Raw genomic sequence first — 576,716 nt, forward strand, 5'->3', positions numbered from 1 at the left:
GCATCGGGCTCTCTGCTCAGCAGGGAGCCTACTTCCTCCTCTCTCTCTTTCTACCTGCCTCTCGGCCTACTTGTGATCTCTCTCTGTCAAATAAATAAATTAATTAAATTTAATTTAATTTAAAAAAATAAAAAAAAGATTCAGCTTCCTAAAAATCAGGAAATTAAGGTAGAGATTAATATGCAAGAAGTAAGGAGTTCTTTTGGAAACAACCACCTGTGGAAGGGAGGGGGTAAAAGGAGTACAGGGCAGAGGGAGATGTTGAGCTGCAATGTAATTTCCATGAGGCCTCAACCAAGTGACGAGAGCTCTGAAGCTCAGATAACAAATCAGATAACAAATCTACAACAAATCAGTTCTTTTCTATAATGGGCCAAATAGTAAATAACTTTGGTGGACCATACAGATTTGAGGTTGCAACCCTCAAATCTGACGCTGTAGGGAAAAAGCAGCTATAGACAATGTTAACTAATGGGTATGTCTGAGTTCCAATAAAACAGAAAAACTGATGGCAGGCTAGATGTGGCCCATTGGCTATAGTCTGCTCACTGATATAACTAATATAACTGAATGACATGAAATTTAACTCATTCTCTTTCCAGACACCATAGAACATCATGTAAACCCTAGAATAAAATACATGACTTTTATGTGAAAGGGGATTAAACTATTTTCTTGTTAAGCCACTTCTATGCTGAATTTTTTATTACTTGTAGCTGTATCCAACCCAAATTATTACAGAAATTTAATTTAGACTGAGTGATCAAAGAAGGCTTTAGTGAAAGGGAAATATTTTAGCCTCTATAATTTAGTGCCATGAGAAAGCAAAACCAATGGGTATTTGCCAGGGCAACTGCTAGTTGTCCCTCATAATTCATATAAATCTGTCCCCTAATTTTAGTTAGAATAAAGATTGTCCTTCCCAGCTTGCCTAACTTGTAGCAAGATGTAACACAGCTAAACTAATAACAAGAAAGTACCAAGATGGGTCAGAAAATTGGTGAAATGCCTGGGCACATCTGAGGGTAGACATTATAGTTTCCAAAATACGCTCTGTGATGCTATGTGCAAGTGTATGTAGTATGAGCAGCTTCTAGAGTTGAACTTAGGGACTTTCATGCCCTTTTACCTTTTTTTCCTTCCTGCCAACTAGAATATACATGTGCTGGACACACCAAGAGCAGTCTTCATGAACTAAGAGGTGAACTTGAAATAGAGGCCACACATTACAGAGACACAAGATTTAAGAGTCCTGAGACCATGCAACACTATTGGGTCTAGACTGATTCTATGACTCTCATGTGAGAAGGAAGGATGATTTTTCTTATTAAGTTTTAGTTATTCTGAGTTTTATACCATTTGCAGCTTTACCCAACTCAAGCTATTACAGACATGTATATTAAAATAAAGGGCCAGGGGCGCCTGTGTGGCTCAGTGGGTTAAGCTTCTGCCTTTGGCTCAGGTCATGATCCCAGGGTCCTGAGACTGAGTCCTGCATTAGGCTCTCTGCTCAGCAGGGAGCCTGCTTCCCCTGCCCCTGTCTGTCTCTCTGCCTACTTGTGATCTCTCTGTCAAATAAATAAATAAAATCTTAAAAAAATAAATAATAAAATAAAGGACCAACAGAAGTCTTTATGAGGGAGAGAGGTTTTAGCTAAGATCTCAAGGATGAAAAGGAGCCAGGCCTAGAAAAAGCAAGAGAAAAAAATAGTTCTGGCATAAGGCAAAGTTTGCACAAACATTTTGAGGCAGGAAAGAATGTGTGAGAACTGAAAGGTCAGTGTGGCTGATAATTTGTAAAAGAGATGGAGAGTGATACAAGATGCAAAGTTTGCACAAACATTTTGAAGCAGGAAAGAATGTGTGAGAACTGAAAGGCCAGTGTAGCTGATAATTTGTAAAAGAGATGGAGAGTGATACATGATAAGACTGTGGACATAAAAAGGGATCAAATCATGAACATGAGCTTAGATTTCACTCTGACTATACTAGAGGCCACTGAAGGATTTTAAGCAAGGAAGAGTTTTGATCCAAATTGTACCTCCCCTTGGCAGCTGCAGATGACTGCCTGCTAACACCAGATTTCCAGTGGCCCTCTAACCTCTTCCTGTTGATGTCACCTGAGCCCTCCAAGCAGTCCTCTTGGACAACCTTCTTCTTACACCACTCAGGTCTGCCTACCTCCCTCAGGACCCATATACCATTTACCCAACCCGGTGGCATTACAGCTTAGTCCCTCCACAGCACTTTTTCCTTGCCCTGATACCACAAGCCACTCCAGCCAAACTTCTGCCTTTAGATCTGTCAGTGAAGAGACTGGAACCTGTGTGCTTCAAATGCCAGGGGGATGCATGTGAACCTTCCAAAGTGGTTCTCTGCAGTTCCCCTCCCTGGCCATGAGGAAGAAGAAGAGAGATGGGGAACCACTGCAGACTTCCACAGTCTTTAAAGAAACCCCCACTCTTGAAACTCTACCTCCTAGTGATTTTTTTTTTTTTAACAAAGACTAAAATTAAATGATCAGCTAATGCTGAGAAAAGCGAATTTTGGCCATCTTCTTTGTAATAATAATTTAACACCTCAGAATATGGGTACTTTACAGTAATTTTTCTCATACTGATGCCTCAGCTGAAACTCCAAGGCTAAGAAAGTACAATTATAACATCTTTCAAAAAGATTTCCTTCCGAAAGATATGATTATTAATAGTTGAACACCAGATACAGTATTTTATTCGTTTAGTCAAATGTACTTTTAAGGATCTACTTACTATATGGAGGTAATATCCTAGACAATAAGGACATAATAATGGATAAATCTCAAGTGAATAATTTAGTGAGGAGACAGATATGGGCACAATTATTCTATTACAGTGCGTAAAGTATATTACTATATATATTCTATATATATATATAGTCCATATATATATAAAGTAATATATATATAGAGAGAGACAATATATATTGTGTGTTATATGACACACACATTTGTATGACATGAAAATCTATCCCAGAAATGCTTAGGAAAGAAGAGCAGAGCATCAGTACACCCTTCAGTAATCATACTGGAATACTGCCAATCAGGGAAACTTGCCCAACCCTTGGTGTTCAGAGTTTTTATTGGGGCTCCATTATGTAGGCATGATCAAATCATTACCCACATGATTGATCTCAGTACCCAGGTTGACTGAAACTTCATGACCCAAAGGCCCATCCTAAACTACACTGTTGGTCTTTTGGATGAGGCCAGGTGCACCCTAAGCCATATTGTCAGACTATCCAGTATGACCCAAGGCCCCCAGGCAAAGACACTCTTATCACATAAAACATCCCAAAGATTATTTAGAGATCACTTCCCATAAGCTAAGGGCAAAGGTCAAATCCCCACCTTGACCAGGTTAAATTCTATCTACTTGTCAAGTCCTGGTCATTTCAAGATTCAACTGGGGAAGAATCCACTTCCCAAGCTCACTCACACTGGTTGTCAGGATTCAGTTCTTGTGAACCGAACTGAAAACCATAGTTCCTCACTGTCTGTTGGCCAGAGCCTGCCCAGAATTTTTGCCACATGGTCCTCTCTAACATGGCAATTTACTGCATCAAAGTAAACAAGACAGAGAAAGTGACATTGAGAGTGAGAGCAAAATGGAACTCATAGTCTTTTGTAACCTAATCACAGAAGTGTTATGCTGGGACACCTGGGTGGCTCAGTCTGTTAATCATCTGTCTTCCACTCAGGTCATGATCCCACATTCCTGGGATCAAGTCCCACATAAGGCTCCTTCCTCAGTAGGGAGCCTGCCTCTCCCTCAGCCTGCTACTCCCTCTGCTTGTTCTCTCTCTCTCTGGCAAATAAATAAAATAAGTGATATGCCATCAATTTTTGCCTTACTCTATTCATTATTAGCAAGTCATTAAGTTTTGTCCACATGCAAGCGGAAAAGATTACACAAAGGCACAAATACAAGGCAGCAGATATCCCTGGGGGCCATGTTAGAAGGTGCCTATCTCAGTGGGCTTAGGGAAAAGGGTAAGGGAAAGGGAGAGACTGAAGGTAAAAAGAAGAGGGGTAATTGATGAACCAAACTTTTGGAGGCAAAAGGAAATAAAATGAAAGCCCATGCAGAAGGAGAAGATATTAAACATGCAGAAAAATGAATGAGGATCAATAATGAAATTTTCTTTGTCCAGATTTAAGGTCCCTATATGGTATAGTACATTGGTAATGACTCAATGCACTGAACAGCTGCAGGAGAATTCCTTTTACTGTATAGAAATTTGCTCCTTCTCAACCAACTAAACCTCCCCATTGCTACTGAAATAATCATTTAAATCATAGTATCTAGGCATGGATAGCACCTGGAACATTATTAGTTCATTATCTCTTGCACAGAATTAGTGTAATAAAATACTGTGAGTTGACAGAAAGTCAACTAAAGGTGGGTTGTATGCACACTGGCAATAGATAGATCATAGAAAAATCCTAATATTTGCATAACTGAGTTAGCCATCTTAATGTATCTTCAATGATAGTCAGTTGTTTACTAACATCATTAAAATTATATGGGTCAGATTTTACCAAATGCTAAATCCAATTCTAGGCTTATAAGCAGTAACTATAATGGTAATTCATTTGAGGTATGAAGGAATGGTCTTAAACTTTAAGTAAGATTTCAATTAAAATGGTGATAACACTCCTGAAATTGAGGGCTTTAACCTTTGGGATATACTAGATCCAGTTGAATTTATAAAGTGCCCCTACTAAAAACATGACATTCATATTAAGTTGTTTGAGTATGATAATAATAAATAGATTATTTATAAATACATTTAAAAGGAAACATTAAGTCATAATGGGTTCACTAATATAACACTCAAATTCTATTATATGTCCTCCCTTTCTGAATGTTGTTGGAGAAAATCATAAAATTAAGCTAACTGAACTCTCAATTTTTCATCATGAATCTCAAATAGTCACTCAACATCCCCAGACACTCCTACTATACTTCCCTAGTAAGCACAAAATGATAAGTACATATCTCAAATCTCTAGAAACAACTCCTTCTCTCACTTCCAGCTGATATGTCACAGAGAAAATAGATTAAACAAAACAAAAGCCACCTCAAATTCCAACCACCCAGTTCACCAAGCTCAGCAATCTTTCTCTGCGTATCTTTCATTGTTCCTATTAATGAAAAATCGTCCCTGATTTTATTAGAAGATATGTCATCTATGTAGTGAATAGTCAACTATTGTATTCCCAATGTCTGCAGTCCCAGGACCATTCCCCTTCTCTTCAACATCAACTTTTCCCTTTATACTTGGTAATTGCCATAGCCTCACATATGTGATATATTTCCTGTCTTCAAAACACCATCTCTTGATGCCCACATCTCCCTCCTGCCCTAATTTTTATTATTTATTTATTTATTTCTAAGATTTATTTGTTTGAGAGAGAAGAGAGAGAGAGAGAGTGTTTGTGTGTAAGAGCACGTGGATGCTCACTAACATGGAGGGGCAGAGGAGGAGGGAGGGAGGGAGAGAATCTTCAGTAGACTCCCTGCTGAGAACAGAGCCCCACACAGGGCTGGATCTCAGAGCCCTGAGATTATGACCTAAACCAAATCAAGATTTAAATGCTACTGAGTCACCCTACTTAGTCACCTAGGCACCCCTCTGCTTTATTTTAAATTAAATTCCTGGGTAAAGTTTCTATATTTGCTGACTCACCTCTCACTTTCTAGCCAACCCACTCTATATCTGACATTTTCCCCCATTACTTAACTGAAATGGTTTTTATCAGCATCAGTAAGGACACATATATTGCAAAATTCAATGCTTAATTTGCTTTCTCTTATTCCACTTAATACCATTTGATATAGAGTTGACCCTTGAGCAAATGGGTTTGAACTGTGTTGGTCTACTTACATGCAGGTTTTGTTTTGTTTTGACAGTACTGTAAATGTGTTTTCTCTTATGGACTTATTAACATTTTCTCTAGCTTATTTTAATACAGTATATAATACATATTAAACATGAGTTAACTGGCTGCTTATATTATTGGTAAGGCTTCCAGCCAACAATAGGCTACTAGTAATTAAGTTTGGGGGGGGGATAAAAAGTTACATGTGGATTTTCAACTGTACTGGGGGTCAGTGCCAACTCTAACAGAATAGATAGGCCAGGAATAAACTCTCTATTCTGTTCCATTGACTATGTCAATCCTTACCCCAATACCATACTGTTTTGATTATTGCAGCTTTACAATAAGTCTTTATTTATAATAAGTCATGTGCTGTGAATCTTCCAATATTGTTCTTATCCAAAATTGTTTTGGTTATTCTAAATCCTTTGCATTTCTATATCAATTTCTGAAAGTATTTGTGAGTTTCTACAAAAGAAAGGACCATTGGAGTTTTGATTGGCATGCCATTGAATTTATAGATAAATTTTGGAAGAAACCTTAATAATATTGAGTCTTCTAATTCATTATCATGCTGTATCTTTAAAAAAAAAATTGTTTATTTGAGAGAGAGGAAGAGAAAGCATGAGTGTCGAGTGTTGGTGGGGAGCAGAGGGAGACACAGACTTCCCATTGGGCAGGGAAGCCCAATTCAGGGCTCAGGCTCAGGCTAAATCCCAGGACCCTGGGATCATGACCTGAACCAAAGGCAGTCCCTTAACCGACTGAGCCACCCAGACACTCTATGCGGCATCTTTTTATTTAACTGGGTATTCTCAAATTTCTCTCAGCAATATTTTATAATATTGAGCATATAAAATCTTATTTATATTTTTAGATTTGTATCTAAGAACTCTTGATGCTATTAAAATGGTATTGCTTTTTAAATTATAATTTCTAAGTGTTCATGAATTATCCAGAAAAACACAAATTGTTTTTTACATATTGATGTTGAACACTTCCACCCTGCTGAATACATTGAGTTCTAGTAGCTGTTTTTTTAGATTTTTAAGGATTTCCTACATAAAGGATTACGTCTTCTAAGAATGATAGCAGTTTTGCCTCCTCCTTTCCCATCTCTTTCGTTCTCATACCTTATTGGATTGGTTAGTTACTTCAAGTACATTGCTAAATAGAAGCAGAGAAAGTAGACATCATAGCCTTGTTCTCAGTGTTCTGCAGAAAGCATTCATTTTCATGATTTCAATAGTAGGTCTGCCGTAGTTGCCATTTACCAGGTTAAGGAAAATTTTCTTTTATTCCTAGTTTGAAAAGTTTTTATCATGAATGAATATTGAATTTTTCAAGTGATTTTTGTTCTGCAGATTGAGGTGATGTGGTTTTTCTTTTTACAATCTGTTGATATAATGAACTACTCCAGTTGTGTTTAGAAATTTGGACAAAACCTGCATTCCCAAGATGAACCTGATTTTCCTAGTTTATACCATCCTTTTCATATATTGCTGGATTTTATTTGATAAAATTTCTGTTTCCAAGTGAATGAGACTGGATTATAATCTTCTTTGTCAAGTTTGGTATCTGTGTAATGCTGGTCACATTACATGAGTTTTGAAGTATTTCATCCTCTTCTTTTTTCTGGAAGAGTTAGTAGAGAATTGATATTATTCCTTCCTTAAATGTTTAGGAGAATTCAACAGTACAGCCCTCTGGTCCTGGGATTTTCCTTGTAAGAAAAGTGTGTATATGGTGTGTGAGAAAGAGAGAGAGAGAGAGAGGAATTTTTTAACTGAAGATTGAAATTACTATGATGGATATAGAGCCATTCAAGTTTTCTTTATCTTCTTTTGTGAGTTTTGGCAGTTGGTGTCTTTCAAAGACTTTGTCCATTTCATCTGTTTCTTGGCATAAAATGTTCTTAATATCCTTATAATATATGTAGAGTCTATAGTGATGACATATTTTTAATTCCTGATATTGGTAATTTGTGTTTTCTCTCTCTTTTTTTTTTTTTTTTTTCTTGGTCAGTCTGGCTAGAGAGTGTATCAATTATACTGGTCTTTTCAAAGAACCAACTTTTTTTTTTTTTTTTTAAGTAGGCTCCACGTCCAGCCTGGAACCCAACCTTGGGCCTGAATTCATGACTCCAAGTTCACGACCATGATCTGAAGGATCTGAGATCAAGATTCGACATCCAGGCAAATGAGTCACACAGGTGTGCTTCACAGAACCACTTTTTGATTGCACTTATTTCCTCTATTCTTTTGCGTCATCCCACTTATTTCTCCCCTTTGTTATTTCCTCCATTTAACAATTTGGCTTTATTTTGCTGGATTTTTTCTAGTCGATAAGAAATTTAAATCATTGAACTCTTTCTTCTTCTTTAATGTAAACAGTTAAAATTATAAATTATAATGTGCTTTCATTTTTATTTAATTCAAAATATTTTCTCATATTCCTAGTGACTTCTTCTTTGATCCATGGGTTAATTAGAAGTGGTACTTAATTTCCAAATATTTAGAGATTTCTTTCAGGTGTCTGTTACCGGTTTCCAGTTTAATTTCATTGTGATCAGACAGTATGATTTCAATCCTTTTAATGTTGAAGAAATTTGATTTCTGGCAAAGAATGTGGTGGTCTACCTTAGTCAATGTTCCATATGTACTTGTAAAGAGTGTATTATCAGGTTGAGTCACCTATAAATACATCAATTAGGTCAAGTTGGTTGATAGTACGGTTCAAGTCTATAATAATTCTCTCTTTCTTGGTTCTACCAATTACAGAGAGAGCAGTGTTGAGCTCTGTAACTAATTATAGGTTTGGGTTTTTCTCCTATAATAAATTTGTCCATATATATATATAAACGTTTATATATATTATCCCTTTTTACATATATTAATATATATAAAGTAATATATATATAAATATATATTATATCCCTTTATATATATATATCAAAGTTATTATACATTTAGTATTGTTATGTCTTCTTTATAAAATTTACCCCTTTCTGTCAGATTCACTCTCTACCCTTCTTCACGCTGGACTCCATCCTGGGAGCCTGAACTTTATAGGTTACATCCTTGCCCTCTGTCTTTAGGTTGAAAGATGTCCAACCACCAGTTGGGACAGTGCAGTACAGAGGGAAAATGGTTTGCATACTTAATCCTTCCAGCTCCTCTCTGCTGGATTACAGGTTGGCAGGAACTATGTTCCTTTATGAAGGAAGGTAAGATAGGTGACTCTCAGGTAGGTGGCTCCTGCCTGAACAAGGCTCTGGTAATCCCTCTTCCCCTAAAACTCTTAGGCCTAAGGATGATAATGACTCTCTGTTTAGTTCTGGATGCTTCACGGTCACTTTTTGTTTTCCAGAAACCCTGTCCATATCTTTATAAATGCCCTTTCATTAAGCATCTTTAATCACCTCTCTTCAGCACGGTGTCTGTTTACTTGCTGGGGGTTGTTACTGAAATGCATCAGAGTACTAGCTTACATTATTTACAGGGAACTTACTTGGTTCTTCACATTCTACTTATTGGTTCAACCAAGTGGATCTCTTATCAGGCACTTGAAAAAGGAAAAAGGGGTCTATTAGAATGTTTTGATTAGAGGAAGAAATAATAATGTCTGTTGAACTAATTCTCCTAAACATTGCTGGGGCCCAGTATTCTCTGACCAAGACAGTTTCCTGTGGATTGTTACAGATGAAAGGTGTCATGCTAGAACTCCCCCTGGACCCTAAAATCTCCAGGTCGCCAACAAGACATGAAGTCTCAGGGCACATCCTGTGAACTTAATGGAGTAAGTTCGCAGTAGCTCCAGGTTAAAGTCACAATAGGGATCATATTGTGTTTTTCCCCCTTCCTCATCCCATTTCTTAGAACATGTGCAGTATCTCGTTTGAGCAGAGGAGTTAAGACAGGTTCTCCGAACATGAGTTAAACCCAGGACAAACTATTCTGGAGGAATGGGCAATGGCGAATACTCAAAATTACAGATCTGAAGGCGCAATTATCACGTTTTCCTCGAATTTTAAGTCAGTGATACACTTAAAAGTGTATCTCTGATTTACACTGTGAAAAGTCTTCTGCATAGGTTCTAAAGAATACTTTTAAAAGATACCAATGCTGCCCATGGGTTATACCTCCCAAGAGCGACCAGGCTTAACCGACTGAAACCTGGCCAGATGTACTGCAAATAAGGGGAGCAACGGTTTTATGCCAAAAGCAAGGACCACCTGACTTCCTAGGTGCTTCTACAGGCTGGGTTAACCTCATTTTCGCACATGCCTCGTCCACAAACCACGAACAATAGGCATCCTTGATCTTAACAAAAGCGTTGCTGGCACTTGCGGGGCAACAGGAGGGGATGCCGCGGCTCTGGGTGTGAACGAGATACCCACTTTGACCTCACTTGAGCAAGAGTCTTCTTCTGGGCTCGGCGCGGAGAACACCCAGCTGTCCCTACGCCTTGCTCACCTCAGCCTCCAGTTTCCTTTCCCCGTGAGGGCCCGCCTTCCCGCCGAACTCACCAATTAAAGCTACACACACAGGGAGACGGGGCGGGGTGGGGACCGGCGGCTCGCAGGACCGAGTCCTCGGGCGGCTGACTCTCGCGAGAACCCGCGGAGCGCCGGCGGTTCCCGCCGAGACCACGCGAGCGGATCTCCAGGGGCGGGCTGCGCCGTGGCCCCGCCCTTCCTGGGAGCGGGCGCGCCGTGGCGGGAAGTTCGCCTGTTTTCTGATTTAGACCTCACCAGCGTCGGGGCTGTAGACCCGGCAGCTGGGGGGCGGATCTCGGGGCCCGAAAGTGTGAGCAGGTACGCCGTGCTTCAATCGAGGGGCGTCCGGGTGCGCAGGACTCCGGCTTCCTTCGCCCTGTGCCCGGCGCGGGCTGGTCCCCGCCGAGTGGGGACCTGGCGGAACTTGCCTCCGGTCTGGGAGAAACGAAGATTGGCGCCGGGCGGTCCCTGATCCCCACCCGGAGTGCTCAAGGGAACTTTCCCACCGCGCGCGGCTGGGAAGCTGGCTCGGTACGTTTCGGTGACGCAGCTGGCGGCGCAGGTTGAGGAGGGGTCGGCAGCTGAAGCTGGATCTGTCCTGCAAACATTGCTTTCCTTTTCACGCTGTCCCGGCTGCAGAATCCGACCTAGGTGTGGCAGGTGTGAAGTTCCTGCCACAACCAGTCGGGGCGGGGGCAGGGGGGTGCCTTCTCAGTTCTGACAGCCTGGATATCGGGGTGTCGATGTGGGGAGAGTTTTTTGAGGAATTGGGTCCTCGGGCTTGTTTCTTTGTGCTGGAGGGACCTTTTGAGAACTTTCTGAGATCACCGCCAATCTCTTTGCCTGCCCCACCTCCTGGAATCTAATCCCAGGATCTTTGGAGTCTTGAATGGTAATTGTGAGTTCCAAACATTTCAGGACCGAAAGTAAATCATGGATAACTGTTGTGCTGCGCCGATGTTCCTGACCGACAGCTTGGAACTGGAGCTGGGGACAGAATGGTGCAAACCCCCTTGCTTTTCTTGTGGTTTTGACAACACAGGAGGAGGAAGTCATTTTTCTGGAGAGTCCTACCTTTCCAGCGGAGCCCTTAAGCGGTAGGTTAAAAACATCGGAGACGGTGTTTTTCCCTTATCAAATTTTCCATCAGTTTGTTAGGAATGTTAATCGGTTATGATTTCAGTCAACTAAACTTCGATGTTCAAGCCATGTTTTTGCAAATCGGCGTAGGCTGTTTGTAACATAGGTGCAGGCTCTCAGTTCTGTTATCGCTTTCCTGGTTAGAGCATACCTGAAAGATTTTTGGATATTGAAGAGAACTTTTTTTTTTAAAAGATTTTATTTATTTATTTGACAGAGATCACAGGTAGGCAGAGAGGCAGGCAGAGAGAGAGAGAGGAGGAAGCAGGCTCCCCGCTGAGCACATAACCCGATGCGGGACTCGATCCCATGATCCTGAGATCATGACCTGAGCCGAAGGCAAAGGCTTTAACCCACTGAGCCACCCAGGCGCCCCTGAGGAGAACTTCTTGATACTGGATGTTTTCTTAACTCCCAGCTACCTCAGTTTTGGGGTAGGAAACTGGCTACTAACTTCCCCTTTTACTTAAAGTGAATTCTGAACTAGCTGGGCTCTTCGAAATGATATCTCCTTCTAAAACATGAAATAATAACCAGGAGCTCCTCAGTAATTCTTAAGTTAGACATAGACATTGTTTTGTTGCCCCAGTTCCTTCTGATTCTGTGTATCTGTACACAGAAGTCAGTCTTATTTTTGTTTTAGCTTTTGAATAAATTCACCACATTGTGTTAAGTTCACAGGAATGTTTTAAAATTCTTACCTTGGGCAGATGTACCCAAATCGCTGTAAAACTGCAGTTGTTGAAATATTTTGGAAATACCTGCTGAGGCAATTTCAGTCAGAAAGGAAGCCATTTTTGCTGATTTTATAGTTGTACCTTGTTTGAGACCGTAAAAGAGTTTATTCAGTTTGATTATGCTCCAGACATGGCTCAGAGTAATTTTGAGCTGTTTTAAAAATTAAATGTCCCCTCCAAGGATGAAATTCTTCAACTGAAGACCATAGGCAAAAAAAAATGTTCTCTAGACTTACTTTTTGAGGTTTTCCCCTAAGTTACATTTTTTCTTTAGTTATGCTTTTTTATCACTATATGTGGCTGAATTTTTCATACAATCTAAATGTAGTAATTCCTGAATATGTAAGGTACCAAGGTATATCATAATTTTATGATATCATTGTTGACATGTCACATGCCATATGGATTTATATAATGACAAGAAAGATATGCTATACTTGGGATTTCGCATACTTTTTATGAGATTAAATCAGAGCTTTCATTTCAGATTAATTTTGAATCTTGACCCTTTACCAACTAATTTTGAAGAAGATACAGTGGAAATATTTGGCATTCAGTGGGTTACTGAAACAGCGTTAGTGAATTCATCTAGAGTACTTTTTCATTTATTCAGGTATGTTTTGTTTTGTTTTTAACTGCTTTTGAGCATAGATGTTATTCAGTTGTGTAAGTTGGTTTGCCAGGTGGTTTCTAATAACAGTATTACAAAAGCGTGAGTGGAGTTAGTTCATGTTGCTCCCTTGATTATCTTATCAGTAACAACAATCCATAGTAAAGTTTGATGGAGCAGTGTTTTAATGAGTTTTTAAGTGAGTCTTCATTTTTCTTTACACTTTTTATTGTTAACATCATCTATTGAAGACAAATATTTAAGGCTTTGAACCATATTATAATTTTGGAAGAAAACTAAAATACTACTTTTGTTGCTGAATTGTCATAGTCTTTCACTGATGTTTAGGGAATGAACTCAGACTTTACAAATACATCTTTCAGACTGTAGATTAATGTGAGTAATTAATATGATCAGTTTGGACATTAAAAAATTTTAGTGAAATTTTCCAGACACACACAAATGTAGAGTTCTATAATGAACCTTCACATGCCCTCCCTCAGTAGCAATAAACAAGGTTTTAACACATTTTCTTCGTCTGTCCCTTTCCCTCTTTTTTTTAGTTTAAGTATTTATAGCAGATTCCAGACATCATGTTACTCTCATCCTTAAGTATTTTCAATTAAGCATTTCTTAAAAATATGAATTTTTAAAAAACAGTGTCTCATTATCACGATTAACATTCATTATCATTTAACAAAATAATTCCTTATCATTTAAAACACAGTCCATATTTAGATTTTACATGATTTTGAACTGGAATCAGTTGTTGAAAGCAAATATTATTTAAAAGTACATTAAGAATATGTATGTAGTACATTTAAATGGAAATGTGGAGCAATTCTTTCTCCCACCCTCATCCCTTGAGGCCTTGTGAAGAGACAGTGTAGCCTTGTTGTATGAGCCTTGTTATATGTTTTACTGGGAGAACAGGTTGACTGAGTGATTCTTTGTAAACCTGAACGTAACAGAGTGAGTTGAGTATTTATTCAGGACATAGGTGAAGTTGAAAGGCAATTAGGAAGAAAGACAAGAGATTACTTTCAGGTATTAAGGGGGGCACATCATAAATACAGCTTTCCTTGATAACTCTAGTCTAAGTTACTCTGTTCTTCTTCTGAACTCCTATAGTATAATATTCTGATACAATTTAACATTTTGTTATGTAACTGTTAATGTAGGATTTTTATGTAAGTATCTTAAACTTTTTGAGTGTATATAAACAATCTCATTGATAGCAAAATCTATAATTATAATTATATATACTTTTCCAAAATTAACTCTTACCTTATTTTTTTTTATATTAGGCAGCAACTATACAACTTGGAAACCTTATTACAGGCTAACTGTGATTTTGGTAAGTTTTAAGTGTTTTTCATGGCAAAAAAGAATTGCACATCTATTTTTGATGCATAGTTAGGATATAATAATTTCGAGGAAGAAGCATTAGGTTAGAAGTTCAGGATAGTGTTTTGTGTTCAGAAAAAATGTGACATTTAAATTTTTTGTAGCTGTGATTTGTAGTATTTTTCTATGTCTGTGATAAAATTGATTTAGGGCTAAACATTTCTAAAGTGAATTAGCAAATTGCTTTAAGGGGTGGGGAGTGGGACCTCATGCTGTCTTGGTCTTTTAGTTTGTTTTTAACATTTAATGGGTTTTTCGTTGAGGGTGCGATTGGTATAGTTAAGGTAGGAAAGGGAATTGAAGGCAGTGTTTTAGTGGGGGCTTGCTGCTTCTCCTTTCTGGCAACTGTGCTACAGTGTAGTAATTAGAATCATGGCAGTGTCGCCAGCCTCGGTTTCAACCTAGCTAACTGTTGGTCTCACACCAGGTAATGGTTCCCACCTCATTATGTTCTTGTGAGGATAAATGATATAATGCATGTTAAGTGCTCAGGCTAATATCTGTTATTAGTGGTGCCCAGCAACTAAAGATCACCTGGAACACACCTTTGGTCAATGAAAGGTTGAGTAGCTTACTGACACAAGAAGGAAATATACATCATGAGAAACAGTTGGGGCTTCTCAGAGAGTAGGGAGGGGCTTGTGATAGGGTTTATACTTGTGCTGGTGATTTGGAGAGTTTAAGGGGACTAGGACTTTATTTTGGATTGGATGCTGTTAAGAAACAGGGACAATGTAATGAACTGAATATGTTAATTTTTGTCTAGGAGGTAGGACCAATAAAGACAGGGTAGGGAGGGTTCTCATTAGTAAAGAAGTAATAGTCATGTTAGGTGCAAGAGGAAAATATTTTGTTTTTGTATTTTGTTAGTTTTTCATGATCACAGAGAGATTTTGTTTTTGTCTTGTTTCACCATAATCACAGAGTGGCCTCATCTGATTACTTTCAACATTTTATGAAAATCTTAATTTCAGTAGGGAACATCATGACCTAGTTGTTAGCTATTGGCCGGAAGGGCTGTTTTGTTTTCTCACTATGTGCTCAGTAAATGTTGAGTATTATTTATCACCTGAGGCCCTCTTTCATGCCAGGTACTGTGTAAGGTCAATGAATCGAAGTGGAAGAATCTGCTGAGGAGTTTGTAGTTGGTAGGACATACAGGCACACAAGCATAGGACAGCTTGGTAAATGAAGAGTGCAGTAATTGCAGAGTGTATAAGCTGCTATGGGAGCCTGGGGCTTCATCTGTTTAGGTGCCCATGACTGAGTGATGCCAGATCTTGGTCTATAAGGAAAAAGTAGGTAGGTGAAAGTTTTGGGGATCAGGAGAGTTCTGTGTAGAAACAACTGTATAGTGAAAATCATTTAGGTGTATTAAAACCTAAGTTCAGGAAGCAGGAAGTGGTAATTATGTATGGTTGGATCAGAATGTGTGATAGAGTGATGAGTTTGGAAGGGATGAAATCACAAATGAATTTCTGCTTGTATGGCTCACAAATTTTTTTTGTCACTGCCCACTGATTATTTAAACTTTGATAACAGTCTATTTTGGCTTCAGGGAAGATATCCACTCTACACTGCAAAGCAGACAATATTAGACAGCAATGCGTGACATTTCTTCATTATGTTAAAGTTTTCATCTTTAGGTAAGATGTCAAATGGGTATTTTGATTACTGTGTGAACTTCTGAGTGCGTGTTCATCCATACTCTGGTTATTTATCGCATATGTCTTTTTTAGATACCTGAAAGTACAAAATGCCGATAGTCCTGTTCCTGTCCATCCCTATGAAACTTTGGAGGCACAACTTCCTTCTGTGTTGCTTGATGAACTTCATGGATTACTCTTGTATATTGGACATCTATCTGAACTTCCCAGTATTAATCTAGGAGCATTTGCAAATCAAAACCAAATTAAGGTTTGAATTATTTCATTTAATTTTTAAATCATCAGGTTTCTCTCTTTGTGCAAGGAATTCCCTCAAGAATGAGGGAAACCAGTCAAGAGTGCAGCTCTGGAACCAGACTGAGTTCAAATTCTGGCTCCTGTTCTAATTATGTGCCATTGGGCAAGCAATACCTCTTGCCTTAGTCTCCTCATGTGTATAATTGATTTGCTTCCTAGAGTTATTAGGAAAATTAGATAAATTAAAATTAATTAAATAAAGTGCCTAGACTATAATAGGCTGAAGTAGTGATGGCTTTTCTTGATTCCAATTTATAATGTGCAGATATGCACAGTTTTCAAAGCAAAATAACCTTTATTTTAAAAAATTGGTGTCATTTTTCCCATTGATGAAGGTTTGGGCAAATCCTAGTATCTATTGCAGTAAAATTCAAGATCACCTTATAAAAGTTACACTTTCAAAATCTAACATTATGTCTGTTCTTAGTTTTGAGAGCTCTTTGGAGTATGATTAACATTGTTTTGACTATGCCCCTTTTTTCAGCCTGTGAAATCATTCCTACTGAAGTTTGGTTTTTAAAAATTTATATTGATAGCATTACCCAGCTTATATAGATGTAGTTAACAAATGCTCCATAAGAAAATGTGAGCTTATGTGAGTGGCAAATTATAATTCCCCATGGGATTCCCTGAACTGTCAACTTCTTTCATCTGACTTACACCAATTTGAATAACATTCAGTTTTTAGGCATGTGTCTTTGCCAAAGTGTAAGGTATGAATAAATGTTCATATATTTTTCTGAAGTTTAACAACAACAAAATAATGTACTCTTTTTATCAGGGACCAATATATGTAATACTAAAAATAATGGGTCCTAATTGAATTTGCAGGTTAATATCTCTAATCCATAGAAAGCAAATAGGTAATTGCCTTTAATCATGATACTTAATAAATATTTGTGGATAGATTATGGGAGAGGGATATTTTTCCTTCATTTTGGTCTCGATAACATCAGACTGGTTTTATTTTCTGGATATTAATTAACTGCTTAAGAAAATAAAAATTAATAATTTATCTAGTAGTGGAAATAAAGACTGCAAAGGTTCTCAAACTAGGTTTTGCTTTTCATAGGTTTTTTAATTAAAGCAAACTTGAAAAGAGGTTATTTGAAGATCAGAAGGCTGAATTTTTAAAGCATATACACAAAAAAATCATACTCTGAAATCCTATTTTCTGAAACAACAGAAAAAAATCTTAAAAAGTATCTTTCAAGACGTAATATATTTCTTGTGTTTTACCTATCTTATTTATGAAAAACATTGATGGTATTTTCAGTTAAGCATTTGTCTTATTTTTTTTTTTTAAGATTTTATTTATTTATTTGACAGAGATCACAAGTAGGCAGAGAGGCAGGCAGAGAGAGAGAGAGGAGGAAGCAGGCTCCCCGCTGAGCAGAGAACCCGATGTGGGGCGCAATCCCAGGACCCTGAAATCATGACTTGAGCCGAAGGCAGAGGCTTTAACCCACTGAGCCACCCAGGCGCCCCAAGCATTTGTCTTATTTTTAAGGAAATTTTTTTATTAGAGATATTTGTTGGGTATTATGTATGACAGATATTTTCATCAATTTTTTTTTAGCAATTAAGGTGTTTTGCTATGGAGATGGTTTAAGTTTTGTATATAGTTACATTTGTTGGATTTTTCTTGTGTATCATCTCTGTGCGGTTGTTAAAAATGTACTTGTTTTTTACATTTATCTTTCTAATTCATCTCTTTTTAAAAATATGCCTGGAGGTGGGAAATCTAACTTCAGTTTCTTGCAAATGAATAGGATAATAACCAGTCTTTTAATGAATGGCCCACGTTTTCCCACTGACTGGACATAACCGCGTTTGTTTCTCTCTTGCCAATTTTTATTATTTATTTATTTATGAGCCAATACTGTTTTTTCTAGTGTAGCATTTTATTTTGCTTGCATATTTGGTAAGACAGGTCCCCTCTCATTCTTCCTTGTTCTCTTAATATAGTGTGTATATCATTCTTATTTATTTTTGAGGTGATACTAAATGTTGGCTAGGGGAAGGTTATGGACAACCCTACTACATAGCACAGCAGTTAAGCGCACTGGCTTTTGAATCAGAATTAGATTTGAATCTTAATGCATGAGATGGAATGTAAATTTCTTCACTGCTTTTAACTTCAGTTTCTTAATTGGCATCTCAGTAGTGTCTACATGATAGTCTAAAGTTCTCCTGTTGAAGTATTTTATAGGAGTTCCTGGGTACTCATTACATTTAAAAACATATTTGCTAGCTAAAATCTAAAACAAGATTATGAAAATAAGTGGTTAAAAAATTCTTTTACTGCCTTGCTGCTGTAGTAAAATCAGAGGTTGGTTGGAGGGCCTTTACGGGGCGCCTGGGTGGCTCAGTGGGTTAAGCCTCTGCCTTCGGCTCAGGTCATGGTCTCAGGGTCCTGGGATCGAGCCCTATATCGCCCCCACCCCCACCTGCTGCTCTGCCTACTTGTGATCTCTATCTGTCAAATAAATAAAATCTTAAAAAAAAGAAGGGCCTTTACTATACAAGTCTATTCAGCAGCTTCAAGGTGGGTCTGTCCTAAATCATCAGATGAATATATGCTTTCAAAGATCTCCAGTGAAAGATTCCTCTAATGGACAAGACCAGGTTTTTCCCTGAGCTTTTAAATAGTGGGTAAAGTTAATTGGTTCTTTATCCTTGTGTTTATGGAGGAGTGTCATAGCATGCTGTAAAATACCTACTAAAATACTATGAATTCTCAATCACAGTTGATAATGTCATTCACAGCTTTTTCCACCATCATGGCATTTATTACATCTCCACTTAGATATCCATTGGATGGTGCTAGAAATTCTTCACATGCTTGGTGAAAAATTGAGTAAGTTTATGGATTTCTGATTTGTCTTTTTAAAATCTAAACCCTTAATTGCTTTTAAAAAATTATAGGTCATCATTGCTTTCTGTGTTTTTTAATTTTTATTTTATACCAAATAGTAACCCAAGTAGAAAGTCAGGTCTTATTCCTTTTTTTTTTTAAGAGAATGATTTGGTCCATTTATCTTTCCATACTTCTTAGTGTGTGTATATGTGTGTGTGTGTGTGTGTGTGTGTGTGTGTGTATAGAGGTATATATATATACACACACATGAGTAGGATTTTTGTCTTTGTTTCTAATTAACCAGAAATGGTAGTGTTCTGTTGTAGTGTTTTATTCAGTAGTTTTGTAGAGATCTGTTCATGTCCATACATATAGTCATACTTCATTTAAGGGCTGTATGTTATGACTCCATTATAATTTATTTAACCAAGCCTATTTTTAAAATATTTCAGTTCTTTTCTTTTTTTTTTTTTTTTGACACTACAAGTAATGCTTCACGGAACATTTTTGTGTATATATACATCTTTGAATACATGTACAAGTTATTCTTAGAGTAGATTCTTAGAATTGGAGGAGCACATCCAGCTTTAATCTCATAAACACTGCGTAGTTGCTGTGCAGTTTCCCCAGTTTGTACCCACTGCGAGCATGCCTTTGCCTCAGTCTCTTGCCAGTAGTGGATATTATCAATTACATTTATTTTTTGCCAAATAGTACATGAAAAATGATATTGAATCTCTGTTTTGCAATTTTCTGAGTACCAATGAAGTTGAACATTTTTACGTAATTTTACTGTTTTTTATAGTTGCTTTGTTACTTGTTCATTATCTTTTGCTAATGTTTCTTTTTAAAAAATAATTAATCAGTAGTTTATATATATTATGTGTAGTACTTTTTTTATTTTACATATTGCCTGTTTATTTCTTGGTCTTATTCTTCGGCATCTTTTGAGTCCATTAGTAATATTTTGTAAATATTACTTATTTGTAAATTATATAAATTACTTAGGTTATAAAGACATCCATTATCTCAATACCTGATTTTCGGTAAACTAATAAATAAAAAAATAACATGTATGTACATATATGTGTGTATATACTTACATATATACATGCGCACAAATATATAAAGATGTCTACAAATACATAATTTCTTCTCTCACATGGACTTTATTTCAGATATTTCCTTGGAGCAATACTCTAAGGTGTACTTAATCTGATAATAGGTACACATTTTAGTATCTCTTACCTTGGTGTGCTCAGTTCATACCACAAAACAATCGTATGTGATTAATTTATCAGCATTTGTTCGAAAAATGTTTTGAAGCCATTACTGGTCAGAAATATTGATCAAGATTTTCTAGAATTTCCCTGCTTTTTTTTTTTTTTCTTAAGTGACATTACATTGTTACTTTTTAAAAATGGCCACATTAAGAAAAGAGAAGTCTGTTAAGTGGCACTTGAGAAAATTGAAAATTACCTTTTTTAGGTAATGTATATCAGTGATCATATAAGAAAGGAATTGTCCCCAAATTTAACTCTTATTTCTAAAGAAATTTGTTTTTAAACTGTATGTGTTGCAGTTTCATTGTAAGTCAATTTAAAAGCATACAGTTCCTTTCCTCCTTCTGAATTAGTAAAAATCTACTGTACTTTTAAATAGAACGTATTTTATTACATTTTTAGAACAAGTCGTATACGGTCATCAGTTTATGAATCTGGCAGGTGACAATTTAACCAACGTCAGCCTCTTTGAAGACCATTGTGAAAATCTCCTTTGTGATTTAATAAGCCTGTCACTGAATAGGTATGACAAGGTAATGTTTATTTTTAAGAGTTTATTTTTATTACTACATCTGAAACTAACGATGTACTATATGTTGGCTAATTGAATCTAAATTTTTTAAAAAGTTTGCTTGTATTTTTGATACTTAATATGTGTGGTTTATAAGAATTTAATCTGATTGGTTTACTTGTTAATTTTTCTAATTTTATATTTATTATTGCCTGGGAGTTGAATGAGAAAAGAATTTGATTTAATCATTTAAAACAGGCTTAAATTAATTATTCAGAGGCAGTTTTTTTATTCTTAAAAATAGCTTTTTCCATCTTGTCTAAAATAAATAGAAACAGGATGTTTATGATAATGACTAGAATTTTAACTTCTATGCAAATAGGAGAGTCCAGTTCTTTAGTAATATATATTGTTACATAATACAATAAATGAGTACTTAACTAAAATTAGTTGACAAGTTTAAAGGGAAATTTTGTTTTTCAAAAAAGGTCTAGAATCATGGGGGAAATTATATATTCTTACTAAATTGTGTTTAATACAGTGTTTAATGTAGACAGTGATTTAAAGGTGCTACAGTACCTACTCATTTTCTAGCAGTGGAAATTTGTAGATTATCAGTTATTTCAAATTGTTAGCATAAACCTTACAGGAAATCAGGATTTATAATTTTTTGAAATTTAGATTGTGTTTTATGTATTATCAAAATCTTTTCAATCTGGTCTCTATAATTTTATAATTAATGTAATTAATGTCATTAGTGAATTATCCAGATAAGATTTAGGTAACAGTTACCTTTTGCTTTGTATTATGTTACAAACCTAAATGTAGTATATGTGAAATAGTAATTACATAATGAATTTCTGAAGTCTATATGTACTTGCAAACATAGTGCATATGCCTTGCATTATTTAGGGTCATTGAGGATATATTTGTTAAAAAAAAAAATGCTTAACCTAAAATTGCTTAACTTTATAAATCCCTAATAATTATATTTATTCTAACTTCTAAAACCTTTTTAGTCTGCTTTGCAGGGGATTAAAATTTGTTTTCTAATCTTTTTATTAGAAGTTTTTCTATTGTGGCTGATAGATTAGTTCAGGGTTAGGAAATCATTGCCCTGAGGCCAAATCTAACACATTGTTGACTTTGTAAATAAATTTTTCCGGAACATAACCCATTTTTTTTTTTTTTTAATCTATTGTCTTATGGCTGAAGTTGTACAACAGTGGCAGAGTTGAGGAGTTGTGACAGACTGTGTCCCAATAAAGCCTCAAATATTTGCTATCTAGCCCTTTTCAGAAAAAGTTTGCTTAACACTGATGATTAAAGCAAAGGTTTTTGTTTTGTTTTGTTTTAAGATTTTATTGACTGATTTTAGAGAGAGAGCACACTCTAGCGGTGGGGAGGGACAGAGGGTGAGGGACAAGAAGACTCCATGTGAGCCTGGAGCCTGACCTGGGGTTCCATCTCAGGAGACAGATCATGACCTACACTAAAACCAAGAGTCAGAGGCTTAACCAACTCAGCTACCCAGCCCCCCTAAAGCAAAGGTTTTTTAAAAGGTAGAAAATAAAATTCATCCTATACTTTTGGTTTTAAAATGGGAATTTAAGAGTACCTGGGCTGCTCAGTCAGTTGGGCATCTGATTCTTGATCTCTGTCTAGGTCTTGATCTCAGGGTCATGCGTTTGAGCCATTATTGGGCTCCATGTGGGACTCTATGCTGGGTGTGGAACTTACCTTAAAAAAAAAAAAAAGTAAAATGAGAATTTATTTTCAATTTGATGGAATAGCACATATTTTTGTAAACAGTTTTATATAATTAAACATCAGTTTTAAGTCATCTAAATTCCTTCAAAACCTTTGGAGAGAGATATGTAGCATGAAAAAATCCTATAGAACTCATTTTGGTTCTTCTCTATAGGTTAGGCCTTCTGAAGCATTAGCAAGTCACCACTGTCCATGTTCCTGCATTAAAGAATTATGGGTTCTACTCATTCATCTTTTAGAACACAGAAGTAAATGGTCTCTTTCAGAAGTAAGTTGTAAAATTAATGTGTTAACTACTGTTCCAAACTCATATTGAATATTTTTAATCGTTTTCACCAAGAAAAATGTTACAGATTTCCTTATATAAGACAGCCACCACCACCACCAGAGTACTGAGTACCAAACCTGTACTACATTTTTAACCCTAAAGTGGCAATATGAAACTTCTAGATGTACAGGATTTGACTCTTATGTTCTCAAGTTTTCTATTAAAAATCTTAAGCTAAAATAATTCATACTGTCTAGTAATCCAGGAAATAATTTAGTCAAGAAATGTGGTAGATTTAGTTTTGGGAAGAAATAAAATAGGTTTTTAAATTCATAAATTTTATGGCATTATTTCAAGAAAGGAGGAAGAAAAAAGCACAAAGAGGAACAAGAGAAATTTTCTTGCACCTCATTTTGAGCCAAGTCTTCAGAATGGGGCTTCAGTTTATTTCAGTTATTGTGGGTTAGTAGAAAAAGATAAATACTCATAGGCAGAAGTAAGTACAAATAATTAATTATGAGATGATACTTACAACAATTTATGTTATATGAAAAAGTCCTTTGATTTTTCGTGGGTTTTATAATTTCCCAGTTTTCCACAATTTGGGGTTTGGGTGGTGCTATCTCTTTTTAATAACAATCATATTTTTGTGGATTTAAAAAGTACTATATTTTCAGTTATTATTTTAGCAGTGAATTTACTAACGTATAAATTTAACATGTTCTTATCGTTAAGAAAAAAATTTTTTCCTCACATTTTGGTTTGTCAGTAGAGTTCAGCTTCCTTTGGTGAGATTTCAACATTAGAGTCTCAGGATTATATCCTTTGATCATTTGCCAGGATGTTTTGTCTCATTGACATGGTAAATATCAATTTTTCCATTTCCTGCAAAGCTTATCATTATTTAAGAATTTTATATTTCTTTTGAATTTTTCTTATTTTACCAATTTCAGACTTGAGCATAAACAATGTATAGTTAATATAGGCATGTTCATACTTTTTGCTGTTAGTCTTTCTCTAGATTTCAAGTAGGAGAGTAGGCATAATTTTAAAATATGTTCTAGAAATTTGCATAGTAATATGTATTGTTTAACCTAAATGATTTATATGCTGTTCATTTGATGTAGTAACTAGACTTACTTGTCTTAAAATAATGAAAATCTGAGGTCATTTTATTGTTTTTAATACAAGTAAAATAACTGATACTATCACAGACTTTGATAGCTATTTTATTTTTAAATTCAACATAGAATTTTCCATGATTGACAGTAAGACATTTTGACCTTCCTGCTGAAAAAAATCTAATCTAATCATGCTGGGTATCAAATAATAAGCATTTACATGGGTGAGTGAGCTTGTAGAAAGTGAGAAGTCTTGAGGCCAAGTACTAAATGTGGGTGGGGACTCAGGTCAACTGAACACTGAAACAGCTCCATAACCTTATAAGCAGTTGCTAAATTGTATAAACTTGAACATTAGCTTTCATCCTTCACACGGTGAAAGAATAGAAGACAGAGGTCAGAGTTAACCCAAGTTGGTAGCCTACTGATACACTAAGTAGCCATAAATCTGGCCCCCCAAAAGGATGAACTAGAAACTCAACTAATCTGTAAGCAAAATTGCCTTTCACTGTGATACTTTGCAGTTTAAAATTGCTTCAGTGTATTTGTTTTCGTAATCCAGCCCTCATATAGCTTTATAGCTTGAGTTGCTGTTGCCCAGATTGTACTGAAAATCTCGAGCCAATGACTTGTTTGTTTCTTTTTTTAAGATTTTATTTATATATTTGACAGAGATCACAAGTAGGCAGAGAGAGAGGAGGAAGCAGGCTCCCTGCTGAGCAGAGAGCCCGATGCTCGGGCTCGATCCCAGAACCCTGGGATCATGACCTGAGCCGAATGCAGAGGCTTTAACCCACTGAGCCACCCAGGTGCCCATCAAGCTAATGACTTGTAAGCAGTCACAAGGTGGATATTTAAACCTATATCTCCTCTAGTAACTCCCCCAAAATATAGAATGGCAAGAACTAATAAAACTATACACACAAATACATTATGTTGATAGCTTAACTACAAGATAGGAATGATAAAAGAGTTAACAGTAAAAACCACCACCAAAGCTCTACCATGAAACTTTCTGGCAAGCAAGGGCAGCCTGAGAAAAAATTGCCCAGAGGAAAGAATGGAGCTAGCAGTAGTCCTCAGATTGGTCTAAAACCATTGCCAGATTGTGAAAATACTGAGTCTGTTTCCTTGCCGGTCAGAGAACTATTGAATAGTTCTAGAAGTGAAAGTGGGTATATGACATAAGGAGGCAGTCTTTGAAGATAGACATTCTGGGAGAATAAAAAGGCAAAAAGGGAATGGTACCCTTGGTGATTCGGTGGTGAAAGGAACTAAAAGGAGAAATTGATCTTGTAAAACAAAAAACATACAAAAAACTCAAAGCTCTCACACCTACTCTCTTACCACCACCACCATAGAGAAAAAAGAAATCCAAGAAAGAAATGGGACTTTGATACAGTGACAAAAGACGGCTCCGGAAATCTTTTAAAGTAATCTAAATCTACTAAATGAAAGAAAGGAACCATGAGAGACGGTGGACTCAGAGAAACATACTGAGGGTTTTAGAGGGGAGTGGGGAGGGGGATGGGTGAGCCTGCTGGTTGGTATTAAGGAGGGCATGAATTGTGTGATCACTGGATGTTATACGTAAACAGTGAATCGTAACACTGCATCAAAAACTAATGATGTGTACAGTATGGGGACTAACATAACATAATAAAAAAAGAAAAGAAAAAGAAAATTTGAGACAAGTCTTTATAAAGTTACTATTAGGAAACAGAACTGATACACCATAGCCGATGAACCCTTCTCCAAGAAACAACTGTGAAGCGGAAAGAAATTCTAAGTTAATACTCTAGATTAAACATTTGGGGTTGTACAATAACACCTGAATAAGATACTCAGATTTAAAAGTTAAGTAGATTAAAGTCAGAAGTGAATGAGAAGAGTAAATGGAATGCAGGAGAGAAATGAAAGAAAAAACTTTTTTAAAATTTTTATTTATTTATTTGACACAGAGAGAAAACGCAAGTAGGCAGAGTGGCAGACAGAGGGAGAGGGGGAATCAGGCTCTTCACTATGCAGGGAACCTGATTCAGGGCATGATCCCATGACCTGGGATCATGCCCTGAGCCAAAGGCAGCTGCTTCATAGACTGAGATACCCAGGTGCCCCAGAAAATATCATTTTAGTGTTGATTAAATGAGAAGGTGCCCAAGAAGAATATGCTGAAATTAAAATTTAATCAGAGATATGGAGGAAAGAAAACAACCAAGAAAATAAAAATTAGATGAAGAAAAGAATATAAAAAATTAGAAAATAGCTGAAATGGAAGATAAGCAAAGAAGAAACAGCTGTGTTTATAAATGGAGTTCCTAAAGAAGAAAACAGAACAATAGGATATAGCTAACAGTCAAAACTATTATCCAAGGAAAAATTCCTGGGGGGAAAACAAAAGTTAATTCTACATATTGAAAGGGCCTACCTGATAACTGAAAAGATTAACTCCAAATAATCCATCCCAATGAATATCCTGCTAAAACTCTTTGACTTCAGATATATACGGAAAATGACTTTAGGTCCTTTAAGAAATCAAATTTTCTAGACAAAAAGACCTAATAATTTATAAGAGCAAAGTAATTTGATCTGCAGTAGGCTTTTTATAAACATCATAGAAAAACAAGGTAACAATGGAACATTTAAAAAGACTGAGAACGTCTTCCACCTTGTAAGGATGCAGCCAGAGGTCTGCCGATCTGGAAAAGGGCCCTGACTTCACCATGATGGACCCCTGGTCTTGGACTGCCAGCCTCCAGGATGAATAAACAGTATGACACAACAGAGCAGCCCTCAGCTTAGAAAAAAGTGATGTAGGTCCCATCTTTTACTGTAGAGTGATTATATGCACTGCTCCCTTGATAGAAAGTTCAAGACCAGGAAAAAGTGACCAAGCCAAAAGGAAACAAAATGACAAAAAGTTTCTTCTAAGACAAATAAGAAGCAAGTTAAAAATTACTCTTTGTACTGACTATCTGACCTGCAATGTCTTTGGGAGCAGAGATGAATGAGGAAAAGCCAAGAAAGAAAAACAGAAAAAGCAATTGAAAATTTCAGGAAAAGCAGGGCAGCTTTTCTACTTCATCCACCTGGGAGTTAATGATATCACAGAAGACGTGATCATTCCCTGAATGTTGACAGCTGGCTGAGCTCCTCATAGGGCCTGTTTTTAGGAGCTTTCCAGACTGCTGAAGGCAGAGGTTTTTTGTTTGTTTCTTCTTTTTTTCTTTTTTTTCTCTTTTTCTTCCTGTACAAAGGTTTTAAAACTTTGCAATGTGGTAACACTGATTTAGACAATGCACTTATTGTTTTTAAAAAAAGAAATCGTGTGTGTATGTGTACACATGCACGCTAATGTTCTTCCAGAAAGAAATATTAATTCCTCCTCCCTATCCCTTCCCTCTCCAACCCCATCCCTAGAATGAGGGAGGGGAAGACGGAATGGAATTTGGAGTCTTCCTGCTGAGAAAGAGACATTTTTTGCAACCAGGTCTGTATTCAAAGGACTAATGTTCTAAGGAAATTATCCAAAGGGGATAGGCCATTCAGGTTTTTTAAGTTATTTTCAAATGTTGCCTGGGCTGCTGCTGACTTCTGTGAAGCCAACAGGATGATTCTTCCCAAGAAATAATTAGAGAAGCCTAAAGAGAGTCAGGAATGTTTGGAAATTCACATATACCCCAAATTAGATGGGAATTCCTAGAATGGAAATAAACTAATTTGATCAAGGACATATTTGTGTTCCAGGAAGTATTCTAAACATGGAGCTATGCTGGATCTATGTATATGACTGTTTTTCTAAAAACCCTACACTCACTATCTAGTAATCATCAATTAGACTTCAATTTCAGAGAAGGAAAGCAAATTAATATTCCTTGAGTGATATGTCTTCTATGCCAGCAAGTAAGGGTGTGAGATTAAGTATACCATTCAAATAACGGTCAGAATATGATAAATGGGGCTTCCAGTGTGGATTTATTGGATGCTACAGCCTATGTTATTTCCTGCCACACGATTATGTAAGAAAGTGCATGTTTAAGAAAGAAAAAGAAAAGGAATAGCTAAATTAATGCACTCCTCTTGGGGAAAAAGAGTAAAGTATATTTCATGTACACTCTCCAAAGTGCCACAGATAAGGCAGGGGACACCTGTGCAACGCCATATGTAAGCTAGCAGTTACTGACCTGTACATGTTAGATTTTAGCTGCCACATGTATGTGTAAATTTATATATGTTGCCACCCTTAAGCATTATACAAATATTATGACAAAAATTTTCTGTGAAATGAAAACATTGTCAATACCAAAAACAACTGAAGAATTCAAAATGTATGGGCCAAGAATTTTATAACTTTGACCCTATCAATCCCACTTGTAGTTTACCTTTAGTTTATACCTATAGCAATTAAAAAATGCATATGTCTCAGGCTCTTTATTACCTTATTTGTAAAAGCATAATGTTAAAAACAACCTAAATGCCCATACACAGGAGAGTAAAGAAACCATGGTTTATTAGCACATTGATTAGAGTATTACGTATTTGTTTAATAGAATGAATAAAATATCTGAACTGATAAGGGTTTGATTTTTAAGACTTATTGTTAAATAAAGTACAAAAGAATACTTATAGAGTGCCACCTTCTGTGTATGAAGGTAGTGAAAGTAGGAAATGTGTATGCTTAGTTGTGCCCAGTTAAATACTAGAAAGACAAATCAGGAACTACTGAAACTATTGAAATTGATGGGTAGCAATGGGAGATTGATAAGTGACTAATGGAGTAGGAGGGTTTGAATGCGTTATGACTTTAGAACCATATTAGTCTTTAACATGCTCCAGAAATAAATGGACGTGTACGGGAGAGGAATTCAGTGGAATATAAAGAAAATCACTTGAACCTAACTGGATTCCAAGTGAATAACCTATGGGAGAGGCTATGGCGGGGAGGACTGACCTAGAGGACTTGGAACGCACTGTTTTGCTCTCATTTGCTCTAAGGCTGAAGACAAAAGAATTACAACAAACTTCAGATCCTGGACTCTTGTTTGTAGATATATGGGTTAGCAAATTTAAATATTTATACTCTAGGACTGAGCAAATTAGTAAATACATGATGGGGAATTAAGGTCCAGCTTTGTCACTGTTGCAAAATTGAGTCATAAATATGGAAAGAGGGAAGGGTAGAGTGAAAGATGATATGTTGGAGTATAATTTGAGATATCGGTATGAAATAATGTTTTTTAATAATTGAAACTAGATAGAGATGTGTGTATACATACATGCATTTCCTACCTTAACCACTAGGTGGGCCTACAAACGATGATATCTGAGTTAACAATGAGGAAACTGCAATTCCTTGGTCTTGAAATTACCAGCCTCCAGTGAAAAGAAACAAAGCTCCTTTGGCAAATGACCTGGTCTTCCAGACTGACACATGGAAAATAAAAAATAAGACTGGAACATTCTGTACCAGAAACTAAGGAGGTACTCAGAAAAGAATGAGGACATACCAAAAGGACAAAGGAGCCAACATGAAGATTTCCCACACTCTACACCCAAGATAATTTGAGAAACAAAATAAACAATAGCAAAGGATTGTAATATATACAATAAGAGTTTGTGGGTCCATACTGATATAAATAAAAGAAAAAATAAAACAATAGATGTTGATGATGGAATTAGAAAATCACCAGTTGACAACCTCCTTAGTAATTGTTTCAGGCATGAATCCTCAGTGGCTGCCAAAAGTATGACTGAAAAAAAAACAAAACAGTATTTGCATAGCTCCATGTATCTACACGATATCATTTACAAGGGGAGCAGTAACTTTACATTGTAGAAAATCTGGCAGATACCACCTTAACCATGTGACCAAAGTTAACCAATAATAGGACAAATTGATATTATGTACCTTCAATGTGATGCAATGAAAGGAGAAAAATGTTTCTTTGGTATTCTTGCCAAAAATGTATACTGTGAATCTAATTATGAAGAAACTTCAGTTAAACCTAAGTAAATGGCCTGTTACTCTTCAAGAATGTCAAGTTCCTGAAAGATAATTACCGAAGAACTGTTACAGATTAAAGGAAATAGAAAAGACATGGTAGCTAAATACAGCATTGTGAGAATACAGAGGAAATCTGATGATGCTTTTATCTGTTGTCCCAAAGGAGAGGAAGTAAAGAGTGGAACAGAGCAAATATTTGAAGAGAAAATGGTAGAAATTTTCCCAATGTTAATGAAAGTTATCATATTAAGAAACCCAATCAATTCTACTTAGGGTAAATAAAAAAAAGAAAAGCAGACCTGGATACATCGCAGTGAAACTCCAGAACATCAAAGACAAAGAGAAGAGCCGAAAGCATTCAGACAGAAAATTATGTTACCTTCAAAAGAGTGACAATTAGACCGTAAACTGATTTCTCAAAAGCAAAGGACACCAGTGGGAATGATAACTTGATAGTATTAAAACAAAGTGGTTGTCAACCTAAAATTCTTCATCAGTGAAACCTTTCAAGAGTGAGGTGAAACAAAGTTACTGTCAATGAAGCAGAATTGAATTGAATTCTGAAAGATTTATTTTAGAAGAATGATGCCTAAATTGGGGAAGGGGAGAGGTAGTGTGAAGTATGAAGGAATAAAGCACAAAGAGCAGTAAATGTTTTGTATAAGTCGGTAATATAATCTGCTGGGATCAAAAAGAGAGTTAATGTATACAGTAATGCTGGCCTAGAAATTGGATAGGGCATAAATGAATTAGAGTATTTTAAGGTCCTTATTTTGTCTAAGAGAAGAGCAAAAATATGTATTATCAAGACATTTGAATGTATGCTGTTATTTCTAAGGTAATTACTGAAGGAAGAAAAAGTAGACTCATTAGCTAGTAGAGGGAGAGAAAAGAAATAATTTAACCCAAAAGAACTCAGCAAAGGGTTGTTTGTGGAAAAAATAGGTATACAAACAGAAATACAGAGTAAGATGGTAGATTTAAAACTAAATGTTTGAGTCATTAACTGCAAGTACACTGCTGAAATGCTCATTTAAAAAATATAGTGTTAGAACAGAATATAATCTGTTTACAAGAGGTAATCTAAAATAAAATACAGAACAGCTCAGAATTGGTAAGATACAAGAAAGGAAATGTATTAAACTATCATTAGAGAAAATTAGACTTTAAAACCAACAAAAGCATTAAGTTATTGTGTACTGATAAAAGGTTCAACTTATCAGGAAGGTAAAGCAAATGAACATTTTTATGTGATGAAGAACAAAGTATTAAATGTGGAAAACAAAAATTGAACTACAAGGAGAGATACACATATGCTTAGAAAGTTGAGATACTTCTCTAATCCGTAGGTGAAAGAAGATAGAATTGTAAAATATTTTTAAGTAAGTGGTAACTAACACATTGGTTAAAGCTTTGGGACTCTAGCTTAAGATACAGATGGAAATTTATAACTTTAATTATAGATATTAGAGGGGAAAAAAGTTGAAAATTATTGAGCTAAGAATTCACACAAAAAGTTAGGGGAAAATATCCCTACATAATAAACCCAAAGAAATTGAAATGAAGTATATAAAACTAAAACAAATTTATGAAATTGAAAATAACAAAGATGATCAAATCAATGAAAAATGATCATAACAGTCAAGAGTTGGTTCTTTAAAAAGATTACTAAAGTTGGCTCATTTTTCCTGAAATGATTACAGTCAATACTAGAAATTTGAAAAGGAACATGACTTCATATTCTGCAGATATTTTAAAAAAGTTGAGATACTATCATCAACTCTATGCCTAATAACTTGAATATGTTTATGAAATGGACAAATACCTAGAAAAAACACTAAAAACTCATCAAATGTTCATCAACAGTATATTGGGTAATTGGCTTATCATATAGTTCTGTATTTGAATACTCTGATGAGCTAAAGCCATACTCATTGAAGTGGATGACTCTCAGAAACATAGCATTGAGGAAAAAGAAACCAGTTATGAAAGAACAGAATTGGGCCACTTAAGAATACCAACATGCATTAAAAAAAAAGTGGAGGAAAACCAAGGAGTGTATGATTTAGGCTTATATACTTCTGTGACAAAACAAAACAAAAAACGAAAAAATGGGTTGGGGGGGGCATGATTTGTTATGAAGGTCAGGATAATGACTACCCCTGGACAGCAGCAGATGCGATTGTAGAACATGTAGGATCTTTGTGAAGTACTAGTTAGGTTCTAATTCTTGAGTGTTTTTGTTATTATTTAAGTTTTATAAATGTGTTCTGTTTTCCTTTCTGTGTGTATATTTAATTGTGCAAATAGAGGAAAAAGCCCAAACCAAAGGTTATGTTCTTTATCTAACTGAATCATTCTGCTTCTCTTTCTATAGTCATTTTGGAACTGGTTGAATAAACTACTTAAAACACTCTTTGAAAAATCAAGTGACCGAAGACGATCTTCTGTGCCTGTAATCCAGCCCAGGGATCCATTAGGTTTTAGTTGGTGGATCATCACTCATGTAGCATCACTTTACCAGTTCGATCGCCATGGAACACCAGACGAAATGGTAAGATTTTATTTTTTAAAACTGCTTTATATTATTAATTAATATGGGGTTTTTTTGTAGACAAATTAGAAATAAGTGAGCACATAAACAACAAAAATTAGATCACAATCCTACAGAGATAAATTCAGCTTCTGAATCTAAAGTTGTAGACCTTCCTGTTAACATCTAGAAAAATGATAATCTTTGTTTTTATTGTTAAATGGAAAACACCTTATAGAAGACTTGGGATCTAATCCTGGCTCTGCTACTAAGTAGTTATGTGACCTTAAGTAAATTACTTCAGCCTTTCTGGGCTTCTGTTCCCCTATCCAGAACTCATGGGATTGAGTTGTTCAGAAAATGTCTTCTGGTTCTAACATCTGTAAGATTGCTGACAAGAAAGCATGTATCTACAGTAATGAAGTAGTAGTTTCTGTGAATAATTTCATAAAATTATTTCCTCAGAATAATACTTTTTTCTTTTTTTTAAGATTTTATTTATTTATTTGACAGAGAGGGATCATAAGTAGGCAGAGAGGCCGGCAGAGAGAGAGGAAGGGAAGCAGGCTCCCTGCTGAGCAGAGAGCTGGATGTGGGGCTGGATCCCAGGACCCTGAGATCAGGACCTGAGCCGAAAGCAGAGGCTTTAATCCACTGAGCCACCCAGGTGCCCCCTCCTCAGAATAATACTTTAAGGAAGCTTTTTATAAAGATAATCTATTAACCATGACGTTTACTTCAAATAGATTTTAATTATTATATTAATTTCTATTTAGAAACACTTTTACACAGTTATTTAAAAACCCCTAAAACTAAAACTAGCTAGTAGACATATTTATTTGAAGCCCTATTTGTGTGTAATTTCTTCCATGTTCAGAAGTGAATAGCATAGTATTCTATCAGCCCATCAGTTCCATAAAATAAATGTCTAGAATCTTGAAGCCAGCCTGTCTGTATTTTCAGTATTGGTCTTTTTTTGATCATCAGGCCTACCCATGACTTTTTTTTTTAATTCAGATTTCCCGATTTCGACTCTGGAGATCCTGATTTAGTAGTCTGGTTTGGAGCTTGGAAATTCATATTTTTAAAAAGTTTCTTGGTTCTCAACCTCTAACCAGATATAGGGATCATTGCTTATGAAACCTGTTCCTTGATAAATTTTCTTGTCTTTGAAATACTGGACAGAGTCAGCTCAGAAATCATGCATGGATCTGAAGATCATTTAACATTGATATTAGTATCATAGAAATGGAAAGGTCCTCAAAAGGTCCTCTGAATAATCTCCCTAATAATAATAAAGCTTTTCAGGAGATCCCAAGATATAAAGTAAACTAATAAGTCAGAAAGTACTCTGAGAAGCTCACCCACAGCTCAGTATTAATGCATTTAAGCATTCTACCAATTTACTGAGAGAGATCAATAGAATGAACTTCCCAGAAAAAAGGATTGTATGTCCTTTGTTTTTGTACATTAGTCCTTACAATGTTGATACATAGTAAATACTCAATAAATCTTAACAGTTTGCCATTATTATAATAGTAACCCTTTTATTGAGTATTTTTGTGAAATTAATAATTTCACTTCTTTTAATTGTTAGGATACTAGAACAACAATAAAAGAACTCAAAAATTTACATATAATTTTAATGTCTTTACACAAGCATTTTATTTCGCTTCCCATTTTAATTCCCCCAAGTACATATTTCTGATTTTAATCAGTGTAAATAAATATGGTGATTAGTTAAGCACTTCTAAGTTCCCATTGAGTGGCTATCATAATATTAGATGCCAATGATAGGGTATACATGAAATAGATTGTACTGCCTCTTGCTTCAAGGAACAAGCTTTCAGATTATTAATGCTTGCCGGAATTGCCATTAACACTTATGCGAATGAGTGGTGTATTTCAATGGTAGTTGATATTGACCTCCATGTACTCCCAGTATGGTACAAAATCTAGCTACATTAATGTATATCATTACTATTACTATTGTAATGTTGAATTGTACTGGTACAACCACCCACAGTTGCATTGCTGAAATCACTTTTTATTTCATACAGAGAACTCCATAGGAAATTAGTGCTTTTATTAGCTCTGAATCAAGATAGTAATTGAATTGTCTGTATTTAAAATAGCTTAACCTCTGTCTTTTAATGTCAACAGTTTCTGTATGGTTTTCTTTTGCTAAGATACATATATTTTTTAAAATCGTATTTCTTTATGTAGGAGGTTTTAAGAGGAAAAAGCTATGATCTTCAAAAAAGAACCTTTCATATAAAAATAATGAGGATGTGGGACGCCTGGGTGGCTCAGTTGGTTAAGCCGCTGCCTTCGGCTCAGGTCATGATTCCAAGGTCCTGGGATCGAGTCCCACATCGGGCTCCTTGCTGGGCGGGGAGCCTGCTTCTCTCGTCGCTGCCTCTGCCTGCCTCTCTGCCTGCTTGTGTGTACTATCTCTCTCTATCTCTGGCAAATAAATAAAATCTTTAAAAAAAAAAAATAATGAGGATGTATAATATATATTTATATGTGTATATATAAAATAGACTTTGCCTGTCTGTATTCATGAGTCCTCAGAGTTTCAAGTGTTTCTGGACTCATTGATTGCTTTTAAAGAAAAATGCAATCTCTCTATTGATACTAGTTTTCCTTAGAGGTGATATCTTCAGCATATTGTGTTTGCAAAGTGTTTAATATCTCACAGTCAGTTTTTTTCTCAGTGAAGTATTATGAAGCCTATGAGGGGGGTAATATGTCCATTTCATGGGTAACAAAACTGAGGCAAACGGTTCTTGAATGTCAGCCTGTTTTTATCACTTAGATAAACTTGATATTAAGGTTCTCCTAAGGACCACCTTTTATGAATAGACTGTTGGTACAGTAACGATGTGTACCAGTTTGCCATGGGCAGTCCCTGTTTTGCCTGTGATTCTCTCATCGTATCTAGTTAGTTTTCCCTTTTACTCTCAAAAGTGTGTCAATTTGGTTCTTAAGTCATATAATCCTTCTCATTTATGAACATAAAGGCATATTGACTTATACTTTCAGAGAGATTATATAGGATGTTAATTTGGGTCTGGGATATATTTAGATCAGAATTTTGAAAATTATCTGAATTCAGTTTTCTTCTTATAATAATAGTATTATAGCCAGCTGCCATATAGAAAATGGCCATGCAGGGGTGTATGGGTGCACAGTCCCTTAAGTGGCTGCCTTCGGCTCAGGTCTTGATCCCAGGGTTCTGGGATCCAACCCCATGTTGGGCTCCTTGCTCAGCTGGGAGTCTGCTTCCCCCATGCCTGCTGCTGCCCCTGCTTGTGCATGCACATGCGCGTGCTCTCTCTATCAAATAAATAAATAATCTTTTAAAAATTAAAAAAAAGAAAGAAAGAAAGAAAATGGCCATGCATTAAGCATGCTTTATTTCACTAATAAGTAATCTGGTATGAGAGGATGATAAGAAGTGAAAATGGTTAGGCCTACCTTCTGTAGTAGAGAATATCTCTAGTGTTGTGATAACCATAGAGATGTTTCAGTTTTTAAATGTGAACTGCTTTGCTCTGAAAGTTAGCATGAAATCTTTACATTTTAAATAGGTTTCAGATATACTTAATTTTTTATTTTATTTTAAAAGTTCTGTGTGAATTGAACTTTGGCTCTATGTATATTTAATTCATAAAACCTGCCAATTGCTAGATATAGGCTTATAAGGAAAATTTGGTATCTCATTTCTCATGCTCAAGGCTTCAGATTTTCATGTATTTCTATTTAATGCTTTTCTTTCAACCTAGATAAGAGTGTGTTATCCTCTCACAATCCCTGTCATCTACTTTAAAAGCAAATATACTTTAAAGAGAAAAAATATTTTTAGGCATTGCAGGGATCAGTTTAATAGTAGTTTCCTTGCTTAGAACATAGTGCAATCAGTCAGGCCAGCTGATGCTCATCTTTGAAACATCTGAAATGGTGGCTAGATAAAAGGTCTGAAATATAACCTTAAAGTGAAAGTTGTACTAGGTTACCTAGTCTGCTGGAAGTGGAGTACGAGGGATCTATTTTATATTTGTGATGGAAACACCACTATCCTGAGGCTTAAGGAGGTATTTCAGCTTGGATAGTGGGATAAGAAATATAAAAACGTCGCCCAAAATTGATAACTACCTATTTCGTTTCTATTGGAGAAATTATGTATAACTTAGTATGGAGAAAAAAAAACATGTAGATGCCCAAAGTTCAATTTTGCTGTGGAAATAAAAATATCCTTTTGATACATAGTCTCTTACTCAGACTTGATCTGGGTGTGATATAAGTGCCATTCTGTAATCTGAATTACAGTTTATTTTTGTTTTAGATTATAGCCACAATATTGATCTACCGAGTTGAAAGTCCTTGGACAAGAATTATGTTACTTTTCTATGATTCATGTGATTCAGAATGCCTTGATAGAACAAAAATTAAAATATACTCATTAACACTATCAAATTATAAAGCTAAATATACCAGCCCTGTCATATTCCTGCTTATTTGGGACTAGTGGTGATGTTTTCTCAGTAAAGAGAGATATAAAAGTGAATTACTGAAAGCTGAGGGATGGCTTGTTAGAAAATGGAAGGAATACTGGCTTTGGAGCAAAATCCTTGCTCTGACTTGTATATATATGACCTCTCTGAGACTTAATTATGTTATCTGTGAAATGGAAAAATTTTATTTGAGGAATTAGTAATGTAAAGACGTTAACACAGTATACATTGAATATTATGGAACAAAATGGTTTCTCTCTTTTTTTAAAGATTTATTTATTTATCTCAGAGAAAGAGAGAAACCATGTGAGAATGTGTGGGCCTGTGGAAGTGGGGGGAGGGGCAGCAGGAGAGAATCTCAAGCCGACTTCTGCCAAGCACAGAGTCCGTTACAGGGCTGGATCCCACAACCCTGAAATGACTTGAGCCAAAATCAAGAGTTGGATACTCAACTGACTGAACCACCAAGTGCTGTATAATGATCTCCTTTTGGAAGAGTTTTAGGGCCAGTTACCAAGTTTTAGGGCACAATCTCAAGGCTGCTCTTATGTCTGACACCAGTTGCAAGCCCAAGAATTCCCCAAACGGTATTTTACTTAGACTTATAGAACTCACTGAGAACTATTAAATTCAGGGTTATTGTTTATTATAGGGAAAGGATAAAATTTAAGATACGCTAAGAATGGGTATATAGGGCAGAGTCCAGGAGAAGTACCAAAAGTACCTTTTGTTTTCTCCCTACATAGTTAAGATTTATTAGTCTCCGGCATCAGTGTGTGACAGTATGAAGGGAGTGTTTCCAACCAGGAAAACTTGCCTAAACTGCAGTGTTCAGTGTTTACTGGAGCTCCTTTACATAGGCATGATGGATTGATTAACCACATGGTTGTCTCAGTCTTCAAACCAACTGTCCAGGTCTCCACAGCCCTTAGCGTAAGTCACATTATTGGTTTTGGGTCATGGCCAGCCTCCACCCTCAACTACATCATTAGACTCTCTGGTAGGACTCTAGGCCCCCCAGGCAAACAAAGATACTCCTATGAGGTATAACATTCCAGGGGCCTAAAAATTACTTACCTGAATCCTTGGTTTCAGTAAAGGGCAGACTCTCTGGGCAAAGCCAAATTCGTTTCTACACATTCTTTCATAAATGTTTTGCACTCACTTTATTTACATAAATGTATTTTTAAAAGTCATTAATTTGGGCACCTGGGTGGCTCAGTTGATTAAGCCACTGCCTTCGGCTCAGTTCATGATCCCGGAAGTCCCACGTCAGGGCTCCAGCTCCACGGGGTGTCTGCTTTTCCCTCTGACCTTCTCCCCTCTCATGCCCTCTCTCTGTCTCTCTCTCAAATAAATGAATAAAATCTTTTAAAAAATAAAAATAAAAAGTCAGTAATTCTTTTGCTAAAAATAACCAAGTCGTTGCATGAATTATCTATTACTGTGTGACAAAATTTAGCAGCTTAAAACAGTAAACGTTTATTATCTCATACAGTTCCTGAGTGTCAGGTATACAGTAGGAGCTTAGCTGGATGGTTCTCACCCAGGATCCCTCATGAGGTTGTGGTAAGCTATGGTGCTTTAGTCTCTAAAGAGCTGGAGGATTCACTTCCAGTCTTTCTCATTCACTTCCAGTTGTCAGGAGATGTTGGTTACCAATCACATAGGCCTCTACAAGCCTGTTCACACTATGGTTTTTCCCTGATGGAGTTAACAAGAGGGAGGTTTTCATTAAGATGGAAGCTTCAGTGCCTTCTAACCTAACTTTGGAAGTGACATACTATCACTCCTGTTAGTGTTGATATTCTATTAGTGACAGACCAACTTTGGTATGGTGTTGAGTGGGGTGTGGATGAAGAGTTAAATAAATGTGTGAATACCAGGAGACAGGGGTCATTTGGGGCTATTTTTAGAGGGTGACTATTATAGTCACTGAGTACCTTTATCAAAGAAATGTTTGTTTATTGATTTTATGTAGATAGCATCTTATGTGAACATTATCCAGCCATTTAAAATCAAGAATATTGAACATGATTTTACCCTTTATTAGTCATTTGGATTCATCCTTCTGAACAACAGTCAGATTGGTAGGATACGCTGAGACTCTCTGCTTCTTTAAGGCCTTTGGCTTTGCCTTTTTTACTCTTTGTCAGAAATAGGTTGTTCCTTGCTTCTCAGTGGTACTTTCTTTCCTTCTGGTTTTTACCAGTCTGTATATCCAAAGCTTTAAGAAATGGTATCAAGTGAACCATGTGTCCTATGAGAAGGTCCTCCAGGCTTTCCTGTGGGAAGATGAAGTCATTTTCAGTGCCTAGCTTTTGTGAAGTATTTTGGCTTTGTGAAAGTCCTTTTCAGTGTTCTTCCTTATTGTTAGGAGTCTTCCAGATAGTTGGAGTTGCCAGATAAGTGACCATTGATTAAATGAAGTAGCACTGTGTATATATATTTTTAAATTTTCTATATAAAATTTTTAGTTACTTCTTTACCAGAGTAGATTCTCTTGACATTATTATGCATAAAATGAAAAAAATCTCTGGTGAGTACAGAATAAGGAAAAACACTCAAGGGATTAAAAAACTCCACAAACTACATGAAGTTTTTTGTGTTGTGTTTTTTTTTTCTGATAGATTATGTATGATAACAAAAATTAAATATTTGTTAAAACATTCATAATTTTATAGAAATCCTATTGTTTAATGAAACAACTATAAGGTTTATATTGGATTGGAATAGTTAAAACATTTTCTACCAAGTCTGTCACATAACTCTTTGTCCAAATAATTCTAGACATTCAAGAAATTGTAATGAATGATGTTTGATGATAAAGATGTTTGTACTTCGCAACTAGCTTGCTGTACTATAATTTGAATGCATAATTAAGAGCAATAATTTTGGTGCAATATTCTCTCTTTCTAGAGACAAATGGAATCAAATTGGAATTTTGTAGAAGAACTGCTTAAAAAGTCGATCAATGTTCAGGTATGCTTTTAAAGTGACACAATTTTTGAGTTTTGCTAAATTTTTAATGTTCCAGATTTTATTTATAAGAACTAAGCAAACTCTTTAAACTTTGTCTACTTATTAAAAACCTGAGGGAGAATCCTCATTCTTTGTTAATGAAGGGTCAACATAAGATCATTCCTATGAGTGACTATCCTTTGAAGATTTTTATTTTAAGCAGAGTTGCCAGTTGAAGGACATATAAAATTATCCTTGTTGGTGACTTTGACAAAATATATTCAAGTAGTAGATGTTTCAAAACTATAAGCCATTCCTTGACTGTATGGTATCAAGTCTAGGAAACATGATGAGGGAGATAGTGGCATTGGAAATTCAGCTATATCCTCATCACAGCAGGAAGGTGACTTGCCTTGCTGAGCAATTTGTCTTACAGGCTCGAATCATACTCTAACTGATAAGGTCCTAGTTTCTGAGCCCTCATTTCATACGTTATCATTTCTCTTTCTGCAGAGCTGTTAATGTAGTGCTTCATGGCCCAGAGGTCAGATTTGACCTCCTTTTAAAATAGTTTTAAATATGCTATTCACTACATCTTTAAACATACTGTATTGTAGTTCTGTGAAGTTTTGTAATATAAGTTACTTATGTAAGAATTTAAGGGGAAATTTTAATAAGGAGTATTTTTAAATTTGGGAAGTAGATTACTTTTCTGTTAGGAAATAAAGACTGTTAAAAACTTGTAGAGGAATAAACAACAAACAAGAAATGTGATAGTATAAGATTAATTCATATATCAAAAGTACATACATATGTACCCATTTATACACACAAACACACATACTCTCATTTATTTTGTAGCCATACCTTTAAAAATCATTGAAATAGCATGAAATTTTCTTTTCCGTTATGTATATTAACTAAATTTTTTAGATCAAGCGTATAATAAGTACATTTAGTTTATGATATGAATCTTCTAATTGAGTAAATATTCTAGGTTAGAATTCCAAAGATTTGTGCACATGTAAGTTGTATGAGAAACAAAAGAACTATTATCTCAACCGTGTAAATTTTTTTTATTTTTTTATGTCATTTTTTTTTTTAATTTTTTTATTTTTTATAAACATATATTTTTATCCCCAGGGGTACAGGTCTGTGAATCACCAGGTTTACACACTTCACAGCACTCACCAAATCACATGCCCTCCCCAATGTCCATAATCTCAACCCCTTCTCCCAAACCCCCTCCCCCCGGCAACCCTCAGTTTGTTTTGTGAGATTAAGAGTCACTTATGGTTTGTCTCCCTCCCAATCCCATCTTGTTTCATTTATTCTTCTTCTACCCACTTAAGCCTCCATGTTGCATCACCACTTCCTCATATCAGGGAGATCATATGATAGTTGTCTTTCTCTGCTTGACTTATTTCGCTAAGCATGATACGCTCTAGTTCCATCCATGTTGTTGCAAATGGCAAGATTTCATTTCTTTTGATGGCTGCATAGTATTCCATTGTGTATATATACCACATCTTCTTGATCCATTCATCTGTTGATGGACATCTAGGTTCTTTCCATAGTTTGGCTATTGTGGACATTGCTGCTATAAACATTCGGGTGCATGTGCCCCTTTGGATCACTACATTTGTATCTTTAGGGTAAATACCCAATAGTGCAATTGCTGGGTCATAGGGCAGTTCTATTTTCAACATTTTGAGGAACCTCCATGCTGTTTTCCAGAGTGGCTGCACCAGCTTGCATTCCCACCAACAGTGTAGGAGGGTTCCCCTTTCTCCGCATCCTCGCCAGCATCTGTCATTTCCTGACTTGTTGATTTTAGCCATTCTGACTGGTGTGAGGTGATATCTCATTGTGGTTTTGATTTGTATTTCCCTGATGCCGAGTGATATGGAGCACCTTTTCATGTGTCTGTTCGCCATCTGGATGTCTTCTTTGCAGAAATGTCTGTTCATGTCCTCTGCCCATTTCTTGATTGGATTATTTGTTCTTTGGGTGTTGAGTTTGCTAAGTTCTTTATAGATTCTGGACACTAGTCCTTTATCTGATATGTCGTTTGCAAATATCTTCTCCCATTCTGTCAGTTGTCTTTTGATTTTGTTAACTGTTTCCTTTGCTGTGCAAAAGCTTTTGATCTTGATGAAATCCCAGTAGTTCATTTTTTCCCTTGCTTCCCTTGCCTTTTGCGTTGTTCCTAGGAAGATGTTGCTGCGGCAGAGGTCGAAGAGGTTGCTGCCCGTGTTCTCCTCAAGGATTTTGATGGATTCCTTTCGTACATTGAGGTCCTTCATCCATTTTGAGTCTATTTTTGTGTGTGGTGTAAGGAAATGGTCCAATTTCATTTTTCTGCATGTGGCTGTCCAATTTTCCCAGCACCATTTATTGAAAAGGCTGTCTTTTTTCCATTGGACATTCTTTCCTGCTTTGTCGAAGATTAGTTGACCATAGATTTGAGGGTCTATTTCTGGGCTCTCTATTCTGTTCCATTGATCTATGTGTCTGTTTTTGTGCCAGTACCATGCTGTCTTGATGATGACAGCTTTGTAATAGAGCTTGAAGTCCGGAATTGTGATGCCACCAACGTTGGCTTTCTTTTTCAATATCCCTTTGGCTATTCGAGGTCTTTTCTGGTTCCATATAAATTTTAGCATTATTTGTTCCATTTCTTTGAAAAAGATGGATGGTACTTTGATAGGAATTGCATTAAATGTGTAGATTGCTTTAGGTAGCATAGACATTTTCACAATATTTATTCTTCCAATCCAGGAGCATGGAACATTTTTCCATTTCTTTGTGTCTTCCTCAATTTCTTTCATGGGTACTTTATAGTTTTCTGAGTATAGATTCTGTGTCTCTTTGGTTAGGTTTATTCCTAGGTATCTTATGGTTTTGGATGCAATTGTAAATGGGATTGACTCCTTAATATCTCTTTCTTCTGTCTTGCTGTTGGTGTAGAGAAATGCAACTGATTTCTGTGCATTGATTTTATATCCTGACACTTTACTGAATTCCTGTATAAGTTCTAGCAGTTTTGGAGTGGAGTCTTTTGGGTTTTCCACATATAGTATCATATCATCTGCGAAGAGTGATAATTTGACTTCTTCTTTGCCGATTTGGATGCCTTTAATTTCCTTTTGTTGTCTGATTGCTGAGGCTAGGACCTCTAGTACGATGTTGAATAGCAGTGGTGATAATGGACATCCCTGCCGTGTTCCTGACCTTAGCGGAAAAGCTTTCAGTTTTTCTCCATTGAGAATGATATTTGCGGTGGGTTTTTCATAGATGGCTTTGATGATATTGAGGTATGTGCCCTCTATCCCTACACTTTGAAGAGTTTTGATCAGGAAGGGATGTTGTACTTTGTCAAATGCTTTTTCAGCATCTATTGAGAGTATCATATGGTTCTTGTTCTTTCTTTTATTAATGTGTTGTATCACATTGACTGATTTGCGGATGTTGAACCAACCTTGCAGCCCTGGAATAAATCCCACTTGGTCGTGGTGAATAATCTTTTTAATGTACTGTTGAATCCTATTGGCTAGTATTTTGTTGAGTATTTTCGCATCTGTGTTCATCAAGGATATCGGTCTATAGCTCTCTTTTTTGGTGGGATCCTTGTCTGGTTTTGGGATCAAGGTGATGCTGGCCTCATAAAATGAGTTTGGAAGTTTTCCTTCCATTTCTATTTTTTGGAACAGTTTTAGGAGAATAGGAATTAGTTCTTCTTTAAATGTTTGGTAGAATTCCCCCGGGAAGCCGTCTGGCCCTGGGCTTTTGTTTGTTTGGAGATTTTTAATGACTGTTTCAATCTCCTTACTGGTTATGGGTCTGTTCAGGCTTTCTATTTCTTCATGGTTCAGTTGTGGTAGTTTATATGTTTCTAGGAATGCATCCATTTCTTCCAGATTGTCAAATTTATTGCCGTAGAGTTGCTCATAGTATGTTCTTATAATAGTTTGTATTTCTTTGGTGTTAATTGTGATCTCTCCTCTTTCATTCATGATTTTATTTATTTGGGTCCTTTCTCTTTTCTTTTTGATAAGTCGGGCCAGGGGTTTATCAATTTTATTAATTCTTTCAAAGAACCAGCTCCTAGTTTCGTTGATTTGTTCTATTGTTTTTTTGGTTTCTATTTCATTGATTTCTGCTCTGATCTTTATGATTTCTCTTCTCCTGCTGGGCTTAGGGTTTCTTTCTTGTTCTTTCTCCAGCTCCTTTAGGTGTAGGGTTAGGTTGTGTACCTGAGACCTTTCTTGTTTCTTGAGAAAGGCTTGTACCGCTATATATTTTCCTCTCAGGACTGCCTTTGTTGTGTCCCACAGATTTTGAACCGTTGTATTTTCATTATCATTTGTTTCCATGATTTTTTTCAATTCTTCTTTAATTTCCCGGTTGACCCATTCATTCTTTAGAAGGATACTGTTTAGTCTCCATGTATTTGGGTTCTTTCCAAACTTCCTTTTGTGGTTGAGTTCTAGCTTTAGAGCATTGTGGTCTGAAAATATGCAGGGAATGATCCCAATCTTTTGATACCGGTTGAGTCCTGATTTAGGACCGAGGATGTGATCTATTCTGGAGAATGTTCCATGTGCACTAGAGAAGAATGTGTATTCTGTTGCTTTGGGATGAAATATTCTGAATATATCTGTGATGTCCATCTGGTCCAGTGTGTCGTTTAAGGCCTTTATTTCCTTGCTGATCTTTTGCTTGGATGACCTGTCCATTTCAGTGAGGGGAGTGTTAAAGTCCCCTACTATTATTGTATTATTGTTGATGTGTTTCTTTGATTTTGTTATTAATTGGTTTATATAGTTGGCTGCTCCCACATTGGGGGCATAGATATTTAAAATTGTTAAATCTTCTTGTTGGACAGACCCTTTGAGTATGATATAGTGTCCTTCCTCATCTCTTATTATAGTCTTTGGCTTAAAATCTAATTGATCTGATATAAGGATTGCCACTCCTGCTTTCTTCTGATGTCCATTAGCATGGTAAATTCTTTTCCACCCCCTCACTTTAAATCTGGAGGTGTCTTCGGGCTTAAAATGTGTTTCTTGGAGGCAACATATAGATGGGTTTTGTTTTTTTATCCATTCTGATACCCTGTGTCTTTTGACAGGGGCATTTAGCCCATTCACATTCAGGGTAACTATTGAGAGATATGAATTTAGTGCCATTGTATTGCCCGTAAGGTGACTGTTACTGTATATGGTCTCTGTTCCTTTCTGATCTACCACTTGTAGGCTCTCTCTTTGCTTAGAGGACCCCTTTCAAGATTTCCTGTAGAGCTGGTTTGGTATTTGCAAATTCTTTCAGTTGTTGTTTGTCCTGGAAGCTTTTAATCTCTCCTTCTATTTTCAATGATAGCCTAGCTGGATATAGTATTCTTGGCTGCATGTTTTTCTCGTTTAGTGCTCTGAAAATATCATGCCAGCTCTTTCTGGCCTGCCAGGTCTCTGTGGATAAGTCAGCTGCCAATCTAATATTTTTACCATTGTATGTTACAGACTTCTTTTCCCGGGCTGCTTTCAGGATTTTCTCTTTGTCATTGAGACTTGTAAATTTTACTATTAGGTGACGGGGTGTGGGCCTATTCTTATTGATTTTGAGGGGCGTTCTCTGAACCTCCTGAATTTTGATGCTCGTTCCCTTTGCCATATTGGGGAAATTCTCCCCAATAATTCTCTCCAGTATACCTTCTGCTCCCCTCTCTCTTTCTTCTTCTTCTGGAATCCCAATTATTCTAATGTTGTTTCGTCTTATGGTGTCACTTATCTCTCGAATTCTCCACTCGTGGTCCAGTAGCTGTTTGTCCCTCTTTTGCTCAGCTTCTTTATTCTCTGTCATTTGGTCTTCTATATCACTAATTCTTTCTTCTGCCTCATTTATCCTAGCAGTTAGAGCCTCCATTTTTGATTGCACCTCATTAATAGCTTTTTTGATTTCACCTTGGTTAGATTTTAGTTCTTTTATTTCTCCAGAAAGGGCTTTTATATCTCTCGAGAGGGTTTCTCTAATATCTTCCATGCCTTTTTCGAGCCCGGCTAGAACCTTGAGAATTGTCATTCTGAACTCTAGATCTGACATATTACCGATGTCTGTATTGATTAGGTCCCTAGCCTTCGGTACTGCCTCTTGTTCTTTTTTTTGTGTTGAATTTTTATGTCTTGTCATTTTGTCCAGATAAGTGTAAATGAAGGGGCAAGTAAAATACTAAAAGGGTGGCAACAACCCCAGGAAAATATGCTTTAACCAAATTAGAAGAGATCCAAAATCGTGAGTGGGGAGAAAGGGGATAAAAAGAGGTTCAAAAAGGAAGAAAGAAAAAAAAACAAAAAGAAAAGAAAAAAAAAGAAAAGAAAAGAATTTTTAAAAAAAGAAAACACCTAAGAAAAATGTAAAAAAGAAAAAATATATATATTAGATAAACTAGTAAAAAATCGTTAAAAAAGAAAAAGGTAACAGTTAAAAAAAAAAATTTTACCCGAAGGCGAGAAAAAAAAAAAAATGAAAAAGAAAAAATTAAATTAACTGCAAGACTAAAAAAAATCACAGGAAAAAAGCCATGAGTTCCGTGTTTGGCTTTCTCCTCCTCTGGAATTCTGCTGCTCTCCTTGGTATTGAAACCGCACTCCTTGGTAGGTGAACTTGGTCTCGGCTGGATTTCTTGTTGATCTTCTGGGGGAGGGGCCTGTTGTAGTGATTCTCAAGTGTCTTTGCCCCAGGCGGAATTACACCGCCCTTACCCGGGGCCGGGGTGAGTAATCCGCTCGGGTTTGCTTTCAGGAGCTTTTGTTACCTGAGCGCTTTCCGTAGAGTTCCGGAGGACGGGAATACAAATGGCGGCCTCCTGGTCTCCGGCCCGGAGGAGCCGAGAGCCCAGGGCCCCACTCCTCAGTGCGCCCTCAGAGAACAGCACCCAGTTACTCCCGTCTGCCTGACCTCCGGCCGCGCTCCGAGCTCACCGAGCCTGCCACCGGTTCAAGGTAACACGGAGCTGCGAGCTTACTGTCGGCTCTGTCTCTGTAGCCGGCTTTCCCGTTCCAATACCCGCAAGCTCTGCGACACTCAGACACCCCCGATCCTTCTGTGACCTTGCAGGACCTGAGGCCACGCTGACCCTGCGTGGGCTTCGCCCCCGTTTAGCCTCTGGAGCGATGTCCCTCAGCGGAACAGACTTTTAAAAGTCCTGATTTTGTGCACGGTTGCTCCGCTGCTTGCCGGGAGCCGGCCCCTCCCCCCGGGGTCTATCTTCCCGTCGCTTTGGATTCACTTCTCCGCCGGTCCTACCTTTCAGAAAGTGGTTGTTTTTCTGTTTCCAGAATTGCTGTTCTTCTTCTCTTCGATCTGCCGATGGATTTTCAGGTGTTTGCAATCTTTAGATAAGCTATCTAGCTGATCTCCGGCTAGCTGAAGCAGTCTCAGCTTGCTACTTCTTTTTATGTCATTTTAATTGGCTTTCTTCTTTATTCTTTTTGAGAACATATTGATTTAGTAATTCGGAAAGTCTCTTACATGTATTTCTTTTCTTCAAGAATGTAAGGAATCACTAAAAAGTGTTTATTGTTCTTTATATTAGTTGTTAATCCAATCTTAATGCCTTAACATAACATAGCTTAAAAACCTCTTAGTTATACTTCCTTTAAGCTTTAGTAGTTTATGAATTTATGGTTTTAAGTAAGTTTTAAATTACAGAATATTTCTTAGACAGCTCTAAAGGTTCATATGGGTAAGTACCCATACACTTACCTTGGGCTTGTCTGGGACAAACAGGAGAAATAATTTATCACCATCTCTTCTGTAGAAAAGTTTAGTTTTTGGCCAAGAGATTGAAAACCCTTCTTAAACCCTGTGAGTTGCTTGAAAATTAATTCTTAATTCCTTTGAATTTATGACTCACTCTAATTTTGATGTTAAATGAGGGAAACTCAATTTACTTGAAAAAAAATTTTTGGAATGTCTTACTCATAATGTGATAAAAGTTGTTCTGACACTCCATAATATACTTTTACAATATAACTAGTATTTTAATGGTGTTAGCTAAACTTGATAAATAAGTAATTCTTGAAAGCAGGCAGTATGGGGTACCCAGGCGGCTCAGTCGTTAAGCCTCTGCCTTCAGCTCTGCACACAGTCCCAGGATCCTGGAATAGAGCCCCGCATCGGGTTCTCTGTTTGGAGGGAAGCCTGCGTCTCCCTCTCTCACTGCCTCTGCTTGTGTTCCCTCTCTCACTGTCTCTATCAAGTAAATAAATAAAATCTTTTTTTTTTTTTTAAAAGGAAGTAGATAGTATGACCATCAGAATTTTCCTGGCTTGTGGGACTTTCAGTGCTAAAACCAGAAAAGTCCTGAGCAAACTATGAGAAGCCAGTCATTTTATAAGTAGAGATAGTATAGCTAATCCAAGAAGCTTTTTATGGGAATTTAGATGTAGCATGAAGCCAAATCATTTTTCGTGTGAGAGAAGTCATTATAATATTTAGAAAGAAGTAGTCCATTTTCTCTAGTGATCTTTCAATTTTGTCATGCCTTGATTGTATCAAATTAGATTTTATAAGTAGTATAGTACTACTTGCTGGAGTTCTTGAAATCAATTTTGTGGGTACAGTAGGTGGTCATAAAGAATAAATAATATGTTTGAATAGAGCCATCAGTTTGATTATATCTGTTTTCCCCCATTGAGGTAAATTAAAATCTGACCATGCTTATGTGCTTTGACTTTATCTCCAACAGTGAAAGAGTCCATTTGCAATACTTAAAAAACATACATTCCTTATATAGAGCAGTTGTCAAATATAATTGGTAGGCATGCCACTGTAGTTTTAATTAAGCAAATAATGTTCCAAATCTTTTTCTAGCCACAAAGGATTTTCTAGAAACACACATTGTACTTTGTTAGTAAAGAAAACGTACATTGTTTGATTTTACTTCTATAGGTATGATTGAATAGTTTTTACCTAAAACCGGTTTTTTAGAGGCAGTATTATCTAATATTCATGTAAGTTGACAGTAAACATCTGTTCTACCTTTAAAACAGTATTATTGTTTTCAAATGAAAAGGGAGATTTTTGGTTTTATACTCCCTGCTTCTTAAAGCCTCATTTTCTGACATCACAGAAATAATTTTCTACTAGAGACTATGGGGTGAGTATAAAAAGAAATCCTAAACAAGTGTAATAATTTAAAAATTATTTTCGTTTGCCAAGGAGCCTGAAGAGTCCAAGGCTAAAAACAACTTAGAATGTGATTAGATTTGAATGATGTGGACTGAAATCTATTTTCTTCAATTTTTATTTATTTATTTATTTATTGGAAGAAGGCAGAGGAGAGGGAGAGACTCTCAAGCAGACTCCCTGCTGAGTGTGTAACCCAGTGCAGGGCAGTCTCACTACCCTGAGATAATGACCTGAGCTAAAAGCAAGTCACTCCTGACTTGAGATGACTGAGTCACCCAGGCATCCCTGAAACAGTAATTTTCTAATTACTAATTCAAAATCATTGTGTTTTTTGGACGGAAGGATCTTACTAGAATACTGAAGTTCAGCTTACTTTATCCTATTCTAAAATTAAGTCCACTTAGGCAGCCTAACCGTCATTATTGAGTTTGCAAATAAATTTTATTCTTCTGATGATTTTTTCTAGGTATTTGTTATGCATAAAGAAATGAACCTCCAATTTTTAAATTGCTATTTTTATAAAATAAGCTAAATATAAATTTATTATATTTATTTATTATAAATTCTAGTATAATTAAAATAGTGTTGTATTGGTTTCAGGTCTATAATAGAGTGATTCAACAATTCCTTGTATTCCTCAGTACTTACTCTAAGTGTACTCTTGATCCCCTTCACCTATTCCACCATTACCCTGCCCACCTCCCCTCTGGTAACCATCTGTTTGTTCCCTATAATTAAAAAGTCTGTTTTTTTGTTTTGTCTCCCCTCCTTGTTTGTTTGTTTTGTTTCTTAAATTTCATATATGAGTGAAATGATAAGGTATTTGTCTCTCTTTAATGGGCTTATTTTGCTTGGGATTATACTCTCCAGCTCCGTCCATGTTTTTGCAAATGACAAGATTCAATCTTTTTTATGGCTGTGTAGTGTCCCATTGTGTGTATGTGTGTGTGTATGTGTACACACCATTCTTTATCCAGTCCTATATTGATGGACACTTGCGCTGCTTCCATAATTTGGGTCTAGTAAATAATGCTGCTGTAAGCGTAGGGGTGCATACATCCTTTCAAATTAGTATTTTTGTATTCTTTGGGTAAATAGCCAATAGTACAGCTACTAGATCCAATGGTAATCCTATCTTTAATTTTTTAAGGAGCCTCCTTAGCATTCTGCAGAGTGGCTGCACCAGTTTGCATTCCCACCAATAGTGAAAGAAGGTTCCTTTTTCTCCACATCCTCATCAGTGCTTTTTTGTTGTGTTTTTTTTTTTGGCTCTTCTGACAGGTGTCAAGTGATATCTCAGTGTGGTTTTGATTTGCATTTCCCAGATGATTAATGATGTTAAAAGAGCAAATGTTTTCATTTTTAGTTCAATAAAGGAATTTCATGTATGGAATATACCTGAATTTAATATGCCTAAATTTGATCTTTCAAAGTAAAGATAGGAAGGCATTCTTTATAAAGTGGGGCACCTGGGTAGCTCAGTCAGTTAAGCATCTGCCTTCGGCTCAGGTCATGATCTCACAATCCTGGGATTGAGCCCCAAGTCGGGCTCCCCACTCAAAGGGGAGATTTCTTCCTCCTCTACCTTTCTCTCTGTCCCTCCCCCTACTTGTGCTCTCTCTCTCCTCTCTCTCAAATAAATTAAATCTTAGAAAAAATAAAAATTGAAAAGGACTAAAACAGAGATCAGGAGCTGGCACTATGGAATATTCCGGGGTAGGTTTTTCATTAAATAGTTTATGCACACTGGCAGAGTTGAGATGAGACACAATCCACAGGGTCTTGTGAAAAATGCAGAAGCTGAGGAGCATAGCCTCTGGGATTGAGACAGGCAGGTTTAAGGCTGTGTGGGAAAAGGGGCCCACAGGCCTTCTACTTTATTAAAAAATCTCTAATCAGAGTGCACGGATCTAGATGTAGTCATTCAAACCTCTTGGTTTAGGTAGAATTTAAACTTAACACAAAATTGAAATATATCAGCTTAAGGTATGACATTGAGAACCTGTTGCATTTATTATATGATCATCAAAAGAGTCAATATTTGGTGTAAAAAAATGCATTTCTCTTGCAAACAAAAAAGTGACAGCTATTTCTGTGCACGCACAATACTTAACACTTAATATACATTCTTGCACTTAATGTTTATGACAATCTTGTGAAGTTCCATTTTACACATTAAGAAATGAGGGCCTTGGTGGAATTAAAGAGTTTGTTCTAGTTCGTATAGGTAACTGAGAAGTGGCAGAGCTGGGATTTGTAGGATTTTTTTTTTTTTTTTTTTAATTGGGGGCAGGATGGAGAGGGGTAGATGGAGAAGGAGAGAGAGAATCTTAAGCAGACTCCATGCCTAGCATGGAGCCAGACACCAGGCTTGATCCCACAACCCTGAGATTATGAAATGAGCCAAAATGAAGAGTTGGACTCTTGACTGAGCCACCCAGGTGCCCGTGTAGGATTCTTAGTAAATACTATATTTTCATTATTTCTATTTTAAAACTTCTTTGATGCGATGTGTTTCATTAATATCCATTTTGGTTTCTACCTATTTTGATGATACTTGTGGAAAGCATCTCAGTTTTTCTATATTTTTGTTTGTTTTTTATGTTTTCTCTCCAGTGAGTGTTGAGAAAATGTAAGGTAGGAAAAAATTAATACCCTTGCTCACTTCCCAATACTCCTCCTCATTGTATTTCAGCTCTGTATCTTATTATTAATTTGGGCTAAGATGACTATTTGCTCTATTCCTGGCTATTTTGTATTATATCTCTGAGTATCTGGACTTAAAAGTGGCCAAATTCTTTCTCTCCTTAATTCAGCTGATGTGCACAGACACACATTTTTGAAAGGAAATTTTTAAGAACAAACTAAGGGAAAATGGTTCACAACAAAGTAATAGTGGAATATACAGAACATGAAAATGTATTTTATAATAAATACTATCTGTGATTAATTAAAGGTTAAACAGACTTACCTTTACAGTCCTACATATCCTGCCAGAACTGTGGAGAAAATAGTATTTTCTAAGTCATTGCATTTTTTTTTAAATTTTTTAATTTTTTATAAACATATATTTTTATCCCCCGGGGTACAGGTCTATGAATTGCCAGGTTTACACACTTCACAGCACTCACCAAAGCACATACCCTCCCCAATGTCCATAACCCCACCCCCCCTTCTCCCAACCTCCCTCCCCCCAGCAACCCTCAGTTTGTTTTGTGAGATTAAGAGTCACTTATGGTTTGTCTCCCTCCCAATCCCATCTTGTTTCATTTATTCTTCTCCTACCCCCTTAACCCTCCATGTTGCATCACCACTTCCTCATATCAGGGAGATCATATGACAGTTGTCTTTCTCCGCTTGACTTATTTCACTAAGCATGATACCCTCTAGTTCCCTCCACGTTGTCACAAAAGGCAAGATTTCATTTCTTTTGATGGCTGCATAGTACTCCATTGTGTATATATACCACATTTTCCTATCAAAGTACCATTCTTTTTCAAAGAAATGGAACAAATAATCCTAAAATTTATATGGAACCAGAAAAGACCTCGAATAGCCAAAGGAATATTGAAAAAGAAAGCCAAAGTTGGTGGCATCACAATTTCAGACTTCAAGCTCTATTACAAAGCTGTCATCATCAAGACAGCATGGTACTGGCACAAAAACAGACACATAGATCAATGGAACAGAATAGTAAGTCATTGCTTTTCATTGTAATCTGTAGCCACTAGCAGGAAAAGGAAGGAAAATTTATCTCCTGTCCTTTAAATAAATAAAAATTCCCTGAGATATGGTATTTAATTTCTTCCTGATTGGGCACAGTGGAAAGAACATGGACTCTGGCCTCACAAATTTTGCTTCAGATCTTGGCAGTCACTAAAAATAGTCTTCATCAGATCTGGTGCACATTAAATGTTCATTTCTTTTCCCTCCTATTTTTGGAAAGGGACAGAGAATGTTATGTAAAATACGCTTTGGAATCATAAATCCTTGCTCCTTCCCAAGTGGACATGGATAAGCTATTTGTAACTTCCGAACCCCAACCTTATTTTCTGTGATAAAGGTAATGAAACTGAGATGGTATGAGACATATAACTAATGTATGTAAAATGTCACATAATGCCTGACAATTGTTTTTTCCAAACTTTGTATATTTTATGATTTAAATATCTTTTTGTAGATTTTATATGTAAAATGAGTATCAGATACCCAATAAAACAAAACAAATTCTTCAAAATGAACCCACTTTAAAAATATAACCTACTTTTTAACCTTGAAGTATAATAAAATTGGTATGCTTTAATTTATATGAGTAGTGTGCCACAGGAGTGAGCCTGGGCCTTGTTTAGTATTTTAATAATAAAATCAAAGAATGTTACTGATGGGCAGACACTTCTCCTCTTTGGTTAAATGAGTACTTGTCTATATTAGAGATGCTAAGTATCTTTCCCTAAGCTGTAAAACTACTCGGCAAAAAGAGGCACTAGAACCTAGATCTCAGTTTAATTCATGAAATATTTATGGATATTGGACTGTGGCAAGCCAAGCACTGTGCTAGACCCTGGGGAAGTTATCCTAATTCTCAGAGAGCTTATAGACACTTGAAAGCAGATAAACATTAAATTTAACAAGGTAAGTGTGGTGACATAGGTGTGCGTAGGATGCTGTGGAGCATAAAGGAAAGGTCACTGTTTGTGGGGAAGTCAAGAAGTTTCCTTGAAGATTTAAAGTCTGAGTATATTCTGAAGGATTAATAATTAATTAAAAGAGTTGGGCGGAGGAAATAATTAGAAGAGTTAATGCCTTATCAAAAAGAATCTGTTCATGTTCAGTTTCCTCCCTTTCAAATAATTACTTTTATTAATGACCCCAACAGTATTGTATCACCCTGTCTTCTAAGTTCCTTAATATCCTCACATCTACTCAGATTTTTTTGTCACTTACCTCACCCAGTTTCCATAGTTATGCTTTATATTTTTTCATTTTTCTTTTAATTTGCATTTTGCCTGTCACTGTTGATCTTTAACATTTTCTTTTCCACGTCCAAACTTCCCTCCTTAAACAATTTAGATATACACCCCCTTATTAATAGTCATTCCATCACAAAAGCCTTTAATTCCATAGCCCTCACCTGTTTTAAACTTGGAAGAACCTAGTCCTTTCCTACACCCCTGCCAACCTCACCCCCTAACTGAATATTGCTGGAGAATGTCAAATGATCATTCTTATGGACTCCTCTGACTCTGAATTCTTGATCATAGATCTCAAATGGCAGGCAGTTATAGAGTCTTTGCTTTTTTTTTTTTTAAGATTTTATTTATTTATTTGACAGAGATCACAAGTAGGCAAAGAGGCAGGCAGAGAGAGAGTAGGAAGCAGGCTCCCGGCTGAGCAGAGAGCTGGATGTGGGGCTCGATCCCAGAACCCAGGGATCATGACCTGAGCTGAAGGCAGAAGCTTTAACCCACTGAGCCACCCAGGCGCCCCTAGAGTCTTTGCCTTTTGACTCACAGTTAACTGAGCCAAGCATCTTACGTCTTAAATTGCTGAGTAAATAGAACCAGTCATTTGAGAGTACCTTTTTGTACCTTCAGATCTCCCAACATGTGTCTTCTTTTACTTGACCCCTCAATTTGTTCTTCTGTCATATTGGAAGTGTTACTGTTTCTATCAAAAGCTAGTTCCTTTCTCTCTGTACTGGATCTTGTCTCTTAACTATTCAAGGACTGTATATTTCTTAACTTAAATATCTCTGTTTCCTCACCTCCTATTATTATACCCTCAGCCTATACCTTAAACTTCTGTTTGTGCCATTCCAGAAACTACTCTTGTCAAGGCCATTAGTAACTTCTTTATTGTCAAATCCAAAAACTCTTTCTTCTTCTCATTTTAACCTCTCAGAGCATTCAATCCTGTTGACTAGTTTCCGTTTCCAAAATATTTATTTTGGTATCCATGATGTCTGTTTCTCTTCTTACCTCATAATTTATATTTAATTCCTCTCCTGTTAATATCTAAATATTGGAATAGCAAAGGGCTCACAGTTCTGGATCGTTTTCTCATTTGCATGTATACTCTTTCCTTGGTTGATCTCATCTAGCCTCATAGCTCTAAAAACCATCAGTATGAAAGTAACATCTGAATCACTAAAACAGCTGGTTTTTCCCTCGGGCTCTAGGCCTATATGTCACATTATCTACATAATATCTCCACTTGCTTGGCCTTTTGCACTCTCCCATCTGTTCGTCCCCTAGTCTTTGCCATCTCAAAAGATGGTACCATCAACTCATTTCCTTAAGCCAAAACCTGGGAATCTTCCTAAATTGTTAATTGCTCTCTTACCTTTGTACCTTCGTATGTCTCATCAAAAACAAACCCATTGCCTCTGTTTCTCAATATATCTTTAAAGTTGTGTGCTTAACAGTTTCACATAACTGTCTTCTAAACTTTGAGGTGGCATGAGGAGATGGAAGTAGAAGTAGAAAAAGAGTAGGCAGTTTAATTATCTATGATGGAGTAACTATGCATGTTTGTTAAAAATGTGACACACCACCGAGAACCCCGGTCATTCAACAACTATTTAAAGCTTACTATATGCCACACACCTTCACATTTCCCAACATTTCTGCTTTGTATGTATTTGAACTCGAAATCTACTTTTTTGTTACATTGCAATTGTCACTATTTATTTTCTAACTTGGTCTTCCTGCTTCTATTCTTAACATATATTCATTCTCCATAAATGATCACGAGCAGTATTTTTAAAACAATCCCATTACACCTGTGCTTACAGTCTTCTACTGGCTTCCCAGCATATGTAAAATAAAATCCATACTTCCTACCAAGACTTCCAAAGCCTCAAAGGAAACATGGTCCGTGAATATCTGACTTAATCCTGTAATACCAAACTTACTACTAATTTCTATGTGTCTTCTCTGCCGTGTGTGTGTGTGTGGTTTTGGTTTTTTTTCCCCCCCAAGCTTTTAATGTTTGACTCTTTTTCATTCAGTCATTTAGCCCAAATGCCAACCCTCAAAAAGGTGTTTTCATTCATAGCTTCTGATATATTAATAATCTATATCCTCTACCACTTACTTTGCCGCATCACCCTTTTTTGTTTTGCTTTGCACGGCAGTTACAACTGTTTACATTTATCTTGTTTGTTTCAGTGTCCTCTTTTCCCAGTCTCCTCCAAAGTAGTAATTTCTGTTAGTGCTTGTACCCTGTCTGACATATCTATTGCTCTCTGCGTAATACCTTAGAATAGTGCCTGGTTTACATAGTAAGCTTTAAATAAATAATTGTTGAGTGCTTCAGTGGTGCAACTTTTTAACAAACATGCATGATTGTTTCATCATAGTAGTTTGATTACTGACTACATTTTTTTTTTCACTTCTCATTCCTGTTGTCATTTCCTAAGGGGTTAAAATGCTTGTACTCTGCTAGTCTGTTGGTTTTTAAAAGAACAACTCCTATTCCTAAAGAGAATTTGACCTAATACTTAAGGATGACCCAAGTCCTCTGGATTTGTGTACATCTTAATTATTAGTTCATTTTTACTACTTCATTCTAGTTTGGGTTTCTTTCACATTCCCTTTCACATTCTCCCATTTTCACACTGGGTTTCCTACCATTCAGTTATGAAACAACTATGTAATTTTTTTAAAGTTTTTTTTTTGTTTGTGTGTTGTTGTTGTTTTTGTTAGTTTTTGTAATCTCTATACCTGAGATGGGGCTTGAGCTTATGACCCTGAGATCAAGAGTTGCATGCTTTTCTGACTAAGCCAGCCAGACACCCCACAACTATTGTAACCTTTAAATAATCGTGTTAAAAGTCACGTTGAGTTATGTAGTTCCTGTTATCTGAGTATGTGAGTCGTCTCTAAAGGAAATTTTTAGAAATATACCTTATCCTGATTAGACCTTTTGGTCTGAAAATGAGAGTGGGTATAATTTGGTGATATATGTTCATACTCTTTAAAAGCAGGTTATCCAGTGCAGTATCAAGTAATAATACTCATGTTGCGAGAGCCCATTTACTTTCCCACAATTTCAGTTTATTTTTTAGGACAGTATACTAGAAGAACAATTACGAATGCATCTTCACTGTTGTTTGACGCTTTGTGACTTCTGGGAGCCAAACATTGCAATCGTCACCATTCTATGGGAATATTTTAGTAAGAACTTGGTAAGTCAATAGAGTATGAATTTTTTCCGGGAATTTGAAGAATTCGTATATATGTGAGGAATGTTTTTATGGTTTAATTAAGAATAGTTATTTGTAGAGCATTGACATAAGGGAATGGGCATTTGTGTCCTTTTCTCTTGAGAGAGAGTAAGCAAAGTAGCCAAAATTGTACTAGAAAGATATTTTTTAAATTCTCATTTATTAACATTGTCTAACAATTACTGATTGCTTGCAACACATTGAAAAGTTAATACTATCCTGAATGAGACATAGTCTTGGCATTTGAGTTGCTTATAGGCTAGTGGGCAGATACCCATACATTATGGGGGGAAAACTTCCATTACTGTGGAAGGCCAAAGCACAGAGTATTTGACCCAATGTATAAACTTGTGGAGACTTTGGGATGTTGTAATTTTTTAACTGAGGAGTGCATGGAATTTACAAGTAAGAAGAAAAGAGCATTCAGGTAAAAGGAACATTATTACGAACAAGTGTATGAACACATAAAAACATGATCTTTTCCTACCATGTCCAATAGTTCTGAATGATAGGTTTCAGATGACTATGGAGAGAACATATAGGAAAAGTTGGTACACAGGCTAGTCAGGGGCCAGATTATGTGCATGTTGAGTTTTGATTTATTCTGGAGACAAAGGATACCAAGGATGTGACATTTTAGGTATGTGTGTGAGAAAGTTTTTTCTGAAAATTGGTGCCAATTAGGAGTCCAGTATAAAAATACATGCTAATAATGCAGTGAATGATTAAAATAGGGTTTAGAAAGGAGAGGCTAAATTAGGAAAATAAACATCTTACATGTAGATTTATAGAATTTAGTTACCTTTTATGTATTGGGAGAAGAGAAAGATTTTGGAATGTTCGGTTTCTAGGTAAATAGTGAACTCAATCAAGATAGAAAAAGGAAATGAGAGATTTATAAGTAAATTACTAATTTAGGTTTATACATAATGGAGCTTATGAAAAATGAGAAAAATACCTTTTTTTGAAGCATGATTTCAGGCTGATTAGAGAAATGACCCATTCTAGGTCTGAGGTAACATGTATAATATGAGTCTATAGTGTCTCGTCATATCTGAAAGCAGGAAATATCAAAGTAAGCTGGAGTCCTGTCAAAAGGACACAGGAGCCGATTTGAGGGAGCTCCCATTGCCCTCATGCTGGGTAGATTTGAGCATAAGAAAGAATAATAAGAATAATGACTGCTGTGGATTAAAACCTATCAAATACATTTAAATCCTTGAGTATATGACACATTTAGAAAAATTACTATTCTTAAAAAAATGCTCATTATTCTGAAAATTGTAAATAAAAGATAAATATAAACTATATTTTAGAGTAACCAAATTTCTAAGGAGCTAACTGAGAAGTAATGATAGAATTAGAACTATTTGTACACCTGATGAACTAAGGTATCTGGGCAGTGATCATCAGTGACGGCTAAAACTGTTCAGTGAAAGTTTGGTGGGGATGACTCAGATGAATAGATCAGGTTGACAACACGCCCAGTCTTAACATTACAAAAGGAATGACACAACTTATGTCTCTCTTTCCTAAATTGGAAAAGGCAGTGCCCAGTAGCACCAATGGAAGATTCTTATCAAAAAATTCCACTTGCGTGACTGTGATCAGTCCTCTAGATACAGCTACCAATTTACAGAAGAGAGAGGGGATAAAAGAATACATTACAAGACACTAGGGAGATATAAGCAGCTAAATCGAGATTGGAGACAATTCTACACAATAAATGACCTGATGTAAAAATAAATGGTATGACATAAATGCTGGGAAACTTCGAGAATAGAAGAGATGAAAGAATTCTTATTTACTCAGACTTGAAACTTTATTAATGTATTTATTTATTTGCTTTTAGAATAGTTCTTTCAGCATCTCTTGGCTTCCTTTGAAAGGCCTTACATATATCATTAAGTCACCCTTGTCAATGCTAGAAATGGTGAAGACCTGCTGTTGTGATAAACAAGATAATGACCTGTATAAATCCAGCAGTAGTTTCACCATTTTCCTTTGCATTTTGGCAAAAGTTGTTAAGAAAGCAATGAAGAACAATGGCCCTCATCCTTGGAAACAAATCAAAGGAAGGTATGCACATGTCTTTCTTTGTCATGAATGTTCACTGTGGAGAAGCATTAGTTACTGTTGGTATTTTTTTAGTTAACTTGTGTTTGGAAGTCTTTGTGGTTTATACATTTAAAATGTATTTCTTAATGTATACAGGACAACAAAACATGTAGCCTTTGGATCCTGCCAATCTGTAATAGGAGCAAACTTAATATCTATAACTTGTAGAGGATTTGAATTTATTTATCTCATCTGTCCTGAAGATTGAAATCCCATATATTAAATTCAGGGCTACCAGAGAATGTTTTTCTTGCCAAAATTAATTATAATGTTATTATATAACTTAATGCATAAAGTTCATTGAAAATTATAAAAGTAGAAAACATCTCCATATCATACATTGGCAGGTAATGGAGTTAACCTATAAAATTTGGTGTTCTTTGAGTCTAGCGGTCCCATAGGCTCTGCTCTCTATGAAAACTAACCAGAGGATAGTGGATGAAATAACTTGATTGTTCTCATTTGGGGAGTATGTAAAACAAACTTTTGGTCATATTCATCTTTTCCCTCTTTTTGGAGAGTTTTGCTTGTTAAGTGGGTATGAATTTTAATTGTCTTCCCTTATTCTACTTCATTAGCCCTTTTCTACCTCTCTTTGTACCATTTGCTTATATGATTGATGGGAGCTCTTGCAGAAGAGTAAGAAAACTTTGATATTCTAGATAGGGACTTCTCAGAAATCACTAAATGAAGTTCCTATTTGATTCCCATATACTGATTGCAAGATTATAGTGATAACAGTAGGACTGTTTTTAGAGTATACTTTTCTTTTAATGGTAACTTCTTTGTTAAGCCTCTGAAAATTATGTGGCTCAAATAGGTTTTTCTTTGGTTCTATGTGCCAGTTTGTTTTTTGTTTTCTTTTTAAAGATTTTATTTATGTATTTGACAGACAGAGATCACAAGTAGGCAGAGAGGCAGGCAGAGAGAGAGGAGGAAGTAGGCTCCCTGCTGAGCAGAGAGCCTGATGACATGGGGCTCTATTCCAGGACCCTGGGATCAGGACCTGAGCTGAAGGCAGAGGCTTTAACCCGCTGAGCCACCCAGGTACCCCATGGTTTGTTTTTGAATCTTAAATCATTTTGTGAAAGACATGATATTCAGAACTTTATCTAAAACAAATCACTGGAATGTTTACAGTAAAATTCTTTTTTTCTAATTCTGATCCTTTAATCGGTGAGAGAAAAGTATGTCACCTAGTAAATTATATTAAAACAGGAGATTTTTAAACGGTTAGTCTTGGACATTTAAACACTAACCATTTTGGGAGCGCCTGGGTGGCTCAGTGGGTTAAGCCTCTGCCTTCAGCTCAGGTCATGGTCTCAGGGTCCTGGGATCGAGCCCCACATCGGGCTCTCTGCTCAGCTGGGAGCCTGCTTCCCCCTCTCTCTCTGCCAGCCTCTCTGCCTACTTATGATGTCTCTCTCTCTCTGTGTCAAATAAATAAATAAATAATCGTTTTAAAACATAAAAATAAAAAAATAAACACTAACCATTTTTTCTTTATGGGTAGGTAAAAATATTTCCCAGCACTTTGAATTGTCTTAGATATAACTATAACAAGGGTAGGTCTTTGTGACGGGTAGAGGAAAAAAGAGTTTAAGGAAAATTGTATAAAATTGCCCTGTTAAGATTTCTTTAGAGCACATCAAATTGTACTGAAAGGAGCATTTTATTTGTCAATAAAAATTTAAAAAGAAAGGTGATTAAGAGTCTAAAATAAAAGGATAAGCCATGTACTATATAAAAAGAACATTTCTACTGTCCTGTGGAGAAGACCACTCAATCCTTTGATTTAATCAAATGTGGTTGCTGCATCACTGAGAAATTTAGAGCTATGGGCATTCTGTGAGTCTGTTTTCAAAGTAGAAAAAGTGACATGGCAGCAGCATAATGAAGAATAAGCTAAATTAAAGTAATGAAACTGTCATGAGTATTGAATGAAATGTTATTCTAAATGATTGATACTGATGAATGAAAATTTTATACAAGGAATTTTTTTATGTTTTGCAGAATATATTCTAAATTCCATCAAAAAAGAATGGAAGAACTGACAGAAGTTGGTCTTCAGAACTTCTTCAACCTTTTTCTACTGTTAGCAGCTGTGGCAGAGGTGGAAGATGTAGCAAGTCATGTTTTAGACCTCCTAAATTTCCTTAAGCCTTCCTCTGTAACATCTTCCATCATTTGGAAGGGTCAAGTGGCATTCCTCTTGATGTATACCCAGAAAAATCTGGACATTGGTGTTTTGGCTGAGAAATTTTCAGGTGCTTTCCGAGAGAAGGCGAAGGAATTCTTGGTATCTAAGAACGATGAAATGGGACAAAGAAAGACTCTCTGGATACTTCTCTCCATCTATATTGATGGTGTTCAAGAAGTGTTTGAGACTAGCCATTGCTTGTATCCGTCACATGAAAAACTGCTTAATGATGGATTTAGTATGCTTCTGAGAGCTTGTCAAGAATCTGAACTTAGGACAGTACTGAGCTTTCTACAAGCTGTTCTGGCCAGAATCAGGTATGTTTTTCAATAATATACTAATTCATTGATTTATTTTATGTCATCCCTTATGTTAATTCTACCTTAAAATTTTCCTTTTGACATACTCATGAAATCCAAATGAAGAGAGAGGAGTTGGTTTTACTGCTACAATGGCATAAATCAGTACTTTTCAAACTATTCCTTTGAACAGTAGTTCTTTACAAAGAAAGCTCATGTGCAAACATATACACTTAAATGAGCACCTCCAGTGCAGTCCCACAACAACGCTTCTTCACCCTGCCTTCCCTTCCTACCTCTCCTAAGAGAGTATTATTACCCAGAGGAATGTTTCAGATATTCTAACCAAGACCATGAGCTCAAACCTGAGGTGGCTTCTACTGAAACATGCATTTTGGACTCATAAGAAGATTATGACCACATTGTGCCATTTATAAAAAAAAAAAAAAAGGTAAGTTTCTCTAAATTATTTTGCTGCAGAGCTGTAGCCTCAACTGCTTAAAATACATTCAGCTGAAACTATTCTGAGACGAAAATAAGACTGTTGTATTTATAACACCAGTCACCCATATAAAACTTAATGTTTTCAGAGCCACTTAAGATGGATATACCCAGACCCAAATAATAATGGGAAAGTATAGTAGTTATGATATTCATTGCTTTTAAGGCCCTTTTCCCATATGTTTTATCTTTGGAGTACATGTTCTTAAGAAGTTAGGTATTACCACTCAGTGTAGTTAGTCACTATCTCTGAAAAGTTGTGTAAAAGTTATGTGTGAAAATACGATTTTTTTGAAACCATGTCTAAAGTTAAGGAAGAGATTGTTTCCCTCTTTGTAATACCACTTTACAAAAAGTAGTATCTGGTTATCAAAGGTAATTAAGTTGACAAATTTTTTAAGTTTGGAGAATTTATTCATTACTAATCTTAATAATTTACTTAGTTTGCTTTTTGTTGGACTGTGCATTCATACTGATCAATCCGTAGGTTTTCATTCTTCATTAGGTATTTTGTCATTTTTAGTATTTGCCTGCCCCCATCAGTTTAAGTTCTAAAGGTTTAGCCAAAAAAATAAATAAAATAAAATATTTTAAAATAATATAAAAAGTAAAGGTTTAGCCAAAGTTCTTGATCAGATAATCATCCCTTTATCCCCCAGAGTGAGGCATATAAAAGCAAGAATTTTAAAGCTCTGAAATTTTGAGATAGATGGATAGATACATAAGTAAATGAATAACCAACAGCATTAGAAGACACTTCTACAAATTATGGATCTTTTCTGTGAACCACATTTGTTTTTAGTCTAGTAGATTTTATTAACAGATACTATACTTTCCCAAGTATTCATTTTGTTAAATTTTTAAATAAATGTTAATAGTATTTCTCCATGTTTCTTGGGCAAAATTAGAAATTTCTATATTCTGGGACCACTTTTTTTGTTTATTTATATTTATCTGAATATACAGAATAAGAAGAAAGGAGGGACCTGGTGTACATCATGCATATTATGGAGCTATAGCCCCTAAGATTTTTGGGTAGAGGGGTAGAAACTGAAGCCGGGAGTGTGGGCATCCTGGGAAGAGGCAGTCATGGAAACCAAGGGGGAGAATCCATATATTTTTCTGCCTATTACACTGAAAATGCACATTTCCTTTTAAACACCTTTATGATTTTATTGCTTTTTACCTAGGGTTTTGTTTGTTTTGTTTTGTTTTTTAAAAACAAGGATTCATATCCTACAAACACTATTGTAATTTTTGAGTGAGAAGTTATGGGGAATCTTTTTTGGTTGTTAATTTTTTTTTTTTTTAATTCCAAGTGCTATATATTTTCATCATTAAAAAATGTAAATAAGGTATAAGGTGACAAGTAAAAGTTTCTTTTCCCCACCTTTACTTCTTTATTCTCTAGTTTGGTTGTTCGCAACAAGAGGTGAGTTTCTCACCCAGGGGACATTTGGCACTGTATGGGGAACTTTTTGATTGTAATAGCTTGGTCAGGCACTGCTACTGGCAACTGCTGCTAAACATCTTACAAAGCACAGGGTACCTTCGCCACAAAGAATTATCTGGTCCAACCTCTGAAGTTGAAAACACTGCTTTAGGGGCACGTGGGTGGCTCAGTCAAGCATCTGGCTCATGACTTTGGCTAGGGTAATGATCTCCTCGGTCAAGCCTGGGTCCACACTGGTGCTCAGCAGGGAGTTCATTTGAGAGTCTCTCTCTCCTTCTCCCCAACCCCCATGCATGTGTGGCTGTGTGTGTGTGTTTGTGTGCACACGCACACATGTGCGCACGCACTCAAAAATAAATAAATCTTAAAAAAAAAAAAGAAAAAGAAAACATTGCTTTAGTTTTAGTCCAGAGAAGTATAGTGGTTTCTCATAGGATCTTCCAGATTTTTTCACATAATATTTCCTAGATAGCTTTGTATGTTAGTATATGGAAACCTACCTAACTCCTTTTAATAGCTACTTAATGTTTCATTATGTGGTTGTACCAAACTTTATTTAACCCATACCCTAATAATGGGAAGTTATATTATTTACCATTTTGTTCTTGTAAACATAGATCTATTTAACATCCTCATATGTGCCTTCCCTGTGTACTTGTGGAAGTATATCTTTAGATTAATTCCTAAAAATGAATTGGTGTATGGGCATTTAAATGTGGATAGATATTACCAGATTTCCTACCAAAAAATAATTTTTGCGCCAGTGTTTACTCTTCCCAATAATTTAGGAGAAAGCCTCCGTGTGAAATGGAGCATATTTAGAAAATACTCATTCTCAGATAAGAAATTAAACACAGAAATTTGTTAAAAATGCTCATGGAAACGTGGTAATAGAAGAATAGAACTTATTTTGAGGCTTTAAAATTGGAAATCAAAGTAATAAAAGAAGAATTTCTTTTTCTTTTTTTGTACATTTACTAACTTCTTTTTGTCCTTAAGCTCCTACCTAAAACTATTTTGCTCATTCTTCAAAAATGATAACTAGAAACATGAGAATAACTCTTGTATCCTTTTTTTAAACTCTTGTATTCTTAAAAGATGTACAATTTACAAATACTATCTCATTTATTTCTTTGCCAACCTTGTCATCCCTGTTTAGAGATGAAGAAATGGAAACATGGAGACTTTGTGATTTACTGAAATAAATTTCAGTATCACCACTCAGACCCTACCCGACCATTGCTACCTTCCTACACTATCTTTGTAATAGTTTGCAAATAACTAAACAGAAACTAACCATACACTGTGTCTTTTATAAATCAACAGGCAATTAAATAAATGACACCTGCAAACTATTATCCTAAAAGTGTTACCACTATTCATATATACTTCTGTGTGCTTTTACCCTTTATTTTTGCTAATTAAAAAAAGGGTAGTTGCTTTCTAGTTACTTTTTATTTATTTTACAAGTTAATGTATTTTTAACTAAGTCATCAGTTGGAAAAAATGAATCACAAAGAGGTGTGGAGACATGTAAATTGTGTTTTATTTACACCAGTTTATCTTCGATCTGTTATCAGCATCCTTTCAGCCATCTAAATTTCACTTCTTAAAATAAAAATAAATTTTTGTTCTTTAAATTCAATTTAGTAAAATCCTTCAGCATTAAAGCCAAAGCCGTTTCAGAATTTTGGAAAAATTCTGCTTGCAAGTATCTTGTAAAGTATGAGGCATCTTTGTTAATCATGGGCATCACTAATTTCTAATGAAGAGAAATACAAAAGTAGGAATCAAGAGGACATATTAAAGATTGTCAGTTACATAAGGTGAAAGCAAGTTTACATTTATATGAGAAGTTTCTTTTAACTAGATTTCGTATGGGTTTGTAGTTTGCTGTCATCTGGAGCAGGGGTAAGGAGTGTGTTATTGATCTGTAGGGCTAAGTTATGGGGAAAAAACACCGAAGTTCTGGTAACATTTACTTGCACAAATATTTAGTTTTAGTTTTGTTTTATGCTGCTCAGCTATAATTAAAAATAGTTGCTATAAGTGAATGTCTAATCATATATCATTTCTGTTGCCATAATTATAGAGCATTTTAAACAGAAGTATGAGAAGTATGAATCAGAATGGTGGGAGGTCTTCATTAATGATGTCCTCGTGTAGGCACTGCCATCTCTTACATACCTGAAGCTTGCCTAGTAATTTACACACAGTTCTTCGATAAAACTGATTACAATATAGAACAAGAGGGACTGGGACTTGGCTGGTTTTGTTTTATTTCATCAGACTTGGGGCTTCCAAGGCAGATACTGTCAAGACAAACTGGCTGTTGGTTTGGGATCTTTTGGGGAAGAACCCCAGAGATCATTCAGGATTGTTACCTTTAAAAAAAAAGAAGGAAGGAAAGCAGAGAGGAGAAACACAAGAAAAAGTCCTTTAGATATTTGATCATAGAGATGTGTTCCTAATTTCTTAACCCCAAATCTGAAACTTCTTTGAGGATCTTTTCATAGGAGCCTCTAGGTATGCTATAAAATTAGTATTACTTTTATAATACTATTAAAAAGTTCAAAAATGTTTTGGATAGTTGATAAAGACTAAAGCATAGGCTTCCCCACTCTTTTAAGAACAAAGCTAAATTCTTCGAATTTTGGTTTAGATAAGGAAGATGGGTTACATAGATTGGTGATATCTATTCCTGGCTGCATCCCTGACAAGAAAAAGAATGAAATACTTTACCTTAGCAATCTCTTCTGTTTTCAAACTCAGGTGGGAATAAGGTACCAGTCCTTGCATAAATGTGTGTGTAAGATGTGTGCGTGTGTATGTTGAGCTGGATAATAGTTTTATAACTATGACAGAGAAATTATAGGTAGGAAGGAACTAAGATCACTGATTAAAGGGAGAAGCAGCTCCCTCTAGGCTGTTAAGAAATAATAACTTCATATGCCACTTTCTGCTAACTGGAGCTGATGGCTCACCAGAGCATTCTTTATTGCTGATTAAGTAGCATTATGAAAATACTGACTTGGTTATGTTAACTAAATGCCTCCATGTTTAAAACTTCAAATGTCAAACAGTTTTAGCAGTCATCTTTAACATTTCATATTACCTTTCCGGAATCACATTTCTAGTTTTCACTTGCTGTTATTTGAGGTTAATATAAAAATGGCAGCTTTCATTTGTGGAGTTAGGTGTAGCCAAAAGCTTTTCTTTAATTATATCCATTCATGCTGCTATAGTTAAGGGTCTGTCAGCATTTCCATTATAAGCCTCCATTTTCAGGTTTTTATAACACAGCTATGAAAATTAGCTCTGGGCAAGAACTTGACATACAAGGCCTCATGAGATTCTGCCTATTCCCATCCCCCTTTTTCATTTTTACTGAAGTAAGGGTGAGTGATTTCAAAATGCCTTTTGGCATCTGCAAATATCATTTGGAGTTTAAAAAGAAACAATAAATTTTCAGGCTTTGTACCTGTTTGTTCTACCACTTAACGGAGGTTGTGGACTTGTGAATTTAAGCCAAATGGATATTGATCAACTGACATCCTATTTTGTATTAAACAAGGAGCCGGTTTCAAAAGAACTCTAAAAGGCAGTTGAAAACTTGCCTAAAATGTTAAATATTGAGACTGTGAAATAACTCAGAAAGAATGATTGGCTTCTTTTTGATATTCTATGTGCTGAAGCACAACTCCTTAAAAGATTAAGACTATTTTTTCCTGGCTTCAAAATACATTTTGAAAATACATGTATTTTTAAATGTCTTCTCTTTTCCAATGAAGAGTTTTAAATTTTAAATTTTTAAAGAGTTTTAAAATTTAAAGTTTAAAATTTTAAATGTCTACTCTTTTCCAATGAAGAGTTCATCCTCTTATTATGTATCAGTTTTGACATTTGGGATGGGGATGTGTATGGTCATGCACATGCACAGAACTGTATTTATTATTCCCCACAAATATTCTTCTTGCTGAATTGTTCTAGTTACCTTAACTTCTATTAGTGTGGTTATCATTTAGACTAAAGAAAAAAAAAATTTTTTTTTTAAAGATTTTATTTATTTATTTGACAGACAAAGATTACAAGTAGACAGAGAACCAGGCAGAGAGAGAGGAAGGGAAGCAGACTCCCTGCTGAGCAGAGAGCCTGATGCGGGGCTCCATTCCAGGACACTGGGATCATGACCTGCGCAGAAGGAGAGGCTTTTACCCACTGAGCCACCCAGGCGCCCCTAAAGAAAAATTTTTTTAAATCTTCAGTGAGACAATTGAGGGTTTTCTATGTAGAGAAAGAGGTAGTATGAGAGGAAATGCTCTTGTGAGGGACTGCTGTATGCCAAAAACTTTACATGATTTTTCAGGAAAAATAGAAAGGATGCTTTTGACAACATGTAAGCCTCTCCCTCCTTTTGTGATGGGGTGTTCTGTTAGTATGAATGGGTTACAGCTTGTATGTATGATTTGATGTGATTTGATTTTTTCTAAATTTTTGGCAGTGTTCTAATAATTTGGGAGAGGGTACACATGAGTATGTTTCCTAGAAAGCTGTATTTCCAGGTTTTATTTGAGAAAATAGTCCTATTCCTCACGAAAAGTGATCCATCTACCAGTTTTGGTTGCTTCGGAGAAAGCATAAGCATCTCTAAGGGAAATTAGTATAAGTCTTAATATTTTGAGAATATATAAAATGTTGAAGATTTCTATTATTAAATTTTTATCTCTTTCAACTGAGATTTTACATGTATACTTGAATTATTATTTTGACCTTATTTGCTGTTTAATAGGCTTGAATTTTCCATATTAAATATTTTATAAGTTCATGCAGTTATATAAGCTCCTTTACTAACTTGGGAATGTTTGTGCACTTTTTTTGTATTTTTCTAAAACTTAGGTTGTCTACTTAATTTTTCATATGTAGGAATTAATGTTTGGGTCATTTAGTTTCCAACTAGCTCTGTTACATACACATGAATTCTCCTTACATAAGTATAAAATAACTTTTAAAAGATATTTCAAGAGAAAACTTATGTGCCCAGATCTCAGCTTTATTGATAGAATGAGGGTAATAACATGTACATTACTAGGTTTTTTTGAGGATTAACTGCAATAATGTATATAAAATTATTGGCACAGTGCCTGGCATATCAGTAAATGTTCAGTAAGTGTTAGAAGTTGCTATTATTGTCATTACTGTTATTTTCAAAAGAACCCATAATAATTTCTTTGTGCTACACCTGAAGCCTGGCAACCTCAATAGACGTGTGTGTGTGCGTGTGTGTTTGTGTGTGTGTATGTGTGTATACATACACTTATCTTGGATAGTTCTTAACTCATTCTTATATTGTATTGTACCTTTAACATAGTGGCCGTTCAGTAAATATTTGCTTTTGATGTGTTAATGAATCAGATTGCTTAAAAACAGATACAAACATTGCCTCACAGTTCTAGAGCTGTTGGAAATTAGGATCCTGTATGTCTGAGATGCTAAGGAGTTGTAGTAGAAAAAGAAAAGTAATTTTTTAAGGTAGAAATGTGATATAGAGGTATGCCTTTCCTTTTTTTGTATACCCAGTTGATTGAATTTTTTGTAATGTTTTCTTTACAGAATCTCATATCATTCCTTCTTTATTCTTACTACCATTCCTCCATTTTTAGACCATTATTAATATTTGCCTACTCTCCCTCCCTCTTCAGACCATCTTTTTTTTTTTAACAACTTTATTGAGATATATTTTTTATCATATAATTCACTTACTGGCCAGCTTTATTAAGATATAATTCACAGGGACACCTGGGTGGCTCAGTCAGTTGGGCCGCTGCCTTTGGCTCTGGCCATGATCCTGGGGTCTTGGGATCGAGTCCTGCATCCAGCTCCATGCTCAACCAGGGAGCCTGCTTCTCTCTCCGCCTCTGCCTGCCACTCTGCCCGCTTGTGCATGCATCCGCGCTCTCTCTCTCTCTCTCTCTCTCTGACAAATAAATAAATAAATAAAATCTAAAAAAAAAAAAAAAAGATATAATTCACATACCACGCAATTAACAACTTTAGTATATTCATAGAGTTGTACAATCATCACCACAGTTTTAGGACAGTTTGCCACCTCAAAAGGAAACGCTATACCGATTAGCAGTAATTCTCCATTTTCCCCTACCCAACCCCCATTCCTAGCAACCATTAATCTACTGCATAGTAGAGACTATACTATAGACTTCCTATAGTCTATAGTATGCTATAGACTTGCTTATTCTGGACCTTTTCTATAAATGGAACCATCCAACATATAATCTTTGTGTAGTGTTTCTTTCACTTAGAATAATGATTTTAAGGTATATCTGTATTGTCTCGTGTATCAGTATTTGATTCCCTTTTATTGCCAGATAATCCATCGTATCCACATTTATTTATCCATTCATCTGTTGATGGACATTGGGTTGTTGCCACTTTTTGGTTTTTATGGATAATGTTGCAGTGAACACTCGTACAAATTTTTGTGTGGACGTGTTTTTGTTTCTCTTGCGTATACCCTTAGGAGTAAAATTGCTGGGTAATATGGTAACTTTATTTAACCTTTTGAGGACATACTGAACTGTTTTCCAGTGTGCCATTTTATATTGCCTCCTATAGGGTTTAAGGATTGAAATTTCTCCACATCTGTACCAGCACTTGTTGGTAAGTGTCTTTCTGATCAAAGTGATCTTAGTGGATGCGAGGTGGTATCTCATAGCGATTTTGATTTGTGTTTCTGGTGGCTAATGATGTTGATTATGTATTTTTCATTTGCCTATTGACTAGTATGTCTTCTCTGGAGAAATATCTATTTGGATCCTCTGCCCATTTTTAAAGTGGGTTGTCTTTTTGTTAGTGAACTGTGAAGAATTCTTTATATGTTCTAGATACAAGCCCCTCATCAGATACATGGCTTGCAAATATTTTCTCCCATTCTTGATGTTGTCCTTTGCAGCATTTTTCTTAATTTTAATGAAGTCATGTTGATTTATTTGTCTTTATGTTGCTTGTGCTCATCTCCTATTCTCTTCCACCTTATCTTCTTAGAGAACAAGTCTACTTATATCATTCTGTGTTTTAACACCATTAGTAACTGACATCCTGATGAACACAGAAAATGTCACATTCCTTCAAAGTCTTCCACAGGCTGACTTTCCTGTGTTTGCAGCTTTTTCTTGTGATCCCCCTTTACTTCAGTCAGATGGAACTTCTAATTCTGAAGAAATCTCCAGATTTTGCTTACTTTTATTTATATTTTCCTGTCAGAACAAGTTGAGGGTTCAGGCCAGAACATAGCCAATACAGTAGAGCCAGATCTCAGGACTGAATAAGCTGAAGTGAGGTGATAAACTACGATAAGGAAAGGGTTAAATCCAGAGAATGAAAGGAATTGTCAAGATCAGAAGTCAGAAATGGTTGGTGCTGGTCACAGTATGCATTGTATGCATTGAGGTGGAAAGTAGCAGAGTATAGGAAAAGAAAAACAAAACACATGATTTATTTAGAGGGATTTGGGGGAAAGGAAGGGTGGTTTCAGAAGTTATTAGTAAGTAGATCAGAACTACAGATTAAATCAGGAAGTATCATACATGAGCATCATGTATGGGAGAGGCCAGAAGTCCAGGCAGTAGTAGACAATTCTGCAACAATAAATTATACTTTTCTGCTGCTTTTAAAAAAAATTTTATTTATTTAAATGATCTTATACATCCAGCATGGGGTTTGAATTCATGACTCCACGATCAAGAGTCAAATGATCTATCAACTGAGACAGCCTGGTGCCCTTGTGCTTTTCTGCTTCTTAAGGAAGCCCTAGTAGTGTCTGAGAGTTGCTACTGTTGTCGCAGCATGGTGTAAAAGCAGGGCCTTTGGGGTCAGTAAACCTGAGTTCAAATCACCCTTCCAACCAACCATACAAACTTAGGAAATTTTAGGAAGTTACTTAACCTTTTGTAAACTTCAGCTGCATCTTTGCAAAATAATACATTATAGGATTTCTGTGAACAGTTGCTTAGATCTCTGCTGTCCATACACACTAACTTTATGTGACAATGTAAGTCAATGAATATAATATGAAAAATTCAGCTCCTCAGTCACACTAGGAAGTCACACTAGCAAGTCCTCAGTAGCTACACATAGCAGCTGCTGTAACAGACAGCACTGACTTTGATGCTGCACCTATTCAGAAGATGGCCCATAATAATCTCTCAGTCCATGTTTGTTTTCTTTATTTACCTTTTCTTTTTGCGTGAACTGTATTATCCTTTCCCACAAGCTCCTCTTGAAAAATGTGTGCTTGTCCATGTGTCCCTAATCTTGAATAATTTCTCTCTCCTTTGAACTTCCTAATATTTTATCTTTAGTATCCTTTAATGCTTTCTACCTTGTGCTGTAGTATTTTTTAACAGTGAATACATATTCATTAAATTATTTATTCAAAAAATCCAACTAATGTTTATGAGCACCCACTGTGGTAGCAGACATTACAGGCATTTGGGGTACATCAGGAAATGACTTAAATGCCCATATATGTGAGCATGGACCCACATATATGGCAGCATGGACTCATGTATTCATTATGTGAAAGACAGACTCAGAATAGAAAAAAAAGGTACTTGGTAAGTGTTTATTGAAATCATCACCTTTTTTTTTTTAACCATTTCATATTTTAGTATTTTAGTCATTCAGCATTATTTGATAATGATTTATATTTATCCCCAACTTTTACTTGCTTATCTAACAATTCTTGCCAGTATCCACTTGAAAGTAGACAACAATAATTGTGTGGCCAGGGTATGGATGTAATGAGGAGTTGGTATTTCACCTCCATGTTTATTGCTCTCTAAGCACCAGTGGGCAGAAGGGACCTCCAGGGGGATGATAAGAGTCCCTTTCTTCTCAGTTAATTGAAAGGGTTTTGCTCTTACTGAAAAATAAAATTTGTGTCTATGGTAGCTAAAATTTTTGGACCATTTTTATCTTTTTATTTTCCTAACCTCAGTAGTTATCACCAACTCTTCTCCCTCTGAAATATCGAAACTGGTGTTGTAAGTGGGCCTTTGAGGTTTACCTCACTTTTGAAAATCTTCAGAACTTTCCATTGAGTCTAGGCCCAAAGGAACACTTTGAATCTAAAAGTAGATATTATCTGTATTTGGATTCAGTCAGAGGCAAGGTACTTAGAAGAGGAAACTGAAATAATGGAGTGAGGAAATAATCAAAAAATAATTTAAGACAATTCCCCAGGATGGAGGATTCCTGGCTGAAAGGGCCTATTTAGTGACCCCAGCACCACGTAAGAAAATAGACTCAGAGCAAAGCACATCTGTATGAAATTCAGAATGCTGGGTATGAAGTAAAGGTCCCACCATTTCTCTGACTTCTTAGTCTTACCCACTTTTCTTAGTCTTCCATTTTTTGTATTTGTTTTGCCCCTAGTCTTGTAATCTCCAGTTATAGTCCAGGTCAGATTTAATATTTAACCCCAATTACCAAGAATTATAAAATTGAAGAAAAATAAGGACCACCTGGGTGGCAGGGAAAGAGGCAGAGGGAGAAATAGACACCCCGCTGAGCTGGGAGCCCGACGTGGGACTTGATCCCAGGACCTGGAGATCATGACCTGAGCCGAAGGCAGACACTTGACCATCTGAGCCACCCGGGCACCCCTCAAATAAATAAAATCTTTTAACAAAATTAAAAATAAGGGGGTAAATAGAGCTTTATATTGGATTTTTCCCCCAAAATTATTTCTACTTTCAAAAAGTAGATGAATGGAGTTTTATGCCTTTTCTGATTCATAGTTCTCAAAGTGTGGAGTTCTAAAGATCTTTTCTTCTGGGATAAAACAGTAAAGCTACTCCTCATAATTAGAGAGAAAATGAGGGAAGGAAGAGGTGGGAAAGTAACATTGTGAAAGAGAACCTGGGCTGAAGAACATTGGGATAAAAGAACAAGGACAAAAGAAATACACTCTGCAGAGGAAACATTTCATTCTTTTGAAAGTGGATCAGCTCAGTTGTTTAGGGAATAGAAGTGCCATGATTATTTTCTGTACCAAGCACTGGAACATTTTTCTTTAGCAAATGGTAACAAATCAAAAGATGTTGGGTGAGGCGAAAGCTACTTCCCCCAATCTTATTTATGTCACTATGGTTCCCTGCCTGAACCCCACGGTTCTCTATAGGTATTTAGACCACCCAGATCTTTGAAACAATGAGTTTGTAGGAAGGCATTGCTACCGTGCTCTTTCGTGGCACCACACAGTGCTCTGTTCTTACACCAAAGACATGTTATCATAATAAATATATTGAAGACCAGTAAATTCCATTCGTGATAGGTTTACTAAAGTTAACTTTTTCCAACTATGGAATGGGTGAAAATACCTGAAATTGTCATCTCAGTAAATGGATCCAGTCTAAAAAAACTCAGATAAACTGCCATTGTGGCTTTAGGTTATAAAAGGGAGGTTCTCAGAGGAAGTAAGTAATATATTTAAGCATTTACATCCAATAAATGTAGTTATTACTGTAAGCTAGTAGACCTGTTTTTTAATGATGTGATGTGTCAGGGAAGCAAAGAAACTGATCTCTTAATTATCACTTTAATTGTTTTTGGATTAATAAGACCTGAGACAGCACTATAAATTGTGGAAAAATTAGATTCATTATAGTTTTTAAATATTCTTAGCTATTTTCACCATCTTATGGTAATTACCCTAAAGTTATTTTCCTTATGATGTGTTTCTTAGGAAATGTCAGGGTACATTTTTGTTTTATGATAGGAATTTACTTTTGCCACCATCTGGACTCTAAAGAACAATTCCTGACCTTTCTCCATCTACCTTGTGGAGAAGGGTGAGTAATTGCTCTGTTTCAAAATTTATTTGTATTTTAACAAAATTGAGAACAAATATAAGGAGTGAAACTAGCATTTGGAACTCTTAATTTCAATTGTTTCTTCTTTACCTTACAAGATATATATTTTTCTCTCTTTAGGATATCTCTTGTCAGATTTAAGGCTTATTTAAAATGAAAAGAAAGCTGGAGCAATTTTCTTTATTCCATTTCAGTCTCCTAAGGCCTATTTCCCCCTGGTGAGCTCATAGCAACAGGGGGGTTTAAGGGAATTCAGCTTTCTGCAAATTAATGTCTCACATCATGAAAATTCAGGACTTTTTTTTTTTTTTTAATCTTGAAAAGTAATACAGTGAGTGCGAGTATTATTTCTTGCCAGCGGGTGGAAGATGAATGATTTTGTCACAGTTTTACTGCTTGATGAGCAGTGTCCTGAGGGTCAGGCTTAAGTCTGTGTCACTATGCTGCTCATTACTCTTGAGCTAAATAAGGGCTGATTGGATCTAAATTGCCTAGCACATGGGCCACAGATGAGCTCAGTGAGCAGGGGATGACCTGCTATTCAGTCTGGGAGTAACCCCGGTGTGCAAATGCAGCATTAGAACACCGTGGGAGAATGAGAGGCTACCGGCTGCTGCCAGCAAAAGAAATCGAAATGTAAAAACTCTTTGATGCTGTGATGTTAGAATTTGAAATGTAGGAAGTGACAGGTTGATGGTACTTATCAGCTTTGGCTGGATTAGAGAACAGTGTCATCTTGCTTATATAATGACAGAAGAATGAAGCTAGCAGCTAACTACTGTGCAGGGTAGAGCCTCTGCAGTTGCCACAGCCAGTCATTGCTGCCTCCTACTGGCAGCTTTCTGGAAACCAGTAAAGACAGGAAGAAAAGAGCCTCCTCTGTATTCAATTTCCAGGAATTTGGGACTTTTTGGTGGTGAAAAGCTGCCAGTGGTAGTATGCAAAGAAATGGGTGTTTTAGAGCATACTAAATAGTAAATTGCTTGAAAAACACCATTATTGGGGAATTGGTTGTTCCAGAATTTTCTAGTTAACCAAGAGTTAATCCATTTATCAAGTGAATCTGCCCAGGGCAAGAAACCCCAGTGTGCTCTTCCTGGCATAGTGTTCTTTCAGGGGGCCGAAACTGGGCTGGTTTATCTCTCAATTATGTATTTTTATCAGTAACAGCACTTTACTAACAACTAATCTTCAGAATCTAATAATAGAGTACCAACCACAGTGTTGGCACAGTTTGAAAGATACCTGATAAAAATACAAAGTGAAGACCACCCCTGAATTATGTAGCTTACGCTACATAAATCTCCTCCTCCAGGGTTGAGGAGGAAGAAACAGGTTTCTCCCATAAGTCAATTGACTTAAAAAAACAAAACCAAGCAAAACCCTGTAAGACCTCTTTTGTTTCATTTTATTTCTGCACTTGTAATAAAAAAAAAAATAGGCTATTACATGTTTGTGATATAAAGCTTAGAAAATGCAGGCAATAAATAAATAAATCTTAAAAAAAAAAGAAAGAAAAAGAAAATGCAGGCAAGTTTTTTTAAAAAAGTTACTTCTCTCCCCATGCTGAGAGAACTACTGTTGATATTGCTATATCCTTCCAGATTTTTCCTACTCATATACATTTTTTAAACTAAAGATGGGGTTAAATACTGGATAGTGACCTGCTTTTTTCACTTCATGTATCATCAATTGCTTTCGATATCAGTGACATGCAGAATGTTATTTTTTCTGGCTTCATAATATTCCACCATGTGGACATATAGTAGTTTACCCAACCGTTTCTTATTAGTGAAAATTTATACTATTTTGAATTTTTTTACTGTTAAATACAAAGCTGTGGTGAATGTCCTTTATGTGTGTCTTGGCAGGGTTCTGGGGTATTCCTGTATAAATTGTGTATTGCTCAATTCCACAGGTGCCATTCACAACATTACAGATGAGGCTTTGATCTTCATGGACATGTTTGATTATATGTGAAGATATTTTCTTCAGTTATTTGGTTTAAAATATAAAAGCTTCGATACAGTTCTTTTTAAAAAGTTGGGAACTGTGGTTTAATTATATTCAAAGTTTATACACACATATACACATAATTAAACACATCCTACAGAAACAAAGTTTTAACTAGTAGAACAAGTAAAACAAGAAAAATCAACTTTTTCCCCCCAGTAGAACAAAATTGTAGTTTTATATTTTGAAAACATATTGATAGAAAGCTTTTAGAGTTTGGGGTTAAATGGCAGATAAAAGAGTTAACTAACTTTCATCTCCCAGGATTTAAAAAAAGATTTTTCCTGCATTTGTCAGTATAGGTTTTCTACTATTTCCTTTAAGTGTCCCCTCCTTTTTTTCTGTTAATATCAGATCTAAAATAAAATTTTCATTATATATCTAAAGCATTTGAAGCCCCTACAGAGATAGTTTGTAATGTCTTTCTTTTTTATTTTTTTTATTATTAAAATCCATGTATCCTGTAAAGAATATAAATAATAATACAGAATCGTGTGCAGTGGAAAATAAAAGTCATTCCCTTCCTAACCTTTTCTGCCACAAAGGGAACCACGGTTAACCCTTCAGAGGATACTCTTCTCAATTGCTTCTCCTTTTATGCACACCGCGTCTTTTACCACCTCCTTTAAGTTGGAAAGGTGGGGATTATACCTTGGAAATTTCTGCAGCTTTAGTTTTTTTTTGATGAAAGAGGCATCAAAGACATCTCTCTGCGCACGTTCACACAGAGACACCGTTTAAGGCTGCAGAGTATCTTGTTGTATAGTAGACTTGACTTTGTTTAACCCCGGTGAACATTTAGGATCCACACATGATTTTAAGTTAGCTTGGCTCTTGTCCCTATCTAATTTTTCCAAGACCCTCTTTGAAAATTGGGGTTTTCAGTTTATTTAACCAGAATATTCACTGTAGTTCAATTTTGTGAGTTTAATACATCCAGCATCAAAACCAGTGGAGCAAACTTTTGCATCAGTTATTTAATATGTGTGAATCATATATGGAATAATTAATATCTTTTGCTTGTAGTAAGAAAATTACTTTATTTTTCCAAAGGTTGCAAATGTGAATTTTAATCCTGCCCTTGCCATTTTCTTTCACTTTACTCTTCAAGTCATGTAATTTCTTTAAACCTCAATTTTTCTAATCTGTAAAATGTGTGTAATAATAGATATTAAAGAGCTGGTTTGAAGAATAAAAGAGATGATACTTATCTCAAGTGTCTAACAGAGTACCTAATAATGATTACTTTTGTTATCGTTACCGCTTGTCCATCAATTTCATAGAAATGAAGCAAACAAATGTATATTACAATAAGTTTCCCACTCTAAATTAAAATGTTTAGAGCTCCACTGTCAATGATCTCAGTGGTAGTCTATGAAAAGAATACAACTCATACTTGCAGTGAAAGCGTAAATTAATTTCTTAGTCATGCTTCTCCATATACTGCCAGAGAACATGAGCTTCAGGGAAATGAAGGATTTAGTCAAGAATAATAAATATTTTGGGTTCAAGAAACAGAGAAGTCAGCACAGAATAGTGAAGGTACAGAAGACAGTTGTACACCTGGGCCAGGCAGCCACCATTCCAGACTGAAACAGAATGACGACGAGGAAGGCCTCCAGGAAAAAGTACAGAAAGAAATGGTTTTTCTAGTTCTGGAGGAGAGAAAAGCAATTTCATTATAAAATGACTTTTTCCATGAAGAGCCTACAACCCTGAATAGGAATTGTTCTAATGACCTCTCACTAAGTAACCTTGTCTTTTAATATCAATTTGCCATAGCAAGTTATATATGAAACATACCAACTTTAAGAGCATCATGTATGTTTCAAATATACCAAAACTTGCATTCTACACTTCTTTTGGGATGTCTAGAAGTTGTAAGAGTTTTATGTATATAAGTTCCTTAATCTTTAAAACAACGTTATAAGGGTATGTAAGTATGTGTATACAGACACACACACACACACACACACACACACACACACATACAGAGTTAACAGTTGGTTTAAGTTTTGTTTTGTTTTGTTTTTTTGTTTGTTTCCTAGGAGGAATCCCAGTGTAATTCAGCATTTTTTATTAATACTTTCTGTGTCTTAAGACTGTCCTAGGGGGCACCTGGGTGGCTCAGTAGGTTAAGCCGCTGCCTTCGGCTCAGGTCGTGATCTCAGGGTCCTGGGAATGAGCCCCGCATTGGGCTCTCTGCTCAGCAGGGAGTCTGCTTCCTCCCCTCTCTCTCGACCTGCCTCTCTGCCTGCTTGTCATCTCTCTCTGTCAAATAAATAAATTAAATATTTAAAAAAAAAAAAAGACTGTCCTAGGACACGTGTAAATGAAAATGTATCCTACGCTTATAGAGCATATGGTTAGACTCCAAATTTTTGTATTTCTGCATTCATTCTTTTCTAAATTCTGAGAGGCCTGGCTTATTAATTTGATCCAGTGTATGTATGGAATTTCTTATATTTTGAACACCATTCATGTAAAATGGTAAGTGGTCTCCAGAATACAAGAAATTCCACATCTTGGGTCAAACTAATGGTCCAGCCTTTTCAGAATTATATGACAGTGGAGGTTTTGTGATAAGATATAATCATATCTAATTTCCCAGTAGGCAAGTGCATTTTGCCTTAATTTAGAGATATTAAACATGGTTCAGTCTTTCCATTATTTCCTTATGGACTGATACAGTCATGTCTTATCTTTTGGGATGCTGTTCTGCATTTGCCATTTTGCATAGTACTACTGGTAGGCACTAGGAACTCATTTCATTTAAATAGATAAACTTTTTAAAACTTTGGGCAGCTGATGTCGTAGTCTGTTCAGGCTGCCATAACAAAATACTATAGACTGATTGGTCACTTAAACAACAGAAATTTATTCTTTCACTGTTCTGAAGTTTGAGATTGAGGTGCCAACATAGGTGATTTCTTAGGGAAAGGTCTATTCCTAGCTTCCTTCTCCCACTGTGCCCACATGACCTTTCTTTGTGCCTGCATGGGGGAAAAGAGGCACTTTGGTGTCCTAGCAGGACATTAATCCTATTGGATGAGAGCCCCACAGTTAGGACCCATTTTTAGCCTTGATTCCTTATATTCCTCATAAGCTATACCGGGGGTTAGGGCTTCAACATATGATGTTGGGGCGATTCAGTTCAGTCCATAGCAGATAGATTTATTTATTCCCATTGGAATAATGATTGGGGGTGGGAGCAAAGAAATTAGATTAAGTTTTCATATATATCTTTTCTCTTTTTGTCTTTTTTGCTTTTGGAATCACTGAAGTTAGAGAATCCCTTATTAGCTCTGTTGTTTCTTTCAGTTCTTATATTTATGTTAAATACAAAGGTTCAAAGTTAAGGAAATAGGTTAAATTTGCTACATGTTTATGTTAGCCTGTGATCTTGCATATTAAATATGTTCTGTATCTCTCAGGTATTCATTAATACAGTATTTACATTTATCTTAGGAGAGATGACTGGTTTAAAAAATAAACTAAATTTATATGAAGAAGCAAATTGAGGTTGGATGTGAAGTGATTGAAAGATATTTTGGTGCCTAAGTCAACCCTAACTCCTTCGGGACCTCAGCTTGGCCCTTTTTTTTTTTGATTCTTTTATCTGAAGGATAAAGGATTAGATTAGATTACCTCAGTGTTTCTAATAATCTCTTTAGAATTAGAATGCTTTGATATTTAGAGGTAAATTTGCTTTTGTTTTTAAAGTTGATAAATAAAATCAGGGTATTACTTACACTGCCAGAATGATAAAACTAAATTTTACTTAATTAGCTTTATTTTGTCTTTGGCTTACGATTCTTCCCATTTTATGTAGCATGCACAAAGTAAAAATACAAAACAATGACATGAGGCGGAAACTGTTTTTAAGCACTAGCTTACAGTGCAGCAAATATCAATTATTTTGACTTTGGGCAGTAGTTGGTGATTTTTAGTTATACCTTAAAAAAAATAATTCAGTCAGTAAATGTTGAGGTGCCTACCTTGTGCATATATATTTTTAGAAAGAGGTATAAAAACCAAGTCATAGTTCATTATTAAACAGCATCTTTGGTGAGGGCCTCTTATATGTCAGGAACAGTTTGAGTTCTCATTTTCCAGTGCTTTTTTGGGGAAAAAAGACTTGAAGAATTATAAATAATTGTAACGAAGTAGGTTGAGTAGGTGACAGGTAGATGAACAACCAGGCAAGTATTTTTGGATGTTTTATATGGACTTGCCCTCTCGCCCACTGTGAGTAGGACAGGAGAGAGGCACCAGATTTTCTCTAGTTGGAGATACTATGTAATACCACACACAATCAAAATTTAAAAAAAAAATTAATGGGACATTTCAGTAATTTGGAAAATGGAACATTCAGCAACTTATTGAGCTCTACTAATGCAAAATACTTGTGTGCAAAAAAGCATAGGCTCTTCAGGAAATTATTTTTTAGTAAGCAATGCATGTATATAACTGTAGTGTCATTCAAAGTGAAAATAAGTAATGAAAGCTATATTATGGTAATTCATCATCAGTGAGAAAAAGAAGGAAGAAGATGGATGGAGTGGGATTAGGAAAGATACTTTGAAATGGGTGGCATTTGAAGTGGGAATTAAAGGAGAAGTAGAATTTATACCTGTAGTATGGAAGGAGACTGCAGAAGGAAGACTAGCAAAGACCTCTTGAAAGAGGTGGAATATAAAAATGACAATCCTATAACTCAACAGAGGGAAGGGAGAAAAAAATGTTACAATGGAGGATGATCTGAGAACTGGAACTTGGAGTGGGTTCAGTGTGTTTTGGAACTGATGAAGAAACTAGTCTGATAAAAGAGGAGAGTGAATGCTTTAGCAGAAAAACGACCAGATTATGAAGGGCTTTGAAATTCAGACAGGAGGGTGCCTGGGTGGCTCAGTAGGTTACAGCCTCTGCCTTCAGCTCAGGTCATGATCCCAGGATCCTGGATCGAGCCCCATATTGGGCTCTCTGCTCAGCAGGGAGCCTGCTACCACCACCACCCCCGCCCCGCCCCTTGTAATCTCTGTCAAATAAATAAATAAAATATTTTTAAAAATTAAAAGAAAAAAAAAGAAAAGAAAAATTCAGACAAGAGTATAGACCTGGCTTAGGAGGAAATCAGGGTCTAGTTTTAAGTAGAGAGACAACACCAGAGCAAATCTTTATACACGGCATGTGCCCTTCTCCCTCTACTGAATCATAAGCTTAAGCAAAACATCTAATCTGGTCCTCTTCTGTAATCCCCCTGCCTGAAATATTCCTTGATTCCTTCTCTGTCTGGAAAGTGTATTTCCTTTCAGGTATAAATGCAATAGGCAGTTTCCTCTGTGAAGAGTTCTCCAGCTCCCCAGGCAGAGCAAGTGGCTTCCTCCCTCACACACCCTCGACAGACGTATATCACCCAGAGCATTTATGATTTGAAATGTCATCATCTGTCTTTGTCCTTTTCCTTCACTAAAATACTCTTTGAGGACAGGGAATTTGTCTTATTCATATTTTTACATTCAGCACTACATATCCAGCTAAAGTGCCTGTCATACAGCATTGCTTAGTAAGTTTTTGTTGAATGAGTGGTAATTATAGAAATGGTTCTGGCAGAAATATGCATGATAAATTGAAAGGGAACTTAGACCAAGAAACTAGGTACAAAGCCACTGTGGTTTAAAAAAAGGGGTATGAAAATATATTTTAAAAACTAAAAATAATCCAAGAAAATACCATATGCTAGGAAAGCGCATTAGTTTTGAAGTTTTTAAGTCAGAACTGACTTGACAGAAATAAAGGAAAAGGATCGTCCGATGACCCAGGGTGGTGCTGTATAGTCAGGCGATATGTTTGAGCAATTATGGGCATTTCATGTGTGTTTGGCTGCTTCCAGACTGATGAAATTTTCATTAATCCTATGATCTAGGATTTCTCTCATGGGTGCTATTGACCTTATTACCCTAAAGATGTCAAAAAAATCCTTCAGTTTCATGTTATTTTGTTTTCTATTTCAGTCTATAAATGCAGAAGTTGGTAACTTTCCACAACTTGCATACACCTGTACAGTTCTGTTTCTTGTGTAATGTTGTTAGGCAGTTTTGGAGGGGATATTCCATAGAAGAGGCCTACCTCTTAATTTCGGTACTCCTTAAGTCAGCTGTAGGTCTGTTGTCTCTTCAAAGAAAGAAGGTCCTGTTGGTCTCTGTGCAGGATTAATTAAAGCAGTGTTCGGTGCTCGGGGATCGGACTGAAAATCTGCCTGTGATTGAAAGACTGGCGAAAGCACTCTTGCCCCCAATCAACAGGTGGTGGAGAGGGGGCTCAAGTGAGCCCTTCGTTAGAGCTTCTGAAAGACTACCCTTCTGAAATAGGGTAGTCTACTACAGCTTTAACAGATGGTTACCGTTGTGTGAGAATTTATCTATTGTAGTTAATACTTTTCTTCTGAAGTGTAGATAGTTGTAATGAAGTTATGTTTTTAGGCTATAGATGCTTCTTAATTTCTGTGACTTATATGTATTATGTATTTGGCATTAGACTGGAGACCTTGTATATCACATGCAAACATAATTGTCCAGTGGAGCATTTGATACCTTCAATGATCCCTCTCTCGATCCAGAAGTGATATGTTGCCAAAGCACACTAATCAGAAGCGAACTTGATATAATCATCCTCTCTGCTATGATTTACTTACAACTCTGGAAAATTCAATTATGGAAGGATGAGTGGATCCATTTTTTCTTATATTTTTGAAGGAGTTTGCCACAAACTTTTGTCATCGGTGTGTTTAAAATAGAGAGTTTCCAGGGTACCTGGGTGGCTCAGTCAGTTGAGCATCTGACTCTTGGTTTCAGGTCTTGAGATGAAGCCCAGGTGGGCTCTGCGCTCAGCGGGGAGTCTCCTTGAGATTCATCTACCACTCCTTCTCCCTCTGCCCTGCTTCTGGCTCGTGCTGTCTGGATCCCAAGACCCTAAGCCACCTAGGCACCTCTAAATAAATCTTTAAAAAAATAAAGAGAATTTCCACAAGAAGTACATTTTTTTATTCTAGCTTAAAGTGCTGAGGTTTCACCTGCACTATAAAAACTCTGATTTAGAAGATACTATATATCTTACTTTGGAATTTATTTGTCTTTAACTCAGCATTAGGTTATATTTTATTTTTCACTTAATGATGGGAAAGAGAACTCCAGGGAGTGTTAGCACAATTTAAAACTTTTGAATTGCCCCTATCGTAAATTTGTTAAAGAGTAATTTTAGGTAACTGTTATTCCATCTAAAATCTAAAAGTGAGACAGTATCTAATCTTATGCCACCCCTTTACTTGAGAAAGTTTGGCATGGTCCTGATAGTGGATGTTTAGTGGTATCTTTTAGCTGTATTTTTGTCACATTGGAAATTTTTATTCTGCTTATCACCCTTTTCTCTTTTTAAAAAACATCCAAATTCTTCATTTTCTTTTGAGGCAAGTTAGAAATGACACACTTAGGTTTTTTCCCCCTTTTAGTATATACTTTGATCGGTGTATAGTCTGACCATTATTACAAAGATCGTAATATCTGCAAAGTCGACTGATTTTTTTTGTCTTATGTAAGATAAAAATATAAGGAAATAAAACAAAATTTTATTTTGTTATAGTCCATTCCTAAAGTATGTTATTGTAGTGCTTACGTTGAAGCTTTTCATTTTTTAACAGCGTAAGTCCCCTTTGGAGGATGTGAAGCGTAAAAATGCCTTCCTTTAATTTTACTGAAGGTGTAGTATGCGTATACATGTGGAGGTTGGAAGATTTTGAAGTTTTCTTCTTCTTCTGAAGATTTCTCCAGCCACCTTTTTTTTTTCCCCTTCTGTTAAATATGTTCTGTAAATTGTGCTGCCAGAAAGGTAGAGGGGAATGTGGTAAGAGGAAAGTAGAGGAATTAAAAATTATTCCAATAAAATGGTTTAATTTATGCCTCTGCAGTTAAGCAGCGCTCCTGGTTAACAGAAATACCCTTCAGCTACACAGGATTTTGGAGCGTTGGAGGGCACTCATTTGCACATAAATAGCCATTAACTGATAAATTCCCAGAGGTCTCCTGTTGCATGTTAGTGGTTCTGACCTACTTAGCTAGCTTAAATTTGTTTTACAGAATTATTATAATTCTATCCTTGGTACTTAAACTTTATGATTAATGCATGCCTCACAATACAATTAAAGTATAATTACACAGTTTTGCAGTTTCCTATCGTGGTGTTATTATTACAAAGATCTGGATTTTGCAAATATTAGAAGAGTTAAGGTTTCGATATTTATCACTTTTGCTGTTATTATGTGATTATGTTAAATGGGACCCTTTTATGTCTGAAGAATAGATCAGAGAGAGGGGAATCATCACATGTAGCATTTGTTAGCTTGGAAGTGATTGGGTTGGTTAATGGTGGCCACTTCTGTATGCTGTCTATTTTGTCAGATCCCAGGCATCCTTGCCTACATTTTGCAAATGTTTTTGAAATGCAGTAGATTCTTCTCACCATTTTCTTTCAGAAGTAATGTTGGGGTAAATGATGGGAAGCAGTAGAAAAACAGGAGAGTGAGACTCAGTAGTTCTGAATTCTTATACTGACACTTGCTGCTTTGTTACGCAAAAGAACTCATGTGCGTAAGGGTGTGTCCTCCTCTGAAATGAGCAGGCTAAGGTTCTGGTGACCAGTTCTGACCAATGGCTTGTTTTTATATAACCGTTGAGCTAAGAATGGCTTTCACTTGTTTAAATATATGTAAAATAGCAAGAATATATGATGTTGTGTATGGCCTGCACAGCCTAAATATTTATTAAAAATTTGCCAACTCCCTAACTAGGTGTTTCATAGAGTTCCTCTGAACTGTTGGCATTCAGCATTGAATTATCCATTGATTTCTTTTTAGGAGTGCCTGGTTGGCTCTGTTGGTGAAGCATCCCACTCTTTATTTTGGCTCAGGTCATGATCTCAGGATCATGAGATCAAGCCCTGTGTCAGACTGCAGGCTCAGCAGAGAGTCTGCTTGAAGATTCTCTCCCTCTGCCCCTCCCCCACATTAGCTAGGTCATGTACTCCCTCTCTCAAAAAGTTATCTGTTGATTCTTTTTATTTTTAATTTGTTAAAGATTTCATTTATTTGAGAGAGAGATAGCAAGAAAGAGCATGAGCAGTGGGGGGTAGGTCACATAGCGAGAGAAGCAGACTCCCCACTGAGCAGGGAGTCCACCCCTGGACTTGATCTCAGGACCTCAGGATCATGACTCGAGTTGAAGGCAGACACTTAACCGACTGAGCCACTCAGGTGCCTCACTGCTGATTCTCTTTAAATGCTGTTGTTTTATACATAGCCCTGCACACCTGTTTTGAATTTCATGTCTTTCGTGTTTACTGTTTAGAGTCATCTGTGCTATGACACCCATTACCTGCCTCTTCAGAGCCCATGATACGTCCAGTTAGTACTCTCTTAAATCTGGGAATAGAGCCTGCTTTCTTAAGCTTTATATCTTGAAATTTAGGTTTCTATTAAAAGGAAATTTTCTGTAAAATGAGGTAGTAAGGTGTCAATTCTACTGAAAGGTGGGTGGGGAGGAAACGTTTAGCACTCTCACTTAGGAACCCTTTTGTTAAAGTTGTGTTTTTGTTTTTGTTTTGCTTTTTACAGAAAACATTGGAAAACTTTTTTTTTTTTAATTTTTGGAAATGTTTTCTATACTTTTTTTTTTTTTTTTTTTTTTTTTGCATATCACTTTTGGCCAGCCTATGGTTTTGTAGCACAGTGAGGTCTGGCACTCCACCCCATGTCCTTAAATGTGAAAACGTGGGCCACTGTTAAAGCTTGAACGCATTTGAGTGGCAACCACCTGCTACATCTGGAGAAATTCAGCATCATATATTGTTTGCTTGTTAATTTGCATTAAAGATAATAAGCTAAGTGATTTTAAACCATTTTTGTGGGATACCGTGGGGGAAAATTTGGGTCTTTCAAGAAAAAAAAAAGGTGGTCTGAAATAGAAGCTGCTTTGTAATGTTGACATGCAATCATCACATATCTCCAAAGAGAAAATGGTTACCCTGTAATAATCAGTCTAATGAATTCAGAAATGCATTGATTGTCCCAGCTCTGGGTAGATTAGGTAGAGACTTGCTTCAAGGAGTGGAATTTATGAAATGTTTGCTGCATCCAGCAAGCAGAGCCGCTATTCGCTATAATACAGCTGCCTCCTCAGTGGTTTGCTTTGATCCTGTGGAATGAAAGGACAGGAGGATCAGCTCAGGTCTAAATGAGATTACAGCTGGTTCTGCCGCTTAACTGGTCTATTGCCAACTAGTGTGGCTTTGCACGTCCTAAGGGGTTTACAACAGAAACTGTTTATTGAGTATCATCGGTTTACTCAACACAAGCAGGCTAATCCTTCCCAGCCTCAGCATGTTGTGGAATTGTGCAGGAGCCAACCCAAAAGCTGGTGTAGCCAGACCCTCTAGAGCCCTTTGTCTCGCTCTATATTGATTTTTACCTGAGTTAAAGACAGTAAAAAAAATAAGACCAATAACCAGTCCTATTGTGAGCAAAAGGTTAATCTTACCTAAAATCTGACAAAAAGCATCTGTTAACCCTGATGTCCCTAGAAAGGGACATCTTCTTTCTTTTTTTTTTCTCCTTTCTAGTTAAGTGGGATTTTCTAGTTTCAAATCTTGAAGAACAAGATAAGAAAAACAGCTTAAAAGATCTTGCTAAGGCATTCCAAGTTAAATGCTTTAGTCTCTTCTTGTACTATAACACATGGTTTTATGAATAGAATATAGGATGATTTGTTTCTAAATAGCAAGTTTTTGCTTTATATCCATTTTGCACACTGCAGTTGTTTTTTCAGTGTGGCAAACAAATGCATGAAAACATGGCTGGAAACCTTAATTAAGGAAAGGAACTCACTGTCAAGGTTAATGACCAATACTCATTTTGTCTGATGATCTCTTGATTAGTAGTCTATTTCTTTAATGAAGAAAGACTGATGATTAGGAGTATTATAAAGATATACCTGTTAAAAATAATCCTATGTGTGTTTAAGTTTTATTTTACTATTAGATACTTTTTTAAACCTTCAGGTGTAAAGATTTAATTGTAACAGTCTCATCTTGAACAAAGATCCTCAGTATGGCTTACAGTAGAAAATGATCTAGAATCAGATCAGGCTTGCAATTCCATTTCTGTTACTTATTGATCAAGTTATTTAACTTCTCTGAATCCATATTTTCATCACCAAACTGGCGGTGATGTTACTTACCTTGCAGTGTTTGTGGTATCTAATCAAACCAAATTAGAAAATAGTAACACTGAGTTAATCAGTTTAGTTAAGGCTACTGTAGTTGCTCAGGAGCCCAAAGCATTGAAGAGCGTGTGCTCTGGATCCCTCCCATGATGCTAGAAATGACATTTAAACAGTTGTATTATAGTAATCACAACAGCTCTGCTTGTGTATCTATAGATCAGAAATGCCCATTGCCATCTTTAAAGGTGTGTATGATCTTAGGCAGAGATGTTGCCAGGTAAATATTCTTCCCTTAGCTAACAGCGGCAGCTCCTGAAAAAGCCATGAGTATGAATCTAGCCTAGTTTATAATTTCTAGGAAGGTCTGAATAATAAACTGTTATTTAGGATAGGTGGGCGAGCCATGTATTTATGTCCCTTCCTGCCTGAGTGATTGATTACTTGGTTGCTTCGTACACAGCAATAGATGTATAAATGCTGTCAACTGTATTAAGTGCTAACTAAAAGACAAAGGTAGATTCTTTAAGAAGAGTTCAGTGGTCTCTCGGTTTACTTTCTCCTAATTGGCGATGAGCATGTATCCTCAGTTATATGTAAGCACAAAATGTTACTATGGAAACATTTGGAGGCTTTCTAAATGTGCTATGTGATGGAATCAGCTAAGACTGATGTTTATCTTAAACACGTAGCTTGTCCAATATTTAAACCTAATGGACAAGATGTGTACCAGTTGAAAATGTAATATTTATCCAATCATTTCTATTCTATCAAGCCTGGCTCTAAAGCAATAGGTTGCACTCATAGAGTAATAAATTTTTAGTGCATTTGGAGATAAAGGCTATTGGTAGTGATTGCTTAAACTCTTTTTGCTCAATCATCTGAATGGTGCAAATCAAAGCATTTTGTCAGACTGTGAGAAGTTTCACCTAGATATTGCTTCCCACACACGCAGGTCACCATATAAATTACGTTCACGGTTTTACAGCATAGCCGGTGCTGGAAGTTAAATTGATGCCCAGTGGTGGAACTCGTAAAACATTTTCCTGTTAACACGACCAGGCAGAGTTGACATTGTTGATGGTGGGTTCGATCTAATAAACCATTGGTTCTTACAGTGATTTTTACTGAGTTTCAGAGGTGATGATGATGCAAGTTTAGTGATCCAACAGTTCTTCCTGAATGACAGAAAATTAGCTCTACTGTCTGTGTTACCAAATGCTGAGAAGAGTTGGAGTAGGGGGTGATTGGAGCCTAATACATAACCTCATGTTCTGAAAGATGATGAATTACGGGAACAAACTCTTTAACTCAATGCATACCTTCTTCACAAAGAAAAATACTGATTTTTCTTAAAAGAATGTGTTATATATCATCTGCTGGAAATCTAGAAATAATGTTATTTCCTTGTTATTCAAATATGTAGGCTGTGTCCTCCTTTCGGAATCTTTTGCACAGGTGCTTTTAGCCAATTATTACTTTTAAACTCAAAGCCATTTCATATTTGGATACCTTTCTGTTTCTCCCTGTGTCCTCTGAAATTACCTTCCTATCAGACTTCAAGCTATATCGCAGGTTTTTTCATTGTGAACCACAGCAACAGTCAACCTAAACATCTTTTCCCATAAGAATAAGTTCTAGAAGCTAATTTTCTTCTATAAAAATAATGGAGGGGCTCAGTGGGTTAAGGCCTCTGTCTTCGGCTCAGGTCATGATCCCAGGGTCCTGGGACAGAGCCCCGCATTGGGCTCTCTGCACAGCAGGGAGCCTGCTTCCTCCTCTCTCTCTCTCTCTCTCTCTCTCTGCCTGCCTCTCTGCCTACTTGTGATCTCTGTCTGTCAAATAAATAAATAAAATCTTTTAAAAAAATTAAAATAATGGAAACTGTTTTAATATTTATTTTGAAATATTTCTTTTTTGGTCATAAAGCTTGATGAAGCTTTGGTAATAAAACTTCGCTGTTTTCTTTTTGTGAGGTAAATTAGTTTTTCCCATTTCTAGTTAAAATTCACAGGCTACTACCAAAGCCCTACTACTTTATCACTGTAAGCAAGGATCTTTCCAGTTTTTCCTTTCCTTGGTGTTGTATCTGTTCCTAGAGCCCTGTTGCACGTTCATAATCAATTGGTGATCTTCCAGTAGTTTGGTTTCATTTAATGAGATGTCACGGGTTTTTTATTTACCTCTTTAACATTTCTTACCCCAGTATATGCATAATTTTTTTTTTTTTTAACATCAGGAGAGGAGCTTTTTTGATGTGCAGATAAATGATATCAGTGGTGCTACGCAGATGAAACCTGTCATGTACAAATAGCATGTATCAAGCCCCAAGCATGCAGAACTGGCTAAATCGGCTCATTTGCTGAAGCCTTGCAGAAAGAAATTAGTGACATAACAAAAGTCTTTGAGCTCTCAGCCCTAATAATGGAGCTTCATAATAACCCCACAGATCATTGACTCAATGGGTAATCTTTTAGGAAAACTTTCTCCCCCTCTATCTTTTCATCCCTTTCAAAGAACTACAGGAAAGGTGGCAAATAGTATCTCTTGAGAGAAATGTGTATAACTAAGTATCGGGGTAACTAGAAGTTAAAATTAAGAAAATTATTGACTTCAATACAGATCGGTTCTAAACAAGTTTATGCTCTTATTTCTTTTTGATTATTTCGGCGATTGATCGTATGCATTGACCAGTAACGGCTTTTTCTGTACAGAATTCAGATTAAGCTTTTCTTTTTAAGTTAGTATATTTGACTACACAGAGGTTCCAGCGGGGTTGTTGGGGACAGGTGAGGCACAGAGTGAGGAAATGAAAAAAGAGGGAGGACAGGATCCAAGGTAAGAAAGCTGGAGGAAGCACTTAGCTTATACTTAGAAGACGATGTTTATAAAGCGGTAGAAGAAAAGGGACAAGATCTTACTAGTAAAGCTCATTCAGCTGAGGCAGACCCTTATGAGACTCTCATGAAAGCGATAGTCTCTCTTGTCATAAACATATACACAAAACATCACAGATAATTTCAAGGGTATTACAGAATTTTAAGTCTTATGTATCCCAGGTTTAGCATGATATTAAATTTTGACTAAGCAATTATTTCTCTTAGAGTTTGGTTATATTTTTAATGAAGAAAATTCTTCCTAAAAACATCCCTGGATACTTATTGATTCTCTTGCTTGACAGTTGAAATCCGAAAACACAGTCACTGTGGGAGCTGATGATGAGGGTTTTAGGTCCATTATCACAATTGGCAGTGGTCAGTAGTGTCTGATTGTGTAATTTACTGCATTTCTTGAGTGTAAGAGAAATATTGAGGATGCAGAATGCTTAAGAGGTTTTAGAAAAATTATTTATCAAAGAACACTACTTTTCCCAATGCATTAGCTATTGTAATTATACATTGGTATAATCTGTTGACATAGAGTTGGATTTGATTTAAATGGAAGGGAAAAAAAGAGACTGGACATTTTTAGTATTTATTGATACACCTAGTCCATTAAAGTAAATTATAGAGCAAATTTCACTGTGACAGGAACATTTGGGTTTATGTAGTTAAGAATCAGTCAACATTACCATTAGACCCTTTCTTTTTAGGAATTTATTACCACCAATTAGGAAAAAGTGCCCACAAATGGAATTTAGCCCCAGCTTACTTGTTGTGGAACATCTGACCTCAAAAATGTTTGGGTCTTTCTTTACCTTTAACAAAATGATTGAATTCTTTTGGAGGAAAGCCACATTCCCCGTGTAGCAACGTGGTAAGATGCCGTATCATGATTCCAGCTACAGTTAGAGAGTAGAGCTGACTGTCTACTGTTGTTTTCAGAAAAGACTGCTGAGATGGTGAGAGTTAGGCCAGTTTTTGGAGGATGGTTTGATTAATTAGCTTTTAAAGATGGTCTCCATAGGTTTGCAAATATACTACCATATATCTAGGGAAAATTAAAATGAAACTCAGTTCAAAAAAAGAGCTGTCAATTATTAATGAAATATGAAAGGAACAGAACTGAATAAAATGTATTGAGTGTAAATATAATATGCATAAGATATCTCGGGCCACGCTTGATATGGCTGTCCTGTACTGGACAGATAGGAAAATGAAGTAGCTTTTCTTCAGATGACCCTTATACCTGCAACTCATTTGTCCTAACCAAGTCTAGAATTTCTGAGATTATTGCAGATGGTTCTTGGGAGGCTGAAGATCAATCTGATCTGAAGTCTGCATTTGGCACTGTTGCAGATACCCTTGGTTATACTTTTAATAAAAAGAAATCTTTTTTTCTCCTTCCCCATGTGTGAATTCCTTGAGGTCAGGTCTGTATCTTTTCATCTTTGAATCCCTGCTACATAATCTTTCATATATAGTGGACACCTGTCCTCTAGAGCATATTAAACCATGCCAAAGTACAGTGGCATGAAACGCTAAAACAACCTTTATATTATACTCACAGACTCTACAGGTCAGAAATGTGCAAAGCCAAGGACAGCTCCCCTCGGCTCTATCATGTCTGAGGCTTTAGCTAGGATGATTCTTTCTGGAGGTAGTACAAAAGGCTGGGGACTGTACCAGCTGAAGCTCTCAGATCCAGTTCCCAGTGACTTCTTCTCTAATATGTCCAGTGTCTGAGCTAGTAACGGTGGAAGGGCAGGACTACTTAGGACTGTTGACTCAAACACTACTGATGGCCTCTCCAAAGAGTGTTCTCAGGGTAACTATACTTTCTGCCTAGCATTGCAGGGCTCCAAGACTGTTTTTCCAGCAAACAAAGCAGAAACATCACAGCCTTCTATTAATAAACCTTGGAGTCACATAGTGTCATATCTGCTACACTTTGTCAATCAAAGCAGCCACAGATCTCTCAGGTCCTAGGGGTGCCAAAGAACTGGTGGCCATGTTTTAAAACTACCACAGTATTCAATATATGATGGAGTAACTCAAGGGCAGTAGAGCAGAGATGGGACACACAAGAAGAAAAAGATTAAAGACTGTGAGATGTGTTTAGTATCACCAGATATTATTGACTCTGGTGTTGCTAGGTTTGATAGATTGATGATTTCTGTTCCAAAATGAAGGCATTTTCCATAAATATTTTGTTTATATCGTTGCCTACCTACATTACAAATAACTATTTATAATCTGATTTTCTTTTTTAGCCACCAGTTCCTAAGGGTTCCCCCCCTTTTTCTTGTATGAAAATTCTATGCATAACTCACTGTTTTAGATAAGATCCAATGCATGTATGATTGCTCAATTATACCTGTCTGTTTACAGTTGAAAAGGAAGAGAATCGTATTTAAAATCCCAAAAGACCAGTATGACAGCCTTAGATAGTTTAGCAAAGATGTGTATATTTTATTGTGAGACTTCTTACAGGAAGGATCTCCTCTCTCAGTACTTCTAACATCAAAGACAAAAGATCCTGGATCATAACTCATGGTCTTTCCTAGGTGATGTAGTGGTAGCAGGCAAACTTGGAAACGGACTAGTTTTATATTGAGGCCATAATCAATCTCTCTCTCTCTCTCTCTCTCTTTCTTTCATTCTTGCTTTCATCCATTCCTTACATCCACATACTTGGTATTCAATTTAAAGGATAAGTTCCTGGAAACGAAGGCCCTAACTGAATACAAGCAGTACGAGGTTATTGTAACATTACCACTTTGGAAATGAGTTGCCATGGTCAGTTGGTGATTGCTTTCTTGTTCTTTTAGAAATCCTTAAGTCATGGCACCCATCTGCCTATAGTTTATTATAATATAAAGGACTTCACCCAAACCTTGATGTGGTCTCTACCCCCACGAGTTTCCTTGAAGGCATGTAAGGTGCTATAAAGTTTAAATCTTACTATCCAGCATAATACTTTTTCTTTAACTCTTTGTGTTAAATTCAGTACTATTACTTGTTGATTATAGGATAAACCCTCCTCCCAAACACAGAATAAATGGCAGAAACAGACACCAGAGCAAAGTAAACATATTCAGCTTAGGACAGTGCAGTGGAGCGCCCATTTTCTAAGAACATTCGCACTGTGCTGTGCTAATAATGCTAATGTTTCTAAGTCAGACCTGCTTGGGTTGTTCTGTTGTAGATGGGAGCATAAAAACAGCATGTAACCATTTGCAAAAGATATGTATTTATAGTATGTTGTGATTAATTATATATATTTGTATATGTACCAAGTCCCGTATGCTCGTACTTATTACCAGGTTGGGTTTTTTTTTTTTTTAAATGAAAGTATTTCAAAGACAAATAGCATCATAACATTAGCATTGTGCATTTACACAGGGTGTTTAAATTTTAAGTGTATAGAGTAGTTCTTATATGTATATGCTCTAGGTTATATTGGGAACAAACTGTTAGGCAGATAAATGTTAGATATATAAGCTGGTTTTGTCTCTGTTGATTCTCTTTCCGTTAAAGAATTGTTCACTTGTAGGTCTAACTTTTTGGATGGCGTGGCTCTTCTTGACCTGGTCTCCATCAGTACTCTAGTTTCATTTTTCTGTCCTTCTGCTCCTTGACCTTTCATCTTCTGGTAATAGTAAATTGTTTGTGAGTTCTCTCATACCATGCAGTACCATGTCACTATGCTTTACTCATATTATTTCAATTTCCTGAAACTTTTTTGTATTATTTTTTCATTTAGCTAACACAACTTCCATGACTTATAATGGATTTTTACTACAGGAGATGTCTTCGTCAAACCCCCACTTGGACCAAATGTTCCCTTTTTGTGCTGTATTCTGTACATACTTTTTTCTCAACACTTGATTGTATATTCTTTGATAGCAAGGACCATATTTGATAGTATCTAATGTAGCACATCACATGATTAATAAACACTGAAATGTTCATTAAAATGAGCTGAACTGCCAGGCAGAGTGATTCCTGGGTCTAATTGTACTCTTGGACTCTATGTCCACACTTCCAAAAACTTTTCGGTATTTGTTATACAAGTTTTCTGTTTTTAAATCAGATTATACTTTCCCGTACTAATTAATTGCTCCTCCTGACTTTCGTTTTCCCTCCCCAAAAACTTAACAAAGACTGCTCCTTTCTCCCCCACTAAATTCCAAATAATTACTGTGAGCTTTCTTTTTTTCCTTCATAAGTAGCTCAAATTGCGTATTAGCTCATACCTAGATGTTTACAGAAGCTTCATAATTGGTCTCTCTGGTCTCTAGTCAGTTCTTATTCTAACCCATTCTGTTTGCCATTAACAGATTAATTTTTCCCAAAGCACTATTTTCATTATGCTATTCCTCAGTTCAGAATCCTTCAGTGGCTCCTTACTACCTTTAAAATGGAATCTTGATTTTTTTTTAATTATTTTTTATTTGAAAAAAAAATTTTTTTTAAACAACAGAATCTGCCTTTATTGTTTTTGTGTTTCTGGCATCTGATGCAGTGGTGGTGCTAAGTAACTTTTTGTGAAGTGAATGAGAAAAGCCTGTGAATGAACAAATGTGCCCATCTTTTCCATTCTTAAGTGTGTTGCCTTCTAATGTTGCTATAAAAATTATCCATTGTAGTCACAGTGGCTGCTTTTTCTTTCCTCCCCCAAACACCTTTTTCTTTTATATTTTCCTTTTTAAGATGTACATTATGTTACTCTTCTGCTTTTGTGTCTTGTCACCTACCCTGATTTTATCCAAATGCCTTACCATGGTTTACAAAGCCCTACGCAATTTGGAGCCCAGCTACCTCTTTGCATTCGTCTGTTCTTTCTTCTATCGGTGATTGTACTTCAGCCAACTAGCTTCCTAATTGTTTTTCCTTGAGCCTATGAAACTGCCAACCTTGGCACCTTTGCATTTGCTGTTTCTTCTCCCTAGAATGCTCTCTCCCACCTCCATAAGTCCTTCCCTTATTTAGGTTTTCATTCATTCCAGTTTTAGTGTATGTGCTGCCAAAGCGAGCGCTAGGTTTTTGTTCAAATGTCACCTTCTCAGTAGATGTTTCCTTATCATCCTAGTCAAAATATTAGTTCTCATCATTCATTATCTTCATGCCTTGATTACTTTTTATCCATAAATCTTACCATAACCTAAAATGTTAACACATAATGTTCCTTTCATTATACCTCTCTCATTAAAATAGAATGAAAGGCAGAAAGGCAGAATCTTTGAAACAACCTTTTATACATACGGTCTAGAGCATATAAAATATGTGTGGAATTAGAGAATAAATGAATCGATTTTGTATACCTTTGTGCTTTTACTTTATTGCTTTCACTTACTCAGTTCTTACCTGTTCTTGGAGAATCCTTTCCATGCCCATTTTCTCCTGGTGCCCTCAATGATCTTTCTTCTCTGAGTTGGTATAAAACTAACAGTTTGTTTTACACTTCTGCCTACAGAGTAGAGGAATGTTTTTAACCCTTCTCTAGTAACACTTCTCTTTTATATGGTCTTGCCTACTCAGTGTGGTCCCTGGGCTACTAGTTGCATGGCCATATCTTTGTGTTTTAGAAGAATTAAATAGGAATTATTACAATAAATAAAGTGACTTTTATTGTTGACCAAAAAATCAAAGACTGTTTATTGAGAATATATCTATCAATCCTATTCTAAGTATTTGATTTTTAACTAATTTAGTTTTGTACGTACTATTATTGTCCCCATTTTATAGACAAGGAAAGTGAGGAAGGTGAGAGCTTTCCGTGTGGATCAGGGCTGGCAGCATCTACTGAATAGAAATGTAAACTTTCTGGTCCCTTCCCAGACCTACTGAGTCAGAATTGTAAAACAAGTAATATGTTTAGGTCCCAAACCTGAAGATGCGGGGAGATCTTTAGTAAGACTAGGACATTAGTAGTTTTAGAAAGCCCTGCAGATAATTTGGATGATAATCAAGATTGAGAACTACCAGGGCAGATCCTTTTTATAGGTATGCGATAAAATGAAGTGAAATAACACTTGGAAAACTTAACTGACTTGAGACCCATAATCATCTATAAATGTGACTAGTAAAATTAAAAGAGAAATTTCTAAATATAACCATGTTTTACATATTTTCATGCTATACCATATTTTGCAGATAGTGGCAAGTAACTTATTTTAAGTATCTTACCAGTATTATTCTGTAAAACCATAAGGCAGCTTTGCTAATGAGCATGCTTGGTTTACCAGACTCAAGACTGGATTCTGGTTTTTCTCTTTCCCAGTTGCAAATTAATTAATTATGGGTCAGAGGAACTTTTTAAAATTACCACATGTTCATGATTTTGAGGATCCTTATAGAATGACCTATGCTCCCCAGAAGTGTTAAGCCCTTTAATGTATGTGCAACTGGTTTGCCACCTGGCATTGGGTGTTATACTCGTTTGCAACTACCTTTATTAGGAACTTAGCATATGAATGAGTGAATGTATTAGTGTAACATTTAAAACATGCACTGTTTATATGGGTAGTAAACAGGTAATTATAACATAGTTGCATTGATGTTAGGTTGACTGCCTGTGTTCAAATCCTAGCTCTGCTGCTTACTGACAATAGGACTCAGTTAAATTATTTATCCTCTCTGTACTTAGATTTTTTGTCTATAAAATGGGGATAATAATATTATCTATAGGAGTAAATTAGTAAAGGCCACAAACAGAATAAGCCTGGCATATGTATTCTCAATAAACAGTCGTCAATTCTCTGGCCAACAATAATTGTTCCATTTATGGGAAGTATCTTAAGAATTCTTGGAACAGATGAGGAAATGGCCACATAACTCGTAGTTGACAGAATAGGATTTATACTGTGGTATGTCTGTCCCTAAAGCCCGTGTCTCCCTAGATGATGCTGTACTGCATCTTGAACACGGTTATTAGGAGTTAGAAGCAGTAGAAATGTGACTAAAATACATATCAACTTGCCTTACAGTCTGCAGATTGTCTTACCTGGGTGGTACTATTTGATAGTTTAACAGTTCCATGGAGGATAATAGGCCTTTATTTCCATTTAACGTATGAAAAATGAAGTCTCAGAAGTTTTCTGGGGTCACAAGCTGGTCTTCTCTCTCTTGGACAGGTGTTCATTTGGACAATTTCCTTAGCCTGAGAAACCCTTTTATTCTTAAGAATGCATTCTATGAGTCTGGATGCATCTTTGCCAGTGCTGTGCTATTTGTCATAGTCCCTCAGTAGTCAGAACAGCCTTGATCTCTCATATTCTCTTAGTCATCACTATCAATTCACCATTCCTCCACGTACACATATGCATTGAGCTATTACAGGGAAGCATTGCAAGGTGTGCCCCGGCTGCTGCCTGCCAGCCCTGCTTCTGACTCATCGCCCCTCCCTGATGATTGGGGCATGCACAGAATTGGGGTTTAGGACTCCAGCTACCATTCTCTCATAGTGAGGCTTTGGCAGAAGTCTCTTTGTAGCAGAAAGCTGTGTGTGTGTGTGTGTGTGTGTGTGTGTGTGTGTGTGTATTTCCTTCTCCCCCCCCCCCCCCTTATCTTTTGAAGACAGGATTGGATTGGATGATTTTTAGGATAACTTCCACCTTTAAAAACCTAGAGTGTTTTTTTTTTTTTTCTGGTAATGTTATTACTTCAATTATGTTATATTCTTTCTAGGTAGTAAAGGAGATTATAGCCCTATTTTTTTAGAGGCGAGCAGGAATGACTAGAGGATGGAAGATACCTAAGGTTTTTTAGTGAGTTTAGCCAAAACTAAAAATGGTCATAGAGTAATCTAATTCCCATCCAGTTTTCTATTAGTTAAATCAGATACTTGAAATAATTATCTGTAGTGGTTTAGAAACAACTTTTTAACTTAGAGCTTACCATCTTATTTTTTACAAATATTGGTTAAAGAAAATTGCCAGGTTTGGAGTAGAACTAAAAAAGGAATTCTGCTATTAATCATTGTTAATCCCTTGCTGTTAGCTTTTATCAGTTGCATTTATTATATTATGCTTTTTCTATGGTCACAAGGTCCATCACTAGACAGACTTTCTCTAAATTTTGAGGCACAATATTAGAAATACTACATATGCAATAATGACCACTAGTAAAGTGATATACAGGATGTCATACCTTGTTCTGTGATAACCAGTTAGAGGAGAGACCAGAGCAAAGGAAGATCAGAAGTAAAACCTAGGGAGAGTAGTCCAGGAATTGTTCCCAGGAGCCTGCCTACACTGGTAGGAAGGAATGTGCTGCAGAGACTAGGCTGGCAGGGGCAAGCAAGCCTCAGTGCCTCTCAGATGATAGTGCCTCAATATATTTGCAGGACCATGGGGAGGACCATGGGGAGGGGTGGGGATGTGGGGACTGTGATGGATAAGTGAATGTAATCACAGCAAGAAGTAGTGGGAAGATAAAAACAGGAAAGCAGATCCTGGGAAATGGGCAAAAGAATAGTCAGATGCAGGAATCAGGGAAGTTCTTAAACATAATGAGTTAAGCAGGATAAGCAAAGAGGGCAGGATACCAGAGCTCAAACAAGAGCCTAAGAGGATATAGTAACCAGGTGTATAAACTTAGGGTATTTACATGGTGCAGTGATAGGTTTCTAAACATTTTCAGGGATGTTATTTTGTGCAGTCTTCACGATAAACCTAGCCATGGATATATAGTAAATGATTGTTGCTCTTCTTGAGATTACTTGCTTTTTTCAAGGTCAACACTGCTCTGAGTAACTGCTAATAACCAGCTATGTTACCCAACATGTTACTTCTTTTGCCTTAGTTTCCCCATTTATAAGATTATAATTGTAACTGTACCTAATTCATAGGATAAGAAATAATGCTTCTAAAACATGTAACATGGTGTTTGGCACATGGTAAATACCAGTGAGTGCTCGGTGTTGCTCTTGTTTCTCTGAGAGCTACAATTTGAATAACCGACGTGCAGCAAATTTTATTTTCTACTATACTATATTGCATCTTTTAGAATCTAAGTGAGATGGTTATGCATGCCTAGTTCCACATGTGTGTATTTCCAAAATGATTTTAACCCATGTTAAGTTTGTCTTTACACAAAGCAATTTGCCAAGTGTTGGGAGATTCTGTAACTATTGTGATACTTCTTTTTGGTTTTGACCCAAAATTACATTTTACTTTCTGTGCAATAAATTTACTTTCAGATTTTTCTGCAGTTTGTTGAAGAAGATAGAAAATATTTTATAAAATAGCCATGACATCTAGAACTGTGTCGTAGTCTTTATATATTTCATATACTTTTTGTGTTTTATTTATGTTGTGACCTATAGGGACAGAGCTGCTTTCAGTATTTGTATTTCTGTGAATATACCTTAAGCAGATGTGCAGTCACATGTAATATAATACACTTATTTTTCCATGGTCTTTGTGTAGTTAGTTTCCTCATCCAGAAAATGTAATTAAAAAAAAAAAAATCACCTGTGACTGCAAGGGGTAGTACTAACTCTTTTGGCTATAGTGCAGAAATTGCATTCTCTCCTCGCATTCCTCCTACAGTATATCCGTGACATTTCCTGCATCTTTCCCTCTCTGATTTGTTCAAGTTTACATAAATTATTATGAGGTCTGAAACAACTTTGTTTTGTTGTAAAATAGCAGATTATCATTCTTATTCAAACAGATAATGCTTAAACATTCAAACCATCAAGCAGAAAGTGTTTTGCATATTCCCAGGATATAAAGCTTCTTTGGAACCAAAATGCAAAGTGGATGCACATTTCCAAAACAAGTCTGTTTTGGGGTCAATGTCTTACACTTAATTGGAAGTTCTTTTTGCTGTGTTTTCTCTTACCTTGGAGGAAGTAATCTCTAAATTTAACTTTTTAACCTAGTGGTTTGTTTTTTGCAGACCTCTGACTCAGATCCCTGTAGTAACTCCTAGTTAGACACCCTGGCGTGTCAAAGTTTCGGTCTGAAGAGGTCGAAAGTGATTCAGATTTTTTCGCCTTTTTCAGTACTGCCTTGAATACATTTTACTTGATATCTCTTATCGTTTTTTCCCAGTACCGAATTCTGGTGTTGCCCCTACCTCTTCACAAGGCAAGGCTACATGCAGCTTTTAAAGCTCCTTTTCTTTGGCTTATTGAAATTTCTTCAGCCCCAGTAGGAGGAGAAGAAAATTGGTCAGTGTTTAAAGTATGTAGGTATTGGTGAGTAAGTGTGTGTGTCTTAGTGTGTAAGAGGAAAGAATGGGCTTCAGAGTCAGTTTTAAGTTCAGATTATGAGGCCAGCCCTTCCTAGCCATGTGACCTTTGGATTTATTTAACTTTCTCACTATCAGCTTCAACATCTATAAAGGGGATTACTGATACCTATCTCATACAATTGTTCTGATTTTTAATTCAAGAATTCTGGCACAAAGGAGATAATCAGAAATGATATCCCTCCCTAGGGAATAGGTTTTAGTCTGTGAAGAAATGGCTTATTTATGTAGAAATAGCACAATTCATCCTCCCCAAGTACAGTAAGGTATTTATTATTCTTTGAAACCAGTATACGTTAGAAGGGCATCAAGTAGGTTGTGCCAAAGGTGGTATTATTTTACTTGGACTCCAGTGTGTTGACGTGTGGTCGTGAACTTTCTATGTTGATGCAGGCCGTTAAGTTAGGTGCCAAATGGACTTAGTGATCCAGTATTCAACTTAGTTGAAGCTAAAGGACCTGAAATGGTTCTCTAGCCACTAGTTCAAGTTGAAAACATCATCTTTTTACAAGAGAGGATATAGCAGATATTTGGTTAGCTTTTATGAGAACTGCTTGCTCTGATATTCTTTCCCCAGGCATATATATACTCCCCCCCCCCAATACCTCAAGGAGTATTAAGTAGTGCCTCTTGATCATCCAAGAATTCCAGTGTCAAGGGGCACAGTGTTCTCATGTTATATTACTTAAAATTTTAACTTCTGTGTAGGTTTGTGAAAAGTACTAAAATATGATCTTAGATCCAGTTTGATCTTTCAGTGGAATTGCTTTTTAGGTGCATGTACTAAGTTCTGTATTTTTGTTAGAAGTATTTTGAGTAACCACTTCCCTTAGCTAAACTAATTTAAAACATCAGAAATGTTAGAATTAATGTAATTTTTTTTTTAACTAAGTATTTTCTTAAGGGAGTACTACTATCAGAGGACATCTTCTGCTTCAACTCTGTCAGTTTTCACTGCTTTGTCTTTAACTGAGGAAAGCAAATCTGTCTCAGGATGGTGTCCGTCCATACATTTGTATCTACTCACAATTGATGTGACATTAATAAAAATAGAATAATATTATTGTATGTATGTATTGTTGTACATTTAGTTTTAAGTAATCAAATTATTAATGTCTGGGAATATTGCAAAAACGCCTTTTATCCAGATCACTACAAAAATCGCTTAGTGCCCCCCCCTTATATTTCTGTTAAGGTCTAGAAATGTCTAAATTTTCTTTAAATTTTTATTTTAATTATAGTTAGTTAACATACAGGGTTATATCAGTTTCAGGTATACAGTATAGTGATTCAGCACTTCCATGCATCATGCTGTGCCCATTATAAGTGTACTCCTTTAACACTATTACCTGTTTAACCATCTCCCTCCTTCAGTTCTCTATGATTAAGAATCTGTTTCTTGATTTGTCTATTTTTTCCTTTTTTGTTTGTTAAATTCCCCATATAAATGAAATCATATGATGTTATGTCTTTCCCTGACTTACTTTGCTTAGCATTATACTCTAGCTCTGTCCATGTCATTGCAAATGGCAAGATTTCATTCTTTTTTATGGCCAAATAATGTTCCATTGTATATTGCATATGGCCAATAATATTCCATTGTGTGTTCGTGTGTTTGTGTTTATGTATTAAATCCATACTGTATCTTTTTTATCCATTCATCAATCAGTGGACACTTAGGCAGCTTTCATATCTTGGCTATTGTAAATAATGCTGCTATAAACGTAGGGATGCCTGTATCCCTTTGAATTAATGTTCTTGTATTTTTTGGGTAAATATCCAGTAGTGCAATTGCTGGATCATAAGGTAGTTCTATTTTTAATTTTTTGAAGAACCTCCATACTGTTTTCCACATTGGCTGCACCAGCTTGCATTCCCATCCTCAGTGAATGAGGGTTTTCTTCCCTCCACGACCTCACCAACACTTTTGGTTTCTTGTGTTGTTGATTTTAGCCATTCTCACAGGGGTGAGGTGATAGCTCATTATAGTTTGATTTGCAAGAACTGTCTAAATTTTCATTATAATTAAGCAAATAGGTAAGTAAACCTTGAATCAAATTTTTAGGCAGTATTGAATTCATGTTTTACTATTTTATAGAAAACAATAACTTTTTATTGTCTGCTCTGTGAAAATGATTATGGATCTTTTTAGACCAAAGTACCAAGATTGTATCTGGCACAGTTTTATATGAGAAAATATTTCAATTTAAAATGCCACACATGGGCGCTTGGGTGGCTCAGTGGGTTAAGCCGCTGCCTTCGGCTCAGGTCATGATCTCAGGGTCCTGGGATCGAGTCCCGCATCGGGCTCTCTGCTCAGGAGGGAGCCTGCTTCCCTTTCTCTCTCTGTCTGCCTCTCCGTCTACTTGTGATTTCTCTCTGTCAAATAAATAAATAAAATATTTTAAAAATAAAATAAAATAAAATGCCACACATAAGCAAGCTAGATGTACTTACTTTCTGCTTGGTACAACTATGTCCTTAAAGCTCTTGGGAAAAAAAAAAAAGGTTTAAAAAATTGTTTTCATGTCTACATTGTAAGTAAAATCACTTGTCATAGTGAGTTGCAAAATGCAGACCTTCATTCTGAAGCTGCCTGTTTCTCATTTGGATCTGACATATTAAAAAGCATATAATTAATGGTTGACATTAGTAATTAACATTAACTTTATGGTGCTTAATATGCCATCATTCATCCATCAAATAAGCAGAAATGCATAATGTCTTGGCATAAAGGTTTTAATTATATAAAACGGTCCCTCAAGTTTTCATATGATATAAATGTAAAAAGCCCAAAATGTATTTAAGGAAGATTTTTATAAGCATTTGTTGGGTATTAGCTATATTTTTTGTTTCTTTCTAGGAGTATGCATCAACAATTGTGTCAGGAACTTCAAAAGGAGAGCATGGACCTCCTTGTGCAGTCTTCATTATTGGCTAAAGAGCGCCACCTTGCTGCGGCTGCCTGTGCTCTGTGGAGACATTTCTTTTCATTTTTGAAGAGTCAGAGGATGTCACAGATAGTGCCTCTCTCAGAACTCGCCGATGCAGCTGCAGGTCAGCATTGTTAATTTGCTAATTAGCTTCTCATTTTGCAGACTCTGTCAGTTTTTTCTTCTGTTTGCTTGGTGACAAACTCTTTTATTACAGTCTAATAAATACTCGGACAACCAGGAAGAGGAAAAGAATTACAAATGTTAAATTAAGTCCCTTTGGCTTGTCAATTATTTTCCACTTACTAAAGGTAAAAATTTAAGTTTTTGTTTGCTAAAAACAAAATACAACTTTCAACCTTAAAAATATTATATATAATATATTATATATATGTATATATATATATATATATATATATAATATTGTATATAAAACTTTCTTATACATGCAGTATTTGGAAAGTAAAGTAGCATTGGGTTTCTTCTAGTTCAAATACTTTATTTTCACATTGTGTGTAAAGGTATCCGGGTATCAGGTGAAGTTACTTATGTGAGGAGCAGAAGAAAACAGTGTGAATTCCACTTCCGCACCAAGCAGATGAGATCACGGGAACAGCAAATATATAGAACTTTGTTTGACTTTTACTAGATTCTATTTTAGCTAATAATATTTCATGAATCTGACTCTTAGTCTAAGGTCGTGTCCTTAGGCTTTAAGGGAATCTGAATCACATGACATCATAGGCAAGAATTTGAATATATGAGCATATATACAGTTTTCTAAGAAAAGACCATAATGTTTCTCAAAGGGGTATTTACCCAAAATATGTGCAGAAGTACTCGAATAGCCAGAAATCAGTATGATAACTACATGTATGTAGTTGCAATTGAGGGGTGCCTGGGTGGCTCAGTCGGTTAAGCATCTCCCTTCAGTTCAGGACATGATCTCAGTGTGCTGGGATCCAGCCCCATGTCAAGCTCCCTGCTTGCTTCTCCCTCTCCACCTGCTTGTACTCTCTCACTCTCTGTCTCTCAAATAAATAAATAAAATCTTTTTTTTTTCCTAAGTGTGTAATACATTTGAATGTAATGCTTTCTTTTTAAAACCTAAGTTCTAAACCATGGTTTATATTTTACCCTGGTGTGAATGATGGAAAACTGAGCTAAAAACACTACATAAAAGACTGAATGATATAAATTGTGAAAGATCTTGAATTCTGCTAACATTTCCATAATTAAAACATTGCAATGACAGATTGAAGAATAGTGACAGGACAACAGTTTTCCAACTACTATAATGTCTATGAAAATAAATATTGATATTTAATCAGTTTAACCAAAGCGGTCATTAGAAGCCAATATGACTTCTCTTTCTTCTGTTCATCATCCTGACTCGCAGTCAGTGAACAAAAATGATACCACACATGTTTAGTCACAGCTGTCCTAGGTTCTAAAAGTAAATGATATATACATATAAAGTAAAATATGTGTGGGTTTGGGATTTGTTTTGAAATAAAGACTTGAATAGGTTAGGAGAGAAAAATTTTCTGCATTTAAAAAAAAAAAAAGTCCTCAAACACCCACTTTTATTGCCAATGTGGCTATGCCAGTGGGGTAAAAGACTGCTATTCCTTTTCTCACATATAAGTTACATGTTCCTGTGGAGCCTATAGTATGGGGGAGAGAACGGTAAGTAAGTAAGCAAGATGTGTCATACCTGGTGATAAGTACTATGGTGGAAAATGAAAATATATCAAAGAGGATAGGGATAGAGAATGCCAGAGTCAGGTGGTAATTTTCAATAGTCAGGAAGGCCCGAGTAAGTACCATTTAAGCACAAACCTGAAGGAAGCAAGAGACCAAGGCTCTGCACAAGTCCAGAGGCAAGAGCATGTCTGGTGTGCTTGCCGGGCCACAGGGAAGCCATGAAAAGTCATGCGGCATAAGAAAGAGAGAGAGAATAGTCAAGAGATATGATCAAAAAGTAATGGAGAGCTAGCTTGTATTCTGCCTCATGTGCAGTTGTAAACACTTTTGCTTTTAGTTGAGATTAGAATCTGTTGGAAGAGTTTTGAGCAGAAACTCACATCCTTCTGGATGTGAGACTGAGAACAGATAGTAGGGAGGCCAGTTAGGGAGCGACTGCAACAACTTAGAACTGAGCAGCTTGGGCTATCACGATAGGACAGGTGGTGGGAAGTGGTCAGATTTCCAATCTGAAGATAAAGTATTTTGAAGACAGAGGTGACAGAATGTTAAAGTGGGTAGGATATGATAAGTAGAATGAATAGAGAATCCCCTATATGCCGAGATGAGGAAAATTTTGGCAGGGACGACTAGGACTTTGATATTGGACTTTTTTTTTTTCTTTTAGATATCCTCTAGAATCTAAGAAAAGATGTTGTGCAGGCACTTACAAAATGAGTGTAGGGTTCAGGGAAGACATTAAATTGAGAAACTATGTATAAGTAGTAAAACTATGAAGTGGATGAGATCGCTGATAGAGTAAGTTGGTGAAAAGAGAAGTTTAAGGACTGGGCTCCAGGACAGTCCCGTGTTCAGATTTGTAGGATTAAAAATGATGAACCAAGAGAGGAGACTGCAAAGCAATGCCAGGAAAGCAAGAGGAAAACCAAGTGTGGTGCCCTGGAAATCAACTGACAGAACATTTCAAGGAAGGGGAAGTCATCAATTGCTCAAATGCTGTTAATGGATCAAGTAAGATGAGGCCTGAGATTGGTCATTGGATTAAGCAAGAAAGGAGGTCAGTGCTAACATTGAAAAGCAGTTTGGGTATATAGTGCTAGAAGCAAAGGTCTGATTGAAGATGATTCAAGAGAAAATGTGAGAAAATAAATTGCAGACTGCAAATGTAGATAAATCTTTTTATCACTATTTAAGAGAAGTGGAAAAAGGGGAATATTAGCTAGGAGGAGGTATGGGGTCAAAGAGATTGACACAGGAAAAGTTTCAGCATATTTATAGACCTGACAGGAATGTGCTGGAGTGAGGGGAAAACTTGATGATGCAAGAGAGTCTCTTGTGTTTTAATCCCCAAGAGAAATGGATCCCTTAGAGGATTTGGCCTCAGATCATCTGTAGTAGCAGAAGAGAAGTCAGAGGATCTGGCCCAGGTGGAGGCACCTGGGTAGACGTGGCAGGAGCTTATGGTAGTTCTCTGCTGATGTTTCTCATTTCTCTGTAAAGTAGGAAGGAAGGCCATCAGCTGGAAGTGAGGATGGGGAGGAGGTGCTGGCTGATGATGGAGAGAGGAAAGAAGGTATGCAGTAGACATGTAGGGAATAAAAGTCTACATGGACTAGAGTAATGTAGCAGGAATTCTGGCCAGCACGAGGGTCCAACTTAAAGCTTGGAGTCATAAATGTAAAGGGAGATCAGTCAGCAGGGTTGCTTGCCAGCCATTTATACTGGCGTAGGTGGTGCTGGCGTAGGTGGGTGTGAAAAGAAGACCAAGAGTTGGAATGAAACAGGCACTTTTTTCCAGACAAGTACAACAAATCAGGTAAGAAGGAAGGGAATTGACAGTATACACAGTGGACTATGTAGTCAAGGTGCCTAAAAAGGGAAAGATGAGGCATGAAGGTAGTGAGGGTCAGGGAAAAAGTTTTAAGACCAATAAATTGTATAGGTCCTGGTGGAATCAGATAGTTATTGGGAGTTGAGGAGCTAGAGCCAGAAAATGGGGTCCTGGAAGTGGAGATTAATGGAGAGAATGTACTTAATGGTCATGGCAAAGTCTCTCAGTATCAGCATGGGAGCGAATGGCTCAAATAGAATGGGAGATAGATTTACTGAGAAGGGGAGTTCAGGAAACTGAGAGGCCAGGATATTAGAAGAAAAGCCATCAGGGATTTTGACAGGAGTGCTCCTAGAGAGGATGTTGTTAGTGAGCTATAGTCTTAAAGAAATGAGAGGAGGTAAACTAGTAAGCATCAACAAGGAGAGTTAGTTGATGACATGAGAATCAAAGCTGGAGATTTTGAGGAGGAAGACAAGAATGTTCTAGAAGCAGCCATGGGATCAAGGAACAAACTCTCCTATCTATAGCTCAAATGTAGGAGAGGGATGGGAGAATACACAGCCACCATCTGAGAGAGCTACATAGGAGCCAATGCTTCATAAGCAATTTATTGACAAACATAAATAAATATATTTACAAATTAAGTTGAGGAATTCCCAGGAAATCACAAAATAAAGTATATTTGTTTAGCATGATTAACTAAAGAATTCTGGTTCCTAGGCTAAATGGGTTCTGAAGGAAGTGGAGGGCCACTGATTATAGGAGATTGTTGTTTTAATAGATGACTATCTAATGGCTAAAAATAAGACTGCAGTCTTCTCTGAGGCAAGTGGCAAGTACATTAGCTTGAATGAAGAAAAGTGGTTGTTAGAGACATATATATTTTTTTAATGGTTTTTTTGAATGAGAGAGGCACATGAACAGAAATAGCGAGTATAGAATTTGGAAATTGAAGAAGCCAGTATAGATTTGATCATGTAATGCTAAAATGAATTATTCTAGACCCGTTCCTGGAGTTCTAGATGATCGCTACAGAAATTTCTTTTTGCAACATGAATTTAGTTCCGATTTTGCTTTTTGTTAGTTCTGCATCTCTAAATATGACATTTTATTATTGTGTGCTGAATTATTTTTATCACTGTTGATATAATTTGGGGAAGGGCAATAGTTTTTAAAAATTCTTCACCATAAATTTCTTCCATTTTAAATCTAGATTTTACTTTGCTTGCAATGGACATGCCCAGCACAGCTCCATCAGATCTTCAGCCTCGGCCAGTTATATCAGTGATGCAACTTTTTGGTTGGGATGATATCATCTGGCCCCAAGTTGTAGCAAGATATTTAAGTCATTGCCTACAAAATAGGTAAGTGACTTGATTTCAGATACGCGTGTTAATAGAAACTCAGGACTGATTAGTACAGTAGGAAAGTAAGACTCTTCAAAAATAAAAACTGATCTTATTACATATATTCTCACTTGGGTGGTTTTTTACTTTTGGATGTATCAGCAGGAAAGAAAGGAATGGGAATGGGATTGGTTAGAAGACCCACATACAAATATATGTTGGCCTTAACTTTTTTCTTATGTAAATGGTCATGACTTCTGCTCTTTTTATTAAGAGCCACTTTTTTTTCTACTTTCCGCTTCATTATCACTTCACCTCGCTCGTTATTAGCCCCTTCCTCGATTTTCCCATTTTAACCTTATTCTCTCTTCCCTCTTTCTCTTGACATAATCCTACACATGTGCCATCAATGGAAAGAGGAAAATAAAAATAGAAGATTGCAGATGAAAACAAGAATATTTCTGTAAAACTTCTTTTAAGGTGTATTTGTAGTGTTTATTTTCAACAGTGCCTATCTGCATTAATGTGTGTGTAAAATAAGGGAGGCTAAGAAGTGGGGTATGTTAGAAAGTTTTCCTTCCTTAATCTCTGTGCTCAGGGAACTTATTGTCAGGTTTTAGTTTTGGTTTTTAATATCCCATGAATTTATTTTTACAGCATGTTATGTGAAGCACTTTCTCATATAAGCTGTGTATCTTTCCAAGCCTTAACTATAAAATCATGGATTCGTTGCATTTTGCAAATGTACATAAACAACCCCTATGTTCCTGATGATTTGTTCATTGATACAAATCCTGGACAGGCTTTTGGTAAGTATCTGAGGCATTTTGCTTTCTAGATATCTAAGTATGTTGAAGATTTTTTTTTTCATAAATTAATAGAAAAAGATATATGTTTGTAATATTATATAAAATATGTTTCTAATATGTATAAATAGGAACTTATTTCCTTTTGCCACCTGTTTCTTTTTCTTGATATTTTTCTGTTACCATATATGACAAATTTCTCTCCCATAAAGATAAAAGAACTTGTTTCCTTGGAAGCTAGGAACAAAAACTTGCTCTCCAGTGACAAGCTATTTTTTACCTTGAAGAAATTGATCACACAAAAAAAGTAGCACTATAAAGCAAATAACCAGATATCATACTGTTAACACCTTAAAAAGAAAAGTATCCAATTATGAATAATTCTCTCCTGTTTTATCTTAGATATTTTACCTCTCTTCTGCTTTACTGTTATTAGTCACAGAGTGATACTTGTACTTTATTTATTAAAATATCCATACAGTTTGGTTGTCTATAGGACATGCTTTTTCATAAAGCATTCTTTATGGCCGTTTATAAATCACACAAAGGCATGACTGAAAAAAATGCTCCAAATTTACTTCGATATCTTAGTGCATCATTTAGCTTTACATTAATAACTTTTGGGGTTTAGGACATTCACAAGTATATGTTTGTTTGATTTTAAATAAAATGTTTCCTTAGAGACTTAATTGAAAGTTTTTAATTATGTGCAAGTTTGAATGTTTTTTAAAAAAAGATGTTATAAGTGAATACTGCATTCCTTACTCTCATCTATATATGTGTGTAATATAAATGTATATGGTAAACATAAATGTTATGTTGTTTTTATATTAACAGAAAAAAAGTACTTGGAACAGTTGGCTGAACTGACAAGGTTGCTATTTAAACTCTCAGAAGTAAAGAATATTTTCTCAGCAGCTCAAATTGAATATTTATCCAGTCTAGAAGACCCTACAAAAGCACTTGTTCTATTTTTTGAGGTAGTTTTCATTTATTAGTATAATTGTCCAAATCAGCTATAATTATTTTTTCATAAAAACTTGAAATGTTTATGAAGTTTTTCTATAAAATGAATTATTTTAAATTGAGTCATATTATTGTTTGCCTGCTATTATCAAATTCTGGAGGAATAAAACTGTGACTCAGTAGTTGAGTACATTTCACTCTAGAGGACAGCAGAAGAATTACATTTAATGAAAAATAGGGACTGAAGAATGCTACATAATAGGGGCACCTGGGTGGATCAGTCTATTAAGTGGCCAGCTTGTGAGTTCTGCTCAGGTCATGATCTCAGGGTCATGAGATAGAGCCCACTTCAAGCTTTGCACTCTGCATGGAGTCTGCTTGAGATTCTTTCTGTCCTTCGCCCTCTGCCCACCCGCCATGCTCATGCTTGCTTTCTCTCTCTAAGAAAATAAATAAGACCTTTAAAAAAAAAAAAAAGAAAAAGAATGCTACATAATACCATTCACTAAGGCTTCTGTCAGTTGTGGGGATATCTTATTGCTAAAAATTGCTAAAACTGGGATGGCGATATTCTCCGGATACTTGGGAACTAGATACTTCTCCCATAATAGTTTGACTTAATGTTTACCACCCTATAGCAAACAGTAAGTTTTACAGTAAAATTTTATTATAGTTAGCATAAACACCAACTGCTTCATATTGTTATGGTCGGGTCTTTAAAATCCAATTCATTTGTTTAGTTTTGTCTCCATAATGTCCCTTTCAACATTTGACTTTTAATTGTTAATTTTGCAGGAATTTCTATTATGTGGTATTTTTTGCTTTACAGCCTTGTTGAAGTTGCTAATGTGTTTAGTGTCTTTGTAAGCCATTCACACTAAAAGTTGGTTTGTTTTCCCTCAAAGTGTTTTATATTAACATCAATGAAAATAAATACAACCTGTAAGTTCTTTCCATAACTGTGAATTCTTCCATTGGTTTCCATTAAGTTAAAAGTATAATTGTATGATGATTAGTGATATCATACAAATCCTAAAAATATTTAGTAATAGTTTATGTAGCTATAAAACAGACATTTCTTTTTTTTTTTCCCAAAGATTTTTTATTTTACTTTTTCAGAGAGAGAGAGCACGCGCACGCATAGGCAGAGTGGCAGCGGAGGCAGAGGGAGAAGCAGGCTTCCTGCCAAGCAAGGAGCCCGATGTGGGACTCGATCCCAGATCGCTGAGATCATGACCTGAGTCGAAGGCAGCCGCTTAACCAACTGAGCCACCCAGGCATCCCTAAAACAGACATTTCTTTTGAGCTTTTTGTGTAGTAGTTGATTTAATCTTAACCTGTACTTAAGACACTTATGCTAGGAACCATACTGGACCAGAAAGGGAGGTAGAAGTCATTTATCTCACTACTAGTTTTCAGAGACTACTAATTTAAGCCAGTCTGAATTAATTGTTCTTTCATCACTCAGTAAATAATAGTCGTTAGCTAAATGCTAGATAGTATTATGCCAGGATTTCTTAGGGATTTGAAAAACCAGAAATAGTCCTTGATCTTCGAGAACTTTTTACTTGTCTGAGAATACAAGATAGGGGTGCCTGGGTGACTCAGTGGGGTAAAGCCTCTGCCTTCGGCTCAGGTCATGGTCCCGGGGTCCTGGGATCGAGCCCCACATCGGGGTCTCTGCTCTGCAGGGAGCCTGCTTCCTCCTCTCTCTCTTTCTGCCTACTTGTGATCTCTGTCAAATAAATAAATAAAATCTTTAAAAAGAAAAAAAAAGAATACAAGATAAACACAAAGGTTAAAATAATAAGACAGTCTATGCTAAGTACCAAATAGTTGTTAGATCATTAAGTAGATTAATAATTCAGAGTGTCTTGGTCTAAGAAGTTTGGATTTTCTCCTGTTCACAGGAGAAAGGCTTTATAAATTTTTAAGTAGGTCTGATTAGATCAAATGAGTTTTTAAGAAAATTAGTAATAGTAGAGTAGATTAAAAGTATGGGAGAATTGTTGGCCAGAATCTAGTTAGTTTTAGAAGGAAGTGAAAACTGAATGATGGGATTTTTGAAGGGGTATGGAATAAATACTGTGTTTAACCAGAAGAATGATGATATCTTAAGAAGAAATAGGAGCATCATGATTTAAGGTGAGGGAGAAGTAGGTGAGGAGTTCCATTTTAACTGGTTTGGTTTGAGATTGTGTGAGAGGTCACTAAGATCATTCCCAAGTGCCGAATGATTTGCCGGGAAGACTAAGAACTCAGCATATAGTTGTACTCACAACTATGACTTACTACAGTGAAAGAATCCAGAGTACCGTCAGCAAAGAGAAAAGGTACAGGGGTGAAGTCTAGCAACACCAGGTATGGCTTCCAAAGGTCGTCTCCCAGGAGCTACACTGAACATGCTTAATTCTTCCAGAGAGGAACTGTGACAATACATCTGCAATGCTGTCTGCTGGGAAAACTCATTAGGGACTCAGGGCCTACGTTTTTTAATAGGGACTGGTCACATAGGTCCCTTTTGCCGAGCACTTAGAAAACTCCATACTTCCAGAATGACGGCAGATATATAGCATAAACTACATTGTGTCCACAAACAGTTTAGGCTCAGTGAGCCTTCTTATCAGGAAAAGGTGAAAAAAAACCTAAGGCCCCAATCTCCCGCCAAGGGCCAGACTTACAAGTAAGACTTTTTAAAGATAGCAAGCCTAGGGCCTACTATGTTAACTCTTTCCTGCACAGAAATGATAGTATGATCCTGAGATAGTCTGAGAAATACATGTCTTATAGCCTAAGGAAATAAAGGCTAAAAACACAAGAGAAATACTGTGATCAGTGGTTCTCAAAAGTGTTTCATAGACCCCTGGGGGTTACTGATACCTTTCCAGGAATTTTACAAGCTCAAAAGTGCATTGACATTTGCACAAATAGTGCAGAAACTTTATCACAAATCCATACCATGGCCCAAAATTATACTGGTGGTCGTTATCATTTTTGCTGCCATACAGTCACAGGAAAAAAAAAAAAAAATCCAGTTTCATTTAAGAATTATCCTTAATGAGGGGCACCTGGGTGGCTCAGTGGGTTAAGCCGCAACCTTCGGCTTGGGTCATGATCTCAGGGTCTTGGGATCGAGCCCTGCATCGGGCTCTCTGCTCAGTGGGGAGCCTGCTTCCTCCTCTCTCTCTGCCTGCCTCTCTGTGATCTCTCTCTGTCAAATAAATAAATAAAATCTTTAAAAAAAAAAAAAAAGAATTATCCTTAATGAAGCGGTAAAATTATTATTAATTTTACTGAATTTTGACCCTTGAGTACATGTCCCTTAATGTCCTATGAATGACAATGGGAAGTGTATTTAAAGCATGTCTGCTGCATATAAAGTGAGGTGGCCATCTACAAATAAACAGCACTTGTGTGATAATGTGAGTTACAGGCTGACCTGACTACTTTATCTTTTTTTTTTTTTCCACTAACATATAAAGTATTATTAGCCCCAGGGGTACACATCTGTGAATCATTGGACTTACACATTTCACAGCACTCACTGTAGCACATATCCTTCCCAATGTCCATCACCCAGCCACCCTATCCCTACCACCCCCCCGACCCTCCAACAACCCTCAGTTTGTTTCGTAAGATTAATAGTCTCTTATGGTTTGTCTCCCTCCTGATCCCATCTTATTTCATTTTTTCCTTCCCTACCCACTACAACCCCCACCCTGCCGCTCAAATTCCTCATATCAGAAAGATCATATAATTGTCTTTGATTGACTTTGACTTATTTTGCTCCACGTACCCTCTAGCTCCATACACATCATTGCAAATCGCAAGATTTCAGGTTTTTTGATGGCTGCATAGTATTCCATTTGTGTGTGTGTGTGTGTGTGTGTGTGTGTGTGTGTGTACATACATATACCACATATTCTTTATCCATTTATCGGTTGATGGACATCTAGGTTCTTTTCATAGTTTGGCTGTTGTTGACATTGCTGCTATAAACATTTGGGTGCACATGCCCCTTCGGATCACTACATTTGTATCTTTAGGGTAAATACCCAGTAGTGTGATTGCTGGGTCATACGGTAGCTATATTTTCAACTTTTTGAGGAACCTCCATACTGTTTTCCAGAGTGACTGCACTAGCTTGCATTACCACCAACAGTATAGGAGGGTTCCCCTTTCTTTGCATCCTTGCCAACATTTGTCATTTCCTGACTTAATTTTAGCCATTCTGACCAGTGGTTTTGATTTGTATTTCCCTGATGCCAAGTGATGTTGAGCACTTTTTCATGTGTCTGTTGGCCATCTGTATGTCTTCTTTGCAGAAATGTCTGTTCATGTCTTCTGCCCATTTCTTGATTGGATTATTTGTTCTTTGGGTATTCAGTTTTGTAAGTTCTTTACAGATTTGGAATACTAACCCTTTATCTTATACGTCATTTATGAATATCTTCTCCCATTCTGTCAGTTGTCTTTTGGTTTTGTTGACTGTTTCCTTTGCTGTGCAAAAGAATCTTGATGATGACTGCTTTTATCTTGAGAGAACAACTAATAGAGTATTGTTATTCAGACAGGTATTTGGCAGACATTTTCTTAGAAATGTATGAAATGAGTATCACTTCAAAAAAAAAAAACAACTGACAGTATTTGTTGCTAATGACATAATTTGAGCTTTTAAGAAAATTAGAATCTTGGAAAACTTGTATTTGCTATTATGAGCTTGGAAGCTTCATGATACTTAGAGATTTTTCTGATGACATTGCTGATAATATTAACAAATATAATTTTTTTAATGAATAATGAAATGTACCCACATTGGAAAAATGTATAACTTAGTGAGCCAGAATTTTCCAGATGACCAAATGGGCTTTTAGAAGCATGCATGGGTGTTAAACCTTTACTGAAAAAGCAAAATAGATCAGTGGCTTTTAATGTAGCAGAGTATAAAATATTTGTTAACATGGTTTTGAATTCCATAATACAATTAGCCTTTAAGAAATACCACTTGTCAAGTTTTGGTGTAATATCAGAGAGAAATTCCCTGAAAGGGATATCAGAGAGGAATTATCTGAAAAAATCTACTAAAATACTTCTTTCTCTTCTAGTTACATATATGTGTGAGATTGAATTCTTTTCATCTGCAACATATTGCAAAAGAGTTTATGCAGAAACAAATATAAGAATCTAGCTGTCTTCTATTCAGCCAAACATTAAAGAGATTTGCAAAAATGTAAAAATCATTACTAATTTTTTTTTGTTTTGGAAAATAAAGCTGTTTTCCCTAGAAAGTTTTTACTCTGTTAACAAATAATGCTTATTATTTTTAAATGAACTAGTAATTTAAATGTTCTCTTTTTATTTTCTGTGGTAAATATCAATAGGTATAACCCAAATAATAATACACCTTAAGAGCCTCAACTTTTTTTTTTTTTTTAAAGATCCTCAACTTTTAAGTGGATAAAAGGGAACTGAGAAGTTTGAGAACTTCTGGTCTAGGAAAAGAAATGTAGAGAACCAAAGGCAGAAAGCTAAATCGAGAAAAAGAATCATCAAGTCTATCTTTGTTTTGCTGTTTTCATCATCCACCTCACAGTCAGTCACTCCAGGTCATAGATTCCTTATCTTTTCCTCCATTCTACATTTTATTAAATCAACATGGCAAACTTTGATATCACCTAGAATAACTTACCCTAATCCCTCATTTCAAAGCTTCTCCACAAGTCTTCTAGTGATCTTCACACCTGCTCTGCTTCATCAACCCACTCCCACTACTAAACCTAAGGGATGCTGTGGCATCATTTGGATTATCTGAGAGCTCTTTGACCATCACCACCTGTGCCTCCAGCTCTCCAAGTGACCTCACGTGACCTTCCACTTCCTTTTCTCCAAGTGCAGCACCCTCTGAAGGTCTCACATCTTCCCCATCCATCCTAATTAGCCCCCTTGGGGGCCTCACTAAAGCTATACTCTTACCATCATCTTTATAGTGTTCCATCTTGGTTTTTTGGTTCTGCCTACAAACCTTCAACCTTGGATGGATGCAACAACTTACTTTCTCTTCTTTGTCTTATCTGCTGAGAGTTGCAGGAGCAAAAATCACATAACTGTGTATATTGATGGTATTAGATCCAATTTAGGTTTTTGAAATCCACTGTTAGTCCCCAATAATGGTTTGAAAACTTTGCTACTCTTCTCAAACCTCATGACCCATCTCTAGCCAGTCTTCTATTGGATCATTTTGTGACTGCTCACCTCTTGCTCATTCTCATGTTTCCTCAACGAATTCTTTCTTTTATTTCCCTTGCTCTTGCCATTTCACCTTCTCTCTCTGCCTCACCTCACATTTCTCCCTACTGCCTCTCACCATTTTGCCTTCTGTGCCCATTCTGTCTCATCATCTTTCCTCTGAGAAAGTAAAGCTAACGTCTAATGGCTTATAAAGAAAATTTTAGGGGGGTAAAAATCCATATCACAGAACTGAACACTATAGAGGTCTTACATTGTAAGAATTTCATAACCTTGCTTGTAGATTTTCCTTATAGGAATTTGGGGATTGTAATTGCCATTTATATACCAGGATGTTTTGGGAGTCTTGATGTGATTTGATAAAACCTCTTTTATATCAGTTCCATTGATTTTTTTTTTTATTCGTTAAACATTTTATTTTAATTATAAAAGGCAAGACTTAATTCTTTCTACTGGCATTTTTTTAATTGCTGTGAACGTTTATTGGAAAGGTAAGGATGGGCACTTAAGAATGTAAGGGGTGTGTGTAGAGAGAGAAATTTTCTTTATTTCTTAAAGTCAGTATTGTGTAAAACTTGGAAATCTAAATCATGTTTTTCCTTTTTTTTTTGTAGGCTGTTGGTATTACTTATGGGAATCTGCAGAAACTTTCTGATAAATCTGCCATGGTCACAAAGTCCTTAGAATACCTTGGTGAAATATTAAAATATATAAAACCTTATTTGGGAAAAAAAATTTCCAACGCAGGGCTGCAACTGACTTATCGGATGATGGGTATGTATTCCTGACTTTATTAAAACTTCCTTAGGTTGAATCTATAGTATCATGATAGATAGGAATACATTAATACACAGGCTACATCACAGTTCTCCATACAATCATAAGAATAATTTTTTTTAAGATTTTATTTATGTATTTGACAGAGAGAAACACAGTGAGAGAGGAAACACAGGCAGGGAGTGGGAGAGGGTGAGTGAGGCAGGCTTCCTGCCGAGCAGGAGCCAGATGCGGGGCTCAATCCCAGGAACCTGGGATCAGGACCTGAGCCGAAGGCAGATGCTTAAGGACTGAGCCACCCAGGCGCCCCAATCATAAGAATAATTTGGAAGACAATGATTTAGCTTACAGTGATTCATATTGGCTTTCTACTAGTGTATCACTATCTTGCCCCACCTCTTTCAGACCTCTTCTTGTTAGGCTTGTGTTAATATTAGAGTTGATTATGACCAAAACAGAAAATAAGCTGATGCCAATTTGCTGTCAATAGTCTGTCATGAATCACTCACATTGTGAATATCTGGATAATTAAAACGACTTTTTTTTTTTTATGTTTATCTGTGCTTTGTTACAATTTAAAATATCAGGAAACCATCACCCTCCTCTATTTTTCTGGTCTGCTCTGTATGAAGGATGTCAGGAAAGAATTTATTACTGCACTAGAGATATTTATGCTTCAAATCTTGCTTCTCACAATACTATTTTTCTCCTTTCAGAAAGAAATCTTTTTCTGTGCTTGTGCTATAACAGCACAGTTCATCCTTGAGGAAGTCAGTAATTTGAATACCTTTGTTCACTAAAGCCATGTTACTAACCAAAAATAGGAACTGGATAAAAGGAAATGAAAAATATTTCCTTAGATGTTTTTATACAAAATTTAAGGTTTTTTTTTTGTTTGTTTGTTTGTTTTTGGTTTGTTGGGGGGTTTATTTTGTTTTAATTTCTCTGTGGCCTAAACCTTGTATCTGCTCCCTTTGATCTTGTGAACATATAAATAAACCTGATTTGGGCTGTCTGAAACCTTTTATCTTTGTTGTGAAAGATAAAGGAGAATGCAAAAATGTGTAAATATGGATGATGTGGAATGTAGTGAAAGCTATAGTAGCAATACAAGCATCTTAATTTGGGGGAAAAAAATAAGTGATAATTTATTATAAATTTAACATATTAAGATGTAGATAAATAAGTATTTCGGCATTCATCCTTATAATTTATTAGTCTCTGTTATATTTTTTGCCAAGCTAAATGTATGATTTCAGAATTTAACTTTATTTTACAAAATATATGATAGTCATAACTAACGGCAAAATCATATTCAGATTGGTGATATGAGGACTCAGGGTAAAATTCTCCTTTTGAAGAATGGAGGACCTTCTTTGTTTTGTACGTGGTTGAGTTTTGACTTACTAGAATATAGATCTGTATTTTTTGCTTGTGTCTAAATCTCAGAGACTGGGAATAGAATATATTGGTATAATGTTCCTCATTTATTTGTTAAAAATTAAGAACAGATAATTTACTGTCTTCCATATGTAAAAGACTCAGAACAACTAGAGAAGCAAGTATAATGTTTTGAGGTTTCGGACCTTCTTTAAGTGTGTGAGTTGGGGATATCCTATTCACTTAAGAGAAAGAATTAACCGTAGGAACTGTTTTATTTACCTGGCCAGTGCCTAAATGGGGATACGTTGTCTAGTTATGAGAGTACTAGTGAAAGGTGTAAACTATTTATAAAATCACACTGAAGATTAAGGCATCCGGGGTCTTAATTGTAACTCACTAATTTCTGAGAAAGGATTGATTCATGAGTAGTATCTTCCACTTTTTTCCTCTTTTTATCATTTTTTGTCATTTTTCTCACTCTTTATACCTTTTACTTTTCCATCCTGTGTTTTTCTGTTGGTCATTCTTCTATCTTCTGTCATTCTTTATCTTTGTAATTGAAATTCTACCCATGACCCTCAGTGCCCAACCCAAATGTTCCACATTTTCCATATTCCCAGGTAGCCTTGGTCTCCCTGATTATGCTTCATCTGGCTATCTCTTATGACATTTTTCATAGCTCGCCAGCTTTTATAATTATTTGTGTACTTGGCACACCCTTACTAAATTTTAAACTCACTTGTGTTAGTGGCCATATCTTTTGAACTTTTGTTCCCGTTGTCACGTTGTATTTTGAACAAATAAAAACATTTCCTGAGTTACACATTCGATGCTGCATTGGAAACTGGGGATACATCAGCTGAAGAGCCTCACCAATGTGGAAGATGACATATACTAAATAAATGCTTCTGGAATATAATGATTTTATAAACCTAGCTAATAGTACATAATGTATCTTTTAATGTTCCTAAATGAGCAAAGTTACTCTCAAACTATATAAATACATTTTTAAGTGCCTACTGTAATGATCCCAGTTCTCTTATTGTATTTTTTAAGGCATGATATATGCATAGAGTAGAAAATAATTAAACACATAAGAACTCTTATAGTACAGCTCTCTTCCATTTGTACAAGTATGTACCCTACAATTTTTCTATATTTTCAGCATCATCAGTTATATAAGTGTTATGTTTGTAGGCAGGAAAAAGACAGTTTTTTATAATTCTATACTACGTATTTAAACCTTGCTCAAAGTTTTTCACTTAAAAAATTTCTTTCTCTTTGCATCTTTTTAAAGATTAATTTATATATTTATTTGAAAGAGAGCACGGGAGAGAGGGAGGGAGCACAAGCAGGGGGAGGGGCAGAGGAAGAAGAGGAAGCTGACTCCCTGCTAAATAGAGAGCCCAATGTGGGGCTTGATCCCAGGACCCTGGGATCATGACCTGAGCCAAAGGCAGATGCCCAACCAACTGAGCCACCCAGGTACCCTGTCTTTGCATTTTTTAATACCACACATTGTAATGTTCTTCACTGAAACTGAAAAAACTAGGGTTCTGGGAGCACCCGTGTGGCTTAGTCAGTTGACATCTGACTCTTAATTTCAGCTCCGGTTAAGATCTCCAGGTCTTGGGATCAAGCCCCACATCAAGCTCCATGCTCAGGGTGGAGTCTGCTTGAGATTCTCTCCGTCCCTCTGACCCCACCCCTGTACTCACGCTCTCTCTCTCCTGGCCCCGCAAAATAAATATTTTTTTAAAATATTTTTTTAAATCTAGAGTTCCAGTTTGTCAGTGAAACAAATGGGTTGCCTCTGCTTTCTATGAACTCCTAAAACTTAAGATCTTCAGCAAAGTGTTTTAACCATTATAAAAGATGAAATACAAGGGTAGATGATAGCATTTTTGGTAGGAAGCCCCTCGCTCTTTATAAGTCAATTCCTGTGTGACACCTAAGAGTGATATGAATCATTTCAGGTGTCAGCGGTGATGGCAGTTCCCTTTGCGGGTATATTAATGTTAGTTAGGATGTGAGTTCTTCTTATATTGCTGTCATTCACCAGTTTTCCACCTACTGGAAAAATGAGGAGCAAGCCAGCGTTATTTAAAATACTGCTAACTGAGCATTGTGTTTCTTTATGATTGATTATTGTATTTCCTTTTACAACAGAAGATTAATGTTGCTGTTTGTTGTTCTTAGAAGTGATTATTGGTTGGGCTTTTTTCTTTTAACATCAATATACTCTTCTAACGCATATTTTTGTTTTCCTTCAGAGCTTGAATTTTAAACTTTTTGTTTTATGGAAATGGCTTTGAATTTTTTCATCTCCTCTGCTTTCTAAGGTGGAATAAAATATAAAAGTTTATGCGGTGTATGTATCTCTGTGCCATTTGGGCAAGCGCTTCTTTTAAATTTGTTTTAGTAAAGAAGACCTCAGTAGCAGAAATACACTCTAATGGGAACTGGTTATCTGCTCTTAATTACTTTACTAAACAAAGGGTGCTCAATTGTTTAACTCCAGTCTCATCAAATGTAGCAACTGGTTCCTAGCATTAAAGAAATCATAATCTATTTCATGTAGTGGAGATGTCTGCTTCTGTTCTTTCAAAATCAAAATTTAAATTCACTGTGTATATTAAACCATTGGAAGTTACAAAAAGTGAAGTTCAGGGAGGTTAAGTGATTGCTTCAAGGTTACAGCTAATCCTTTCTTCCTACTTTAACAATTAAATTTAGCTATATCTTTTTGTGTTGCAAACTGGGTTGAGACAGCCTATACAATTTTTTGTAAGACAAGGTATCAAAAAAGTAAATGTGGAGTAGTAGCATGATGAAGCCCAGGGAGAGTGAGCCCACACATGAAAGTATATAATACATGGTCTTCTAGAGGTCTTAAAGTTGGGTTATAAATTTGCCCCTGAGCTTCCTTAGCAGCCACAGCAAGAATAGAGATCTGATTAATACAACATGTGATCTGTATGTTCACATACTGTATAGCCAAATTACGTAGTGTGCTTGAGTGTATTATGAATTAAATGCCAATTGCTTAGGAAATCTATGTTTTTCTTAGCCCAGAATGCTGAGAAAACTTTGTCTCTTTAGCAAAATACATGATGTGACATCTGTCTTTTGACTCTTAATACACATTTCTCTCTATTGCTTACTTGAACTTTGTCCTTTAAACGTGAATTTTATGGTGGAATGGCAAAACTTTCTGGTTAGATGGTAACCATACCTGCCGTTACGCCTCTTCTTTGTCAGGAATTCTGGTTAAATCATGGGCACAGATCTTCGCCACCTCTAAAGCACAGAAACTCCTATTCCGGATCATCGATTGTTTACTGCTGCCGCACACCGTGCTACAGCAGGAGAAGGAGCTGCCGGCACCTATGCTGACTGCAATTCAGAAGAGCCTTCCTTTGTATCTCCAGGTAGAGGAAGTGTGGCTGTGTGCACATGTCAAAGAAAAAATTAAATTCTGCCTTAAAATAATATCCTAACTGCAGATTTGAAAACCATCCATTGTCCTCCCATTTATGTGTGTACCTGTGGCACTTCTGTTGAGCAAGTTCTAAATTCCTTTTGTTTGAAAACAAAGATGGAAGAGGCAAAGTCTCCCAAGAAGCAATTAAAGTTGAGACAGGAGGCGGACTAGCGTAGACACAGTAGTGAGCTCGCTATTTGCCTTAGAGGCCTCAGCTGTCTGCCAGCCAGACAGCGAGGAGAGATGTGAGAGAAGATACCATAAAGGAGATGAGCTGTAAAGGAGCAGAGGGGTCAGAGTTGAAGGACCAGTCCTGTCAGAGGGAACAGCCGGTAAAAGGCATGAGCTTTAAGAAAGTATGACACGCTGGGGAAGAGCAGATAATTCTGTTGTGGTTGGACACTCATGTAGGAGGAGCCGTGTACTGGAAGGCTCCACGTGCCACACTCGGGAGTCTGGACTTGTTCTTTTACATGGGGATTTGAATGCATGGTTGATGGGTTTGGATGGATTTTGAATAGGGGAGGGGGAGTGACATATCATATTTACAAGTTAGCAAGATGATGCTGGTGGCAACATCGAAGCTGGTATGGGAGTTATGTTGAAGACTTGGAAGGCAATGAGTAGTAGTTCATTTTCTGAAGGTTTCGAACAAAGCCAGTAGGTACAGAACTCACATAGCAGACTTTAGAAACATTTAGGAAGTCTGATTAAAAATACTTGCTGCGTGAATGGTGCACAGCACCAGAAAGAAATAGAATGCTTCCTAGATTCCAGAGTGGCTGCTTACGCAGATAGCAGTGTGGCTCACTAACCTGGGCCATCCTGGAGATGTAGGGATGAAGGTGATGATTGATATCTGAACAGCTTTCATTTGAGGTGCTGTGCAATATCTAGGTAGGCACTTGGAAATAGTGATCTGTCATTCAGGGGAAAGCACAGAGTTGGAAGCATACTTTGTTATTCATTAGTGTCTCATACTGAAGATAAGTGCTTCTTAATTTGGGGTTCAGGAAGGGAAGCTTGAGGAAGAAAGGGAGAACAGTGTTGCCAATCAGGGAATATTGGTGGGGAGAATCTTGGGCAGCAGGAGAGTCTGGAAAAACATGTTCTCTGTGGCCCTCTTATGCCAAAATAGTACAACAAGAATTTGTATTAGGGATGCCTGGCTGGCTCAGTCATTGTAGCATGGGACTCCTGATCTCAAGGTCGTGAGTTCAAGCCCCATGTTGGGTGTGGAGCCTAATTAAAACAAAACAAAAAAACAACAACAACAACAACAAAAAAAAAAACCCGAAAAAAACTTCGTAAGTGGATAACTGAAAAATTTGGTAAATTTATCTGTTTGGCAGAATTTACTTAGAGCAGTGCCTTTAAATTCTTAAAGATACTCAGCTGTCTTCCAGGTTTTCAGAATATACGCATGTTTTACTTCTTCATCTTCTACTAATGTGATTTTAAACAAAAACATTGAAGAAACTGGGTAAAGAGGTGTGCATTGCTTCCCCCCCCCCAAGTTGTTTGATAGTGTCTTAACAGATCTCTGCTACTTTTATTACAAATAATCTTATTTATAGCTAAAATGGAGACATAAACATTTTTCTTTTTTTTTTTTTTTTAAGATTTTATTTATTTATTTGACAGAGATCGCAAGTAGGCAGAGAGGCAGGCAGAGAGAGAGGAAGGGAAGCAGGCTCCCTGCTGAGCAGAGAGCCTGATGTGAGGCTTGATCCCAGAATCCTGGGATCATGACCTGAGCCGAAGGCAAAGGCTTTAACCCTCTGAGCAACCCAGGCGCCTGACATAAACATTTCTAATTATCTCTCTAGGGAAACACATTGCTAATCACAAAGTACCAAATTCTAGATGAATTTTTAGTACATGATTTGTCTTTGTGTTGGTGATTGTCTATATTTTAGTAATAGGCAGTATTTAGTAATGGCAGAAAAAAAATTCTGTTTCTCAGGGTATTGGTTTCATTGTTTCTAAGTATCAAATACTGTAATCCACGTGGAATTATTTTGTTAATTTTGTTAATTTCTATACAAATAGAAGGGATTAAGTCAAGAGATCTCTTAACTTTTCTAAACCTCAGTTTCCCCAGCTATAAAATCAGAGATGTGATAATACCAACTCATGGGTCTTTTTAAGAAATTTAAATGAAATAAAGGATAATAAAGGACATGGCACAGTACATGACATATGAAACTCTTAAAATAGTCATTAATCAGAGTTGTACTCTTCTGTATTTCTCTCCTTATGTCAATTTTCTTTTAACATATCACATTTCTTACCATGGAATATTTTTTAGTATAAATTCTGTAGTGTCACTCAAGTAAATGACCAGTACCCACATTAAAAAAAAAAAAAAAAACTGACTTAAAAATGTATTTTATTGCTTTGAAATTACACATAAATGTAGTTGATAAGTGTGGTGGTCATGTTCTCTGGGTATGAGAGGAAGAAGGAAGCTTCCTTTGTTCTCTTGTACTTCTCCCCTACTTCATTTGCGTATACCCCAAAAGCACACATTTGGTTAGATACCACAGCATAGATCTCACCCACGCTCAGCAACTCCCTGAGCCTCATATTAACATCACCTGTTGATGTCAGGCCATGTCTTTGTGGATTGTGGGTGACACATTCTGACATGAATGTTAATGCTAGGGACTAATAAGTTCTATATATATTTTTTTTTTACTTTGCCTTTTACTATTTCTTTTCTTTTTACTCCTATAGGGTATATGTATCGTGTGTGGTCAGTCCCAAAATCCAAATGCCTATCTGAACCAACTGCTAGGGAGTGTTATTGAGCAGTACATTGGGCGGTTTCTTCCAGCTTCACCGCATGGCTTAGGTCTCGGACAACACCCTGTTTTGTTGGCACTGAGAAACTCCTCCGCTGCTTCAGCGATAACACCTCTAAAGAAGTGCATCATACAAGTCATAAGGTACATCTAAATATTAAAAACAAGTGGTATTTACAATGTACTAATCTTTATTAAAAAGTAACAAAGTTGGGGTGCCTGGGTGGCTCATTGGGTTAAAGCCTCTGCCTTCGACTCAGGTCATGATATCAGGGTCCTGGGATCAAGCCCTGCATCGAGCTCTCTGCTCAGCGGGGAGCCTGCTTCCCTTCCCCTCTCTCTGCCTGCCTCTCTGCCTACTTGTGATCTCTGTCACATAAATAAATAAAATCTTAAAAAAAAAAAAAAAAAGTAACAAAGCATCCCCAAAGTATTGGCAACCCTTAGGATGCTGGTAGTTTGGAAACTTTAATTTTCACTGAGAAACAATATTTAAGAACTTACTAAAATGACTTCTGCTCATGGCAGCCTGAGTCAGTGCTATCTTATCTATCTATCTATTTATTTATTTATTTAAAGATTTTATGTATTCATTTGACAGACAGAGATCACAAGTAGGCAGAGGGGCAGGCAGAGAGAGGAGGAAGCAGGCTCCCTGCTGAGCAGAGAGCCCGATGCGGAGCTTGATCCCAGGACCCCAGGACCCCAGGATCATGACCGGAGTGGAAGGCAGAGGCCTTAACCCATTGAGCCACCCAGGTGCTCCAGTGCTCTTTTAAATAGCTGTTCTCTCTATATAGCTGTTACTTTCCTTATATATGGCCTAAAGGTACATATTTTCTTTAGTTCTTATCAGATAAACAGTAAGTGTATTCTCTACTATAGAAAACACATTATTTATATTATTTTTAAATTTATTTATTTATTTATTTGAGAGTGAGACAGAGTGAGAGAGCATGAGAGGGGAGGTCAGAGGGAGAAGCAGACTCCCCAGGGTGCTGGGAGCCTGATGTGAGACTTGATCCCAGGATTCTGGGATCACGACCCGAGCCGAAGGCAGTCGCTTAACCAACTGAGCCACCAAGGAGCCCCTGTTATTTATATTTTTAAAACAGAGTAAGTGAAAAAATGAATGTGAATATGACTAAGGAAACACTAAGAAGTCCTGTTTTGTTAGTCTCCTGTCTTAATGACTTCATTTTATTATTAGATGCATAAATGAAACCTCTTGGGTTCTCTGTTACCTTTTAACTGCAGCAGAGATTCAGTAATAAAAATTATTTCTTTGTCTTCATGGAGTATTTAGCTTCCTATGAAATTTGTTTTTTAAACTGGAAGATGCTGCAGTGATATACAGATGCAGTAATATACAGGCATACCTTGTTTTACGGCACTTCACAGACAGTTTTTTACAAATTGAAGGTTTGCGGCCGCCCTGCATCCAGCAAGTCTGTTGGCACCATTTTCCCAACATTATTTTTCACTTCATGTCTCTGTGTTAACATTTTTGTAGTTCTCACAATATTCCAAACTTTTTTGTTGCTATTGATTATGGTGATCTGTGACCAGTGATTACAGCTGGCTGAAAGCTCAGATGATGGTTAGCAGGTTTTTTTAGTAATAAAGTATTTTTAAGTTAAGGTATATAGATTGTCTTTTCAGACATCATGCTATTGCACACTTACTAGACTACAGTACAGCATAAACATAGGTTTTCTATGCACAGAGAAACCAAAAACTTCATTTCACTTTATTGTGACATTCGCTTTATTATGGTGATCTGCAACCAAACCCACAATATCCCTCCATCCTCCTCTACTCCTGCAGTTCCCCGTATTTGTTGAGGCTCCTTACTCTGATTCTCTGATAATTCCCGGGTTATTTTCAAAGCACCTATCACATTATATTATAGTAACCTTTTTAATTTTTTTTAATTTTTTTTTAATAAATTTTTTTATTTTTTATAAACATATATTTTTATCCCCAGGGGTACAGGTCTGTGAATCGCCAGGTTTACACACTTCACAGCACTCACCAAAGCACATACCCTCCCCAATGTCCATAACCCCACCCCCCTTCTCCCAACCCCCCTCCCCCCAGCAACCCTCAGTTTGTTTTGTGGGATTAAAGGTCACTTATGGTTTGGGAGGGAGACAAACCTTTTTTATTTTTTTGCTTGTCCAAATTTTCCACTAGACATGAGCCCCTTGCCTTCAGAGGCCGTGTTTACCTTTCCATTCTCATACTTGTACCTGGCATACTGTAGGTATACATAAATGTTTAGGGATTCAACAGTGAACAAAAAAGACAAAACCTTTGTCCTCAAAGATTGAATGCATCCACTGATATGGAATTTTTGGAAGCCACTGTAGGGAATAGAAATGATGGTGAAAACATAGTTCCTGCCCTTTAAGACTTTATAATCCTTGGGACACTTGGGTGGCTCAGTTGGTTAAGCAGCTGCCTTCGGCTCAGGTCATGTCATGTTCCCAGCGTCCTGGGATCGAGTCCAGCATCGGGTCCTTGCTCAGCAGGGAGCCTGCTTCTCCCTCTGCTTTGCCTGCCACTCTGTCTGCCTGTGCTCACTCTAAGAAATAAATAAATAAAATCTTTAAAAAAAAAAAAATCCTTAGTGATTTCCATGGCTCATTTTGGCAAATTTTATTGCTTCGCAAATACATATGGATGTCTGACTTAGATTCAGCTGTATTTGACAATCTTTCATGTTGTCTAGACCTTTTAGAAACTGAGCAATTCCCACTTTCATTTATTCACTTAAGTGTACACGGAATACCTATTATGAGCCAACACATGCTTAAAAGGTAGAGATATAAAAATGAGTAAGATAAATTTATCTTTATGATCTCTGTTGACTTATAATGCTAAAATGTGTTTTGCTTTGAGAGAAAATATTAAATACTAAATCACTTCTGATTTTTTTTTTCTTTTACCTCCTAAAAGAAGGAAAGAGGTAGAGCTGAAATGGGGAGCTAATTCCTAGGACAGTCATCTTATTGATTTGGAAAAATAAGACCCTTCCCAAATCCCTAAATAAATAAATGTGAGGAGAGATTTCTTTATGCAAATTTGACATTAAAGAAAATGTTGCATTGTTGAGGAACTGATCGAGGAAATCAGGCTTATATTAGAAAGGGGAAAAAAATTTTTGTTTGTTTAGGTTTTGTTGAGGTTTTGTTTGAGTTTTGATTAAGTTCATTTAAAGATCAGTTTTTTTACATTTAGTTCATGTCTGTATTCTTCTTTGGCCCTTAAAATACAGCAAGGTTGTGCAATCGTTGCTCCTAAATTTTTATGTTTGAGGATAACATGGTTAAAATATACATTTTTTAAAAATTGTTCTTTATTAATTTGGGGGGTAAAATTTGTTGGTATCTTTAAAGTGTATGGCATGTGTTTCTGTTCAATGAAACTTTAACCAGAAGACAAAACAAAATTGTGCTTCTTTTTAGGAAGTCCTACTTTGAGTTTAAAGGGTCTTTGCTCCCTCCTCGCTTAGCATCTGTTCTGGCCTTCATCCTGCAGCTTTTCAAAGAAACGAACATAGACATTTCTGAGGTTGAACTGCTCCTGCCTGGCGTCTTAAAGTGCTTGGTGTTGGTCAGTGAACCCCAAGGTTAGTCTGAATCTGTGTTTGTCGTACTTCTCTTTATGTGATATCAGTTTCTATACCTTGTGGCTAAAAATCAAACTCCAAGCGGATGGCTGAGGTTGAGCATGATAAAATGGTTAAAAACTGACGTGTTTCAGCATAGTTTACTTCTGTTTTGTTTTTTTCCCCCAAGGCAAACAGTTTATTTAAGGGCTCCTTCTCTGATTAGACTTGTTAACCTTTTAAAGAATATTTGTTTAATCTGACTGCAGTATTAAATCAACTTCTCACATATCATGTGGTGAGGGGTCAGCGTAAGTTCTTCTGTTCAGGTTTCTGCCAGAAAATCTAAGCTGATTTCACAGGCAAACCTGTAAGGATCCTTTGATCCTCATCCTTTTGTTTTCAGTCTCATCAGCCTTACTGCTAGGGATCACTTTAAAATATCATTTATTTCATCCCCACTGTGAGGAGCATGCTTTAATAAGCTTATTGAGAATATGCAGAATAGTAGCCATAGTTCTATCCTGAAGGAGTTTTTAATGTAAATAGGAGGCTGTGTGTGTAAGTGTGTGCGTGTTATCATTATAATGTGATTGTTCAGGGCAGGGCTCCTCAAATGTTTCTACCTAAGTACATCTAACTGCTGTGATAAGTGAGTTCAATGTGTATCCTGAAGAATCTGAGGGCAGCGCCCAAAGTGGTAGCTAAAAGCTCAAATAGGTCTTGGAAATTTTCTGTTTTAGCTCAAAATTTATGCATATTTTGTTTAACTCTATATTTATTTTAATAATTAAAATGTTCTGTTTTTTTCCCTGCTCCCAAGTTTGATTTTCCAAAAAAATGTTGTGTGTTAATATAGAATGCCCTTACCTGATAGTAGCATTTCTGTATTCAGAAATACCCAGATGGACCCCCGTTTCTTCTTTAGAAATTTTGTCCTCATCGAAAACTTACGCATACTTTCAGTGAAGGCCTGTTGTGGTGTACAAGACAAAAATTTGTTGAGATAGAGCAGACAGTATGAAATCTTAGCTAGCCTCTTGTTTTGGTGATAGTGATATTTATCAGGAAGGAAGCCAGGGTGCAGAGGGTGAATTTGGCTGCACACATCTAGCTGGTGAGTGCATCACACGTTCCAGATGGGTAGGATGCCGAATTGCCTATCTCTGCATTGCTGTCTTCATTAGCTGAGGAGGCAATATTAAACACAGATTTGTGTGTGTGGCTGAGATTTTTCTTCTCCTTGTAGCTCTCCTTGTATTCTTGCTCTCCTTGTAGTCTCAATGTTTAAAGTAATTCTTGCTTTCCTTGTAGTCTCAATGTTTAAAGGAATAATTTGTAAAATCACAGAGAGTTAGTGTTGCTAAATGACTCCACAAGGCCACTCCTAGGTATATGCCCAAGAGCATTTTAAATATACCATCCACTCAAAAACCTGTACTCAAGAACTTAAAAGAATTCCACTTCTGGCATGATAACGTCAGGAGCTCTGCTGACCTACTCCCCAGCAAAACTGGTAGAAATTACTTAAAAGAAATAATTTAAATTCTCTGAAAATAGTCCTAAGGGTATATAGCAAATGGAGAAACATTTATTTAAGAAAATGTGCTAAAACTTGGTAAAGCAGCAGGAGTCTATGGTATTTGAACCAAGACTACCTCCTTCTTACTTCTCCCAGCTCAGTAAGACAGAAACTCTAACTTCAGACTGGTAGATCCAAGAACCTAGGGCTTTCTGTCTGCCCAGCTCCCAGTAGGAGGGCTATCATCCTGTGAGAGGTAGGATGTCAATATTTCTCATCCCACCCCCATGCTACCTGATACTGAGGTTGTATTCCAGGCAAGTGTGGCTGAGAAGTGGGGGCTCCATTCTTTCCCTCAGCCCCCACTAGTGGGATGCATATAGTACACGGAGTATAACACACTGAGAATACCGGGGTACCATTCATCCTTGACACAGCTTAAAGGTATGAACTCACCGCCAAGTGAAGCAAGTTAAGGATGCCTGGGGCTCCTGCCTGTCCTTCCACAAGTACTCAGTGCTTGTATGGGTATGTCCTTCATTGGGCACCACTGGCCCTCTCCCCAGCACCAGAGCCATGCCTCTGAGATTTTGCCTGATGAAGGCAGAGGGAGGAGAAGCAGACCATAGAGCAGAAAACTCCTGAATCTCTCCCAAAGGAACCGACTTCATTTGCAAACCAGTGTGAAAAAGTTCAAGCCTAAGGGTGCAGTCAAATACAGTGGAGTTTGTGGTGATAGACAGTAGGTAGGAGAATAAAATAGAGTCATTAGATATATAGGCTACTCTATAGACAGTCTAGTTTGGTGAGAGAATGGTGAAAGACACAGCTGAAAAGAGCCCTTGGATCGGAACAAATCTCAAGTACTGCCCACAGAAATTGTCCTTTTAGAAAAGCCTGAACTTGATTAGATAGTCTGTAATGCAGTTTATACCCCTAGACATTATAAAAAACAATAGTGTAATCAGCTTTGATTAGTAGAGAGTCACAGCCGGGTGTGATCGGAAAACAGGACAAAGGGAACCCTGTCAAAATCACTGCCTTAGAAAGGACACTCTGGGTGTACCCAAGGTTGTACCAGCGCAGGGCAATGTTAGAGACTTCATGGGGAGTTGGATGGAATAGCCTTCATTAAAAAATGCCCAACTTTCAACAACAAAAAATTACAAGACATGCAGAGAAACGGAAGTATGATCCATATAATGGGAAAAAAGCAGGCAACAGAAACTGTCAGAGCAATCAGATCCTAGATTTAATAGGCAAAAACTTCAAAGTAGCCATTATAGTACGTTCAGAGAACTCAAGGAAAGCATGATTAACAGAATAAAGGAAGGTCTAATGATATTGTCACATCAAATAAAGAATATCAGTAAAGAGACAGAAATTATGAAAAAGAACCAAATGGAGATTAGGAAGTTAAAAAGTACATGAGCTAAACCGAAAAGTTCACTAGAGGGGCTCATGGATGGATTTGAATTAGCAAACTTGAAAATAGATGACTAGAGATTATGCAGTCTCAAAAAAAAAAAAAAAAAGAATGAAGAAAAATGTAGAGCTTTAGAGAAATGTGGGATACAGTTAAGTGCACCATAATACATATAATGCCAGAAGAGGACAGGAAAGAGCAGAAAAAATATTTGAAGAAATAATGGCTGAAAACTTCCTAAATTTATTAACGAACAATAGCCTATACATTCAGGAAGCTCAGCTAATTCCAAATAGGATAAACCCAAAAAGTTCCCCAGTGAGATGCATCATGGTAAAAATGCTGAAGGCCAAGGCAAGGAGAAAATCTTTAAGACATCAAGAGAAAGATGACTCATCGCTTACCACAGAACCCCAGACAGGTCAGCAAAAAACTTCTCAGCAGAATTAAGTAGTGGGGTACTACTTAATTCTACAGCAGTGGCGTAATACTTAGTGATCCAAGAAAAAGCTGTCAACCACAAATCCTCTATTCTGCAAAACTGCTACCTTTCAGAAGTGAAGATAAAATAAAACCATTGCAGAAAAACAAAAGACATTGCCAGATAATCACTGGGAGAATTTGTTGTTAGTGGACCAGCCTTATAAAAAAGGGAAATTCTTAAGAGCTGAAGTCAAGTGAGCCCACACAAGACAAAGAAAACCAGTAAGGCAATTATGTAATTGTAAAAGACAGCTTAAATATATATTTCTTTATGTTTATTCTCTTGATGGCTTTAAAAAGCAGCTGTATAAAATGATATATAAAAAAATATGTACATCATGTATGATTGGGCCTATAACATAGAAATGCAATATATTTATCAATATCAGTACAAAGGAGGTGGTGGGAGCAGAGCTGTATTAGGCTAAGGAAATGACTTCAGATATTAACTCAGCTAGATAGGAACAATTGTGAGAGAACCAGAAATGATCATGAAAGCATGTCATGAAAGCAAAAATACAGACTTGCTTTCCTTACTTCTCTTTTTCTTTAGCTTCTCTGAAAGACATAAAATTATATAAAATAAAAATAACTAAGTATTGTTGGGTTTGTAACATTTGCAAAGGTAATATGTATAAAAACAATAGCATGGGAAAGGTTATATAAGAATAATGTTTCTGTATTTCACTGGAATTAAATTCATGTAAATCTGAAACTCTGATAAGATGTACACAGTAAGCCTAGAGCAACTCCTAAGAAAATAACTCAAAACCAATGAAAAACCATTTAAGAAGATAAAATGCTGTGTTTTAAAATATGCACATAATGTAAAACAAAAGCAGTAAAGGAGATGAGAGGAAAAAAAGCAAGACATTTAGAAAACAAAAGGTAAAATGACTGATGTAAATCCATCTAATATCAACAGAAACAATAGTTTTGAAAGGACTGAACAAACTAATTAAAAGTAGAGATCACTGGAATGGATCAAAATAAAAAGATCGAACTATGTTCTCTATGCAGGAAACACTTTAGATTCAAAGATTAAAATAGTAAAAGGAAAGAAAAAATACATCCTGCAAGCTATAGCCATAGAAAGCTGGAGTAGCTATACTAATATCAGACAAAATAGACCGTAGACCAAAAAATCGTTAATTAGAAATAGAGATGTTTTATAATGATAAAGGGGTTGCTATGTTTAATGACTCTCAAATTGCATCTGACAAGAGAGTACCAAAATATAAGAAGAAAAAAACAAGAGAAATGAAGGGAGAAAAAGACAGTTCAGTGGTATTAGTTGAGAGGTTTGGGGTTTCCACTTCAACATGTAAAGAGCTTGAAAGTCGTCACTCCTCCCCTCACAACAAGAAAACAAATCTGAACAGACTGACCCTTTTCAGGGTCATGAGTTCAAGCCCCACACTGGGCTCCACACTGTGTGTGGAGTCTCCTTAAAAAAAACAAAACCTTTGGAGAAAGCAGACAAAAAGCAGATGATTAGGAAAATAGAGCAGGTGCAATGAACAGAAAAGTGACATGTATGGTAGTTGTTAATCTAGCAATATCAATAATCACTTTAAATGTGAATGCTTTACATAAGCCAGTTAAATGACTGAGACTGACAGTGGATAAAAAACAAAGCCCAACTGTATGTTACCCACAAGAAACCTACTTCGAATATGAAGACACAGATAAAAGAAAAGGGATAAGAAAAATGGTAGCACAGTTCAAAACAAAGCTGTAGAGGCTAATATTAATTTCAAACAAAACAGACTTCAGAACAAGTAGAATTATCAAGAATAAAGAGGAACATTACACAATGACAGACTGGGAATAGAGAAATGATTCAGTCTGATGAAGGTTATCTACGAAAATCCTATAGCTAGCGTCATACTTAATGGTGAAGGCTTAAATGCTTTTCCCCTAAGATTAGCAACAGGACAAGGATGTCCACTCTTGCCACTTCTATCCAACATTGTACTAGAAGTCCTACTCAGGACAGGAAAATTAATTAAAAGATATCTAGATTGAAAAGGAAGTAAAACTATCCCTATCTGTAGATGATCCAATCCTGTATATACAAAATCCTAAGCACTCCAATAAAAGGTATTAGAACTAATAAATGCAGCAAGTTTACAGGATACAAAAACAAGACATTGCATTTCTATATACTCTTTTTTTTTTTGCATTTCTATATACTTTTAATGAAAATCTGAAAACATAATTAAGAAAATGATTCTATAATAGCATTTTTCTTAAACTCAAGTAGGAATACATTTTTAAAAAGAGATACATTTTAAAATACATTTTAAAAAGAGAAATATAACCTTAAGATCTGAGAACTACCAAACTTTATTGAAAGAAATTAGAGAATATCTAAATAAATGGGAAAACATTCCATTTCATGGATCAGAAGTAATATTGTTAAGGTAGTGCCACTCCCCAAACTGATCTACAAATACAGTGTAACTCCAGAAGAGCCAAACCAATCTTGAAAAAGCACAGGAGTGCCCTGGGTCACACATTTGGTTTGAGCATCTGACTCTTGGTTTTGGCTCAGGTCATGATCTCAGGATCAGGAGATCAAATCCTATATTGGGCTCTGTGCTCAGCAAGGAATGTTTGAGATTCTTCCCCTCTCCCTCTCCTCCTACCCCAGCTTATGCTCTCTCTCTCAAATAAATAAGTCTTTTAAAAAAAAATAATAATAAAGAACAACAAAGCTGGAAGATACACTTTCCAATTTCAAAACTTCAGTACAAAGCAACTATAATCAAGACAGTAGGTGGTACTGGCAGAAAGATATAGGTCAATGGATTAGAATTGAGAGTCCAGAAATAAACCCATATGTCTGGTCAACGGACTTTTTTTGACAAGGGTGCCAAGATGAGTCAGTGGTGAGAAAATAGTATTTCAAGAAATTATACCAGCTCAAATAGATATCCACATGCAAGGGAATGAAGTTATACCTTTACTTCACACTATATGCAAAAATTAACTCAAAGTACATCATAGATCTAAATGTTTGAGATAAAACTATAAAGCTCATAGAAAAAATCATAGTAGTAAATCTTCATGACCATGGATTTGTCAGTGACTTCTTCAATACACCAACAAAAGCATAAGGCAAGAGAGAGAGATAAATTGTACTAATCCAAATTAAAAACTTTTGTGCTTTAAAGGACAATCAAGATAGTAAAAAATAACCCACAGAATGGAAGACTATATTTATAAATCATTTATATGATAAGCAAGTTGTACCTGCAATATATAAACTATTATAATTCAGTAAATTAAAAAAAAAAATTAAAAATAGGCAAAGAATTTGAATAGTCATTTCTCCAAAGAATAAAACAGATGTCTTATAAGCACCTGAAAAGGTGCTCAACATCCTTAGTTATCAGGGAAATGCAAATGCAAATCAAAACCACATGAAATACGAGATACCACTTTATACTCACTAGGTTGGCTATTATGGAAAAGTCAGATAATAATAATAATAACAACGTTTGTCAAAAACATGGAGAAATCAGAATCCTCAGTTACTGTTATTGGAAATGGAAAATAGTATAGACACTTGGGAAAATAATCTGGTCATTCCTCAGATAGTTAAACATAGAGTTACTTGTGATCTAGCAGTGTTCCTCCTAGATACATACCCAACATTAATGAAAACATAAGTACACACAGAAATTTGTGTTTATAGCAGTATTATTCATAATAGCCAAAAGGTAGACTGTCCATCAGCTGACAGATTTTTTTAAATGTGATATATCCATACAATGGAATATTATTTGGCCATAAAAAGGAATTAAGGATTGCTACATGCTACACAACATTAATGAACTTTGAAAACATTATTCTAGGTGAAAGAAGCCAGTTACTAAAGACCACATTATACAATGCCATTTATATAAAAAGTCCAGAATATGAAATCTGTAGAGATGAAAAGTAGATTTGGGGTTTCTTTTAGGGTATATAAGAAAATAAGGAGTGATAGCTAAAGACTATCAGGTTTCTTTTCAAAGTAAAAAAAATACTCCAAAATTGGCTTTAGTGATGGTTCCACAATTCTGGGACTATACTAAAATCACAGAACTGTACATGTTAAATGGATGAATTGTACAGAATGTGAATTATATGACAATAAAGCTGTTAATGTAAAGAAAAACTAAAAAAAAAACTCCACTTTTTTAAAAAGCTCAGTTCAATTAAATAAAGGTGGCAAATAGTTGTCTTTAAAAAACACATGTAACACTGACCCATAACAGCTTGATTCAGAATCGCTTCCAAATGGGAACAACCCAGATGTCCATCCCCCAGCGAATGGACAAAGAACTTGGGATATATCTATACACTGGAATATTATTTGGCCTTCAAAAGAAATAAAGTACTGATATCTTCTACCACATGGATAAACCTTTAAAACAGTATGCTAAGTAAAAAGAAGACAGTCACAGAAGACCGTGTGGAGGTGTACCTGAGTGGCTTGGTTGATAATCTGTCTCTTGGTTTTGGCTCAGGTCATGATGTCAGGGCATGAGATCGAGCTCCATGTCAGGCATCACGATGCTCAATGGCCAGTCTGCTTGACATTCTCTTTCTCTCTCTCTCCCTCTGCACCTCCCCCCGCTAACACACATCCTCTCTCAAATAAAATCTTAAAAACAAAACAAAACAAAAAACACATGGTGTATGATTCTGTTTATAAGACATTTCCAGAAGCATCAAATCCATAGAGACAAAACATAGATTAGTGGTTGCCAGAGGCTGGGGAGGAAGAAATTAGAGAATGACTGTTAGTAAATTAAGGTTTTTGGGGAGGTGATGAAATTACTCTGAAATTAGGCAGTGATTAGGCCTTCTCAGTTCTGTGAATTTTCTAAAAATCTGTGAATTGTACACTTTAAAAGATTGGTTTTTATGATATGTGAATCATAACTCAATAAAACTGTTGTAAAATAAAAACCCAATGCTTACTCTTAATTCTCTATGAAGGCCATTTCTTGATATTCTAGTACTTCTCCCACAAAAGAGCTTCTGGAGTTTTTCAAGGAAATTTCTTTTAAAAAGAACCAATTATACTGATTTCAGAACTGTAACTTAATATGAGGCGTTATTTGTTCAATAAAGACAAGTGTGCTCCATCTTCTTTATCCACCATCCTCAGGCCATTGAGAATATTACTAAGTACATATTAATTAATTGAACTTCATATGTATCCTGTTTTATTCTCCTGCTATAATGGATTAGAGTTTCTGAATTACTTTTTATGCATAAACAAAGCACTTTCTCCCCAGCTACTTGTATTTAGTGTGCCAAAAACATTACAAAAATTTAGTAGCATTTAGATCATACTGAATTTTTTATTCTTGACATTTTTTCCATTTTTATGGAGACATGCACAATTTTAAATGACTTGATTAAATATTTAAAAATACAAATTTTTTTTTGTAACTTTGCTGTCTTTTTTGAAAGGAAGATAGCATCACAAATAGTTGATGTGTGTGTGTGTGTGTGTGTGTGTGTGTGTGTGTGTGAGATCTTTGACTAATTTTGAACGAAGGTGAATTGTTGATGGTTTCTAATTTGTTAGAGAGGGAGGAATATACCTATGAGTTTTAAAAAAGTCAATCTGCTTCTCTGTAACTCAGCTGAATGATTACAGTCTGTCTTTTGTCAATATGTTACTACTTGCAGGATTAGGATGATAAAACGTTTTTGAATGTGGGTTCTTTCTAGGAGACCTGTCTTCATATGTATTTTTTCAGTTATCAGCTTGTAAAAAATAGACTCAAGATTTTTATATTTTCTTAGAATGGGAGTTAAGGAGATAGGGAGATACACAAGTACAAAACAAAAACTCATAACTATTTCATTTTGAAAAATAACAAAAAGGCTGTATAAACTTTAAGAAAACAACATATTTTTCTAAATTAAGAGTGTTCATAAAAATGAGGATCCAGATGGTCAATTCAGACACAGTGTGTAATGCTGTAATTTTTCCTCCTAGTTAAAAGGCTGGCCACAGAGAACCTGCAATACATGGTAAAAGCCTGCCAAGTGGGGTCAGAGGGAGAACCCGCCGCCCAGCTGACTTCTGTGTTTAGGTAACTGGAAAATATGCCAACTGCCAAGGGGATGACTGCCAGCCATTTGACAGCCAACATGTTTTTCAAATAACTAATTATCCAAAACATAATGTGCTACTACTTGTTATAGTATTTCAATTATTATATTTTTTGGCCATAGTTTTGTTACATTGTGTTGTTTTATTTAAAAAGACAAAAGTGCCAGAGAGGAAGATGAGCAAACTGACTTGAACTCACCTGAGAATGGTGATAAAGATTCCTGCATGTATTGAAGAGACAAAATGGGGGGATGTGGGTCACGATGACAGGTGCACAGGCCCTCAGAGCTGCTAAACATGTTACTCAGGATCCCATGTAGAGGTACATGTCACTGGTTTACCTGCTTTAGAAACTGTAGACCCAGAAGGCGTCCTTGTATTTCAGCTGTGAAGCATACACTGTATAGGATAGATGTAATGTTGGTTCCCAAGAACAATATTGCAACTGGAGGAGTGTTTCCTGTGTTTTGTGTTTTGTTGCCGTTTCCTGCCTTGCCACCTCTAGAGTCTTGTGCTTTCTGTTAGAGCAGTATTTTTAAATATGTCTCACAATTTCTTCCAGTTCATTTTTACTATACACATCTCTGCCCTAGCACTACCGTGATAAATAACACGGATCCATTTTCTCCTAAGTTGGATCTTTGATTCCTCAGTTTGTTTCTCATCACATCATTGGCACTTGTCCATTGGTTACAACTTATTTAAATTGTGATTACATGAAATAAATAATGGATTTGTAAGAAGCGTAAAACCACCCAGAAAAGAAAAAAAAAGAAAAAACCGTATAAAACCCTAAGAGGGGAGAAAGAATTTTATACCAGTAAAGATTGCATGTTTGTTAATAAATTGTACACAGCAAACATGCAATCATTCTTATTTTTTTGGGGGAGAAAGTGGAAATTATATGGTTAAAACATACAATTCTTATTATTATAAAGGCTTTTAGTGGTTCTAAAGTCACCTGTTCACTTAAGGAATATAAAAATATATTATTAATAACTTGCTTTTCTCATAAAAATATTGTTTGATTTATATAGAAATATGAAGTACCAAGATAAAGAAACTGGACTCACTTTTTCCATGTTTTTACGGCTCAGATTTTGACCCACAAAGAATAGCAGCAAAGTCCCTGGGACTAGATTTTGCTTCTTCTCTCCCTGCTGGGTTTGCAGCTCTTCCCTTTTCCTACCTGTGCCATCATTCCGGTCACACTGAAATAAGCCATCTCTGTCCTTATTTTTAAGTGTTATAAATTGTCTTCATAGGGCATCTGGATTCTTAAGGTTGTTTTATGTGAAATGATCTTTCTTGCATTCAGGTTACAGTTGTCATATAGATACCAGCCCAAGGAACTTCCCCCAGAAGTAATCCTATGTAACTTGATTTACTTCCAGGCATTTTATCCAGGATCATGGTATGAGATACGATTATCAGATTTACGGCATTTTAGAAACAGTAGCATCATTGGACCAGCAGGTTGTTATCAACTTGCTTTCTACCCTCACTCAGTCTCTGAAGGATTCAGAGCGGAAATGGGGCTTTGGCAGAAATATTGCACAAAGGTATGTTTGGATCATTTGATTACATTTTTTGGGCAGTGGTTATAAAAATCTAGATTCATTTTCTGGAGATCGCTTATTTTCCCATTCCTAAAAATTTGGGGTGTGTTCTCTGAGCTAATGAACGTTTCTGTAGTATGATTGACATTTTCATTCACACACTGTTCTTTTCAAAGTGAGCACCTTAGAAAGCTATGTATTTGGCAGAGGATCATAGGGGAAGGGAGGGATAAATGAAACAAGGTGAAACCAGAGAGGGAGACAAGCCATAAGAGACTTAATCTCAGGAAACAAACTGAGGGTTGCTGGAGGAGAGGAAGGTCGAATGGACGGGGTGGCTGGGTGATGGACATTGGGGAGGGTATGTGCTATGGTGAGTGCTATGAATTGTTTAAGACTGTCAAATCACAGACCTGAACCCCTGAAACAAATAATACATTATAGGTTAATAATTTTAAAAAATACATATATATTTCAGCAGTGCCTCTGTTGCTCAGAACACATTCAGTGCTCCTTATCAGGAAGGGGACTTGAGAGCCTCAGGTGTCTTGTTTTGTATAAAACCCATGGTGGCACATCTACCTTTTGAGGGATGCTTGATATACTGAATCAACTATATCATGCATATCCAGTGAATAAGAGTGACCCAACTAGGGGCACCTGGGTGGCTCAGTGGGTTAAAGCCTCTGCCTTCGGCTCGGGTCATGGTCCCAGGGTTCTGGGATCAAGCCCAGCATCGGGCTCTCTGCTCGGCAGGGAGCCTGCTTCCTCCTCTCTCTCTGCCTGCCTCTCTGCCTACTTGTGATCTCTGTCTGTCAAATAAATAAATTTAAAAAAAAAATCTTAAAAAAAAAAAAGAGTAACCCAACTAGATAATACAGATTTGGGTCAAAATAGTAATGGGCCTTTTTTTCATATAGGCTTAGAACCTAATTTCAAATTGTGCTGAATGGTGTAAAATAATGCAACACCATGGAAATAGACCTGTAGTTCCTGAAGAGGTTGTTTTGGAGGAGGCAGCACTCATGAGAATTCACATGTTCCAAGTTTGTTAAAGAATCAGAGTACTTTAATCATAGAGTATGGGTGTGGGTGCACATGTGTGTAGACAGACATTCAGGTAGACTGAATTTATAAATACTTAAGTGAAAATTATGGAAAAGTTAATAAATATATCTACCTTTTCTTTTTTCCTTAAACAGGGAGGCCTATATCAAACTTCTATCTCACCTGGGACAGGTGGGACAAGATGAAATGCAGAGACTGGAAAGTGATAATACCTAGTATATTTTGTGCTTTGCTTCTCTATTCATTGTAACTATCTAAATCCACTTTGCACTGCAGTTGTATAATGTTCTGTTAGAAATACTTTCTAGGACTTTTTTCCTTACATACCTGTAAGTATAAAATACATAACAAGAAAATAAAAGTTAAATAAGTGTATTATAGGATCTTTTCAAAGTTGGCAAAATTGTCTCTCTTGAAGAGTAATTAGTTAAACTAATTTAAAGTAAGTTTTTCTAACTGGGAGTGTCTCTGTGTGTGTCCATGAAGCAGGTCTGCAGTGGGTGATCCAGGGGACTTGTCACTGTATTGTGACTTTTTGCCTTGTGAGTGATTTGTGTTTGTCTGTTTCTTCCAAGTCATGTTTTAATATGATGTTTGGGTTTTTTGTTGTTGTTGTTTGTTTTCAGATTACCTGGCTATTCTTTGCTGGATTTTATGAAACAGGAGTTCAGGAGATGGGATGTATGTTTATCATCTTTTGTTATACCATGTGTGAGGCAAGTTAGTAAATACCCAACACGCTTAACTCTGTGAGGAATGAGGCGGTGTCTGGCGAAATGAATATACCGATAGTATATAAAATGTTTTATATTTAAACCAGCAGTGGTTCCAACAGTTGCCAGATTTTTTTTCCCCTCTACTCATCTTTCTTTTTGGAAATTGATGAAAAGACGTATCAGGAGAAGGATAAGAGCTTTTAAGAAAAGTCAAATAATATTCTGAAAAGTCTTGAGATTATAAATTAACAGAAGAGGTCTGAAAAGTCAGCTGATTTATCTCCTTGCTCTTCAGTTAGAGCCTCTTATAATTTCACATCTTACATATTTATAGGGAACCAGTTTAGTTCCTTTAGCAGCTCTTGTCTCTTAACTCTGAGTACTTCATAGATATTTTTACTTTACCAGTTGGGCTCTTGTCCTTGACTCCTTTCTGTGGAGAGCATTATTTGGGAAAAGAACTCCAGTCCTGGTGTTGGGAACCCACGTAGGTCTCAGTCCCAGCTCTGCTTTGTAAACTTCAGCAAGTTACTTAATCTTGCTGAGCCTGAGTTTCTCCTTGGGGAAAAAAGAATAATACTCCTTTTTCTATTTCATAGTGTTTTCGTAAGAATCAGTGGAATAATGTATGTGAAACTATATTGGTGATGTGTTCTATATGAGGCATACAGACATGATTACTATTCGTGTACAAACGTAGAGAACACCTCAATATTGTTCTCTCTTTCTTATATTCACCTGTTTTTCAAATTATGTCTTATGTGTTATGTTTGTTAACCTTGAAATAACTGTTTTCTTCTTGAGACTCTGGTCTTTATCATGCTTCTTCTGATTCCTCCCTTTTCTGAGTCAAGAAGTATCTTTCAAAATGAAATATATTACAATCAGTGAACTCTAGTTATTAGTCCTTTCCTAACTTTTATCTATGAATCCTAAAGGAGTATCTGTTGTTCTCATGACATACAGATAGTCTGTCCCTCCCACCCCAGGTCAACTGTCATTATGTCACAACAAACAGAATGAATAAAACCCTCTTTAAGTAAAGTAACTTAATAGACTTCATAGCAGTGAGTTTCTTTCCATTATAATAGTGCCTTATTAAACTTATATCACTTTGCAAGTTTCAGCAAATGAAGTTTAATCTGTTTAAAGTGACACTTTTAAAGGAATTATTTGTGTGTATATATGTGTATATATATATATATTTTTTTTTCCAAGTGAGATTAATGTCTTTGAGAATCTCACTCCTTAGAATATGAAATGTTTAAGGCTGAGAAAAGCTGCTTCTGAATCATGCATTGGGATGTATATCTACAGATCCTAAGAATAAACAGTTTGTACTTTAAAAATAAGTAACAACCCAAAAAATCCATGATTATCGATACTTATATGTGTATATACATGTGTGTTTATTTATATATAAGTAAAATTTTAAAGATGCTGTCTTTTTAAGTTGAAGAGTTTTGTTTTTACTTAGTTCATTTCCTTGAAAATCTTCACTGACCCATCACTTAATCCCCTAAGTAACCTGTCATCCCTAGGGCTGCTGCTTCCCCCACTGTAATGTAAGCCATTCTCTTTTGCTGAAACCTGAGACTATATTCTCGTTTGTCATGTTCTTTGACCTGACATTGGTATTTTCCTTTATCTTCTCAGCCCTTCCTCAGTGATACTGCTCCTTCCTACATATTGTACTTTGAAAGTACCATCATGTTCTTTCTTGTCCCCAGTGGTAAGATCTGGCCCTTCATTCGCTCTGTCTCAACATTCTTCCAGTTGGGACTTGATAACACGAGCCTAATTTCTCTCAACCCCTCTAGTTGGATCCTCCAGAAACCTCAAGGCAACTTGTCGAGCTGCGCTTGTCGCCTATTTTAAACTAGCTCCTGCCTTTCTTTTCCACCCAGGGAAGACACTATTTTCCCACGTCATTTAGCCCTGAAACTTCAGAAGCAATTTGAATTCTTACTTGTTCCCCACTTTCAGTTGATCACCAGTACAAGCTTTTGCTCTTCTTTTCTTTTTGCCCTCCGTGCATCCGAAATGTTTTTTCTACCGCCTGCTATTGATCTCTTCCTTATCTATTGATCTTTTCCTTATCTCCTTATCTCTGATCTCCTTTCCTCCAATTTAACCTTATACAGTTCTCACATTAGTGTTTCTAAAATATTACTTTCCTCCTGTCACTTTTCTACTCAAGGACATCCACTTAATTCCCAGTGTCAGTAAGCTGATATATAAGCTCTTCAGTCAGGAGACTTTCTGCCATCTGACTCTACCTTTTCTGTGCAAATTTAACTCAAGCAGGGGACTAGATTGCCTTCGAATATCTGAATGCCATGTTCATTCTACACTCTGAGCCTCATTCAGTTTGCCACCATAAAATACTATGCTTTCTCTAGAAACCTAACCTTAAGTCACTGAAATAGGAAGACCGTTAAAATATATTTTAGATACATGAGTATTCCAGTCAAATAATTTTCATAAAATATACAGATGAAATGTAAAAGAGATGATTGAAGGACAACAGCATGATAGAAGGACTTTATTAGATACTCAGATTTGGTTATGATTTAAATTTTAATTGAACATTTAATTAGGTTTTCATGGGGGAGTAAAAAACATGGAATATGCTCTCTGTACAAAAATCATTCAGTATTGAATTCATTTGCATTAGAACAGTTTCATACTTTAAAACTTTTATATCTTTATCTATTCCTAGCATATTTTTTCCTAAGCATATTTGACTTTTTCTACCTGGATATCTATATAAAAAAAAATAAGTATCTGCAGGTTGTGTGTTCTTTACCCATTATCTTTTTCCATACTTCATCACAAATTTTTAAAACTACTTCCTTCTTAAAGAATTACATGTACTTTAACAGAATCTTTGACAGTTTTCATTTTTACTTACCCTTTGTTAGGATTATCTGTTACATAAAAATTTGATAAACTTCTGCAATTGGGAAAGACCTGTAGGAAGCCTATCTTCCCTAAATTCCTATAATGTTTATGTAAACCTTATATTTTCAAAAACTGATCTCCTGCCTGATCCTTCTAGGGTTAAAAATACTACCTTGTCAGTCAAGTGTATAGTATGCCAATATAAATGCCATGCTTTATTTGCTTAAAACAGTTGGTTTGGGAAGCTAGCAAAGTTAGGATATTTTTCACATATTTAATAAGATAAAAGATTTGTATTTTGATTCTCTGATAATCTATATTGCTAAGGTTACCAAAATAAGTACCTCATGATTAGAACTGAATAATCTGCTTGTTAAAGTTCGTGGTGTGCTAACAGTTATCCAACTTACTGCATCTGTGAATTGTACTTTCTGGACGTTCTTATTGTTTATTCATGTTTATAAGTTAATTATGTCTATAATAATGGTATATACCTTTTTAATGTATATAATTTACACTGTATCCATGATTATTCCGCTTTTTTATGATAGATTGACTATTTGAAAACCAAAATAAAAATGAACCATGTTGTCTTGAGAAATAATTTCTATCTTATTCCTATTTTATATTCTGTGGTAAAACAATAGAGAGTTTTTCAGATATTGCAATAGCTGGAAAGGATACAGTATACATGTGGTTAAACCATGTGGAAAATATGAAGAAAAAAAGCAGGAAAAATATCCTAATCGCACCCTAGAAGGTATTTTGTTATGAAGGTTCTAAGGAATTTCATTGTACTTTACAAACACATTATTTTAGAGATTAATGTCTTTGCTGGCTTCTCCTCCTACACAAAGGAACATTCTGCTAATATTTATCTGGTACCTGTGTCTTCTCTTGTAAAGTCAAGTCTTGAAGTAGCTGTTTAAGGAGGTGGAAGTTTCATGATCTCCCAATGGAAATTTAATTTAATTCTACTACAAATACAATATAGTCTATAATTTTGGAGAATAAAAATGGAAGATGAATTATGAAGGATAGTTCACTTATTTGAATAGTTTCAATGGAATTTGCTTTATATGACCAAGCATAGTTTTCTAGAATTTTTATTAGCTCTTAATAATTTGAGGAGAATGATCTAATCATAAGTGTTCAGCATTTTATTTTTCCTCAGAGAAGAATGTTGCACTTTGGATTCTATTCTCTGGCTACAGCATAAAAGATGTTTTCAAAAACGATGCAAAACTTTAAAATTCTCTGCATTCAATTCTGTAATATTAGTGAATAACACATTAAATTTCACCAAGAAGGGGTTTGATAATAATATGCCAATTTGTTTTAAATGAATAGTTAGAAGTCTAAACAGAAAATATCAGGAGTAATCTCAGGCTACCTTTCCATTATCAGTCAGGCAAGCTTATTTTTAGACCATTTCCCTTTTATTCATTGGATATAGGATCTGGGATTTTAAATGTAATGGTTTTTATAAGGAAAAAACAGCTGGAAGTAAATTCATTTGTCAAGTAGAAATTTTAGTAAATCTGAAATACTTCTTGCTCTGGTTCTTGTTGAAAGCTACTTCAAATACTGGAGTCATTTTCCTGACTTGGTAAGGCATTTAAAATATTTAGTTTACATGATTTATACCCTTTAAAGACACTCTTTGATATCAATGAACAGTATCAATTTGTACTTTTCAGAACTATAAAAATACTCAAGATTTTTTGGCTAAATCTCTGGAAGGTTTTTTCACTTTTTTTGCTCCTTACCTCTAGTCTCTCCTCCTGTTCTTTAATCTGAATAACCAGATTACTTATTATTTGGAAATTAAAAATTTTAGGCATATAACAATATATAAAGTTAGTGAATTTTGTATTTAGGATTAAAAAGTGTTTATGTTTTTATTCACTTCTGATTACTAAAAGTGCTTCCATCAATAAAAGGACAGTTTTCTATAAGATAAAGATTGCTGAATAATTAAACTATGCCAAAGGAAAAAGCGTAAAGTTTCCCTTTTATAAAGGTGACTTAGATCCTAAAAAGAAAAGAGAAAAATTAATTTTATACTTCTTGAATTTTTTTATGTTCAAAAGTGATTGAGTTTTATGTGTATATTTTTGCTATAGCCAAAGCAAATCCAAAAACCTCACCCTAAATAAGAATTCTTATGCATTATTAAAAATTTGTAGTAATAAAATATGTATTGGTGGTGGAAAAGAATCCCACAAGTCCTCAAGATTGACATAACCTTTAACAAAGTGGAAAAACTTTTATTAGAATTATCAAGTCTAGGTTCAGATTTATGTCAGAGCACTTTATGGTGCCAAAATTAGTATAACAAATTTTTTTTGAGCCTAAAATGTCATTTTTCACTAAATGAGTTTAAATGAGAAGTTTAAATTATTATTTGAAGCAAGAAATTTGTACAGACTTGGGAATCTTTGGCTTTGGTAAATTCCCCTTTTCCTAATTAGCATATCTTTCACATGCTTTTCGAATCATTTATTCCATAATATGTGTTTCAAGTTCTATTTAGTAATTATTTAATTTCAAAAATAACCTCCCCTTTCAGTTACAAGGTTCTAAACACTGTAAAATCCCTTGTAATTTGAGTAACTTTCTTTTCTTCAGCGAAGTACTTAGCATTTCCCTAATCTTCACAAAATTCTTCTGAATTCATATGGAAATCAATAATTATCTTAAAAAGTGGAAAAACAAGTAGAGAAAGGTAAGCACATTGCCCAAGGTCACAGATTAACCAAGCCAAAAAATATGGGTATTCCAATTGCTGTTCTGATATACTTCTATTATTCGTATAACCTTGAATAAAACATGGCATTTAAAATTTTATAATGTCATAATGCTGAGTCTATACCGAGTGGGGCTGCATAATGTTAAATTTTTAAAAGAAAAATTACAAACCCAGGTTTACGTAGGAAGGGAAACAACTACTGAATATTTTTTTTAAAGACCACTGAGGACAGTACTTGTGAAATAAATTCCTTACTAACATTGTCCTGTTTTCCTAGACAGCATTGATTTAGAAAAAGTATACACAAAGGCTCTAAAGACCCATGGAACAATTATGGACCATTAAGTTGGTACTAAGCTATACCACAGTAAAAGTCATATATATTGTATATTGACCCACAAAGAGAAGGGTGACAGGAGTTTTCAGTAATGTGTTTTAGAAAACTGTTCATTTTTTGCTAATGTTTATCAGAATATAAGACATATAAAACAAAACAAGGAAGCATTGAGCACTGAGTCTTTTCATACCCAGTATCCAAAAATGAAACTTTTCTTCTGCTCATGATAGTTATTAACAAAGCATTGCCTTTCAGATGGTCCCAATTCTGTGATGAGGCACTTGAAGAGTCTGAAGGTTAGGGCATGTGAAATACGGAGCTGGAAGAAAGCATGCAGCTATTCCATTGGAAGCAAAAGGGAGTGTAGGCCCATAGAATACTTCTTCTTTGCCTTCTCTACTTACATCCACTACCTACAAAAGAAGAGAAGCCTGTACGTCAAAGATGATTGTTCAATATAATTTGAACGTCTATATATAAAAAGCAGCCTACAGTTGAATTCAGTTATGCCACCATGACCATATATACCTTAGGCATTGAGTTTTCTCCCCTCGCGGTATGGTACCAGAAATACATATAAAGATCCAGGTAAGTGCTACTATGTACATTTATATATTTGGGTGTCTACATATGTACGTAGATATATGTTTATAATGATTTAATCTTCAGAACAGTGATGAGGTAGGTAGTTTTATCCTGCATTAATATTAAGGTCTTCTGGCTTTAAACAACACATTACACCAGATGGATCTAACAATGGAATACACATTATCCAAGTGTACATGGAATATTCTCCAGGATAGATCATATATTACACCACAAAACAAATTTCAATAAATTTAAAAAGACTGAAATCATATCAAGCATCTTTTTCTAACCACAACAGTACCTAGAAATAAGTTACAAGAACTGGAAAACAAAATAAAATGCAAATACAGAGGCTCAACAACATGGTATTAAACCAATGGGTCAATGAAAAAAAAGGTGTGAAAAAAATTCATGGAGAAAAATGTAAATGAAAACATTATGGTAGAAAATCTTTGGGACACAGCAAAAGCAATTCTAACAGGAAAGTTTATAGTATTCTCAAGCAACAAGAGAAATCTCAACCTAACCTTACAACTAAAGGATCCAAAAAAAGAACAAACAAAGCCCAAAGCTAGTAGAAGAAAGCAAGGAATAAAGATTAGAGTGGGAATAAACTAAAAAAAAAAAAAAAAAAAAAAAAAAACTTTAAAAAGAAAAGAGCAATAAAAGCAAGAGCTGATTACTGAGAAGATATGCAAAACTGATAAACCTTTACCAGACATACCAAGAAGAGACCCAAATAAATCTGGCTTGAAGAGAAATATCAAGCAATACCACATATATAAAAGATTGCAAGAAACTACTATGAAAAATTATATGCCAACAAATTGGACAACTTGGGAGAAATGGATAAATTCCTAGGGACATACAATCTTCTAAAATTAAATCAGGGAGAAAATATGAACTGGCTGATTACCCATTCAATTTCATTACTAGTAATCGAAAAAAAAAAAGAGGACCAGATGGCTTCATAGGTGAATATAAGCAAGTTAATGCCTGTTCTCAAACTATTCCACAAATATAGAAGAGGAAGGAAAATATCCAGATGTATTCTGTGATGCCAGTATTAGCCTGATACCAGAACCAAAGTCATCACAAAAAAAGCAAAGCAAAAAACTACAGGTCAACATATCTGATGAACATAGATACAAAAAAACGCTGAACAAAATTGTAGCAAACTGAATTCACCAGTACATTAAAAAAATCACCATGATCAAGTGATTTATTCTAGAATAAAAAGTGTTAATATTCAAAAGTAAATCAATGTAATACATCACATTAAGAGGAAAGACTAAAAACCATATCACCTTAAGAGATACAGAAAAAGCATTTGACATAATATAATACCCATTCATGATAACTCCACAGATTGGGTTCAGACAGAACATACCACAACATGATAAACCAAATATGAAAAACCCACAACCAATGTCACACTGAAAAGTGAAAAACTAAAAGCTTTCTCCCTAAGACCAGAAACAAGAAGATCCACTCTTGTACTTTTCAACATAACATTGGCAGGAAGTACTAGCTGTGGCAATCAGAAAAGAAAAAGGGAAGGCATCCAAATTAGTAAGAAGATAAAGTATCGCTATTTGCAGATAGATATATTTTCTAATTATAGAAAACCCAAGATTCCACCAAAGGACAGATAAATGAATTCAATAAAGTTGCAGTATACAAAATTAATATGCAGAAATGTGTTACATTTCTATATACTAATAATGCAGTAGAAGAAAGAGAAATTTAAAAATCCCATTAGAGACTAGTCCAAGATGATGGCTTAGGAAGACTACAAACTCACCTCTTTCATAGACACACCCAATATAAACCTATTTTTGGAGCAATTCCTCCTGAAGGAGAAGTGAAAGCTGACTGACTGAACAGTTTCCGCACAAAAAAACACATAACTGTGAGAGAGATGGAGACATATTAATGAAGATAACTCACAGTCCCAACACTGCGAATAACAATGGGGAGGGATAGTACTAAGGAACTATGAGCAGATGCAGCTGCCCTAGGCCACAGAAAGAAAGCCACAAATTAAAAGCAACTAGCTTCTAAAGGATCCAGCCCTACCACCACCACACAGCAGGAGAGCAGCAAGAACTCTGCATGGAGGTACTGGTGAGCACCACTATTTACATTCCCTCCTGTCCATGTTAGTATGGACAGGAATACAGTACAGGCAGCCTAGCTAGCCTACTGCCACAGTGAGCCCCTGGCCTCTAGCCCACTCCAGACCAAGCCATCCAAATAAGACAGCCTCCAGCATGCCACATACCAAGACACCCCTGCTCAGCACTCACAGCTACAGCCATGCTGCCAAAGTGACAAAAGTAGAAAACATTGTGGAACACTCCAGGCACATGTTTGTTTGTTTGTTTTTATTTCCTAATTCTTGCTATGTTTGACACCCCTAGCTCAAGAGAGTTTCAGGACTCACCTGCACAGAGCATCCCAGGAGCTCATAGTCTGTACCGTGCCTCAACTGTAGCCACCTGACCAGGGCAAACCTTGAACTGAATATGCTGAGACAACCTAACCCACACCAGCCATGGCTATAATTGCTCTGCCAGAGCATCCCATGAACTAAGCCTTCCAGGATACCCCACCATGCACCCAGTTCAGATACAGCTCTCTTGTCAGGGGACCCACTGTATGGAGCACCCCAGGATGTCCCAGACCATGCTACACCACGGCTCTAGCCACCGCCCCTGCACAGGGTGCTCAGGACACCCCAGCCTGCACCCCTCTTTGCCTCCACCTAACCCACTAGGTGTCCTCCATGCAGAGAACCCCAGCACATTCCACTTTGCACCAACTTTGGCTTTAGTGATCCTGCCAGGACACCCTCTGCATGGAGTCGAGGGAGTACCCTAGCCCATGCCCACTATAGTTCTAGCCATCCCATTAAGGAAGCCCAGCATGGAATGCCCCAGAACCACCAAGTTCATGCCAGCTACAACTCCAACCAGCCAGTCTACATAGGTGACCATACACAAGACCATTCCTTCAATGTTAGAAGTAGCTGTTCTGCCTAATTAATAGGAATAAACACAAAGTCAGGCAATGTGAGGAGACAAAGGGATTTGCTCCAAGTAAGACAAAAACCTCAAAAATGAATTAGACAAAATGGAGATAACCAATCTACTTGATAACGAATTAAAAGTAATGGTCATAAAGAAGCTCACCAGACTACAGAGGAGAATGGAAGAACTCAGAGAAAATGCCAACAGAAAATATAAAAAAGAATCAGAGTTAGGAATATAATAAATGAAATATATGCTAGAGAGGGAAAGAATCTTAAGCAGACTCCCTGCTGAGCATGGTACCCAGTGGGGGTTGATCTCACAACCCTGAGATCATGCCCTGAGCTGAAATCCAGAGTTGGATGCTCAACTGACTGAGCCATTCAGGCACTCCAACAGTGTCTTTAAAATGACATGTTAGACCAGATGGACATATACAGAACATTCCATCCAAAAACAAGATTAGAGTCTTTTCAAGTGCACATGGACATTCTCCAGAATAGATCATAGGCTAAACCACAATGCAAGACTCAATAATTTTAAGAATGAAGTAATATGAATCTTTTCTGACCACAATGGTATGAAACTAGAAATCAATAACAAGAAAACAAAATGGAAAACACAAATACTTGGAGGTCAAATAAAACACTACTACATGACATGGATCAATTAAGTATTCACAGAGAAAATTTTTAAAGTACTTGGAGACTAAAGTAAATGACAACACAACAGTCAAAAGTCTTAGAACAGCTTTCACTGTGTCACAAAGAGGGAAATTTTTAGAGACACAGGACTACTTCCAGAAACAAGAAAAATCTCAATCTACTTTATATCTACAGGAACTAGAAAAAGAGCAAACAAAACCCAGTGTTGGAAGGGAATAATAAAGATCAGAAATAAATGTAATAGAAACTAAAATAAATAGGTCAACAAAATCAAGAGCTAGTTCTTTAAGAGATAAAATTGATAGAAAATTAGAGTTTATCAAGAAAAAAGGAGGATAAAAAAAAATAAATGAAAAAAAAAACCCCTGACACCACAGAAATAAAAAGAATTATAAGACTACTGTGAAAAAATTGTATGCCAAAGAAAGAGACCACTTGGAATAAATGGATAAATTCCTAGAAATATAGAATCTTCCAAATCAAATGAGGAAGAAATAGAAAATCTGAACAGACCAATTACTAGTAAGGAAATTGAATTGGTAATGGAGGGGGTGTGGGGAAATTCCCAACAAACAAAAGTCCACGACCTGACAGATTCACAAATGAATTCCACCAAATATTTAAAAAAGAATGAATACCTACTGTCCTCAAACTATTCCAAAGAATAAGAGGAAGGAAAGTTTCCAAACACATTCTATGGGACTAGCATTGCTTTGATATCAAATTCAAAGATACTACAGGGAAGAAAAGGAAATCTACCGACCAGTATCCCTTATGAACAAAAATACAAAATCATCAACAAAAGATTAGCAAACTGCATTCAACAATACATAAAAGAACCATTCACCATAATCAAGTGGGATTTATTTGGAGGATGTAAGAACAGTTCAAACTTTGTAAATCAATCAACATGATATATCACATTAACAAACGGTAAGTATTGTGATCATCTCAATAGATGCAGAAAAAGCATTTGACAAAATTCATGTTTCTGATAAAAATTCTTAATATTGTAATATAGTGGATTTAGAGGGAACATCTCAATTTGATAAAAGATAACATGAAAACCCACAGCTATGATCTTAGTCAACGAGGATACACAGAGCTTTTCCTCTATGAGCATGAATGAAAGAAGAATGTTCACTCTTGCCTCTTTTATTCAACATAATACGGAAAAGCCTAGCTACAGCAATCAGACAGGAAAGGAAATAAAGTGTCTACCCATTGGTAAGGAAGAAATTAAGTTGTCAATCTTTGCAGATAACATAGTACTATACATAGAAAACCCTAAAGACTCCACCTAAAACTCTGAGCAAAATTCAAAAAATTCAAAGAATCCTCAACTAAAGCTGCAGGATATAAAGTTAATACTTAAAATTATGAGCTGTATATCTCTACACTAATAATGAAGTGGCAGAAAGAGAAATAATTCAAGTTACAATTATACCAAAAGGAATAAAATACCTAGTAGTACCCTTAACCAAGGATTTGAAAGCCCTGTATGCTGAAGACTATGCAACAGTGATGAAAGAGAATAAAGACAACACAAACAAGTGGAAAGATATACTGTGTTCATGTAATGGGAAAATTAATATCATTAAAATGTCTACAAGACCCAAAGCAATCTACCAATTAAATGTATTCTCTATCAAAATACCAACAGCATTTTTGAAAGAACTAGACCAAATAATCCTCAAATGTTTAAAAACCCACAAAAGACCCTGAATAGCCAAGGAAACTTGACACTGAAGAACTAAGCAGGTGATATCACAATGCAAGATTTCAAGAACTACTACAAAGCTCTAGTAATCAAAACAGTATGGTACTTGCACAAAAATAGATACATAGATCATGGAAGAGAATAGAGAGCTCGGATATAAGCCCACACTTATATGGTCAATTAATCTACAATAAAAGATGCAAAATACATGGTTGGAAGAATACAGTCTACTCAATAAATGGTATGGGGACAACTGGACAGCTACCTGCAAAAGAATGAAACAGAACCCCTTCTTACATGACACACAAAAATAAACACCAATTGCATTAAAGACCTACATAGGAGACATGAAACTATAAAATATCTAGAGGAAACATAGGCAGTAATCTCTCTGACTATGGGCTTTGCAACATTTTTCTAGATAGGTCCCCTAAGGCAAGGGAAACAAAACCAAAAGTAAACTACCAGGACTACAAGAAAAAAAAAAAAAAAAAAAAAAGGAAGGAAGGAAGGAAGGAAGAAAGAAAAAATACACAGCAAAGTAAACCAACAAAACAAAAAGACAACCTACTTGATGAGAGAAGATATTTGTAAATGACATATCTTTTAAGGGACTAATGTCAAAAACGTGTAAAGAATTTGTACATCTCAACACCAAAAGAATCAAACAATCTGATTAAAACAATGGTCAAAGGAACTGAACAGACCCTGAGTGAAATAAGCAGAGAGAGTCAATTATCATATGGTTTTGCTTATTTGTGGAGCATAAGGAATCACATGGAGGACATGGGGAGATGGAGAGTAGAAGGGAGCTGGGGGAAATTAGAGGGGGAGACGAACCATAAGAGACTGTGGACTCTGAGGAACTAACTGAGGGTTTTGGAGGGGAGGGAGGTGAAAGGTTGGGTGAACCTGGTGGTAGGTATTGTGGAGGGCACGTATCGCATGGAGCACTGGGTGTGGTGCATAAACAAATGAATTCTGGAGCACTGAAAATCATTTAAAAAAAAAAAAAAAAGACCTATAGATGACAAGCCCATGTAAAGATGCTCAACACCACCAATCATCAGAGAAACACAAATCAAAACCACAATGAGAAATTGTCCTCTGCCCATTCACACCAATTAGAATGGCTAGTATCAAAAAGACAAGAACTTTTGGAGAAAAGGGAACTCTCATGCACTGCTGCTGGGAATATAAACTTGTGCAGTCACTGTGGCAAACAGTAGAGAGGTTCCTCAAAAAAATTTTTAAAAATACCATAAGATCCAGTAATTCCAATACTAGGTATTTACTGAAAGAATACAAAAACACTAATTTAAAAATATGTACCCATATGTTTTTTGCAGCATTATTTACAATAGTCAAGATATGGAAGCAACACAGTGTCCTGTTGGTAGACAATGAATGAAGAGATGGTAGTATACACAATGAAGTGTTACTCAGCCATAAAAAGAAAGATATTCCCATTTGGAACAATATGAATGAACCAAGGAAGTTGATGCTAATTGAAATGTCAGAGAAACACATAAATATCACTTATAAGTGGAATCTAAGAAATAATCAGAAGGAGACCCATAAATACGGAGAACAAATGGATGGGTATCAGAGGGGAGAGGGTGAGACATGAGCAAAATGGGTAAAGTGGATTGAGAGATATAGGCTTCCAGTTACAGAATAAATAAATCACAGGGAATACATCATAGGATATATAGTCAATGGTATTAAAATAGCAATGTCGGGTGACAGATGATAGCTACATGCATGGTGACCAAAGCATAATTTATAAGCTTGTTGAATCACTAAGAATAAGAATAAGAATCTTGTACATCTGAAACTAATTCAACTGTGATTCAACAATACTTTAATTAAAAAAACTTGTAATTGCACCAAAAAGAATAAAATAACCTAGGAATAAATTTATGAAGGTGAAAGGCCTATACTGTGTACTCATATATGAAACACTGATGAAAGAAATTGAAGATAAATGGATAGATATACCATATTCGTGGTTCAGAAGAACACTTAAAATGTCTATCCTATCCAAAGTAACCTACAGTTCAAAGCAATCCAACAATATAGACACATTCATCAATGGAAAAGAATTGGAAATTTTAGGAATAAACCCATGCTTATCTGGTCAATTTACCTACAACAATGGGGACAAGATACATGGAGAAGAAAACAGTCTATATAATAAATGGTGCTGGGAAAACTGGACAACTACATACAAAAGAATGAAACTAGATCACTTTTTAAAAATGTTTTTATTTAAATTCACCTCTAGGATTCTGATGGATTCCTGTCTCATGTTGAGGTCTTTTATCCGTTTTATTTTTGTGTACGGTGTAAGAGAATGGTCGAGTTTCATTTTTCTACATATAGCTGTCCAGTTTTCCCAGCACCATTTATTGAAGAGACTGTCTTTTTTCCACTGTATATTTTTTTCCTGTTTTGTCGAAGATTATTTGCCCATAGAGTTGAGGGTCCATATCTGGGCTCTCTACTCTGTTCCACACTGGTCTATGTGTCTGTTTTTATGCCAGTACCCATGCTGTCTTGGTGATCATAGCTTTGTAGTAAAGCTTGAAATCAGGTAACGTGATGCTCCCAGTTTTATTTTTGTTTTTCAACATTTTCTTAGCAATTCGGGGTCTCTTCTGATTCCATTCAAATTTTTGGATTATTTGCTCCAGCTCTTTGAAAAATACTGGTAAAATTTTGATCAGAATGGCATTAAAAGTATAGATTGCTCTAGGCAGTATAGACATTTTAACAATGTTTATTCTTCCAATCCAAGAGCATGGAATGGTCTTCCATCTTTTTGTTCAGTTGATTACTGTATTTTATTAGTTTCAGAGGTAGAGGTCACTGATTCTTCAATCTTATGTAATAATACCCAGTGCTCATTACATCACATGCCCTCCTTAACGTCCATCACCCAGCTACCCACCCCCCAACCCCCACCCTTCAGTAAACTATGATTAGGAGTCTCTTATGGTTTGTCTCCCTCTCTGATTTTATCGTGGTTTTTTTTCCCCTCTCTTCTCCTATGACCTCTTGTTTTGTTTCTTAAATTCCACATCTGAGTGAAATCATATGATAATTGTATTTTTCTAATAGACTTATTTTGCTTAGCATAATATCCTCTAGTTCCATCCATGCCCTTGCAAATGGCAAAATTTCTTTTTTATGGCTGAGTAGTATTCCATTATGTATATATATCCCATCTTCCTTATCCATTCATCTGTCGATAGATATCTAGACTCTTTCCACTGGCTATTGTGGACATAGCTACTACAAACATTGGGGGTGCCTCTTTGGATCACTACATCTTTATCTTTGGGATAAATGCCTAGTAGTGCAATTGCTGGGTCACAGGATAGTTCTATTTTCAACTTTTTGAGGAACCTTCATACTGTTTTTCAGAGTGGCTGCACCACCTTGCATTCCCACCAACAGTGTTAGAGAGTTCTCCTTTCTCTGCATCCTTGCCAATATCTGTCATTTCCTGACTTGTTAATTTTAGCCATTCTGACTGGTGTGAGGTACTGTCTCATTTTTGGTTTGATTTTATCTCCCTGTGATATTGAGCATTTTTTCATGTATCTATTCACTGTTTGGATGCTTCCTTGGAGAAGTATCTGTTCATGTCCTCTGCCCTTTCTTGAGTGAATTATTTGTTCTTTGGGTATTGAGTTTGTTAAGTTCCTTATATATCTTGGATGTTAGCCCTTTATCTGATAGATCATTTGCAAGTATCTTTTCCCATTCTGTCAGTTGTCTTTTGGTTTTGTTGACTATTTCCTTTGTTGTTCATAAGCTTTTTATCTTGATGAAGTCTCAATAGTTCATTTTTGCCTCTGGAGACATGTCTAGCAATAAGTTGCTGTGGCCAAATTCACAGAGGTGGCTGCTTGAGTTCTCCTCTAGGATTTTGACAGGTGTCCGTCTTACATTTAGGTCTTTCATCCATTTTGAACCTATTTTTGTGTATGGTGTAAGAAAATGGTTCAGTTTCATTCTTCTGAATCTGGCTGTCCAACTTTCCCAATACTATTTGTTGAAGAGACTGTCATATTTCCAATTGAATATTCTTTCTGCTTTGTTGAAGATTCGTGGACCATAGAGTTGAGGGTCCGTTTCTGAGTTCTCTATTCTGTTCCATTGATCTATGTGTCTGTTTTTTGTATCAGTACCATGCTGTTTTGATTATTACAACTTTGTAATAGAGCTTAAAGTCAGGAATTGTGATACCATTAGCTTTGGTTTTCTTTTTCAACATTGTTCTGGCTATTTGGGGTCTTTGGTGGTTCCATACAAATCTTAAGATTATTTGTTCTAGCTCTGTGAAAAAAGTCGATGGTATTTTGATAGGGATTGCTTTGAATGTATAGATTTCTCTAGGTAACATAGTCATTTTGGCAATATTTGTTCTTCCAGTCCACAAACATGGAAAGTTTCCCCATTTCTTTGTGTCTCCCTCAATTTTTTTCATGAGTGTTCTATAGTTTTTAGAGTACAGATCCTCTGTACTCTACAGATCTCTGCCTCTTTGGTTAGGTTTATTCCTAGATATCTTACGGTTTTTGTGCAAAATGGAATTGATTCCTCAATTCCTCTTTCTTCTGTTTGTTAATGCAAAGAAACACAACTGATTTGGATGCTTTTTATTTCTTTTTTTGTCTGATTTCTGAGGCTAGGACTTCTAGTACTATGTTGAACAACAGTGGTAGAATGTTGCATCCCAAAGGTTTTGAACAGTTGTGTTTTCATTTTCATTTGTTTCCATGAATTTTGTTTTAATTCTTCATTAATTTCCTGGCTGACCAATTCATTCTTTAGTAGGATGCTCGATGTATTAGCCTCCATGTATCTGAGTTCTTTCCAAATTTCCTCTGAGTTCAAGTTTCAAAGCACCTTGGTCTGAAAATATGCAGGGAATGATCCCAGTCTTTTGGTACTGGTTGAAGCCAGATTTGTGACCCATGAAACTGGATCACTTTCTTACACACACAAAAATAAACTCAAAACTAAATATGAGGCCTGAGATGATAAAAATGCTAAAAGAAAATACGGGAGTAATTTTGTAGACATCAATCTCAGCCATATATTTATGAATAGGTGATCTCAAGCAAGGGAGACAAAAGCAAAAATAAACTACTGGAATTATATCAAAATATAAAGTTTTTGCACAACAAAAGAAACTATCAACAGAACAAAAAGCCAGCCTACTGAATGAGAGAAGATATTTGCAAATGATATACTGATAAAGGGTTGATATCCAAAATATATAAAGAACTGATACAACTCAACACAAAAAGAACAATCAGATTTAAAAATGGTCAGAGGACCTGAACAGACTTTTTTCCAAAGAACAGAGAGATTGCCAAAACACACCTGAAGAGACTCAACATCACTAATCACTGGGGAAACACAAATCAAAACGACAAAGAGACATCACCTCACACAAGTCAAAATGGCTAGTATTAAAAGAAGATCTAAGAAGTTTTGGTGAGCAAGTGCAGAATCAGGAATGCTCCTGCACTACCAGTAGGAATAACACTTGGTGCAGCCACTGTGAAAAACATGGAGGTTCCTCAAAAAACTAACAATAGAAATGCCAAGTGATCCAGTAATTCCACTACTGGTTCTTGACCCAAAGAATATGAAAACACTAATTTGAAAAGATATATGCACTCTTACCTTTATTGCAGCATAGTTTACAATAGCCAAAATATGGAACCATCTAGGTGTCCATCGACACAGGAATGGATAAAGATGTGATTACACACACACTCACACACACACAGGAATATTACAGAGACATAAGAATAAAAATAAATGAGATCTTGCCATTTGGGACAACATGGGTGAACCAAGAGGGTATTATGCTAAGTGAAATAAGTCAGACAGAAACACAAATACTGTATGATTTCACTTATATCTGGAATCTAAAAACAAACACACAAATGACCAAATAAGAAAACCAGACTTTTAAGTACAGAGAACAAAGTGGTGGTTGCCAGAGGGGGAAGCAGTCTAGTGAAACATGCAAAATAGATAAAGGGGATTAGGAGACACAAACTTCCAGTTATAAAATAAGTACTGAAGCTGAAAAGTACAGCACAGGGCATCTAGTCAATAATATTGTAGTAAACTTATATGGTGACAGATGGTAAGTATGGTCATGGTGAGCACTGACTGATGTAGAAAATTTCAAATCAATATGCTTTATAGCTGAAACTAATATAATATTGTATGTCAATTTAAATTTAAAAATTTAAAGTCTTACACTACTTAAATAACTTGCCAAAACTGGTTAGTAAGTACTGGATATACTGGTTTACAAATCCGCATCTACAAAGTGAAAACAGCATCAACCTTGCAGCTTTGTTCTGAGAATTGGTGACATCTAACATGGTGTCTAGGATATAGAATATTATATCACAGTTCAGAAGCAGATTCAAATTCAGTTCAGTTGAGTCTGGATATTTTTCCCCAATTATTTCCCCTTTAAGCTCGAGTTCATCTCTTTCATTATATGGAGGAGCTTTGTTAGTCTGGACTTGCTGTCACCGCACTGAATCCTGCTTAATTTTAATACAAATATTCAACTTATAATAGGGTTATGTTCCAAGAAACCATCATAAATTGCAAATATCAAAAGACAAAAATGCATTTAATACACCTAACTTACCAAACATCATAGCATAGACAAGCTTGAGTTAAATGTGTTCAAGGTAGTCACATTAGCCTACAGTTACGCAAAATTATCTAACCTAAAGCCTAATTTATAATAAAGAGTAGGGGCACCTGAGTGGCTCAGTTGGTTAAGTGTCAATTCTTGGTTTTGGCTCAGTTCATGATCTCACAGGACATGGGATCTAGCCAATGTGATGCTACGCACTCAGCGGGGAGTCTACTTGAAGATGCTCTCCCTCTGCCCCCCACCACTTGTGCACACTTGTTCTCTCTCTCTAAAATAAATAAATCTTTAAAAACCATGAATTGAGCATTGAGTACCTATGTAATTGAGTACTATACTGAAAGTGAAATGGTTATGTGAGTACAAAATAGTGCTGAGTATATTGATTGTTTACCCTCATGATTGCATGCCTGCCTAGTTGCTGTGGCTCACTGCCACTGTCCAGCATCATGAGCATATTGTACTGTATATCACTAGCCTATAGATCAAAATCCAAAATATAAAGTGTGGTTTCTGCTGAGTGTGTATTGTTTTTGCATTACTGTAAAGAAGAAAAATCATTAAGTCAAGCCATCTTAAGTCAGGGACCATATGTGTATTAGAAAAATTCTCTCTTAAAGAAAGCTGGTCATATCCTACTTGTTGAACCCATCAGGCCCTTTCCAAGCCTCAACTTTCTTTACCTCGACCTTCCTCTAACCTTATTTGAAACTTTCATCTCTCAGATCCCATGATTTTTTTTTTTTTAATTGTTCTTAAACTACACTGTGCTGTTGCTACCCACCTTTGGTCCCCTTTTTTTCCTCCTGCATCCTAAGTGTACACATGCCTTAATATCCCAAGCAGGCTTCTTGGCACTCTTCTTTAATGATTTTGTCCAATCCTGCCTTTATCTATCACTTAGTTGAATAACTGTTAAGGCTTTAATGACAAAAATCATTCTTTAGATGAAAGGAGCCATTGAGATTTGGGGATCCAAGTGCATTAAGGAGGAAATCACTACAGCCTAAAATAAAAGATCAAACTTCTATTTTTCCCCCAAATGGACATTTAGCTATTCCATCCCATTTGTTGAACAAAATACACAAGCTCTACTAATTTAAAATATTTTATTATATGCTACAAACCTTTTTTCACTCTCTTTTGCTGGTTTGTGCATCATCAGGCTGTACTACATTACAGTTTGTCTGACTGGTTAGGGCAAGTCTCCCTCATGCAGTGTTAAAAAATATATGAAAATTTGTTTTCATATATTTAACTTTCCTAGAGAAAATTTAAAATCAATTTGACAAGTATTATCTCCCTATCCTGGGAGAAGAAGGAAAATCCCAGTGGGATTTCGATTTGTATTTCATTACATATAGAAACCAAAGACCTTTCATTATTTACCTTCAATTATATAAGAGTAAATGTTGTCTTCAATGCATAAAGAAGAATATTTAGATACTGAGAAAGTGAAGTGACTTGCTCAAGGTCATACAGTAAGTGGTAGAGCCAACAGGTGAGCTTGCAATTGCAACTAAAGAGAGAACAAAGATTTTGTGCCATGCACAATATTCCCTCCCCAACTGAATACATTTTTAGAAGACAAAATATCAGTTGAGGTCATCATCCAGAGAGCTTTTGTCTGGCTTCCTGGGCCAACAGAGACTGCATATGTTAAGCAGATGTAATTTATTTAATCTGCGAGAAGGGAAAAGAAGTTTTGGCAGTATTTCTCCAAAACACTCCCCTGTAAACTGGCAGAAAGAAGGCGTTTGGGAGAACGAGGTGCCAGCTTGGCAGTATATCCTCCAGCCAAAAGGAAGTAATTGTAAATGAAGAGCAGTGGAGGTGATCTGGAAATACAGACTAATCACTTGCACACTTACGCAGCTGCTCCCTTACGTGCTGCTCCTCCACAGCACATCAGGGTAGAGTCAACCCCTGTGCCAGACAATTCTTACACCCCCACTAATTAAAAAGAACCCTTCCCTTATGAATCTATTCTTAGCTTTTTCCGTGAGTTATTTCACTAACAAGTCCAAATCTCAGTCTTTAAACAAGCATTAATTTAAGAGCATCTCAGCTTTTCTCTTGTTTGGGTTCTTCTTGTAAGGGATCAAGTAGTCTATGCTAAGTCAAGTAGTAGAAGGAAATAAAATAGCATATTTCTCAATGTCTGAAATGCTTCATCCCTATGTAGCTGAATCCTACAAGTAACAAAGAAGCTTTGATTGGAGTTCAGAAGAGGCAGCCTAAAGAAACTGATTATTTTCTGGTATTTTCAAGAGCAAAAAATGACTTTAGTCCTTCTGGATATTAAAGAGATATTAAATATCTCTGAACTAGTTAAGTCTGATCTTCATTAATCTTAATCAACCATGCCTTTAGAATCTAAGGATTATATAGATGTGTGACTAATTAAAAGCTTAAACTTTGATATATTTAGCATATATACTATTTTCTCCACCACATTTTCCTATACTTTTTAACCTGTTGGTTTGTGGTTAGAAATTTCTACTGTCTAATCCATTTTCTCATAAAAATGATTCCACTCTCTCACCTACCTTCTCTGATATTCTTCCTGCAAGCAATAAAGAAGCAGTTGCCTCTGAACACATAAGTAGCCTCTGCAACTCTCAATATATCATGTTATTTAACCAAAATAAATAGTTCCTTAGTCATGGATAAAGTAAGCAAGTATTTGAACTACAGTTCAGAATGAATAATAATACAATAATACAACCTATAACCAGTTGTCAATAACTAAAATGAAACATGATATATGACAAGTATATAATCTATAGAGACTTCCATTCCAAACATCTATTTTTTTATTTATTTTTATTTTTTTTAAAGATTTTATTTATTTATTTGACAGACAGAGATCACAAGTAGGCAGAGAGGCAGGCAGAGAGAGAGAGAGAGAGAGAGGGAAGCAGGCTTCCTGCGAAGCAGGGAGCCCGATGCGGGGCTCGATCCCAGGACCCTGAGATCATGACCCGAGCCAAAGGCAGCAGCCCAAACCACTGAGCCACCCAGGCGTCCCTCCAAACATCTATTTACGTCACAACCCACATGCTTATAAGCACACTTATTACCCCTAAATAGCAAAGGCTCCTAAAAGCCTTTCTCAATTTTATATGTTCAACATACCACCACTGTGTCCGCCATGGGAATAAACATTTTCAAAATGACTGATTTTATACATCAAAATGGCTGTTGGAACACAGATCTAACCAGAATTTTGGCTTTCTAAAAAACAAATATATTAAGCCTTTGGGGAAGATTGAGGTTAAGAGGATCCTAGGTTCACCTTGTCCCATGGATACACCTAGATAATGCCCACGTCAGTGCAAATAACCCAGAAAATGACCGAAGACTCAACAGGTAAATGTAGAAAAAAGCCCACATGGAAGAGGGAAGGGAGGGTGGAGATGTGGTTAGGAGCCAAATTAACATTCAGGACAGTCTGGGGGTGGAAGCAGTGCTGTAGGTACAAGAGGGGAAGTAGCAGACCCCACACGAGGTCCCCCAGGCATAAGGGGACCTCTACTGGGAAGTCAAGCTTCACAACATTCGGCTTTGAAAGCCAGAGGGGCTTCACTTCTTGAGTTCTTAAAATTAGGGGGGCTTAACACCTAGAACTTTGAAAAACAGCATACTCAGCTCTGGGAGAACAGGATGGCAATAGGAAATGATGTCTATACCCTTAAAGATACATCATAAGAGGGTGCCTGGGTGGCTCAGTGGGTTAAGCCTCTACCTTTGGCTCAGGTCGTGATCTCAGGGTCTTCGGAGAGAGTCCAGCATCGGGCTCTCTGCACCTACTTGTGATCTCTGTCAAATAAATAAAATCTTAAAAAAAAAAAAAAGATACATCATAACAGACCCACTGAGATACAGTATAGAAACAGCAGTTTGAAAGTTGCTTGGGGTATATGAGCTAGAGATGTGTTTATTAATATCAGAGCAGGCACTGGAGGGGCAGAGATCTTTGGGAGATTTCTCTAGAAACAAAAGAGTTTGCAGGTGCCATTTACCTCCTCTGCACCCCAGCCTAGATAGACACCTGGCAAGAATCATCTCAGCATAAAGAGTTCCATGTAGCTTGCTAAGAGCTCTTCCTACCACTGTACTCTCCTGCAGACCCAGCCCCTGCCTCTTGGCTTTAGCAGGAGTTTTCCAAAGTGGCTATAGACTTCCTCTCAAAGCAGAACAGTGCAAACCTTGCTAACATCACATGCACCACCACCACACCCACCCTTGCATTCTCCTGTAGACTCACTCCCTCCAACACACTCTTAGCAAAAGTCCATCCAAAGTGGTACCACAAGTGTGGCAGTGTGCAAGCAGCACCAACAGGGGTTCCCAGCACCACCACTCCTGCCCTAAGGAGTAGGGAAGAAAACCATACAAACCAGTTCAACTATAGGCCCAGCAGTGGGCTGGGATTGGACATCTGCTCTGATTGCACACCCCAACCACCAACAAAAGCTTCTCAGGAAATAATACAAGAAGAGCACCCTGCAGTCCAGTGATACTGTGCTCTGACAAAAGCCTGACCTGACCCAACTCCAACTCAAGGTGGCCCCTGACTGGTCCAGTATTGTTACTGCCTATAACAGGCAAAGAGAACCACTGAAGGACCAGGCTAAAGATGAATGTAGCTCAGCCACGAGAGCATGGCATATACAACACACACAGGAGATATCCCATGAAATGCCAGGTTCTGGTGAACAGGCAACAGAGCCTGTTCTTCAGAAGGCCACTACTCTTAAGAGCAAGAGACATAGCTGACTTTCCCAATACAAAGAAACAGACACAGAGATAAAATGAAGACACAGAGCAACATGTCCCAAATGAATGAACAAGACAAAAATGACAGCAAGAGACCTAAGTGAAATAGATGTAATATGCTTCAGAGAATTTAAAGTAATCTCATAATTTTTTGAGGAATCTCCACACCGTTTTCCAAAGTGGCTGCGCCAATATGCATTCTGATCAACAGTGTAAGGGGGTTCTCTTTCTCAACATCCTCTCCAAAACTTGTTGTTTCTTGTCCTGTTAATTTTGGCCATTCTAACTGATATAAGTGGTATCTCAATGTGGTTTTTTTTTTTTTTAAAAGATTTTATTTATTTACTTGACAGAGAGAAATCACAAGTAGACGGAGAGGCAGGCAGAGAGAGAGGGAAGCAGGCTCCCTGCTGAGCAGAGAGCCCGATACGGGACTTGATCCCAGGACCCTGAGATCATGACCTGAGCCAAAGGCAGCGGCTTAACCCACCGAGCCACCCAGGCGCCCTCAATGTGGTTTTGATTTGAATTTCTCTGATGGCTAATGATGATGAGCATTTTTTCATGTGTCTGTTAGCCATTTGTATGTCTTCTTTGGCGAGATTATGCTGAGTAAAATAAGTCAAGCAGAGAAAGTCAATTGTCATATGGTTGCACTTACTTGTGGAGCATAAGGAATAACATGGAGGACATTAGGAGAAGGAGAGGAAAAGTGAATTGGGGGAAATCAGAGGGGGAAATAAACAATGAGAGACTATGGATTCTGAGAAACTGAGGGTTTTGGAGGGGAGAGGAGTTGGGGGAAGGGTAAGCCTGGTGGTGGGTATTAAGGAGGACACATATTGCATGGAGCACTGGGTGTGGTACATAAACAGTGGATCTTGGAACATTGAAAAAAAATAGAATAAAATTAAGATGTTAAAAAAATCTTTTTAATAAAGTAATCTCATAAAGATACTTGACTTGAGAAAAGAGTGGAGGACCTTAATGAGACCCTCAATAAAGGGAAAACATAAATAATCAGGGTTAAAGAACTCAATAACTAACATTAAAACACACACTAGATGGAATGACTAGTAGACTGCAGGAATTAAAAGAATAGTTCTATGTGTGACCTGGGGAACAGAGAGATGGAAAGCAATCAAACTGAACAAGAGAGAGAAAAAAATAATAATAAATGAGAATAGATTAAGAAAACTCAGGAACACCATCAAACTTAAAACATTCACAACAAAGGGATTCCAGAAGGAGAAGAAAGAGAAAAGGAGACAGAAAATTTCTTTAAAGAAATAATAGCTGAAAACTTCCCACACCTAGGAAAGGAAAAAGAAATCCAGATCCAGGAGCTACAGAGAGGCCTCAAAAAATTCAACCCTAAGAGGTACATAACCAAAACACACAGTAATTAAAATGGCAAAAAGTAGTGATAGAGAATTTTAAAAGCAAGCTAGAGAAAAGAGAACAGTTACAAGAAAAACCCCATAAGGGTATCAGCTGACTTTTCAGCACAAACTTTGCAGGCCACACTAGAGTGGCATGTTTTATTTGAATTGCTAAAAGAAAAAACAAAAAAACCTTCAGCCAAGAATATTCTATCCAATAAAGCTATCATTCAGGATAGATAAAAATTTCCCCAAACAAACAGAAGTTAAAGGAATCCATGACCAACTTAATCAGCTTTACAAGAAATGTTAAAAGGGATTGGGGCGCCTGGGTGGCTCAGTTGGTCAAAGCCTTTGCCTTCTGCTCAGGTCATGGTCTCAGGTCCTGGGATTGAACCCCCGTATTGGGCTCTCTGCTCGGTGGAGAGCCTCTTCCCGCTCTCTCTGCCTGTCTGCCTGCTTGTGATCTCTCTCTCTCTCTGTCATATAAATAAATAAAATATTTTAAAAAATAAAAAAAGGAAAAAGAAGAATTAAATGGGGCTATATGAAAAAAAAAGGGGGGGGGACTATATGAGTAGAAAGGAAAGACCATAAGCAAGAATAAAAAGTAGGAAACACAAAAGAAGTAAAATTAAGTATATCTATAAGAATCAGTCAAGGGATTCACAAAGTAAAAGGAGGATGTGAAGTAGGACACCGGGTACCTAAAATGTAGGGGAGAGAGACATAAAAACTTTGTGTTTTTAATGTGGATTCAAACTTCAGTGACCACCAAATTAATATAGACCACTATATGCATAAGATGTTATATATGAACATAATGGTAACCAGAAATCAAAAACCAGTAATAGATACGTAAAAACATAAAGAGAAAGGAATCCAAGTATAATCACTAAAGAAAGCCAACAAACCAGGAAAGAAGAGAGCAAAAGAAAGGAACAGAGAAGAACTACAAAAACAGTAATAAAATAAGTAACAAAATGGCAACAAGTACATACCTGTCAATAATTACCTTGAATGTGAATGGACTAAACTCTTCAATCAAAAGACAAAGGTGATGAAGTGGATTAAAGAAAAAAAAAATACCCATGCAAGGGACTCATTTCATACCTGAAGACACATGCAGACTAAAGTGAAGGGATAGAAAAGCATGCAAATGGAAGTGAAAAGAAAATCAGAGTAGCAATACTTACATCAGGCAAAATAAACTTGAAAACAAACTTTGTAACAAGAGATAAAGACCTCACATAATCATAAAGGCAACAGAATTTATAGCAATTATAAATAATGATGCACCCAAATTCCTAAAGCATCTAATCACAAACATAAAGGAAATAATTGACATAATACAATAATAATATGGAACTTCAAAACCCCACTTATGCCAATCTACAGATCATCCAAACAGAAAATCAATAAGGAAACAGTGGCTTTGAATGACGCATTGGATACATTCAAAACATTCCATCCTATAACAACAGAATACATATTCTTTTCAAGTGTACATGGAGCATTCACAGAACAGATCACATGTTAAGCCACAAAGTAAGTCTCAACAAATTCAAAAGATTGAAATCATACTATGCATTTTTTTCTGAAAATGCATAGAACACTGTATTACTAGAAATCAACCACCAGAAAAAAATCTGGAAAGTACATAAATACATGGAGGTTAAAGAACATGTTACTAAACAATGAATGGAACAAGCAGAAATTTTAAAAAGGGGGGACAAAAGAAATCAAAAACATACATGGAAGGATGTATGGTTGGTTTAGTCAGGAAAGCATGCAACTCTTGGTTGCGGGGTCATGAGTTCAAGCCCCACACAGGGTACAGAGCTTACTTAAAAAAAGAAATATATGTAGAAGAAGAATAAATGAAACAAGATGGGATTGGGAGGGAGACAAACCATAAGTGACTCTTAATCTCACAAAACAAACTGAGGGTTGCCGGGGGGAGGGGGTTTGGGAGAAGGGGTTGGGATTATGGACATTGGGGAGGGCATGTGATTTGGTGAGTGCTGTGAAGTGTGTAAACCTGGTGATTCACAGACCTGTACCCCTGGGGATAAAAATATATGTTTATAAAAAAAAAAAAAAAAAAAAAAAAGAAATACATGGAAACAAATGAAAATGATAACAAAATGGTCCAAAATGCTGTGCTAAGAAGGAAGTTTATAGCAGCAATACAGGCCTATGTCATGAAGTAAGAAAAATCTCAAACAATCTAACCTTACACCTAAAGGAGCTAGAAAAAGAAGAAAAACTAAAACTCAAAACCAGTATAAGGAAGGAAATAATAAAGATTACAGCAGAAATAAATGAAATAGACACTACAAACCAAACAAACAATGAAATCAGAAGTTGGTTCTCTGTAAAGATCAAGAAAATTGACAAAACTTTAACCAGACTGCTGAAAGAGAAAAAAAGAGAGAGGACTCAAACAAAATCAGAAATTAAAAAGGAGAAATTAAACCAATATTACAAAAATACAAAGGATTATAAGAGAATATTATGGAAAATTACATGCCAACAAACTGGAGAACCTAGAAAAAATGGATAAATTCCTAGATACACATAACCTCCCAAAACTGAATCTGGAAGAAATAAAAAAATTTAAACTGATGACAATTAAATTGAACCAGTAATCACCAAACTTTCAACAAACAAAATTCCAGGGCCAGACGGCTTAACAGGTCAATTCTATGAAACATTTAAGAATTAATACTATTCTTCCAAACTATTCCAAAAAGTAAGAAGAGGAAGGAAAGTTCCAAATTCATTCTATGAGACCAGTATTACTTTGATACCAAGCCAGATAAAGACACTATAAAAAAAGAGAATTGCTGGCAAATATCTCTGATGAACATAGATGCAAAAATCCTCAATAAAATATTAGCAAAAATCCAACAATATATTAAAAATATCAATCACCACAATCAAGTGGTATTTATTCCTGGGATGCAAGAGTGGCTCAATATTCACATTCCCATTTATAACTACACACAAAAAAATAGAATACCTAAGAATAAACTTAACCACAGAGTGAAAGACTGGTCCATGGAAAACTATAAAACATTGGTGATGGCAATTGAAGAGGACACAATAGAAAGATATTCCATGCTCACGGAATGGGAGAACAAATGTCCATACTACCCAAAGCAATCTACAGATTCAATGTAATCGCTATCAAAATTCCAATAGCATTTTTCATAAAACTAGAACAAAGAATCCTAACATTTGTATGGAACCACAAAAAACCACAAACAGCCAAGAAAATCTTGAAAATAAGAGCAAAAACTGGATGTATTACAATCTCATATTTCAAGATATACTATAAAGCTGTAGTAATCAAAACAATATGGTACTGGCACAAAAACAGACACATAGATCAACGGACAGAATATAGAGCCTGGGAATAAACCTACAATTATATGGTCATTCGATTCTTTGACAAAATTGGCAAGAATATGCAACAGGAAAATGACAGTCTCTTCAACAAATGGTGCTGGGAAAACAGGACAGCTATGTGCAAAAGAATGAAACTGGACCACTTTCTTATACCATACACACACACCAAAAAAACCTCAAAATGGATTAAAAATCTAAATGTGAGACATGAAACCATACAAATCCTAGAAGAGAGGAATAGGCAGTAATTTCTCTGACATCAGCCATAGCAACATTTTACTAGATCAGTCTCCTAATGTAAGGAAAACAAACAAACAAACAAAAAACTATTAGGACTACATCAAAATGAAAAGTTTCTGCACAGCAAAGCAAACAATCGACAAAATTAAAAGACAATACACTGAATGGGAGAAGATATTTGCAAATGGCATCGTTTATAATACTTTAGTATCCAGGGGCACCTGGGTGGCTCAGTGGGTTAAAGCCTCTGCCTAGAGCTCAGGTCATGATCCCAAGGTCCTGGGATTTAGCCCCACATCAGGCTTTCTGCTCGGCAGGGAGCCTGCCTCCCTTCCTCTCTCTCTGCCGGCCTCTCTGCCTACTTGTGATCTCTGTCAAATAAATAAATAAAATCTTTAAAAAAAAATACTTTAGTATCCAATATATATAAAGAATTTCTACAACTTAATACCTCCCAGAAATTATCCAATTAAAAAATGGTAGAAGACATGAACAGACATTTCTTTGTTCTTTAAATATTTATTTATTTATGTTAGAGAGGGAGAAAGAATATGCACAAGCAGAGGGAGGGGAAGAAGGAGAGGAAGAGAAACCTTAAGCAGACTCCTCACTGAGCACAGAGCCCTGACATGGGTCTTGAGCCACCCAGGCACCTCATGAACAGACATTTCTCCAAAGATGACACACAGAAGACCAACAGACATGAAAAGACATTCAACATTACTCATAAACAGGGAAATGCAAATCAAAACCACAATGAGCTGTGACCTCACACCTGTGAGGTCATATAGCTAAATATATATATATATATATATATATATATATATATATATATATATATATATATGAATGATATGTGAGGTCATATAGCCTAAAATAAAAAACACAAAAAAATTTTTTTTGGTAAGAATGTAAGAAAAAGTACTCTGTGCACAGTTAGTGAGAATGCAAAGCTATGCAACCATTGTAGAAAACCGTATGGAGGTTCCTCAAAAAAATTAAGAGAACTACCATATGATCCTGTAATTCCACTCCTGGGTATTTACACAAAGAATACAAAAACACCAATTTAAAAAGATATATGCACCCCAGTGTTTATTGCAGCCTGGTTTACAATAGCCAAATTATGGAAAGAGCATAAATGCCCACTCTTAGATGGATAAAGTAGGTGTGGTATATATACAAAATGGACTATTACTCAGCCACAAAAAGAATGAAATCTTGCCATTTGCAACAACATCAATGGATCTAGAGAGTATAATGACAAGTGGAATAAGTCAGAGAAAAATACCATATGATTTCAATCACATATAGAATTTAAGAAACAAAATAAACCAACAAAGAAAAAAAAAAAGACAAACCAAAAAAACAGACTCTCAACTTAGAGAACTGATTATTACCAGAGGCAAAGTGGGTAGGGGGATGGGTGAAATATGCGAAGGGGATTGACAGTACACTTACCATGATGAGCACTGAGTAATGAATAGAATTGGTATATGGTAAACCTGAAACTAATATAAACTCTATGGTAAACCTGAAACTAATATAAAACTGTATGTTAATTATACTAGAGTTAAAATACTTTGATAAAATCAGTATTTAGAACATTGTCCAATCTTAGAAGTAAAATTCATTCCACTATATTTTGGTTCTTGACCAAAATATTTACAAATTGTCTCCTTCAGAATCACCTTCATCCTGAGACAACTCTAGAGTATGTTCCATGGTTTAAAATATACACACAAACCCTCCTCATCTTTTGAAGAACAATTTATTTGGGAACACTCCAAAGTCATGAGAAATTGATTACTGTATATGACCAGTTATCATTTTAACTTGATTACTATTTCCTGAGCTATTTTAATACTTTAGTAGAAATAGTTCCATACATATATTTTAAATGTGTGGCTTTGTAATAAAGCCAAACTTGTTTCCATGGTGCATGTAGTCAAACGAAGGCTCCCAAAGCTACTTAAAAACCAGGGTTCCAGCATTACAGAGCACTACTTGTTGCCCAGTTGTATTTTTTAGAATTCTGAAAAGTAAAAACAAAAAGTAATCCTAAAGGCAGTGAAAACTGATTAATTAATGCTTAGATAGAAGATCAGACACACTCCTTAAGAGAAAACTGTTTGTTATCCCCCCCAAAAAAGGGTCCAATTTGTAACACAAAACACCCTTCAATTAACTAAAACGCTTTAAAAAATTTCATGCTTTTTAAAAGAACTAACATGTGTCTTTAATATTTTTTTCTATTGTGTTACTCTCTTCTAGTTCAGTAGTTTCCTCTCAGTTCTTATTGTCTCTCCCCTTCTACTTTGAGGTTTTTTTTTTGGTTCATTTTCTAACTTATTGAGCTATATCTAGCCCATAAACTTTGCTATGTATTTTCATTATCACTCTGTTCTGGTTATTTTTTAAACTTCCATCATGATGTCTTCTTTGGCCTATAGATTACATAGCAATGTGTTTAATTATTTCCAAACATATAGGGATTTATTTAACTTTTTGTTAAGTTTTACCTTAATTGTATTGTAGTTACAGATTATAGTTTATGCAATGCTTAATATTTGAAATATGCTTTCTTAATTTTAGTACCTGATTTGTTTTTATAAATTTTCCATGTACACTTAATAAAAATATAACCTGGAACATTCTCCAGGACAGATCACATAGCAGAACACAAAACAATTCTTAACAAACTTAAGAAGGTTGAAATCATATGAATCATCGTTTCCAACCATGATGGTATGAAACTAGAAATTACAAGAAGAAAAACTGGAAAATTCAAATATTTGCTTAAACAACATGCTATTAAAAAACCAGTGGGTCAAAGAAAATCAGAAACTGTCATAAATGAAAACAGAAACAAAGCATTCTAAAACTTATGGGATGTAGGTAAAGCAGTTCTAAGAGTGTAGCTCATAGTGATAAATACCTAAATTAAGAAAAAAAAATCTAACTTTACAGGCCAAGGATCTAAAAAAAGAACAACAAAGTAAGAACATAAGATTAGGATGAAAACAAAGAAGGACTAAAAATAGCAAAGGTCAGTAAAACTTAAGAGCTGCTTTTTTTGAAAAGATAAACGAAATAGACAAATCTGTGGCTAGACTTACCAAGGAACAAAGAGAAGGGACAATTAGAGATAAAAGTGGAAACATTACAGCTGATACCATACAAAGAAACATAAAAAATTATTATTACAATTATACAACAATAAATTCAACAACATAGAATAAATGAATTCCTAGAAATATACAACCCAACATGACTAAATCATGAAGAAATAGGAAATCTGCACAGAGCACTTACTAATAAAGAGAATGAATAATAAATGAATAATGAATAATAAGTGAACTAATAAAGAGAAGTAATCAAAAATCAACAAAGAAATACCCAGGATTAGATACTTCATTAGCAAATTCCACCAAATATTTAAAAGAGAATTAATACCAATCCTTAACTGCTCCTAAAAAATAAAAGGGAACATTCCCACATATGTTTTACAAGGTTAGCATTACCCTAATGCCAAAACCACACAAGCACACTAGAGAAAATTATAGTCCAATATCCCTAATGAATATAGATGCAAAAATCCTCAAGAAAATATTAGCACACTGCATTCAACAATACATTGAAAGTGTTATATATTATGTTCAAGTGGATTGATATCCAGCAACACAAGGATGGTTCAACACATCAATTCAACCAATGTGATACACCACATTTACAAAATGAAGATAAAAATCAAATGATAATCTAATAGATGCAAAAAACACATTTGAGAAAATTCAACATTCATTCCTGATAAAAAACTCTTAAAAAACTGGGCATCTACAGACCCTACCTCAACATAATAATAGCCATATAAAACAAGACCACATCTAACATCACAATTAACAGTGAAGAGCTAAAAGCTTTTCCTTTAAGATTAGGAACTTGACAAGTATTCCCACTCTTGCCACTTTTATTCAACATTATATTGGAAATCCTAGCCAAAGCAATTATACAAGAAATAATAAACATCCGAATCAAAAAGGGAGACATAAAATGATCTTTATTTGCAGATGACATGATATTATATGTAGAAAACTCTGACTCTGCCAAAAAAACTGTGAGAGCTAATAAATTCAGTAAGGATATAAGATACAAAATAAATACACAAAAATCAATTGCATTTCTATACATGAACAGCAAACTATCAGAAAGAGAAAATAAGAAAGCAATCCCATTTATCATTGTAGCAAAAAGATTAAAATGCCTAGGAATGAAGTGAACCAAGGAGGAGAAAGATCTGTACACTGGACACTATCAGACATTGGTGAAAGAACTGAAGAAGACACAAATAAATAAGAAGCTATGCTTTGCTCCTTGATTGGGAAAATTAATATTATTAAAATGTCCATACTACTGAAAGCAATGTAATCCCTATCATAATTCCAATGGCATTTTTCACAGAAAACGAAAAAAACCTCAAATTTGTATTTGAGTTATTTTTTTGTATGAACCCAAATTTTCAAAGCAATCTTGAGAAAGTGGAACTAAGTTTGAGACATCATACTTTCTGATTTCAACTATATTACAAAGTTATAGTAAATAAAAAAGCATGGTAGAAGCATAGAAATAGACACATAGATCAATGGACCCAAAGAGAGAGCCCAGAAGTAAAGCCACACATATACAGTCAATTAATTTATGACAAAGGAGCCAAGAATAAACAAATGAGAGAAAGAACAGTCTGCTCAATAAAAAGTGTTGGAAAAATTGGACAACCACATACAAAATGATGAAACTGGACATTTATCTTCCACCATACACAAAAATATCAACTCAAAACGGATGAAAGACTGAACATAAGATATGAAACCATAGAAGTCTTAGAAGAAAACAGAAGTAAACTCCTTGTCATTGATCTTGGCAATGACTTTTTGGATTTAATATCAAAAGCAAAAGCAATAAAAGAAAAAATAAATAAGTAGGACTACTTCATGAAACTAAAACTTTTCTACACATCAAAGGAAACGGTCATCAAAATAAAAAGACAAACTATCAGACAGGAGAATATATTTGAATAGCATACATTTGATAAGGGATTAATATCCAAAACACTATAAAGAACTCCTAAAACTCACAGGGGGAAAATGTTTGCTTAAGAAAAAGCAGAGTTTCTGAAGAGACATTTTTTCCAGAGACATAAAAATGACCAGCAGGCACATGAATGGGTAAACATCACTGATCATGAGGGAAACAGTAATCAAAGCCACAATAAGATGTTGCCTCACACCTGTTAGAATAGCCGTCATTCAAAAGACAAGAAATAAGTTTTGGTGAGGATATAGAGAAAAGGAAACCCTAATACACCACTGGGAGAAACATAAGTTGGTACAGCCACTATAGAAAACAGTATGGAGGTTTCCTCAAAAAACTAAAAATAAAACTACCATATGATCCAGAATTCCGCTTCTAGGTATATATCTAAAGGAAATGAAACCATTGTCTTGAAAAGATATCTGTGTCCCCATGTTCACTACAGCATTATTTGTAACAGCCAAGACATAGAAACATAGAAACAATCTAAATGTCTATCAATGAATGAATGGATAAAGAAAATGTGATCATACACACATGTGTGCACACACACGTACAACAGAATAATACCTGGCCATAAAAAAGAAGGTAATCTGGGACCATGACCGCATTATGATAAGTGAAATAAGGCAGAAAAAGATAAGTATTGTATGATCTCATCTGACAGAGTGGTCAGAAGCAGTGTCTGGGACCTCTAGCCGGCATACTGCCTCAGTGAACCGGGGTCTTTGGCCAGAGTGAGTACCTGCGCTACCAGGAGGCCCTGAGCGAGCTGGCTACTGTGGTCAAAGCACGAAGTGGGAGTTCGCAACGACAGCACCAGTTGGCGGCCAAAGACGACCCAGTCTCCTGAAGTCTCCCCGGCGACCATCCAGGTGACATACCTCCCCTCCAGTCAGAAGAGTAAACGTGCCAAGCACTTCCTTGAACTGAAGAGCTTTAAGGACAACTATAACACCCTGGAAAGTACTCTGTGAGGGGCTGCTGCCGCCGCTGGGACTGCTGCTGCCGCCGCTGGGACTGCTGCTGCCGCTGGGGCCCCTGGCCTCAGGTCACATGGCTGGTGGGCCCAGGTCTGCTGACCTGCTACAGTGTCCAGAGCTCTTAGGGTTCATTCCTGGAGGATCCTTCTCCAGCTAGTTCTTAGAGCCCATTTCAGGAATTCAGGACTTTATTTTCCCTTGGTAGCACTTTTTTCTGGAGTTGAGTTCAGATGTTTCCATCAATGTTTTCTTAAAAATGCTCAATTCAGGGGCGCCTGGGTGGCTCAGTTAGTTGGACGACTGCCTTCGGCTCGGGTCATGATCCTGGAGTCCCGGGATCGAGTCCCACATCAGGCTCCCAGCTCCATGGGGAGTCTGCTTCTCTCTCTGACCTTCTCCTCGCTCATGTGCTCTCTCTCACTGTCTCTCTCTCAAGTAAATAAATAAAATCTTAAGAAAAAAAAATGTAAAAAAAAAAATGCTCACTTCATTTTTATTATAGTTCATCTGTTTTTTTCCCCCTTTTCCAAACTAGAAATAATCCTAAGAGTGAGAGTTGGGAGAGTGTGGACTGGTGTCTTCCGTGTCTGCCCCGTTCTACATAATTTCATGGGGACCATTTGGGTTTGAGACCTCTTCCCCTTTAGAGGCGGTTGAAAGATGAACGCAAGGATCTGCCTTTGGGCTTTCTTTCCATGCTGTCTTGAATAAAGGGAGCGCTGGAGCCTGACCGAATCCCATGCCCCTACGCTTCCTGGGGATGCTGTGGGACAGGGAAGAAGTGTCAGACCAATGCACTGGTCTGACATTCTAGATTATTTAATAAAATGAACAATTTTAAAAGTAAAAATTGTTTTACTGACCCAGGCCCATCTCAGCTTAGACCGTCTCAACAAGGCAAGCCCTGCATAGAAGGCCCTGGAACTCCCAGCCCCATCAGCTGAACTCCATCCAGCTAGCTAAAATTACCAGGCACACACAGTCTACACAGAGCACAAGCATACACAAGACCATTCCTTCAAGTTTAGAAGTAACTATTCTGCCTAATTCAAAACAACAAATACAGAAAGTCGATCAAAATGAAGAGGCAGAAGAATATGCTCCAAATCAAAGAATAAGACAAAACTTCAGAAAACTGTATAGAATAGAGATAGCCAATCTACCTGATATGGAGTTCAAAATAATGGTAATAAAAATGCTCCCTGGACAGAAAGAAGAATGGTTAAACTCAGTAAGAACTTCAATAAATAAAAACTATAAAAAAGAACCAATGAGAATTGAAAAATAACTGAAATGAAGTATATACTAAAGGAAATCAACAGTAGATTAGTAGATGCACGATAGATCAGCATTCTGGTAGGTTAGGGGGACGCACTCAAGATGAGCAGCAGAAAGAAAAAAGAATTTCAAAAAGCGAGAATAGTTAAGAGATCTTGGAGACACCTTCAAGTGAACAAATAAATATTCGCCTTACAGGGATCCCAAGAAGAAGAGAATAGAAAGGGGGCAGGAATCTTTTTTTAAAAGACACAAGGGGCGCCTGGGTGGCTCAGTGGGTTAAGCCTCTGCCTTCAGCTCGGGTCGTGATCTCAGGGTCCTGGGATCTAGTCCCACCTTAGGCTCTCTGCTCAGCAGGGAGCCTGCTTCCCCCTCTCTCTCTGCCTGCCTCTCTGCCTACTTGTGATCTCTCTCTCTCTGTCAAATAAGTAAATAAAATCGTCAATAAATAAATAAATAACTTTTAAAAAGACACAATAGTTGAATACTCCCTTAACCTGAAGAGGGAAACATATTCAAGCCCACGCAACACAAAAAATGAGATGAACCCAAAGAGGTCAGTACCAGGATACATAATAATTAAAATATCAAAGATTTAAAATAAACAGCAAATTTTCAAAACAGGTAGGCAGAAGCAACTATTTATGTAAAAGGAAAACATTAGAAGGCTATCAGTTGACTTTTCAGTAGAAAATTTGTAGGCAGTAAGAGAGTAACATGATAGATTCAAAGTACTGAAAAGAAAAAACCTACAACCAAGAATACTCCACCTGGCAAGGTTACCATTCAAAATTGAGATGAGATAGTTTCCCAGACAAACAGAAGTTAAGAGTTCTTCACCACCAAACCACCCTTATAAGAAACATTAAAAGGACTTAAGTGGAAGAGGCTGTAATTAGAATAAAACTATGAAAGGAAAAAAAATGCAATAGGTATACAGAAAGGCAGTAGGGTAATCATTAATAAAGCTAAATGAAGGTTAAAATGCACAAGTAGTAAAAGAGCATATGAGTTTACAAGTGACTTCTACCAAAGATTTAAAGAATCATTATTCACTAATCTCTTCAAACTATTCTTAAAAGTAGAAGAGGAATGAAAACTTCCAAATATATTCTAGAAGGCCAGCATTATCCTGATACCAAAACCAGACAAAGGCAGTACAAAGAAAGAAAACTACAGGCCAATATCCATGATACCTCTCAACAAAAGATGGAGTGCCTGGGTGGCTCAGCTGGTTGAGCACCTAATTCTTGGTTTCAGCTCAGGTCACAATCTCAGGGTCATGGGACTGAGCCCTTTGTTGGGCTCTGCACTCAGTGTGGAGTCTGCTGGAGATCTCTCTTCCTCTCCCTCTGTCCCACTCCACACCCCCTTTTTCTCTTTCTCTCTCAAATAAGCAAATCTTAAAAAAAAAAAAAAAAAAACAAACCCTCACTAAAAGTTTAGCAAACCGAATTCAGCAATACAATAAAAAAAGATTTATCATAATCAAGAGGGATTTATTCTGGGGATGCATGGATGATTCAGTATTTGCAAATCAATCATCATGATATACCACATTAACAAGATGAAGGATTAAAAATCATATGATTATCTCAATAGATGCAGAACAAGCATTTGACAAAATTCAACATCCTTTCATGATAAAAACTCTCAACAAAGTGAATTTAGAGAGAACGTACCTCAACATAATAAAAGCCATATATTACAAACCCACAGTTAACATCAATCTCAATGTGGAAAAACTGATAACTTTTCCTCTTGATCAGAATCAAAACAAGGATGTCTACTCTTGTCACTTCTATTCAACATAAGAATCAAAGCCCTAGACACAGCAATTAGAAAAGAAATAAAAGGCATCCAAGTTGGTAAGGAAGAATTTAAGCCGTCTCTATTTGCAGATGACATGATACCATACATAGAAAACTCTAAAGACTCTACCAAAAAACTATGAAAACTGATCAATGAATTCAGTAGGGTCACAAAATACAAAATAAATACACAAAAATTTTTTGCATTTCTAGACACCAATAATAAAGTAGCAAAACAGAAATTAAGCAGACAATTCCATTAACAATAAACAAAAAGGAATAAAATATCTAGAAATAAACTTAACCAAAAAGATACAAGACCTGTACTCTGAAAACTATAAAATGCTAATAAAGAAGAATGATGGTATCATAAACAAATGGAAAGATACACCATGTTAATGGATTGGAAGAATCGAGATCATTAAAATGTCTATATTGCCCAAAGCAATCTATAGATTCAATGCAGTCCTATCAAAAAACCAACAGCATTATTCACAGAAGTAGACCAAGAATACTAAAATTTGTATGGAACCCCACAGAAGACCTCTAACAGCAAAAGCAATTTTACAAAGGAAGAACAAAACTGGAAGTATCACAATCCTAAATTTCAAGATATACTATAAAGCTACAGTAGTCAAAACAGTAGGTAGTGGCACAAAAATAGATACATGGATCAATGCAAAAGGATAGAAAATCCAGAAATAAACTCACATTCACAAGGTCAATTAATCTATGACAAAGGAGACAAGAACATACAATGCAGAAAAGACAGTCTCTTCAATAAATGGTGTTGGGAAAACTGGACAGCTACATGCAAAATGAACGAACCTGGGCCACTTACCTCACACACACAAAAATAAATTCAAACTGCACTAAAGACCTAAATGTGTGACCTGAAACCATAAACTCCTAAAAGAAAACATAGGCAGAACAATACATTACATATTAATTAAAAAAAAAAAAAGAAAAAACCATAAGCAGTAATCTCTTTAGACACTGGCCTTAACAACTTTTTTTTATATATATGTTTTCTCAAGCAAAGGAAACAAAAGTAAAAATAAACTATTGTGACTATACCAAAAAAAAATAGTTTTGCACAGTGAAGGAAGCCATCAACAAAATGGAAATGCAACCCAGTGAATGGAAAAAGATATTTGCAAATGATATATCTGACAGGACTTAATATGCAAAATATGTAAAGAACTTACACAGCTCAACATCAAAAAACAGCAAAAAATTTGATTAAAAAAATGAGTGGGTGAAGAACCTGAACAGACATTTTTCCAACAAAGATGTATATATGGCCAATAGACACATGAAAAAATGCTCAACCTCCCTAATCATCATATATCTATATCTATATCTATCTATCTATCTATCTATCTATATAAAATGGAATATTAGTCATAAAAAATGAGATCTTGCCATTTGTGACATTATGGATGGACCTAGAGAATATTATGCTAAGTGAAATAAGTCAGAGAAAGACATATATCATATGATTTCACTTATATGTAGAATCTAAAACAAAACAAAACAAAACAAAACAAACAAAGCAAGAAAGGGACTTACAAATACAAAGACCAAACTGATAGTTTCCAGAGGGAAGGTGGGTGAGTGGAATGTGCAAGATGGGTGAAGGGAAATGGGACATACAGTCTTCCAGTGATGGACTATGCAGTCACAGGGATAAAAGGCACAGCAGAGGGAATACAGTCAATGATATTGTAATAACGTTGTATGGTGACACATGGTAGTCAGCACCATGGTGAGCACAGCGCAATGTATAGACTTGTTGAATCACTATGCTATATACCTGAAGCTACTGTTGTATTGTATTTCACATAGAATTCAATAAAAAAGAAGATACAAACCTCCACTTATAAGAAAAATAAATCCTGGGGATGTAATGTACAGCACAGTGATGACAATTACCCATACTGCATTAAATATTTGGAAGTTGCTAAGAGAATAGATTTTAAAAGTTCTCATCACAAACAGAAAAAACTTCTGTAACTATGTCGGGTTATGGATGTCAACTAAACTTACTTTGGTAATCAATTAGCAATATAAACATATATAACATTTTTTGTATACCTTGAATTAATAATACAATATTAAATGTTAATAATATCTCAATAAACTTAAAAAACCCCCACTCTATCTTATTGAATCCAGAAGTCACATCCATTAGGGCCAGCTTGTTTATTATGTTGTTCATACTTAGGCTATCCATTCATACTTAGGCTATCCTTGCAGATTTAGATCTAGTTAAGAGAAGTATATTAAATACCCAGACAAACTTCTGGCAAGAGAAATCAAGAGAAGAAAAAATAATCAATATTATGAAAACAATAGGGGATATAACTAAGTGGTAACAAAACAACTATATGGTAGCATTTTTTTTTTTTTAGATTTTATTTATTTGACAGAGAGAGAGAGCGTGCATAATCAGGGGGAAAGAGAGAAGCAGACTCCCCACAGAGCAGGGGAGCCCAATGTGGAACTTGATACCAGGACCCTGGAATCATGATCTGAGCCAAAGGCCATCGCTTAACCAACTGAACCACCCAGGTGCCCTATGCCAACAATTTTGAAAACTGGGACAACATGGAAAAGTTTTTGAGAATATATATATACCTTATGAGATGTAACTGAAGAAAAAATTAAAATCTTGAATAGTCCTGTGACATTAAAAATAATGAAGCAGTGGTTAAAAAAATCTTCCCTAAAGGTGAGGTTAGATAATAATGGTAATTTTAAGGATAGATTTTTCTGGAGATCAAGGGGTAAATCAGGCCTAATATATGTCAACACATTATCAGAGAGCCCGTAAAACAGAGGAACAACTATGGTAACAATTGTAAAAAATAAAATAATAAGACCTTGAATACGTGTATCAACAAAAGCTATCACTGTTCTGAAAAGCTCATCTGGCACCTGCCTCACCTATGCTCCTCACAGGCTGCTGTGCCAAGGCTATTGTCTGGGGGCACAGGCTCTCTCCATCAGACTAATCATAAACCCCTACTGCTCTCAATTTCTGCCAGGAAGGAAGAACACCTTCGTAGGTGGGACTTTCTGGAATGAACAAATTGTGGTACAAAAAATAAAGCAACTGTGTGGGAAGGAGGCGTTTGTAAAGTTTTGGGAGCGTGATGGTACTACTTTTTTTTTTTTTGGTTTATGAGAAAAAGAAAGTTATCCCACTTTCCCCATTTCCAGGATGGTATCAGATAAACTTTATTTTTTATTTTTATGTTATCTATTTATTCATTAATCATATAGATTTTCAAAGCTCCCCCCCCATCTTTATTTTCACTAGGGCTCCATCATTTCTTAGGTGTCATTTTTAGGAAGCAGGATGAAGTTTAGTGTCTAAACGCGCTGCACAAAGGGAATTCAAACCTTTTCCTACATGTACACAGCTCTTCCTTCAGTAGCAGCACTGCACAAAGTGACCTCACTGAACCGCTTGAACAAACTTCAAAAGGAACTTCAACCACTCACCTGGATACAAGCCAGAGGCTCATTTGTCCAAATCGAATATCCACCAACTAAATATATTCTCTCATTATGGACAGCAACTCCAGATTCATTTTGGCCTAAAGTAAAGAGAATTGAATAAAAAGAAAAAAATAAATCCATTTCCTTGCATGTCTTAATTAACCCTTTTGCCACTGAAGGATACAAGTTCCCCCTGTGGCACACTTGTATGCTCCACAGGATTTCTGTGGCAACTAATCACCGCCTCCCAGTACTCAGAGGGAAGAATTAACCACGCGTTCACAGAGAATGAATCTGTGTCAGGTCAGAACCAAGCCAAAACACTTATTCGCCAGCCAAGTGGGTAAATACAGCATTAAATACAGCAATAATAAGCAATAACAAAATAAGAGTTCTATGCTCCATTTTATGCCAATTACCTTCAGCCGGTGGAAACAAGGTATATTTTCAAAATGCAAAACTTCTCCATAATTGCTTTTAAAGCAAGCGCTTACATTTGTAAAGTAACAGCTGCAACCCCAAGAAGTCAATAAAGCCGCCAGGCCCCAAGTGTCCTCCAAATGAAGGCAAATGACAGAAAAGATTGATAAAGTTACTAGCCTCCTTTTCTTTACATACACAACCGTTTTAAGACTGTATTAAAGTTCCCGATCTGGGACCAGCCCGGGTAGTCTCTAGATACTGACACGCCAGAATAATGAAAGCTTCCTCTCCCATTTAAAAAAAGAAGACAGAATAACTCACTACCACCTATTCTTTCCTGGAGGCCATCTGAGAGTAAGAGAGTCTCTTTTTATTGATAGGCTGACACCGGATTGACTGTGGTAATAAATAAGCCGGATCCTCCAGCGGACAGAATCGCAGATCCAGGGACGGAGGGACTAAGGTGCCACCACAGAAACTCGGAGAGGGTTAAGTACTTGTAGGTGGGCCTTAAAGATCATTTTCACAAAAACAGGAGCTCTGCACAAAGCATCTAACCCCCTCACACTGGGTCCGCGCTTGCTGTTGCCTCCCCAGCAGCAGCTGTGAGGGGCCGAGCGCCCCACTCAGCATACGAAGATATCCTCAGGGGCCAGTCCAGCCCACCATGTTGAGTGTGTGAATTTCCTATTTGGTAGAGCAGCTTAGAAGGGATCTGGTCACCTGTGAACGTTTACAACGTACGCTGACAAGGGAGAGAAAGTTTTCAACTCCATAAAGAAACTTTATGGGTACATTTTTCACTGCTTTCCTTTTATTCCCTTTTGGGATCAGGAGGGTCCATACCTAGTGTTGCCCTGGGTAATGCTTGAACTGCTCTGTGGCCGGAACCACCACCAAACCCCTATGCACAGAACTGCTCTAAAATTTAGTTGTTAGGAGAATACAGCCAGAAATCGTACCTGACAGTGACAAACAATGAAGACCAGATGCCTGACCTCAAAATAAATAAAAGAGGACTAGAAGTGAAAAGAAAAGAAATATGTTGCTTCTGTAAAGTTATCAATTCCCCCGTTCCTCCTAATCATCTCAAAGTTCCTACGTGCATATTTATTGACAAGAAAGGACCTGACAGACCTCTCTCAGCCAAGTGAGAAGATGCACAAAGGTAACAGAGACCTTGAGAAAATAGCTCAGCCATTTGACTGAGTCACATTTTGTAAGACAAATAATGTCAAGAGACAAATCTTTCCGGTAAATGAACACAAGTTGTTCTGCCATCATGCACTGAAGATAGGGAGGCACTGAAGATGTGTAAGAAAACAAGAGTGGCTATTTCTTGAATCTCTACCTTTCCTGATTTACTTAGTCAAAAGTACTTGCCAGTCAACAGGTTGAAATTACAACGCGTCCACTGGTCAGTGTCTATGTCGTAAGAATCTATATGCCGCACAAGGATCCGGTCGTTGTTGTAGTCCAAGTCATTGCCTCCAAGAACATAAAGCTTTCTTTGAACAGCAGCCATGGAATGGTAGACCCTTCTCTGCAACATAGGGCTGCGGCTTATCCATTTATTCTGAGAAAAAATAAATAAATAAATAAATAAATAAATAAATAAATAAATTCAGGTGGACTCTGTTAACAGCAGACCTCTGAAGCAGAAAACAGCAGTGCCTCGTTAAGAGCTGGGACTCTGCTTTGTCTATTCCATTCTACTAGAATGTTGCTTACATATTTTGAAAGGTACAGGCTTCTTGCCTGAAAACAATTATAGAAGAACCATATTTTATATATAGAAGAACCATATATTCCAGCTGTATTTTGCAATGTACAAAGGCATTTCCTCTTGTTTGGGTTGCATTTTATAGGGTATTTGCATTTTATAAGGGAAGCACATGAGAATATAGAAATTTTCATGATGGTTCCCTCACCCAATTGAGAGAACTTACTCATGCAAATTGCTTGAGTGAAAGCACATGACTAGGTGTAATTTTTTTTTTTTTTTTAGGTGTAATGATTTAAGAAAACAGGCTCTGGATCCAGGATGCCTGAGTTTATAACCTTTGTGTGACCTTGAGCAAAGTACTTAACCTCTATGTGCCTATTTCCTCATCTGTAAAGTGGGGAGAGTCATACTGTACCTGAAAGCTTGTTGTGATGATTAAATTAGTTAATACACAACATTTAGAAGAGCGCCACATAATGTCCAATAAACACACACTTTAAAAAAATTATTGTGATAGTAATCACTGGTTACCCAAGGCCTCTACATAAACTAGGGCTAGGGTGATTCTGCTATTCTTTCCAAAATTAACCTCCCAAGATCAATAGAAGAGCAAAGATCTGGTGTCACAACAAAGTCTCATGCTGCCTAGTCCCTTTTTTTTTTTTTTAAGATTTTATTTATTTATTTGATAGACAGAGATCACAAGTAGGCAGAGGCAGGCAGAGAGAGAAGGGGGGGAAGCAGGCTCCCTGCTGAGCAGAGAGCCTGATGTGAGGCTCGATCCCAGAATCCTGGGATCATGACCTAAGCTGAAGGCAGAGGATTAACCCATGGAGCCACCCAGGCGGCCCTGCCTAATCCCTTTTAACATATTTATAATCATATTGTCTACCAAACTGGGAAAAGTTATTTCTAGGCATACATTTGTTTTGGCAGAAGGCCAAATTTTAAACAACTTTAGGAATGGTGAAACCTCCACTGTTTGGTTGTAGGTCACTCTAGGTCATTGAGAAAGACAATGCTCAACTCCTCTTCAATATGGCTTCTTTCAAAAATCTAATTTAAAATGCAAAATTAGATGAAAATCAAATACGACTTTAATTTTAAGCCTTAACTAAGCAATGGACAGGTAAGTAAATCTAACCATTTCCTTTGTATATAAACACTAACCTACAGGAGGAATGCAGATTCCTTTTGCCAAGAAAAATTTGGATTTCGATAGAAAGAACATATGATGTTTTTAATACAAAGCGTTTCACCAGTTCACAAAGCTGTAAAAGAATAAGGAAATCATCACTAAAGGTTCATTCACTAAAAGCGTATCTCCTAGCTCATTTCTAATTTCTCTTTTAAAGATAGACTTAAAAAAAGAATGGTTTGTACAGTTTGAAAGGCTTGCACCTATCTGCTCCCCCTTTTTACAGGTGTCATAAGAATCTCTTTCCAATCAAAAGTCTTCTTTAATAAGATAGCCACACCTTTCTTTCAGATACTCTGTAAAGAAATATCTTTGATACATTTTACATGAGTGGATTTAACTCAAAACTCTGATGGTGCCTTCCTTAGGTGCTTTCTAGGAGGCAACCCGTTCTGGTATTAGGAATCAACGTTTGCATTAGCAGTCCGGTCCCCTGCCACAGGACTGTGGACGCCATCTGGTTTGTAAAGCCTGCCTACATCCCCTGATTATATCTTTAGCTTCCTTCACTGCCGTGCCTGCCAGGTGAGCCGCCAAGCACTGCAAAGGCAAAGAAACAGAGAGGCCTGGTGGGGTCACTCCTAATAAGCTAGCGTGTGAATGCTAATCAGTAGTGGGGAAGCAGAGGTCACCCCAGCCTGCCTGTTGGCAGGTAGCGATGTGCTCTGTGGCAGATGGCAGGCATTATCGACTCTCCACAAAGACCTAGAAGAGAAATAAGCACCAGGGCTGAATGATAGAGTTATTGAGATTCTGAGCAAGATGCAAGCAGATGTGATGTTTGCCAGTACCCACCGTAAACAATATGCCAGGAGAATTTTTAAAAAGAGCATGTGTGTACAAACATGAAACAGAACTCATTTGAGAAATGTTAACACCTTCCTCCTCTTTAACCACGTGTGCACCGAACTCAAGCAACTGCAAATTAATGATCCCTCTTGAGACACCTGGCCCGTAGACATGTGGTCCCTGAAATCTACAGCTTCTAATACATCAGGAAACACACTTGCAAAGAGAGAAACACCTTCATTAAATTCAGAATCAAATGAGGTTGAAATAAAAAGACACCAGATCGACTAAGGTCATCAGGACACACATTTCGTGGCCGACCCTGACCCAGGCTGCCAAAGCCAACCTGTTGTTTCATGTTCCATTATCTCCAGCTGATGAATATTAAATTCCCAGATCAAATCATTTTGGAAGACTGTCATAATCACGAAAAATATTTACATTACCAAAATCATAGAAACGGTAAAGTCCTGAAAACATGTGCCAAGGCCACAGATATTTTGGTAGAAGGAAAAGAGAATAAAAATTGTTCTTTTCTGGGGGACAAAAAACTCATTGAGTGTGGATGGCAAGTGGGCAGAACAAGGCACAGACACCATCAGAATGCTTCCAGCTCAGGCACTAGCTATCAGATGAGAAACATCCTCACACTTTCCAGATACTTCTACTTCAGACTTGTCCTTGACACCCCTCAAAGACATTCTGCCTACACTGAGTTAAGTAAAAGTTATTATTTTATTTGGGAGTAATGAAACGATAAGCATGTTCTCCTCTTGGAATGAGATGCCTTCTGAAAGGACATATAACAGGTCAATCAAAATCCTTTCTTTGGATCCCTCTGAATATGAATAGCCACTTGAGATAATGGGAATAAGGAGCATTTAACTCATCAGCCTATCGCCCCTTTTTTCTACATTATGCAAAACTCTGAAAGAGTTAAGCATCGTGTATCGCATAAAACTAAAGGAGCTGAAATTTTGTGAGGGAAAAAAAAAAAGGCAACCAAAAGGCAGTTTATCCAGATGCTTCCTTTTCTCTACACAAGTTGAAGGTGCATGCGTATGTACAGACTTGGCATTTCAACTACTAATTACTGTGGAAATCTTCTAAAATTCATTTTAATTAAGGTAATGAGTTTTTTTTATATGATTCTTACCTGGTTAGGTTCATACACCATTAGTCTGTTCTGATACTGTGCTGTGTTAGTTACCCCACCTGTAACGGATTAACATGTGTTAGAGCTTTCATGAATACGAAATAAGATATTCCAACATAAGAATGAGATACAATTAAAGGAAAATTAGCTACTGCTGAGGATCTGTTTGTATACCCTCGTGGTGAACCCATGACATAATTAAGAAGCTTATTGTTGAAGCAGTTTCATTTTCAAGAAACATTTCTGAAGCAATCCAGTTGAGAGCAAGCAACAAGTATGCTGAGATTTCCAAGAGGCCCCAGTTCTGGCAAGCCGCTCTGCATGGCCAGAATGAGGGGCAAAGAATGGCAGGGAGTGGGAATGAACATCACACATAGACAAATCTCCACACAATGTATGCCTGCGACAGAATTATACGGGAAATTCCTGTCCTTAGCTAAACTGGCAATTTTTACAGCTCTAACCTTCTGTACGCCAACACAGAAGATATCTTGATATCTCTTCGGAGAAACCACATCTAAGAAAAGACATGACTTATCCAAAGAAATCTAGAGCCACAGCTGTCCAAAAGAATATAACAAGAGCCCCCAATGTGAGTCATATATGCGATTTAAAATTTTCCAGTAGCCACATGAAACACTAAAAAGAAACAGTGAAAGTAAACTCAATATAGATTTTATTTAACAAATATTATCATTTCTATGCATAGTTAATAGAAAAATTCTGGAGCTACTTTATATTCTTTTTTTCATATGGTCTCCAAAATCCAATGTCTGTTTGACACAGCCCATCTCAATCCAGATTAGCCACATTTCAAGTGCCTGAGAAGCCACATGAGACAAAGGGTGACCATATCCGACAGCACTGCATGTACTCCGTGTCATCAACTCTTCCAAAGCCTCCTGACAATTGCTTAGATCCAAAGTCTCAAGACCTTCTGCTTAATCAAGAACCACTAAAATATCATTACAATTCTAAAAAAGTTTTCCTATCTGTCCTCATACTTAGTTTCACGTTTGTGGTGTACACTGAGCCCTGTAAAACCCAGAAATCACTGAGGATGTTTCACTCTTTAATTTTTACCATCAGATGGGAGAACTAAAAAACACATTAAAAAAAAGCTCTATAAGAAAATAACACTAGGAGATAGTAAATGTTAGGTAATAAAATAAACAAGAATACGAGAGCAAACCTACTACCTCCCCCCAAAATCTCTTAAGAAATAGTATCTAATGCTCGTTTAAAATGAGTTAACGTTTATTGGTCCATATGTACAATGGAGTACTGTGCCTCCATCAGAAAGGATGAATACTCAACTTTTGTATCAACATGGATGGGACTGGAAGAGATTATGCTGAGTGAAATAAGCCAAGCAGAGAGAGTCAATTATCATATGGTTTCACTTACTTGTGGAGCATAAGGAATAACACGGAGGACATTAGGAGAAGGAAAGGAAAAGTGAATTGGGGGAAATCAGAGGGGGAAATGAAACATGAGAGACTGTGGACTCTGAGAAACAAACTGAGGGTTTGGCGGGGGAGGGAGAGGAGGGGCGTCTGGAGGTGGGTGTTAAGGAGGGCACGTATTGCATGGAGCACTGGGTGTGATGCATGAACAATCTTGGAACACTGAAAAAATAAAATTAAATTTAAAAAATAAAAATAAAATGAGTAACATTTTAGTAAGTATCACAAAGAAGCAGCCAATTTTACAATGAAGATCTAAAACTGAGTCAGACCAAAGGTGTTTCCTGTTGAAATTGTTTGAATTCAAAAAGTATGTACTGTTACAATAATGACCAAAACAGCTGTAATGTTTTTCTCAGTTTGACTAAACTTTAATAGCCCTCTCTCTGTCTTCTTGGCCTCTGACATCCCTTTTCTTGCACTTTAGAAAATCTGTAAATTCTTTCTCTGCTTCCTTGAGATAGAAATCATTTAAGAAGCTTTACGCAGTTTTACAACCTGAGAATAACTTCCTCAAAGCCCCAGGAACCATCCCATTGAAACGTAATCATCATGGAAGATAATCACTCTGTCTCCCAGTCTCTCTGAAGAAAGGGAGGAGCCTCACTTTTCTGGGCGCCAATCAGCAAATACACATGGTCTAATCACAGAGGAAAACAGTCACAAAATCAGGGGTAACTGAATGTGCTCAATACATCACACTGATCAACCTTTACCCCAAAACTCCTTCAGTACTTTTCTCACTGAGAAAAGCTCAGTGTTTGAAAACCCTCCTGCCTCTTCTTCAGCAGAATTCATTTCAGACTGCATTCTGGTCTCCTCCCCTATTGCAATAGCCTTGAACAAAGTCTTCCTTATCTGCTTAACTTTGTCCCATATAATTTTTGCTTTGACAGTTCCAGTACTTTGGATCGGTCACCACCATCAACTCCGGTGGCCAGGAATCACGTCAACGAGAATCCAGAGGATTTGTGCACAGTCCTTAACTGAGCCGAATAATCAATCAATACCAATGGCTACATAAAGGGAAGGGAACCTGTCCAGGCCAATCATTACTCTCTCATGCAATCACAATAAGGAGATTATTTCTTTCATATAATTGACTATGGCTTTTATTAACTGGAGGGTTTTTTTTTTTTTTTTTAATTCTCTCTGAAGCCTGCAACTACTTTTAAGCTCAATGAAAGCTTTATCTGCAGAGTAAATCCACAAAGAACAGAGAGAAATGAGCTTCCTGCCCTCAAAGAAAGTCTTCTCTGCATTTCCTATTGAATGTCTCATTCTAAAATAAAATAAAAGGAAAAGAAAATACACTTAAGCAAGCTGAGGTTGAAATGCCTACATAGAGTCAAAATGTATGTCCAAATAAACACAGAGCTATGTTTGCTTTTTCCTCCCAACCTTCCTTTTCTTTTATCTGATTAAAAACTGAATGTCCAATCATTCTTTCTCAGCATAACTACACAAGAATAATCAAATCTATTGAGACCACACAAGTCTTCAGGGTGAAAATGATTGCCAAGTGCTTTTGATCTGGGCCATAAGCACCAGATGAATGTCCAGCTTGCCTATAATCATTTCTCCAAATGAGAGAGAGCAGAAGGTCAATCTCCCACCCATTGCTTCAAAACTTCGACAGTTTCTCTCCTTGTTTTAGAAAGATGGGACAGAATTAATATCTACTGCAGTAAACTATCTGTTTATAACCTATTTGAAAATATTTACACCACTATACGTATCAGACTCTGCCCATTATAGATTAAATGTACAACCAATGGATTCAAATATAGCTATTACATCCTCTCTCCTAGGCAGGGCATACAATTTATCTTCATGCTCTTCAGAATTATTATTTGCTCTCTTCTACAGATGCATTCATAATAGTTAGCTCCCCCCCCCCCCCAAATCTGCAGGCCGTAATTAGATTTCTTACCCTTACATACAAATTTTCACTCCCATGACAATGTTTAGAAATGAGACACTAGGTTACTAGGTGGAAGAAAAAATAAAAATCCGAGTTAGTTATTTGGTTGATTACTTCTGGAATGTTAAACCACAGGAGGTGCCTAAAAATCCTAGCACTGTAACTTCTACCAAGTCAGGACTGCAAGGGAAAACCCTTGAAATTGCTTCTATTGCTTTCCCCCTTTGAAATAATTTACAAACGATCATATAAATAAAAACCTTTTGTTCTCAGCACAAAAAAATAAATTTTAAAGAAAGCATCCAAGTTGGCGGCCCCGGTTTCTTTCGCAGTGTTATTTGCCAAGCTTTATCATTACATTCTCTTCACATAACACTCTTCAACTTTTAGATTAATCTGCGGAAATGAGATGCTAAGGATTTGCATACAGATTTGACTATACAAAAATAGATATGGAATTAATAACAGTCTCTATATGTTTTAATTTCTCCTAGACTGGAGTACCCTTGCCTGCAGCAGTATTCCTGGCTTTGAAAGTCATCAAGCTGATTTGCCTGCTCTGGGTTATGATGCCACATGCTGCTATACTGTCCCCTGCAATCAGAGCGCTTGCGAAGATAGAGTCGATGCCTCCCTCGATCGAGTACATTTTACAGATTGGCAGTTTTGATCTCCCTCCCCCACCCCAGGGGGGGGATAATCTGCATCTTAACAGCTTTCTATAGATACATTTGTCATTAAGTATGCCATCTCATATCAGCATCCCTTTTTAAAGCCAAGTTTTCCAGAACTTTGAAGTGCCACGGTAGAAGTTAAGACTTTTCAGCCAAAATTGAAAATGAACAACCCTGTCTTACACTTCCCCCCCCCCGTCTTCTACTTTTGAACTGTGACTTTAAGATATGCTGCAGGTTCCCCCAAAGTCAAATAAGTCTTTAAAAACTGCCAGAAGGAATGAAAAGTTACCACCGTGCTACCAGCGATGAGAAATGCGTTCTATCATCGAGACGAGAGCAAAGCATTTTTCTGAAGCGTCCCTGTTCAGCTTTTCACAAAACGTGGTGACAAATGGATGACTGCGTATGGGAGAAAGGATGACAGGTGACTGCCAAGCAAGTGATTCTGTCTCCACGACTGGAGTTCACTGACTCCCAAACTCACTGTGCTCACAAGCAACAACTGGTCAAGGCTGACAAGGTGTACATAATAGTGTTTAGGAAAACAGCTCTCAATCTACATTGGTCAGGGTAGGTCAAGTCTGGTGGCTCTGCAATTTTTTTTTTTTTTTTGAGGACAGAAAATACATCTGTTGATGGACCGTCCTATACTACACTCTTTAGTGGAAGCCTGTGTACGTAATACAGCACTAGGACCCTTACAAGGATGGAGCAGGATGCAAAGAACCAAACATGTCCATGCTCTCTGGGAAGACACTCTGGAACTCTGCCAGCCAATTCAGGATTGTGGAAAACCACCTCAAGTTCTCAGCTCTCCTGGAAGCCTGCCGTGGTCAGCTGTACACTAGGCTAGGGGGCAAGCTTCAGGACAGGCTGTGGCATCACCCCACACAGGCTCCTTTATGACTCTCATCTCAAGGGAGCACTTAACACAGGCCAGCTGAAACTCCTCATACACAAACTGGAGATGACAACATCTCTCTCACAGGTTTTATATAACCCAGAATGCGGAACATTGCAAGTGACCCACAGAAGAAGTTTACTATAGTGCTGTAGTAATTTATTTATAGAAACTTCTTATCATTGCCATAAAAAGTACAAATGAGCATGTAGGAAATATTTTTAAAAAATAACAAATATAATGAAGTATAGAATTTTGAATTAATAAATATATTTTGTAGTCTGAAATAGATTTATTTTTTTCTAATAACTAGAATGACCAGCTGGTTTATAAGGTATCGAAGACTTTTTCCTTTAATAGTTTAAAGCTTCTTGGGGCACCTGGTGGCTCAGTGGTTTGGGCTGCTGCCTTCGGCTTAGGTCATGATCTCAGGGTCCTGGGATCGAGCCCCGCATCGGGCTCTCTGCTCCGCAGGAAGCCTGCTTCCCTCTCTCTCTCTCTCTCTGCCTGCCTCTCTGCCTACTTGTGATCCCTGTCTGTCAAATAAATAAATAAAATCTTAAAAAAAAAATAGTTTAAAGCTTCTCCTCCATAAGTATGCTTTAATTCTCAAAAAGAGAAAACTTCACACTAATTATATAATTATCAAAAGAATGACTGGCATTAGGTGTGAGTTCACATTAGTCATTTTTTAAATAAAGCCAAACTTGTGACTAATCCTTAAAAAAAGGGACACCATGGGAATATTTATAATAAATAAAACTTATAATAAAAAACTTTTATTATCTATTTTTACACATTAGACTGTCCATATTTTTAGTGTTTATAACACTACATAAACCATCAAAGCCAAGAATGTATCTACTGAATTAGCATCTTGAATAGGAGCATACTTAATCCATGCATTAAATTAAAACTACTACCCATATTATTTCTGTCACACTTGAGGAACCCACACAAATGGATGGGTAATTAATATACTCAAAATCCGTAAAGAAATTCTCAAATTTACAAAATACCTACAAATAAAGGATGATGCACTTGAAAATATAAATTTATAAATTATATTTATGTCACCTAGAGTGAACAGATACAAACTTGCGATGCAAAACATGTAAAGAATGGGCCATGTGTTATTTAAAATAGGTGCAACGACAAATGAAGACAAAATCCACCACAATGCAAGTGGCATCTGCCCTTTAAAATCTCAGAAAAATTCTCTGTCCCATTCCTCATTCTACAGAAAGATGAAATCCTGCCTCCAAAGATTTCTGCAGGTTCCAAGCAAGGTTAAGTTCTCAAGGTCACCTCTACCTGTCTCTAGTGTCCTGGTTTGCTCTGTTCTTGTTGGGTCTTTTCTCTCCCTCCTGTCATCAACCAAATTCTTCAGCGATTGCCCACTTCCATGATTCAGCTTTAACCTTCTCTCCTCTTGAGAACAAAGGAAAATGACCTATGTCCCATACTCTTAGGTAAAGCAATTCAGCTCCCACCTTATTCTACCTCTTTTTAGATCCATCTGGTCAGACACAAACAATCACCTAAACAAAGGCTGTTCTCTCCACAAAAAGGAAAACGTTACATGGCTCAAATCTGTGCCCTGAGAAAAGTGGCCAGTTAAACAACTAGAGAAAATCAAGTGATCGTGGATCTAAACAAGTCTCCAGGTACGATAATCTACGATCATCCTTAAGTATATCGTTGACTTTCAGTCACGTCATTTGGGAACTCTTTTCACAGTGTTAAACAGCTGTTTTTGAGACATTCGTTGGAGTGATAACTGCATTGTACGTTTTTGCGGGGAAAGCATGGTTTTCAAAAACCAGAGACATAGAGATCAAATTCCAACTCTGTCAAATACCAGCTGTGGGATCTATGAACATCATTTAACACCTTTACACCTCATCTCGTGAGCAGAAATGTGAGGGTAAACCAAGTGCAGCTTCTTCAGAGTAAAGGGAAGTCCGTTTAGGGTGAAACCTTTGTTGATTATTTTGGAAAATATAGGTGATCTTATTGCTTTCTTCACACCATTTAGCTCTTTCATGTTTGATTTTTATTTATTTATTCACTCTTTCAGTCACCTGGCTCTTCTAAAAGCATTATAGAAGGGGTCATTTCTGTTTGGCTTCATCTCAGGACACTACCGTACTGGTTTTGTTTTAATCTTTTTCCAGATGGAAAATAGTGAAGGCTGGGGCCAACGTAAAAAGAAAGGAGCAAAAAGTAACCGCTGAAGACAGCTGGTTGTGAGAATGTAAAGCAATAATGAAGATTTTGTTCTTATGGGGTACACCAGGTCCCTAAGAACTAAGTGGACCTGCCAGGTTTTCAAGCTCCAAACCTCTAGCAGGCAGGCAGCTTCCTCACACAGTAACTGCCTACAGGGGCAACAAACAGACACTCTCTCGTGGACTTTCTTGAGAACACACTTTGTTCTCCCTCTCCCTCCCGTAAGCCCTTGACATTCACCTAACCCAACAAGCTGAACCCCTTCTACTAGGGTCCTTTGGATTATTCACACCCTAAAAACCTTCCATCTTGACTGAATCCAAGGACCTGACCTCTCCAATTCTTTGGTGAGTACCACAAAAAAAAAAAAAAAAAAAAAAAAAAAAAGACAAATTTACAAACTGGGCCACCAGAGTTTTGCTGTTTCCAACCTTAGTATGAGCTCCGACACTTAATTTTTAAAAAACGTGTCGGTTCCCTCTGCTTTCTCTCAGAGGCTTCTTTCTTCCCCCGGGCCACCTCCCTCAGACTGTCTCCCTAGTCCCGACATAGCACAACCTCAACAGACGACTTTGTCTCTCACCTGATTCCATGGATAAGGAACCTCGTCAGGTCCCTGACCCTCATCTGGGAGCTTACCTAAGTCCACATCTAGCATTGTCTCCTGCCCTCCAGGCTTAGCACTTGATGGGTCCCCCTTCTCCTGTCCAAGACTAAACTCCTCTCCAAATACCTCCTGCCTGTTTGAACCCCTATGCCTATTGTCATTATGGTATCCCATGGACTTCGCTCCATTCCTGGTACCTAGGAGGATGCTTTCAGCTTTTACTAACAGAAGAATGCCCCAAACCCTTCACCTTCAGTTTTGTTCTCTTCTTTCCCTTATCTACCAATTTGCTTAATGAACTTGCATTCTTTTAAAAAGTTCCCTCTTTTAACAGTGGGCTGGCTTTCCTCCTTTAGCTACTCTCTCTTCTCTCAGCCAAACTTCCACCTTTTTCTTTCCTTCCTACTCTCCTTTTTTTCTTTCTAAACCCAAAATGCTATTTGTTAATTTACAATGAAAAAATATGGTTGTGAGATGGGTTGAAATATGTGTGTTCCTAGAAACAGCACATCCCTTCCCAAGAGGCAAAGCATAATAATCAGAAAGCTGTCTGGGAAGCTCGGATTCAGGAAGATAAGTTTAGATGGTATCTTGGTATTTCTGGTCTATACATGCACTTTCGACTTCCTCACTTTTCTTTCACACCCTAAACCACTGCATTCTTGCTTTTACTTTCTTCTACTCCCCTATAGCTACTTTCACTGAAGTTACCAATGGGTTCCTGATCGAAAGTTGCAGAGAAAATAAATATTCTGGACCTTAAGGTCCCAGCAGTACTGGACACCTCTCAGCAAGCCCTTTCCTTTTCACTTTTAATTTCCTTTAACACTCCTCCTCTAACCTTGACCATCCCACATTCTCATGCTCCTTCACCAGAACCCTCCTCTTCACCCTACTTGCTAATAGTTCCTCCCAACCTTCTGCGCTGGCCCCTTTCCAGCCCACCTCTTGACCATCTGACTCCTCCCGCTCTTCGCTGCCTCATCTCCTCTCAGCTGACTTGCTGCAAGACCCTCCTTGCTGTTATTTGCTCTGAAAAAAAAAAGAAAGAAAGAAAAGAAGAAAAGGTCTTGTCTCTGAGTCTGAGGGCCATGGGTTTTGAGGAAGTTCTACCCAGTGAGGGGTGGCTGAGAAGGACGGATACAGCTGAGGTGGGAGCGAAGGGGCGGGGTGGAAGGATGTTCCTATAAAGCAGACAGGGCTTGGGGAGCTGAGTAGATCTCACATAAAGCCCTCCTGTCAACTGGCCTCTTCCCACAGGGTTCAGCTGCCCAGGCACAGGCACAAACAAAATAGACCATGGGGTTTGTCCAAGAGTGAGTGCTTCCTAGAGGGCAGGAGAATTATGGAAATGACTAGACCATGAATCCCACTCATGAGGACAAGGAGGGGTTAATGAGGACATGGGAAGCAGCCAGTGGACCTAAGACCAAATTAAGATGTGCTATGAACCTCTGTGAAACCCACATGAAGTACTCCTTGCTTTGCACTATGGTCTCTGGGGAAGACTTTGACCATCACATGTATTACACTGGATACTGTAATCATCTGTTGAAGAGTCTGTTCCCTCTACTACACTGTGAGTCCCAGTTCAGGATATGTGTCTTACTCTTCTTTGTCACTCCACACTAGCCTGGAAGAGGACTAAGGAAGGTTAGGAAACTTGCTCAGCACCTCCCAGGTGGTGAGAAGTGGATCAAGTTTCACATGCTCTGTGACCTCAGGGTACCACAAGCCAGCCTTCACTGAACCCTCTGTTATTTATCAATGTTTTGTATATAATTTTTTAGATGCAAGTAAAATAATATTCATCAAGATAGAGAAAAGCTAAAACTACGGCATTTACAAAATGTTTATGAAATTTTGCATTGTTCTAATTTTAATGAATATTGGAAAAGCCAAAGTCCCTCTAGTAGGTTTGAATAAATTAAAATCATTTAAAATGGGGCAATGCGAGCTTCATATAAATTTAACCAAGATGAAAATAAACGTATCTTCTAGGGAGTTAAAGAAGCTTTAACAAATGTTCTTTCATTAATGAAATATCTGAAAAGTTCTTTGATTGTCAGCTCCTAGAGGGTAGGAAGTGTATTTGCTGAATTAATCGTTAATCTATGAACCAGCACAAGACTTAGTAAGGAAGTAGCATTCACCAAGAGAATCAAGAAAACACTAAATACTGCTTTTGAATAAATGTAGTACCATTTGTCTTATTTCTATACTTTTAAAAGCACTAATTTTTTGGTTCAGATTCCCATTATCTTGGCAACATTTGATGAAAATGAAAAGGTAAGTTGTTCTGCAAGATGAGTTCAGGATTAATTTTCACTCACAAAAAGAGATAGATTTTTTTTAGTAGTTCACAAACAATATCTCACAATGGAGAGCATAACTTTTAAAGCACAACTGCAGAATATTTAATGCTTCTTTTGCTTCAGTATTGTGAATTTCAAGTAGAAATGATGTGGAGCATTTGTGAATTGGGTCACAGTGTCAAATGTTACAGGATCCTGTAAAATCTGACTATCTCTAACATCTTAAATTAAATGCTAATGGGCATATCCATACAGCCTATCTTCTGAATTCATCTCTGCTTGTCTCATTTTAAAAACCATGGACAGGTTTCAAGGTGTCCTGACCCCAAAATGGACAGAGAAAAGGGAGGGAGTATGCAGAGACAGTGAACATGCTAGAAATATTGAACCTCTAAAGAAACATTCATTTTGTGTTTTATGGAACAGAAATAAGATCCTAAAATCCACATTCTAAAATCCTTACTTCCTTCACCTCAGGCAAAGCTTTCAAACTACCAGAAGTATGCTTCCATCAATTAAATTGGAAATACTTGATTATTTGGTAAAGGATAAGGAATAGCCTCAAATATTTTTATTTGCAAAAACAAAGCTGGGTAATGCTTCTAAATTAGTGATAGGGTGACATATAACTGCCTTGTTTTTTTAAGGGGGCCATTAGCAAACCTAGTACCCCTCCCTATCCATGGTTAGATTCACAATTGATTTATTATAAGCTGGTCCTGAGGAAAGAGGCAGACGACAGAAGGTATTAGAAATGTCACTGGTGATTTCCTTTTCTTTCCAATTAAAGTTATTGTACTGTACACAGGGAAGTGAATTTTTCATCTCAAGTACACAGTAGGGAGAAACAAACCTGAGAAAATTGTGATTGTTTTCATTAAGTATGGTTAACACAGGCAGCATACATTAGTGCAGAGGAAGAACAAAGAAAATGTATTTCCTTTCACAGTGGGGGAAAAACAAAGTGATAGAGCAATAAGATCTATAATAAGTTGATACATTTAATAACACAGAAAAGGAAACATACAGACCCATATTGAAAGAGAAATCAGCTTGATACTAGGATGATAGATCTAGCCAGTCTAGGATAAGCTTCTGTGGTTTTCTAAGGTCTCACCAAAGAAGAGGTAAAGTAGTTATATCTTTAAGAATATGTAAGGAAACTGCAGCATTTTTTAAGAGCTAGTTTTATAACCAAGAAAATAGGAAATATTTATTAAAATATGTGTGAGAAAGTCATATTAAATTTAGGAATGCATTAACAACATATGAAAACTAAATGAATCAATGGAAGGAATGTAAGGTGGAAGAAAATATGAATTACATTGATTTCATTAATCCATCATTGTTTTGTTGTCCAAGTCAAGCACAGACCTATTCCTTCTATTAGCCAAGGCTTATTTATACCCAAGTTTGAAATTTCTTCAGCAAAGCCTACAAGACACAGTCCTGGTGGTTATTTTCTTTGTATTTTCTGTAATATTGAAATATATACTTAAAGATAAATGAAGTTTTTATCTAAATATAGCTACATATACTAATACTCACACTTATATCTCATGTTTATTTGGTATATAAGACCAGCAATTTATTGGAGCCATCTCATTTATCCTCTTCCTTAATCCAATTCTTAACTTCATTCATTAATTATGGAGCACTTAAATCCTAACATGAGCTACATTTCTTCAATGAAAATCAATGAATTGCCAATAATTGAGGCATTATCCCAAGAAGCCAAGACTATAGCTGTCTCCTTGGTTATTGAGGACAGCAGAAGGAAAAATGGACAGAATACAAATGAATTTAATTTAAATGCAAGGGAGAATTTTGTTAGACCAGATGTTAAACAACTAGAGAAGATTATTGAAGAAAGCTGAGAAGTCTTCAAGATTTACTTAAAGGTGATTGCTTCTCCCACTTATATCAATGGATAAATCATCCAGGCAGAAAATCAATAAGGTAACTATGTCTTCCAATGACACATTAGACCAGATGGACTTAACAGATATATACAAAACATTCCAACTCAAAACAGCAGAATATAAATTCTTCTCACGTGCACATGGAACATTCTCCAAGAGGGAGAATGTCTTGTTTTGTTAGGCAACAAAACAAGTCTTGATAAATTTAAAAAGATTAAAACCATATCAAGCACCTTTTCTGACCATTAAGATACAAAACTAGAAATCAATTAGAAGAAGAAAAAAATGGAAAAATCAACGTGTTATTAAATGAACAAAAAATGGGCCAATGAAGAAATAAAAGAGAAAATGAAATAACACACAGAGACTAATGAAAATGAAAACACAATGGTTGAAAATCTTTGGGACACAGCAAAAGCAGATCTAAGAGGGAAGTTCACAGTGATACAGGCATACCTCAAGTAACAAAAAAATTTCAAACAACCTAACCTTACACCTAAACGAACTATAAATATAAGAACAAACAAAGCCCAAGGTCAGTAGAAAGAAGAAGACAATAAAGCTCAGAAAGAAAGTAACTTTAACAGTGAATAAAAAACAACAACAACAACAAAAAAAAAACGAAAAGATCAGTGGAACCAAGAGATGGTTCTAAAAAATAAACAAAACTGATAAACCTTTAGATTGACAACTCATCAAGAATAGAAGAGGACTCAAATAAATAAAATTAGAAATAAAGATGGAGAAGTAACACCAAACATCACCAAAATACAAAGAATTGCAAAAAACAACTATGAAAAATTTTAAGATTGTATATATTTGAGAACAAGAGAGTGTGAGCAGTGGGTGTGGCAGGGTTTAGGGAAAGTAAGAGGGAAAGAATCCCAAACAGACTCTCTACTGAGTATGGAGCCTAACACAGAGCTCAATCTCAAAATCCTGAGATCATGACCTGAGCCAAAACCAAGAGCTGGAAGCTTAACCAACTGAGCCACCCAGGCGCTCCCATCTATGAAAAAATTTATGTCCACAAATTGAACAGCCTAGAAAAAACAGATAAATTCTTGAAAACATATAATCTTCCAAAACTGAATCCAGGAAGAAATAGAAAATCCAAACAGACAAGTTACTAGTAAAGAAAGTGAATTTGTCATCAAAAACTCCCAACAAATAAAAATCTAGGACCAGACAGCTTCACAGGTGAATTCTACCAAACATTTAAGGAAGAGTTAATCTATTCTTTTCAAACTATTAAAAAAAAAAATAGAAGAGGAAGTGAAGCTTCCAAATTCATTCTGAGAGGCCAACATCACCCAAAATCAGATGAAAATGGTACAAAAAAATAAAACTACAGGCCAATATCCCTGATGAACATGGATGTAAAATTTCTCAATAAAAAATGAGCAAATTAAAATCTAAGAATACATTGGGATCATTCATCATAATCAAGTGGGATTTATTCCTAGGGTGTAAGGACAGTTCAAAATCCACAAATCAATCAACATGAAACATCACATTAACAGAACAAAAAATAAAAACTGTATGATCAGGACTTCTGAAGAAGATGGCAGAGTAGGAGGAACCTAAGCTCAGCTTGTCTTGCAGATACAACTAGATAACAACCACCTCAGTGTAAAAAACACAAATATGATCCAAAAGTGACAGAACAGACTCTCCACAGCTAAATGTAGATGAGAGGCTACATCAAAGAGGGTAGGAAGGACAGAGATGCAGTCAAGAGCTAAATGGATCTATGGACTCTCAATGGAAGGGAGGGACTGCTCAGCCCACAGAGGAGAAGGAAAAGACTCTCACGACAGGAAGCCTACACAGGGAAGATGAATCCCATAACATTTGGTACTGAAAAGCAGAGGGGACAAAATTCACAAGGTCTTATAACCAGAAGGATTTAAAGCCTGGAACTTTAAAAAATCAGCAGGCTTGTGGGCTGGAAGGGTGAGAGGAAACTAATTCCCCACCTTTAAAGAGAGCACAGTAAACAGTCCCACATAGATACAGCAAAGCAGCAGCAGTTTGGAAAACACCTGGTGCATACAGGAGGCAATTTGTTTGTTAATCTCAGAGTGTATGCTGGAGGGACAAGGATTATTGGGAGACTTTTCCAGGAGGAAAATAGCTGGTGGGCACCATTTCCCTCCCTCACCCTAGTCTAGATACAGGGACACCAGCTGGGACCAGCACAGTGCCAACACTCTCCATCTAACTTGCTAAAAGCACCCATCCATGTTGTCCTGTGGACACACCCACCAGCCAGGCCTCAGCTCCAGATTCCCTCCAACAGCGGAACCACACAAACCTTGCCAACACCCCTTGACCTGCCCCAAATGCTTCTGTGGGTCCACCTCCTCCATCTCAGCCTGCTCACTGGAGGCAACTGCAAGTCTCTTCCTACCAACACACACCTTGCTGGCACCACGCACCACATCCCCAAAGTCTCCTACAGTTCAGTAATACTACATCTCTAGCAAATACCTGGTCTGACTCAACATAATTCAAGGTGACCCCACACTGGCTCACTAACAATGCAAGAACCAAACCCTGACCACAACAGGCAAAGAGAGCCATTGCAGATGACTGGACAAAAGGCAAATTCAGCTGAACCACAACAGCAGAGCACACACTACACACATTCAAGACACCCCTAAAGTGCCAGGTTCTGGTGAAGAGGGGACATTGCACTGTAGAGCACTACAGGACCTGTTCTTCATAAGGCCATTACTTTAAACAACAACAGATGTAGCTGACTTTCCTAAGACATAGAAACAGACACACAGAGTTACACAATATGAGGAGACAGAAGAAAATGTACAAAACAAAGAACAGGACAAAATCAGAGCAAAAGACATAAACAAAACAGAGATAAGTAATATTCCTGAGATAATTTAAAGTAATGGTGATAAAGACACTCACTCCACTAGAGGAAAAAAAGACCCTTGACAAAGAGATAGAAAACACTAAAAAGAACACATCAGAGATAAAGGACTTGATAACAAAATTAAATGTATACTAGGTGGAATAAATACACTAGAGGAAGCAGAAGAACAGATCAGTGACCTAAAGGACTGAGTAATGGAAAGCAATCAAGCTGAACAGGAAAGGAAAATAATAATAAAAAAATGAAAATAGACTTAGGGAACTAAGACATTATAAAGCATAATAACATTTAAATTTTAGGGATCCTAGGAGAAAAGGTAGAAAAAGGAGCAGAGAATTTATTTGAAGAAATAATAGCTGAAAACTTCCCAAATCTGGGGGTAGAAACAGAAATTCAGATCTAAGAGCCACAGAGAACCCCCAACAAATTCAACCCAAGGAAGTACATACCAATACACATAATAATTAAAATGGCAAAAAGTAGTGATAAGCAGGGAATTTTAAAAGCAGCAAGAGAGAAGAAAACAGTTACATACAAGGAAAACCCAATGGTCTATCCCTGATTTTTCAGGACAAACTTTACAGGTCAGAAGGGAGTGGCATGATATATTCAGAGTGCTGATGAGGAAAAAAACCCTAAAGGCAAGAATATTCTATCCAGCAAGTCTATCATTCAGAATAGAAGGAGAGATAAAGAGTTTCCCAGATAAACAAAAGTTAAGGGAACTCACAACTACTAAACCAGCCCTCCAGAAATGTTAAAGAGGACTTTGCGGTGTGGGGGGAAAGAAAGAGCATAAGTAGGAATAAGAAAAGCAGAAACACCAAAGTAGTAAAATTAAGTACAACTATAAAAATGAGTTGGGGGAGGGGGTGCCTGGGTGGCTTATCCATTAAGCCTCTGACCTTTGATTTCAACTCAGATCATGATCTCAGGGTCCTGGAATCAAGTCCCACATCAGGCTCCCCAATCAACAAGGAATCTACTTGTCTCCCTTTTCCACTGCCCCTCCCCCTCACGTGAATGCACTCTCTCTTAAATAAGTAAATAATCTTTAATAAAAGTCAGTCAAAGTGGGGCACCTGGGTAGCACAGTTGGTTAAGTGTCTGACTCTTGGTTTTGGCTCAGGTCTGATCTTAGGATCCTGAGATCAAGCTCCAGCCATGCTCAGGTCCCCACTTGATGTGGAGTCTGCTTCACATTCTCTCTCTGTCTGCCCCCCTGCTCATTCTCTCTGTTTCTCTCTTTAAAGCAAATAAATAAATCTTTTAAAATAATCAGTTGAGGGATTCACAGAATAAAAAGATGTAAAGTATGACACCATATACATACCTCAGATGTAGAGGGGGCGGTAAAAAAATACATTCAAACTTAAGTGACCATCAAATTAATATAGACTTCCTGTATGCATGTTATATATACATGTGTGGGTAACCGCAAATTAAAAACCAGTAAGAGTTAACGAAAAAACAAAGAGAAAGGAATCCAAGTATATCACTAAAGAGTCAACAAACCATGAGAAAAGAGAGCAAGAGAAGATAGGAATAGAGAGGAACTATAAGCACAATCATAAAACAAGTAATAAAATGGCAGTAAGTACATGCCTATCAATTATTACTTTGAATGTAAGTGCACTAAACACTCTCATCAAAAGACATCTAGTGACAGAATGGATAAAAAAGGAAGACCCATCAATATGCAGCCTACAAGAGACTCATTTCAGACTTAAAGACACATGCAGATGGAAAGTAAAGGGATGGAAAAAAATTTATCATGAAAATAGAGGAAAGAAAGAAAGCCAGGGTAATAATACTTTTTTTTAAAAGATTTTATTTATTTGACAGAGAGAGAGAAATCGCAAGTAGGCCGAGAGGCAGGCAGAGAGAGGGGGGAATTAGGTTCCCTGATGAGCAGAGAGCCCGAAGAGGGGCTCAATCCCAGGACCCTGGATCATGACCTGAGCCAAAGGCAGAGGCTTAACCCACTGAGGCACCCAGGTGCCCCAGGATAGTAATATTTATATCAAACAAAATAGACCTTCAAAAAAGACTGTAGGGGCGCCTGGGCAGCTCAGTGGGTTAAAGCCTCTGCCTTCAGCTCAGGTCATGATCCCAGGGTCCTGGGATCGAGCCCTGCATCAGGCTCTCTGCTCAGCAGGGAGCCTGCTTCCTCATCTCTCTCTGTCTACTTGTGGTCTCTGTCCATCAAATAAATAAATAAAATCTTAAAAAAAAAAGACTGTACATGACAAGAGACAAAGAAGTACACTATATAACCATAAAAAAAGCAATTCAACAAGAAGTTATAACAATTGTAAATATTTATGCACCCGAGAGGGAAGCACCTAAATACATAAAACACCTAATAACAAAACATAAAGGAAGTAATCAATAGTAATACAAAATAGTAGGGGACTTTGTAGTAATATAAAATAGTAAGCCCCACACTAACATCAATGGATAGATCATCCAAACATAAAATCAACAAGGAAACAGTGGCTTTGAATGACACATTGGACCAGATGGATCTAACAGATACATTCAGAACATTCCATCATAAAACAGCAGAGTACACATTTTTTTCTAGTGCATATGGGACATCCTCTATAACAGATTACACATTAGGCCACAGAAATGTCTCAACAAATTCAAAAAGACTGAAGTCATGCCATGCATCTTTTCTGATCCCAATGCTATAAAATCAAAAATTAATCACAAGAAAAAATATCTGAAAAGAACAAAAATACATGGAGGATAAATAACATGATGCTAAACAATGAATGGGTCACCTAAGACATCCAAGAGGCAATCAAGAAATACTTGGAGATAAATGAAAATTATAACACAATGGTCTAAATTCTTTGGGATACAGCCAAAGCTGTTCTAAGAGGGACATTTATAGCAATACAGACCTACCCCAAGAAGCAAGGAAAATCTCAAATAAGCCACCTGGGTTTATACCTAAAGGAGCAAGAAAAGGATGACTTAAAAAAAAAACAATAACCAGTAGAAAGAAGGAAATAACACTGCCTAGAGCAATAGGGACTAAAAACAAAACAAGACAAACAACAACAACCCAAAATAGAACAGACCAGTGAAACCAGGAGCTGGTTCTTTGTAATGATCAAACCTTTAGTCAGATTCATCAAAAAGAAAAAGAGAGTGAGAGAGAGAGAGAGGACTCAAATCCAAAAATGAAAGAGGAAAAGTCACAACCAACAATATAGAAATACAAAGGATTATAAGAGTATTATGAAAAATTATACGCTGACAAATTGAACAACCTAGAAGAACAGGATAAATTCTTAGAACCATATAACTTCCCAAAACTGAATCAGGAAGAAAGAGAATATTTGAACAAATGTATTACCAGCAGTGAAATTAAATCAGTAATCTGAAAACTCCCCAAAACAGAAGTCCAGACCAGACAGTTGCACAGGTGAATTCTACCAAACATTTAAAGAAGAATTAATACCTATTCTTCTCAAATTAGTCCCAAAAATAGAAGAGGAAGGGAAGTTTCCAAATTCATTCTATGAGGCCACTGTTAGCCTGACACCAAAACCACATAAGGACACCATGAACAAAAGAGAACTACAGGGCAGTATCTCTGATGAAACACAGATGCAAAAATCCTCAACAAAAGATTATCAAACCAAGTCCAACAATACAGTTAAAAAAAAAAATCCACCACGATCAAGTGGGATTTATTCCTGGGATGCAAAAGTGGTTCAATAGTCACATCTAGCAACATGATACATCTCATCCACAAGAAAAAGAATTAAAACCATACGATCATTTCAGTGGACACAGAAGAAACATTTAACAAAGTATATCATATTCATAATAAAAAACCCTAAACAAAGTAGGATTAGGTGGAACATATCTCAGCATAATAAAGGTTCATATATGACAAACCTACAGCTAACATCATACTTAGAGGGGGAAAAAAAAAACCACAGAGCTTTTCCTCTAAGTTAAGGAATAAGACAATGTCCACTGTCACTACTTTCATTCAGCATAGCACTGGAAATCCTAGCCATAGCAACCAGACCAGGGCGGGGGCGAGGAAAGAAAGGTAAGGTATCCAAATTTGTAAGGAAAACATAAAATTTTCACTGTTTGCAGATGATATCATACCATATACAGAAAGTCCTAAAGACTCAACCAAAAAAAACTACTAAAACTGACACATGAATACACTGAAGTTACAGAACACAAAATCAATACATAGAAATTTGTTGAATTTCTATACACTAATAAGTAGAAGAAAGAGAAATTAAGAAAATAATCCCATTTACAATTGTGCCAAAAAGAATAAAATACATACAAATAAAATTAACCAAGAAGGTAAAAGACCTGTACTCGAAAAGCTATAAAACATTGATGAAGAAGGGGTGCCTGGATGGCTCAGTTGGTTAAGTGTCTGACTTTGGCTCAGGTCATGATCCCGGGGTCCTGGGATCAAGCCCTCTGCCAGGCTCCCTACTCAGCAGAGATTCTGCTTCTCCCTCTCTCTGTGACCCTCCCCTCCCCACCCCACTCATGTTTGTGCTCTCTCTCTTTCAAATAAATAAATAAAATATTTTTTAAAAATGATGAAGGAAATTGAAGATGACACAAACAAATGGAAAGATATTCCATGCTCATGGAATGGGAAAACAAATATTGTTAATATGTCCATACTATCCAAAACAACCTATAAATTTAATGAAATCTCTATCAAAATACCAAGAGCAGTTTTTGCAGAACTAAAACAAATAATCCTAACATTTGTATAGAATCACAAAAGGCCCTGAATAGCAAAAGCAATCCTGAAAATGAAGACCGAAACTGGAGGTATCATAATCCTAGATTTCAAGATATACTACAGAGATGTAGTAATCAAACAGTATGGTACTGGTATGAAACAAGAAATATAGATCAATGGAACAAAATAGAGATCACAAGAATAAACCCATACTTAAATGATCAATTAATCTTTGATAAAGTAAGAAAGAATATGCAATGGGAAATACACTCTTAAACAAATCATATTGGGGAAACTGGACAACTACATGCAAAAAAATGAAACTGGACCACTCTCTTATACCATACACAAAAATAATCTCAAAATGGATTAAGGTCCTAGAAGAGAGGACAGGCAGTAATTTCTCCAACATCAGTGATAGCAACATTTTTCTAGAAATATCTCCTGAAGCAAGGGAAACACAAGCAAAAATAAACTATTGGGACTATGTCAAAATTAAAAGCTTCTGCACAGCAAAGGAAACAATCAACAAATCTAAAAGACAATCTAATGAATGGGAGAAGATATTGCAAATAAAATATCTGATGAAAGGTAGTATCCAAGATATATAAAGAACTTATAAAACTCAACACCAAAAAACAAATAACCCAATTTAAAAAGGGACAGAAGACATAAACAGATATTTCTCCAAAGAAGACATATAGATAGCCAACAGACACACGAAATGATGCTCAACAACACTCAGCAACAGGAAAATGCAAATCACAATCATAATGAGATAATATCTTACACCTGTCAGAATGGCTAAAACCAAAAAAGAAACAAGTATTGGTGATGATGTGGAGAAAAAAAAAACTTTGTGCACTGTTTGTAGAAATACAAGCTGGTGCAACCACTGTGGAAAATGATATGTAGGTTCCGGGGGGTTCGGGTGGAAATACAGAGACACCTGGTGGCTCAGTTGGTTAAGCATCAGGTCGTGATCTCAGGGTTCTAGGATAGAGCCTTGCATCTGGCTCCTTGCTCTGTGGGGAGCCTGCTTCTCCCTCTCCCTCTGCAGTGCTCCCTGCTTATGCTCCCTCTCTCTCTCTCAAATAAATAAATAAAATCTTTACAAAATTACAACTACCATATGATCCAGTAATTCCATTACTGGGTATTTATCCAAAGAATACAAAAACACTAATTTGAAAAGATTTATGCACCCCTGTGTTTTCTGCAGTATTATTTTCAATAGCCAAATTATGGAAGCAGCCAAGTGTCCATTTATATATGAATGGATAAAGAAGATATCCCTAATGGAGTATTACTCAGCCATAAAAAAAGAATCAGATCTTGCCATGTGTGACAACACAGATGGGCCTAGAGGGTATTGTGCTAAGTAAAATAAGTAAGAAAAAGGACAAATGCCATATAATTTCACTTATGTGTGGAACCTAGAAAACAAAACAATATGCAAACAAAAAAAGACCAGAAACAGAATCATCAACACAGAGAACACACTACACTGGGGCTTGCAGTGGGAAGGCTGGGGTGTGGGTAAAGGTGAAATACATAAAAGGGATTAAGACATACAGACTTAAGGGGCGCCTGGGTGGCTCAGTGGATTAAGCCGCTGCCTTCAGCTCAGGTCATGATCTCAGGGTCCTGGGATCGAGTCCCGCATCAGGCTCTCTGCTCAGCAGGGAGCCTGCTTCCTCCTCTCTCTCTCTGCCTGCCTCTCTGCCTACTTGTAATCTCTCTCTGTCAAATAAATAAATAAAATCTTTCTTAAAAAAAAAAAAAAGACATACAGACTTAAAAAAAAAAGTGATCATGTCTTTTAAGCACAAATATCTCAAAGTTACTCTTAGTACTTAAATTATCTGATTTTCCTATTTCTCTTTGTCCTTGACCTGGAAATTCAACAAGTTCCATCTGGGTTACAAAATGAGTATCCTCCAATTAAGAGAAGATGGGACCTTCTTCCCCAATAGGCAACACTTTCAAAGGAGAACAGTTTAGGTCTTTTCAAGAATTGAATTGGAAAATACAGGTTGATAATGTGGTGCTGATAACTTATGCCTCACAGACTCCTTCTGTGCCAGTGGAAAGGCAGCCATGAGGGATTTGCAGGAGTATGTGGCATGGATGAAACAAGACTGGCAATTAGTGGAATACTGCTGAAATTGGGTCATGGGTACACGGAGTTCATTATACTAGTCTCTCTCTCTCTCTTTTTTTTTTTTTCATAAGCAAACGTCTTTTAAAAAAACTGAAGAAAATGTAAACTAAAATACTAAGTATCCCCAAATAGTAAGAAAGGGAGAGTAAGCAAGAATAAGGAATTTAGGTTGTCAGTATAACTAAAACCCACAGATAATACAGAAACATTACTTTAGCCAATAAATTAAATCCCTTCCATCCATGCATAGCATGGCTCCTATATGGGTATAAACCCCCTACTGTATCCATCAGAAAGGATTTGGTGGGTTTTTACTTTGCCTTCCCTGTCTTTGATGAAACGTCTCTTAGTTCCAAAACAGGATGGAAAAAAAAAAAAAAAAAGGCAAAGAATCTGGATAAACCACAAAATGTGCAAAACAGTCCATGAGTATCAAAGACTGACAATCTAAACAAAGAAGATTTGATAGAAAAAGGATGTGATGGGCCATTAATTTCCACCTTATACTTTAATCACTCAGAAAGTCACAGAGAGGTCAATTACTTCCAATTAACACCGCTCTCTCTAGAGTTGGTGCCCAATAAGTGAATGTTAATTAGCTAACATGGCATCCTTGGTTCAGTGGCTCAATTATACATGGCCATGACTACCAAAGCTTGATTTTTAAATTTATGCCACAACGGAAGTGGTTTTTGAAAAATCCAACATTATGAGGCATGTTCTACCTGAGATCCAAAGAAGACCATCGGCCACATATCCAGCATGGCATGAAAGGGATCGGTCAAAGGACTGCACAAAAGTCCACTTGTTCTTCTTGGGGCAATAGCGCTCAACTGTAGGCAGAACCTGGCGCAGTTCATTTCTACCCCCAACCGCATAGAGGTATTCATCCATGGCACCCAGCACAAAATGTTCCCGGCAGTTTTTCATGGGTGCTATCTCGGCCCAGGAATTACTGCGGGGGTCATAGCGACAGGCAGTCCTCACGGCACACGTCCGGCCACTAGCGTGCTCAACTTCTCCACCTGCTACAAACAGAAAGTCCCCCATGACTGCCACACAGTGATGGCTCCTTCCCACGGGCATGGGAGCCAGCTCACTCCAGTTGGCAATGGCAGCTATGAGAGCATTCTCCTGGTCAACGGGATTGAAGTACCGAAGTTCCTTGACTTTACAGACCTCACGCTTTTTCCCGCCAATGATATACAGAGTGTCTGACTGGAAGCGCGGTTTGGTCCTGCGAGTCTGCCAAACGGGCTGTGCATAGATGCTCTGGTGGTATTCCAGGGCCTCATTGACAAGAGCGGTTGCAGTTTTGCTTGCCTGGACGAGGGGGTGGGACAGGGCAACTGTATGGAGAGTGTCCACATCCATCAGGCCGAAGCGGATGTACTGCAGGAGCTCATCCATGTACTGGTAATGGCAGTTGTGTTCCAGCCACCTCACGGCTAGCTGAAACAGAGGGAGGGGGATGAGAGAATGCAGAGGTAAGGAAGAGAGCCACAGTGACCGTGTAGGAGCGGGTCACCTTGTACGCTTTCAGACACCGGACGAGACAACGAGACATCTTTTTTTCCTACAAACCCTGCAGCAGGAGACTCTCTTGACACTCAGCTGAGGAGTCCTTTTCTCCTGCATCCGCGGAGACACAAAAGAACTCGAGCATTGTCTTAGAGGTCAAAAGCAACGTTAAACTACACTGACAGAGACTTAAGGTAGCACTTGGGGTGAACAATAATCACTTTTCCAATACTGAGAGTACTGTTGAAAAACAGCCTGTTCCCTTGTTTCATACAGAGAAGGTTTGGTACAGCCCAGGAATACCAACGATGACCAGAGTGGCCACAGCAAAGCAGCTCATGTCAAGGTGCTGTATCAATACAAGGAACGTAAGAAAATATGTGATCACCTGAGACTACGGGGCGTACTTGAGAGAGAATCAATATGACACTAGAAGAACGATTTAGAAAGAAAAAGGACATTTTCCCCCTGTCCCTCTAGTAGGTCTATTAGGAAACAAGAGAAGAAAAAGAAAGATTGTAACCCATCAATTTTATTTTTATTTCTCAATTAGTTTTCATCTTGGAGACAGTTGCTGTTTGCACATGGAACATACTGGCTATTTGTTAGAGCCATTTTCACAAAAACAGGATACAGAGGAGATGATCTTTGTATTAGAGACTCAATGGCAGAATGTAATCTTAACCTTTTTGTTTAGGTCTAGACCTCTTTCAAGAAGGAAAGGAGAAAGAACTCTGGGCTAAAGGCAAACAGAATTTCTTAAAACGAAAGCAGGAGCACGAAGTCATAAATAAGAAAAGTGAACAATGATTGAGAAAATGCTGTCAACAAAAAACCCATTCATGTTATGGCACACAGGATGGAGTTTGATTAATGTGACTTAATATTTAAGTCTGGCAAACCTTTCTACATAGCAACATGAAGTATATCTAATATCTTCAGTCAACATATTCGATATAAATTATCCTTAGCAGCACCTATATTAAGCTAAATCTCTTAGACGATATAATGTGGATGTGAAGGAATTAGCATGAAAAGGAAAATAATTAGAATACTAAATAATTGTGTTGTATTTTATTTGTGACCAACAGAATTGAGGTACTGAGCTCCCCTTTCCAGATGATGTATGTTACTAGGGGGAAACTCTACAGAAGGAGAGAGAAGGAAATGTAGTGCTCTTGGACCATTACTCCCAGGAAAACATAAACTGGGTTTTATCTGAATAAAAAGGATCACAAAACTCTCTGAAGCACTAGATGATTTCATTTGAGAGTTTCTAACAGAGTTTCTGTATTCATTTGACAAATGTCTCCAAAAGGCAAGGCATATTTGGGGCTTTCCTTCTCAGCTTTCTGAATGAAGAAAATGTAGGAAATGAATTCATTTCTAATATATACTAAATTGCAACTCTTAATGAATTGCATAGTGAAGAGAAATGAAAAAAAAGAATGCCAGGTTAGCCTACTATTGCCAAGGAGGCAGACACGATGGACAGCAGATGAGTGATGCTCTCCAGCTGTTTTTCTAGAAACTAGCATTTTTAAAAAATATAAATAGGATACCAACCTGATGAAAAAATGTTTCTGTGTATGGTAACCATGAGCAATAATCAAAGATATTGGAGAAGAAAAGTGCCACTCATCAATCACCAGGTGTCCACCAGAAGTAGAGAGAGTTCCCATAGGCAACATCCTGGTTTTTTTCCACCCTAATTTTAGAAATTTCAAGGGACGGGGTTCCAACTATTTCCCTGGGGAGGTAATTCAACAACTTAATAAATGATCTTCCATCCTTTGCCCACAGAGCTTTCAAAAGTTCTCAGGGATAAAGTCACCCCCATTCAAGGTCATTTCTCATGCATCAGGTACAATTTTCTAAAACTTAATCTTTGATATTGCTCCTAATTTAATCGAGTAGTTCCAGCTGATATTGCTTTGCTCTGTAACAAATTTCTTGGCATCTTTACATCCTAATATTTCTGCATCTTTTATATGGATACTAAGGGAAACACCAGACAAGAAACATCAGATAAATATCCATGTCTCCATAGCCTCTTTTCATAGCATAGTGCTGCCCATTTAATTATTGTTCTCTTTCTTCATAAATCAGTTCTTCTTATGTCATAATCAATCTTCTAGCCCATCTCTTAAAACTCCTCAGTTTATTTTTATTTTTCTAGCAAACAGTGGCACTCACTGCATGAAAAGCACACGCGCCACAACGAGATTCTGCCTTTAAGAAAATCTGTAACAAATCAAACCGGCAGCAGAACAGTGACCACTGCGATCTATCACTGATTAATTTCTGACTTTCTGTCTACTATTAGGCTTATGTCACATCTATCACGATGTTTCCCATGTTCAATTTCCCCAATACTATGCATTACAGAACATTTCATGCACACACATTTAGTTCATATCTTCCAGGATAATTTTTATCTTATTTCTTGTCAGTATTTCTAATTTCTCTCAGATTTCAAATAATTTCTATGTTTTTATCATTTTAAATATTTTCAGGATATGCAAGTCATTCACAGTTGTTAGGTTTATCTTTTCTCCAGATCAACAGCAAATGTAATTTACAATTAACTGTTCCGCCACCAGCCTCAAAGCAATCTCAGCTACAGAATTAGTGTGATTTATGGGTTTAAATCCAGTGTTTTCCAAACATAACATGCACACAAATTAACTGGGGTTTCTGGTCAAGATGCAGATTCCAATTCAATAAGTATGGAGAAAAAGATAGGGAGTTTGCATTTCTAACAATCTAAAGATGATACATATGTATCATATGTATTCCTAATATTGCTGCTAGTCCATGGGCCACACATTGAGTTAGAAGGTTCTAGACAGATTCCTAATCATGAAACAGTAAATCTCTGCCTTACTGGAATAAATTAAGTCTTCTGTTTCAAAACTAAGGCTTAAATCAAATGAAGTCTAAGTAGGATGTTGTAGTAAAAATATGGGACACTTATGGCTTAGTCTTGAAGTAAAATAGTGTATTTCCTATGGGTAAGACAATTAGATGATAGATAGATGGATTTCTTTTTAAGACAGCATATTTTTGAGACCTTGGTTATATAAGGTCTGTGGATTAACAGCAGGTTCCAATAGCATATTGTGAGTCACATAAACACTCTTCTGAGTTCTGCTCTCACAATAATAAATAAATGTTAAAGAGTGGATCAACATAGATGGAGATATGCATGGAGCTAAAGAGTATTTATGCTAAGTGAAATCAGTCAATCAGAAGGAAAAATACCATATACTTTCACTCTTATGTGGAATTTAAGAAATAAAACAAGAGAGCAAAAGGGAAAAGATAGAGAGACAAACCAAGAAAGAGACTCTTAACTATAGAGAACAAACTGATGGTTACTGGAGATGGGTGGGGTGTTGGGGGAAACAGGTGATGGGGATGAAGGGGGGCACTTGTTGCAATGAACACTGGGTATTATGTGGAAGTGCTGAATCACCACACTGTACACCCGAAACTAATATTACACTCTATGTATGTTAGCTAACTAGAATTTCAATAAAAACTTGGGAAAAAAGTTACTGTACTCTTTTTACTTTCGTAAAAATGTAAAAGAAAAAAAACGCTAAAAGCATGGATAACTCTTATTTATCCAAAAAAAAAAAAAAAAAGAAAGAAAGAAATGGCAAAGAAATTTCAAAGCAATGAGCTACCTCAAAATCACTTCTCCACTGTGAGCCCCACAAAGCCATGCTGAATTAAGGGCAGGGTGGCAGAGGAAATCCTGGGGTCCATTTAAGGGGTTTAGAGAATATAAACAGAAGGCTGATTCATCACTGGGGCATCATGGAACCTAAAGACCACAGTTAGCTTTATAGTATATTTTGGTGCTTATGTTTGGAAACAATTATTCTGGGAACTGGTAATTTTTAATGATGCTGCATTGAGAAAAAAGCATAAGTCATGGAAGGCTGGAATCCTATTCTTTTTTTTTTTTTAAAGATTTTATTTATTTATTTAAGAGTGAGAGAGGAGTGAGTGAGCACAGAGGGAGAGAGAGAGGGAGAAGCAGACTGAGCAGGGAGCCCAACTGAGGGCTCCAGCTTGGGACTCTAAGATCATGATCTGAGCCGAAGGGATGCCAGGACTCTGGAATCATGATCTGAGCTTAACCAACTGAGCCACTCAGGTGCCCCTGAAATCCTACTTTATCTTACTTATTCTGGTATACGGATATCCCTATCACTCTAAGCTCCAGCATATTTTAATTGGGAGAAAAATGGAGCAATTAGCAAAAGTCTTTCCTACTTTTTTTTTTTTTTTTTTTTTTGGTGATAAAGCCAGCAAGAGTGGGAAAGAAATTAAGGATTCCATTTGGGAAGGCACACAAAGGGTACCATTGGGCAAGATGTTACCTAAATCACCTGAAACACAAGGGACTATCATCTCTAAAGACTACAGATCTCCCAAGCACCTTGCCTGATCCAGTCTACTTCATATGACCCTGAGGAAGAATTGTTCCTTCCTAAAAGGAGCATTTTCTACCACTTACTCCAACTTTAATTCATCCCATTCTCAGATCCTCGATAAAAACAGTGGCTGCACATAGTAGGGTATTAATATTTGTTGCATAAAGGGAAAATTATTTCCAACCGTTCTTGGGCTATTTCCCCTTTCCTCTTGAATAAACAGTATTAATTCCTTTGTATATTTATCTCCGTATCCCAGGTTTCTATTTCCTATCATCTCATCTTTGTGGCTTTTCTATAAAAGCCTTATAAACTCTCAGCATGTCACCCGGCAACACGGAGCACACGGATCCTATGTATAGAAGACCCTTGCTTTACTCTTTCACATGGTTGGTGTCAACCACATCTACTTCAGATTCTGGGCAATGCAATGAATATCATAAAATACTAGGGCAAGAGAAAACTTTATAGAGTTTATGTATTTCAAGCATCTCAATTTTACAGACGAAAATCAAATCTAGACCAGTTATCTCTCTTACCTCAAATCACGCAAGTGATTAGTAGAAAAGCTGGAACTAAAACCCCAGTTTTTCCGGCTCTTAAGTATAGAGAACAAAAGGAGGGATGCTGGAGGGGAGGAAGGCTGGGAAGATGGATTAAATCGGTGATGGGGATTGAGGAGGGCACTAGTTATGAGTACCAGGTGTTGTATATAAGTGATGAATCACGAAATTCTACACAGGAAGTAATATTACACTGTATGTTAACTCACTGAAATTTAAATAAAAACTTGAAACTCTAAGTAAATAAACAAATAAAAATAAACAAATAAATAAAAATTAAAGCTGAAAAAAACAGTTTTTAAATTTTATAATGTGTTTTTCCATTGTAGCACATCATGGTTATTTTTCCAACAGTAATTATTTTAAGACAGAATTCAGGCAAATGTAATTAAGACCAAACATAACTTCTATATACTCTAAATTAGAAAAATAAAGTCTGCTTTTAAAATATGTTTTCCTTGAAGACAGGGGGACAATATTTTGCAATAAACTTCATTTATGGATTGCTTCAACATAAAAACCATATATTTTATTTAATGCTTCTCAAAAATGCTTTTAATGCTCTTAAAGAGTGTACGATTAAAGAACAAGTATTTAGGGTAAAAGGCATCCTTTGAGTCTTGAATTATTGTTGTACGTTTTAAGGGAATATGTATTTTATTCTAGGTCGTTCTTTGTTAACTAAAGCTGGCTCAAAAATACATAGAAAAGATAATCCCTTCCCTTTAGTTTTCTCAATGTATCCCAAGTGATATCATTCCATGGAGTAGAATATATGACATAGATATAATCCTGAATATAATAGTGTATGATCCAAAATTCTAGAAATTTTGCTCCAATTCAATTAAAATACAGAATTCACTCATGTATTTCAGAAATATATCAGTTATATGAACAAACAGTACATTCCTAATATTGCAAATCCTGAAGTTGTGATCCAAATTCCTTTATTGCTCACGCTCAGACAGAAGCTGCTATTTCAAAATCTAAAATTCCTAATCCTTTGAAAGCAGCAGCTGTTCTTGAAGTCTAACTCTGCCTATATACGTATGCCCATATGTATGTGTACTACCCAACATGACCCCCAAGTCGTGTCAGAACAATAGGAAATCTTATACTCACAGATTTCCTGGAAAATACATAAATTCTAAAGTCATCCCAAATCCAAGAACACACACCAATGCAGTCTTCCATACCAGTACCTTTATGTCTTGCAAATGCATATAAAAGTGCCCTTTACAGAGGCAGTTCTTATCAGATGAGAGATCAAATCTTTTTAATCAACACTAACAAAAGATAAAACCCCTACCCACATTGTCCAAAGGCAATAGTATTTCTTTGTCTTGATTCACAAATATTATTTTTCCGCTAAAAAGGGATGTTCTTATCACAGCACTTATCAGTCAGAGCTAAGGAAGGAAGGGCTGATATTTTTGCCCACAGCCTTACTCTGCCCTCTTGACCAGGGGCAGCTGTGATTATTCTCCTATTTAAAACTTTGGTGCAGACAGCTTGGCTGAAGGGGCAAACTGAGCCTCCCCATTTGCAGGAGCCCACGCTGTGAAGGCACAAGCATCTCTATCGTTGCCAGTCCTGTCATCCCACTGAGATAAGCCAGGGCACCCTCTCCCCTCAGTGCCCGAAAGGCCGCAGAAATTCCATGCTTTGCAAATTCCTAAAGGGACAAAGGAAGGGCACAGGAGCAAGTCAACAATCAACTGACATTCCTGAACCTCCGCCAGAGAGCCGGCAGGTTCAAGAGTGCTTGGCCAACAGGGGTGGGAAGCCATGGAACCGTCTTTTAATACACTGAGTGACAGTGCAAGGACAGTGTTTTCTAAGTGGAGTACGGAACAAGCTTTCCATCACAGGGACAGTGCACTGACTACTATACTTGACATTAAATACACTCTGTTCTACATTATTTTATGTATGTGTACTACCTTAAGTCCTACTAAACATAAACATCAAACTTGAGCAAGATACCCTTTTAATATTACATACAACTTCTTTAGATCATAGGTGTGGACAGTTTCCCTGGTCTGGGTGAGCAGGTGTTGAGACTTAGCATGTTACACTACACAGAAGCTCACTTCATTAACATGAGTAATGTCAAGTCCAAATAGTGACATATTAAACCAGAATAATGACTGCCAGAGAGAAGAAAGTTCATGTTAATAAATAAATGCACCAGGGCGCCTGGGTGGCTCAGTGGGTTAAGCCACTGCCTTCGGCTCGGGTCATGATCTCAGGGTCCTGGGATCGAGGCCCGCATCGGGCTCTCTGCTCAGCAGGGAGTCTGCTTCCCTCTCTCTCTCTCTCTGCCTGCCTCTCCATCTACTTGTGATTTCTCTCTGTCAAATAAATAAATAAAATCTTAAAAATAAATAAATAAATAAATAAATAAATAAATGCACCAAATTTTGTGGCCATATTCTCTTCTTTGAGACCAAATGAAAAATTTCTGTTCAAAAAGACAACATTCCCATAAAATCCTAAAGCACCAGCAACTAGGGACACGGGACCAGAACATTTTTCTCTACCAGAACAATGAAAATGTTACCATGGGGGAATATTAAAAATTATAACAGTGCTCACTCGAGTGCTATAATTAAAACTGTGTCAACATTTTGCTTGTAAAACAGATTTTTCAAGGGAAGTTGCACATTAACCATTATTGCTGACTACAGACATATAAGACACAGAGGCTATTTTTTCCTCTAAGAAATATATTTCAATAGAATCAAATCTGATGAGGCCCCAGATTCATATATTGTCAGAAAAAAGGCCTGACATATTTTAAAAAGGATATTCAGCTTAGTAGATATGATAACAACACATATTCCTTCATTGTTCATTTAAAACTTTATGAAGCTGGAGACTAACAAATGCTCTTGTTTTCATCTTCAGCATAAAACGTGTGCCTGGTAATACTCTGGTTTCTCTTCAAATAGTATAAATCTTTTGCCTTTTACTAGAGATTACCATAAAGAGGAAGAGTTATGAGGTTTTTTTTTAGGGTTTTTAAAAATATATATGATGTCTACAGCTTACTCTTGAATGGCTCAGAAAAAGCTCTTGCTCTCTCTCTCTCCCCCATCCCTCCTTCTCTCTTCCTCCTCTTTCTTTCTCTCTTGCTATGTACACACACACACAGACAGAGACAGAGAGAGATACAGAGACAGAGAACACATGATAAAGCAAATGAGGTAGTTTGTTCAAGAAATCAGCAAACCATATGGGGGTTCTTTGTACTATTCTTATTCTTGCAAATTTTAAGTTTGAAATTATTTGGAAATTTTTAAAAATGGGAAAAAAACAGGAAAAAACTGCACCTGATAATCATCTTTATATATACTTTTACAAAATACATACCACAGAGCATCAGAAGCAAAAGCTCTTGAGACCAAGGGTGTCTCCTTCCCCAACACATAGGACGGGAGGAATCACAACAAAGTTGAGGCCTGCCACACTTACGTGCCAAGTATTTAGGACAGAAAATAAAAAGGAACCTGAGATGTCCTTTGGTTCAATCTTATAACACCAAGAGGATTTGTCACCAGAACGTTTTAAGGATTGTATATCAAAATGAAGAGAAAATAAACAGAGGAAATGAGACAAAGTTAGGATACTGTGATGTCCTTTCCACCTGTGAGAACTGGCCACCAGTTTGGGATGATCTTTGAAAAAATAATAGAAAGAATCGTATGAGTATGACTGACATTGGACCATTCATTTGGCTTCTCATCGGGAAAATAAGTGAGTTGATGAGAGTCTCTTCTACCTGAAGGATATATGTCACTTATAGACCCATCAAAAGTAGTATTTTAAAACAGAATCCTCCAAACTTCCTATAGGTGGGAGAGGCAACCACATTAATCACTAGGTCTAGATTACAAGTGCCAGCTTTCCATAGCACATATAGTTTTTATAAATCTCTTTTTAGAAAAACAAAATGATTTTTGGGGGCTATCATTCTATATTCCCCAAATATATGCATGAGTGTGTGCACACGAAAGTGTGTATGTACCTAAGACCACATGCATACAACCGGGTTATACCATGGACTTTTTCTCCCTGGAAACAGCTTTGTTCAGAGCATATTATCTCACTTAATGGTTACCATCACGTGTAAAAATAAAATAATCTCAAAGAACACACATTTCAAATTTGTAAGACAACTGCTTAAAGGTACTATATATTTAAAATCTCAGAATGATGGGTGCCTGGTGAAAGTTCTGCCTTTGGCTCAGCTCATGATCCCAGGGTCCTGGGATCAAGTCCCACATCGGGCTCCCTGCTTAGCTGGGAGTCTGCTTCTCCCTCACCCTCTGTCTCTTCTCCCACTATGCTCCCTCCCTCTCTTAAATAAATAAAATCTTTAAAAATAAACAAGATTTTATATGTCAGTGCAAATATTTTGCAACACTAGTCACATATAATTTTACCTGAGGACTGTCTCCCCCCCCCCCATATCTAGGGGGTAAATATAGATGGGGAACATATGCTACAGGGCAATAAAGACAGCCAGCGTCACCAGTACTAATGATGCTGCAGGGAAAATGGAACCTACTCTTGGTCTCCTTATATGTTAGCAAAATACAGAAACAATTAGAAATCACTTCTTCTTGCCCTCCAGTGATCTGATACAGGTCTCTAAGACAAAAAAAAAACCCACTCATTTCCCTCATCATTGATGGCATTGGAGTGTTTACTTGGTGCTGGACTGATAACAATAAAATAAGTAAAATCTTAGTATCTACATATTTATATGTGAGGTCCTTCTGAATATCAAAGCGACTTTACATGTGGTCAGTCTTATATTGTTAGAACAGCACAGGAAAATGAAGGAAGACCAACTTGGTCAACAGAATAAAACCCTGCTACATCCCATCGACAATAGGGAGTGGGGTGACCCTCCACGGGTCACAACATTTTGTATTGTTTCCCAACTACTGTATGCAATGAGGATGGATTATGAGGGTGAACGCTGAAATGGCCAGGAAAACGTGATGCTTTCTTCTACCACTGATTGGAATGTGCCCATAGAGGTAAATGGGATACAGTAGAACGGGAGGTTGGACTGGATGTCTAAGACCTATTTCTGCAACTTAACTTATTTGGGCCTTTATGAAAAACACTAGTATACTGAGCCTCAGCTTCAGCATCGGTAAAACAAGGATGATGTTAGTTACATCACACGGGTCTCCACAGGACTCAGGGAGATAACATGACAGTGCTTGGCAAACTACAATATTAGGCCATATACAGAATTAATATGATGGCAAGGTGCCACCAAAAGATGGAACTAATCCTCAATTCAATTATCCTTTTCAATTCATGATAAAGGCAGCCCATTCAGACTATTTTTATAGAACACCATATTGCACGATACTGGTATAAATTTCAAGAAATCGCTGTAATTGATAAGAAATTTGCTACACAGTATTAAATACCTCACAGGGTGTAAAGTGAAAATAAAAGCATGACAGATAATCTGTTGCAGATGATGAACAGAAATGGGCTCGGTAATTCTCACTCAGTAATTTAAGGCCTGTGGCTTTGTTCAATCCCAAGTCAGAGAAGAATGAATGCATGGAAGGAAGGAAAAAAGAAAAGAAGGAAGAAAGGAAGGAAAAGAAAAGTGAGATGCAGACATAAACCTAGTTTTTCTGCATAAAACTCAGTGTATATTCACTTTCTTCAGGTGCCTTGAATCTCTCATTAAAAATACTTGAATTCATGTCCGTTAAGTCCCCTCAAATCTCAACTCAGTTCACTGGGTAGCAAGGAAAAAAAAAAAATATATATATATATATAAATATAAAATAAATAAATAAATATATATAAACTAAGCCATCAGGCTTGAGACAACTGAAATAATGATTGAGCTGATTACTTTTCTTTTTGTCTTGTTGCTCTGGGGCAAATGATATAACCATGAATCTTTTCTTTTAGTATTTTTTTTATTCATCCATTCCTCAATCTCTTGTTGAATGCCCATTATGCGCAAAGAACTTACTTAATTAGTGAAAAAGAAGATTCTAATCAGTTCACATACATACATTCTAATTTTCCATTCACTTCCAAGCTCTATTAATACGATAAAACTCCAGGCTTACTCTTGACCTCAAGTATCTTAACATATCCCTAAAAATATACACACAGAATACTGGAATTAGAGGAAGAAAAATCCTGCAAATTTGGAATCCTGGAAATTCTGCTATTGTAGCCTGATTTTCGGACACAAGCAAAAACCCTCTTTTAATGTTGCCATTTCCTTCAAGAGTGTTTTAAATATTGCTGGTACATGCATATAAGTTTTATGGTTTTAAAAAAGCTCTTTAATTTGTAAACATGCCCTGGAGCATCCTGAGAGCATCAAGCCTTTGAATATTTCCTTATGAACTGATTCAATAATAATGAAGCAATAGCAGGTTCACTGACACACAAACTCCCCTCCCGAAATTAAAACTGTAATGACCAAAAGGACCTCACAGACTCAAGCAGCTGCCCCAAGTCACCCATACAGAGACAGTCAAGTCCTACAGACAGAAGTTACTATGATGGATTTAGATGTCCCCAAAGTATCTAAGCTTGCATTTAAGGTTTTAACGTTGGCAGCCTCCAAATAAAAAGAACATTATCCTCAATGGTCACTTTCAACAGTAATCTAGAGCTACAGAGCGCAGTGATTGCAGTCGGGAGTCCCCTAACTGAAGTGTGTGACTAAACATGGTTGGGGGCCAGGCTCTGCTATCAAGGGAATGAAGCGGACGTGCGAGGACTGGGAACCCAGAGCCTATATTCTCAGTGAGCTGCCCAGAATACACATAAACGTGACTTTCACCACTGCCCACCTTCGCTAGGGGAATTTCAGCTTGGCTACTGACGTTTAAACAGAATATTTCACACTGCGGTCTTTAACAACTAGGATAAAATGAGGGCTGTGGCAACAGTGAATCTTCTATTCACCCCTTGCAACAACACTGAGTATAATACACAAGTAATATTTTTGTCAAAGAAGATATGTTCTCCAGCACAATTAGCCTCTGTTCTTTGGCCAGTTGAAGTAGCTTAGACAACCAAGCCATAATAGTCATGTAAGGAAGACAGATGTGTGGAAAAACAGGCTCAATAAGGGAGAATCAGTGGCATGACAGTCTCAGAGGACTTGGGGGCAATAAAGGGAATGCAGTGGATCAGGGAGGCCACCCTGGGAGAAGGCTCTGTTTCAGCTCTAAGGCCTGGCATCTGACAGGAAACCTGTAAGTGTTTGCTGAGCAAGAAATGGTGGGAACTGAGAGACTACAACTGGGAGAAATCACAGATCTGAGACATTTTTATTATGTTTGAAGGAATAAGGAGTTTGAAGAACAAGGGGAACTTTGAAGGTGGAGTTAGAAGAATTGAAGAGGAGAGAGAAACTCATGCAATGCCCTGACCCAGCCCCAGGAGCAGAAGAAATGTTAGCACAGGTCAGGAGATGGAACGTGAGGCACTCTACAGGACCTTCTCAGGGGGTATCATGGCTGAGGGGATACGATGTTGGTGCACAGAGCCAATGTGAGAGCACAGCAGTGCGGGTGTGGTGGAGGGCTCATGAGGACACAGGAAAAGCAGTCTATCTGGGACATTAGTTTTCCACCATTAGATATAAGGTACAACAGATGAGGGAACATAGGAACCCAGTCAGGCTTAACCCCACAAAAAAACCTTGAAATAATGAGCTATACACTTCCTTTAAGAAGAAACAGTCTTTGGGTAAGTCCCCTGAATTTGCAAACATAGTGACTCTACAAAATAAAACCATTCGTTGTCCCAGAGGCCATAAATTAATATCAAAACTGAACCTCATCCTACTTTTTTAAATACCAGAAACTATTGACTGATTTGACATTTCTCGCCAATTACCTTTTAACTTCTCATTACTTCAGCAAAACAAGACATAACTAATTGATAATTTTACTAAGCATCCCTGAGGGCTATTCTGTCTGTGCTGTCCATAGAGCTAAACAAAACTAATCACTCATGGTCCAGTCTGGCAAAAAAATCTGATGAGACCGTGTGTGTGTATGTGTGTGTGTGTGTGTGTGTGTGTGTGTGTACTCCCAATCCTATTCTCATTCCTTTTTAAATAAACATTTTAAATAGCACTGTTGCTTAAATAAGGACTGTATTAAGATCGTAACTGAATTCAATGACTTAATTCATTTTCAGAGCCTCTTCAGGTGAGACTGAGTTATCACTTAATGGCTCTCTTTACCATTCAAAAATGAACAGCTTAAAAAACAAAACAAAACAAAACAAAAAACACAACCCCCACACACACACAAGAAATAAATAATTTGAAACAGAATCCTTGAAGTGAAATTGTAATCATTATGATGCTGTCACCTTAACATCTATAGACTTGTTTTACAATTGACTTGACATGAGAGAAAAATGTCCAAGGCTGGGTAGAAATACGCTGCTGAGCGTTCACTGGGGGGAAGGACACTGAAGACAGCCCAAACGCAAAAGCAGAACAATGAGGCTCGCTCTCAGGTGTCTGATCCAGGAGACCGGTGTTTGCAGCTGGGAGACAGCAATAACGGTTTATATTTCTTCTTTTCCTCTATTGTCCTTTTTAAAAGGTACGCTGCAAAGCGGAGTGGAGTGAGCCACATACTGTAAACACCAGCATTAAGAGGTGGCCGCCTAGGCTTCCGACCACAAGATAACGGTGCTCAACGGACTCAAACTGATCGTTGCAACTTCTAATAACCTCCTCAGTACCACAGACATATTTCTGTCTCCCTGCCTCTCCCTCTCCCCCACGCACCCCAAGAAGGGAGCGAAAGGAGGACGACGCTGCGCCTGGAAACAGGAAGGCAATGCGCGGTTGGGAGTCCCGGGCGGGCTGGTTAGTATCAGAACCAGAGCAGAGCCTCCGCGTGAGCTGCTGCATTAGCAAACCAGCCCCAGCACCCCTGTCGCTCACACTTCCCCACTGCACAATCGGGATGGAAACATTTGCTCTATTGGAAGGCAGTGATAAGGATGGATTTTTAAAGTTTCCATTTTTAAGTGAAAATGAAAGAAAAATGCTCTTCTAGATGTGTTTTGCCTTTGAGCTCCATTTGAAAAAAAGAAAAAAAAAAAAAAAGGCAGAGAAAGCTGCTGTGAAGGTCACCGAGTGAAAGAACTTCCTCAGGGCACAGAATAAATTAAATCCCAAGGAAAAAATAAAATGTGATTTCCAGAGTGTGAGGCACAAACTCCAAATGACAATGATTGACAGCCAAACTATATCCGTGCAATATCCAAGACTGCACGTTCTCATTTACCTCAGTGTAGCCAGCAAGCGCCCATTAAACATCCGTCTGATGCCCAAATTAACCTTCTTGGCAAACTGAAAGAGGCACAAACTATCATAATCAACCTTTCATTATCACAGCAGCCTCTAGTTAAAGGGTCAGAATAATTGTGCCATCAGAGCCTTGATTGTTTTCAATCAACAGACGGCTGGAGTGACAGCTCAGTGATGGAGGGGTCTGATGAAACCGCACCAGGCCTAATCAGAGCAGATGAAAGGAAGGCATGATTGGTGCAAATGAACAGTCGTGCCTCTCCTTTTCATTTACAATCTGAAATTACTCTTAAATTTGTGGGGTTTTTTTTTCCTCCCTTATGAGCACCACTGAAAGAATGTTTGACTTATTATGAGTTCTGACAGTGCAGAGTTATAAAACACAGGTAGGGTTATCAGCTGAGGCTTTAAGTGGGTATTCAGCATAATTCTAACAAATTCACTCTTGAAAAGCACAAAATGACTAAAAAGGCTCCCAATGACCTAACCTCTCAGCGCTGTTTGATTAACGGACCCATTTATTCCGCTGGCATTCTAAATGATGAGAAGATAAAACCGAGGGCAGAAATACCCTGGAAATGTTTTCTCTCGACCCTCTGCTCCTTGGCTTCGGTACCAGTTCCTCTGCCCCAGATCTTTCCTGGCCTCGAAGAACACGTTAAAGGCTCAAAAGCACTCACCCATCAGAGGATATGCGTCAAATAGGGGTTGTTGTTGGCTGAGGACATGAAGCTATGCTGGGAACCACAAGAGTAGGAAAGAGACTGGAACACACCTAATGTTCATATCCAAAAGAACATCTGGGAAAAAGGAATATGAAATTCTGTGACAGGCTAGGCTGAACTTGCCCTAAAGGGATCTGGAGAAAACTGAAACAATGTAAAACTGTATTTACATAGTGGTTATTATTTTTTTTAAGATTTTATTTATTTATTAGAGAGAGAGAAGATGGGCAGGGGGGGAAGGGCAGTGGAACAGGGAGGAGCAGACTCCCCACTGAACAGGGAGCCTGACCTGGGGCTCTATCTCAGGACCCTGACACCATGACCTGAGCCAAAGGCAGATGCTCAACGGACTGAACCACTCAGGCACCCCCCCCCCCCACCGCCCATGCAGCAGTTACTGTTAACAAACTACAGACATTAACATCCTTAAAAAATTTAGTGAGGAATGAAATACACACTTGGAGTGGCAAAAGTAAGCTTTTAACTTCTTTTTTTTTTTTTTTTTTTTTTTTGCCTTGAATCTTGAGATCAGCCAGCCACTTGTGAGAGTATTAGGATTCAAGACAGTACTGCAACACAAAGGAAAGCCTTTTAGCGGCAAAGATGAATATGCATCTAGCTTCTGTCCGAGTGTCTCCCGGTGAGTGTGTGTACGGCGTGAACCCCACCTGCGCGTGTGGAAGAGACGGGGATGGGGCGGCTGCTGGCTCAAGATACAGGGTAGTTTTTAACCTCTCCACTCAAAATTTTTACATAAAACTTAACGCCATTTTATTTGTTGGATTGTGAGTTGAAATAATGACTGAGGGGCACCTGGGTGGCTCAGTGGGTTAAAACCTCTGCCTTCAGCTCAGGTCATGATCCCAGGGTCCTGGGATCGAGCCCCACATCGGGCTCTCTGCTTAGTGGGGAACCTGCTTCCCTTCCTCTCTCTCTGCCGGCCTCTCTGCCTACCTGTCACCTCTCTCTGCCTGCCTTTCTACCTACTTGTGATCTCTGTCTGTCAAATACATAAATAAAAATATTTAAAAAAAAAAAGAAGAAGAAACAATGGCTGATTAACAGTTATTAAACACAGCCCCATATTTTCCATGCAATATTTAGCAAAATCTGTTCCCTCATATCTAGACATCTTTTATGAGTCCACGGGTCACCACAAATGTACACAGACTGTGCAAAATTCCCATAGTTCTACATACGTGAAATATACTTCAAGCAGGATGTTGCTGACTGTCCTATGACTTTCTTTCTGCAGCACCTCAAAGTTTGTTTTGATTGTTATTTAAGAGACAAATTGCAGAGAAGCTATCTGGCGAAGGGCTCCCTCACAAGTATCTTTCAAGGACCCATACTCTCCGGGGGCCACTTTACTTCCGCTGTGCACATGGTATCTCCAGCAAGCTGCCCAGTGACAGACACTCCATCATCACCTCATGGATAGTCCTTCTCCCGGTGTGGTATTGGCTCTTTTATTTTTATCTTTTTTAAGATTTTACTTATTATTTGAGAGAGAGAGAGACAAAGACAGAGACAGTGAGAGGGAGAGAACACAAGTCGGGTGAGGAGCAGAGGGAGAAGCAGACCTCTGCTGAGCAGAGAGCCTGACCTGGGGCTTGATCCTGGGACTCCAGGATCATGACCCGAGCAAAAGGCTGATGCTTCACTGACTGAGCCACCCAGGCACCCCATGGTATTGGCTTTTTAAGGCATGACTTCCTTTGCTCAGAAGACAGCCTGTGTGTTGACCAAAGAGGAGTGACTTCAGGATACTGACCTCATAAGGAATTTGAAACAGGATTTCCCAGATAGCTCACAGAGCATGAAGATGAAATCCAAGCCAACCTGGGTAAGTGCCTATTCTAACCCCCCAAACCCAAGAAGTGTGGAACTGATTGTGGAACTGATTGTTCTCACGTACCACACAGTCTCTCTATGTGGCCTAAATCTTGCAAGAAATGAGGAAGGCAGAAAGATTGTTCTTCTTTGGCAAATCTGATAAATCAACCCCTTTGTTTATTATTTAATTGGGTTTCACTCCAAACAGTGAATAGTCCCAGAAGTGGGCAGAATACGAGACCGCTCACAGTCCTCCACCAAGTCCAATGTCATCCTCACAGCCAAAGAGAGGGACGCCTAAATTGTGTTTGCCTCTTAACGAAGTGCTGTCCTTTCTGGATGGAGAGGTTCAGTTTTACTTTCAGCTGTGAGTAATTTCCCATTGTGATTGGCTGACTTATAGTCAATTTAGTATAATTAATGCCGAATTACATTGTAACTCACATAGAATTACAAATTAAAAGCTATATTAAGAGCAAATGAATTAATCAAAATTAATGATATTATGCTCACTTGTTTTAAAGTGTTAATAAGATAGGTCCTTCTAAAACGTTTAAACTTCAGAGCACCATTCATCACTCCTTCAATTACCTGATTTCCTTGTGTGGTCAGAGGAGGTAGCATGTGGGCATTTCTCATCAACAAGAACACACACACAAAGATGTGTGCACGCCACTTCTAGCTTGCAGGGCTCCTTTTGGCTTCTATCCTTGAAGCATAAGTAATGTCTATGTCATTTACTGACACTGATATGTAATATTCCCTCTAGACAAAGGGAAGCAAGGTCCAGATTTTTAAAATATATTTTAAATTAACATATATTATTTGCTTCAGGGAAACAGGTCTTTGAACCATCAGTCTTACAGCACTGACCGTAGCACATACTCTCCCCAATGTCCACCACGCAGCCATCCTATCTCTCCTACCCCCTCCACTACCGAACCCTCAGTTTGCTTCTTAAGAGTCTCTTACAGTTTGACTCCTTCCCCTATCCCATCTTGTTTCATTTTTCCCTCCCTTCCCCCAACGACACTGCCTCTCAAATTCGTCATATCAGGGAGATCATATGATAATTATCTTTCTCTGATTGACTTATTTCACTTTACATAATACCCTCTAGTTCCATCCACATCATTGCAAATGGCAGGATTTCATTTTTTGATGGCTGTATAGTATTCCATTGTATATAATTACTACATCTTTATCCATTCATCTGTTGTAGACACCTAGGTTCTTTTCATAGTTTGGCTGTTGTAATGTCCAGAATTTTTGATATCTATCTCTAGAATTCATAAAGAATTTTCTTTTCCTAAGAGGATTTTTCTCCTTGGTTATGTTTTGTCAGAACGTCAAAGTCTGTTTCCATTCCTCCAATGTACCACCCCAAGTCACAAAGTGGTGATCAGACCAGGGAGTAAAACCTCAACCCAGAGAATGTATGGCTCTGTAGCGTGGGCACAAAAGAAGTCTGAAAATTATCTTTATGAACGCTGCTGATGACTGTTATCTATTCTAGAAAGGACACCCTTCTCCTTTGGATGTGCCAAGTTGAGGTGTTCTTTATTTTTACTTGAAGCTAAAGTTCTGGAGGCAGGAGCAGGAGAAGCAGTGGGTAGGAATGTCAGTATTCAACAATCAATGTCAAGGCGTCTACATCTCTTTCGAATATAAATAATTTTGGAGCCTCTGAGCCACTCCATGGTTAATTTTAGATCTTGTCCCTTAGAATGCCCAGAATGGGAAATCTCTATGGTCTCCGAAGCCTCTAGATATTCAACTGGCCCAATAAGGAATCCCATAGAAATAATCTGGGATGCAGGATATGGGTCAAAGACTCCTTTCTTCTGGAAAGAGACTAACATTTATCAAGTCCAATAAAAATTAACTTTTCTCTCCTTTTCTCTTAAGCCCCATATTTAAGCCATCACCCAACTTTCAATTTCTGCTACTTAAATTTCTAAGTTTTCAACGTGTTGTTCATAAAATAAAAATATCATGATTACTCATTTCCATTCATTCCATCCAATTTCCAACAGCCTGCAGACTTCCCACCACAGTCTGTACGGCTGCAGCAAAAATAATGGTGCTCCAGGTTCTCTTTCAAACCGATTTAAATCCCTTGATGGGATTTTAAAGTGATCCTCCCTTATGGGACTTCTCTTCGTGCTTCCTACTTCATCACCTGTGCCTTGAAGGAATGCAAGGGGGCTCCCTGACTCAGCCACAATTCTCCAGTCACTTCTCTTCATCAAACCACCTAGAGCCCCAATTTTCCAGGCTCTGATAAAGAAACACCCTTGGCTACAATTTCTCTTACTGCTTTTATCGGAGTCCTGTTTGCGACTTTCCACAAAGCCGTTCAACAGGTGAAGACGAAAACTGGTAATTTACTAGGAAATGTATACTGCTAGATTACTCATTATAGATAAATAGAACCTCTTCAACGTATGAAAAGACAAGTCAGGTGCTTTGAGTTTCTGTTTTCTTAGGGATCTAATATATTTCAAGAGCATACAGTGCAACCTCCGTTGAACATACACTGTGAAGTGAGTCAATCCCTTGCCCTCTGTGAGCTTTAGTTTCCTGACTTGTTAAAATTTGGGTAATATTTGCTTTCTCAACATCAACAGGCTGAAGACAGACTCAAATGAAATTATGTATGGAAAAATGTTTTTAAAATATGAAGCTTTCTGGGATTGTAAAGAATAGTTATTGTTGCTATTATTAATGAACTTCTGTGCCTAGCCTCAGGGTTTCTACCTCATATATAGCTTAGAGTTGGGTTTTATTTTTAAATCCCTGATAACCCAGGTAGCAGCAAATATTACTGCAGGCCACCAATGCAGAAGTAATATTCTCCAGCCACCTTTTTCCTTCGCACAGCAGCAACAACAAAGTATCAGTGTGGAAACAACATGAATCACAGTGAAAATTAGAAGCGGAGAACATAAATATGTCATATCTCATAAATCACCTTGTTGTTCTGTTGTGCTCATTTAAAAAAAATTTTAAAAAAAAGGACAAAAACCCCCGATTACCTCATGAGAACAGCAACGCACAAATACAAGTTAGGTCTCCTGTAATTTCTGATAATCACTGCCCCTCACAGTTACTTGACAACACACAGCTCTAGTGCTGAGGATTAGCTGAAGCAAAGTCCCTCTGAAATGAAAGTGTCAGGCATCTTGCAAAGGCACACGGCCCAGGCAGAGAACGGCAAGGCCACCAGTCAAGCTCCTCTGGAATGTGTCCTCCTGGGGAATTAGCTGCCTGTACCTCAGGACAAATGACTAAATACACCTCCGGAAGCTTGGAGCACCCAGCCCTGAACTAGCAGTTCTGCTCAGTGTCCAGCTGGGGGCCCTTGGAAGATAAAACCTCCTCAGGGCACAGCACTATTTGGGGTTCGAAGGAGCCACGGTTTGTTCTCCTCCCTAAGACCTGTAAGAAGGAAGGGGAGAGCTCCCTGACTGGAGGAAGCTGAGAGGCAACGTGGGGAGTTTGGGGGGGTAGGAAAGGAATCAATGAAACAAGATGGGATCAGAGGGAGACAAACCATGAGAGACTTTTAATCTCACAAAACAAACTGAGGGTTCCTGGGGGAGGGGTGTAGGAAGAGGGTGGTTGGATTGTGGACACTGGGGAAAGTATGAGCTATGGTGAGTTCTGTGAAGTGCAAACCTGGCGACTCACAGGCCTGTACCCCTGGGGCTAATAATACATTATATGTTAATAAAAAAATAAACAAATTAAAAAAAAGAATATACTGCAATTCAAAAAGAAGAAGAAGAAGAAGAAGAAAGGGGAGATATCCTCCTTCCGTCTGGAGTGAAGACCATATGTAGCAGGGAGGGAATGCCAGAGGTTTCAGGAAGAAAATCGAGAAATGGTACACATCTAATTAGGTTAAGGAAAGGGAAGTAAAAAAATAAAGTGGGATACCATGAAGATACCCAGAAAGTACCTATCTGAAAAAAAAAGTAATGCCTCATGAGTATATGACATTGAATTGAGGAAGGGTGGGAATATAAGGAAAGATTATAGTCTCGTCTGGGGATAAGTGTTTTCAGGCCGCAGCATTATTCCAGTTCTAGTTACCAATGAGAATGCTACTCACAGAATTTTCTGATTAAATGACCGCCCACCCACCAGACATTAAATGACCAGATACCCACTCAGTCTGATCTCTTCGAGGTCTGCACTGCACAACCCTAACTGATAGAGGTTTGCAAAGCAGTTTAGCGTGTAGGGACAATGAACAAGAATTAACAATGAAGAAAACAGTGAGGAAAAGGGAAAGGGATGCTACGTCGTGTTGAAATGCCCAAACAAAAGCATTTCATTTTCCATTGTACCCAGATCATGTCAACAAGCCCCAAATTAGCACATTATTCGGCACAGGTCTGTTCCCAACTGGGAAGGAATCAAGCATGGTAGGAAAGAGTAGCCGGTGGGAAGCTTCACATCAGACTGTAAGATTCATGAAAGCAGGGCCACGTCAGTCCTTTCCACTAAGACCGCCCAAACCCACTACATAGCAGGCAAAAGTAGGACTCAGTAGCCCATGACCGGGCGGGGCAGACACTCAACAGTATTTGAAATAAATGTAGGGAGGAAGGAAGTGCGTGCCACAGAGCCGAGTCAGAACCAACAACACAGCACAGACATGGGGGAGGCAGGCTTGGCCACTATCCTTTCACTCTCTGGGAACCACAACAGAAAACATGAATGGTCCAGCCCTTGCAAAATTCTTTTAAAATAACAGGAGGGATGCCTGGGTGGCTCAGTTGGTGAAGCGTCTGCCCGTGACTCAGGTCACGATCCCAGGGTCGTGGAATCGAGCCCCACATCGGGCTCCCTGCTCAGCCGGGAGTCTGCTCCTCCCTATGCCTCTTCCCCTCCCCCAGCTTGTGTTCTCACTCACTGTCTCTCTGACAAATAAATAAATAAAATCTTAAAAAAAAAAAAAAAATAAGGGGCACCTGGGTGGCTCAGAGGGTTAAAGCCTTCGGCTCAGGTCATGGTCTCAGGGTCCTGGGATCAAGCCCCGCGTCGGGTTCTCTGCTCAGCAGAGAGCCTGCTTCCCCCTCTCTCTCTCTGCCTGCCTCTCTGCCTACTTGTGATCTCTCTCTCTCTCTCTCTCTCTCTCTCTCTGTGTCAAATATATATATATATATATATATATATATATATATATATATATATATAAAATAAGCCACAGAGTTAATTTGATACACCTCTGTGTCCATCACTCCCAAGTTCTTTTGAGTTTCCGCTCTGAATTTAGAAGCTATGGACCAAAGCAGGAAGGGCCCAAGATTAGAAGACATGAATATGATCTCTAGCCTTGTTACGTCTGTTTTTTCCATTTGCACCCCAGGACAACAAAGCAATGATAAACGCAGAAGCATTCTTGAAATTGTGACATGATATTCAAATACGAAGTATTACGGCAGTACTGTTTTAACACAGAGTGCTGTTCAAAGCCCTTGTTTCTCCCTGGCCAGAAGTACATCTGGGTCAATTTATAAAGTAATAGATAAAAGATGAAAGCTGTGTATATCACTAGTGTGTCTACTTTCTAACCAGAAAGGGATAGTCGCTTTTTGTTTGGGTTCACCTTCTGGGATTCCTTCTAAATCAAACTGTAAGTGGGTGGTTTTGTGGTATAGATAAAAGCCTGGAAGGGGCTTGTCAAAAACACACGGCATCTGAGGTTGTTGAGTACTCTAAACAATGTGTGGCTGGCGTCTCTAGAGATATAAAGTAAATGTGTTACTAACAATATGACTTGTGGAACCAAATTTCCAACAAAAATATAAGGAAACATGCATTTTAATATTCAACACATTTTAATATGAAAACTCCACATTATTGTTTTTATTTATTATTTATAGAGAGCAAGAGACCAAGGCCGTGTTCAGTGCAAACATACAGGCACAACCTCTGCCTCTGGGGGCACACAGTCAAAGACAAATGTAAACATGAATACCCCCAACCCCAAATCAGGGGACTCATTCCTCTTACCATTCTAAAGTCGAACATGACCTGGGTAAAAGAGACTGTCCCTGCTGAGATCTGATCCTATTTAACATCGGTGATGTGATCACTGAATTGTTTGGTTAAAATACAAAAGGAGGGGCCATCAACCCTAGGCTAATAATGACAGAAAGCATTGATGTATATATCATTCTTATAGTAAGTCCTCCTCACTGAAAACAGCATCAGTAAATAAATTAATAAATTGAGGAAAAAACAAAGTTCTCCACATTCAGAGATAAAACTAAACTAAATCTCTCTAACCCAATAGTAGAATATTTCTGGAAAGCTTTTTACCCCAGGATCTAGATTCTAACACCATACATAGTACATAATAGGGGCTCAAGAAACAGTCACTTTTATTTCCACCAACTATCTTTATCCATTTTAAAATATCCTTCTTGTTTCAGAGATGAAATAATAATCCAGAGAACTGAACTCATGGTTTAAAATCAGGGGCACCTAGGTGGCTCAGTCAGTTAAGTGTCTGAATTTTGATTTCAGCTCAGGTCATGATCTCAGGGTTGTGAGACAAAGTTCTGTGTTGGGCTCTGCACTCAGCATGGAGTTCTGCTTGAGTTTCTCTCTTCCTCTCCTTCTGCTATTCCCCCTATTTTCTCTTTCTCTCTCTCTAAAAATAAATAAATGAATGGGTAAATAAATAAATATATATTTTTAAAAAATCATAAGGTTCCTTCCTATTTGGGGTGAAGCATGGGAGAGGAAAACCAAGTTAACAAACATATACTTGGCCTTCCACACTCCAGCATGGTTTGGGGCATTTCCTAGGTGCTCACAAGAACTTCACTGTTCTTCTTCAATGGTGATGGATGGAGAACCACATCTTCTCCATGTGCTAACAAATGTTAAGAATTTACATCATACTTGGTCTTTTTCCACTCCCATGAAAAGTGATCTCTGAGCCTTCATTCTGGTAAAAGAGAATCCGGGGTAGAAGAGGCAGAGAATGCATTTTCTTCAGGAAAAAACTGGATTAGCCAGAACTTCCTATGAAAATGAAAACAGACCCTATACAGGGGAGTGGTATGGAATGGTTTCATTTTTCACTCAAGTTTTACAGCAGGACCCCAGCTCAGAAGTCTGAAACTCTATGTTGAATCTAACAGGAAAAATTTAACAAGACCTTACTGAAACCAAAGTCCTATGTTAGAGCTAAGACCCGAAAGCCAAATAAAACTGGTGGAGATTTGCCAGGTCACGAATGTATGTGACCTCATGCTCACGTTTCCTCTCCAACTGATTTGCTCATTTTTAGTCTCCTGTTTCTTTGAGCCCCATAACAAATTTGGTGTCTTTCATCTGGAACCTAGAAATCACTGGCCTTGAAACATCAGACTAAATCGTTAAGCTGAATTCAACTGAATTTTTTTAAAAAGCATTTTTCTGAGGGGGCTTCAGTGCCCTTATACATTAACGTGTGTATACAGCACAAGTCTCTATGTTACCCTATGAATGTAAAGAGAAGTTACCTAACAGGCCAAGTAGTTTCAGGCCAAGGAAGGGAGGAAAAAACCGTTTATGGGGATGAAGAAGCCCTCTATGAGAGAAGAGACTTAAAGTTCAAAAAGGTCAGATGGGGGAAGAAAAAAAAAAAAGAACAGATATAAGGCGTAATCTTGGGGGATTCCACACAGACTGGTTACCACAGCCTGCAGCACATTTTATCAGGAAAGGAAGTGGAAAAGGGACAGCAGGACAAAGACAGACAGAGTTTGTTCCATGAGAATAACTGGAAGGTTCTTATGACATCGTCAGAGACAGACTGCGTGAAATCTGGTAAATAATGAAAATGAGACCTTTTACCAAAAGAAAGGGGAGGTCCCAGATCATATTATCAGTTGACAGTGGAAGAAGCATATGTGTAAAACATGTGCGCACGTGTGTGTGTGTGCGGGTGCGTGTGCATGTGTTTACTGGGCTCTCGCCTTAAGTTACTAGTTGCACATATTAATCAAAGAGCACTACCGCTCCATCCGCTTCTCTATTACCTGTCCTACTTTGTGTCAATTTCCTTTCTCCTCTCCCACCCCTTGCTTCACTGTTCTTCTTTAAGACATGGGATGGGGATTTGTCAAAGTCAATGAGCACTTTATTACAGTGAGAACGTTCCGTAATGAACAATTCAGCGATTTAATGAGATTCTGTAGATCTGTCTCCAGCCTGTCCATCAAGATTCACTCCTATAAAGCACCCTGACACTAATCCTCTGGCATACCCAATCTTCACCCTGGGCTGAATATTAGATTCTTCCATGGTATATTGCATTACTAGTATAACCTCAGCAAAAATGATGAACTTAACTATACTTGAGGCAATATAGCTGGTCTGATTTAATTTTTCGCTATTGGGTTGAGTATGAGGGAATTACTTATTTACTAAGATAAAGCAAAAACAGTTTCTTATTGCCTGCTGAATGCCTAAATTGATCATATTTATGGGAGTCTTGTAATTCTTTCTTGAGGACCAAGTACAAAAAAGATATTGCCTGCAGCAGAAAGCAGTTTTTAAAATTCTACATGATAATATTAGTAACCTTTAGAGAGGCAATTATGATAACTCTTAAGTGGACAGTATGGAATTTTTTTTTTTTGGTTACTCAGACATCTGCACATTACATCTCTGGTAGTTCCTTCAACCATGCCACAAAAAGAGATAGAAGCCACAAGGATGACTGGCTCAGATCTCAATTCGGTTAGAAATAATTAAATGCAGAACTCATTCCAAGTCTTTCTTTTTCCCTTTGGGAAGTGAAGAAAAATTTGGCAATCTCCCATTTTGAATTGACCAGAAAATGTTGATGATTTGCATTTATAGGGGAGAACCACGGGTAACTAAAATTCATACCAAAAACTCATCCTGGGGCACCTGGGTGGCTCAGTGGGTGAAGCCTCTACCTTCAGCTCAGGTCACGATCTCAGGATCCTGGAATTAAGACCGGCATTGGGCTCTCTGCTCAGTAGGGAGCCAGCAGCTTCCCTGCTTCCCCTTCTCTCTCTGCCTGCTGCTCTGCCTACTTGTGATCTCTCTCTCTCTCTCTGTCAAATAAATAAATATAATCTTCAAAAAAAAAAAAAAAAACCCAACTCATCCTTACCAATTTTTGAGCTCTGCCTGAATAAACATTATCAGAAATACCTAAGAAACAGAATAAAAGTATGGCTTATTCTTTTTCCTTACATTGTCTTTGTCAAGACAGCATGGAATCCTGGAGAGATGAGGGCAGGTGTCTGCAGACATGATCTGTAGGCTAGCTCTGCTCTGTAACCCTCAGGAAGGCACGGAAACCCCATTTTGCTCATCTGGAACACGGAGTGATAACGACTGTCCTTCAAGCCCACTGTGACAATTAGTCAATAAGAAGAGTCCGGGTCCTGGAAGGCCCTCACAGCACCATAGCTCCTATCCTCAGTGGGGGAGCAACAGTAAAGAAGGAAGTTGCTGATTAATGTAATACAAAGAGAGAAATAAGGGAGAGAAAGACACCAGGAAAACTATCGGTGAGTAGAGTCAGGTGCTGGATAATTAACAGCTACCTCTGCCTGTCCTGGCCAGAGTTAGAGTACTCTCCCTATGTCCCTTGCTAAAATACCAGGAATCTAGTGTCCAATCAGCTAACAGATAGATGACTTTGTATTTTCTCTTGTCTTCCATATATAAATAGCATGAACATGTATATAAAAAAGTATATAAACAAAATGTATATTTTATTTGTTTTTCTCTCATGTATTCCGTCTATAAATAAATTGATCCTGAAATCTTGAAGGTATAACAAGATGGCGAGCCAGTGTTCAGAGAGGGAGGTGGGCGAGGTAAAACGAAAGGGGTAAGATGGGCTTTGTTTCCCAGACACCATGTGGATTGTTCAAGTAAAGGCAGTGGGGATGAGCAGAAAAGGATTTAAACGGAATAATCAACTCCAAAACACAAAACATCCTCCATCCCCTAGACAAGGATGTTTGGAAAGAACGCTACGTCAGGAGAAAGGCAGGGTTTAGGAAAATAGCAATGAATGCAGAATGAACTAAAGGGGGAGATTTTTCCACTGCAGTGCAAGAAGAGCTTCATTTCATTTAAGGTCCCAGCTGCTCTCAGCTGCTACAAAAAAATGGTTCTGAATTGTTTACAGGAAAGCCCAAAATCTACTCTGTTTCCATTGGTCTTAAATACGCATATATGGCGCTTAACAATCCGATCTTCTCATATTCAGTTTAAGAAACTATCTTTACTAGGAGAAAAGAAATTCTTGACTCTTTCTGATGTAAACCCCCCACTCCTCCTCAGGTTTTTGGGAAGCCCCAGCGAGCGACTGAGAAACCACACCTCTGACAGCTAGAGTTAAGCCGAGCAGGGGCTGAGACCTCCAAGCCCTGAGAGCTGGTGTTCTCCAATCACTTGCCCACCAAGGGAGCATGACTTCTGCCTTTGACCCAGAGGAGAACCGAACCAGACAAAATTATCATTGTTCCTCAGCTGTTCAACTTTTAACCATTCCATGCCTTTTCCCTGCCAAAAGAAGACCCACACAGAGCGCCTTACCTGCCAGATCTGCGCTTCACTCAGGGAGGTCAGGCGGTCGCTCTTCAGAACCTCCTGGAGCAGACAATAAGGAAGCGTTAGAACGTCTTCTGGGCGACTCTTCAGGAGCTCAGAGAGATGTTTCACTAAGAAATCGATCACTGCCTTCTCCAGCAAAGTGAGGTTAAAGAGGTCAGCAAGTCTGTACAGATCCAAGTAATTAAAGCTATTTAATTCCTGGGTGCCAAAAAAATAAAAATGGGGGGAAAAAAGATCTCTTAGAAATTAATCCAAGAAAGAGCAGGCAAGAAATTCAGACTGATTCATTAAGGTTTTATGACAGGAGTGGGGGAAATAGGACTCCACTGATAATGTAAAAAAAAAAATCCTATAACTATGACTTTGGCAGAGAACTGCATGTTCTAGAATTCATCATTTCTCCTTACTTTGTCCCTCTTAAAACCCATATATTTAAAGACATCTTTTTTTTTAAGAGTTTTAAATTTATTTTTATTTATTTTGAGGGAGGAAAAGAGAGCATGAGAGCACATGTGGGGGGAGGGGGAGAGGGAGGTAGAGAAGCAGACTCCCCACTGTGCAAGGAGCCCCATACTGAACTTGATCCCAGAACTCTAGGATCATGACCTGAGCCGAAGGCAGACGCTTAACCAACTGAGCCACCCAGGTGCCCTAAAGACATCTTAATAAAGGGGTTGAAAGGAGTTTCTGGCTTCACTGACTAAAATGTTACTTTGCAAAAGACATTTTACCAATGAAGAAAATTGATTTTTTTACCCTTTCTGTATTTCACAGCTCTCAAGCGAGAAGTTTGTTCAACCACAGAGAATGTGCGTGCAGGTAAAGTAGGACTTGTGATTCGATGACACAAACTACAGAAATCAGATAGACCCCTCTTTTTCCAAAACTTCAAATGAAGTATGTCTTCGAGTAAAAAGAACCCATCCTGACTTAATGAAATTAAAACACAGATTTTTTACACATAAGGTCTCAGGAAATGAAGGAATCTCTCAGAAAAGATTCCTATCTTGAATAATTCTATATTGAACCTACTTAAGATGAACAATTTATAATTATTCTTTATTTTTTGTTAGCCTCAAATGTTCAGACAACCACTGACAATACTTCCTTCTTATTCAAGGAGTTCCTGTAGCAATGCTCATTTTGGGAGGATTTTCGCTGTCCCTACCACTTCTCAAGTTCATAGCTATGGCTCTAAAATAATGCCTCCTGAGAGCCATGACTCCCATGGAAACTTTCTTTAACTCTGCGAGAATCACAGTGGGCACACAGACTTGATGATAGCAAACTTATTTCAAGTAGAATAAATGTCCTGTTTTCCCCCATTTTTAACTTGAAAATTTGAATATGTGAGCAGTATTTTCCACCAGCTTAAGGAATGCAGAATACCATCAGATAGCTATTTCACTCCACTGAGCTATTTAAGTAATTTTCAACACATTTCCCCTTTTCAAGTCATCCAGGAATATTAAGAACACTTTCTAAAATATTTATATTCTATTTGAATGTTTTTGTTACCAGAATATTTGTAAGTTTAAAGGACTGCGTTCTAAATCTGTGTCCAGCATGGTAGCCCCTAGCCTCAAGCGGCTCCTGAGCACTTAAAATATGGCTTGTCTGATTTGAGAGGTGCTCCAAGTGTTAAAGTACCCCAAAAGCCAGGAAGAAGAGAAACAGAATGTAATATATCTCATTAATAATTTTATATTGATTATATGTTAAAATGATATTCTTCTGGATACAGTAGATTAACTGTGTCATTATAATTAATTTCCCCTGTTTCTTTCTACTTTTTTTTTAATGCAACTACTAAAAAAAATTTAGAATGACGTATGTGGCTCCCATTGTGTTTCTATAGGACAGTGCTGTTCTCCAGAATAAAATGTTAATAAAGAAATTGTAAAAACAGCTCTTTGAGTAACAGCTGCACCATCATCATGGCTACCTGATTTTTTTTTTTTTTTAACTTTAGATTCCATTTCTTAGGAGGGGAGATGACACTTTAATTATATTCTAACAGGAGTCAAGACAGATGACTTCAGGAATCAGCATAAGATTCTGGCTCCTCATAGCTCTATTTGCCAACACAACTGAAAAGGAATAAACGCTTAGCTTTAAAATGAAATTTACTACAGATGACCACTAAAATCCATTGCAAGAGTCCACTCACTGCCGTTCAATCAATATGTCCTGGCTTCCCATTCAGCAGATTTTACCAAAGGAATACTGAAGATTTTTAACTCTAGCACCAATTATTTCAGATAATGCTTAAACTGTTCTCCAAATCTTACATTTTAGGATTGGTAAATTTTATTCTGGGAGTAAAGAACATGTCACCCTTGTTTCCATAAAGGACTTTGGGACCAACTCCTAGGAATAAATGTTCTTTCTGGTCAGTGCATCTATGAAGCAAGTTTAACTGCTCAGGGTCCTGAATATAACTTTGGCGTCCCCGTAAATTACTCTGCAGGCCCCCAGAGGCATGCTGGGCGAGGTCAAGGTGGTGTCGGTGCCTTTCAAATACCCCAGGCACATGTCCAAGGCATGGCTCAAGGTCCTGAGGCAGTGCCCAGCAGCACAGCAAGGAGATAACTTAGTATGTGCATAAGCAGAAACAGCTAAGCTCAGCAAAGTTAAAGGTAGACAGGCGGAGCCCAGCAAAAATGTTTTTATCTCCAGTTGTTCTCCTGCCAAGAAGTATGTATAACTAAAAATTTGGGAACAAATTACATAGAAGCAATCAAATATTCTTTTTTTTTAATCAAATATTCTTTATCAAGCATCTTTATTTCCTTGTAGAGAGATACTGGGTTTCTTCCAATTAGATGCCTTCAGCTTAAAAGTAGGCTGGTTCAGAACTATGGAGAACCAGAGAATTAATCTACCTTAATTTTGCTTCTTTTCTGTTGCATTTCTTTTGAAGGTAGTCAATGAATGCCTGAATGCCTGTTTCCCCAGTTCTGAAATGTTTTAATTTTCTAAGGGTCTAATTTTACATAACCCCCAAATACAAACTAACAAATATTTCATATTAGTAGAGAACTAAGAAGCTAATTGGACAAGCGTCAGTGTCTGTCTGAACAGCAAAAGGGAAATGAACTGAGATATATATTCCTTTACAAGAGAAACATCAGTTGAAAATTTACTCCCTATCTTTGCCTTTTCATTTCTCTTCTCTTCTACTTAAAAACACAATTTCCCAGGCACCTGGGTGGCTCAGTCAGTTGGGGGTCTGATGCTTGGTTTGGGCTTGGGTCATGATCTCAGGGTTGTGAGACTGAGCCCTGAAATGGGTGTGGAGCCTGCTTAAGATTCTCACTCTTCCTCTCCCTCTGCCCCACCCTCCTCCCTAAAAATAAATAAAATCCGAAAAAAACAAACAAACAAACATAATTTCCCCAAATCTCCAGTGCTTTCTATACATGTCACAGGTTTCCACTCCCTTTGCCATGCATACTTAGCTACTCAGTAGTTTAAACTGTATAAAGTAGAAAGATCAGGGAAAAAAGATAAACCATCTTCAGTGAGGTCATGATGCTAAATCATGCATTCCTCTTGTTGGCGTTTTGTGAGCTTTAAGCAATATCATCATTTCTTGTCCTTTTGGCTAAGACCTTGTGCAAGCAAAATAATACCAATAATGCTGCTTTTAGAGATTCTCATAATGTGATGTGGGGAGGTGGGAAGCAATGGTTAAATTACATTAAGTGAAAAAAAAAAAAAAGAAAAAAGAAAAAAAATGGAGCACCTGGGTGGCTCAGTGGGTTAAAGCCTCTGCCTTCAGCTCAGGTCATGATCCCAGCATCCTGGGATCGAGCCCCACATCAGGCTCTCTGCTCATCAGGGAGCCCACCTCCCTCTCTCTCTGCCTGCCTCTCTGCCTGCTTGTGGTCTCTGTCAAATAAGTAAATAAAATCTTTTTAAAAAATTACATTAAATGCCCAGCTACAATAATGTGCAGGGAAGAAAATAATCACTGTTACAGAAATAGTGCCATTATGTTTCCAGTTATAAAAAGTAATAAATGTTTATTCCATAAATTCAGGAAAAGTATGGAAAAGAAAACAAAACCATTTATATATCACCATGCAGAGATAATCACTATTAATGTTTTCATATACATATTCTAGATCTTTTTTCAAAAAGTCTTTTTTATATCAGAGAAAAGGAAAGAATAATTGTATTAAGGGGCAGAAAAAAACCATCAGCAGACAGAGGCACTTGGAGGTAACCCACCCTGGTGAAGAGCAAAGGCCGTGCATACAATCAAGTCAACCTGGTTCAATTCCAACCCTAACACTTACCAGTGTCCATGACTTTTCTCAATCAGTGAACCTCCCATTGTTCCTCAGTTACAAAACAGAAATTTCAACCAGCTCACAGGGTTATCATGGGGATAATGAATAAAAAGCTCTTACCACGCACAACTTGACACATGAAAAGTAGACATCAGACTTGGTAGGCAAGGAATAATAAAGTATATTTGAGCATTGCTGTTTGGAATCCACAAACCCTGATTCAACATTGATGCAAGGAGGTCAAAATGAAGAATGTGGTCCCCTTTAGATATAAAAGTAATAAATAACCTATACCATTAAGTCAGGGAAAAGAAGGATGGCCAAAACAAAAAAACATACAGCTGAGTTGTAAACTGATCATATGTTAATGACTTCCTTTTCTATACAAGCAGTCCATAACCTCTCTCAGCTCTGAATTCATTTTCCCAACTACCTGTAAGAGGACATTTCTCTTGGATATTCCACAGTATGGAATGGATAAAGATGTGGTTGGATGACCACAACCAACCATGCACATCAGGATCTCAAAACATGGCCCATATTCCTCCCTCATAACCAGTCATTCACCAAATCCTGTTTGCTCTTCCTCTTTAGCAGTTCTTACTCTGTTCCTCATCATCTCCTATCCAGACTTCCTAGAGCAGGGTCCTAAATTTCTACCTCCAGTATCAAATTTTCAAACCTCTCTTTTTATGAGAATCTGACCGTATTGATCATCTGTTAAAAACTCACAACAAGGCCTCCCTCAAGAAACAAGAAAAACCTCAAATAAACAATCTAATCTTATACCTAAAGAAGCTAAAAAAGAAAAAAGCCCAAGGTTAGTAGAAGTAAGAAAATAAATATTGAAGCAGAAATGAAATAGAGATGAAAAAAATCTTAAAAAGATCAATGAAACCAGAAGCTGGTTATTTGTCAAGATAATTAATACTAACTAAACTATACTCAGATTCATCAAGAAAAAAAAAAAGAGAAGACAAAATAAATGAGGAAGAAAAGAGATATAACAACTGACACCACAGAAATATAAAGAATTATAAGAGTCTATTACAAAAAATTATACACTAACAAGTTGGACAAACTAGAAAAAATGGATAAATTCCTGGAAACATATAATCTTTCAAAATTCAGTCAGGAAGTAATAGAAACTCTCAACACACCAATTACTAGTAAAGAAACTGAATTGGTAATCAATAACTCACAACAAACAAAAGTCTAGGACCAGACAGCTTCACAGAGAAATGCCACCAAACATTTATTTATTTATTTTTAATATTTTATTTACTTATTTGTCAGAGAGAGAGAAAACACAGGCACAAGCAGGGGGAGCAGCAGGCAGAGGAAGAAGCAGGCTCCCCATTGAGCGGGGAGCCTGATGCAGGAATTGATCCCAGGACACTGGGATCATGACCTGAGCCGAAAGCAGATGCTCAACCATCTGAGCCAACCAGGCGTCCTCTACCAAATGTTTAAAGAAGAGTTATTATTACTTTCCATAGACTGTTCCAAAAAATGAAAGAGGAAGGAAAGTTTCAAATATATTCTACAAGACCAGCATTGTCCTGATACGAAAATAAGACAAAGGCACTACAAAAAAAAAAAAAAAAAAAAAAAAAAAAAAAGAGAGAGAGAGAATTACAGTCAATACCCCAGATGAACAAAAATGCAAAAATCTTCAATGAATATTAGCAATGCACATTCAACAATACGTTAAAAGGATCATTCACCACAATCAAGTGTGATTTATTCCTGGAATGCAAGGATGGTTCAATATCCACAACTCAATAAACATTATACACCACACATCAACAAAGGACAAAAATCATATGACTGTCTCAATAGATAAAGAATAAGTATTTGACATAGTTTTACATTCATTCATTCATGATAAAAACTCAACAAAGTAGGTTTAGAGAGATCATACCTCAACATAATAAAGGCCATATATGATAAACCCACAGCTAACATCATATATGGTGGTGAAAAATTGAGAGTTTTCTTCTAAGATCAGGAGCAAGAGAGGAATGTACAGTCTTTGTACTTTTATTCAACATAATACTGGAAGTTGTAGCCATGGCAACCAGAAAAGAAAAGGAAATAAAAGTCATCCAAATTGGTAATGGAGAACTCTGTCACTGTATTTGCAGATAACATGATATCACCCATAGAAAGCTTTAAAAATTCCACCAAAAAACTACTAGAAGTAACAAATGAAATCAGTGAAGTTGCAAAACACAAAATTAATATACAAAAATCAAATGTGTTTCTATGCACTAATAACAAAGTGGCAAAAGATCATTAAGAAAACAACTCAATTTACAATTGTACCAGAAAGAATAAAATACCTAGGAAAAACTTGACCAAGGAAGTGAGAGACCTGTACAACTATACAACACTGTTGAAAGAAATCAAAAACAACACCAACAAATGGAAAGACACTCCATGCTCAAGAAGTGGAAGAATTAATCTTGTTAAAATGCCCCTATTACCTAAAGCAATCTAACAGATGCAATGAAATCCCTACCAAATACCAATTGTGCTTTCCACAGAACTAGAACAAATAATACTAAAATTTATACAGAACTACAAAGGACTTCAAAAAGCAAAAGCAATCTTAAGAACAAAGCTGGAGGTATCACAAGCCCAGATTTCAGGATATACTACACAAACCTATAGCAATCAAAACAAGATAGTACTGGCACAAAAACAGACACATAGAACACTTATACAGAATAAAGAGCTCTAAAATGAACTCACACTTATACAATGAATTGATCTATGACAAAGGAGGCAAGAATATACAATGGGGAAAAGACAGTGTCTTCAATAAATAATGTTGGGAAAACTGGACAGCTACATGCGAAAGAATGAAACTGAAACACTTTCTTACACCATACACAGAAGCAAACTCAAAATGGATTAAAGGTCCAAATCAGAGACATGAAAGCATAAAACTCCTAAAAAGAAAACATAGACATTGAAAAACATAGACAAAGAAAAACATCTGATAATTGACTTCAGCAATATTTTTCTAGATATGCCTTCTCAGGCAAAGGAAACAGAAGAACAAATAAACTGTCGGGATTATGCCAAAATAAAACGACCTCACACAGTAAAGGAAACCATCAACAAAATGAGAAGGTAACCCAATGACGAGAAGATATGTGCAAACGATATATGCAATAAGGGGTTAATATCCAAAATATATAAAGAACTTATACAACTGAAAACAAACAAAACCCCTAATAATCTGATTTAAAAATGGGCAGAAGACCTCAAGAGACATTTTCCCAAAAAAGACACACAGATGGTCAACAGTCACAAGAAAAGATGCTCAACATCTTTTCTTCTCAACATCACTAGTCTTCTGGAAAAATGCAAATCAAAACCATTATGATACATCACCGCACAGCAGTTAGAATGGCTACTATCAAAAAGACGAAAAATAACAAGTATTGGCAAGAATGTGGAGAAAAGGGAACATTTCATGCACAGCTGGTGGGAGTGAAAATTGGTGCAACCACTGTGGAAAACAGTATGGAGGTTCTTCAGAAAATTAAAAATAGCAATGCCAGTTGCCTCGTTAGTGCAGTAGGTAGCATGTCAGTCTCATAAAAATAGCAATGCCATATGATCCAGTAATCCCACTACTAGGTATTTATTTGCCTCTCCTCAAAAGCCCAGAAGTGGGGCACCTCAGTGGCTTGGTGGGTTAAAGCCTCTGCCTTTGGCTCAGGTCATGATCCCAGGGTCCTGGGATCAAGCCCCGCATCAGGCTCTCTGCTCAGTGGGGAGCCTGCTTCCTCCTCTCTCCCTCTCTGCCTGCCTCTCTGCCTACTTGTAATCTCTGTCAAATAAATAAATAAAATCTTAAAAAAAAAAACCCAGAGGATATTAATTTAAAAAGATATATACATCCTTATGTTTACTGCAGTTATGTTTACTGCAGCATTATTTACAATATCCAAAATACGGAAACAATCATGAATAGACAAAGAAGATGGGTACACACACACACACAGAAATATTACTTAGCCATAAAAAAAAATGAGATCTTGCCATTTGCAGCAACTTGAATGACCTAGAGGGTGTTATGCTGAGTGAAACAAGTCCAATAAAGACAAATATCATATGATTTCACTTCTGTGTGGAATCTAAAACCAAAACAAATGACTAAGCAAACAAAAAGCAGAAACAGACCCATAAATACAGAGAATAATCTGATGCTTGCCAGAGCAAAGAGGGTTAAGAGGATGAGCAAAATGGGTGAAGGGGAGTGGAGGATACACAATGAGTAAGTCACAGAGATAAAATAGACGGCATAGAGAATACAGTCAATGGTATTGTATCAGTGTTTATGGGGAGAGATGGTGGCTACAACTGTGATAAGCATAGCACACCACAGACCTGTTGAATCAGAATGTTGTACACCTGAAATTAATTTAAAACCACATGCCAACTATACTTCAATTAAAAAAGAGAGAGAGAGAGAGAGAGAGAGAAACCACTAATGAGTACCCATTTGCTTATGGTTAAATGTCAAAACTCAGTAACACTGCGTGGCCTCCCGTGATCTATACCCTGATCATTTTCTCAGCCTGAAGGGTAATAATCTCACCCACTCTGGCTTGGCTTCAGCCATTTCTATGGGCTACATATTCTCATCATGTACCAGGACTACATGAGGCATTGGCAATATAATGATGAGGAAAAATAGGCAAGTCCCAGGCCTCACAGAGTACATACTCTGTTGGAAGAGCAAGCCGTTGATCAAAACGTATTACAAATAAATGACAAATTATAATTGAGGTAAAGGCTACAAAGGGAAGAATATGGAGCTGAAAATGCCCATAATGGGTGATTTGATATGGAGTGGAGAATTAGTAAAGGCTTTTCTGAGAAGCCACATGGAGCTGATAGCTAAAAGAAGAGCGGATGTTGGCAAAGGGTAGGGTCGGGAAACGAATTAACTATATTTTCTTATTTTCTGTATTCCTGATGCTCTGTCGTTTGGGGTGCCCTGCCCCTCCCAGGACTAGCCAGTTTCTGAACAGAGGAAGTAATATATGCAGAATTCCTACAGATGAAAGACCATGTTTCCATTGTTCTGTGTGACCATCCGATCTAAATTAGCACACTCCCCATCCTCTCGCTGTTATCCTCCATCACATTACTCCATTTGATTTTGGTACTCATCACTATCTGTAAATCTTCTGCATTTATTTGCCTAATGCTTAGTTACAATGTATTTGTCCCCCAAGCCCCAAGAAGTATGTTCCATGGGAGGAAGGAACTATTTCATTCACTGGTTTATCCCTGCTGCCTAAAACAGTGCTAGGCACATGGTAGGGTGGTTCAACACACACTTGCTTGATGAATGAACCCATTTCGTTTTTTTCAGCTTCCCTGATTCAGGCTAAACTTCCTTCTTTGTGCCTCCATCGCGCCCTCGGCAGATTTCTAACAACACTTGTCACTCTAAATGCCCTTGGATTAGAGATCAGCCTCCCTTTGCGAAATCTAAGCTCTCTGTGCCAAGGACTGCATTGTGGCCCTGATCTCTAGCAGAGAGCAGGTCCTGAACGCACATGAAACAGTGTCCATGAGCTTTTTCTCTTTACCTAAATTTAAGCAAAACAGAACATGCCATGTCTTTCTAACATGGCTTTCCAATTGTGAACATTATTCAAATCAGCCTATTTTTCATACCTCATTGGCCTCCCTCACTTCCCTTCTGTTTCTGCCTTTCCTACACATACACACAAAGGCAAAGCCAGTGGTCATTCAGTTTTCCAAGTGGAAAAACGGGTCATATCATGACTGAAGTTGAAAGTGTTAATGGATGAGTGCAATGTACCAGCTCTGCTGTGGGGAGAAAAAAAAAAAAATCTATCTATCTATCTATCTATATATCAATCCACCCAAAATTTCATTTTTAGTCCAAGAGAGAATTATTTCCTCCATCAATTGGCTATTCAGAGCAAAGAACCTTTGCAAATGATCCTTTGTCCTAATTATGAGACTGTCACCATTCTCCAACATTCTATAACTTCAAAATCCAAGCACCCAGGTAGAGGCAGTGATTTTGAATGGAAATTATAGCTCAGCAACAAGAAACTCTCTTGAGTAAAAGGACAATCTTTTTTATTTTTCTAAAAAGGTTTTATTTCTGTCACACTGCTTCTCACTTGAAATTTAGCTTCTATTCAGAATTATGGTGCATACATTGTTGTTCTTTGGGGAATCTTTTTGAATAGTATTTATTTTCCTTTGGTTTAGGGCTATTTGGCTTCTCTCTTCTCTTCTATTTGTTTCTTATACTGTGGATGACAAGTTAAATAACATAAGAAGAGCCATAAAATGTGTCCCCAATACTACACTAGTTATGGAATAAACACTAGTGTTTCAAGTGCAATAATTCTTAAACCTTATATATTCCCCAAATTCACTCTTTCTGTGTGGTCCAGCCCCCTAATTAAGTCACGAAAGTGGTTATTCCCCAGATTAACTACTGAAGGTAGTAGGGACAAGAAGGTATGAAAAAGACAAATACTGTTTTATTTGGAGGTATATTCAAACGTGATTGCGTTTTTGAGGCAAATTATTAGGTGGTGAGGACATGCGTGGGAGGCAACAGGACAGTCTGGGGTCTGTGGGTAGACTTGTGGCCCTTCCACCACTCTTCCCAGGCCAGGGGCGTAGCAAGAGAATGATGAATGTCAGCCTTTCTGATGTCCCCTGGTGGGGTTCTTCTCATCTGTAGCATAGACATTGGCTGTTGTATTAGCTATCTCAAATAAGCAAATACTAATAATTAGTGACCAATGTTCACATAAGATTTCTTTTATTTTAAAATTCCGAGCAGACTGAAGCCTATCACTGAGGTCCCTTGCATTCAAGGGAGAGAAATGTGTATGCAGCCTTACAGTTGGGGTCTGCGTATTCACTGAACATAACCCACAGCCCAGCTTATGTATGTCACAGCCAAGAGATGTGTCTTGATGTGTGCCAGCTGTGGCACAAGTTGCTAATCAATCATGCATATTTCTAACATACAGTCTATCTTTGTTTTAGCCACAACCATGCATCTCCTACCCTGTCAGTAACCTCTTGCCTATCTAGCTCTGCAGTGTAATCACAACCCTGGCCCAGGAATGATACAGAACACAGAAAGTATCTGTCATCTCGTGATTGCATCTACTGTAAACTAGCCCCAACATCTCCCCCACAACAAATATTCTTTCCCAAATATAGGAGTCCTTGTTAAAATGATCAGATTTGGAAGTCTGATGGATAGGTTTTGACTTAATACTAAGGATATCCATGCAAAACATGGCCTTACTACCACGGATGCCTCTTGTTGCCTCATCAGGTTCCGAGTATATCAATGACTTGTGAAATAAAAATAAGCATCAGCAACCTGTACAGCTTGACTTGTGTTCCAGATAATAAAAAACTTCTCTCAAAATAAAATAACTGAAAAATATTTGTTGGGTTATGGATTTTAAAAAGCAAGTCACTTTTTAAAAAGCGTATCCATTTCTTCAATTGCAAAGAGGAAATGACAGTTTTTTATAGGTTAAAATAAAAGTAATGCCATTTTGATTTCCTAAATTTCTCCCTCCAAAATGACCAAATTGAACAAGATTTCAGATTTTTCTTGGTAATAACATTCAACAGACTTGACTATTTGAACAATGCTGTGATCTTTCATATCCAATTATCAACGCCCTTCAGTTATACCCTCCTTCAAAACATCACCTAAATTACTACACGACATTACTATAGATAAAGATGATCAGGAGACATAGCAGTTTCTAGGACCATCATGTAATAGCATACTTGAAACGTGAAGTTCTATTATAAAATGTTGACTTCACATCATATTTTGAGAATCCCTGAAATGAAAAGCCACCCTTCTTATGGAAGTTAAGAATTAAAAAAAAAAAAATTACTCCTAAATCTAACCCAAACAGCTTGATATACCCATTCTGCATATAAAACTAGTATGGTTTGATTTTTAGCAATATTAACTACAAGTTAAATTAAATCTTTATGTTGGCTTCTTATAGGAACCAAGTACCAAGTCAGATATAAATATGAAGCCCTTGTCGCCGGCTGAATCCTAATGCTTCCTGCTTCAAGTCTCCTGTAACATACCAACCACCTTGTCTCTAAGCTACTCATGCACATATCTTTCAATCACTAAAAACATTTCTAGTAAACTAGTAAAAATAGGTTTGCATCTTACAATTTTTATATCCTGTACAATGCCAATCATAATGTCTTTATCACATATTGTAACTGAAAAATATTTGTTGGATTACGGATTTTAAGAAGCAAGCCATTTTTTAATTTTTATTTTATTTTATTTTATTTTAAAGAGTTTATTTATTTATCAGAGAGAGGGGGGGGGGAGAGAGCAAGCACAGGCAGACAGAATGGCAGGCAGAGGCAGAGGGAGAAGCAGGCTCCCTGCTGAGCAAGGAGCCCGATGTGGGACTCGATCCTAGGACGCTGGGATCATGACCCGAGCCAAAGGCAGCTGCTTAACCAACTGAGCCACCCAGGCGTCCCAGAAGCAAGCCATTTTTTTTAAAAGCTCATCCATTTCTTCAAATGGAAAGAGGAAATGACAGTTTTTTATAGATATAATTCTACTGTCAGGTAAATAAACAGATCTCCTATAATTAAGAAAGGTGCTCTCAAATATTTGATCTAACCATAAGTAATTCTCTCCTGATGCAAAGTACACATCAGGTTTTTCATATAACTGATAAATATGGTGGAAAGCCCACTTGGGATGCCACAGGAATCAGGCCCAGCTTTTACAGTGAATCTTGGGTCTTCTGACTCCTCACATCTTGGTGTTTCTGTGTTTTGTTTTTTCCCCTCCCAGAATGTTGAATAGCAACCTTATCTCTCTTGGCATTTAGTGATAACCAGAAATATTCAAATGTCCAGCTGTTTGCCAAACATATATTGTTTGTGAAGCATTCGAAGACTCTTTGATTCAACAGACTTTAGAAAGCTTGTAAGAAAAGGGAAGTTCTGTATTATATGTACTTTTCCCCTTCTGAGGCAGGAAGGTGCAGAGGGGAGGGACAGCCAAGATCAGATTCTACTTCCTAAGGAAGCCATCAAGCCAGCCCATTCTAGATGGAAGGACTTGCCCCGCTTCTTACTTCTAATCACAGGAGCTACTTGTATCCTTTGTTTAACCCTTTGCCAGTAGTTACCTAATTTTCTCCCCAGCTGTGCATAAAGGTACAGGCTTGTGTCTGTACTGTAGATCTTCCTCTCTGTCTTTACAGCTACTTCATTCTGATTGATGGATAGTGGGTAGGTAAGAATGTCAGACCTTTAAAAATTCAACTCCTATTGCTTTCATTTCTTAGTTTACAACAAAACATACATTCTTCTGCTCCTTAAAATATTTATATTTTAATATTTTATTAAATAGTGAATACATTTATGAAGCATTTTAATATTTAAATAATTAAGACTTTTAGAAAAGATTTTATTTATTTATTTGAGAGAGAGTGAGAGGACGCCAGCAGCAGGGGAGCAGTGGACAGAAAGAGAGAAGCAGGCTTCTTGCTGAGCAGGGAGTCCAGTGCGGGGCTCGATCCCAGGACCCTGGACATGACCTAAGCCAAAGGCAGATGCTTAATCGACTGAGTCACTCAGGCACCCTTAATTAAAGTATTTTTAAAGTACATTCCTAGAGTGCTGGCCACACTGGAGATGAATGTGGCAGCCTCGCTGGAAATAAATACAGCAGCCCGAAGAGAGGGAGAAAATTTATCGCCTAAAATTTCACAATCATATGTTATTTTTAGGCTGTTCTTCAAGATCAGGTGTTTTCCCATCTTACTCTTGATGACTCAGAAAAATGATAAGCTCAGTTGGTTGTGCGTATATATTTGGGTTTATAGTTTTATCTTTTCCCTGTCTTTTTCAGTAGGTCTCCAGTTGTGGTGACCAGGAACGGGCTGCATCCTCAGTTTCGAGGTGTGGGGAAGAGCACGTGATCTGAGCCTGACCCATCTGGATGGCCTCAGCCAACGGCTGACCGGAGTCTAATTTTCTCAACTAAAAAAGGGCAAAAGTGATCTGTGGTAAGGATTCCCAAAAGTACATGTAAAGTGTCTTCCACGTGGAAGGTGCTCAGCATACAGTAGCTCTCATTTTATTACTGTACTCTTTTTAAAATGCTGTTAACAGTGCTTAAACTACAGCTTTGCATATTCCATGAATTTCATTCACTGACTGGGTGAATGGAAGAAAACACCTGAATGTCAAATGTGGTCTTAATTTTTCTTCAATTATCAGCAAAAACCATAGCGGTCATATAAAATCATTCATTTCTTTTGTATTTAAGAAAGACTTCACCAGAGATCAAGGAGAACAGGTTGAGACATTATACTGGACTATCACCAAATATGTGTTACCAAAACATGCCCTGGTTCCCCTTCTACATTACACATAGCTGAAAGGCACATTAGAAATCTAAGGATGGAAGAGCTACATTTCTTTATGACCTTCTTTGAAAGATAAACTCCTTGGGGAAATACAATTTATTCAGATTATCAAGACCCTGCTGTGCAAATCTACAGTCTGGGAGCACACTATGGAGATCAAAAAATATTTACTTTATTCTGTTGGGTATAAAAGCTTTTAATGAATGCATAATTAAGGCAAAAAAAGTGTATACAGCTTTAGAAATTCCACTGCTGAGCCAGGCCATTAATATCCAAGGCACCATACCCAGTTGTGATTCCACCTGTTTCCTATTTGGATTACAACCTAGTTATAAATCAAGGCATTACGTGGCTACAGGACCTGGTGCTGCAGAAAAGGACGACACTCCAGGAGTCGAGGAAGCAGCATGAAAGGCTTTGTGGTGATGTGTGGGAAAGGGGTGGCCCTTTGGAACATGTTGAAACAAACAACCAAATAAACAAAACCCAAACATTTTAATATCCTTGGGATGAGTGATATAGGGAAAATATTAGCATGTACATCATGTATGCAAGGGGATCTGTGAGTTTTTTCTATAATATTTTACATCAGGTTCGATGGGGTAAAGTTAACTTTTATGAGAGAAAAAAATGAGTAATTCATTGACAATGCAGCCCAGATTACTTGTGGATATGGTAAAATACAGTAAAGGCAGATGTTTTTATCTTGTATGTCTTATTTTTCTCTCTGCTTAAATATACAGAGAGATAGAAGTATATTTGTACATAAACATACAAATATATCTGGGCAACCATATATCCTTATATTTATATAAATATGTTTATGATATATTCTGATTCAACTAAAACAAAATATTAGCAGCAATTGAACAAACTACAAGGGGAAAAAACCTCAACGTGCTCTAATTCTTGGAGTCTTTGAAGGCCTATTTAAATATATTTGTGGTGTATAACAGAGGAATTCCACAATTAGGTTACTAATACATTTTCATAATCAGCTGTATGCATAATATCCAAGGCTCATGAATAATTTTATATTGTTCTTGGGAAAGTCTGTAGTAAGCTGGAAATCCATGAAGGAAGCACAGAGACATGGCCACGTCAACAACCAATAATTCTAGTCCCCATCACAATGAGCTACAAAATGCTATTGCAAAGTTTCCTAAAGCTGGCTCAGCACATCAAGCAAATACCATTGAATTATGAACCAGAGAGGAACTTAATGTACACATACTTTTCTTTCTTTAATTGAAAATAGTCTGTCTGTGCAAGTAGAGCTTTAAAAAGAAAATTTCAGTAACCATCAACTATTTTTTTTTTTTTTTGAAGAACAGCATAGAAGTAATTATGATCTATTTCCTTACTTAGCTCTGGTGCACTCAATTCTGCAGACTTTTGATAATCTGCCAGTTATCCACATAGACTGTCTTTGTCATTATTATCTATAAAAATGGACTGGTGGGTTTTTTAATTGTTTGTTTCCAATCTGCATTGTTCTGACTTTTTAAATTTTGGATGCCGTGAAGGATACATAATATTGATATTTTTATAAGTACAAACTAGAACCAGTTTGAATTTATTTGAACATGATGATGGTTTTGGAAGTCCAAAGAGCAGCGGTTTATGGGGCACATAACTAATGTGACAGGATATGGCAAGAGCATCTCAAGCAGTGGTTCTCAAACTGTGGTCCCAGACCAGGAACACCACATTCAGTTGGGAACTTGTTAGAACACAGATTCGCAGTTTCCTTGCCAGACCTCACGAATCAGAAACTCTGGCAGTGGGGCCAGGAGTCCCTCTGGTGGTGGGGCTGTTTTAACCAGCCGTTCAGGGGATCCCACATGTGGTCAAATTTAGGAACCACTAATACATACTGTGCATTTGAGCATTTGAGTAAAGAAAGGAACGACTCTACAAATGTAGTAACTCCTACACATATATGCATGTATGTAGGCAATATGTAGGTAAGTCTATTCTTGCAGCAGAACTAATTCCTAGTCCTTCATCCCAGCCTTGGAAGTGAGTAAACATTATACTGAAGGCACAGGGCTGATGCCGAGTACCTAGAGCTGAATTAATGATAGAGACAAGCAATCGTCTTTCCAGGAGCTGCGCACATATCCCTTAATGTGAGAAAAGGCCAGAAACCTGCTCTAAAGGACATCTGTGGCTAAAGAATAGGAAAGGAGTGAGGGAGAAGTTTAGGAAGGAAAGACAGCAGGAGGGAGGTGGACATGTGAGTAGCAGTCTCCTAGGAAGGAAAAGATCATATTTTCCTTCTTTTAAACAAATGCACTGCTTTCATCTTCCTTTGTCAGGAGATCTCAGGACATCACGCAACTACATTATAAAATGTTCCTATCATGGGGAACTTTCACGGCACACATAGAAGGATTGCAAACAAACATGGGTTTTTAAGCAGCTACTATGCATTAAGCTAGAAATGAAGGATTTTTTTTTTTTCCATTTCTTTCTTGGATTCTGTATATGAGAATGGGGCAAGGTGTTTTATTTACAGAAAGGGCAGGAGAAACAATAAAACAAAACTGCCTAGATACAAAGCGTTAATACCAATGTAATATGTTGCTTTGAAAAGCATTGTTTTTACTATTTATTTATTTATTTATTTATTTTTTTAAAGATTTTATTTATTTATTTGACAGAGAGAGATCACAAGTAGGCAGAGAGGCAGGCAGAGAGAGAGAGGAGGAAGCAGGCTCCCCGCTGAGCAAAGAGCCTGATGCGGGACTCGATCCCAGGACCCTGAGATCATGACCTGAGCCGAAGGCAGTGGTTTAACCCACTGAGCCACCCAGGCGCCCTTTACTATTTATTAAAGTACAATTTCAGTGTGTTGTTTTCACAATTCAGAGGCAGAGAGAGAGCTGATGTTCCATTTAAATTATTTGCAAATTTTTTTTCCCCCTAAGACAAGGCATGCCCTTTTACAAAATCAAAGAGAAGTGGCTGAAAGAAAAAAAAAATACCTTTTACAGAATGGTGCTTATTTTCAAAATTTTCAGGAATAGACTCGTCCAATATGTTGTCAATTGAAGGTAGGTAGTAAAGTTGTGACATTTCCAGGAATGAAGGAAGACAAGAGTGAGGGAAACAGGTAAGAAGATAATGGTAGAACTAATAGAGGAATTCACAAGTGATCATTCCATTCTTTGGAAACCAGCTCATTCTGGTTTCTAGTGTACCTACTGCAGGTAGGATACTTCATATGCATTATCTCACTGAATCCTCCACATGCCAAGAGGTAGATTATATACTGATACTGTATCTATATTTTACAGATGAGGACTGGGGGCAAAACAGTTAAGCAGTTTTCCCAAGGTCACATAACTCTGGGACATGAACTTCTATCATGGGGAGATAGATAAGTAAATCAACACGAACATTATGGTGTGATCAGCACCCCAGAGGACTACTCATAATGAATGAAGAGGAGAGAAATTTGACTCCAGCTAGGTGGACTGACCAGGCAACTCTGGAAGAGGAGATAACATATGAGCAAAGTACTTAAAGAGGAATTCATAAGGTGACAAAACGAAGGAAGAATAATCCATGGAGAAAGACGCTTCATTCAAAGAGTTTAAGGTACAGAGAAATGCATGAAGTTCATAATGACTGTGGCATTGCTCATGGGTGGTAAATTGTTTGAAACAAACAAACAAAAAAGCCTAAAGAGATAGGAAGTTTCATAATAAAGATGGGACCCATGTGTCGGATTAGGGGGAATGAACATTATCCCGAGGCTGTGATGAACCACGGACTATGGAATGATTTTAGACATGACTGCGACGTAATCAGGTTATTATTATTATTATTATTATTATTATTATTTTTACAAATCAACCAGAATTTTTAAAAGTTATTTTTACATGTCAATCAAACAGAATTTTGAGTGTGGCAAGAGTAAAGGCAGGTTCATTGGGTAGGAGGAAGATTCTTTAGTCCAGGAGATAATGAAAGTTCAAACTAAGATAGTAATAGCAATAAAAGAAATGGGAGAGAATGAGAGGGATTTAAAATTAAGGGGTTTCACACAAAACCCTGTACACAAGTGTTAATAGCAGCTTTATTTGTAACGGCCTAAACTTAGAAGCAACCAAGAAGTCTTTCAGTAGTGAGAGGATAAATAAAGTGAGGTACATCCCGGTAATGTAATATTATTCAGTGCTACAAAGAAATGAGCTGTTAGGGTTCCTGGGTGGCTCAGTCAGTCAAGCATTAGACTCCTGGTTTCTGCTGAGGTCATGATCTCCGGCTCCTAAGATCAAGCCCCATGGTGGGCTCCACACTCAGTGCAGAGTCTGCTTTAGATTCTCTTCTCCCCTAAGTCCTCCCCTTCTGTGTCTCCCCACCCCCACTCCTTGCACTCCCTCTCTCAAATAAATAAATAAATATCTTGGGGGGGGAAAAGAAAGCAATGAGCTATTAAGTCATGAAAAGACACAGAAGATATTTAAATACATATCAGTAAGCCAAAGGAGCCAATCTGAAAAGGCTACATTCTGTATGATTCCACCTACACAATATTCTGGAAAAGACCAAACTATACAGACAGTGAAAAGATCAGTGGTTGCCAGGTTGAGGTGGGGAAGGGAGGGATGAATAAGCAAAGCACAGAAAAAATTTAGGGCAGTGAGACTACTCTGCGTGATACTATAATGGCAGATACATTTCAGTATACATGTGTCCAAACCCATAAAATGGACAACAGCAAGAGTGAACCATATAATGTAAATGGTGAGCTCTGAGTGAGAATGACATATCCATGTAGGTTCATCGACAGTAGCGAATGAGCCACTTTGGTGGAGGAGGCTGATAATGAGAGCAGTTACGCCTATGTGGGGGCCGAGATATTAATACAAAATGTCTGTATCTTCCTCTCAATTTTGTTGCAAACCTAAAACTACTCTAAAAAAGTGTGTTTAAGAAAATTAAAGAGGTAGATTTGAAAGGTCTTGGTGACAGCATATGTACGGCACAAGGAGATGAATGATTTTAGGAGGACTCCTGGTTTCTGATTTGAGTTCATACTCAAAAAGTTCATGTGCCCTGGGATACCCAAGAGGAAATGCTGATTACACAGTTAGCTTTAAAATGATAGAACATGCTGTTCTTGGGTACGGTGAGAATAGAACACATTAGGGATACAAGAAAGAGAAAGAACAAGACTCTCTTGGAAACCTATTGAGTAACCAGGAGACAGGGATCCAGCTTGGGTTTTAGGGAAATAAATTGTTTTGTGGACCACAAAAGTAACTTAGATTTGTACAGCAAAGTATTGATTATCATTAGATCATAGGCAAGGGGCACAGCGGAGCTGTTGCAGGAATGCTGCAGAAAGATGATCCAGACCTGATGACAGATCCCTAACAAAGAGGAGGAGGAGGAGCAGGTGTGTGAAACAGGGTACAGATGAATATGAAGCGCCACGTGCAAATGCTGGCTGAGCACAGGGGTCTGGCGCTTGGGAGAGGAGATTGCAATAAAGTAGCCAGCCCTCCGCCTGTGGATGAAAGAGAGCGCTGTAAGCAAAGCGTACCAGCGTGGAGCCGAGGGAGAGTGCCTGGAGGGAGAGTCAAGGAGCTGCTCAAAGCAGAGCTTATATAGGATCTGAATGAAAAGAATTAGGAGAGAGTCTTGAGAAAAGAAAACTGTAGCAGAGAGTGGAGCTCCCAGTGTGGAAATGTTGGAGAGCAGTCACATTAGGACACCATGAGGGGCCCACTGTGTTTGATAATTAGGCGGCTTTGGGACCTTTGTTGGACAGCTGTTGAGGAGTAATGAGGCAGAGGGCGAGTTCAATAGGACTGAAGAATGAATGGAAGATAAGCAAGTACAGGCACTGATCGCGGTTTGGTAGTGAATGGAAGAGGGTTGCGATACGGAGAGAGGAAGAAAAGTTTGTCCCATCTTATTGATCCTATTTTAAAAAAACGAAAGGAGCCAGTGCAGAAGGGGACACTGAAACCATAGGAAACACAGAAGCTCCTGATGGAGTACGGAGCAGAAGGGCTGCTTAACCTTAGAGAAAAGGCCAGACACTTAACTCTGGATAGTAAGATCTGCAGGGGGCTGGTGCATGGGAGGATGAGTATCTCAAACGAAACCCAGATGTTCTTGTAATGGCCCTAATTTCTAAGTATTAAAAATAGAATTAAATGAGATTGATATTTGTTTGCTTGGTGTATTGATTCTGAACTCTGGCATTAATAAAACATTGGAAACACTTTACTTTTGAGAAAAATATGCTGGAAGTAATTTCATTTTATTTATTTTTTAAAAGATTTTATTTATTTATTTGAGAGAAAGAGCACGAGAGCAGGGGCAGAGGGAGAAGGAGGCTCCCTGGGAGCCAGATGCAGGGCTCAGTCCCAGGACACTGGCCCAGCTGGCAATGGTTCACTTAGAATAAAAATTAGTAGCATTAGAAAAAGCCTTCAAGACAATCTTTTTTCTCATTAAAAACTTACAAACAAGGATGACAGAGTCAACTTCAGATTATCCACATAATAAATTAAAATGCCAAAATGACTTCCCTGGCCCCCCAGCATGCCTCTAGGCTGTTACCACTGACCTCCTTTGGAATGGACTTAGGGAATAGAAGTCAACCTAATAGTATATGAAAAAATTAACTGGGCTTCTAAAATGCTACTAAAGGATCTCATGATATATATTAGAGCCGAATATGAATGATATTTGGCAAATATGATATTCTGTGCCAGATAGCAAACACTCTTGATTAGAACAAATAATCAGTAGTTAGCTATAATTAACTAGGACTGATACATTTCCATCCTTTCTGATCATTTTCACTGATTAAAAAAACATCCAGAAGATGAAGCCATTTGTAATATTTTTTTCCAGACTTTGTACTCTTTCTCCAAATACAAGAGTATTAGCTCCGGTGAACTATGAAGCAGCATGAAGTTGGTGTATTTGATAGGGGCATATTAAATATATATGTTGATACAATCATCTGTCTTATCTAATGTGGAAGAAAATAGCTCAGTGTTGGAGAAAAATGAGCGTGAGATCTAACTTTTTCTCAACCTTGAAGACAAATTATTCTATTCAGCACACCCACTATATATTATGTATTTAGAAGATACTGTTAATTTAGTAATTAAAATTATAATAATACATTGTTTGGAAGAGATAACCTTCTAAAAGTCATTGTAGTATTATTACTTTAGTTGAAAAATGACAACCTTATTATACTACTGCAAAATATGCAAGATCCTCAGTGCCAAATGCAATCCCCACAGAAAATGTATTCAATGTATTGAATGAGTAATGTATTCAATGAGTAAAACTAATGAAAGACTGACTTAGTGGGGCACCTGGGTGGCTCAGTGGGTTAAAGCCTCTGCCTTTGGCTCAGGTCCTGGGATCTCAGGGTTCTAGGATTGAGCCCTGCATCAGGCTCTCTGCACAGCAGGAAGCCTGCTTCCTCCACACTCTCTCTCTCCGCCTGCTTCTCTGCCTACTTGTGATCTCAGTCTGTCAAATAAATAAATAAAATCTTATAAAAAAAAAAAAAAGGACCGACTTAGTAACATATTTTCCTCTCATAACACAAAAATTCAATATTAAACAAGTAGGACAAAATTATTGAACGGAGGCACATTCATTCCCTCGATACATACTGTGGTTCACTGAAAAATGTGTCCCTCCCAAATTCCTGCATTGAAACTCTTAAGTCTCCGCGTGCTGGTATTTGGAGATATGGCCTTTGGGAGGTAATTAGGAGGTAATTCAGAAGAGTGAATGAGGGTGGGGCGCACAGGACAGGATTATCCTTCTGTGTAGAGACGCCAGAGAGCCTGCGATCTGTGTACCAGGCAAGGACACAGCAAGAAGGTCGTCCGCCAGCCAGGAGGAAGGCTCTCACCAGAACCCAACCACGCTGCCCCCTGACTTGGGACTTCCAGTGACCAGAATTATAAGAAATAAATGTCTGTTGCCTAAACCACCCAGCCTGGGCCATTTCTGTAGGGCCACCCAAGCTGACAAATATACATACTGGGCTCAGGTGATGATAAAGGAAGGAAGACAACAGGGACGGGGTCAGGCCTGGTAGCTGCCTTCGAGAACCCTGCTGTCAACTGAGGTCAGGAAGACCTTCTCCAACCACAGGCACCCATGAGGAAATTGATGCAAAAGCAGCAGTTGAATACTTGCAGCTTCTGTGAAGCTATTTCAAGGATCCAGTGTTCCTCAAAATTGGAAGCAGAAAAAATATATTCTTGGGAAAAGAACAGGAAAATCGCCATTCATTAAAAAAAAGGAACAAAATATCCAGAATTCTTCCTAATACCCTCATGAGAGAATAACATTCTTTAAATCTTTGTACCTTCACTGAAGAGAGAAAAATGACTAATTCTCACGGTAGCCCATTTAGTGTAAGACTAAATGAAGACAAGGGATGACTAATAAGCATCAGTCACAGAGGAGGGAGATTTAGGGCGGGAAGCCGCGGGCTCCCTCCAGCTCCTGTACGTTCTTGGCTTCCGAATGATTAATAGTAAGAATTTGGGCTTTGCTTTACTAGATGATACAAATGTGCACACTGTAAGCAGAACGATGCCTTCGATCTGGTGATGATCTTTTACACTTATAAAAGCAGGAAATAAAACAAATGAAAAAAATAATAAAACAAATGCTCCCCTGTTTTCCTTGCGATGATAAAACGCTCTACCTAGAGCGCGCATGTCCCTTCCCTCTCCCATCCGGGCAGCACGTCTCCTCTTTCAGGTCACGTCTTTCGCATAAAAGTGCTAAACTAATGCCGCTTAATGACAAATTAATGTCCATGAATAAAAAATACACCTCTAATAGCATAGAGTAATTTGCCATTACAATATCATCATTGGACATGCCCCTGGTTTAATACGATGTATTTAATTCATAACCTAATGAGTGATATATAAAAAGAGGGAGATGAACCCTGCAATTACATTTATGTGAGTCTGTCACCTTATTTGTAAAACCTTAGAGTCATTTACATTCAAATTAGAACAAATGAGTGATTTCACAAAGTGCAGTGATAAATGACCACAGCAGCCCAAGACAAAACTGTATTTCCTGTGAACACATTAACAGTTTCCTATTATTTGTTAAAAATTACAGTGCATATTGCCCAGTGTGGTGTGAATAATGACTTTTTTACTGATTAGGTCAGAAGACTAATATGTAGCAAAATAAATAATTTTTCTTTTCATTTTTTCTGATTTTTTTTTTTTTTTTTTTTTTTTTTTTTTGCTTTTTGCTTTAAATTAACTACTGAATTCTGGTGGATTCATACTGCCACCTGCTGCCTAGGAAGAGATACTAAGAGTGTTCTCTCAAAAGGAATTGATTCACCTCTTGGGTGGCCTTCTTTACAAAGTGTACATGACCGTTCTCTCTTGTCAATATATTTAAATTGCATATCATAGTAAAGGCTGATACTTGGCAAACAAACAAACACTTGCTAATTAAATAATAGGATATACTATTTACTATTTGGGAGAAGTGGTATGAAATGTAAAAAGTTTTTGTTTTTTTTTTTTGAAAGCTAACTACAAAAAAGGACACTTTCAGCAAAGTGTGTATCTCCTAATGCATCACTTTCAGGGGATACAACCCAAAATCCAGTGGCCAGCTCCCTTCATCTTCTGACAGGTGCATCAGCAGGGGAGAGGGTAGGGGAGGAGTGTGTGCACGATGTTTCCCCTAGTCCTGCTCCTTGGTACAATCAGAAGATTGTACTCACCTAATGGCAAGTCCCAGAATGAAAAGTTACCTGAGAGGCCAGAGCACAGCAGACTAGGAAAGGCACTAAGGCTGCAGGGGAGGCTAGGGAGGAACAAGCCTGGCCTGAAAGATCAGGCTAAGTTCATCTCTAGATGACCTAAGGTCAGCTCTAGAATGGTCATCAGGGGCACTCATCAGTGTTTCCACTGGATCAACACCTTGGTTCTGAATTTAAGTTTTCCCTTCTGTAAAAACAAAAGAATACTCATCTGCTTTACAGGGTTCCTTAATAGAGGGAAAATAAAAATCACTGTCCAAAACACGTGGTAATGAGAGGCCCTCGACACAGGCTGTTTCCCCACCCTGAGAAAGGTAATGAAGGCTCAGGGGACTATGGTTTGGCATGGAGTAAGGCTAGGAACATGGAGACCCCTCAGGAGGATATGAGGAACTCTCTATAATCTATAGTCAGTAATGATGAGAGCCCCCAAAAGGGGTAAGGGTTTTAGCAATGAAGAAAAGGATCAGGTCTGAGAGGTATTTGGGATGTAGAATCAGCTCAGCCTGGCAACCGATTGGATATGGGGCTGAGGAAGGAGACTAAGGCAATGTCCAAATTTCTAGAAAACTAGCAGATTAACAGTATCATCACTAGAGAAAATGACAGGTTTTCTCATGTTAAGTTTGGACTCCACATGTGATATTTAGGTGGAGAGGTTCAGCAGCTCATTTAGAAAGTCTGGGAAAAATCAGTTTGTGAAAACAAACTGGATTCAAAAAGTCTGAAATGTTGGCCCACAGAACTCAGTAAATCAAGGGACACATGGCAGTACTACATCCGTAGCCCATCACCCCTGACGAGGGGCTGCAGAGTTTCCTGGATAAGACTGAACATAGCAAATGGCATGTAGAGAAACAGGTATACTCTGAAAACCAAAGTAATTTGAGCATTTTACCAGATCTGTTTTGAAGACAATAACTACTCTTTAACGAATTTAATAAATTGCACCTTTTTGATGAATTTTTTTTTTTAAAGCACAATGTACAAGGAAGGAGAGCAGGAGGAGGAGAAGGGAAGGAGCAGTCACATTTTATTTGGACCTGGATCTCAGAGAGCAGATAAAAGTCCAACAGGTCATGCATATTAAGAATACACTAATGAGGGCATCTGGGTGGCTCAGTCGTTAAGCGTCTGCCTTCAGCTCTGGTCATGATCCCAGGGTCCTGGGATTGAGCCCAGCATCAGGCTCCCTGCGCAGTGGGGAGCTTGCTGCTCCCTCTGTCCCTCCCCCTCCTTGTGCTCTCTCTCTCTCTAAAATAAATAAATATCTTTTAAAAAAGGAATACACTAACAGGCCAGGCCCCCAGGAGTGTCCTCTGGAACTGCATGGCCAAGCGGGTGAGGACGGATGCAAACCCAGGCTGTGGTTGGGAGGCTGTCGCTGTAGCCACTGCCCACCCAGAGCCCCCTCCCCCACCAACACACACCTTTTGCACTCCTAGGCTCCCCCTTTATTCCACAAACTGAGAACCTCTGTGTTCACAAGGGCCTGCCATCCAGGGGGCCTGGGGACTAAAAATGAATAAGGTGAAGTCTCCACAGCACAGGAGGCTAATACAATGGCTATCCTCACAGACAGAGGGGCAGTGCTCCTGCGGTTTGAGGGCCCTGCTCTCAGGAGCCTCCCCAAGGAAACGAAAGAAAAAAGGAGAGCATGCAGTGGCCTCGAGGTGTCCCTTCCTTTGCTGGGGGGCAGCGGTAGCATTTACACCTGTACAGAGGAGTTTCAGGCCAAGGTAACAGCTGATGGCCCAGAGACTCAGTGAGGGTCAACCCAGGGGTTCTACTCCGGCTAGGAATGAGCACCAGACGACAACAGGAAGTATCAGAGCAGAGGTCTTTCACAACTCTGGAAGAAACCAAAGAAACTGTGGTAACTTGAGAGTAACAAACAAGACCAGACATCTTAGGAGGGGAGAACGGCCTCACAAACCCCTAGTGGGAAAAATGCAAGAATGGAAAAGATGCTAGCCTTGATTGACAGGGCACAACTTCTTTTCTTCTTCTTCTTTTTTTTTTTTTAAGGAGTTTATTTGTTTGAGAGATAGAATGAGAGAGAAAGAGCACACAAGCAGGGACAGAGGCAGAGGGAGAAGCAGGCTCCCCTGTTTCTCCTCTGCAGGGGAGCCTGACTTGGGGCTCAATCCCAGGGCCCTGGAATCATGATCTGAGCTGAAGGCAGATGCTTAACCGACTGAACCACCCAGGAGTCCGTAATTTTTTATTTGAGAGAGAGAGAGAGAGAGAGCAAGGGGAGGAGCAGAGGGAGAGGGACAAGCAGACTCTGTGCTGAGCATGGAGCCCAATGCAGGGCTCGATCCCATAACCCTGAGATCATGACCTGAGCTGAAATCAAGAGTCTGACACCCAACCGACTGAGCCGCACAGGCACCCTGATAAGGCACAACTTCTAAGTATATTTTGAGCACTAAAGATTTTTCATTTTAACAAAAAACATTTTTATATACCAAATAAAATGGTCCCATATGAAATTAAGAATTAGTTGAGCAATAATACCAAAACACTGTAAATAGGTATAGTTGTAAAACTATGTCAAAATATAAAAGCAGACTGACCCAGCTTAGAAATTTTACAATCCTAAGAAAGAGAGGAATGGTATGTATTTTCAAAAGACTGACATAAAATTTCTACATACACACGGCTTTGATTCCAAGTCCAAGTTTTCTTCCACAATTTGGACAACTTGGAACATCGTGGATAAAAAGGAAAAATAAAGTTCCACGGAAGAACAAAATGAAAACATTGGAGAAAAGAAAGTGAAAATTTCAACCACTGATCAAGTAGGCTAATAATAAGCAAACTGTCCACAAAACATATCTGTATGCAGGCTACATTTTTTTCTTCGACAAAACAACAAACTGTAAAAATTAAGTTCTAAAGTGCACAAGTCACTAGATATCTCAACAAATTCATCTGCTGGGATGGGGGAAATACCCATGAACTTCTGATGTTCATCTAAAATATACACACCATTTTAACACGCATCATGATAATGAGCCCTGTAACCCAACTTTTGGCAACATACACCATTGACTATTACCTGCCATGGAAAAAGTGAATCAGGTGATACTGAAGGCTCAAGTTGCAATATTTGATGGAAAAATGTCAAATAAAAATAATTTCAATTTCACAAGTCAAACACACATCTCCGAAGTCTTGCAACCTTTCTTTGTTATTCCCTTTTGCTACTCTCAGAAAGGGATTGACAACAGCTCTCCCATGCCATCCAACAATATTGAGGGGAAAAGAAAAGGAAATCAGATAATAATAAACATTCACTGTTAGATTAAATGCAAGGAGATGAGGATAAAGCTTTCATGTACTGTGTTTGAACTGCTCCTCAGGTGATCGTGGCTGACACCTGTCGCACCATCTCACAGGGAAGCTTTGGTTCCTACTTTCCGGGGTTGCAGAGAAGACGAAATAAGATGATACATGAGGAAGAGCTTGAGAAACGACCTCCTGAGTGACAGAAGTCAATAATACGCCTGCATTTGGAATTAGAGAAAATGACTAGGAAGAAAATAAAATAATGGGCAGGGAAACAAATTGGGTTTTTATATGTACTCATATGACATATGTACAAGGATAGTAAAATCAAATCGTATGGATTTGTCATTGTTAAAAATGTATTTTCCCTGTTGTTGTAATGCTGTAACAAGTGCAAGTAAAAACTCTTGCCAGTGGAGGAACTAAGAGGCCTCCAACACAGGGAGTCCGTACTTAACTCTGTAAAACAAAAGCCTCACATCCATACTGTCTGCCTAAGATGTCCCGTGTCTTCCTAATGAACCAAAAAGTTTTTATCCAGGAAAGAAAAAATGGTCTTCGGAATCAGAAAGGCCTATCACTCACCAGCTCTATCACCTCAGGCCAGCTGGGTACCTTTTAAATCTCTGATTTTTCACGTATAAAAATGTGCAAAGATGTTAGGAGGACTGACTGTGAAGCATCGGTGCCCACAGGATGGGTGTTTTCTCTCCGCCCCCTCCCAGAGCCCTTCCTGATCATCCCAGCAAACCGGGGGGAAGAATACGTAGATCATTTACTCCTTTTCCAGCACTTATTGCCTGGAAAGTTCATATGGTACTTAATTATATACGACTTTGTGATATATTAGCTACTGCTGCTGAAATCGTCACTGACTATTCAATTTTTTGTGAATTTGGGGTTGTTCCTGCAGCCAGACAACATTGCTTCAAATGAAGCCCCTTCCCAGGGTCATCTCCCAGGGCCCAGCAATACACCTGCAGCAGGATCGTTGAGTTACTCTGCTACCCAAGAGCAGTGAGGACCTGGGCTGGGCGGGGAGGTCTGAGGTCCTGCGACAGGCCAGGAGAGCGGCAGCCGCCCTCCTGGGGGCCTCTCAGCCTGTGTCCTGGAGAAACTCTACCACCACAAGCCTCGTGTCCCTTACTTCCATTTTACTTGTCTAGGCACAGGTCTGGGAGCAGCAGGTACAGCTGATGACTGCAGGGGAAGGGATAGGGAGGGCAGAGCAGCAGGACGCAAGCTCACATACCTGGATGAGATAGTGGGAACATAAATTGAGAAGCTCCAACAGTTGTAGGTGACTGCCAGCTGCTAGCACATCCTGGATCACACCCGGCTCCAACAAAATCTGTTTTGTTTTTTAATAAAAAGAAAACTATCAGTGACTTAAAAATCAATGCTTGCTTAATATGCAAATCCACCATATTTAAATTGCTGCTTAACATAAGAGATCTGAAATAATACTGTACTTTATTACGGAAGTCAGTTCTTTTTTTTTTTTTTCCTATTCGATCGAGCTGGGGCCCCCACTCAAACAGATGAGTTGTCACTTCCAGAACTCACTTCCTGTGTGTAAGGCTCTGCACTTAACCACTTACTTTTTGTAGGAGGACATGAATATTTGCAAAGAACATATAATATTGTTAAAATTCTGTGTGATGGATGTAATCTTAGAACATCCAGAAGAACCAAATTTTAGTTTTTCAAAGTATATTTCACAATTTTGGAGATCACAGAAACAGCATGGTTAGCAGATACTTTAGGAAAAGGGGGCTTATGTCCCCCCCCCCCTTTCAATAGGAAACCAGAGGTGGCTACTACTCCATTTTACTTCTAAGTCCTACAATAGTGAACTTCAACCACAAACTTTCGTTTTCCTTTTTTCTCAATCTCAGATTCTCTAATCATTTTTTTATTATGTTGCAGTAGTCACCACATTAGTTTCCGACGTAGGGTTCCAAGATTCATTGTTTGCATATAAACCCCAGTGCTCCATGAAATCCGTGCCCTCCCTAATACCCATCACAAGGCTCATCCAACCCCCCACCCCTTCCCCTCTAAAACACTCACTTTGTCTCCCAGAGTCCATAGTCTCTCATGGTCCGTCTCCCCCTCTGATTTCTGCGCCCCCTTCATTTTTCTCTTCCTTCTCCTAATGTCCTCCATGCTATTCCTCATGTTCCACAAATAAGTGAAACCATATGATAATTGACTTTCTCTGCTCAACTTATTTCACTTAGCATCATCTCCTCCAGTCCCATCCATGTTGATGCATAAATTGAAGTCCTTTCTATTTCAAATGGAAGATGCAGAAACAGCATTTTCAGACTACAAGTTGGTCACAGATAAGGAAGGCTTCCCAAAAACACTAGTCATACCAGTTCTGTATTTTTTTTTTCTGGTGAAGTCCAACTTTGTGCCTACTGTTGCCAGCTCCTGAGCCGCTGAACAGGGCTGCAGAAAAACACAAGACTACGCTAACTGGATTCACACTACCTGCATGACTGCCAGGTAGAGGGAAGCCTTCTGTGCTGTTCTGCCATTCCAGCCCAGCCTCAAGCCCAGTGGTTCCCAAGGTCTCATCTCAGGACCAGCAGCAGGAGCATCACCTGGGAATCTGTCACAGTTGCAAATTCTTGGACGTCTCCCCAGACCTACATGAATCAGAAACTTTCATAGTGAGACCCAGCACCAAATGTTATCAGGAGGCCCCTTATCATTGTGGAGCACAGGGAAGCCTGAGAAACACTGGTGTGGTCAATTCACTCTACCTCTTCCCTCATACTCCTTCCTCCTCAAGCCTCCTTTCTCTCCTTACTCTAATCCTATGATCTTCCAAAGCCTCCCACCAACCACCAAATCTACCAAGTCACCTCTCCATATTTGTATCAGTACATTTGAATTTACCAAATACTCCATTTGTGGAAGAGATCTCAACCCCTTCTGCCAGCCATTGTCCCCTCTCTTCCCAGGGGGTTATCTGTTCTCTTTCTTCTCCTGAAAATTCCCATCAGCATAAAAATGTGCTTTGACAGCTCCTATCTCCTGTCTCTCCTGAGCCTCTCTATCAACCACCAAACCTGCCCCTATTCCAGTCTTAACCAGCTCAGCAAACAGCAACTGCTGGTTATTGAGGCTACGACCCCAGTCAATTCCTGACTCCCCCTGTCTCCTCCTACCTCACATTCGATCTTCAGCCACTCCTATTGGCTCTATCTTCAGAATAATTCCAGAATCCAATCACCACTAAGTACTATCGCCAGGACTACCACTCCTGTCTAATCTAGTCTTCCTAGACTTACTAGAATGGCTGCCTAACTAGTCAAACGCCTTTCTTCTTCTTTTTTTTTTTTTAATTTATTTACTTTTTATTTATTTTCAGCATAACAGTATTCATTATTTTTGCACCACACCCAGTGCTCCATGCAATCCGTGCCCTCTCTAATACCCACCACCTGGTTCCCCCAATCTCCCACTCCCTGTCCCTTCAAAACCCTTAGGTTGTTTTTCAGAGTCCATAGTGTCTCATGGTTCACCCCCCCCCTTCCAATTTCCCTCAACTCCCTTCTCCTTCTCATCTCCTTTCTCCTTTGTCCCTTCAGAGTGTTAATAGTACCAAACAAATTGATCCTTTAAAGGCATCAATGAAATTGTTACTCCCTTTGTAAGGGCCTATTTAGCCAGAGCGATCCATCCAGTTAAACAATGACTTTGAATGACTTTGTTGTTTATACAGTAAAACTTTAAACTGTCCCTGTCCCCCTCTCCCCCCAGGGGACTTACTTAAAAAACAAGTCCGGGACACTGGTCCCAGGTAACAAAGCCCAAATACAAGGGTGGGTCAAGCCAGGTGGAGGTATCCAATGGGTGGGGGCCTGCATACTATCTCCCTAGCTACCAAGGAGTATGGGCCCCACCCTTTGGGTGCTTTTTGGGTGCCAATTCTGACCAAGGTGATAGGCTAGTTCAAATATCTACTATAGGGGAAATTGTAATTCAATTGATTCAATTGGTCACTTATGTGTGAACTAGCATGACTGTGCAGCTTTCTTTGTGTGTTACAATCTCATTAATGGGCCACCTGTGCGTGGCCAGGCCCAACCACATGGCCTTTGCCCTTAAAAGCTAGTCTGTAAGGCAGAGAGAGGTCACCTCTTTGCAAGAGACAGCCCTGGCCGGTCAGGTCGATTCTCGATGCTTGGTGAGAAATAAAGCTTTGCTTGACCTTCGTTTTGTATCAGTCTCGCTCCTTTGATTACAGACCCGACCTCTCCAGCAAATTTTTATCTCATTGGAAAGGAATCCAATCTTCTCTATAACATAAAAGTTTCTGTGAATATCCTGAGTACCTTCGTGTCTACACCTAGCTGCTATTTTCTCGGCTTGTCTTCCGAGAAGGCTTGTCTCCGTCAGTCTTCCTCAAGATATCAGCATGGCTCGCTCATTCCTGTGCTCAGCTCAGACCTCTGCTCAGATATCCCCTTATCTGAGAGGCCTTCTGTGGCCATCCTCGATAAAACAGTACCTTGCTGCCCATCACCCTAGTTCCCTATCTCCTTACTTTGCATTATTCTTCCTAGTATTTACCACCTTTCGACATCGTACATATTTATCTATATGACTATTTCCTGTTTCTCCACCCACAGGATAGAAGATCCAAGAGGGCAGGGGCTTGGTCTATTCTATACCCCCAGCACTGAGAATAATGCCCAACAGAGCTTTTACTCCATATTGGGTGAAATGATTTTAATAAATTATTGGTGAATTAATTTATCTCTAGATAGATTTTTTTTTTAATTCAGAATTACTTTCATTGATTAGTACAACATAAGAGGAAAGGGCTTATAAATTGTATTTATTTATTTATTTATTTATTTGACAGACGGAGATCACAAGTAGGCAGAGAGGCAGGCAGAGATGGGTGGGGGGAGGCAGGCTCCCTGCTGAGCAGAGAGCCCGATGTGGGGCTCCATCCCAGGATCCTGGGATCATGACCTGAGCTGAAGGCAGAGGCTTTAACCCACTGAGCCACCTAGGCGCCCCTATATTCTTTTCTAAAAAAGATTTTTATTTATCTATTTATTTGTCAGAGAGAGAGAGAGAGCACAAGCAGGGGGAGCAGTAGGCAGAGGGAGAAGCAGACTCCCCACTGAGCAGGGAGCCCGGTGCGGGACTCTATCTCAGTATCCTGGGATCATGACCTGAGACGAAGGGAGACACTTAACCAACTGAGCCACCCAGGCATTCTTATATAAATTATACTCTGAACTACTAACAAAGTTAAAAAGTTACACACGTGTGGCAAAAATACCAACACTCATTTGCAAAAATTTTTATAGCTCCTTCCCCATCTAGTCAGAAGGAGAAATCCTGAATTTCTCCCGCACCTCAAGAAGAGAGGCTTTGACTGACGTTCAGGAAATTGTTGCAGCTCCCATCACAGAAGCAAGGATGTAGCATATTCTCCCAGATGAGGCCTGGCCTAAGGCACTGAATGGGAATAGATGGATTAGAAAGGTTAGTCTGAGCCTTTAAATCCGGTCAGCGGCGCTGATTTCGCACAACTGGCATTGACGATAACCTCCAGGGCTCGGTAATGCCCAGCACAAAGACAGATGTCACAGACAGATGAGACAAACACTCCAAGCATGGGCCACATGTCCGGCGGGCTCGCTCCGGGAAGCCCTCACAGGAGATGCTCGGACTGGGATTGTTTCTACCTTTGTTTCTAGTTTCTCTGTTCTGTAGTGTTCTCTTCTCTCATTAACACATCAGTTTTTCTGGAAGATACTTTAGCAAAAGAAATCCCAAGTGCATTGAAAGGATACAGTTTGGAAAGAAAAAAGAGAGAGAGAGACAGAGAGAAAAAAACAAACAAAAAAACAAACCGTACTAGGAAAGCTGTGGGTCTCACTTACAGAAACAGAACAAGTGTTGGCAAAGCCCCACTTGCACTGGAGTCTTTCAAATTCAGCTTTGTTGCCTTCCATGACTAGTTGTTCTAATACGTTCTTCCAGAGAATTTGTGTTTGGGGAGGAATACAAGTAAAGATTTGATCTCTGGGGCACCTGGGTGGCTCAGTGGGTTAAGCCTCTGCCTTTGGTTCGAGTCTTGATCTCAGGGTCCTGGGATGGAGCCCCACATGGGGCTCTCTGCTCAGCAGGGAGCCTGCTTCCCCCTCTCTCTCTGCCTCTCGGCCTGCTTGTGATCTCTGTTTGTCAAATAAGTAAATAAATAAATAAATAAATGATTTGGTCTCCTCATGATTTCCAGTACCGTGAATGTGCCTGTCGCCTGCCTGGAATAACTGGCCGAAAATAGCCTTCTGCAGAAGGAAGTGAGCGCAAACTCACCCATTTGCAGAGGACAACTAAGGCAGCCAAGTTTCAGTGCTGTAACGCACACACTGGTTACATTGAGACCTTGGAGAATCGTGTACCCATCAGCATCTAGTCTGGTTCTCAAAGCAGGACAGACAGGAGGAAGGGTCACTGAGAACCACCGACAGGAAGGGCGGCATTCCCTGAGAGCTCAGAGCAGTAAGTGGCCAAGTGGGAGCCAATTCTAGTGGCTGGACAACAGTCTCATCAAACTGGACTGTAGCTCAGACAGAGGTATCAACAGGGCACAATGCAAATGTCCCCTGAGTAACAAAGGGGATCAAGAAATGTAGGCTGCATAAAGCCAAGCGGTTCAGAATGCACGGGCACAACATTATAAACCTTGAAACCTGCCAGACTGGATTGGGTATTTCTTCTTTCCCTTGGTGATACTCGCCTGCTTGGGTGGAAGCAAAGCGGGGGCTTCTTGAGATTGGACAGAGAAATTTTGATGCAATTTGGGGATCGGGGGCAGGGTATGAGTGTCTCTTGTTCACAGGGTGGATGGAATATTTTCTCCCTGTCATCCACTCACACCTGACCTCTGGAGGGCAGAATACAGGACGCTGAACTGGAAAGAGGCGAGCCAGACCGTACTGAGAAAATGTGCATGAATCATTATAACCATGCACGGCCATGTGTCAACAAAATGGCTTCAAACAAGTATGGGACTTACTTTTCTCACAAAATGGATTAGGCGGCTTGCAGTGCCAACAAACAATCTCATTCTGGAACCCCTCCAGCAGCGGGGGGCAAGCTAAATCAAGTGAACTAAGGTCCGCACCCAACTCCCACCCCAAATGTGGAGACGCAGCCCTCCCTTGGATCAGCCGGGGATAAGAACTCAGTAGTGGCCACAGTCAGGGTGGCACTGCGTGGTCTGACAGATTGTAATAGTCGTAACAGCCACAGCTGCTGCAGAGTGGGGTGGTCTCTAAAGGTACCAGTGGGAGTTCTTACATCAGAATTCGGTCATGAGGTCGGTCCAATGGCCCCCCTGGAAGGCGGCGCTCTTGAATACACAGTCCAAATGTGTCCTCTGGCCACTAATTTAGGCAGTGTTGGTAGCAGAGAGCTAAATCGGCACAATCTTTAATGAAAAACCTCCAAACTGGAATGAGATTGGGGCTCCTGATCCCAGCAATACCTGTGGGCAGGACATGCGGCCAGAAAACTCCTGAAAGAGGAGAGTGGAGGCTGAGGTGAGATTGTGCGCAGGGCATGATGAGATGCGTGATGCCCCCTCAGCCCAGCTCACCTGGCCGGGCGCTGGGAGGGTGGAGGAGGCCTGACACAGCACACAGTCCCCATGGGTCCCGGGGTTTCCTTCCTCATTCCTCCTCCTACATCCCCAACCGCCCACCCTCTTAATTCTGTCTTCTTGTTCTTTTCCTTCTGTTTATTCTCTCTTCCACTTATACCTTGCTTCTTGGATTAGCCACTGATAGGGACTGCTTTTAATAGCCATGGCAATTATCAGTGTGACCCTGTTTTTTTTTTCTTTTCTTCTTCTTCTTTTTTTTTTTTTTTTTTTTTTTTTTTTGGTTAGAGAGAGAGAGAGAGGAAGGGAAGAGGGAGAGAGAAAATCTGAAGCAGGGTCCACACCCAGCATTGAGCCTGATGTGGGGCTCAATCCCACAACCTAGAGATCATGACCCCAGCTGAAATCGAGAATTGGCTGCCTAACGGACTGAGCCCCCCAGGCGCTCCCCAGGGTGACCTTTTTTCCTGCCTTATGAACGGATGTGTTGGCATCTTCAGGCAGTTTTGTATCGTAGTTCTTCAAAGCTTGCTTCTTCATTTCTTCCTTAGGAGACTTTTAAGTCACTTACTTCTAGCCTGAAGGAGCTGAGCCAGTCCATTAAGGTCTCTACCAAACATATAACGAGGCACATAGCCGCACAAGCACTTTGGCTAGCACTGCTAACATTGCAAATTAGATGGCCCTAATACTATTGATAAGAACAAGTGACCATATTTTTCTCATTTTCATGCTTGTTTCTTTGGGATTTTTTTCTGTATAGTATAGTGAAATGGCAAATTATTACATCCTTGATGTCTAAATCATCAAGTAAATTGAATAAAACAACGCAAATAACTTTCAAATGATCAAATACTTCAGACACATAAGTAAAACCATTTGCATAAAACTTTTCAAAAGACTTCTTATAGACAGAATATGAATCATAAGATCTAGCTATGAGAAACTGCCGTTAATTTAGATTTTGCTTCAAAGCCGTTAGACTAGGATTTTCTTATCCACCAGGTGGCGCCTATGTTTAAAGCAAAATTATTTTCTAAATTACTCCTGTATTTGTACCTCTATCACTGACAACTTAAAAGTTATTTTTAGGGAAATGTTCATAATTTTTTTTTAAGTGCTTCATCTGAGCAATACTGTTCAGAATTCAGCAGCTCTCCATAAACCATGTCCCAATTTATGGCTATATCTCAAACTTTTTGTCCTTGTATTCAGGAACTATCATGATATACCCACAATCTACTTAAAAATTTTTTTTTTTACTTATTTGAGGGACTTGATCCCAGGACTCTGGGATCATGACCCAAGCTGAAGGTAGATGCTTAACTGACTGAGCTACCCAAGCATCCACACAGCCTACTTTCTAAAACTTATTTTCAATTGTGCAACCTATGGTCCCTTTACTAAGACCAATAGCCCACTGCTCTCCACACTGAAGCAGTACCTTTTTAATCCACCATGCCCTCCTGACTTCTTCATTCTCCCTATCTTAACATCCAAGTCATACAAGACTTAACTCTAAGCTCATTACCTATACAAAGCTTTGCAAGACCCTCCCTCACCTCAGCCTCCAGCTGGGATTAATCTCCTGCTCTCCCAACTAGAACAGATACATAGTGAATGAAGTCCATGGGACCTAAGTCACATGCCTGATTTCTAATTCTGGAGCTGAGACTTGCTGGCAGAATGAGATCAGGAAAACCACTCGATTCTATATGCCTCGGTGTCCTCATCAATACAATAAAAATCGTATTTATGTCAAAAGATGGTCTTAAGGACTGAGGAAATGCATATGTATCATTACAACTGTGCACGGCCATGTGTCAACAAAATGGCTTTAAGCAAGTATGGGACTTACTCTTTGCACAAAACGGATTAGGCGGCACGGAGTGGCAACAAACCAGATGTCTTGCATTTTCCTGTTTGGCCAATCTTAGCCCACGGTTTCATGGTCACAAAATAGCTACTATACCTCCAGGCATTGCATCTGTACTCAAAGCATACAGAAAAAAGAGGGGAAAAACCAAACGCCATGGGCCAGCTGAGTCTGTCACTACTTCCCAGGAAACGATGGATTCCTGACAATCTCTGCCACTCGCATTTACATTTCACTTGCCGGGACTGGGTCATGCGGCTACAGAAGCTGGAAAAGAACCCGGGGAATTGAATTTTTACGGTTATATGCACTATCGTCCCAAATCAAATTGGAATTTTCTATACAGAAAAAACAAGGGAAAAGATAATGTGTAGGCAACCAGCGGGCAGGTCCTGACTTTTAGCACAGAATCTATTTATGTTAAATCAGTGATAAATGCCAACAATTATCTGGGTATTTTTCATGCAACTAAGTGTTTCTGCCCTGAGTGGGTTACATGTGTGTCCCTTAGTTTTTACCTAGGACACTTTGGTCCATCCTCTTTCATGTTCATTGCTGGCAAACATGCTACAAGAGCACGCTAGATTTACTTACTAAAGAAAGTCACAGGCTTGAAAAATACAGCTCCTGAGGAAAACGGGAAAGGATGTCAAAAGCCTCTGTGGAGGAGCCTGGTCATGTACTAATATTATCAGGGGTTATCTAATTGAAGGAGTTAAGTAAAAGGACACAAGAGTTATTTCAATAGCAGTTGTAATGATATGTTTATATAAAGGTAACCTTTGGGTTGGGTGAGGTATAGAATGAATCTGGTTCTTTAAGTTACAAATTTTGTCAGGTGGCTTTCTTCCAGACATACTAATACACTTACACACTAACTTTATCTTTAGAAAATAAAAATACTGGGGCACCTGGGTGGCTCAGTGGGTTAAAGACTCTGCCTTAGGCTCAGGCCATGATCCCAGGCTCCTGGGGTGGAGCCCCACATGGGGCTCTCTGCTCAGCATGGAGCTTGCTTCCCTTCCCCTCTCTCTGCCTGCCTCTCTGCCTACCTGTGATCTCTGTCTGTCAAATAAGTAAATAAAATCTTAAAAAAAAAATACTAACTTATCTTTAAATTATTTTGAATTTTCAAAATATTTATAAAGAATGTTATAAAGCACAGAGGTAAAATAATAACAGCAATAATAAAAACATCCTAGTTAAAAAAAAAAAACATGGAAATCACTTGGAGATTCTATTATTTTTCTTCACACATTTACACATCCTCATTTGGTTCACTTGAAATTTCTCAGGTTCCAGACGGGTTGCAGGAACATAACCTTCTCTAAGATGCCGAGAAGAAATCTAAGAATAGGTAAGCGCACTGACACTGCATTCCCAGGGAAATGACATGCTGGCCTCACTGCAAAATTTTCACGTATGGCCATTAATGCCATTTTGAGGATGTTCCTGTCTATCGATGCTACTAGTGAAACTGGTTCTTCTTTCCCATTCTAGGACATGCAGCAGAATGATGGATGACATACTCCAGCTAGGTGCTCGAGTAGAGACAGAGGGAAAAAAATCAAGTGGAATCATTAAGCTGTGGTATAATTAATGCTGAGAGTGGTAGACATAGAGGGCTGTTGGAATACTTGGCTAGAGACGATTCATTTCATTGAACCTGTAAAATAATTCTTCATATGAAAAAACTTGGCCCTTTTATACTGTATGAACAAGAACAAACCCCTTTCCCCCTTTTTGTGGTCCCTTCTCCATCAGCTTGATCCTGGCACTTCAAAGCTCTGAGATCAATAGTTCTGTCAGATAGTCATTTCCAACATAGTTTTCTTCATTATGTTTAAATTAACAAAATGTATTATTTAACAAAATGTAAAGCTAAATTATACATAGTTACATTACCTAGAAAAATATAGCCTAATTATTTAAAAAAGCAGAACAAATTTTTGGTAGTTTCTAAGAGAAAGAAGCAGACCCAGCAATTAAATATAATGAAACATGAAAGTCATTACAGGTTATAAGAAAAGTCAAATTAATTATTAAGACTTACTTTTATAACCAGTGCTCTTTCAAGTGTGATGAACACGGGAGGTTTCATCCCACAGAGCTTTATTAGTGAAGTTGGGCTTCCACATACAGAGCTAGTTTCTTAAAATGCTAATATGGTCAAACAAGAAAGAAACATTACTTAAAAATACTGATGTCCAATTGGACAGCCACATGCATAAAAATGAAATTGGACTATTTCCTTACACCACATACAAAAATAGACTCAAAATGGATCAAGGACCTCAATGTGAGAAAGGAATCCATCAAAATCCTTGAGGAGAACACAGGCAGCAACCACTTTGACCTCAACCACAGCAACTTCTTCCTAAGAACATTGCCAAAGGCAACAGAAGCAAGGGCAAAAATGAACTATTGGGATTTCATCAAGATCAAAAGCTTTTGCACAGCAAAGGAAACAGTTAACAAAACCAAAAGACAACTGACAGAATGGGAGAAGATATTTGCAAACAACATATCAGATAAAGAGCTAGTATCCAAAATCTATAAAGAGCTTAGCAAACTCAACACCCAAAGAAAAAATAATCCAATCAAGAAATGGGCAGTGGACATGAACAGACATTTCTGCAAAGAAGACATCCAGATGGCCAACAGACACATGAAAAAATGCTCCTCATCACTCGGCATTGGGGAAATACAAATCAAAACCACAATGAGATAGCCTTCACACCATTCAGAATGGTTAAAATTAACAAGTCAAGAAATGACAGATGCTGGCGAGGATGTGGAGAGAGGGGAACCCTCCTACACTGTTGGTGGGAATGCAAGCTGGTGCAACCACTTTGGAAAACAGTGTGGAGGTTCCTCAAAAAACTGAAAATAGAGCTACCCTATGACCCAGTAGATTGCACTACTGGAGATATATATATATATATATATACACATACATATACTGGTACCCTATACCCAGTAGATATATACTGGGTATATACCCTATACCAGAATATATATATATACTGGTATATACTGGTATATACTGGTACCCTATACCCAGTAGATTGTACTACTGGGTATATATCCTAAAGATACAAATGTGGCGCTCCGAAGGGGCACATGCACATGCACCCAAATGTTTATAGCAGCAATGTCCACAATAGCCAAACTATGGAAAGAACCTAGATGTCCATCAACAGATGAATGGATAAAGAAGCTGTGGTATATATACACAATGGAATACTATGCAGCCATCAAAAGAAATGAAATCTTGCCATTTGCGATGATGTGGATGGAACTAGAGGGTATTATGCTTAGCGAAATAAGTCAATCAGAGAAAGACAAGATCATATGATCTCCCTGATATGAGGAAGTGAAGATGCAATGGGGGGGTTTGGAGGGTAGGAAAAGAAAAAACGAAAGAAGATGGGATTGAGAGGGAGACAAACCATAAAAGACTCAATCTCAAAAAACAGACTGAGGGTTGCCGGGGGGAGGGGGGATGGGAGAGGGTGGTGGAGATATGGACATTGGGGAGGGTGTGTGTTATGATGAGTGCTGTGAAATGTGTAAACCTGGTGATTCATAGACCTGTACCCCTGGGGATAAAAATATGTTATATGTTTATTTTAAAAAATTAATTAATTAATTTTTAAAAATACTGATGTCCAAAAAGGTTAGGCCTCTGGAAGAATGAATAGGGCTGATTCCATTGTTTCTTTATAGTTGGCTACCCCCTTGTCACTGCTAGGTGCTCAAGCAGAAATGAAAACAAAGAACCAGAGGAAATGATTATAGTGTAGAGTGATTCATGCTAAGACATTGGTGGACACAGAAGGCCAGAGGAGCACTTGACTGGAAACGCCTAATTTCATGGAAGGAAGCTGTGAAATATTTTTTCCCCTGAAAAAATCATTAATATCCAATTTCATTTGGGAAATCCCTTGTATTTACTTTATAAAGAATGGAGGCATAATATGGCTCTAGGGTCCATTGTAGGAACATGGGCAAGTCATTGACATGTTTGTTTTTACCACTGTCACATACAAAACAGGAGACGACTTCTACCTACTTGCATAAAGTCTCTATAAGGATATAATGAGATAACCCAGATACAATTCTTAAACACCTGGCACATTAGAGTTTAAAAAAAAAAAAAAAAAAAAAAGCAGCTGCTTTTTTATTACTGTTGTCGTCAATCCCATAAACAATTGAATCTACTTCACATATAACAATACCCTATTTCCAGTGTTTACACACTTCCTACTATGTACCAACTATCTTGTGGGGTAACTTCATAGGTTTTCTTTCCTTTTTACACCCTTCCCCACTCCTCACTCCTGCAAGGTAAATACTATCCCTACAAGGCAAATGAAGAAACTGAGGGCAGAGAAATATACACATTCGATTAGCAAACCTTTCCTAAGTGTCTACAGTATTCCAGGCACCTTTCCGTGGACTGCAGTATGACAAGACAAGTTCCCTCATTGCATGGTGCTCAGATTCTAGGTTTGAGCCAACCAGGTAGACTTGCAGCGCAACTGACTAACCAGAGGAAAACAAAGGAAGATAAAGGTTTGGAGGAAGGATCCAGAGTTCCATTTGGGGATATATGTTAAGTTGATGATGCCTATTAGTCATCTGAATGGAGATATCAATTAGACAGAAAGGTGTCAGTCTAGTTGGCAAACTATAAGCTCCACACCAGATTTTCCTAGCACATAGTTGTATATGACCTATGAGCTAAAAACAGTTTAAGAAAAATAATTTTACTTGCATTTTTTAAAATGTAATTTTATTTTTTTCTAATAAACTTGATTAGATGTTGTGTTAGGAGGCAGGCAGACAACATTAATCTCACTGATCTCCATCAGAGTTCTTGGGTGACCAGATGCATTGTCAATGAGAAGTCATATTTTGAAAGGAATCTTTTTTTCTGATTGTTACATCTCAACGGTGGGCTTAAAGTATTCGGGAAATTGTGTTGTAAACAGGTGTGCTGTCATCTTGGCTTTCTTGCTCCAGTTACAGAGCACAGGAAGAGTAGACTCAGCATCTTTCTTAGGAGCCCTGGCACTTTCACATGGTCAGTGAACACTGGCTTCAACATAAGGTCACCAGCTGTGTTAGCCCCTAACACGAAAGCCAACCTGTCCTTTGAAGCTTTAAAGCCAGGCATTGACCTCTCCTCTCTCGCTATGGAAGTCCTAGATGGCACCTTCTTCCATAAGACTGTTCTGTCTACATTGAAAATCTGTTGTTTGGAGTTTCCACCGTCATGAATTATCTTAGTTAGATCTTCTGGAGAACTTGCTGCAGCTTCCACATCAGCACTTGCTGCTTCGATTTGCACTTTGATGTTATGAAAAAAGTTTCTTTCCTTAGACCTCTTGAACCAACTTCTGCTAGCTTTGAACTTTTATTCTGGAGCTTCTTCATGTCTCTTGGCCTTCAGAGAATTGAAGAGAGTTAAGGCCTCACTCTGGATTAGGCTTTGGCTTAAGGAAATGTGGTAGCTGGTCTGATCATCTCTCAGACTGCTGAAATCTTCTCCATAGCAGCAGTTTGTTCGTTTTTCTTCCTTATCATTCACATATAGTTCACTGGAATAGCACTTTTAATTTCCTTCAAGAGGAAATTCACAACCTGGCTAATCGTTCTATGCAAGAGGCCTAGCTTTTGGCCCGTCAGGCCTTGCTTACAATTAATTACAATTAATTCTCCTTCTCACCTGAATACTTAGAGACCAATGCAGGGAGATTAACTGGCTTAATTTCAATAGAAGGAGGCCCAAAGAGAAGGAGAGAGACAGAAGAATGATCAGTCAGTGGAACAGTCAGGACACATAGAACATTTATCAATTGTTTGTGGTATTATATGGGTTTGGTTCATGACACCACAAAACAAATAAAATTGCAATAACAAAGATCACAGATCGCAGATCACCCTAACCAATACAATAATCATGACAAAGTTTGGAATGTTGCAAGAATTATCAAAATGTGACACAGAGACACAAAGTAAGCAAACACTATTTGGACAATGGCAGCAAGAGACTTGCCGGACACAGACCTCCCACAAACCTTAAACTGGTAAAAAACAAAAAAAATAAACAAACCAAAACCAAAACAAACAAACAAACAAGCAAGCAAAAAAAAACACGAAGTATCTGCAGGGCCCCCTGGGCGGCTCAGTCATTTGAGCATCCAACTCTTGATTTCAGCTCAGGTCATGATCTTAGGGTCATGATCTCAGGGTCATGGGATTAGGCCCCACATCTGGCTTTGCAATCAGCACAGAGTCTGCTTGAGGATCTCTCTGTCCCTCTAACCCTTCCCCCAATCACATACACATACGTGTTCTCTATTTCTCTCTCAAACAGATAAATAAATAAAATCTAAAAACAAAACAAAACAAAACCAATATCTGCCAAGTGCAACAAAGCGAAACACAATATAATGAAGTATGCCTATGATACACTATACGATGTGAAAAAGATATGAAATTCAAATTTCAGTCATTCCATTTACTGGAACTTAGCTCATTTATTTACATATTTGTCCCTGGCTATTTTCATTCTACAACAGTAGGGCTGAGCAGTTGCAACATTGCTTTTTGTGGCCTGCAAAGGCTAATTCTTTATTACCTGACCCTACACCGAGAAAGTTTTCCAGTCCCTGATCTGGAGTGTAAACAGGGGCTGGGAGTCAATAGCATAATATTGTTCAAAATAACATGGCTCTAGATGACCTCACAAAGGAAGCTAGATAGATAAAACAGGAAGATCCTGACACATGAAGATCTAATTCAGAGCCTATAGAGGAGGAAGAGCAAGCAAAGTCATTTAGAAAGGAATGATGGGAAAAGGACCTGAGGGGCATAAAGTAAGAGCCCACAGAGTGCAGAAGCCCAGAGAGAATAGACTCCCATGGAGACTCCCAGCCAGGTTGGCTGTACTGAATGAAGCTGAGAAGTCATGGTGACATTATTTAATTGACTTGGCAATATCTGGGACTCTCAAAAACCATTTCAGTAGAGTGTTGGAAGTCTTGGGACTTAAAGAGTGGAAAAGTGAGTGAAAATGAGTAAATGTAAGTTCATGCAACTTCTTTCACAGTTCTGCCGCAAAGACAAGTAAGTAAACAAGTGGTAACTGAAGGGGTATAAAAGAACAGGAAAAGGATTTTGAAACATGAACGATACAGCAAGTTTATATGCTGGTGGGAATGTTCCAGTGGAGAAGGATAAAGTCATGACAGAAAAAAAGTGGGATTTGGGGAGTGAAGCCCGAGAGGATCAGAGAGCATATGAGGCAAAGCTTACATGGAGGGTTTAACTTTTGACAGGATACCTCTTCCATCATAAACAAGAGAAATACACAGAACAAGTGCGTAGGGGATTGGGAGTTTGATGGTGGAAAGATACAAATCTTCTTGTCTGCATCTATCATCACAATGGAAGGTGAGTTCTCCTTGTGCGATGTGTACTGAAGGTAGGGTCATAGGGGTAAGGGGTAGGGTTCGAGAAGAGAGAAGAAATGAGAAAATTACCAGAAAGAGGAGGAAAAGAAATTTACTTGGAAACCAGCTAGCACTGCCTGGCAAAAATGAGTGTCCATCTGAGATCTGGAATCATGGATTGGAAGTGGAAATGGTAACTTTTCCCAGAAACCACCACAGAGTTGATACTTACAGTGGAATGCAATGGATAATTCTCTAAAAATTGCCACAGGCTGGAATCAGGCTTGGTTCCCTCTAAGGTCAGTGACTTTGTCTTTGAGCTGTGTCAAATTGTTCCTACCCTGACAGATCCATGCATGGCTATCATAGATTTTTCAGGACCTAGTTCTCTTCAATTACCATATATCAAATTGGTATTTTTTTCTCCTTGCAAAGTAGAATGCAAATTAACCTGTTATTTTTTGGGTAGTACTCTACGAAGTACTACACATCAATTATTCATTCTATCAGAACTAGTACAACTTTTGGAGCATGGCACATCCTTAGATACTTCACTATTCTCCATACACAAATAATTCAGACCCCTAATAATCCGTTTCCAATAAATGTAGTAGTGTGTTGATCTGGCACTGCCAACCACTACTCAGTCCACTCTGAGAAAGCATTCACTGTGTATTTCTTTGACTTCAGCACATCCCTAACATCTAGTAAGGTTATTTTACTTTATTTTATTTTATTTTTAAATTTGACAGAGAGAGAGAGAGACAGAGAGAGAGACAGCGAAAGCAGGAACACAGCAGGGGGGAGTGGGAGAGAGAGAGAAGCAGGCTCCATCCCAGGATTCTGGGATCATGACCTGAGCCAAAGGCAGATGCTTAATGACTGAGCCACCCCAGCACCCCAACATCTAGTAAGTTTTTAACAAGAAGAACTCATTAAGTTTTTGATGAGTTAGTGACTCTCAATTTGAAAAAAAACTGTGTTTTTTTTTTTTTATGAAGAATACAAATGAAATAAAATGCTCACAAATTAACTGAGGGCATTCGATGTATTTAAATCAGACCTTCATCTGAATGTCTGCATCATTATTCTAGTCAAATGGAATATCGACTTGTAATAGAAATCTTCTCAAAACTTTGGTTTGGCCAAGTTTTTTTAATCTTGAAATCAACCACAAAAACCATATATTTTTGCTACCAGGTTTTTTTTTTTTTTTTTTAAACCTTACACTGGAATGGTAAAACTCCCTTATACTACTACTTTCTACTAATACTAAATGTTTCCAGCAGAGGGCTCAAGAATTCTATTTTAAGGAAAAAACTTTAAAAAGCTCGTGGTCCAATAGCAGCTATTATAAAACTCCTTCAGAAGGCAATACTCACAAAAAAAACAAACAAAAAAATTTCTCCTCCTGATCAAGTAATTTCAGGTCTATCAATTTATTTGAAATAACACAAACGTAGGGCACCTGGATGGCTCGGTCCATCAAGCATTGGACTCACGATCTCAGGGTTGTGAGATCAAGCCCTGAGTCAGGGTCAGGCTCCAGGTAGGGTATGAAGCCTATTTAGGATTCTTTCTCTCTCCTCTACCCCTCCTACCCCTGCTCTCGAGATTGCTCTCTTTCTCTCTCAAAATAAATAAATAATAAACAAATAAAATAAAACAATCCAAATGAAAGAAAAAATTAGATTACAATAAGACAGCGTTTATGGATAAATGTACCTTTATCTAACTCTAGGAAAGAAACTGAGTTTATAATACTGTGGATAAATGTACTTTTATCTAATTCCAAAGAAGAAATTAAGTAAATTATAGTCACAAAAATTTATATAAAACTATTTAGGCATATGAGTAAAGGCCAGGGCGGGGGGCGGGGGTGAACAGAAAGACAGCATGCGATTCGCGAGTAAATTCAGATGTGGGTGAACAGAATTTGGTTGACGATTGTTTTTCACTTTAAGTCTTGTGTAAACGTTTGGGTGATTTTTTTTTTTTATTTTCAAAGATGAAAAATGATATGCCTTATTTTTAGTGCTGAAAACAAGGATGGAACAAAATTTAGAAAGCTAGCAGAATGGTTTATTTATGGAACAGCTTGGGAATTTGGAGACACTTCATTTTCGAAGTCAGAACTGATCGGGTATAGCACCACTTTATTCATGCCTACAAATAACATTAAAGTACCTCTGGGATTTCAAAGACGTGTTCAGAGGTCCCAAATCTCTTTATTTACCCTATTTATTTACTTACATGATATCTCATTTTGAGATGGATCTGAGGCACCAATACAAGCATTTCTCTAAAAATTAGGAACATAAATAACTCAAGCTAAGAGAAAATAAGAAACAAAAAATATTATGAAGTCAGGAGAGGAAGTATATGTATCTATGTATATATACACATACATATATGTTTTTATATCTTTATAACAATTTTTAAAAATTTATTTATTTGAGAGGAAATATGAGCAGGGCAGGAAGGAGCAGAAGGAAAGGGAGAAGCAGGCTCCCCACTGAACAGGGCTGAGCAGGAAGCCCAACACAGGGCTCGATCCCAGGACTCTGGCTGGGATCATGACTTGAGCCAAAGGCAACATTCAATGTTGCCTGTTATATTAAGGCCTGATAGATGAGGTTGAGAATCACGAAGCCTGACAGACTGTGTATCTTCTGGGAATCCATTATGTATATAATTTCTCCCAAATGAACTTTTAGTGAGAGTTGTCTCAGAAAACAGGTTGCGGCTGGAGTGCAATTAATTCTCTTTTGCTGAATCAGGGGAAGGCTTATGTACTTTAAAAAGCCATCAATAGGCTAACAACTTCTTATGGAATTTAATAAGCTAATCAAGTTTCTCCATTAAATAAACTGTTAACCTCCCTCCCCTCAGAGGTGATTGGATTGAGCACCCAAGGAAGGGTCAGGATTTCCTTAGGGAATAATTCAGAGAGCAGCCAAACTCACAAATTCTAATAATCAAGAAAGAGCACTGCTTAGAAATCCTGCTTTGATTTCTGCTTAGAAATATGACAAAACAAAAATTACTGTTTATCCACCACTGCAAAGGAAAACAATTCTGATGGGTACCATAAAATAGAAAATATTTGGCCTTTATACTTTCTGCTAAAATATTCAAAAGAAACAAGTGCCCAGAAGTACAAAATCTAGCCTGGATTAACCAAGTGGGTTGACCTACTATTTTAAGTTGCTGTATATTAGCCAATTCTACTTCGGAGGACATAAGCTAGAAAAGGACCGATTGTTTATTGCCCCACTTGTGACAACAGAACCACTATCAAAAGCATACAGAAAATAGTTTTCTTCCCATTCCCTGTATTGGCAATGGGTGGGGGCAGGAAGTAGAGAGAGTTGGAAGGAGAGGAGAGGAAAGAGAGGGAACACATCCAGCTCATTTGAATGGAGTTTTATAAATAAATAAAGATAAGCTTAAAACACAGAGGGACCACACTCATTCTTGTCAACTCACGCTATCTCAGGTATCCAGAGACCCTCCTCAGGTTACCAGGACGCATGCTCTGTACACAATGAGCTCAAGCACACAATGGGTTCCTCAGCACAGGATCAACGTTGAGAAAGATCACAAGTGCTATCAGCATGTTTAAACACATGTTGTTTTCCTAAGTGACTTTCACAATATCTCAAAGGAAAATACCTCTGCCTAAAATGTGACTATCACCCAAGTAGAATGCTAGACTAATGTAACTGAGGTCTGGCAACATTTTCAATGTTTGCCTGCTAACAGCTTTCAGGACCCAGGCCTGCCTCCTTCCTGCTTTCCCCACACCTGGGAAAAAGTAAGACAAAGATTGAGTGTTCTCTCCCTTGGTGCTGATAGGAATTTCAAACCACACAAGTCCCTGCCTGAGTGAAGGATCTTCCAGCTCCCTCCCCTAACGACAATAAAAGTCAAAGCCAGTCACCCCCTACTTGCCCTCTGAAGTCATTTTTGGACCCAGTTGGGAGTCAGCCTGCTCTCCCCAGAAAGCCTCATTGTACGAGTGATAAACCTTTTGCATCCTCTTGGTCTGCACGTGGTATTACCAGTCTCAACATCTGAACCAAATTTTGCATAAGGAAGGGAGCCATTCTGATTTTGGAGAATGCCTAGAAGACAACTCAGAAACCCCAAACTTGCAAATTATTAGAGAAAAGTCAGGAAACTTAAAACAAAATAAAACAAGACAAAAAATAAGCAAGAAACCTCAAAGTAATCAGTTTTGTTACCAAATGAAAGCAGATCTCAGAAGTGTGGCCAGTTACATTTCTTCACAGAGATATTTTAGACGTTGCTATGCTGAGCAAATGGCTTTATAATTCCTGCAGTACAAACGAACACCTGAGTACATTCTGACCAGACAGCACACACAAATTTAATCTAGGACAGGCTGGCATGAAGTAGACACTGTTAATTAGAACTGGTCCTGCTCTACAGGGGGGAGGTGCTCCCATGTGCTTTCCCTCTGTCTGAATCGACTGTTCCCCTTGAGGAACAGACAGACTTCAGGCCCTGTGAGTCCTTGGGTTCTTACATCCTCAGCTGAGAAAAGTAGGCTCTGGGGGTCAGTCAAGACCCCCAGAAGAGACTTTGAAAATCTCACTTCCCCTTTTCTCACAATAAATGATTAGGTTTCAACCCGTCCTTCCCACTTTTGGCCACCAAAACATGACAACATTTATCGCTTTACTTGACATCTTGGGAAGTCATAAAAATTCCATTTGGCCTATGGTTCTTGTCTATCAAGTCAGCTGACACTTTTGTGAAACCATGAGTGGGAACATGGAACATCTTTACCCCAAAAAAGTAAGTGGATACATCTGCTTGTGTGTTTGTGTGTTTGACCCACTGATAACAGAGAAAATCTCTCCAAGAGCAAATAATGCAGAGTTTTTAAAGATCCACACAAGCAAAAAGTCATGGATGAAATTCAAGCTTCCTTCATTCTAGTCTCTTAGACCTTCCAGTATGGACTCTGGCACGGCTCTCACAAGAATTAAGGTGAAGAGAAAATGATCACTTTTGCCTAATTCAAAATATTCTTCCTGAGAATGTGGATTTTAGACTGTAACCTCTAGAATCTTGGGCACAGTGCAGGTATCTTCGAGGCCTTTTGCTTGCCAGGCTTCTGTCGGCTCTGCCGGATGCAGAAAGGATTCTACGGCTAAAATATTTAGGAATTCAGGAATAGCCTGAATGATGCTCCCCAGAAACATATTTAAGAAGAATTTCTCCCGGGCGCCTGGGTGGCTCAGTGGGTTAAGCCGCTGCCTTCGGCTCAGGTCATGATCTCAGAGTCCTGGGATCGAGTACCGCATCGGGCTCTCTGCTCAGCAGAGAGCCTGCTTCCCTCTCTCTCTCTCTCTGGCTGCCTCTCCGTCTACTTGTGATTTCTCTCTGTCAAATTAAAAAAAAAAAAAAAAAAAAGAAGAAGAAGAATTTCTCCCAGGTTTATTCATATGCTACCATTTAGTTCAACCAGGCTATGTTTATAAATAAATCTTACGGGGACTTTCTCCATGTAAAGCGACACATTTATCCCTGTGCAGGGATGGCCCACGGGAAGCAGTTCCAATGAAGATTCTGTCATTCTGCTGCTGGGCCTGGTGCTCAGGTCTATAGAGAAAAACATTCTGCTATGGAGAATAAACACAGTTTCAGTGACCATCACACTGGAATGCTACAGTGTATGCCTTATCAATGCTATGTAGAAAGATAATGTGAACTTATTAAGGAATCAAATAAGAATCAGGAAAAAAAAAACTTGACTGCATAGTGCATGAATATTAAGGCGTAGTTTCCTTGAGTTTACAATTTCTTAAAAAAAAAAAAAAAGAATGTATTTATTTATTCAAGAGAGAGGAAGAAAGAGAGCAGGGAGAGGTGGGAAGGGCAGAGGGACAGGGAGAAACAGACTCCCAGCTAAACAGGGACACCAAAGCAGCACTTGATCCCAGAACCTTGGGACGCTGACCCGAGCCGAAGGCCGATGCTTAACTGAGCCGCCCAGGCGCCCCCAGTTTACAATTTCTGATTGCATGAATATCTTTACATAATCTCCTGTGTAACCACAATTATAGCTAAAAAAATTATTTTTTCTTAAGAGTATCATACTTTCCCACATTTCCAAAAGAAAGACTTTAAAATATCAATATTAACGGTTACACAAAATATCCTTGTGAAAATTGTACTAAAACATTTTCTGGATCAGAGGAAGGTGATTAGGATGGGAGTCCCGAAGAGATGGGCTCTGCTGCATGCTGAGGAGCCAAGGCTGGCGGGACTGGATAATGAAGAGAAAAGCAAGGGAACGCAGGTACCAACGCGTCCTTTCTCTTCAGATGGCCTTATATGACATGGCCGGCTCATGGCCGAAAAACTCGGCAGTACCTGGAGGCAGCAAATATTAAAGGGGACTATAAATGTCACTGTCATTGGGTGCATAGTTCCTCTCTCCAGCAGGCTACAAGGGACGGACCAGGAGGACAGTTCTCTGGAAAGTAAGAGGAAGCTAACTAGCCTTAAGCCCTTGCTCCACTATAAGGAATGTCTTTAGCGCCGTACTTACTTTGCATATAGTCTATCCTCCTGAACATCTTCACAGCCGGAGAGCTCAACAGTGAACTTTATCGTGGTCCTCAGCTCTGTTTGCTTCCCTATTTTGGTCCTTAGTTACTCAAATTCCTAGAGGCTTATTCCTCCAGGAGACTTCGAGGTCAGAAGTCCTTCCATCTTTTCTCTTTCTAGAAGGTCTTGATGTTAACTGCTCATCACTATCCCTGGGCTTTCTTAGCAACACCTGCTCACTCCGGAGTGGCTGACCTCTTGTCTAGTTAGGACTGGGAGTCCTCTTTGCCGGCAACAACTCCATCAGAATCCTTTTTTTCCTCCCCTTCTTCTTTCCTGGTCTGGAATAGGAACGAATTCCTGGCCAGAGCTGGAAAGTGAGGAGACTGAGGGAGGCCAGGGAACGGGTAGTCTTGCCTACCAGATTACGGGAGAGTTTGCGTTTTCTTAGGGTTACTTTGTCCCTTCCTCCCTAAGGCTGAGTTGCCCAGCAACAGTTTACATCACACCACTTGCTTCTGACCTGGCTCCAGTGCCAGCCCAGAATAGGACCTGGAGAGTAGCCTGGCTGCTTTGTCCCTTGTGGCTGCTTCTGCTCTTTAGGGCTGAGCAAACACACACAACAAGGGCTGCGATAGATCCCTGCCTCGGCACAAGCTGTGCTCTAAGTCATGCGTGCCCACAGGAAGGGCACGTCTCTAATCAGTGTGAAGGTAGAGTGTGTGCTAGCTCGGCCCCGCATAGGTTCTTTGCTAAGAAAAGTGCGCGCACATTCAGAGGAAGCATTAGCATTAGGGGGAAAGTCTGCTTTCTCTTTAAAATTTCCTGGATGAAATCTGTGACCAATTTCAAGAAGGTTATGCTTTCTGCATGGAGGAGGAACGCACACACGTCTTGTTATACGTAGCTGCATTCACTCATCGCGCCCACACGATACTTCCAATTTATCTCCCAAGATGGCAAGAATTTTCAGACATTTAAAATACTTACATTTTATACTACGCTTACTACTACTGACTAAAGGTATAATCAACTGTCAGCAGAAATAGCTAGAGGTAGACAAGTTCAAAGTTAACCCTGATTTTACAAATCTATATCATGGCTGAAGACAACAGATTAGTGAATATTAGTGAATATCCACAATCATACGTAACAATTAAGGAATTGAAGAGCAATGCTTTGATTCCTGCTTCCATACGCCAAAGTCTTTGCCTAATGCTAACGTCAGTTTCAGAGTAAGAGAAAGCAGCTTCTTTGCATCTCCCAAGCATACTGCAATTTCACTTTTTGCCATTATCTGTGTTCATGTCTCAAAGGGCAAACAGATTTATTATAAAGCCATTTTGGTGTTTAAGAGAGCAAAGTACCATGGATGCGATCCAAGAAAGCCTGTATCAATTTCCACTGTGCAGCAATGAGTCATCATACATCGAGTTCAACTCAGAGCCCCAGGCACCCAGGATGAGAGAACCATCAAGGGTTCACTTTCTGAAACATCCAAATGCTTCCCTGCCTCCTTCAACAAAGTAGAACAAAGATGACTTAACCTTTCCTCGGTGGGACAATGGCTCTGAAGCTAAGAGGACTGGGTTTGACTCACTGAGTCCATATCCACTGGGAGAGTGATTTGAGTCATTTCCTGCCCTTCCTGGGCTCATCCTCTTCATGACGGGATCACTGCATTCTTCAGAGCTGTCTAGAAGATTAGGTCAAACAGCACACATAAAGGAGCCAGGGCAATGCCCCTGCTCTTGCAGAAGATGTTCCATGAAATGTCAGCCCACTTCCCGTCCCTCTGGACACAATCTGTACAGATGAGTTCCTGCTCTATGCCACAGGCCTGTTACTGCTCCGTGCGTACACACATCATCAATGGGTAACTGGACAGAATAAATGAAACTCCAGGTCTGGCCCTAGGGCTTGCCTTTTTATTTTTTTATTTTATTTTTTTTAGCATTCCTGGCTTTCTTTTTAACTCATAAAACTGGAATATGTGCGTATGACTCCTAAGCAGTGAGATAGGGCTGTTGCTCTGCAAATTTCTCAAGCAGTTTTCTTACCTTTCTTAACTTTCTTACCCTTCAGTCCATGTTTCATAAGTCCTTTGGGACACAGGTACTACATATACGTAATTGTGAAAGAAACTAACAGGCGATCAAGGCAAACAATAAGACAGACACTTATTATATCTGGATGTGTCTTTTACCCCAGCTTTTATAGCATTTTTTCACCTTTCTGTTTACTAATGATTTAAATGTTTTGCAGCCTATAACTTACAAGCTGAAACCTTTCCATTATTAATGCAGCCAAATACAAAAGCTACTCGTGTGGGTACTTCTATCAAAAAAACACAAAATTCACCATTTCATTCCCACTGCACACTAGCAAAGTATGAGCTATGGGTTATCAATAATACTTCAGAGGTGAGCAAATGCAGGTATAATCATATTTTAGGCTGAAGAGAAAAACCTACACAAGACACAATTTAGAGCTAGTATCTCTCTTTACATCTATGAACCAAAAAGCATCCAACACGTAATTTACTCACCTCACTAGGAATCAGTTTGGGAAACTCTGAACAGTAACTGTCCACATGAATTTCCTAAGGCATGAAATCTGGCTGGGCTGACCCTGAATTTGTGATCTATTTCTTTTATATTTCCCTTTGCACCTGCTACTTGATGGATTTTTTTTTTTTCCTTTCTACCCACTATTTTATTTCAACTTCTGAGTTGCCTCAATCACTCCAGGAAACATATCTCAAACTCTACTAGCTCTAGAAAACGGACAATATCATATAGTTTAAAAAGCCTCTAAAGAGGGAAACTTAGTAGGAAAGTGAGCTCCCAGCATTCTTCAAGACCCAAATACCACCTTCTCTGTGACCGTTTGTACTGATGGCCCCAGCTGACCACATCCTCCTTGCTGTCTCCACTGTATCTTGTATTCTGCTTCTATTGTATCTCCCAACACAACGAGGACATATGATTACGTCTATGCCTCTTTCCCCCACTGGGATTTGGGTCCACCAAGAGAAGAGGTCCTTATTCTAGCATAGAAGACACTAAACCTAAGTTAAATAAAACAAAACAAAACTTTATAAAAGACAGTAAGCATCCAGTCTGTATGTGGGTCGATTTAGTTGAGTGGTTCTCAAATGAAAATGGGGGGTGAGGAGTGGAAAAAATGAGTGAAGGTGGTTGAAGGTAGATACTTCCAGGTTTAGATAAATAAGTTCTGGGATATAACATACAGCATGGTGACTGTAGTTAACAATACTATTAATATATTTGAAAGACACTAAGAGGGTAGATTTTAAAAGTCCTCACCGCAAGAAAAAAAAATTGTAACTATGTGTGGTGACGGATGTTAACTAAATTTATTGTAGTACGTATATGGAATCCTTTTATTCTACACCCAAAACTAATACAATGCTATATGTCTGCTATACCTCAATTAAAAACAATTTTAAAAGGAAGGTTTCTGTGTGTTTTCATCTTGGCTTCAACAACATAAAACTAGTAAAGAAACATGATACTTTGGATCTGGATTCATTATTGTCTTTATGCAAGTTAATTTCAATTTTCTCCGAGAGTCATATGTTGACCTGGTTCTCACATTCCATTAGTTAACATTATTATTCTTTCACTTAAAAAAGAAAAGAAAAGAAAATGGATATTCTCTGGAGATCTCTGTAAATCCCATGACAATTTTAATAAAGAACAATTTTGGCTTTCAAACCGTCACATTATAATCTAATCCTTGAGACCCTGACTCTCAGATATGTGTGGAGGACAGGAAACCAAGGAGCTAGACACAGCTTCTTGGAGCTTTACATTTTTTTTAAGCCAATAATGCTGTGATTAATGAAGCTTCAGTAATAACAGTTTAAGTTATTTTGCAAACTCTTTCCCATAAGAAGGTTCTTTAGGCTGTTTTAAAATTATACCAGCAAGCCTCTGAGCTCAGATTAAAATATGATGTTTCCGGGGTCATATTTAAACTCAAATTGTTTTACTCACCTTTCCATCCTTTTCGTTATAAAATCAAGGAGATGTGAACTTTTTTTAAGACATCAAAATGAATAACAAGAAAAATATCTAAATCTCATACCTCAAGGATAATCCCCACTGGTTAGTTGCAATTAAAATGTTAACCCTCTCAGAGGACACAAAGTACCATACCTGGCCTGTGTATGCAAACTCCAGAGCCTGCTTCAAGCCAAGGCTGGTCACACCATGTAAATTCACCTCGTCGGCTCCACTTTCCACCATACAGAGACTGAACATTGCCTGAGGTGGGAGAGAATGCGAGAGATGGAGAGTTACAGAACTTAAAAACCAAGAGAATGAGACAAAGTCCTAAACAGACCAGGACAGACAGTCCATGACAGACTTACTGCCTTTTTTTCTGCCTCATCTCAATGATACACCTCATTCCTCTCATCTGCCACGTAGCATACATTCTATTTCAGTGGCTCTCAAAATGTGGACCCTGGGCCAGCAATATCCGCATCACCTGGGAACGTTAGAGGACAGATTCCAAGGGGCCCCAGCCCAGACCTACTGAATCAGAAACTCACACAGGGGTCCAGCAATGTGCATTATGATTGGCCATCCAAGTGACTCTGATCCTCACTTGAGTTTGAGAACTTCTTTTCCTTAGTGAAAATTAATTTGTCCCAAACCAATTCTCCAAATCAGTTCTACTGGATGATCAGTCTGCCAAATGAAAACTTAAAAATTAAAAAAATGAAACTTGACAAATTTTTAAAAAATGCATTGGTTTGTCCCATGTCCAAAAACCAAACCAACTAACCCACAATAATTTGTACATATGGAACAAGTTTGATTTAGCAGGTATAAAGAGAAAATTCTGTTTTGGGTTACCAATGATGAAATGTACTATTTAGGAATGTATGCATCTATATAGGGAAGAATTAACCTTACCCAAAGGAAGTTCTGGTCTTTTCCCTTGAATTCTGGAAGTTGATCTCTAGGCCCTTGGAATATCCTGCCAGATAGGAAGGTCCTTGTTTGTCTGGGAACAGTGTGATTTATGATGAGATTTTGGGCCACACTATATCAGTTGTGACCTCCAGGGGAAATGGAGACTAAAGGTACTAGCCTGACCTCTAGGCAAGGCTGGAGGTGAAAGGTCAATCACATGGGAATGTGTAACTGAGCCCCAGTAAAAACTCTGGATACCAAAAGTTTGGGTGACTGTCCCTGGTTAGCAGTCCTCTGTGCATTTTGTTACTTAGCGTGGTCAGGAGATACACTATGACTCCACAGGAGGAGGACCGCCAGCAGCTCTGTATGTGGTCCCCTTCTGGATTCTGTCCAGTATGTCTCTTTCTTTGTCTAACTCCAATTTATATCCTTTCCCTGTAATAAGCCAGTGTCCATGAGTATAAAAACTTATAGCAAGTTCTGTGAGACTTCCTAGTGAATTATGGAATATGAGAATAGTTTCAGGAATTCGTTCAAACCTGCAGTTGGTGTCAGAAGTGATAGAAGTCTTAAGGGAACTGTCCCTTCAAATTCTGCAGTTTAGCTAACTTCATAGAGATAAAATAAAAAGTGGAGGAAAAACCCCCTTACTCAACTATCTGGTAATATTTTACTTTACACTAATTTCTTTAATTTTAGATATGTGATTTTTTTCTGGTTCTGCCAATGTATTAATAGCCTTCTCTTAGCAATTTTTATTTTGATAGATTTATTTTTGATCCTCACAATTCTGTACACTTTAATATATATTGAATGGTGGTTTTTTTGTTTGTTTTGTTTTTCGAGGGGGGAGGGCAGAAGGAGAGAGAGAGAATTCCAGGCAGGCCCCACACCCAGCACAGAGCCCAACATGGGGCTGGATCTCATGACCCTGAGATCATGACCTGAGCCGAAACCAACAGTCAGACGCTTAACTGACTGAGCCACACAGGCACCCCTGAGTGGTGGTATTAATTGATGGTCCATTATTTCTTCTGCAGATTCTCATTTCTATCTCACTCCATTAGAGAGTTCTGAATTTTCATAAAGAATAGAATTCTCTTTGTTAGACTAGTGTCCAGAATCTATAAAGAACTTAGCAAACTCAACACCCAAAGAACAAATAATCCAATCAAGAAATGGGCAGAGGACATGAACAGACATTTCTGCAAAGAAGACATCCAGATGGCCAACAGACACATGAAAAAGTGCTCCATATCACTCGGCATCAGGGAAATACAAATCAAAACCACAATGAGATATCACCTCACACCAGTCAGAATGGCTAAAATAAACAAGTCAGGAAATGACAGATGCTGGCGAGGATGCGGAGAAAGGGGAACCCTCCTACACTGTTGGTGGGAATGCAAGCTGGTGCAGCCACTCTGGAAAACAGCATGGAGGTTCCTCAAAATGTTGAAAATAGAACTGCCCTATGACCCAGCAATTGCACTATTGGGTATTTACCCTAAAGATACAAACGTAGTGATCCAAAGGGGCACGTGCACCAGAATGTTTATAGCAGTAATGTCCACAATAGTCAAACTATGGAAAGAACCTAGATGTCCATCAACAGATGAATGGATCAAGAAGATGTGGTATATATACACAATGGAATACTATGCAGCCATCAAAAGAAATGAAATCTTGCCATTTGCGACAACATGGATGGAACTAGAGCGTATCATGCTTTGCAAAATAAGTCAAGCAGAGAAAGACAACTATCATATGATCTCCCTGATATGAGGAAGTGGTGATGCAACATGGGGGCTTAAGTGGGTAGGAGAAGAATCAATGAAACAAGATGGGATTGGGAGGGAGACAAACCATAAGTGACTCTTAATCTCACAAAACAAACTGAGGGTTGCTGGGGGGAGGGGGTTTGGGAGAAGGGGGTGGGATTATGGACATTGGGGAGGGTATGTGCTTTGGTGAGTGCTGTGAAGTGTGTAACCCTGGTGATTCACAGACCTGTACCCCTGGGGATAAAAATATATGTTTATAAAAAATAAAAAATTAAAAAAAAAAAAAGAAATAGATATCTGAACTCCCAATGATCACTGCAGCATTATTTACAATAGCCAAGATATGAAAACAACCTAAATATTCATTGACAAGTGAATGGATCAAGAAAATGTGGTATGTATGTATATATAGAAAATACAAATGAACCAAAGTTGTATATTTTTTCCTATCTTCTTTCATCCAAAGTACATAATATTTGTAAGCTTCTATAGGAGTTCTAGCAATATACTAAAATTTTTTTAGAGTTCTGTGGATACATACAGAAAATGCTGTACTCTACCAGAATAAAGAAATATTTTTTAGAAATTAAAAAAAAAAAGAATCCTCTTTGTTAGCTCAATTTAAAGCTAAAATTTTGATTGTCAGAAGTACACAATTATTGCTCCCTTGTCATTTAAAAATTTTTTTAATCATTGAAAAAATCCTGAAGACATGGGGAGTATGTAATATGTAACATACACAATAATATTTGCTATATTAAATAGCAAACATGTAGAATATTTCACTTTCAGGAATTTACTTAGTCATGAATAAATGAAATCTGATATTCCTTTAGCAGCTGTTAGTGGTGAAAGGTCAATAAGGTGTATTTGGTAACTTGGTGAATTAGTGAGTTGATCTGGCTTGCTGTTGGGGCCACTAGAGAGAGTTAAGGTGCTACATGACTGGTTAGGAACACTGGATTTGAAGTCATGTAACCCTTGGTTTGGCGAACCACAGTGATTAAAGGCAAACTTGTAATCAAACTATTCCAGGTTTGACAAGCACGTAACTCCTCTCGGATTCAGTTTTCTTATCTGGAAAATGTGGCCAAAAATTCTATCCACTTCATGAACTTGTTTGAAGATTAAATGACAGTGTATATATATGAAGTATTTGGTAATAGTGCCTGCATACGGCAAGGTCTTAGTGAGACTTATATACTGTAATAACGAGGAAATAGAGTTAAGTTTCTTTTATGTATTCTTTGGTTAAAAGCAATGATATATACTCTCTGAGGATTTTTGTTTTTGTTTTTGTTTTTGAAATCAAGTTTAGCTAAAGATAAAAAAGGGCTATCAGAAAACTGATTTTAATGTAAATGGATTCTACTTATGCATTTGTGAAAGATCCAAAGTCAAAACCAGATGCATCCAGCTCTTACAGTTAGAAGAACATGCAACCCTTGACCTCAGAGTCCTGAACTCAGGTCCCACACTGGGCATGGAGCCTACTTAAAAAACTAAATCAATAAATTGTCAGAACTAAAAAGCACAAGTCACAATAAAAAAGGACTTCCCATTTGTGTAATTCTGAATTTGCTTCTAGACTTCATATAGCTCCTCTAAACAAAACAAAACACTGGAAGAAATTGCAGTTGTTTTTTTTTCTTCACATCTGTTTTTTATTACATGGTGTTTCAATTTTTAATATTTCCAACACTAATTTCTTTTTTCAGATCTTCCAAGTTGCAATTGCCCCAGAAATGGTGACCTGCAGCTCTCCATCAACTGCACTGTTGACAGAAATGACTCAAACTGCTGAAGGATTATCTAGGTTAATGAAATGCAAAAAGTTCCTGAGAGACAATACAAACTTCATAGGGTTGTCATTAGGTTGCCCCTAATCCAAGCTGAATGCCCTACTTTCCCATGTCTGTTTGGATCCCAGTTGGAATGAGAGCTAAGAAACAGCTTCTCTTCTGCTCTCTGCCCAAATTCTGTTCCTTTCAAACACTTTCCTAGTGACAGTCCCTCCCAAAATCCCTATGTCTAGCTACAGGACTTATTCCTACTCCCTAGTTTGAGGACTGATCACATCATAAAAACCATCACTGCCATTTCCATAAACACACAACCTTCATTTTGATATCGTATCATATAGTCTTAGAAACTTAATGTTATAAATTTAAAACATGGTAATTTTCAAAAGTTATAAAACCAGTTAAGGAGAAGAAAAAAAGGAAACTATTAAATCAAGGTCTGTATTTTGGGTTTAATAAACTTACAAGGCACCTCAATTAGAAGAAGTCACACTGGATACCAACAAAGTAAGGAAGAACCCAGTCATTTGTCAATGAGTGAAGCTTGTGAGATGTCAAGAGCCTGTGAAACAATGTTAAGAGAGCTTCTAGAGCCCACAGGGAAGGACAAAGTGTCCTTTGGTAGCAAAAGAGGTGATGGGACCATGGGTGCTGTCTTCTACCACTGAATGTCCTGAAAAGGTAAACTGTAAGCGCCATGAACTGTAGGTACCATAACTTCCTTACTCACTGTGGTGAGTACTCTTGCTTACTCACTTCCTTACTCACTCACCCCTAGATGCTCACATTTGCTTGCATGCATGCAATATATAGAGATAAATGAATAAATGAATGAATGAATGCATGCATGAATGAACCAACACAGTCTTCAAAAATTCAGATGATGATGCGGCTGTAGGTAATGTTCAGCTGTTGCACACTGTTGTAAACAAAAATAATTAATCTGACATAGGAAAGAATTTTCTGGGTACAAGGTGTTTCAGACAAGTAGCTAAAGTAGCGACAGTTAAAGAGAAGGAATACCCACCATAAGCTAAATACAAATTAGTTCACTTGTAGACATTTAGAAAAAAGTAAGAACATATGGCAATGCCCTCTATCAAGCCACAACATTCTGCCAAAGCACGGGATGAGGTTCTGCTTAGAGATACGGAAGCACTGCACAGATTCGTCCTCGGTTCATGCTGTTTTTGTCTTTTGGAAAGCCTGGGCCAGGCTGAGATTTACAGTTGTCACAGCTCACTCTTGGCTGATAACGTGCTGCCACCACCACAAATCTTTCTAATTGAAAACCCAGTTTGTGAGAACACAGTCCACTTGAAGTGCCAACCACAGAGAGAACTGTCGATTTACAATGTGTCGTGCCTCTTATATTTCACACAGAAATGATGCAAATGAAGTCTTAAAACCACAGTGCATGAATCAAGTTTCTTTGGGTCATGTTAGTTGTCACGCAGTCACAAGATGAACTACAACTCATTTTAGGTTGGTACATGATGCCCCAAAACTGACCAGCGGAAATGCTACTGTGTCTTCAAAGATGAAAACACAGACCTTTTCAAGCACTTGAAGTTGGTAAAATAGGATCTTTTCACCTAGAAACTACACCTAGCTTTGGAGTTGCCCTGGACATGGGCAAGAGGTACAGTGAATTCCATTTTATCCGGAATCCAGATGATTTTATGGATGAAATAACTGCTTTGTGTTCGGGGCACTCAACCCTTATGAGAGAGTTAAACCAAAGTAAGCAAACACGTTTAAGAAAGCTATTGAAAAAAGCAACTTGCAATGATGGCAGCATACCCAGCCTGATCCGCTCCATCTTTCATTAAGACAAGTAACTAGTGTTACTTACTAGTGATGTTTACAGTGGCCATGTCATTACAGAGATCTGAGCTAACTTCTGAATCAACAAAGATTACATTTTGCTCAATTTAGTGTTAATGGTGATTACCTTTCATCGTATTTTGGTTATACCTCCCATATAGAATGGGTGGTAAATCTCACTTAATGAGACTGTTCAATTAACCACAATGGCCCATTTCCTTGGCATTAAGGGGAGAATGTTCCTGACCACAGCTGAACTGGACTATTTACCTTCTTTATTTCACAAATGCAAAAGTAATCCAATCCATCTGGGGAGCTTAATGGCCCACAAGAATAGGAATGTTTGGGTACAGGGGTCTTCCCCCAGTATATTTGTAGCTGTTTTAATTCTTCCTCCAACAGTATAGTAATAGTCTCAGAGAAAAAAAAATATCAGGACAAATGAAAACACCAAATTACATTACTATACCTATAATTAAGCAGCCACATTTAATTATTTCTTAAAATACCAATTTTCCCTCACTTTAACCATATAAAGAAAAATTCACCTTACACGCTAAAAACTGTGAAACATATTGGTTTTCCCCAACATCTTCAAATATGTAACTTGTTTATTCAAAGAATCTAGCTGTATTTCACAGCTTTGCTCTTGGCACAGTTGCTTCTTAAATTAACTACATAGTGATAATGAGCCCTTCAAAACCAGCATGATTACGGCTTATTCTATTTCTCTTTAGAATTCTCCTCCTAGATGTGGCTGTATTTCAACTACTTGAATCTTCTTGGGAATGGAATAGAAAAAGGAGACAGATCAAGGTCTTTTTCATTTAGCTAAAGATATAGTAAATTTGTGAAGGTCAGAAACTGCTGCCCACCATGAACTCAGACTATCCATGAGTGGTATTTATCCTTGTCAATGGTTACATACTCTGGAAGATGGAAAATGGCATCCACACATCTGGTTTTGGCCTTTGGTCATGCTCTTGAATCCTTTGACTTCTGCTCATTCTTGTGGTGCTTCTGTTCCCTTTTTGTCTATGGCTGTATTTCTTTGGTATGGATTTCAAACCTTTACTCCCCACCATGTAAAGAAGTCTGTTCTGTCAGATATTTAGGGATGATGCTTACTCTTCCTTATTGAATAAATTTGATAAGTCGTTACTGAATGAATCTTTTCACAGAGAGACCATTTGTTCTGTCCTCATAGGACACAATCCTGCCTTCCAAGATCAACTAAGGACACACTATCCAAAATCAAACATGAATCTCCTCCACTCAGACAGCCGTCCTAAAACAGAATTTGGGGCCCATGTCAAGAAGTGGCTGAGCCGATGTGATACAGAGTCTGAACAAATCCAGGAAGTTGGCTCTGAAGAAGGAAAGTTTCAGAGGACAGTTATATCAGAAGAGTCTGAAAGCCTGAAGAAAAAAATAAGAGGTGGAGTAACTGAGGAGGCCAAGTGAGGGATTCTGTGTCCCTTTGATAAGCATTTAGGGAAGATTCTGCAAGACTCAGAAGAGGCTCTCATGGTGCTTATCAAAACCACACTGGGCATGTCTTAAGCATCATGGCTAAAAGTCTAGACTCTCTTCTGTCAATGGAATCTTGAAACTAGAAGGTACCTTAGAGATCACCAGTCCCTCACTACTCAGGTGTGGTCCCTGGGCAAGCAGCACTGGCATCATCGGGGAACTTGTTAGAGATGAAGCATTTCAGACACACCTCATACCTACTGGATGGAAGGTGCATGTTAACAAAAGCTCCAGGTGACCCATGTGCACATCACAATTTGAGAGGCACAACTATAGTCAGTCCTCTGCTCTTTGCAACACTCCTTGCGTATCTGAATATTTAAAGAGATGAGACATCCAATACTTTGCATGAGAATAGGAAGTATTAGTAATACCTCCAGAAAACTGAATCATAATCATGCTTCTGACAAATTTCTCCCCTTTGTCCTCGTAGAATTTCAATAAATTCCCTCTGTTGCTTGAGAGCTTTTATGATGTGTGGTCACAGCTCTTAAGTCTCCCCGTGGAATGAGCACCTAATCCAAATTCTCTGATTTATAAAATGTTAGCACTCCAGGCCAGTGCGAAATCTTGGCATCTGGGTAGAAGACCTGAGTCCAAATCCAAGCAAGGGAGGATCAGTCACTACATCTTGTTGGGTGAGAAGAGAGATTATTACTTGGGAAATAAAAGTTAAAGAAGACTCACGGTTTCAAGAACAAGGCCTCAGGAAGAGAAAATTGTCCTACGTTCTTGGATGGAAGTGGTGTTAGCAGCCTTCAGGTAAATCTGTCATGACATTCTCCTTTCCCCAGTGGCCCTGGCTGACTTTATCTGAGTCATCTCCTTCTTAACATATTTGCCTGAAGAGGAATTTCATGTGGCCATCATGGAGCTGCTACTGACACAACCCCACCCCCCTAGACCTGTTCCTATGGAATGCAAAAACCAGAAGCTTTTAAGGAGTCTCCATATGCCATAAAGGACGACAAGGCACTGGAACCTTGTTGATGCCTAGTCTGCTATCTCTAGCTGCCTGGAGCCTGGTTGAGGGCTGTGAGGCCAAATCCAGACTCAACTGAGAGTGGTCAGGATCTTGTTATTATGTCTCCTGTAGGTCTAAAGAAGGGAGATGGAGCAGAAGCACCAGCCCTGCATCATACAGTATCCATATGTACAAGCATACAACACAACATTTCTGTCTTAGAGTTCATGACATCATCACATAAAATCTCTTACCTCTTGGCTCCAGAAAAGTTTTTGGAAGAATGTTGATAATAATGTGGAATTGCTTTAATTATACTAATCATTCTTCTCTTTAAAAATCCAGGGTAATTAGTGACCACTATTCAGAATTTAATCCAAAATTTCAGGAGCTCTTCTTTAATTTGTAATGTCCTCTTTATATCTGTTTCTTCAGTGTGCTACCATTAAATAAGGTGTGGACAACTACAGATACAGGTACCCAGCCCAGCTGTAGAATCTCTCTCCCACCTTTCATTTTATTCATCCCCATTGGTTTGACAGTTGTAAGTCAGGCAATCCATGCTAGAGCTACTCTCCCATTATTTGGCTATACACAGATGAGGACAGAGACCCAGCTCACACACAGTTTCTTCTAACTCCATTAGTTGCTATGCAACCAATCATTGGAACCTTCCTGATCCAAGACAGAACAGGCCAGTGTACTATGAAGTGTCTCGGTTGTCATACATGTTCAAGTCCACCACTTCTGCAAACACATTGGATGCTGTGTCATACAGGTGACACACAAAATCTCCATGTCTTACAGAGTAAGAAAAGAAAATAACTTAGAAATAGTCCTCAAGAGTTCTAATACTTCTCCAAAGTAACTGGGTGCCTGGGTGTCTCAGTTGGTTAAGCAGCTGCCTTCAGCTCAGGTCATGATCCCGGGGTCCTGGGATCAAGCCCCGCATAAGGCTCCCTGCTCAGTGGAGAGCCTGCTTCTCTCTCTGCCTGCCTCTCTGCCTATGTGTGCTCTCTGTCAAATAAATAAATAAAATCTTAAAAAAAAAAAAGTAACTAACTGAAGAACTTCTTTTAGTCCTATGAAAATTTGTATGTGCATATACATAATTTTTAAAGTGATATGAATGATTTGATATGGAAATCTCAATTATCACTTTGGAGTCACATGCCTCTAAATGAGAAGAATGCTGGTAATTCAATCCTTCAGGAATCCAGGCATGCAGGCCCCAAATCCAGTCAACATCAGATGGGGTAATTAAAAGCAATTGATTCAACAAGCAGCTGGGTCCTCCCCGTGTGGACACTTCATTTTGAATCAGTTTTTTATAAAAAATGATGAACAGAATCAGGGCATATCTATAGATCCCAATAATTCTTTACATCAATTCATCTGATTCACATGATCAGCTGTCTTGCCCCCTTTTAGAAACCATCTGTCTTGACTCAATATTCAATTTCTAAAGGTTTGAAATTTTCATCAGCTTTATTATCCTTCAAACATGCGCTCTTGTTCTTTCAGATGAAGCTAAGGTTGACTATATCACTGTGATTAAATAAGCATGAGTGAAATTGTGATTTTAAATAAAACAGTGTGCAAGCTATAATTTCAAGAGGATAAAAAAGATATGGCAGGCAAAAATGAAATAGTCTTTCAAACACACACTGGCAGCAAATAAAGAGCTTAGCACAATGACGGCATAAAATAAATGATTTTTTAAAAGTTAGCTATTTCAAGTTGCAAATATTTTTTCCAGCTTTATAATATTTATATTCAGGAGAAGTGAATCGGTTCAAATGAGGGACTAAAACGCAGACCAGAGTTCACCGTGCTTCCACCATAACGAACACACTGCCCTGTCAGCACAATAATATCTGAAATGTTAATGACTTCTCTGGCACTGATGCAAACAATTTTAAAAGGTAATGTGACAATGGTTTTTCAGAGACTCTGAGCTTTCAATTTAAAAAGGAAGTAATGTTGGACCACCACCACCATCAACTGCTACTTCACCTTGAACTGACAAAGGGAATTCTATTTTTAAGGAATGTGTTCAGTTTTAAAAGGAGATTATGAAGCCATTTTAATTGTTTTTAAAATAAATTAAAAAAAAACCCTCACACCCTTGGGTGCTCAGGAGGCCCTATCCCACAAGACATCTAAAATCGGCCTCCTCGCCTCTCCCACAACTGCAGTTTCTATACCAGCCAGACGTGTGGCTGCTCCCGGTCAGCCAGGCAGTTCATGCTTATCAAATGTCCACCAAGTGTTAGTCTGTAATAGGCTGTCTATAAAATGTCAGATTGAGTGCTTAATTTGGCTTTGCTGAATGTCAAGGACATCATTAATGGTGTTATTTTTTCTGGCTAGATTTAAAAGCTATTTCACGAGGCCTCTTCTTGGTGGATATTAACTAAATGACTGCTCATCAGGTACAAGTTGCAGAAAGCCAACAACTACTCCTGGACAACAGCTATGACTTAGGTGAAAAATCGAGAATATTTGAACTGTGGGTGATTTTTGTCATTTTTGACAGTTCCTTGAAGCTATAGTTGTTTGTAGGTTATTTTAAAAGCCACCATTGCCTTAAGAAAAGTCAATTGCAGCATGTTAAATCCCCCTTTCTGAACCAGATTCTGGTATTTTTGGAGTTATAAGTTGAGGGGACAAGACCATACACTACCACATTAGGTTCCCAACTAATTAACCAAGGACTCAAAACTTATGAGCAGCCAGGTGTCCAGTCTTCCCTGGCTCCTGATTCCCTAGTGGCTTTGGGTGATATGTTTTATGTAAGACTAGGCCTGCTGGATCTGAGAAAACAGCTAAGTGTCTGTTGGGTCACAAGTCTTTTGGACTAAGTACTTAAACTCCCCCTTCAGCAGTGTACATTTCCTAAGAACCTAATTAGTTCTATGTTAGAGAGCTGGTACAATCATCACTCTCCTGGCTTTTAATTTGATCTCAGCATCAGCAACACCATATTCTCATGCATGGGAAGAAACCAGAATTTAGCGCTCCATGTCTCTGAGCAACCTTCTGCTTTCCACTCCCACACCAGCAATTATGCAGAGAGATCTGTGTGGATAAAGACAAACAAAATGACAGTTTCAACAAAGATCATTTTTACTTATGTACGTTGAAATGGGTATTGCGGACAAGTTTTATGTTTAGCGCTCTGTGGACCCAGGCATTCTTGTCACTACTGAATAAATCTGATCCAAACCCCAGAGGGGAAAGGGCTGTGGCTTAAGTTCCCCAAAGTTTAATAAAAAATGAAATGGTAGCTTTTTGTCTTTACTGGGTTTTTTTTGTTTTTTGTTTTTTTACTAATATACATAATCCACGAATATAGCCTTCATTAAAAATTAAGTTATCATACATAAAAACTGAAGTCTTATTTTCTGAAAAAGTAGTATTAATGCAAGCCTGAGAAGGGCAAAGGAGCAAGTCATGTGGTTACCTAGATTAATGCAGGGAGATGAAATGGCTGTGCAAAGGCCCTGAAGTGAGAGCTTGACAGGTGTATCTGCAGAATAACAAGGAGGCCATTGTGATTGGAGTGGAGGGAGGCCTGAAGAGGTAGAATCAGGTAAACAAACGAGGTTGGCTGATACGCTGAGTGAAAGTAGAAGTCATCAGAGGGGGCTGAGCAAAAGTGATATAATCTGACTTGTATCTTCATTAAGATCAGTGGGGCTGCAGTATTGAAATAGATTCCAAGAGATCGAGGATTGAAGGAGAATGATAAAGTAGGAGGATTTTGCAAAACCCCAGGCATAAGAAGATAGTGGCTTCCACCAGCTGGTAGTAGTACAAGTGGTTAGAGTCTGAATAAATTTTGAAAGTAGCACCGTGGGACTTGTTGGCAGCTCGGATGCAAGAGAAAGGAGTCAGGAATTGCAGGGTGGTTTGGGGCCTGCATCAACAGTTGCTATTAACTGAAATGGAGAATACTGTGCAAGGAGCAGATTTGTGGCCGGAAAACAGGAGTTTGATTTGGACACATTAGATTTGGGATACCTCTTTAAAAAAGGTTTATTTAGAAGTGCCTGGGTGGCTCAGTCAGTTAAGCATCTGCCTTCAGCTCAGGTCATGACCCAGGGTCCTAGATTCAAGTCTCACATGGGGCTCCCTACTCAGCGGGGAGTCTGCTTCTCTCTCTCCCTCTGCTGCTCCCCCTGTGTATTTCTCTCTCTCTCCTGCTCTCTGTTAAATAAACAAAATCTTTTTTTAAAAGAATATTTTTAAATTTATTTATTTATTTATTTGAGAGAGAGGGTGAGAGACCATGGTGGGAGGGGCAGCAGGAGAGAAATCCTTAGGCAGACTCCCACTGAGCACACAGCCTAGGTAGACTTTGCTCTCAGAACTCTGTGATCAGGACCTGAGCTCAAGTCAAGAGTCAGAGGCTGACTGAGTTACCCAGGCTTCCCTGTGATACTTCTTAAACATCAAGGTAGAGATGATGGTCATTGGATATACCAATTCTGCATTTTAGGAATAGGTCCAATCTGGAGATAGAAATTTGGGAGCCATCATCTATGATGATTAATTTTGCCAGTTCGAGCAGATCATGCAGTTCCCTGCTATTTGGTCATACATTATTCTGTGTGTATCCATGAAGGTATCTCTGTGAGAGATTAACATTTGAATGGAAGAGCTGAGTAAAGTGGGTTTCTCTTCCTAATGTTGGTGGGCCTCGTATGATCAGTTAATGGCCTGGGTAGAACAAAAGGCTCACCAACAGAGGATTCTCTTTGCTTGGCTGCCCTCAAATTAGAATGTTGACTTTTTCCTGCCTTTGGCCACACACTCACATTGGCTCTTCCTGGGTCTCAAGCTTGAAGTTTTAGACTGAAACTACTCTATTGGTCCCCTTGAATCTCCAGCTTTCTGATTGCATAGATCTTGGGACTTCTTAGCTTCTAGAGAGTTGCATAAGTCAACTCCTTATAATAAGCTTCTCTCCCTATATATAAGATCCTATTGTCCTCTTCGTTCTGTTCTATGGAGCAGAACGGGATGGAGACTCCTAATACATCATTTTATATAATCACATAGATATGTATATTACATGTATGTGTGTGTGTGTGTGTGTGTGTGTGTGTATAGCCCAGTAAAGCCATGGAACAGTACAAGATTATCATGAAAGCTGGTACAGACAGAAAAGAAGTGCAAAAACTGAATCCTGGCCACTCTAATTTTTAGAAGTTGGGGAAATGGGGCAAAACCAGAAAAGAATATAGAGAAATAGCAGCCAGTAAGTGGAGGAAAACCTGGAAAACCCAAAAGCCCAGTGAAAAAAGTGTTTCAAAAAATAGGAAGTAATCAAGCTGATGATGAGTTTTTAAAAAAGAGGACTGAAAATTGATTATTGGATTTAGCTATATTTAATTTACAATTTTTTATCTATGCTCATAAGTGAGATATGGCTTTTTTTTTCTTTTGCTGCCCTTGTTTTTTGGCAATAGAATTATGCTAGCCTTATAAGTAAGGGGTGGCTTTCTATTTTCTTTCAGACTTAAAAAAAAAGTTTATTTAATAAGGGAAATAACTGTTAACTAAAGAGTTGGAAGCATTAACATGTAAAAAACTCTGGGCCCACTGTCCTTCTGAAGAGGCGTGTGGCTACTTTTTGATACTACAGTAATTTCTTAAATTCCCTTGTCTTTTGGTCTAATTTTGTTAATTCCTATTTTTCTAGAAACATAATCTGCCAAGGTATTGAAGTGTATTGGTATAAACTTTCTATGGTAGCTCTAATAATCATTTTTACTTTTTTAAGCCTCTAAATATCAACTTTTTTATTTTTTATATCAAAAACCTTGTGCTTCTTATATATGGCCTCTTCCTGTTTTACAATTCTTCAATGCATTTGTACCAATTTTTCCTAAATAATTCATATTTTTCAAAAATAGTTGAAAAAATACTTGATGTTAATTTTTTCTATTTCATGAATACCTCTTTTATCCTTATTTCCTTTCAGCTATTTTATTAGCATTTATTTTATAATTCCAATGTTTGAGTTGTAAATATAGTTCATTATTCTGAGTCTTTCCTATTTTTAAATGGATGCGCCAAAGCTTGGAGAGGACACTGTGATGTGTCACCCAGATCCCTCTTATTTATTTATTTATTTATTTATTTATTTATTTATTTATTTGTCAGAGACAGAGAGAGAGGGAGAGAGAGCGAACACCAGCAGACAGAATGGCAGGCAGAGCCTGAAGGAGAAGCAGACTCCCTGCTGAGCAAGGAGCCCGATGTAGGACTCGATCCCAGGTCTCTGGGATCATGACCTGAGCCGAAGGCAGCTGCTTAACCAACTGAGCCACCCAGGCGTCCCTCACCCAGATCCCTCTTTACAGAAGAATTTGTGGTCCAGGCTTCTGGGAAGCTGAGGATGGCCTCCGCCACTGAGAATGCCTTGTCCAAGACCCTTCCCTGGGTAGCCCATAGTTAATGACTGATAGATGCAAGAATATGAAGTCCTGGCCACGTCCATCCATACGGAAGGGCATTTTAGCTCCAGAATTCCCTGTAGAGTCAGCTGAGACTATTGTTGGGCTTAACATCAAAGATCAACTTCTCCTTCTCAACCTTGCTTTCTTCACCTCCCTCTGTGGGTGCTGATTCCAAGTGATCTTCACACTAAACTCTCTGAGAGTCTTCTACCCAGGGAACCCAAACTGCAAAAAGGCTACAGTTGTCCTTCTCCAAATCCGTATTAAGAAAAATCCATTAACTGGTACTTAAATATTTTGCTATTTCAACACTCATTTTCCCTTTAAATTGTGAATTGTGCAGAGTGCTTTTAAAAAAAAATCGGGGTGCCTGGGTGGCTCAGTGGGTTAAAGCCTCTGCCTTTGGCTCAGGTCATGATCCCAGGGTCCTGGGATCCAGCCCCACATTGGGCTCTCTGCTCAGCAGAAAGACTTGCTTCCTCCTCTCTCTGTGCCTGCCTCTCTGTCTACTTGTGATCTCTGTCTTTCGAATAAATAAATAAAATCTTTAAAATAAAAAATTAAAGTGTATGAGAGATAAGACTATTAACTTTGTTACTGATTCCTGGTTTCCATGAGTTCCTCATGGCCTACTCAGAATGACCTATTTAACTTTTATAACTTTTATAACTTTTATACTTTTTATAACTGTTTCATGTGCATTGAAAATGCATGTGGTCCAGATCCTCTATCTTAATTTTTATTATTATTTTTAATCTACACGATCTGCTAGTTTCAGAGAGAAGAGTATTAAAAATATCCAACCAGAATTGAGGATTTATTGACTTCTTTCTATGATCCTATTATTTTCATATTTTGAAGCTTTATAGTAAGTAGATATAGGCCCATCACTATTGCCTTCTTGATAGATTGTTACTTTGATCAGCACAGAATATCACTTTCTGTTCCTTCTAATTCTGTTTATTTTGAATTCTACTTTGTGTCATACTAATATCATTACACATACTTCATTAGTGTCTGACTAATATATATTTTCTGCAATGTTTCTCTTGTAAACAAAATATACTTAGTTTCATATTTTAAATGAATCTGTGTTTGTGCCTTTGGATGACCTTGAACAATTTATATATATTGTTATTACTAAATTATTTGGTCTAATTTCTGCCAACCCATGTTGTGTTATTTTTCATACTTTTTTTCCCCTCGTTTTTTCCCTTGGATATACGTAGCAATGAAAAATTCTCTTCATTAAACATTAATTACGCTTACTGTAAATTCTCTTCCTGATTGCCTTCAGAGCCATTTTCCACACTGTCATAGTTTCATACATTCCTTGAGTCTGTTGATGATTCTATATGAATTAAGGGGATGTGACATTATAATCTTAGTTTTAGAACAGATAAACCCAAATTCTCATGGCTTTGCTCACTCGTGACACAGTCCAGTGTGTGTATTCCTAGCTGAGAAACCATCCACATTATTTAGTGTCCAGGCTCTTTTCATCTCAGGGCTCTGCTCCGTGAGTTTCTATCTGGCTTGCAGATGAGGAAAAAGACTGTGGAGCAGCAACATCTGCTCACAACCACTTTATCCTTCGAATAGCTTACACCTTCTAATCACAGGCACCTGGCAAGAACTGGTCATGTGGCCCCACCAAGATGCAAGGGGTGCTGGGAAAGGAAGTCCCTGGAGGAGCAGACACCTCCAAGCAACAATTCCAGAAGGGAAGCATAAATCATTGCGGATTAACTGGCTATTTCTGCCTCATTCCTTTTTCTATGCCTTCCTGAATTATTTGGTTCATCTATCAGTACTTCTACAATAGAAAACTTTGGCCCCTTTGCTGACACAATTCATTTCTCTATGCTCTGTGCTCTTGTCCACCTGGTCCTTGCATGAACCCTAGCCTTCGGTTTTGGGTTTGCCATTATCTGTCCCATTAGCAGCCCCCTCCAGAATGTTATGCTGCCAGCAAACCTTTACCTATAAGCAAGTAGACAAGCTCCTCACCTAATAATGAGGGGATTCCGTCTGGTGGCCTAAGCCTTGGATGAGAACCTGGGGTATCAGAAACCCCCAGTTGGAATTAGCTTTGCCATCTGTCTCTGAGCTCAAGTAAGATCTTTGAGACACAATCAGCTTGACTCTGCTTATTAATCCTCTAAATCGCACATGCATGGAGTAACCCAAGAAGGCATACACAGGATTCTCTTTCCTTAAAATTAACATCTGTAAAGTGAAATGTTATATTTGTTTGCCCAGTTCTAGTCATATCCTCTTCAAGAACCAAAAGTCATTCTAACTTGCTCTGACACTGAGTATTCAGTAGAGTAGGAGGCAGATGAGCAAGGGGTAGAGAACCTGGGCTTTGGAGTCCAATAAATAAAATTTGAGCTTTAGGGTTGCAGTAGCTATGTGACCTTGGCCAGGTTACCTCACCTCCCTAGGCCTCAGTTTTCATAAGCACAAGCACAAAATGAAGGTATCTATCTCAGACAACCATTACATACTATCTGGCTTGCAGTAGGCGCTCAATCAGAATTTGTCAAATGAGTCAATGAGCTCTTTTCCTTAACCTTTGGAGTGTCCATGAAGTCATTTCTAATTCTAGATGAAAATTTCTTTCTTTTTTCTATTTCTTGAGAGGGGGAGAGAGGGCAGGGAGGGGCAGAAGGAGAGGTTGAGAGAGAATCTTCAGCAGGCTCCACACCCAGCATGGAGTCCAATGCTGGACTCCACCTCATAACCCTGAGATCATGACCTGAGCCACAACCAAGAGTCAGACACTTAACCAACTGAGCCACCCACGTGCCCCTTCAATGAACATTTCTAATTAATTAATTTCTTCTCACCTTGTAATTCTGTACACTGACATACGAGCACTTCAGTGATTAAGCATTATTTGCCACTCACTTCCTTGTTGTTTTATCCTCTCACATACAGCTCTTATCATTTTACTTGCTTCTTGCCAATTACACCTATTAATCTCTATAGTTTATTTTTCTGTATGTTTTCATAGCCCTTTAATTCCATTTTAAATCTTTTTTGATAGACCACTTACAACAACATACATGATACGATTTCCCCATAAAAAAGCCAACACTCCTATTTATCTAGTGTCCAAATACCAGAAAGCATGTTTATTGCTTTTTTCCATGACAACATAAATGAGAACTGAAAATGTATTGCACACACTAAGGCAAGGAAAACACTAAATGGTTTTTGAATCTCGAAGGAGATTAAATTTCAGGGCCCCTGGGTAGCTCAGTCAGTTAACCGTCTGCCTTGGGCTTAGGTCAGGATCCCAGTGTCTGAGATCAAGACCCCGAGGGGCACCTGGGTGGCTCAGTGGGTTAAGCCGCTGCCTTCGGCTCAGGTCATAATCTCAGGGTCCTAGGATTGAGTCCCAAGTCGGGCTATCTGCTCAGCAGGGAGCCTGCTTCCCTTCCTCTCTCTCTCTCTGCCTGCCTCTCTGCCTACTTGTGATCTCTCTCTGTCAAATAAATAAATAAAATCTTTAAAAAAAAAAAAAAAAAAAGACCCCGGGTAGGGCTCCCTGTTCACTGGGGCGTCTGCTTTGTCCTCTCCTTTCTGCCCCTCCCCACCTCATTCTCCTTCTTACTCTATCAAACAAAATCTTTTAAAAAAGAGATTAAATTTCAACAGAATAATTTCAACATACATAATTAATCATATGTCTTTGCTTTACTGTATCAGTAATTCATGCTTTATTATAGGTTAATGTTTTATACTTATTGTATTATATGTATAAAATAATCTAAACATAATGATCTCAAAAGGACATATTTCTTTTTTCAACTAAAATTGTATCTAACTACCCCCCAGTCACAATGAAGAATTATATTTAAATTTGCTGCATTAAAAGTACCAAGATAAAAAAAATGAATCTATTTTTATGAGAATTGGCTATGAATACAATTTCATCTATGTTAAGATAGTCAACAGAGTAAAAATGAAAAGACATTTTTCCTATCCAAAAATAATATCTAAAAGCACACATTATTAAAGGTTAATTTATTATTATTGGATTTGGCTGAGAAAAAGAAAAATGTTCCGTTTTTCCATCTTATAAATTATCAACATGCTTCAAAGTCTACTCAATATAAAGCCAAAGTATATATTTATTGTTTAGAGAGAGACTTTCAAGGGAAAAATCAGTGAAAAAAGATAAAAAGTGAAGACAAGAAGGAATGATGGTACAGAGGAAACCAGGAAGACAGAAACATAAAGAAATCCAGAAACAGCCATGCAGAAAGTCACAGAGAGCAACATGGACTGAGACATGCACTCACCACTAGCCGTCATCCAAACCGTGCAGAGAAAAATGAGTGACATGTCCATGTAACAGCTCTACCTTGGGCTCTTTTATGATGCGTGACTGTGGCCTTTCTGCAACTATAAGCAAAATGCCATGTTGCTTCTTGGCACACAATAACCAGGCAATTCACAGACTATTCATTGACTGCCTACTACCTTATGCCTGTTAGATATGTTGCTGATTTAGGAGTGAATAAGAAAGACAAAAACTTCTGCCCTTATGATGCTGACAAATAGAACTGAGTTTGTCGTTTACAGAATGGAGCTTTCTTTCCTCCACTGTGGAGTAACGTTTTAATTTAATTCCCATGGTCAATCACCTCCTTTGTAACTTAGGTTGTTGGTTTCTGGCAAGGTTAAAAAAGCTACAACCCGAAACACATTTCTCTACACTACAATGTTAATTAGTACAAGAAGAAGCTAGAACGTTCAGTACCACACCCTGGGTTCTGCTTCACCACGGTACCACTCTCCAGACTTTTTACTGATCGTGCAAACATCATTTTCACATTTGGAGGAACAGCCTGAATATTTATGTATTTATAAATTACATAGATATACTGCATACCAATCCTTTATATACAGTATAAAACAAACCCCAAAGCAGAAAAAAATTGACATAAAAATTTACAGGTTGTAAATGCTGCCCCATGTCCCCAGAGCTCATCTGCCCTCTCAGGACAACCCAAACCCCCACCTGAGACCACTGCACTGATGCTAATCGTTCAGACTTTTAAACTTCATGACAAATTTGTTAATTAACTCTACCCATTTGGACAATATTGTCCATGACAAAAGGGGACTAATTCAGTAATTCATAGCAAGTTGCAATGTTGGCTTGATCCCCACAGTTTGCAACTTCCTTTGCCTCAGTGGGGGATAAACAGTTCAACTCTGGGCACACTAAAAAATGGATATAAATTCTGATTGAAGGTATTTGTGGAACATATAACAAAAGATTGAATAACTTCATTTTCTAAAAGATTTTATTTATTTATTTATTTATTTACTTACTTACTTTAGAGAGAGAGAGCATGAATGAGGAGAGCAGAGGGAAAGGGTCAAACAGACTCCTCACTGAGCATGGAGCCCAATGAGGGGCTCAATCCCAGGATCCATGAGATCATGACCTGAGCCGAAACCAAGTGTCAGATGCTTAACCAACAGAACCACCTAGGTATCTCTGAATAACTTCTTACTAAACACTGTTTGTTTATTTATTTATTTATTTTTTAAAAAGATTTTATTTATTTATTTGAGAGAGAGACAGGGAGAGAGAGCATGAGTGAGGAGAAGGGCAGAGAGAGAAGCAGACTCCCCGTGGAGCTGGGAACCCGATGCGGGACTCGATCCCGGGACTCCGAGATCATGACCTGAGCCGAAGGCAGTTGTCCAACTAACTGAGCCACCTAGGCGTCCCTAAACACTGTTTATTAAATATTATTTTATCCTTCCACAGAATCAAAAGACTTCTCTGGGTCTCTCAACGTTAAGCCTGATACACATGGACATGTATGCATGTGCACATATCAGGAATTTTCTTATCAAGAACAAAAATACTACTGGGCACTGGAATACCTATTTTGGGGCACCCGGGTGTCTCAGTTGGTTCAGCGTCTGTCTTTAGCTCAGGTCATGATGCCAGGGTCCTGCGATGGAGCCCGCTTCTCTATCTCCCTCTGCTTAGCCCCCTGCTTGTGCTTTCTCTCACTCTCCGTCAAATAAATAAATAAAATCTTTTTTTAAAAACATACCTATTTGGGGTGCCTGGGTGACTCAGTGGGTTAAGCTGCTGCCTTCAGCTCAGGTCATGATCTTGGGGTCCTGGGATCGAGTCCCACATCAGGCTCTCTGCTCAGCAGGGAGCCTGCTTCCCTTCCTCTCTCTCTGCCTGCCTTTCTGCCTACTTGTGATCTCTCTCTGTCAAATGCATAAATTAAATCTTTTAAAAAAATTAAAAAGTAAAAAAAACCTATTTGTATTCTTTTCTTATCACTGCTATTTACATTTTTGTAGCACATTCTTTTAATATATTGGAGCAGACAGTATTACACCCTTTGAAAAACAAAGAAACCCACCACAAAAACAAAGTAATTTTACTAAGATAATGTGACAAGTTAACAATAGCAAGAAGATTATAACAACGAATCACCTAACACTAGCTCAGGTGTGTTTTCCTGATACCACACCACAGTGAGATCCTGGCTTTTGAAATCTTCTTTTACTGAAATGCACAACTTCACAGATATTTTCCTCAGAAAGTGCCATGAATGTTATTCCCCGCAAGAAAATGTAAAGTTTATTTTAAGAGCACTTACTATATTTCATTTATTTAAAGGCTAGGGGGTTAAGTACCTTTTTCTCACAAAAATCACACCTCATGGGGTTTCCGCTGTTGAAAGTTACAGAACTCACTAGCCACACACCATTAGAGGACACCATGATCTCCTACTATTTATAAGGCATTAACTATAACAATAATTAAGTTTTCTACACTAATACATCAAATCCATCTGACTCTTCTGCCATTTTGTTTTGAGATAAAGGAAGCCAATTCCTTCTTATACAATGGTTCCTACATGTAGTTTAATTGCTCTTCAAATCTGAGAACTAAAATCAGGTCTTATTTCCCAACAGGATCAGGGAGCACCTAGGAGATCAGGGTGACAGAAATGATGGTGAGCAAAACCACATGTGAAAATTCACAAAAACAAAACAAAACAAAAACCAATGAACAAAAACAAAACAAAACACAATAAAACATCAAGGAAAACTCCTTTAGCTAGTTACCATTAAGATTCTTATGTTAGTCTCCTATTGTTGCTATGATAAATTACCACCGAGTTAATAGCTTAAAACAACACAAATCCTTTATCTTACAAATCCTTTATCTTTGCTGGGCTAAAATCAAGGTGTCAACAGGCTCTGTTCCTTGTGGAAGCTCCAGAAGATTCTGTCTCCTCATGAAGTCTAGCCTCTATGGGCTATGGCATCACTTGGCTCATAACCCCTGCCTTCGAAGCCAGCAATCATGTCGCTTCAATCTCTGCTTCCATTGTCACATCTCCACTGACTCTTGTGAATCTATCAATCTCCTAGGAGCCCTCATGATTACATGGGGCCCATGTGTATAATCCCAGAGAACTTCCCACCTCAAGGTCCTTCAGGTGTACATCTGCAAAGACCCTGTTCCACATAAAGGAATGTTCATAAGCTCCTGGGATTAGGAGGCTATTCAGGGCTATTGTTCTGCTGACCATAATGCTCACAGATAACGGCAACCTTAAACAAAAAGTTCTCTGAGGTCCACAGAGCTTAGCGTCATGGAAAATTTAGGGGGTTTGGAGGCATGTGGACTTAGGCTAGGATTTGGACTCTGGCACGGAGCAGTTCAGCAATCTTAAATTATTCAGTGTTGAGCAAACTCAATTTCATCATCCGTAAAATTGTCATAAAATCTATATCTAAGAGTTATTAAAGGATTAAATGAAAATAAGAAATGGAATGGGGTGCCTGAGTGGCTCAGTCAGTTAAGCGTCTGCCTTTGGCTCAGGTCATGATCCCAGGGCTCTGGAGATCCCAGGGCTCTCCTCAGTGTGGAGCCTCCTTCTCCCTCTCCCTCTGCCCATCCTCTGGCAAGTGCTCTCCTTCTCTCTCTGACAAATAAATAAAATCTTAAAAAAAGAAAATAAGGAATGTGAATACACAGAGTACAAAGGCTAATAAAGAAAGAAGGTGTTAAATGAATGGAAATTTATCTCACCTTCTATGTTTAGACTTTGCAGCTTGAATAACAACTATCATTTCCTTAGTAAGGAATAAATTTTTTTTCTGGCCTATCCTTATACTATTAATATTCTTTCCACTAAGAAGTTTCAAATGATTTTAACATGTATATGTTAACTATTAGTTTGTAATAATCCTGATGCCTAATTATAACTCAAGATTAAAGACTACTCTAGGGGTGCCTAGGTGGCTGTGTTGATTAAGCGACTGACTCTTAATTTCCACTCAGGTCATGATCTCAGGGTCATGAGATCAAGCCCCATATCAGGCTCTGACCTGGTCATGAAGCTTGCTTAAGACTCTCTCTCTCTGGGGCTCCTGGGTGACTCAGTCAGTTAAGCGGCTGCCTTTGGTTCAGGTCATAATCCCTAGGGTCCTGCGATCGAGCCCTGCATCAGGATCCCTGCTCAGCAGACAACCTGCTTCTCCCTCTCCCTCTGCCTGCCACTCTGCCTACTTTACTCTATCTCTCTGTCAAATAAATAAATAAAATCTTACAAAAAAAAAAAAAAAAAAGACTCTCTCTCTCCCTCTACCCTTCCCATTCTGCTCATGTGAACTGTCTAAAAAAAAAAAAAAAGACTATAATATACATATGTATACATATATAACATATTCAGTAAGTTGGAGTTTTAGAACAGTTTATAGAGGTGTTAAAGTTTATAGCAAAGAAATTCACCATTTTTGTAATTTAAGAGTTTTCTTTGCCCCCTTAAAGAGCTATTTTTTCATTCATTATGTAAAAACTTCTTTTTATTATAGCTTTGAAATTTGCTCCAACTACATATATACTTTATGATAAGTAATTAGTAATTGTCATCACTACTAGAAAGCTTGTCATGTTCCAACCATTAGGATATAATTCACCATTTTATTTTCTGGGTGATTTATCATCAAGCTTCTTGAAATTGACTTTTGCCTACAATATGAAGCGATGATGATTTGAATGAGGTTCATAAATGTTTCAAACCATATTTTTAGCACCAATTACAAGCCAGGCCCAGGGCTGAATAGGAGAGAGGGACAGAATGATACTCAGCCAAGTCCAGACATACATCAGGCCCACTCCACCAGCCGTGTGTGCGGGAGCCCTCTCCAGTGGCTTCTGTGGACACTGTCAGTATCCGCCACCTGCTTCTACTACCTTTCATTTATTGGAAATCTCCAATGAGCCAGAAGTATGATCTATGGTGCCCTATAAGTATTTCCCTATGTGTTCAATTTTTTCTTTAAAAACAAAACAAAAAACCCAGGGCCCAATGCTATTCTCGCCCCATAGTCTAGGGAAAAAAAACAGTGGTGTGTTTGACCATCTCGGTTAACTTACTTTGCCTTCCTGTGGCAGGAGCTGATAGATGTCCTCGTAGGCCACAGGCTGGGGACACAGCAGTCGTGTGTGAGGCCCCCTTCTAACTGACGACACCCTGGCATCACCAGAACTGGTAGCCAATCTCTTTCATGAGGAATGTCAATTACCTCAAAACTCTCATCTCTACAGATGTTTCTACCACGTTAGGATGAATGTCAAGATGACCCTGTCACGCTTTAAAAACCACTCTTAGATACGAAATCGTTATGAGGCTTTGGCTAGCTATCTGCATGATATACAGGCTGCCTTCCTTTCCACTGTTCAACAAGATCTCATTCCCCTTCCAACAAATTGGAAATTCAAAGTGGAAAACAAAGTCTGTTCAAAACAGTAAGCTAGCATATCCAACACCAACAAGACACACACACGAACTCCCTTCTCATAAAGCACAAACCACAGGAACATCTTCCTTGCATTCTTCTTCATCCCTTAAACAATTTTCCAAACACTGGAAATTACCTTCACAATAATCCTGGATTGTACACTATAACAGAAGCAATGGCATGGCCAGGAAATTCTCAAGACAGAACAGTGAAGAGAATTTTGTGCCTGGAGAGCTTGGAGCATGTTCAAAGGATTAGAGATGTATATCTCAAAAGTATAGCCTTGGGAAAAATAATTGCAAAATAAAAGAAACATTGAAACCTAAAATATAGACAAACCTGGCAAAAACTGTCTTTGCTGAGCAGCCTTAAAACAATGTTGTTTTTAAACAGAATTTTGGTTTAAAAACCAAACCCTGCTCTTTTCTGCTTAAAAAAATAAAAACCACCACCAATACTGGCAAACCATCAATTCACCACCCAGTGTAGCTCAGACCCTTGGTTTGCACCTCACATTTATTACCTTATTTAATTTCCACTCCAGCCCCCACGAAGTGACAATTCTCCTACTCTTACAATTGCAGGCAAAAATAAACCCCTGAGATACTGAGCCACTTGCCTGAGGACATACACAGCCAGAAAATACATGAGCAAAGCTGTTAGAAACCAGATTGGTCTCAGTCTAAAACTGTACTGCCTCTATAATTAATTCTAACATTAAAATGTGTTTTTTTCTATTAGCGTGCAAAATACTTTCTTTTTCTTGCTCTTAAGTTGTACGACTTACATTTTTACATTTTTTAAACTGTTCTATGTGAAACTTTAAAAAGTGAACTTGTCAGAGGCAACTGGGGATACCACAGAAGGATATGGAAGGAAGAAGTGCACACGAGCCTTGGGAGTTCAAGCAGTTCCTTCAGCCGTGGTGCGCTCTCACAGGGGAGACCCAGGCAGAGCTCATGGAAGGACGTACCTCCCATAGGCCAATGGAGTGAAGGGAAGGGAACCCAGGAGCCATGGTGGAGAACAACATGATAAAACACGGGCTTTGGAAGGACCAGCCATTTTTTAAAAATGCCATTTGTGGAATGTTCCAGTCCCACAGAGACTGAAGACCCGTGTATGACTCCATTATAAAGATAATACCCCAATCCTAGTGTGAAGCCTAATTAGCAAAACCATACAAAAACTATCAAGACTATCAGAAACACAACTCTGCATACACTTACTACCCAGACCACAGAAGGCAGTTAACCTGCAATTACCTACCTGCAATAAAGTCACAGTGTTCATTCCACAAATGCTCGCGGAGCACCAACCCTGTGTGGCACTGAGCTAGACAAAGAAGAACAAAGCCAACCAGATCCTACGAAGATGAAAACTTTTCCCCCCAGGAAAGGCTCCACCTCATGTGGGGAGACTGTATGTGCACAGACTACCAGATAACACGGGGAAAGCCTATAATGTGTCGTTAACATAAATAAGTGGCTGCAAAACTAGTCTCCCCACGGTCTTCTCAATCCCAGTAAATCACAACTTCATCTCTCCGGTGCCGTAGGCACCTGCCTTGGAATCAGTCTCATGTGTCTCTCACACTCTGTGGCCAGTTCACCGTGAAATTCCCTGGGCTCCGCCTTCAGAGTGCAACCAGTAGGTCTCACCACTTCCAGCCCCACCACCCCAGCACAGGCCCTCACTCTGTCCCTGTCTTCTTTGAATAACCTTCTATTAGAGCTTCCACGCTCATCTCTTTACATAAAATGGAGAATTGTCATTTCAACACACAGGTCAGGTTATATCTTATCTCTGGTCTACACCATCCAAGCATTCCCCATCTCGCTGAAAATAAAAACAAAACCCTATCAGCAGCCTGCCAGGTGTCACATGAGATCTGGCTTTGCCAGCTCACTAGCCCCTGACCTCCTTAATGCTCACAAACCCCGAGAGTACCTTGCACCTTAGGGCTTTGACTTTGCTGTTCCCTTTGCCTCAAATGCTCTTTGCCAAGCAGTACATGGCTCGCTCCTTCACTTTTCCATGGTCCTTTCTAGACCACTCTATTAAAAGGAGGCAACTCCCACCACCACCGTGAGGAGCGCTCTCTACTTCACCGTGTTCTGTCCTCCACAGCCATTAACCCCACTGGATACATTCCATACTTACTTATCTATCTGCTTAGAGTCGGTCTTATCCAACTATAATGCAAGTGTCATAAGGGCAAAGATTTTGTGTTTCATGTTACGGCATCCTCGCTACCTACGACAGTGCCTAGTACTTAGCAGATACTCAACACCCAACTGCAGAAAGAAGGAATAATTTCAAAAAGAAATCAATAAACGAAAATGCAAACAAGGAGTGATATTTGCGCAAGGCTAAGGTATTAGAGCAGAGGCTGGAGAGTCAAAAGGCAGGATGTTACAGGAGAAGAGGAATGCATGAGACACAGTATCAAAGGAAGCCCAGGGCCCATAAAAACTGGACTCTCAAAAAGGGGGAAGTTCAGATTATATGTTCCTGTATTATTTGGCCTTGAATTATAAATATGTGTATATGTTTTATCTTTTCTGTAAATTATGAGTTTTTTAAGGACAGAAAACAATATCTGTGATTGTTATATCATGTGTCAAACTACTTACTAGGTCATGGGATGCCCAGATATTTCAGTAAACATCCTTAATGGGTGTGTCTGTGGGGGTGTTTTAGATGAGATTAATATTGGAATCAGTAGACTGGGTAAAGCAGGGGGCCCTTCCCCAATTTGGGCCTGATCACTTCAAGGCCTATATAGAATAAAGGGTTGAGCAAGAAAGATATTTTCTGTCTCTGTCTGTCTTTTAGCTGCAACATTTGTCTTTCACCTTCCAACTTGAGCTCACACCGGAACTTACCGGAACTTACAGCATCCTCCTGCTACAGCATCGGTACAATATCCTGCAAAGGCAGGTTTTCAACACACTGTGCAGATGAATTACAATGCCTTTTAATGGAAGAGCAAGTCCTGTCATCTCCAGAGTGCTGCCTGCCATCTAAAAATATCTACTCTTGTTATTCCTAGAATCACGACTTATTGTATTAAAGCTGTCTATTCACCAAAGGGGTATATTTAATTTTTACAACCTAATTGCTCACTCAATGTTTAAAAAAAAAGCACTGGAAGGTCACCTTCCATGAAAACAATAAAACGATTATGAGAAAGCAGTGAGGTAGCAAAAATAACTTTTTCTTTCATTTTTAAAATTTTAACTAACAGATTTTATTTTTTTGGCCAGTTTTGGGCTCAGAGCAAAACTGAGTAGAAAGTACAGAGAGTTCCATATTACCTCTCCTTACTCCCCATGTACGGCCCTACCGCAAAACTAATGAACCAACACGGACACATCATTATCAACCAGAGCTCATTGTTTACATCCAGGTTTACTTTCAGTGGTTTACATTTTATCATTTTGACAACTGTATGATGACATGTATGTAGTAGTATAGTATCATACAGAACAGGACTGCTGCTCCCAAAAATGCCCACTCTCTTTTTGTCCCTCCTTCCCTCTAGCTCTTGACAATCATTAATCTTTCTGCTGTCTCCATAGTTCTGCCTTTTCCAGAATGCAAGCCAGAATGCCAAAGTGCCAGTCTTAGAAGAAATCATACAATTATATGTCTTTTCAGGCTGGCTTCTTTTTCTTAATAACAGGCATTCAAGGTCTATCCATGTCTTTTCATGGCTTGATGCCTCATTTCTTTTTACCACTGAATAATATTCCATTGTATGGAAATATCAGAGCTTCTATTATCAGAAACAAAAGAGGAGACATCATAAGCGATACAGCAAAATATGAAGGCTCATAAGAGACTACTGTGAACATCTGCATACCAACAAATTGGTAACTTAAAACAAATGGATTAATTCCTAGAAGCACACAACTTACCATTACAGAATCATGAAGAAATAGAATCTGAACTGACCAATAAAAAACAAGGAGAGTAAATCAGTAATCTAAAAACTCCCAAAAAAGAAAATCCCAGTGCCAGGTTGTTCCCCTGGTAAATTCTACCAAACATTGAAAGAAGAAGAATAAATGTTAATCCTTCTTAAACTCTTCCAAAAAAGAACTGAAGAGGATGGAATACTCCCAAACTCATTTTATGAGGCCAGCATTACCTTGAGACCAAAGGAAGATATGGACACTACAAAGAAGAAAACTATAGGTCTATATCCCTAATCAATATAAATGCAAACATCCTCAACAAAATACTAACCAAATTCAACATCACATTAAAAGGATCATACACCATGATCAAGTGGAATTTATTCCTGAGACATAAGGATGGTTCAATATATGCAAATTAATATCAGATACACCACATTAATGAAATGAAAAACTCATACGATCACCTCAGTAGATGTATAAAAAGCATTTAACAAAATTTACATCCTTCCATGATAAAACTCTCAACATCCTAGAAGAAAACATAGGCAGTAAGTTCCTTGACATTGGTTTTAGTAGTAAGTTTTTGGATGTGGCACCAAAACAAAGTCAATAAAGATAAGTAAATGGGAGCACACCAAATAAAAAAGCTTCATAAAGCAAAGGAAACTACCAGCAAAGTGAAAAGGCAAACTATAGAATGAAAGAAAATACTTTCAAATCATGTATCTAAGAAGGGATTAATACCCACACTATATAAGTAACTCTTACAACTCAATAGCAGAAAAACAAACAATCCTTTTTTAAAATGGGCAAATGAATTGAACAGACATTTTTCCAAAGAAGATATATAGATGGTTAACAGGCACATGAAAAGAAGCTCACATCACTAATCATCAGAGAAATGAAAACCAAAATCACAATGAGATGTCACCTCACACATGTTAGGATGGCTATTACCAAAAAGAGAAGAAATTACAAATATTATGGATACTTGGAGAAAGGCGATGGATAAAGATGGACCAAAGGATGGAAACAGGATATGGAGAAAGGGACCCTTGCACACTATTGGTATAAATGTAAATTGTGCAGCAACTATGGAAAAGAGTATGGATGTCCCTCAAAAAATTAAAAATAGAATATGATCCCCAAATCCCACTTTGGGGTATATATATCCAAAATAAGTGAAATAAGGGTCTTTTTTTTTTTTTAAGTGAAATAAGGGTCTTAAGAGATATCTGCACTCCCATGTTCACTGCAGTATCATCTGCAATAGTCATGAAATGGAAACAACCTATGTGTCCTTTAAAGGATGAATGGGTAAAAAAGAAATGGATACACACACATGTACATACACACAAAATATTATCCACCCATGAAAAAGAAGGAAATCCTTCCATTTGCAACATGGATAAAACTTGATGGCATCATGCTAACTAAAATAAATCAGGCAGAGAAACACAGATACTGTTTGATATTACTTAAAGTGTTATATATAATCTTAAAAAGCCAAAATCATAGAGGCAGCAGAATGTTGGCTGCCAGGGGCTTGCGGATGGTAGAAATGGAATGATGTTGGTTGAGGGATCTAAACTTCCAGGTAAAAGGTGAGTAAGTTCTGGGAATCTAACATATAGCACAGCAACTAAATTAACTACAAATTAACAATACTATGTTGTAGGCATAGAAGTTGCCAAGAGAGTAGTCCCCTGCTCCACACACAAAGGTAACTATGTTAAGTAATGAATGTGTTAACTAACCTTATTGTGGTAACCATTTTACAACACATACATGTATCAAATTATCACATTGTACACTTTAAACTTATACAATGCTATATGAACTTATATCTCCATAAAGAGAAATAAAAAACAAAAATTAAAATTAAAATGGAACTGTGTGTTTCTGCATTGTTATTTTCCACATCAGTGCTCCTCAAAGTAGGCAGGCTGTCCTCAAACTGCTTCTTATATATCCGACACAGGGTAAGAAATCCCTGCCAGAATACAAATGAACTCATTATTTGCTTCCTTGAGAAAGATTTCCTGTGGAAAATGCCAGCTGAACTAACGCAATGTCTCATGATGTAGCTGATTTACATTCCATGGCTCATCAGCATGGACATTTAACAAGCGTTTCTCAGACTGGCACTGGTCCACAGACCACAAGTAGCACTAATCAATATTTTTATGTATTACCCATTAGATTTTGGTTTCCTTTCCCACAATCTACTGAAACCAGCTTCTTAAAGAACAGTACATTCCTCTGCATCCTCCTTGGTCTTCTACAGAATATATCAATTCTTGAAATTCTTTCCTTTTCTGGCTTTGGTTAAAATGTACATGCTGATTATCTTTATATATCCTTGACTCTTCTTTTTTTGTCCCTTTGGCCATATGTTCATTCTCTTTCTGCCACTTGAGTAAAGGCATCCTTTAGGTTCTGACTACAGATAGATATTTTTTTTTCTGTATTTTTCTATATTTTCTCTGCTCTTTTCCCTCCTGATAGGCAATCTCCCATATCACCAAGTTCTCAACCTTCACCTCTTAAGCAGAAAAGCTGCAGTGGCGATGTTTGTTGTATCCCTTACAATATCCACCACAAACATTTTTGCATATAGTAAATGCTCAGTAAATGCCTATGGAATTGAGAAAGTAGTGAATCACGTGCAGCATTTGCTACTATTATCAAGCATAGAGTTAATTTGTTCTTACCCTATTAAAGAAGCACATTGATTTGTTAAGTAGCAATACTTACTATATTGAAAATATTAAATACAATTAAATATTAAACACTAGGTGAAATCAAAGAAAATTAAAATAGAAATTGTTAAAATATTTAAAATAAAAAATATTAGAGGCAAATAACTTTACAGTTGCATAGAGAAAAATTAGCTTATTATTAGAAAAGGAATATAGCAGAAATAAAATGATCCTAATATTGTTAAAAGTTCATCATTTCAAAATTCAGTGAAAGTGAAAATAGATAACTAAACCTAAAAATTATCTTCTTAATGGTTTTTCTCTCAAAATTCAAAAAGGGGGGTGCCTGGTGGGTCAGTTGGTTAAGCTCAGGTCATGATCCCAGGGTCCTGGGACTGAGTCTTACATCAGCTCCCTGCCCAGTGGGGAGCCTATTTCTCCCTCTCCCTCTCTTGTTCTGCCTGCTTGTGCTCTCTCTCTCTGTGTCAGATAAATAAATAAAATCTTTTTTTAAAAATTCAAAAAAGGAAACACACATTTAAAAAATACCGTACATCTGAATCACTTTCCCATATTCTTCTTAATCTGCACATTAGTCTCCTTCAACTTCCTTCAGTTTCTCACCCTCCCTTATAAGGTATTTTCACAGCTGATAAAACCTCATTCTTTTTCTTTTTTTTTTTAAGATTTTATTTATTTGACAGACAGAGATCACAGGTAGGCAGAGAGAGAGAGAAGGGGAAGCAGGCTTCCTACGGAGCAGAGAGCCCAACGCGGGGCTGGATCCCAGGATCCTGGGATCATGACCGGAGCCGAAGGCAGAGGCTTTAATCCACTGAGCCACCCAGGCACCCCAAAACCTCATTCTTTTTTTTTTTTAATTTTTTATAAACATATATTTTTATCCCCAGGGGTACAGGTCTGTGAATCGCCAGGCCAAAACCTCATTCTTTAGCCATACTTTTTAATTCATAAGAGATACTGTTCTACTTTTTAATAATTTTTATAAATAGATTTTATAAAATGAAATATTAAAACAAGGATTCATTTGATGGAAAACAATGGTCGGTTTACCATAGGATGCATGACTCAAATGCATCACCATAAAAATGATGTTCTGGGGCTTCTGTGATTCACATATGAAATACATGTTAGGGAAAGGAAAGAACACAGCAGTGTGCAAATATGCAAGAATTAGAAATGCTGCTGCTTCAGCATAAACACCCAATAACCACAAACTCAGTAATGCTTGTTCAACCTCAAAGAAATTAATCACAGGCTAGGCCAGTGTAAAATGGACTATGGGAAATATCAAACATCACGGGATTTAATTTTAGTGACATTCATGCACCAGTTGAATAATTGTGGAGTAACACTTTCCTCTTTTGGACAGCCGTAGCGATTTATATGCTTACAGTAACTATCATGAAGATAAATTAAAAATAATTACTATATATAGAGAAGGATTTGGAGGTTATTTTTCTAGTATTTTTGTTCATTTCTTTCCTGAAAGGATGGGTGGTTATAAGGAACCCCAGCTAAAATTTTATTTTCCAGGGCTGTAGCAATTGGACTGTGACAATATCCTTGGAAACCAAGGGAGTGAATGGAAATTACAGCATGGAGCCCAGCCCCTGAGGTCCTTTAACTATTAAGAGGTCACACAGCCCCTGAGGGTTTACAAAGGACATTTATTTTTCTTCTTAATTTTATTTTCTTAAGCCCAAAGATCACGTCCTGGAAGCCTCCTGGGGGCTTCCAGAAGCAACGGGAGCTGAGGAGCAGCCCAGGGATAAAGGCAGGAGGCTGCAGGCTTGGTGGCTGGCAGCAACAACTGTCAATGTTATGTTGCTGTTTATCCTGAATGTTTGATAAACACAATATGTCTTATATTGGATTTCTGAGAAACAGAAATGTTAATGAAGCTCCCATAAAACCACCGAACAGGAAACCGGTGGAGCCCAACAGTGATCTCATTTATATGTTTGAAGGTCAGCAGTGCGATGACCTTCAAGTCCTTAGAGGGCACCTCCTTAGGAAAGAAGACAAACACAGACAACACAGGTCCTGGGTGTTCTTAGGGGAAAGATTCCGAGGAAGGGATCGGTGACGCTCCGCCCACAAGACCCGGCAAGACTCCGCACCAATCAGAAGGCTATAGGGTAGAATGACTGTGGAGGAGGGTCTGTGGGGCTCCAGGCACGGCAGCAGGAGCTGGGACGTGATGATCAGAAAAGCAAAAAAACGGTCCTGGCTCTGCCCTCCAGGAGGAACTTCAAGTGCTCACGGGTACACGGCTTCCTTCAAAATGCCCTGGGCTGCTCTTTTCCCAACACCCTCCATGCCTCGGGGCTGTGGCGGTTGTGGGCCCCTTGCTCCCGCGCAGAGATCTCTGATCCTCCAGCCGGGGCATCCCTCCCTCCAGGAGCCTCCCTCGCTCCTGAGTTCCTAACTCTCCCTCACCCCCACCGCATCAGTCCGTGGATTCTGCCTCCTGCCACGCATCCCTCCTTAAATCCTGCAAACCACTCCTCACACAGAGATCTCCTCTCTCCCCTGTCTGCTCCTTCATCCCCTCGTGCCCTTGGCTGTCCATTATTTCAACTGAGCCTCCCTTTCTTTGTTTTTCAAATGGAGATGATAATGGTAACAAGACCCATCTTACAGGCTTCTTTAGAAGCTGAAGGGAGCGGGGTACACAGAATAACTTCCTGTACCACAGTGAATACTGAAGTAGTATTAGTTATGATTATTATTCTCATCAACTGAGAATACCAGAGAGAGGAAAAGGGATAAAAACAAGGCTGAAGCCCCAAAACACCATCCCAAACCTCTAATACCAAGTACATACACTGTGGTTATTTGCTCATTTGTTTCTATCTCCTACCAGACAATGAATTCATTCTGTCTAGAAAACAGTAGGAAGGTAACAAATGCTTACTGAATTTCAAAAACATTTACATCTAACTACATATCATATACTCATTGAATAGCCTTCTATGCCATTTTAATCAAATAGGGACTGGAGAGTTTGATTATAAAAATACATGGAATACAGATTTTTTTTTTTTTAAACCATGGCTTTATCCTCTGGTCTCAAAACTAAAAAATTACATAGGCAGAGTGTGCTCAGGCTTTAATGGAAAATGATGTTCAAATATTTAACTTTCCAAAATGTCATATTTGAATCACTTTACCATCACATATGCGAAGCTATGTTAGACAGTCAAGACATCTGCTTCCTTGGCCAGAAAGTGTAGGCGTTCATGGAGCTTGAAGCTAGAGATAGCAAATGTTAGAACAACAGCCTCCAGAAGCGGCAGGGTGGCCCATAGCCCAGGGCTGCCCACACTGGGGCCCTACAACGTCTGCGTCCCCAGTCAGAAGGGCTGCCAGAGGTAGGAGAATAAGGGGCTGCCTCCCCCAACCTCTCACAGTCCAGATCACAAGGCCCTAAGTTCACCTTGGGCCTCATTCAACTTCATTCAATAACACTTTGGTGGACTTGACAAGTCTTCACCCAACCACAGGCCCTCTCCAAGAGGTTCTTAGTGAACCAACACATGACACATAATCTTAGCTCCTTTTAAAGGAATTTCCCAGCTTTGAGATCTAATCGACATCGATACTGTGTACATTTAAAGTAAACAATGTGATGATTTAGTATATACATATACTGCAAAATGATTACCACAGTTAGTTAACATATTCATCACCTCACAATTCCCTTTTCCTGCATATATATATGAGTGTGCGTGCACACACATGTGTGTGGTTAGCATATGAAAGATCTACTCTTTTAGCAACTTCCAAGTCCATGATACAATATTGTTAACTCTAGCCACCATGCTGTAACTAAGTCCCCAGACCATACACATCTCATAACTGGAAGTGTACACCCTTTGCCAACGGATCCCCATTTCTCCCACTCCCTGCCCCTGGCAACTACCACTCTACCCTCTGTTTCTGTCAACTGAAGTCATACAATATTTGTCTTTCTCTCTCTTGTTTCACCTTGCATAATGCTAATGGTTCATCCATGTTTTTACAAATAACAGGATTTCCTTCCTCCTCATAGCTACACACACACACACACACACTACATTTTCTTTATTCATCTGTGGACAGACGCTTATGCTGTTTCCATATCTTTCCTATTATGAATAATGCTGCAAAAAACATGAGATGTATCCCTTCAAGATCCTGATTTTATTTCCTTTCAATATATAATTAGATGTGGGGTCATTGGATCGTATGGTAATTCTATTTTTTTAGTTTTTTGAGGAAGCTCCATATCGATTTCTATGGTAGCCGCACCAATTTACATTCCTGCCAGCAGTGTGGGAGGGTTCCCTTTTCTCCACATCTTCACCAACACCTGTTATTTCTTGTCTAGGTAACAGGCATCATAACAGGAATGAGGTGATATATCCTTGTGGTTTGACTTGCATTTCCCTGATGATTAGTGATGTTGAGCTTGTAGCTGTTCGTGCTCATGTACCTGTGGGCCATTTGCATATCTTCTTTGGAAAAATGTCTACTCAGATCCTTTGCCCACTTCTTCACAGTATTTATTTTGAGTTGGTTTGGTTGTTTTTTGTTTTTTTGTTTTGTTATTGAGTCACATGAGTTCCTTATATATTTCAGCTATTAATGCCTTAACAGATAGCTATGTAAATATTTACTCCTGTTCCATAGGCTGTCATTTCATTCTGTTGATCTTTAATTCCTTGAGAAAGACAAGCTACAGTTTTAAGGTTTCTGAAAAGGGGGGGCTCTGAATATGAGGGTGGGCAGGATAAGGCTGCAGGAAAAACTTCACACTGGCTAGTTTTGATAAACCTTGGAAGATGGACAGAGTAAACTAAGGTGAATAGGGGGGTATCATGGAAAGAATGGCTTTTAGCAAAGATGAGAAGTAGAAAGACCCTCAGGTACAATGAAGTATGTCTGGAGAACAGCATGGCTGCGACCTCAAATGAACAGATGGGGGAACAAAGATGAAGATGGATGATAAGGACGTAGCACGAAGGCACACCACGCCGGGAGTCTGGCAAATGTGCAAGTGAGGAACTCTGGAAGATCTGAGCAGGGAAGTGAAAGCTAACCACACAGTCATTTGCACAGTGGTTTGCAAAGGAACAATGATAGAGGAGAAAAGTTAGATGGCCACTGGAAAGTTGTAAGTAAGAAGGAAGGAGGTGTCAGATTCAGAAAATGAAAAGATGGAAAAGGATAGGGCCAAAAAGTGATTCGGACCCATCAAAAGGTGAGCAAGTCTGCAACCAGGTGAACCCAAAAAGATAAACTGTTACCTCTTCCCCCAAGTAGCTAGGCAGAGCATGACCAGGACTCTCGGGTTAGTGCAAGGAGTGAGACAGCTATGTTCATTGAAAATCTACTGTGCGTCAGAGACAGTACTCAGTGCATTATGTACTTTATCTCATTTAAGTCTCTACATCCAGCCATTCTAAGAGTTGTGCTTTATGATCACCAACTGACAGTGAAAAAATACAGATTCACAGAAGGAAGATGACTCACCTAGGCTTAGAGAAGAGGGAATAAAGAGGATTAATAACCAAGAGATATTAAGTAGAATAGGATCTATTAGCTGGACACTGGGCAACAATGGCCAACAGAGAGACTGTCCCTGCTGCTATATTCAAACACAGACCTGACTCAGAAGCTCTTCCCTTTCTTCCTTCTGCCCCGGCTTCCACTCACAAAGGAAGTCCCTGGTCTGAATTGGTTAATAGCATTTGACTATTGTCATGTTATGCCTACACTGAGGATACTAAGCCTAATTTTTATTTTTTAAAAATCATCATTACTTGGCTGAAAAGTGTTTTCACTTTTTCTTTTAAAAGTTTGATAATCACAGGAAACTACATTACTTTGTGCTCAATGGCTCATTATTTATATTTTAAGCAAGGAAGTCTGGCAATAACTCTCAGATTGATGTAAAGAAGCATTTACGTCAAAACTCGGGCTGTCTCACTCTTGAAGTACTTCCTTTCCTGAATCAAAGCAATTTTGATTCAGAATAATCCACCAGATGTCAAAGTACAAAGTACCAAAGTCTAATTTATAGGAAGGTACTTCATTAATTAGAACAGATTACACTAGAAAGAAAAATCCATCAATAATTTGCATTTTTTTTTAATATCTGGGATATTAAGAATTGAAATAAACATGGAATTCTATGACAATTAGAAAACATTGCCTCATCCACTTAATAAATATTTATTAAGCACTAAGCCTGAAGCAACATTATAAGCACTGTGAGAGGTACAGAAATTACTAAAGCAGGATACTGTTTCCAGGTGTTTCAGTGTGGTAGAGCATAAGACACAAGGGAAACAAACATTAATTCTAGGTTAGGGAATGTGGTTATTGGAAGACAATTCTGCATAGGTCTCTTGTATTTTTGCACACATTGTGAGTGAGGCACTGACTGTCCTTTGTTCTAAACTCTCTTTTCAAGGATATTTCTATAACACACAGCTCTGGAACTCAGCATGGTGTTTCTTCTAGGTATAAAGGGCAGTTTTGCTCACAATCCTGGAAGATACGATGTCTCTTTACAAAGCAAAGGTAGGCATGCTCACAGTCTAGTATAATAATGTGTCCTTCCAGAACAACAACAACAACAACAACAAAAACAGACATGTTTCCCAACCATTATACAAGCTTTGGGTTTCTTGAACTCAGTGATCCTCTCTGGTAAGGCAGTCCATTTTGTGTGCAGTAATGGAAACACCCTCTTCATGTCACCTGTGGGAACAGAGGCTCAGGGAATAGGTGCAAATAAGCTGAGAGTCATAGACTCCTGTTACTGTGAGTCATAACCTGTCCTCTGTCTCTGACTTTGGAGTCTCATGTCTTCTACCAGCATCTAAGAAACTGTGTTAGGCTAACTTGCCGGCTTGATTAAGCCAGTTAATCTCAGTCTTGACAGTCCTTGAAAGCAGGAGGCTGCAGAAATGGCAACAAATTCATTCCCTTTCTGCATCTCTGCCCTTTGGTATACCTCTTACACTGACTCTAGGCTCGGCCATGTAACTTCCTTGGCCAAAGGGACATCAGAAAACATGACACAAATAGAAGACAGAAAAGTACCTATACATTGAGGGATGCCTGGTTGGCTCAGTCGTTAAGCAGCTGCCTTCAGCTCAGGGCATGGTCCCAGGGTCCTGGGATGAAGACCTTCATCGCGCTCCCTGCTCAACGGGAAGCCTGCTTCTCCCTCTCTCACTCCCTCTGTTTGTGTTCCCTCTCTTACTGGTCTCTCTCTGTCTAATAAATAAATAAAATCTTTTAAAAAAGAGAGAGAGAGGGCGCCTGGGTGGCTCAGTGGGTTAAGCCGCTGCCTTCAGCTCGGGTCATGATCTCGGGGTCCTGGGATCGAGTCCCGCATCGGGCTCTCTGCCCATCAGGGAGCCTGCTTCCTCCTCTCTCTCTCTGCCTACTTGTAATCTCTATCAAATAAATAAATAAAATCTTTAAAAAAAAAAAAAAAAAAAAAAAAAAAAAAAAAAAAAAAGAGAGAGAGAGAGAGAGAGAAAGAAAAGTACCTATACACTGAGGCTTACCCTCTTGCTGGCTGTTTTTAGAATTTAGTTGTCAAGTGAAAAAGCACAGCCTAGCCTATTTGTGAGAAATATGTGCCCAGTGTCCCCTACCACCTCAGCCAAGAGCCTCACAATCACCAGGCATGTGAACAAGGCCAATTCAGGTCATCAAACCTCCAGCCAACAGTCCAGTTAACTGCTGATGTGAGAATGAATCCAGCATTGATCAGTAGAGCTGACTGACGGAGGAACTATTCAGCGCCTAGGTTTTGAAGTGGTTTGTTATGTGACAAAATTTAACAAACGGGGCAGAGGACAAGGCAAAAACTACTTCTGGTACAATATCTGTATCACAAATGCCACAGGGCTCGGCATACATCTGGTTAAATATGGTAACTCCAGCACTCAATACTGTGCCTCGAAAAGAGCTGGAGGTACCAACTGTTCCAGCTTTGTTTTGGTTTCTCCATCTGAACACTCACCATAAAAGCCACTTAATTTTCATCTCACAGGCAGACTATGAGCTTACAGGAACTGTGTGTGAATCTAGCAGGGCACATGGTGAAAGGGAAAAAGCATAATTCGGTGCTCCAGGAAACATGTTCCTGTGTGCGATAAGCAATTCTTTCACCTAAGATCTGATAATCATTTCACCTAATGATCTTGGGTGGATCATTTAAACATATTGAACTTCAGGGGGTGTCTGGGTGGTTCAACTCTTTAAGCATCTGCCTTTCGCCGTCATGATCCCAGGTTCCTGGGATGGATCCCTGAGTCTGGGCCCCCTGCTCCATGGGGAGTCTGCTTCTCCCTCTCCCTCTGCCTGCAGCTCTCCTGGCTTGTGCACTCTCTCTCTCTCCCTTGGTCAAGTAAATGTATAAAATCTTAAAAAAAAAAAAAAAAAAAAAACTGTACTTCAGTTTCCTTATCTGCATCATGGGAACAATAACACTATCTTCAGGAGCTTTGTGCCACAGGTGTTATAAAGGAGGCACTCTCTCAGAGTATCGGGCATTGTGGTGGAAGAGACGAAAGCTGGGAGTAGCATCAAACACTGTTAAAGGCCAACAAGTGACGGGCTCTTACATGCTTTCTCTCTCACATACACACAGGCACAAAATCAAACCATTTCCCAAAGTTAAATTAAAAAGCTAACTGGCAGAGGCTAAGTAACAGCAGGACTACATTATAGTCTATAGGAAAAAAAACTTAGTATATTATATTATTATATAAAGTGCTGTGTTATATAGAACACCACAGAGTACGTTGTTTGAAAGTCCCCTGAATTATATATAACCTTTCTGGAAGATGAATACCTGACAAAGTGTGAGTGTAGAAAATGAAACATTGTATCCACACACCTTAAAGGTCACTTTTCAGATATTCTGCTTCATTTCTGCAGTTGAAGATTAAATCCCTACTCTTTATTTATAGACATTTTAACTACTTCCCTCTTGATCCTCTACAGTATTAGGTTTCATCATATTTAAAACACTTTAAAAAAAGACTTTCTTTTATGATTTGGCATCTTTGAAAATTCTGTTTAACTGATGGTTGGCAACTGAGTGTAGCTGATAGTATCTCTTAGACATCAAAACCAAGATTTTTATTGGAATTATACAAATCAAACTTACAAATTACTCATGGGCCTAAGTTGGTTTTCTGGAGCATTTTAAGACCTTGGTAAGAGAAATTTTTTAAAAAATCACAATTAATTTTTATTCTCATTTATATGAGCTTTGTATAAAAAGTTCTTTTTCTACCACTTAAATCATAGTAAGTACTAAATAAATGACATTTAGCTAGCTATAAACATCCTGTCTATTTTAATCTCTGAAATAGCCATAAACATGTAGAGACATGAATGGAGCTAAAGACTACAATGCTAAGTGAAATAAGTCAGTCGGAGAAAGACAAATACCATACGATTTCACTCAAATGTGGAACATAAGAAATAAGCAAATGATCAGGGGGAGGGGGAGAAAAAGAGACAAATCAAGAAACAAACTCTTAACTATTGAGAACAAACCTACTGGTCACCAGAGGGGAGGTGGGTGAGAGATGGGTGAAATGGGTGATGGGGATTAAGGAGGGCACCTGTGATGGGTACCAGGTGTTGTATGAAAATGATGAATTCCTAGACTGTATGCCTGAAAATAATATAACGCTGTATGCTAACTGTACTGGAATTAAAATGAAATAAAATAATATAAAGCAACAAACATATCACCATTATCTCATTAGCCACTGAAAATCAAGCTCTGAAGTTCTACTGAACAAGACCACATGCCTTCAGCAACACACTTATCAACCATAAAAGGCCATTAGGCCAATTGTATCTCTCTCTCTGGAGCAAATCGTTGGAAAGCACTAAGACAAGAACATGCACAGAAAATAAAAAGTCAGAAACACCACATGTATTTATGGGCATTTTAAATTTTAACAAACTGTTTTACAGATGGTCCCTCTGGTCCTAAATCCAGAAACATCCCCTCCCCCAGTTCACACCCCCATCATGGGGCACTACTGTGCCACACTGCTTTACTGTGGGATGGTATCCAACAGCCCTCGGCTCAGATGCGAAGTCTGCTCTCCACTAGAGGGGACATCCAGGGAGCCAGCCTCCAGGAGGATCGCACCAGAACCCCAATCTCGTTCTGCCCCAGAAGGGTCCCCAACATTCACAGGTGTGGGGACGACTATCAAACTGACTGGTGGTTGCATGCCACTTCGGGAAACTTTGTCATCCTTCTTGTGTCGGCACCTTAACAGAAAAAAACAAACTACCCCAGCTTACCCGGAAATAGTCGCTGCATGCTGCTAGGACTGCCTTGTGAGCATGGAATTTCTGTTCCTCAGCAATGAGGGTGATGTCACAGAGGATGCCGTCACTTCTCTGCTGATTAAGCGCGGCCAGGACACTATCATTGTGAGATTCCGAGTGGCAGAGCCTCTGGCCCGTCAGCATTTCTTGAATACTAGGGAAGAGAGCAATCACATCAACACGCTTCCTCTCGCCAGCCCCTGCCGCCCCCCTGCGACCTCACACCTCCAGCACCAGTGTGGGGGGTGCAGATCCCAGCTCACCATAGGAAAGGGACCTTTTTGTCCCACTTCCTTCTCTCTACTCTTCTCTGGCCTTCCTTTTCTCTAATTCTCTCTTTTCCTCACCTCCTCAGGTGCCTTTCTCTTTCCTTCTAGTGCCTGTCTTTCTGAATCTATGTTTTGGTGTGTGTTCATCTCTGTCTGTGTATTGGACCGTGTCTGTGGGATTGTGCTTCTGGGCCTCTGTCCCCTCAAAACATATATGTCTCTGAGGGCAGGGCTTTCTCTGGATGTGTATCTGGATGTGTGTACCTATGTGACTCTTTCTTTTCTATGACTCCCCCCATCAACTCTCTTCCCTAGCTTTGTACCACGTGTGGGGTTCATGCAAGCTCAGAACATCATCACCACCATGCACTGATCTAGCACAGAATCCACATGACCTATGAGACTCACTAGACGTAAAGGAAGTTGTGTCCCCACAGAGGACAATACTACATTAGTATATAATGTAATAACATAAATACACAAAACAATACTGAGTAAATGTTGCTTATAAAAGAAAGGGCTGCCACTGACCATTCCGTGTAAAAGGCAATTATTTAAACCATGGCAGATGATTACTAAACTTGGGAAATTAGGTACCACAGGAGAACATCAAGAGAAATGTCACGGTAAAAGAAAAAAAAAAAATCTAAGGCTGAAAGTAAAATATATCTATATTATAGCCTTCAATCTCTGCATGTGGTCATTGTACTATATTTAGGGAAGACTATACAATTTTATTTTCTGTTCTATTTTTTGAAATTGCTAAATTTACTCATTGTGGAAATTTAGCCCTTCACTCCTTAGCCCATTTTAAAATAGTCATCCTGTGTCCTTTTAGAACTCCTAAGTGAAACTCCGGATCTTGCCAAAATAATGTGGAAGTGATGCCATAAACACATAACACACATAAATGTGTAGATAGCAATGAACAACTCCAGCCTAGATCTATGAATAGTCTCCATAGCACTCTAAAATCTCAGAACTAGCATCAGAAGGAAGGGTGAGCTGCACCGGTCACACGTTACTCACAGAATGAGAACAAGGGCCATCAAGCTCTGCTTCTGGCCTCTGGACTCTTCTCAGAGCTGAGGGAAGTACCACAGGGATGACTAAGCATCGTGTCTCCTATCCTGACAACTCCAGCACCCAGTTCTTCCCTCTCAGTGTGAAAGAGCCACTCACGGGAGCCAGGGAGTCCCCACTGGCCTAGTGTGCTTGGTTAGTTAGGGTTAGGGTTGGCTGGTGAACTACCCTTTAACCCAGACCACCACCTTCCGGTGAACCAAATGCTTCCCGTGAAACCCAGAGTACAGGCCCGTAAGCTTTACTGGACATCTCTGACTGGGAGCCTCAGAAATGTCAGAATTACTGAAGAAAGTAAAAAAGAAAAAAAAAAAAAAACTTGACAGGAGGTGATGATATAGGAAGTTCTCGTGGGAAGGTGGGAGGATTATTTTCAGTTGAAATGCAGCAGTGAGTTTTGAAATGGTTACTGTCATCGAATATTCATCTAGCGGCTCCAGCTATTGGCAGACATTTAAAATCAGTAACTAAAAAGCACGTTCAGAAGCATAAGTAACTTTTTAATACAAATTTCTATGCAAAGCCTGGAATGCAGCTGAATTAGCCTCCCTCAATTAAAGAAATAAGGAAATAGAATAGTAACAGAAATATCATATCTAAAGGAAAAGGAAATCTCCTATCTAAAGCTAAAGGAAAGCTTTAGGATAGTTTTTTGAAAAATCTTTCTTAAAAGGATGACATTTTTATATATTTCACAAACAACTTCCCATGTTCCATGAAGTATTCTTAGTGATTTATAATTATTAATTCACTTAATCATCCTAACAATGCTGTGAGGCAGGCACTATTCTTATCTCTGTTCTACAGATAAGAAAACCAAAGGTCCAAGATCAGGCATTTTGAGAACCTGTCGCCAAGAACACAATAATGTAATTCCCCTTCCCGCTTTAAAAAAAAAAAAAAAAAAGAAAGACAGAAAGAAAAAAAAAAGAAACAGTGATAAACTGTGAAGAAAATCTCAAAAATCTCTGACTGCCGGGGGTGGGGAGGAAATCACAAAGTCCATATTAACTTTATATTTATAGTATGCATAGTTATCCCAAAATCAAAGTTGCCTTTTAAAAGGAATATACATGTTATTATCTTTTTAAAGGATAATAACATGACATAGAGATAAGTAAGATCTGAAATGAGGCTTCAAAAATATGTATCTTTGCACTGGAACTAAGATAAGTTTGAATATAGACAACCAGATTCTAATTATTACTCATTTCTTTGAAATACTTATTGCAAATTTATTTGAAACACTTATTACTTTTCTCTCTTTTAATATCACCTTAAAAGTGAAATAAATGTATTTTAAAATTTCATTTTTAGTGGAACAATAGAATCTGTTAAAATAATTGCCTTAAATTGTTTCCTTACTCATTTTCCAAATATAGTGCCACAATTCGTGTCCTTATTATCAAGATTGAATCAGTATCTGCATTTCAGTTATCTATTGACAAGAAATAAATCTCACCAGGGAAAGAGCAGCTGTAAACTGAAATTTGGCAAGGAATAAAGGGCTCGGCTCTGAAACAATGGTGATGCCGCACAATTTCACAGGATCATTCTGCTGGGCTTGAAATAGTCAAGCTTCAAGAAAACAACATGCTAAATATTTAAGGCAACACTTGGCACAAGATCCCAAATATTTTGGAACCAATATGTTAGGAATCTTTAAAAGCAGAAACAAATACTCCAACATTTGGCAAGAAATAAAGGTCAATTAATCAACAAGTCTTTATTGTATTCTGGAAGTAACTTCCCACTCAACTCTCAGATATAAATCTGCAAAAGACTTCAACCCTCTAAATGTTAAAGCATGTGTGACCACGGCACACAGCTGGAAAGTGGCAGGCCCATCTCATGAGGGCAATGATTGTAAACGAGGGAGGAGGTGAATCAGAGACTATAAAGGACTGTGTCTAAATTAAGATTAGGGGCAGATACATGCTTGCAAATGGCCCTGTTGACATCTATAATTTATAACAAATCAGCACACTCAACTTTCCAACAATGTCCCTCCATTATTTGGAAAGCAATGAAGAAAAAAGGAAAAAGATATCCTTAAAACTTCCTGAGCTACTGAAAACAAAGCAAAACAAACAAAAAACATGAAACATGAAGCACATTACCCCAGTGTATACGGATTTGGATGTCGTCCTAAAATTGGGAAAGATCATCCTGGGAAACAATGTTGCCACCTTAAAACTCACCGGTAAGTGCAGAAGGTGACCTAGCTTCCCCAGGACAACCCCAATAGTCTTTCCTCTGAGGAATCCCCTAGAACTACACTGTGCAATACAATAGCCGCTAGTTACAGGGGGTTATTGGCCACTTGAAATGTGGGTAGTGCAAATTGAGATGTGTTGTAAGCATACAATGCATGCCCTCATGCACTCCATGTCAGCTGTAGTATGAAAAAAGAATGCACAATATATTGATTCCATGGTAATATAAAAATATTTGGGCATACTGAGTTAAATAAACTATATAGTTAAATTTATTTCACCTGTTTCCTTATACTGTTTTTAAATGTAACTACTTGAGAATTTTTCATTATATAGATATATGGTTCACATTATGGTCATATCAGACAGTATACAAGTCCCTCATTCTTTTCTACCTGAACAATAATAAGGGCTTGGGGTATCCCATCTGGCTGCCGAGGAGCATGGCTGTTCCTGTGTCTCACAGGACACAGCCTTGGTGGGTACAACAGGGGAAGCCCCAGACTCTCTGAGCAGCAGATTTTCTTTTCCGCACGCCAGAGAGCATTTGATTGGCCATGTGTCAGCGTTCAGTAGCAGGAAGATAAATAAATGAGCTCTCAGGGAACAGGACTATTCATGACTTCAAGTCTTTAACTTTCATTCTGGAATTGATGGCAAAAACCAAGAAATCAAATGCAGAGCACAATGTTCATAACGTGGTACACCCAACTCTGAGGGAAGCTCTGCCAGAGTGCAAATCACTACTTCTAAGCTATAGAGTTAACGTTTTGATCACAGAAATGTCACAGGGTCTCATTCACATAAAGTAAATTTTGACTGAATTTAGTCAGTTTTTAAGATGGAAATTCCAAAACAGCTATCTGGTTTTTAAACATCTGCATTTCAGATTTTAAATTTCAAGTCAGGGATACCTGGGTGGCTCAGTCATTAAGCGTCTGCCTTTGTCTCATGTCATAATCCCAGGGTTCTGGGATCCAGCCCCACATCCAGTTCCCTGCTCAATGTGAAGCCTACCTCTCCCTCCCTACTCCCCCAGCTTGTGTTCTCCCTCTTGCTGTCTCTGTCAAGTAAATAAATAAAATCATTAAAAAGAGAGAAAGAGAGAACAAGAGAATAGTCGAGTTTCAATTCATCTGTATATAACTGTTCAATTTTCCCAACACCATTTATTGAAGAGACTACCTTTTTTTCCATTGGACATTCTTTCCTGTTTTGTCAAAGATTAGTTGACCATAGAGTTGAGGGTCCATATCTGGGCTCTCTACTCTGTTCCACTGGTCTATGTGTCTGCTTTTATATCAGTACCATGCTGTCTTAGTGATCACAGCTTTATAATAGAGCTTGAAATCAGGCAATGTGAGGCCCCCAGCTTTGTTTTCCTTTTTCAACATTTCCATACAAATTTTAGGATTGTTTGTTTCAGCACTCTGAAAAATGTCATTGGTATTTTGATCAGGATGGCACTAAAAGTATAGATTGCTCTGGGCAGTGCAGAAATTTTGACAATGTTTATTCTTCCAATCCATGAGCATGGAATGTTTTTCCATCTTTAAGTTGATCGTTCTCTTAGACCATAAAAAAGATAAAATCTAAATGGACGAAAGACCTTAATGTGAGACAGGAATCCATCAAAATTCTAGAGGAGAACATAGACAGTAATCTCCTCAACACTGGCCACAGCAACTTCTTTCAAGACACATCTCCAAAGGTAAGGAAAACAAAAGCAAAAATGAACTTTGGGGACTTCATCAAGATCAAAAGCTTCCACACAGCAAAGGAAACAGTCAAGAAAACAAATGGCAACCTGCAGAATGGGAGAAGATATTTGCAAATAACACTACAGATAAAGGGCTGATATCCAAGATCTATAAAGAACTTTTTAAACTCAACACCCAAAAAACAGATAATCAAGTCAAAAAATGGGCAGAAGACATGAACAGACACTTCTCAAAAGAAGACATACATATGGCTCACAGACACATGAAAAAATGTTCATCATCATTAGCCATCAGGGAAATTCAAATCAAACCCATATTGAGATACCACCTTATACCAGTTAGAATGCCCAAAACTGACAAGGCAAGAAAGGATAAATGTTGGAAAGATTGTGGACATAGGGGAACACTCTTTCAATGTTGGTGGGAATGCAAGATGGTACAGCCACTTTGGAAAACAGTGTGCAAAGTTAAAAGTTAAAAATAGAGCTACCATATGACCCAGCAATTGCAGTACTAGGCATTTACCCCAAAGATATAAATGTAGTGAAAAGAAGGGCCACATGCCCCCCAGTGTTCATAGCAGCAATGTCCACAATAGCCAAACTGTGGAAAGAGGTGAGATGCCCTTCAATAGAAGAAAGATGTGGTCCATATATGTGATGGAATATTACTTAGCTGTCAGAAAGGATGAATACCCAACTTTTGCATCAACATGGATGGAACTGGAGGAGATTCTGCTTAGTGAAATAAGTAAAGCTGAGTAAGTCAATTATCATATGGTTTCACTTATTTGTGGAACATAAGGAATAACATGGAGGACATTAGGAGAAGGAAGGGAAAAATGAAGGGGAGGAAATCATAGGGGGACGAACCACAAGAGATTATGACTCCGGGAAACAAACTGAGGGTTTTAGAGGGGAGGAGAGTGGGGGGATGGGTTAGCCCAGTGATGGGTATTAAGGAGGGCATGTATTGCATGGAGCACTGGGTGTTACACACAAACAGTGAATCATGGAACATTACATCAAAAACTAATGATGTACTGTATGGTAACTAACATAACATAATTTTAAAAATAGAATAAGAAAAAATAAAATAAATTTCAAGTCAATTCCTGTGTCAATGTATACCTACTATTTAGGTATACAAATAATATGCAAATAGTTTCCAAGTAAGGCCACCAATAAGGTATTACATACTTATAAATTAAATGCAGTCAAGTAGCATAAAGAGATTCATTTCTCAAATACATTATATCAGAAAGAAAAGCTTGAACAAAAAAAACTGATAGTACTAAAATTATTCATGATTATCTCAATTCAATCTATTGATTAATTATCAGGTGAATACCCTAATCACTTCAATTCCACAGTCAAAATATTTCTATACCAATTAAAAACATTAATATTAAAACAGCCCTATTATTTAAGAGGGAGAGCTGTTAACGCCATAATGGAACTCAATTTTCTTTTTTATAGAACATTTTAAAATTTGTAAATACCTTCAAATGAATGCTAAACAACTAATAGCAATGGTCAAAATAATAAGCAACGAGGACACAATATGCTTAAGGAATGTTTAAAAAGTATTAAAGATTATACAGAAAGGAACTTAGTGATAAATGAATGGTTTCATTTCATTCCTCCCTTTATTCATTCACTCAACGAACATTTATTTAACCTATGCCAGGTCCTGTGTGCTAGGTACTGGAGATAAAGCAGTGAACAAACCAAACTTGGTAGCAACCCTTGCAAAACATTCGGTTGAGTGAGGCAGTTACACAAATAATCTGGCCTCCCGGAGGAAGTAATGCTGGAGCTGGTGGGGGAGGGGTACGAAGGATGAGAGTGAGTTACCGTGACAAGAAGGGGAGAGAAGAGTTTTCCATTGGGGAAGAAGAGCAAGTCCTATGTATGATCCTGAGGTAGGAGGGAGCATGGCCCTCACACAGAATGTTAATTCTTCAAACCCTGAGGACTGGGGGGTGGGATGGGGGGGGAGGGGGTAGTGGGGGCAGGTCTAGGGTCTGGAGCTTAGATAAAGATTCGGCTAGAGGAGTAAATCTGGGACTCATCCACATAGAGAAAGTAGGAAAACACACCTGTGTCTCTAGAACACAGTTCAGAGACAATCAACAGTTAAATGTTCCAGAGAAAAAATGATAGAATTCAAAATACAGCAGGATGGCTGGGCTCAGTGGGAAAGGACTGCCCTTTGAGTAGCAGGAGGGAGGGAACAGGTGGAACTCCTCAGGCACCTGGAGGGCTTGGTGGGTTAAAGTCTCTGCCTTTGGCTCAAGTCCTGGGATCAAGCCCTGTATCAGGGTCTCTCTGCTCGGCAGGGAGCCTGCTTCCCTTCCTCTCTCTCTGCCTGCCTCTCTGCCTGCTTGTGCTCTCTAGCAAATAAATAATAAATAAAATCTTAAAAAAAAAATAAACATATTAAAACTCACCTTTTTTTTTTTTTTGGTTTATTGAATATGAAAATTTAGTGGAACTAATCTCCACGGGACAATGTAGCCATGGAAACAAGGATACCTGGGTTCATCTGGGTTGGGATATTGTTAGTCAAATGGATCAAAAATGCAGGAAGCAAGAAAAATTAAGGATTCAAAAGAGTCATAGACTCTCAACTGAATAAGAAGGGAAATGAGGAAAAGGGGCGGGGTGGGGGGGATGATGGGTTGGTAGAAAGTAGCAAGGCCAGTAGATGAGACATTGCAAAGAGGTCAAAGTACAGCCACAGTGGGGGAAGGTAAACCAGCAGGCTAGACAGAGAGGAGGTCCTGGTGAGAATAAAGTGGCTGATGAGGTGATCAGAAATAGAGCAACTACTAAAAAATAACTTTGAGACAAATGCACATAGGTCCTGAGAGCAAGGGGTTCAAGGTCCAACGTATGACTGTGGGAGTGGATGGCTCAACGTTAGGAGACAGTTTTTGGAGATAAGCAGGTTGAAGATCCCAGGTCACCAAGTTGGACAGATTCTCCATGCAAGCACTGAGGATACTGGGAAACTGTAAAGGGTTTGTGATGAAGAAAAAACACTGTAAGCTGGGTTCCAGGTGCTCAGCAAATGAGGGGAAATGACCCTGACAACCGGGAGAGGAGAGAGAGGGAGGAGTCCAAGAGCACCAGGATGAGCATATCTTTGTTGGGTTTCGTTACTGTTGCCTTCTCAGACAACCAGCTCAAGGAGGAAGGATGGAGAAGCAAAACTGTCCCAGGAGACAACAATCTCTCTACCCAGACCCCAAATACACAAGATGGGAGGAGATAAATGGAACCTCAGGAGAGGACAGGTCTCAGTGAAGTCAGCAAGGTGCGAAGAGATTTTCAGGATGTTGGAGGGGTTCCAGCCGCACACACAATCATGGTGAGAGAGTTCCTCAGGGCACAAAGGTAGTTTGAAAATGGGGAAGGGAGAAGTCTGCATCACAGCAGAGAAGGAAAGATCACTCTGGAGATGATGGTGTAAGTGGAGGACAGATGGCAGTGGGATCAGAATTGATCAATAAAATCAGAAACAGAAGATTTAAAATAAAAAATAACTTTGAGACAAATGCACATAGGTCCTGAGAGCCAGAAATGAACCACTTGGCTAAGGTGGTGGCAGATACCACGGTCTCTATGTGCTATGGTCTCTACATGCTATTTTGGCTGGATGCCTGATCTAGAGCAGGATTTCTTAACCTCAGTCACATTGACATTTGGGACCAGATCGTTCTTTGCTATGCAGAGTTGTTCTGCATATTATAAGATGTTTAACAGGATCCCTAGTAGATGTCAATAGCACCCCAACCCCAAGGACCACCAAAAATGGTGGCAGATACTGCACAATGTACACCGAAGCGTAATCATCCCCCACTGAGAATCACCGATCTGAAGCAACAGGCTCTGAGCTATACCCGCTGTCACAAGGCGTCCCTCCATTCCTAAACGTATTTTTGCAACTGGTCAACTCTAATAGCTTCAGGGTTGTGGAAGAAAGCTGGTCTCCTCATTTCATAGACATACCAAGCTCTTAATTTGTAAAAAGAGAAGTATTTCCTGTGTCTCACACTTCTCTTATTATAGGCTCTGAAGATCCTATTGACTGTTTCCTCAGAGGATGATGGAGACATGCCTCTACTGAGAATATTAAAAAAAAAAAAAAAATGGGGCTCTCTGCTCAGCAGGGAGCCTGCTTCCTCCTCTCTCTCTCTGCCTGCCTCTCTGCCTACTTGTGATCTCTCTCTGTCAAATAAATAAATAAAATCTTAAAAAAAAAAAAGCCCTCTGCTTTATTATTGACTGCACCCTCAGTTTTGGGAATGTGCCAAGCTCCTTCCTGTTCCAGAACATTTCCCCAAGCCATCCCATCCTTCAGATCCCAGATCATAGAGCCTTCTTTAGGATGACGCTTCCTCATTCTATCAGTCCTGTACTTTTCCTTCAAAAGCACTTTTCCCAATTATATGTGCATTGTTACTAGGTGTGATTTGCTTACTATCTGTTTCCCCCAAAGAATATACATTTCATGAGGGCAGGAAGCTTATCTGTTTTATTCACGGAACAATCTTCTCCATCAAGTACAGTGCTTGGCTCAATAAACATCTGTTAAAGGAATTATTAAAGGAAAATGCTATGAGTGTTTTCAGAATACATATCACACTCCCCAAAGTGACTGCTTTAAAGGGGATGATAGTCATACAAAAGTATAGTGATCATATACCTTTATGGAAGTATGCCTTCTTTGAGATATCCCAAATAAGCAAAGGACAGTAAGTCGTATCATTCAAAGAACCATGAAATGTACCTAGGTAAGACCAGTAAATAGATCACAGTGGTTAAGCCATGTGCTACGATACTAAACTGGTTTGCTTAATTCCTTCAAATTTGTGTTGATCCTTGCTCTGCACTCAGCCCTGGGGTGCACAGTGTGACTATTTCAGGGCTCACAACACCAAACAAGGAAGCATCCTACAGGGCCAACCTCAGGCAGCGTTCAGACGGCATTCTCCAGCTGGGTTCCTCAGGATCTCAGCCTTAGCAGTTTGCAAGCATTCCAGCTGAATAAAAAGACAAGAAAGAAAAGCACAGTGAGCTAAAGGCAAAAAAAAAAAGAGAGAAACGAAACAAAACAAGAAACCACTCTGGGTTTTCATGATGTGAATGCTTTAGAACACCAAGAAGGCACCCGGGGGAGTTTTATAGCCAAGATTCAACATTTCAATTGAATGTTCTTTAATAAGCGATGGTTCGGGATGTTTTTGAGGTTTTTTTCACCTCACTGGAATTTCAGAGACTAAGTAGTAAAATGTCTGAGAACCAACAATACCTAAATTAAGGGTTACAGCAAAAATTAAAACATCTGATGGTCAAAGGGAAAAAAATAAGATTTGATAAAATAGAGATACAAAGCTTTCAACCACAAATTCTAGTTGTCTTGTCCTTTATAGCAATTTTACTTTTCATCCAAATATAAATATTAGTGAAATTAGGTTAAAATCACGTGTGTTTTGGCTAAGTATTTACAGAAATATAATTTTCTTGTTTTAAAGTACTTTGAGTATCCTTTTTTTTTTTTTTTTTTTTTTTTAAGATTTATTTATTTGGGGCGTGAAGGGCAGAAGGCAAGGGAGAGAGTTTTAAGCAGACTCGAATCTGAGTGCAGAGCCCAACATGGGGCCTGATCTCATGACCCTGAGATGCCAAAACCAAGAGGCAAATGCTTAACGGACTGTGCCACCCAGGTGCCCCCAGAAAGACAATTTTCTATTCAAAGAGCAGATTTCTGAAAACTCGATGAAAAAATAATATAGAGAGAAGATAAAAATTAGTGGGAAATGGAAAAACAGATTCTTATAGGAGCTTCAGGATTAGCATAACTAGAAATATATAATAGAATGAAGTCCTCAGGCTTGATCAAATATCTCCTTGGCTATATACTCTCTTAATTCTATTCCCCCCCCCACCTCACCACCCACTCCTAGCCTTTGTTTTTAGTCACTGATGTTAAGTCTAAACAGAAAAGTAAATTATTTGAATAGGCTGGGACGTGGTCCACCGACTGTGCTTTACAACTCTTGTTAGTGGGTCTAGTTTCTGTTTTCTAATACACTCAAGCAGCAAAATTAATTCTAATCTGGATAATCTTAAACAGGCCCCTTCTGTCTCAATTTTATTTTGAAAAAGTATAGCAGGGTGAAAACACTTAAAGTAATATATTAAACTGCACCTATTTCTGCTGATTCATATAAAGAGAGAGCTATGATTTCCAACTTAACCAAAATATAGTATTTGTTATAATGTATACATACCTGCAGTTGGAATGGCTATATAGTAATTCATGTGGCTAGATTACAATTTAAGTCTTCCATTTTTCCTGAACATTTGGTTGTTTTGAACATTTTCATACAATTACATTTTTTATTTCTCATTTTCTTTAATTATAGAAAATAGGATGTCTAGACTTACATTTATTTCTAATTTAAGTTTTGACAAACCTAAAAATGAGCATCATTTCTAATTGATCCAGTAAGACTGAGAAGTACAGAGGCTCAGGATAATTCAAGGCACATTTTTTAATTAGCGGAGAGACTTTCTTAGCAACCTATCACTGCTACAGTTTCTTTCCAGAATCTAGGTTATAAACTCCAGGCTCTTACAGGCTAACACAAACACTAACAGAGATGGATACTTGAACTTTAAAATGGCAAAAGAATATTTATTATTACAGAGAGGTGGGAAAAAAGAAACAACAACAAACAAACAAACGAAAAACCCTTATCTTTCTGAAAGTCTTATAAATGTTCCCAATAACTGGACAAATGGAGAACAATAATCCTAAAAGTTAAAGTAATCCAAAATTAAAGGACACGTTTAACTTAATATTTTTTCAGGCATTCCAAACATAATTAGAAATCATAAGATAAATTTCCTTGCTGTTAGGAGACCAACTCATTAAATTAGCTCTCCTCAGAAATTATCTAATTAGGGGCATCTAGGTGGCTTGGTCAGTTAAGCATCAGACTCTTGTTCTCAGCTCAGGTCTTGATCTCAGGGTTGTGAATTCAAAACCCACACTGGGCTCCACACTGAGTATGAAGCCTACTTAAAAAATAAATACTAAAAAATAAAATAAAGTAAATTATCTAATTAGAATATCTTATATTCTACAAAGTTTAGTGAAAGGGACACCATTTTAAAGGTGAATCAAAATGAAATAAAGGATGAATCACCTCTGAAAAATTTTATTGTTATTTATTATTTGCTATTTTTATTATGTTATTTACCATTTACCATATATACTTTCATATAAATTGTGTCCTTGGATTATAATCTTGGTTTGGTAGAAGTAACATTTGTTTTTATATTTTAAGTTTATTATCTATACTTTATATGTTAAGTTTCCCTTACCTGTCTGTTTCTCTCAGCCAGACCTCTCTCCCTTTTCCTGCTTCCTAGCATTTTGCCTGTGGGGGTGGGAGGGGGGGCGTGGATTTCTTCCTAACTCAGGGCACTTACCTCTTCCCATAAACCCAAAGAGTTCCAGCCCAGTCTCCTGCCTTTCCCTTCCTCAGAATCCAGAAATGGACTCAGAGCAAGACCAGAAATGGATTGGCAGGACCCCAGGAGCAGAATGGTAAGAAGAAAGGCTAGAGTTGGTCTTCAGGCATCTAGCTCTCAGGGCTGCTCCCAGCCCATTAAAGACTGAATCACACAAGCCCAAAGGGTAGTGCTATATGGGATTGGAGGCATACAAGGTGGTTTTTTTCTGTGAATTAAGAGTAATTACATTCAAGGTCCCTTTCTGAACCCAGTGGCATCATAGGATCAGACTATTCTATGAGTTCTAGAATGTACTCATCTCAGCCTCCCACATGCATGATTCCAAAACTCTAAAGGTAATACATCCCCCTCCACAAATGAGACTTTGTGATCACCTGTGCAAAGAGTATGAGACTCTAATTTACTTCCACTTGGGGCTATAAGGGCCTGCTTAGCCAGAGTGAGCCATTTTGTTGTCTATGCAGTAAATTTAGATTGAACCTGCCCCCTCCCCCAAGAGAAAAGCGGTTAGAAACAGAACTGGTGAAATACAGCCAAATAGCCCCAATAACCGAGCACAGATACCAGGACATGTCAGGCTGGGCAGAGATAACGGAGCCCAGATATAAGGACATGTCTGGCCAGGTGGAAACGTCCAATCAGTGAAAGCGCACGTATTACCTCCCTACCTGCCAAGGAGGAGCCAAGCCAGGTGGAGACATCCAATCAGGAAAGCACCTCCCTAACCACCCAAATTGTGGGCCCTGCCCTTTTGGGCGCCAATTCTGACCAGAGTGATAGGCTAGTTCAAATAACTACTATAGGGTGAATTGTAATTCAGTTGGCCACCTGTGTGTGGCCAGGCTCAACCACATGGCTTTTACTCTATAAAAGTTAGTCTGTGGGCGCCTGGGTGGCTCAGTGGGTTAGGCCGCTGCCTTCGGCTCAGGTCATGATCTCAGGGTCCTGGGATCGAGTCCCACATCGGGCTCTCTGCTCAGCAGGGAGCCTGCTTCCTCCTCTCTCTCTGCCTGCCTCTCTGCCTACTTGTGTTCTGTCAAATAAAAAAAAAAAAAAAAAAATCTTTAAAAAAAAAAAGTTAGTCTGTGAGACTGGGAGGGGTCACCTCTTTGCAAGAGATGGCCCTGGCCGGTCAGTTTGATTCTCTATGCTTGGCGCGAAAAAAAGCTTTGCTTGACCTTCGCTTTGTATCAGTCTCGTCCTTTTGTCCAAGGACCCTTTCAGGGCAGAATGCTCCTCCCAGCCATGTCTCTTTAGGGGACAGCACTCCTGAGGTTGGACTGCTGCACACTTGGCTCACCTGCTCCCTAAACAGAGTCCACGCATATGTCTACCTCAAGTCCTGGGCATCCACCAGTTAGCCCAAGATTGGATTAAACCCCTGGGGAACAATCCCATCATCAGTGCTACACCTTTAGGATAGCATTCAGATGTGGCTTGCTCAAAAATACCCCCAAAGTTTCAGAGATTTTTTTTTTAATGATTCATAAAACAAATATTTATTGAGAAACTACTTTTTTTATGGAAGGCCGAGAACTGAGTTCCTAGGGTACAGCAGCTAATACGTGAGTTCCTCCTTTCATAGAGCTGACAGTGGGCCATGGTGGACACATGCAGTGGCTTGAGTAGTCATCACTGATCTCTTCTCAAAGCCATCCCAAGGAAGCACACTGCCCAGACCACTGCGTGCTCTGCTTTACAAACACAGCCTCAAGAGCAACTCCTAGCCCTTTCCTTCTAACCTCAAGGCTGCCTTCCCTTAGCCCCATCCTCACCACTGCCAGGGTCCATATTATTCATTCTTTCATCATAATTGTGATAAATGCAATGGACTCTAAGCTTAGGTTCCTCACCATTAAAGTAGTAACACCTCCCTCATACTATTGTTGTGTGGATTAAACAAACTGAAATTCTTAGAAACTACCTGTGCCATGATGTTAGCTGTTATTATTGTTATTTATGATTGATTGTTGTTTTAATACACCAGAGGACTGGGCTCATCCTGTGTAATCAGGGAATGGATTTCCCTAAGAATGGAACATCTGCGCTGATCTCTAAAAGATCATTATTGCCTGAGGGAGTGGTAGCGGTTGGGAGGTACCCTGGGCTGAGTCAACATCCTGCGCAAAGATACTAAGGCAGAAAGAAGCAGGGACCTATTAGAGGCCAGAGGGCAGGTCACACAAGCAGTATTAAGAATATTGGTCTCAGGGCACCTGGCTGGCTCTGTCAGTGGAGCATGTGACTCTTACTCTCAAGGTCATGAGTTTGAACCACACATTGGGCAGAGAAATTACTTAAAAAAAAAAAAAAAGGAATATTGGGCTCTATCCTAAAGTCAGTGGGAGTCCACAGAAGGTTTTAAAGCAAAAGACTGGCATGATGAGACCTGCATTTTGAAAAGATGATTCTGGCTGTGGTCTGAAGGTTATTGGAAAGGTGCCAGAGTTCCCAAAGGAACAAGAGGGAACGTCCTACTCTTTGGCCCACTGTATAAGAGTAATCACCAGTTCACAACCTCTCCCCAACATCAAAACCCCTCTGGTTTCCTGTCTGAGGGATAGCACCTACTTGCCCTCGTCAGATATTATCCTGAACAAATATGCCAAGTACTTGTCTCCTGGGCCTTATTCATGGCTGGCACTAACCCATTAGTTGGCTGACACTGAATTCCCTGTTCAAGGGGACTCAACTCTCCCCTTCAGTGATTGGTAAGTTCAATGGTGGTGTCTAAAGAGAAAGTTTAAGGTAGGGAGAAAGAGAGAGTGTCAAGTTCCTTATCTCACCAGACCCCAATAGGTCCCTTCACATGCATGAACTTGGTATTTTTGTAGAGCGGACACCTGGTATTGTGGCTGCCTAGCCTCTTACAAGGTTCTATTGACAATCAAGCACCTCCCACCGCCAAGACTTTGCTGATTGGTCTAAGAGACTGGGCCTAACACAAGCTGAGCTAATCAGAGCCCCTCTCTGGGATTTAGAATTGGAAAGACAAATGCCATATGCCTTCACTCATATGTGTTATTTAAGAAACAGAACAAATTAACATAGGTGAAAAAAGAGAGACAGAGGCATAAACCAAGCAGCAGTCTCTATTGAGAATAAACTGATGGTCACCAGAGGGGAGTGGGGTGGGGGAGGGGTGAAATAGGTGAAAGGGATTAAGAAGGGCACTTGTTGTGATGAGCACAGGGTGTTGCATGGAAGCGCTGAATTGTACACTTGAAACTAATATTACACTGTATAATTTAACCAGAATTTAAATAAAGGCTTTTAAAAAATGCAAGTTAATATATGAACTTTAGGAAGATATTGCACAATCTATGTATGGTAGATCGTATTTGATTAAAAGTTGAAATATATCAATGTCTTATTGAAACCACAATTAAATCATCTTTTAATCTGTATAAATCTCATTTAAATAAGTGAAAGTAAGATGCTTATTTTGTAGAATTTAGCATTTTTATCTGCTTAGCAAAAGCTGAAGCTAAACAGATGATTTATCAAGTGAAGCAATTAAATCAGATATTGGTAGAACTGCACAGACTTAGAAATACGTGTATTATTTACCTTGATCACTGAGTTTTCCAGTACTCTCTTAAATTCTGCACCTCACCTGTCTCACCTTGGTCTCAGCTCTGTTTTCTGCCATGTGGATTAGGAAACCAAGAAAGTAATTATGTAGGGGAAAGAAGGAGGTATACAGAGACAAAGAGGCAAGAGATATTAACAAAGGACATTCTGGACCTTCCATGCATTCCTCCCCGTGGTGGTTCATGAAATAACTCAGATCCTCATAATAAATTCCTTGTTTATTTAAGCTAACACAACTGGGGGTTAGCAGATTCCCAAGAAATTCAATTAAGGTCCTACATAAGATTTTGTTTGGGGAAAAAAGGGAGGAACTTGGCTGCTTTAAAAACACAGGAGATATATATATTTATTTTGAGCTTATCAAAAAACCTGACCATGATTTAAATTTTAGCTATTGTATCTAGAGGAAAATGCATTCCAAGGACTTCCCAGAAACCAGGTTTAGATAAGTAATATACATATTTTTATGACAGTTAATGCTGTTTCCTCCACATTCTTTAAAAGGCCAAGCTCCTGAAGACTCAGTTTTTTTTTTTTTTAAGATTTTATTTATTTATTTGAGAGAGAGACAGTGAGAGAGAACATGAGCGAGGAGAAGGCCAGAGAGAGAAGCAGACTCCCCGTGGAGCTGGGAGCCCGATGCAGGACTCGATCCCAGGATTCCGGGATCATGACCCGAGCCGAAGGCAGTCGTCCAACCAAGTGAGCCACCCAGGCGTCCCGTGAAGACTCAGTTTTAAATGGTTTTCCACATAAATACATTATATGAAGAGGCAAATGCTATTTATGCCTGTGGCTTAGTGGTCAATCACTGAATGTATAAAAATATTATTTTGGTAAAGAGAGAATTTACTAACATCACTAAATAGTATTTAAAGGCATGAAATGTATTTATAAATATAGTTAAGAAACGTGTTTAAATTTTAAGTACCTTTTTATCAGCTTCTTGGCTCAGCTTAATGAACTTGGGAAAGAAAGAAGGGATTTCCTCTGTAGCATAACTACTATAAAAACACAAGGCAGATACAGTGCTTTCCATTTATCAGCGTAAAGATTGGCTCCGATACTTCTTTAAAACATGCACTGTCCCCCCAACGAGTAGTAACACATACTTCAGTCTTTGTAGCTAAAAATACAATCAAATAATTGTAGCTTGCAAACATAAAATGAAATAAATACTTTATAAAATGGAGCTACATTCATATGTCAACTTGATGTCATGTGACCAAGAGCTTGTTACTTAACCTTTTTCAAATCTCAATTTTGTCATTTTCCAAAAATACAGATAATACCACCTTGTCACAAGGCTGTTAAAATGCATGGCACATAAATCAAGGCTCTCAGTAAACATCAATGTGTCTCCCTTTATTATGCACACAAATATGAATTACACAGTGAATTGCTCAGATGACAGGTATGTAGGTGAACTTTTACTTTTGTTTCATTTTTTGCTAATGTAGTTTACATGCTAAGTATAAATTTTTTTAAATGTCAAAATTATGTATAATAGAAACCCACCCAAGACTATTCTAGAAGAGTCTGCAGCTTGGGATGATGCAGGAACGCACTCCAAGCTCTCCAGCTAAAGCTTGCATTCACCTTGGGAAATGCAGAGAACATTTCTCAAAACTACAGCAATTCTTCAACCTATCAAAATTATTCATTGTTTTCACTCCCAGAAAATGTTCATTGGCAGAATACCCTCTTTTAGTGGTGAGTTTCTTTTCAAATATAATCTGCTTGATACACAAGATTGATAAGGTTAAACCTTTATTGTTGTATTTCCATTAAAATGTTTCAAGGTTGCAAGAGCTTTGCTTAGGTTTTTTTTGAAGGGAACACTGAAAAAACCAGTATTTTCAAAGGAAAAAAAAAATCTTATTAAACCATAATAGTGTGAAAGGGAAAAGAAAAAAAAAAGTAAGTATCTTATAGGTTATATGCAAAAGAAAGACCAGATAGAGTAATCTAGGTTAATATAATCAACAAACATAAGATATTAAAAATTAAGCTACATTAATCACACCAATTACATGTACTTGCAAAGAAAGCAATCCTAAATGGACTAATCTTGGTTAATATTATCAACAAATGTAACTAAAAATTAAGCTACCTTAATTATATTAATTAAGTATAATTAAGATACACACCAATCTTACTGATATATAAGAAGTTTTTTCTTGCTACTACTGTGTATTTCTTTAGTAATATTTTAATATTGTGGGTTTTTTTTAAAATTTTTTAATTTTTTATCCCAGGTTCCTGGAATTGAGCCCTGAGTCAGGTTCCCTGCTCAGCAGGGAGTCTGTTTGTCCCTCTCCGTCTGCCCTTTTACCCTGCTCATGCTCTTTCTCTCTTGCTCTCTCTCTCCCAAATAAATAACAATAAAATCTTTATAAAAAATAAAAATACTGTTCAGAAAAACAATCTGAGGGGAATGAAGTGGTGGGGGGGTGGGAGGTTGGGGTACCAGGTGGTGGGTACTATAGAGGGCACTGCTTGCATGGAGCACTGGGTGTGGTGCAAAAATAATGAATACTGTTATGCTGAAAATAAATAAATGTAATTTGAAAAAAAATACTTGTGGATTTTTAAAAAATATTAGTTATTCTTGATCCTAGCAATTTATAGTAATAGTAAAGTACAGTAACAGAGGGAAAGGGAAAGGGAGAGAATCTTAAGCAGGCTCCACACCAGCACAGAGCCTTAACTTAGGCCTTGATCTCACAACCCTGAGATCCTGACCTGAGCTGAAATCAAGAGTTGGAGGCTTAACTGACTGAACCATCCAGGAACCCCTCGCCAACATTTAAGCAGGCAGAAGTAAAATGCAAGAGACACAAAGCCAAGAGATTAAAAAAATATATAAATTATAGGTGTAAGTCTTTACTATGAAAAACTAGTTACATGAGATGATTCAATAAACCGAAGGGCTGTTGGACTCTACTCAATAAATTGTATCAAGCTAATGTGTCTTAAAAGGAAATATTACTTCTAAGCATAAAAGAATAAGGACACATGCAATGGTCCCAATCATTATTTTATTAACATATTACATATGGTGATAATTTATCTTTAATTTATCTTTAATGCTTATTATTTCATAAATGGGTATATTTTTAATACCAGTAAATTTGTATATTTTTCATACCGGTACATTACTGTGTGGTATCTACAAAATATTTGTTATCCCTTTAGTCTGAAAGGCAAACATTTAAGGGTACCCCACTGGCACACTTTCCTGTATAGAATATTCATTCCTGAAAATTAACAAGGACGCTTGCCCTTTCTGAGAGTAAAGATAACTAAGTTCTCCCAATAAAAAGAAGCAAGATGACTTAACTATAACAGAAAAGGTCCAACGTGTGATTAAAGTACAATTTCCTACCTAAACACAAATTTAAGCCAGAAGAACAAAATTGCCTCATTCTTACAAAACCCTACCACCATCTTAATATATAAAATAAAAGATTTAATCATTCAGAAAATTGTCCTGAGATCATAACTCTTAAGAATTTTCTATTAAACAACTGCTATTATAAGTTTTTTCTTTTTAAAGATTTTATTTATTTATTTGACAGAGAGAGATCACAAGTAGGCAGAGAGGCAGGCAGAGAGAGAGAGAGAAGCAGGCTCCCTGCTGAGCAGAGAGCCCGATGCGGGACTCGATCCCAGCACCCCGAGATCATGACCTGAGCCAAAGGCAGCGGCTTAACCCACTGAGCCACCCAGGAGCCCTATTATAAGTTTTAATTAAAAATAATTCAGGGGCACTTGGGTGGCTCAATCAGTTAAGTGGCTGCTCAAGTCATGATCTCAGGGTTCCAGGGTCAGGCCCTGTGTTGGGCTCCTTGCTCAGTGGGGAGCCTGCTTCTCCCTCTGTCCCTCTCTACCACATGCTCATGTTTTTTCTCTCTCTTTCAAGTAAATAAGTAAAATCTTTAAAATAAATAAATAAATAAAAATAAAATAATTCAAAATAATAACCACTTCAGCTAGTACCACAGGCCAAAAGCTTTCTTTGACTTTCTTACCTAAGAAGTATACTTTCCATGCATGATCTCATTTAATCCTCCCAATAACTTTATGTGGATGATATTATTACAGTCACTTTATTGACAAGAAACCTGGTAAGTAAGTAACTCACCAAAAGTGACAGGACTGAAAAGAAATTTATTGTGCTGGGGATTAAATCCTACTCTGCAGTCTTAATGATTCTGCTCTACTCCCAAACCTTATCAAAAACCATAAAACTACCAACCTTACCAACTATCTAAGATCAAAATATGCAGATTCAATGAAAATTATAGAAGAAATAGAATCAATAAGTTCTTAACAACATAAGACCTAATTATATATATAATGATAAGCTGAGTTACAATCCTATGTGAGAGAGGGGAAAAGTTAAATATCTTTTCCAGATGGATCTCACCATCGGTTGCCAGGAGACAACCATTGTAAATTGGTTCTGCACAATCACCCCAGATAAATACATATTTATAATGGGAGAGAGCAAACTCTATACATTATGGAACACACTGGAGCATCAATTATTTTAAACAAGGGGACAGACATGTAACCATACCTCTAATAGTCAGGAAAGGAGGGCCAACCTCCATGAAACACACAAAGCAGAGAGCTTCCAAGCCTTCTGCACAATTTAGGTTGACATTGTGAAAGCAAAGCATCTATAGCCAACATTGGTACACAGCGGTACTCAGTCAACATTGGTTTGACTCTCCTTCCCCACCTCCTGGGTGGAAAAATACTGTATGGAGGGCACACTTTGCAGAAGTAGAGATAAGAGCAGAGTGGGGAGAGAAACTCAACGTATTGGATGACACAGTCAGCTTCAGGTAGAATTTGACAGAGGAGGTTAACAGGGATCAAGAAAAGTTCCTGTGTTTCATTAAAAAAATAATTATCAGAATGAAGGAAATAGAATCAGTAAGTTCTTAACAACATAAGACCTAATTATATATATAATGATAAGCTGAGTTACAATCCTATGTGAGAGAGGGGAAAAGTTAAATATCTTTTCCAGAAAATAATTAGGATAGGATAACTATTTTCCAGAAAATAATTAGGATAGGAAGGATAGCTCAAGAGTCACATGAGGAATTTGTACAACTCTGAAGAGTTGTCAAAAGAACACAGGCTAGAAGACGATTTGTTAATATTTTCAATATATAAAGTATTTACACAACACTAAGGCAAAGATGAGTAGTTCCGTAGGAAATAAAGGACAAGAGCATAAACAGGTAAATCACCCAAGTAGAAATATAAAGGAATAGGGAACATGAAAATGTTCTCTCTGGTTAGTAATAAAAATGCAAATAAATCAACAATAAGAAGCAATTCCTACCAATTGCCTTGGTAAAGAATGATGATGGCTCATAGGAACAAGGAAAATGATGCTCTTACACAGCTGCTTAAATAGGTATTCATACCAGAGGGCAATCTGTAACTATGTATCAAAGGCCTTAAAACTGGCAAAATCTTTGATCTAGAATTTCCGCATCTCAAAACCCACCCAATGGAAATCATTGGAGGTGTGCAAAGGTTTATGTACGAAGGAGTTTACTGGAGAATAGTTTATATGAGCAAAAATTGGAGCAATCTGTACGTTAGGGAATGAGCTAAACAGTGTTTATCGTTCAATTGAGAAGCAAACAATAATCTAAAATGGTGTTGTAGATACATACTTATTAACATGAATAATACAAGTTCTAAGAGAAAAACATAATAAATCAATACATATTGTAGTATGTAAAACTGCTTTTGTCTTTATTGTTACCGTCACATGCAAGATTTTAAAACTTTTGGTCATCTGTATTCTTCTAATGTTTCTACAGTAATTACACGTACTTTGATGTGTGTAATTAAAAACAAGGGTAAACAAGAAAAGGAGGTTCCCATTTGTGTCCCGATTCAGTACTAACCAGGCATAATAACTTTAGGCAAGTCAATTAATTCCAACACTCAGCTTCTTCATATACAAAATTGGGACAATAATAAACTACACCTCTTGGGGCCAGTATGGGGATAAAACTAAAAGCAAAAAAGCACTTTGAAACTGTAAAGTACTTGAGAAACATTGGTTGTTTCTACTAGCTGACAGAAAGTCCAATAAAAGACAACTTCTAAAGAGGCAGGAGAAAGAAAAATTGCTAAGACTCTCAGATGCCATCAGGAGAAGGGTGGGGGAAGGGCTGGTCCTCCCCACCTGCACAGGTGATGGCCTATGTGGCCGTGTAGTTGTCCCTCGTTGTCACGTTACAGGGAGGCCATGGTGATGATGAAGGTGACAGCACTTAGCAAGTATCCAGCACAGGAGTGCTTTCCTTACCTTCTTCAATTCATTAGGCCTTTCACTATCCCCTTTTCATGGATTGGATACTAAGACATAAAGAGGTCAGGTAATTTGCTGAAAGCCACACAACTGGGATGTGGTGAAACCAGGTTCCAACCCAGCAGACTGGCTTCAGAGGCCATCCTCTTAAACACAATTAAGGCTAACAAAGGCGCTGACAAAGGGAATATATTGCAGAACACAGTCACACACATTAATGCTGAAGAGATCAAGACTGATAGCTATAAGCACCAAGTACCAGGGCTGGAGAGCTAAGGCAACATCAACTTCCAACTCAAAATGAAGTCTAATAATCTAATATGTCTAATGAGGGGCTCCTGGGTGGCTCAGTTGGTTAAGACTCTGCCTTCGGCTCAGGTCATGATCTCAGGGTCCTGGGATCAAGCTCCACATAGGGCTCCCTGCTTAGTGCAGAGTCTGCTTCTCTCTCTCTCCCTCAGCTCCTCCCTCTGCTCATGCTCACTCTCTCTCAGATAAATAAATAAAATCTTAAAATTCTTTTTTAAATTTTTTAAAAAATCAAGTGGCCAAAGATAGGATCAGTTACTGTGCAAGGTAGTATCTTGATCACTGGAAGTAAAAAATGGGATCATAACACATTGGAGGCTGTTCTAAAGGGAACTCAAATGGCCCTAGGCCTACCTGACCCACGGAAGCCACCAGCAGGGGATCAGGACTTGCAACCACCACTCGTATCTCCCAAGGGAATATCTCCCAAGGAGGTATCTCCCAAGGAGGTCCCTGTTATGGCTGAACTGTGTCCCTACCAAGTTGACACATCCAAGTCTTAAACCCCACTCCCTTAGAATGTGACTATGTTAAGAGGTAAGGCCTCTGGAGAAGTAATTTAGGTAAAATGAGGTTATCTGAGTGAACTCTAATGCAAGTCCTTATGAGAAGAGTTTAGGACACATACCAGCACAGAGGAAACAAGTGTGTGAGCACAGAGCAAGAAGATGGCCATCTCCAAGCCAAGGGGACAGGCTTCAGAAGAAACCAGCCCTGCCAGCATCTTTATTTCCAACATGCAGCCTCTAGAACCAACAGAAAATAAATTTCTGCCATTTAAGTCACTCAGTCACTGGGATTTGTTAGGGCAGCCGAGTTCCCTAGGATGGGCACGGCCCAGCAGGAGTGGGGCCTTGCCATCATTCTGCTCCATGGTAGAGATGAGGCTTCTCCAGCCACTGCTGACTCCACCCACCACTTTCTTCCGAGTTTCTTCAGCTCACAGGCTGTGCCATGCCCACTGACCACCCTGTCTCCAGGTCAGCACATGCTCTGCTCAACGTGGGCCACAGGGGATTCTGAAAACCCACCAACCTTACAGAAGCCCTGGCCTGAGGCAGCTGCTTCCCCAGGAGTCCCTTTTCATCAGTGCTCATCTTCCTCCATGTGTAACCATGCCCCTCCCACCCCCACCGTACACACACACTCTTTGAAGACATTCACTCTGCGGAATTGTGCAGACTTCTAGGCATATAGTTTGTGCACTCCACCAGAGCCCTCTCCTTCCTAGTTTCGTAAGTACTTTGGGGGCCCAAGCACAAGGGTGAGGGTCCAGAGTGTGGCAGAACTGGTCATGTGCCTAAAGCACCTGCCACCTTTCAAACCTCTGTCTCCAAGGTCAGCCCGTGTGCCACCTGTAAGCTTTCTGCCTAACTTCATGTGATTATCTTCCCCAGGGGGTGCCTTCTACCAAGCTGCCTTCTACAGGTAACCCCACCAGTCTGTCACACAATGACCACAAATGTCCACACTCTCTCCAACTCAGTCTTGCTGCTGGATCCACCCACAGAAGGAAGGGAGGAACAACCACGTATGTCCACATGCTGGGGATGTGGAGACCCAGCTCCAGCCAAGATATCTGGGTACGAGGCCCTCCGGTGAATACCAGCAAAAGCCCTCAGCTATATGATCATCTCACTGTTCTGCTTAAAACTGTAGCCATCTGATCATCTCACTGGTCTGCTTAAAACTATTGGCATAAAGTCAAATTCCCTTCCATGGACCCATGCCAACATTGCCAGTATTGTGTCCTGCCACTTGACTTCTTGTTTTCTGGTGGGTCATGCAGATCTACTCACCCATGCTGAACTGTTCTCTCTTCAGGGCACTGGTACCTATTGTGTTCTCTGCCTAGGACTTTCTACCGCTTGTTTTGCCTGATTAGCTCCTATTCATCCTGCAAATCTCAGATGTCACTTTCTCTGGGAGAGCCTTCCCTGATCCCCCCTCTGCACCCCATCTAGTTAACTACTCTCGGACATTCTCCAACAGCACTGATGCATCTACACAGCACACTCAGCACCCTCTGTAATTACTTGTTTGGGGAGGCAGAATCTATTGTCTGAGCCTCATTTCTACGCATAGCCCCAGCCCCAGGCAGTGAGCTCCTTAAGTGGGGTGACCATCACCTGAGGGGTAATCTCAGCTTTGCCTACTCTCCCAGTGTAATTATTAATTGCACTCCTAATTGTCCTCCTATCTCCCAGGTTGTATGACAAATTATTTCATCATCCTGTCTATATGGGCAGGACTCACATCAATCTTGTTCATTATCTTGACTCCCTTGGGACAATCATTATGCTCCCCAAATTCCCAAAGTCAGGAAAAGTAAAAGTACAGTGTATCTCCATTTTAGAATGAAGAACATGAGATCTTAGTGCCAGATTATTTGCATATATTGAATCACACTGTTTTGGTTTACATTATGAAATTTATGCCCTAAGAAGATTAAAATACTGCACTGAATATCAAACATTTCTCTAGTAAGAACAAGGATGAAGCGTCTAGTCATCTCATGAATATAGCTGGAGAGCCTGGGAAGCAGACTAAAATGTGGTGTTTAAGGCAGCTCCTCCTATGACATTAGCACAGCCCTTTCCAGCTCTCACTTTAATTTAATTTCTAGCTCTTTCACTCGTCTCTGAATAGAAACATAAAATGGATCAGTTACACCGTCTTGTCAAAATAACCTAACCGGCAATTATAACATCTTAAGGTGCTTTTAAAAAATGTTGCCATAAAAACTTTTTATTAAAGAATTTCTTATAGTTCTCACACTACCGAAAATGAGCTCATCCATCTGCATCTTTATAGATGGCACAAGGTAGATCTTGAGCATTTTCTAGTATATAAATTATATGTATGATAAATAATTGTATGGCAAAATGTAATCAGTATGCCTCATTTACATCATTATTTTGTTTCATTAGAAAATTCTCTATGAAAAAGTTCATCATCAGACAGGAAAGGAACACTCTCCTCTAATGAATGATTGTCTTTTAACAGATAGAAAATATGTAGTTGACAGTTCCCCAACCTATAATCTAGATATAATCCAAACTCCATTTTCAAAAGGAGAAACAGTCTTCCTGTTGAATTTTAAAACACAGACTCTTCATTCATTCAAATATCTCCTAACGGCTTAATATATTTCCAGCAATCACTGAACAAGATGTGATGGCAGATACAAAAGAATTAAAAATAGTCTCCACCCTTCAAATAAATTACTAAGTAAGACATAACGTCCACATTTGCAGTATCCTAATAGTACAAGACACTTTGAATTTTCTTCTATTAAGTGATCTATAATTTTACGATGGTATAGCAATATAAGAATTAAATGGGTCCATTTTTCAGAAGAAAAACTGAAGTTCAGCAAGCTGAACTGCTTAAGGTAAAATAACAACAACAAAAAATGTGGTAATTGGTGAAGTCCAGACTCAAATCCAGCCCTGTTACACTCCGATGCCCCACATGGCCCTTCTAAGGGCTAGCTGGTTGTCGGCTAGAATGACGGAGGGAGGTTAAGTGGAGGGACCCTGGAGATGCAGAGGGCAAGGAGAGGCCTTTCAAATGAGAAATACAACACATGCAAAGACTTCTGAGTTATGCTTTTGTCAAAGCAACAACCATACTGGCTGGAGAAAGGAAGAGACATGTATTCCATCTGCTGTCTTTAACAAGAAGCCCTTTAACAGAAAGTTCCACTTTTATACCCATTTTAATGATTATGAAATTGAAGCTAAAAGAAATCAGGAACTTCATGAAGGTCACACAACCAGTAGGGAAGCCAGGGTGAAAACCTGTGCAGTATACCTCCAGAACCTACCCTTGTTAACCAGTAAGCTCTCCCACATCTCCAGCTAGTACAAAAGCGTAACTTAGGAGCCTCTACATTCTTGGATGTGTTGAATTCTCATCTGGAAAGCCTGTGATAAACATGTTAATTCTCTCAGACAAAATATTTGGTTTTTCCTGAAAACCCAGATCTGACCAGGATGAGTAACAGAGAATTTACTCGAACCATTCACTAACCATCTTCTCACTCTTGTCACAATGTAACAAAGGTTTTAATATAACATTTAAATAACATTTACCATACACCAGGAATCCCTGCAAAGAAGTAAGACTAAAATGACTTTGTAAAGCAAAATGTCTGGGTTTATTTTTAACATGAGAAGTGATAAAAGCTATCACTCCTTAAAGCACAATTTTCTTAAAAAAAAAAAAAAAAAAAGATGTAAGGTAGAAGAGAAAGGAAGGAGGTGGGCATGAGTTTAAGTTCCATCAGCTGGGATAAGCTACACATTAACCGACATTCTTACCTGTGACTTATAGGGAGGGGCAGGGACCGTGTCCCATTCATCTCTGTGTTAGAAGTAGTTTTTCTCTTAGAAGACTTGCTAATAAGTTAATTTTTATAAGTTGTTCTGATTTAGGGATTTAATGGGATTTTACCACAGATGCAGAAGTTCTAGACACCTCCAAAAGCCCTTTCCTCTGTCATTCAAAAGGCATCTTAAGTCTTTCATGAAATATTCACATAATCCTAATAATTTTAAGATATAAAGACCAAAAAGAAATCCATAATTCAAGTTCATTGAAAAATAACATCACTTTAAAACTCTGACTTTGACAAAAATGCTGCGGTGGAGAGTCTTCAATTTTAAGACAATATCCCATTGTCCCTGCTTTGTACATAAGGAGGTTCAGGACATACTACACCAAAACATGACACTTTGGAGTACTGAACATGATAAGCTGAAGGAAGCTGAGAAACCACGTGTGCAGGAGGGACATTCTCCAGAAGCATGTCATAAAAGCCTTATATGAAAGGTGCCCTCCCTCTACACAGAGGAAAGGAACATCCTTATCTCCAAGATGCCAGGAGGAGCCTCAACAAACAGGCTTTGCTGTTTCTCCCACATTACCACACTTAGTTCAAACCATGTTTTATTCTAACACATTTTTTCGAGAATTGACTTTTTTCGTCAAACCTAGCATAAAAAATGCCCAGATTTAATCATTTCTTTGAGTCTTCATTTCCTTGTGAAGGTTTCCATGTCATGGAAAACTTACATCAAATACATTTATATGCTTTTATATTGTTAATCTTTTTTTTAATAGATTTTATTTATTTATTTGACAGAGAGAGAGAGAGTACAAGCAGGGCGAGCAGCAGACAGAGGGATAGGGAGAAGCAGGCTCCCCACTGAGCAAGTCGGACATGGTATTGGATCCCAGGACCCTGGGATTATGACCCGAGCCAAAGGCAGACACTTAACCAACTGAGCCACCCAGGTGCCCTGTTAATCTGTCTTTTGTTACAGAGATACAAATACCTAGAACTCAGAAAGGCAGAGGGGAAAAGAATTTTTCTTCCTCTACCTACAGAATAGCTAAGCGGCAAGATGAGAGGCACAATGAAATTATAAAGAGTATTTGAAATAATAAAATCAAAAGTTCACACTTAAAGAGAACACAGGATATTGATTTGAGCAAACATTTTTAAGGTCAGTGCATTTAATTCCAATCACCAGAGAGAAACTTTTACACTGAGGTTTTTGCCCTTAGTTTTAACTAATACCATTAAGTACCTTTGAGAAATACTCAAATTCAAGAGAAAATAAAGAGAGGAATGTTATGCTTCCTATTCACAATACCAACTACACTGTGAAATATCTGTAAACAGTACAAAATCATTAATCTCAGTGGGGAACGCTTAAGATACTGCCCTATGAAATTATATGAGAAATGTCGTTAGTAATTTGCACAACCCTGTTATGATTCAGTCAAGGGGAAAATATTAATCTTTTGAAAAAATAGAAGCAAAATTTCTAAATTTCAACAAATTTGAAAAGAGTCAACATTATATAAAAAGATGGTAGCAACAATGGAAGAGGACTCAGAGACTCTGGATCAGGGTTCATGAGTAACAATAACAGGTGTGGACAGATGTGAAAGAGAGCAGAAACAGTGTAGCAGAAAGAGAACCCTGATAAACTAGCCTAGCAGAACGAGAGCTCTAAAGACCCAATTCCCAGGAAGCAAAATGCAGGAGGATTTTCAGAATACTCACGTATCTGAAAATATTAACTGCCCCTACATGCCGCTCCCTCCTCTAGGAGACACGGTTTTCAGCAAGACAGACAATGCCCCTATTCTGATAGACCTTACATTCTAGGGGAAAGACACAGCAAATAGGCAATCAAGAACACACTGGATAGCAACTGGGTGCCACACTGAATAAAACCACACAATGTGCTAGATAGCATCAAAGAGCAGTCAGTGTGAATGGTTAGGGAAAGCCTCTGAGGAAATGAAGCGGAATCTAAAATACCATTTGATTATACAAACGTCCAAATAGTAAAGAATGTTCCAAAGTCAGGGACAAGAAAGTTTTCCACATTCTGTTTTGTGATTTGAGACATGTTTTGAATTGCTACATGACTTTTTGGCATGAGTCAGAAGAAGAGGAGGAGAGTGGAGTCTGTTTTCTTGGCTCAGTCAATAGGCTTGGGTGAGCTCAAGCAGTGGGAGGATGAATCTCAGAATAGTGTGGGGGAGCTCGAGGGGAAAAGGGCTGTCAAAGCCATCATGCTTGATATTTCACAATGACTGAAGTAGAATCCTGCCTTTATCAATCCTAGCTTCCCCAATGCGCAAGAGCTAAGATCATATCATGTTGGGGTTCAATTTTAAGTTCTATTCTAATGAAGCGATTATTGCCCTTTGGTGATATCCTAGCCATACACGGGCTGTAGAGGACACAGTTTTACATACTATTAGTGAAAATAAAACCATCATGTTTATTTCACGAAGAAAGCATGCCAAAGGTATGTCCCATGATTTCAATAACTGGCTCTCACAGTAAAACAGGCTTGCCTACCTATATCACAAAAAATTTCTCTACATATCAGAAACTAATGTCTCAGAATATTTTTTTAATCCATACTATTAGAAAGAAAAAAAAATGTTTGGTCTCTTTGGAGAAACTGCTAGGAATACCAGCTATAGTCATCCACCAAGCAAAGGATCTGAATCCAGCCTCAAGTCTGAAAGCAAGCTAGAAAGCAGCCAAGCCAGAACTGGAACCCAGGCAAGTTTGACCAGAGTTTACATCCCTCATCATGCACGATGTTGCCTCCAGTATTAGCAACAAAGAATAGTGGGACTCCATGGGCTTTCCAGAATGCAAAATCTCTTTCATAGGTGCTTAATAATTTCCAAGATGTTGGCTATAATAACTGATTTTCTGGAAAATATTCAGCATAACTATTTCTCTTTCGGACCCTCTAAAATCTACCTTGGGTTCCAGAGAGACATTTAACATGAGAATAAGAGTGCAAATGTTGTGGTCAAACTGTCTGGTTTCAACTCCCAACCCAACAAGCAATAGGACCTTGGGCAAGTAAACTCCTCTCCGCCTCAGTTTCCTCATTCTGCAAAATGATGTTAATATCACTACCTACCTCACAACACAGGTGCAAGGGTGGGTTTAATGAGTCAATATAAGTACTAAGACCAGTGCTATGAAAATAAAATCTAGAAAAGTGTTAGCTGCCGTCATTATTATGCCAGAGAAAAGGGGGGGGGGGTAGACTTCAACTCTAACTTATCTCCTGTCTGTAATCCTGAATTACCATCACTCTATGTACTGAGGTCTAAGGGAAATAAACGCCTCAAAGAAGGTGATGTGTAACCTTGTAAAGGCGCCTGGAAGACACTGCTCATTACATTCACTATGCAGTGTCCTTTTAATGAGAATCTTGAGAGGGATTTCTTCCTGATCCCAGTATAAAGAAATGGATGATACTGATGCTCCTGAACAATTGATTTTGTTTTATTCATAAACACTTTAAATCAAGTAACTAATCCAGCTTCATATTTTAAAGTAGCATCTAGAATGAAATGCGTTCCCACTCTTAGGAAGCATCCAGAACCTAACGGTACACACTTTTCTATTATTGGTCATGGTTCATGTCATGACCATTCCTTCACTTCTTCCCTGGCCAGTCGTTTCTCATTGAAGTTAAACTGTACTTAAAAAAAAAAAAATAACCAAGGTATGAAACAATCTGTCTTCAAGAATAGGAAGGGACAGATAGGAAGATGTAACAGTAATTATCTCACTAGAACCTATTTCAACATCTGTGTCCCTCATCAGGCTCTCTGCTCACCAGAGAGTCTGCTTCTGTCTGTCTCTCTCTCTCAAATAAGTAAGTAAAATTAAAAAAAAAAAAAAAAAAAAAAAAGAATAGGAAGGGACAGACAGGAAGATGTAAGATGTAAGATTATCTCATTAGGACCTATTTTCAGGTCTGTGGGAGCTCGGTTGGAAAATGCTTCTGAGCTAATTGCCTAGGAAGGGCAAAAACATCAGATGAAAATCACAAATTCAGAAGTGACCTTCCACTCAGGCACTCCCCCATACTTTACTCAATAATCAATATCATAAAAATATTTTCTAGGCCTCTATTCCTCACAAAACGAAACAATAAAACACATGTAATAATTCCAAGTTGATAGGCAGTAAAATGACTGATTCTTGACTCAATAATTAGCAGGTATCTGCTGAGCATCTACCCATCACTAGCACTTGGGATATACTGGCAAACAGAACAGATAAAATGCTTACCCCACTGAGCTTACCTTCTACACAGGAAGACAGATCACAAATAATATACACGGCAAGTAATAAGTTAGAGCATATAAATTATAGGAAGGAGTGCTATGAAAAAAAAATCAAGTGAGGTAATGAGATCCAGATGAAGGATTCAAGTAAAAAGTTAATTTTTTATCAGAAACCGAAAATAAATATCATTTATAATCCTAAATGGTTAGATTGACTAGAATGGTATATATCAATTAAAACAAAATTTTAAAAAGATTTCTTTGCCCTAAATAAATTCATACTTTAAATGTCTGAAAACTTACTAATTATGTTGATATGTCTTTGGTAAAATGAATTTCTTCTCATAAATCAAAATAAGTCACACCCTATCGTTTGTGCCCATTCTTATTTCCCCAGCCACTTGAGTAAGAACTGTACTCCCAGAAACTGTTATATATATATATATATAAAATATACATATATATAAAATAGACATGCACACGCATGCGTGCACATGGAATACTATGCAGCCATGAAAAAGACCCCAAATCCTGCCATTTGCAACAATGTGGATGGAACTGGAAATAAGCCAATAAAGAAAGACAATTATCATATGATCTGCCTGATATGAGGAATTTGAGAGGCAGGGTGGGGGTCGTGGAGGATAGGGAGGGGAAAACAATGAAACAAGATGGGACAGGCGAGGGAGAAAAACCATGAGAGGCTCTTAACCTCAGGAAAAAAAACTGAGGGTTGCTGGGGGGTGGGGAAGGAAGGGATAGGGTGGCTGGGTGACGGACATTGGGGAGGGTATGTGCTATGGTGAGTGCTGTGAATTGCATAAGACGGAGGATTCACAAACCTGTACCCCAAAACAAATAATAGATTAAATGTTAATTTTGGAAAAGAAAAAAAAAAAAAAGCATTCCTTGTCTGGGCCACACCCATACCAGTAACCACAGAAACTCCCACTACCCAGGGAAGACCAGCTCATCATTCCAGGCTCTCAAAACCAGATTGTGCTCTCAGCGGCCATCATTCTCACATGTCCACTCTATGCAGCAATATCTGTTGCTTAGCCTACCGGTGTGCACACTGAAGGGATACAAGCTCATACCAAAATCACTGACAATGCCAGTAAACCTGTGCCACCCCCTAGTTGCCACAAAACCACTTCCCTGAAGGAGCCACTGCCCAAGAGTGCCCTTTCCTAAAGCAACCCAAATTCTAAGTACCACTGCACTGTCCACTCAGAATGCCACAGGGGTCTCAGTCAAGCAGTGCTTCTGTATCTTTCTTGGTCTTTGCAAAGAATCCCCCTCTTTCTACGACTTGGACTTGAGTCCAGCAATTTGGGCAGCAGACACTGTGCTATACTTGGAACCAAATTTCACTCTGAAAATACCCCACTGGGCTAGAAGTAAGCTTGGAAGCTTCTGTGTTCTCTACAGGGTCTGTGATCTCCAGAAGGGCTTATGTTGCAAGTTCTCCAGATATACCCTAATTTTAGGATACCTGTTGGGACTTTTGATCTACAAAAGTTGGACATGAGCTTCTAGATCTTTAGAAGGGAAGTATAGTTCTGGGTTATGTGGCATCATGGTGGGCAATGGAAAAGTGTTGGAGTTACCCTTGGTATGCACTACTCACAACTCGCAGAGAGTTGCCACAGCAATGTGCTGGTGAGGCGGTAATAATTAAAAACAACGACAGATAAAAAAGAAGTACATGAAACTACATCAAAGTTCTGAAGGAAAAGCTTTCCTAATTAAAATATTCAGGGTAGTTCATAAGTCTAGATATCTAGATAGATCTAGATATTCAATACCTAAATATTGGAAGTATCTAATATAGGGCAGAGTCATATCCTATATGTGAGAAGAGTTATCAAAGTAGTAGTATATTTTTAGTGTTATAAACTTAAGAGTAAAGACAATCATTCTTTCAATGAAGAAAATTCTATCTGTCCATTAAAAAACAGTTTTTCCTTCCAAGGACTGTTTACTCTTCTCATGAAGATTAGGCCCAAAAGATTTCACCAGAAAAAAAAACAGCATTTCTGATATTTTCCCAGACACACCAAGGGTATGTTATGGAGTTTTCTGCCACCTCACAGATCTGGAAAGCATTATGAAATCATGAAAAAAATCTCAGGTTCTACCTCAACCTCACAACTTTCTACTAGTGTAACTTGGGCAAGTCAATTAGCCTTTCTCAGTCAACAGCGACTTCTCCCTCACACAGGAATAAAAATACCTCCTCCACCATACTTGCGGTGACATTCAATGAAATGATGAATATAAAAGTATTTTCCAAACCCTGAGGTACATGATAAGCACACAGCATCATCAAATTCCTTCTGCTACCGTGGCAGATGGGGCATTTCTCCCCTAACAATCTGAGAAATCTAAGAAAACTGACTTGTTCCCCCAACACGGCATTCCTCCAGATGCTCTTACATAATTCTGTTTTGCAAAGAAGCTAAAAGAGACAACTGATTACACGTGAAGTTCATTATCTCTACACAGCATTTTAGTCAGAATATCTGAATAAAACGAGAATGCAAACATTTCGCTATTGCCTAGGATATCCTGGAGAATTACTTTTATTCTGACACCTTGAAGCCATGCTTGCCTCATAGATAACATTTTCAATTATTTAAGCACTAGTTAATATTGCCGGTGTCGGCATGATCAGTAATTACCGTCTTAATAATCACAGGCATCAGATTCCAGCTGCTCCCATCTTTGATATAACCATAAGCAACAGCCTGGCGGACAGGAACTGACAGGGAAAGAATACAGCTGGGGGGTCGAATTAATGCTGGTGTTGTACTAGCTTTCAGGGAGCGATTGAAGTCAGAGATGCTTGCTGGAAAGTGAGAGCGCCGATTGAGAAAATGAGTGTCCTGAGAGTTTTCCACAAAATAAAACATTTTCTGAACATGAGAATGGCTTTGCAACCCGGCTCTGAAGAAGCTGGTTAAATAAATCACACCTTCAACAACCTTCTTTTGCGTAATTATAAAAAGAATGCATCTGCATACTCATTCTCTGCCAGATAGGACTTTTCCCTTCCCCAGATGGTTGGGGTGAATGTCTATGCATATGGCAAGGGAAAAACAGCAGGAAGCTCAAAGTGCTTAACTGCAAAAAGAAGTGAGGCTTACAAAACATGTACCATGTAAGACACGATCAGGGCCATAAAACCAAAGAAGGTCAACCAATGAGTGCAAGGCCTCAGAGACCTGTGTCTTGGTCTCCACTCTGCCACTGGCTCCCTGGGCAAGCCAGTTTGCTTTCTCTGGGCTTCTGCTTCCTTCTGTGTGGAAAGCAGTGACCCAACTGAATCAGCTTGGAGAGTTCTTTGCAGACTGTGTGAAATTATCCAACATTGGGGGTCAGCAGAAATAGGTAAAGTAGATGTCCAACTGGCTGGGTGAGACATCTCCTTGGCAAAATAGTACAAAGTTTTTCCTTCTTTGAAATAGCAGTAAAATTCCTACTACTGCATGGATCCTGTGTGAACACCACCGAGACACCCAGCCCTTTAAAAAATGGTTCTAGAATCCGGAATCTGCATCTACCATAAACCAAAAACATTTTGGGGGAAAAGTTGAGAAAAAAAATAATGGCTCCATAATAGTCCCTTACTTACCCCATGATGGGGGAATGAGAATATGTGTGCGTGCATGCGTGTGTTTGCACACGTGAGTACAAATGTATTTGTGGAGTGTGTATGGGCAGGTAAATGTGTGCACATGCATGTGTAAGATTGTGTATGTGTATACACATACATTTTTGTGCACTAGTGTGTATATGTATGTACATGTTGGTAGGTAGGTGTGTGTGTGTGTGTGTGTGTGTGCATAGAAGGGAAGCATGAACAATCCATCCATCTCATTTCTATTTTCCCTTTTGCCTACTGTACCTCCTCTAAATCTCTTGCACTGAGTGCTTAATTTAATTTTTACCAAGGCATGTGGGCAAGAAAGAGGTGAAACAGGTTGCCTACTTATTACTTAGGTTAGGTCAGAAGCCATTCTGCATTAGTGAGTGATTCTCCCCAGAATGGGGACCCAAAGGATTAATGATGGTGCACTGGGATCAGAATCACCTGTAAAGGATTTTCCATCTCTCTGTGCCTTCTCCTCTCTCCCTCCATCCTGGAGATTCTAATATGGCCCTTGGAGGATATTCTTAATGTGCACAGGCCCACACACATCACAGCTGCAGCAAACACTGCTACTGATTGCTGAGGTGGAATAACGATGAAGGATTCTGCTGCTCATGTCCTTTCCTGCTCTCACACTTCAACACAGCTTCTGCCATTGCAATACTTTCCAATTAAGGAAACACACAACCAGAGAGCAACAGAAGGCAACACAGCACAACTCTGCAAAAAACTGGGGGGCAGAGTCGATGAGGACTTCTAAAATAGGGAAAACATTGTAACATAGGGTTAATAGAGAGTAGTTTCTTGGAGGAAGCCGGTACTGAACTAAACTTGGTGCACAGATCTTGAACTAAGGGGGAGGTAAACAAGCCTGCCGGGGATGGGTCATGTACAGGGCCAACCAGCTGCAAGGGGTCACGAGCTGGAAAGACAGTGAGGGGTGCGGTGTCGGTGCTGGAAATAGTGCCAGGTGGGGCTGAGCAGGATTAGTGGGGCTGGCTGACCTCAGGCTGCAAACAGCAGCACAGCCTCAACTGAACAGCGGTGACTGTAGGTAGAGTCACCACCGCTGTAAAGCAGAATACTAATAGAAAAAAACATGGGACTGGGGGCGCCTGGGTGGCTCACTGGGTTAAAGCCTCTACCTTCAGGTCAGGTCATGATCTCTGCGTCCTGAGATTGAGCCCCACATCAGGCTCTCTGCTCAGCCCCACATCAGGCTCTCAGCTCTCTCTGCCTGCCTCTCTCTGCCTGCCTCTCTGCCTACTTGTGATCTCTGACTGTCAAATGAATAAATAAAATATTTGAGAAAAAAAAGAACAAAACATGGGACTGAAGAGGCTCCTTCAGATTCTGATGCCCAGTATGGCTCAGAGGAAAAGGGTCTAACCTGGGATCCATGACAGACTTTAAGTACGCAACAGCCCCTGCCAATATATGCCATTTTTTTTCTGAATCCATATGATACGTGTTTTGCACAAGAAGAAGGATCCACATCATTTATTAGATTCTTAGAAAGGTATATGACAGCCATTTCTCCTACCCAACCCATATCCTACCTACACACAACACAGGAGAACTGAGACCTCAGCAGAACAAAGTGTTGCAAACCTTCCTTGGGGTCTTCTCAGTGCAGAGAGGGCAGAGGAGTAGAGGGTAAAAGAGAGAAAAAAAGCAGCTACAGGGCACAATCCGAGGCCATCCTGGTGCGGCAGGGACCCCACAGAGGGGCCCCAGGGGCAGACTGAGAAGGCACTTTCCCAGGCTTGCTTTTCAGGGAACTGTTGGTAAAAGGGAATTTCATGGACTGTACAAAGTTAGCCACAATATCCAGTCTTCATCTGAAGATTTTTATAATTACCACCTCACATCAAACCTCTTTTACATAATAAAATCAGTTTCTCAGAACTCTAGTTTTGTTTGACTAAAATGTATCTAAGTCGTTCAGGAAACTTAAGGAATAAATCAAGTTAAATATGGCTAATTCTCAATGCGGATGCACACAGGCTTCCAAAAAAAAGTAACAATCCTCATACTTCTTAAGTCAAACATTGAAATTCCCATCTGACCACTTCCTAAATAGAGAGGAATAATTGTTTAGTAGGGATACTTACCAAAATTAATATTTCAGAAACTAGCATCAGGCCAGGTTGAGAGAAAAAAATATGCCTTTTTTGGTCTTTATTTTGCACCCGAAATAGTGCTGACTTTTTGGATACTCTGGTTAAATTTAGTTTGTTATTGGAACATGTGAATCATAAAAGCTGTACCTTTAAAAGCATTTTCAGAGAAATTTATTTTTTGAAATCTCCACCTGGTAAGCAAATCTTTGAAGAAGACTTGAAAAATATGTTTGCAAAAGTATAAAGGAAGCACTGACACCTAGGAAAGACTAATGAGCTATCAGTGGTACTCTAAAGTAAATCCTAAGGTGTTAATTATCTCAGAATTCCAGAAGGCTTCTTACCCCGAAGTATGCTCAGTTTTTGATTGTGCATTCCACATCATCTATTAAGCTTTCCCTTTCCAAACTCCAACAATTTGTGCATGTTTTAGAGATGCTTACATTAAGCCGAGAGGACAGTTACAGATGCATTATAGCTCTGTCCTTCATCTCTACTGTTCAGGGAGTATCTTCACAACAAGGAGTATCTCTGACCCAGCTTCCATTCGGAGTGGCCAATAAAGTCTGCTGAATGAATAAGCACGTATCATTTAGAGATTAGGTACAAACCTTACCGCAGATTCCGGTGTGCAAGAAAATTAGAAGTTCGTCTCCCTGGTTGGTTGGTTGTTTTTAAGATTTTGTTTATTTTATTTGTCAGAGCAAGCATGGGAAAGCAGGGAGAGTGGCTGGCAGAGAGAGAGAGAGAAAGAGAGAGACAGAGAGAGAGAGAGAGAGGAAGGCTCCCTGCTGAGCAAGGAGCCCTCTGCAGGACTTGATCCCAGGACACTGGGATCCTGACCTGAGCCAAAGGCAGATGCTTAACCGACTGAGCCACCCAGGCATCCCTCATCTCCCTGTTTTCTATAACCGAAATTTAATTTCTGTTCTACCACTTGGGAAGCTCTGTCTTCCTAGGGCTGCTCAGCAGGGTTAGGATATGATTTGGGGATTAACATGTTGGCAAATAGAAGAGGGCTGAGCTGCTGGGTGCCTCTGGGTGCCAAGTCACCATGCCTACCTTATTCCACTGTCACTGAATTAATTGTCATTTTCAGTACTTGACTTATTGGATATTAGCAGCACTAATGCTCTCTCTTTGAATCATACTACTTCTGTAGCTTCTAAGATTTCATCCTCAAGGAGGAAACTTTTCCTCCTTCCTCTCTGGCTACACATTTTTGGCTCCTTTGAGCTCCTCTCTCTTCTCTACCTAATCTGTACTTCTACGGGATTCAGTTTAATGATCTACTCTATCTCTAGGTAATTCCAACCCCAATATTACAATCAAAAATAGTATCACAGGCCGAGGCTTCTATGATATCCAAACATACAATAACCTCCTATTTGACATCTTCATTTGAACATCTCAAAGACAGCTCAAATTTGATATTGCCATAACTGCATTGATAACGTCCTTATCCACCCCAAACGGTGTCTCTTGCAGAATTCTTTCCTCGAGGAACAGGACCAACGTACATTCAGTTGCAGGAAATGTCACCATCACACACTTGTACAGAGACACAGGACCATGCATGCAAATGCAGCTTCCCCCACACAGCTCTATGGAACGGCACCACCCCCCTCATGGACGTAGGTCTCTCCCTCATTCTCAATATCCAATCCATCACCAAGACCTAAAAATTTTACCTCTTAAACAGGTCTCATATCGTCTCTTCTCTTTCTCTATCCCCACCCCTCCAGGCTGAGCCACTACCATCTACTCTGCTCTGAGCCAGAACAATGGACTCCAGTGCCTCCCTATACTCAACGAGCGCTCTCTCCAGTCCGAAGCCGTGGCTAGCCTCCAGGTCCTGTGGCTCGCTGATGGAAACCCTTCTGTAATGGCTTCCCACTGCTCTCAGGATAAAGCCTGGTGTTGTGATAGGCCCAGGTATGGTCCCACCCTCCCGCCCTCTGGCGGCATCTCGCCCCACACTGTCCCCAGCTTCTGCACACCCTATCCCTTCTTGAGGCCGTGTTTCTTCCCAACATGGCACTGAGCCCCTGCATATGATTTCTTTCTCCTTCCCCTGAAGCATTCTCTATCTCCCGGCTTTTACCTCATGAACTTCTCGCATCTTTTAGACCCCTGACCCTGCTTTCTCAGGGAAGACTTCCTCACCACCCCCTGAGAGCAGGTCAAAACCCTTTTTACACTTGTCATAACTCCACAAACCTCCCATTAATTATTTCGATGGCAATTTTACTCTTATTTGTGAGATCATTTGACGAATGCCCATCTCTTCTACTAGAGCGTCGGCTCCAAAATGATAACCCTCTGACCGCTGACTCACCTGGCACAGTGCCTGATGGCCAACAGATGCCTAGTAACTGTGTGTTGAATGAATAATAGTCATGAGAAATAGAATAATATTCATGAGAAAACTGGCAATGCTTCTATAAGCATCTTCAAGCAGCAACAACAACATAAAATCTTTCATAGCTTTCATCCTGAAAAGTGAGTATCGCCGGGGGAGGGCCCATCCCCATAGATCAGGTGCGGTCCATGAGTCAAAGCAGTTCATTAGCACTGGAGTGAGAGACTGAATTGTGGAAATCATAGGTAGTGCCTACATTCTCATTAACCCCACACCCTGGGTGAGGTGATAATAGGAAGAAAGGTTTGCTCTTTCCAAAGAAAAGGGAGAAACCATTAGCTCCCCCAGGCTCTCCTGTGTCCAGCTTAAGAATAGCCTGAAGACATGAGGAATGTCCTTCTCCAAATGTCTAAGCATTGTGTGCTTGGTTTTGTACGGGGGTGCAGGCGGGGTAGGAGAGAGAGACAGGAGAAATTTGAGGGAGGAGTTATGGAGGAAGGGAAAAATGAAACAAGATGGGACCAGGGAGAGAGGAGACAAACCATAAGAGACTCTTAATCTCAGTAAACAAACACTGAGGTTTGCTGGAGGGGGATGGTGGGGGAGGGGGATGGTGGGGAGGGGCTGGGTGATGGACACTGGGGAGGGTATGTGCTATGGTGAGTGCTGAGAATTGTGTAAGACTGCTGATTCACAGACCTGTACCCCTGAAACAAATAATACGTTACCTGTTAATTAAAAAAAAAAAAAAGAGTAGATAACAAAAGTTTACTGAGTGCCTACTTTGTGCCAGACAAGGAAACATATATATTATTATACTTGATCTACATTTATACTGCAAAGGAGATATAACTGTCCCCACAGTACAAATGAGGATACTCCGTTCAAAGAGATAAATAACTTTCCCAAGGCCAAATAACCAGTAAATGAAAGAACCAGGATTCAGCCTTGAGGCGGGCTGTCTTCAATGCCGTTCCGCCACCGACCCACCCCGCTGATGCCGCTACCCAAAGAAAAAGGCAGCTGCAAACATCCAAAGCCTAGCAGCTGCGGAGAGGTGCGTGCCTGATGAACAATGCAGCCCACAAGCAGTTTTAATATCAGTATGACATCATCAACAACAGCCGGAAAGGAGTAACAAGAGCATGGAGTAAGTTAGATGTGGCATCTGTAGCACAGGAGAAGCGTGTGGGAAGGCTGGATCCCGGAAGAAAAGTTCTCCATGGTGGGACCCTGTCCTGCTCCAGGACAGAGAGGACAGTGTACCCATGAGAGCAGGGTCTGGTCCTGATGCTGGAGGGCCCTGGCCAGACTTGTACTCTTTTGTTTGTATTATGGAACTAATCCTAGAACTTTCCTTCTCTATACTGGTAGCCAAAGAAACCCTTGACTTAAAAACAAAAAACAAACAAACAAACAAACAAAAATGTTGGTGTAAAGCAAATGTGAGAGTGTGTTGTTTTGAGAATACCCAACTTGGGAACACAAAACAGAGATAAAATCACTAGACTCCTTTAAACACAGGCTTCGTGGGTTTTTTTGTATGTTTTTCAATAAAGTGTGCATTACTTGACAAAGAGGCTTAGGAATCGGGCATACAAAACACTGGAGGTTGAAAAGAAATCAGTATTTCCTAAGAGCATGTTTATATACAGACCCTGAACAGGGAGATGGTTCACACCCATAACAATTAGAAGGCAGGTGGGGAAATGCATTTTGAGACTTTTAAGCCACAGGTCTTCTACAAAGAAGAGTGAGATAATGGAAGCCAAGTTTTAGGGGTTTTTGTTTGTTTGTTTGTTTGTTTTTATCTCAGAGAGAGTATGAGAGCAAGCACAGGAAGAGGGGGGAAGGGCAGAAGGAGAGAGCCAGAAAAACTTTTTTGTTTTAAGATTTTATTTATTTATTTGACAGAGATCACAAGTCGGCAGAGAGGCAGGCAGAGAGAGAGGGTTTGGAAGCAGGCTCCCTGCCGAGCAGAGAGCCCGATGTGGGCTCAATCCCAGGACCCTGAGATCATGACCTGAGCTGAAGGCAGAGGCTTTAACCCACTGAGCCACCCAGGCACCCCGAGAGCCAGAAAATCTTAAGCAGACTAACCACTGAGATCATGACCGGAGCCGACACCACGAGTCCAATGCTTAACCCGCTACACCAGCTGGTCACCTCAGGAGCCAAGTTTTTAAAGTTAATACTCCAACAGCCTTCACAGGAAAGGATGGAAGAAAAAAGAAAGTGGCAGAGAGAGACGAGAAAAGAAGCTACAGAACTGAGGACCTCAATCAGAAGAGCAGCCGTCAGATCTTTTTTTTTTTTTTTTAAATTTTATTTATTTATTTGACAGAGAGAGATCACAGTTAGGCAGAGAGGCAGGCAGAGAGAGAGAGAGAGAGAGAGAGAGAGAGAAGCAGGCTCCCTGCTGAGCAGAGAGCCCGATGTGGGACTCGATCTCAGGACCTTGAGATCATGACCTGAGCCGAAGGCAGCGGCTTAACCCACTGAGCCACCCAGGCGCCCAGCAGCCGCCAGATCTTAAGGAGAGAAGGGGACACACAAGATACCGGGAAGGAGAAACTGAGGGGCCCGGATCACTGAATATTAAGACCACACCAGGTATCTGCAAATAAGGTCAGACGCACGTGAAATATGATAGTGTTTTAATTTTACACGAACACGTGGCTCCTTTAGCCCACACAGGTTGAGCACTGTGCTAAGCTAGAGATGAGTATTCAAACATTTAGAAAGACACTGCGCCTGGGTGGCTCAGTGGGTTAAGCCGCTGCCTTCGGCTCAGGTCATGATCTCGGGGTCCTGGGGTCGAGTCCCGCATCGGGCTCTCTGCTCATCAGGGAGCCTGCTTCCCCTCTCTCTCTCTGTCTGCCTCTCCATAAAAAAAAAAAAAAAAAAAAAAAGCCTCTGCCTTCAGCTCAGGTCATGATCCCAGGGTCCTGGGATTGAATCCATTGAATCCCACATCGGGCTCCTTGCTTGGCAGGGAGCCTTCCTCTCCCTCTGCCTGCTGTTCCCTCTGCTTGTGCTCTCTCTCTCTCTCTCTGACAAATAAATAAAATCTTAAAAAAATAAAAAATAAAAATAGTGGTGCCTGGGTGTCTCAGTGCGTTAAAGCCTCTGCCTTCGGCTCAGGTCATGATCTCAGGTCCTGGGATTGAGCCCCGTATCTGGCTCCCTGCTGAGTATCTGGCTCCCTGCTGAGCAGAGAGCCTGCTTCCCTTCCTCTCTGTCTGCCTCTATGCCTACCTGTGATCTCTGTCAAATAAATAAATAAAATCTTTAAAAAAATTTTTTAAAAATAAAAATTAAAATAAAATCCTGACTCTTGGTTTTCCTTGTATCCTGAGGACTGCTGAATAGCTTATCCTCTTATAACTTCTTAATTATATTTCTTTTTTTAATTTTTTTTTCATTTTTTAAAACTTTAATTTAAATTTTTCAGTGTTCCAAGATTCACTGTTTATGCACCACACTCAGTGCTCCATGTAATTATATTTTTAATGACATTAGACTTAACCTTGCCTGGAAAGGTTCTGCTGCTGGTCTAAGCGAACCAATAAAAGTACAGTGATGCCGAATGACAGTCACTCATCCCTGAGCGAGTCTTCCTAAAGGTACCAGTTGAGCCAGAAAAAGGCCCCATCAATGGATGTTGGGATATATGAACGAAATCCACCTCCTACAAAAATATCAGTGTTAGAGCAAAATTCATGAAGAATTTCAAAGGAGTGCCAGATCAAGGTCGATCCTTCCTGTGACTAGTTTCTCCTTAGGAGAAACCTACTATAAAGATATGAAGGTAGGGGGCGCCTGGGTGGCTCAGTCGGTTAAGCAGCTGCCTTCGGCTCAGGTCATGATCCCAGTGTCATGGATCTAGCCCTGCATCAGGCTCTCTGCTGAGTGGAGAGGCTGCTTCGCCCTCTCCCTCTGCCTGCCACTCTGCCTACTTGTGATCTCTATCTCTCTGCTGAAAAAATAATAAAAATCTTAAAAAAAAAAATGAAGGTAGGAAAGGTTGAATTCCCAAATAGAGATTTAAATAATACCAACTCTCATTTCATGATGTGCAATGCAGATTTTTCCTTCTTCCACTTCTAAATTTAAGTGTGTGTGTTTGGTTCTCTCCATTTATTCTGCACATTTGGCCACCAGACTTCTCTATGTGATCATTATCATTAATACGTGAGTTAGAAATACAAATTAGACTCAGCAGCTGTGCCCAGGGCCATTACTTCCTATAATTTGGCACAGATGGCCAAAAAGATGATTTTGGCAGAAGGACCAAGTGCTAACCACCTAATGAGGCTGCAGCCTCAAAACTAACAGACAGTAGATGCGACTGTACGGTTATTTCTCCCCCGTCCTCTCTCTTTCACTCCCTGTCATTCTCTCTCTCTTTCTCCTTTATTCTCCTCTCATTCTCTCTCCCTCCAGTCCTGGACATAAAAGGCAGAAAAGTACACCTTCTTTTTTTGGTAAAGTTCTAAACACAGCATTTTACCTGATTTTTTTTTTTTAAAGATCTTATTTATTTATTTGACAGAGAGATCACAAGCAGGCAGAGAAGCAAGCAGAGACAGAGAGAGGGGGAAGCAGGCTCCAGCCTGATGCAGGGCTCAATCCCAGGACCCTGAGATCATGACCTGAGCCGAAGGCAGAGGCTTTAACCCACTGAGCCACCCAGGCGCCCCTGATTTTTTTTTTTTTTTTTTTTTAGGATCTTATTTATTTATTTGACAGACAGAGATCACAAGGAGGCAGAGAGGCAGGCAGAGAGAGAGGAGGAAGCATGCTCTCTGCTGAGCAGAGAGCCTGACACAGGGCTCAATCCCAGGACCCTGAAATCATGACCTGAGCCGAAGGCAGAGGCTTTAACCCACAAGCCACCCAGGTGCCCCTGATTTTTTTTTTTTTTTTAAGATTTTATTTATTCATCTGACAGAGGGAGAGAGAAAGAGAGCATAAGCAGGGGGAGCAGCAGGCAGAGGGAGAGGGAGAAGCAGACTCCCTGCTGAGCAGGGAGCCCAATGCGGGACTCGATCTCAGAACCCTGGAATGATGACCTGAGTCAAAGACAGATGCTTAATCAACAAGGCCACCCAGACACCCCTTTACCTGATTTTCTATGGAGGAAAAAGTAACTCAATACAACAATTCCAGTTCTGAAATGGTCATTCTTAAGGTCAAAAGACCTTTTTCTTCAACTCAAAAATATGCCCAAATATAAAAACTCTCCTGTAAACAAAACAAAAACCTTCCCGCAATAGGGATTAAGTTGGTTTGTCCCCAATTCAGTGTAAGAGAAACCACCACAAAATCATGAGGATGATTACATTACCAGGGACAAATAAATACATGGTATCTGCCCTTCACTCATACACACACACACACACACACACACACACACCTGAAAATGAATTCTCTTAATGTTATAATTAGGCAGCATTCTCACCATGCGTAACTCTGATCATTTGCATAGCTGCCTAAAATTCTTTTATAATTTCACAAGCCATCTAATGGCAAGGTTGCTTTATTTCCTTATCTATATATGGATGCTTAATGGTTTATGTATCTTTCCAAAATGCCTGCTAACTCAAATGCTTTGATGTTTTAAGTAGATGATCATTAAGAAGGTCACAAAATTCCCCTCAGACATAAAAGATGCACACAAACACACACTCTTTCACCCAGTCTCTTAAGAACAGAATATTATCCTCCAAAGCCTACTAAAAACCTGCACACACTTTCTGGCCCCTCCCAAAAATAAAGTGCATATGATAATTCAAAGCTCCAACTTCTTTTCTCCCAAAATCCTCCCATAAAGATCTTAGACTATGCTGCCGCAGTTCACTACTGACCTGTGAGATCAATGACTCATAAAACTTCATGCACGGCGGAAACCTCATTCTCCATTTGGCTCGTAGAACTCCATGGAATCACCACCAATGGTCTAAATCTAAAAAGGTATAAACTAAAAGCACCTGATTTTATTCTATGCAGAAATGTACATTCTTAAAATCAATCAAACAACTTTGGTGCAGGACATTATAATGAGGACATTTATAAAGACGCTCTCCACAGCCATCCTCCTGATTAGCTGTGCACAAATCTAAGTGGAAAGTCATAACTTCTCCCTTTTAGCAGGGAAGATGTTTTCACACATCATGACTTCTATCAAAACAGGGAACTGATTAGTCAAGAATCTCCTGTGAAGTTTAAATGTGCACTGTGTATCTAGAGAGCTGTGTGACCTCAGAATGGATTGGACTTGCCATTTTTTTGTTGCATGTGAATGACAAGAAAGCTGAGGCCCAGATCCAGATGGCATGGCTGATTCCAGGGAGGTAAGAATAAGAAACAGAAAGTAAGCAGGTCACTGTGCTCCAGACATGCAGCTCCCAAATTAGACCTATCCTGAGAATCAGGCAAAGTTGAATATTCAGCAGCTCAGCACCCATGTAGATTCAAACACAATAAACACCGAGGCTCCGGGAACCTACGTTTTTAAAACAATTCCTGAAATTGTTGAAATTTGAAATTTGGCCTGGCTGCAAACCTCTGGGCTAGACTTATTTGTAGAACAGTGATCATATATAACATTCTAAAGCAAGATCCCAGAATGCATGATTTTCTAAAGCAATGTTCCAGAACAGCCCCTCAAAAGCAGTAACAAAGCCTTTTTAACATAAACAGAGCATCTTAAAAATATATCTTCTTTTGTCCTCGTGATTCTTAATGCTATCCCCAGTTTATACAGAAGGAGACACAGACTTCTGAAACCAAGCCTCCCCAGGCAGAAACTCAAGGAGTCTGACTCTGGCTGCCCTTGCCTCCCAGTTCACGGCATTGTGCCTGACCCAAGCACCACCTTACTCCCCAGAAATACTACCAGTGAGGGATTTCAGTTCTGCTCTGTGAGAACAACCTCAAAAAAGCCTTATCAACTCTGGCACTGCCATCAGGAAGCCTGGAAGCTGGCCAGGGAGGGAACTGCGGCCAGCTTATGAGAAGATCCTCTTTCCTGGTGGAGATACTAGTGGGTGACCTCTCCTGAAATTCCCAATACATACCCTTCCCTGAAGCCAACCGGGAGGCTCCAGGTAAGGAGAGGCACCTGATCCTAAGAAAAGCTCTGGAGTCAGTGAGCCTGAGCTTCCCAAATACCTGGGCTAACAGTGTGCCCGACCCATGAGGTGGTCTCACTTGATACTGTGAAACACGAGGTGCTCTCGCATCTTTTCTTCTTTTAGTCAAAAAGGCAACAGTCTACCCATAACTGCGGACGGAGGGACAGTAAAAGCTCACGCATGAACAAAGAATGATGGCAATAAAATTCTGAAGCCATCATCAGATATGGTTTTTCAAAAAGAGGTCAATATTGGGACGCCTGGGTGGCTCAGTTGGTTAAGCAGCTGCCTTCGGCTCAGGTCATGATCCCAGCATCCTGGGATCGAGTCCCACATCGGGCTCCTTGCTCGGGGAGGAGCCTGCTTCTCCCTCTGCCTCTGCCTGCCATTCTCTGCCTGTGCCTGCTCTCTCCCTCTCTCTCTCTGATAAATAAATAAAATCTTTAAAAAAAAATTATAAAAAAAAAAAGAGGTCAATATAGAGGAAGCAGAAGAACTCTAATAATACAGTGACCAAAAAAGAAAAATTCAGTCATCAAGGCACATAGTTAGAAGGTCTGGGAATTTTATACCACATAAGGTCCTTTACAGAGAGGTAAAGCATATTCTCAATTTCACAGATAATATGCAGGGCTGTTGGTAACACACAGTTAAACCATGTAACTAACGCTTCCTGTCCCAGCTCTATGCTCAACAAACCGTTAGCCCCAGGAGAGAATGTGCTGGCCAAAGACTTTTCACCCACGTCTGCAAACCTGGTGACAGTTACATCCATCACATATATTAACATTCTGTCTTAAAGCAATACAATGTGACAATGATAAATTAACTGTGGACTTTTGGTGAGTAACACGGAGAGAACACCATGAAACACAGAAATCAAAAATGGACAACTTTGTAAAAGATTACAAGATCAGAGAAGGGAAATTTGTCATAAAACCCTACAGATGACACTTAAGATTCACAAATTAGGATTTCAGTAAAAAACCTAATTAAATGCTGTGTAGAAAGGCCTAAGGGCTGTGCATGGGTTTCTCAAATGACATTTGATCAATTAGGAAGCCCTATCTACAGATGATATTAAATACCTTCAAGAAATGATAAATAGCTTTGACCCAAAGCTAAAGAAGATAAGCTGGTCCCAAATTAAATCAGATTGTAGGTAATTAATGTTTTCACAGAAGAAAGAACCAAAACTTTTGTTCCATATTTCCCTAGGCTTTAAATGCTCAGAAAACCAATCAACCATATCAGCTCCTGGACATCAGTCTGGGAAAGAGTAGTGAATCTGTGAAGCAGGAGGGTTCCTGGATTCTATCCCCACAAGTGCCTATCACAGTGACAGCGTTAAAAAATGTCTCCTTTCAGGGAATGTCAAACAGCGTAGATGAGGAAGCAAGTCACAAAGAGACTCTACCAAAATAAATCTCTTTCATTCAGATATCTACCTCAATGCTGAACCTAAATTTCCAAAACCATAACCACAGCTATCACTCGGGGGGGTGGTTGATAATATCTTCATGTTTGAAGTTGACATTTTTTTTTCTTCGTAATATGATTTTGTAACTTTGCTGCCACTGGGGCCACGTTGGCTACTGTATTTCTCATGGTAGAATCCACACTTTCCTGTAATTAATACCCCACTACACATCAGACCTTTTTTGAATTGATTTTTCATATGTTCTCTCTTCTGGATGCATAGAGATAAAAGAAACAAGGAAAGGATATTCTATCTTCGACAAATGATCACAAATTTAGCATTAACAATTCCCTAAGCCTTTTTTTTTTTAATTTAAGTATAGGAACTAATATTACTCACCAATTACTAAAAATACATCTGAATTATTCAACTGCAACACATTTAAAGAAACACAACACATGCAGAGCACATGCGGCACAAAAAATAGTCTTTTCTGGAAAGAGTTGTTTTGTGATTGATTATACGATTTAAAAACAAAATTTAGCTTGGTGTAAGGACTTGTAAAATTTACCGTCCGTGTTACCTTCCTTTAATTACAGATTTTATTTGTCATCCCTACTACAAAAGTCACCAGTGCAGTGGACAGCTCCCACCACTCCCTGGATTGCCCCAAGTCTACAAGCTACAGGAGGGTGACCTTGAAAAAACTGAAGACACACTGACTTCACCTGGACTCCTAGGTAGTCAGAGAACTAGATGATAACAAGAAAGTAGAAAAATGACTCTACCACTTGTGAGGATGAATTGTTGCTTGGTGGAGGTGGGGGAAGGGCAGGGGTGGTACAAAGAACAAAGGGGAAAAAAAAAAAACAGACTTAACTGGAAAGTATTCTCTTCAGGATGCCTTTAATCCTATCTGACTTGAAAGTGAATTTGAGGAGTTTGTTCTTTAAGCCTGGTGAGTTCTTGACCTTTTCATAAAATTTACATAATTTTCCATGAAGGGAAACACCTCATTGTCCAGAAAAATGTAGGCAACTAGAGCGTGACCTCACAGAAAGGCTAGGAGGTCTGTACCGACCAGGTACAGGGTACTGCTATTATTAATTCCATAGGGGACACAAGGGGTGTCTCTAAGCTTTTTACAGATGGGCACCCCTGAGGAGAGCCCTCCAGAGCCCTCCTGAGCTGCCTAGGCAGGAGGAAATGGACCCTCCCCACTTTATCCTATAACCAGGCTGGGCCTCAAGGGCCCATAGAAAAGAGGGGGAGGTAGCGTGCTAGGGCAGAAAGACACCAAGATGCACATCCCTGACGGCCCACGCAAGCAGCCCACCACTCACTCAAAACTCCATTATACTAAGAGGCTAGCTCCTCTCTAAGGCTGGCAGACCAGATTAAGACATTTTATATGGTATGAAATTTAAGTGTATCCTACCCTCATGCTGAGGAAGGCAAGGGTAGGGCCATAAGGAGAGGCAAAGGGAAAGAATTAACTTCAACTTTCATTATGCCTCGGGCATTGTGCTACACGTTCCTTAGACATTATTTATTTAATCTCAGGATAGCCCTATAATCTAGGTAATAGAATTCCCATTTTAGAGATGAGGATAACAGAGCCTGGAAGGGGCAGATTTAGTGTCAAATCCAGGCCCCAAGGCTCATGTTCTACAGGCTGTGCCATGTTTCCTTGCACATACAATCGGAGAACTAAAACTCATAAATAATAAGGCTTCTAAGTAATGATTTAAAATGAGGTATCAGAACTTATGTCATGCAAAATTGCAAAATGCCTCCTCCACTGCTCTTGGCTTCTGTTCCATTAGCATCGAACATGTTCCCACTGAAGCAATCAACCAGAATGGGACTACTTATTCGATCAATATCCTGTATGCCAAACCGGTTGTGGGGGGCGGGGGAGCCCTGTTTCTAAGTAGCTGGAACTGGTTCATCTGGCAGGAAATAAGGAATATATTATGCCTCAAATAAACATGTAGGAGAAAGTCAAGAGTCTATGAAAACTGCCAAAGATTTTCCTTCTTCATTTAAAAAATCATTTTATCAGGTCGGTAATTTCAACCTTGCAGAACTAATTTAGACAAATTTACAGCTTTCTGTGTTTTTGCTGAATGCAGAACTAATCTGACTCCAAGTCAAGTGTGCAAAACCATTTTTATATATAGTTCTTTTTAAATCCAAAGCTTACAATGCCGTATGTCTAAATCAAATTAAATGCAATGCATTAATATATCACAGTGTGCATATGAAACAAGGCAAGAACAAAAAAAAATATATGAAGTTAAGTTCAGTGCTTCCTCAGCTTAGGAAAGATTTCAGCGAGAAGGGAATGGGAATGAATATCCCGCTTAAATACAACAGGAACAGGAAAGGTGAACAAAATAAATCCCATCTATTAAGTCCCAATAAGAAGGAAAGTAAGATGTTCTTGGATAAATTCTCAAGTTTTACTCTCCACACTGAAAGAAATTCTGAAAAAATATGTACCGGTATATTAGGACAAAGAAAGGCGAATAAGCTATTAACTACCTAGCACAGAGACTATCTCCGCTGGCCTATTGTCACTGTCACCAAAAAGCTAGGTAAGAAAAACATCATTTGTTCAGAATATTTTCCATTACTTGCCACATATATCCATGAAAAGCAAATCATCATACGGGCATGTATCGCACTTTGATGGGAGTTAAAATCTTCCCAACTTTAAAGCAAACTCCTCTCACGCCAAATACCTTCAGTGCTAGACTCTAGCGAGCTATGACATGTATCTAACTCATTTCATCCCGTTACCTTGTGCCCACCATTCTAACAGGTAGCTCTCCCAGCCACTCGCTACAGGTCTAGTACGGGGGTACCTGGGGGGCACCTTGGTGGCTTAGTCGGATAAGCGTCTGCCTTAGGTCATGATCCGGTGTCCTGGCATTGAGCCTCACATCACGGCGGGCTCCCTGCTCATAGGGGAGTCTGCATGTCCCTCTCCCTCTGCTCCTAGCTTGTGCTCTCTTGCTCTCTCTCTGTCAAGTAAATAAACTCTTTAAAAAAAAAAAAAAAAATCTGACCACTGCTTGGTTGTCACATTTTTTTCATATCTCAATTCAGGTAACAAAAATATTGACCCAAACAAGTTCAAGAGCAGAGTATGTTTATTGGTCACTCTGAGTTTGAGTATATATTTTCAAATAGCTAAAAAGCAGCTTACATTTCTCCTCACTTGTCCCACACATGAGACTTCATCAAAGGTATATCCAACATCAAAATCTGCATCTGCTAGAGCCTCCCTGACCTCTAGGTCTACGGCCTAGGAAAGGTCAACACTAATATGTTCTTCTCGCCTAATTTACACAATCTCCTGCCCATTCTTGAAAATTCAGAAATTTGTCCACTCCAAGTCAATTAATGTAAAATATCTATGTACACTTTCTTTCCACAGAAAAGTGGTATCATGAGAGGAAATCATGTGTCAGATGTTGGATGTTAAGAATACAGACATATCATGGGGCACCTGGGTGGCTGAATGGGTTAAAGCCTCTGCCTTTGGCTCAGGTTATGATCCCAGGGTCCTGGGATCCAGCCCTGCATTGGGCTCTCTGCTCAGCGGGGAGCCTGCCTCCTCCTCTCTCTCTGCCTCCCTCTCTGCCTATTTGTGATCTCTATCTGTCAAATAAATTAATTAATTTAAAAAAAGAGTACAGACATATCATAATAGTTAATGGATATTTGCTGTATACCACACTGTGTAGAGAGAACATAATACTTTGTTCGTCCTTTGTCCTTATGTCAGTCTTTCAGAAGAATCAGTTGATCTTCAGATTCTCCTTTATGTCTACAACTCCCCTCTGAGTCTCCTTCACCACCACATCCTGCTCTACTCCCTGCCACACACCCCTACTTCCGAGTTCTTGATGCACTCCATCTTGGAGACCATGTTTCTTATCACAGCTTGCGTCACCCATTCAGCAACAAGGATGAGCTCATCCGTATCAGACATCACAAGCATGATCCTTTCAATTCACATTGCCAGCTGACCGTCTCAAGAGCCTGCTCTCTTCCCATAGCTGAAGGGATCTTCATTTACTAGAATCAAACCTTGCCATCAGGGTCCAGCACTAATCCTTCTCCTACACAGGAATAATCTGATCTCCTTAATGAGCACACTTTTTAATTTTTTCCTATAATGGTGTTTCTATGGCATCTGGTGTCTCTATTACAGCATTTAACACACAACTGCCTCAAAATCACAATTATGTACTTGTCTATAATGTCCACTTGTCTATAATGTCGGCAGAGAAGGAGAGGTGGGAAGTGAGGAGAGCTCACTTCTGCTCTCCTCCTCTCACTTCTGCTGAGGTTTGAAGTTGTCTTTCATGGGTCTGGTTTAACGTCACATAGTCTCAGATTCTCTATCTATACATCAGAAATAAGATCCCTACCTGCTCTATAGGGATTTTAGGAAGACAATATAGAAAGTAGTTTTCCATATAGGGAAAGCATAGAAGGGGCTGGAAACATGGAAGCTGCCAAGAGCAGTATGTGTGTTTGCTCTGAATCCTTGAGGGCAGAGCTCTTATCTCTATAGCAAAAGCCAGGACTTTGTCACATTAACTAACATCTGCAGAGTGTTTTCCTGGAGATGCAACATACTTCCATGAACTGAAAACTGAAATGCATTTCTTTACTATTAAAGCATCCTTCTAGAGGGGAATTTTAAAATAAGAGAACTATTAGAAGCCACTGTGCAAATCCTGGCTTCTTTTGTTTTTTAAACTACACCTTTTTGGATCCACAAAAGAAATGACCTAAATAAAATAACTCCTTTCTGACCCCACCAGGTCTTCCTCAGTGAAGCCCACTGACATCTCTGTAGTGTTAGTAGAAACATGAGAAAGTGGCAGCTTCTTACAAGGTGTATGCTTCATTACAAGATGCTGTTATTGAAGGAGGAAACAGCATTTTCTAGGTCGGGGTCCTAGAAATGAATATCCTTTGGCATTCCCCTTCATGTTTTTGTACCTTTGGAATAATCTTAATGAGAAGTTTTTATTGGAAGGCTCAGGATGCTCCTTTTTCTGACTTTTTATTCTACCTCTTCCTACCATGTCACGTACATAATCTATTTTTTATATCACTTATAGTATATGCCCAGAAAAAAAAATTAAGTCAGGAACACAAGAACTTTCAAGTCATAAAGGCTTTTGTCTCACTAGACTAAAAAATTCTTTTGGGATACTTCGTGGTTCTTTATTTTATCTGAGGTATAAGAGAGAGGCCTAGGAACCCTAAAAAACAAACTTGGACCCGTTTATTGAAGAAGGGATAGGCACATTTTTAACTTTAAAAAAAAATTTTTTTTCTTTTAAGATTATTTATTTATTTATTTGACAGACAGAGATCACAAGTAGACAGAGAGGCAGGCAGAGAGACAGGAGGAAGCAGGATCCCTGCTGATCAGAGAGCCCAATGCGGGACTCCATCCCAGGACCCTGGGATAATGACCTGAGCTAAAAGCAGAGGCCTTAACCCACCGAGTCACCCACGTGCCCCTGGCACATTTTTTAGATTTTAATATCAAAACCAGGGAACTCCTAATCACTCATATAATGATGGATATATTTGATGGATGTAAGAGAAAAGTAGTTATGAACTGAAAGAGAACACAGTAACTATGGATTGCAGCTGGCAGGCCACAGGCCTTATGTGGCCCAAAAACACTTTTAATGTGGTCCTTATAGTTTATAAAATTAAGGGCATGTCACATAAAAATATGTAAGCTTCTGTTTCCCTTGAAAAACTGGAATGTTTTAGAGCCGGGATGACAATGACCAGCTACAGTGGAGTTGGAACTGCCCTTTTTATAGTGGGTTTGTATGTTCCAAAGGCCACGGTCCACAACCTCTCTCCCACATGGCCCCTACTGGGCCTGCTGCACTCTTTTATCTTACCTGTGCATTGGAAAGACAGACATAGGAATTTTTTAAAGGCAAAGAACTTCAAAGTGGGCTTCCCCATCCACTAGCTCTGTGACTTTCCACAAGCTCTGAGTCTTGGGTCCCTCAGCTTTAAACTGAAGGTAATTCCTTAACCTCACAAGTTGTTCTGGGAATAAGAAAGGAAGCATAGGAAAAGTACTCTGTAAATTATAATATAAAATATTTGTCATCTTTATTCATTTCTCAGTCCCTGTCAGTTGCATAAATGCCCCCTACCTGCCTCAGTTATTACTAGTTTCCTTGCCTTTCATATTACTACACTCTGTATGACAGAGTTTAAAATCTAAATGAAAAAAAAATTTGATATATTTCCTTGCGTCATTTAATGAGAGGTAAAAAGATGAACAAATATCAAAGGAAAACAAAATGAACTGTTGAATGTCAGTGGATCTTTACTAGGTCATTTCTGTTCCCAATGAAGGTATGAAATTAGGGCAAAGTGTAATTATTGGATTGCTGATCCCTTCAAGCACTGTTTTAAATTCATCCACCAGGCACCTGAGTCCTCAAAGTAATATTGACAGCCCAGTCATTAGAGGTACCTGTGAGATAATGAATAATGACCTCCTCCTTGGGCCTCACCCATGCTCCAGTAAAGGATCCAATCCAACAAAAACAAACGAACAAAAACCCAAAAGGACCTATAAAGAATTCTCTGTGCCTCCTTCCTCTCAACATTTCAATATAAGCTCCAAAACCTTAGAATGTGGAATAATAAACCCTGGCACAAATTCTACATCTGTATCTATCAACATGTAAATGTATATGTGAAAAAAAAAACAAAACAGTAAGGGACCTGAAAAAAAAAAAATCTTCTTAGAAATGCGCAGAGGGACAGAAAACTGCAGTTAAATGATGCAGTAGACATAGAAATATTAGCAAAGATTTTTGTCCTGAGCGCTATCTCCTTACATTAGGAATTCACTGATGTACTCCTGTCCGGTCAATTTACAACAGATATCCTTCTGTGGGGAACCACAATTAATTCCTCTTTAACTTTTAACGTTAAAATCATCACGCTTGAGTGAACTGCAAGATATAATGTAGACCTAGAGGGGGAAAGGGATTTTCATTGGACACATTTTTCTTTATAAGATCACCAAAATGGGAGTAATTTATGATTCAAGACGCAATCCGTTGAAAAATTCATCTGACGAATCCGTTTTAAAGCATACCATCCAGTGCATTGCCGCTTTCCTTGAAGTTGAATGAAACCATGCCCAGAATACGTATTAACGATTGCCAAATTACCATATGGCCCTCATTGTGTATTTTATTTTAAAAAATCAAAATAAATAACAGCTTCATTTTAAAAAGGTGGTTATTTCAATAAATGTCCCAAGGCCGAGGTTTAAGCAAGTCTCCTTGGCAACCAAGATGCACAGTACATCCCGGGCTGGGGGAAGGGGAGAAGGCGGGGGAGCAACTCCAGGGCTGGTAGAATAAGTAACGGGAGTAGTAACTGCTCCCGCTAGACGACGCTGGTCGAGCTACACCGGCGGCAAACCCCCGAAATTTCAACTCGGGTCTCGCCCCCAGCGGCGCACCAGCAGCCTCCCACCCCCTCCCTCTGGTCCCGCAGGCACCTACCCCGAAGGGGTTACAAGGAGAGACTGGCTTACCCGATGGGGTGAGCGGTCCGCTGGGTTATGTATGTACCCCAGGAGGCAGTGCAGGCACCGGGCGCTCCCTGATGCACAGCGGCTCTGCTTCTCCCCACGATGCTGAGGTTAAGAGAAACCGCAGTAGCTTCGCACTGTCGGTTTGGGGATGCAGTTGCGAAGACCAGATCGCTAGCGTGTCTGTGTGTCTGTGTGTGTCTGTGCGCATTTGTCAGTGAGCGTGTGCGTCCGTGTGTGTGTGTGCCTGCGCGCTCCCCGACTCTCCCGCGGGGAAACAGTGTTTGCTAGTAAATAGAAAGCTGCAGCCAGCACAGCAGGTGGCGCGTCCTCAATCACTCAGCCCCAGGCGGCCACGGCTGCCAGGAGACGCACCTTGGCGGACCCCGGGGCGGGCTCACCCCGCGAAGCGACTCCGCCCCCTCCCGCCTCCGGCGAGCCTGCGCGCACGCCCGCCCCTCCCCCTCCGTCGGCGAGCCCGCGCGCACGCTCCCCTCCCCCTGCACCAGCCACCGGGGAGGCGCGCACGCCGCGCTTTCCACCTCCCACCCTCTCCGCCCCGCTCCCGACGGCGAGCCAGCGCGCGCGCTCGCTCTCCCCGGAAGTCCCCCTCCTCCGCGCAGCCCCCCCTCTCCGCCCGTGCTCTTTGGCACCTTCGCTGTGGGGCTGCTGGGTCCTAAGCACAGCGTGCTTCCTGAGCTGTGTCCCCACCTGCGACGGGCGAGACCCAGGAACCCAACTTCCCTGCCCCTAGGCTCTCTTCATAGCGCTAGGGAGCAACCTGTGGGAACAGGCGGTTTGACCACGAGCACTGTCCCTCTCCTTCCGTGACCCTGACCCTACTGACTTGTCAAGTTCACATCGCCCCCTTCCTAGCCGTCCCTTTCCGTCTTCATGGTAGTACTGAGTGTGATTTCACAGTAACTTTGAGGTTGGACGGAAGCCCTGAACCTGTCATGAGGAGGGGTATTGGTTACAGGTAATTCAGCGTTAATACTACAAACAGACCACAGCCCAGAACACCTCTGCTGAATTTCCCACTCTTGTGCCAGATGGGGGTCATCGATGTCATTCCCGTGTAAAACATGCTTACAACATACACTGGAGCAAAGGGGATAATTTTAACAGGTAAAAAATATTCCATATTCCACTTTTGCTTTGGAAATCTTGGTCCGATGTAGAGTTAAGCCATCGGGTCAAAGAAGAATGAAATTCTAAATTGGGGTAAACTGTATTTTGTAGAAGTTCAGGTTTTAAACTACTACAAAGATGGAATTTCGCAGAACGTTTAAGTCTGGTCTCTTGAAAGTTTGTGTTCTTCTACACTTGAGCTAGGAACAGTGCCTTGATCTACTTCGAGAGGTCCTTAATATTTTTTTTAGTCTCAAGTCAGTGGTTCAGTTTTTTTCACTTTCAGACCCACAGGTTTTGTGGGACTGTTTGCTCCCCCCATTCCTTGGGGCCTGTCTGGATTCCAGTCCTTCATTCCAATGGTTTTGATATTTGACTTTAGGACACTGGGGACCTAGTTAGCTAGCAGTCCTGGAAGAATGACAGCTGACTGAGAACATTAGTTGCAGTACTATTCTCTAGAATTTTCCTTATGCAATTTGATATTTTTCACTGGGTGTTTTATACCAGAAGCTCAAATGGGAAAGTATGCTTAAACCCGTAATACTATATCATTGCTGTCAATAAATAAACACTTAAGATTCATAAAATATTGGTCACTAAAGTGAATGCATTTAAAATTCCAAACCCATCTATATTGATTTGGTCATCTATTTGTTTAGAATAAACAAAAGGTACTTACTAAAAATAGTTAAGTTGAAAGAACAAAGAATTTAATTGTATTTACAAAGGAAAAAAAAGTCTGTATGCCACCAACTTAGCATGTGTGTGGCTATGGTAAAGTCTCTTACTGTCCAGGCTGGGTCTGTCTTGTTCATCCTAGGTAGTCCTGCCTGCTAGCACAAAGCCTGTCACATTTTGGGGGGTTCAATAAATATTGCTGGCTAACACATAGATATTGAGGAATCAAATAAGCAAATATGTGTTAAATGTATAGTAAAATATCTAGTTCAGAGAGGGCATTTTCCTCCCCTAAGGGCCTCTGTAAGTTTGGTTTAAAGTATAGATTTTTTTAATTAAAAAAAAAAAACTTTTATTTCTCTAAATTAAGGGACTCCATAATTTGTTAGACAACCGTCATAACCCAACACAAATGTATATTCTGGTAGACTCTGTTACTAGAAGAGCAAGTAGATTTGAGGACTATTTCTCTGCTGATACCATTACATATGGTCTTTTTCCTTAGGGAGAAAATAGCTTAAAACAATGTTTCCCCAAATCTTTTCTTTGAAATACTAGTCATTTGTTCAACAATTTATTTTGAACTCTTAGAATGTGTTAAGCAGTGTCATTGGTGTAAGGCTTTCAGTTGTCAATAAATAGACATTGTCCCTGTTTTGATGTAATGATATTGTGAGAGATAAGCTAAAGAAAGAAAAATTAAAAGTGTAGATCACTCACTTGGCTGAGCCACTCAGTGGCTCAGTGGGTTAAGCCGCTGCCTTCGGCTCAGGTCATGATCTCAGGGTCCTGGGATGGAGTCCCACATCAGGCTCTCTGCTCAGCAGGGAGCCTGCCTCTCTGCCTACTTGTGATCTCTCTCTGTCAAATAAATAAATAAAATCTTTTTTAAAAATTAAAAAAAATAAAACTATCCTAGAGTTTGGTTGAGTACAAACACTTTTTCTTTTTTTAGCTTCCCCTTTAACACACTTTAGAAAGCATTTTGGAACATGGTGCATTTTTGTAGCTTTCTCTCCCCTTGTCTGTCATCAGCTTGCTCACAAACCAAGATGTGAAAGCCTAGCAAAAATTCAGTGTTATCAAGGTTTTACAAAACCTGTATTTTTAATAGCTCTGTGAAAATCAGAGTAGAAATTGCCTCTACACAGCTCAGATTTCAACCTAAAATTACATCATAAAAGAAAGCATAGCTCCTTCTTCAACTCCAGAACAAACACCTGCTATAGCTGCCTGGTCCCATAGCAAATGAGAAAGTAAGTGTCATGCTTAATGCCACGCTCATGGTTTTCTGTCACAAACCAGTAATGACATTAAGGAGTCACTGAGCCAGATTTCTAATGACCGTACTTCCACAGAGAACAGATCGTTATAAATTAGGCCCATACCGAATTTTATTTGGGGCTGATATTATCCAGTTTTCAAGCAGAAAATATGAAATAACTCTGGCTAACACCTCAATTTATTCAATTACCTATGGGTACATTTTGTAGCTAATTCACGCTATTCTTCAGGAGCCAGGATCACTCAAAACTACTTTTCCATGGGAAAATCTTTTATCATTAACATTTTGATTGTTTATCTCTTTTGCCACACTCTCTGGTGCCAAGCACTGTTGCTGTTTATGTTGTTTTTAGTCTAGTTCAGTCTAAGCAACTAGACACATAATGGATGCTTAGTAAATATTTACTCTGCTGAATAGAAAATAGTCCCTAACCACAAAACAGAATATTTTAATTGTAGTACTAAGCAGGTACAAACAGAATGCAAAAGGATCCTCAGTCATTATTACAGTAAGGTAAGTTTTAAAATAAATTATTATTTTTCATGTATCAGATTGGCAAAGATATAAGAAGATTTAATACCTAGTGTTTGGGAGCATGTAGGTAAATAACTTTCAAGAATGCAACTGAATACAAACATTTTGGATTACAACTTGTCAATATTTTATATATATATATATATATATATATATATATATATATATATATATATTTTTTTTTTTTTTAATGCACATACCTCGGGGCACCTGGGTGGCTCAGTCGGTTAAGCATCTGACTTCAGCTCAGATCATAATCCTAGGGTCCTAGGATCCAAGCCTGTGTAAGGCTCCCTGCTCAGCAGGAAATCTGCTTCTTCCTCTCCCTCTGCCCCTCCTCCTGCTCATGCTCTCTCTCTCTTTCAGAAATTAATAAATAAAATCTTTTTAAAAATGCATATACCTCTCAGCATAGTAATTCCACTTGCAGGAATTTATGTTGAGGTTTTCTTTTTGTTTTAAGATTTTACTTATTTATTTGACAGAGGGAGATAGCACAAGCAGGGGGAGCGGCAGGCAGAGGGAGAGGCAGGCTCCCCACTGAGCAAGGAGCCTGATACAGAACTCGATTCCAAGACCCTGGGATCATGACCTGAGCCGAAGGCAGACACTTAACCAACTAAGCCACCTAGGCGTCCCTATGCTAGGGTTAGTATTGGTTCACAAATTGGCCCTCGTACATGGAAGGCAAGGAGAGACCAAAGAAAAGAGGCCAAGAACTCCAGATTGCTAGGGGGAAGGTTCACTATGCAAAGGAATTACTTACCTAAGAGGCTTGTCTCTGGTGGCCACAAGACAAGGAAACCTCTGCACCTGCCTGCCAGAATCCTAAAAGTTTATATAGAGGCCTTAACGGGGGGGGGGGGGGGGGTGTTCAGTCATGTGTACCATCCAAGACTATGTCCCTACAGTGGCTTCCACTATGGGAAAGGTGGGCTGAATGCACCTTTCAAAGACAGAAGAGGTGGTGAAGAGCCTGTATGTAATTGCCTGGGTCCAGCTCTCAGGTCAACCAGCAGTCACGTCCTCTCCATGATCTCCTCCAATAGTTAGCTCAGAGAAAGTGCCAAAAAGTTATGTGAAAAGGTACTCATGACAATTTAGCAATATCCAAAAGAAAGAGGGAAAGAGGGAAAAAGATGGGGGTCGAGGGTGGGAGAACTAGAGTCCAACATGTGGAGACAAGTCAAACAATTAGGATTTCAAGTGGCCACTAAAAACATTTAGTAGATCTTTACACACTGATGCTAAAGACTTGTCACTTAAAGAGAGGCGGAAAGCAAGTCGAAAATCAATAGAATTATGATCTAGTTTATGTAAAAGTAGAGGAAGAGAGGGAGTGCAGGAAAGTGATGTGTGTGTGATCATGTGTTTTTCCATTTTACTGGCTCTGGAGGAAAGAAAGGGGTGAGTCTCAAGCTGGCCTCATTCAGTAACCCCCTCCACGCAGATCCTGGGACTTCATTGTCACACCACTATCACAGACCCTCTGATCCAGGGGACTCCCACACACCTTCGGCCATGACCACAGGGTCAGGGATGGGCCTCTTTCATGGCCTAGATGAGATCCTCTCTTGCCGGATCCTGGAAGGTGGTGTGACATCAATGGGAAGGAAAACTAGCATACTCTTTGACACAGGTGACAGTTGTATTGGATTCAGCTGAATGAAGCCTGGTGATGGGGAGCCCTCACTGTGGTGGATAATGGTGTCCCTGGATGCCAGCTCAGCTGCCATCTAAGGATTCTCCTTAACCTGGCTGCTTGTCTTGGCTCCAGGGACCATAACCTCTTGTCATGTCTTCACTGTCTTCTTATCATTTTAACTCAAAGAAGCCTCTCCAGGCTCCGCAGTTAGGACGCTTTGTTCCTCCTCATCGTTTTTTTCCCTTATGCTGTTTCTGTTTCCAAGCACGGGAGCCCCTGCTTTCCCTCTGGGACCTACCCATTTGAAACCCATAAAAAACCAACTCTAGCTTGTTGTTTGTTTCCCAAGATATTGTTTCTACTGTCACCCCTTCTTTGAAGGAAGTTTTGTAAAATGCTACTTGGCTGAATGAAAAATAGTCCCAAGGTCTAAGAAATACCAAAAACAGAAATATACCGGTTATATCTAGAAATACCTTAGATGTAATTTTTTTTTTAATTTTATTTTTTCAATGTTCTAAGATTTGTTGTTTATGCACCACACCCAGTGCTCCATGCAATACGTGACCCCCTTAATACCCACCACCAGGTTCACCCATCCCCTCCAACCCCTCCCCTCCAAAACCCTCAGTTTGTTTCTAGGAGTCCACAGTCTCTCATGCTTCATCTCCCCCTCTGATTTTCCCCCAATTCACTTTTCCTTTCCTTCTCCTAATGCCCTCCATATTATTCCTTATTCTCCACAAGTAATTGTGAAACTATATGATAATTGACTTTCTCTGCTTGACTTATTTCACTCAGCATAATCTCCTCCAGTTCTGTCCATGTTGATACAAAAGTTGGGTAGTCATCCTTTCTGACGGCTGAGTAATATTCCATTGTATGTCTGGACCACATCTTCTTTATTCATTCATCCATTGAAGGGCATCTTGGCTCTTACCACAGTTTGGTGATTGTGACCATTGCTGCTATGAACATTAGGATACAGAAGGCCCTTATTTTCACTACATCTGTATCTTTGGGATAAATACCCATTAATGCAATTGCAGGGTCATAGGGTAGCTCTATTTTTAATTTCTTAAGGAAACTCCCCACTGTTTTCCAAAGTGGCTGCACCAACTTGAATTCACGCCAACAGTGTATGAGGGTTCCTCTTTCTCCACATCCTCTCCAACACATGTTTACTGTCTTGTTAATTTTGGCCATTCTAAGTGGTATAAGGTGGTATCTCAATGTGGTTTTCATTTGAATCTCCCTGACGGCTAATGACGACGAACATTTTTCATGTGTCTGATAGCCATTTGTATGTCGTCTTTGGAGAAGTGTCTGTTCATGTCTTCTGCCCATTTTTTGATGTGATTATCTGTTTTATGAGTGTTGAGTTTGAGAAGTTCTTTATAGATCTTAGATATCAGCCTTTTGTCTGTAATGTCATTTGTGAATATATTCTCCCATTCCGTGGGTTTCCTCTTTGTTTTGTTGACTGTTTCCTTTGCTGTGTGGAAGCTTTTGATCTTGATGAAGTCCCAAAAGTTCATTTTCATTTTTGTTTCCCTTGCCTTTAAAACATGTCTTGAAAGAAGTTTCTGTGGCCGATGTCATAGAGGTTACTGTCTATGTTCTCCTCTAGGATTTTAACAGATTCCTGCCTCACTTTGAAATATTTTATCCATTTTGAGTTTACTAGATGTGACATTTTTATTCTCTCTGGGAAACAGGGTCATGTGGATCTTTTATTTCTCATATTATACCTTTCTATGTTGTTTATACTTTTTATAACAAGCACAAATATAATGTGTAGCATTAAAATGTTTTTATAAATAAAAAGGAACAATTTTTAGAATCAACCTATAAAAACAGGTATGATATAGTACTCTCAATGGCATTATTGGACAATGGTAGGCATCATAGTCAGAAAAAAAATTACTTAAATATGTTGGGAATCCTGACATCTGTGAGGTCACATTGGCAGATACATAACTATGTCTGGGTATAAGCTTGCTGTCAGTGGAAGATTGAAAAACAAACAAATGGGGGTGCCTGGGTGGCTCCGTTGGTTAAGCGGCTACCTTCAGCTGGGGTCATGATCCTGGGGTTCTGGGATCGAGTCCCACATCAGGGTCCCTGTTCTCTGGGGAGCCTGCTTCTCCTCTCCGTCTGCCTGCCACTCCCCCTGCTTGTGCTCTCTCTCTCTGTGTCAAATAAATAAATACAATCTTAAAACAAACAAACAAATGAAAACACATGTCAGTGGATCCCCTACTTCTAACACATGGCCAGGACAGATCCAGCTCTGATGCTGTACTCTCTGCTTACTCTCCCTCTCTTTCTCTTTAGCCATAGTGACAAACCAGTCACAATATTTTGGCTGGAGACTCCTCTACCAGTTACAGTTCCCTTGGCTTCTAAGTGGCAGAATTCTGGATCACTTGAGAAAGAATATACTTTATTAGAAGGATAGTGGTGGCTCAGAGAAATCAAGGGCTGGGAGGGAAAACCCAAATAACCCATCTTTGAGGACTGGGAACTCAAATAACATCACTCCATTTTAAAAAAATATTTATTTGTTTATTTATTATTTTATTAACATATAATGTATTATTTGCTTCAAGGGTACAGGTCTGTGAATCATCAGTCTTACACAATTCACAGCACTCACCACAGCACATACCCTTTCCAATGTCCATAACCCAGCCACCCTATCCCTCACCCTCCCTCCCACCCAGCAACTCTCATTTTGTTTCCTGAGATTGAGTCTCTTATGGCTTATCTCCCTCCAGATCCCATCTTGTTTCATTTTTCCCTCCCTACCCACCACGACCTCCACCCTGCCTTTCAAATTCCTCGTATCAGAGAGATCAATAATAATTATCTTTCTCTGATTGACTTATTTCACTGAGCATAGTACTTACCCTCTGGTTCCATCCTCGTCATCACAAATGGCAAGATTACAGGTTTTTTGATGGCTGCAAAGTATTCATATATATATATATATGTAATATATATATATAATCTATATACCTCACATCTTTTTTGCACCCAAATGTTTATAGCAGCAATGTCCACAATAGCCAAATATGGAACATTACTCCATTCAAGATGCAAATTGCCAGGGCAGTCTAATCAGCCTAGGCTAGGTTCTGAGCCCATCATTGCTACGTGGGTAAGTGGGGTGAGGGGAGGACAGGACCACATGGAACAGGAGGGGATGTAGTAGTTCCTGGAAGGAGCAGTGATGTAAAGTAAGTGACTTACCTTAACAAAGGCCAGGGATGCTGCACAGGTTAAAAAGCAAGAGCTGTTCATGATCTTTAACTTTTAAATGGAGATCTATCTAAAGAATTTCATCGTCTCCTTTTATTATCTTCTCTTCTGCTCCATTACTGCTGCAAACCACATTCAGGTTGAATCAGAATTGTTATTTTAAGACAAAATAATGGAAGTTCTTCTAAATGATATAAATTCTTACAAAAAGTGTTGAGTAACCTACTGCATGGAAATCTATCTCAGGGACCCTGTTTCAATCATCCTCTCATCTTTAGGCCACTTACCATGGCATTTAAATTGAACACTTGGTAATACATGAGAATTTTAATTTCTAATCTTAGAATGATCTGTGTGGGATCAGTTTTCACAGGAAATTCATCACTATTTTACAGCAGCGTAATGTAGACTAATATAACTGACACTTCTAAAATTCTAATTCCACAGCAGTAATGTATGAATTTAACCCTGCCATTAAGGAAAAAAAAATTGTTAATTTTATTCATTAACATCATGCTTTCATTCAAACGTTACTGTTTCTCAGTCACCTTAACCCAAAGGTAAAATAGGTCCTAAAACTATCAAAAATAACAAAAATATTTCTCCAGGTTCAGCCTGTCTGTTTAACAGAAACCAGCGACCCCACGTCAAGTAGTCTCAGAGGTGTTTCACCAAGGAGCTCTGCTAACCTACCCATCACATCCTTGGTAACACACAGTTGTGCTGCTTCCACTGGTGCCCTGGACATCAGCTCTTTCCTCTTCACTTACTTTTTTTCTTTTTTTCCTGTAGCTCTTTTCTTCCAGACCAATTGTTCTTAGCCAAAGGCAAATTTATCTCTCAGAGGATGTAATGTCTGTACACATCACCATTTTTTTATGACTGGAGAGGAAGGGTGCTACCATCCTCTAGAAAGTAAATCCGGAGATGTGGCTGAACCTTCTGCAAAATGAAGGACAAATGTCAACTGTGCTGAGACAAAGTGACCCTTCTCTAGACTCCAACCTAAGTTACAGAGAGCTGGCCAATGGGACAGTCTGAAGAACAAAAGCTATTCTGTACTCAAAAATCAGTCCTCTGATATTTTTACATTAAACATGGTCCTCATCTCTGGCTTCCTTCAGGATAACAACACTCCTGCAACATTAAAGAGGATTGCCTTCTCTATAGCGAAGATAATGATCATTTGGGCAGTTGAACAGGAAATGGTCCCAGGGTTGTGGCTACTGTTTTCCATTCCCAGTAACTTTCTCCTGCCTCATCCTTCTTCTGGTAACAAACTCCCTACTTTGACCCCAGGGGTGAGCATGTAACTTAAGTCACCCAGATAATAAGCCTTTACCAGTATGCTTGTCTTGTCTTTCCTTTTCTTTCCTTTCCTTTTCTCTTCTAAGTTTATTTAATCTCTTAAATAATCAATCTGGGGCTTGACCTCAGAACCCGGAGATCAAGAATCTCATGCTTTTCTGACTGAGCCAGCTGGGCACCCGAGAATGTTTCTCTTTTTAACTCAAGGAAAGAGAATTTCTTTTTTAGTCTGAGACTATAAAGTAAGAAGCCTTGGGGGTAAGCATCTTGAAACCGTGAGGTTATGATGCAGAGAGGAGCAGAGAAGGAGGAAATCAAGGAGAGAAGAGGAGGCGAGAGAATGATAGTGTTTTCATCCCGGGTCTCCCCAAGTCCAGCTCCATCCCCATACTTCCCACCATTTGATTTTGTGTGCAGCTTGCCATCTTCTGTTTAAACTAGGTTAATTTGAGTTTTATCATTTCTAACATAAGAATCTTGGCTAATATGCCTGTCTTTAAAATTTGTACAATTTAATATGGCAACACATTAAAGGGGCTTATATGAGATACACACAGGGCTCCAGCGGTCTGTTCTGTTTTTGAGTCTGGAAAGGGTTCAGATTGTTCATTTGACAGTAATTCATTGACAGGTACATTTATGTACAAACAGTTTATGGGAGAAAAAGCCCTTAATGATGACCACTAAAAATTTACACTATATGTATAAAAGAAGGGGGGAAAATGGCATATCGCCCCAGCTGTAAACAATAGGTTTATTTGAATAAGTGTAGGGAGGGAGAAAAGTCTTTGCTCTACCCTTTTATGTTCTGTGACTGAGACCAGTGAATAAAACTGACAAAAGACAGGTTAATAGGAAAAAAAGCATACAAATTTTATTTGATGTCAGTATTTTTTGTTTTTTTGGCTAAGAATCTACTACTGATTTAATTTTTTTTTGCTTGTTTTTTATTTTTTACTTTTTTATTATTTTTTAATTTTTTATAAACATATAATGTATTTTTATCCCCAGGGGTACAGGTCTGTGAATTGCCAGGTTTACACACTTCACAGCACTCACCATAGCACATACCCTCCCCAATGTCCATAACCCCACCCCCCTCTCATAAACCCCCTCCCCCCAGCAACCCTCAGTTTGTTTTGTGAGATTAAGAGTCACTTATGGTTTGTATCCCTCCCAATCCCATCTTGTTTCATTCATTCTTCTCCTACCCCCTTAACCCCCCATGTTGCATCTCCTCTTCCTCCATCATCTTCCTCATATCAGGGAGATCATATGATAGTTGTCTTTCTCCAATTGACTTATTTCGTTAAGATGATACGCTCTAGTTCATTCCACGTCGTCGCAAATGGGAAGATTTCATTTCTTTTGATGGCTGCATAGTATTGCATAGTGTATATATGCCACTTCTTCTTTATCCATTCATCTGTTGATGGACATCTAGATTCTTTCCATAGTTTGGCTATTGTAGACATTGCTGCTATAAACATTCGGGTGCACGTGCCCCTTCAGATCCCTACGTTTGTATCTTTAGGGTAAATACCCAGTAGTGCAATTGCTGGGTCATAGGGAAGTCCTATTTTCAACATTTTGAGGAACCTCCAAGCTGTTTTCCAGAGTGGTTGCACCAGCTTGCATTCCCACCAACAGTGTCAGAGGGTTCCCCATGATGTCATTATTTTTTTAAAAGACCTTATTTATTTATTTGTCAGAGAGAGAGCGCACAAGTAGGGAGAGTGGCAGGCAGAGGCAGAGAGAGAACCAGGCTCCCCCCTGAGCAAGAAGCCTGATGTGGGATTCCATCCCAGGACCCCAGGATCACAACCTGAGCAGCTCAACCAACTGAGCCACCCAGGCATCCCTGATGGCAGTATTTTACTGTTCATGCTCACTGAAGCCTCCATAGAATAGAAGGGAGGGAGTAAAGAAGTGGCTTACCCTGGGGTTTATCTACCATTTTAACAAAGGGCAATCAATTGCAGGGAAGTGAGAAGATAAGGGAAAAGGAGCTTGCGGGGGCGCCTGGGTGGCTCAGTGGGTTAAAGCCTCTGCCTTCAGCTCAGGTCATGATCTCAGGGTCCTGAGATTGAGTCCCGCATCAGGCTCTCCACTCAGCAGGGAGCCTGCTTACCCCCCTCTCTCTTGCCTGCCTCTCTGCCTACTTGTGATCTCTCTCTGTCAAATAAATAAATAAAATCTTAAAAAAAAAAAAAAGGAGTTTGGGTATCTAGGGTTGGTAAACTATGGGAAGGTAAACATGGAGAGAACTAATGGAGGTAAGCTTATTTTAGAAAGGTTTGTTTGTGCAGATTCATCTCTGTATTGACTTTCTGTCTCAGGTTGTTCTTTTTCTGGTACAGGAGAGGAGAGGGGGGAGCACCTCACAAAGGGAAATTTATGTCCTGTGTGTTTAAACCAAAAGAGGGAAGGAAAAAGCTCCTTATGTGTTTGTTGTATCTTAATTGCCTTCAGCAAAAACATAATCCTTAGGCCAAAGTGGCATATTTTGGAGTGGCACGTTCTTTTTAAGATTACAGAGCATTATTAATTCTCACTTTTGCTACTCCCAATTCTATGAGTATTATCCATTCCATTTTTTCCCTTCATGAATAAGTACTCAGTAATTCACCTAATTCACCAAGAAATTAATTATAGAATTGAGGTTGAAATCCAGGTTTCTAGCTCCCGAGCCCTGAGCTCTTTCTTTGAAAGTATAGCTTCTTCTGAGTGGAGGAAGGAATCACAAAGAAGACAAGTTCAGTTCCTCCTTCCACTGAGCTCCCAGAATACCTGGCAGGTATCCCTCTCATTCACTGTCAGAACTGATTGAACTTTTGCAGACATATTTTAATGTCCTTCATTAGGTTGTGAGTTCTTTAATAGCATAATCATTATTTGACTCACTTCAATCGGTCTTACTTTTTTGTACCATTTCCCATGCCCAGAACAGGTATTAGAAAAGCACTTGGTAAATATTTGTTAGATGATGGATATGAGTTAAGAAGCCATGAAATCAAAAATATCTTAAGGCACCACTGTGATTGAATTGCACATTTCGGTTGAAGAATATCTAGATGTCCCCTCAGTCAAGTAGATTGGGACAACATTAAGGAAGCCATGAAAGCTAACCAAGATGTCTGTACTTTCATCAATAAACACAAGTGACATTCGCTCTTTCTCTTAGTCTCTTATGAGGGTCAATCTTCCTAATGGTTTGGAGGAAAGGTTCTTGTCATTGTCTAGGATTTAGGTGCTAGAAATGTTGAACACAGCAGGGACTGAGGAAATGGAAAAGAGAGGAACAGTGTTGGGACTATGACAAGCTAAATACCCTTTCCCCTCATGAGGAGAATGATCTGGAAGGGAACCTGCTCAGTGGACTCTGATGAAGGGAGTTAGACAAATCAGTCTATTTAAGAAAGCCAGGTTTCAAATGTCAGCAAGACAAAATATGACAAAGATCAAAGGGCCAAAGGCAGAATCACAGTTAAGGTTGCAGAGCCAAGGACTTGGAGCCAGCTGGTTAAGGCGTCAAAGGTAAGCAGATTCTTGGCAAATGCAGAGGGTCCTCAGTAGTGTTTAATAGTCATAATCCTTTGTATTAGTTCCCCACTGCTGCATAGCAAATTACCACAAATATAGAGGCTTGAAGCAGCACAAATTTATTATATTACAGTATATAGGTTGGAAATCTAACATGGGTCTCATTGGGCTAATATCAAATTGTCAGCAGGGATTGAGGCACTAGGAGAGAGAATCTGTTTCCTTGCCCCTCTGCCAGCTTCTAGAAGCTGTCCACATTACTTTGCTTATAGGTCCTTTATCCTCAAAGCTAGGACCTTTGGGGCAAATCCTTCTTACAAGGGCCCCTGTGATGACATTGAGCTACCCTGGTAGTGTGTTAATGTGCAGGTGGTAAAGAGAGAAGAAAACAGACAAATGAACAGGGAATTACAGGACAGGGTGACTGGTTCATGGAGTTACTTAGAAGGTCACCTCATTGAGACTTCCTGGGTCAGGAAAGAGGTCCTGGAGGAAGTGACATAAAAACCGAGTTCTATAAGTAGAGGGAGGAAGGCTAGTGAGGAGGGTATAATCCAGGAAAGAGAGGAGAGGGGTTGAACATGGATGATGTAGGGGGTATACAGGGGGTAAGAGTACAGGACACTGACCATGTTTTAGCCTTGGGCCCCTGGAGAGATGGTGATGTCCATCACTGAGATGATGGACACAGGAGGAAGGCAGTTTTGTGGGGAAGATGATGAGTTCAGGTTCAGAATACTACACCTGAAAGGCCATCAGACACCTGCAAGAAGGTATCTAGGAAGCCAGTGGTTATCTGGCTTTGATACAAAGGAAACTGGGGTGATGGATTTGGGAATCATCAAAATAAGGGTGAGAACTGAAGCCAGCAATGAAATGAGATTGCCCAGGAAGACGGTGTAGAGTGAAGAGGGTTGAGAACTTCAAGCAAAGCACTGAGGAACTCCATATTTAAGGGGCAGGTGGAAGAATGGGCTCCATAAGGAAATGAAGGACAGGCCAGAAAGGTATTTGGGAAAAGAGCATCTCAAAAAGGAATGCATGTCCATTAACAGTTTGGGGCTTTGTGGTGTGCTTGGAAGTAGTTTTGTTGACATGGTAGAGATGGAGGCTTGTTGGCAATGGGGTTGAGGCATGAATAGGAGGCATGGAAGCAGAAATAGGAAACGTAAACAACACTTTCAAGAGATTTGACTTTAGCAGGAGAAGAGCTATTGGGTAGGAGGTGGAGGAGATAGTGTTGAAGATTATTTGAGGAGGCCTGGCCACATTTAAATGCTAGTGGAAAAGAGATGAGTCAGAGAGTTCAAAGAGTAGCAGTTCTCAATGGAGAATCACTTGGAGTAAAGAGTTAAGAACAATGAGAACCAGGGGCACCTGGGTAGCTCAGTCAGTTAAGGGTCTGCCTTTGGCTGAGGTCAGAATCCTGGGGTTCTGGGATCAGGCCCTGCATCGGACTCTTTGCTCACTGGGGAGTCTGCTTATTCCTTTCCCTCTGCCCTGGCCCCCACCCCTGCCTCATGCTATCTCTTTCTTTTTCAAATAAAAAAAACCAAAAATCTAAAAAAAGAACAGAAAAGAAAAGAGAAGAAAAGAACAATGAGAACCAGAGGAGAGGTTGAAAGCACTTGAGAGGTTTGGGGTCCATGAGCAAGTTCGAGGGTCAGGTTACAGGGTTGGTGTACCAGTAGTCTCAAAGCATACAGGATTCTTTCTCTTCATGAAACACACCAAGATCTTTAATCACAAAGGTGGAAGATACCAGAAATGCCACTGTAAGGCAGAGATTTTTCACCAGGACACTTATCACTTGGTGCTGTCATTTCAAAATGTATAAAGGGGTTTTACAAACATCACATACATCCCCTTTCATTCCCTCCTTCTAAAGAAAGATGAGGCTAATGGGAGTCCATTTCCACACACAAAAAACCCTACTCACAGTCTGCAAAATCGTGAAAGCCTTGGTTCTGGCTGTGTAAGCCAACCAGTTTGTGGTACTGTGTCAGTCTCAGCAAACGAAAACAGAATTGTATACTTTTAGAAAGATAATTCAAATATAGCAGTCCTGTTAAACTATTCATATAATTAACCATATTCATTTGATAATGCATATTCACATAGAATTAACCATACACAATATGCAAATAACTATAATTTTAGTAAATAGCAGTATTTTAAGAAAAATTAGCCATTATTGGAGCACCTAACTAGCTGGTCGGTAGAGCATGTGACTCTTGATTTCAGAGTCATGAGTTTTTGTCCCACTTTGGGTGTGGAGCCTACTTAAAAAAACAAACAAACAAACAAACAAAAAATAAAGTTAGTCATTATTTACCCAGAACAGCATTTGTTTGAGAGCCAAAGCTTAAGTCTCTTCTATTGCTATGTGTCTCTAATTTTATCAAGAAGCCATGTGCCAATTCTAATTGCTTCATGGTAATCCAGATTAAAATCATATTTCTATTAATACTGAGGATTTACCTAAAAGGCTTAAGGGATTACATGTGGAAATGCAGCAAAGATCGAGGAATAAATCAGTAACTTCCATTAAGATACAATTGATTTTTAAGATAAACAAAAAATTGTAATTTTACATTTTCTTATCAGCAACAAACATTTTCTAGGCATGTACTGTTTACAAACCATCATATTAAGTTCTATAGAGATATGGAGGCGAGTGATAATGATACTGCCCCGTGAGTCTTAAAACCAGAGTTGGAAAAGCCAGTACAAAAGTAAAAACAAGAAACAACACACGTTGGAGTCTTCATATACAATGCTATAGATGCTACTGCTTCTCAAGAGTACCCTTCATATTTTCTCTCATTCGCAAGGGAACCAGTCTTCACCCTACTGTATGAACACATCCTTGGATAGTCTTCTTCAAGTAACCTCTCTAAGCCATGGAAAGAGGAAAGTTTTGTTTCCTTCTTGCATTATCGTCTGTTGGAATGCTTCTCTTTCTCTGCCCCTAGGATCAGGACTATTAAAAACAGGGAGGTCCTAGGGGTGGGACTTCTCAGATGACAGTCCTTGGTTCCGAAGAAGGAAAGCTCTCTGGAAGGGACGTGCTGTGGGTGGTAAAGAGGTCCATCTGCCGTGGACATGGACACCTGGTGTAGCTCTTCACTCCCAAAGTGAGAGGTCAGGGAAATGCCATGTCATAACAGAGCTTGGGTAACTGATAGCCGGGCTCTTCCATGGTCTCTCAGCTTCTGGCATATACCTCCAGTCCTCTCCCTGGCCCCTCTCTTTTCCCATCTGTCACATGTATGACAAAGTACAAAGTCCTTTAAAGCTTTCTATTCAAAACTACTCATCCATCTTCTTAATAATTATACAATTCCAGCAGGATAATACTGCTGACTTTCTATTTCTAACTTTTCATGTATCTGCATCACAGTCCCAGTCTGGCATACCAAAGGCATAAATAACACTTTTAAATCCTTTTTTAGTGTGTTGATTCCCTGGCAAGAGCTCCAGTTTCCTCTTCCCATTAGCTCTCAAATGTAGACTGAGAGTAATTCCATCCAGTAGGAAAGAGCACTCGATGAGGATTGGGGATAACCTGGATTCTAGTTCTAAACCTGCCCCTGACCATCTGTAGAAGCTCAGGTGATCCCCTTTCTCCTGAATCTGCTTCTTCCCAACTTGTTCCTTATGGAGCTAAGAGATGACACTGCCTTAGCTAAAGAGTAATCAAGAACAAGGTGAGAAGGGTAGCAGATTTGCTCTTTTTAAAGATGTGGGATAAGCTGGATGCAAGACATAGTCCAGAACCAAAATTAAGACCAATCACACAAGGTCTTGAGTGTAAAAACTGGGTCATTAAAGCCAGAAAGACCCCAATATTAGCCTTTATGACACACAAGTGAAATTCCACAGTGGAGCAGTTAATTTTAGGAGATTTTTTCCTACATGCAGGAAAAACAAGAGTGTTTTCCTCGATGCTGTGTTTCTATGATTACTGCCCTTGATTCTGTGTGGTTCTGGAAGGGATGCCTAATACTCCATCACAACTGAAAAATGGGTGAATAACCCACGTCAGGTCATTCAATGTCCCTCTTGCTAGGAATTTAAATATGGGGCAGAAAAATTCCAGCAGCTTCTAGAAGGTGGCTGGTCTTGAGTCAGCATATGGGAACATCTCAGTCCTCCTGTTGCGAGACCCTCTAGAGCTGCCCTTGTAAAGCATTTCCTTCTGTCAATTTTTTTTTTCCTAAAGTGGTCTTTCAGTTTCTCTTGTTTCCACCAAATGAGCAAAGTGTATGCTCCAACACTTAGAATTTAAATAGGCATAAGTCAAAAACTTTGGTATTCACAGGTAGCCAAACTCCTCCAGAGAGCTGGCTAGGAGCAGGAAGGACGTGTAGTGGACCCCAAACTTGGAGGTGTGAGCAGGAGGGGGCAGGAGTGGGTGGACAGTGGACTGCTTCTCATTGAGAAATGAGCTGGTTATGCCAGATTATTTCTAAGCTCTAACATCCTATGATTTGAAGTAATCAACTCCATGGCCCAAAGGATTAGTGTGATGTTTATGTGGGATGGAGAGAGAAAAGGCTTTTGTATTTTTCTTTTTTAGGCTTTCTGTTTTTGGCAAGGGTTTAGTGGACAGAAGTATTTAGAAGCGTAGGGTGATGCATGAATCCGATCAAGCACTATAATTCACGACTATAAATGCAGAGAGGTGTGCAGGTGACAGACCCTGATAATAACACTCACGTGACATAGTTCACCTATCTCACAAATTAATCCTGCCAAATCATTAGGTAAGCCCAGTTTTATCACTAAATGTATACATTTATCGTTGAACACTTCTGTGTGTGTGGCAAAGCTTTGGTGTTTTCCTCTTCCAGGAATATTCCTTGATGTTAACATCAGCTTGTACTTTTGTACCTTGGGCTACTAAACACAAAAAGTCCTTCATTCATCTTGAAATTTCCTCCAGTTTTTCTTGTACACCACCAAGGAGTATATTTGCTTCGCATCAGAGACACAGATACAACATTGGTTGCTTTGTTGGCCTGTGATCCCTTTTTGGGGTTTTGTGGCTCAGCTGTTCTAGAAGGGACACCAAAGCACTTGAGTACCACGTTAAATGTGCTTCTGGCTCGGAGCCTTGGCATTTTCTTTTCTGTTGGCCTGGAACATTGTTGGAGGAGGTTATCAAGAAGACATTGCCACCAGTTGACCTGTGAGCTGGACCTGGGAAATTGGAGATTCTCCACCCTCTCTCCCCTGTCCTTGTCACAAGCTAGGCTTGGGGCTGCCTAGAAAATGTTCTTTTTCCATTAAAACGGGAGTCAAGATTCATGGCGTCTAGGGCAGCTATCTCTCACCCTAGTCAAGTTATCTCAGACCAGTGAAGACTTAGTTTCCCTTGGCTGCTGTACCAAATTAGAACAAATTTGATGGCTTAAACCCATACACATCTCTTCTTACAGTTCTGGAGGTTAGAAGTCTGAAATCAGTTTAACTGGCCCAGATCAAGATGTCTTCAGCCAGGTCCTCACTGGGGTCTCTAGGGAAAAATCTCTTTCCTTGACTTTTCCAGCATTCCGGGACTCATGGTCTCCTCCTCCATCTTTAAGCAGGAAAGACAGCCGCTTGCCTCAGTGCCGACACCACTTTTCTGAGTCAGATCGTCTTCCGCCTCCTTCTTATAAGGAAACTTAAGACCACATTCAGGGCCCACAAAGATCATCTCATGGCAAGAGCCTTAAGTTGATCATACCTATAATGTCTCTTACAGTATTTCTCAGATTACAAAAATTAGGACCTTGAAGTCTTTGGGGCCATTACTTAGACTACCACACCTCTAGATCTTAATTGTCCTGTGTGTTAAGTTTAGGAACGTTGCTGTATGACCTACTATTCATGAGTATGTGAGCCTTATGTCTGTTCTGTTGGATTCTGAGTTAGAAGATGAAAAATTAATTAGCCACTCACATGTGAAGTAATGCTATTAGTTGTACATCTTGGGCACTAACCAAAACCCTAATTTGGAGGGTAGAGTTGGGCTAGCAAGGGAGCAGGGATAGGATGTTGTTATTCACACGAATCATATTTCACGTGTCATCTGGCTCAACCAACCAGTTAAAAACAAAAATGGCCTTGTAGCAGGAATTGATACAGACATGAGCTGGGTGAGTTCAGTTTCAGCGTCTTGAGATTACAGAGTCACTCTTCTGATGAACAGCAAATGCTCCAGTCTTTAAAGGGTGGCCCGCGAGTGAAAGGAAAGCCGGCGGGCACTGAAGTGTGCAGAGAAGGTGAGACACAACTTCAAGAGCTTTTTGAGCATGAAATATTTAATAGCCACATTATGACTTTATTGCATAAGTTCATCAAAAACAAATAATAGGGACACCTGGGTGGCTCAGTGGGTTAGGCCCCTGCCTTTGGCTCAGGTCATGATCTCAGGGTCCTGGGATGGAGTCCCACATCGGGCTTTCTGCTCGGTGGGGAGCCTGCTCCCCACCTCCACCCCGCACCTGCCTCTATGCCTACTTGTGATCTCCCTCTTTGTCAAATAAATAAATAAAATCTTAAAAAAAAAAGAACAAAATAATAACAAATTTACCAAATGTAACCCCCCCAAATGTCTGTACTTCTTTCTCTTTCACAGCTCTTTTAAAAATACTACTATTATTTTATAGTCATGTTTTAAAAGAGCAGTCCTTGTTTTGGTAAGATGCTCTTAGAATGTCAAGATATATGGAATTTGCTTCAGCATAACTGGGGGAGGTGGGAAAATGAAAAGGTATACAGAAGAAGTTAGATTGGCTGTCAACAGATGATTACTGGTTATGGGTGATGGGTACAAAGTAATCCACTGTATTCAACTCAGCATACTTAAATATGTTTGAAATTTTCATAATCAAAAGTTATTTTTTGGGGTACCTGGGTGGCTCAGTGGGTTGAGCCTCTGCCTTCGGCTCAGGTCATGATCTCAGGGTCCTGGGATCAAGCCCTGCATCCATCGGGCTCTCTGCTCAGCGGGGAGCCTGCTTCCCCCTCTCTCTGCCTGCCTCTCTGCCTACTTGTGATCTCTGTCTGTCAAATAAATAAATAAAATCTTTTTAAAAAAAAGTTATTTTTTAACGAGTTGCCACTCGCTTTTTTTTTTTTTTAAGATTTTATTTATTTATTTGACAGAGAGAAATCACAAGTAGGCAGAGAGAGAGGAGGAAGCACACTTCCCGCCGAGCAGAGAGCCTGATGTGGGGCTGGATCCCAGGACCCGGGGATCATGACCTGAGCCGAAGGCAGAGGCTTTAATCCACTGAGCCACCCAGGCGCCACTTGCCACTCATTTTTAAGAGTGACATGGCTAGATAATAAGATTCTCTCTTGTTGGCATCGACATGTACAATTTCTTACTGAAAACATGGTCAAACTTCTCATCAAAATGTAGCTAGCTAGGTACATGAACTACTTTTTCAACAAAAGCAGAAGCCTCGCCTCTATTAGTTTACTTGATCACACTGTGAGATCTGTAGACAGAACTGATATTTTTAGCCTTCTCAGACAGAGGTGCTACTGTGTCTGGGGCCGTGGGGGTTGGGAACCTGTAAGTCAACATGGTTGCACACATACATTCTGAGCTTCTATTTAGTCAAAAGCTATAAAAGAGATTACCTACACCAGGAGAGGCATGAGAATATTAAAACAGATAACTATATTTCTCCAGTGCTCCAGTCTCTCAATCACAAATCCTACTAAGTTGCTGTCTTATCCATCCAGCTGAAGTAGAGGGTGTATCAGTGTTCCTCACAGATCTCTGATAAAATAGTATTTCTAAGAAAAATGGACCATAGAACTTTATCTTTCACATGGACAGTGGTAGCAGCATCTTACTTGGCTTCTCTCTTTCAGATCACCCTTTTGTAGATGTCAATCATTTTTCTAAAACAGGCCTAGGACTCTCTAACTTCCATTCAAGAGACCTTCGTACATGGAGAAAAGACCAAACTCCATATTCCATCATTTGAAGACCTCTACTGGCTGGCCTGTGATGACTTCAACAACAGCTTCACCTTATTCTCTGTGCCTCGTTCTTCCTAACCACCCTCTCCTTTTATTTTTTTCTTTTTAATCTCTGTTGGTGTATATTTCAATTCTTTGAATGGATTATGAATCCTGCCAGTTCCCTCACTTTAAGTTGAACAAAATCATTTGCTTGTGTTTTTACCTTTGTAAAAGTTGTGATTTTCTCCCTCTACTGGCAAAACCTTTGTGTGACTGCCTGTATGTTTATCCCTACCCTCTTGTGTTTTTGTTCGTCATAAGTTCTTTCCGTTCTTAAGTTCTTGTCCCGGGTGATAACACTACATTGCAGTACTGTCATTCCTGGTCACAAGGATTTGACTTTGACTTTATCCTTGGTGCTCCATACAGTGCTTTGTTATATTGTCAGGTACTTGCTCTATCGAGTGAGATATGAGGGGAGGATGCAATCCTTGAAGCCTCCTCGGTTTGTGGCTTCAACACTTTTCTTGGGCTCTGGGATTTCCTGGGTCCACCACCACCCACTTCATGCCCAACCCTACTCTGCCTACCTGCTACGTTTTGTTCTTTATCTATTGCTGCATAGTTAGTCACTGCAAACTCAGAGGCTTAAGACCATATCAATTTATTATCTCCTAGTTCTGTAGGTTGAAAGACCAGATAGGCTTTTCTTGGTTCTCTGTTTGGGGTCACTGGGCATCATAGGATTCTGCCTATCACAACTGCCTCCGCGTCTTGGCTAACAGTGGTGCATACATCAGAAATGACACTCAGCAAGGGGTCGTGTGGACTCAAGTTTAGGGGAGGTATGGAATTCCTAGAGATGGAGGGTAAAGCTAGCAAAAAAAGGAGACACACAGGATAGAAATGGCACAAACTGACAATAAGAAAGTGCTCCCAAAAGTTTATGGGCAAGAGTACCTCATATACCTTCTAGGGTGTCCACTATTTTATAAACAACAAGCTAAATGCATCCTCTGAGATACCTCTGATGTGAGTAAAATACTACACTATTGCAATAATGTATTAATGAAACAAAGTATCTGAAAAAAAATTACTATAAAATGCTAACCAAAGTACCTAAATAATCTAAACTAAAGTTATCCCTATTAAAATGTTTTATAATATTTTCATATGTAAGAGAGTTAACAGTTCTTGTATGTTTATTATATGTCAAGTCCTATACCTTCACACTGCTTATATCTCTCAGCAATCCTGTCAGGTGAGTTGTATCATTATTACCATTTTACAGGTGAAGAAACTGATTAAAAGGAAAATTTAGGGACTTACCCAGAAATCATGCTGTCAGAAAGATAGAACCAAGTTTCGAATGCAGGTCTGTCTACTGCCCGTCATTTATAAACATTAAACTTTATACATTAAACATTATATTAAACATTTATAAACATTAAAGTCATCTATAAACATTATAAACATTATGTTAATCTATGGATGTTAAAGAAATAGAAAGTTACAATCAGAAAGTAAGGGGCAGACCTGAAGACAGACAGACAGATGGAGAGAACAAACATAGTCCCTACCTCTGGAGTTATTGAGTTGGGTTCACTAGCTAAGGTAAACTGCCCTGGTTACAATTTGCTTTTCACAGCTTTTAAGGAGAACATCTGGGTTTCTCTGTTTCATATTCTCTGTTTTTATAATCTTGGAAATGAAAATTAGTTCTTGAGAATTTGCTTATAATTTATGACTTTGCTCCCTTCCCCCTCCGGCCAAATTGTCAGGGTTACCTTCTGTAGCGGGGGCCATGATGGATAATTACTGTACTGATTAAATTCCTGGACAAAACAAAATGACCTCATTAGAATCAACCCCAAACCTAACCAAGGGGAAATGTTCCTTAGTTCCATAAAACGCAGGATCATGGGGTTATGGAGGGCTGGATGCATAATGAAAGCAATCTGATGAAGGGAAACTGGAGAGGAACAAGGAAACGAGCTATCCATCTGGGGGAGAAATGCGGATCCTTACATCATAGGGTGATTTTTTAAATAAAGATTTTATTTATTTATTTGACAGAGATCACAAGGAAGAAGAGAGGCAGGCAGAGAGAGAGAGGAGGAAGCAGGCTCCCTACCAAGCAGAGAGCCCGATGCGGGGCTTGATCCCAGGACCCTGAGATCATGACCTGAGCAGAAGGCAGAGGCTTTAACCCACTGAGCTACCCAGGTGCCCCATAGGGTGATTTTAAATGTCATCCTGTACATAGCTAGATTTGTCTTATCATTATTGTATTTACTGTTTGATTTACCTATTTCTGTATCAATGTCACACTGTTTATACTGTGTTCTGATATCTAACAGGGTAAGTCGTCCCTCACTGCTGCTTTTCAAAAATGTATTGGTTCCAATGCAATCTTGAGAACAGAGCTGGAGGCATCATGCTCCCTGCTTTCAAACTATATTACAAATCTAGAGTAATTAAAACAGTGTGGTATTGTCATAAAAACAGACATGCTGATCTATGGAACAGAATGGAGCTCAGAAATAAACCTGTATTAGATACTTCATTATATACATTTAGATATAGATATAATGTATTATCTACAATTATATATATTTTTAATATTTTAAAACTTTGTCAAACCTATTAATTACTATAATCTCAACTGAAGATGAGAGTAGGTTCAACAAGAGTGAATGACTTTCACAAGGATCGACATCTGGCAGAGGCAACCGGTCTAGGGCTTGGCATCCAGCTCAGGGGCCTACTTGCCTTTGGGTTTATTTGATATTTACTTGACATTTGCTTAGTACTTAGTATGTTCCAGGCCCTGTTCAACGTGATGAATACAGCAGTGAACAAAAAAGACACAAATTTCTGTCCTCATAGAATTTATATTCTATTATGCCAGCAAGATCCTGGTTTTATTTCATTAGTAACCTAAGATATTTAGCAATACATACCCATCACAACACTCCATTCAGAGAGATGCTTCATTCTGAGCAGAATCCTGGTTATACTTTCCTTGGGGACCTGACTTCAACCCTTAGCAGAAGCCCAAGAGAGTTCTGAGCCCAGACTTCCTATTACTTTACATATTTTGACAAGAAGAGCTGGAAGTATGCATTTGTGATTTGGGTTTCATTTCCATGATGGCTCTCAAGTGATGACAGCCAAGTGTGCATTTCCAATGGGAGTACCTTCACTGCTGCTCTGCTTTTTTGAGAGCTTGAGCAGCTTGAGGTCAGAACCAGGCAATAATGTCACTGGCACATGTTGGAGGCTCCTGAAACACAGGATGTAAACTCTACCTATATGTGTGAACTCGAAGAATCCTTCCGTTCAGTAATCTCCACAGCCCCAGCTACACTTCCTGTAACATCTGTCTCATGTTACTTTTATGCCGCAAAAGTATGTCTAACATGTTACTATAAGAATGGCAAAATTTCTACAAACACGAATTTTTTACTTTCAAAATATCTTAACAGGCAGTGAATAGAAAGTGCAACCATAACTGTTGAAGCTCATGGACATAATGAGGAGGATGAAAATTTCTTGGAATCCATAGAACAATGACTATCCTGGATAGGAAGCACATTGATACAGCCATGCTTGTCTCAAAAATGGAAATCTTGGAGCAGTCTGCCACCTTCAGGATAACTTCTCAACTAACTCCACCAGAGAAAACTGGCTTTAGCCTTTATCAATTTCAAAGACCAATCACAGTAAAAACACATTTCATGATAATCAATGGTGGAAGCTATGTTTCTTGAAGTTCTTTTACTATGATTAAGTATTATATTTCATAATTATATTTGTTTTCTTTAAATAAGGTTTCCCCTTTCTTTGTTTCTTTTCTTAAAAATTATTTTTATTCAATTATCTTTACATCAATTCTTTCCTTGCTTTTCACTGGCTAAAAACAACCAAACAAATACATTTTCCTCAGAAGAGCTGAGAACACTAAAAATGATCTTATAGCCACGGTCTATGGAAAATACAGTAACTTTGGAAAACCTGCTATTTCCTAGTAGGTCCTTTTTATGGATTAATGACATTTCTAAGGAATCATAAATAGAAGCAACACAGTAATCTGCTTAGAAATGTGGAGCGAGAGAGAGACTGTGTAACAACAGTGGTGTTATTTTTTCTAATATCTAACTATTTCTTTCACTAAGTTACAAAGAAGTCTCCCTGACTTAAAAAGAATGAGAAAGGCAGGACAAGTGAGAAATGAGCTAGGGAATAATGTGGTGACTTAGAACTTAATAGTATACAGAAATAACACAGATTGGTTTCAAAAATAAACAGAGTAGAAAGGACAACATGACTGAAACCGATATTGATATAGGAAAGAACGTTAGGGTTCCCAGCCGAGGGGCAAGAAAGAATTCTTGAGAAGTCTTTGGTGTAGAAAGGTGATTTTATTAAAGCATGGGGACAGGACCCATGGGCAGAAGGAGCTGCACTGGGGTCATGAGGAGTGGCCCATTGTACACTTTCAAATTGGGAAGGGGTTGGGGTAGTGTAAGTCTCTAAGGAATTTTGGAAGCAAGGTTTCCAGGACCTTGAGGGGGCTAGCTATTTTGGGAAAAGTTCATTTATTACCGTCTAATAAAACCCTAGTTATGAGACCCTTCAGATGTACATTGGAGGGCCACATGCCCCAGGGCTGATTGCCAACATGTATTTTGGGGGATTTCCAGCTGAAGGAGGTTTCCAAAGGAATTTGTATATGTTAAAGTGGGTTTACAGGATCCTGGTGGGGAGGTGGTTTCAGGCTAGGATTGCCTTTTGCCCTTAGCAAAGTATTAACACTGAGGCAGTTGAGTCCCTAGAAGAACGTCACTTTGCCTGTTTCACGTACTTGTCAGTGGGCTCTAGGTAGTAAGGAAATTTAGCAATTTTTCTTCTGCCTTTGTTTCCCACATCAATACCACCAAGTCAAATTGCCTTAGGAGAGCAGGATGTAGAAGATCTAGAAAAAGAGGACAAGATAGTTCAGAAAGCCATCAGGCAAGGGCTCAGGAACCTGAAGACATTTAAATAGAAGAGTGAGAACAAATATTCGTCAGGAAACAGGACACTTTCTTTTTTGAGGTTTTTGTTATTTTTTTGAGATTTATTTTTATTTTTTTAAGTCATCCCTGCACCCAGCCTGAGGCTAGAACCCACAACCCGGAGATGAAGAGTCCCACGCTGCACCCTGGGAGCCAGGCAGCGCCCCCCCCCCACCCCCGCCCCGCCCCGCGAATACACTTTCATTATTTTCCCCTCAGGAAACAGGAAAGGGTGATTTTAGGAACTTCCCTTATTCTGGTGCACTTAGTTCCGTATTTATTGGCTTTTCTTTGGCGACACTGACCTGTGAAAGGATTTCAAGGTCAATTTCCTGACGACTTTGATTCTCTACTCAGCCTGCAACTGCCGAATCACAGTAGAAAGCTTGAATCAACGCGGGTGCTTACTCCGAAGGCATGAAATCCCAAAGTCTGCGGCGAGGCCCCGCCTGTGTGTGTTTTAAAGCTTCCCGCGGGAGAGCCGAGTCTGCACTGGTAGGAACCACTGAGCGTGGGAGCCTAAGCCCCGCCTCCTCCCGCGGGTGGGAGCCTAAGCCCCGCCTCCTCCCGCGGGAAGCGGCCCAACGCAGGCGTAAGCTTCTTGCCCAGGAGGTAGGCGGTCCTTTTGACATACACAGGGCGGAGACGCGGCGTGCGCCCTCCCGACCGCTAGGGGGCGAGCCAGACGCATTTAGCGTCTGTTTTCCGGCGTATAGCAGGGTCGACCCCACAGTGCGCATGCTCGATGCGTCCCGGAGGTCGTCGGAGCCGGTGTTTTCCCCACGTGCAGCGTGAAGCGGAGGACAGCATGTTGTGAGGAGATGGGGGCTGCGGTGTTTCGCGCAATCCGTAATTTCAATCTAGAGAACCGGGCGGAACGGGAAATCAGCAAGATGAAGCCCTCTGCGGCTCCGAGGCACCCCTCCACCAAGAGCCTCCTGCGAGAGCAGATGAGCCGTAAGTGGTGCAAGGGCCTGTCAGAAGTCCGCGCGGGCCCCCGGGGCGGGCTGGGCGGTTCGGCGCCCGTGGGTCATGGTCCCGTGGCAGAGGTGACCGGGGTCGGCGGCACTGACTTGTCAGCCGAGCGCGGAAAGGTGGAGCCCCCGGGCCGGTGACATTGAGAGAGTCCTGTAGCGCCCGCCGTGGAGTGGCGGCTCCGTCCACTTCGTAGTCCCGGAGGTGGCGGCGGCTGCCCCAGCTGTCCCCGTCCGGCCCTCCCGAGCTCTTACCTTTACCGTCTACCGACTTGCTGCGGGAAATCCAGAAATGGAAGCACTCCTCCGGTGTGCCCTCTGGCTATCTTCACGGAACGTTGGGCGCCGAGCCCAGCCTGGCATTTTGATTTCCGTGCGCAGTACTTCCCGTACTGTCCGAGTGATCGTTTATTAAACAAAAAAATTGAAAGTGGCTGACTTGTGTTAAGTGTTAGGATCTTAAAGGGCATTTTGTTTCGTTTTCATATTGTGACATTCTTTTTCTTTCCTTAGGCCATCCAGAAATTAAGGGAGAAATAGCTAGAAAAGATGACAAACTGCTGTCTTTACTAAAAGATGTGTATGTTGATTCCAAAGATCCGGTGTCTTCTTTGCAGGTAATGTGTGTTTGCATTCAACAGATAAGTAATGTAACCTTTCTGTGCTCCAGGAAAATGATCAGGAGAAGTGTGGTGGGTAGTAAAAGAGAGTGAGTGCTCTGCACGTTTCAAACTGTCAATGTAGTTGTGACCAGAATACAGGGCATTGGCAAAACTTAAGCATCGTGGGGATAGTATTTCACAGTTTATAGGATTTGGTGAAGTTCTTCTAGTGGTTGTCATTTGAATCACCAAAGGAGAACTTTAGTACTATTTTCTCATCCTTCAGTGGATTGAGTTTTGTTCTAGTTTGAGGGATTCCTTTAGTGTTGTGTTGCTGTTTGGTATTTTTTGTTTTTTAAAGATATATTCAGATAGGAAATGTAAAAATTGGGAGATTACAGAATACGTTGGGAATGGGAATTTTATGTACAGCCATATATAAATGCCAGGCACAGGTACCTTTTTTTTTTTTTTAAAGATTTTATTATTTTATTTTATTTTTTTTTATTAAGATTTTATTTATTTATCTGACAGAGATCACAAGTGGACAGAGAGGCAGTCAGAGAGAGAGAGAGGAGAAAGCAGGCTCCCCGCTGAGCAGAGAGCTCGATGCGGGACTCTATCCTAGGACCCTGACACCATGACCTGAGCCGAAGGCAGGGGCCTTAACCCACTGAGCCACCCAGGTACCCCGAGATTTTAATTTATTTTATTTGAGAGAGAGAGAGAGATCACAAGTAGGCAGAGAGGCAGGCGGAGAGAGAGGGGGAATCAGGTTCCCTGCTGAGCAGAGGGACTAGATCCCAAGACCTTGAGATCATAACCTGAGCCAAAGGCAGAGGCTTAACCCAGTGAGCCACCAAGGCGCCCCCACAAGTGCTTTTCCTACAGTTTTGAACAAAGCAGACGTACTCCTTACTCTCGGTTGGAATATTGTGAAGAATATAGACATTAAAGAGATAAGTAGGCATAAGTACAAAATTACTTGATATGTCTATGAAGGACAGGTATGGGCACTGTGAGTTTAACAGAGGGAACTGTTTGTGATTGGACTGGGTGGCTTCTGGGAAAGTGACATTTAAGCCTCATTCTGAAGGATGAGTCTGAGTCAACTACATAAGCTTGTTGGGGCAGGAATGTTCTAAGTTGGGGGAAGAGTTTGATTAAAGGAGAGAAGGCCAATGACAACTCCCAGATTTCTTTCCATTCTTAAATTCGCTGGTACTCTGTCTTCATAGACAATACTGTTTTCACAGATAGAGTTATTAATGTAATTTTCATTAAATAAGTGAAATAAAATTCATGTAAAGTAAGGTCTGTGAGTTGTTGCATGTAATAGCAATTACAGGGTTCATTTATCACCAGATGTTCCCATTAAAAAGGTAGAAGGGTTGATATTCATGTTCTTTGTGTTGAATAATACTTCCAACTGTTGTTTCTCTCATGCCATACTAAATCATGCATTCAAAAATTGGCCCTTAGGGAGTGAAAAAAATTTAACAGTTTTTATGAGTAGTTGCATACATACAATACATGAAGAGATATACAGTGGTATTAAAATTTTATGTGGGGGTCTTGGGAAAAGTCTACAAGGATTCATGGGGGAGTGGCAATGAAAAAGTTGAAGTACCTATTTATGTTTTGCCCTTTTTCTCTTTTGGGTAGTTCCTAGTCTTCTTAATGACTTGTGATGTCTCTAGATATTAGTGATACTATATGTCAAATAATTTATTTTTGTGGGGCTTTTTAACTTACTGCTCTTCAGAGTTCTTTCAGATATGTTAGCCTTTTTCTTCATGGTATTGGAAGTCTGGACTCAGTCTAACATGAAAACCATTTTCTGTATTTTCTTTTAGTACTTTTATGACTGTATATTTTATTTTATTTTTTTAATCTTTTTTTTAAAGATTTAATTTATGTATTTGATAGAGACACAGCGAGAGAGGGAATACAAGCAGTGGGAGTGGGAGAGGGAGAAGCAGGCTTCCCGCTGAGCAGGAAGCCAGATGCGGGGCTTGATCCCAGGACCTCGGGATCATGACCTGAGCCGAAGGCAGGCGCTTAATCACTGAGCCACTGAGGCACCCCATATGACTGTATATTTTATATTAAAATCTTTATTTGGCAATAAATGTAGTGTTTGGTGTGGGGGTATCTTTTTTTCCTGGATGGTCAGTTGTCTAAACAGTCTACTGAAAACCCAGTCTTTTCTCCACTCTATTTTTTTTTAAACATTTAAAAATTTTTATTAAGATTTTATTTATTTGACAGAGTGTACACAACCAGGGGGAACAGCAGAGAGGGAGGGAGAAGTAGACTCCCCAGATCGAGCAGCCGGATGCAGGGCTCCATCCCAGGACCCTGGGATCATGACCTGAGCTGAAGACAGACGCTTATGCAGCTGAGCCACCTAGGGGCCTCTCCACTCACTTTAAATACTAATACATACAAATCTGTTTAAGGATTCATCAGTTCTAGTTAATTTTTCTATTTTGACACTAGGATCATATTATATTAATTAATGGAGCTTTATAATGTGTCTTGATATCTGTTGTGACCTTTCTTTTTCCCCAAAAGTTTCATGGCTGTGGCCACATTTTTTTTCCCCCCGATGAGAGTCACATTGTCAGGTTCTTTAATTAATTAATTAAAAAGATTAAATAAATAATTTGAGAGAGAGTGTGCCTGTGCTTGTGCTTATGCTCAGGGTGGCAGAGGGGTGGGCGATTCTCAAGCTGACTCCCTGCTGAGCGCAGAGCTCTGTGCAGGGCCCATCTCCCAACCCTGAGATCGTGACCTGAGTGGAAATCAAGAGTCAGATGCTTAACTGATGGAGCTACCCAGATACCTCTCAAATTGTCCTGTTTTTTAATAAGTGTGATTTGGATTCTGAGTGTAATTGAATTGGAATGTATAGATTAATTTGAGAATTAACATATTTGTATTATTGAATCTTTGGAAGATAGAGGGAAGACTATTACTATGGGATTTTTTTATCCTAAGTTTTTTTTTTTTTTTTTAAAGATTTTATTTATTTATTTGACAGACAGAGATCACAGGTAGGCAGAGAGGCAGGCAGAGAGAGCAGGGGAGGCAGGCTCCCTGCTGAGCAGAGAGCCCGATATCGGGCTCCATCCCAGGACCCTGGGATCATGTGAGCTGAAGACAGAGGCTTAACCCACTGAGCCACCCAGGTGCCCTCACCTTAAGTTTTTAAACTAAGCCAGTGTGTCAGAAAGTGAGTGATTTTTGTCTTCCAGCTACCCACGTTACTGAGTTATTGTTTTTTAGTTGATTGCATTAGGTTTCTGAAGATAACTCTTATTGGCATAGAATTACAGTTTTCCATTCTACTATTTATACTACTTTTATTGTTTGTAGCATTAACACAACAGTGAAAGTTGGTATTCTGTCCTATTCTTCCTGTACATGCTAATGTTTCAGCATTAATTATAACAAAATGATAAGGTTTCTGATTTTAAAAATACTTCTATCACACTTTTAATTTGCTAAGAGCTGTTAATTGAGAGGTTGCTGAATTTTATCAAGCTGTTTTTTTCAGTGTCCTAATAATTTCAGTATTTAGTATTAATCAGAAGGGAGATTTGAATAAAACTAGATATGGAGTAGAAGGATTACCTGGGAATATAAAGTTAAGTGTGATGCCTTTGGAGAACAGAATTCATTACAGTCTGGGGGACGTGTGAGCAATGCATTTGGGAAAAATGAGGTGGGGGGAGGTAATAGGACGCAATCATGAAGGTCCTTATTTGTCTAGCTTAGGAATTTGTGTTTTATCTTGAGGACAATGGGAAGTCTTTGAAGAGTTTCATGTCTAATCCATTAATTTATGTTGTTCTTTAATATACATGAAATAATATCATGAGTGGATGGTATACATTCACTTGTTATTTTGCAGAACTATCTTAATTTCTTAACAGTGATTGAGCTATAGTTACATAAAGGCAATGGGGCAAAATTGCCATCAAACTATGTGTCATTGTGATGAGAAAATGTAGTTTGGAGAAGCATGTGTAGTATTTATTTGAAGTAGTGGAGATTTGAGAAGTGTGAAAGTAGATGTCACATCTTTTCTCTTGTCTTGAAAGCCTTTTGTTTCTGTTTTTTGATACTAGGTAAAAGATCCTGGACCTCAAGAGCAAAAGGAGTTCAGACTGGCAAAAGGCCATAACTTTAACATGAATATCAAAAACATTCCCAAAGGCAAAATTTCCATTGTAGAGGCATTGACACTTCTCAATAATCATAAACTTTATCCAGAAACGTGGACTGCTGAGAAAATAGCAGAAGAATACTACCTAGAACAGAAAGATGTAAAATCCCTTCTCAAATATTTTGTTACTTTTGAAGTCAAACTCTTACCTCCTGAAGGCAAGAAAGCGATACCATCAAAATGAAGAAAATTTTGAAATCACTTCCTATAGGTACTCCCCATTCCCACGCCCTCTTCAGTTTCTCATTTTCAGCATGTTAATTATACAAATTATTAAATGTTTAAAACTCCCTTCTTGGGAGAGCATACTATTTATTGGGCTCTGCTGAATTTTCAGGATTGCTGATAGGATGAATTTTGTTTTCCTATAAAGTTTAATTTGGTTTCAGCATATGTTCCTATGTAATATCAGCAAGACTAATGAGCACATATATAAATCTGTTATAAGTAAAAAACTTAAAAGTGGAATTTTTGGCACATCATCTCATCAGCTTTTAGATTGGTCATACAGCCTTTTGGGAAATGTCCTGAATCTCTCAATTTGACATTCAAAGTTTTGCCGTCCAATTTAGGTGATTAATTTATTCTTCCTATAGAATTGTGAAAGTAAGAGTTTTCCTAACTCTTATGACTATAATATTTTCTTGTTAGGGAAAGGGAGACTTGACAGTGAGATACAATAATGGTGTTTCCCAAATGAAAACAGACAGGAAAGTGGATATGAAATCAATAGAAAAAAGTACATTTTATTATTATAGGGAATAAGAGTTAGCTTAGCAAGGGCTTCTCTTGTTTTGAACTATTTTATTTATGTATGGAATAACTTCTTAAAATAAAAAAGGAATTGGTATTTAAAAAATTTTAGCCATCTCTGTTTTGACAAACAGGTAGATCCAAAAGCTTTCAGAGAGGCGGGCAGTTGTGGAACCTATCAGAAAAATGTGGCTTTGGGTTTAATAGAAAACACAAGAAAATTGTAAAGAAAGTTGAATCAGAGAACCATGATAAATGAAGTTTAGTGATGAGATATATTTTTGTTTTCTACTGTAAATGCTGGCTGAAAGAAGAGAGGAAAAAACTGCAAGAAGCTTAAAATTTGAGCATTGGCAGGGACCTAGGAAATTGCTGCTTCATCCATTGAACCAACTTATGAGTACAGTGTGTACCGGTACTAGGGTTTTGAGTGAGATCGTGTAAGTTTAGCTGTGTCCGTATTACCACCTGTGGGATCTTGGTAGATTGTATAACTTCTTTGAGACTGAATTTCCTCTATAAAATGAGTATAATGCTGCCTTATTTAAATCTAACAGTTACTGTGAAGATAAATGATAATAACGGACTGAATGAATATGACTTATTTTTGCAGTTTTGAACAGAGACCTGGGAAGGTTTCATGACCTGTTTAGGATTATTCTCTAGTTTATGACATAGCTGGGCCCAGAATCTAGGTTTTCAGATTCCTAGTGGCATGTTTTTTCTTCTGTGCCAAAAAGAAGTTTATTTTGGAAGAGCAGAGAGTGCACGTTGTAGGAACATTGGAGTATGTGGTAGGAAAAATTCCCGGGAGGACCGACATTCACTACTTCACGGGGTTTCGCCTAGAAATGGTATGGAAGATGCTTGAGGAATTCAGCGTGATTATGGAATGAAGCATTTGCAGTGCTGAGAAGAGAAAAATGGGCTGAGATGGGAATTTTTTAAACTTGTTTTCAGCTGTAGTTCCTTTATGTGAATAAACTGTACCTTGTTTATATGTGGTTCAAAGCAGTAGTTCTTTCAGGAAACAACTGTAAAAAAATGCATTTTAAAACTCTGGCAAAACAATTATCAAAACTGTTTTCCTTTATCTAATCAAGATCAGTACTTGAATTACTAAGACTGCTATTTCTGAGCCATCTTCCCTATTCAAATGTATACTGTGGTGAGGCATCTGTAACTCTGGCTGTTATATGGAATCACATGATCAAATAAAGTACTTCCCAATCTTTCTTTGGCCTCTTACTGCTTTTATTATATGGAGAGCGCTTGGGTAGTGGTGGTGTCACAAAAAGCATGGAGTTTCGATTCAGAAAACCTGGGTGTAGATCTCAGCATCGCCACTAGCCAAGGGATCTCGGAAGAAAAATGGATAATAATTGATAACATCTTAAAAGCAATGACTGTGCTAGACACTGATCTCAGTCCTTATCTTACTATTAACCATATTTTACAGGGGAAATTGAAGCACAAAGATCTAAAATAACTTCAGAGATTACCTAATCAGTGTTAGAACCTGTATTTAAACATTATTTTGAAAACCCTGTGCTCCTAAATCCTCCACTGCATTACCCCTCTGGGATTGTAAGAACTTAGTGATGGCCTTGAAGGTGCAGGACTGCTTAGAGCCCACTGTATATGAGAATCATTGAACAACATGTCTGGGCCCTCTGGTATGACAGACTAGTTGAATAAGAGGCCTTTGTCGATGGGTTCTAGATCAGGGATGTTTTTAAAAATACTTAGTGACTAGTGTGGCAGCAGACTGTCCAGTGTGAGCTGACCATCTGTGCAAGTTGAATGACCACAATGGTCTGGATTGTGAAGAAAAGGAAGGAGCAGGAGGTAAAGAACAGGAAGAAAAGCTTTCCAGAGTGAGGAAGGGAAGAGCATAGAATACCTGGAGATGAGAAGATTTGGCTTTAACAAGGTTAGAAGAAGAGGGAGGAAGGTTAATTATTGGGTGGGCAGGAAGACAGGTCTAAAGAGACAAAAGCTACCCAAGTGGGTAGATTCGGCAAAGTTCTATAATAAACGGTCTCCATATAATTTATTGCCCAAACTGGGACACTTGAAAAGGACATCAATTGCATTAGGACAATAGGGATGATCGCATAAACTAGAGTATCTCATAAACTAGGTGTGGTCATCCTAACCACAACAGGCACTAATGGTCTTGAAGGGCGTCTTGCCACTAATCACTCAAGAATGACCCCTCTGGTGGACATCCCCTCCATATCTACTCCATGCCCTTAAACACCCATAATTCCAAGGAAAAGAGAGTGGGGTGCCGGACAATTAGCGGTGGTGTGATTAGGAAGCTTTTGTACATGTAACTGGAGGTATTGAACTGAAGCAGCTCTAAGCACCCTGAACTGGGGCCATGTTCTAAGATAGTTTGTCGAGTACAAGTTGAAAATATACAAGAAATGAGCACATATAAAGGATTAAAATAGTTTTATGCATCTTAAATAGCCATCACTCATTGCTTGATAGCTGCTCTATCTTGCTTGTCCTGACAAAGACCAAACCAATAAATACTTTGAGAGAAGAAATATCTGTTTATCTGGATACTCCATTTCTTCTCCTTTAGGAATAATAGGATTGAGTTACTTGTTAGGAGAAAAGATGAGATATCAGAAGCACTTAGATCCCAATGTACAAATGAAAGCTTTACATTGAGAGCATTTGCATCACTAATTCCGTGGTGTTTCTTTGCCATTGTAAGTGCTCCAACAGAACTCTGTCTTGGGAAGACAAGTGGGTGGAGTTGTAGAAGAGGAGCTCACCAGTTAGAAGAACAGAATCCTGAGCAAACCTGAGGTTCTTTAATTTTTTACTGTGCTGATGTAAAGTTTATGGTAGGTAGATTGCTTCCTTTTTGCTTCCAGTGGGGAAAAGAGCAACAGGTGGGCCATTGCAAAGATGAATAATTTGGGAACAGGAATTGAGTCAAAATGGGATAAACCACTACTTGGGAGTTGAGTAGTAATTCCTGACATGAAAGAAAATAGATCACAATGCACAGTCTTGATGAGCAGGAAAATTTCTCAGTTGTACAAGGGAATATAACCTTTGCAAGACTTCATCTAATTTTAAAAGAGGAAAACCATGATAGTGCTACATGACTGACAGTATATTCTGCTGATGGCTCCAAAGCAAGTAAGCTAATAAGAGGATGTAGGGGAAGTGAAGGATTGTTTACTGACCGCCAGAACTGGAAATAGGGGGGCTACCAAGAAAAAAAAAATAATGTTTCATATATTTCTAAAATAAGCCTCAGGCCTTTCTCTTATTTCAGAAAATACATATTGCTTAAATTCAATACATGTATGTTTGGTAGTAAAAATCCATTTAAAGATAATGATTTTGGGGTGCCTGGGTGGCTCAGTGGGTTAAGCCTCTGCCTTCGGCTCAGGTCATGGTCTCAGCGTCCTGGGATCGAGCCCCGCATCGGGCTTTCTGCTCAGCAGGGAGCCTGCTTCCTCCTTTCTCTCTGCCTGACTCTCTGTCTACTCGTGATCTCTCTCTCTCTGTGTGTCAAATAAATAAATAAAATCTTTTTAAAAAAATAAAAAATATAATGATTTTGACAATTTTGCAATTTTATTTATTTATTTTAAGATTTTATTTGCGAGAGAGAGAGAGAGCACAAGCAGGGGCAGAGGTAGAAGGAGAGAGAGAAAGACTCCCTGCTGAGCTGGGAGCCAGATGTGGGGCTTGATTCCAGGACCTGAAGATCATGACCTGATCTGGAGGCAGATGCTCAATCATCTGTGCCCCAATTTTGTGGTTTTAGTATTCTTCGTAACGCCTATGTATGAGAAATATGCCAGATTTTTCTTTAAATGTCTTCCTGCATTTTGAGGTAAGCATAATACAAATCGTACAGTAATTTAACTGAACTATGTAATGATTATTACTTTTATTTTAGCATTATCTATAATTTCCTTTTATTTTCCAGTAATGCTCATTACATAATGTGTATTTTTGTATACCATATTCTTTTATTTTTTTTCAATATATGGCTTTATGCTTTCACATACCTTTATAGGGGTGATGAGTATGTAAACAGATGCCGCTTTTTAATTACCCAAATAAAAAAACAATACAAATGGGTTCTTTATATTATTAAGATTAGGGAAACCCCTGCACAGGATATTCAACTCTTATTAATTCTACTCATTGTTCCTTAGGCTGTTATCCATTCATTATTCAGTCATTTCAGAATCAGCCTTCCTGCTTCTGCTGGTCTGCAGCTGATGCTATTGGTTCAGATAAGGAGCTTAGAAATGGAAAAACCACTTAAAATTTCAAAGAAGTGAGGGGAAGGGAGAAAGGCCGAGAGAGAGAGAGAGAGAGAGAGAGAGAGAGAGAGAGATTATTCTTGCTTTATAAATATCCCAGAAATACCACAACATCACCAAAGCAAAGTTTATTTTTTTTTTTATTACATCCTTTCACTTTATCGCTGGCCCTGGTGCTTCTGGAGGACTAGCAAAAGGTAAGATAAAAAACTTTTTGAAGGTCTAAGCCTCAAAACAACATCCTTAATGAGACCTTTAAATATTTAGGTTGCCACGTTCTATTTAAGAGACCCACTTTTAGGGAGGTCAAATGTGTGACCCACTTCTGAATGTAGGTATAAGATTAATCGCACAATTTTTTTTTCAACACTCTCTGCTTGCTCAGGTAACTTATTAAGCCAAAAGAAGACACTGAAACTTTGCTTAATAGTTCTTTAAAAGTGGCCTTTCGGGTCATTTCCTCAAATCAATAATACTGCTAATTATTTAACTAATTATTAATTCACCAGAAACACCTATCGATCTGTCTATGGCCTGCCAGGTACTATTCTAGAAGCCGGGGATGCACCTGGGAAGATACAGCCTCACCGAGCTCACAGTTTCCCAGCGCTGGTTGCTGCTTCAGTTATCTGTTGCTCCTGCATAGCAAACCATCTCAAAACCTAGCAGCTTAACAATTTGTCACTATGTCTCACAGTTTGGCAGATTGTTAGCCGGGATGTTCTGTCTTGGGATCTCATGCACTGGTGGCTGGGGCTGGGTCATCTGAAGGCCAGTCTGAGCTGGGCATCCAAGGTGGCCCACTCCCGTGGCAGGCAGCTGACGAGAGTTCAACCAAGACTGGCAGAGAACATCCACAGGCGAGCTCCCCATGTGGCTTGGTCTTCCTAGAGCCTGGCAACTGGCAGGGTTCCAAAGCAAACCCTGCAGGACAAAGAAAGCAGAATTCTCAAAGCATCCCTCCTTTGTTCTCCTTGTCAGAGCAGTCACAGAGCCTACCTTGATTCGAGAGTAGAGGACATCGTAGTCAACACTTCACTATGGGAAAGGTGTCAAAGACTTCCTTGCCATCTTTGCCCTTCGCAGTGCGTCATATCAGGAAGTGCGTGCTACCAATCTGTCTTATTTTGATGGTGTTAACTCTGATAGCTAGGCGAAGGTAAGCATCTGCATTTTCTCTGTAAAATGACTATTTCTTCCCTTTTAATTAATAAGATACTGATTAGGAAGGGGCATGAGAGGTACAAGAAGCATTCTCTGTCTTGACCTGGGTGGATAATGCGTTAGTATATACATTATGTACATTATGTACAAATACATCAAGCTGTGCATTTCAAAATAAAGCGTTTTACATACTTTATAACGCTTAATGCCTCAATAAAAATTAAAAAATCAAAAGTTGCCATCTTCACCCCCCTCTCTTGTCCAGTGGACGTTGGGTGGTTGGTTTGGCAGTGATTCCACTAGACTCTCAATTACAAACACTGTAAAACTCAGATACCTCAGGCTGTTCTCTAACTCACCCCCAACCCTGTCCCCTTCAGCTTTTTGCCTCAGTCATGACTCTGTAATTTGTTTTCCAACTGACATCCAGACCGGTTTTTTCCTTAAAAATGCAAATGAGAAACTGTTGCTCCCCTGCTTTAAATTCATCCCATCAGCCCTAGGATAAAACCCAAATTTATTAAATTATAAGGTGCTCCAGGTCTGCTTAATCTCTCCAAACTCATCTCTTACGACTTCCCCAGGGTGAATTCCAGCTTTCCCAATGAAGTTTCCTACTGATGCATGTATTTACCTATGACCTGAAGAACAAAATAACACTTCAGTGGTTTATTGGATGGTAATTTAGTTCAATTCTTTTGAATGAATATTACTGAGTATTAATTGAATGCAATCCCTGGGCTGGATACAGAGGTAACAGTTATGGTAAGGAATTAACACACCCCTTGCTTCCTGATCAGATAAGAGTACAAATTACCCAACTACAGGGCAGAATTTAATAAGTGCCCTAAGAAGTGTAAACACAATGCAATAGGAATTCAAAGGAGGGAGAGATGAGAACCCTTCTGAGCTGGGTTTATTTGCCTTAATTAAGGCCGTTATCCTAAGGAGAAGGAAGCTGCCATTTGCGGGGGAGGGGGAAATCATATAAAAGTAATTAGTTCATCATAGAATTAAGTTTCTAGAGAGCCCAGTCCCTCTGGCTCTAAGGCGTATTTGGTGACTGTGCAGGCAGGTTTTCCACTCCCTGTGAATACACTTTCACTTCTTGAGAGGCTATTGAAGCACTTGTCTTTTGTGTGGTTTTGATTTTCTTATGCTGGTAGATACGGTCTCTATTTTTAATTTTTCCTTGCAGAGCCCCACTATGGCTGATGCTGTGTAGGCTGCGACTCTCACTGTGACACTCACTATGGGGCTTTTGTGCGGGACCAGGCTATCCAGAGAGAGAGTTCTTTCATGTTTACGGACAAGGTGTGACCTTTAGCAAAGTCCCAGGTCTTTCTATTTCATTAGATACCTAATGTCCTTTTTTTCTTTTTTTAACCTAGTATTTATATTTATCCACATCAGAGTCCTTTGATTATATAGCCACTGTAGAAGAGCCAATTATACTGGTTTGTAAGGACTCTGCTGTAACAAAGGACCACAGGCCTGATAGCCTATATGACAGAAATTTTCTCACAGTCCTGGAGTCTAGAAGTCTGAGATCAAAGTGTCAGCAGAGCTGTTTCTTCTGGGGACTCGCTCCTTCGCTTAAAGATAGTCGTCTTCTCCCTGTGTCTTCACACGGTCTTTCCTCTGTACCTGTTTGTGTCCCAATCTCCTCTTTTTTGTTTTAAAAAGGATTTTTTTTTTAAGATTTAAAGATTTTATTTATTTATTTGACAGATTTATTTATTTATTTGACAGATCACAAGTAGGCAGAGAGGCAGGCAGAGAGAGAGGAGGAAGCAGGCTCCTTGCTGAGCAGATACAGGACTTGATCCCAAGACCCTGGAACCATGACCTGAGCCAAAGGCAGAGGCTTTAACCCACTGAGCCACCCAGGCACCCCCCCCACCCCGCCATCTCCTCTTTTTATAAGAATCCCAGCACATTGGATCGGGGCTCACCCTAATGATCTCCTTAACCTTAATCACCTCTTTGAAGGCCCTTTCTCCAAATATGGTCACATTCTGAGGTGCTATGGGTAGGACTTCAACACATGAATTTTGAGGGAACACAATTCTTTCTTTACAGCTTTGTAACTTTGAACCCTTATTACTTCGCAAGTGTCCCCAGATTTAAGAACTTTTATTACTATTTTGAGCTTTTTTTCAGAATTCATAGTACAGTTTGAGTTTAAAATGAGTATAAAATAAACTCATTGAGTTTAATCAATTAAAAGGAAAGAATTCTATAAAAGAATGTCAAATGATTTGAGATAACATCATGAGAGATAGAAGGAGATCTAAGACATTGGAGAGAAGATTAATTTTTTTTAGATTGATTTATTTTAGGAAGGGCGAGCACAAACTGGCGGGAGGAAGAAAGGCAGAGGGAAAGAATCTCAAGCAGACACCATGCTGAGTGCAGAGCCCAACATGGGACTGGATCCCAGGACCCTGAGATCATGACCGAAGCTGAAACCAAGAGTCGGATGCTTGACCAACTGAGCCACCCAGGCACCCCAAAAAGATTAATTTGTAAACGTTTAACTTTATACACAGTGTAATATAGTCAGACTCCATCACGTGAGATTTTAGAATTTGGCCAACTAGATAGAAGCAGACCATTTAAATAAAAGAAATCTCTAAGAAGAAAGCAAACAATAGTTATTTAAGCTAACTGTCAGTTGAGGCAAGTATTGATAACACAGTTAACCTGTTCTGGAGAATAATTTGCTTTTAAGATCCGAAATTGCTTTAAAGACTTAGTGTATTGCTATGTATTTGAGGAAATTATGCTTATTACAGATGCATGATTATCTCTTTTGTCTCCAACTGGATTTCTATTTAAAACAGGAAGATGTGTATGTTCACACCTTTGCTTGTCCTTTGAACTTACAAAGGATAAAACGGCACTCCTTTAAAATTATCGTGGGTGCAGCTTCCACCTTTGTTATTTTCGTGTGAACAATTCCAATCTGACTCCAATCATGGCAAATTTTTATGAAATGAGTAATCTGTGGGAAGCCCGAAAGTAAAATCTTTTATTCCTTTGTAGGGTACCATAAATATATAAAGCACTGAGTTTATAATTATAATGCTGATAATAATAATGATATTGTTATCATAGTTTGCATAGTTGCAGTGAATATTACTTACCAGGCATAGTAGCAAGTACTTTACATTCTTTATTTCATTTTATCTTCACAATTACTCTGTATGACAGCTTCTGTTATCCTCCTCAACTTCCATGTGAGAAAACCTTGGGATGTGAAATACTTGCTGGACCTAAGGTCATGTTGCTAGTTGTGGCGGAGGCGCTATCCCAGGAGCACTTTCTCCCCAAAGCCCAGGTCTTGACCATGGTGGTGGTGGGCAACTTCACCATCACGTCACCTGTATTCTACTTGCAATGTCCAGTACCTAACAAGCAAGATTCTTTTTAACTTTCAGGTCAGACACAAGTTTAACCACTGCCTAAGATTCCCAGAAAGATAAATTTCAAAGGGAAGTGAAATATCACAATGAATTTTACAGGCTTAGTAGTTTTGGGGCTGGATATAAAAGGAGAGGTAGGAATTCACCATGGGCAAAGTTCAGTGTGGAGAGAGGCAAACACGTTTGTCAAGGTATAGAGGTGAGATAGAGAATATGGAGCCTGGTCAGTCACTTTACTCAGATGTGGGTCAATAGGTTGCATTGCAGTCTTTTATCCCACATCTCTTTGGCCCCTACCAAGGATTATGCCTTGGTTTCTTCATTTGCACAGGTGCAGAGGACCTAGATTATTTCATATTCCTAGAGCCTGTCTTACATCATATTCTATCTTGAGACTATGCAGGCTTGCTGTTCTCCTGATCTTTGATGAATGAATGATGAATGAATGCTGGCCTTTGAGGTGCACACACATGGTTCTGCATAGCATCCTTGGTGATGGGATGCTGATAGAGCTTTCAAATGCTGATTAATTAGGCCTTCATACCTCAGGCATCTCAAGGGCTCAGGAAAGAAAAATCAGCTCCATACTGAGACTCCCAAAGACAGGTTCCAAAATTTCTCTCCTCTCTTAACAACATCTTAATATGTTTCTTATGGCACATGGGTTGTTCTGGTCATTGTAAGGAAGAGGAGGCAGAGCCAGGAAGGGGTAGTGAAAGGTTTTGCTTTGAGGGAAAGGAAGTAGGCTCTAACATCTTTTATCAAAGCTCATTCTCGTTACATAGCTCATCATATCTGTGATTTTCCATATATGTTTTCCATATATATTATTCCACATATTTTATCTGTATAGAATAAATATACCTAAGAATCCTCAAAAAGTAAGAAAAGATCTGTGATACTTGTGCTTCTGATCTTCCATCTGACTAGCCTCTGCCATTACTTCAAACTCTGGACTTACATGGATAGTCATGTCCTAAGTGCAATAGTGGTACATTTTTCCTATTCTATTCACCATTAACTACATTTAGAGTTTTCAAAGATATTTCTCCAGTTCTATTAATAATGTAGTTGATTTTAACAATTATAATTAAAACACAGTCAAGTAAATATTTGGCCCTTATCATTCTCTAGGGCTCCACTACTGACTTCTACTTCAGGCAAAATTAATCTGTCCTTTGGGTAGGTCTCACACAGGGACCTAAGATTCTAGCAAACGTTCTTATCTCTAACAGTTTTGACTGAGAGCTTTGAGTGGTCAGTCATCATCACAGACCTTTCCTGTGTTTCTCTCCTTCCCAACTGATTGTGTTTTTAAGTGGACACCCTATCAGTCTGACCTTGGGGGTTGTGCAGTGCCCTACAAACAATTATGGGAATGAAAGATGGAGAATGCCCTTCCTCCACACTGTCTACTGTATTAACTCAGGATTGGGCGGGGGTGAGATGGGGTGGGGTTTGTCCTAGATTTTGTTCCAGCCTCTCTGAAACACCAAAGAATGAGATAAAGCAACCAGACACCTCGGTATTAGAAAACCTTTTGCTCAAAAAGTGAAGGTAGACCAGCAAGCTAATTTATCATTTTTCTCTTGAAAATGTTCCTTCCCCATTGTCAAGTAGGACAGAGGAGGTCAGGTCTCTTTTTGAAAAGGAAAATAGGAAAAGTTGGCAAGCATTTGAAGATGGTTTGAAACGCATTTTTCCCGTGGGTTTTCAAGAATGGTATTTGCATATATAAATACTTTTACTTATTCTGAATGTGAAAGAGGAAAAATCGTTTCTGAGAAGGGGCAAGCTAGAGATGAAAATACAATATGAAGGTTCTAAAATAATGCCAATGTCTACAGCAGTGTTGACTTACTTTCACTGTTATTGCTGAGGGCATAGAGAAAAGAGGTTCAGCTATTTTCCTCTTCTATGATTCAAACTCCTTTCCCAGAAGTCTTTTTTTTCCCCTTGAAAAATGTTTATTTTTTTAACGTAGTGTACAATTTAACAAATCATTTATCTTCCTTCATCATTTTGTATGTATACTTAGGACTTAATAAACATCTTGTTCTCAGAAGGATTCCAGAAGAAACTGAAGTCATACAGGCTTATTCTTTGCTTTACCTCAGAAAAACACAATAATATTTTCTAGTTATTTCTATTTTTACCCTATAATGAGAACACTGGATCTAAAATTGCACACAGCCCTAAGCTGTTACGTTTGTTTCAGTTTAACCTGAATAAGGCCTTCAGGTTTTCCCGAAATCAGATGCGTGTGATGCCTCTTTTCAGGGTAGTACCTGGCTTGTTACCATCAGAATTCAATGTTTATGTCTCATTGTAATGAAAAAGGCTCTCTGGCTGTCCAACCAGCTGTAATTTTTTACCAGTTCTGAATAAACATTTCAACCCATAACAAGTCATTTTTGGATTTGGTGAAGAAAATGGAATTAGAGATGGAGTAATTTATATCCATGCTGGACACCCATTAGAGTTTCTCAACAAATTCGGGTGAGGCAAAAAGATGGCTGTAGTTTTCAAAATGTGGGGAAACAGTTGATGAAGACTGATGTCACTGCTCTGTGGAATGTGCCATTCTGTGGGGTAAAAAAAAGAAAAAGAAAAAGAAAAACAACGAAACAGGCAAAGCTGCTGTCCTTGCTCGTATGACTGACTGGTGTGCAGACCTCCTGCTCCATGATAAGAAAACCTTCCATGGAGATGAGATTGGATTCCCAAGACCAAAACCCAGCTTTCCATCCTAGGATTGACCCCACAGGATCTATCCCTGCCATACATTCCATCCCGCATGCTCCCATCCTCAGGACGGGTGTTCTGATCCAGAAGGAAGGCATCTGAGGAAAATAGTTCCTGTGTTAAAGAGGCCTGGGTCAGCTTCCCGTCTAATCTGTGTGGCACTCCTGGAGTTGGTGCCCTCCTGGGTGAGTCAGACCACTTGGGGCAGAGACTCTTTTGCTGAACACCAATAAATTCAGAACTCTCCCAAGTGTGTGCTATGGAATTCTCTGTCATCCAGCCTCTACTGCCTGAGAAGTTGCTCAAGGATAGGCTTCCTGAGTCTCTCACTGTTCCCTTCTACCCCTATAAACCACCAGATGCATTTTTTCCAGAGAATCAAGTGAACATTCAACATTTTAGCCAAAGTGAGGCAAGTTGTACGTTAGCTTTTTAAGCTTTCCACACTTTCAAAGCTCTGGACTTGAGGCAAGAAAACGTCCTTCTTAGTATGAAATTCTATATTTGACTTTATGGAATGTTGGGAAAGGTCAAGGAGCCTCAAAATGATCAGTGATGACATAGGGCTCCCACAAGGAAGGGGAAGGAAAAGCTTCCACATGCAGTCAGCCAGCAGAGGCTGCAAAATGCAAACCTTTTCAGCGTTCAGCATTACTCCTTCGAGCAAGTCACCACACCACATGTCTTCTGAGTCGCCATTTTCCCCTGTAGCCTCCGTGCCCTCTCAGAGAAGAGACAATTATGCCTAATTCTATATTCACTGGTTGAATTTCTTTAAAACACTTTAAATATCACAGTAGAATTCTTAACCATAAACAGAAATGTTGTTCTGAACTGATTATTTAAATGAGTTTGTCACTTTCACAGACTGGAAATTGTTTTGGAGATTTTGTTTCCAAAAGAACTTTGGAAACTACTTAGCAAAAATCTTTTTATTAAAGTGAGACAAGTGATAAAGAACTGAGTCTTTCTAAAATTACAGATTATGAATCACCGGAAAAACTGATGGCGTATGCATATCAAATCTGTGCTTGAAAACATCATATTGCCAGAAGGCTATGACTGGAATGGAGAGTAGAAAAAAGACGCAAAACGTCAATGACGAATGTGTAACAGTGATCAGCTAGATCATGTTTGGCAGAAAAGCAGGCTTGGTAACTATATCTTTGCTTCTCTACTAGACATTACCAACTTTAGATGCTGGAAAAAGATACTTGTGTGATGGTTCCTAGCAGGAGAAAAATCAGAATATCTTAAAAGATACTGACATGTATGTAAGCTGTTTGCGTACAATGGCAACACCTTGTTTTTAAATAATGATGTTGGGTTTGTGACAGTTATCTGATTCTGATAGCTGAGGGCCTGATGACTGTATATAATCGGAGGAAATGAGGGGCACCTGGGTGGCTCAGTTGGTTAAGCTTCTGCCTTCAGCTCAGGTCATGATGAGGTCCTGGTATAGAGCCCTGCATCACATCAGGCTCCCTGCTCAGCAGGGAGTCTGCTTCTCCCTCTCCCTCTGCCCCTCCCCTCTGGTTGTGTGCACTCTCTGTTTCTCTCAAATATATATATAATCTAAGAAAATGGGGAAAAATGTTTGTCCTCAGAGGTCCTATGGATGAGAGCAACAGATTGACCCTGTTGAGTTTTTTGCTCCTTCTCTTCCTCCTCCTCCTCTTCTTCTTTCTCTCCTTCTCCTCCTTATTCTTCTCCTTCTCCTTCCTCTTCCTCTTCCTTCTCCTCACCTCCTCCTCCTCCTTCTATTTATAAAACAAGAGAATTCTCTTTTAGGACCCTCTCCAATATCCCATGGAGTGCATCTTCTTTGAGAAGTCATGACTGCACCAGGGAGCTCTATTGTAGGTATTAGTTGTATTTGTCCCTGTAGGGCAGAAGGAGTATATGAAGTAAAAATAAATAAATAAATAAATAAATAAATAAATAAAAAGGAAAGTAAGTAAGAAAGAAAGAACTAACTATGTGTTTCAGTTTGAAATGTGGACTTTTTCTCATTGAAAGTCGAGTGGTCTTTTATTTTTCTGCATTGAGCAGAGAAAGTGAGTAAATGATTTTGAATGAATGAATAATCACATTCAGACTGGAGCAGATTTACATACAGACAGAATCTAGTATGTATCATACCTAGAAGTGGTATCATGTGTCAAAAAAAAAAATCAATGAAAAGTCTCCATTAAAAAAAATTTTTTTTAATGGGGAGAGAATTGTTTTTTAATGGAGAGAATTGTTTTTCCCTCATGTGTCTGCACGATACCACTACTTCTTAGTAGAAATTACCCTTTCTGAAATAATATTGAGGGAAGCAGCTTGTGGAAGGCTTCATAAGCCATGCCAAAGAGATTACACTTGATGTGTTAGCTCTGGAGAGTAACTGAAGGATTTAGAACATCCAAGAAACTTAATGAGAATGGTTGCATACATGACAGTTGGGGCTGGGAAGTGAGGGTACAGGAGGTAGCATTCTGATGACTTCTCCGGGTGTTGCAGGAGAGAACTGGTCTTAGGGTCAGTTGAAATGGAAAAGAGATGAATATGAGAGGCATTTTGAAAAATTATAAACTCTTTGAGAGCTGGAATTTTGTCTCACTTGTCTCTGTGCCTCCTCCCGCAGTATAAGGGGCTCTCAGTATCCAGTAGGCATATGTCAGTGTAAATTGAACTGCATGACAGAACATAGCAAATGAAGACTACATACAAAGCAATAAAGCTTACAATACCTGTGGTGAAAATTTGAAGTTTGAAAATTCAGTTAAAGTTTGAAAAATGATTCTAAATAGGAAAATGGTGATATCCTTGAGAGAGACGTCTCTCTGGTGATGGTCATAATCAAACACCAATTCCATACTTACTATTATGCCTTTGAGCTGTCCCCAGACCCAATTTCTTGATCCTCCTCTGAGTTCCAGGGACACTCGATTCACTAAACTGTACCATTGCTCTTTTCACATTGTATTACTATTAGTTCCCTCCTATTATAACTTCTTGAAAGTAGGGAACTAATCATGTTGTTTTCTAAAAAATAGTTGTTGAAAAGAAGTACATTCCATAAAATGCACACATTAGTGTACAGCTCAGTTACTTTCTATTTGTGTATACACCCATATAGCCCGTACCTAGATCAAGATGTAAAATAATTAAATCACCCCAGAAAGTTCTCTTATGCTCCATCTCAGCCAAAAGTCAGAAATGTCTCAGCCCCTGCCCGGGTCACCACTATTCTGACCTCTACTGTATAGATGAGTTTTGTCTGTTCCTGAATGTCATACAAATGGAAGCATTCAGTGTGTTTGTTTGAAACAAACAAAAAAGTCACACAAGTGACACATTGCTAATTCATTTGTGTCACTATATTTATTTTTGCTCTTTTTAATTGTTTTTTACTTTTCTGAGGTATGACTATTTCACTTTCCTGTTGATAAAATTTGAGTTGTTTCCAGTTTTGGGCTATTATGAATAAAGCTGATATTACATCTTGTGCATGTCTTTTTGGTGATACATGCACTCATTTCTCTTGGGATATGGACCTGAGGATAAATTTGCAGGGTTATAGGACAATCATATGTTTCACTTTATTAAAAAATGTCTAAAAGTTTTCCAAAATGGTTGCAGTGTTTTACTCTCCCACTCTGTTAATGAGCCCTGCAGTTGGTCCATTTCCTTACTATACGTGATACGGCCCATCATCTAATTTTGATCATTTGGGTGGGTATATAATACAGGTTGAGTTTGTATCTCTCTAGTGAATAATGATGTTGAACACCTACCTATCCATTGGCTTATGTGGCCATTTGGATATCTTTTCTGTAAGTGTCTCTTCAAGTGTTTTGCACATTTTTAAAAATTGGATTGTTTGTCTTGTTAACTAATCACATTACTTTTTTGGATTCCTAGTACTCAGTGTAGTGATAATTAACAAATATTTTTATAGATTTGTTGAATAAGACAATGAGAGAAATAAAATGGCTTTATTTGCAAATTTTTCTCTGTCACTGGCCATAGGAAATGGGTTGTGGAAGTAATTAGCTTCTATGATGCATTTAAATTTGTTGGTTTTTGAAAATATCAAGACATAAATTCTAAACACAGCTGGTGGTATTTGTGATAGAGCACTTGTAATTTTACATTAAATTTTGGTTCATTCATGCATGCATTTAAAGTACTCATCATCATAGTGTCTGGAAGCCCAGAAAGATTTTAGACCAGAATACAAATTGTAACATTACTTTCTGTTCTTTCATCATGTTAACAAGGTAGATTAGATATGATGTCCAAAACGCAGGATTTATTCCATTAGTTACATTTTTTATTTGATTTCTAGGCTATTCCTTAAAGATAAATAAGCTTTAAAAATAGGAAAAAACAATTTAAGTCCAGATTTGAGTTTATGTTTTAATAACTAGTTTTTTTTTATAAAAGTAGAGGCCTCTCAATTTTGAATATATTTAGAAAATATGGTAATACAAAAAGAAAACAATCTCATTTGACCAAATCCAGATTCCCACTCTGAACATCTGACCTTATTTCTGTATTTTATACACATGCCTGTGTGTGTGTGTGCATGTGTCTGTGTGTATAGATATAGACAGATAGATAGATCTACATATATATCTGTGTGATCTATGTAGCTATATGTTTATTTTTATAGTTCCACTCAACTTTCTTTTATGGTAGATCTATGGTAGTTCATTAGCATATTCATAGAAAGAAGAAAGTTGGCTGTTTCAGGTCTTTGGAATCTTTTGCATAGCTTTTGCTTCATGTAGCAAGATTGAAAATAGGTACTTAGTAATCCTTTTCTACCATCTGGGCTTCTTCAGGATGGCACTGTGTCCATCTTTCCTTCTGGCTAGCACCTAACCTGACGCCTTGTGTATGTAGCAGACACTCATCAGGTGTTTGTTAATGGGCCTCAAGAGAGCTGCTGGCTCTAGCAGACATATCCCACAGCGTGGGAGTAGACAAGGCCAAACTCTGTCCATTACTAAGAGTGAGCAGGCTGTCCTATGCAGTCCCACTTAGGTGTAGAAACTTCTGGTTTGCTTCTACGCCTGAGACTTTATAGATCCAGGAACTCGGCAGGATCTTAAAAGATCTCATTTAATTCTGTGCATCCAGGAAGATGAATTGCTCAACTCTAGGACAGCCATGAAGTCTCTTGAAGCTTTTTAAAGATGGAGACTATTGAAAATATTTTACCAAATGCGGTCTCTTCCAAACTTTATTTTACAGGTAAACTTAATCAGTTATTTAGTTATGTTTGAGATAGTGGAAGTTCAACTTTGACTTTCCTAATGTTAAAACAGATAATTATAGGGGTACCTGGGTGGCTCAGTCAGGGGGGCTTCCGGATTTTAGCATCCTGGGGTGGGGCCCCGAAGTCCTTGGGCTCTGCACTCAGTGGGGAATCTGCTTGAGGATTCTCTCTCCCTCTCCTGCTGTCCCTCCCTTCCCTCACTGACGTGTGTGCTCTCTCTCTTTCAAATAGATAAATACATCTTAAAAAAACACAGATAATTATATCCCACATTTAGATGGTAAGAAGGAAATGAGAGCAGGAAACAGTATGTTGAACTTACAAAGTAAAGACGTTTATTCTCTAAATCGTGAATATACAAAGTTGTAGCCTTGTGAGTTAATGTGACATATAGATTTAAAATATGAGAATTAAGTGTGATTTTATAAAATCTCACTTATCAAGAAGTAAACCCAAAGGAAAACACAAGTATAATACAAAGAGTTATCCCTAATTAGGGCACATTTTCCCTTAGACTAACAAATGCTTTGTATTATAATATACCTCCAAATATTCTTTTCTTTTAGGATAAAATAAGTTTATGTGGGTCACTCATGGAAACTTTACATGAATCTACAATGGATTTTTTTTTTAAACTTCAAAAGATTTAATTAATGCAAAATAAAAATGGACCCAAACCCCAAACTTTCCTCTCAGTGAAAGCATGATGCCAGGTGTGTGGAAGGATGCCTCTTCCTATATCCTTGTCTTCTCAGTTTTCAGTTGGTGGGGGACATCTATACAAATCCTTTGATAGGTGAAGATGGCTCTGGAAGTTGAGTGCATAAGCTTTCTTAGTCTAGGAATTTTCTAGGTGCTATCATGTTCAGGCTGCAGGATATTTCTAGCAGTGGTGGTACTGAGCGGCTGACCCCAGACACAGTGTAGCATAAAGAATGCAAATCCTGTGCATCACTACTGGCCCTAGACAGGGTAAAAGGAGTCTTCTTACCCTTTTTCTCGCACGCCTCCTTTCCATTAAGGCCTCACTCCTTAGTAGGAGGAGCTTCTGAGTGTAATCAGAGTGCATCAGTTCTATTTTTGCTTCTATTTTGATTATGGTTAGTAAGTAGGCAAATTTCTTTAGTCAGTACACCCAACATGACACCGAAATCCTGCTATAAATCTAGTTCTTCTTACACCTGAAATATCAACTTGATTGAGACTAAGAAAACCCAAAACCTGGATGAGGTTAATGAATTTATGTTTCTTGAGCAGTCAGTTTTGTATCAGAGTACTTAGTGGGATTAAAATAATTCCATATATATATATATATATATATGTGTGTGTATATATATATATAAACTTATTTCAGGCTAAGAAGTATAGAGCATTGAAATGTAGATTGTGCTCTATGTGACTAAGAAGATGGGATCATTATATGGTTTACTCTTTTAAATGCAGCCCGTTAAAAAATGATAAAATTGATACATTCTACTATTAATCCCTAATGTTCCCTTCCTTATTAGACATCAGGTCTGTTGATCAGTGCTCAGGAGACCTTGTTGGCCCCATGTGTCTTTAAAATTGCCAATTAGCAGTCCTGCCCAGATGCAGCTTGTTACCAGCCACCAAGGAGGGATGTTATTTAAAAACAGGCAACTCGTTTCTCCCGTGATTGGGCTAAAAACATGCAAGAGGGGTATATGAAACAAAGGGAGGCTTTGAAGTTGTTTAAGTCCTTCTACAACTGAAAATCACTGCTGCACACTTTCTGTAGGCTTCAGTACCTCTCTTCTGAGTGTAAGCACCCTGGAGACTGGCAGCGTTGTTTTGCTTCACTCAGTGTAAACTGCTCTGAGACTCTCTGACATCATTAAGTCAAATTTTAGCCCAGACATTTTGTTCAGACCTAAACTCTGAATGACACTTGTTCGGTTGATTAAGAGGGAAGTATAATATCTGGGAACTGCTCTTAATGTGATACAAATGCTGAAGAGTTCACCTTGAACCTGAGATAATTTTATATCTCTCAGCTCTCATTGTTTTATATTCTGGTGTGAAGATTTTATTTTTTTCTCCCTCAGACACACTTTGGCCTGGTTAATAATGCCGTGGGTCTGGGGCACATTTGCTTGAGAAGTATGGTATTCTTTTTTTGTTTGTTTTAAAGATTTTATTTATTTATTTGACAGATCACAAGGAGGCAGAGAGGCAGGTAGGGAAGCAAGCTCCCCGCTGAGCAGAAAGCCTGATGCGGGGCCTGATCCCGGGACCCTGGGATCATGACCTGAGCTGAAGGCAGAGGTTTTAACGCACTGAGCCACCCAGGCACCCCTAGTATGGTATTCTTTTTCTCCTGCTATTTCCTCCCACTTCAACTTCCTACCTTCTACCTTCTGTCCCCAAAGAAGTATTTGCCTTTTCATTTGTAATCTTTCGTAGTTTATTATTTTAATACGAGTCTGAGAATGAACTTATACAAAAAGTTATCATCTAAAGAAAATAATACTGGACCAGATTTATAAAAGATACAGAAATCAAGATAAATCCATTTAAAACAATATTATATCCTTCATGGTGTGGGGTTAAACCCTAACCACTGACCTTAAGTGTAATAGTAGAACTAACAGTATCAAAAAATAGCAGTGTTAATATTTATTGCAATCTTACCTCTCGGCAGACACTGTGTAAGGTATTTTGCATTCATGATCTTCTAAGATAAATTCAACAGTCCCCCATCCCAAATGAAGAAATTGAGGCCCAGAGAAGTTAAGTAATTTGTCTAAGATCACTTAGGTCAAATGGGATCCAGGTAAGACAAAGATTTGGATTGAATCTGTCTGACTCATAGGTGCTGTACCCACACAACGCATTAAAATACCTATGCGAGGCATTGCGTGATGGGGTGTTCAGGTGTGTAGAGGAATGTGAGAAGAGAGAAACTAATCCAAGACTTGAGGGGTCAGAAAAGTTCTGCAGAAAAGGTGACCACTTTTAGAAGTGGTATGTTGGAAATGTGAAGAAAGGAGCCTGGGAGAGCTCTTGAGGGAAGACCCACACCCTTTGCAAATCTGTGCAGGCCATGCCATGTCGAGTCTAGAAGTCCTCAGGGTCTCCATGTTTGCCAATAGCATCAGGCAGCCTACGGACAGAGCGAGAACGGTGTTCCATTCCCTATGCCTCCCATAGGCCTTCTGGGTACAAAATCCAGTGGATTTGGTCTGCATTATACCATTGACAGAACTTTTGAGAAAATGTCAGCATTAGTTTCAATTAGGGGATCTTATACTTTGTCAGAAACTTGATGTTTTACTTATTCTCAAAAAAACTGTCTTATTTTAGTCTTATCAAAGTAGGATGGGCATTATTATCCTCATTTATTAGTGAGAAAAGTAAAGCTCAGAAAGGCTTTATAAGAGTAGGAGCATACCATATTCTTTATTGAATCTTTCTTTTTTCCTTGGCAGTATCATCAGCATATTCTTTTTTTTTTTTTTTTAAGATTTTATTTATTTATTTGACAGAGAGAGATCACAAGTAAGCAGAGAGAGAGAGAGAGAGAGGAGGAAGCAGGCTCCCTGCCAAGCAGAGAGCCCGATGCGGGACTCTATCCCAGGACTCTGGGATCATGACCTGAGCTGAAGGCAGAGGCTTAACCCACTGAGCCACCCAGCATATTCATACGCCTCATCAGCATATTCTTATGTGATTAGATATTCTTTTACACCACGATTTTAAATAGATATGCACATTTCCTCATGGATATGACCTAGTTGCCTTAAGCAGTGCTCTGATGTTAGCCATTTAGATGGATATTCCTCTTTTGCGAGTGGTGTAGGGAAAGGTCTCTCCTATATTGTATATATTGTGGAAGGGACTTTGAATTTGATGATATCTATGAAAATTAAAAACATATGTGTTCCGTGAGCAAATGAGTTTACATTTAGGAAATTGTCTACTAGAAAGAATCACACATATGTAACAGCAGCATTGTTTATATTTGCAGAAACACTGGGAACAATTTATACATTTATAAATTACAGATTTCATAGAACATCATACATTGATATATAGAAATACCCCAGAGCCGTAAAAAGGATCAAATGTGCTCTCATGGAATGCTTTCCAAAATATATTTTGAGTAAAAATGTCAGATTATAAAATAGTCTGAACCCATTTATTCAGTGTGAGTGTAGATTTACTTAATCTAATATGCATAAGCATGTTGGGGGTACTATAAAACAGTACCCAACTTTTTACATGAAAAGTGATCTTTTGCAAGTCTGTTGGGCGGGGGCATGGGTGTGTTGGGCAAGGACCTGGAGATGCTTTGTATTTTAATCATTTCTGGTTTTCCTTAACTTTAATAATATTTAGACGCTTGACCCTTGAACCATCTGGGGTTTAGGAACACTGAGCTCCCACAGAGTTGAAAATCTGTGAATAACCAAAAACTTCACTCATAGTCTATTGTTGACCAGAGCCTTACTGATAACATAAGCAGTCGATTAACAAATTCTGTATGTGATATGTATTGTCCATTGTGTTCTTACAGGAAAGTAAGCTAGACAGAAGAAAATATTATTTGGAAAATTATAAGGAAGAGAAAATACATTTATAGTTCTGTACCACATCAAAACCATCTACATGTAAGTGGACTCATGCAGTTCAAGGACCAACCTGCACTTATTATTATTATTATTATTTTTTTTTGAGTTAAAAAAAAGTTTTCTGTAGGAAGAAATATGCAAGTGTCATAGTTCGATATGGACCCACTCTACTTGGATCCTGACCTGCCAACATGGCCGCCTAAATTCTGGTTGTAGGTCAGATGCTTTGTTTCCCATTCCACTGCCAGCTCTTCTCAGTGGAGCTCTTCTTACTCTGGGATCTTTCTTACCTCCTTTAACCACTCTCCCACCTAACACCGCGAGCAAGCCAAACGGAAGTGCTGACCCCACCCTTTCCATCTGTCTCACAGCCTATGTTTGCCCTTCCAAACAAGGAGTTAGGAGATTTTTCCTTCCACTTAGTTTTGTGAGAGATCAGCCTACTTCCTTCATGCGATGAGTGACATAGCCAGACTGTGCTGCTTTTCAATATGGATCTGTCTGCATTGCACCTGGCAGATATCTCCTGACATTTCTGGTATTTCAGTGGTTCATTTCCAATGTTGATGCATGCTTCGTCCCTATTTTCACATTTCCTTAATTGTTTTGGTCTGGATCAGAAAGAGGAGAGTTATCATAACAATACCACACTGACAATATTTAATGGTTGATATTCATTCTAATTTATTTTGTAAGCATATTTTCCCACTAATCTCTCTATTCATCCTTGGCAGGCAAATAGGCTATCCAAGGACATGAAAACTGCTCTGGAAAACAACATCACTATGGTGTTGAGAAAGTTTGAGCTGGAAGTTTCATTGTGATTCAAGGGAGAGAGAGAGAGCCCCTTTTCTCTGCAGATGTATAATTTATCACTTGAACGTTTCCTAACATTTTCCATTGGATCGGTATTTCTTAAGTCTTAATGTATTGTATTTATTCTCAATGTCTATTTGCTGACAAGATCAATTTTAACCAATGACAAGGAAATTCAGGTCATTTAAAATAGATACTTCAATGTTGGTAGTGGAACTAAAGATGTTTATTTTATAAAGCTAGTTTTATTTCTGAAGCAAATAAGATGTACTTTTTATGTTTGAAAGTCCATTTTTTCTCTTGAATGAATAGTCTTTTGGAGGTACTTATGGCCTAAAAATCTGCTGAAATTATGGATTGAATTTAATTCTTAAGGGGTATTTTTGAATTCTTCAGGACTATATCAAGTTCTTAGATCCAGTTTCAACTACAAAGACTTTTAATGATCACCACTGAAATATTTACCGTTAAATTTAAGTTCAGTTCTTTGTAATGAAATGCCTTAAGCAACATTCAAATTAATAAAAACAATATTTTCCTATAACTTTAAGCTTTTAAGTTTACCGTCCAAAGCAGATAAAATCAAAATAAAGGAAAAAGAGCATTCCCTCACAAACTTATCCTCCAAAATCTCCATCTGCTTTAATTTTTATCTGTTGTCTTTAAGGGTTCATCTATGTATAACAAAAATGTAAAAATTGTACTATAACATAAAAATATTTACTTTTATTATTAATAGAAATTACATTTTATATATCATGACCAAGCTGCAGATCTTTGTAAATATCAGTTTCTTTTCTGGTGTTATGTTTTCCATACCAAGATTTCTTGGATTCTCTCCAAACTGCTTTTCTGGTCTGTTTTCTCACTGAATTTATGTGTCCCATGGCCTTGTCCCTTATGAAATTATTCTCTCATTCATTCCATAAAGTAAAAGGCAAGAGAACTCTGAAATTTTGAATTTGTTGGCTTTTTGAATGACCCAGGAAGGTGGGAGCTTCTCCTTTTCAATAGTATAACTCTAGCTTTACTCAATTTCTATTTTTTAAAAATACCATTTATACTCTTTTAAGCCTAAAATATTTGATACTGGCTGAAATTGAAATTTTTGTGGGCTATCAGAACAGCAGACCGATCTTAGTTAAGAAAAGGAAGAAAGAAAGTAATAGGCTTGTGCCCAGTAGATGCTTAGCTGTAGGACTGGCTAATAATGAGTCCCTAGACCCAGGATGACTTGGTGAAGAGGGTGTTTCACCCTGTCTACTTGGTTACAAGTAACTGTGACCACTAAAGACCCTGTAAAGGAGGAAAACTTTTTTCCTTCCTCTTTCTTAGGTTCTTTGGCTGGCATAATAATTAAACTGACATAAAAAAGCTTAGTGGGAGAAAAATTTAGTTTCATATGTATGGGACTTCACAAAAAATATGAGACTCAAAAAAGGAACTAAAGCAGGCAGCTTGTATACCTTCTAGAAAAAGAAACAATAAATTTGTAAAGAATTGACAAGACAAAGGGGTTTGGATTTGGGGTAATAAATTAGTGAAGCAATAACCAGGATTGTTTATACAGCCTTCTTGGCCCGAAATTCCTTACCTCTGGTGATAAGGATGTCTCTCTTCCTCCTGGCACAGGCAGGGTAACTTCTACCTGGGAGATTTATTTCCTGTTTCCAGAGGACAAAGGAGGTTAGAGTGTTCCTGAATCAGCTCTTTCTTAAGTAACTTTAATTCAAAAGACTTGATATGCCAAAGTGAAATATTTTGGGGTGGCATATTCTGTTCCCCTTCAGACTGATGCCAAGATGTTTATTTGTCTAAAATGCAATGACTTTGGAAGCAGGCAAGAGCCACTGCTTCTTTAAACGATGACCCTGAATGTGACTCAGATATTATCTCTAACCAGATCTGTGCCTCAAAACAACTTGGGAAAGGTGATTTTTAGTTTTAAAATCCAGATTTACAATTTTTTCCCATGTTGTCAAACTTTAAATTTCCCTTATGTATGTAAAAGTTCCATTGATTTTTCATGCGATCTGGCAATGTTTAGGATCAGCAAGGGTTTCGAATTTGCTACACACTTGTCTAAGGGATTTTTGTTTGATTCCTTTGATCCTCCTGTGAATTAGGCACTTTAATGAAGACATGACTATTGCACAGGAAGTGTAGTAACTTGCGCCACTTACATGGAGGAGCCAGGAAGATGAGGCAGGTGATCTGGTTCCAGAGCCTATGGACCTAGTCAGCTGCCACAGCCTCCCCAACATGCAACATGGCAAGAGAAGGAGAGACTTGTCTGCTAGCTGAGAAGTCTGTAAATACATTTGTATGGAAGCCGTGATTGCACAAAGAGGAAACGGGAGACAATGGAAATATCCATGTTAATTTTCAGTGTTTCAGAGACGGTATTTAAGTTTCAAATTATTTGTGAACTACAGCAAAGCCATCCCTGTTTTGTAACCTCACGTAGGATGCAAAGAACTACTTGGATGCAATACTTGAGCAGAAATGGGGACAATTTCAGGGTTTGGGTGGAAGCCCTTTCAGGCTGTCTTTTTTGTTGTTGTTGTTAAGATTATTTATTTATTTATATGACAGACAGAGATCCCAAGTAGGCAGAGAGGCAGGCAGAGAGAGAGGAGGAAGCAGGCTCCCTGCTGAGCAGAGAGCCCGATGGGATCATGACCCCAGCCAAAGGCAGAGGCTTAACCCACTGAGCCACCCAGGCACCCCTTTAGACTGCCTTTTAACCTCAGTTCCAGATTATGCCCTCAGTCTCTTCACACAATAGCACCCGCATCTTCTCTTTCAACATAAAGCATCTTCCCTTTGTTCTCTTCCAATGAATGATCAAGAGATAAAGCGTGTCTTTATTTTCATGCTAAACATCAGCACTTCTGCTTCTGGAGGCCAGCTAGAGCTCAGTCCCAGCAGAGCTCATTAGGGTATTTAGGATAAAGTTAAATTCCAGGCCCCTAAGCAAATTTCAGATGTAGAGGTGATTGTGTGAAAAAAAACAAAGAGAGGCTGGGAACACAGTAGCTGAATATGAGGAAGAAAAATAATCCTCCCTAAGAGTTTGCCCAGGGCCCTCCAGGCTGTAACTTCCTGCTTCAGGCATCTTCCTTTTCCTCCTCCTCACCAGGCTACAGCAGGAGGGAGGATACTTGCTTTTAATGGAAAGTTGGCTTCCTTTCATTTTTTTTTAACTTCTTATAATTTTTTTTTTTGCCTTTTTTCAATGAATCTTGGAACACTGAAAAAATAAAATAAAATAAAAAACAAAAACAAAAACAAAAAAACTAGGGTTGGCTTCCTTTAGATTCAGCTGTTTGGATTCCTTGAACTCAATCAGAGGTGCCAATCAAAGCTATACCCAATCCTCTCTAATTAGGATCATGTCACTTCTGTATGCCCTTTCATAGTGGTGAAATAAGTCATCCCTGTTTAAGCCACAGTGAAGTGGGCCTGAGCAAAGTGGAACTCTTGGCTTAAAAGCAAGTGCAGGTGAAAGAAACAAATCAAGCCTACTGCTCCTACATTTGAGGTTTTGCTTGGTTTCTTAGTTCAGTTTTTTAACAAAATAATTAATTAATTAATTATTTTTAAAAAGGGTTTAGTTGAGAGAGAAAGCAGGAGAAGAGTAGAGAGGCAGAAGGAAAGGAAGAAGCTGGCTCCTGGATGAGTGCAGAGCCCTATGATTCTGGGCTTGATCCCCAAGGTCCCAGGATCATGACCTGAGCCAAAGGCAGATGCTTAACCCACTGAGCCACCCAGGTGCCCCTGGCTTTATAGTTTTTATTTTACAAATCTTAACAGGTGAAAAAAACGGAACAATTTATTTCAGATTCCAAATTTGGATTTTAGTTCGGTTTAATAAACCAAATACTTCTGATTGATGTGGAAATTAAGAAAGAATCATTAAAAATAACCAGTGAGATTCTGCTCGCAAAAACAGTAACAACAACAGCAAAAGTAGAAAACGGCTCTCTTCTATGAGTAGGGGCTGCTCCATGCATGGAAAAGGGAAAAATCCAGGGAAGTAGTACCAAGAGGGAAGAAACCGACAGACGCGCTGGCAAAGCCCAGAAAAGAATGAGAGGAACTCACGTGTGCTCACTGATTCCTGGCTTCTGTCCTGCCCTTGAGTTGGTTTCTGTTACTCACAGCTAAAGTTGTCTTCACTAATGTTATAAATAATATGAAAAGCTAGAAAGACTTAAAAAATGTAATTCATGACATACCTTCTGTAGAGAGAAGTGTACTCAACACTCAAACGCCGAGATGTGTTTGCCTTTCAAGGTTGAACAATGAATGTCCTTATGGGGTTGAAAGAGCTGCTACATAAATACAGCATTTCTCAGGCTGGTCATGCACACCCGGAGGGGACTGAGAGTGATTTTTTTGGTATATTTAAGATTTTTAGATTTATTGATTTGAGAGAGAGCAAGAATAAGAGAGTGAGAGACTATGAGCAGGAGGGAGGGGCAGAGGAAGAGAGAGAGAGAGAGAGAGAGAGAGAGAGAGAGAGAAGCAGACTCCCCACTGAGCAGGGAGCCCAACCTGGGCTCAATTCCAGGACCCTGTGATCATGACCTGAGCAGAAAGCCGACCCTTAACGGACTGAGCCACCCAGGTGCCTCTGTTGGGGCATTTTAAAAAGGGCTTGTGGGACAGGATACTGACAGGAAGATGTCTTCCCCACTAGACATCTTATTCTGACAATCCCTCCCAACTCCGTAAAATGTTCCAAAGAAACTAGAATTAGTGAATGGGAGGAGAGAGGAATCAAGAATTTAGAATAACTTTAAAAGAAACAGGGTATATTTACATGGGTAAATATAAAGAAATAACTCTTCTTGAAGTTGGTTCAATGGGTAAGCGGAGGAGAGGTACGAAGGCGTGTGTGCCTCAGGCCCCTGAAACTGATACAAGGGAGGAAAAAGAAAGAGTGGCTGAAAATAATGTGAAACTGCTGCAGTTTCACTGCGAGGCACATAACAGTGTGTGACTTGAGAATATGAAGATGGAGAGGACGAGATGTGAATGCCCTGACTTGTTCAATTTCGCTGCTACCTACATATATTGTTTTGTTTTCTCTTTGATGCCCTAGGAATAGAAATTGAAATATTCCTTCAGCATCTAGGAGAGTTTAGAGAGTCCTTTCTGCCATTAAGGAAGGAGAAACTAGTTTTAAGACTTGAAGATGTAGGCTCTGGGCATAATAAAGCCTTCATGGCTCATTGAGAAAGTACAAGTGGAAGGACAGGGTCTGGGGAAAGAAGCAGAGTGGCACAGAGAAGCTCAGACAAGAAGGAACTTCTTCAGCCTGGAACGAGGTTCTCCTAAGAATAGGGAGGAGAAGGGGCTCAAAATATCTGGTATCTGTAGCTGCTGGGATGGCTGCCAGGTGAGCCTCTGGAGGTGAGAGCCTCAGGAGCTGAGTTGCCAGCCTCCTGGAAGATGCCCAGGTCCTACTGTAGGCAAGCAAGCCAAGAGATAGAGAGATGACGTCAGGCTTGATTAACGAAGATGCACAGCAACCTTTAGTAAAGGGCTGCGAGTAGTAAAGGGCTATCTCCAGATAGCCGGAATGCCTTCTGGTTTCTGATGAAGCTCCGGGATGGGGTCAGGAGTCCCAAATTAATGACCCAAGTAGAACTGATCTCCAGTGAGATAGGCTCTATGGATGAACATGGATTGAATTCATGAAAATTAAGTGAAATTGAAGGCATCCTTGAGGCTGTGGACTGGGTTTCTTATAGCTACATAGTTTTACCCAATATTGGCTTCTGCCCAAGTACTAACGATGCATCTGGGCTTGTTTTCTGTGAAGGTAATTCAGGTCAGGTGTATCCTTCTCTGTGAAGGGTATATATTTTTTCCTTTTGTGACTCAACAGCTGCACTTCTTCTTCTTTTTTTTTTTTTTTTTTTTTTTTTTTTGGTCTTATGGAATCTAGCACAAATGCTAAAAATGAATAAGATTATCCTAGATTTATGAGGTTTTCCCAATACAGGGAAGCACTCCCTACCCATTAGCCTTTAATTCTGGTTTAAAAGGATTAGTCTTTATATATGAGGAGAATTTATTTGGATAGGGTCAAGCTTCAGTACACGGATCACAAATTTCACTATCTCTCCTTCTCAGTCAATTGGATATAGGCAACTCAGATTTACATAAGCAATGATCTGTTTTGCATAAATGAAAACTAGAATGTAAAGAAAAGTTTTTGGCTGAGGTCATTCCTGGTTAAAGTGCTATCAAAGCCCCATTTTCTCTTGTTTGTGTTAATTCTCAGATAAAAGGCCTAGGATGCAGAGTACTAAAGTCTTTAACTCTCTGCTGATAATTTAGGGGTCTTGCCTTGAGAAGAATTTCTGTGAAGTAGAAGCAGCAGAGGGCAGATTTGGATTCGATTTGGGCAAGTGCTACGATGTGCTGAATGCTTTGCAAAGGGAATGTGAATTCTAAGGCAGAAACCAGCACTGTCACGGCCTTGTTCTGTTTGTAAAGTTTGTTGGATCAAACGTGGAAGGCGAAGGGATAGAAGGGTACCGATTTCATTTGCAAAGTTATTTTTCCTAAAGGCAAAAGCATTACATGCTCAATTGAGGAAAGTGGAAAATAAAATTTAGAGAAGAAAACAAACTTAGTTTCATTCAGAAATAAGTATTAAATGCATTTTATATATTCTCTTTCCCTCCTTCTCTCTCCCTCTATCTCATATAGTCCAAGATTTGTGCTGGAAATATACTGTAGATACTATTTGTATCCTATCTTATTCACTCAATAATAAATTATTAACCTTTTCTCATGTCCTTAAAAATTCTTCCCAAACATCATTTTGAATGACTGATAATTCATCAGAAACGTATAGCATAACTTAACCATTCTGCCTTTTTAGGGATAATTTTATGGTGAAAATCGTTGCACAGAAACCTTAGACATACTTCAATTATTTCCTCATGACAGATTCATAGATGTGGAATTATTTGGGGAGACAGAAGAAACAAACTTTCTCTGGCTCTCAATTGAGATTACGAAGTTGCTTTCTAGAAAATTATATCAGTTTATGCAAGAATGCCCATTTTATGATATCTTGAATGTCCTGTAGAGTATCTTCTAAAACTCTGTATAATTTGAAATGCTGAAAAAATTGCAATTATTTGAATTTGCATTTCTCAGCTTATGAATGAGCTGGGACATATTTCATATGTTTACTAACTACATCCATTTCTTCTGTAAACATGTCTTTTACTTGCTTTTCTATCAGAGGTCTTAGTGTTTTTCTAACATACATATTGAAGACAGCAATCTTGTGTTATACTTGTGACATACATTATGAGTTGTGTGGCATGTATGTATTTCTGTACTATGCCTGTTAACACTCACTGTTGAAATCTGGTTTTATCTCATGTATATATCCTCTTCTGAAGTTCTCATCAATTCTTCCAGGGCCAGTCAAAACTTATTTCCTCCTCAAAGCCTACCAATCCCCCAGGGGTGAAATGAAGCTTTTCCCCTTCTGTGGCACCACCGTATTTGGTTTTGTCACTCTACAGCGCTTGCTTCCATCTGCTTTATGGGGAAGCCTTCCTCTTTGGGAAGCAGCCCTATCATTTTGCTATGCCCTACGGTATTCACACAAACCTCTGCACAAAACAAGCATCTGATAAATACTTTCTGTGCTAAATGAAGTGAAATCAAAACCATTATGACTTAACTTTCAAAATAATGGATCCTTCGGGAGGGAGACAAACTATAAGTGACTCTTAATCTCACAAAACAGAGAGTTGCTGTGGGGGGGTTATGGACATTGGGGAGGGTATGTGCTATGGCAAGTGCTGTGAAGTGTGTAAACCTGGCGATTCACAGACCTGTACCCCTGGGGATAAAAATACATTATATGTTTATTAAAAAAATTAATACTAAATAAAAAAAATTTAAAAAAAAAGAATTAAATTTTTTTAAAAAATGGATCCTTATCATCCTATGATTACAAGTGCCCTAGAACTGACATAATGAACTACAGTCTTGATGATTTCAAAAAGGTATCTCACCATGAATTCTTCGGCCATAACCCAAGCATTCGCTGGAGTGATTTATGACTCTAGAGCAGTTTGGTTGAAGTTAGTCACTCCTATAAGCTTTTTCTCAATGATAACCATGAGGTCATGTAGTTAAATTTAACTGGGAAAAATAGATCCTAAAAACCACTCCAGGTGACACAGATATAAAAAAGAGAAATAGGAGCTAGACAGGCACACTTAATTACAACTTCTAATGGGTTTAGAAATATGAAAACAACAACCCAAACAGCAAAATATCTAAGAATGCACAGTTAAAATGGCCAGAAGTGATTCTGAGAGCTATAATTTTGCTTTTTGACCCTTAGGGATATAGAACAGAGTAATAAACATAACCAGTAAGTACTATAGCATATGGTGTAGTGGCCGACTATTCACCAGGAATACTGATATAAGGGACTAATTTTAACTTTAAAATTCAAGCACTCAATTTGTTTCAAGAAGGAAGAATTATCTTGGTTTTGTTGTTGTTGTTGTTGTTGTTTCCAGAACAATTCATATGAAAATAGGTCTACAAGATAGACCACAACTGGAACCCGAGAATAGTGTTAAATTGCCAGTTAATAGTGGGATGACTTTTGCCTCAGTCTCTTTGGCTCACCTTGGGGTCTGGGTGTGCTCAATCATCTGGGCTGACAGACCCTATCCCCTGAGATCCACACCATTGCTTTTTTTTTTTTTTTTTTTTTTTTTTTTTTTTAAGATTTTATTTATTTATTTGACAGAGAGAGATCACAAGTAGGCAGAGAGGCAGAGAGAGAGGGGAGAAGCAGGCTCCTTGCTGAGCAGAGAGCCCGATTGAGGGCTTGAACCCAGGACCCTGGGATCATGACCTGAGCCAAAGGCAGAGGCTTTAACCCACTGAGCCACACAGGCACCCCTACACCATTGCTCTTAAGGCCTAATGATTTCAGAATAAGCAGATCCTCCAAAACCTTAAGGAAGAAGGGTATGCTATTGTTTCAAGCCTTGAATTTCAAAGCCTACCATCCACCTGTGAAGCAGAAGAGGACTGGAGCAGGCATTCATTTCCCAAGAACATTTTTTTGTCCACCACGTGGCAGAGAACACAAGGGGAACTTGACCCCCATTACTTTTGGGAGATCCCTGTGTAAAAGGACTTTTTCTTAGCAAATGTTCCCAGGGCCACCAGGCATGGGAAGCCTCACTGAGATGTTGGTGAAGGGATAATGGGTCCCTGTGAATGCTCACTAACGATGTTATTATCTCTTATACTAACATTATGATCAGAGATTTAATGCTACCCTGGAATGATAATAGACAAATTAAATTTTAGAACAGGAATGTACTGTAATGATGCCCTAGTCAAACTCTCAACATTGTACTGATGAGGTGGTCTGAACAGAAAGTTTAATTACTTACCAAAGTAACCCAGCACTTTGGTGCAGGGTCCCGACTAGATTCCAAACCTCCCAGGGCCTTCCCAGTGCCCGGTACCCCTGCTCTCCAGGACCCTCCTGGTTGCCACAGGGTTTCTACTCTTCATCTCAAGCATTTCTTTGATGGTCTCACAGTCTATAATTTTTATAATTAAAATTTTTTTAGTCAAGGCACATTTATAAACGAAGTTATTTTTAAAAAGAAAAACAAACCCCACGGAAGGACTAGGAAAAAGGCAAGAAGCTCTCATTCTGTTTCTTCTATCCTACTCTATACATGCAATGATGTTTACTCATTTCTCCCCTGTTCCTCTTGTATTCCTTTTGGCCTTTAACTCAAAATAAAATACTGATGTGTCTATTGCTTATCACTGTCAGATTTTTGTTTAAATATTTTATTTATTTATTTATTTGACACAGAGAGAGAGAGCCCAAGTAGGCAGAGAGGCAAGCAGAGAGAGAGGGGGAAGCAGGTTCCCTGCTGAGCAGAGAGCCGGATGCAGGGCTTGATCCCAGAACCCTGAGATCATAACCTGAAGACAGAGGCTTAGCCCACTGAGCCACCCAGGTGCCCCTCAATGTCAGATTTTTGCTTGTGGATTTGGTAGAAGAGAACTGAGTTCATCCTAGTTCCACAACTCACACTCTCTACCTTCTTTTATTACCACAGACTCTCTGGGCAGAGTACTGCCAGTGTGAATTATTCTGTTGATCACCGACGTGTGTAGAGTGTTGTTATACATCTTTTGTCTTTATTTTCTAAAGTACATTATTTGAAATCCAATGACATGTAGATTATATGCTTAATGCAGTTTTAACACATATGTCTTAGATGCTTAATAATCCACGTTTAGTTTTGCTTACTTTTGAGCTCCGAAACACCCATAGGAGTATATTGGAAGCGGTCTTCTGGGATTTGCTTTCTTAACTCAGTATTATATTTCCAAGAGTTATCAATTGTGTTGCATTTTTCTATTCTTTTTCTTTCTTCCTTTTTTTTCTTTTTTTAAAGATTTTATTTATTTATTTGACGGAGAGAAAGCCAGTGAGGAGGAAACACAAGCAGGGGTACTGAGAGAGGGAGAAGCAGACTCCCTACCGCGCTGGGAGCCAGATGCAGAGCTCTATCCCAGGACGCTGGCATCATGACCTGAGCCAAAGGCAGACGCATAGTGACAGAGCTACCCAGGCGCTCTGTGTTGCATTTTCTGAGTTCATTTAACATCTTTGTGATACTACATTATGTGAATGCACTGCAGTTTATCCTGCTGCCGTCTCAATGGATATTTGTTTTTTTCCTTTTCCTCCCTACTTCCTGAGGAGCACTTTTGTGTCTCCTGGTTGGCATATGCCCAGAGCTTCTCTTGGGTATGTAGTCAGGAGTGAGAATACTGGGTCACCTGCTCTAACAAGGTTCAGTGTTTAGAGATATTGCCAAATCGGTGTGCCCTCTCACCAGTGATACATGTTTCCATCGGTCTGACATCTCTCCACATCACTGTGATGTGGCATGCTAAGGAATTTGAACATTTTTAATGTTTTATTGGCCATTAATTTTATTCTTCTATGAAAAGCCTACATACATCTTTTGTTGGTTTTTCTATTATACTGTCTTTTCCATATTGTAGTGGTCATTCATGTATTATGAATATGCTCTTAGGTTTGTTATATGTTAAAATAAGTCAGGGTACTGTCAGGAAAAGAAATCACACCAATTATTTGAACAGGAAAAATTTAATATGAAGAAATATTAAGTAGTAGAAGGTAGTTATCTATGAGGAGAAGTGAAAGATGAAGGTAAAAGGTCTAGAAGTGCTGAGTTCTCCAACGTCTCACTGCCAAGGCTGAGATTCAGACCTCTTCGAAAACCTCTCAGTGGTGAAGGAACTTACAGGAAGGTGTGGCCAGAGCTGGTTTATTAGAAGTACCTTGCCAGTGCAGAAGGTGTGGGCGTGCTGTGCTCCAAGTGGTCTCCGGAAGTGGTTCACCATGGCTGGAGGGCAAGGTAGGTGAGAGCTTGTCTGTGGAAGTAATCAACCATTGCAAAAGGGGTGCGGTGGGTGAGGAGGGGGTTGGCAGGAAGAAGGCCAGAAGTTGTGTCTTATCACTTAATCAGATTCAGATTAAATATTACTGGCAAGACCACTTCATAGGTGATACTGTGTAATGCTTATCTGACCACATCAGGAGGCTGCTAATGGAAGGTTAGTTCTTGCTATCTCCTAGAAATCTCTGTGATAAACCCACATGTTCCCATTTGCTCTTAAATGATGTGTGGGACGACATTTTACACTCTGAGAATATATTCTTCCTCGACAACCTTTCATGTAATGGTTCTTATAATTTTTGTCCTGATCAGATAAAATACATTGGAAATTACAAAACGATGATTATTTTAATTCTATCAAACTGCATTTATTAACCTGTATTCTTCTGTAAAGAGGTACTTTCTTTCACTTTCCCCCTTTTCTTAAGGTTTGACAGAAAGCAGGCAAACACCCTGAAACTGATTGGATCATGTCAAAAAGCTACAGATGTCAGCCAGAAGAAGCTCCCATGTTCCAAATTTGAGATAATTTGAGCACCAATAAGAATGATGGTGAAACTAATTATAATGTAGTTAATAAATAAAATCCATAAGTCTATAGTAATGTAAAGAGTACAGAATGAAAGAGATCTTTCAGCTACTGAGTATAAACCCTATATACTTTTAGTTTTGATTATTGATATATTTGGATTTTTCTTTACATCTTACTTCTGGACATTTATTTTTGTTCTACTTTTTCTGTGCTTCTAGTGTTATGTTTGTTTGTTTCACAGAGATTGATTTTAGTTGTTAGGATTCATTTATTTTTGCTTTTTACTTATTCCATTTTCCCCCTTCACATATTCTGAATTTAGACACTATTTTCATTCATTTAGTGTTTGTCTCTGAAGAACTGCCATTTACATTTCTCAAGATAAAAACGTGTCTCCTTAACTGGACACACAAAGACCTAAGAACACTAACTCCAATTACCCCTCTGTCTGGTGTACTTATGGTCTAGCATTTTAGCTCTGTTCTTTTTTAAAAAGCATTTAAAATTAGAAACTATCTCATTATTATTTTATAGAGAAAATTTTTTGTTTGGATTTATATTTATGTTTTTAATTTTCCATGTTTTTCATCCACGATTCTTTCTAGAATCGTAGGCCCCTCTGCTAAGACCATTTTCCTTCTTCCTAAATTACATCCTCTATAGATCCTTTACTGATCATTTCTTAGTGGGAAATTCTCAGATTTTGTTTATTCACAAATATCTTTATTTTACTTCCATTCTTATTTATTTATTTGAGAGAGACTGAGAGAGCTGGGGTAGGAGGAGAAAGGGAGAGGAAGAGAGACAAGCAGGCTCAACCTGATAGTGGAGCCCTGCAGGGCTGGGCTGGATCCCACAGCCCTGACCTCATGACCTGGGCTGAAATGGAGAGTGGGACACTCAATCGACTGAGCCACTCAGGCGCCCCTACTTGCATTCTTAAATAGTTTTGCTAGGTACCAATTTCAAGGTTGGTTATTTTCCCTCACCACTTTGATGATACTATTTCACTGTCCTCAGAATCCATTATTGCTATTGAGAAGTGTGTGTCAGTCTAATAGCCATTCATTTGTGTTCTTTTTTTATATTATTTATTTCTTTTAAGGTCTTCTCTTTGTTTTTTGGTGTTCTGTAATTTTACTATCACACACTTAGGTGTGGGGTTCTTTTTGTTTATTCTGCTGTGTGCAGTACTTGAATCTGTAGATGCATGTTTCTAATCAATTCTGGAAACGTTTTAGTTATTAGCTTGCTAAACATTTCTTCTTCTCTATTATGTCTGTTCTCTTCTTCTAAGACTCTCATTTTATACATAATAAACTGTCTTATTTCGCTCTCCCAATTCTTTAATGTCCTTATATTAGCTAAGGTTTTCTAGAGAAATGGAACCCATAGGAGATGCACATGCTTACACACACATCTCATGGAGAGAAAGAGACAGAGAGACAGAAGCTTGGCCAAGTCCAATACCTGTGGGGTGGTTAATAGGTTGGAGACCCAGGGAAGAGATGCAGTTGGAGTCTGAAGGCAGTCTGCTGTCTGAACTCCCTCTTCACTAGCGAGGCCAGTCTTTTTTCTATCAAGGCCTTCACCTGTTTGGATGAAACCCACCCACATTATGGAAGACAACCTGCTTTCTTAAAAGTCTACTGATATAAATGTTAGTCTCATCCAGAAACTACTTTCACAGAAACATCTAAATAATGTCTGACCAAATATCTGGGTATTGTAGCCCAGCCAAATTGACCCATAAAATTAACCATCATAGTCCTGTTCATGTTTTCTCTCTTATTTTACTATTACAAATTCTGAACCATTTCTTTGCATCTGTTCCAGCCACTGTCTAGTGCTGAAAGCTCTGAAAGCTCTGATTGTCACTTTTAATGTTTTTAAAATGTCTTTGATTAGATACAGGACTTTGAGAACTGTGTAGTGTTGTTTGGATGTATGTGTTTTTAATTTACATAAGGAATATCGTCTTGTACCATTTCTTACATTTTTCACTTCACGGTACATTTTCATGTATTTCTCCCCAACTGCATGCATGGTAATTCATGGTGTGTATCTACTACATTGAACATTTTTTCTCCAAATCATGAGCAAGCAGCTTGCCTCCCTAGTACCACAAAAGACTGATCAACATCCTCATATATGCCCTGCCCTACTTCATGAACCTAGGACAATTTCTATGAGGAGTACACTGATGGAGAAAAACTTAAATTCCCATTTTTATTTAGAAACAATTCTAGTAGAAGACAAGGCTCTTCTGTCAGATCTTAAAAGACTCACTGGGGAACAGTCAATACAAAAAGCCTTGATGCTTTTCTAGTTTTATATGTAAAACATACACACATAATGCAAGCACATACATAATTCCATATTCTTTGTTTTGGGGTTGAAAAAAACAAAAAAGTCACATGAGTGATACATTGCTAATGACTGCGATATTTGTTGCTGAAGTCAATACTAATTGATGCTTTTCTTATAAACTATGTACACACGAAACCAACTGAAGAGTGAATTTTCCCAGGGGAATGTGAATTCCCTAGATGGTTCACAACAACATAGTCTCAGTAAATATAACCAGATGTCAGTGAAGGAGCTGTGGGCTAGCACTGAATGCTTTTCCATGCACTTATTTGCTATCTCGACAACAGGTCATTCTTCACAACTTATATTGATATCTGTTGTTTTGTAAATTTTCTTAACCATTCAGAAATAAGCATTATCATAATGCCCTTAGAAATGAAAACAGTACTTATACTCCATAGCTCTCTTGAAATCACTTCTAGTTTATTATGTATTATGTAAACTGTGGATATTGGGCCCACACACAAGTTAACTTTCTATTATCTATGCTTGAAGGAGAAGAATAAAGAGTGGCGTTGTAATGTTGTTTCCCCAAATTCTACCACTTCCACCTTTTCCCCTCTGGGGCTCTCTTGCTCGCAGAATTGTATATACAGGGATTAAGCCAATCAGGGAAATGATGATACTTTTTTTTTTTTTTTTTTCCCTGAAGAAAGGAAATGGCTCTGTTGCTTTTTAGGCTTACTTTTTAATAACCAGGCATGTATCTGGTACTTCAGGTCCAGACTGTAGTAAAAAGAGAATTGGCTAAGCCAGAGAAGTAGCTGCTATGCACTTGAGTATATTCTCCTAACTTACTCACTCAGGAAAGGTCAGAGGAGGGAAACTGCCTGGTCGATCCACCAAAGGAGGCTGGAGGCTTACCCACCACTGCACACAGAAACAGAAGGAAATGATTGGTTCGACCTCTTTCTTTAAGGCACACTAAGCTTCTGCAATAGGCAATTGCGGCCTAATGAGTGTTGACCCCTTCAACAAATATTTACTGAGAATCCATTTAACCAGATACAAAGAACAGCACACTTTACCTTTACTGTAAGAGCTCACAAGCTAGAACCACCTGTCTAAAAATGTGTATTCCAAAAACAGGTGCTTGATGCAGAAGAGATCTGTGGTTTGAATGTTTGAAAAATGCTGGGTTGTTTTGGTCTGTTCAGATTATTTAACAGATCTGCTTACACAGCAAGCCTCACACAACAAGCATTTATTCCTCTGTTCTAGAGGCTGGAAATCCAAGATCGAGGAGCCAGCAGATTCAGTGCTGGTGAGGGCCTGCTTCCTGGTTCACAGCTGCTGCCTGTCTTCTGGCTGTGTCCTCACAGGGCAGAGAGAGTGAGATGGTCCTCTGGGGCTGTAGCACTAATCCTAGTTATGGGGAGCTGCATCCTCATGACCTCCCCTTTTCCCAAAAGCTCCACCAGCAGATACCATCACATTGCATGTTAGGATTTCAACATATGAATTTTGGGGGGATCCAAATATTCAGGCCATTAGATGGGTTATAAATGTTAAACAGATTGCTTTTGGCAGGACCTAGTGCATTTAACATGCAGACAACATTGTGATCTCCTAAGAGGGACAGAGACTATAGTACTTCCCTAACCACACAAAGGACTAATATTCCACTGAAGCATAGTTTAAGAAACATTTAGAACTTGATCTAGTCCTCTCCCCCTTTCTCCAGCCACAAGGGTCCCCGGGGTGTTCTTTGACCATTCCAGCCTCTCAGCCTGAGGCTTTACCTTGTCGTTACCCCCACCCCGGGCGCTTTTCTGTGGCCAGTCACTGCTCTGACCCCTCTGGTTCCTCACCAACCCTCTTGATCTTCCTTCCCTTTCTTTCCCTCCCTTGTAATTATCCCCTCCTACCATCCCATATATTTCACTTATTTATTGTGCTTAATGTCTTGTCTCTCCCCAGAAATACGTGCGCTCCCTGAGGGCAGTAGTTTTGACTGTTTTGTTCACGGCTGACTTCCAACAGTGCTTGGCACGGAGTATCTGACTGAGGAAAGAACTGGTGTAGAAGGACAGCTGCTGTAAGAAATATTATACCATAACTGTAAAATTCTAAACAATTATTCTGATCTGTGCACATACTATCCCTCTTCCTTGATTTTTAGGGATCTAAGCCTTCAATGTTAATAACTTGTTTATGACTTAATATTAAAAAGAAAAATTACTATTTAATTCTAAAACTTGATTCACCCAAGTTCTGATCACCCAAGGCTGATAATTAAAAGGATGGTTTTGAGAAAAGGAAAAGGAAGTAGATCAGGCTCTAAAGTTATTTTTCAAAGCCTAGGGGACACTAATTTTGATCTTAAGTTCATCTCCCTCCCACCCCAGCCACTGTCTCTCTTAATGGTAAGTTATTACAGAAATATATCCTTGGGGCACCTGGGTGGCTCAGTGGGTTGGGCCTCTGCCTTCAGCTCTGGTCATGATCTCAGGGTCCTGGGATTGAGCCCTGCATCAGGCTCTCTGCTCAGCGAAGAGCCTGCTTCCTCCTCTCTCTCTGCCTGCCTCTCTGCCTCTCTTCCTCCTTGTGTCAAATAAAAAAATAAAATCTTAAAAAAAAAAAAAGAAAAGAAATATATCCTTAAGTAGGGCTCTGTGAACCGGAAAAAAGGTACCTCCTTTATTTTTCCCCATCCTGTGTTAAATGCTTGTTTACCAAACTGTCATCAAAGTTAATTTTATTAAATTGTGCTCATTCATGCTTACATCCCTGTAAGCAAGGGTACCTTGTTATCAAAACGGACAAAAATCAGGGGTGCCTGAGTGGCTCTGTCAGTTAAGCATCTGACTTTTGATTTTGGCTCAGGTCATGATCTCAGGTTGCAAGATTGAGCCCTGAGTTGAGCTCCGTGCTAGGAGTGGAATCTTCCTGAGATTCTCTCTCTCATGGCCCCTCCCTCCCTTCTCTCTTTCCATCTCTAAGCAAAATACAAAAAACAAACTAACAAAAATAAGAAGGAAGAAGACAGTACAGGTCCTTTCAGTTTCATGTTCCTTTAAAAAATAAACTTATGAAAATCTGTGTCTAACTTTTCTGATGTTTAATTTTTAAGAAGTGTTGTATGTGAAGGCGAAGTTTTAATGGGACTAGAATAAACCTTAATAAGTTTTTGTGTATGCAAGTTTTCAAACATACACAAAAGTAGAGAGAATAATTTAATAAATCCCATGTACCTCTCCTCTAGCTTCAATATCTATCAACATCATATTACCCTTGGACTAGATTTAATATGAAAAATGAGTCTTCATTACCAAAAGAAGTCCTGTTTTCAGTACTACATCCAGTCTAAGACTAAGTAGATTATCAGATATATCTTGATTTCACACCACAGTATTCTAGAATCAGTAAAAAATGTTAACAACTGAAATTGTCTGGAGAGCATAGGTCCAGGGCTGAGGAGGGGAGTTTCTCCACAGCATGGCTGATGGCAGCAGTGGAAGGGAAAAGAAGAAAGCTTTTTTCCTTTTGTTTCTGGTTTGTTCCCCTGTCAGATTCATCCTATTTAATAGAATAAGAGTTACTATTAATATTAGTCCCATTTATTGTGTGTTTTCTCTCTTCTAGGCAATTTGCTATTTCCTTCACAAATATTTCTTTATTCAGTTTTTACCAACCCTACAAGATAGTTATCCCCAGTTTTGGGATGAGGCAGTTAAAGCTCAGACTGGTTAAGTAGGTTTCTAAGATCACACAGAATCTGGAGAACAGGGCTGGGGTTCAAACCCAGGTCTGCCCAATGGTCGGCCAGATCCTACCAACCTCTACTTCTACCCCTCAAGGTTTGTGTCTCTCAGCCCGTCTCTGGGACTCCTCTGTGATACTCCACAAGTCTCTATACCTTCACATAGCAGATGCTGTCATTGCGCCACCAGTCCCCCTGGCATGTAGTATTTCTGTGCACGCGAGCTACACTTCTCATTGTCGGAAACTGCATCAATGCCTGAGAGCCTTCTCTCCCCTCTGGAGCCTGTGCTGCCCCAGAGGAGGATAGGCCAGACTTTCCGGACAATGACCACTCCCCACTCAGGTAATGACTGACAGGAGCTCAATATCCGGGTCCCTCGTCCTTGGGCAGGATAACTGCAGTGCTGGCTCCAAAGTTCCTCAGCAGTATTAATTCTACTTGCACACAGTGGAAACTTGCTTGAAGATAGACACTTCAGTGATTTTCTTCCCTTTCCAGTCGCGTTTTCCCACCTCCCAAATTAACTTTTTGCACTCAAATCCTGTCAGGATCTGTTTTTAAAGAAACTAAGACTCTTTCTATGCCACAGTTCCTTAACTATAAAAAGTCAAGGTGTTGTATGAGACAAATTCAAGAATTCTATAGTTCTATTGCATGACGGTAAATGCAACCCAGACATCAAACACGACCTTCTTGTCTCTCTCTCTCTCTCTTTTTTTTTTTTTTTTTTAAAGATTTTATTTATTTATTTGACAGAGATCACAGGCAGGCAGAGAGACAGGCAGAGAGAGAGTGGAAAGCAGGCTCCCGGCTGAGTAGAGATCCCGACGCAGGGCTCGATCCCAGGACCCCGGGATCACAACCCGAGCCGAAGGCAGAGGCTTTAACCCACTGAGCCACCCAGATGCCCTGACCTTCTTGTCTCTTATGAGCCAGATCAAATGGGCTCAACCCCATCAACCCTAAGTCCATGGCCATGGAAATCCTAAGTCCTCTCGAGAGTTCTGAGAATCCCTGAAGGACTTATTGCAGTCTGTTCATGTCTACTTCCCAGGCTTTTGCTTCTTTAGAGACTCTTCTACCATGTGGACCCAGCTAGGGATCACAGCTTTGACTTCTCTTAAAGCAAACAAATAACAAACAAAAACAACTTCCTAAAAACGTGTAGCTTAGTAAGACATTAATTTCTGGAGAGAAGAAATTCTCTTCAGTTCTTCATCATCTCTCTCCTTGTTACTCTCAGGAGAAGTAATATCCCATCCCCTGTCCATGCAATCCAGCTTCTCCCTTCTGGAATGTTTTTGTCCATGTTTGTCATCTAAGCCTTAATGGCCTTGCTTGTATGAAGCGACCTCATCAGTTTCTTCTCCCAGACAATGACACTTTCCTGCTTAGGGGGGATTCTGGTGGAATGGTTCAGTGAATCATCTTTTTCCCTTTCTCCCACCCCTTTCTCAAGTGAGTTAAATGGAGCTCTTCTCTTTCTCTTCCTCTAGTGGGCACTGCTGTTATCTCTTTGACATACCAAAACAGGAGTCCTCAATTAGTGTTTACTTTTTCTGTGTCTTGCTCTTTTTCCATCTAGCTGGTACATTTAGTTCTCTTTTCCAGGCAGTCCTTGATGCTGGTCTCTACCTCACTGCAAGCACGTCACACTTTTCCTAAAGTTGCAGACCGCTTCTCACTGTTCTACTGATAACGTGCACACATGATGGTCTTTTAAGGAAGTCTCCCTCTGCTAAGCAAAATAAATATACACTAATTCCTTGCGGCTCCCTGAGGTTGCACCTTCCCTACCGTTTCAATAACACCTCAGCTATGCTCTTCAGAGTATTTCCAGCTGTCAAACTCGTGGTACCTGAGTTTGTGTGCCTTCATCCACCAAGAGCAAGGCATGATGCGGACATTCATGGGTGGAAGTGTCAGTGAAAGATACAGAGGAGGATGTAGGAAGTAGCAAAAGCCTTCAGACCATGATGTAGGTCTCACTGGAGTGCAAGGAGGGGAAGGAGGAAGGATGGCAGGGGACGAAGAATTTCAGACTATAGCACAGTTGTCAGAAAGTTTTGATTGGTATGAAGAGGAGTCCTGGAGCCAAAGCTGTCTGTTAGAGGAATCCTACGTCTGCAGGAATGGATAACACTAGTACCCCAGCCATTCTCTGTCACTGGTTGAGTGCAGGCCAAGGGGAGCGTGGCCTCAGTGAATGCAGGCTGGCAGTGAGGTGGCATTCCTCAGAACAGCGGGGTGGAGCATTTCGTTTTTATTTATTTATTTTTAAAAGACTTATTTATTTATTTGGTGGGGGAGGGGCAGAAGGAGAGGGAGAAGCAGACTCCCTGCTGAGCAAAGAGCCTGATGTGGTGCTCCATCCCAGGACTTTGGGATTATGATCTGAGTTGAAGGCGGACACTTAAACCCATTGAGCCACCCAGCGGGCCCGGATGGCATGTTTTAATGGCCACCACACTGTTATTCAACACTTTCTTTTCTGTTGGAATACTTTTTTTTATTACTTTGCCTATTATCTGTATAAATTATGTATCTAATACTAGCAGAAAACCCTTAGAAGCTAAGTATTACATGAAACAATTATGTCTAATAAAGATTTAAAATGATTTCACACGGTAATTCTGAGAATAACTATTTTCTCTTGGTGATTTTTATTCTAAAATGGATCATTTTAACTTATGGCTTCCAAGAAGACTAACAAAACAAAATTCCTTTCAACTCAAGTATATGTTTATCCATTATCTTTTTAAAAAAATTTAGAATACTCAGATTTTATAACTTCTAAATATTCTCGAAAGGTTATTGAAGTGATACCTTTTGTAAGGGCCAATTATAATTGTTTTTTAAAAAATATTTTTAAAAAAATAATAGATTTTTCAATTATATGAAAAATGAGTGTTACAGAAGAGATTATAGGTGATAAAACCTATTATCGGTAGGATAAGAACCACTTCACTTGTTAAAAAATTCATACTGAAAAAAACCTCACAGTCAGTGACAATGATACAGAACATTGTTAGCTATATTTCTTAATGGAATGATTTCAAATCAATTCCCAAACTTTCTAAAAGGAAATGAGATAAAGGAATATCCAGAAAAATACAAAGTTGGTATCATTTGTGATGGTTCCAACATACACTGACATTAACTTTGTATCAGAGACTATGTTAAGTTTTTTGGATGAATGTTTTATTTAACCCTCATAATGTTTTATTTTTACTCTCAATATACAGATAAAGAAACTGAAGGTTGAAGAGGTTAACTAACCAACTGCCCAAGGTCCCTCCATCATGGTGGCACTAAAAATAGAACCTGTAGTTATCAAAGGATTTATTTATCTACTGCACTATTTTGCATTTCTAGTTAAGCTACTGCTCATCTGGGCTTGTGTGTGAGCTCTAAGGCCTCTTTCTCCTTCTACAGATGAAGACAGAATTTCTTAGTCATATATGAAATACTTTCATGAATTTTGTCATATTCTCAAAATATCTGTACTTTTATTCACTTAATATTTTTAATTGACTCATTTTTTTTAACAGCTTTATCCACAGAAGTAATGTCTGTGAGATTGATGTGCTAGTTATATTTTCCAATTCATGATAAATTAAATAGACATCCTAGTTACCTTCTCCTAACATTGAATCACATGCCATAACTGGTCCAGATAAAAGTGTTGGTGACATGCCAGACTAAGATGTGAACTCCCGGCAGGCTGAAAGGTTGCACCCTATCTACTCTGACTGGCCTTGGCTTGCCAGATCTTACGACTGCAATGCTTTTTTGGTGTGTGTATGTGCATGTTTGTGTGAGTGCGGGTGTGCATGCCTGCTCTGGGGGATGGGAGAGAGTGTGATGGGATAAGGCGGGGGATGGGAAGAGGCCAAAAGAACAGGCCTTCAGTAAGACTTACAAAAAGGATAAAAGCATTCAGCCGATTAGTTCCTATGGACTCACTGGTAGAGTTCACCGTGGACTTGCCATGGTGGAAGCTGCCAAGGCCGGTAGCTGCAGATAATCACTGGGGCACAGAGATAATTTGGAGAATGGGCACCTTGGATGCAGATAGCCAACTGTGTGTCCAGTGGCTGTGGGCTCCTCCCACAGAGACCCTCACTGATCACTCTTTGCTCCAGTCCTATGACTTGAATGTGACTAGAAAACAGTGGCCCAAGATATTCTAAGAAAAGACTTTTGAGCCTAGACGCTTGTTTCTAAAAATACTCAAGATGTAACCAGGCCCAGACTTGCATATATTTATCACTGTCCCATTAGTCAAACCAAGTGAAAGATATTTCTAAAAAAAATTTTATTTATTTATTTATTTGTCAGAGAGAGAGAGAGAGAGAGAGAGAGAGAGAACGCACAAGCAGGCAGAGCAGTGGGCAGGCAGAGGCGGAGAGAGAAGCAGGTTCCTTGCAGAGCAAGGAGCCGGATGCAGGACTCGATCCCAGGACCCTGGGATCATGACCCGAGCCGAAGACAGTGGCTTAACTGACTGAGCTACCCAGGCATCCCTAAGTGAAAGATTTTAATAAAAGGTTAACTCAACATCAAATTAGGGAACTTCCCCAAAACAGACAATAAAGGAAGTATAGGATGATAGACCTCTATGCATCATCCCCCAGTTTCAAAAATTATCAGTCATTTTTTCCACCTATTGCTCCTTCCATTGTGGGGGGCAAGATTATAAAATTCTTCAGTATGCATGCACCTCTGATGAAATTTTTGTTTTATATGTAACCGTCATGTCATTATCACATCTAAGAAAATTAACAATAATTCATTTAAGGTATCTAATACTTAGCCTATGTCTGATTTTCCTGATTGTCTCAAGGGTTCTTTTCATAGGTGGTTTGGTCAAAACAGGACACAAAGTCCATACATTGCATTTCATGATTATGATTCTTTTCTTTTTTTTTTTTTTTTAATTTTTAAAGATTCATTTATTTATTTGAGAGAGAGAGAAAAAGAGAGAGCACTCAATGGGAGGGGCAGGGGGAGACAGAGAGAGAGAATCCCAAGCAGACTCCCTGCCTGAGTGTGGAGTGCAACGCGGGGCTCCAGGTCACAACCCTGATATCATGATTCAAGCTGAAATCAAGAGTTGGATGCCCAACTGATTGAGCCACCTAGGCGCCCCATGATCATGATTTTTAAATCTCTTTTATTCTTTAATCAGGCCCTTGTTTCTTCATGCCATTGATTTGGTGGAGAAACCATGTCATTTTTTTTTTTAATTGAACATTTGATATTCTGGATTTGACTGATTGCTTTCTTGAGGTGGTTTGGTTTTCAAACTCCATCCTTGGTCCTCTGTATTTCCTATTCCTTCCAGAGGCTTGATTAGATTCAGATTCTATCTTAGGCAAGAAGACCTGATAGTGGTTCTGGGTACTTCTGATTTTGTTATATCATGTTGCACATAAGGTCTGGTTGTTGGAATTTTAGGTTTTAGGTTTTTTTATTCCTTTCTTATCTCAGATGCTCTGTCTCTTTGGTGAGATTACAAAACCATTCTACATTATTATACTTGCCCAACTGAATGAAAAAAAAAAAAAAAAGCCAAAATGTACAGAGACAAGATGACTAGGTAGAATAACCAGATCTGAGTCTCTTGGACAATCTGTATTTGAAGAAAGCTTCTCCTGCTTCACACATAAAGTGATTGTATAGGGGAAAGACATAAGATAAGAACACATTGGGATTACTAAGTGTAAGATTACAAAAAGCACATCACTAATTAGTATATTTAGAAACTGTACTATTAAAAGTCAGGATGAGAATAGCTGAAATTTAATGAGTCATTTGCTAATTATTTAGTTTATGGATTTCCAATGCCATTTGCTTCTAACCCTTTTCCTCCTCCTTAGGGAATTTTTGGTGGTTATTTTACTGCTTTTTTCACCTCCAGAAACCACTGTATGCTGTAACTGATCATCAATTGTACACTTGGAGAGATACATAGGAGATTATGACTCAGGATCCACGCTGTGTTACTGACTGAGATAAACCATGAGCGGTTTGCAGCACAGTTGAAGATTTTCCAAGCCAAAACTAGTTAGAATTCTGCTGACGACCTAACGTGCTCCCTATTGCTTGGTGAAGAAACAGCAACATAAATCATGACGATCAATGCATCTCCTGAAGAAAGAGACAATGCTTCACCATGCTGCTGAGGAGCTAGATGTGCTTTGCTATGGGTCCAGTCCAGGGGCTCGCAGCCATGACTGTACCTGGGGAGCTTTTAAACACTGATGTGCAGACTCTCCCTTAGAATTGAGTCTGGTTCTTGGGGTGCCTGGGTAGCTCAGTGGGTGAAGCTTCTGCCTTCAGCTTGGGTCATGATCTCAGGGTCCTGGGATGGAGCGCCACATGGGGCTCTCTGCTTGCCATGGAGCCTGCTTCCCCTCAATCTGCCTCTCTGCCTACTTGTGATCTCTCTCTCTCCATCAAATAAATAAATAAAATCTTAAAAAAAAAAAAAAAGAATTGAGTCTGTTTCTCTAAGGGTGGGTCCCAGGTACTGGGATTTTGAAAAAATTCTTCAGGTGATTCTCATATGTAGTTGTCTCAAATCTGGCCAGCAAATAATAGATGCCATTTATAGGTCACACTCCATGCAAAGGACTGTGCTGAACATCTCTTGCACATGAAGAAATGGATCCTTGGAGGGAAGTTACTCAATCGATATTTTGCTACAAAGCAGAGTTTCACACCCAGTGTGTCTGGCTTCTGAACTAGGGGCTTTTGAACTTTTTTGGAACATAATCCAAAGTAAGATAAAAAATTTACATCATAACTAAGAACACATAATATAATGACACACAAATTTAACAAACAGTACTTAATCTTGTTAAGTATGATGCACATGGATATTCTGTTTAACTAAAAAAATATTCCTCAAGGGGCTCCTGGGTGGCTCAGTGGGCTAAAGCCTCTGCCTTCCCCTCAGGTCGTCATGATCCCAGGGTCCTGGGATCAAGCCCCACATCGGGCTCTCTGCTTGGCAGGGAGCCTGCTTCCTCCTCTCTCTCTGCCTGCTTGTGATCTCTGTCAAATAAATAAAATCTTTAAAAATATATATATATTCCTCAAAACCCACTAAATTGATTTCATGACTTGCACTTAGAAATACTCTTCTTAACCATGACAGTACAGATTTCCATTCTGTTCCAAACACATGGTAAGATCTTTCCTCCATGAATGCCTTCTCATTTTGTTTGTTTTCTCATGTGGAAAGCCCTTTTTTTTTTTTTTTTTACCCCCTCTGCATTTTTTAAAGATCATCAGGGTGGTTCCTGGTTTGTGGTTCCCAGACTACTCCAGTTTATGGTATCTTTTATTTCAAGACCTACTCAATATTCATTTCAGGTAACACAGCTCATCATACATTTAAAAATACTAAATTATATGGTATATTGTGATTCTCTATAATTGTCTTATAATATCTTAGATGGTTAATGTCTCCTTGACTAATTTTAACTTCTTTGAGGATAGTGGCCATGTGGTATGCTTTTGTTTCTGTACTTTTTGAAATGCCAAGCACAGAGCTGGGCACATCACAGATGCCAAAAATGGCTGCGCAACCCCAGATGAGTCAATCTCTGAGCTTTCATTTCTTCCATGAAATAAAGGGGGCTGTTTTAGGTTCATTCTAAAGTCTCCTCCAGGTTGTTAAGTCCATTTTTCTATCATACATAGAAACTTCTCTAAAACAAACAAATGAAGGAAGAAAATATGAAACATTTTTGTGAGTAACTACAAGAAAAGTTCTTGTGGGGGAAGAAAAAAAGCCTGAAACTGGCATTTTTGGTAGGCAAAATATAAACTCCTCTGTGCCCATGTCTGAAAAGATTAAAGAAGAACTTACTGGAACTTGAAAATGAAGTTGGGCCCTGTGTCACTTGGATACTGAAATGTGATTATTCATAGGCCTCAATTCTTTCTCCAGTTGAATGAACACACTGTATAGGTAATGAGACATCTCCATGGACTCTGATCAAGTTGAATTGATTATATAATAACACTGAGCTTGAAAAGGAATGTGGAGTTGGGGGTATGTGGAAGCAGAGGTATCATGATTTAGGGGAAAAAATGATTGAATACAATCACATTTTAGATACTGTTTGTTTGCAAGTGCTTGTTAAATATCACAAGCACCTTCCCAAGGGCTTCTGAGGCCAAACGATGTGGCTAACTGTAACCCCAAGACCACTGGCATTTTTCTGGTCCTGAAGCTATTGGCGGAGAAGCTAGAGAGGTATTCAGTCCCCTTCGGTGTTCTGTGTGTGGTGGGGAATGGAGGACTGTTGGGAGTGGGTCATCTATGGTCTTTACCTACTCAATATTCATTTTCTCTTTGTTAACAAAACTAATTTTCCTTTGGGGAACCTCCTCTCTTCTCCTCAGTTCATGTGGTTTAGGCGTGCAAGGCAGGGAGCACTAAAGCTATCTCCCTTGATCTTTTTCAGACATAGTCAAGTGACCCCAACCTGCACTGCATATTCAATGCCCAGTTCAGAGAAGGAAGTAGGACCCAAGTTAGTCCAATAAGACTCATTCCTTGGCCTGCTCTTTTGCTGATAGGATCAGTTGCAAAGGAGATCACGGGAGAAAATAAGTCTGGGGCTGTCAATTTGGGCCCTGATTAGGGAAAATAAAACCTGTACAATGAAAGCACAGCACAATATGGAGAAAAATGGAGTCCTAAAATTCTTTGATCATCTGGAGGAAAAAAAGATTTTAAAAAATAGTAATTCTTCTTCCCCCCTACCCCTTCCCCTTCTTCTTTGCCAAATCTACTCTTGGGATTTAAAGCATAGGAACCAATACATTCCAACCTCCTCCACTGTAGGAGGAGGAGTCACTTTGAGTTGGGTACCTAGTACTTCCAATTATTCTGACTATATAGGAATTTACCATAATAGGAAGATCTCTTCCCTCCTAATTCACTGCCAACCTCCTCTCTCATCTTCATGTTTGCTCCAGGAAGGACCACATCTCCTGCTCTTATAGACCCCAAGGCTTATTTCTTCTCCACATTTTAAGAGAAATTGCTCCAACCTTTTATACATTGTCTCCCTGGCCTCTTCCTCCACAAATCAGCATGTGCTTGTTACACAGCTGCCCTGATACACGGATGGTAGGACTGAGGTCCGGTCTCAGGCTACCACCCCAGTGCTTTTGTGTGAATTGGACTCTACCACTCCTTCTGAGCCCACTGCCCCTAGGGAGGCAGCTCCTGGTAGCCCAGGCTGTATCTTAACCCTAAATTGTGGGCCCATTTCCACCTCAGCCAAAGGATACTGTGCAGGGACCAAAGGACAGCCTATCTTGAAGACCCGCAGTCCAAAGAAGTAAGGATTGGAGCCATGAGGTCGAAAAACAAGCCCTCTGCTGCCCACACCCACTGTTACCTTGGTCTGTTCTAACGTGTGATGGCTGCTGGTGCTGTGTGTCTCTGCGGCATCTCCACACTGCACACACCTCGCCGTGGTCTCAGCAGCGATCACAAGTGTTGATGAGAGCTGGGGAAACAGTATCACGTGTTACTTGAATGCAGCATTTCCCTGCATCATTTAGATCTTAAGACGGTAACTCTTCTGGAACGTCCTCCTGAGTCCATTTTGGGGGATCTTTCTCGCCAGTCTCTGTTGATGAAAGTCAACAGTTCAAGAAATCCAGCTGGAGGCCATCTGGCAATTGGCCATCGGAGAAGCGAGCACAGGGTAAAGCAGGGCACTTGGCACATCTCCCATGCCCTACCCAAGTGACACTTTCAGGAATCCGTCTAGGGGCCCCCACTGGCCTTTACTTAGGTCAGTCTCCGGCGCTCCCGGGGAGACCCTCATCACTGCGTGGGAGAAAGAGGAAGAATATGTGGGACCCACGTGAGGAAACGCAATTCCACTGGGCAGTCGCCAGCGGCGCGCAAGGGCTTTGGGGGCGAGGGCGACAGCGGCGCCGCGGTGGGGGCAGGAAGACAGGACCCTAAAGGATGGGGGCGGTGAGGAGACTGGGCGAAGTTCCAGGGGCAATCCTGGCGCAAGCCGAAGGCGGGAGCGGCGCCCCGGTGCCGGGTCCCAGCACTTGTCCCACGTTTGCCCAGGCGGAGGGGTAGGTAACCAGACCCGGCGGAGAGTGGGGGGGGCAGCGGCGAGAAACTGGCGAGCGCGGCAGCCGGGAGGCGCGGCAGCCTGGACGGTGGCCTCCGAAATCGCTCCGTCTCAGCCGGCCCTCTCCCTCTTCATTTGCCTCCGCCCCCTCTCCCCGCCTCCCCTTACCTCCGGTCCTAAAACGCGGCGGGCGCCTTTAAGAGGGAGCTTTGGTTACCCTGGGGGCGGGAACCCCTCGGCAGATTGGGAGGCGGCGGCGCTCGCCCGCGATGCTCCTCACTTTCTGCTCCAGCTCCTGCCGCCGCCGCCGCCGCCGCCTGGATCGCCACCGCCGCCTCCTCCTCTTCCTCCTCTGCCTGGAAGCGTTGTTTTCTGCAGCCGAGAGAAGTGCTATGTCAGGAAAGTTCCGGGAGGGACTGGACGGGGCCATGCTCCCTGGGTTCATCGGCAGGCGCCCGCGCGCAGCCCTTTGTATGAGGTGAGACTGGGGGGTCCCCGGCCCCCCGGACAGGTAGCCGCCCGCGGGGAGCGCTTCCATCCGCCGCGCTGGGGAGGCGGTGCTGTTGGGCAGAGTGTGTGGCGGAGAAGGAGCCGGTTAGACCGAAGTTGTGCAGGAGAAGCCCGGGGTTTCGGGAAGGTTTTGCGGCTGGACTTGAGTGATTTCGGCAGCCCGCGCCGTACGGCGGGGGTCCGGCCGGGACTCGGTTTCCCCGGGAGCCGCCCGCCTCGCTTCCCGACGCCCCCTGTCGCCATCCCCTGCCCGCTGGAGCAGTTAGGCCTTCTAGGAAACGGCGGCTGCAGGTTGGCACCCAGCGCCGGCTTTTTCTCAGCCGGGCTTTCTCCTCAGAAGCGAAGTGCCGGGAGTGAGAGGAAGGGGATGGAATCCTCTTGAACTTTTACACTGTGCTCTCGTCCCTCTTTAAGGGTGAAATTCACCTCGTTTGCCCCAGTCGGGAGGCTCCCTGCGAGCTCCAACAGTTTGAGAGCTCGCCTCTTACATGTGGGTGAGCTTGCGGCGCTGGGTGTCTGCCTTTCAGCCCTGGTCGGGTTTCAGCGTCGCCCTGATTTTAAGTCCTCTCTTCCCCGCCCCTTTTGGGAAACATCCTGCCCCCCCCCCCCCCCATCCTTGAGGTTCAGGGTACTAAACACACACACACACACACACACACACACACACACCCCAATATATGTTTATGATATGTCCCCTAAGCCCGACCCAACATTTCAAAGTGATCCTACAGTCTCCGATGAGCTATTTAGACTTGATCTGGACACTTCGGAAATACAGGTATCCCCCGTAGTAGGTATGCAGTTTTTTTCAGTGAGGCAAGGTGAGGTTTTTACCTATACCGTTTTAAGATAGGATTTTCTCTTGATTTGTTTGTTTCTTGGTGAATATGGTTTTCATTATGTCTTAGATTAAAAGGCCCCAACTAATTTTAAGGGTAGTATTTCTAAGAATCATCAAAACCAAACCAAACCAAACCCTGATGGTCCTTGCATAATCTGACATTACTTCAGACAGTTTTACCCTTGGATGAGGTACGTAATATATGTAATTATTTGATGAAACCTATTATATGAGTACATTTATTACACAAATGGGTAAGTTTTCTTTTTTTATGTGTCCTGTGGGTGAAGGAAGCCCATTTTCTCACACCCCCAGGTCTCTACCACACCTGTCTAATCCTGTTTCTGTTCTCTCCACTGGCATTAAGTACATCTGGTATCAGCTGCAAATCAAAGGTGCTGATGAAAAGTTCCTATATTTTGTGAAGTGTTGCATCGCCAGAGTTTTAGTGACATAATTGATTACATTATCCAGATTATTTTAAACAATTAAAATAGAATGTGGGAGCTTGTTTAAAGAAAAGAATATCGTTAAGTATTTAAATTCTCAGTTATATGCATTATGTATAATCTCTGTGTGAAAAAATACTATCAAAACAGAGGAGGGTATTGTAGGAAACATTTGTAGTGAGGAAGTTTTGAAAGGAAACCATTCCAGAATAACCGTTAATATTATAACATTTTGTTTGGGATATAGATTTTTCTGAGCAAAATTTTGTCACTCTGCTGTCAAATATACCAGGACTGAAACTTGAAAACAAACAAACAAACAAACAAACGAAAAACTCACTGTCCAAGCATTTTCTGAAAATATGCAGCACACTGACCGTTCTTGGAAAAAAATTTGCTTAGAAAAAGTCACATACTTAAAGTCTTCACTGCAGTTATTGTTTTACCTTAAGTTTGCTGGAGTCCAGGCAAGGAAGTACTGCATTCAGTGAGAATTTGGGGTTCTAAGGTGGATGGGACTTAGTTCCTAGAATACACAATTTTCTAGGAAATTCAGCAATTTTGAGATTTAGTATATGATTTATTTGATTTGAAATGATTGTTTTATGAATATGCCTTTTTTTTTTTTTAAGTACTCTACGCCTGATGGGGGGCTTGAACTCGCCACCCTGAGATCAAGAGTTACATGTTCTATCTGTTCAGGCAGCCAGGCACCCATGAATTATTCTTTTTAAAAGTAAATATATAGGGGCACCTGGGTGGCTCAGTGAGTTAAGCCTCTGCCTTCACCTCAGGTCATGATCCCCAAGTCTTGGGGTGGAGGCTTCCTCCTCTATCTCTGTCTGCCTTTCTGCCTGTGATCTCTCTCTGTCAAATAAATAAATAAAATCTTAATCTTAAGTAAACCTGTCAAATAAATAAATAAAATCTTAATCTTAAGTAAACCTCTCTCTCTCTCTCTCACACACACATACCCACATATATTTACAAAATCCGTATTTATCTATGTCTATACTTACATATTTGTAGATCTGTAAATCTGTAACAGGAGAAAGCATAAAGGGACTTGATAGTATACATGTACTAGAAACACAGGTCTAAGAGATCAAAAGCTAAAAATAGTTCCCATTAAGGCTTGTCATCTCTTCAGCATTTTCATCAATTTCATCAGTATCAGTTAAGTTAAAAAAGTATTGTGTTTTCCCCTGTGTTCTTGTTCTTGCCTAAGGCTTGTACCAGGGGGCCATATGCCAATGATCTTAACCACATGTTTATTAAAATGGACTGAATTATCCCATCAGTGGATGATTGAACCAGGGATTTCTCATGCTTCAGTAATTTATCTTCCACAGAGGAATCCCTAGGAAAAAATTAGCTCGTCAATACGATGTTTTCTTTTTTCACACTTTAAAAATGATCTTCAGGGCATTCTCCAAAGGTCTGAGACAGAGTAGATCTTGATGGCAAGGGAGGCAAACCTTGGGAAGTTTTGGCATTCAGATTTGTGAATGATGTCCTAAGTAAGTATTTGATTTGAAAGAAGTATCCATTAATGCTTGGGAAAATAATAGCTATGTTACAGGGCTCTAATCACTACAAGCAAAGCTTTGGAGTATATCATCACATTTCACAGCTGAAACTGCTACCTTTTAACATGTGTGTGTAAAAATTAGAAATGAAGTGCAATAATCTTTTAGACTGATTTTTGCTTTATTTGCTAGACCTTTTTTAAAAAATATGCATTTTTATTTGCCACATATATACTTTAGTTTGTTGCAGGTGGCAATTTTACTCCTTTTTTGCAACTACGAGGTGTATTTTATGGTAAAGTTTTAGTATTTACTTAAAACAGACAGTAATGTGTTTCACTGGCTTTATGTTGTGTCTCTTTGGCTTTCAAAAAGTAACATTTGAGATATTTGATTATGAGCCTGAGGTCACTGCCTTTCAGAACTCTTGGGATCTTGGTCAACTATAGTTTCAATTTCCTGAGAATTTTTTGTTTAAGGTCAGATATGGCCCTAATTTTAACTGGATGGTCCACAAAATAGGTACTTTTGTAACCACAAAACATGGAGAACATTCCAAATAATTTGCAGTTTGGGCAGCTCAACATGCTTTAGTGTTTGGTTGGCTTGAGGCAGTGTGCCATGCTTGTAAAAAATGGTTTTTGAAGCTGACAGTGAGCTGTTTCAGTCTTTGAGTTTGACACATAGGATAAAGTGCCTTTTAGCCTTTGTGCTGGCAAATTGGGACAGGATTGGTAAAAGTAATTTCTCATTTCTGTCTGTGTGACAGAAGATTCAGAAAATTCAAGCATGAAACTAGCTTAATATACTGGAAAGCTCATTCATGTTTATTAAAAATGTCAAGGAGAGTTGGGAAGCTTGGATTTTAATATAGCTTTCAGAACTTGGGCAAAAGAGTTCTATTTGTAGTTAGGAGGGTAATCTAGGGGTCACCTATTGAAATTAATAGTAACACTATTATTATCACCATTTCCTTTGAGGGATAATGCTAAAGAAATTATATTCTCCTAGGCCCAGTTTAGATTCAAAAGCCTTCCCAGCCATATACTGTACAAATAAACAATCACCTGGCATATATGTTCATCAAGTCTTAGGTAATTTTCAGTTGAAACCCTTATGTGTCCTTTTTAACCATAAGTTTTACATACCATTTGGGGTTTTTGACCAAAGCTTCATTAGCTTCTTTTCTCTCAATTAACTAAGTCCTGTCTGTATCACTAAAGCATTTAAAAAATATTTTAGGCAAAATGTTTTATGTGCAAACTCTAATGTTTTGCCTTGGGGAGGCAGTGCAGAAGGGACATGAGTCTTTGTTCTAGCTGTTACTTTCCAAAGGGAGATGCTATCACCTCTTCTGGTTGTTGTTGTTTTTAAACATTTTAGAGAAAGAACATTTGTAGGATTTAAAGATGCTTGAAGTTTGGATCAGAATAAGAGTTTCAGCTGAAAGTTACCTAAGAATCAGTTAACATTTATATCAGGTGTTCAGTACAGTGTCTGGCTGAAGATGTCTGCTGCAGGTTTTTTGATCTAAGTTGGTCCTGGGAGGATACAGATTCAAAGGGAGGTGTTGTGCAAAGGGACTATTCTTGGTGTAGCATCCATTACCTTCCAGAAGGGAAAATGTTGCATTTTGCACACAACTCTAAACATGTACTTGTAATAAAAAACCCATTTTTTTTTTTTAAAGATTTTATTTATTTATTTGACAGGCAGAGATCACAAGTAGGCAGAGAGAGAGGGGAGGAAGCAGGCTCCCTGCGGAGCAGAGAGCCTGATGCGGGGCTCTATCCCAGGATCCTGAGATCATGACCTGAGCCGAAGGCAGAGACTTTAACCCACTGGGGCACCCAGGCACCCCTAAAAACCCATTCTTTTAATCATTTTAGCTTATTTTTGCCATTACCTCCTGGCTGGATATGAAGTGGGCCATTTTCCTGCTAGATTTTGATTAAGTTTGCCCAAACTGTCGTACCTTCTGAAGTTATACACTGTCCAACAGTAGCAGAAAGTCTGTTCTTTAATCCTTTCAGCTAGGTCCCATTCAGTACTTCTTCAGAAATTTTTTCTTTTTTTTGAATTACTGAGCTCTTTCATGAAAGGAATTTTGAATTTGAAGCTTCCCCATTGTCCATAATAGGCTTTGGATAAATTTGTTCCTACAGAAGGTGTAGTGATGTTGGGAATTTCTCATTTTTGTTTCCATATTTTGTAACTAGTTGGTATTGTAAGGTTTCAAATCTTTATTTTTTTTTATCCTTATTCTGTAATAGATATTTCTTTAAAAAATTTTTTTTTCAATTTACTTATTTGACACAGAGAGAGAGCACAAGCAAGGGAGCAGCAGTCAGAGGGAGAAGCAGGTTCCCCATCCAGCAGGGAGCCCAACGCTGGGCTCGATCCCATGACCCTGGGATCATGACCTGAACCGAAGACAGATGCTTTAACCATTTGAACTACCCAGGCACCCCTAGATATTTTTTTCTTATGATGGCAGTGACACATGTTCATTATAGAAAATTTTAGAAAATTCAGACCAGCAAAAAACTAACCCCTCTCCCAAAAAAACCCAGAGAAGAAGAAAAATTATGCCCGCAGATAACAATTGTTAATATTTTGGTGTACATTTTTGTATAATATAGAAAAATAATTTTTTGGTTTCTAAAAATGATACTGTGCCATGTATTTCTTTAATTTTAATTTTTAAAATTTAATTTAATTTTATATTTTGGGTGGGGAAGGCCAGAAAGAGAGAGAATCCTTTTTTTATTTTTAAGATGTTATTTATTTATTTGACAGACAGAGATCACAAGTAGGCAGAGAGGCAGGCAGAGAGAGAGAGAGAGAGAAGAGGAAGCAGGCTCCCTGCGGAGCAGAGAGCCAGATGCGGGACTCGATCCCAGGACCCTGAGATCATGACCTGAGCCGAAGGCAGAGGCTTAACCCACTGAGCCACCCAGGCACCCAAGAGAGAGAATCTTAAGCAGGCTCCATACCCAACACAGAGCCCAAAGTGGGGCTCGATCTCATGACCCAGAGATCATGACCTGAGCCAAAATCAAGAGTTGGAGGCTTAACCAACTGAGCCACTCAGATGCCCCAGTATATATTTCTTCTTAATTTTCATGCAAGGATGATCCACATTGCATATCATGGAATGATCTTTCATTACATACTTTGAATACTAAATAATATTGTAGTCTGTGAATTTAACATAATTTATTGGAGATTTGCCATAATATCAGACAGGTTTTTTTGTTTGATTGTTTTGTTTGTTTTTTGCTACTATACAGCAATAGATGTCTTAAAGCTCAGTTTTTTGTACACATCTATGATTATCCATTTGAGTAAAGTCCTAGAAGTAGACTTTTTGGTAGGGGTAAAGGGCGTTGATATTTTTTTGTTGACCTTAAGGCACTTTATTATTCTCAACATCTAATCTGTAGACTTGGTTATACTTTCCTTCATTATCTTCTGCAGTTTTTTTTTTTTTGTCAGTCTAATAAGAAATGCTCAAGTCAGATAGGATTTGAACCCAGACATGACCGACAAAGGCTTTATTTATCCAAATGAAGTAACCTAGATATTTCTGAGGACTCAACTATAAGGTCCAGCTTCCACACCAACCCATTCACTAGTGCTCCCACATAGCTGTAAATGCTGTTTCCTCCTTAGCAAGTACAGCAGTTATCATGTGCCCTGAGAATGTTCTCCATTTTCATTTTCAGTCTCCTTGCTATAATACCATCTGACCTGCTGCCCACATATACTGATGCATACACAATTGCTGTGTGGTAGAAGGAGTAGATACCGTCTCCTGTGTAATCATCTCTAAGGTTTAATAATGTCCTCTTTTCTGTCCTTTGCTGCCAACTCTGGGAATCTTAATGTCCTGTGTAGTAAATGGGTCTATTTCTGCAATCTATATTTTATCTATATCTTTTTCCCATTCTGTCATTAATATAAAAACTCATCTTAACCAGAAATTACCTTTTGAAACCAGGTAAGTATCACTCTGACTGTCACAGAAACATAGTCACTTCTAGGAACAAAACTAGAGATAAAAATGGGTGAAAAATGGGCAAAAACCAGGAAAAGGTCATGTGTGGAAACTTAAGGACGGAGGGTTAAATGTAGAAATTCTCCCCTTCATTTTTCTGACCATAGTTATATTTAGCCTTTAAGCATGATCCCGGTGAGTGCAGTCACATTTGTGTTTTTATGCATATTTTTCATTTTTAGAATTTGGTCCTAGATGTAAAAAGAAAGAGAAAGTAAACACATACACACCAAACATGTTTTCCGGGCCAGTTACTCTTTTTTCAGGCATTGTTTTCTCCACTGTGAAATAGTCTGCTTTCCTCATTTCTGCAAGTTGGACTGAGGTTCTCCGTTTCCTTAGTATGTACTTCAGTATAAATTTTTTTTTTATTTAGGGGAGCATTATTTCCCTTTGTAATATCTTAGAGAACAAGAAACATGTCTTTGTATTTTGGCATGGAAAGTCACAGGCATGTAAAGATTGAATACATAAATTTTTTTCAGGAGATCATGTGAATGGCCACTGTTCGTATGAGAACGTTCAGAATAACGCTATGAGACTGATTTTACTATGAAAATTTTTAAAAGAATATTTATTGTGAAGTACATTGTATGTATAAAGTGCATAGAACATATTTGTAAGTTAAAAAAATTGAATATCCATGACCTATTATCAAGATTAGAAAGTATGATATATCTAGACTCCCTCTGTTTCCTTATTCCCCACCTAATGGCAATGCTTGCTTTATCCCCAAAGCAGCATATTCTTTAGAATTGGTTATTTTGGACTTTAAGTAAAGGGAATTATACTGTGTAGTACATATACTTTTATGCTTGCTTATTTGTTCACTGTTATGTTTTTGAGATTTGTTATTGTTATACCCATAATTTGTTTTCATTTTTGTTTGTGTTTTAGTGTGTGAATTCTATAATTTATCCATTCTACTGTCAAGGAACATTTGTCATTGTAACTAAGTTTTCAAAAGCATAGAGTATTATCATATAATTTTCCATGATATTCTTTTATCTGTTTAATCATTGCTGCAACTGTGATATGTCCCACTTTTTTAAAGCTCCTGATTTGCTAAATTCTCGGTCTCCTTCAATCCTGAGGTGTATAATTTCTCTTAATCTGTTCAAAGAACCAGGTTTTGGCATTATCGATCATATCTATTATATGCTTGTTTTCCAATTCTTTGATTCTTGTTCTTTTATTTTCTTTCTTCTATGTTTGTAGGTTTATTCTCCTGTTTTTCTAATTTCTTAGATTGGGTGCTTAGCTCATTGAGTCTTGCCTTATTAGAAGACAATTAATTTCGCTTGAATCACTATATTAGCTGCTTCTCAGAAATTCTTATATAGGGTTTTTTGTTATCATACTGTGCTGCTTGCTGTGATTTCTTGAGAATGGCATTTTCTAATTTTTAAACATACTTGGTTGTTGCTGCTGATTTCTAACCTACTTGTGATATGGTCAGAGCACATGGTCTCTATCATACCAGGTCTTTGATGCTTTTTGATGTAAGCTTCATGGGCTAGCGCAAATGTTCCTTTTTTAATAAATGCTCAGTGTGGAACTTGAAAATAACATGTATTCTCCAGTTTCTGGGTGCAGTGTTCCATGTAGGTCCATGTGTATCCATAAGACGAAAGTTTTAACTGTGTTGTTTAAATATTCTTTATCTTTATTAATAGTTTTGATCTTTCACTACTGAGAAGTTATAATAATGGATTTCATCTAGATAATTTACCTTTGCTTTACATATTTTGAAGTTTGTTATTAGATGCTTTTAAGATTAGATTTTTAAATACTGTATAGTAAGTGAAACTTTTTATCATATGTAATGACCTTCTAAAGCTCTAATAGCATTGTTTGACTTAATGTTTTTTCTTTGATATTAATAAAATGATGTTGGGTTCTCTGTGATAAACTTGATATACTAATGTTTTTAGATACGTCTCTTGTAAATAGCATATAGCTGGATCTTTGCTTTAGAGTTTAGGCTCTTTATTTTTTTTTTAAAGATTTTATTTATTTATTTGAGAGAGAGACAGTGAGAGAGAACATGAGCGAGGAGAAGGTCAGAGGGAGAAGTAGACTTCCCGTGGAGCTGGGAGCCTGATGCGGGACTTGATCCCGGGACTCTGGGATCATGACCTGAGCCGAAGGCAGTTGTCCAACCAACTGAGCCACCCAGGCGTCCCGAGTTTAGGCTTTTTATATTTAGAATGAAAACTGGTATATTTGGATTCATTTATTCTTATATTATGACACATTTTCTATTCTACTTTTTCTGTGTCTGTCTCCTCTATTTTGTTGCTTTCTTTTGGATACATTGATTTTCCACTTTCTTTAATTTTTTTTTTTTAGATGATTTTATTTATTTACTTGAGAGAGAGTGAGAGAGAGCACACAAGCAGGGGGAGCTACAGAGAGAAAGGGAGAAGCAGGCTCCTTGCTGAGCTGGGATTCCCTATGTGGTGAGGTGAGGGGGCTCAGTCCCAGGACCCTGAGTCATGACCTGAGCTGAAGGCAGATGCTTAACCGACTGAACCACCCAGACGTCCCTTTAGTATTCTTTTTATTTTGACGGTTAGGAGATTGTTATACACTCAGTTCTATTTTTTTAGTGGGTACCCAGATAATTTTACTATGCATACTCATATTAATATTCTCTAAGTTAATATCTTTGCCTTCTGGTGTGGACTGAATTGTGCCTCCCCAGAATTCATATATTGAAGCTCTAACCTCCAACGTTATTTTATTTGGAGATGGGGCCTGTGAGGAGACAATTAGGGTTAAATAAAGTCATAAGGGTGTGGCCCTAATCCAAGAATATTGGTGTTCATATAAAAAAGAGGAAGAGACATTAGAGCTCTCTCTCCCCCTTTTGCACATGCACAGTGGAAGGGTCATGTGATGACACGGTGAGAAGTTGGCTGTCTGTAAGCCAGGATGAGAGGTCTCACCAAAACCCAGTCCTGACAGCATCTTGGTCTTGGACTTCTAGCCTCTAGAACTATTAAAAAATAAATTTCTGTTGTTTAAACCACTGGTCTTTGGTATTTTATGTTAGCCCTAGCAAACTAATACACTGTCCTTTTAAAAATATGCAAATTCTTAGAATTGTTTAACTCTTAGGATAACTACTTCCAGCTTATGTGTTATTGCAATTGAGTATTTTAGTTCTAGCCTGTTGTTTTTTTTTTCTCTCATAAGTCAGATGTTACTTTTATTGTTGTATATAGTGTCTTTCTGTTTAACCATGTACTTATCAATATCTATTCTCACCCTTCCTTTTGGATGTCAGACGTTCTATGTGGGATCATTTTTTTTCTGCCCCAAATACATGCTTTTCTAATCCTTTATTGAGTGTGTGTATGTGTGTGTGTGTGTGTGAGAGAGAGAGAGAGAGAGAGAGGCAGAGACTGATTTTTGAGTGTGATAATCCTTTTATTTCACCTTGTTTCTTGAAAGAGAGACTCTTTGGTATTGAGTTCTATTTTGACAGTTTTCTTTGTGTACATCAAAAAATATAATTCCTTTGTCTTCTCAGTTTTACTGTTGCCATTGAGAATTAAACAGTCAAGAGATTTTTTTTTTCCGTCTCTGTAGGGGAATTCATCTTCCCCCTCTGGTTCCTTCCTGAAAAGAAGTATCCTTTAAAGATACTCAGTTATTCTCCACCTTATTAAAGATACTCTCCTGCTCTTTCTCTTGTTCCTGAATATTCAATCTAATATTTCTAGGTATGAATTAAAAATCTGCTTGGCATTAGAGAGACTACATTTGAGAACCAGCATCTTTTTAGGAATTCTGAAAACCTCTCTTTATTATTTCTTGAATATTTCCTCTCTCTAGTAATTTAATGATCTCCTTCTGGAACTCTAATTGCATGTTTGTTAGACATCCTATATTATCTTCCTTGTCTCTTATCTCTTTAATCTCTTGATTGCATTTGGGAAAATTTATGTTTCAACTTGCAGTTTACTAATTCACTTTAGCTATGCCTAATGTTTCATTTTGTTGATTTTTAGTATTGGTTATTGTATTTTAATTTATAGAACTTTATTTGATTCTTTTTCACACTTGCTTATCTCATAATTTCAACTATTTCATATTCTAGTAACTTCTATAACTGAAGTCTTTTGGTGGGTCAGTTCCTTTTTTCCTCTTGCTTCTTTTTTTATTTTTTCAGATTTTATTTATTTATTTGAGAGACAGCACGAGAGAGAAAGAGAGCACGAGCCCACATGTGCGTAAGGTGCACACACACGATTGGGGGGTGGGGGCAGGGGAAGAAGCATATTCCCTTCTGAGCAGGGAGCTGCTGCAGAGTTCCATCCCAGAACGCTGGGATCATGACCTGAGCTGAAGGCAGATGCTTAACTGAGCCACCCAGGAGCCCCTTCTTAATCACTTATATTGCTTTTATTATTTTAAGGTTTTGTGATTTTTTAGATTTTAGTTATTTATTTGAGAGAGAGCGAGCACAAGCAGGGGGTGGGGTGAAGAGAGAGGAAGAAGCAGACTCCCTTCTGAGAAGGGAGCCCAAAGTGGGGCTTGATCCCAGGACCCTGAGATCATGACCTGAGCCAAAGGTAGACACTTAACCAACTGAGCCACCCAGGTGTCCCAAGATTTTGTGATTTTTGGCTATGAGCTACTCAGTTCGTTTGGGATTTTGTTTGTGTTAATTGTGTCAGGCCTGGGTTGAAGGTGGGTTCCTCCAGAGGAGAAATATATTTTGCTTCTGCTACTAGCTTGGGTGCTAGTAAACTGGCACAGGGTGTGGGTAACTGGGCACATTTTAAATCAGATTTCTGCTTGACAGGTTTTTTGGTTTTTGTTTTTTTTTTAAATCTCAGTGCTAATTTGTGGTTATAATCCTTTGGGGAAGTATTTTCCTCCTCCATCTAACATCAGGATCAAGATATGCAGTTTTCTTTTTCTTTGCCCTTTGGACATGGAGTTGTTTCCCCTCTAACATAGCAAATGTAGCCCTTTGAAGTCCTGGTTGCTGTTGGGGTCTTTTGACAAATATTGTAATCCTATAATCCCAACTCAAAATTTGATTTAAGTATGACTATATTAAAGAAACGATTTTGTTTTATTTTGTTCTAGTTTATTTTGTTTCTGTGATTGTAGACATGTCCAAAATAGGATGTCTTTTTTTTTTTTTCAGCTTAGTATGTAAACCTTAACTAATCACTAGAGGGTTTTGCTTTTGAAAAGAAAGAAAAAGCAGACACTAATGTGTCAAGATATGATGGCAAGCTGCTTACTTCTTTCCCCCTTAAGTCCAATTTTATAATTTATTTTCCTCTGCTGATAAATTTGAAATATTGGTATTAACACTTTCTCTTCCTAAGCTGTAAACTGCATCTCATTTACAGTCACTTTAACTTTAGTTTTGGATTTTGTTTTTTATGGAGTTAGTGTAGGCATCTTACTTTAAATTATTTAGTTACATCTGGTTATATCTTTGAGTTTGAAAAACACTGCCACTCACAGTTAGTTTTCTGTTTCTTCAGATTTCTAGGTGTTTGTTTTTAAAATGGTAGTAGGGAAAGTTAAAAAGCCACCATGGTCCACATTGCCCTTATTTATACTCTCAAAAGCGGTAAGTGAAAGATGGCAAACTGTGGGTTCTTTTGGGTGGCTCGCTTTTGAAAGGGAGTAATTATTCTGTGCCTATTTCATGGTTACATCTTGGTAAATATTTTAAGAAGAGTATAGATTTTCCTTTTGTTATTATAACTACTCACCCTTTTCCTTTTAACCCTACATAGGCTAGATGCGTGGGCACAGCTTTCGTTGTGATGAACAGTCAAAGTCGAAGGAGTTTAAGAACCTTACATTTATTTCTTCATACTCAGTTACTGTGGACTAGCTATAAAAACTTAGATACAGTGATAAAATGAAGCCTCCCCCCGCAAAAAAAAGAAGACTAAAGTAATTAGCTCGATTACCTTTGGGTAATTATTTCATTCATCAAGGGCTAATTATCCATGTCATCAAGTTAGCTTTTATTATTTTCTGTGCTCTTTTTATGAAATAATTTTTCTTTTGCCTTCTGAGTTTTAAAGACCATTTTTTTTGCCCTAGTAATTTTCTTCATCTTGCATAATGAAGCATCAGTACAGAAACGATTTCTGAAGCCTGAATATTAGAGTCTTATCCCTGGTAAGTTCTTTTTTTTTTCTCCTTTTTTAAAAGATTTATTTATTTATTTGAAAGAGAGTGGGAGTGAGAAAGTGTATCTTGTGTGTAGGGGGAGGGACAGAGGGAGAGAATCTTCAAGCAGACTCCCTGCTGAGTGTGGAGCCAGAGACAAGGGTCCATATCTTGACCTGAAACCAAGTGGAAACCAAGAGTCAAACAACCAACTGAGCCACCCAGGTGCCCCATTATTCTGGTGGGGTCTTTGCTTGTATCTAGATTCTAAGTTGGAATAAAGTTCCAGTAAAAGATCTTTAGGTTAATTTTTTTTTTTTTTAATGAATAGACAGAGAGTAGTCATACAAAAAGCCATATTACATAAAGCATCCATTTGTGGCCCTGTGAAAGGGAATTTTCTATTTATCTAATATAAACTTGAGACTTGCATTGATCATTTCACTGAATGCTGTCCCTTCTAGAATGTATGTTAAATTCTGCATATTCTGCTCAAATCCAGCATAATAAAGTATTCTGCATATAAGAAGAATTTTCACATTTGTTTTATCAACCATTAGGCAAACTCTACTTTTGGGCCATTCTAATGCAGTGGTTCTTGCCGTTATTGAAATATTGAACACACACACCTGCATGCACACACACACACTACTTTCTGGGCATCACTCTTTCTTTGATAGGCTGTATCTGTTAGGGGGAAATCAAGTGAGATGTGGGAATGAATAAAGTATGATACAACCTGAAAAACCCCACGTAAATGTAAGCAGTGATGTTTGTACAGCAGTATTTAGTGCTCTTCTTCCTCCCCCCCCTTTTTTTGTGTGTGTAAGAGCAAATCCAGAAATTGCAGTTTTGACTCTTGTGTGTGCAGTTGACATTGGGCTAGTGAACTCCCTATGGTACTTGGTCTTACCAGCTGTATGTCAATTGCATCAGCACCTTGTGAACTTGCAAGGCTTTTACTGATGCTGTGATCTTTGAGCAGAGGACTGGAGGACTAGCAACAGGCACCTTATTGAATGGCAGCATCACTGGTACCCTATCAGTAGGGAACCTACTAAGGAGCAAATACTACAACCCTGATCCTTTCTCCCTATGATTTTGTGATGCATGATAAGAAATTGTTCTTTGGAGTTTAGAATACAACCATTTTATCACCTTGATTTTTTTTTTTTAATTTCTAAAGATTCAAAATGAATATTGAAGATTTTCTTTAAAAAATTCTTTGCTAAGGTGTGCCTGGGTGTCTCAGTAGGTTAAGTGTACCACTCTTGATTTACACTCAGGTCATGATCTCAGGGTCCAAGATGGAGCTCTATACTCAGTGGGAGTCTGCTTGAGATTCTCTCTCCCTTTGCCCCTCTCCACTGCATGCTTTTTCTCTCTAAGATAAAATAAATTAATCTTTTTTTTTTCCTGTGGCATAATTTTTTGCGAGGAAAGTAGGAAGGAGCAGGGTGGATGTTGGGAAGTGATATGCAGTACTTTGAATTTAGAATGACAATTATGTAACACGTTTTGGTTAGAGTGATCCTTTCCCATTGTTGGATGTAGAGCAAACTTGATTGAAAATTTCAACTTAGAAATAACAGAAATGGAAATAGAGTGGGTTAGAGTAGATAGTCACTTTGATGCATGAATTCTGCTTTATGGTAGGATTTAGTGGAGTTCTTTGGCTAGTGAGGTTTCAAGAACCATGAATTTAAAATTATTTGTCAAGGGGTACCTGGGTGGCTCAGTTGGTTAAGCAGTGGAGTCTGGATTTTGGTTCAGGTCCTGATCTCAGGGTTGTGAGATGGAGCTCTGTGTTGGGCTGTGTGCTCAGCACAGGGGGCCTGCTCACGATTCTCTCTCTCTCTGCCCCTCCCTGCCCCTGTTTGGACACACCCCCTAAAAAAAGTATTTGTCAAGAATTTGGTTTTAGAAAACTTTTCTCAGGACCACATGCATTTTGTAAAGTTTTACTTATTCTTTCAATGAAAGATTCCAGCTTTTAGTCTTTATTTTATTTTGCTTCTTATTCCCTATGACCTTTTTTCTCCTGCCCTGTACCCACTAAGAAATAAAACAGAATACAAAATAAATGATAACTTTAAAACTAAAATATACTAGTCTTTAGCCTAGTACTTTCAGGTTCATCATAGTGGATAATATCACAATATCACAGAATATGAGATTTAGAGGATGTTGCAAGAATATATGTACACATGTAAATGAGGAATTATGTTTTCTGTTTTCTTCTCTTTGAGACTCCTGAATTTTCCTTTACAGCACACATACTCCATTGGTTATTTTTGTGTTTGTGTGTGTTTGGTATGAGTCAGGGCTCTCCGGAGAAACAGACAATAGGAAGTACATATGATTTATTATACGGAATTGACTCATATGATTATATAGGCAGAGATGTCCTATGATCTGCTGTCTGCAGACTGGAGACCCAGGAAAGCTGATGGTATGGTTCTGAGAACTAGAGGACCAGTGGTATAAATATAAATCGAGGGTAGAAGACTAGTGTTTCAGCTTAAACAGTCAGCAGAGTGCAAAATCCCCTTTCCTCTGCCTTTTTGTTTTATTCAGGCTTTCCATGGATTGCTAATGCCCTACCACATTGGGGAGAACAGTCTGCTTTACTCTGTCTACCAATTCAAATGCTAATCTCATCCAGAGACACTCAGAGACCACCATCAGAGACACACCCAGAAATAACGTTTTAATCAGGCACCCTCTATCCTAGTTGGGTTGACATGTAAAATTAACCATCACAATGGGTCTCCACACTAGACTTGTGAGTTGCATAAGATCAGGAGACATGTTTTGTTCTCCGTTGTATGCTGTGCTTAGTCAGAAGCCGGCTTAGAGCAGGTGCTTAATAACTATTTGTTAAAGGAAAAAACAAGAAATTCATTTAAAGATGTGTATAAGTCAAGCTGAAAATATATGTCAAGGATTTGTATGAAGTACATGGCTAGTGGAGCCCCTGGCTGGCTCAATCAGCGGAGCACACAACTCTTGATCTCAGGGTTGTGTATTCAAGCCCCACATTGGGTGTAGAGATGACTTAAAAATAAAATCTTTAAAATACATGGGTAGCATCGTGGAAGACTGAACATCAGAGCAAAATATGCAAGTGAAGGTAATTTCAATTGGCACGTGATGACTCTGGCCGTTTTCTTTGTCTTTATCTGGTAGCTACTTTGAATACTAAAACTAAAGTCTTACTTCATAGATTTTTGAACTCTAAGTATTTTAAGTATGACCTTTAGATTTTTCAGAATCTTTCCAAGTTAAGTAGAATTATTTTGGTCATAGCAGTGAATCAAGGTCAAACAGATCTGCCATTATTTTTGAGGATGAGTCAACACTGCTCTTCAGCAGTATTTTGAAATGGCATCCTAAGAGCAGAATGATCTTTAATTCTGTGCTGATACTCCTGTGTTATCTTCTAGCTTCCCACTCATGAAAAAATTTAGTGATTGTATATTTTCCCTTATGTTCATTATTGGAATTTGCTATGGTAATGAATTATATCTTCATATGACAGGACCAAGGGACAATGATTTTAGCAGTCTTTAAAAAAAAAAAAAGATACAGTTGACCATTATCTATACAGTCGAGAGGTTATTTGAGGTCTCTGGTGATATCATTTAGGTCTTCTGATTCTACATTCTGTGAAATTTCGATGATACTGAACAAGAACATAATGTCCAGTCATTGCAGGTGAGGTGAGGTAGTAAGTGGTAGGGAGGGAGTATATTCATAAACTGTCTTAAGCCCAGAGATGATGTTTGAGCTATCTTAGGCAGTGACATTGCCCAGATATGTAGGAAGAAAGAAAGAGACTATGGTATAGGGATGTTTGTCCCTTCTTGTTTTTAGTAGGTAGGTAGCATGTCATATAAATCTCTACCACTTACCACAGTACCTGGCACATGGTTGATGCCCTTGACATTTTTGTTGAATTTTGACTTGGCTGGAGCTCTCAGGGGCAGTCACAGTCATGAAAAATGTTGTGAGAAACAAATTGGCTATATCATAGTTGCACCTAGATGTATAGGAATAAACTGGACATGGTTGTAGTGACTGTTTCTGAAAGGTCTAGGAAGGAATATGTAGATTTCTAAAAATGAAAAGAACGAGAGAAGCTGTATCTGTTTTGCTGTGAAAGAGACTGTTAACAACTCACTGTTCTGAATAAAGGAGGCAGAAGCTGGAGTGGCGAAGGACAGAAGAAGAGAAACAAAGGTATGTCAGAATCACAGTGCAGAATCTTGAAGTGAGAAACAGATTTAAATTCAGTTTGGGGTGAGATACAGAAAACAGTCATTTGCAAGGGTGATGGAGGAAGGAGTTCCCCAAGTGTCGCTGAAGTGCTGGTGTTGTGGAGGACATGGTTTTCTTTTTTGGACTAAGTAGAATTGGTAGCTATAGTTATTAAGCACTGATTATGTGTCAGTATTTTACATTTGGTTTCATTTAATGCTTACCACAGCTTCGCGAACTAGGGTGTATTATGATCACCTCAATTTTTCTGAGGAACTGAGAGATCAGGTAACCTGCCTGACGACACTCCAGGTACTCTGACCACTGCTAATGTGGACATGGTGGGCATCTGGGGGAAGGGCAGGGAAGTGCTCAATAGAAAGCTTACGGAGGCCCTTGCTTGACTGACTTTTTTTAACCTCTGAAGGACATGCCGGAATCATTTGTAGTAAGAGACAGTGGAGAAGAGAATACCAGCAGTTTTGGAAGAAATAACGGTATGCTGGAAAACACTGAACTTTGATTTGATAAAGTTATTTGAAGGCTTTGGAAACAAAGTCTTATGACTTTGTGACTATTAATGAAAATTTAGGGGTGCCTGGGTGGCTCATTTGGTTAAGTATATGCCTTCTGCACAAGTCATGATCTCAGGGTCCTGGGATCCAGCCCCTCTTTGGCCTTCCTGCTCAGCGGGGAGCCTGCTTTTCCCTCTGCCTCTGCAACTCCCCCTGCTTGTGCTTTCTCTCTTCCTGTCAAATAAATAAAATGTTAAAAAAAAAAAAAGTTTAAATGTCTAATTCTCACGCAGATAGGCATATGGGGTCAGATGGATACAGAGTTACTTAAGGGAACAGGTTTAAAGAACAGAGCAAGTTGAGCTGTACCCAGAAATTCAGATTATGCTAAAGAGGGATTAAAAAAAAAAAAACCTTTTGTAGAATAGCATGAAAATAAAAATAGGCAGGCTGTTTGTTTGCTTTGAAGTTGCACTGATTCCCAGGTGATGTTTGAGGGAACCAGAAAGGTGATCTAAAGATTAATACAGTTTAGTAGGTAAATAATTAGAGGAGATATGGGAATACTTTTTAGAAGTAGTAACTAGATAAATTATATTTAAAATTTGCGGTTTTGGGGATAACAAAATTCTGTTCCTAAGTCTGTTATACCCTTATCGATGAGAATACATTTCTTGCATAGCAGCAGAAACCCTTGAGTAATTCCTACCAGTTTCTAAATTTTTAAATATTGTATTATGTTTTAACCATGGACAGTAGGCATGATGAGATAAGAAGATGCTTATTTTGCTTTCTTAATATCTTCTTAGGGAGTAGAGTTTTTTTTTTTAAGAAATAAAAAAGAAATATGTCTTATGATCATTGAAAAGAACTATTCATATATATATTTACAATATATGAAGTGTTTTTCTGGACAATAGGAAAACTCATAAGATTTGGAAAATACAGAAAAGTACAGAAAAAAAGTATTATTAAAGAACTTACTGGTCAGAAACCTCTGTTCATGTTTGATGTGTTTCCTTCCAATCTCTTTTAGAAATTTAAAAAAAACATAGCAAGAACATACTATATATACTGCTTTGTAGTTTGTTTTCTTCACTCAACATGCGTGCATAATATTTTCTTAAGTCATTAAATACTCTTCAAAATGTTTTAATTTTTTTATTTTTTTAAAGATTAAAAAAAAAATTATTTATCAGAGAGAGAGAGACCATGGGTACACAAGCACAGGAGTGGCAGGCAGAGGGAGGAGCAGGCTCTGGAGCCTGATGCTGGACTTGATCCCAGGACCGTGAGATCATGACCTGAGATGAAGGCAAACGCTTAACCCACTGAGCCACCCAGGCGTCCCTCAAAAACGTTTTAATGGCTGTACAGCGTTCTATGTGATAAATCACATAATTAGCTCAAACTATTTCACAAATGTGAACCTTTATGTTGCTTTATTTTCTTGCTATTGTGTACATGAAATTTTTTAACAGCTTTATTGAGGTATATTTAACATTTCATAAAATTCAGCCATTTCAAGTGCATAATTCAGTGGTGTTCAGTAATTTTGCCAGGTGGTACAACCATCACCATAATTAATTTTAGAACATTTTCTTTCCCCAGGTAAGGTCCCTCACACCCATTTACAGTTAATCTCCTCCTCCATTCCTAGTCCCAGGCAACTGCTAATCTGCTTTCTGTCTCTGTACAATTGACGTTTCTAAATGATTCTTTAAGTGGAAGTATGTAGTATGTGGCTTTTTGTGACTCATTTCTTCTGCTTACCACAATATTTTTGAGACTCATCCATGACGTAGCATGTTAGTACTTCATTCCTTTTTATTGCTGAACAGTATTTCATTGTAGGGATAATTATATCCTTTTGTCTATCTGTTCATCAGCTGATGGACATTTAGGTTTCCAGCTTTGTGCTATTAAGAATGCTGCTATGAATGTTCATGGGTAAATCTCTGTGTGGACACACATTTTCATTTCCCTTGGGCCAGTACCTAGGAATGGAATTACTGAGTTGTATTGGGAGTTTTGTGTTTGACTATTTGGAAAACTGCCAGACTCTTTTCCAAAATGGTTCCACCATTTGACATTCCTACCAGTGATATCTGAGGGTACCTATTTCTCCATATCCTTAGCAACATTTGTTGTTGTCTGTCATATTTATTATAGTTATTCTAGTGGATGTGAAATATTTCAGTGTAGTTTTAATATACATTTCCCTAATGACAATGATGTTGAACATCCTCTCATACACTTCTTAGGTATTTGTATGTCTTCTTTGTTGAAATGTCTATTCAAATCTTTTGTTCATTTCTCAGTTAGGTTTGAATATTACTAACGAGAGTATTTCTTGCACATGCTGGATATGTCTTTGATAGGTGTTTTGTAAATACTTCAGTCTGTTTCTTGGCTTTCCATTTTCTTAATTATGTTATCTGAATGCAAAAATTTTGAGTTTTAATGAGAGCCAATTTGTCTTTTTTTTTTTTCATATGGATTGGTTTGTTTGTGGTGTCTTATCTATGAATTCTCTGCCTAACCTAAGGTCTGGAAGATTTTATATATATTTTAATTACTTGGACTTTCAGAGGATATTTAAAAATATTTCTTAAGAATGGATCCTGAGAAGTAAAATTTCTATAAACTTTTAATTATTTTTAATGGATGGTTTAATGGTTTAAAATGGTTTAATGGTTTAATGACTTAAAACATATTATATATATTAGCAGGAAGATGTACAAATCAAGGGCATAGCTTAGTGAAATTTGAAAAAAATTAATACATGTGTGTAACCACCATGGATGTACCAACATCTCAGGAACTGCTGAACCTTCTAGAAGGCCTTTCCCCATCATTAGTTCTACTCTTCCCCAAAGATAACCAATAACGTCCAAAAACAAATATTCATTTTGCCTGTTTTTGAATTTTTGTCTGTTTTGAACTTTTGTCTCTGTGTCTTTTGCTCAGTATTATATTTGTGAGATCCATCCATGTGGTGCATGGCAGTAGCTTGTTCATTTTCGTGATTGTACGGCATTTCATTATACAGACATACCACATTTCTGTTGATGGATGTATTTGCTGTTCTAATGTTTGGGTATTTTGGTTAGTGCTACTTGGATTATACTTGTACTTGACTTGTGGTGCAGAAATGTTAATATTTCTGTTCAGCATATATTTAGGAGTGGGGTTGCTGGGTCATAGAGCAGGTATGACTGCAAATTTATAATAAATAACAAACTGTTTTTCACAGACAGTTAACCAGTATCTGCTCCCAACAGTCATGTATGAAAGTTCCACTTGTACCTCATCGTGACCCACACTCACTGTTTGTGGTCATTTTAATTTTATCCATTCTGTTCAGTTTGTCTTTTTGTTGTTTTTATTTGCATTTCCCTGATGAATAATGAGGGACAGCACTTGTTTTTGGTGTGTGTGTGTGGCTCTTTGGGTATCTTCCTTTGTGAAGTTTTGGTTTAGTTCCTCTGCTTGGTTCTCAACTGGATGTGCTTTTGTTTTTCTTAAAAATGTATCAGCATGAAAAAAATGTATATATTTTCAGGGTATGAGTCCTTTGTCAATTATGTGATTGCAAATATCTTCTTTTTGACTTGCCTTTCATTTTCAAATGATGTCTTTTGGCCAACTTACCAGTCTTTTCCTCATAGTTAGTGCTTTTGATGTTCCATTTATGTCTGTCTCAAAAAGTAAACTTCATTTGGAAACTTAATTAAGAAACCTAAACTTGAGCGAATTAATTAGGTTGGTGGTTGGTTGTTATGAGAGCCTCCGATTTCCTGTCCGTGCCTCATCCAAGAATGAGGTCCTTTGGAAGTCGTTCCTACCACCCTCCCATGAGCCCTGGACACCAGCTTCTGGCTGCTGGACACTGGTACAGACTGAGCTCTGTTCAGTGTCTCAGCCTCCCAGCTGCCTCTCTTACTCAACTTTAAGCTTCTCAGCTGCTTTCAAGCCTTTCAGCTGCCACTTTTCAGGCTCTCGGCCTCTTAGCCTCCTTGAGAAAAACCTGTGAGCCTGGCATTTCAGAGCTGGCTCACATCTCAGAAGAAAAGTCTCATCGAATGCAGTGCTACCTCATGTTGCCATGCTTCCTTCTCTGAGATCTTGACCCCCTCAAGTTCTCCTTGCTTTGGTAGTTCTTAGATGCTTCAAAGAAGTTCTTTAAAAACTATCCAGCTTTTTCAGTTCTTGGTGGGAGTATTGGTCAGCCACAAGCTTGTCTTTAATGGACTTAATAATTGACCTTTCATTCTTCTTTATAAAGTTTCAACACTTTTGAAGGCAAGGATTATATCTCCTTTTCTTTTGTATTCTTTCTTGGTATCTGGTGTACAGTGTAACACCAGATAATAAGGGGAAACATTATATTAAACAGTCATGTAGAGATAGGAGCTAGGAGTTCTAGAAGATTGTTTGTTGTGTCATGCTGTGTTCAGTGATGGATCACGGTGAAAAATTTCTTCAGTTATTGGTTTATATTATTTCATCTAGGAGCATGGCTTCAAGTCTAGGTCATGAGGTGTCCCATTTTTGAGTTATTACCTTCGTTTTCACATCCATCCAAATCACTAACTTGGGGTCACATTCTCCTTTGTGATATACCACATCCCTTAAGGATAAGTATAGTATCTCTTCTCCACAAATGTAAAAGGCAGGGATTAAATGTTTTACCTCCCAGTCACATGAAGTTAAATTAGTGTCATTCCTGGAAGTACCATCTAAGTGCTGAATGGCAACCTCACTGGTTGCATTTTGAAAGAGTTTAAGGGTAAAGCAGTTTTAGACTGCAGAGTTCCAAAGCATGCTCATAAAAATTTTAAAGATCTAAAGCATTCTGCATTCACATAGTTTATCCAATTTTAACCAAGTGTTTGGATTTCAAGAAATCATCCAGTTTAATTTTTAGTCAACATTATGAAAGTGGTGTCTGAGGATGAGGGATAGTGGAATTTTCCTTATCACATCAGGGATAGTTTGGCTTTATTAATTGTGGAAGTAAGGATTTTACTCCCAGAAATGTCCTTGTTTTAGTTATTAGTTACTGTTCTCCTTTTTTTTTTTTTTTTTTGGTCATTTCATCAACTCTGCATAAAACATAGTGTCTGCTCTCATGCTGCCTCTGGCCCTCAGGGAGTGGTGTTCTGAAAAAAAAAAAAAAATTGAAGCCTTTGGGGGAAGGCTGGTCTAAAAATAAAATCCCTAAGGTGTTAGACCAGAAGAATAGACCAGATCTAGGGACAGCATTTTTTTTTTTTTAAGATTTTATTTGTTTATTTATTTATTTATTTGACACAGAGAGAGAGAGAGATCACAAGTAGGCAGAGAGGCAGGCAGAGAGAGGGGGAAGCAGGTTCCCTGCTGAGCAGAGAACCCGATGCAGGGCTCCATCCCAGGACCCTGAGACCATGACCTGAGCTGAAGGCAGAGGCCCAACCCACTGAGCTACCCAGGTGCCCCTAGGGACAGCATTTTTAACATCACAAATTGCTGGATTAAATGGAATAAAAGTCTCCTTTTTCTTTCGTTGGGTGATAAGGGAGGCAGTAAAGCATTTCATAAAGAGCAGGGACTTTGGACCTGGGGTGCCCTGGGTTCCAATTCCAGCTCTCCCATTGTTTGTGTGACTGGAAGCATGTCAAGCTCTGAGCCTCAGTTTATTTGTCTTCAAAATGGGGAAAATAACTTCTGCGTTAAGGGTGGTTTGTTGGGATTAGCAATAATACCTGTGAAGATCTGGTACATGGTAGGTGTTTAAGAAGTGGTAGCTGTAATTGCACATCTTAAATTCTTTCTCTCATTCTAGAATAAGACCCCCCCCCCCCCAATGGGGTGATGACGCACAGACTAGAGCCAGTTTGCGCAGGTACTCATAGCGCTGCCCTTCATCAGCTGGGCGGCCTTGGGCTAGCTGCCTAGTTTGTAACTCAGCTTCCTCATCTTTCAGTGAGGACAGTTCTGATGCCCACCTTCTGGAGTTGTTAATTATATTAATGTTTGTGGAGTTCCGGAATAGTTTTTATCTAATATGTAAGCACTAGTTAAGTATGTGACATCTAGAAGTGAACACTTCAAGCCGAGGTTAATTGGTTGTTGTTATTAGTAAAGGTAATAGGATTAGAGATGGGGCCAGAGACAGCAGTGCTGAGTCATAAATGACGGCCTGCAGGTAAGGGAAGTGGGCGCAAACAAATTTTGAGGGCTAGAAATCGACCACTCTGAAGCTGGCACAGATTCCCACGGCTGCTGTGGATCAGTAGGAATATCAGAGCGGTGGAGATACATACTTTTAGCTCACTCTGACGTCAGCCTGAAGAGAAATGTTATCACAGGTGTGGTTTCTGCTGTGTTCGCCACTGTCAGGAAAGGCAGCAAAGGAGAAGGAATGTGGGGTGGGTAGGAGATACTTCCATGTAGCACTCCAGAACACCGTACATCTCCTGTGGTTGAAAAAAATACATATGTGTATATAGATAATTGACATATGTATATATACAAGTAGATTTTTATATTGTTATGTTTCAGATAGAAGGTTGGAGGTTGAACAAGTCTGGATTATTTTCTGAATACCATTGGATGTCATTGTGCATAGAATTTTTTAAATTTACTTTGAATTAGCATAAATAATACCAGAGTTGTCTTCTTTTTTCATTGAATTTTTATAATAATTTTATTTTATATCCTACATTTGAGCTAATGCCAATCTTCACATAAGGCTTTGTTTTAATACAAATGGAGTATCTGGTAGATTTATGCAGATGCTCATATGTTTGCCGTCCTTAATGCTCATGCTTTTATTAAAAAAAGCCATAGTTACTGCCCAGAGATAAATCAAAGAATAGAAGACATCTTAAAGGTAAAACAAACTTGTGGGTGAAACTCAAGAATGTGTCATGTCTATAAAATGAGAAATGAAATGCTTTTTCTGGCACAGTGATTTTTCCTTCCATCTCAAATTTTACGGAGATTTCTAAAAAGAGAAAGAATAAAAACAGGTGGCTTGGTTCAGTAATTTCTTTGCAGGAATATTGAGAATACTTGAATCCCTGAGGATTTTTTTAGAGTTCGTCACGTTTTCTTTTCTGTAGACTTCCATTGACCATAATAGGTATCTTAAGAGAAAGATTCAGGATGCCGAGTGCAGTGAATGAAGGAGGTAGAATGAATAGTAAGCCTGTGTCCCACAGTCGCATGTTTTTCTTCTACCTGCAACCTTAAGGTGTGGAATAGAGCAGCTCATCATTTTACCCCTGAATTGAAAACTGGAGTCTTCTTTTCCCAAGAAATCAGAGGAAGTGCCTGGTGGAGATTTGGAGCTGATAAGGGCAGTGCACCTGCCCCAGACAAAGTCCTTGTCTTCTTGGTATTTGAAGGCCCACCTTCTGCTTATCTTAAAATAAAGTCAGTCTTTTGACAAGTCCAACATCTCCACACACAGACTCTCTGCAAACTGCCTTATGATAGGAGAGACCAGCAGAATAGTAGAGGAAACCCACAGCAGGCACAGAGGAAAAAGTCATCCTGGCCTTTACTCAGAAATATGCATTAGATATGTGAAAAGAAACAGCAGCAAAGGAGTGATAGCATAAACAGAATAAATGTTCCTAGGAGAAGCACAGATTAATTAAGGAATTGAGGAGAGGAAATAAAAGGAAACTTGAGGGGTATTTTAAGAAGATGACATCTTAAAAATAACAGGATGGAGGAAAAAAGAAACAATTAAAGAATAAGGAAGAACTCTTGAAAATCAGACATTTGTTTGCTGAAATTAAAATAGTACTATGGGAAATTTGGAAGACAATTATAAGGAAATCGAGAATGCAGTGCAAAAAGAGAGGCAGAAAACTTACAAGAAGGGCAGAGATAGGCTCAATCAAGTTGGTCCACTATCTACCCACTTAGAATTCCAAAAGATATGACCGAATTAATGAAGAGTTGAAAAGATCAAATTAATAATAGAAACTTATTTTGTGCTCTGAGACACCATCTGAATATTCACAGTGACAAGTTCTGAGAGCTCAGTAAACTAGATGAAGACAATTTCAAGTTTAGGCTAATTCTTATAAAATTTAAGGACACTAATTTCTAAAGAAAAGATCCTCAAAGCTTCTAGAGAAGGAAGTGAGGTTGTCAGGTTCTTTAGTCTTCAGCACTTCTCTGAGGCACTTCAGCCCCATCTCATACTTTTCCTATCCCAGACCTCTTCCTAAGGAGCCTTGGTTCCTTTAGATGGTCAGTGGTGTTTGGAAACTAAGACTTGAATGTGCTCATTGTATATCCAGAATATGGTGGCTTCTAGACCCTTTCAATGGGTAGAGCTAGGTGGGAGGAGATATAAATACACAATGCTTTATCCTATATTACATAAATAAAATAATTTTACCAAATATCAGTATCACTACTAACAAAAATTATACTCATTAAAGTCCCGAGTTTCTTTGCAGATTTTTTTTGCCCTTAGAATATAGGGTATTCTTTTTTTTTTTTTTTTTTTTAAGATTTTACTTACTCATTTGAGAGAGAGAGAGAGAGTGAGTGAGAGAGAGCATGCACAAGCTGGGGGGATTGGCAGAGGCAGAGGGAGAGGGAGAAGCAGACTCCTTGCTGAGCAGAGAAGTCTAAGTGGGGCTTGACCCCAGGAGCTGGAGATCATGACCTGAGCTAAAGGCAGATGCTTAACCATCTGAGCCACCCAGGTGACCCAGAATACAGGGTATTCTAGGGGCATACAGTAGTGTACTATGTACACAAGATAAACTTTCTTCAGTGTGATTATCAATTTGGCATATAGGTTCAGGTTCATTTATTTCTGTGTGTATTAAATTTTGAGACTTTACATACTTACCCCTTTAATGTTTTTTGAATATACAAAATACCTCAATGGTTTAGAAGTCAAAACTGCATAAAATATGCCCAAAGAGGCCTTACGAACATCTCTGTTTTTCCATTTCAGGATCCTGTTAAAATGCAAATTGTCATTTAGCAGCTCTGGAGCCTGATGTTCTGCATTTCTAACAAGTCCACAGGTGACACAGATGCTGCTGACTCTCCTTTGAGTAACAAGTCCCAATATTTCAGATTTGCCTATTTTTCATTTGATATTTTACATACAAGGGACAGGTAAGCAAGTGGCTTCATAGTAAAGGCTTATTCTTTGAGTCACATCAAAGAATATCAGTGAAATGATAGGAAAAAGAGGAGGAAAGAGGAGTCATTAGCCAACGTCGTGGAGATGTCTTCCCCATGGAGCATCAGCCTCCTATACTGCAGGACATAGCAGCACTGGAGAGGGAGAGGCTGAAGACACTTTGAGCAAGAGGAATGACCAAAATTGGGGTGGTGGAAGCTGGAGCTGAATAGTTAGCTCCCTTCTCTTTGCTGCTTTAGACTCTGAAAGCACATACTGGGAACCTCCTTGAGACATGTCCCGCAGTGTGGGCCTTTCATACAGTTCACTGACTCCCAGGAACAACCCTCTGTCCCACTAGGGAGAGCAAACCATTCCGAACCTGTCTTTCTGCAGCCTTTTGGGAGCTCTCAAGATGTACAGTAGCAGAGTAGCCCTGAAGCTGGGTCGTTTAGCCCTGTGTCCTATGCATCTGATCTGCCCCTTTAACAACATGGCAGTGTAACTAAAGAGGCTAGGAAAGTGTGCTTTAGGAAATAGTACTTGTTGAAATATGTTGGAAGGTTGGTGAATTTCATTCACTAACCTCAGTTTAGCTGGGTTACTCAGTTCCAGTGAATAATTCTTATAGGCTGAGGTTTTACTATAAGAATTTCATTGAGGTGTGGCTTTATGCACTCTTTCAAATATATTGAAATTATTCCATGGGGTTCAATTTAATTATTTTTACTTTCTCATAGAAATAGTAAAAGCACATTAAAAATGCAGTAAGAAAAGAAGAAGTCCACATTCCTACCACAATTTACATATGACGCAGCATTTAGGTAATTATTTCCCTTGAGCTTCTGTGTGTGTGTGTGTGTGTGTGTGTGTGTGTATGTAAAACAGAGTTGTAGTTATATTATAGAAGCAATATGACATCCTACTTTTTATGATTTTATAATATAAGCAATTCTCCATGTTTTTAAAGTCTTCATCGGTAGCACTTAAAGTGACTGCATCATGTCTTATTGAGTTAACTAAATCCCTAAATATTGGTCATTTAGGTGGAAGGTCCTTAAAGAGTTGCCAGCATTTGGAATATATGGAAATGGGAAGCAATTGTAGATGATTAAGAAAAGGAAATGTTCTTTTGTTCTTTTTTGGTATCTTTTTTCTCTAAGTGTAAAATTATCTCTAAATCTTGACAAATGTGAGACAGTTCTGTTACTTTATTGAAGGGATTCGTAGAGATGGGTGTTTTACTTGGTGAGTATTTATATGTAACACAGTGTATTTAATCCAAAAGAATCCCAAATTACTTGTTAAAATCAGTCTTCCCTCCCCACCTGGCCTTAGTTAAAAGCCTGATAAAACTTCCTAACAGATGCCTTGCTCTTGGGGAAATAATGTTACTGTAACACAGAGCTAACCTAGAGGTGTACAGTTGGAGCGCAAAGAGAGAGTGCTTAGCCCAAGTTGCAGTCTTGGGAAGGATTCCTGGATAGAATGATTTCTTAAAGGAAGTTTAAGAGTGTAGAAGAGTGACCTAACAGAAATGGGGGAGCTCCTCTAGGTAGAGGGTCCAACAGATGTAGATGTCATGGTCCCTTTCCCACATCAGTTGCTACAGGGAGATGGAGTGCCTGGTAGTCACGCAACTGCCTCCATGGCCCTGGAACCCTGTTCTTATCAGATGATAGGGGAAGAGGCACTAGTCAGAAACAAGGGTAACAACAACAAAAAAGAAAAACAAGTGGGCATGTTATAATCTGGAAGAGCAGAGAGGAAGGAAGCTTTCCCTAACTACTCGAGTGTCCTTCAGAAATTCTGATACTAATTTTTGAGTGACTGTCCTAATAAACTCCCTTGTCCCCTGAACTCTTATGAGTATGTTGGATTCCTCAGGCCGGAAAAAAAAGGCTGGCTACCATTGTTGTAGTTGAATTCATCAAGTGTTTAAATGATTAGGATTGTGATTTTTAAAATATTATTCATCTGGCCACAGTTGGTCAGTGAATTTAAAATGGGAGGACAATATTAACATAACAAATCTTCTGCACAGCAAAGAAAACAACCTACAAAGCTAAATGGCAACCTATAGAATGGGAGAAGATATTTGCAAGTGCCTTAGTCAATAAAGAGTTAGTATTCCAAATATATAAAGAACTTAGACAACTCAACACAACTCCCCCCGCCACAAATATTCCAATTAAAAATGGGCAGAAGATGTGAATAGACATTTCTCCAAAAAAGACATGCAGATGGCCAGTAGGCACATGAAAAGATGCTTGACATTGCTCATCATCAGAGAAATGCAAATCAAAACCACAGTGAGATATAATCTCACACTGTCATAAGGGCTAAAACAAAAAGCCCAAGAAACAACAAGTGTTGGTGGGGATGTGGAGGAAAAAAAACCCTCTTACCCTGTTGGTGGGAATGCAAACTGTGCAGCCACTCTGGAAAACAGTATGGAGGTTCCTCAAAAAATTAAAAATCGAACTACTGTATGACCCACTAACACACCAGTGGGTATTTACCCAAAGAATATGAAAACACTAATTTGAAAGGTTATATGCATCCCTGTGTTTATTGCAACACAAGAGCCAAATTATGGAGGCAGCCAGAGTGTCCATCGACAGACAAATGGATAAAGAAGAATATATATATAAAATAGAATACTATTCAGCCGTAAAAAAGAATGGAATCTTGCCATTTGCAACAGCCTGGATAGATCTAGAAAGTATAATGCTAAGCTAAGTAAGCCAGTTGGAGAAAGACAAATAACATATGATCTCTTTCATATGTGGGATTTAAGAAACAAAACAAGTGAGCAAAGGAAAAAGAGAGACAAAGCAAAAACAGACTCTTAACTGTAGAGAACAAACTGATGGTTACCAGAGGGAGGTGGGTTCATGGGTGAGTGATGTAGGTGAAGGGGATTATGCTTATCTTGATGAGCACTGACTGAATAATATGTGAAATTGTTGAATCACTCTGTTATGGAACTGAAATTTATATGACACTGTGTGCTATCTTGGCTGAAATTAAAGTAAAAAGGGAGGATGAGACTGCGGCAGAGAGACCATTTAGTAGGCTGGCCTGGAGACATGGTATTGGGGTGGGAGAAGGAGGAGAGAAAACAGTTAAAGAACTACTTAAGGGGAGGAAATTGGTAGACTGATTTAGTGTGCTGGTAGAAGGGTGAGAAGAAACTGTGTTTGACTTCCAGGTTTTGCGTTGAAGTAAATGGATGGTGAGGTCATGAACTGCCATTAGGAAGAGAGGTGGTGACAATAATGTCCTTTTAGATTAGTATCTGTTTTCCAGTGCTTTTGTGTTTCTTAGCTGGAGTTTCTTAGATAGCACAGCCTGAGACAAAGCTTACATGATGGAAGGCTATGTTGGGACGTGCAGTCCCAGGGCAGTGAGACTGAGGGGATAGGAAAGTCAAATAGGAGGAAGGAAAAGCACATGCAAGGTGGTATGTTACTGATCTAGCTGCAACTTCAAGTGAGTGATCTTCTGAGCAGGCTTTGAAGAACTCTCCCTGGGCCTGGTGGTCCTTCAGGGGCGTAACTTTCCATTTTCTATGTCTCTCAGGCTGAAGTTCACCCCATGGAGGTATTGTTTTACCTTCACCCTTGGATTGAGGGTTGCTCTGGGCAGTCAGTGGGAAGCAGATCCCATGCCCCATAATGTGGTGAATAGTATGAGTCGAGGAGTGGTTGGAGGAGCTGGAACTTCTGTGGTTTCTGTAGAGTCGGATTTGGGCCAACAGCTGAGGTCCAGGGGATTTATGGAGGTACAGGTGGCAGGGGTGGGAGTAAAAATAGAGGCACACCAGCAGGGTCCAAAGCACTTCCCAGCTACCCTCAACCCTATTCTTTTCCCTGGCTTCCCATTTTTAGTCTGAGAGTTTTATGATGCCCTGATTTTTACTATACTGTTTTGTTTTTAGTACTGCTCAGGTTTTAATCTTAGATTCATAGTCTTCTAGTTTATGAACCTAATACTTCCATTCACATAGTTTCTAGACTATGGGTTTAATATAATGGTGTTCATCTATTTTTTCTTATCTTAGTCTGTTTGGGCTACTATAACAAAATACCACTTCCTGGGTAGCTTCTTTCTCACAATTCTGGAGGCTCAAAGTCCAAGATCAGGGTGTCAGTATGTTCGGGTTCGTGACCCTCTTCCAGGTGCAGATCACTGACTTCTCATTAGATCCTCTCATGGCAAGGGAACTTTGTGGGGCCTCTTTTATAAGGGTATGAACCCCATTCATGAGGGCTCTGCCATCATGACTCAGTCATTTCCCGGAGGCCTGTCTCCTAATATTATCACTATGAGCCATTAGGTTTGCAACATTTGAATTTTTTTGGGGGGGTGGGCAACACACACTTTCAGACTATAGCAACTCTGTGGCTCATTACCTAGAGGACAAAAAGACTTCCCTAATGGTCAGATTCCAGGAGGTGCTTGATTTTGTCTGTTCTCTATATTCCTGTGCTCATCTTAGTAGCTTGCTTCCAAAACAGACAAGATACACCAAATGTTTCAATAAAGAACTTTAAAGGCAATGCTTTATAATAGACTCTTCTTTTAAGGATGTCATAAACAGGATATAAAAGGTGACATTGCTCTATGAATATGATGTCAGAAATTTTTAAGTTATTTAGTAGCTTTTATTTATTTTTATTTTTTTAAAGATTTTGTTTATTGGGGTGCCTGGGTGGCTCAGTGGGTTAAGCCTCTGCCTTTGGCTCAGGTCATGATCTCAGTGTCCTGGGATCAAGCCCCGCATTGGGTTCTCTGCTCAGCAGGGAGCCTGCTCTCCCTCTCTTTATCTGCCTGCCTCTCTGCCTACTTGTGATTTCTCTCTCTGTCAAATAAATAAAATCTTTAAAAAAAAAAAAAAGATTTTATTTATTTATTTAACAGAGAGAAAGATCACAAGTAGGAAGAGAGGCGGGCAGAGGCAGGGGGAAGCAGGCCTCCCGCCGAGTGGAGAGCCTGATGCGGGGCTCGGTCCTAGGACCCTGAGATCATGACCCGAGCTGAAGGCAGAGAGGCTCAACCCACTGAGCCACCCAGGCACCCCTGGCTTTTTATTGAATGTATATTTTATTGGGAGGCTCTTAACTGAGTTTAAGGATACAGTACTGATGAAAAAATGTCCCATTTCTGCTTTCATGGATTTTTCTCTCTCGGGGGGACAGAAACATGGCAGGCTTGGTCACAGGCATGAATAAAAGATGAGATGGATCCCTGTAAAATGACTGCTGACTGGGGGGGCACCTGGGTGGCACAGTGCGTTAAGCCTCTGCCTTCAGCTCAGGTCATGAGCTCAGGGTTCTGGGATTGAGCCCTGCATCGGGCTCTCTGCTCAGCGGGGAGCCTGCTTCCTCCTCTCTCTCTACCTGCCTCTCTGCCTACTTGTGATCTCTATCTGTCAAATAAATAAATAAAATCTTAAAAAAAAAAAATGACTGCTCACTGGAGTGTTATCATTGAGAAGTACATGTTGAAATGAGACAATAGGATGGGGGTGGGCAGTTTGGTCAGGTATCCAGAGACTTCCATAGGAATCGAAGGATAAGAATTCACAAAGTGAACAGGGAATGGGGATAGGTGGTAGCGGGAGGTGGTTTGTTCATTTGACAAGGGTTTACTGAACACGAACTGTGCAGTAGCACAGTCCTAGGTGTTGGGAATCCAGTTGTGAATAACCCGGGCAAAAAGTACTGCCTCATGAGAGTCGTTGTTAGTTTGGAACAGAATGATGATGGCAGAGGAGGTGGAGAAGAGTGGCTTCATAGGAATAATAGGTAGCAGTCAAAATTGATCATTCTTGGGGAAAGGACTGAGTTATATAGCTGATAGTGGTAGATGTCAAGGTGACTCCTGTTTCTGGCATGTATAACCAGGTGGGTGGCAGTTGTCACTGAGCATGAAAACACTGGTGTGGGGTAACTCCGAGTGGGGAGGGACTGACATCTAATTGGACATGCACAGTTTGAAGTGTCTTTGAGATGTCCAGGGAGTTATGCTAAGGGAGCAGCAGTTGGATACATGAGACCAGAGGTCAGGTTTGGGACGTTAAAACACACTCAGCAGGTACCTGCATCAAGGGGTAATGGCACTGGGCAAAGAAGAGATTGCTTATGGCACAGAAGAAAAGAACTGAGCTTTTAAACCTTTTTTGAAAACCTGTGTTTTTCAAAATCAAATGAAATAATATATATATGTTTTAAGATTTTATTTATTTATTTGACAGACAGAGATCACAAGTAGGCAGAGAGGCAGGCAGAGAGGGAGAGAGGAGGAAGCAGGCTTGCCGCTGAGCAGAGAGCCCGATGGGGGGCTTGATCCTAGGACCCTGTGATCATGACCGGAGCTGAAGGCAGAGGCTTTAAACCACTGAGCCACCCAGGTTCCCCGAATTTTTATTGTTTTTGATTAGCATGTGGATTTCAGTCAGAATGCTGTCTACTCCCTGAAGAAATAAAACTTATTTTTACCCCTCGCCCTATGCAGATAGTTTATGGGTGAGAAGAGGAGATATTCAAGTTTTAATGAAAGTTATAGATCTAGGCAGTATGATTTAAGATTCCAGTTTCACTATTAAATAAGCCTTGGTATTTTCTTCCAAATGTTGAATTTATAGACAAACCACCATTGTGAAGAAACATTAGCGGTAGGTAAGTACCATATCTGTGAACTATTTAAAAAGGCTGATGAAATTAAATTGGCCAGCATTTTTCCCAAGAATAGTTTCAAGGCAGGTAAAGATTCTCAGCAGAACAATGACCTAACAAATGTGAGCCAAGGAATATGAATTAGAAGTAAGAGACAAAAGGAATATGAACAAAACCTGTCACCGTGGGGCTTATCATTTTTTTTATTGCTTCGTGTATTTTTAGAAAGGTTCCAGAACCTTAATCTTCTATTAACCACGTAAAAATATATTTTCCTAGTTTGTAATTACAATTAATTTACTTTTCTATTAAATGCTGATCTTTCTTGCTGCTTGAATTTCAGTTTTAATTGTCATCAGAAGTCACTTAGAACATTCTCTGATACAGACCCTTGCTGACATTTAGTTTAATTTCTCAGTGTTTATGGGGAAAAGTAACATGAATGCAAATAAATCCTCATGCTTATTAATCTAATTTTTTAAATGTCCATGGAAGAACTAAATGTTCCTTGGAACACTAGTGAGAAAAGTTCTTTTTTGTAGTGAATATTCTGGTTGGAATTAGAAATATATGGGGAATGGAACAGTGTTATAAATAGAACACTGCTTATAGTTCACATTTAAAATGTGCACACAGCGTTTTTCCCCTTTAGCTTTATTGCATATAGATTTTAAGTTAGATATACTTTGAAAATAAGTGAAATTTTGATTCAGTGATGATTTTTTTTTCTTTATAAAAATAACTTCAAATAAGCCCTCCCCTACCCCATCTACTCCACTTGATTGTTGGCATATTTTCTTCTGGTTAGTTTGTTCAACGCTTCCTTTTGCTCTACCTACAGATAAACCAAAAAATAACAGAATCCAGTAAAAAAAAAAAAAAGTAGATATCTTTATAGTGGTATACATTTATCTCTGGACTATTCTTTTTACTTATAAAGCAGGTTGCCCAATGAAATTGACTGCTCCTGTCATTTTTAATGAAATAAAGTTAAAATTTGGGCTACCTCTGAGGTCAACTGCTTGGTTCTTTATTTCTGGTTCCACCTACTTCATAACAAAACTCAGGAGTGTATTCAGAATATTTGCTTCCGACCCAGTGTTCTCTGTTTGCCATTCTTCTTTTCTAATGGGAATCTGTAGATACGTAGTCAGAGTCTAATAAAGGCAAAGAATATGGATTTATGTGTGATATGTAATTTCTTTCCTCTCTGTTTTCCATTTAATTATTTTCTTGAATGAGAGGAAAGGTAGGGGTGAAGAGTGGAAGGCTTTGGGGACAAGTGAAATTCCTTTTTTGGCTAGGAGTGTGGCAAGTATCAGAAAAATACAGTGGTGTAAGACCTTTTCTTTAGCACAGCCTCTGTCCCAGAGTGGGAGAGAGATGCTCTGTAAGTCAAGACTAGTGCTCTCCTTTCTCTTAAGTCTTTTTCTCCTTTCTTTTAGATTTATATTTCATTCAAGACAGAGGCAGACAGTCTGAATAAGGCCAATATTTCAAATTCTAACCTGTTTTTATTCTGCTCTGTCACATAGGAATTTGCCAGAACACTTGGATTTTTCCATGAGTCCTCCTGGTTTTTCCCAGTTGCCAATTATGTGTTTACTTCACTCATTAAGGAACAGAAGAGTTCTAGAGTAGTAGTTCTTTCTTTCTTTCTCTCTCTCTCTCTCTCCTTCCTTCCTTCCTCTTTCTGTCTGTCTGTCTCTCTTTCTTTCTTATATTATTTGTTTCAGGGGTACAGATCTGTGATTCCTCAGTCTTACATGATTCACAGTGCTTACTAGAGCACATACCATCCTCAATATCCCTCACCCAGCTACCCCATCCTTCCCACCTCCCTCCACTCCAGCAACCCTCATTTTGTTTCCTGAGATTAAGAGTCTTTTATGGTTTGTGTCCCTCTCTGGGTTTTGTCTTATTTCATTTTTTCCTCCCTTCCCCTATGATCCACTGTCTTGTTTCTCAAATTCCTCATATCACTGAGATCATATGATAATTGTCTTTCTCTGATTGACTTATTTTGCCTAGCATAATATTCTCTAGTTCCATCCAAGTTGTTGCAAATGGTAAGATTTCATTTTTTTCTTGATGACTGCATAATATTCCATTGCGTGTGTGTATACATATATACGTGTGTGTATACATATATATATATACATATACACATATACATATGTATATATACACACACATATACATACACACACACACACACATACACTACATCTTCTTTATCCATTCATCTGTCAATGGACATCTAGGCTCTTTCCATAGTTTGGCTATTGTGGACATTGCTGCTATAAACATTGGGTTTCATGCACCCTTTCAGATCACTTTGGGGTAAATATCCAATAGTACAATTGCGGGTCATAGGGTAGCTCTATTTTTAACTTTTTGAGGAACCTCCATACTGTTTTCCAGAGTGGCTGCACCAGCTTGCATTCTTACCAACAGTGGGAATCCTTGCCAACATCTTTTGTTTCCTGACTTGTTAATTTTAGCCATTCTGACTGGTGTGAATGGTTTTATTTTGTATTTCCCTGATGCCAAGTGATGTTGAGCACTTTTTCATGTGTCTCTTGGCCATCTGGATGTCTTCTTTGCAGAAATGTCTGTACATATCCTCTGCCCATTTCATTTGATAAGTTCTTTATAGATTTTGGATACTGACCCTTTATCTGATATGTCATTTGCAAATATCTTCTTCCATTCTGTTAGTTGTCTTTTGCTTTTGTTGACTGTTTCCTTTGCTGTACAAAAGCTTTTTATCTTGATGAAGTCTGATTAGCTCATTTTTGCCCTTGTTTACCTTGCTTTTGGTGAACTTACTAGGAAGATGTTGCTGCAGCTGAGGTCAAAGAGGTTGATGCCTGTGTCCTTTTCAAGGATTTTGATGGATTCCTGTCTCACATTGAGGTCTTTCATCCATTTGAGTCTATTTTTGTGTGTGTTGTAAGGAAATGGTCCAATTTCATTCTTCTGCATCTGGCTGTCTTCTTTTGGAGAGACTTTTTTTGTTGTTGAAGAGACTGTCTTTTTTCCATTGGACATTCTTTCCTGTTTTGTCGGAGATTAGTTGACCATAGAGTTGAGGGTCCATTTCTGGGCTCTCATTTCTGTTCCATTGATCTATGTGTCTGTTTTTGTGGCAGTACCATGCTGTCTTGATGATTATAGCTTTGTAATAGAGCTTGAAGTCTTGAATTGTGATACCGCCAACTTTGGTTTTCTTTTTCAACAATCCTCTGGCTATTTGGGGCCTTTTCTGGTTCCATGTAAATTTTAGGATTATTTGTTCCATTTCTTTGAAAAAAATTGCTGGTGTTTTGATAGGGATTGCATTAAATATGTAGATTGCTTTAGGTAGCATAGACCTTTTCACAATAATTATTCTTCCAATCCATGAGCATGAAACGTTTTTCCATTTCTTTGTGTCTTCCTCAATTTCTTTCATGAGTACTTTATAGTTTTCTGGTTAAAGATTCTTTGCCTCTTTGGTTAGGTTTATTCCTAGGTATCTTATGGCTTGGGGTCCAATTGTAAATGGGATTGACTCCTTAATTTCTCTTTCTTCTGTCTTGCTGTTGGTGAATAGAAATACAGCTGATTTCTGTGCATTGATTTTATAATCCTGACACTTTACTGAATTCCTGTATGAGTTCTAGCAGTTTTGGGGTAGAGTCTTTTGGGTTTTTCACCCAAAATATCATATTATCTGCTAAGAGTGAGAGTTTGACTTCTTTGCTGATGTGGATGCCTTTAATTTCTTTCTGTTGTCTGATTGCTGAGGCTAGGACTTCTAGTACTATGTTGAATAGCAGTAGTGATAATGAACATCCCTGCCGTGTTCCTGACCTTAGGGGTAAAGCTCTCAGTTTTTCTCCATTGAGAATGATATTCACTGTGGGTTTTCATAAATGGCTTTGATGATATTGTGGTATGTACCCTCTGTTCCTACACTTCGAAGAGTTTTGATCAAGAAAGGATGCTGTACTTTGTCAAATGCTTTTTCTGCATCTATTGAGAGTATCATACAGGTTTTGTTCTTTCTTTAATTAATGTATTGTATCACATGGATTGATTTGTGGATGTTGAACCAACCTTGCAGCCCAGGAATAAATCCCACTTGGTCATGGTGAATAATCCTTTTAATGTACTGTTGGATCCTATTGGCTAGTTTTTTGGTGAAAAATTTTTGTATCCATGTTCATCAGGGATATTGGTCTGTAATTGTCCTTTTTGATAGGATCTTTCTTTGGTTTTGGGATCAAAATAATGCTGGCCTCATAAAATGAGTTTGGAAATTTTCCTTCCATTTCTGTGTTTTTGGAACAGTTTCAAAAGAATAGGTATTAATTCTTCTTTAAATATTTGGTAGAATTCCCCTGGGAAGCCAACTGGCCCTGGACTCTTGTTTGTTGGGAGACTTTTTTATTATTGCTTCAGTCTCCTTACTGGTTATGGGTCTGTTCAGGTTTTTTTATTCCTTCCTAGTTCAGTTTTGGTACTTTGGTAGTTTATGCGTCTCTAGGAATGCATCCATTTCTTTTAGATTGTCTAATTTGCTGGCATATAGTTGCTCATAATGCATTTTTATAACTGCATTTCTTTGGTGTTGGTTGTGATCTCTGCTCTTTCATTCATGATTTTATTTATTTTGGTCCTTTCTCTTTTCTTTTTTATAAGTCTGGCCAAAAGTTTGTCAATTTTATTAATTCTTTCAAAGAACCAGCTCCTAGTTTCTTTGATCTATTCTACTATTCTTTTGCTTTCTATTTCATTGATTTTGAGCAGTAGTTGTTTCTAATTGGTGCTCTTCGACTCTTCCCAGTAGCCTGGGCTCAGTGGACTCAAGGCCATCCCTTAGGATGGGTACAGTGAGATGAGACCGGGAACGGTCTGAGGTCTCTGATGGGAGCCTAGTCCTGTGCTGGACCCATTGTTGATATAGCCCACAGTCTGGATGGTTTGCTACTCGCCTTCTTCTCCATGGGTGAAGTGTGCTATAGGTGGTTATTGCATTTTATTATTTATTTATTTAAGATAGAGAACGTGCACACGTGCATTAGTGGGGGTGGAAGGGCAGAGGGAAAAGGGAGAAACAGGCTCTCTGTTGAGCAGGAAGCCCGATGTGGGGCTTGGTCATGACCTGAGCAGAAGGTAGATGCTTAACTGACCGAGCTTTTTTGTTTTTTGATTACCGATTCACTGTCCTTGCTCATTATTGGTCTGTTCAGGTTTTGTGTTAACTTTATAATTCGGTCTTCATAAGTTGTACGTTTCTAAGGAATCTATCCTTTTCTTTTAAGTTATCTAATTTGTTGTCATGTCATAGTTTAGTTTCCTCATCCTTAAAATGGGAATTTTAATAGTAATAATCTCATAGAGGTGCTGTGAAAAAGCAGCACCTGTAAAAAGCTAATTTGTATCCAAAAAGCTTAAGACATTCTTTGACATTATACTTCTTAGCAAAACTCAGGAGAAAAGAATTTATTTTCTTTAAGAATATTACAGATGAAGTTTGAAGAGAGGACCAATGCAGCAAGAATAGGAGCTCTGGGAATCGGAGCCACTTGCTCATGTTACCTAGCTGTGCCTTTGGGACCTGCCAGGCCTGATTTCATATACGCTACTTCTGCTTAAGGTTGAAATGCTCTGTGCACACCCAACGTTATGACTTCAGGAGGTCGGTCAACACCAAATTCATGTGGAGTGCTCTCATTGCATAGCTTTGTTCTAAAATCCCAGAGATCTGTGTTGTGATTCACCTATAGCAGACTTGCCAAATGCCATCCAGAATCCCCATCTGTCCCAGAGATGTTAAACACCAGTGAATCTGGGTCGTATAGCCCAAGTGGCAGAGCAGCTGCCCTGGCAGCCCACTCAAACCTCAGATATCCCACTCAAAGCTGGCAGATTCTCAAGCTACTTGATAAATGGATTAGAATAACATACCTATATAAGGTATATGATGCCTTCAAAATTCGAAAAAGCCTACTAAGAGGCAGGGGGTTCTATTTTAGTGAGAGGGAGAGCCAGCTATCACCTAGGAGGAGAGATTTTGACATAGTACAATACTCCTAGAAAATGTACTAAGATGGCAGGCCTTTGAAGTTTGTAGGAATCATTCCCCACCCTCTAGCACATATGTATCTTACCAATATTTGTAGAGTAGATACTGTTTATTGTTCACTCAGCATGTAATGGTAAGCATAGTGTTCTGTGGAATGGAGAGACAAGTGGGATCCCTGTGGACTAGATTATGACAGTATGCTGGAAGAATTGATAGCTCTGGGATAGGACAGCAGGGTGCCAGCTGGAAGCAAACTGCTCAGGTGTTCTTTGCTAACACATATAGAGAAAAAAAATAACAATTTGCCAGATCAATCGCTGTGTGCCAGAGCTGGGGATTGTGTTGACTTACTCCAGCAATGAAGTCACATCTGGTACAGCATCTGCTCTCTACAAAATCCATCTGTTTTCTATAAGGCCAACAGGCAAGTTGAATGTGGATGTGCTAGGAATGATCACCTTCATCCTTCAGGTCCTTGATAGTGATCCTAACATCTGCAATTTCTGCAAGACTGAAGTGTTTTTGACTATTTTCACAGGTAGAGACAGCACTAGAAGTTTGTACTTGACCTTTTTTTTTTTCTTTTCTTTTCTTTTCTTTTCTTTTCTTTCTTTCTTTCTTTCTTTCTTTCTTTCTTTCTTTCTTTCTTTCTTTCTTTCTTTCTTTCAAACAATTGTAGCCCTACACATCAAGGAACCAATGAGGGAATCTTCCCATTGCTATGTCTGTTCCAACTCCGTATTTCAGAAAATAAGGATGGCATGAGTTCTGGGATGAGTGGGAGTTGGAACTGAGCCCAAACTCCATTAATTACGTGATTTCCATAAGCCTTTTGAATGGTGCCACCTGTTACCATTTTGGGTCTTCAGGAATGAGGGCCAATTCAGAGCCAGATTGGACAGTCCCCAAAAATTCTGATTATTTCAGTTTTTCTTATTTGGACAATGTAGTAAGAGTTTCCACCAAATGACAAATAAAGGCTAGTCTAGATTAGATTAAACATTAAACTCTTATGCAGATATTATCAAACTATGCTCCTTTTCTAGTTCTCATGTTGCTACTGTCCCATTTCTTTTGGAAATGCAAATTTTGTTTTATGTTTTGGAAATGCAAATTTTGATTATAAAACTTTTATTTAATCTAATATAAAATTCAACAGTAACTCCAGATCACAGTAGTATTTGATGAGAAGTCCTGGAGGAAGGAATCTTTTAACGTAGTTGCTGTGATTATTCAAAGCTTTGCTTCGGTTGTTTGCTTCCCACTAAGAAAGGAAGAAGGCCAGAGAATATTTACATTTACACTGTGGTGAGCCAGAAGTGTAATGAATGAGGAATACTGTAGATTCCAGGGAGAAGGCATTGTAAGTGCATGCAATGTTCCTTGATACTATAAATTCAGGTTCTTTTCCTTAATGTTTAATTACAAAATTGTGTTTGCTTAATTCCTTTGTAGATTCCTTATATATTAGAAAAATTGATAATTTATATTTAATAGGCATCGAAAAGCTGATTAGAAAGTCTGCGTGCATGGGTTGGGCTTGAGAGTAGATGGGCTTCAGTATACAAGGTGATTGGGCACCATGCTAGAATTTTGTTGGGGTACCATCAAATGTTAGAATCTAGAAATGTTTCCTTTGGGCTTTTTAGTTACTGGAATATGCAAACATTTTAGCCTTGTATGAATAGCATATACCAGGCTGCTGGCACTGTGGGAACAGGGTAGAGAAGAAGGCTAGGTTCTCCTGTGGAATGTGCAGACATTCAGTCAGTCTTCCTGTTTTCAGCTCTGCACTCATAGTCTCAAGTTTATGCTCATCAGATTTGGTTGTGCCACAGACTTGGGCTGCTGTAATGGCGTGTGTGCTTTCATGTGGTTGCTCAGTGGAGGGGAGACCTGGGTGTGGAGGGTTGTTCTCCTTCCTGGCACTGGAGATAGATTTTTAGGCAGTGTAACAGTTTTTAGTGCCACCTACACTTTCTGTGGGAACTGGTGCCTTCCAATCCACAGCTGCCCTACAGGGTGTGTCAGCTACTTCTAAGCATATTTCCCTGAAAATACTGAGGATAGAGAGTTTTCTGCTCTGTTCAGTCAGCTACTCCATCTGCTTTTTATCTTACGACACTTAAAAAAAAATTCCTTATCTGTTGATGTGTTTTTCATTCATACCTTTCGTCCTTTGGGATTGTACATTTTGTTTAAAAAAAATCCCTTTCCTGTCATTTCAGTGTGGTTTTGAAATGCAGGATCTGTGATCAGTCTGCCCTTTTAATTTAATTTAATTAATTTATTTTTTAAAAGATTTTATTTATTTGACAGAGATCAAAAGTAGGCAGAGAGGCAGGCAGAGAAGGGGGTGAAGCAGGCTCCCTGCCGAGCAGAGAGCCCAATGGTGGCTTGATCCCAGGACCCCGAGACCATGACCCGAACCAAAGGCAGAGAGGGTCAACCCACTGAGCCACCCAGGTGCCCCTGGTCTGCCCTTTTTAACCAGAAGTTCAAACTATTTGTTCATTGCCGTCTCTTTAGTGCATGGGACATACCTGGTACTTAAATATTTAGTGAATGAATAATGGAATGAATTAAGTTGGAAGTTTTTATAGTAAAGGGGGGCTTTGATGGCAGAAAAATATTATGACTATATATGTTTATGTAACAACCTAAAAAACATCTTTTAAATTGTGGTTTTGTTTTGTTCCTCAACATGATTGAACAACAAAGTGTTTCAAAGTGTGGCCATCAACAAAATGAAAAGACAGCCTACTGAATGGGATAAAATATTTAGAAATCATGTATCTGATAAGGAGTTAATATCCAAAATTTATAAAGAACTCATGCAATTTCAATAGCAAAAAAAAAAAAATCCTAACAAAAAGTGGGCAGAAGATCTGAATAGACATTTTCCCAAAGAATATATACAGATGGCCAACAGGTAAATGAAAGATGCTCAGCATCACTTATCATCAGGGAAATGCAAATCAAAACTGGTGAGATTCCACCTCATACTTGTTAAAATGGCTACTATCAAAAAGACAAGAAATAAGTATTGGTAAGGAGGTGGAGAAAAAGGAACCATCATATGTTGTTGGTGGAAATGTAAATTGGTGCAGCCACCATGGAAAAAATATGAAAATTCAAAAAATTAGAAATAGAATGCCAAATATTCAGCAATTGCACTCTCGGGTATTTATCTGTAGAAAACAAAGAGACTAAATTAGAAAGATATATGCACCCCCTTGTTCATTGCAACATTATTTACAATAACCAAGCTATGGAAACAACTCAAGTGTTCATTGATGGATGAATGGATAAAGAAATTGTATATATACACAATGGAATAGTCATAGAGAGAATGCAATCTTGCCATTTACAACAACGTGGATGGACCTTGAAGGCATTATACTAAGTGAAACAAGTCAGAGATGAATACTGTATGATCTGTCTTATATGTGGAGTCTAAGACAAACAAGCAAAAAATAAGAAAAACCCGAACTCAGAGATAGAAGAGAACAAGAGATTAGCGGTTGCCAAAGGCAGAAGGTAGAAGTGGGTGAAATGAGTGAGGGGGTCAAAAGGTACAAACTTCCAATGATACATTAAATAAGTCATGGGGATAAAATGTATAGCGTGATGACTATAGTTAATAATTTTGTATCGCATACATGAAAGTTGCTGAGAGTAGATCTTAAAAATTTTCATCACAGGAAAAATTTTTTTTCATAACTCTGTGGTGATGGATGTGAACTAAACTTATTGTGATCATTTCTCAGTATGTATGTAAATATCGAATATGTTGTACAAATGAAACGAAATAAAATTACATGTCAATTATACCTCAGTGAGAAAAAATAAATTATAAAGTGTGTACCACTTCAGGATGGAGACATGTTTGTTTTACTTGGTCAAGCACAATTAGAATTGTTAGGCTTAAGATACACATTTGCCTATTTATAATTTTTCTTTAGAGATAGACTTGTGTTGAAACTGATTTATGTTGCAAGCACAGTCTTTATTCTTATTTGTATGTATATTTAGATCATTTTAATTAGTTAATTATTATATTTAGGTAATTTTAAAGAGACTTATGGTGATTATGTTGTAAAGCTTTCCAGCTACCACTGCCCCCTAATCATTGGACTTTTGTGGTTAATAAAGTTTGAGAATTAATAGATTAGTGTGTCCTCTTGTTTATATTTTGCATTTCAAAGTGAACATGTGAAGGTGGATGAAAGCTAATAGGGACAAAGAACTTAAGCTATAAAAATAGGAGTAAATAGTAAAATAAGTATTTGAGCAAACAGATTAGTATTTTTATTCATAAAGTCAGCCCTGGACAACGAAGAGGGGATTGTAGAGAGATAAAAGTATGGCAGATAGCCTGTGATTTAGCTAGAGTGCTGGATCTTGGGTCTTGCAAATGCGATGCCTCCATCCTTCATAGCCCAAGAAATGAAAAAGTGAACTTATTTGCATTTTACCCTAAAATTGATGACTTTATTCTAAGCTCAAAAAATGTGCAAATTACAGTGGTGATTTAAGCTTCCATGCATTTATTTTTCCCTCAATCTTCAAGATTTATTAAAGGAATCTACTCATCAACCCAAAGAGAGGTCTTTCTTTGGAGAGAGGTTGCCTCCCCAGGAAAGAAGAGAGAGCTTTTGCCATAAAAGTGGTTTATTAAGGGCGCCTGGGTGGCTCAGTGGGTTGGGCCGCTGCCTTCGGCTCAGGTCATGATCTCAGGGTCCTGGGATCGAGTCCCGCATCGGGCTCTCTGCTCAGCAGGGAGCCTGTTTCCCTCTCTCTCTCTCTGCCTGCCTCTCCATCTACTTGTGATTTCTCTCTGTCAAATAAATAAATAAAATCTTTAAAAAAAAAAAAAAAAAAAAGTGGTTTATTAAAATAGTAGATTAAGAAAGCTCCTTATGGAAAATACTAGGGTTGCAAAGGTTGATAATAAGTTGAGGGTAAGGATAAGAAAAAGGTGATAAAACGAGCAGGGTAACCAAATATCTTTGGGGCACCTGGCTGGCTGAACTGATAGAGTATGCATGATCTCAGGGTTGTGAGTTTGGGCCCAATGTTGAGTGTGGAGACTACTTAAAAATAAAGTCTTAAAAAAAAAGATAACCAAATATTTTTGAAAGGTTTTATAATACATTCTCCACATCTTAGTGTTTTTCTGGTTATCTCCTTTAGAATCTCCATCTTTGTTATTTGTTTGATATCTTTTATCAAGTTGCTAGCACACAATCAAGTTGGTTTTAGGGAGAAGAAATTGAGACAATAAAATATGTAAATCAGAAATAAAGGATGGAAATGAGTGGACATTGTACAGAAGACAGAATGTGAGAAACAAGAGAGCTTAGGAAAAGAAAACTCTTGAAAATATGACCCAGACTTTTTACATACAGCTTTTTTCTCCTCTTGAATAACTCCTCCTGTATGGTTGGTGTAGGGATTTCTGAGAAGAAACATGCAAAAATGGAAAGCCAGGAACTTCTTTCAGACCTTTATAGAAAATAACCTAGTACCTTCTTATATGGCTGTTAGAACAAAAGTGTGTGATTACAGTGCAATCAATGGGAAACTGAGTTCAGTGTTCTTTGCTGAATAGTTTTGTGTTACTGTAAAAATGGAATATGAACCTGTACTTAAGAGTTTTTAGGAAAGATATTAGTACTTTCAGGAGAACCAGATACTAAAGACTATATTAATAGTGACTGTGGAAAGACCATACTGCCATTGGAAATTTAAAAGAAAAATTAACAGGAAGGTTATAACTTTTGCCTTTGAGGCAATGATACATTTCTGATTCTCTTCATTTTCACTTTATATATAAATGTCATGAAAATTCCATCGTGGTTAACAAATATAAAACAGAACAACCATATTTTAGCACTGAATAGGCCAGAGGCGTAAGTACTTTTCAAGGTTTTAAAAAACTGATCCTTCATGATGAAAGGTAAGAAGTCAAATGTTATTTCCAAAGCCCATTTCTCATTGGCTTTTTGTGTTTTGGGCTTGTTTTCAGGCAAAAGGACTGCTGTGGAAGGTGGAGCTCTCTTTTCCAGAATGTGTTTCCAGACCCATCAATGAAACATGATACTGCTGCTCTGTGTTGAAATGCTTGAAGAATACCCATATCTCTGCCAGCACCTTCCATCCTATTGAAACCATGGTCTTCTCTGCAGTGTTGACTGCGTCCCATACCGGGGCAATCAACACAACATTTGTAGTCTATGAAAACACTTATGTGAACATTACGGTCCCTCCACCATTCCAACATCCCGGCCTTGGCCCACTGCTCAGATACAGCATGGAAACGATGGCTCCCACGGGGATGAGTTCTTTGACCATGAATAGCACAGCTGTACCCCCAACACCAGCAGTTTTTAAGAGCCTAAACTTGCCTCTCCAGATCATCCTTTCTGCTATAATGATATTTATTCTGTCTGTGTCTTTTCTTGGGAACTTGGTCGTTTGCCTGATGGTTTACCAAAAAGCTGCCATGCGCTCTGCAATTAACATCCTCCTTGCCAGCCTGGCATTTGCAGACATGTTGCTGGCAGTGCTGAACATGCCCTTTGCCTTGGTAACTATTCTTACTACAAGATGGATTTTTGGGAAATTCTTCTGTAGGGTGTCTGCTATGTTTTTCTGGTTGTTTGTGATAGAGGGAGTAGCCATCCTGCTCATCATTAGCATTGATAGGTTCCTTATTATAGTCCAGAGGCAGGATAAGCTAAATCCATATAGGACTAAGATTCTGATTGCAGTGTCTTGGGCAGCCTCCTTTTGTATAGCTTTTCCTTTGGCTGTAGGAAACCCTGACCTGCAGATCCCTTCCCGAGCCCCACAGTGTGTGTTTGGATATACAACTGATCCGGGTTACCAAGCTTACGTGATTTTGATTTCTCTGGTTTCTTTCTTCATTCCCTTCCTGGTGATCCTGTATTCATTTATGGGCATCCTCAACACCCTTCGGCACAATGCCTTGAGGATCCACAGCTACCCGGAGGGTATATGCCTCAGCCAGGCCAGCAAGTTGGGTCTCATGAGTCTACAGAGACCCTTCCAGATGAGCATTGACATGGGCTTTAAAACGCGTGCCTTCACCACCATCTTGATTCTCTTTGCTGTCTTCATCGTCTGCTGGGCCCCATTCACCACTTACAGCCTTGTGGCAACGTTCAGTAAGCACTTTTACTATAAGCACAACTTTTTTGAGATTAGCACCTGGCTACTCTGGCTTTGCTACCTCAAGTCTGCATTGAACCCACTGATTTACTACTGGAGGATTAAGAAATTCCACGACGCCTGCCTGGACATGATGCCCAAGTCCTTCAAGTTTTTGCCACGTCTTCCTGGTCACACGAGGAGGCGGATACGTCCCAGTGCTGTCTATGTGTGTGGGGAACACCGGACAGTGGTGTGAATATTGGCACTGCCTGACATTTGGGGTGTTGGTTGCTCTTTATCTGACTTTGAACTTTCTATCCCATGGGTTCTACAAGTATACCTTACCGGTTTTTATAGGGTTTGTGTGTGTGTGCGTGTGTGCGCGCAGTGTAAAGGAAGAATGGTGATTAGTTATAATTCTATTACCAAGGATACACAATAGGGAAATGATCACAGATGTTACCTCCAGGGTTCAAGCGAAATCCTTGATTTAAGGTGGGGAGATGGTGTTTTGTTTCTTTGACTGATTTTGTTTTTGAAGTAGGAATCAAGATTGTGCTTTATTGAGCCCGTGGTTACATTGAATTGTAGGTGTTTTGTATGCTGCTAAGGTATGCTTAATTGAGTTTGTCATTTTTTTTTTTCCTGGAAGACATTGCTGCTTTTTGCCATCACATGGGAGCCAAAACCACACACATCTCAGTAGATAAATATTCACCTTTATTAAATAAAATAAATAAATAACCCAAGTGGGTTAGTGAAATTTTAAAGGTCATTAATATTTACTTTGGTGCACTTTAAGAAATAATGTACAAACTAGTTCAGTCATGCTTTTCAGAATTGTTTTTACACATGACATGTGCTTTAGGGGACACTGCATTATCATTTCTAGGAAGATAGGTTTTTAAGAAATGTTTTATCTGCATGTCCAGTTTTAAAGGAGAGAACATAAAAATGTAGACATTTTTCTAAGCACAATAGTGATGCTTCAGAGCCAATTTGAGAAGACAGAGCATCTTTGTGAATTTAAATAGGATGCAGTGAGGGGGTAGCTGGTGTGGGCTGTGGTATTTCCTTTCACTCTGTGCTTCTCATGGAGTCCCAGTGGGGAGAAGGACCTATCATTAGACCCCTACCATCTTCCAGGTACTGTGCATCTTTATCCTTACAGCATCTTGTGAGGTAGGTATTTTTTTTTTCTTTTTTACAAAGAAAGTAAGTCTCAGAGAGATGAAAATCCTGCCCAAGGTTAATGGTAGAGCTGGAATCCAAAAAAGTGTGTCAGCATCCTGAGACTGCTGGTCTTCTCTGCCACGTGGACACATCATTCAGATTTAAGTATTTCATAGTCAAGAGGGAACTTTGTGTAGCATTTTTTATTAGCACTAAGATCTTCCTTTTAAAAGTAGTATCATTTTTTTGCTACTAAAAAAATATGAAAACATTACAGAAAGTGTGGAAAATAGAAAAAAATTCACTCACAACCCTTTTACAGTGGAACTTAAAAATCTTAGACAAGGCTATAAAGAAATACAGTTGGGTTTGTTTGTTTGTTTGTTTGTTTTTTAGTTTGAAAAATAAGTGACTGACAATTACAGAGAAGTTAAATACAGCTGCATGTAGGTCTTAGCCTTGCAGGGTCCAAGGTTTCCAGGTGCCCAGCTATGTCTAAATGTTCTGGACAAAATAGCACTGTTGCCTGAGGGCTGGCCCATAACAGAGCTGGAGTTTGTGAATGTGCTCAAGAGTGTGTCTTCTACAAAGAAGCAAAGATAAGTCCTGGTCTGAACATAGAGCAAGTTTTAATAGGGCAGGTCTGGGGTTTCAAATTATTTTTCTCTTGCTGACCACCTACCCTCCCCCACCCCCCACCCTATGTACATCCAGAGTCTTTTGTCCCCTTGCTCTGTGGCCACTGACACACTTTATAAAGCAGCTGATGGCGATGGGACTGCAGACTAAAGTCATAAGGGTTGAAAGTATAGCCTTTTTGCCACATCATGGTGGCCAAGTAGCTGAGTTAACATGAACACTTTCGGGATTTTTTATAGCATCTTTTCAACATTTTAGTACTGTGTGAGCCAGTGGGAAAAATGAGCCTTTCTTTCTTCATTTTTACAACCACAGAGTTGGATTAGATGAATCTTGCCCAACTCTAATGTGCTTTCCTCCATGTGAGAGTAGAGATTTGTGAAGAGCTCGGCTGACCTCAGCATCAATATCGGGTCTCCAGTATTATTTCTTTGCAGTTTACTTATTAGCTGTTTCTCCAAATGGAATGTCTACTGAATGTCAGAAGAGCCCATACATAGCACAGTATCAGGAATTAGGACTTTGGAAGATTGATGACATCGTGACCTGAGGAAGCCTGCTCTCAAGGCAGTTGTGATGGTATTAGAACTCATTTTCCTGGTAAAGAACTCTTTTGGGACTCAAAGGACTTACTCAGCATGTTGTCTTGGGATCAGCCTTTGCTGATAGTCACCTACCTCTTTGGTTTCTAATTTGTATTATTCATAGGTTAAAATTGTTTTTGTCTATTAGGGATCTTACAGAATATAAACACTGTAGTAGTAGATACATAGGCGTACCTGCGAGGTGTATCATGCTTTCCACTTTCAATATAGACTGGATTGCAAGCGGATAATGTCTCTTTGAAATGAGACTTTGTTTGAGGAAAGTCAGCATGATCTGTATTCATCTCCCATATTGGCAGTGGGTCTTGAGACTCCTTTAGTGATAGGAGTTGACGCTGACCTTTGTTTCCTTTGTCCTTTTTTATGAGCAGTTCTTGAGTACTTCTGTGCTTCCCGGTAGGCAGTGCATTGTTGGGCTAGAGCAAGAGCAAGAACTTGGGATGCCTGCTGAGATGCTCCCTGTTTGTGAGAGAAGACTGTGCGGGACCTTAGTGGGAACTCAGCACCACCACTCAGCAGTGGTTCTGTTTGCACCAGAGACTCTTGATAGGGGGCGGTTTACAAACCATTTTGAATGTGTTTGTTATGTATACATTTTGGAAGCTTTAAAAAAATATACTCTGATGTACCTTTGCAAAATTTAGGTGCAAAATCTTATTTTGCCTATACCCCTGTGTTTTCTTGAGGGGGAAAAAGACCACTATTGATTATTGCCACTGACAGATAATAATCAGAAATATTTCTGTTTTCCTTTTCCTTCTGGTGAATAAGTAAGAGGCATGAGAGAGATCGTGAAATATCTGTGATCAAGGGAAAGAGTCAAAAGAAATCCCCAATAGCCTGGAGTAGTGATATTCAAACTTTAATAGGAATTTGTGTCCAAGTATTTCTAGGGGAGCTTGTTAACAATGCAGAGGTCCGGGTTCCCCAGAGGAACTGGGGTTGGGCCCAAGAATGCACACTATGTCTTTGAGCACTCTGATTTCCATGCGGGTCCCTGGGTCCTGGGGTGCTTCAAGAAACACTCCTGTTGAAAATATACCAATTTTAAGATTGTCTGTTTTATACAAAAATGTTAGTGTTGGAAGCCATTATCTCCTAGTGCATGGGTCATCCACATTGAGAGGAAAATCTATACATTGTTGTGCCTAATTTGCTGCCACATGTGTTAGTGCTGAGTCTCGCAGGTATTAGCTATATCTTTCAGTTGGCAAAATTCTGATAGGCCATGTTGTCTCACGCTAGAGCAAAGGGAGCCCATTTAGTATTTGAAAGTCATGACTTCCAAGAGTCTAGTTCTGCTAATGTTTTATTTTCTTCTAGACAGTTGTCATTACTGTATATAATCTCCAGAAGAGTATGAGGGGAATGTAAAATTCATTGAATTTCCCATTGCTCTTCCTATGCCAGTCGTGTTCAATGGAAGCATGAAGAAAATAAAATAATCTTTTTACTTATTGTATAATTTCAGTTGCTGACAAAGGTATTTAATTTGTTCTTACTCTTTGCTTTGTTTACATGAAAATATTTATGTATATATCACAGAAAAATTTCTACTTGCTTGACATTTTATTCTACTATGGTTTTTAAGTTTAAAGGACTGCTAAATTCAAATTTATTTTCACAACCATAGTCCTGCTAAACTGCCTTCATTGAAGACTCAGTTTTCAAATAATAAAAGTATCAAAGCACATGTTTGTTATTACAGGTAAATGGTAATACATTTCTTAACTATATAATGGTACTAGTCCTTTGTAATTAAAATTAATTTATTTTACAGTAGTATGTGACCCATACGGAAAAAGAAAACCATTTTGAATTTTGAGTTATAATTCAAGAATGGAATAAAGTATGGTTATTTGTGGATATTGTTATTACAACCAGGAAAAGAGCTCCCAATAAGAAAATGAATAAATATTTAACATTTCTAAAAGTGGAGTTTTTTTTTAAAGGACTACTTCATCTTATCTTAGAAAGATTTGTCATGAGTAATACTTTCTGTTAAATTAAAATTTGAGTTGAGTTTCAAATCCTGCTTCCTTTGGGTTTTTATTTTCAAATTAGCTCTCAAAGCCTGTGTGTATATAATTATATTCTAGTTTTAGAAGTTCTCAGAGAAGTTAAAGATGAGATGAAACTTGGCAAAAGACCACTAGTATTAAGAAACGGTTTTAAGGAATTCTCTCTAGGAGAATTATGGAACTTTTACTCCTGAATTATTTAAAATTGGTTTTTCACTTGGCAAAGCTATGACAATGTCTGCTCCTATTTTGATAAAATGATTTCAGATTGCACTTCCATGTGTAAAACCCAAGTTCTTTCTAAAATTCACTTTTAAATCTATAGGAAATGCCAGTTTTTATATATGAGTTTCAGGTTCTTGCAAATTAGATATGAGCATTGTATTTTCTCTTCTTTTTCACACCTAAGCAATAAACATATTTCTTTTTAAGTTACAAAAGAAGATTGCCATTGAATCTACGTTTGATAGTTTTTTTTCCCTGAAATGGAAAGAAAGATATAGCGAAGTAGAGGAACATGTGAATTAAAAACATTTTCATATCTACCATGAAAATAGAAAAAAAAATTTCTTATCTGCCATGAACCCTACTTAATGTATATATAATAAAGAGAAACTTTAGGAACAATTGAGATAGCAAGGTGCAGTCAATTAGATTTAATGCAAAAAGAAACAATTTATGGCTATATCAGTTAACATTTAACCAAAGAAGCCAAACTGGTAGAGATATTTTTTAGGAGATTTATTGCAAGAATTGGCTTACTGATTGTGGGACTGGCTAGATAAATCTGAAATCCCAAAGGCAGGTGTTCAGGTAGGGCAAGCTGGAATTCACAGGTACTAGCTGAAGCTGTTGCCCAAGATGGAATTTTCTCCTGGGAGAAACCTCAGTTCTGCTTTGAAGGTCTTTCAACTGATTGAATCAGGCCTACTCAGATAATCTAGGATAATCTCTCTTAGTTAATGTGGATTAATGACGGACTTTAATCACATTTACAAAATACCTTCACAGCAACACTTAGATTAGTGTTTGATGGATGAACTGGAGACTGTAGCCTGGCCAAACTGATGCAGCAAAAGACCATTACAAGGGTGAAATCCAAATTTAAAATATAATAAAATCCTCCCATGATGTTGTACTGCTAGTCCAAAAAATTCAGTCTGTGTTGAGGTTTGTAAAACAATTGGGATAAGCTTGTGGCAGAGGGTGGAGTGCACATTCTGACTGTACTAGATTCAAATCCACATAATCACAGGGCACAGTATTTATCTCTGATTTTCACTGTATCTCTTTTGAAACTTCCCAAAAGGGAAAATAGTCAATTGACCAGATTATGTAAACCAACTTCCTTTCTATGTTTGTGATACTGTGAAGGATGACGTCTTTTTAAAGAATTGAGTTTTTTAAAAAAAAGATTTTATTTATTTATTTGACAGACAGAGAACACAAGTAGGCGGAGAGGCAGGCAGAGAAAGAGAGGAGAAGCAGGCTCTCCGTGGAGCAGAGAGCCTGATGGAGGGCTTGATCCCAAAACCCTGGGATGACCTGTGCCAAAGGCAGAGGCTTTAACCCACTGAGCCACCCAGACACCCCATGAATTTGAAAACAATTATAACAGTACTAACTCTTAGCATAGAAGTGTGCTAATAGTAATGATGGGTGCCATTTTTGGCCACTTAAATCAAAATATACTTTATCCATTTTAATTCACAGTGTTTTCTCCTTTTTCCAACTGAAGAAACTGTTGCCAGGGGATGAAGTAACTTTTTCAGGCTTAGCTTAGATTCACAGCTTTGGCCAAATGCCAGAGTTCATTTTTCTACGTCACCTTGCTTCTATTATTCTCTCATGAGAGAACTGAGTCCTTAGTGAGAAGAGCTTACTGAGCATCATACTGGATGACTATAACTCTGCATGCCTTAGGTAATGAATGATTTAGCAGCAAAACCTACACACAAAGTTGTGACTATTAACATAAAACCTAGGTTGATTTGTTCCTGGTACAGGAACAAATACAGTCTTTAACTGTATTTAGCTACACCAGAAAAGACACTGGTTAAGTTGACTGGGTCCCTGGCAGCCTTGGACATACCATCTCCCATTGCACAGAACCTTCGTGGAATTTGCTGACTATGGCAGAAATTTTGGGGACACTTTGATACCCAGTACTCCCCTTAAATTGCTTAGATCCCAGAATCCCTTTTGGAAAGGTTTTCACCTTGGTGCACCACTTGGGTTCAATGATGTACTGATTTGTCTAATGTACCAGCATTTAGGTATAGTAGCTAAGACTGAGGGTGAGCCAGTGGAGGTGATAAAATCAAGAACTCCAGCGTCCTTGTCCCCACTTTGACACTCCTACTGTGTCACCAGATCTCTCTCAGCCTGATATAAGATTGCAGTGTTTTAAGATGCCCATTAACTCATGATTGGTATAGGAATTAGAACTGCTTAATCAACTGAATTCTTACACTGAGAAAGAAACTACACTGAGAAACTTCCCAAACCCATCACTGTTCTTTGTTATTATGTATTAATGAAGGTATGTTTTAAATAGTGTAATTTATCTTATTGACCATCTGTGATAGTGCATCTATTAGAGATTGTCAAATACATAGAGGTTGTCAAATACATTTTACCCCAATAAACAGATGAAGAAACAGTTTGAAGCAACTAGACGACTTACCCAAATTTCTACAGCAATAAGGAGGCAGAGCTGGGATTCAAACCAAGCTGACGGCTTCCAACTTCAGAGCTCCTTCCACTTCCAGGCAGTGAGATTTCACTGTTACAGAGAGAAGGGCTGGACAATGAAGTTGCAAGGTTTGGAAAAACCAGTGATTGAGTAAGCAGAGGCCAGTTTGTGGTCCTGGACAGTACCTTAATTGCATAGGTGCATGTTTATTAGTAGAAAGGAGAATAATAGAATGTTTACATTTTAAAGAAGTTTTTAAAAAAAATTATTATTATTATTATTATTATTATTTTAGTTTATCATCTAAGCTTTCCCACTAAAAAAAGAACGCTGAACTTGAACTCATGGACAAAGGAACCAGGTCAATGTGATGTGACCAGGAATTGCTGCTTCCCGGTATGTGGGCCAGAAGTTTGTTCTCAGTGTGGACTTAAACTTCAGAGGGGACCTCAGCTGGGTCTGCATACCCCACATTTGCTTTGGTAAGCATTGCTGTCCTTTCTGTCCCTCTGGGTCTATGCTGGAAGAACTTTTCCTTTGTAGATGCTGGAGACCCCTTGGGAAACCATCAGTAGCCAGAGAATTTCCTTTTGCTCTCATCTCCTCTTCCAGGACCATCATCTGATGAGTGGGGTAACTGCAAAGGGCACAGAAGACACTTCTTTCTGACAGGAAGAAAGATGACATTTTCCTGTACGACTCCCCAGAGGTATCTGTAATCTCAGAAATGATGATTGACTTAGATGCTAGGACGTTATGGTGCCATGCTCATCTGTGTGGAGGCTACTATTGCTAAGCAGTGGGTTCTATTTGACCTCTCGAGGGCAAAAGGCTTCTCATGAAAACAAATATGTAGTAGTATGCACACTGAAGGGAAACGTAATCTGGCCTAGAAGCAATGAAAGCCAAAAGACAAAAACAAAAAAGACATGTGCTATTGATTTCCAGCCCCACGTTTCTCTGTTGAGTTCACAGGTTTCTTTCCCACTGGACACGAAGCTCTCTGAGGGTAGAGCACTATGCTCATCTGTTGTTTCCCCAGCACCTAGCATAGGGACTCACAAAGCGTAGTGGTTCCCAAAAGTCAGGAAATGGACCTTTTGAGAATAGGGTCTTAGCAGTAAAAATCATAATGGATTTACTTAAACCAAACAGCTTCTAAGTGACAAGACCTGAGACCAGTGCCCTTGTCTTCAGTCTCCAAACCCAGTGACCATCCCACTAGCTAGACCTGCTTCCCTGACTGAAGGTTCTCATCTGGGGGTTTTCAGACACTGTCACTAGGCTGGTCTGTAGAATGGGCTGGTTGTAGAATGGATAGAGATGTAGGGATGGTTGTAGAATGGATAAGGGTTCTAAATTTTTATTTGCTAAACCTGGCAACCCCAAGAGTAGTAAACACATGTATGTACTTTTTGGACCCTGGGATATGCAAGTCATGTCGTGGAGGAGGTCCTCTGTTCCTCTAATTTGTAAGGTCATCTCTGACTACATCTTGTGGTCTAGACTAAATATGCTGGTGCTCAGGCTTCAAAGGGAAGGAGGAGGTCATGACTCACGGTGCGGCTGAGGAGCCCAGATCCAGATGGATTGAGAACAGCAAAGAACAAGGTGTTTTTCTGTAACTGTTTTGCATATCTGTTTGTTGGTGAATGAATGATGATGGTGTATGGGTAAGACGTGTCCAATAACCACCTCCATCAGGAAGAGTTTGGTTAGGAAAAGTTTTCTATTGTTGGATTCAGACACTCATATGTTGAATGCCATTTGAACACTTGCAACAGAAATTCAGAGTTTAAATCACTTTTACCATAGTTTTGGCAGGACTGGGAACACATTTTTTTTTTTTTTCAGCTGTTCTTCCTGATGGGAACTATAAATAGTTTTGGGGAAGTATATAATTATCTCAAAGTAGAAGCTAAAGATAAAAAGCTGCTTAAGATTTTAAAGGAACATTTAATGGTTATTATTATGTAACATTTATTAAGTATGCACACTGTGATCATTGTCTTTGCCAGGAAGAAACTTGGAATAAAAAGTCAGTCCAAGATGTGACATGTATAAATAGACCAAAAGGTATATTAACATGGTGCCAGAACAAAGGGTTGATTCAATAAAAAAAAAGAATTTAGGAGGGAAAAAAAGGCAGCCAAATCAGAGTAAGATTGCATAGAAATGAAGAAGACTTATATTTAGTAACGAATCTTTAAAAATGCTGGCAATTGAAAGCCAAGATGGATGGTTACATAAAAACAGGTAACATTATGGTGCATGCATGGGGTCATACTGTGTTTTTGGCAGTTAGCTTGGACTTTTACAGAGAAAATGGGTTTACTTATTCTGTTCAATGAAGAAATACTAAAATGTTTAAGTACTAAACAAAGGTTCATTGTTGGCTGAAACAAGTTAAGTGTTATAAATAATGATTTAGGACGCCTGGCTGGCTCAGTCCATAGAGCAAGAGACTCAATCTCAGGGCCCATGTTGGGTGTGGAACCTACTTAAAATTAAAAACAAACAAACAAACAAAGCCAACTTCAGTCATCAGCTTCTGGCTGAGACTGTTACTGCTTACAATGCCACAGAAAGCTCACAACCAATAGTCTTATGCATACAGCCCCCATTATTGATGCCTGCTATATGATGCACGTAATACATCTGTATAAATATATAGTCTCTAATTCTTAGAATGACTCTAGGATGTAGATATTATCATTGTAGTTTACAAGTCCTTTAAGGCTCTAAGTGGTTAATTGAATTTTAAGAGGCCATAGGACACAGGATGTAGAGATGCAAAAATTCAAAGCCTCATTGGTGTGGACACTGATATTCAGGTTTTATCATCTTGCAGTGCCATCTGTCCATCCTCTTACCTGGGCTTTCTTGTTTCCTTCACCTTATTTCTCCCTCATTCATAATGGGTTTTCCTTTAGAATGTGATTGTCCTATTTGACCTACCTTGGACTTCATGATTCCTCCTGTTGCCTCTGGGCCTCCCTCAGTTTGTCCTCAACTCTTCTATGATCTTCTGGCCATAAGCTTTGGTGATCTGTCTACATTATTCATCACATATTCATCTTGGAGTATCCACGTCTCAGCATCGCTAAGCACTACTCAGTGCCGATAATTTGCTTAGGTGGACCCCGCAAAATAAACGTGAATATTCTCATTGTGATCTAAAGTCATGTGTTACTCACTTGCAAAGAAGCAGCATAGAAAATGAACCAAAGATTCTTATTAAGCATTTTTCAGTTCTTGTCCTTAGAGAACTTACAAAGATAGGGCAGAAATCCCACAAGACAGGCATACAGTTCCTAGAGGCCGGGGCAAACAAAAGACCTTTGAGACCTTGGAATAATCCAAATGATGGTAGTTTCTTTGTTTTGGGGTTCTTCTTGGGAAGGGGTTCAGACATGGGGACCACTAGAGATAGGAAGGATTTTGGTAGTGGAGAAGGACTGAGGCTGCCAAAGTCTCTATTGAGACCTTTAACAAAAAGTTTGATGCCTCCTTCCTCAGGAATTTTAGCTTGGTGAAGAGATCATGGAATGCCTAGAGGCTTGTGGCACTTGTCATGAAGTCCTGATGTCCCCAAAGCAGGGGACTTCATGGGTATTTGCCCCCTTCTGCACCGTGGATGCTCCTCTAGGCGCTTTTAGTTTAATCCCAGAAGGGGCTAACAAACAGTGGTATTTTGGAGTGAGAGTGTTAGGAATAACACTAGAGTGAAAAGCATCAGGTGCTTTCTCTTCTGGATAGGGGTCAATTACCCACAGTAAGCTTCTCAACAATTATTGGCTTACAGAAAAGTTCAACTATGAAGCATAGATATGCTGAGGACTTGGAAATGGAACATGAAAACGTTATCAGTGTGTGGCAAATACAGACCTAAGTTAAATAAAAGAAGTTGGGGGCCACCTAGGTGGCTCAATCAGTTAAACATCGACCTTTGGCTCAGGTCATGATCATGGGGTCCTGGAACTGAGCCCTGCATTAGACTCCCTGCTCAGTGGAGAACCTGCTTCTCCTCTGTCTGCCCCTGTCCCCATTCTTGCTTCCTCTCTCTCTTTCTCTGTCTCCCTCTCAAATAAATAAAGAAAATCTTAAAAAGAAAGAAAAGAAAGAAAGAAAGGAAGGAAGGAAGGAAGGAAGGAAGGAAGAAAAAAAGAAAAAGAAACGAACTTGAGAAGTGAACCAATCTTTGAGAAATGGGGTTTGGAGGAATGAAGCCAGTGGGTTGAGGCTTCAGCAAGCTAATGGGATGTAAAACTGGCTGTGAGAGATGGGGCTGAAAGTGTCTGGATTTGCACAGTTCCTTCACACTTTTAGGCCTCCTGCTAAGGGTACCTGTGCAAACAGACCTTTGCTGCCCTCACATTTCTGCCTTCAACTACACCACATGCTCTGATTGTCTTCATGCTTAGCAACCCAACTCACTCATGGGCCTCCTGGCTTGCTGCCTGTTATTTCCTCTCTTATGAATGCTTTCCTCACTTGATCCTGACTTTTGGGAATACTTCTCTAGCAGTTAGTTTTGCTTCCTTCTCATTACAACTAGAATTCTCTAGCCATGCTTCCTCAGGTGACCCTGGTTAATCATCTCCCCTGGTCCAGTCATAATTCTGTATGTATTACTCTGGCCTCATGAATGTGACACAAACATCAATCTGAATATTTGTTAAATTAGTGCTAGTTTTTATGACAACAAATCCCTCCAATTAGTGGCTTAACCCAAGAATAGTTGATGTTTTTCATATAATAGCCCAATTCAGATGTTCCTGATTGGTTCTAAGTAATCGCCCAGGAATCCAGGGTGATAGAAGCTCTGCCATCTTCAGCATGTGGATGCCATTGTGCCAACATCCAGCAGACAGTATTGATGGAGTACCATGCTTGGAAACCTGGCAGATTTTTATGGCCTAAGCCTGGAAGTGGTGTTCATCACTTCTCCCCCCACATTCCATTGGATAGAATTCAGCCACATGTGTACACCTTCCTTCAATGCTCGCCCAAATGAAGAAGAAATGATTTTTAGTGAAAACAGTGTTTTTTGCCACAATAGAGCGAGCAGTTTCCCACCCTGTTTCTGGCCAGTCTCCCAAAGAGAGGAAACCACTTGAGATGATGGGATTCTCTATTTAATAGTGAGCTGGTAGAACTACCCCATATGTAGGCCCAGCTTCTTTTTTGATACTTCCATTTTTATTTTTTAATTTTTGTTGAGATTTTAATTATTAAGAGAGGGAGCACACATAGACAAGGGGTAGGGGCAGAGAGAGAGGAAGAAGGAGGCTTCTAGCTGAGCAGAGAGTCCCACATGGGGCTCAATCCCAGGACCATGGGATCATGACCTGAACCAAAGGCAGATGAGCCATCGAGGGACCCCTTTTTGATAATTTTAGAAGGCAGATTTTCAGATTTTCTAGGCTAGTGCTTGGTTTCCTTATGCCATTGATGATCTGTGCACCCCAGGTTGTGAGGGAGGAGGCGGAATGAGTGACAATCATTGATATAGGTCAGTGCCCCAAGTTGCCTGTATCTCAGATTCTTTCACCCCTAAAATACTATATTTCAAGTGCGTGTGTACAATAAGCCCATCTAGCTGATGAAAGTACAAAGTGCTACCAAGATCTACTGAGTCCAAAGGTTTAATAAACAGTGTGACTGATCTCTTTTCTGCCCTTTAGGAAGTTCTCCTTTGTCCATTGCTTTCCATAGCTACATCTCATATGGGTACGGGGAGGATGAGCCATCTAATAGTATCATCTTGGAGCAGCTGCCTTCAGGTTAGTAAAAATTTGGGGTCCTGGGAGTTGATTTAGAACTGAAGCAAAGCAACTTCCTTAACAACTTATGAAGGTTTCCACCTCCCACTCCCCTTTTCATTCCCTGAGTTCCATGATCTAAGTCAGATGTCATATCAGAAGAGTTTGTGAATCATGGAAGTGGGTATGGGAATTTCAATCTTGTAGCTACTGGCCTTGCCTTAGTCTCAGACACTGGCTCATGCACTTGACTCAGCTGAATGGCTTCCATTTTGCTCTCTGCCTAGGGATAAAATTAAACCATAGCAGCGGTAAGAGTCCAGTAATTTGCCTTTTGCTCGCAGGCTCCATCCCAGCTTTTTGCAATTAGGTTAGTTCTCTTCTCTTTCAGTCTAGAGTGCATAACAGCAAATATTTGAGTGGGAAAATATCCCAATTTTGGTCTCCTAGAACAACTCCCACCTGCCTTTCCTGACATGAACCTTCCTGACAAGAAAGCATTCCATTTTTCCAACTCTTGGTTTCATTTCACTAGACTTTTAGCCATCTTGGATTGTAGACCACAAACAGAAGTGGTCTTCATTTGCATACCCATACTTTTCATTCTTTTCTCCTTTCAGATGGGCCAGTTTCAGCCTAAGTGAATCTTTTCTTTGTAGGCTGTTCTAGAAAGCCACAATAAATAATACTCTCCGAACTCCTCTTTTCCTGTCAAGTCTTTTATTGGGGAAGTTGCAAGAGGCACATGGTCTCAGTCCGAGGTACAAATAGAAGACGAGATACTCCTTAGTTACTTTCTCTTCTATCTTCTCCTGTTTCATTTTGCTGATCCATTATCTGCACTATGCCACTTCCGGTTTCTTTCTTTTCTTCCTTCATTCCTCCCTCCCTCCTTTTCTCCCTGTTTCCCTCTCTTTCTCCCTTGGTTCCTCCCTCCCTTCCTCTCTGTCTCTTTCCTTCTTTCTTTCTGGAATTCAGTGAGGACTTCTTCCATTGTAAGTGACAGAAAACAATCTGGTTTGTTTCTAGGGAACATGCTCCACACTGGGGCCCAGAGTATGTGGGCTAAAAGTGGGGGAAGAATTAAATGGTTCTCTAGAGAGAAATTGGGGTACAATCAATAAAATGATGGTCTATGAATATTGGGTGGTCAAAAAGCAACAAAATTCCATTACATTTGGTTTCTCAGCTAAGCTGCTGTATTCTACTGGAGAATATCACACAACCCTAAAGATTGGTGACATGTCAAGATTATGTTCTTCAATTTTATTTTGACCTCAGCACTATTTAGCAAATTTTCCCCATTGCACTGTCATCTCTTTTATAGGTTCCAAAATGATTATTCATAAGCCTTACCATTATTCCTTAGGTACAACTACCCATTCACATTCTGTAGACAACCTTGCCTTTTACTTCCTATGGTAAGTTACAGAAACAAGAGGAGACCTCTTTCAACCTCTTGTTTCTACATAGGCAAACTTATATTGTTTTTACATAGGCAAACTTAAATTATTTCTACATAGGCAAACATATTTTTTCTACATAGGCAAACTTGCCTATTTTGAAATAACTTGTGCTCCTTTCCTGCTTCAGTGTGTCACACTCCAGGCTTCTCCCTTACAGGAAGCCCTCAACTATCATTGTGCTCTCTCTTTCCTATATTTGCATAGTCTTCTCTCAACCTACTTTTCTCTCCCAGGCAGAGCTGGCTTTACCATAAAGCTAATGAAGCCTAAACAAACTTCTGTGCTTCTCACTTGCCTGAGCCCCTTTCAAGGCTTTGGGTGGGAATTTAGCAATGTGTTCCTGTGGTCATCTGTATTTTTGCAGTATACAAGTGTAAAATACAGTAATGGTAATATTTATATATATAGTTTTTCATTCACTCTAAGACCATTGTCTCTTTTTACTTTGACTTACCTTTGTCATACTTCCTTTATGCTTGGGAATTTTGTACGTAGTTTGGGATCCAAATTGGATCGGGGACACACTAATTCTGGTTTAGAGGGATGCATTTACAGTGAAGTTATTACTAGCAAATCTAGTGTAGGAATGGCTTCCAGGAATAACATGAAAGTGCTGTCTGAATGCATCTTTCAGTGCTTGGCACCAGAAATATAGTGTTTGAAATGTTTGGAGCCACAAACTAATTTGTGCAAAATTCTTCCAGTCTTCATATATGTAAAATTAGAAGTAGAAAATTAAATTTTCATTGAAACTTAGTAAAACAGATGTTTTCTTCCTGTAAGAACATATTCACTAATTCAGTATAAAACCCAACTTACATATATGTTTCTTTTGTGATGGGAATAATGTGAAATAGAATTTATCAGAATTTCCGTATTTGCGAGGTGGAAAACTTTGGCAGTGTTACAGATGAGGAGTATTTATATTGAAGGCTCATGTTTTATACATTCTGACCATTAATATAAAAAATAATTTTTTACTGAGCAATCACATTAGAGTAATGCCTGAATTATCTTCTTATTACCAATGATAAATCCTTTGCTATCTGTTCCCAAAGCATATTACTATATACTCCATAGTGCTTCTCCCAGTCATAATTGCTTCTTTATTGCTTGCCTTTTGGAATGTGTAAACTCTACTAGGTAAGGACTGTGCTGCTATTGTTCATGTTTGACCATAGTTATCACTTCTTTGTTCTCTTTGCTAATGGAACCCTGTTTTGATATCTACTCCTGTTCTCTCCCCGACTCAGCCCATGTTCCTCAGTAGACTGTCTTCATGCCTTGCTCAAGACTATCCCTGATTGATCTAATATCCATCTTCTTTGTCATGAATTTTTCAAGATTAGGAATGTGGCACAGCTGGGCCAGTGAGGCACAAGGAGAGATTTGACAGGAGCATTTACTTCATCTCTTCGGGAAGCAATTCTCTCTCCTTCTGGACATGTGATATTTGGAAATAAGTCCTATCCTTCCTATCAGATGGTGGTGATCAATATGCAGAGAAAGGGAAAATCAAGAGAATCTTAGTGAAATGGAGCTGGAGTCCCAGATCATGTCCCTCCTGAGACCTTTATCACTGCTGGGCTTCTGGTTATGCAGGCCAATAAGTGTTCTTACTTCAGGCAATCTGAGTTGGGTTTTCTATTACTGGTAGCCCAGTGCACCATATCTTAGCAACATGCCTGTTTCTGAGCGCTCAACGAATGTTCATTGAATTGAATAGAATATTCTTTCATATGTATGATGCATATATCTTCCTTCATAGTGTTTTTTTTCTTACTTTTTTTGTTCTGTTTAATTTTAAGATCATAAACGGAGGTAATGAGTGTTAACCATTAACTATGTATACTTAATGTATTTTCCTCTATGCTTATAGAAACTTATAGCCTTCTATTGTGTTGAGTTTTGTTTGCTTGTTTATTTCATTTTACAAAAATGAGGTCATACTGTAAGCATTGTTGTACAGTAACTTTGTTTTTTTTTAATTGATAGATCATAGCTGGGTTTTTTTAGGTTAGCCAACAGACATAACTCATTCTTGTTAATAACTACACACAATGGCGATACCTTGGTGCATCTTTGGCCTGTTTAAATGTTTGTCATAGAGTTTTATTCAAATTTTTTTCTGAATTATATGCTTGAATCTTTAATTATTTCCTCACTGATGATTCCACCTTCATATGTGTCCAAATTTGGAACATTAGAAGAAAACAGTGCTTGATGGAGTGGCTTAGACAATGTGAAGGGTATGTAAACTTTGCTAGTCTTACGGTATCTACCATAGTTTACCATTTTGAAATTTTGAAATTTATTTTTCTTAAAAAAAGCAGGTTGTCCTTTCTTCTGCTTATACTAACTGGAAATGTTTTCCCTGAGCCCTTTGCAAGGAACCGCACCTAGGGGAGCAGCCCTAGGGAGGCATTACAGCTGCAAGTAATAAAGGAATGGTTTCATGAGGGATCCAGAAATTAGATGAAATCCAGAAAGAGCTAAAATTTTAACCCTAATCCAGCAAATAAAGTCTCATGTTCTCCCTCTGAAATGAAGATTTATCTCTTGGGTTTGTTTGTTTATTTATCGTCAGTGGGGGATATATGCTTTATTTCCAATGGCTCTATTAAATATTAATTCTTGCCGATTGAGGCTAGTCTCTTTCCATGCTAGTAGATACACTATGGTTGAAAGTGTGACTGGGGCGCCTGGGTGGCTCAGTGGGTTAAAGCCTCTGCCTTCGCCTCAGGTCATGATCCCAGGGTCCTGGGATCGAGCCCCATATCGGGCTCTCTGCTCAGCGGGGAGCCTTCTTCCCTCCTCTCTCTCTGCCTGCCTCTCTGCCTACTTGTGATCTCTGTCTGTAAATAAATAAATAAAATCCTTAAAAAAAAAAGTGTGACTAATAACGGACTTTATAATGATCCCAATGCTCCCCACCTCCCTTCAAAGACAAGCAAGAGGTGGAAGCAGTGATTTTAAACTGAGGGTAAAACAAAAATTACCTGGTACACTTGTGCTCAAGGTGACACACAATCAAGACTTTTACTGGTTTCCCTAAGGAACAATTTATTCTTGGCAACAGCAAAACCTAATTTCAGAGAGACAGAGAAAGAGAGAGAGAGGGAGGGTGAGGTGAGATGATTTGAACCAAATCGGACAGTATAATAAGGGCAAGACACAGATAGTCACAATATTTCCCAGTTTTTATCAGCTAAATAATACCAGAGAGAACCAAACAGAACACCCTGTGGTAAATTAACCTATAAGCCAGACAGATAAAGGCAGCTGTGGTTTTTGTATAAGTTCAAAGCACAGATGAAAATTAGCTCCTCTGGGTATAGTCATTTTAGACTTCAGGAACACTGGTAATTTTTTGAGGTTAGAAATATTGCAAAAGTCTGAAGCATGATTTTTCCTGAGATAGCCAGACTCAGCTTGTCTAAATATAAAATGATTCAAGGCTTAGGGAGAATAAACCCCGAGTTTTTCATGAAATCATTGAAAAGGAAAAAGAAACAAAAGTGAACAAATAGACAAATTAAGACAAAATCTTTTACTTTTATTCTTAGGATAGTTACAAACATATTTGGGTTTTCTTAGTTTTGGTTTTTCATTACAATGAGCTAATGTTTTATATATGCTTTTTTCTGACTGGAATATGCTGGTAGTCTTCTGTGAGTAGAGTGGTAGAGAGAGAACATGGGGAAATTCTCTCAGTCGTAAGAATAGTCCTGTGTTTTAATTCACAGAAGGCTAATGGAATGAGATACTAAGTATGCACCCTGGGCACATTAGGATCCTTTCTGATAGAATCCTATGTTTCCTGTTCTGTAGCAAGTTATTTTAAAGTTATTTTCTAAGTAATTCCATTTTGTTCTTTGGGTGATTTTATTGCCATGTAGAAGGGCCAATATCTTTCTTGGATGATTATATTTTAGGTACTGTTTTCTTTTCTTTCTTTCTTTCTTTTTTTTTTTTTAAAGATTTTATTTATTTATTTGGCAGAGACACACAGAGAGAGGGAACACAGCAGAGGGAGTAGGAGAGGGAGAAGCAGGTCTCCCGTGGAGCAGGAAGCCCGATGTGGGGCTCAATCCCAGGACCCCGGGATTATGACCTGATCCAAAGGCAGATGCCTAATGACTGAGCCACCCAGGCGCCCCTAGGTACTATTTTCTATTTTAATTTAAAGACTCCATGTCTGTTAGCTTCAAGCAACAATCAGAAAACTCATTAATAATGTAAGCTTGGTTCAAGCAGGTAGCAGTTAGCATGCCAGACAGTTGCCAAAGCTGAAGAGAATTCTGATGTGCCTTGACCCTTCTTTTACCAGAGATACGAATTATCACAAGTGAGAAGTCAGTGAAATTCTGGTGCAGATGAAGGCATCTTTCTTTACTTATGTAAGTGGAATTGTAACTTAGATTTGCTTGAGTTCCAATCATGGTGTGTTTGTAGTATTTGAAAGAATAAAAAAGAGGATAAAATACTTAGTTCAAATATATATTTACACTTTGTCTTATTGAAAAATGAATTTAGGTGACAAGAAACACACAATTCATTGAGATGAATTAATTTAAGGAAGTACAAGGGAAAGTAGAGTTAATTTGTAAGAATGAATTGGGAATAAAAGTAGGCACACAAATTGCATGGCTGTGCCACACATCCACTCTGAGCTTCCTTAGGGCCAATACAAAGAGGGAAATGGGATCTTTCATAGGAGTGTCAAGGTCACAAGGTAAGCAAAAGTCAGTCTTGGTGGGAATGAAACTATTCTTGGCACTGAGACCATAAACCACTTTCAGTTTTCTTTCACAGGTAAGATACTAGAGATCATGTTGAAAGGCATCCTTAATATCATCTTAATAGAATACACAGTTTTCTAGAATTTGTCAAGTCCTCTCACTATAGGTGGAGAGCATCACTTAAGATTACATTAAAAAAAAAAAAAAAAAAAGATTACATTTCAGTAAGAGCCCAATAGGGAGAACTGTAAGCAGGACCAGTACTTTCCTCTCTGCCAGTCTGGTGTATTCTGAAACTAGACCTCACTGAGCAAAATCAGGGGGAATTGACAGAAGAAGTCAGGAAGTCCTCCATAGGGAGTGCTTCTCTCCATGGAGCTTCTGAACATGGTGAATTTGAGGGAATATTTCCAGACAAGTAGCTGGACTGTGGAATTTTTTGTTTCATTAAGCGTGTAGCTAGGAGACATGACTGTGGCTATTGCTGAGTGTAGTGACAGCATCTGGTGTTACTGCCTAGCTGTTTGGATGCTAGCCTGATAGTTTATCATTATCTCCAAAACAAAGTAGACACAACTTAAGATTCCAAATAAATGGAATGATAACAGTGGTATCTGTATGCAGCTCTTACCTCTATTATTGAAGCCAGTTGCTTTTCTGTCTCTGCTCCTGCACCCTGTAAGTTCCGTAAGGACAAGGAATGTAGAGCTTGGATATGGAGTACCTTTGTTCTGGACAGGGACTGCGGGGACTTGATCCTTGATGAAACAGTATTTCCCAGGGAAATTTAACCTTTTGAAGTCTCAAATTCTCATTTGTAAATGAGTATGATAATGATATTAGTTTCATAGAGTTTGAGGATAAGAACATAGTTATAAAATGTTAGATGTGATTGCTTTTCTTGTTTTTTATTTTTATGGCATGTATGATTGGCTTCTTTCACTTAGTAATATTCATTTAAGTTTCCTCCGTGTCTTTCTATAGCTTGATAGCTCATTTCTTTTTAGTGCTGAATAATAGTCCTTTGTGTGGTATACTTTAGTTTATCCCTTCAACTACTGAAGGTCATCTCAGTTGCTTCTATGCTTTGGCAACTATGAATAAAGCTGCTATAAACATCCATGTGTACGTTTTTGTGTGGACATAGATTTGGGGTTTCTTAGGGTAAATACCAAGGAGTGAGACTGCTGAATCAAGTGATAAGAGTATGTTTAGTTTTGTAAGAAATCACCAAACTATTTTTCAGAGTGGCCGTACCATTTTGTATTTCTACCAGCATCGAATTAGAGTTTCTACTGCTTCATATCCTTGACAGTACTTGATGTCAGTTTTCTGGATTTTGGCCATTCTAAAGGGTACATAGTGGTATCTCATTTTAATTTGCATTTCCCTGATGATATATGACATGGAGCATCTTTTCCTTCACTGTTTACAATCTATGTATCTTCTTTGGTGAGGTCTGTTTTGTTAAAGTTTTTGCTAATTTTTTAATTGGGTTGCTTATTTTCTTACTGTTGAATTTTAAGAGTTCTTTCTGTATTTTGGCTAGTGGTTCTCGATTAGATATGTCTTGTGCAAATATTCCCTTTTTGTCCTGTGGCTCATCTTTTCATTCTCTTGATAGTGTTTTTTACAGTGGAACATTTTAATTTTAATGAAATCCAGTTTCACCTTCACCTTTCTTTTGTGGACTGTGCCTTTGGTGTTGTACCAAAAAATTATCGCCATATGCAAGGTAATCAAATTTTCTTCTCTTCTCTTCTAGAAGTTTTAGAGTTTTATCTTTTAAATTTAGGTCTGTGATCCATTTTGAGTTAATTTTTTTTTAGGGTGTAAGGTCTATGTCTAGATTGATTGATTGATTTCAAGTGGATGTTCAGTTCCAGCACCATTCATTGAAAAGACTGTCTTCTTCATTATACGGTCTTTGTTTCTTTGTGAAAGATCAGTTGACTGCAGTTATGTGGGTTTATTCCTGGGTTTTCTATTGTATCACATTTGATCTGTCTGTTCTTTCCCTAATACTACACTGTCCTGATTATTATAGCAAGTCTTAAAGTCCAATAGTGTCAATCTTCTAGTTTTGTTCTTCTCCTTCAATATTATGTTGGCTATTCTTGGTCTTTTTCCTTTTCATATAAGCTTTATAATTAATTTGCTGATATCCTCAAAATACCTTGCTGGAATTTCCATTGGGATTACACTCAAATTGCAAAGAACTGTCATCTTGACAATATTTAGTCTTTTGTCCATGAACATGGAATAGCTCTCTATTTACTTATTTGATTTCTTTCATCGGAGTTTTATAGTTTTCCTTATGTAGTATAATACATATTATGTTTGATTACTATTTTATTTTTTGGAGTGCTAACATAAATGGTGTTCTGTTTTAAATTTAAAATTATACTTGTCCATTGCTATTGTACAGCAAAGTGACTCATTTTTTTTATTTTAACTTGCAAGTTTGTATCCTGCAACCTTGCTATACTTGGTTCATAGTTCCAGAAGTATTTATTTTTGTCAACTCTTTTGAGTTTCTACAAAGATGATTATGTTATCTGTGAATAAAGACAGTTTCGTGTTTTCTTTGCTAGTCTGTATATCTTTAATTTCCTTTTTCTTGTCTTATTGCATTGACTAGGACTTCCAGTGTGATACTGAAAAGCAGTGATAAGAGGCAACATCCTACTCTTGTTCCTGATCTTACTGGGAAAGTTTCTAGTTTTTCACCATTAAGTGTGATGTTGGCTTTAGGTATTTTGTAGATATTATTTTTTTTAAGGTGTTTATTTAAATTCCCATTATTAACATACAGTGTAATGGTAGTTTCAGGTGTACAATATAGTGATTCAATGCTTCATACAAAACCGTCACAAGGTGTTCATCACAAGTGCATTCTTTAATCCCCATCACCTATTTAACCCATCTCCCACTCATCTTCCCTCTGGTATAAATTAGTTTGTTCTCTACATTAAGAGGCTGTTTCTTGGTTTGCCTCTTTTTCTTTTTTTATTCAGAGTATTTATTTATTTATTTAAAGTCTTTCTTTTATTTTAATTCCAGTTAGTTAACATATAGTGCTATATTAGTTTCAATTGTGCAGTTAGTAATATTCTTTCTCACGTTGAGGAAGTTCCGTTCTATTTCCGGATCAGTGTAAGTTTTTTTTTTTTGTTGTTTGTTTGTTTGTTTGTTTTTTTGTTTGTTTTTGATCATGAAGAGGTTTTGGATTTATTACTTTTAAAAAATATTATTTTGGAATGTTGGGTGGCACCGTTGGTTAAGCATCCGTCTCTCAACTTTGGCTCAAGTCATCATCATGAGATTGAGGTTCATGAGATTGAGCCCCACTTTGGGTTCCATGCTTGGCATGGAGTCTGCTTGAGATTTTCTCTCCCTCTCCCTCTGGCCTATCCCCCTTACTTTCTCTCTCTCAAATAAGTAAGTCTTCTAAAAATAAAATATTTTGATTTTCAAAATTTATAAATGTAATCTTACCTATAATTAGTCTGAGTTTAGAATAATTAAATTGGGGTTTATATAAATTAAGCTTAAAAAATTAAACTCTTCTTTTTAAAAATGAAAGTAATTATTTTCATCCCTCTCCCAGAATCTGTTCCCAGGTTCCTTGCTTGTTTCCCTAGCGTTTCAAGTTTATTTAAATTTAAGGTGTTGAGTATTACTTAATTACACACTAAACTCCTAATTGCTTGTTAGTATCTGATCTTGTGTGAAAAGTATAACAGGCCTAGACATTAAGAGTTTCTTTTTCTTCTCTCTCTCTCTTTTTTTTTTAAGTTTATTCATTTATTTTAGTAATCTCTACACCCTATGTGGGGCTCTAACTCACAATCCCAAAATCAAGAATTGCATGCTCTTCCAACTCAGCCATTCAGGATCCCTGAACCTTAGGAGTTTCTAATCTGGAATCTGCTATTGAAGAGCTGCAATTCTCTTACAGGGTAGTCTGTAGGCAAAGTGATTCAATGTTCACACAACAAATGTTTATTGAGTGACTTTATGTTTAGGTCCTGTTATATAGCAAGAAAAAAATGACAAAAACTATTGTCCTCTATTGTTTATACTCTTATTGAGAAATACTCCTTGCTTCCCACTGGACCACAGACAAGGAGGCTATCATGTCAAAGCCTATGTGAACGACAGCGGAGCTCATTGCATATATGACGCCACTGAAAATGTAAAAAGCTTCTTACTGCAAAGCATAGGTCAGTTCTAAGTAAGTGAAAGGGTGAGTATGTAGGGGGCACTGTGCTCCTAAGTTAACCACTTCACTCCTTGCATCCTTTTACAAGGGATGAATCTCACTACCTCAGCCTCCCAGAGGGACCACAGGACTGCTCTCTCCTCCTTAACTTATCGTATTCTCTCTTGATCCTTATCCTTATTCCTTGTGTCTTTAGTTCTCCATATTCCCAGGATTTATGTTTCTCCACAGATATGATAAAATCCCAGGTAGTTGTAATTTCTAATTCTTTCTAATTTCTTTGTACAAATCCAAACATACTCTGAAAAACCAATGAATTTTTTCTCCTCTAGGGTCTTGGAGCTTTACAGAGATGAGGCTCAAGTTAAAATCTGGTGGAGGTTAAGAGTGGAAATAGTGTCTGTGTATGTGTTTGTGAGGGTAGAGTTAGGATCATCTCCTTAGGGGTAGCTAGGATCCTAAAGTATTTGGAATGAAATATTATTACTAGCATCTCGGGTTTGATGTCTTTCTTAGGAGAAACTCTGGGTTTCTTGAGAGATTTATGTGGCTCCTATCATTAACAAAAGTTTAACATTACTTCTTGAAAAGGGATAGTGTTTGGTATTCTTAAAATTGGACTTTCTTTGTCTTGGGCAATACTACAATTGATATTAACTGCCTTAAAGAATACCCTGTCTAGCTCTTTTAGTAATTCCTGGTTTTTTCCTAGGTAGAGACCAGAGGGTAGAGGGTTACTAAATGAATGTATGGGGAGTGAGTATATCGGGATGGGAAGCTGGAGAGTTCAGCTGGAAATGAAATTTGGCACTTGCTTTCCCAGATCCTAAATTTTACAGGAGAGTTTTTAGCATTTTTATCAAAACAGAATAAAAAAAACAAACTGACCATAAACAATAACAAACAAGAAATTTGATACTGGGAGTTGCTGATTTCCTTTGAAGGGACTGGATGAGTGTAACCTTTGTGAACTTCATGTAGGCAGTTTTCCTTGTGGTCACAGGCTTAGCAAGTTTTTGGAAATATATTTTTCAGGAATAGTAGCACTCAATAAAGATGAAAGATTATAATGGGAGAGAACAGGGAGAAGTTTACCTTAAGTCAACAATAGAGAAGTACTAAGAAAATTAATATTTTCAGATGTTAAAACCTACTCATGAAAATTCCTCTTTGTCTTTTAAAAGAGGGTATGGTTTCTGAAAGATATTATTTTGTAATTATGGTGGAAGTCTGAAGTTTAATACAATTACATTCAGTGTTTTTGAAGTGCTGTGTAAATCCTATGCAACATCCCTTGACAATAAGCATTTGAAGGCTTTCTTGCTTTAAAGAGGATTTTCTAACCTAGGAGTGGATGTGACTCTCACAACTTCAAAGAACCTTGAATATGTAGAAATCAATACTAATTATCCTGAATACTTGTTCACGATTTGTTTAATATTATTTGTTTGTTTCAAAAGATCAGTAACTTAGTTAACACATTTCTGCTCGGATGTCATTTTTTATTGTCAAAATAGTGCTCATTAGGAATACTTTCCTTAATTACTGAAGTGTAACAGAAAGGATAAGCCTTTTTCGAAAGAGTGAATGCCACAGTGATCTTTGCTTTTAAGTGAAAACTTCTGCGGATAAATACACAGAACAAAAACTTTTCCTGAATACATGATTTAATTTTCATAAGCTTAAGTTTAAAAGAGAAAAAAGAAGGAGAACTAAAACATGGGTGTGCTTTTGTGTGTTTTTAAAAAAAATATAATTGTAAAAATGTACATCTATGTATTCCCAATGGCTTTTAAATAGTAGTTTGGCCAGGGCCAAAAGAAGGGCTTCATTGCCAGCTTTTCAAGATCAGTACAAGTAGAGCTAAGCATGACCTATGGTCTATCTCACTTCAGAAGTAGAAATTATACTGCATTTTTATTCTTTGATTTATTTTTGGCAGGGGGAGGAAAAAGATAGCCATATTCTTAAGAAGACCAAAATAAAGGTGTGGACATCTATGTGGATGATTTGGTTTTTGATTTACCTAGGGGTAGGGAGTGGACTCCAAAAATAATTTTAATGATAATGCATTATTAAGGAATTGTACCATACATGTGCATGTTCTGCACATCTGGTATAGTATGAGGAAGTCAAAGAAGCCCCTCCTTTTTACAGTGGGCTTTTCACTCACATGAAATTTTATATGCTTTTATGTTTGAATGTGGGAATCTGTCAGCCTTTCGGTCTGGGGTAGATTAGAAATAGACCAAATAATTAGTTAGGCAAGCTGAACACAGTTACTGAAGGAAGCGTGCTGACCACCCAGCTTTTTGCAGGCTTCATAAAATTTTGTGTGCAGGTGCCTTATCTCTCCATTCAAGTATCCATGGCTTATGGTTTGAAAAGGGGTTGTGGTAGAGCAAATGATTATGTTTATTGTTGAGGTATTCTTTCTTCTAGTTTGCTGAGTGTTTTTATCATGAAAAGATATTGAATTTTCTTGGGTGTTTTTTCTGCATAAGTTGAGATAATAATGTGGTTTTTTTTTCTTCCTTCGTTTTGTTAATGTAATGTATTACATTGGCTGAGGTTTTTGGTATGTTGAACCATCCTTGCTTTCCAGAAATCAATCTCACTTGGTCAAGGTATATGATCCTTTTAGTAGGCTGCTGATTCAGTGTGCTAGTATTTTGTCAAGGATTTTTCATCAGCGTTCATTACAGGTATTGTTCTCCATTTTCTTGTTGTGTCTTTGGGGCTTTGCTATCAGGGCAAAGCTGGTTATATAAAATGAGTTAAAAAGTACTCCTTCTTCTTCATTCTTTCGGAGATGTTTGAGAAGGACTGGTATTAGTTCTTTGTATGTTTGCTGGAATTCACTAGTGAAGCCATCAGGTTTTTTGTTAGAGATTCATTCTCCTAAGTACTTATAGATCTATTAAGATGTTTTCTTCATGATTTGTGTTTCTAGGAATTTGTCCATTTCATGTACATGACCCAATTTATTGGCATACAGTTTTTCATAGCACTCTCACAGTCCTTTTTATTTCTGTAGGACTTGGTAATTATATAAGTAATTTTGTTTTCTCTTTTTTCTTAGTCCGTCTTGCTGAAGGTTTGCCAATTTAGTTGATCTTTTCAAAGAACCAGCTTTTGGCTTCATTCATTTCAATATTGTTTTTCTATTCTATATTTCATTGATCTCTTCTCTAATCTTTATTATTTCCTATTTCCTTCCTCCCTTCCACCTTTGGGTTTAGTTTGTTCTTTTTTGAGTTCCTTACATTGTACGTTAGGTTGTTGATATGAGATCTTTCTTCTCTTTTTAATATAAGTTCTAAACTTCCACCTTAGCAGGGCTATAGCTATAGGCTTATAGCTATTTATATTAATAAACAAACAAACAAATAAATGTAGCCATAGCTATAAATTTCCCCCTTAGCACTACTTTTGCTGTGTCCTACAAAATTTGATATTTATTTTATTCACTTCAAAGTATTTTTTGGTTTCCCTTGTGATTTCTTCTTTGATTCATTGATTTTTAAACTAATGTTTAATTTCCACAAATTTGTGAATTTTCTGGTTTTACTTCTCGTATTGATTTCTGATTTCATTCTGTTGTGGTCAGAGAAGATGCTTTGTATAATATATACCATTTAAACTCTACTGAGACTTAATATGTGGTCTGTTATATGTTCTATCCTGGAAAATGGCCCATGAGAACTTGAGAAAAATAAGTTAAATGTTGTTGTTGATAAAGTGTTCTATACATGTGTGCTAGATCTAGTTGGTTAATTATGTTAAGCTTTTATTTACTTACTTATCTTTTGTCTGGTTTTTCTATCCATTATTGAGAGTGAAGTCTTGAAGTCTTGAACTATTATTGTAGAACTGTCTATTTCTCCCTTCAATTCTGATAGATTTTGTTACACATATTTTGATGGTTTGTTATTAGGTATACAAATGTTATCATTATTATATCTTTTTGCTGTATCAAACTCTTTAACAATGTCCTTCTTATCTCTTGTAACCATTTTTCATTTAAAATCTGCTTTGTCTAATATGTAGAACCACCCTTACTCTTTTTGTTACTATTTGCATAGAATATCTTTCTCTATCCTTTCCCTTTCAGTGTATCCGTGTCTTTGGTTACAAAGTGAGTCTCTGGAAGATAGCATATAGTTGGGTCATGTGTTTTTATCCATGTTGCCAATATCTGTCTTTTGATAGGAGAATTTAATTCAGATTTGATTGGAGACAGTACAGCTGACCCTTAAACAATGTAAGGTTAAGGGTACTAACCCCTTGCAAACTCAAAAATCCATGTATCAATGTTGACTCCCCTGAAACTTAACTATTAATAGCCCGCTGTTGACTGAAGTCTAACTGATAACATAAACAGTTTATTATCACATATTTTATATGTTATACGCATTATGTACTGTACATTTACAAAAAGTAAGTTAGAAAAGAGAAAATGTTGTCAAGACAATTACAAGAAAGAGAAAATACATTTACAGTACTGTCCTGTATTTAATGAAAACAAAACAAAACAAAACAAAACACGTGTAAATGGACTTCTGAGGTTCAAACTGTTGTTGTTTAAGGGTCAACTGTAATTTAAAGTGATTACTGATAATAAGGGATTTATCTCTGTTATTTTGCTATTTCTTTTTTTATATGCCTTATAGTTATTTTCCCCCTCATTTTCTGCATTGCTACCTTCTTTTGCATTTAGTTGATTTTTTTTTTTTTTTGTAGTGAAATTCCTTCTTCATTTCCTTTTGTGTATATTTTATAGCTATTTTCTTGGTGGTTACCATGGAGATTACATTTAGTATCCTAAAGTTATAACACTCAGATTTGAATTTATAGCAGCTTAACTTTGATAACATATAAAAATTAACTGTCTCCATCCCTTTCAGTTGTTAATTTTCCAAAAATTATATTTTATATCTTATATGCCCCAGAACATAAACTAATAAATTTTTAAAGTGCATTATTCTCTTAAATTATGTAGGAAACAAAATTTGATGTTATAAACTAAAGTTACAATAGTACTAGTATTTCAACTAGTAATTTTTTTAATCTATTAATCTCCTAAATCATACAGAAAATCAAATCTTGAGTTACAAACAATACTTAAAATAATACTAGCTTTTTAGTTGCCCATGTATTAACTTTATTGAGTTCTTTATTTTTCTATATGGTTTCAAGTTACTGTCTAGTGTTCTTTCATTTCATTCTCTAGAACTCCCTTGGGCATATCTGGTGATAATGAATTCCATCAGCTTTTGTTCAATTTCTCCCTCACTGTTGAAGGACAGTTTTGCCAGATGTACGATTCTGGGTTGACAGTGTCCTTTCTTTTCTTTAAGTACTTGGAATGCATTCTTCCACTCGCTCTGATCTCCAAAGTTTTTTTTTTTTTTTTTTCTTAAAGATTATTTATTTATTTATTTGACAGAGAGAGAGAGATGACAAGCAGGCAGAGAGGCAGGCAGAGAGAGAGAGAAGAGAAAGCAGGCTCCCTGCTGAGTGGAGAGCCTGATGCGGGGCTCGATCCCAGGACCCTGGGATCATGACTTGAGCCGAAGGCAGCGGCTTAACCCACTGAGCCACCCAGGTGCCCCATCTCCAAAGTTTTTGGTGAGAAAATCGGAATCTGCTGATAATCTTATTAAAGATTTGTTGTATCTCATGCTACTTTCAAAATTCTTTGTCTTTAGAAAGTTTCATTATAGTATGTCTCAGTGTAGATCTCTTTGTGTTCATCTTACTTGGAATCATAGAGCTTCTTGGATATTTACATTCATGTCCTTTTTTTTTTAAAGATTTTATTTATTTTATTTGACAGACAGAGATTACAAGTAGGCAGAGAGGCAGACAGAGAGAGAAAGAGAGAGGAGGAAGCAGGCTCCCTGCTGAGCAGAGAGCCCGATGCGGGACTCGATCCCAGGACCCTGAGATCATGACCTGAGCCGAAGGCAGCGGCTTAACCCACTGAGCCACCCAGGCGCCCCTACATTCATGTCTTTTACCAAATTTGGGAAGTTTTCAGTCTTTATTTCTTCAAATATTCTCTCTGCCCCGTTCTCTTTCTTCTCCTTCTGGGGATTTACACAATGAGTGTGTTGATTTACTTGATGGTATCCCACAAGTCTCTAACACTCTGTTGCCATTTCATCAATCTTTTTTCTTTCTATTCTTCAGACTCAATAATTTCCATAGTCCTATCTTCAAGTTCACAGATTCTTCTGGCAGCTCAAATCTATCTTTGAATCCCTCCACTGAATTTTTCATTGCCGTTACTGTGTTTTCAACTAGAGTTTGTTTTTGCTTTTGTTTAGGTCTTCTATCTTTTTATTGATATTTCTGCTGTGTCCCTCCATCATTTTGTTGACTTTCTTCACATCTCTCTTTAGATCAAAGCACATCTTTAAGATGGTTGTTTTAAAGTTTTTGTTTAGTAGATCTGCCATCAGATCTTTTTTCAGGGACAATTTCTGTTTATCCTTTCCTTTTGAATGGGCCATATTCCTCTATTTCTTTTATGTCTTATTATTTTTTTGTCGAAAACTGGACATGTGATTCTAATGATGTGGTAATTATGGATATCAGATTCTCCCCACCTTCTAGTGTCTGCTGTTTTTTGTTATTTGTTTGTTTGTTATTATTTATTTATTTTCATTTTTATAAGCTAGCTCTGTGTTGAGGATGAGCCTGAGATATAAACCTAAGGTCTTCTCAGGTCTTAACCTTTTCCTGGATATAGGTGGTCACTTTCTTATTTTCCCCAAATATGTAGTTATTTTTGAATGTCCTAACCTTTAATGTCTGGCTTCAAAAAGGGAAAAGGAGAAGAATTAAAGGTGAAGGGAGGATACTGGCTCTTTAAATCCCCTGGAATTCACTTCAGCTAGAACAGGGGCTTGTAACAATGGGAGAGAGATTTTGTAACAGGGACCGCCCACCTCTCTTCAATTCTGTGATCAGAAGCAGCCATCAGCTATCAGAGCAAATATTCTTCATAGTTGGAGGGCAGAGTGCTGTTTGCCCACCTTGGTTTCCATAAGCTGCTGCAAGTTGCTCTAGGATGTCAGACACATCTGCCTGCCATGTGTCTGAGATGTGGAAGATTGGTGGCTGCTACTGTAGAAGAGCTGAAATTCATGCCAATTTACCATCTAAGCCTTCTTCTAGATGTTGCAAGCCTTCAAAAGACTCCAGAGTTCCAAATAGTTGGATCAGACAGATTTTGCTAATGCAGTTGTTGTGTAGGAGGGAGAGAGATTCTCGGTGCTTCTTACTCCTCCATCTTCTCAGAATCCTCTCAATCATTGTCTGATATGTAAACTGCCATGACTCCTAAAAACTCCCTACATAGATTATTCACATATTACATTCACATAATCCTTGATTTAGTCTGCTAACATTTTATTTAGGATATTTATGTTCTTGTTCATAAGTGAGATTGGCTGCTAGTTTTTCTTTTTTTGTACTGTTCTGGCCCAGCTTTGACATCAGTGTCATAACAACCTCACAAAATGAGTTAGGGAAATTTTCTGAATTTCGTATTCTTTGAAACTGTGAACTATGAGAGATATATGATTTCTGATAATTTTGAAGAACATATAGGTAAGGTTTTCTGGCCACATAAAAGTTTTCTTTTTCCCCTTTTGGTTTTGTAGGTAGATTTTAACATACTAACCCCAGTTTTTTAGTGGTTATAAATTTATTAAAGTTTTCTATTTCTTCTTTTGTTAATTTTGGTAATTTCCCATAATTTATTATATCTGCTCAAGTTTTGATATTTATTGACATGAAGTTATTCACTGTATTTTCTTTATTTTGTTAAAGCTTTTATTTTTAAGTAATTTCCACACCCAACGTGGGGCTTGAACTCATAACCCCACAATTAACACTTGAGTACTTCACTGACTGAGCCAGCCAGGCAACCCCCACTGTATTTTCCATGTTTAAAAAATCTCTACTCTGAAAATAAATAAAATAAAATAAAATAAAATAAAATAAAATAAAATAAAATCTCTACTCTATTATACCTCATGCTTTATTCCTGATACTGTTTCTTTTCATCATCCCTTTCATTTTCTTGGTCAGTCTTACCAGCAACTTATCTATTTTATAGTCTTGTCTAAGGAATAGTACTAACTTGTGAATCACATCTACTTTTTTTTTTTCATTACCTTCTGTTTTAATCTTTATTTCCTCTTTTATACTTTTGTCTGTGTTTATTGTAAATTCTGTTCCCAGCTTCTTGGGAATAAATTGTTAGTTCACATATTTGCAGTCTTTCTTGTTTTCTAACATACATTTAAATAGAAAGCTTTAAAAGAAACAAATGTAACGACTCCCAGAAATTTAGCTATCTAATGCTTTTTATGTTTCATTCTGATCCAAATTTCTTTTTTAACATGTGAATTATTTAGAAGTATGATTTTTAGATTCCATCTGTTTATTATCTTTTAAAAAGTATCTTTAATTTATCAATTTCTGGTTTTATTATGTTTGAAGTAAAATAATGTCTGTATTATGTTGAATCTTTATTTGGCATTATCTTTTACTGTTTAACATGTTTTTTTTCTGGGTAAATATGTTAAATGTGCTTGAAAAAGATGTGAATTCTGTTGGGAATGAAGTATATATATATAATTTGTTTACTTTGTGATTCAAATATTCATGTTTTGTTGTGGTGGTTTTGCGGCTTGGTTTCTTAGTTGCTGAGGAGCAGTATTTGAGTGTTAGTACAGCATAGAAGTTTAAAGAACATGTGAGGAAAACAGAAGCAAATCTGTTTTCTGTCATTGTTTTACTTGGGCAAATTACTTAACCTATTTGTGCCTCAGTTTCCTCATTTGTAATTGGGATGATCAACAATGCCATTTAACTCTGGTGAGTTTTTGAGTACTCATTTATTCATTCAGCAAATATTTAATTCCTTAAAATTGTGTGCCAATTCTTGGCATATGACATGCAAGTGCAGAAAATATACCCCCACTCCAGCTTATATTTTCTTGAGGAAAGAAAAAAATATATACTAAGTAAGTAAATTATATAGTATCTTCGAAGATATGGAAATAATAGAGTAGAAGAAGGAGGGTAGAAGTGAGAGTGGGAGGTGAGTTCCTATTTTATATAGGGTTGTAAGGATTACAGCCTCATGAGGCTGATGGCATTTGAGTGCAGACCTGAAAGAAGTGAGGAAGCTTGCCATGCTGATATCGGGGACAAAAATATTCCAGACAGAAGAAAATGCAAAAGGACCAGGGTATGCTTGGCATGTTTCAGGATTCAGTGATTTTATGGAGAGGGTTTGCAAGGGAAAGCATGCTAGAGTAAGTAGTCTAGGAGGTAAAATGGGATCAAGAATGTAGAGCCTTGGAAACCACTGTAAGCATTTTTGACATTCGCTCTATGTAAAGGGAGAATTCAGAGGCTTATGAGCAGAAGGGTGACATGATCTGATCTGACATATATTTTAAAAGAATCACCCTGGCTGCTATGTTGAGAACAGAATGGCATCATGGAATGTGTGGAATCCAGGAGACTAGTTACAAGGCTGCTGAAGGAATACAGATCTCCCTTGACCTGCCATGAGATTATGTCCTAATAAACCCATTGTAGGTTGAAAATATTGTAAACTGAAAATGAATTTAATACACCTAATTTCCAGATGTCATAGCTTAGTCTAGCTTCCCTTAAACATGCTCAGAATACTTACATTAGCCTACAGCTTGGCAAAATCATCTAACACAAAGCATATTTATGTAATGTTGAATGTCTCATGTAATCTATTGAATACTGTACTGAAAGTGAACAACAGAATGGTGGCATGTGTACAGCAGAGTATCATAACACATATCTCTAGCCTGGAAAAAGACTAAAATTCAAAATTCAAAGTGTGGGTTTTTACTGAATGCATACAGCTTTCATGCCATTATAAAGTTGAAAACTCCTGAGCTGAACCATAGTAAGCCAGGGATGCTCTGTGTAAGCAGAAGATGATAGTGGTTTGGGCCAGAGGGTAGCAGAGAATGGGGTGAGAGATGGTTGGATGTATCTTGAGGACATAATCAACAGGACTTCTTGACCTATTGGATATGAGGTATGAGAGAAAGAGGAGAGAGAATCACTCCGAAGCTTTTGGCTAAAGTGACTGGAGCAATGGAACATCAGTAAGAAGTGGAAAGTCTGTGATTGAGGCAAATTTGGGGGTGAAAGTTAGGAGTTCTATTTTGAGTGTGTTAAGATTGAGAGTCTACTAGACATTTAAGTGAAGATGCTCATTTGGAGCAAAGGAATTAATATACATTTACAGAGATTAGAATAGTGTTTGACATATGAATGCTATTAAATGCTATATAGTTTTAACTTATTAAGAGATATGTGTGAAAATTTCTTCACTATAATTACAGATTTCTAAATATATCCTTTAGTTTCTTTTTATAATTTAAATATGTTTAGAACAGTTAAATCATTCTATCATGTACTTACTCTCTTTTTATTCCTAATAATGATTTTCATTTTAAAGCTGGTTTTCAATTACATTTTTAGTTACTATTTATTACTTTTTTGGGGCTATAGTTTACCTAGTATATATTTTTCACCACTTTACATTCAACCTTTCTGTATCATTATGGTTTAGGTATCTCTCCTATAAAGAGCACATAGCCATATTTTAATTTAAAAAAAATCCATTCTGAAAGATATGTCATCTAAATGGAATTTTAGTTCAATTTTATTTATAAAGTTACTGATATATTTGGATTTATTTATGCCATCTTATTTTTTGTGCCATAATAGATAGTACTTTCTTTTTGCTGCACATTTTCTTTCCATGTTTTCTTCCTTTTGTCAGATTGAGCTAGGTACCTTATTATTTATTTTCTCTCATAATTAATACATTTAATTTATATTTTTAAAATTGGGGATGTTTCATTTTTAACATTCCATTAAAAATTGTATTTTAACACTTCATGAGAATGTTGTTTTCTCAATAAGCCACTATGGAGAAGGAGAAAGTGAGTTGAAAAGTGAATCATGGTTTAAATACCAGGTAGTGTTGGGATTCTGTTTGGGTTGGTAAACAAGAGTCTAAAGTGAAATCCTTCTACCTTATTTTATGACTTTCTTCAGTCAACATAAGAAATATAATAGTTATAGCTCTCTAGGGTAGAGATTTTTTCTGACAGTGGCAACAAAAGTACAAGGTAAGAAAATTTTGACTATGATTGAAATTATGGACAATAGAATCAAAGATGAATAAAAAAGAAACTAAAGAAAAAGTAGACCAAAAGCAAGAAGATTGGTTAATGAAAGAGATTCAATCAGCAAGCCAGATGGAAGGAGGGAAGTTTGTGATGTGTAGATAACTGACTGTGGAAGTAGTGGAATTAGAAAGCTCTGAGAAGATAACTGGACATGCTGGGACTGAAACTTCAGTGATTAGGGCTTAAAAAGGAGATTGGAGTCCCTCAGGATGAAGGTAAGTCTTGGGGTGGTGAGGAAGACTATGAGCCAGATGCCAAGGACTTTGTTAGAGGAAGGTGAGTGATGAGGAAGCCTTTGGGACTACAAAAGGGAAGAAATGAAGAGAGAAAATGATCCTCACATGAACAGGGTTTGTGATTGTTCTTGTTTTGTTTTGTTTATAAGAGGGTTTTGTTTTTAAGGAGCATTTATTACCTGGGAGACACAGTTTATTTACTCTGCCAGGATTTTGCTTAAATATAAAATTTGATTATTTTGAAAATTTGGATTTTATCTGAGGGTGATGGAGTGCCTTTGAAATGTGTTCATCAGAGGGATAGCGTGGTCTGGCTTTTATTTTAAAAGAATTATATCAACTTCCATGTGAAGTATTAACCACAGTGGACAAATGTGGAAGTAGGTAGACTAGTTAGGAAGATACTATATTAGTGGAGATGGAAAAGATGGTGGCTTGTACTAGGGTGGTAGCCATGGCAATAGAAAAAAGTGGTTATGTTCTAGAGATTTCAATGTTTCATTTCCTTTATGAACAACAGTTCTAGGTAATGACAAAATCACTTGGTGATCTTCTCTTACATGAATTCTTTGCCTACATTCTAAAGGCAGTTTCAAACTATTGACAAGATCTCATCTGCATGACCCAGTTTGTACCAGGTCAATTGCTCATAGTCCATCTTCCAATCTGGACTCAGTGAGAAGACAAATCAGGCTCGGAGTCCAAAAATAAAGTGAGTAGCTGTGATTGATTGCAAAGAGGAAGACTCTGGCAAGGGCCTCTTCCTGTGTGTCCATCCACTGTCCAGCTTTCTGGTGATTAGGCTGCAATTCATGAAGGTCTGAGTGAGTCCTAGCAGTGCTATATTCAGCATACCACAAGGACTAGTCATTTCAACTAGAATTCTCTTATAAGTATGTAGCATTATAACAAGGGTATTCTTGTTGGGTGATTTGCATTCTGACTCGTCCCAACACAAAGGTACTCTTGGGCAGGTGAACCAAGGTGCTTAGCCTTGGGCTCAGCAATCAATGTATACTCATATCAGACTACCTTTCTGCAAACTTTTTAATGTCAATTAAGCCATATTCTAATATGTGATGAGATTTTTCCCAAGTAAAATTTACTATTGGTAGTTACAACTTCCTCAAGATAGTCTGGAATTGGAGCTGGTAGTTGCAGGGAAGGAACCAGTGGCTGATATTGGAAAGGCTTGGTGGAAAGAAGGCTCTGGGAACTACTTGTTGAGGCACAGTGGGATGCAGCTAATGGTGATGACAGCTAGTGAGTCATTTTCACCTACCAGGAATGTCTTCATCCCACCCGTTGATCCTCCAGCAGACCCACCGTTATATCTCCCTTTGCATTCTGTGAGGTTTCTTTATTGAGGTTCAGGGGAGCCCGGGGCTGGGAGCCGGTTCTGCTCCAAACAAAACATCACTACTCATTGTTTAGCTCCTATCTCAGCTGGTCAACCAGATCCTCACTTTCAACCACTCAGAATCCACTACTGCCCATTATTGTAATACTGTAGGAGGAAATTTGCAGAAAAATTCAGATGGAAGAGGGCTGGACCAAGGGGAAATGTGGCCATGCCGAGAGCCCCATATTACTGAGTGGTGGTGAAATTCTGTGGCTCTGGGCTTGTTTCTGGATTTGTGCACAGGGCCCAGCCACCATGAACCTGCAGGGCTGTGGGGCCAGCTGGGAAAATTTTGAATGTAAAGAGCTGGCAGAACGTATTGAAGAATCGAACATAGAGTTTCTGAGACATAGAGAAATCAAAGAGAATACTTAAATTTTGGGTCTCTTTCAGCCAAATATTTTAAAATGTACTATCACCTAAAGAGAGGCCTCTCTGTATCTGCTGAAGTATGTATTTGTGGGTTAGTTAAGGTCTCGGGTCTGGCAGCGACAGGTGCTCATGTGTTTTACACTGAGACATTTCTAGGAATTGATTAATTCTCTATTTTCTTGTCTAGAAGACTCACTTGGTAAGCCTTTTAAAATTAGCACATAAGCTTATAAAAAAGAGAATAAAACTCCGAGACTGATAGTCCTTCACCCACTACTAACTCCTCATTGCAGTACAAATGCCAAATACGTCTTTTAATCTTTCCCAATAAATTGAAATTGTATTTTGGGAACTCTAGGTAGAAGTTAATGAGATTTCGATTGGTATGATCTGTGAGTCCTCGTTGAAGAGTGATTGAGGTCTTGTGGTTTGCCTATTGAATGAACATATAAAAGCAACGAGATAGGGAAAAACCTCAGAAATCCGTCAAATGGTATGAAGTCTGGAATTTGATGATACTTAAAAAATGGAAGTGGCTAACATTCTTCTATTTGCTGTCTTAAAGACTAAATGTTTCTTTACAATTTACTTCATATGGACAGTTTCTCTAATTTCTCTTCAAGTTCAAATTTTTTAGGAAAGGATTTTGGAAAGCTTGAGTAAGCAAGGTACATTTCCAGAAATGATGATGCCAGGGATTTGGCTGGAACTAAGAACTCCCAGCTCAAAAAACTACTGACTGTGTGAAAATCATTGATGAAACTCTCCTCAGAAAGGTGACTCTGTTGAAAATTTCCCAGAAGCCATTTGAATAAGAATGAATATTATGATCTTGGAGCTTTTAAAAATTCCATATATTTAAACTTTCCAAGTAAAAGTCATTGTACAACAGAATGTTTATAATAGAGCAATGTAGTTTTGGTAATCTATTTAGACAGAAATTATTGAATGCCTATCCTTGATCTCCAGTGCTTCCTTAAGAAATCTGGAAACTAGGTGTATATGCTTCTTTATAATTACAGAGCATTTGCATAAGCATACAGTATGTTTAAACATGAAAAGAGGGATTCTTAAGACTCTTGAGAAGAACTGTGGTCTTATTGCTTATCCGAACACAGTATATGGCCTTATTACATTTTTAAACTTCATCTAAAAACTATTTCAAGGTTTTCTCATTGACTGCAAACTATAATTTGGGGTGTCTTTGCTTTGTTTTTTTAATGAACTCCCAAAGTGCCCTCAAATAAAGTGGATTTCATGATATTGAAGTCATTGACAGTTGACTTCCTTGGTTAAAGTAAAAATAGTATGGTGTAAAAAATGAGAAGTGTGTATTTTTTTTTTTTTTAATTTTTTGGGAGGAGTGTATCTTACTGAGGTGGAAACACCAGGTGAAGAGAGAAGGTAGCTATCTAGGTCATGGGCAGAATTTAATGAAACAATAAAGACACATCTATGGGTGATTAAAAATAGTTCTTAACACTACTGTGTTAGAGCTCTTTTGATCTTTCTTGCTCAGTTAATTGGCTCCTAAAACATTCGATTCATTTTCAGAAATGAATTTGAGATATTTAAAGATATTTCCTTGCAAAATTACTTAATAAGCTGAATGTAATTATTGCTGTGATTGTATTATGAACATAATCACTGTAATTTTATTCTTGTTCATTTATTTATTTTTTGAAAAATAGTTGTATAAGAGTTAAAGAATTGTAGTGGTTAATGTTCATTTATGGAAAAGGAGATTGTGGTTGCATAAGAGGTGATATTTTTCACCTGTGCATTTCCTCTCACTCAGTCTTCTTGTTTTTTTTCCAAGGTTAGCTAATCTTTATAACTGGCAGGTTAGATATCAAGAGTGTGAGTTAGGGATCTTTGTATTTCCCCCATTTATTTTTCACTGGTGGCATTCGTGTTGGTCAAGCATTGTCCATGTTATGTCAACCTAGAAATCATATCGGTGCTGTGTTATGTTATGCTCAGACCTTTCTATTTAATAAACAATTGTAACTGCTATTTTCTTGAAATATTTAATGAGAACTAATATTCTGCAACATATTCTGTGTTAAGCATTTCAAACTAAATTATTCCGTTACATTTTTACAAAACCTTTGTGAGTTAAATGGGTAGGATATTCACATGTGTGAGGTATTACAGAATGGCTTTGGGCTAGCTTGATTTATAGACAGTTAACTCCATTCATCCAGTATATGTTTCAACAGATGACCTGCTTGGAATAATGGACCCTGGAAGAGAAAACAAAGACCCCATCTTCTAGCTCCTCTTGCTGGACCTGTTCTGATCTGGACCTTCCTTCTCTGACTTGGACTGTACGGGGGGTAGGCGGATATTGATGGTTGCTGCAGAATACCACTTGCTTTCCCGGACCCCCATTTTCAGCTAATTCACTTTTGGGCCAATTGTAAATTGAGTTTCAAAATTCTCTTCTCTCTGAGCCCTCTATCCGGCGACTGTCCTCCCTGAGCATGTGAATAGGAAGTGAGGAATATATGAGACTATATGAGAAACATGTGATTACTCATTATTGCTTTTTATCTTCTTCCACATCCAGTTGCAGGGAGGAAGGTTGAGTGAAGTTTGGCTCCACTATACCAGTCCAACTTACAGAGATGACTTAAGCCATAGTAAAACTCAGAACACTTCTTTGCAGGGCCATTTTGAATACTTGAAAAATAATCTCTGACTCATGCTAGGTTTTGAACCAAAAATGTCTCCTGTACCCTAAATATTAGCCTAGCTTGGATTTATATTCTTTAAAGGGAAGGAAAAAGAAGCTTCTTTTCAAGTTTATGATATAGGCTGATAACCAGTTTTACCCTTTGATCCCAAAGGATTTTTGGGAGGTTTCTTGACTATTACAAAGCTCGATAAAGTCAACGTCTGTCACACTTTGATATTGTGAAGGGACAATGCCCAGCCCAAAGCACCACTGTTTTTTTTGTTTTTTGTTTTTTCCATGAGCTTGTCAAAAACTGACCTCTGTGCTCCAGATCCAAAATATGTAACACAAAGATGGTTTGCGTATAAAGAAGAACAATGGCTTTATTGTTTTACAGCAGCCCAAGAACTTTCCAGATCTTCTTTAAAACTTATGAGAGGGAGAACTTAAAAGGGTGGGGTGGAAATTCATGGCACAGTCCTCATGAGTACGGCTCTACAGTATGTGAAATGGAGCTCATATTGCCCTAATGCAGGGTGCCATTTTTGTCCTGTTTCGTACACATGCGGGGATAAACACGGAGGTTTCATTTGTCTGTTGAAAGCCTGCAATGTAAGCCTGCCCGGAGGAAGGGGCCGAGGGGGTTTTATCCAGTTTTCACAGGAATTATGTATGTGCTGCCAGCGTTATTCATCCTGTCCTCAAGGTGCAATGGGGTTCCTGGAGCAAAAGTCTAAGAAGGGAGAAGGGGGGTTTGCAGAAGAGAGGAAAAACGTTACTTAGTTTAAAATTGAGATTTCCTGAAGCATTAGTGCAGCCGTTTTGACTTTTGTTCAACTTTATGCTTTTAAGCGGTTTCAGGGTGAATATGGTAAATTGGCCTAATTGCATTGGCTATTTGATATTTATCAGACAGTGCCACGTAAACTTGTCTTTAGATGAAAAAATGGGAGAAAAGTAACACATAGAGATTGTTGGGGGAAGGGGAAGACATTGGAAGGAGAAAAATAGAGAGGGAAAGAGAAAGGGTCTTGTTTCAGCTTTGCTAGGTTGCATGCAAATCCATTCCAGTGATCTCAAATCTCTTGTGAATTTCAGTCAAAAGGTGGAAAGCATCCAGCAGGAGGTTAATTTTGACACTGTCTCATTTCACCTTGAAAAAGGTCAGCACCCAGGTAAAATGCTTCGTGTTTGGGAGAACATCATTTTACATTTTAACAAAATTCAGAAAATTTCAGTCTCCCTTCTTCTCTACAATATGATTTCCGAGTTTTCTGTCCTTCAGCATCTTCCTTTGATCTCAGCATTCTGAAGTTGAGTGCTACATGGAGTTCTAGGTATTCTGGAATACCACTTCCGTATTTTTTAAAAAGCAATCCCCCTGCGCCCCACGATAGAAGCAACTCTCCCATGAAAGATCCCAGCTACGTTCCCCACAGCCCTTTGTGGTGTTTCTTTACGCCCAGTAGGAACCTAAGACCCTCATCATTCTGTGCTGTCTCCATTTCCTGCTCTGGAGTTCTTAACATCTCTAATGCTTGCTTTCCTGAACAGTTTTACCTCTCGTTTCTACAAATGTATCCCATTTCTATATCTGAATATATTTTACACTGGACTTGTAGTTGGTGCTGTCACCTGCCTCAGGGGCCCACTGAAGACCAAGATGCCCTGTGCTAGTCACCATGTCTTCCCCAAACCTGGCCTTTCCTCCTATTTTGAATTCCCTTGGTTTCACTTAAACTTCCTTACTTTGGTGGCCTCAGTAAAGTTACTTCCTGCCCTCCGTTTCCTCTGGAATATAGCTGAGGAGCAGGGTGATGGGGAAGCCAGGGTTGGGTCACCATAATTTGAAAGCCTGCACGCCACAGTTCTGCGTGAACAGAATTAGGCCTGCCCTGGCCTGGGAAACGAATGGCATTGCCATCACGTCTGCAGCCGTTCTTCCGATCTCTATCCCTCCCAGTACCAGATGACTTTTACACATACAGATCACAATCTTCTCTCCATATGGGAGAAGAAATCCACCTCCCAGAAACCCACCTCTTTGCAGGCTGCCGTTGCTGAATGATCCACACGCCCAAATCTCTGACACGTACCTGGGTCTGCCTGTTAAATTGAGCCCAGTAAAGCTGCCATTCTTGTAAGTCCCAAATTGTCAAATTCGTTTCATTTTATGATTCAATAGAGTATATGTGCTCTTTGTAAAGACAAGTGTGTGACTCTGTGGGAGCTGTAAGAACTTTTTCTGTCTAGAAAAAGAAAGGTTGGAAGAAGATAAGTGGCTCCTGTGTTCTCTGAAACCTACTTTGGTTCTGACTGGAGCTTCAAAAGCAGGCAGGGGACAGTGATTAGACCTCCCTCAGAAACATTGCTGCAGGACCCTTCCCTAACAATCTAGAAGATTAGTAGATTTAGGTACATAAATATTTGAAACTGCTGGTGACCAAATACAGCAGAATCAAAATAGGCAAACTTGGAAAATATATTTACATATAATGTGATATATATTTGATTGTATATGTAATATATGTGTAATTATGTAATAGATGTATAATTATGTAATATATATTTACATACATTATTAATTTATGAAGAGAACACACAAGTCAGTAATAAAAAACACAATTGTCTAACAACCCATAAGCACCTAAAATTATTCAATTTCTCTGTAATCCAAGATATATTAAAACCAAACCTTTTTTTTTTTTTTTTTTTGCCTTGCCTTCATTTTGGGTTTTCTTTTTTTTTTCAGCCTTTTTGGGGGTATAAATGACATACAATAAACTGCATGTACTTGTAGTATATACTGATAAGTTTTGATGTAGGTATATAACTGAAACAAATTATAATCAAAACAAAGAATATAACTCCCCTTTGCAATTCCTCCTTAAACTTTAGAAAACCAAATCAGTGTGATGAAAATTAAAAATATTAATAAGAACTAGTGTTGGTCAAATGTCAGGAAATAGGCCATTTCATACACTAATAATGAGACTGTAAGTTGATATAACCTTTTGGAGAAAAATCTAGAAATATTTAACAAAATCGTTTAAATTATATACTTTAAATATATACCCTTTGACCCCAAAAATCCAAATTTAGAAATTAATCAAGTAAAGTGCCTCAAAAGTCTAATAAGAATGTTTATTTCTGATAATATTTCTTATAATAGCAAAAAAGGAATGTGGAAAATAATTGAGCTTTAACAATGGATTGGTTATGTAAATAAGGAAAATATATATATGGTGAAAAACATATACATTAAGGAAGATAGAACTTATGAATAGATTCTAAAACATTTCAATATTAAGATAAGTAAATGAAACAGAATGAGGGATATTACTTAAAAATAATTCAGTTTTTGTAAGAAAATTTTTATGGATAGTAAAAAGTCTAGAAGATATAAAAGAAAACATCAGTGGTTATTTCTAGGTGGAGACCTGAAATCTGGCTTTGTGTTTATTCTTTAGAAATAGAACTTCTGTATTGCATGAAAATTTAAAAATTGAGCATTATTTTATTTGAAAAGAGATAAAGCTTTTTTTTTAATATAATTTTTTATTTTTTATAAACATATATTTTTATCCCCAGGGGTACAGGTCTGTGAATCACCAGGTTTACACACTTCACAGCACTCACCAAAACACATACCCTCCCCAATGTCCATAATACCACTCCCTTCTCCCAAACCCCCTCCCCCAGCAACCCTCAGTTTGTTTTGTGAGATTAAGAGTCACTTATGGTTTGTCTCCCTCCCAATCCCATCTTCTTTCATTTATTCTTCTCGTACCCACTTAAGCCCCCATGTTGCATCACCACTTCCTCATATCAGGGAGATCATATGATAGTTGTCTTTCTCTGCTTGACTTATTTCGCTAAGCATGATACGCTCTAGTTCCATCCATGTTATCGCAAATGGCAAGATTTCATTTCTTTTGATGGTTGCATAGTATTCCATTGTGTATATATACCACATCTTCTTGATCCATTCATCTGTTGATGGACATCTAGGTTCTTTCCATAGTTTGGCTATTGTGGACATTGCTGCTATAAACATTCGAGTACACGTGCCCCTTTGGATCACTACGTTTGTATCTTTAGGGTAAATACCCAATGGTGCAATTGCTGGGTCATAGGGCAGTTCTATTTTCAACATTTTGAGGAACCTCCATGCTGTTTTCCAGAGAGGTTGCACCAGCTTGCATTCCCACCAACAGTATAGGAGGGTTCCCCTTTCTCTGCATCCTCGCCAGCATCTGTCATTTCCTGACTTGTTGATTTTAGCCATTCTGACTGGTGTGAGGTGATATGGCACTGTGGTTTTGATTTGTATTTCCCTGATGCCGAGTGATATGGAGCACTTTTTCATGTCTGTTGGCCATCTGGATGTGGGATTTATTCTAGGGCTGCAAGGTTGGTTCAACATCCGCAAATCAGTCAATGTGATACAACACATCAATAAAAGTAAGAACAAGAACCATATGATACTCTCAATAGATGCTGAAAAAGCATTTGACAAAGTACAGCATCCCTTCCTGATCAAAACTCTTCAAAGTGTAGGGATAGAGGGCACATACCTCAATATCATCAAAGCCATCTATGAAAAACCCACCGCAAATATCATTCTCAATGGAGAAAAACTGAAAGCTTTTCTGCTAAGGTCAGGAACACGGCAGGGATGTCCATTATCACCACTGCTATTCAACATAGTACTAGAGGTCCTAGCCTCAGCAATCAGACAACAAAAGGAAATTAAAGGCATCCAAATCGGCAAAGAAGAAGTCAATTTATCACTCTTCGCAGATGATATGATACTATATGTGGAAAACCCAAAAGACTCCACTCCAAAACTGCTAGAACTTATACAGGAATTCAGTAAAGTGTCAGGATATAAAATAAATGCACAGAAATCAGTTGCATTTCTCTACACCAACAGCAAGACAGAAGAAAGGGAAATTAAGGAGTCAATCCCATTTACAATTGCACCCAAAACCATAAGATACCTAGGAATAAACCTAACCAAAGAGACACAGAATCTATACTCAGAAAACTATAAAGTACTCATGAAAGAAATTGAGGAAGACACAAAGAAATGGAAAAATGTTCCATGCTCCTGGATTGGAAGAATAAATATTGTGAAAATGTCTATGCTACCTAAAGCAATCTACACATTTAATGCAATTCCTATCAAAGTACCATCCATCTTTTTCAAAGAAATGGAACAAATAATTCTAAAATTTATATGGAACCAGAAAAGACCTCGAATAGCCAAAGGGATATTGAAAAAGAAAGCCAACATTGGTGGCATCACAATTTCGGACTTCAAGCTCTATTACAAAGCTGTCGTCATCAAGACAGCATGGTACTGGCACAAAAACAGACACATAGATCAATGGAACAGAATAGAGAGCCCAGAAATAGACCCTCAACTCTACAGTCAACTAATCTTCAACAAAGCAGGAAAGAATGTCCAATGGAAAAAAGACAGCCTCCTCAATAAATGGTGCTGGGAAAATTGGACAGCCACATGCAGAAAAATGAAATTGGACCACTTCCTTACACCACACACAAAAATAGACTCAAAATGGATGAAGGACCTCGATGTGCGAAAGGAATCCATCAAAATCCTTGAGGAGAACACAGGCAGCAACCTCTTCGACCTCAGCCGCAGCAACATCTTCCTAGGAACAACGCCAAAGGCAAGGGAAGCAAGGGCAAAAATGAACTATTGGGATTTCATCAAGATCAAAAGCTTTTGCACAGCAAAGGAAACAGTTAACAAAATCAAAAGACAACTGACAGAATGGGAGAAGATATTTGCAAACGACATATCAGATAAAGGACTAGTGTCCAGAATCTATAAAGAACTTAGCAAACTCAACACCCAAAGAACAAATAATCCAATCAATAAATGGGCAGAGGACATGAACAGAGATAAAGCTTTTTTTGTTTTGAATGAGATAATATTAAAAGTCAGCCTAGAGATTTGGGAGAATCATTACAATCTAGGAACTATTCTTTTAGAATATTTGCATGGATTTTTATTCCTTTTGATTTCATTGCTTAGGAGTTCTATTGGTAGATAGACATGGTTCTATTGGTGAATAAACATGGTGTTGGTGGATTATTTTGTTTCTCAAGACACAGATCTAATTAAAAAGATACCCACAACATAGCTTATAGCACGCAGCCCATTTAGACTAGGCAATTACACAATTAAAGTGATTAGTTGCAATTATACCTAAATTTTCAATTTAAGAATTAATTTCCCTGTAATGTGTAGTGTCAGTACATACTAATGTTTAACTTTTAAAAACTCAGCTGAAGAACCTCCTATTTATTTTTACCTGCTACTTATTATATATTCACAATAACCTGGAATCTAAGAATACCTAAATTCCATGAATGTATTAAGTATATTTAAGTTGAATTTTACCATTCTTTTAAATGGAAAAATATAGCATTCTCCTTCCATTTCTTTCTGAGTTTTTCCTGCTGAAAAGATCTATTTTATTCAATGAAATGCTGAAATAAAACATTTGTTTTTCTGGCTGAGCTGTTATGAAAATAGCTAATAAAGAAGTTTGTATGATTTCAAAATTTAATGATCTATTCACTTTTTCCTTTCACCTTCAAATTAAAAAGAGAGGTAAAATATTGCCTTGCTTTCATTGATTCAAAAAAATTTTTTAAAGATTTTATTTATTTTTTTGACAGACAGAGAGAGAGAGAGAGCACAAGGAGGCAGAGAGGCAGACAGAGAGAGAGGGGGAAACAAGCTCCCCATCTAGCAGAGAGCCTGATGCAGGGCTCGATCCCAGGACCCTGGGATCATGACCTGAGCCGAAGGCAGAGGCTTAACCCACTGAGCCACCCAGGTGCCCCTACTGATTCCATTTTTTAAAGATTTATTTATTTAGTTAGAGAGCACTCACAAGAGAGATAACAAACAGGAGGGGCAGAGGGTGAGAGAGAAAGGGAGAGAGAATCCCAAGCAGACTCTACCCCCGTCCCTGTAGGGCGTGGAGCACATCCAAGGCTCAATCTTGCGACCCTGAGATCACCACTTAGTCTGAAAAAAGAGTTGGATGTTTAACCAACTGCGCCATCCAGGTCCCCCTCATCTTGATTTTAGAAAAGATTTCTCAATAGAAGAATGTATCCACACATGTGGATGATGATGATGATGATGATTTTTGAGACTGTTATTAGGTCATCCTTTTTTTCTTTGGGGGAGGTGGACAGCAGAAGATACACTGTAAGAACATGTTGCAAGCTGCCATTCAACAAGTGTGATCAGAAATAGTAGTAGTGGACCAGTCAGTAATGGTACAGCCATTGACGTTAATGAGTTAATGACGTTAATGAGCCACCTACATGTCCTGGGACATTGGGCTCCCTGCTCAGTGAGGAGTCTGCTTCTCCCTCTCCCTCTGCCCCTTCCACTGCTTGTGCTCTCTCTATCTCAAATAAATAAATAAAATCTCGAAGGAAAAAAAAAAAAAGATAATGAATGTCCTAAGCTGGCAGCAGCGTCAAGGTGGTCATCTGTTAAAATGTGTGTTCCCAATCTGTTGGTTATGTAAAGATGTTAGAGCTTTCAGGTAATTGCATTATTGTGTGACTTTGGGAAGCATCCATCATGGCAGGTAGCTGACAATTATTTCTTTCTATAATTGCTACTCTGGTACAGAAAGATACTTGAAGGGAAGGACTGGCTATTTTTTATGTTGTTATCCCCAGCACCTGATGGAGTACCCATGTATTATAAGCAAAGTTGGTTGGGTAAAGCATGAAAGAATTTGGCAAAATCATAATCAATAATTTGTTTTTGTTTTTGTTTTTTTTTTTAGATTTTAATTTATTTATTTGATAAAGAGAGAGGTGGGGAGCACAAGTAGGCAGAGTGGTAGGCAGAGGGAGAGGGAGAAGCAGACTCTCCGCTAAACAGAGAGCCCCACGTGGGACTCTATGCCAGGACTCTAGGATCATGACCTGAGCAGAAGGCAGCCGCTTAACCGACTGAGCTACCCTGGCGCCCCATAATCAGTAATTTGAGTCTTCTCTTTATGCTAAGTAATTCCTCGAACTCCTGAAGACTCAAGCAGTGAAATCTAAAGTTCGGAAAACAAAAGGAACAGTTTGACATCATTAAAGAAATGAGATGAATAAGAAGCATTTTCCGGATAATGAAAGTTTTTCTCTTTGAAGTTTAACTATTTTGGTGGAAATACTTTTAAGATCCAGGCCACACTTCCTTACTTTAGTAAAAATACTTTGGGAGAATTAAATTTTTTTAAATCTGGAAGTCACCATTTTAAATCCATTATCGTATTGTACTTACAGGTAGTAATTCCTATTCTTTTTTTTTTTTTAAGATTTTATTTATTTATTTGACAAAGAGAGACCACAAGTAGGCAGAGAGGCCGGCAGAGAGAGAGAGAGAGTAGGGAAGCAGGCTTCCTGCTGAGCAGAGAGTCCAATGTGGGGCTCGATCCCAGGACCCTAAGATCTTGACCTGAGCCGAAGGCAGTGGCTTAACCCACTGAGCCACCCAGGTGTCCCAGTAATTCCTATTTTTCATTTGAGTCTCAGTTTGGACTTAGAAAGATCTGGAAACCTTCCTTAACAGCTCAAACATGGGTTTCTGACAACATCTGTGTCATCTATGCTTCTCATTTTGTAAGTTACCCTTCTTGATTATAATTATCTGCTTGCGTGAGTTTTCTAATACTTGTTAGGCTCCATGATTGCCGGCATCTTCCTGGTCTTATTTACGTGGAACAGTGACTGGTATATAATAGGCAGTGAGTACATGAATACTAATTATCACATTTAGTGTAAGAATGTCACATTTCCTGGGGTGCCTGGGTGGCTCAATCATTAAGCATCTTCCCTCAACTCAGGTCATGATCCCAGGGTCCTGGGATTGGGCCCAGCATGGGGCTACCTTGCTCTGTGGGAAGCCTGCTTCTCCCTCTCCCACTCCCCCTGCTTCTCTTGCTGTGTCAAATAAATAAATAAATAAATCTTAAAAAAAAAGAAGAAGAAGAGGAAGAATATCACATTTCCTTATTTTTAGAAGTAAGATAACTCTCCTTTGAGTTACTTTCTTCTCATTTCTTGCTGACAAGACATTCAATCTTAGTCACAAATGAAAACTTTCCTCCCATTATCTCTGGTTGTGCAATGATAATAAGAATCTGACTTTATATCAAACATTAGGAAAGAGAACAGTGGCCTCCAGTCTTCCCTGGTCACCTGGGATATACATTTTCCAAGCTCACAAAATACTTCAAAATGCTTCTTTGCCAAACTTGGCCATGGGTTTCTTTGTGAAATTTCATGCCCAGTCTCCTTAGATGTACTATGCATCCCTCTCCTGCTGAGTTTCTTCAGCTTCTTGTGAAAGGTGACATGCTAAATAAGCCTTTTACTAGTCTCACAATTTAAGAGTTCCCTCAAGGACCCGGTGAAAACCACTCCTTCAGAAATGTGATCATCAAAGAAGGTAATACACTATCTCACACTCTTCTGGAAGATTCTGAGCCTAACTTCAGTGGTCACCTGACTCCAAATTGCAAACCCTACTTCCGGTCATAAAGATATGAGAAAATTAGCAATTTTTTTTTTTTTTTTTTTAAAAGATTTTATTTATTTATTTGACAGAGAGAGATCACAAGTAGGCAGAGAGGCAGGCAGAGAGAGAGGAGGAAGCAGGCTCCCTGCTGAGCAGAAAGCCCGATGCGGGACTCGATCCCAGGACCCTGAGATCATGACCTGAGCCGAAGGCAGCGGCTTAACCCACTGAGCCACCCAGGCGCCCCGAAAATTAGCAATTTTTAACTTGAAAACATTGATGTCATGGGTTGTAGCCACTTAACTACTTAAAGAGTACAATTTTTTTCTCAGTCTTTGCAATCTCTTTAGTAGATTGCCTGTGATGAGTATTACATGGAGGTTAAGTTTATTCAGTAATACAATTATTTTCTTTTTCTTCTATATTTGTGGAGAGGTTTTCTGGCTTGGGAAAAGATTTTGTTTTTAATTATATTTCCCCAACACTTGGAACACTCTACAGACTTTGATTCTGGCTCCATGTGAAGTACTCCAGCGACCAATCTTTTGCCCAGTCTCAGAGTAAATGAGTATGTTACCCTTCTTCTTATTGGGAGCTGCCAACTGCTGTGTTTTGCCATGCACATAAAAACCCCAACACAAATGAGCAGTGCAAAGGCTTGAATGGGAAGTCATGAATTTTGAGAACAAAATTCAGATCTATGTGACATTAAGAGACTGGAAGAAATTGGGTCTGTGTTGAGAATTACTCCTTTCAGGACAAATAAAAATTAAAAATGAGAAGTGTAACTCTACTGTAAATGAGGGAAGAAAGTTCTGCCTCCTACTTTTTCTTAGAGCATTTACTTTAGAAAATTGTAATTGCATGTATTTTTTCCTCTCTTTGAAATATATATATATATATATTATATATATATATAATATATATATCTCCTTTGAAGACTAGATAAGCTTTTTGTCAGTCTTATGATTTAGGAATGTCTTTCTCAAGGCTCCAGGAGCCACTGCTTTAAAATATAAATACCAAGCTCCTCTCCAGTTTCTGTGCGAGGGTAGGAGTCCAACTTTAGTGGGCACCTTGCTTCAAGTTGAAAAAGTACCTCCTGTCATAAACATATAAAAAATTGTTTCTTCTGGATATAGTGTTTTCTTTTTCTGCTACTTTTGTGGAGAGGATTTCTGGGCCAGGAGGTTTTTTGTTTTCTGTTTTTTGTTTTTTGTTTTTTTTTTTTAGGTCAGGGGAGGGCTAGAGGGCAAGGCGGAGAGAGAATCTGGCTCCACACCTAGCACAGAGCTGATGCAGGGCTCAATCTCTAGACCTTAAGTTCATAACCACAGTTGAAATAGAGAATTGGACACTTAACCCAACTGAGCCAACCAGTCACCCCAGGAGATTTGGTTTTTAATTATATTTCCTCAACAGTATCAAATAAAGCCCCATTATCCACATATGGTGGACCCTGAGTAAATATTTTGTTTTTATTTTGTAATGGCCAAATATATTCTACCTTCTAACCATCCTCACTGGTAATTCCTCCACTTATTAGACCTCTGGGTTGCCTGCTTTCTGATAAAAGATTTGTCTTATTCTGTAATTAGGCTGCCTGCCGCTAATGATCAACCCAAGATCAGATGGTGTCTGGAAAATTCTTATTTTATATTATCGATGCCATCTTTTTTTTTTTTTTTTAAGTCAGTGATTTTATTTACTCCAAAACTATAGATATGTGAATCCAAAGGGGATTTTGAGAAGTAGGACAGTGGCAGTAATGGAAATTTAAATGGCTCTTCACTGCTTGAAAATTACCGTATCAGTTGCTGGGTAAGAAATGGATCTTGGCTTGTTTACATGTAATTAAGATTTAAAGTACCCCAGCACAGTGATTTCTTTGAAAATGTAATTCAAATGTTTTATGAGTGAGTGATTATTAAAATATCACAGGAATTAATTTGCATTATTAACTGCATAATTTAACTCAATCTTCCCCAGCCAAAGATATATTATTGAGAATGTGAGTTTGTTGCAGGAGGAGGCAAGAAGAGTTGTATGATGATAATTCTGGGTTAATATTGTCATCTAGTGAATAATCTTCCTGAGTTGGCTGCAGTGATTATAAGTAGCAGTGTTGTCTTGAAGCTCTTCACTTGTCTTTGGAAAGCCAACATTGGCCAAGCATAGCTCATATGTCTTTGTTTTTTCTTAGCTTTCTAAGATCTGGAAAAGCTAAGGCTGAAACCTGAAAAAATGTCCAAGAGAAGGAATATATAGACAGACCCACAGTCAACTTTTCCCTTTGCTCATTTGAGAGTCGGTGTTTTTAACATGGCCTCAGTGACTTTCCAAGATCAACAGAAAGACATGAAGTCATTCATTCACAGGGTAGAATAAGAGCATGCTGGAGCCTGGTGACCTCTTTCCTGTGACCTGTTATTAGAATTCCTGATCATGTTTAGCTGTGGATGGTTATTGAAAGACAAGGTTATTGTTTTGATCATTGGACTCTCCTCTTTTGGATCACAGAAAGGTTATCACATCCTCTTGCCGTGGAGCCCTAACTGATTGTTCTCACTTGAGGACCTGTGTGAACTAGGACATTTGGTGTATAAGTGGGCTCTCAGACTCCTTTATTATTATTTTGACCACTCGAAGCTTCCAGCCGAGTAATAGTCACTGCAACAGCAAGTAACCACTAAAGAAATATGAGTCTGACCTTAAAGTGAACTGTGTTCCTGCTTTGAGGCTCAGAATATAATAAGATGATGGCCAATAGAACTCCAATTATCTCTGAATATTTCATCCATATTTCTTACTCAGAGAAGGGGATCATTGCCTTTTTAGACAAATGCAGAAGGGGTGGGGAAGCATAGAAGACAAAATAAAAACTAAGTTTGGTCTGATGGATAAGAGAACGGGAATGTATTTGTGATTTTCTCTTCTTCTTCTCCTTCTTCCTTTGTCTTCTTTCTTCTTCCTCCTCCTCTTCCTCCCCACTATCCAGGGTATTGAGTAATAGACTCATTTTCAACTAATTTTGATTGTTGAAGACATTAGTTTGGCAAATCTATTTTACAGTGGGTCCCCATTGTTTTCATTAATATTGGAGCTAAAAATGGACTCCATAGGGGCCTTCTGACATGAATCAACATAGTATTTGAATATGTTCTAAGAAAGGCTTGTTGTCTTTGTTTTCAGATATTTACATGAGTGGCTCTTTATCACTTTATCCACAAAATCTGCTTTAAGAGCTCATTTCTTAGCTTGCTGATACCATGTACGGTTGTAATTTGGGCAGCACGAAATATAATCAGGCAACCAAGAGTACAGATTCTTAGAAAGTTGCTTAGCTTTACTCAGCCTCTTCCATTACAGGTGCTTTGTTCCTGAATACAACTTTGTTTATACGGTGAAGAAAGAAATCAAGAAAATTTGAAAGTAGCCTCATTTAAATCACAATCCACTGATTAATAGCTATGACTATCATTTAAGAAGAGACACCTATCTTTTGTGTTTCTAAATGAAAGCAAACTGTTTCATGGATGACTCAGGCTGTGAAGCTGAAT

The 576,716-nt window shown here is 38.5% G+C and overlaps 4 protein-coding genes, 1 long non-coding RNA gene and 1 pseudogene across 15 annotated transcripts; 4 read left to right on the forward strand and 2 right to left on the reverse strand.

Annotated features, from left to right (window-relative positions):
- The first annotated feature begins 10,588 nt into the window (after nucleotides 1-10,588).
- On the forward strand, nucleotides 10,589-144,683 carry MMS22L (MMS22 like, DNA repair protein). 2 transcript variants are annotated; one of them, XM_059177030.1, is made up of 25 exons: nucleotides 10,589-10,949; nucleotides 11,337-11,515; nucleotides 12,783-12,908; nucleotides 14,213-14,262; nucleotides 15,871-15,958; nucleotides 16,052-16,229; nucleotides 19,046-19,136; nucleotides 20,822-20,952; nucleotides 22,855-22,968; nucleotides 32,471-32,647; nucleotides 40,066-40,128; nucleotides 57,368-57,487; nucleotides 59,379-59,605; nucleotides 61,658-62,161; nucleotides 104,272-104,465; nucleotides 109,096-109,246; nucleotides 109,886-110,037; nucleotides 110,872-111,014; nucleotides 117,861-118,020; nucleotides 122,668-122,837; nucleotides 125,630-125,841; nucleotides 129,168-129,331; nucleotides 138,752-138,848; nucleotides 140,263-140,430; nucleotides 141,630-144,683. In XM_059177030.1, the coding sequence occupies exons 2-25, from the start codon at nucleotides 11,352-11,354 to the stop codon at nucleotides 141,709-141,711; spliced, it is 3,726 nt and encodes a 1,241-aa protein (XP_059033013.1). In that variant the 5' UTR covers nucleotides 10,589-10,949; nucleotides 11,337-11,351; the 3' UTR covers nucleotides 141,712-144,683. The 2 variants fall into 2 exon arrangements, 1 of the variants encoding a protein (XP_059033013.1); XR_009354541.1 differs by lacking the exons at nucleotides 140,263-140,430; nucleotides 141,630-144,683 and having other exon boundaries at nucleotides 129,241-129,331; nucleotides 138,752-138,847.
- Nucleotides 144,684-144,727: 44 nt separating this feature from the next.
- On the reverse strand, nucleotides 144,728-393,436 carry KLHL32 (kelch like family member 32). Of its 10 annotated transcripts, none has more exons than XM_059177032.1 (11): nucleotides 393,296-393,436; nucleotides 347,505-347,580; nucleotides 337,215-337,395; nucleotides 295,255-295,362; nucleotides 268,754-268,852; nucleotides 239,594-239,647; nucleotides 211,278-212,004; nucleotides 188,699-188,757; nucleotides 185,213-185,405; nucleotides 183,410-183,504; nucleotides 144,728-148,617 (listed from the first exon to the last, which is right to left on the reverse strand). In XM_059177032.1, exons 2-11 carry the CDS (start codon nucleotides 347,525-347,527, stop codon nucleotides 148,456-148,458), a joined length of 1,701 nt encoding a protein of 566 aa, XP_059033015.1. In that variant the 5' UTR covers nucleotides 347,528-347,580; nucleotides 393,296-393,436; the 3' UTR covers nucleotides 144,728-148,455. The 10 variants fall into 10 exon arrangements, with proteins under 10 accessions (XP_059033015.1, XP_059033014.1, XP_059033017.1 ...); XM_059177031.1 differs by having other exon boundaries at nucleotides 239,594-239,809; XM_059177034.1 differs by lacking the exon at nucleotides 239,594-239,647.
- On the forward strand, nucleotides 220,015-220,117 carry LOC131834890 (U5 spliceosomal RNA; annotated as a pseudogene).
- A 26,976-nt stretch (nucleotides 393,437-420,412) lies between the features above and the next one.
- Nucleotides 420,413-427,512, forward strand: NDUFAF4 (NADH:ubiquinone oxidoreductase complex assembly factor 4). The gene is made up of 3 exons (XM_059177042.1): nucleotides 420,413-420,671; nucleotides 421,202-421,305; nucleotides 425,427-427,512. The coding sequence occupies exons 1-3, from the start codon at nucleotides 420,536-420,538 to the stop codon at nucleotides 425,706-425,708; spliced, it is 522 nt and encodes a 173-aa protein (XP_059033025.1). The 5' UTR covers nucleotides 420,413-420,535; the 3' UTR covers nucleotides 425,709-427,512.
- Nucleotides 427,513-459,845: 32,333 nt separating this feature from the next.
- On the reverse strand, nucleotides 459,846-477,177 carry LOC131833589 (uncharacterized). Its single transcript, XR_009354542.1, has 4 exons — nucleotides 477,042-477,177; nucleotides 476,175-476,285; nucleotides 462,141-462,262; nucleotides 459,846-460,112 (listed from the first exon to the last, which is right to left on the reverse strand). It is a non-coding gene; the product is annotated as an uncharacterized LOC131833589 (long non-coding RNA).
- A 34-nt stretch (nucleotides 477,178-477,211) lies between these two features.
- On the forward strand, nucleotides 477,212-528,729 carry GPR63 (G protein-coupled receptor 63). The gene is made up of 2 exons (XM_059177043.1): nucleotides 477,212-477,351; nucleotides 523,135-528,729. The coding sequence occupies exon 2, from the start codon at nucleotides 523,279-523,281 to the stop codon at nucleotides 524,536-524,538; it is 1,260 nt and encodes a 419-aa protein (XP_059033026.1). The 5' UTR covers nucleotides 477,212-477,351; nucleotides 523,135-523,278; the 3' UTR covers nucleotides 524,539-528,729.
- Nucleotides 528,730-576,716: the final 47,987 nt, after the last annotated feature.

This window comes from Mustela lutreola, chromosome 6 (genome assembly GCF_030435805.1).
Source record: "Mustela lutreola isolate mMusLut2 chromosome 6, mMusLut2.pri, whole genome shotgun sequence".
In the NCBI taxonomy this organism is placed as follows: Eukaryota; Metazoa; Chordata; class Mammalia; order Carnivora; family Mustelidae; genus Mustela; species Mustela lutreola.

Excerpts from the sequence above, each read along its gene's own strand:
- MMS22L (XM_059177030.1), top strand. The coding sequence starts at position 11,352 with ATGGATAACTGTTGTGCTGCGCCGATGTTCCTGACCGACAGCTTGGAA. Across the intron at positions 11,516-12,782 it reads TCCAGCGGAGCCCTTAAGCG|ATTAATTTTGAATCTTGACC; the intron begins GTAGGTTAAAAA and ends CTTTCATTTCAG. Across the intron at positions 109,247-109,885 it reads AGTCATTGCCTACAAAATAG|CATGTTATGTGAAGCACTTT; the intron begins GTAAGTGACTTG and ends TTATTTTTACAG.
- KLHL32 (XM_059177031.1), bottom strand. The coding sequence starts at position 347,527 with ATGCCGTCTGAACGCTGCCTGAG. Across the intron at positions 337,396-347,504 it reads CCGTCTGAACGCTGCCTGAG|TATTCAAGAAATGCTGACGG; the intron begins GTTGGCCCTGTA and ends TCTCTTCCCTAG. Across the intron at positions 148,618-183,409 it reads AGCCTCTGGCTTGTATCCAG|GTAGTGGATGTAAGTAGAGA; the intron begins GTGAGTGGTTGA and ends CTTCTTTTGTAG.
- NDUFAF4 (XM_059177042.1), top strand. The coding sequence starts at position 420,536 with ATGGGGGCTGCGGTGTTTCGCGCAATCCGTAATTTCAATCTAGAGAAC. Across the intron at positions 420,672-421,201 it reads CCTGCGAGAGCAGATGAGCC|GCCATCCAGAAATTAAGGGA; the intron begins GTAAGTGGTGCA and ends TTCTTTCCTTAG. Across the intron at positions 421,306-425,426 it reads ATCCGGTGTCTTCTTTGCAG|GTAAAAGATCCTGGACCTCA; the intron begins GTAATGTGTGTT and ends TTTTGATACTAG.
- GPR63 (XM_059177043.1), top strand. The coding sequence starts at position 523,279 with ATGGTCTTCTCTGCAGTGTTGACTGCGTCCCATACCGGGGCAATCAAC.